The sequence below is a fragment of the Serpula lacrymans genome (genome assembly GCF_000218685.1).
Source record: "Serpula lacrymans var. lacrymans S7.9 unplaced genomic scaffold SERLAscaffold_4, whole genome shotgun sequence".
Taxonomy (NCBI): Eukaryota; Fungi; Basidiomycota; class Agaricomycetes; order Boletales; family Serpulaceae; genus Serpula; species Serpula lacrymans.
In genome coordinates, this window is record NW_006763293.1 from 2082967 (window position 1) to 2507868 (window position 424902).

Sequence of the window (424902 nt, forward strand, 5' to 3'; positions counted from 1 at the left end):
GAGGAGGATGACTGGGAAGTAGAGGAGGGAGAGCCAACCAAGTTAGCAGAGAGGGCACCAGGCCCATTGGGAAGGGCATTGAGGCGCCTGTGCCATGGGGAGAGATGTCTCAGATGGGAATGAGCGGTCGTTGAATGAGCGAAGAGAGAAAGAGAGAGTAGAGCGATGGCAAGGAATGTGTGCAGTGAGTGAGGCATGGCGATGGAAGAAAGAGAAAAAGTTAGAGACCGTTCCTTGTTCTGCTACCCATTCTTAGTCTCATTACGTCAAGATGATTGCGGTCTCAAAATAGATCGTATTCAGGAACAGTAGCTGCGTTCAGAGTGTAAGCGAAGCCAGGGGAAAGTCCTCCAGAGAGGATTTTTAGACTAACGAAGCGAGTCCCCTGGCGTTCGGTAAAGATAACCGAGGAATAACTCGGGGTAGATTTCATCTAGGTTTAGAATTACAAAATGAAAATACATCGAAAATACCACTTCTACCTCGTATATAAGATCAAAACGAGATCTGGGAAATGCTAGTCTACCCCATCATGCCCACAGCTCTCACTCGAAACCGTCCGACTATCCGCCAGCAACGGCGCCAGCAGTTAGATAGGACTGTCAAAAAGGTCCTTCACCAGCTAATCCATCGTCCTCGCACTGTCAGCAATGATGACGACGAGGATGACCCCTCTATCCACTCTTCAGCCTCACCGTCTGATCACAGCATCAGCTCGGCTAGTTCTGACAGCACAGATGACCATATATCAATGTCGGTATCTTCTATATCGAGCCGGATCCCGTCAGAGCTGCGTATTGGACGCGCCAAGATTAGCCATATTAGGCTGGTGATTACTAAATACCGTCACTTATGTCAGCAAATTCAGAAAACACGCGTTTTCACAGTGCACCCGCCTGCACCACGTGAGCCCCAATTTAATTTACTGGCATGGTCCAGAAACCACAATCAGACCCGTTTCCGACATCAATTGAGGGTATATCCCTCCACTTTTGACGCAATACTTGCCCGAGTACGCCACCACCCTATTTACCACAACAATTCAAATAATGAGCAAATTCCGGTTGAGGTCCAATTGGCCATATTCCTTACCCGATTAGGCCATTATGGCAATAGGGCTTCGGTGGCTGACATTGCCGATTGGTCTGGCGTTTCCGTGGGAGGCGTTGAGTTATGCACAAAGCGGTGCATGATCGCGATCATTTCCCTCCATGATGATGTCATCAAGGCACCAACTCCCGCTGAAAAAGAAGCCGCTAAATGTTGGGTCGAGAGACAGGTCTGTCCTGCTTGGCGAAACGGGTATTTGTCCATAGATGGGACAACCTTCAATTTATTTCAAAAACCTAGCCATTATGGAGAGACTTTCTATGATAGGAAGTCTAATTATTCCATTAATGCACAGGTAATTTTATTTGATAGAAACTGTTTTTCATTTTCTAATTTTTATTTGTAATATAGGTTGTGACTCTCCCACATAATCTGAAAATTGTCGATTACTGTGTTGGTCACACAGGTAGTATCCACGATGCTTCAGCATATCTCGACACTGGCCTGAGAACGCAACCAGAATCATTCTTGGGACCTGGGGAGTGGATTTGGGCTGACTCAGCTTATCCACTATCAGCCACATGCGTCCCACCCTTCAAGCAGCCGCCTAATGGGGCTCTGACACGCCGACAGCGGCACTTCAATTATTACCTATCCCGTGTCCGCATTCGGTCTGAGCACGCAATCGGGCTTCTGAAAATTCGCTTCCAGTCACTGAAGGAACTCCGAATTCAAGTCAGCTCAGTTCACCGACTCAGTTACACCAAACTTTGGATTCGGTGTTGCTTCATTCTTCACAATATGATCATAGAAATAGAGGGAAATAAAAGTACGATAGACAGGGACTGGCGGAGAGAACTAAATGATAGCTTAGAAGCGTCAACTGATGGGGACTTGGAAGAATCGGACCAGGAGGACCTTGAAATAGACCTGGCCACAACGGAGAACCTGAGAGACACCCTTTCGGCCGCTCTTTTTGCTAGCCACTTATATAGATAATCAGAGAATGCAGTATAATCATTCATTCATACATTGTAAGCATACATATAACACTATAAACATTGCTAAAACAACATGGACATATCTACACGCAAGCAAAAAGTTATACATCGTTCTCATAAATAGCATCCCCACTGTGATAGTCCCTTTGAAAAATGGATGGGTTTTGGGCCGACGGATGATGATGATGGCTGGATGAGGTGGATGTGTACTGACTAGGCATATCAGCATCATCATAATTCATGTCAGCAGAGGGAGTTAACGTCTGTAAGAGGCTCTGCATATCAGTGAGACCCGAAGGTGATGGCGCAGCCCCAGATGTGTCTGCAATCTGCGAGGGAGCAAACTCAGGGGGAGAGGGAAGATGAACAGAGGATCCTAGCAGGCCACGTAACATGTTAACTTGTTGGTTTCTGCCTTGGTTTCCAAATACGCCCAGGCGTGCCAACAACTCAAATTTCTTCATCTCCATGTTGTTCTTTGCGTCATTCTCCATCCTGTGTGTATTCAGCCTCATCTCCTCCATCTTCAGATCCCGCTCCACCTGCAACCTAGTGATCTCAATCTGTTCTTCTTTCTTTGTTTCGTCTATTTTAGATTGCACTTTGAGACTCTTGTACCGTATGACGTCGCTTCCGTGAACTAGTTTCAGCCGCTTGACCTCCAATGCTGCAGTCTCTTGCTCTTTCGCAGACTGAATGATTGGCTGCATGAAGTCTGCCATCTGATCAGCTTCGGAGGGGCGAGTCTGTGATACATCATCTGCTGGGTTGTTTGGTGCATCATCAACACGCGCCCGTTTCCCTTTGCCTTTTTTGGATGCTCGTGAAGGTGTCTGACTCAGGGAGTCATCTTCACCTCGCGCAGGCGTCTGACTCAAGGAAGCATCTTGAGAGCCCCGGATTGCACTGGCGCTCGCTTGGAGACTTTGCCGACGAATAGCGGTAACAGACCTCGTGCCAGGAAGAGATGTGGCGGATGGCGACGTAAGAACTGAAGTAGTGGATGGCCCCGTCACAAGCGAATGATCAGATTGCGAAGCAATTGTGGCTGGTGTACTTGGGGTTGGTGCAAGAGTGGGAGGCCAATTGAGCGAAGAAACTGAGTGTACAGAAGGAGTCGAGGAGTTAAAACTGTCAAATGATGCACTAGAAAAAGAGGGATGGGCGGGAAAGGGTAGTGGGTTCCTATATACATGGTTCCCGCCAAAAGACTGAGTGCTAACACCAGCATATTGCTGCTGGCCGGTAAACTGCTGCTGCGGCTGACCAACATATTGCTGCTGGCCGTTAAACTGCTGCTGCGGCTGACCAACATATTGCTGCTGGCCGTTAAACTGCTGCTGCGGCTGACCAACATATTGCTGCTGGCCGTTAAACTGCTGCTGCGGCTGACCAACATATTGCTGCTGGCCGTTAAACTGCTGCTGTGGCTGACCAGCATATTGCTGCTGGCCGGTAAACTGCTGCTGCTGTTGACCAGTGTATTGTTGCTGGCCAGCGAACTGCTGCTGAGGGAGGACCGAATATTGTTGCTGCTGACTAGCGAACTGCTGCTGAGGGAGGGCCGAATACTGCTGCTGACTAGCGAACTGCTGCTGAGGGAGGGCCGAATATTGCTGCTGCTGACTAGCGAACTGCTGCTGAGGCGTAGGGTGATGCATGCTGTGTTGTGACGTCTGAACTAAACTACCATCCTCGTATTCCATGAGGCTCCAGTCACCATTGCTCTGGCAGTTGCCGTTGTCCATGGGACCTTGATCAGCCTTTGCACCGAACAGCAGCGACATAGCACTACTTTCGAGATTTTGGCCAGGCAGGGACGACTCGGGTTGTGATGTGTACTTTGGCGATGACTTCCACATTGCATGCAGACGATCCCACCATCTGAACTGCCCACGCACTTTCTCTAAATGTAGAGATTTATATGCTTCCATTCCGAAATCCCAACTGATTCAAAGCTCACCAATAGGGTTGCTAAAACCCGACGAAGCCAACTCTTCAGCAGACAATCCAGCACCTGTACCTGACAATGTGCGCACACACTCCTTATATTTTTTCCCGAGGCTTCAGAAGTATTCATCATGTTAATATCATTATGTCTGTTAAAAATAATATATAAATACGTACTGGTTGAGTCTTGATTGCACTGATTCTCCAAATTGCTTGCGGTGATGGTCAACTGCAATGCGGAGTTCTTCCTTTGAGTCGTTCTTGAAGACATGTCGAGCAATTCTTCTGACAATTGGGACCCTGACGCTCTTGGTGTTCCTCACAACTGGCCGATTTTCTCCCCTAGCTACAGATAAGGAATCAGAAAAAAGCATTTGACGTCGCACAGGATGTTTCTCGAGCCAATCCATTATGCGGTCAGTGCGTTGATTTGACCAAGTAATGCGAGATGGAGCCGGGGGATTGCCTTGGGACGCAAGAGTCTGCACTGATCCTGTCTTGCAACTTGTAAGAGTCTTAGTGATGCTGTGGCCTTCACCAGACAGCTGTTGGCTCTGATTGTCGTTGTCGGAGATGTCATCGACGCTGTGGGATGACATGAGGAACCTCGAGGTTTGAAGGCTGCTAGTGGGTCATCACATGGAGGAGCGTCCCCATCGATGAAGGGATTGAATCGGCACTTCAATATACTAGCTTTCCCAAGAATATCCGCCTCAGCAAATTCAGGTTTGCCACGAATATTTTTTGGGTTTCTATCCACAAAAATACCGTAGGGTTTGAGGTAAGGCCATTCGGGTAGCGATGACGTGCCTGTACAGCAGCTACGCGAAAACAGTCTGTAGCTAAGCGTAGCTACGCGAGGACGCTCTGAACAGAGCTAGTGACTTGTGACGGACGCGACTTTGGCTTGAACCCAAGGGCAGTCGCAAAAGCCCTGCTGTAGAGAGACGGCGAGGATGTGGACAGAGATCTGAGCGAGTGACCCCTCCTCGATCTGGCGTGCCAACTCAACGGCGGTAGTGTTTTGGTAACACCAATGTTCCAGCTTGGTCGTGACCAGCCTCCGACTCTGTCCCTCAGTCAGCAATGTCCCTCTTTCCCACGGTCACTCACCTTGTCGTCAAGGGTGAGCCAGAGTGGGTGGGATGTTGGCCACTGACCACGTGTGTGCGCCCACGTAATACCACCCATTCTGCTCACGTCTGAACACTCTCACCTTTTTGAGTGGAAGAATGAACGTGTCCAGTGTCTTTCCATGCACCTCCACCCTCATCCGTGCATTTTTTCCTCTGAGCCCCAGTCTGCGAGATACAATCCCTCCCGTGACTCAAGCGTAAACACATCGTAGACAAGTGCAACTTCTCCAATCACCCGCACATGCAGACTCTGCTCGTCCGTCAATGACATCTCCTCCACACCCGCCATCTGTGCACTGTCAGTCGACTCGTTCCCAGTATACATAGACCACCATCTCGTTACCGTACCCCAGTTGCATCTGCAGACTCCCCAATGTCATTGCCCCACACACAATCCCCACACTTGCAGGCATACGTGAACAAGACAGTATCCACACCTCTTCCCCCACTGGCATCACCATGTCGATTGACGGCTCTGACCCTGTCTTGCTCTTTACCTCCAGCGATCCCACCGACTGGCTTTGCTTACTGCAACTACTTGCTATCGCCTCTGACCTGGCATGCAAACTAGAGCTCGACACCACACTCCCGTTGTTTGAAAGCACTGCTTTCACATTGTCCATCCGCATCTTGCCCGTACCCCCATTGTCTAGGCTGTGAGACGACACTCCCTCTCCACGTTCCTTCCCACTCCCACTCCCATGTACCAACACACCTCGATGCAGGGGCAAAAACACATCAGGAAGTGAGTGCAGCAACGACAATGCTGACCCTGATACTGATGCTGGGACTGGCATTGCTAGTCACAACACATCAGGGGTGGAGGATGATGGGTGTCGATAAGACTTGCGCTCTTGATGTACAGGCGAAGACATCATGTAGTCAGCCAGCATGGAGTGCTCTCTACTTCTTCCCTTACCATCTCCCTCTCTCCCACTTGAGGTCCAGCTCAACCTCGCATCTACGGTCAGCTTATGTGTCGAGGACGTGGGGTGCTCTCTGTAACAACCAAGAGTTTGTTACTCTGGCGCACAACTCAGACAAGCTATAGAGATAATGATGAGGGAGTGGTTACCCTTTAGGCTTCAATAAGTGAGTTGTGAGGATACAACAGGAGGACTCGCTCAGGAGTCTCCTTGATCTATTGGGGTATATATACTACTACAGGTTTGTTTGTACATATGTACTATACAGTTGATGAAGGCAGTGGCTGATGATGTCAGAGGGTGCAGCCCGTGTGACCAGCTCCACTGCGTGAGAGACTTGTATCACGCTTCAAGCGTGCATCCACCACTCATTCAACTTTGAACTCTTCTTCACCTTCCTGGGTGACTACAACCGGTCCGGGCCAGTCTACGCGCTGTCCCAGCAGCGGCCCTTTATAGGGTTTCACACGGCTAATATTGACCGTGGGTACTACCCTCATTTGTTTTGGGAGTTCCAGCTCCACTGCATTGGGTTTGACTTCCTTAATCCGGTAAGGCCCAATCCACTTTTGGGTCAGTTTTCTAGACTGCTGATCTTTTAACTTTAAGTGGGATGGTATCTAACCAGACCAGGTCGCCGACCTTGTAGTCAGGGGCCTTAGAGCGTCTTCGCTCTGCCCTGTCTTTCATCTGCTCTGCAGTTTTAAATAGCGCCTTGTGCGTTTTGTCCAAGACAGACTTCATGTCTTTGACCATGTTCTCAGCAGCCTTGTTCTTGCTTTTACCAGGTTCTACACCCATTCTGGGGAGGTATGATCTCATCACCTTGAATGGTGCCTTTCCTGTAGCCAACAACTGTTTAATATTATATGAGAACTGGGCTATCTTTAGCCACTTGGCCCAATCCGTCTGTCTATTGTTAATAAATATTCGGAGGTATTGCTTCAATTCTTGATTGAGCCTCTCCATTTGTCCATCAGTCTGCGGATGTAATGTGTTACGCACAAAGTGCTTAACAAAGTCTGAGGGTTCGTCGAGGTTTGTAAAGAGACTTATCCGAAGACAAGTTTGAGAACATAGTTCTGAGTGGAGTTCTTCCAACGAGAGTTGGTCTTCTTCTGAGCAGAAGTCTGATCTTAGGAGTCTAGCTTTGTAAGTGTAAACTGCGTAGAATCGTATTAGAGAATACTACTGCTGTTACATGGTATTTATAATGGAAAGGAATCGGTGATAGGAGTTAGGTCCTATCTAGGGCAGGTCTGTCCGTTGAGGAAGGACTAAGTACTATAATAGGTACTGTGAATGCGAGAGGAACAGAAGTATACATGAAGGAAATGAGTCATCGGTCTGATGGTATAACCGATGAGTAAAAAGAAATGAGTAGTCCTTAAATGTCCAATAGAGATCGTAACATTACCCCCTTACTCGCTTCGAGTTTCACCAAAATTCGGTACCTTCGCCATCCATATTGTAACTGTCATCGTAGCTAACGTCTCCATGTAATCCTTCCATCAGAATCCTATCCTCGTCTTCCCTGCGGATGGGACACCAATTGAAACTATGTCCCGGTGCGCGACAGTCACAGTCAGGGCAATAGTAGGCTTCGCAATAGTATGTGCGATGATCGCTCCAACCGCAGTTTTGGCAGTATGGAGCGTTGTTACGAACACCTTCATGGTATCTTTGTCGGGTGTTGGATGAGGTGTTGGATTGGGGAGTGGTTGGATCGTTATCTCCCAGGTCATACGTTCCTGCGTACAACTGATTGATCATGGCTGTGTCGTCATCTACGTTGATTGGGTTGGAGGGAGAGCCAGTCTCAGGCCTGTGCATTGCGCCAGGCGGACTGTCTTTCTGTCCCTTCGACATATGAGGCTGCCGTTTTGATGGAGTTCTGGCGGCGGGGATCTGGAGTATCACCTCTTGCCGGCCGCGTCGGGCTCCTCGTCAGTTCGTCAGGCGACGGGTTTGGGCGTTTGGCACTGGTCGAGGTGGAGATGATGGGGGAGACGGTGGTTTTGGGTTTGACCCAATGGAACGGGGACTGGAGTGGCTCGACTCTTGTGAGATCGGGCTGGTTGGGGCGGTGGGAATATATTCTTCCTCCGACGGGATGGGCGTAGGTCGATGGGTGATGATGTGGTAAGTGCGCTCTGGGGTAACACTGGTCTGGTCTGGGTGCGACAGGGACCGGAGGGACAAACCGGGTGGAGGAGTACTCGTACAACCGTCTCGCTCTATCTGCGTGCGAGCTTTGTTTAGCAATGTCCTCCTGCCTGATTCCAAATATTCCTTTGCCGAGTCCATCTGCCCATTCGAGGAGCTCATCCTCAAGCGTCGTTCCAAAGATTCCAAAACTAACTTTTCCATCCGGAGTGCCCGACAGATACTCAAGTCCTGACTGTTGAGCCACAAATGCTCGCTTTCCAACAAATGTATTGAGTCTATGGCTTTTAGGAGTTCATCAGCTATAAGGTCTATGGCAAGGAAGGTATGCATGGAAGAAAGAGCGTGATACGCATGGGGGCAGCGTTTTTTGGTCTCATAAAAGAGATAGGTATAGGCGTCTTTTGATGACATTAATTCTATGGCGTCAGTGACGTCGGCTTGGTTGTGTCATTGCCCACGGGCAAAAGACACTCGTTCGTCGGCTAGCAAGTTGGCGTCGCCGGGTATCGAGTAGGTGGTGATAGGGAAGCCAGTGGAGTTAGAAGTAGACATGTTTTTGTGTTGAGAGACAGAGGATTGTTGGTAGTAGGGTGATTGTCTCTTCAACGCAGCTTGTGGTCCTTCTTATAGGCTTCCAGTATCTCTGCAGCATTGGTTAAATGTTCTTCCGGTTCCCATGAGTTTTTGGAATGAGGGTAATGGCACCATTTAATCAGGTAGCGGCACCCGCGTTTCCAGGGTTTGTGTCTAAGAATACTTTCTACTTCGTATTCCTCTTCTTCGTTGACCAGGTCAGGTGGTGGTCGGATAAAGTTTGGGCCGTGAGTGTTGGTTTCCGTATACGGCGTGAGAAGGGATGCATGGAAAACATTGTGTATCCTCCAATGGGGAGGCAGGGATAGTCGGTAGTTCACCGGGGAAATCTTTTCTTGGATGTGGAAAGGTCCAATGCGTTTCATGTTGAACTTCTTGTATTTGGTAGCTTTTTCTCGCATTGGTGTTCTCTAACCACACCTTTTGTCCTTCGGAGAATCGCGTGAACTTTCCGTTGTTTTGTTTCATCATCTTGCTTCTCGCGAGTTCGTGTGCTTTTAGGGTGTTTTCCCTTGCCCTAAGCAGTTCGGATAATCGTTTTTCCACTGATGGAATATCGTGGATCTGTGTTTAGTCGGGATTCCTCGGGGTTCATATCCCATGAGGAGGTAGAATGGTGATTGGTTGTTTGTGGAGTGTGGTCTTTGGTTGTGACAGAATTTGGCGGTTGTAAGGTATTTTGCCCAGCTGTGTGGTTGGTTCTGGCAAAATGTGCGGAGGTAGATCTCCAGTTCTTGATTGGATCATTCTGTTTGTCCATCCATCTGGGGATGATATGCAGAGGAGAGTGCGGTTTCAATGTTCAGGAGTTTGTGGAGTTCTTTGGATACTTCCGAGGCGAACTGTGGTCCCCTGTCGGATATGAGTTTATCGTGCAATCCGAATCGTTTGAAGATGGAATCGTGAAAGATTCGTGTGGTTTCGAGTGCGTCGATGGTTTTATGACAAGGTGAGAGGATTACCCCCTTACTAAGTCCTTGGTCTACCATGACCATTATACTGTCGTATCCTGAAGATTCTGGTAAATCAGTTATGAAGTCTACAGATAGGTACTTCATTGGTTCTGTGGTTTTTGGGGTCTGGTTTGGGATTAATGGTACGGTGGTGGGATGCGTGTTTACTTTCACTTGTTGACAAGTTGCGCATCCTTTCACGTATTCTTCCACTTGTTTCATCATTCCTGGCCACCAATAGGCCTTTTTGATCAACTGGTAGGTTTTGAGCCTACCTGGGTGTCCTGCAGACAGGGAATCATGGTGATCTTTGATGATCGTTTTTTGTTCTTCTACTTCGTCAATCAGTAATTTATTTTGATAAAAGAACTGTCCTTCTTCTTTTCTCCAATCATCTTTCTTTGTTCTTCCTGGATAATTATCGTTTGTGAGCATGGCTTGTTCGACTGTGTTTTTAATCGTTTGTGTGTGATACAGGAACACTGAGGCGGGTATCATTGGTGTGTCATCGTTGTCTCCTTCTGTTTCGACGTATAAATCAGGTCTTCTTGAGAGTGCGTCGGGTACCACCATGTGGGTTCCTGGTACGTGCTCCAAGGTGTAATTGTATTGTGACAGTTCCAGCTGCCATCTTCTTTGTCGCGGTGTGAGTTTCCTGGCTTCTTGCCAGTACGTCAGGTTCTTGTGATCTGTCAGGATTTGGATCGTGTGGGGGCTTCCCAAAAGTAGGTGTTTCCATTCTTTTAAAGCTCTCATTACCGCTAATAACTCTTTGTCGTAGATCTGGTAGTTCTTTTCAGCGGGGGATAGAGTTTTGGAGAAAAATGCACATGGGTGCCATTGTCCTTGGTCATCGGGTTGCATTAATACAGCTCCTGTGGCGTGTTTGCTGGCGTCTGCAGCAATCTTTGACGGTTTTGAGGAGTCGGGACTTTGTGTTACGGGGGATTCAAGGAATTTTTGTTTCATCAATTTGAAAGTGTCGTCTTCAGTTTGGGTCCAGTTCCACTTCCTATCCTTTTCTAGTAAGGCATTCAAGGGTCTGGCAAGGTCAGAGTAATGACCGATAAACTTCCTGTAGAAGTTTCTGTAACCTAAGAACTTCCTTACGCCTTTGGTGTCTTTCGGGATTGGCCAATCGCGGATCCCAGCGAGTTTGGCTGGATCCATCGATACCTGATTGTGGGAAACAATCATTCCTAAGTATTCAATGGTTTCCGCTTTGAAGGTGCATTTTTCTAGTTTTAGGAATAGGTCGTTATCGCGTAGTCTTTGTAGAACCTGTTTCGTTCGGATTCGGAGTCTTTCGATGTTCGTGTCAAAGATGAGAATGTCATCCATGTATATGATCATCCAACCTTCATCAATGTAGTCTTTGAATTTGTCGTTCATCAGCCTTTGGAATGTTGCCGGTGAATTGCACATGCCGAAGAACATGACCGTTGGTTCGAACACTCCCTTGCTGGTTTTAAACACAGCTTTCCATTCGTCTCCTTCTTTTATCCTTACGTTGTTGTATCCCCAACGTAGATCTAGTTTCGTAAAGATGGTGGCTCCTTTCAATTTTTCGATGAGGTCGGGTATCAGGGGTAGTGGATAGGGGTCTTTCACGGTATATGCGTTCAGTTTTCTGTAATCTTGGCACGGTCAGAGTGATCCATCCTTCTTGCCGATGAAGAAGAAAGGGGACACCTGTGGCGACTTGCTCGGCCTGATGTATCCCTTTCTGTAGTTTTCCGTTAAGAACTCCATTAATGCTTCGTCTTCCTTTGGTGCCAATGGGTATAACTTGCAATCTGTTGGTACGAATTCTGGTTTCATGTTGATTGCATGATCATATTCCTGTCGCTTGGGGCGTCTTTCCGACTTCTTTTTGTCAAAGACGTCCAAATACCCTTTATATTCATTCGGGAGGTTATGCTCCTTCTTTTCTCCGTGTATTTGCGCGTGTTCCATTGCCGAGTTGATCTTCAATTGAATCATGGTTCGAGGATAGGGTGTTTGGTCGGATATGTATCTATGAATGGTTTCATACACGTCTTCGTTTACTGCGGTTGTCCTAATTTTTGTTTCCGTGGTTGTTTGGTTCATCCTGATGGAGTGTTTGTCCGAGTTTGGTAATTCCTTGTCTTTCCAGTTAATGACGGGATTGACTTTTCATAACCAGGGAAATCCCAGTAATACGTCTTCTCTGTCTAGTCCGGTCAATAGGAACTTTGTGAACCTGTTTTGTCCTCCTGCATCTATCCTCTGATAGGTGCAATGCGTAATTTTTCCGTTTTTGTTCGTGGTTCCGTCAACATTTTTACATGTTATAGGAGTTGGGAGTTTTTGGAGGGGGAGTCGGTGTCTGATGGCAAATTTGGTGTCCATGAAGTCATCTGTAGCTCCTGAATCTATCAGGGCTTTGGTTCCGATGGTTTTCTGTTTCAACGAGCAATCGATTCGTAAAGAGTTGGCATTGATTGTTGCTATTGTTACAGTTGCCATTTTTGACGGTACTAACATCGGGGTAGTCCGTCGTTTTAAAAACCCTTGTCTTCCAATTCTTTCATCGCCTCTGTTCTTTGATCTTCTCCTAACTCCCTCCACATCCTCATGATGTTTTGGACCCTGTCTTCTTCTACCACTGTTTTGGTGTCATCTTCCGTTTCGGTTTGACGTACCTTTCTTTCAGGAGTTTTTCCTTTGTACCTACAATTCCTTCCTATGTGTCCTTTCTCGTTACATATGAAGCATCTTCCCTCTTTCCTCCTTGATTCTTCTTCGTCTTTGGTTAACCTTCTGGTGCTAGTGGATAGTCCATTTTTGCGGTTTCTGTCATTCTGTCTTTCTTTATTTCTGGCGCCCCACGCTCCTTCTGAGATAGCGTTGGCACTGATCCAGTTAGCGTCTAGGTTTGCCACTGTGCTCATCCAGTCTTCGATGGTGAGTAGTTCCTTTCCGGTGAGTGCCCCGCGAAGGAGGGGTGGCCGGATAGCCTTTTGATAAACCATGATCATGGCTTCATTGTTGATGCCGCTTTTCCCAGCATCTAGCATGAACCTTGAGTTAAACGCTACTGCATTTTCTCCTTGTTCCATCTTCATTTTCATCAAGGCGGCTGAGGCCGTTCCTTTGACGTTTGCCGTTCTGAAACTGGCTGTGAAGGTTTTCATGAAGTCTGCCCATGTGGGGTAGGCATTCTTCTCTTTGTATTCGGTCATCTTGGCTTCACTCCATGAGGTGGTGTTGCCGTCCTTCATGTAGCTGAGGGCCACATACACCTTTTTCTTGTCGGAGTTGTAGATGGTGTTGTTGATATCAAAGTGTAGATTGGTGGACGATATCCACCTTTGGGCTTTATCTGGGGTTCCATTGAAGTCATCGATTTTCCTGATCATCGTGGGTTTGGGGGCTGCAGTGTTAGACATGGTGTGTGGTGGTGGGATGTGGGATGGAGCAGGTGCGGCGGGGAGTATCTGTAGAGTGGGAGGTGGTATCGGGTCGCCGCCTGCTGCAAACTCTTCAAACTCTTCAAAGTTGTTCTCGTCGTAGAGGTTTTCTATGGTTACTGGGGGATCGTGTTGGGTTGTGGGCAGTAGCTGTGGGTGGCTTCCTGCGTAGTACTGTAGCCAACGTGTTCTGGCTTCGTAGAAAGCGTCTGCTTGTTCTCTGGTGTGGAGTCGGGTTACGTCTGGTTGGGGAAAGGGAGGTGGTGCTGCTATCCTTTCTTGTTGGGATGACATTGGTGGGGTTGCTGTTTGTGGGTTGTCTGAGCTTTCTCTTGCTCTCTGGGATCTGGTTGTTGGTTGTTGCGACGTCTTGTCGACTTTTCTTCCCAAACCTAAATAGGTGGGACTTCTGGTTAGAATATGATTCTTTTGTTACGCACGAAGTGCTTAACAAAGTCTGAGGGTTCGTCGAGGTTTTATAAAGAGACTTATCCGAAGACAAGTTCGAGAATGTAGTTTTGAGTGGAGGTCTTCCAACGAGAGTTGGTCTTCTTCTGAGTAGAAGTCTGATCTTAGGAGTCTAGCTTTGTAAGCATAAACTGTGTAGAATTGTATTGGAGTATACTACTGCTGTTACATGATATTTATAATAGAAAGGAATCGGTGATAGGAGTTAGGTCCTATCTAGGGCAGGTCTGTCCGTTGAGGACTAAGTACTATAATAGGTACTGCGAATGCGAGAGGAACGGAAGTATACGTGAAGGAAATGAGTCATCGGTCCGATGGTATAACTGATGAGTAAAAAGAAATGAGTAGTCCTTAAATGTCCAATAGAGATCGTAACAATTGGGTTTGACTTCCTTAATCTGGTAAGGCCCAATCCACTTTTCGGTCAGTTTTCTAGACTGCTGATCTTTTAACTTTCAGTGCTCGGTATCTAACCAGACCAGGTCGCCGACCTTGTAGTCAGGGGCCTTAGAGCGTCTTCGCTCTGCCCTGTCTTTCATCTGCTCTGCAGTTTCAAATAGCGCCTTGCGTGTTTTGTCCAAGACAGACTTCATGTCTTTGACCATGTTCTCAGCAGCCTTGTTCTTGCTTTTACCAGGTTCTACACCCATTCTGGGGAGGTATGATCTAGTCACCTCAAATGGTGCCTTTTCTGTAGCCAACGACTGTTTAATATTATATGAGAACTGGGCTATCTTTAGCCACTTGGCCCAATCCGTCTGTCTATCGTTAATAAATATTCGGAGGTATTGCTTCAATTCTTGATTGAGCCTCTCCATTTGTCCATCAGTCTGCGGATGTAATGTGTTACGCACAAAGTGCTTAACAAAGTCTGAGGGTTCGCCGAGGTTTGTAAAGAGACTTATCCAAAGACAAGTTTGAGAACATAGTTCTGAGTGGAGTTCTTCCAACGAGAGTTGGTCTTCTTCTGAGCAGAAGTCTGATCTTAGGAGTCTAGCTTTGTAAGTGTAAACTATTAAGAACAAAGCTTGAAGGAAGTGTCTAGCCACTTGCTGAGAGCAATCAGGGACTGGAACTAGAGTCCAATGTGAGTAACTTTATTATTAGAGAGTATGACAGGTATACAGTACCTAGAGTCCAATGTGAGTAACTAGAGAATAGGAAGCATTGGACTCTGCAATACTGTCCGAAGTTTTGTAAACAAAGGTAAACAAAGCAGCCACAAAGGCGAAATAATAGAGAACACAATCAATAGTGAATGATAGAAGAATAGATAGAGAAAGTAATGAAAATATATGGGTAGCACAAAGGTGCAGAATCACCAAAACTAACACTCCCCCCTGATGCTGCACCTCCCAAGCATCAGCTCCCCCCTGATCTAATAAGTCCCATCATCTTCCTGAACACTTCCACTTTAGGCTTGGCAAGAGCCTTGGTCAACAAGTCTGCAGGCATTTCAGCAGTGGGAACAAAGGTAGGAGCAATCTGCCCAGAGTCAACAACATCTCTCAACCAATGTCATCGCAGATCAAGGTGTTTCATCCGACCATGGTGCTCAGGGTTCTTGGATACAGAGATGGCAGATTGGTTGTCAATATGAAGGGTGGAAGGAGAGGTGATAGGATAGCCCATTTCCTTCAACAAATTTCGCATCCAGCAAATCTCTTTTCCAGCCTCAACAGCAGCAATGTATTCTGCTTCAGTGGTGGACAGAGCAACAATGTTCTGAAGCTTGGAGCTCCAGGAGATAGCACCAGATCCCATCTTGACAATATAGGCACCAGTAGAACGACCAGAGTCCTTGTCACCACCATGATCAGCATCAGAGAAAGTGGTGAAGAGTTCAGTGGAATTGGGATCAGGACCAAGGACAAGGGAATGATCAAGGGTGCCTTGCAAGTAGCGGAACAAGTGCTTGACAGCGCTCCAGTGAGTAAGACCAGGATTAGAGTTATATCTGGCAAGGACTCCAACAGTGTAGGCAATGTCAGGACGAGTGGTAGTGGCCAGATACATCAGAGCACCAACAGCAGCAAGGTAGGGAATGTCCTTCATCAAAGCAGCATCACTGGATGTTTTGGGAGACATGTCCTTGGTGAGGCGCAAACCAGGATCCATGGGAGTGGACACAGGCTTGCAGTCCTTCATGCCAAAGTGCTCCAGAATGTCCAGAGTGTACTGATGTTGGGAGAGGGAGATGGTGCAATTACTTAGGTCTCTAGTGATGGAAATGCCAAGTAGGTAAGAAGTAGGGCCAAGATCACGAAGCTTAAAGTGCAGGGAGAGGTCCTTGACAGCTTGGTCAAGTGCAGAAGTAGAAGTGGATGCCAGTGTCATGTCATCAACAAAGACGGGCAGGATAATGCGCACATCAGCTCTGTTAAAGACATAGATGGCAGAGTCTGAATAAGTACGCTTAAATCCGAGTTTTTCAAGCACAGCGTGCATCTTCTGGTTCCACATTCTGCCTCCCTGCTTTGTCCCATAGATGGCCTTGTCCAACTGGCAAACAAGATTGCGAGGACCCTGATGGAATCCCTCTGGCTGATGCATGTAGACCTTGACATCCATGACTCCATTCAGGAATGCATGGGAAATGTCAATGGAGCAAAAATGGAGGTTGTGGATGGCTGCAATGGCAAGGACAACTCTGATGGATGATATGCGGACAGTAGGTGCAAATATTTCGAGGAAATCAAAGCCAGGGCGCTGGTTATAACCTTTGGCCACATATCTGGCCTTGTAGCGCTCAACAGTGCCATCTGAGTTGCGCTTGATCTTGAAGACCCACTTGCCACCAATAGCCTTGACTCCAGGAGGTAGTTCCACTAGTGACCAAGTACCATTGCGCTCATGAGCTTGAAGCTCTTCCATGGCTGCCTCTCTCCATTTATCTGCATCAGGACGCTTCATTGCATCTGCAAACGACCTAGGCTCAGCAGAGTCTCCAAAGTGTGCTACTTCATCATCAACTGCCTCAGAATCACTGTCATCACTCTCAATGGCAGGAGTAGGTTGTCTGTGTTGAAGCCACCATGGTTCAGGTGGTCTCCTAGCCCTTACAGGGCGTCTCAGTGCAATAGGCAAGTCAGGAGAAGGTGAGCGATGAGGAGGGTGATTTGGAAGCTCAGGAGGTTGATTCACAGGTGGTTTTGCATCAAGGTCCAAATGAGGCCCATTGTCAGGCAATGGCTGAGGCTGCTGAAGTGCAGCTGGTGGGCCCATATCTCCCCCTGGACCTGGTGCAGGGACATCCTCAATCAGGCCCAATGGCATGGATAGCGAAGGTGGAGTGGGAGGTGGAGGTGGGACATTGTCAGAAGACCTCTTCAAGCCAGGGAAGTAGCGCTCATCAAAATCAGCTCTCTCAGAGATAACAGTGCGCTTGGTGGTAGGATTGTAGAATTTCCATCCCTTGTACCCCTCAAGGTAACCAATGAACACGCATTTCTCCATATGAGAGCCAAAGACGCCTCTTTTGTCCTTTTGCACATGCACATAGGCAGTGCAGCCCCAAACGCGAAGGTGAGACATGTCAGGCTTGTGTCCATACCACAACTCAAATGGAGTGGCATGGGCCACTGCATCAGTGGGACACCTGTTCCAGACATGCACCAAAGCGGACAGACATTCACCCCAGAAGCTGTTAGGCAATGCAGACTCTGATAACATGGCAGTGATACGCTCAGTCAGAAGTCTGTTTGCTCGCTCTGCCACACCATTCTGCTGAGGACAATTCCTGGTGGTATGCTGTCTGACAATCCCATGGTCATCTGTGAATTGCTCAAATTCCTTGGACATGTACTCTCCCCCTTTGTTATCGTGCAGAGCCTTGATTTTACGCTCCAATTGAGTCTCAGCATAAGCCTTGAATCTCTTGAAAGCATCAAAGACATCTGACTTGGCCTTAAGAGGCACAACAACACGGAATCGACTGTGATCGTCAATGAAGGTGACCCAGTAGCGATAACCAGAGAATGTGGGGGAAGAGACTTGGTGTACATCAGAATGGATGAGGTCCAAAGGATGAGCAGAGTGAGTATCAGATGAGGGGAATGGATTGGCATGCATCTTGCCAGACAAGCATGGTTCACAGACAGGATCAGGAGCAGCCTTGGATTCCAGTGTAAGCCCAGTGACCAGATCTCTCTGTATCAGTCTCTTGACATCAGCATGATGGTGGTGAGCCAATCTGCGATGCCAGAGCATCAAATCAAGTGGTATAGTTGCAGTAAAATGTCCCAATTCAACACAAGCAGCAGTAGATCCATCAAGGAATGCTGCATTGTTGTTATTGATAGTTGCAGTGAACAAGAGAGTGTTGTCACGCATAAAGGACATGGAATGAGACGAAATAGTGACATTGAAACCACTTTGACGAGTTAAATACAAGACTGAGAGGAGATTATTTCGAAGATCTGGTACATGGAGCACTCTAGAGAATTCCACAGCCCTAGCCACTTTGCCATTCATCACAGGATTAAACACCACAGTACCAACACCAGCTGAATAGACAACAGTGTGATCAGCCAGCTTGATTAGCACACGATATGGGGTATAGTGGTGCATCCAATGACGATGAGGTGTCATATGAGAAGTGGCGCCTGTGTCTGCATTCCAATCAATGTCAGCATCAAGTTGGAGAGGGCAATGAGGATCAGAGGGATGAATGGAACGAAGACTTGCATTCCCAGCTGATTCAGTGACCACAGTAGATGAATTGGCATTGTTGGGCGAAGATTTGGGCTGCTGAGAGGTATTCTGAGAGTTGCTGGAGCCTGCCTGAGCCTTATTGCCACGCTTGTAGCGATTCTTAGCACCCTCCACTGCCTGTTGGCGACTAGCAATGTATCTGTGGCATTTGTCTTGGGTATGACCAAGTAAACCACAGAAATCACACTGAACGCGAGTAGAGGTGGTGGATTGGTTGCAATGATGGCAGTTAGGATGGGTGCAGGTGCTATTGGCAGTGGTAGATGAAGAATGCAAGGCAGAATCGACTTCAGCACGACGACGGCGATTGACCTCTTCAGCAAGGAAAGCATCCCTGAGCTGGGTCTTGTCCAAGGTGCCCAGAAGTAGTAGAGATGAAGTGAAGTGGGCATATTGATCAGGAAGCGCCCTAATCATGGCCATGCATGTCAATTCATCGTCCAATTCAGACAATGAGAAGCCAGTAGGACGAAGATTTTGAATCTGATGCATGCCTTCGTCAATTCTGGTCATGAGAGACTGCAGGGACTCGTCCTCCTTCTTTCTGATAGAGAAGAAGTCATCATAGGCATTAAATCTCGTCCCAGGCTTCTTAGAGACGTGCACAATTGCCAGTTTCTCCCAGATCTTGACAGGATCATCAATGATGCCATCAAGATGGATGCGCTGCTCTTTGGTGACATTGAGATATAATGCACCAGCAGCCTTTTCAGCTCTCAACTCCCATTTCTCTATTGCTTCAGCGTCAGTCCCAGGACACTTTTCAGCGCCAGAGACGAGCCTCCACAGTCCCTTGGTCATCAACCAAGCTTGCATTTCACCACTCCACTGGGGGTAGTTAGTGCCAGACAAGGGATGGAACTTGGGATCAGAGTCAGACATGATGGGTGTTGTATAAGACAATAGAGCAATGATAAATGATGTAGGAGACGGCTATAGGCAATGGAATAGTGGCAAAGACAATGGGCAACAGTAGGAGGCGAGCAGATAAGATGGTGAGGCGGTAGAGAGAGGATATGGAGAGGGTCAGAAAGCGCAAGGATAGGTCCAAATAGGGTCCAAAAAGCGTCCAAAAGCGATCCAGGAGGGTGCTAAGGCTTCCTAGTGCTGCTACAGGGTTACGCCTGTGTTCCCCTTTCAATTCCACACTGATATTAACAGAGAAATCGCCTCGAGACAGTGTTGGTTAATAGGGCTTGTATATGAGTCAACAAAGTGACTTAAGCTCCCCAAACACCGCAGACTGAGAGAGGCTCTAGGCAACAGCAAACTGAGGCAATGCAGGCGAGCTTCACAGTCTATAGGCTTGTTCTATCTGATAATGGACAGAGTAGAGAAGATTGGAGCTTTATGCACACACCAGATATGCCAAAAAGCGAAAAATAGGGCAAAAAGTCGAAATTGATGCAGAGACAGATAAGATGGATGGATTGCCACCAAATCAGAGGTATAGGGAACATTTTTATAGAGTAATAGATGGCCCAAATATCACAAGAAGTGAAGCACAGGATGTGGAGATATGCAATAGGGGTTTAATAGGGGTGAAAGTGCCAAAAATGTGAACTTCACAGAGGATGATGGAGTGGATGGATTGCCCCCAAATTGAGGGTGTAAAGTGCAATAGTATAGGGTAGTAGATGGCTCAAATAGGGCCAAGATCCGAGCACAGGATGTGGAGATATGGAATAGGGGGCCAAAAGGTGGTCAAATGATGATGAAGGCTCACAGAAAGATCCAGCTCAAATCCAACCGCTCTGACAGGTCTCCTAGGGTTATTTAGGCCGTAGAAGACGATGGTAGAAGTTACAGGACGATCAGATAAGGATTGGGCGAGATATGGTGCAGATAAGACCAAAAAAGCGTCCGAAATGGGGGTAACTTGCAACAAGGAGTTGTTGTTGGAGATCAAGATGAGACCAGAGTAATCTGAGGTGATGGATGAGATAATAAGAGTCCCAGAAGACGATGGTTATGGTGGATAAGCAGTAGGACACTTGGATGGTGAGATATGAGGTCAGGAAGATGGCTAGAGCACAGGGCTCATAACCTATTAAGAACAAAGCTTGAAGGAAGTGTCTAGCCACTTGCTGAGAGCAATCAGGGACTAAAACTAGAGTCCAATGTGAGTAACTATATTATTAGAGAGTATGACAGGTATACAGTACCTAGAGTCCAATGTGAGTAACTAGAGAATAGGAAGCATTGGACTCTGCAGTACTGTCCGAAGTTTTGTAAACAAAGGTAAACAAAGCAGCCACAAAGGCGAAATAATAGAGAACACAATCAATAGTGAATGATAGAAGAATAGATAGAGAAAGGAATGAAAATATATAGGTAGCACAAAGGTGCAGAATCACCAAAACCAACATAAACTGCGTAGAATCGTATTAGAGAATACTACTGCTGTTACATGGTATTTATAATGGAAAGGAATTGGTGATAGGAGTTAGGTCCGTCCGTTGAGGACTAAGTACTATAATAGGTACTGCAAATGCGAGAGGAACGGAAGTGTACGTGAAGGAAATGAGTCATTGGTCCGATGGTCACTTCAGTCACCCCCAAAACATAAGCATTTAGCTTCAACTATCTGTGTAAATGTATAAAGCTAAGAGCTTGTTTTTCCTGGTATCATCCCAAGTGCTCCAGCAAGGATGGGATCATCCCAGAAGTGGGATAATACCACCCTTCTGGGATTTTCCCATGGTATCAGACCATTTGTTATGGTGGGATAATCCCATTAGATGGGATAATCCCAGACATTTGCCACATGTCACATGGTGTCAGGGGGGCTTTACTGCAAAAATAGTTCCTGCATAAATGTAGCCAACATCAATACATTATCAATAGTACTAATAGCCATGAAGCAGAATACAATACTACCTGCTTTCATCATTTATAACATATATACAAATTTCAAATGGTGTTTACTCTCAATTGAACCTTAATTTGTCCAGCTTCTAGTGTAATATCATATACTATAGATTGATGGAGGAGACTTTGACCAAAGGTTAGTGTAACTAATTGTGACATATAACCATTTACAAATTAACCTGATTTAATTCAGTTGATTAGGAGATAATTCAACCATATCTCTTTTCCTTAACTGACTATATAACTTTGTCATTCCTACTTATCATATAATTTACTGCATATCACAAAGTAGATTTATCTACCCTGGATTTCTATCAATGTTACTTAAAATGGCTTATAGTCAAAGGAATACAAGATGTTTGACAATACCAAGCATATACATCTGCAGGATTACAATACCTCTCATTCAGGCTCATCCAACTTTAAATAATGTAACACTCTTGCAACCAGGCAAAGATATGTCACAAATCCATTTAATGTGCTGATCCAAAAGATATGATATTTTTTTGAATTGTGCAGCTTTATCCAAGTGCCTGAACTGAAAAATGCACAAAGATACCAGTCCGAGTAAGTACTATATATTCATTATCCTTCCCTCTGCTGCATCATTGTCAAAGGCAGAACATGTCTTGCATGAGACAAATTGCTGGCTCTTTGTGGCAGCCCAGCATCCACAAGCCAACACCCATTTTATCCACTATATGTCCCCACGCATACAATTGATTATAAATTTTTGTGAAAACAAAAATGGCTGAAAGGTGTGCTCTGCATGCTTATGCAATTTCATGTGACTTGGGATGAACCTACGTGAGGGCTACTCTGAATCACTGTCCCAGTTCAACCTTAGGTTCATCCAGGTCCTACCATAACATAATAGTTGGTTTACAAACAAAATACTGCAACATGTAAAAAATGGAAACTGCTGGAAAAGGACAATAATATTTTAAGCTGCTGGGAACTTACCTATGATTATATGTTACAGAATAACCTTAGTGCATTTCAGGAGTATTTTCCCCTGTCATGCTGAGTCACCAGCAGCCTAAGCATGCTATTCGATAATTCTGTTCCTGTTGTGGGATCTCCCTGTCCTATTCTGACTCAGGGTGATCTTGTCCCCTGCTTGGATTTGTCTGTGATGTAGTGAGATGATCCTATGTAATTTGGAGATTTTTCTAGATCAGATTGAACTGGAATGATCCCATCTCTTTCCAAGACTTTCCTTGGCTGGTTTGGGATGATGCTTTACCCTTCAGGCATTGGTCCATATCAAATTGTGATGATCCCATCCCATTTGGTATTTGTCCACATTTAACTGGGATCATCCCCTTTTTTGCTGGGATTTTCCCAGATTGGTTTGAGATGACCCTATCCCCCCTTGGTATTTGTCCATGTTGAACTGAGATTTTCCCAGATTGATTTGGGATCATCCCATCCTCTTTTGGTATTTGTCCATGTTGAGCTGGGATCATCCCATCTCTGGCTGGGATTTTCCCAGAGTAGATTGGGATCATCCCATCCTCTTTTGGTATCTGTCCATGTTGAGCTGGGATTGTCCCATCTCATTTGGTATTTGTCCATGTTTAACTGGGATCATCCTATCTCTTGTTGGGATTTTCCCAGATTGGTTTGGGATCATCCCATCCTCTTTTGGTATTAGTCCATGTTGAGCTGGGATCATCCCATCTTATTTAGTATTTGTCCATGCTTAACTGGGATCATCCCATCCTTTGGTGGGATTTTCCCAGATTGGTTTGGGATCATCCCGTCCTCTTTTGGTATTTGTCCATGTTGAGCTGGGATCATCCCAGCCAGAGTGGATTGGGATCATCCCATCCTCTTTGGTATTTGTCCATGTTAAGCTGGGATCATCCCATCCTATTTTGGTATTTGTCCATGTTCAACTGGTATCATCCCATCCTCTTTGGTATTTGTCCATGTTAAGCTGGGATTTTCCCAGATTCAATTGGGATCATCTCATCCTATTTTGGTATTTGTCCATGTTAAACTGGTATCATCCCATCTCTTGCTGGGATTTTCCCAGATTCAATTGGGATCATCCCATCCTATTTTGGTATTTGTCCATGTTCAACTGGGATCATCCCATCTCTTACTGGGATTTTCCCAGATTCAATTGGGATCATCCCATCCTCTTTTGGTATTTGTCCATGTTAAACTGGTATCATCCCATCTCTTGCTGGGATTTTCCCAGATTCAATTGGGATCATCCCATCCTATTTTGGTATTTGTCCATGTTCAACTGGGATCATCCCATCTCTTACTGGGATTTTCCCAGATTCAATTGGGATCATCCCATCCTCTTTTGGTATTTGTCCATGTTAAACTGGTATCATCCCATCTCTTGCTGGGATTTTCCCAGATTCAATTGGGATCATCCCATCCTCTTTTGGTATTTGTCCATGTTAAACTGGTATCATCCCATCTCTTGCTGGGATTTTCCCAGATTCAATTGGGATCATCCCATCCTCTTTTGGTATTTGTCCATGCTTAACTGGGATCATCCCATCTCTTGCTGGGATTTTCCCATATTGGTTTGGGATCATCCCATCTCATTTGGTATTTGACCATGCTTAACTGGGATTTTCCCAGATTGGTTTGGGATCATCCCAGATTGGCTTGGGATTATCCCATCCTCTTGTGGTATTTGTCCACATTGAGCTGGGATCATCCCATCCCTTTATGGTATTTGTCCATATTGAACTGGGATGATCCCACCCCCTTCTGGTATTTGTCCATGTGAGAAGTGGGTAACCCCATGTTACGTGGGGACATGTACAGATTTAACTGGGATGATCACACCCTATTTCAGGGATTTGTCCAGATCAGTGTGGGATGATCCTCAGTAAAAAAAATCAAAAGTTGGGCAATGTCAATGGTCAGAATCAGTTTTGAAGGAAATTACCTAAGTTCTACATATTGCCATAAAAATGATAATCCAAAAAGAGTGGTGTGAGACAGCATCACTATCATATGAGAGACAGAGAATGTTGGCAGAAACCTTACTTGGCATGAAAAAATATTTTCCGGATTCATTTCAATTTCTCAAGAATCTAAAAAAAGAATACCTTTACAGCACTCAGATTCTTTGTGGACTTAGATACTGTACTATACACAGTCAGCATATAGGCACCAGTCACCCCTTAGACCTTCAGCTGGTAGCTCCCAGAAATGGCACAACTCAAGGTATTAAATACCTAAGCAGTGCCTAATTAATCCTCACACTCAAGTCATCTAGTGTAGGAGTATCAAAATGGAGATCTTGTGTATTATACTGTACATAGCAAGCATCCCCCTCTCCCCATAGACCTTCAGCCAGCAGCCCCCAGGAACCACTCTCAGAGAATGTACAATATAAGGTATCAAATACCTTGGTAGTGCCACAAAAGTGGTAAATTCATGTTTTTGCAAGAACATGACTTTATGTTTCTTTTTACTATGTTTTACTTTCTACAAGGTCAGGATTTTCCTCACAGAATATGCCAGATCTAGTGTAAATCTAATATTCGATGTCCTTCTGCAGATTACTTTGTTGTCACAGCATTTATGTTGTGTTTCCTAGTTTTTACTTCAGTTAAGGGTATAATAAACCTTGCAAAAAAGCAGAACTCACATATCACATCTATCAGCAAGGACAACAGCATCTTTCTAGTGTATGGTTCCTGCAATTGATTATATCTAGAAATTGATAATGTTCCACATTTAAAAAAAAGGGAATGCTTCTCCCCAAATTTGCAGTAAGCTACAATGAGGAACTTGTAACTCATATATTTCAAAATAGTCTTGATTATATTGGGCTAAAGTACCATTATTCAGGTGGAAAAGACTGGAAATATCTTCACTAGTTGGCCCAGCATTCTCACATGTTAGTATTAGCACCAATCCCCCTGATACCATGTGACATGTGACAGGTTATTGGGATTATCCCATCTGAGGGATAATCCCACTATGGTACATGGTCTGATACCATGGGAAAATCCCAGAAGGGTGGTATTATTCCGCTTCTGGAATGATCCCATCCTTGCTGGAGCACTTGGGATGATACCAGGAAAAACAAGCTCTTAGCTTTATACATTTACACAGATAGTTGAAGCTAAATGCTTATGTTTTGGGGGTGACTGAAGTGCCGATGGTATAACCGATGAGTAAAGAGAAATGAGTAGTCCTTAAATGTCCAATAGAGATTGTAACGGAATGCCATTGATAATTTAGGTTTGATGCCCAGCATCCGGCATAGTTCTTTCGTAAATTTGCTAGCAAATTGTGGTCCCCTATCGGAGATAACCGTTTCCGGCAATCCATGGATAGACCATACAAAATCTTTAAATAAATCTGCTGTACCAGCGGCAGTAATGGTTTTATTGGTGGGAATAAACACCACTTCTTTGGAGAAGCGATCTACTACCACCATTACTGAATTATACCCGTTTGACTCAGATAGATCTGTCGTGAAGTCAACCGATATATCCTGCCAGGGACCAGCTGGTATCGGATTTGGCATAAGCTTACCGGCCGGCAGTTGATGAGAATTCTTTGCCATGGCACATCTCAGACAGGATTTTATGTATTCTTGTACGTCTTTGACTATGCTAGGCCACATGTAGTTTTTGGAGATCAACTCCATTGTTTGCCACCCAGGGTGCCCAGCCACTGGAGTGTTGTGATGTCTATCTATTGCCTTGATCCTTGCGGACTCAGGCACATAGATTTTGTCTTTAAAATGGAAGAGCCCGTCTTCCCATAAGTAGTTTTCATTGCCGTCAAGGTGCGCCTTCTCTTCTGAGGAGATGTCTTTTTTGAAGACTTCCAGAAGATCAGAATCCTGCCCGATTTTAACATTGGCAACCCTTGATTGGTCTATCAGGGTGACACCTTTGTTGTCATCTTCTATGCCGTTGGCATGATCCTCTCTTTTGGACAAAGCATCCGCTTTCCCCATAGAAGTTCCAGGCTTATAAATCAATTTATAATTAAACCTAGACAAGTATAGCACGTAGCGAGCCTGTTTTTGGTTCAAGTCTTGGGCCGTCATAAAATACTCCAGATTCTTATGATCGGTCCAAATTTCAAATTGGTGCCTAGCACCTTCTAAATAGTGCCGCAAGTGCTCTAAAGCTTGAATGATGGCCAGGATCTCTTTATCATAGATCTGATAGTTGCGCTCTGTAGGCGACAAACTATGCAATAAATAGGCACAAGGCCTCCAAAGATTGTCAGGGCATTTAATTGATAAAACAGCCCCAGTAGCAAAATCAGAAGAGTCGGTTTCTAGCCGAAACTCATTGTCTAATTCTGGAAATGCTAGTATGGGTGCTGTTGTAAATGCTCATTTAAGCTTATCAAAAGCTTCCTGTTCAGCGCCCCAATGCCAAACAATATCCTTTTTAGTGAGATTGTTCAACGGTCTCGTTATCTTCGCAAATTTTTCAACAAATCTTTGGTAGAAATTGCCTAAGCCAAGGAAGGACCTAACTCCTTTGACGCGAGTAGGTTCAGGCCAATCCAATATAGCTTGAACTTTTTCAGGGTCCATCCTGATTCTGTTCTGGCCAATTATCATACCGAGGAAGTCTACTTCCTTTACTTTAAAATTACATTTTTCGGGTTTGGCGAATAGGTCCCATTCCTGTAAGCGTCGAAGGACTTCTTGCACGATCCTGTCATGCTCAGCCTCATTGTCCGACTTCGTGAATATTAATAAATTGTCAATGTAAATGATGACACAGTCTTCCATATCCGCAAAGTGTGAGGCAACGATAAACTATAACAAAAACGAAACCTGTCTCCTTCTGCACTTGCAGGGAGTAAGAGGTTCAATGAGCTTGAGGTCGACAGACGCTAGTAAATATAGCGAGTAGAGGACTTTGAGAGGTAAGCTTCAAAGGTTCTTGTTGAGGAGTAAAGCGGGTAAATTCAGTAATATAAAACTAAGGAGCCATACATGAATAGGTAAGGCTTTATATAGTGAACTGTTCGTTCCTCAGACCGAAAGGAGAATATACGAAAAGTGGTCTGAGGAATCCATCGACCAATAAGAAAAAGGGAGAGTAACTATCGTACGACTTTTAACTTGATTAATCAGCAGGTGAGAGATTTGTACTAATAATAGAGGATTGTCACGCGTGTTCAGGAACCGTATCCTCATAATGAGGTACAATCCTGAATAAGGCGTTATTAGTATAACCAGGCTTTACTGGGGCTTGGAGCTGGTTGGCGAGATGCCTACTACCAGTCCCTACCCAGTGTGCTGGCTGGCTGGGAGCGATACCCAGTCTCTGATCTGTGATATAAAATGGTAGCGATGGTTAAGAAAGCCTGTGAGGGCTATGAGAAGTAAAACTGCAAAGGATACCTCTAGCCCTAGAGCCAGAGGTGTAACGGGTAAAGCGTTCAAGAACCAAGACATAGGGAAGATAAGAAAATAATGAAATGGTCCTTACACAAAGATCTCATTCATCATGACTGATATAAGTTTGAGATGGACTATAGAAACTTATATCAGTCATCTATTGATCTGGTGTAAGCTCATCTGCAGTCAGTCACTGAAGCATATTCAAGTATTGCTTCACCCTTCTATCAATTCTATCGATCATCAGTGTATCATAGTTTGTCCCTTATCAAGTGTAGGACATTATTATCTTTATCCTATTAGTCTCTCAACAAGTAAGGACTATCATTGACACACCTAGTGTTGGCTATATCTTGAAGCTAGTCACATAACACTTCAAACTCACACATACCCTCACACTTCTATTCACATACTACCACTTGTCCTTTATATCACCAAGGACACATTTACTATTGTCATGTTAGTCTTCCAGAGCACGAGGACTATTGACAGACTTACAACAAAAACAAACTAACACACAATCCTCCCAGATTCCACGGAACTTGTTTATGGGCTTTGCCTTTTAGAACAGTGGGTGCTCTGGTTGTTCATGGGGTGGTATGTATAAGGATCCTTCAAAGTAAAACCCAGAAATGTATGGGTGTGGGTTTTGAGGAGGAGGGATAGTTGGAATGTAGAAGATAGGGGCTTTGTGGCGAGTATAGACAAGCACTACCTTGCTAATCGTAGCACAAGGTAGGTTTGAGAATGACAAAGTGACGGGGTGACAAAGTTCCCAGTGATAGCAGGCTCCTGACGCACAGACTGTAGTGCTCAGAAGGACTTTAATCAAAAGGGATGACAATTACTTTCAAAAAGTGACGAGTGACAATGACAGCAGTTAACAGTGGTAGCAGTGGGAAGTGTTGTGACCACACTGGATCACAAGTAGCAGAGTAGTGAACTTGAGATTTAGAGAAGAAGTCTGGATTCGAGTTCTTGTTCTGTTTTTTTTACAAGGTAAAATACAGGGGTTTATATAGTAAAAGAAAGGGAGGCTATGCACAGTATAGCTGTGCAAAAAGAATGAGAAAGAACATGAAGGAAGGAATGTATGCTGACAAATCCTGCATAGGTAGTACAGGATAAGATTGTCAAAATAAGAAAAAGAAAGAGATAGAACAATGAATGCTGTGTAAGTAATGTTATAGGTTTGTACAGCCATAAAGTAAAGTCCAATAGCAGTAAGAGAGTAAGAAAATCATGATGTCATGGGAAGATGCAGTAAAAAAGGGCAAAGCAAAAAAAATATATCAGTATCAACACAGTTCCTTTATTGTCAGTCAGGCATTCTAAAAAAATATGTGTCCATAAAAATGATTCAAAAATCAAAAATAATTGCACTGTAAATGAATGCTCTGCTGAAAAAAAGAAACTGGAGCCACCGGTCCACCACCTAGTCCAATTCCAACAGTTCCATGGCCTTACCAATGGACTGGTTGTACTGGACCACCTGGTCAAATGAGGGAGGGAGGGGAGTAGTTCCAATTTGGAACAAGTGAGTCCCAGGCAGCGTGTGGTAGCTGTAGCTGTAGCGAAGACGATGTACAAAAGATAAGTGTACCCAAGTGAATGGGATGGCAATGTACATGGGCGACGCAAGGGGATGAACCTTCTCCAGCTCAAAAACTACCCACCCATGCTCCAACCAGGTGAGATGAGCGACCAATGTTTTGATGGTATATGATGGAAGATCAACGTCATGAAGATGGACCTTTTGCCCAATTTGGACCGGCTGCCAGGGCTTTGCTGATATCAGCAGCGGCACATGGTGGTCGACGGATAGGCAACGGAAATGGATAGAAAGTGGTGACATCAGATATGGTGGGGGAGCAAAGAAGATGAGGAGGAGGAGGGTGGAGGTGACAAGGAGGTGAACCAAAATAGGGATCCAGAAGTGACCATTGGGTGAGAATAAAAAAGAGAGTAAGGGTCCCATGGTGGAACTGAGTAAAGAAAAAAAGGTAAGGGAGGGCCCAAATGGAAAAGCAAAGGTGAACGCGACTGGATTGCCTAATAGAGGTGGTGCTGATCAGCCACAAGTTCAAAAAAGGCAATATTAATTACTATTCCACGTGGCACTGTGCCTGTGTGGCGCAAAGGCAAGTCTTTTTGAATATTTGCTTCATTCTTGACACCTGTCCATGCTACCAATCAACTTTGGTGCATGACACCGTAATCTATAACGAAGGGGACAGTGGTCCCAAATGCCGTGTGCAAGCCACATTGTGTTGGTTATTTCGCTTAGTTTTGCTCACATGGTTTTTGTGGCAACACAGAGCAGCAGTACAGTAGTAGTGAACGCAGTGAAAATTGTATCCACACTGAAGAATTCTCACGCTTATAAGAACAGACAGCACAAGTTCACTGACTTTTGACTCGATAAAATTTGATCACTAAACTGTATTATCATTATTTAAAAGATAATGTAGAGCAGCGGAATGCTTTTGATACCATCATGCAGTCAATTCATCATAATTGGGGAACAACTTGCTTTATTCACAGTGCTGGAGGTACCGGTAGGGGAAAAACATATCTCTGTAATACAATTACTCCTGTTGTTTGAGCAATGGATAATTATAATGTTGCTCTATGTGTAGCATCCTCTGGGATTGCAACCCTGCTCTTGGAGGGTGACCGCACAGCTCATTTGTGCCTTGGAATCCCTATTCCTGTGAATGAAGCATCCACATGGATTCCAAAAAACTCTGACCTCCATAAGGTATTGAGACATACCAGAGTTATTGTCTGGGATGAAGCATTGATGCAACACCATCATGGAATTGAAGCATTAGATTGTACATTGCGGGACATTTTGGATAATCAGCTTCCATTTGGAGGCATTACAATGGTCTTTGGAGGGGACTTCTGCCAAACAACACCTGTTGTTCCAAGAGGGTCAAGGTAACATATTATTTCTGCCTCTTCTAGAAGGTCACAACTGTGGACAAATACAAATACCCATGTTTGCTATTTCACACAGAATATATGCCTGGATAGGACTCCAAAAAGCGAAGCCTTTGCTAGCTGGCTCCTGGATGTTGGTGGTGGTTGTGGAATTGCAGGAGATGGAACTATCAAGCTTCCAGCCAACATGCTTATAACAGAAAACACCATAGACTCATTAGTTGACACTACCTATCCTAGAATTGCAAATGGAGACCAAGATGACCATTATTTCCTCCACTGCACCATCCTCTCCACAAAAAATAATGCTGTTAGCGACCTTAATTCAGCAATCCTCACAAAATTCCCTGAAAAGGAGTTAGTAGCTCTGTCAATTGATAAAGTAGTTGGAGAGGGGCATAAACATTATCCTATGGAATTCTTGAACTCCTTGCAAGTCTGGCCTTCCTGAAGCGCACCTTAAACTTAAAGCTGGATATCTGCTTATGCTCCTCCGCAATATTGATCCCTTAAATGGACTCTGTAATGGAACACACATGATTTTGATAGAGATAAAGAGAAGAGTATTGAAATGCCATGTCTTGGGAGGAAAACATGCAGAAAAGATAGCTTTTATTCCACACCTCACATTGGAACCTTCATCAGAAGAATTGCCCATCACATTGTCAATTCCCTGTCCATGTTGCCTTTGCCATGACCATCAACCAGTCTCAAGGTCAATCAGTGACACAGGTTGGGCTGGATTTATGTGTTCCAGTATTTTCACATGGGCAACTTTACATTGCATTGCCTTGCTGCACTTCAGGAGAGAGAATAAAAGTGCTATTTCCACATGGTTCAAATGACAGATGTATGGTCAATGTGGTATATCCCAAAATTCTGACTGGCTTTATCCATGACTGGCAAGTAGATTTTTCTGCAATTCTCACCCTTTTTACTAAAATGTTTTGATATCAGACCATATTATCATCCTTTACCATTTCTGGAGTCTTTTTTTAAATTTCTCAACAATTTATCAATGTAATACCACAGACTTTTTATGTTACAATATATGTTGATGTTTGTAAAGATTCAATGAATCATCTGCTTGAATTCAGTATACTGTGCACAAGTCTAAGGCAGGCTTATAAGGACATTCAATGACAGAACAGCAAGTCAAACATGCATCATAGGATTCAAAGACTTAACATACATTACAGACAGCATAAGTTCACTGACTTAACAATTTGATCAGACAGTATTATTATTATTATTTATCATATAGCAAAAACATTGCACCAGGGGCAGAGCCACCTCATACCATGTGTCGGCTGCCCCGAATTTGAGAAATGTGGTGCTATTGCCTGAAATATGATACGTACTTGTACCACCGGTGTAGCTAGATTAAGAAATTAATCACTAATAATTCTTGTTAATGCCAGCCAGCTTGATGCACTTACACTCACAGGAGATCCTATCAGGATTGCCCAGTCTCACTGTTACGATAACACAATTTTCGGACCTTTCCTTTAATTTTCATTCTCCGCTTTAACCTTTTACTATAGTTCACACTCCGTGCCATACAGCACTTTCCTTTTTCGTTCTAACTCCACCTTCTCACGCAGCGCTGCCTTTATTCTTCTTTTAGACTCAATCTCTCTCACGCAGTGGAGCTGGTCACATGGGCTGCGCCCTCTGACATCATCAGCCACTGCCTTTATCAACTGTACAGTACATAGGTACAAACACTCTGTATTAGTATAAATACCCCAATAGATCAAGGAGACTCCTCAGCGAGTCCTCCTGTTGTTAACCAACAAACTCTCTGCAGCTTAAGGGGTAACCACTCCCTCATCACTACCTTTATAGTGTGTTCTTGTGTGCGCCAGAGTAACTAACTCTTGGTTGTTACACTCACTGCGTCACAGTTTCCAAGCGGCATCTTAGGCAAAGGCGGATACGCTTGAATAGTTTGCGGAGGCATGATGATATGCAAACAAAACATTGAGTGTAGTTGCACCTTGCACTTGTACCACACTCGGATATGCGTGAATGACAGATTGCTACAACCAGTAGGCCCAGAATATCTGTGGAAACCTGATAAGCCTCATGCATAATCGGCTATAGCCCCTGGTAAGTCTTCCAAGGCAAAGAGTTCCGCTGCTCTCTAGATCAAAATAAACCTCATATCTGGGTATTTTGTGAGGTGGAACACTGTCTTGGCATCAGTAGACTGAATTCCTTTCAGAAAGTGGTTGCGGATGGGTCGGATGCTGAAGATGTGTTTTTCTTCAGGTAAAGCACGGGATAACCAGCTTGACTCGGGGGTCAACTTCAGCTAAGACAGAGCTTTCTTCGGAAACAAGATAATTTATGAGGGAGATATTTTGGTGTCAGAGGATTGTGTATAAGTGAAACATTTGCGCTTTTTCTAAGCGGTCGAGGATGCGAACACATTGTATCTCGAAAAATAGGCGGCCGTTGATACCACTAAACGGATGTTTACAATGTGTGATTAAAAGATGTTCGGTGACATCAGCTGTAAACTGGATGACAGCCCCCATATTCCGAATTGCTCGAGCAAAATGCTGCAAAATGCTGCAATAGCTCCAGTTTAGGGATATTAAAATGCTCAATGGTTGTAGAGGCACCTTGATGAACTTCAGCATCCAGGATCGCTTGTTTGTTCTCGTGGAATTCAGACAAGGAAGCCACCATAGCCTTCACAGATGACAGAGTATGCATAGGGGATTGAGCTTGATAGATGAAGTCGACAAGAGCATGTATAGCTCGCAAGAAAGAAGGGGTAACTGTGCCTGCTGATGTTGCAATGATCGTCCTCTGTATTTCACAATGTTTGCGTCCTGTCATTTGTTTGACATGCAAGATACCGTTCCCAAAATGCCTGAAACCCACTCTTGCATGCAGGCTTCTGTAACGTGCGTTAAGCTCATCTCTTCCAACAGCTTCTTTACACCACAGCAAGACATGATCAAAAAAGAACTTATGTCATGTATGTAGAATTTCAGGAACAAGAAATTTACTCGGGTCTGCAAGAGGCCAACTGCGCCAAAATGGATGATGAACATTGCTGAGACCTTTAGACTTTGCTTCTGGTACAAAGTTAGCAAAGTCCCACATATTGCATTGGATACTGTTGATAGCTAACAGTGTATTGATGCCTAACCGTGGTTGATGTGGTTGATTATCGCCGAATTTGCTCAAGCGAGCATGTGAGACTGGTGAGAGATTCTTTGTCGTGCATACTATCATTTGCTGCTTTGGTAAATCAGCAACCCAAGCAACGAGAGGTGTATATGCTCGACGGGCTACACCATTCGGATCAGCCATCCACAGGCCTGTGCTAGTCACGGCCTTCAGATTTTTTGTAACAATGTCCATACATGAATGCCAGACGCAATCTGACAGAATGGATTGATATTCGGTATGGCAGTCCAGGAATGTTGGAACTGGTAGGAAAGCTGTGCACAGCAAGAGTGTGATGTAGCTTTCATACGCATGTCAGAAAATATGTTGGCGAGAGTTAAGAAGGTAGGGTGCATGTCTATGCCACCTGTTCCCCGAGTGACTGTTGTCTTGTCCGAAGCACCAATAACCCCTACAAGTGTAGAACCGGTAGGAAGCTGGTCCTAAAATATTTATCAGGTTGAGAAATTGTGGTGAAGTAGGATTCACATGCCTGTAAAGCCCATGCATAGTCACCTGTCATCCACTTGCTATACTCTCATTCACCCTTGCTATTCCATACTCGTTTTGGGTCCATCATCATGTGTTTAGCGAAGACAGGGTTTCCAAAAAGCAACTTCACAACTTCCAAACCATCCCTATACAGTAAAATCATGGGTTTTTCCGTTTGATAATTTCCCACCTTTATTTCTTCCATTTTCCATACAGGCCCACTTGGAAGTACCCAAAAAAGAAGTTAGGCGATATGCAGAACTGAAACTCAACTTTGACGGATCTTTAGTCTAGTAAAGTGTCAGCATTTGATAAATCCTAGCTAGTGAAGACTTACTCAAGCAAGTTTCAAGAACTTATCAATCTGCAATTGATTGAGCAATTCTATCAGGAATTTTGCCAGCTCCCATTCGTTCCGTGAGGCAAAGGGCCAAAATATGTTGTGAATGTGTTTGTGTGCATATTGATCAGCATTCATCTCTTCTAAAACATTCGGTAGTCGGCCGTAGTCATATGCTGAGTGAGGGTGATAAGAGATTGTGGTTCCCGATGGGTGGATGCCTTGATTCTCCCAGTGAGGCAGATTAGTAGGTAAGTTGCCAAGATCATTCCACTGGTGAGATCATTCACTATTTGCAGTAGAAAAGGGTACTGGAACGCAGGAGAGAAAAGGGTCATTGAGGTGAGTGATAACTTCTTGCCAATCTTTGAACTGCGCAGAGCACCCCTCAGTAGGACAATTGAGCCATCATGGATAGGTTGTTCCATGTCTGCGATACACCTGGTAAGTCTACTACTGCATCATCATCTCCTCCTGCTATCATGTCTTCTGGTGAGAGTGTCCTGCTCACTGATCTTCCAGACCTATCTCCCAACAGTTCTCCCGGTAATTCTGACACCGAAAACAAAAATGATGTCCCCCCTACCTCTGACTCTGAGATGCCTTGTGACAACAGAGCTGGTATTTCACAGGGGGAAAAATCCAATTTCATAGGTGCCCAGCCCTATATCATACATAAGGACAAAGGTCCTGTCCTACGCTCGCCCCGCTCGTTGAAAAAAGACACTACATACACTCCTTATTCTCGCACTTGGAAGACTTATAATGGACCAATTCGAAAGAAATTACCCTCTCCTATCACAAAGATTGCTACAAAGATCAAACCTATAGGGTCTTCTGTACCAAAACACTTCTCCCAACATGCGGTAAGGATTCACAGACTCTCAGCTAGCAATAATTTATTAATGACCTCTGACATGTTTAGGTAGAAGAACTTACGAAGAGCTTGTCTTTCATGCTCCCTGATAAGGATGACCTTACTCCCGACAATGTTCAGAAGGCCTTTGAAATTCAGACAGCCAAGAGAGAGAAATTACGGTGCAAAGTCCAGTTCAGTGCTTGGAATATCAAGCTCTCGTCAGGAATGATGGGCCTCCATCAAAATATATTAAACGCCAGCCACACAAACCTCATAAAAGTTGATAAGGAGGTTTTAGTGCCCAAAGGTTTTATGGATGAGAATGGCATGAGCTATGCAGATCCAGATGACGACCCTCATGCAGGCATTAGTCCTGGATCCCTTTATGGTGACAATGGGTGGAGCTCTGATGGCATTCCAGACAATTATAACTCTGATACCATTCCATCCAACGAGTATAATTCGGAGTATGAAGATGAGAAGAATGCTATGGTCAGTCCTTGTCCTCAGATTCTCGTACTCATTGTTACGATAACACAATTTCCGGACATCTCCTTTCCTTTTTATTCTCCGCTTTAACTTTATACTTTAAGTGCCACGCGGCATTTCCCTTTCTCGCGCCGCGTTGCCTTCCTTTTACTTTTAGACTTAACTCTCTCACGCAGTGGAGCTGGCCATACGGGCTAGACCCTATGACATCATCAGCCACTGCCTTCATCAACTGTATAGTACATATGTACAAACAAACCTGTAGTAGTATATATACCCCAATAGATCCAGGAGACTCCTCAGCGAGTCCTCCTGTTGTATACCAACAAACTCTCTGCAGCTTAAGGGGTAACCACTCCCTCAACATCTTCCTTATAGTGTGTTCTTGTGTGCGCCAGAGTAACTAACTCTTGGTTGTTACATTAGGACTCGCTCTTTCTACTCTCTCACACGTTTGTGCAAAAAAGTCCCACTGGGCACCCGGACTCCAGGGTGAAGGAGATTGGTTAGCGGTTAGGAATATCCCACATAGCAGATAGGTGCGCTCCTAGCGACGGCCTTGTAGTGCTTCGGGAGAAGAACGCAAACCTTCGATACGCGGCCCCCAGCGTTAAGGGGAGTACCTTAGCTCAGCAGTCGGTGTGGAACCACTGTTGATTAGATTTAGAATACAAACTTTCACTTTCGAATACCTCTGACCAGGCCGGGCACTTGCCTCCGCCAGTCTGGAGAAGGGTTGACAGCTTAACAAGTGGACCACCCCCTGACAACCGTTCGGACCAGGGTTTATTACGTTTACATTTTATATACATTTTCAAATACTATAGTGTGGGTAGTCGGAGATTGAGATCCGATACTCAGCTGGGAAGAGGTTGATCCGCAGATAGCAAGCGGGGACCCCCAGTTACCTATTTTTACGTTACCCAAAGAGAACAAGTCGACATGTCGTCGCAACCCCAAGATATGAATGCGCTACTGCACGCAATGCGTGTGCAGATAGCTGAATTAACCTCGCAGCTCGCCGAGATACAGGCCAACCCCCCTGTAGCAACCCCCTCGGTAGAGAAAAAGTTTAATAAGAAAGTCGAAGTCGTCGCTGACCCTGGCGCCTTCGAAGGAGACAGAGCGCGATTTGCCGAATGGTGGATCAAGCTCCAGATTTGGGTCAAGGCGAACTGGGACGCTTTCGCCGACGATTTTGAGGTAGCCACTGCGGTGCTATCTCGCCTAAAAGGACCTGTGGCGGGTCGATACGCCCAAGTAAGACTCCAGGAATGCTACACCGCGGGTGTGTGGCCCACCTGGGACGATCTCAAAACAGAGATCGAAAAATATTTCAAACCGCAAGCTGAGCGTGACTGGGCGCGTCAGCAAATCCGTTCCTTCAAACAAGGAAACATGAGGACGGATGATTTCGTAACCCGGTTCCTGGCCCTCTCAATCCAAGGGGGTCTTGGCAATGAACACGCAGTGGAACTGCTAGAACGCAATGTGAACCCTCGCATTGCAGAACAGATCTATCTGCAGGATACACGAAGTGACAACTTGGCCCTGGCGGCTGAGGAAGTACGACGAGTCGGTAGAGCCATAGAGCTCTACACCATGCACCAAGGTGTGAGGCAACGATAAACTATAACAAAAACTAAACCTATCTCCTTCTGCACTTGCAGGGAGTAAGGGTCCAATGAGCTTTGAGGTCGACAGACGCTAGAAATATAGCGAGTAGAGGACTTTGAGAGGTAAGCTTCAAAGGTTCTTGTTGAGGAGTAAAGCGGGTAAATTCAGTAATAGAAAGCTAAGGAGCTATACATGAATAGGTACGTCTTTATATAGGGAACTGTCCGTTCCTCAGACCGAAAGGAGAATATACGAAAAGTGGTCTGAGGAATTAATCTACCAATAAGAAAAAGGGAGAGTAACTATTGTACGACTTCTGGCTTGATTAATCAGCAGGTGAGAGACTTGTACTAATAATAGAAGATTGTCACGCGTGGTCAGGAACCGTATCCTCATGATGAGGTACGATTCTAGATAAGGCGTTATTAGTATTACCAGGCTTTACTGGGGCTTGGAGCTGGTTGGCGAGATGCCTACTACCAGTCCCTACCCAGTGTGCTGGCTGGCTGGGAGCGATGCCCAGTCTCTGATCTGTGATATAAAATGGTAACGATGGTTAAGAAAGCCTGTGAGGGCTATGAGAAGTAGAACGGCAAACGATACCTCTAGCCCTAGAGCCAGAGGCGTAATGGGAAAAGCGTTCGAGAACCAAGACATAGTGAAGATAAGGAAATAATAAAATGGTCCTTACATTACCCCCCCCTTTTATATTCTTGTCCCAAGAATCTTAGCGCCGCAGTCCGTGAAGCGGTTTGTGATCCAGTCGAAGAGGCGGGGTTTTTCGGTTGTAGTAGTGAAATTTTCGTAAGGACGAAATCGTAAAGCGGCGGAGGCGATGACACGTGGGGCGGCGGGTTGTTTGCGGTGGAAGGTGGCAATAAGCGAGGGGGAATTTTTTAAATGGTGGTCGGGTTCCCACGTCCTCTCTGTGATCGGGTATCCCTTCCAATGGACGAAGTAATCGAGCTTAGCCCCTTTGAGTTTAGTGGGCCGAGAAGCAATGATTTCTTCGGCTTCGTATTCGACTGCGCCATCAACTTGGATCGGCGGAGGTTTCGAGGTACGAGGTTGATTAGGGAACTCCGGCGTGTGATACGGTGATAAGAGGATTTCGTTGAATACGGGATGGATCGCCTTCCAGGATCTAGGGACATCAAGGAGATAAGCGGATGGGCCGACTTTTGCCTTTACCGTAAACGGGCCAAATCGTTTGTCATCTAACTTCTTCATCGGTCGATCGGTGGAGATATGAGTTCCCTCTAACCACACCTTATCTCCTTTGTGATATTCTCGTGCTTCCGTGCGTTTCCGGTCATAGTACTTTTTGAGGTTTTGATTCGCGAGTAATAATGATTGTCGAGTTTGTTCGTGTAGTTTTGTCATAGAGGTTGCGAAATCTTCGGCAGCTTGCGAGCACCCTGAAGGCTTCTGACCGGTTCCTTTACGAGGGTGAGAACCATAATTTACAAAGAAGGGGGTCTGATTGGTTGCGGAGTGAAGATGATTGTTGTATGTGAACTCGGCAATGGCTAGCCAATCAGCCCAGTCGTCTTGTCGGTGATTAATGAACGTGCGTAGGTAATGTTCCAGGTCTTGATTGATTCATTCGGACTGCCCGTCAGTTTGGGGACGGTAACCTATTGACAGACCGGGTTCAATCCCAAGGGTTTGATAGAAGTCCTTGGTGAAGTTCGACATGAATTGAGGTCCTCTATCCGATATAATCTTTTCCGGGATGCCGTGTAGTCGTATAACCGAATCTCGTAGTTGTTTGGCGTAGCCTAACGAATCAAGAGTAACGTGCGTTGGTACGAAGTGAGCCATTTTCGAGAATCTGTCAACAAAAACCTGGATAGCATCGTATCCGTTTGACTCTGGTAATGCTCCGATGAGATCCGTTGTGATTATCTGCCAAGGACGATCAGGGATCGGATTTGGATGGAGGGGAGCATGCGGTTTTTGACGATGCGACTTTGTTCTCTGACATATCTCGCATCCTGCGACATATTTCCTGATATCTCTCCTGAGGCTAGGCCACCAGAATGATCGGTTTACTCCTTCGTGCGTCTTCTTTCTCCTGGGTGTCCACTGAGGCTGGTGTCATGTTCTTCTTCGATAATACGTGCCCTCAACTTTGGATCTTGGGGTACGTAGATTTTGTTTTTGAAGGACCCTAACGTCAACTCGTCTTCTTTCTCATTTCCTATCCAGACGATTCCGTCTCGTTTCTTCCAAACCTTTGGATCTTCTTTCAACTTCCTTACTATGTAATCGTCTAGTTTGTGCTGCGAAGCTAGCAGCTCGTCCAGGTAGTGTTCTTCTAACACGTCCTCCATAGTATAAATGTTTGCTTCCGCGAGCTGAGGTAGAAGGACCTGTCCTTCGTTGTCTCTCTCGCCTCTCGGATGGTCTACTCTTCGGCTAAGTAGGTCCGCTTTCGTGTTCACCGAGCCTTTCACATGCTCTAGCTTGAAATCGTATCTCGCTAGTGTGTCCATCCACCTAGCTTGTCGTCTGTTTACCTTCTGGGGGTCTCGGAAGTAGGTGAGGTTTTGATGGTCGGTGAATATGGTGAACTGGTGTTTAGCTCCCATGAGGAGGTGTCGCCATTCTTCTAACGCATGCATTACCGCTAGCATCTCTTTATCCCAGATAGCGTAATTTCTCTCTGCAGGGTTCATCGATTTTGACAGGAATGCGACCGGTCTCCATTTCCCTTCTTGCTGCTGGGATAACACTGCTCCCGTGGCGTAGTTGGAGGCATCACATTCAACTTTGAATGGATCCTCGTCGTTAGGGATTGCGAGTGTGGGCGAAGTGGTGATTGTCTTTTTGAGAACGTCGAACGCTCGTTGTTGGTCTTCAGCCCACTCCCAGTCTACCTTTCCGGTGAGAATCGTCAGCGGTTTGGCAATCTTTCCGTAGTCTCTGATGAATCGTCTGTAAAAGTTTGAAAACCCTAGGAATGACTGTAACTCCTTCTTTGTTCGTGGTATCGGCCATTCTGCAACTGCCTGTACTTTTAGCGGGTCCATACGAATCGTATCATGGGAGATGATCATTCCCAGATATTCGACTTCTTTCTTTTCAAACTCACATTTCTCTGGTTTGAGATATAATTGATTGTCTGCGAGTATCTGAAGAACTTTGGATACGATCTTCCTGTGTTCTTCTAACGAGTCGGTGAATATCATGATGTCGTCGAGGTATACAATAACTGATCCTTCGTTGATTAGGTCTCGGAGAAGTCGGTCCATCATTGTCTGAAAGGTGGCTGGGGAGTTCGTGAGTCCGAAGAACATAACCAGAGGTTCGAACAGTCCTCTGTTAGTTCTGAAGGCGGCCTTGTGCTCATCTCCTTCTTTGATTCAAACATTATTATATCCCCAACGGACATCCAGCTTGGTGAAGAATCTCGCTCCTTTGAGTCGGTTTATCAATTCTGAAATGAGGGGTAACGTATATCGGTTTTTGATCGTGAGGGCGTTGAGTTTCCGATAGTCTTGTACCGGTCTGAGAGATCCGTCTTTTTTCTTGATAAAGAAGAACGGGGATGCGTAAGGGGATTTCGATACTCTGATCCTCCCTGTCTCCAGGTTCTCTTTCAAGAATTCGTCAAGATGAATTTGTTCGTCTCGGTTAAGTGGATACGTTTTACAGTCTAGACCTTTGGCTTCTGGTAGGAGTTCAATTGCGTGGTCCCAGACTCGTTGTGGGGGTAGTTTATCAAATGACGCTTTTGTGAATACTGGCTCAAAATGATGATAAAACGGGGGAACGACGTCTCTGAACGTGAGTGTTGACTTTGCTCGTTCTGATTCTTCCGCAATCTGTTGGCTTTTGGTCTGAGATACGTTGCTTTCGACGGAAATTTTGTCAATCCTGCTCTGTAAGTCTACAGCGATGACTCTATCTCCGTCTTCAGGGTGATACTCCGTATCATCAGAAGGGTACGTGATAGTGTTTGTTTGCCAGTTGATGTCGGGATTCGTGCGTCGTAGCCAGTCGTGTCCTAATAAAATTCTGGCCTCTCTTTGTCCAGTGACCAGGAAGTCCATTAATTCCGTGCGACCTGCCACAGTTAGGCGAAGTGTCACATATTCCGTTAAAGGTCCAGTGCGATTCTTGGTTCCATCGGCGTTTGAGACAATAACACGAGTTGGCAGTGGTTTTGTGGAAATGTTGTGTTGCCGAACAAAGGCTTCGTCAATGATAGAATCTGTGCATCCTGAATCTATCAAAACTGGTATGACATGCGTCTGGTGATCGTCGATAGTGGATAATTGACATTGTAGCGAGAGTTTGCGTTGATGAGATGGGGGGAGGGATGAGAAATCTTTGATCACATTCAACTGCTCTACGATATACTCTTCATCGTGTTGCTTGAGTAAATTGATTGTATCCGTCGTGATGTGTGGGTAACACTGGGGTGAGGCCCAGTTCCGAACCAATGCTTTGGCTCTTTCTTCTTTCTGGTCTTTAATTCGTCGAGCCAACCATTCCGCTGAATGTGGCTTAGCGTATTTCTCGGCACGTGGGTTTTGGGAAACATGTTTCGATTTATCAGTTACAAATACATTTTCCGAACCGTGCTTACTGGTCAGAGAGTCCGTGCTTACTCCTGACCTTCGAGAAAATCCTTCGTCTTTGTCTCCTCCTGGGTTGTGGTTGCTTCTCTAGCTGCAACTTTCTTCAGAGGGCAGTTCCTTGCGATATGACCCGGCTGGCCACATCCGTAACATAATCTGAACCGACTCTGTCGGTCCGTATCCATGGGTACACCTTGTCCGGGGAACACACCTCTCTGAGGTTGATCCTCGAACCTTCTTGCATACTGATTCGTCTGGGGTCTCGCCATCTGCTGTGGCTGCGGCTGTTGCACATGCTGGTGCGTATACGTCTGTTGTCTGTTGATAGGTCGCGACGGCTGCGTGACTTCTCTCTTCCGTCTTTCGTCTAACTGAAACTCTTCTCTTTATGCCTCCCATGCGTAGGCTTGCGTTTTCCACTCAGCAAATGTTTTTGGTAGGTCTCTCTGGATGATGACGAAATCACAGATTCGAGAGTGAAGATTCTTTTTGAGAATTCGATTGATCACGTCGAAGTGAGTGGTAGCGTCATATCCGGCCTTGTCCATGAGCATTGTGAAATGGCTAAAGAATTCGTCGCAATGCTTATTCTCCTGCTTGTATGTCTCAATCTCGTTTACCGCCTGCGATCTTTCGTTTGGATTCCCGAATACTTGGGCTAGATCGGTTAGGACGGTCGAGAGAGTCGGCCATACGGGGGTAGTTGCGTCGAGAGCTTTGGTAAGCACGTTCTCTTTCCAAGCTTTTACTGTCGACGTTCCTTGGTCGCTGATTTTGGACAGGAGGTAGATGAGCTTCGTCTTCTCGTCTGGAAAGTAGGATGCGTAGGCGGTTAAGTACAACTGTAGTGCTTGGCGCCATGCTATGAATCGTTCCTTCTCTCCTTTGAATTCGAAGGGTTCTGCTGCGAGTGTTACTTTGCCGTGTAACTGCGTGGGGTTAGACATGGATGAGGGTTTTGGAGGAATTGGAGGTGGAGGTGGGCGTGTAGGTGGTAGCGGTAGGGTTTGTCTGGGTGGAGTCTCTGGTTCTATGGACGGTCTTGGGTTTCGATATTCGGAAAACACTTTGAAGGATTGAAGCGAGGTTTATTTAGTTTGAATCGTAATCAAACTCGTCACTCCAATCGTTAGAAGTAAATCCAAAAATATTCTCTTCTTCTTCCAAATCTCTTTCTACCTGTGAGCTAGTGGTAGAATTACTGTCCAAGTTCGAGGTTGCTTCGTCTGGTGAGGGGGTTCTTTCAATAAGAACGTTTCCTCGGATCAATGATGAGACGGGAGGGATATAAGAGAAATTTCCGTTGGTCAGATGGTACCCTGGTTTGTACTGCGAGTAGACTCTGTTGTTATCTCGAATAAGTACCCCCCAGAACTCGGTGTTGATCTCGGTAACGATGAATCGATCTGTGGGGTGGCGGATGACTAAATCAAAAACTTCTTTCCCGTAGTTTTGGTATTCTCTGAACAATCGACAGATGTTCCTGATCTGTCTTTGTTCTCTTTCCCAATTCCTTCCTTCGAGGATCTCGTGTCCAATTTTAAACACTAGTTTGCGAAATTGCGATATGCAGGCTACTATCCTTCGTATGGCGTCGCGGCAGAAAGGGGTGACCACTAATACGTGGACTCCTGTTTTAAGATAATCTCGTTGGTTGAAGGCGTCGTTCTGTTCGGGAGTGAGGGGGACGTCGAAGAAGAATGGTATTTCCCGATAGAACTTGATGAGATCGGTTTCGTAAATTCCAATTCTTGTAAAAAGAAGTTCAAGAGGGGTAGGATTAAATGACGCTGTAACGTATACGTCAATTTTGGATGGTTCGAGGTAGGGCGTAAGGAATTCTAGGTAGGGTGCGGAGTAGGGTCGTCGGTGGATGATGATTCCACAGGGAAGTAGGTAGTGGATCTCTCTCCCGTCTTGTTCTGGTGAGAACGCAAGTTGGGGAGTTTCAACGTAGTTTGGAAGGTGATAGATGCGTGGAGAGATTCCGTCGGATAGTATAAGAAGAGCTGTCTTATGTTCTGCCGCTCGTCGTCTGAGGGCCCGTCTTTCTTCACTGTCGTTCCGACGAGGGGGTTCTAGAATTCTCTGTTCGTAGACTTCGATTGATAGGTGCTCTAGGTGTATCGAATTGAACCTGAACAATTCTCTGGATGCTTGATCGGATTCCCAAAAGCAGGTTTGAGCAGCTGCTGATGCGTACTCGAGTAAGCGCGACGTATTGACGGAGTTGGGAGATTTCGAATGCTAAATCGTCGACGGCTAGAACTAGTCCTTCTAGTTCAGAGATGGGGGAAGAGGCGGCTGATGAGTCTTCGTAATACTCAGTTTCTGTGTTGCTGTGGGCAGGCTGGGGGTGCGTGGCAGCGTTGACAGGTACTGCAACGTGGAGGTCTCGGTTGTTGAGGGCGCGATGGAATTCCTCGAGTGAACGTCGTTCTTCGTCCGTTACTAGGCTCTCTCTGATGTTCGACAGTTTGACAATTGTAGAAGTGATCAAAGACGACAGCTAGGGTGAGGACTTGAGCTAGAACAAGTAAGAGTATTACTTCGAGGTGGGTAGGAATGTTGGAGAGAACAACTAGCTAGCTTAGCTAGAAGGCAAGTGGTTGTTTTGGATGGGGAGGAGGACGGTGAATGACAACACGTCCGAGGGATGAAGGAAAAGGTGGGTTAGGGCTATAATGGGTTCAAGCGAGATGGTACGCTGTGAACGGATTGTAGAGTGAGCTTTCTATTTTGTGAGGCAACGATAAACTATAACAAAAACTAAACCTATCTCCTTCTGCACTTGCAGGGAGTAAGGGTCCAATGAGCTTTGAGGTCGACAGACGCTAGAAATATAGCGAGTAGAGGACTTTGAGAGGTAAGCTTCAAAGGTTCTTGTTGAGGAGTAAAGCGGGTAAATTCAGTAATAGAAAGCTAAGGAGCTATACATGAATAGGTACGTCTTTATATAGGGAACTGTCCGTTCCTCAGACCGAAAGGAGAATATACGAAAAGTGGTCTGAGGAATTAATCTACCAATAAGAAAAAGGGAGAGTAACTATTGTACGACTTCTGGCTTGATTAATCAGCAGGTGAGAGACTTGTACTAATAATAGAAGATTGTCACGCGTGGTCAGGAACCGTATCCTCATGATGAGGTACGATTCTAGATAAGGCGTTATTAGTATTACCAGGCTTTACTGGGGCTTGGAGCTGGTTGGCGAGATGCCTACTACCAGTCCCTACCCAGTGTGCTGGCTGGCTGGGAGCGATGCCCAGTCTCTGATCTGTGATATAAAATGGTAACGATGGTTAAGAAAGCCTGTGAGGGCTATGAGAAGTAGAACGGCAAACGATACCTCTAGCCCTAGAGCCAGAGGCGTAATGGGAAAAGCGTTCGAGAACCAAGACATAGTGAAGATAAGGAAATAATAAAATGGTCCTTACACAAGGTGGCGGGTCCACCAAACAAAACAACATACCCCAGAGGCGCCCTGGGTCATCAAACCAACATCATAATCACTCTCACGGGTTCAAGCCGTTCAAGCTGCAGCCAGGACAGGGTGCTCCTATGGATATCGGCGCGGTCCAAGGCGGACAAATGCGCAGATTCAAGGGCAACTGTTACAACTGCGGCCAAGAGGGACACATGTCCCGAGACTGTAGAAACGGGGCGCAGGCTGCCCAACAAAAAAATAATCAAGGGCGCCAGGCGCGCCAACTAGAAATCGAAAAGCTGGACGATCGGCTCAACTCTTTGGCCGGTCGTTCTTACGACGAAATCCGGGCCTTCTTCTATGACCAACAGGTCAACGAAATGAAGGCTCAGGGAAAAGAATTCGGGGCTTAGGTCACTTGGGTACCTTAGCTCCTGGTAAAAATGAAGTAAACCACAACAAAGTGGCCCCTGCTCCGGGGTGTTGCACGAACAATAACGGAATGACGGGGATGGCTCCCCAATTTGTAAATAAGTTTTTAAATTTGTTATCAGAAGTATGTACTTGTATGAAGAAATGTAACTGTAATATTTATGATACTACCGCTGCACCAGTGTCTCCCTTGGAGCGTGGCCCCGGCGAGACAAACACTAGGGTGCTTGATTCTGGTAAAACAAAAATAGAAAAACATGTGTCATTCAAAATTTCTTCTTCTTCTTCTTCTTCTTCTTCTTCTTCGGAGCCACCCTTTCCCGAAATCCCAAGGCGTGTGTTGATGCGCACGTATTTATTCCAAAAAGAGATCCGTTTAGACGTTGGCGTGGAAAACCTTGCCAGGGGCAAAGTACACTCAACGAGCGCACTGCTTGATTCAGGCGCTAACGGGATCTTCATAGATCAGGTCTGGGCAGAGCAAATTGGACTCCCCCTTGTAAAATTAGAAATGTCTATTCCCGTCTATAACGTTGACGGTACGCTTAACGCAGGTGGCTGTATTACACACAAATGTTCTTTTGTGGTCGAATACCAAGGACACAGAGAACGAGTCACTGCCGAGGCTACCCAACTAGGGAAGATTAATTTAATCTTAGGCTGGACCTGGCTATTTAAACACAATCCTGAGATCAACTGGCAGACAGGGGTTGTCACATTGTCACGTTGTCCCCAGGAATGTGTAAACTTGGGTAAACCAAATCATGTCCGTCACAATGAGCGTCTCGAAAAGTTAAACGCTAGTCACGTTTACGAGCTCAGATCTTTAGAAAAGATCGACGATGATGATGATGAGGTAAAACCTGAGGAAGAGATTAAGAGGCTGGTACCTCCCGAGTACCACGACTTCTGGAAAGTCTTTTCGAAACACAAATCAGAGCGCTTCCCAGAGGCTAAGCCTTGGGACCATGTTATAGATTTGAAAGACACCTTCAAACCAAGGAAGGGACACATGATACCGCTCTCTGCTCCAGAAAGAGACGAGGTATCTAGTTTCATAGACGAACAACTTAGGAAGGGTTACATCAGACCTTCTAAAAGTCCTATGACGTCCCCGGTGTTCTTCATTCCTAAAAAGGATGGTAAAAAGTGAATGATTATGGACTATCGTTATGTGAATGAGCACACGGTTAAAAATGCGTATCCGCTGCCTTTGATTAGTCAGCAAAGAGGAAGATGCTTGGAAGGCCGCATTCACGTGCCACCGAGGATCTTTCGAACCCCTTGTTATGTTCTTTGGGTTGACCAATTCACCGGCGACCTTCCAGAGCATGATGAACGAGATCTTTGCGGATATGGAAAATTGTGTCGTCATTTACATTGACGATTTATTAATATTTACAAAGTCGGACGATGAGGCTGAGCATGACAGGATCGTGCAAGAAGTCCTTCGACGCTTACAGGATTTACAAAGTCGGACGATGAGGCTGAGCATGACAGGATCGTGCAAGAAGTCCTTCGACGCTTACAGGAACGGGACCTATGGAATCAGGATGAACCCTGAGAAAGTTCAAGCTATTTTGGAATGGCCAGAACCTACTCGCGTCAAAGGAGTTAGGGCTTTCCTAGGCTTAGGTAATTTCTACCGAAGGTTTATTGAAAACTTTGCAAAAATCACGAGACCGTTGAACGATCTCACCAAAAAGGACCTTGTTTGGCAGTGGGGCGCCAAAGAACAGGAAGCTTTTGATAAGCTTAAACAGGCATTTACAACAGCGCCCATATTGGCATTCCCTGAATTAGACAAAGAGTTCCGACTAGAAACCGACTCTTCTGACTTCGCCACTGGGGCTGTTCTATCAATCAAAAGCCCTGATGATCTTTGGAGGCCTTGTGCCTATTTATCACATAGTTTGTCGCCTACAGAGCGCAACTATCAAATATACGACAAAGAGATGCTGGCCATCATTAGAGCTTTAGAGCACTGGCGGCACTACTTAGAAGGTGCTAGGCACCAATTCGAAATTTGGACCGATCATAAGAACCTAGAGTACTTCATGACGGCCCGAGACCTGAACCGGAGACAAGCCCGCTACGCGGTGTACTTGTCAAGGTTCAATTATAAATTAATTCATAAGCCAGGAAGCTCAATGGGGAAAGCGGATGCTTTATCTAGAAGAGAGGATCATGCCAACGGCATTGAAGATGACAACAAAGGTGTCACCCTGATAGATCAATCAAGGGTTGCCAATGTTAGAATCAGGCAAGATTCCGCTCTCCTGGAAGTCTTTAGGAAAGACATCTCCCCAGAGGAAAAGGCGCGCCTTGACGGCAATGAAAACTATTCATGGAAAGACGGGCTCTTTCATTTCAAAAACAAAATCTATGTGCCTGAGTCCGCAAGGATCAAGGCAATAGATAGACATCATGACACTCCAGTGGCTGGGCACCCTGGATGGCAACGAACAATGGAGTTGATCTCCAGATACTACATGTGGCCGGGCATGGTCAAAGACATACAGGAATACGTAAAATCCTGTCTGAGATGCGCCATGGCCAAGAATTCCCATCAACCGCCGGCGGGTAAACTCATGCCGAACCCGATACCAGCTGGCCCCTGGCAGGATATATCGGTGGACTTCACGACGGATCTGCCCGAGTCAAACGGGTACGATTCAGTAATGGTGGTAGTAGACCGCTTCTCCAAAGAAGTGGTATTCATACCCACCAATAAAACCATCACCGCCGCCGGTACGGCAGACCTATTTAAGGATTTCGTATGGTCAATCCATGGGTTACCAGAAACGGTAATCTCCGATAGAGGACCGCAATTCGCTAGCGAATTTACGAAAGAATTATGCCGGATGCTGGGCATCAAACCTAAATTATCCACGGCGTTCCATCCGCAAACCGATGGACAAACGGAGAGACTCAACCAGGAGTTGAAACAGTATCTCCGGATATTTATTAACGACAGACAGACAGATTGGGCCAAGTGGCTAAAGATAGCCCAGTTCTCTTATAATATTAAACAGTCGTCGGCTACAGGAAAGGCACCATTCGAGGTTACTAGATCGTACCTCCCCAGAATGGGTGTAGAACCTGGCAAAAGCAAAAACGAGGCTGCTGGGAACATGGCAAAAGACATGAAGTCTGTCTTGGACGAAACGCGCAAAGCGCTATTTAAAACTGCGGAGCAGATGAAAGACAGGGCAGAGCGTAGACGCTCTAAGGCCCCTGATTACAAGGTCGGCGACCTGGTCTGGTTAGACACCGACCACTTGAAATTAAAAGACCGGCAGTCTAGAAAACTGACCGAAAAGTGGATTGGCCCTTACCGGATTAAGGAAGTCAAACCTAATGCGGTGGAGCTGGAACTCCCAAAACGAATGAGGGTGGTACCCACGGTTAACATTAGCCGTGTAAAACCCTACAAAAGACCGCTGCCGGGACAGCGCGTAGACCGGCCCGGTCCGGTAGTAGTCACCCAGGAAGGTGAAGAAGAGTTCGAAGTCGAACGAGTGGTAGATGCACGCTTGAAGCGTGGAAAATTAGAGTTCCTGGTCCTATGGAAGGGCTATGGAGACGAGGACAGAACGTGGGAACCAGAATCCCATCTGGAAAACTCCCGCGACGCTGTTCGCGAATTTTATTCTAGGAATCCCTCAGCTCCCAGGAAGCTTAGAGGCATGGATTCAAACCTTTTTAATTCCCTCTTTCAACCTATGCCCGAAAATTTTACCACTACCTCCGGAATTTGGTCTCGCCTGGAAGTCGAGCCTTAGAAGGGGGGTAGTGTTACGATAACACAATTTCCGGACATCTCCTTTCCTTTTTATTCTCCGCTTTAACTTTATACTTTAAGTGCCACGCGGCATTTCCCTTTCTCGCGCCGCGTTGCCTTCCTTTTACTTTTAGACTTAACTCTCTCACGCAGTGGAGCTGGCCATACGGGCTAGACCCTATGACATCATCAGCCACTGCCTTCATCAACTGTATAGTACATATGTACAAACAAACCTGTAGTAGTATATATACCCCAATAGATCCAGGAGACTCCTCAGCGAGTCCTCCTGTTGTATACCAACAAACTCTCTGCAGCTTAAGGGGTAACCACTCCCTCAACATCTTCCTTATAGTGTGTTCTTGTGTGCGCCAGAGTAACTAACTCTTGGTTGTTACACTCATATTGATCTAGTAATCTACCCATATATTTTCATTCCTTTCTCTATCTATTCTTCTATCATTCACTATTGATTGTGTTCTCTATTATTTCGCCTTTGTGGCTGCTTTGTTTACCTTTGTTTACAAAACTTCGGACAGTACTGCAGAGTCCAATGCTTCCTATTCTCTAGTTACTCACATTGGACTCTAGGTACTGTATACCTGTCATACTCTCTAATAATATAGTTACTCACATTGGACTCTAGTTTTAGTCCCTGATTGCTCTCAGCAAGTGGCTAGACACTTCCTTCAAGCTTTGTTCTTAATACTCACAGCATTCATTGTTCTATCCCTTTCTTTTCCTTTTTTGACAATCTTATCCTGTACTACCTACGCAGGATTTGTCAGCGTACATTCCTTCCTTCATGTTCTTTCTCATTCTTTTTGCACAGCTATACTGTGCATAGCCTACTTTTCTTTCACTATATAAACCCCTGTATTTTACCTTGTAAAAAAAAAAAAAAAACAAGAAATCCAATCCAGACTTCTTCTCTAAATCTGAAGTTCACTACTCAGCTACTTGTGATCCAGTGTGGTCACAACACTTCCCACTTCTACCACTGTTAACTGCTGTCATTGTCACTTGTCACTTTTTGAAAGTGATTGTCATCCCCTTCGATTAGAGTCCTTCTGAGCGCTACAGTTTGTGCGTCAGGAGCCTGCTATCACTGGGAACCTAGTCACCTCGTCATCCTCGTCGTTCTCAAACCTACCTTGTGCTACAATTAGCAAGGTAGTGCTCATCTATACTCGTCACTAAGCCCCTATCTTCTATAAATTCAACTATCCCTCCTCCTCAAAACCCACACTCATAACCCAGACACTCATGCACCTCTGGGTTTTACTTTGAAGGATCTTTATACGTACCACCCCACGAACAACCAGACCACTCCACTGTTCTAGGAGGCAAAGCCCATAAACAATTTCCGTGGAATCTGGGAGGATTATGTGTTAGTTTGTTTTTGTGTGTGGTTTTCTAACAGCAGTTCTCATCATCAACACCGATCAAGCATCCAGAGAATTGTTCAGGTTCAATTTGATACACCTAGAGCACCTACCCATCAAAGTCTACAAACAGAGAATTCTAGAACCCCCTCATCGGAACGACAGTGAAGAAAGACGAGCCCTCAGATGACGGGCGGCGGCAGAACATAAAACAGCTCTCCTAGTACTATCAGACGGAATCTCCCCACGCATCTATCACCTCCAAAACTACGTTGAAACTCCCCAACTCGCGTTCTCACCAGAACAGGATGGGAGAGAGATCCATTACCTACTTCTGTGGAATCATCATCCACCGACAACCCTACTCCGCACTATATCTAGAATTCCTTACGCCCTATCTTGAATCATCTAGAATTGACATATACGTCACAGCATCATTCAATCCTACCCCTCTCAAAATTCTTTTCACTAGAATTGGAATTTATGAAACCGATCTCATCAAGTTCTATCGGGAAATACCATTTTTCTTTAACCTTCCTCTCACTCCCGAACAGAGCGACACCTTTAGCCCAAGAGACTATCTTAAAACAGGAGTCCACGTATTAGTTGTCACCCCTTTCTGCTGCGACGCAATACAAAGGATAGTAGCCTGCATCTCGCAATTTCGCAGACTAGTGTTGAAGATCGGACACGAGATCCTTGAAGGAAGAGATTGGGAACGAGAACAAAGACAGATTAAATGTCTGCCAATTGTTCAGAGAATACCAAAACTACGCAAAAGAAGTCTTTGACTTAGTCATCCGCCACCCCACAGATTGTTTCATTGTTACCGAAATCAACACCGAGTTCTGGGGAGTACTTATTTGAGATAATAACAGAGTCTACTCGCAGTACAGACCAGGGTATCATCTGACTAGAGGAAATTTCTCTTATATCCCTCCTGTCTCATCGTTGATCCAAGGAAACATTTTTATTGAAAGAACCCCCTCACCAGACAAAGCAACCTCGAACTTGGACAGTAATTCTACCACTAGCTCACAGGTAGAAAGAGATTTGGAAGAAGAAGAGAATATTTTTGGGTTTACTTCTAACGATTGGAGTGACGAGTTTGATTACGATTTGAATTAAATAAACCTTGTTTCTATCTTCAAAAGTGTTTTCCAAATACCAAAACCCAAAGCCGTCCATAGAACCGGAAACTCCGCCCAGACAAACCCTACCTCTACCACCTACATGCCCACCTCCACCTCCGATTCCTCCAAAACCCTCATCCATGTCTAATCCCACGCAGTTACACGGCAAAGTAACTCTCGCAGCAGAACCCTTTGAATTCAAAGGAGAAAAGGAATGATTCATAGCATGGCGCCAAGCACTACAGTTGTACTTAACCGCCTACGCATCCTACTTTCCAGACGAGAAGACGAAGCTCATCAACCTCCTGTCCAAAATCAACGACCAAGGAACGTCGACAATAAAAACTTGGAAAGAGAACGTTCTTACCAAAGCTCTTGACGCAACTACCCCCGTATGGCCAACTCTCTCGACCGTCCTAACTGATCTAGCCCAAGTATTTGGGAATCCAAATGAAAGATCACAAGCGGTAAACAAGATCGAAATATACAAACAGGAGAATAAGCATTGCGACGAATTCTTTAGCCACTTCACGATGCTCATGGACAAGGCTGGATATGACGCTACCACTCACTTTGACGTAATCAACCGCATTTTCAAAAAGAATCTTCACTCTCAAATTTGCAATTCCGTCATCATCCAGAAAGACCTACCAAAGACATTTGCCAAATGGAAGACGCAAGCCTACGCATGGGAGGCAAGGAGAGAAGAGTTCCAATTAGACGAAAGACGAAAAAGAGAAGTCACGCAGCCGTTGCAACCCATCTACAGACAACAGACGTATACGCACCAGCATGTGCAACAGCCGCAGCCACAGCAGATGGTAAAACCCCAGACGAATCAGTATGCAAGAAGGTTTGAGGATCAACCTCAGCGAGGTGTATTCCCCGGACAAGGTGTACCTATGGATACAGACCGACAAAGTTGTTTCAGATTATGCTACGGATGTGGCCAGCCGGGCCATATTGCAAGGAACTGCCCTCTGAAGAAAGTTGCAGCTAGAGAAGCAACCACAACCCAGGAGGAGACAAAGACGAAGGATTTTCTCGAAGGTCAGGAGTAAGCACGGACTCTCTGACCAGTAAGCACGGTTCGGAAAATGTATTTGTAACTGATAAATCGAAACATGTTTCCCAAAACCTACGTGCCAAGAAATACGCTAAGCCACACTCAGCAGAATGGTTGGCTCGACAAATTAAAGACCAGAAAGAAGAAAGAGCCAAAGCATTGGTTCGGAACTGGGCCTCACCCCAGTGTTACCCACATATCATGACGGATACAATCAATTTGCTCAAGCAGCACGATGAAGATTACATCGTAGAGCAGTTGAATGTGATCAAAGATTTCTCATCCCTTCCCCCGTCTCACCAACGCAAACTCTCGCTACAATGCCAATTATCCACAATTGACGATCACCAAACGCATGTTATACCAGTTCTGATATATTCGGGATGCACAGACTCCATCATTGATGAAGCCTTTGTTCGGCAACACAACATTTCCACGAGGCCACTTCCAACTTGTGTTATCGTTTCAAATGCAGATGGAACCAAAAATCGCACTGGACCTCTGACAGAATATGTGACACTTCGCCTAACTGTGGCGGGTCGTACGGAATTAATGGATTTCCTGGTTACTGGACAGAGAGAGACCAGAATTTTATTAGGACACGACTGGCTACAACGCACAAATCCCGACATCAACTGGCAAACAAACACTATCACGTACCCTTCTGATGATACGGAGTATCACCCTGAAGACGGAGATAGAGTCATCGCTGTAGACTTACAGAGCAGGATTGACAAAATTTCTGTTGAAAGCAACATATCTCAGACCAAAAGCCAGCAGATTGCAGAAGAATCAGAACGAGCAAAGTCAACACTCACGTTCAGAGACGTTGTTCCCCCATCTTATCATCGTTTTGAGCCAGTATTCACGAAAGTGTCATTTGATAAACTACCCCCACGACGAGTCTGGGACCACGCAATTGAACTTCTGCCAGAAGCCAAAGGTCTAGACTGTAAAACATATCCACTTAACCGCAATGAACAGATCCATCTTGACGAGTTCTTAAAAGAAAACCTGGAGACAGGGAGGATTAGAGTGTCAAAATCCCCTTATGCATCCCCGTTCTTCTTTATCAAGAAAAAGGATGGATCTCTCAGACCAGTACAAGACTACCGGAAACTCAATGCCCTTACGATCAAAAACTGATATACATTACCCCTCATTTCAGAATTGATAAACCGGCTCAAAGGTGCTAGATTCTTCACCAAGCTGGATGTCCGTTGGGGATATAATAATGTTTGAATCAAAGAAGGAGATGAGCACAAAGCCGCCTTCAGAACTAATAGAGGATTGTTCGAACCTCTAGTTATGTTCTTCGGACTTACGAACTCCCCAGCCACCGTTCAAACAATGATGGATCAACTTCTCCGAGACCTGATCAACGAAGGATCTGTCATCGTATACCTGGACGATATTATGATATTCACTGATTTGCTAGAAGAACATAGGAAGATTGTATCCAAAGTTCTTCAGATACTTGCAGACAATCAGCTATATCTCAAACCAGAGAAATGCGAGTTTGAGAAGAAAGAGGTCGAATATCTGGGAATGATCATCTCTCATGATACAATTTGCATGGACCCGTTAAAGGTACAAGCAGTCGCAGAATGGCCGATACCACGCACAAAGAAGGAGTTACAGTCGTTCCTAGGATTTTCAAACTTTTCCAGACGATTTATCAGAGACTATGGAAAAATTGCAAAACCACTAACAATTCTCACCGGTAAAGTAGATTGGGAGTGGGCCGAGGACCAACAACAAGCATTCAATGTTCTCAAAAGAACAATCACCACCTCGCCTACGCTCACAATCTCTAATGATGAAGATCCATTCAAGGTTGAGTGCGACGCCTCCAATTACGCCACAGGAGCGGTATTATCCCAGCAGCAAGAAGGAAAATGGAGACCGGTCGCATTCCTATCAAAGTCAATGAACCCTGCAGAAAGAAATTATGCTATCTGGGATAAAGAGATGCTAGCGGTAATGCATGCGTTAGAAGAATGGCGACATCTCCTTATGGGAGCTAAACACCAGTTCACCATCTTCACTGACCATCAGAACCTCACCTACTTCCGAGACCCCCAGAAGGTAAACAGACGACAGGCTAGGTGGATGGACACGCTAGCCAGATACAATTTCAAATTAGAGCATGTAAAAGGCTCAGCAAACACAAAGGCGGACCTACTTAGTCAAAGAGTAGACCATCCGAGAGGCGAGAGAGACAATGAAGGACAGGTCCTTCTACCTCAACTCGCGGAAGCAAACATTCATACTATGGAAGATGCGTTAGAAGAACACTACCTGGACGAGCTGCTAGCTTCGCAGCACAAACTAGATGATTACGTTATAAAGAAGTTGAAAGACGATCCAGAGATTTGGAAGAAACGAGACGGAATCATCTGGATAGGAAACGAGAAAGAGGATGAATTGACATCAGGGTCATTCAAAAACAACATCTATGTACCCAAAGACCCAAAGTTAAGGGCACATATTATCGAAGAAAAACATGACACCAGCCTCAGTGGACATCCAGGCGAAAGAAAGACGTACGAAGGAGTAAACCGATCCTTCTGGTGGCCTAGCCTCAGGAGGGATATCAGGAAATATGTTGCAGAATGTGAGATATGTCAGAGAACAAAGTCGCATCGCCAAAAACTGCATGCTCCCCTCCATCCCAACCCAATCCCTGATCGCCCTTGGCAGATAATCACGACGGATCTTATTGGAGCACTGCCAGAGTCGAACAGATACGACGCAATCCAAGTTTTTGTTGACAGATTCTCTAAAATGGCTCACTTTGTACCAACACACGTCACTCTTGATTTGTTAGGCTACGCCAAACAACTGCGAGATTCAGTCATACGGCTACACGGTATTTCGGAAAAAATCATATCGGACAGAGGACCTCAGTTCATGTCAAACTTCACCAAGGATTTCTATCAAACCCTTGGGATTGAACCCGGTCTATCAACAGGTTACCACCCCCAAACTGATGGGCAATCTGAACGAATCAATCAAGATCTGGAACACTACCTGCGCACGTTCATCAATCACCGACAAGACAACTGGGCTGATTGGCTAGCCATTGCCGAATTTACATACAACAATCACCTTCACTCCACAACCAATCAGACCCCCTTCTTCGTAAATTATGGTTCTCACCCTCACAAAGGGACCGGTCAGAAGCCTTCCGGACGCTCGCAAGCTGCCAAAGAGTTCGCAACTTCTATGACAAAACTACATGAGCAGATTCGGCAATCACTGCTGCTCGCTAATCAAAATCTTAAGAAGTATTACGACCGAAAACGCACGGAAGCACAAGAGTATCAAAAGGGAGATAAGGTGTGGTTAGAAAGTACGCATATCTCCACCGATCGGCCAATGAAGAAACTAGATGACAAGTGATTCAGCCCGTTCACGGTGAAAGCAAAAATTGGCCCATCAGCCTATCTCCTTGATGTCCCTAGATCATGGAAGGCGATCCATCCCGTGTTCAACAAAATACTATTGTCACCGTATCACGCGCCGGAATTTCCCAATCAACCTTGTACCTCGAAACCTCCGCCGATTCAAGTAGATAGCGCTGTCGAATGCGAAGCCGAAGAAATCATCGCTTCGCGACCTACTAAACTAAAAGGGGTCAAGCTTGACTACTTCGTCCATTGGAAAGGATATCCGATCACGGAAAGGACATGGGAACCTGATCATCACCTAAGGAATTCTCCCTCGCTCATCTCCACCTTTCATCGCAAACACCCTGCTGCCCCACGTGTAATCGCTGCTGCCGCTTTACAATTCCGCCCTTACAAAAATTTCACCACTACTACCGAAAAACCCCGCCTCTTCGACTGGATCACAAACCGCTTCACGGACTGCAGCGTTAAGATTCTTGGGACAAGAATATAAAAGGGGGGGGTAATGTAAGGACCATTTTATTATTTTCTTATCTTCTCTATGTCTTGGTTCTCGAACGCTTTTCCTATTACACCTCTGGCTCTAGGGCTAGAGGTATCATTTGCCATATTACTTCTCATAGCCCTCACAGGCTTTCTTAACCACTGTTACCACTTTATATCACAGATCAGAGACTGGGTATCACTCCCAGCCAGCCAGCACAATGGGTAGGGACTGGTAGTAGGCATCTCGCCAACCAGCTCCAAGCCCCATTAAGGCCTGGATATACTAATAAACACTTTGATCAGGATCGGTTCCTGAACACGTGTAACAAACATCTATTATTAGTACAAATCTCTCACCCGCTGATTAATCAAGCTAAAGTTGTACAATAGTTGTTCTCTTTTTCTTATTGGACGATTTATTCCTCAGACCACTTTTTGTTTATTCTCCTTTCGGTCTGAGGGACGAACAGTTCACTATATAAAGCCTTACCTATTCATGTATCGTTCCTTAGTTTTCTATTACTGAATTTACCCGCTTTACTCCTCAACCGAAACCCTTGAGCTTACATCCCAAGTCCTCTACTCGCTATGTTTACTAGCGTCTGTTGACCTCAAGCTCATCAAACCTCTTACTCCCTGCAAGTGCAGAAGGAGACAGGTTTCCTTTTTGTTATAGTTTATTGTTGCCTCACAGCTTTATCCTCCACGGAGTCAGAGTACATTGGATTGAGCAATGCTGGACAACACCTTGCATGGCTTCGGACATTTTTTGAAGAAATTGGACATGCTCAAAATGGACCTACAACATTGCACTGTGACAATCAAGCAGCTATCATTCTTACACGAGATCCACAGTTCCGTGCTTGCACAAAACACATTCAACGGAAATATCATTTTATCCGAGATGACTTAGTATCAAAGGGAGAGGCAGTAATCAGATACGTTCCTACAGGAGATATGGTTGCAGACATTCTCACTAAACCCCTCACTCATGAAAAACACTGGAAATTCTCTAAAGCTATGGGACTACGGTTGCACTCGAGTGGGAGTGACAAAACCGGATAAACCCGGTCTCTGCCGAAGCAGCCATTGTTCTCCATGGAGCATAGCCACCACTCCATGGAGTAACCATTGTACTCCTAGGAGTCATTATACTGTAGCGAGTAGCACCTCTGACTATAAGTAGTAGGGGGTTTAGTATAGGAATACCTCAGTTGTTTCTATAGCCTCTCGGGCAGCGGCTGAGGTATGTTACATTACATTTATTAGAGATCACCTTAAACTAACATCTATAGAGTTTGACTTAGAATTATTAGGACACTGTCCCAGTGTACAGCTATGGCCTTGATGTTCAAGTTGACCATCTCAGCCGCCTGTTCTGTTTGGTAAGCCCGATTATTTGTCGTGGTTAAGCTACTCACCTGAGTATTTCCCAAGGCAATGAGAGGGGTTACAATTAGTATAACTGGTGTTGTTGGTAAGTCCTCAACTCCATGTACTGGATTTGTGATTAATTCTTGAATTAACAGTAGCAGGCCATAGAAGACAGCCGTTTTGCCACCTCCTGTCGGGACGACCAGGAGCTGGGACACACTTGCTAGTGAGTGTATCCAGCTCTCAACCTGGTATTCTCGGGGCCCTGTTGACCAATGCTGGAGATTAGGATGGCCTTCAATAATCCCTGGGACAAGAGCTCGTCGTTCTTGTGAAAGCCATTGGTTTTGTTCAGGTCGTATAGCTGCTATGCCAGCATTACAATACATGTATCAATGTATCACGAGTATAGATTTTTTCGTCTGATTTCACTAAGTCCTTGCTCTATCTACGCAATGCCAAATAGGCCGTTATAAGCCGATGTGTGCCGTGCGGTTTTCTCTCTACTTGAAACCACCGAACGGGGGCACCCACCAAATCAGCGTTATATTGGACTAGACTAGCCACCTCGTACCATGTGTCGGCTGCCCCGAATTTGAGAAACGTGGTGATTGGGAATAGGCGTATGAGCCTGAGATGGAACCGACGATAGGGACTTCGTCCCCCACCCTGAGGAACGTCGAGGAACTGACACGTTCCGCGTTCGGGGGTCGCGTGTACTTATTAATATCATGCATGTTTCTCCTCCAGTTTGGCAGTTCGCAAAAAGTCTGAGCGCTAGACCGAGATAGGGTCATTCCTTTCCCACATCTCCTCATCTCATCGATACCTAAATATACAGCTCCAGAGAGCACCCCATGTCCGCCTCCCATCGATTGGCGGCAACGCGTCCACTCCGGATCGCCATGCACGCCCGACACGCACACGCCAACATCAACGTCGTCCACGCCTCCTCGGATGCAAACCCAGCGACAACGACGAAAAGCCCCCTCGTCGACGTCCACACCCACGTCTACCTCCCCCGCTACGCCGCAGAACTCCGCGCCCGAACCACCGCGCCGCGCATCCTCCCGCTCGTCAGTGCGAGTGGCGAGAGCGAGGAGAGGTTGTTGATCCTGGAGGGGGAGCCGAGTGAGGGGAGGCCTGTGGGCAAGCAGGTATGTCCCTCCCGCCCATCAACTTGAATGGCACCCCACGTTAATCGACTACTTTACTCTTCTTATTTTCCCTTTTTTTCGTGGTATCCACGAATCATTAATCATGGATGAATTGATAGTACTGGGATAGAGAGGAGAAGGTGCGGTTTATGGACAGGCATGGGATTGACATCTCTTTCGTCAGGTCAGTGCACTGGGTAGCATCATACGCGAAGCTTTTTTTTGACGCTGTTTTTTTCACTGCGCTTTTCTGCAACGACTTGAAACTGGTTTTTGACCGTGACGACTGACGCTTGCTTGGGTTTAACAGCTCTGCCAACCCATGGCTCGATTTCCTCCCCGCCTCCCGCGCCAGTACCCTCGCGAAAGAGCTCAACGAAGACCTCGAAGACTACTGCGCCTCCTCCCCCTCCCTCTCCCTCTCCATGTCCGTCTCCCCACCCTCCGCCTCGCCTCCACCCCCCCAACCCGTCGAAGCCCAACCGTCCCTCAAACGTCTCTACGGCTTCGGCCTCCTCCCCCTCGTCCCCTCCATCTCCCCCTCCTCCCTCCTCTCCGCCATCTCCCAACTCACCCTCCCCTCCCCCCAACATCCGCGGCGTCATCATGGGCACGCGAGGGCGTCGGGCCGCGGGGCTGGACGACGCCGCGCTCGAGCCCCGTCTGGGGACGCCCCTCGCGGCGCGCCAACCTCGTCGTCTTCTTGCACCCCCCACTACGGGCGTCGACGCAAAAGGGCGTTCGGGGGAGAGGGATAACGGGGCACCGTGTTGCCGCTCGCGCTGGGGTTTCCGTTTGAAACGACGATCGTGAGTGTCCCTCGTCTTCTCCTTCACCACGCCCCTCGGCCCTCGACCCTCGACCGTTTTTTTTGAACACTGACTACTATGTTTTTTGTTTTTTGTTTTTCGACTGACTGACTGACTGACACCGTCATTTCTTCCTCTCTCTCTCGCGCGCGATTCGGTTGTAGGCCATCACGCGCCTCATCCTCGCAGGCACCCTCGACCGCCACCCCTCCCTCCGCATCCTCCTCGCCCACTCCGGCGGCGCCCTCCCCCAGCTGTCCTCCCGCCTAGCCTCCTGCATCGACCACGACCCCATCGTCGCATCGCGGCTTCAACACGACGCGCGACACTACCTCGGAAGGCTCTACTACGACGCGGTGGCGTACGGGCCTGAGGAGCTGCGGTTCGTGGGGGACGTCGTCGCGCGTGCTCCTGCGTATCGTCGGGGTGCAAGGACGGGGGAAAGTGAGGATGGGAGCGACGGGGACGAGGGGAGTGTTGGTGGTACCGGGAGTGGGAGGCTGTTGTTCGGCACTGATCACCCGTTCTTCCCCCCGCTGAATAGGACTGATCAGTGGAAGAGTGTGGTGGACAATCTGGATGCTATCGACCAGGTGAGCGGATGGGAGGATGGCGAGAAGGAGGCTGTGAGGGGGCAGAACGCGCTGAGGCTCTTTGGGTTGGTCTGATTTGCACACGCGAGAGTAGTACAACACATCTTTTTTCCGTTTTATATTTCAACATGTCAATAAAGATACAGAATATATAACTCGCGTCGCGACGACTTTGAAAAAAGGAGAAAGGAAAGAAAGGAAAGCAAGAAGCTATTTGGGCATCTGGATCTTGAGACTAAAGTCGATGTGCTGCACAGACTGGTGTACGGCGCTCGTACTCAGGATATCGATCTCTGCAAACAAACGGGCAACGAGGGGGGCAACCTCCTTCAGCGCTGCATCCGACGAATAAGGAGGGGAAAAGGACTCACCACGGATAGCTCTCGACTGCAGATTCGCCTCCGTGATATTCCCACTCGTCTCAAACGCAAACTTTCGCCGTCCGGCCCACTTGTCCTTCAGCCTCCGCGCGACGCCGACAAGCTGCTCCCCTTCGATGTTGTCGAGCATGATGATATCGGCACCGGCGTCGATCGCCTCGTCGGCCTCGCTCTCGGAGCCCACTTCGACGTCGAGAAGGAGGGTGAACCCGCCGACGGCGCGCGCTTGTTGGATGGCGGCTGTGATAGAACCTGTCCGGAAATGAATAATGGGAATTGGGAGTAAGGACGAAATGGCTTGGGTTAGTGGGGGGCGATGAGCGGGAGGAGGGGCGAGGGACGGTACCTGAAGACCAGATGTGGTTATCCTTGAGCATGATCATGCTCGACAAGTCGTGTCGGTGGGGATCGATACCGCCGACTATCATCCCATATTTCTCAACCAGTCTGAACCCTATCGATGGGATTGCGTCGCAAGCAAAAGCAGAAAGGCAGAAGTAAAAAAGGTATTTGTGAGCCAACATACAAATGCCAAAAGTGAGAAAGAAAGTGAAACACATACCCGGCGTCGTCTTCCTCGTTCCCGCAATAACACCCTCATACCCATACCCCCTCGCGAGATCTTTGATCCTCTTCGACCTACCCCATCATAAAATTCGAAACATGAGAGTAAGACAAAAAACGATTCAAACCCGTCACTAGCACACGAAACACACGCACTTTGTTGCGATCCCACTGCATCGCGCTAGCGTGTTCAGCGCTACTCTCTCGCCCAGCAGTAGGTGTCGCGCCTTTCCCCTGACGGTAGCAACGTGTTTGATCGGCTCAAACGTCTCTCCTTCCTCCATATGCCATTCGACCCTACAACGGACAGATCAGCTCTTCACTCTCACTCTTAGGTGACGATAATGCAATAAACTCGAAAACAAGTCAAAAGGAAAGGAAAGGAAAAGGAAGGGAAAAGGAAGAGCACGCACTCGCAGCCCACCTGCGCAAATATCTCAGCGAAGAACGGACGTCCAGCGAGCACAGCCGTCTGTTTTCCCTTGCCGAAGAGGAACGCCTCGCGGTGCGCCTCGCCCACGACGTACCCCCCGTAGTCAAACGAGGGCGTGTCCTCGGCGAGCCATGTTGCGATCTGGGATTTCCAGCTTGGGGGTAATAGGTGCTCGTAGGAGTGGGTGGGAGACATGGGGTCGATGTGGATGGGAGAGGAATTCGGAGCTGAGATGATGATTCAGAGCTTTTCAGGCTGTTATCTGGGTAATCAGTCCGAGTCATGTGCACGAATTTGGATTGACTGAAAGCATAATAAGGACTAAGCATAATATGTTGGTGAGATCCATCCATCCAGCTGCAGAAGACGTTCTCATTCTAGTACATGTTCAAGTTGATTGTGTACGTACATAACATGGAAATTTAGTGATCGATTACCCACTCGCGAAGTTCGGCAATACCGTCCACTTTGCTGTTAAAATGATGTCGAATTGTCGACTTGTAACTCGTGTATCTTTCACACATTTCAGCAATCTCAGAAAACACGATTAAATTGACGCATGGAAATGCAAGTAGGTATCTAGGGATCTACAGTGTAAAGTGCAAATGTCGAACTAGAGAGGCGAATTACCAAAATTAACCTCAAAGAGTGTCAATATGAAGGGAGCCGAATAGAACCATAAAAATGAGATGAAAGCCAAGGATCCTCCATCACGAACGTCCGTAATCGTCACGCGAATGTCCGTTCATATTTTTCAAACAACAAGGGCGGTCAGCAAGGCAACAGATGCCAAGAACCCAGCCTGCATGTTCATATTCTGGGCTGCACCGTTGGTACCTGTGGGTTTGGTACTGGTGTCCGAGGAAGTGGTGGTGCCAGCAGAGTTGGAGGAAGTCGGAGTGATGACTGGGTAAGTCACGGTGTTGCTAATGATGCGAGTGAGAATAGAATGACAAGAAGGTTGTGATTAGACTCACGTCGATGATTGCGAAGAGCTGGACGAGGTAGTGGAACCACTTGAAGAAGAGGCCGCAGTGATGCTGAACTGGTTGGATTGTGCTAGGAGGCTGTCAAGATGCTCGCTGTCGGTAGCGAGGTTGACCTGGAAGCCATCTCCAGTAGGCCACCCGCCGCTTGGTGGGTTACAAACAATGCGACCAAGGGTACCATCGACAAGAGCATCGAGGATTTGGTCGTTGAGAGGCATAACAGCGCGGTTCTACACGTGAATGTCAGCACACAGCCCAGGCCAACAATAGAATAGAAGTACTTGGTTAGTTAAGACGACCGTAAAGTTTGCTGGGTCTGTGTCGACACGCTGCCAGACCAAATAGTTTTGTGCACCCACAGTCCATCCCTGTGAGCTACTCGGAGAGCTGACGGAGTAAGCAGAGGCAAAGGCAACGAAAGAGAGAAACAACGCGGTGAACGTGCGCATGATGGACTATAACTCGACGACGTTGTGGTTGAAGACGAAGGACAGAGGAGTAAAACAAAACTGAAAAGCTGACTTTTAAACCTTTTTATATGAAGGGGTGTTGAAGAAGCACGACGGGCATTTTGAGCAAGAAACCAGACTAATTGGCGTCCGAAGACACGAGGCGAAGTAGCTTCCGTCGATTTCCCACGCGCTACCCCTCGCCGCCTTCAACCCGGCCAAGTCCAGACACCTTTGACGCCCGGTGGCTCTTATCTGCACGTCTCTGGCTAAGTTATCTTGCAAGCTTCATCCTAATTTTGCTGTCAGAAGTCATCCTCATGTCCTTGAGAGTTCGTCCGGACCTATTTGAGAGACGGAGCCGTCCATGGCAAATAGGCATGGTCTTTAATAGATGGCTCGTTGTCCCCATAAGTATATCCCTTCTTGATGTTCAGTAGTTTCAACACCGAGCATCAGCCTCATCTTGATCATCGGACGTTCCTGAAACACGTCGACCACCGTATTTCCAATAGTTGGATTAGACCTCCTCATTGCGAGCTGCGCGGAAAGCATCGCCATAAGACTCGATCTGTTGCATTGCAAGGTGTATTCTCTCCGCCGAAGCGCTGCAAGGGAACCTTGAACAATCGACGTTATAGACACTGAGCAGCATAGCTCAAAGGCGTTACCATCAGACTTGCAGCCCAGGCACCAAGTCGATCTCTAAACGTCTTGGATTATGGCATTTCACTTACATTATTTACATTTCTGATATGACATGTCGATACTCCGGATTGCTGTAAGAAATGACAGGCTGCAAGTAAACTGATACAGCAAATAAGCTAGACACTTGCCAACATAGCTTCTGCGTCCACCCAAAGATCCTTCTGCCCCCAGATTTCAATTACAGCGGTGAGAATCATCCAGCATGATGAAGCGCTCATCAATTGTTGGCCGGACTGTGGACTGACATCTGTATCTCCTGTACTTCCTGTACATCTCACCCCTAACGCCTTGTCATTTTGCATAGATTCCTTTAGCAGTCCTAGACAGGCACGTGCGAGGTTTCGTAAGAGACTCATATCATCGGCAGATATGTGCTCTTCTATTTTGGATAATAAAGCAAACATCCAGCTTGCATGGCTTTCGGTCACCGCCAATGAAGGGGAATTAGGTTGGCTCAAATGTACGTTTATCCAATGCGTAAAGTACATCAGAAGATGAAGAGACGTTCGCTGCAGACAAAGTGTTATAAGATGTTGCGTGCAGACACACGATGCGCTTACGTGGTCTATTCTCCGTAGCATAGTTGGGGTTGGTTCGCGGGGAGCGAGCCTCGGAGGTACGTCATGCTGCGAAATGGTTTGGGAAGGGGCCTCAACCCGATCGGAGACAGCTTCTTTCTGCTCTGTGGCCATATCGGGTCCTGGAGTACTTGAAGGCGCCGGCAGCGAATCGACGACATCATCTGCAGCAATTAATTCAACCTCCCCGTCCTCGTTAATCGCCCACGTTTCGTGAGGGGATATGCGGTCTTCCGTATCCTCAAGTTCTTCTTCGGAATCTGACTCAGCAAAAGCACGCATCTTGGTAGTCCCGCGCTTCTTCGGGGCGGTTCGTTTGGGTAACTTGGGAGGATCCCAGTCTGATTCGGGTTTCCCTGCCAGGAATGCCCACCACAAGTCCCTGGCTTTTTTGTCAGGCATGATTTTAGTTTTTGGGTTGACATGTTGCACGTGGATTGTGGGTTGGTTTACATTCTTCAGCACAAAATTAGAATATAATGTAGCAAATATGTTTGAGATCACGACACACTTTCTGAAAGTTTTTGAACCGACGTAAGAACACCTGCCGCCATTGATTTGATGGTAATGCATCTGCTGTTGTAGACGTCGGTGGATGAGAGCCAGGGTCCGACTGCGGTGCAACCTCAGGAGGCTCAGGAAACTCATATGGATTGACTACCCTTGTTACGTGTGGAAGTTGACGGGCATCACGCCTGGGGCATAGAGAAGGTATCAGTGAACAAAGAAAGGTATAGACGGGGAGCGAATCGCACCGAACGGTGAATAGGTATTCTAGCCCATCCATCGGTTCCTTGTCAAAGCTGTCTGGAAGTCTGGCGACCGGTAATATCTGCTTTCCAAAAGACGGTTCATCCTCGTCAGAATAGTCCATTTCTTTCCAGTTTCGTTTGCGGCCATTCATGTTGAAGGAAGACAATGCCCTTGCTGAATCTACAGTGTCGTCAACGGTCGTCTGGACAAAGGTACCCGGCGGAGGTTTCCCAATGCCCGTGGGAACTAAATACTATATCTGCATCGCAAGCCATACAGCAATTTTTTGCTCAGGGGGTCCCAGCGTAACTACCTCCTGCCAGACTCAGATTGGTAGCAAATGGCCAGCTCGCAAGACCCATAGCTGATCTTCTATTTATTTTCTTCTCATTGCATTGCACCATGCCAGCACAATCTATGGATGGCGTCCCAGAAGACGACATCGACCTCGACACCTTACAAGCCAAGATCGATTTATCCATGTCGCTCACACATGACCTGGTCACTTCTTGGATGACGCCTGCAGATAGAGCTAAATTACAATTCAGCTCCTCTGATACACAAAAACTAATGGAGGAACAAATGCGTAGACCGCCAAGGTATGTCGTATCATCCAAGTCTTTCAATAATATCTAATGAATAGCTCTCGTCCCCGCAGACTTGGGGTCGGCGCACCTATACCTGAATCGAGCAACTCCCTGCGTGAAACTTCCCGTTTAAAATATCAGCTTCAGGGTAAAGGGAAGAAACGCGAAAGGGAGGAAGATGGACGTACCACGAGCGCACGAGGCCAATCTGATGACGAGGAGGAGAGCAAGGTGGGCGTGATACGGAAAAAAACAAAAGTAGATCCTTTTGCTGTAGGTGCAGGAAAGAAGAAGAAGAAGAAAAGTCAAGACCAGTCTGTGAATGGGATGTCGATCCAGCATAGTCTTCGATCACTTCCAGCTGCCTCCAAGACGAAAGTCGATGCGGCAAGTGAGCAAATACACAGCATACCCTCTGAATCGTCTACCGTTCCAGGCGAACACACAACGCCACATACAAAGAAGAAGAAGACAGTAAAAAATGAGATGTCCCTGGATCAAGTGGACTCAGAACTCAAAATGCAAGCGTCACCTCCTCCCCATACACCCCATGCCTTATCCACACCTCATATATCTCGTCAAACCTTGGGCACTCAGTTGCATACTCTGACTCCTACGGAGATTAAACTACCTTCATCACCGATGTCGTCGCACAAGAGTTTCGGAAAGCATAGTGCTAATGGTGCTGCAGGTATGAGCAATTGACGCTTGTTGTGAATGATCACTACAAATTTCCTGAACAGCTACTTCGTCACAAGCAAACTCGAGATTTTCTGCAACAGATGATGCCTCGTCCTCCACGTTGTCTCGACCCTCTCAATCTCCGTCACTCAACCAGTCATCACCTTCAGTTCCGCTTCCCCCGCATCCTCGTGGCTCCCTTCCAGATCAGCAAGATTCGATGACCGGCGATAACCCGTCATCAAAATCGAAAAAGAAACGCAAACGACGCAAGAAGAAGAAAATGCAACGAGATGGTCAGGCTCGTAATGATTAGTATTATAGCAGGTAAGTACAGTTTTTTCAAACTTCTGTCACTCCTAATCGTCTGTACCCCTTTGCTCTATAGTCTCTTGTTGATCTGTGAGCAATCTACTTCGGGACTCGGGTATCTATCGTCCGCCACATAACTTAAACCTCGTTCGTGCACGTTCATACTTGCTCTATGTTTATGGAACATTCCTTCAATGAATTACTCTTGCCGATACCCGATTGATTACCTTCCGCTTCTGCGACCAAACGACGCTGGTTTATTTGAGTACTTCCCTATCACTTTCTTTATTAGGACCAACAAGTATAGCAGTCAATGAAGCCATTCGCTTCCGAACTTCCAGTCTGTCCATTATAGCTGGCTGGCTGGCTTGGGTCATCCGGCTACAAGTACAAACGAGATATATCTACAGTCCGTCTAGTACGTTATACAGTCCTCCGATAAGTTAGAAAGTCCCTCTAAACAATAAAGTTATGAATGAAATAGGATGGAGATATGACGTCTGTCCGCGTTGTGCGGAATGACTCCCTCACTTCTTCGGTTTCCTCACTGCATCCCTTCTAGAGTTGTATGAGGGCTTCCTTGAACTTTGGACACTTGGCCGTCTGCTACCGGTAGCGGGCCTCTTCTCACTCTCCCTCCTAGTTGCAACCGGCATCTTCGTCACCGTTGCTACTCGTCTGGCACTTCCGGTCTTCATAGAAGACTGATGTGAGCCCCGAGGGTGGGCAGCTGGTCGACGTGGACGCTTCTTCTCACTACGCGAGAACAGTGAGAAAATGCCCAAGTTACTCGAACCCTTGTCAATGCTCCGATGACCCTTAGACGCTTTGCGAGCAGCTCGCCGTTGTCGCTTCCAATCTCGCACCATCTGAGCTTCACGCATTTCTCGTATGCCTTCCCGGCGAAGGCGCTCGTTCCCTGAGAACGTGGCGCGCCATTTCACGATCCAGCCATGAACAGTTGACGCCTTTGGTCTACTTCGTTTTCTCCCATCTGAGTGATATTGCTTTCCGCCGGAGATAAGTTCGCTATGGATGATTCAAAGCCGGAAGATTAACCACTTACGGACGATTTCCACTCGATTTCCAGCATTGTGCCAACGCAAAGGCTAGTTAGATAGATTTCGGAAGAGAAGAGGAAGACAAGATATTACTTCACACAGGAGACGAACCGTGACATTATTATTCTGCTTTCACAGCTTACGTACCAAACATGCATTATCCACCAGTATTGGTGTGCCGAAGTTTGCCGGTCATCCGGACAATTGGATTGGGACAAGCGCACACGACTTTTGCGGTAACTGGGCCTCCTCCTCTTTGTATCCTCGTTGAAGACGTGCGTACGACGCAGATGGCTGTTCAAGTTGCTGGCATACGTGCACCCCACTTTTGGATCTCCACCGACAGACTGTCCTTTTGACAGATAGCTGTACAATATACGCACCCAGATCGCATGCAGATAAGTCGGCACAGTTCGTACTGGACACGCTATCGGCGTGTACCTGCTCGCACGTACGTTACTGAAGCTGCGGTGGCTGAGATCATGTTGGAAAAAGGCGCATCGTCACTCGTTCGCCAGCCACAGGCGCTATCAGCATACTGGGCTATTCGACGGGAAGATGTCAACATTTCTGAAGCGCTGAAAGTTGGCGGCAATGATCATATATTGGATAATCGGAGTGGCCGAGAGAGAAGGGCGTCATTGTAGAGCTTCGATGTTCCGTCAGTGTCGAACGTACTGCTGTTGACCGCGAATGTTGTCACATCGGTGGATTAGATTGTAAGTACTGGATTGGGGTCTGCTATGTTTCCGAAAGGGAAGCGCTAGGGAGGGTACGAGAGTTGGAGAGCGGGAATTATGTTTTCCGAGGTCTTCGCCGAAAACATAGGTGCAAAACAGAGCAATGTGTTGCGAAATACGCAAAGAAGTCGGTAACTCAACGGTACGGTTACCTTGGTTGCCGAGGGAGAAATCTGGGTTCATTGAGTGGACGACCATATTTAGCTTAAGCTTCGACAACGTTTTGGAGGAGTGCTACTATGACTTTGATATGAGCACAGGATCAGGTGGGGAAGGCACTCCGAATAACATGTACGTCAAGATCGCATGGTTGGGATAGGCTTCCAGTAATGAACTGAGGTTTTAGAGTAGGTGCCAAGCGACGAGTGTGGCTGTAAGCTCTAAAGCGGCTGACCTTCCTAATATGGACGTAGCCGCGGTGCACTGCTTTGAAGTCTTTCTTTCCAGCGGACAATTTGGGCTGTGAGCCTACCATTCTTACACACCGCCATCCATAACTCATTTCTTCGCAAGCACTCCTGCTATCCATGGCACATACGGCTACTACTGAAACCGACCGCCTTCGGAGGTCGTCAGTGTCCGCGAGACTACTACAAAACCAACCGTCAAGTCTGGACAATGACCAAGGCATTCTCGCAAGGGATTCCAAGCAATTCAGCCAAATATAATGGGCTGGAAGAACGTCAACACAATTATCGAAGGCAAGCTGTACCTTGGAAAGTATGTGTCATCATTTCTATATCATGCCGTACCCTTTCTAATTTCACCTTCTCCTCCCCTACCACCAAAGTATCCAGGCAGCTCGGTCGTCCCGCTCACTAAGCGAGCGTAAGATTTCCCATATTATATCAGTATGCAGCGATCAGATACCCGCGGAGGATCCCGCTTCGGGCTTCACGCACTTGCGTATAAACGTTGAAGACGTCGATCACGCCGATCTTCTCATAGAACTCCCAAGGGCTTGTCGTTTTATTGACAAAGCCATTCATAATGGCGGGACAGTCCTCGTACATTGTGTACAAGGTCTCTCCCGCAGTGCCGCTGTCGTAGCTGCTTATCGTGAGCTTCCTGAATCCTTTTTCCTGTTTCTCGCTCACAATATTTCCCGCTCAGTGATGTGTACACGGCGCATTCGATCAACTCAGGCGCTGGACATCATCAGACAAGGTACAGTATACTTGGTCTCACTTTTAGTATAATGCTCACTTTTGGCTTTTATTCAGCACGCGAGCAGATTTGGCTGAACCCAGGCTTCCAAGAGCAATTAGTACTCTTTGAAGTCTGTCAATATGCACCGAGTCCGTCCTGCGGCGTATACACTAACTGGAGGCAGCAAATTCAAAGGCGCCTGCAACCACATTAATGACATCTCATTTGTCGAGGGGAATGCTAAAGAGTTGGGCGGACAGGATTCGTGCAAGAAAAGTAGGCACTCAATAGGGTGCCAAGCCGTTAATATCCTGCTAGTGACATGACTCTAAACATCCTACTAGTAATCCTAGTCTTGTAGAACTCAGTGTATTTTTTCTTTGTTTTGAAATAGTTATGCTTTCTTTTTGCTTTCTTCACTCTACATTTTGAAGACTTTCATGTAGTCTACCATATGTCATTAATTTCTTTCTTCATCCCAACCGTTCATTGCGACCTTGATATCCCTTTAATCCACAATTAGAATAGGTATCAATGTTAGATTCTCGAATGACGTCGTATAGTGGGATCACTACTCCCGTTTTATGATCGACATAACCTGTCCAACCAGCTAACCTCCGTTGGCCAAGGTCTGATCATGATCAAGGGCTGTGGCCTCTCGATCTCTGTTTTTGAATCTGAGTTTTATCTAGCTTTCTTATGCAGATTAACAAGAGATCGTAGGACACCTGTGCCTATGGAGTTTTAGTTCAGATCGAAGGCGGTTCACTACTACAGCTCAAACTTGTGGCTGTGCACACTGTAACGGCTGTCCAACATGCTGCGAAATTTACAGGCTTGCACAGTTATAGTAACTTGGCTTACTTTCCAGTATTGTACTATCAACTTCGCGGAGCTCAAGTTATCAAAGATGGACATAGAAATTCGAAGCTTCGTTCTCACTTAGCTGGAAGATATCGTAAACGAAGCTCGTACGCTTAAATTTGAGATCTATCTTGTATTATCGTCCACACATGGCTTCTAGTACAGGTATGGTCAATTGGGACAGCTTTCGCGTAGGATGCATGATTTATGGATATGTAATTGTATGTTGCAAGGAGGCATCAATGTGGGGGAAATGATCGATTGAACATGCAAATTGTGTGAAACTGCGAGCGAAAGGCCACGATGAAGTGGTTAGCTAAGCGCGGTTCTGTTAGAGGCAGACGTACACTCACTTCAATACATATCAAGCATAGTTCGTGGTGAAAGCAGTTAAAAACTGCTTTCACCACGGACATATACAATCAAAGTGGGGGACCCACGCTATCTGGGGAATAAAATAAGTGTTCTTCGATTACTTGGCGGAAAAGATAAGCGGTAGCGATCCTGTTTGGTGCATGCTACAATCGAGAGCTGGGTTGCTCTAGGGACGATCTAAACACAATGTCTGATTATGCCAGTGATCTTCAGCACGTTGGCTGCGCTGTTCAGGTGCCGCCGGTAAGAAAGGTCGCATGCGAAAGCAAAGGTGATGCTCGGATAAGTGTGTGTTGGATGGACCACAAAACCAGATCCATGGTCCCAACTTTCCCAAATCATAAATGTCTAGAAGTTTTATCCGTGTAATAGTAGGTCTTCAGGAGATGGCAAGAGAGTCGCCATTGCTGGCTTTGGGGGGAGGCATGCCGTTGTTCCGTATCCGAATGAGCCCGACAAGACCAAGCTCGTGGCGTGGCACCTTCCTTACTGGCCATGCAATCCGTGAATGAGAGGCGTTGTATGTCCTCGTAAAATTGCAGCCTCCACGTATTCGAATGGTAGGGGGTACGTGTCAGAGTGGGTCATAATGCAGATAATACAGTATGAGCGCCAGTGAAAGAGGTCACGCTACGAAGATGATTAGCGCCACCGGCGAGCGGAGTCCGAAACGACCTTTCCTCACGATACTTGCAACCCAGACTCGTCTTCACCAGCCTTCACCTCGATTTCTACGAACCTTTCCTTTACGTTCCTCACCCCCGTCTATTATTCGCAATGGGTCTCTCAGTCTCTCGCCTCCTATCTGGCCTTTTTGGCAAGAAGGAAATGCGTACGTGTTTCAAATCGATTGGCTCTACTCAGCAATCAGTTCTGCCCACTGACGTTGCGACTTTATTCAGGTATTCTGATGGTATAATCTTTTGTTTAGAGCCATATCATTTTCATAGTCTGATTGCTGTATAGGTTGGTCTTGATGCCGCTGGTAAAACTACCATTCTTTACAAATTGAAACTGGGCGAGATTGTCACCACAATCCCAACAATCGGTAGGTTTTTTTCAGCCACCGAGGCTATGCAATCTTGTACTCATGACTTTCAGGGTTCAACGTCGAGACTGTGGAATACAAAAACATTTCGTTCACGGTATGGGATGTTGGAGGACAGGACAAGATCCGTCCTCTCTGGAGGCATTGTACGTCTTAGCAACCGCCACCAGTGTCCTTGTCGTCACTCAGTAACTCTATGCAGACTTCCAAAATACCCAGGGTATCATTTTCGTTGTTGACTCTAACGATCGGGAACGTGTTTCGGAGGCTCGCGAGGAACTCCAACGAATGTTAAACGAAGACGAACTGCGCGATGCTCTCCTTCTTGTCTTCGCCAACAAGCAAGATCTCCCCAATGCCATGAACGCTGCTGAAATAACCGACAAGCTTGGTCTACACGGCCTCAGACAGAGAACCTGGTACATTCAGGTTTGTGCCTTTTGTTGCCTGCAGTACGTATCCACAGATTGAGCTCATTCTTAACAGGCTGCCTGTGCCACGTCTGGGGATGGTCTTTATGAGGGTCTCGAGTGGTTGGCGACGAACATCAAGCGTCGGGGATAGTGGTCCACTGTTTTTACGTCTTCCGGGTCTTGTGTTAGCCTTACCGCACTCTACGATCCTATGTGATGTCAAAAACCTATACAGCTTATTACTGAATCCTCGCTCGTCTTGTTCTCATCATTATCCACTCTATTTCCTTTTATTGATTCCACTGGCTTCCCGTTCGTTATACAAGGATTTCACCTCGTTTCCGACATTTCCATTTTGTGTATAAATTTGACCTTAGAGGTTTATAAAACTCCTGGAAAATCCAGGGCGAACAGGAGCGTTTGCGAGCGACATAAATTAAGAAATGAGAACAACATGGGCAATACTAATAGCTAGCGATTTTCTCCGGGGAACAGTCTACCCACTGCATCTGCCTGTTTCCTGCGTTTTTCTCCTTTATCTCGAGATGCATTATCTCTACAGGAAGCACCGTACTTCGAAAGCTTCTCAAGTAACACCTGTAGCCGTTTAGGCTTCACAGTGCTGTATGACGCTTGGCGGATTTGGGGGACCAAGTAATCTTGGACTTTATCATTCAGTACGATGGCAGTCATCTGCGATTGATACGTGAAACCAAGAATTATAAATGATACTGAGTAAACTCACGGTACGAAGCTCGCTAAACACTATGATGAGATGCGGCCTTTTGATGCGCTTGAATTCTCCATCGAGAAAGTCAACATCGACCAGGATGTTAGAAATTGCATTCTCATTGATGGCCGGTATATGTTTCCCCGTCAAAAAATCCTTTAAAATTACAAACGGAGATCATCAGAAGGTTTGTTGGTGACTTTCATAAGAGAGACAGAACACACCATGAGACACTCAGCAATGTATGCTACAGCTCCTTTATAAGCCTCATCCTTATACGTCTCTTCGATTACTAGCGAGTCCACCACAGTGGTGAGCCAGTGAACTAGCTCAAACAAATACATGCTCGGATTATCTTCGCGAGTGTGTGGCGTCCAGTCATACTCAGACAATTCAAAAAAGTCGTCAAGCTTAGACGTAATAAGGCCAGTAATGCGTTGCAGGGCACGAGATAATGTAGCAGAGAAGGAAGCAGAAGAAGTTAGACGAATCGTACCACCCCGTTGAGTCGAACTATATCCAATTTGTTACGTGGTCAACAAGTGACAGCAAGCAAAGTGCCACATGAATCTTACCGTAGATTGGTAAGCGACCGTTCAAGTTCTGAACATGCTACTTGAAAGTGTTCCAGATTAGTGACGATCTGGGCGATCTGGGAAAGTGTTGATGTGCCAGCGAGGCGTTTTCCTACGCTTTCGCTAACGTGATCAGAAAGGAGCTGATCCAGTGACTGCGAGTAGTGGTCAGTTCTGTGAGAACAGTGGAGGGAGCCCACTCACCTTGCTCAACAGCTCATCAATATTTGCGTGATGTTGTGAGACGCCCTCCACAAATTGATAAAATTTCTGAACAAAAGTGCGTATCTGCAGCACAAATTAAGACCAAACAACAACTGCGCTGATGAAGGCGACATGGCGTACATCTTGACAACATAAATAAAAACTTTGGGACCACGGTAAGTTCATAGGAAGGGCACCCCTGGAGATGATAATTTAGTGGGTCCAGTCATAGATATATATGGCGACACGAATACAACGTACTTGGCAAGTTCCTCTTGCTCTATTGGGCTGAGCCACACCATTCCGAGCACGTTATCCCGGTCGGTGGGTTTCGCAACGTACATAGCCTGATGGTCATCTTGCAGCACAATCTGTAAGTGAGAAAGCAGTCAGCTGAAGCTCCAGAGACCTGGCCCAATGATCACATACCGTGTCAAAGCGATGACTGAATTGCTTCTCCAGTAATGCCGCATATTTCTCAAAGAGGACGAGTATGAAGGACTGTAGTGAGTGCGTAGAGTACGTAAAGGACTAATACTTGGACGTTAGTAGGGAAGGCGCATTGATTACAGTATTTGCGTTACCTCAAGAGTCATGATAAACCCGATGAGACACTCTTTTATCTTGAGGAATGCATCGGGATCGGTCTCAGCCTTTACCGAGTCCTCTATAGCAGATGAAAATCGTGTGACAAGAGCTTCCCATAGCTCCTCGACATCACGTTCAGAGCGGAAGTTTCCCGTCGTGCTTAGAACGTGATTCTCGATGATGAAAAAGCCACAAATCTCTTGTGTTAGAGAGATCAGAGATGATAGTGGAAGAGGCGTTGGAAGAATGAGGTCGGATTGGGCCTACTCAAACGGATCGATTACAAGCAATACATGCATAACAAAAAGACGGACCTTACGATCAGCTTGATAGGATTGCCGTAATTCGTCGAGAGAGTCGAGAGAAGTATATATATGTATGCATTGGTGTAACGGTGTGAAATCTACTTTTAATTTCTCGTTGTCGAGCACATTGTCTGCAGATCTTCATTTGTGACTTATTTAATGAGCAATTCGGAAAAAACACTCACTGTCTGTTCTTTCATGGGTTACCATCTCTACGGCACTGCCAACTCGGCTTAATCTCAACATTGGATCTTTGTCTCGGCGAGCTCTCCATCGACGCGTTCGTGATTCCATGGACTCGAGGGCGAACTTGCCAACCTGGCCGCTGACATTCCTTATCTCCAGTAACCATTGTTTCATAGAGGCTGTTACTGCACTCTGTATCTGGTTTCGCAGGGACGGCAATGATGAGAGAATATGCTGATAGAACGGTGTTTGGGATAAAGACGTCGATGGCATACGTTGAATATCCTCTAATGACTGAGAAGTTATCATCGTACCTTGTACGTCAAAATAAGCATGAATGTGCAGTACATACCCTGAGTGCACTCCAATATTTCCCCTCCTTTACCATTTCCCCGACACGATTTACAACGTCAAGAACCCGCAAGCAAGCCTGCATGGTGTCAATTGCTTCATCTAAACTGGAAGCCGTCTTTTTGGACTGCAAAAGCGCCCTCTTCTTCTCCACAAGCCCTCTCCCAACCTGTGACACGCTGGCATCCAAATTTGTAATCTTCTCCCGCAGGTTTGTCGTATATGACTTCACGGTGAACAGGGTCGAAACTGAAGATATAAACTCCTGATAATTGTCGGCACAGATGCTTTCAATTTCACTGTCTTTTGATTCGATTAACCCTTGCAGGTTACGAAGATACATTTCTTGCTGTCTGCCGGCATGTATCTGTTTGATTATTGGACCAAGCTGTTCGAGGTTCTCAGATGACGAAGATGGGTCGAGGAGGTGGATCTGCTGGAGCTGTTGATCAATGCTCTCTTGTGTAAACTGAGTTCGACGTCGAGGCGGCATGATTGATGAATGATGATGACTAGGTCTAAGACTATTTGAGTCTTGCTATGACACCGAGACTGCGATGCACCGCTGCTTACCGAAGCGTTTGTTTGGCAACAGCCTTGGATCCAAACATAGGAACGCTTTCCCGTTCGGGAAAATATCGGTTTATCATCCTTGTGCTTCAACGAACGTGAACGATGTCCGGCCCGATGCCTTTTATCGAGCCATCTTTCCCTTAACAGCTGAAAGGGTCAGGGTACTTTCGGTTTGTACTCCCACCTTGTAGCGCATCTTTCAACGTAGTGGCCGAGGGAAAAGATGCCCACCACAATTCTCACCGTTGATGCTATGTATGCGGGTCAATTCACTGAATCTATCAGACTTTACACTAATGTTGGACTCGTATAGATTATTCGACATGGATGGGACACTAGTCGACTCAACTGCAGGTGTCGTCGGAGCATGGGAGACTTTTGCGGAGTCGTACCCTGGCCTAGACATCCATGCAATCCTCAGCAGTCAGTACTCACACATTATTTTACTTTGATAACACTTTCAAACGCGCTACCTCCTCAGCTTCGCATGGTGTTAGAACCGTCGAAAATCTGAAGAAACACTGTGGAATTCAAGATGACGCAGAACTTGAAGTCAGCACCGCCGAATAATGAAATCTTCATGATTATAATAGCCAAATACCTTATAGAAAGAAGCTATGCGATTTGAACAGGCTATCATCGACTCCTCTACAAAAAATGGACGCAAAGGAATTACCCTACTCTCTGGCGTACGCCCCATCATGGACGAAGTATGTGTTTAACGGATCCAACAGTTCCACCAACCTACTCTGACGTGCTTCTCCAAGTTGCTTCCGGGGAAAAACTACCCTAAGCCCTGTTGGGCTATATGTACCTCCGCCACGCGAAACTATGCATCTTCAGCCTTAAGAGTAGCGGGCATAGCGATTCCAGACGTCTTTGTCGTTGCTGAAGACGTTAAACAGGGAAAACCAAAGTACGAGGCCTTATAGTAAACGAATGACATCTTCTGGTTGCTTACTACTACATTACCGTAGACCTGATCCTTATCTACTAGGGGCACAGAAATGTGGCGTCGATCCTGAAAAATGTAGCTGCCTATCATCTTCTCTCTAAACCAATGGTTGATCAACAATGACCTCCGTATTCAGGTCTAGTAATCGAAGATGCTCCTGCTGGTGTCCGCAGTGGCCAAGCTGCAGGGTGTAAGACCTTGGGTCTTATCACCACGCATACTAAAGCCCAGATGGAAGGTTGCAATCCCGACTTTCTGGTCAACAATCTGTCAAGGTGGGGGACAACTAAGCCTACTTTACTTGCCATATGCTCATATATATGATAGTGTGTCAATGAAGATGACAACCAATGGGATCGAGGTGACGATCAACATAGATTAGATCAATTCCGATCAGCAATAGAGGGATCTCAACTATCATTCTTAAACACAATTGACGCACAGAAGAACCAATACCTGATTCGATAGAAGATGTAGAAGTCATAGTCGATAATAATAAATCGATGCAATCATTTCTTTGCGATTTTTTCCATTACACAGGCAAACCATGAAATGTACTTTTCCTCATAACAATATCGACCCATGATATGGACAATATTCGGAAACATATTACCATACTAGAAGAAGTGTTATGTTAGGTCTTTTCTTGTAAAGAAATAAGCAAACACAAGCAAAACCTGAGTATGTATGCGGAAATATCAATACCACAAGCGAAAGCAGCAATGCGATAGATAACGGAAACAAACGAACTCGAAACAAATTGAACAGGTCACCAGAATTATTATACCATCATCATCAAGAGAGAATCGCCGTGTCTAATACTCGCCCTCCTCTTCAGCATCTGCAGAGTCAGTACCAACTTCTTCATAATCTTTTTCCAGTGCTGCCAAGTCTTCACGGGCTTCGGAAAACTCGCCTTCCTCCATACCTTCACCTACATACCAGTGAACGAATGCGCGCTTGGAGTACATCAGATCAAACTTGTAGTCTGCACAAGTAGTGTGAGCAATCAAAATAATATTCACAAATTGCGGCTTTGGTCTCACCAAGACGACCCCAGGCGGCAGAAATGGCAGTGGTGCTGCAAATGTGCGGTCAACATAGTGTAGACGATATGAAACCCAATTACACTCACTTCGAAAGCATACAAAGGCTGCGACTAGCTTTAGCGAGGTCTCCACCTGGTACATGCACAGGGGGTTCATTGCATATACCCAGCTAAGCACGCCAATCAACGAAGGCTATACGAACAATACCACATAGAACGCACCTTGAAACCAGTCGGGCACCAGTCAACAAATTGGATGGTCCTCTTGGTCTTGATACTTGCAACTGCAGCTTGCACAACCTTAGGAACGACATCACCGCGGTACAACAAGCAACACGCCACTGAAAATAAATTAGAATAATGCAAGAAAGTTGAGCCAAAATCTCGTACTGTATTTGCCCTCCTTGGGATCACATTTTACCTGAACAGTGGTGTTAAAAATCTGCCACACATTAAAAAGTTATCATTTTACCATCTGGTTACCGTGCTCGAAGCAAGAGAAAGTCATCTCAGCAACGGAGTTTTGTTCATGAGTAGCCTTGTCAGCAGACAGTAAGGGTGCATAAGTAGCCAAAGGGAAATGAATGCGAGGGAAACTGGGAGAAATATCAATACATGGACAACAAGTTCACATTAAAGTCAGACTTACGGAACCAGGTTGGTCTGAAATTCGTTAAGATCGACGTTAAGAGAACCATCGAAGCGCAGGGATGCGGTGACCGATGAAACCACCTGTGCAATCAAGCGGTTCAGGTTGGTGAAGCTGGGCTGAGAAACTCCAAGGTTTTTCTTGCAAATGTCGTATATAGCCTCGTTGTCAACCTGAAACGATTGCTGCGTTAGAGTTCCATCTCGAAGGTTTTAATGCAACCAACTTACCATGAATGAACAATCAGAGTGCTCCAGAGTCGTGTGCGTAGTAAGGACAGAGTTGTAGGGTTCCACAACTGAACTAGACATCTGAGGAGCGGGGTACACGCAAAACTCCAGTTTCGACTTCTTGCCATAATCTGTCGACAGGCGCTCCAAAAGAAGAGCACCGAAGCCAGAGCCAGTACCTCCACCGAAGGAGTGGAACACGAAAAATCCTTGTAGACCAGAGCAATTGTCCGCAAGGCGGCGGAGCTTATCCATCACGGGATCAATGAGCTCCTTGCCCACAGTGTAGTGTCCACGAGCATCTTTGCGAAGATATCCCAAAAGATAAGCAATCAAGATCGAACATTGTTTGTGTTTTTTTACGACTTACAGTTGTTTGCCGCGTCCTCCTTCCCTGTTATCATGGTCTCAGGGTGAAAAAGAGACCTATAGGGACCCGTCTTTACTTCGTCAATCGCACCAGGTTCAAGGTCGATGTAAAGTGAACGAGGGACGTGTTTTCCTGCACCAGTCTCAGAAAAGAACGTCGAGAAGCCTTGATCTGTGTTTGAGCCATCCATGACACGACCATCAGGCTAGGCAAAAAGTTTTAACATGCATAGTAGTCGATTAAAGGAGAACACTTACGCTCAAGCCATGTTCCAAAGTGTACAGCTCCCCTGCCAACCACCATCAGTACAATGTTTGCCACCAAGTAACATAACGCTGCAGGGACAACTTACAGCAGGCGTTGCCAATTTGTACACCTGCCTGGCCAACATGGAGAGAGATAACTTCACGCATCTTGTCGTTGTTGATGAATGGTGGATGTGTCGTGGGCGGGTGGTGGAACGGAGGAAAAGGTCACCCAAGAAATGTTCGAAGGGCAAGGGGAGTCAACAAAAAATGTCGCTGCAACGAAATGCCCTTTTAGGCAACAGCCAGAACCGCTCAATGACACCCATAATATGTTTTGCATAAATTCGATTTCCAGAAATCCGGCATTCAGACATTTGTTGGTACGCATACAGACTAACTTATCAATGTATATCAACCATTGACAAGATTCATCGTGCACGCCAGTCATGATTTTTTGTCTGTCCGATATATCATTTGCACTAATTAGAGACAGCAAGGCACAACTTCAAGTACGTGCCCTCAACTAGCTTCATAATCGTTACTAAAATCACACAACCTGCACTACAAGGAGTCGTAATATTTTGTTTCCGTAGGTAAAAAAAAAGATAGAAATGCACGAGGTAAAGACAAATGGATATCAATGGCGGTATACGTAAAAATTCATGACAAAGACAATAGTAAAGAGAATTATAAGCGGACTACGACCTAGCGGGAAAAAAAGAAGCGAAGAAGAAAGCATCTAGTACTCTCCGGCCTCCTCGACGTCAGCCGAATCGATGCCAACCTCCTCGTAATCCTTTTCTAAAGCGGCAAGGTCCTCCCGAGCCTCAGAGAACTCGCCTTCTTCCATACCCTCACCCACATACCAGTGAACGAAGGCACGTTTCGAGTACAAAAGGTCGAATTTATGGTCAAGACGACTCCATGCAGTAGAAATAGCAGTCGTGTTCGACAACATGCACATGCTACGCGAGACTTTGGCGAGATCACCTCCAGGAACATACGCTGGGGGCTCATTGCAAATACCAAGCTTGAAACCGGTGGGACACCAGTCAACAAATTGAATCGTCCGCTTCGTCTTGATGATGCTGACAGCAGCATTGACGTCTTTGGGAACGACGTCACCACGGTACAACAGAGCACATGCCACTAATACATATGTTAGTGTGTGCATTAACATTACAACTACGGCACTCACTGTATTTGCCTTCGCGAGGGTCACACTTGACCATCTGGTTACCGGTCTCGAAGCAAGAGAATGTCATATCCGCTACAGAGTTCTGCTCATGGTGAGCTTTTTCTGCAGAAATAATAGGAGCAAAAGTGGCCAAAGGGAAGTGGATTCGAGGGAAGCTGAGCTAGCTGTTAGCGTAACACACAACTTGAAGTGCGACACTACTTACGGAACCAAGTTTGTTTGGAATTCGTTCAAGTCCACGTTCAAAGACCCATCGAAGCGAAGAGAAGCAGTGATAGATGAAACAACCTGAGCAATCAATCGGTTTAAGTTGGTGAAGCTAGGCGAAGAGATGTTGAGATTCTTCTTGCAAATGTCGTAAATAGCCTCGTTATCAACCTAGCCAATGAGGCGAATTAGACTCGCCGATAGAAGGAAGATATAGTTACAGTACCATGAATGAACAATCCGAGTGCTCAGAGTCGTATGTGTCGTCAGCACCGAGTTATAGGGCTCAACAACAGAGTTGGCCATTGTAGGTGCAGGGTATACACTAAATTCTAACTTGGATTTCTTCCCATAGTCAGTGGAAAGACGCTCAAGGATAAGAGCACCGAAACCAGAACCAGTTCCACCACCAAATGAATGGAAGATAAAGAATCCCTGGAGACCCGCGCAGTTATCGGCCAAACGGCGAACCTTGTCCATTACAACGTCAATCTGCTCCTTTCCGATGGTGTAGTGACCACGTGCGTCTAGGGTACATTGATGAAAACGAGCAAGATAGAAACCAAGGATGCGATTACATACAGTTACTAGCAGCATCTTCCTTGCCCGTGACCAGGGTCTCTGGGTGGAACAAACTCCGGTATGTTCCAGTCCTGACCTCGTCGATCACATTCGGCTCCAAATCAATGTAGAGCGAACGCGGCACGTGTTTACCAGACGACGTCTCCGAGAAGAAAGTGCTGAAGCCATCATCGTTGGCTGAGGGCGAACCTTCAACAAGACGGCCATCGGGCTTTATATTATCGATTAACATCGAATGTGGAATAAAAGAGGAAAAATGGTAATTACACTGAGACCGTGCTCGACGGTGTACAGTTCCCCTAGAAGAATCAAGTGATTATCAGCATCGTGCCACTCATGAGTCATCGATTACAGCTAAAGGAAGGCGAGTGGACGCGTCTTCAAAATATGTTTGCCAGATCCAAATCCACTACTCGATTTGATGCAAATTCATTATACTTACAACAGGCGTTACCAATCTGGACACCAGCTTGGCCAACGTGCACGGAGATGACTTCACGCATTTTTTCGAAAGATGGAGCTGGATTGTGAAGATAGTTTATAAGTATTGTGCCATCGACACGGAACGACGCGTAGAAAAGTACTTACAGGAGTGGACGAAAGTCGAGGATGGGGTGATTGCTCAAAGAAAGGGCCAAGGGTTAAAAGAGCGACAAGCACATGTCGCTTACTTAATATACATTCCCACGCCTCAATTGTATTGGCCCCAGCGATTCCTCTGATTGGTCCGTGCCACCAGGTGCTAACACGAAGTCTGCATGGTGAATGAATATTGTACTTATACGGCTATGCTACACATGTACATCGTTCAGCGTCCTATCCGAATTAAAAACAAGGCTATATGATGTAACATAACGAATGCAATGCGCCAGTGGGACGCTAATAGTTCATGATTTCACGTCACGGTCAATCAGACGACGTTACCCCAATTTTATTCCCAGCCCCAGCCACCAGGCTGCCAGCAGCGCGTACGCCATTACCCGCCTTCATCGAGCTCTTGCGCATGAAGTAACTAAAATACGTAATCAAGTACTGACCATGTCATCGCCTCATTTTGCTCACGTACCTTACAAGCGACTCCCATACTCTCAGTCCATGGATGTGCATGACACTAGTGCGAACCTGCTGTTCAGAGACAGACTGGTCCGGTGGCCTGTATGGATCATCGTTGGGGTCAAACGCTGCCCTGATAGCATCTGATGTCTTCATCTTTGGCACTGTTTTATGTGTGGCGGGAGCAGTGTGGTAGATACTCTTCTTAATGAGTGCAAGTGCTTCAGGCTAAGCGATGTTGTGATTAAACATTAGATAACGAAGCCAGCAAGGGTGACGTACAGTATCGAGCCTTGCAGCTATAGCAGACGGTGGCGGCCTCTCATCTGCGAGGTCCAAGGGTCCCCATCTTCTATCTTCCTGGATCTTCCCGTGGGTTGTGCGCGAGGAAGAACCTGTCGCAGAAGAACTCACTCTTTCCGTCTTTGGACGGGTGGGTGAGCTACCAGTGCGACCTTCCCCTTCAAGTATTAACCCCTGCTCTCTTGCGTGGCTGATCATCAACAGTGCCTTTGCCGTATATTCGAGACGTTTCTTTATAACTTTCTCTGCAGTCTTTCTATAACGCTTGTCCCATTCCTCCTGACCTTGCAGCCACTTGAACAGCGGATCTTCTTTTATGATGCCAACCTCAGCAGGTTTCAATGCTAGCGCTGGTATTTGGTCCTTTGGCTCCATAGCTCGAACGTGCCCCCGGATATCGACACGCTCACGAATCATGAGAACATTTGGAATATCATGCTGTACACGACAAATTGTGAGACACACAGGATAATGAAGTAATTGGCAACAACACCTCTTGGTCACGAACGACCCGTACTGAAGGCATATCTCCGTGGGCCAAACATGGGACCTGCTCTGCCTTGTGATTTTGTATTTGCTTCTCAAGCTCGTCTTCGTTCTCTTTATATAGCTGCACGTCAGTCTTCTCCTTCTGCGATGGCGAGCTCTTTGACGTGGTGTGATGCAGCGGTACTGATTTGTCAACTACCTTTTCTTTATGTTTATGTTTAGGTTGATGCGATGTTTTGTTCTGTTTGTCAGAATGACTATCAGAGGAAATGTGTGAAGCTGGACGATGAAGCTCCGGGAAAGGGTTCTGAGCGAGATGCTCATCAGAATTTTGTGTGACGTGCTTTACAAATTCAGCAATAGATCGATAAGCATATTTCGCCTGCAGAACCTATTGTAAATGGCAGATAAGACACCAAGCATATAGTGCTTACACTATGGGTGAAAATGAAGACAGTCAAGACATGACACATCCCTACAGCACGTTAGTGAGTGGAGACATCACTACTGATAGCAGCAGTTCATTACTTGCCATCAAAGACCTGAAGGTGCACTTTCGTGGGTTTCGTGAACTTTTTAGCATTCTCCTTCTGTCTCCAGCCATCCCTTAATATACCCTCGCGAACAGGATATTCATCTGGGTGAGCAGCGCGATGTGCGAGATATATAATCTCATCACGCAAAACTTCGCCGTCTCCTGTGATAATATACAGAGGGCAGAGGTTACCCAAGGAGCCCTGAAGGATCGGCGAGACGAGTGGATGAGAAAGCTGCCTGCCATAAATGTTTCAACATATATGATAAAAACCATCAGACTCTGAGCTCACTCGGTAGTCGCATATTGCTGGATTTGGGAGCGCAGTTCCAATGGAACACTGTGCGGATCCTTCATGAGTACTTTTGGCGGCTTGGGCTGCCAAAAGTCGATGTCATCAGGGTCTGGTAGACTAGGTCTCGAGTCAGGTCCACGGCCGTCAATGAGACCCTCGCCATGAGGGAGAGAACTTTCTACTTTATAAGTACCGCGTTTATCTGTGTTGGCGCTTGCTCCATCGACCCCACCCATATTGTTTTCCATGTCATCCTTTCCGTGTTCAAAAGACATCATCGTGTCCTGAGGTTGCGGACTCTTCTCCTTTCCTACATCCTTCGGTACCTTTGTGTGACCTTGGGATCGCTTCATCATCTTCTTGACACGCCCCTGCTCTGGCCACATGGTATCAGCATGGCCAGGTTTCGGTGGAGGGTTGCTTTGAGCCTTCGTCACGCGCCCTCCATCTTTAATAACATCGACAGGCCAAAGAACCGAGGGTTTGCTGAGAAAACCATGCGGTGGAATGATATCCTATCGTTATTTTTTTTACCAACATTAATCAACACCTTTTGAGTTTGGAAATTGGTGAAAGCTGGCGGAAAATAAAACTCACAGTTTCGGTGTTCTTCATGATACTCGGAAAACTGTGTGTCAGATCTACCCATGGACTGATGAGAACTGCACCAGCAGGCAATGGCATACCCACGTCGCGTAAGATCGTAAGGACTGTCAGAGCAAGACCACCACCAGCTGAGTCACCTGCAAAGACGATCTTTGAGGCTGGGACTGCTTGGTGTACAGCATTAGGCGGGGGATCAATGAGATAAAGGTCTGAGAATGATTTATTGTTATAGATGACAAGAAGGATGATACTCAAGGAACACCCTTACATGCTGCCAAAACATCTTGCAGGGGGCAAGGCCAAGGGTATTGCGGAGCTTTGCTAGCAAAATATGGTTCAACGATTCGTCAATGTTCTATCATCAAAACACATACCGATAATTGACAGCAAATGCACGTCCCTTAGCTTTGCGGGCTAATTTGAAAAGAATATCATGACCTGAACGGAAGCCAGAGAATGTAACACACCATAACGAAGAATCTGATAGCGATGAGTATCTGCAGGGGGAAAAAGTAAATTCAGATAGCGTTGATACAGATAGTTATTCAAGTTACTTATTGAGCCCCAGAAATACCCTCCTGTGTAGTCAAAGTGAAGATATATTAAAGCAGAGTAACCATTAGGAACGTACCTCCGTGAACGTAAAGCTAAACACATCATCATATATGAGGATTTATTATCATCTCGGAAAACAATTCTTACCATAACTGTTTCTAGTTGTTCCATTCTCTTTATCTCCTTTTGCGAATCTGTTAGCTTCTGTGTACTGTTGATATTGAATTTCTCGTCGCTCAGCTGTCCCTTCTCTGCTATCCATTCGCCGTCGATGCCATCTAATCCACGTACTTGCCACCATTTTTCACCTCCAACAATGAGCTTGAGATCCTCAGGACCAAACCAATCGATGAGGATATCGGCAGCACGATTACAGGAGTAGAATGGTATACGGACAGGACAGACAGCGGCCCATGGCGAGGCAGGCACATGAGTGTTGGTACTAGGATGCATAAACACAAAACAATCTAGGACGGGAACAAGAAGTGACTTACAAAGCTTGAAGAGATTCTACTGTATTCTTTGTCCCCATAAGAATGAATGCTTTCACTATATTGAACGCTCTTGCGCGTTGTGAACGAATTGAATAGCATGGGATTGAAAATGTACATACTCGTCGAAGAATATGTCATCCCTGGCCTCATCTTCTTTGACATGCTCTCTCAACTTCTTGCCCTTTCGTTTTGAATGAGTGTAGAACGTCTTCACGACGACTACCGCACATTGAGTCAGCAAAACGGGTCCGACATAGATATTTCTACGAGTCTCTTACCTGGAGTGATGTTGGCAGCAGCTGAAAATGTGGAGACAGGCATTACGGTTGCTGCAAACCTGAAAGAAGACGAAAGAACAGTGGGTGGAGCGCAGTAGCGTTTAGGGGATGGAGACCAGCAGAACGCTTCGGACTGGAACAAGTCACAATAAGTATTTGCAAATAAGCACGATGCTGGTTTGTATTTGCATTCTCACCGATCCAATGTACATGACGTCACAGTTATTTAAGGAAGACGATCCATGAATGCAGTATTGGTTTCTGCCTCACTCCAAGCCGTATACATTCTGCAGACGACATCAAAAGTAGCCCCGTCCTATGCCTTGCGGCTAACTTGATCACGATCCAGAAAAAGTTCATAGTGCAGTGGGAGGGCTGAAGCATCCCAGGACAGTAAGTTACATGTGGTCGTCCTGCATGAACGTATTTGCATCATTTGATGCGATGTACAAATAGCTATGATGCCGGAAAGACTGGATAGTATCACATGGATCGCAGTACCACATGCTGTCGATTTTAACGTACACGTACTACATCATGATGTACAGTCGCCGCGGCGGTGAGCCCCGATTATTTGGCAAGAGCCTTTGAAACAAACAAACACTGTGGCTGAAGCTCTCACTGGCACCGGCATTATGAGTCTACCTCCGACTAACAGGCAAATTTGAAAATCCTTCAATTTTTGTTGAGCAAAGATGATAACCTTCACACCGCTTTCTGGCGCTGCACGCTCGTCACGGACAGTTCCACTCGCATATCTCCTACAAGTCGACGACGTCCGTATTCTTCTCGACTGTGGGTCTCCGGATTGGAGTCCAGAACCATCCTCCTCTGCAGTGAAATCAGAGGACTTACGACAGCACTCATATCACTGGGAGGAATACTGCCAAGCCTTACGAGAGTACGCTCATACAGTTCTTACGCTGAATATTGTATCCTAATACATTACTGCAAGGTGCTCGCCTACAGTTGATCTTGTACTCCTCTCTCATGGAGACCTCGCACATACCGGGCTTTATGCATATGCTTACTCTCGCTGGGGCCTGAAAGCACCTGCGTATAGCACCCTTCCTGTACAAGCCACGGGACGTATTGCGACCAATGAGGATGTAGAGGGAATCAGGGAAGAGCAGGATGTGGATACAGATAGTGAAAACCAACATCATAACAGTGCCTTGGAAGGAACAGAAAGCGGGTCTCAAAAATCACCTGAGTCACAGCCCAAAAAAACAAGTGGCAAATACATCGCAACTGTGCTTGAAGTTCACGATGCGTATGATGCTATGAACACTCTGAGATATTCCCAACCTACTCATCTGCAAGGTACGTGTTACTGTGCACTTTACTAAAGCGAATCTGAACTATCCAACATTGCAGGAAAATGCCAGGGTATAACAATTACTCCTTACAATGCCGGGCACTCCCTTGGTGGAACTATATGGAAAATACGTTCCCCATCTGCCGGAACAATACTTTACGCTGTTGACATAAATCACATGCGTGAACGTCACCTTGACGGCACAGTTCTCGTTCGACCAGCTTCTGGTGGTATTGTCGAGGCTCTTGCCCGACCTGATCTTCTTATTACGGATGCTGAACGGGCAAATGTGACAACGAGCAGAAGGAAAGATCGAGATGCTGCACTGATCGGTAAGTACGCCCTTGTACGTCAGTGGTTAATGGCTTATGTGTTTCACCTGCAACTCTACTCAGACACAATAAGTGCCACCCTTTCATCACGTTCATCCCTCCTCCTCCCTTGCGACTCTAGCACACGTGTACTCGAACTCCTTGTTCTCCTTGACCAACACTGGAAGTTCGCCGATTTCCGTTACCCAATCTGCCTGCTTTCTCGCAATGGCCGTGAGATGCTTACTTTTGTACGCAGTATGATGGAGTGGCTTGGTGGTACAGTAAGCAAAGAAGATGTCGGTGTTGACGGGAGTGGGAAGTCAGGTGGTAATAAGAGGAGAAGAGATGATGAAGGAGAAGATGAAGCTCTAGGTGCATTTGCACTGCGATTCAAGTAAGCAACAGATCTCAGTCTGGAGGAAAGGGCTAATATTTGTTCCGCTCTCAGGCATCTAGAGTTCTTCCCAAACCCACAGGCTCTCTTACAGACTTATTCTTCTAAAGACCCTAAGCTTATTTTAGCTGTGCCTGCCTCACTCTCGCATGGTCCTTCCCGACTACTTTTCTCAGATTTTGCTGTAGTTCCGGACAATGTGGTCCTTCTGACAAGTCGAGGAGAAGAAGGCACTCTTGGGCGAATATTATTTGACAAGTGGAATGATTCTCAAAGGGCAGACGACAAGTGGGACAAGGGGAAAATTGGTAGCAACATTATGATGGATGGTACTATGAAACTAAAGGTAATTCGCTTGACCTCGCCAGCTGCCTTTTTATGAAGGCCCATCGATCTTACAGATAAACTCCAAAATTCCCTTACAAGGGGCTGAACTCGAAGAATACCTTGCAAAAGAGCGTGTGGCCAAGGAGAAAGAGGCTGTTCAACAAGCTGCTCTCGCTCGCAATCAACTGATGCTTGAAGCGGACGAAGACGAGAGTGACGACGAGGACTCTGAATCAGACATCGAAGAAGAAGACGAGGTTGATCGAACTCTTGAGAATGATGCAATGGATACGGGAGAACAAATATCCAGTCCAGCAATAAGCGCTCGGCGTCGACGAAAAGCAGACAGGGGAGAAGATGGCACAGACTGGGGCTTGGACGTGGATGAGGGGCTGACTAAGCAATTATTGTCATTCGATATCTATATCAAGGGGAATGTCTCCAAATCGACATCATTCTTCAAGACTGTAGGTGGCCAACCTCAGCGGTTTCGTATGTTCCCTTACGTCGAGAAGAAACGAAGGGTGGACGAATATGGTGAGACGATTGATGTTGGAATGTGGCTTCGGAAGGGTAAAGTACTCGAAGAGGATGCTGAGAGCGACGAATTGAAGGAAGCTAAAAGAAAACAAGCAGAGGAAGAAGCTAAGGTCAGTCGACTATTATACTTGAGGACCTTCTTATTGAACCGAATGTGTAGAAGATAGTGCGCGAACCTCCTTCAAAGTTTGTCACTTCCGATGTAGAAATACAACTGGCATGCCGCCTGCTATTTGTTGATATGGAAGGACTGAATGACGGACGTGCAGTTAAGACCATAGTTCCGCAAGTGAATCCACGCAAAATGGTGAGCACTTTGCCGCAGGAAACACTGCCTCTCATTGAGGACATTTTCCTAGATCATTGTACACGCTCCAGATAGTGCGACCAGCGCCCTCATCGACAGTTGCGCCAACATCCGCGCCATGACAAAAGATATATATGCTCCCTCGACAGGTGAGACCATTCGGCTTGGCCAACAAACGAACACCTTTTCCATATTGCTCAGTGATGAGCTGCTCAATACGCTCAAAATGTCAAGGGTGAGTAACGCGCAGGGTTTAGGTGTCTGTTGCCCTGGAGCTTACATCCTTTCTAGTTCGAAGACAATGAAGTGGGCTATGTGACTGGGCGCGTGGCCAGCCACGTCAGCTCTACTATCCCCGTGCTTGAGCCTGCGATATCTTCCGCCCTTCCTTCAGACTCTTCGGACAGGAAACTGTTCCTAAGAGGACGCCAATTAGGTTCTCGGCCAACACAGACCCTCCCACATTCAACTATGATCGGGGAACTAAAGCTTACTGCACTTAAAACTCGCTTAGCCTCTGTCGGCATTCAAGCAGAGTTGATCGGAGAAGGTGTGCTTATCTGTGGTGCAGGTGCGAAACGTAATCAGCCCTCTGACACTCTGGAGGAGACTGTATCTGTCCGAAAAACAGCCAGGGGACGAGTTGAATTGGAGGGTAACGTTTCTGATGTGTACTACACTGTCAGGAAGGAGATCTATAGTTTACACGCTTTGGTAGCTGCATGATATCATACCTCGTTGTCTCAAATACAAATTTCTTCTAAAATTATATGTAAAGTAATTGAAAAGCCTGTGCATTCTTCACCCCGCCTCTGGCCATCTAAGACTTCCCTGAATCTTCTTTTAAGCTAACCACGCGGTTTAATACAAGAAAATCACCCTCTTGTCCATGGGTGTTGTTGGTATCCAGAGCCGCTGCTTTCGTGTCCTTATCCAATGCGAAATATGCAACTCGCAGGCCCTGGAAGTTCACGCACTCCTTCCCAGCAAGCTGCCCGTTTGGAGTGTACGATTTACTCTTCACGTCTCCTGAAACATGCTCCGCCTGTGCCTTGCTTTCAGCGCGAGCATTTTCCAGTAAACGCTTCGCCAGAGGCCAGAAGCCTACTTCCACCATGGCACCCTTGATGACTTCCAAGCTATCTGGATTTATATCAGCTTTGAAGTCAGGAATTGCTGCAAGAGGATTGTCGCTCTTGAACAATGGATAGAATATACGAGTTTCATCGATCCGCACAGGGCTTCCTGAAGCTTTATGCTCTGCAACCCATTGGATAAAAGCCTTTGGTTTCTTCGCAGAGCCCGAATCTTCAAGTCGGCAGATAAGCTCGATGACATCTCCAGATGTCGGATCTGTTTTGTACGAGGTACATGTGATAGGATGTGGTGCCTGGAACAACCCTACTGTTTTTCCGGGTGCAAGCCTGAAATAGTCCTTGGAGTCTTCTAACCTGAAATCATCTGCATCGATATAAATTGTGCGCGTGAAAGGAATGGTGGAAGTCCCAAGTTCTGGGACCTTGGGATGAAGCGGTTTCTCCACCATGAGAACATAATCTTCTGGAAGATTTTCGATTGTAACTTTCAGTGGTAGCAATACCATGAGTAGGCGTGGAGCAGTTCCTTCAAGGTATTGCCTGACAGTCTGCTCAAATCGTGCAACTTGGATATTAGATGCCGCTGTGGAGACACCGAGAGTTGATACGAAGGACTTGATAGCACCTGGGGGGATCCCACGTCTTCGAAGAGCAATTAATGTATAAAGTCGTGGATCGTCCCAACCGTTGACATAGTTCTCGTTCACGAGTGTAAGAATTTTTCGTTTCGACATAACGGTACCTTGCACATTAAGTCGGCCATATTCAGACTGTCTGGGTTTGTAAACTTCAAGCGCATCACATAGCCATTCATAAGATTGACGCGAGGCGATAAACTCCACTGTGCAAAGGGAATGCCTAAGACATCACGAGAGGATTTGAATCGGTCAGTGCATTGAGCGCCAGACATGAAGTTACTCACGAAATGTTCTCAAAGCTATCAACCAAACAATGAGTGAAGTCATATGTAGGATAAATCTTCCACTTGTCACCAGTCCGATGATGAGTGGCATCCAATACTCGGTAGGCAGTCAAATCCCACATCTGAGGATTACCATCTGTTAAGTCCTGCTTCATCCTCAAATTGGCCTCTTTAGGTCGATAATGACCGTTCTTCATCTTTTCAAATTCTATTAGCGACTCCTCCACTGGTCGTGCGCGATGGGCGCAAGCTTTGGGCGCTGACACTTTTTCGCCCCTGTTTGCTTTGATTTCTTCCTCTGAGACCAGGTATTATATTCAGTATTCAGCCTAATCCTAAAATCGCCACACTTACGAGAACAATGGCACACATAAGCTTTATCTCGTTTAATAAGCTCCACCGCTAGATCATATAGTTGATCGAAATAGTCGCTGGAGTATGTGATTTTCCACGGTTCGTATCCCAACCAACGAACGGTTTCGAGAATACTCTCGAAATATCGTGCCTCCTCCTTCTCAGGGTTCGTATCATCATAGCGCAAGTAGCACTTTCCTCCATGATGCGCCGCATAACCGAAATTGACAAAAATGGCTTTTGAGTGTCCAATATGTAAGAAGCCATTAGGTTCTGGTGGAAAGCGGGTGAAGACGAGACCGTTTGTTGATGCAAGATGCTGTTCGCGAAGATGTGGGTGTATCTGGGTGTTCTCGCCTGGTTTATGCAGAGCACCCAGAAAACCTTCTTCGAAGACAGACTTCCTAGTGTTGGTGCTAGTGCTTGCCAGTGATGCTGTCTCCGTGGCTGCCGCCTTTGGTTTTGCAGAACCCTCCTTTTTCGGCTCCTACAACAAATACTGCCGTCAGTAAGTGGACCCGTTGATTTAACCGCGTCGACTCGCTTGGATAATGCGCAGATGCTGAAAAGGGAGAAAAACTAACCTTCCCTTTCGGCTTTCCAACTTCTCTTGTGCCGAACTTTTCAGTGAAAGCCTTCTCAACAGCATTTTTCATCTCGAGTGGGTTAGCCCATCGTAGCTCAGGCGTGGCCTTCAACCCACTTATAGTGGGGCCTAGGTTAGCCCACCCAGCTACTGTGCTATCTTCGATGTAACGTATTGCAGAGCTTAGAAGTTCTTCTGCGGTAATGGTAAACCCTATGGCCACAGTCGTATTAGAAGAATCGGATGAGATATGATATCGATGCAACTGACCGACACCACAGTATTTGTTGAATTCATTGTCATCGATGGGACCTGGATTCGATTCGAGATATTTCGTGGCAGCTACAGGATAAGACAAACAGCATCGATCAGTACACTTGTAGCAAGCACTAAACTGCACAGGCATAGTAAAGACTATCCGAATAATCAAACTTACCAGTAACTTGATCGACAGATTTGAGCTTCCCCTCTAGAATCGCTTTCACTACATAATCGCGTTCAGATTCACCCATGCCCTCTACCTTGATGAGCTGTCCCGCCAGAGCAGCAAATAACACGGCTTGCTTTTCATCGAGACCAACATCAGCGAGCCCATGAGTCACGATAACATCGCGAAGTACACCCGCACTCTTGGGGTTTTTTGATGCCTCTGCTGCTTTCGATTGCGTCAAACCGATTGACTTGAACAGAGGAATCAATGAGTCCACGGATGCGTCTGATGTCGGTGCCATGCTCAGGCTCGATTGTACGTCAGAATCAATAACGAGGCGTGCAAAGAAGACGGAAGCAAGTTATCAGAAATATCAAGAACTTTTCCTTGATGGCCAAATACTTATGGTGATGTTCTGGGGAAAAGCTGAAAGTGCATTATTATCTATGCGACCAAACGAGTCACATCGATACAATCTGTACACCAGGTGCCAAACATCACCACACAACATACCCCTGTCCTTTAAAAAAAGGTAAGAAGGATTATCAAGAAGATTCACAGAATATATGAATTCAATGCACTATAACGTCTCCGATATCTCCAACAAGCTGCCGTGAAGGGCGACCGTCCTTTTTAATCCCAACGATTTTGATCTCCATTTTCCGCGTACGGATATCATCTAATGCGTTGTCTATGCTGCCGTCTAGAAATGCGAGCGAAAGCTTTGAAATAATGTCCATAACAATATGTGCTTTCTTCTTTATTGTGAGCGGAAGTAGTGGGAAATCAGAAAATGAAATGTGTTTCGAACGAACTAGGCATATATTGATACGAATGAGTACATTAATAACAGCATGGAGTAAAATAACAATACCGATAGTTAACAACCTCCGTCCTGCGGGTTCCCATACTCCAACGACGCCAACAAGCCTTTCGAAGTGGTCTTTCCAGAGCGTAAATCCTTCGGAATTTATCACCAGTAAACGAGGCAACGGCCGATCCCTCGGACTTGGCACAGGCGAAGGGCCGGGAGAACAAATGGGCTCAATCCAAGGGTCAAGTATGAGAGCTTTGTTGACTGGAATTGGTGTAGACTCAGATGAAGGGGGATCTGTCGATAGAATAGAGAACTGATTCATGCGTTATTGGTGCCTTTCGAGAGAATTCAAAAGCTCAACCCACAACGGTCGCTCCTCCAAATGAGTGCCCTGCTAAAGCTATATTATCATCGCACTGAATTGGCACAACGTCATCCTTCTGCGTCCAGCTGTCCCAATCTATTTTGCTAGCATCAGTCAACTGAAGCCCATTACCTGGTCCTTCATATCCATATTTTACAAGCTTGCTAAAAGCTGCATATGCAAGGTATATCTCGTGTTGTCGAAATGTAAGCTGATCACCTCGGAAGGATAGCATTGTGCGTTCTTCATCTTTAGTATCAGGACTCCATCTGATAGTTTCCATCAGATTTAATCGCAACGTATGAAGAGTCATACATCTCTACTCACATAATGTCGGACTCTTTAATATACAGCTTCGCGGGAGACCTTGAAGGAACACAAACATGCCCAGACCCATCCCTGTGCTCCATGGCAAGAACCACTCGGCCTGAAGAAGCCAGCCGCATACACAGCTGACTGGTTATCCGTCAATAACCCGAATACTCAAGAAACAGATATTGTCGATACCTATATGTAGTCCGGCTACCGCCTAGACCATGAGAGAAAATAACCAGAGGCCACGAATTCTGGTTTGGTTTAGGCGGTTCTGCGTCTTCAGAAACTAGTACAGGGCTTAGTAGAGGTGCATTCTCATGTACTGGAACCTGCATAAATTGAACCGAAATGAAAAGACTATGGATTCCATAAGCCAAATACTGACTCTTAAGAACGACCCATACAGATACACGAGAGGCCTGACTATCCAGGTGGATATACCTATTATAACGAATGGAATTCGGATAAACTACACATGGAGATAACATATCCCTACCTGCAAAATGAGCATAACCTCTAAGTGACTCTCTAATTGGTCTGCCAGATAAAATGGACTAAGCGCTTGCATGTCAGAAGTTGAACTGTACACACCTTATTAACCAATCCAGACCTCTCGTTCTCTTAATATTTCGAACTTGGGCAGGATAATAAGCCGTAAATGCGATCTCCTCCACGACGAGCGCTGATTTCAGGTCTCCGTTTTGCCCACCCGCGCGGATTTTCGATGTACCAACAGTGATTGGCGAGGGAACCGCAAGCTGAAATGTTGTCGCACCAACAGGATAGCGACCTTTGATACTGGGAAAGTACAACATGGATTCCTGGCCGTACACGGCTCACGATCCAACGAGGTCACTGGCAATGATGGACTCGGACATGATCGCAACAGGAAAAGTATCCGAGTCCGGCATCCAATGTCAACCGGGTTGCCGAATAGTGAGCTGAGACTCGCGGAGTTCAAAGTTGGCTGAAAACTTCAAGTTTTCAAGGTCTGTATGATGTTCATAAATCTTCCCAGTGATCTGACATCATTGCCCTCAGTTTTCATATTTTCTTTGGCATCATGGCTGTGGCATCCTTTGAATGTATTGATGGACTCGTATTATCTATGAGCAAACTTGGACCATCAAGTGTAGCAATCTTCATGAGGGCTCCTTCTTGCCCCAAATAGCCCTTCACCAGGTCACATCCACGGAAGCGCAAAAGCCCGTCAAAAAAAGCAAATGAATCGCATCGATAGATGCCTCGCAGCTTGACATCAATGTCCCTCACGCAAGAGAAGCCAAAGCCGTAGATGTTGCACCAGAGCAAGAGACAATTGAGACGCAGGCGCCCTGTTCATGGCAACGGTACAAAGGTGACCCAGTATCGTAGTTTTCATACATGATAAAGTTATTTATGCTGCCAGTGATCATTCTTCATGCACGTCAGTGTACGGACGGATAAGACAGTCATTAGGCCTGACAGCCAACGAAAAAATCGTTCTATAGTTCTGTATTGAACAATAGTAATAGTCGAGCACATTAAATGGCTGACTTATCTTTATTATCACTGCCAATACCCATTTGCATAATGTTACCTTGATCGCTACCACTCTACCTGTATGATATTGTAGACGTTTTCAGTATTTTGGGCTTGCTGATCCACCATTTTATCTTATCTTACGGCGCCTAATAAACGACTTAAACGAGACGGTGCCTTCCGCAGTGTGTTTTTGGTCCTGCTCCACAATCGTCATGACATGTCCACTGCATGAGATGCTAGTATTATTACCCCACCAACTAAAAACTTGAAGCTCCCCACCGTGGACCCCGACGGCCAGCGGCAACTGGTAAAGCCCAGAACAGGCGTGGTTTACATGCAAAAATGTAAAATTTACCCCATGCGTCTCCTGTGGAGCCTTGCAACTGGCTTCTAGCTTCAGTTGCGGAAATACGCTGACGGTCAGTGTTTACTGCAACAACCAACCACCATTTCCCTCAACACGAAGTTATTGTACAGAAATGCCTTCCGTTAGGGTCAGCAAATCTGCTTATTCGACTATTTCTGGCGTCGAGCAGTGCTCTACAGAACCACCGACACCTTCCCGCCGTCTTGCCAATGTCTTTTCTGAGACTTCAGATTTCTCTTCGGTTCATGCCCCAATGCAAAAAGCCGGTACCTTTGGTCCTGCAGGGCCATACCAATCGCGACCTCGAACCCGTCGGCCAACTACCACAGGAGTCTCCTTTACATTTTCTCGTCGTCCGCCCCTCCAAAGGTCCTCGAGCCAATCGGGTAGTAGAGTGGCTGACCATGTCATGAGTAAGTCACGCACACGGGCTTTAATATCTCGGGGCAGCTTTTATACTCCTGGTTCTCCTGGACCGACGAGACGTTCAATCTCCCCAATCACCATACAGGGTTCTCAGCTTGATATTCAAACCTATCCGACGTCTGGTGACAGAGAACCAGGCGTAGTTGATAGTGCATTGAGTTTGCGCTCTTCGGACATAGACGAGGGTGAAGACGAGCACCATCACGATGATATAGTAGAACACTTGGATGTCATAGGTAGGCCCTCATACCCGAAGTGAACTCAAAATGTTAAGCAATATTGTTGTAGACCCAGAAATTGCGACGGTGTCGAATTTGATCAATGCAGCAAATGCAATTCTAGTGTGAGCTTTCCTGATGAACTCGCTCGTCGAAAAAGGCGTAACTCGTATAATTATCGCAGTCCACCTTCAGAGTTCTACTCTCGAAAACCAGTCATAGTGCTATCGTCACCAGACCATCGTCGGAAAACCACAGATACAGAAAAAGGGAAAGGAAAGGAAAGCGTGACGGATTTTGACGACCCCTTGGATCGTCATGTAGAAGATCTCCTAACTAGAAGAGCGAAATTTCGTCGGATCATGAGAGGTGTTTGGTCATTCCTTAAAACTCGTGAGTCGCAACAACTACTGATTGATCAAATCCCCTGAAATATCTTGAATGTCCTTGTTTCAGCCATTGGGGTAAGTACGCGATATATATACTTTCATCACGCTTTCCTTGACTCGCGTATGATCTAAATCAGATTTTAGTAGGCATATACGGGTTTTTAGTTGGTAAGTGCAAGGCATTCACATATTAAATAAAGCTGACATAAAATAAAGTTTTTTGGGGTGCTGGCCTGGTTGTCCTTCTAGCGAAATGGATCAACCTTCATAATGACAACACTCAAGGATTTTGGATTGAAGTGGCATCTCAGATTATAGACGGTGGGATTTCTCTCAGGCTGATGAATTTTCTCTGATGTCCAGGTCGTCAGGACTATTCTCGGTCACTGGAATTGGTCTCATCCCGTTTCGTGTGCTGGATACATATAGTAAGTCACGTCCAAAACATGTTTTCAAAGATATGATCCTGATAAGGTGGCTATAGGGGTCTACAAAATTTGGAATTACAAGCGAAAGACGAGGATTCTACGGGAAAAAGCAGGCCTACCACAGTTATATGATCCTGATGACCTTCCGGACCCCATCTATGACCCAAATTATGTTCATGTCCTCACTGAGAAGCAACAACAAGATCTGCACTATCGTGCGTGCATATCTCTCATGTGCCAGTTTACTAATGCATAACCTAAATGTCACCTTCTAGAGCAAGAAAGGTTTCGAGAAAGCCAAACCTGGTACCGTCCTCATGGTACAGAAACTCATAGGGTAAGATTTATTTATACCAGAATTCTGGTTAAATGATATATATCTTCTGCAGGCATTCCCAATCAAGTATGCCATATCATATACCTCCGCGCCCTTTCTATTACTTAATTGCTTTTAGCACTGCACTTCTGATCTGTTTGTTTATTGATGGTAACTCCATTTTTCAGGTATATATCTCACTATTACCAGCAGACCTATTTTAATTGTCTTACAGATCATATTATGCGGCACGATGTGGGGTATGAATCGGTAAGTAATGAAGGATGCGGCTTGCACGACATTTGCTTACGCCCTTAATTTTTAATATTCCGCAGTTTTCAGCGCCCCGCTTGGAGCACTGGAATTTTAATTCCTGCATCCTTTCTGTGTGGTATAGTTTCGGCTATCTACATATGGAAAGGAGGCCAGCGGACGAAGCGGACGGAAGAAGTTGAGCAAACGCTACGCGAGGTGCTTGCTATGGAGGGGTTGGGCACGCCCGCTTTACTAGAGTCCAATCAAGCCTCGGGCACACTTCCAGGATCCACAATTGTCACTCAAAGAAATGCCAATGATGAGTCGGTACACGAGGGAAGGAAAAGGGCTGAAGGAAACATCACTATAGACGAACAAATGAACATCCCAACTATACCAGAGGCTTCAGAATTGTGACCGTCTTACTTACTCTTCACTGAATGAACAGTTCAATAAGGACCATGTACATGATTGTCCGGGTATTCATTGATTTAATATCGTACTCAAACACTTACATTTCGAGCTGGATGCTACCTACGCTTAACAATACATGCATCTTATCATTTAAAATCAAACAGTATTTATGCAGAAAACAATTGATGCTTATTACGATATCATTATGGATTGTTGAAATCCTAATACTACTGACTACGAACACGCAAAGCTCCTGCCTTCATTCAAGGCACTCGGCGGGCCCACAAAGCAGCATCTAACAGTGCCCTACAAGATGATCCAGCATCGACATGCTGGTCGTCATTTTATTGCCACACAACTACCCAAGGTCAAGTGCAAGGCGCTTCCTCGAAGAACCCTGATAAATTAACCACTTCGCGGGCGCTGTTGAAGCGCAAAGTACGATAGAATTAAGCGTTCTGACGAGCCCAGCGAGCAGCGGCAACCAAGTTGGCCAGCGAAGCTTCAGTCTCCTTCCAGCCACGGGTCTTGAGACCACAGTCCTAAATTTTGAAGAGATGTTAGTGCATGCTCATGAACACAATCCAAAACAATCACGCACAGGGTTGATGAAAACCAAGTGGTCAGGGATGATAGCAAGGGTAGCCTTGAGACGGTCCTTGATCTCAGCCTCACTTGGAACACGAGGAGAGTGGATGTCGTAGACACCAGGACCAATCTGGTTGGAGTAACCGTACTGTTTGAAGGTGTGCAACAACTTCATATCACTCTTGGAGAACTCGATGGAAATCACATCAGCGTCAAGGCGCTGGATGGAAGGGAAGATATCGTCAAAGTCAGAGTAACAGAAGTGTGAGTGCGTCTGGGTAGCATCGGTGACACCCGCAGTGGAAAGCTTGAAGGTGTCGACTGCCCACTCGAGATATTCGTCCCAGTCAGATCGGCGGAGAGGAAGCTGTAGCAAATATTCAATTACTGTCATAAAGTAGACAATGGGAGTTACTCACACCCTCGCGAATAGCAGGCTCGTCGACCTGGATGGCACTGATGCCAGCCTTCTCGAGATCGATCACCTCGTCACGAAGAGCCAAAGCCAACTGCTGGGATTGTAATTTACGGGTGACATCATCACGAGGGAAGGACCAGTTCAAGATGGTGACAGGACCGGAAAGCATTCCCTTCATAGGCTTCTTGGTGACACTCTGCGCATAGCTACTCCATTTTACGGTCATAGGACCGGGACGACTGACATCGGAAACAATAATGGGAGGACGAACGTAACTGGAACAAGAATTAGTATGATTTATCTCGTCTGTATCAAGAAACCTACCGAGAACCGTAGCTCTGGACCCAAGCGTTTTGAGTGAAGACAAAGCCGTTCAACTGCTCACCGAAGTATTGAACCATGTCGTTTCGCTCGGGCTCACCGTGGACAAGAAGGTCGAGACCAACTTTCTCCTGGAAACGGACAACAGTCTCGATCTCCTTCTTGATGAACTCGTCGTACTCAGCAACGGTAATTTCACCCTTTCCAAGTTTAGCACGAGCAGTACGGATCTCCTTTGTTTGCTGTCGTGCCCTATCAGCATGCTGCAACAGATATATAGAATATGACATACTGGGAAAGAGCCAATGGTAGTGGTGGGGAACTTGGGCAAGTCCAAGTGCTTGGCCTGTACTTCCTTACGAACAGCGAAAGGGCTCTTGCGGTTCAACATTTCGGGGGTGATAGAGGCAACCCGCTTGCGAACGGCATCATCGGAAGTAGCCTCAAATTCGCGACGTTTCCCGATGGAGACTTTGTTGGCCTCGAGCGCAGCGGCGATCGCCGAGTCTTGGGATCCCGACAAAACAGCTGCAATAGTGGCAACCTCTCCCGCCTTCTCGAGGGCGAAAGAGAACCAGTCCCTCTGCTGTTCGGTAAGCTTCTTTTCAGATGCCAGTGTGACCGGAGTGTGCAATAGTGATGACGAAGTCGCAATGATTACACGATCTTGACCAAGAGCATCAATGGCCTTCTGGCCAAACTTGATAGATGCAGCAAAGTCGTTCTTCCAGATGTTACGACCAGACACAACACCCAACGAAAGCACAATATTGGTGGGCTTGATAGCAGCGACCACCTCATCGAGCTGACCCGGAGCACGGACCAAGTCGATATGCAAGCCAGCGATAGGTAGCTTAGCAACGAAGTTGATGTTCGAGTCGAGACGTGCGAAGTAAGTGGTCAGCACGAGCTTGGGAGCGACAGGGGCGAGTTCCGCATAAGCGATGGCAAACTGCTTGTCAAAGGAAGCAGCTTTGTCGAGAACGAGAATTGGCTCTTCAATTTGCACAGATTCAACACCAGCCGACTTGAGGTCGGTCAAAAGCTGTTTGTAGACGGGCAAGAGCTTAGACAACAAAGAGATAGGCTCAAAGTCATCCTTTGCCTCCTTGGCAGCCTTGCCGAGAACGAGGTAAGAAACGGGGCCGAGAACAACGGGACGAGTGACAATGCCGTGAGCCTTGGCCTCGTTGTACTCCTCGAGAGCCTTGTTAAAGTTAAGCTTGAACTGAGTCTCTTCCGAAAGCTCAGGAACGACAAAGTGATAGTTAGAGTCGAACCTGTGTGTCAAAAAGATGATCAGAAACATATACAAATAAAGCAGATAAGATCACGCCATATAGCCTATTTGTCCACAGCGCTATATTCGTTTGAAATTGGTACTGACCATTTCTTCATTTCACACGCAGGGACGTCGACACCATCAGCTTGACGACCACGGCCCATTGCGAAATAAACGTCGAGGTCAGACAAACCCAATCCAACGTAGCGTTTGGGGATCACGTTGAACGAGGCAGAGTGATCGAGAACATGATCGTACAGGGAGAATTCACCACTGATAATAATCAATTGCTACACCAGCTGATAAGGATTGATCATACCTGGAAACCAAGTCAACGCCTTTCGCTTTTACAGAAGTCCAGCTAGTCTTCTTGACTTCTGCAGCGGCCTTGGTAAGCTCTTCGGCCGAAAGCTTACCAGCCCAGTAGGCCTCGACGGCCTTTTTGACCTCACGGTTAGCACCTTGTATATAGTGTTAGAAGGATAGATCTCGCTTTGAGAATGTAATCTTTCATACCGATACGAGGGAAACCAAGAACGCTGGAGAGGACCATTCTGAGATAGATTGATATGGTTTGAGAGAAAGAGAGGAGCTGAGGCTGAATATTTAGTTTGCGTGATTTTGAGATAAAAGGTAGACCTGCCCTGAGTCAACGTGTGTACTATCGATCTCCTATTATCTAAGAGAATCGGAATATTCCAATCGCTTCGCTCTATGTTCGCTTCCCACCTTCATGGGATCCAGGCGAGGCTCTTTCACATCGACGCACAATAAATGCCAAAATCTTAACAGAATATCAGATGTGAACACACGCAATGATGAATTCAAGTGCTCTAACTCACACGAGAGTCGGTAAGATAATAAATGAAAATCATAATTTTATTTGATTGCTAACAGATAGACTGCACAGCAGATGCCAAAATCTTAGCAGAATATCAGATGTGCACACACGCGATGATAAAATCAAATGTTCTAACTCACACGACAGTCGTTAACATAATAAATGAAAATCGTATTTTTATTTGAAATAATTCCTACATATCTACGCATTTTATCGATACATATTGTTTTTCCGCTCTATGGGTATAAGGAAAAAATGTTGCCAGCAACACCCGTTTACACAAGATTAAGCCTCTGCACTGCGCTGGCAAGAAAGCTAGGTAACCCCATAGGCTCTTTGGAGTAGGCCGGCATTTCGACCGCAAATATGGAATCGTCCAAACTCTCTCCCTCGGGTAGATCAGGAACTGAGTTGACTGGATCGATAGGATATGTTTCTGGAGTGATGGGACCTTCGCTCTCACCGCCTGAACTCGTCTCGCCGGTGCCGGAATCGGACCCGATTATGAAGTTCTCGATGCGATGTGACCGAACAACAACACGCGCTATATCGCGGCTGCTGCATCGAGAGAATGTAGCGATGGTGACAGGAGTAGGAGCCATGTTGTCCGAAGGGCTCTCGTATGGATAATGTCTATCCGATGAAGACGAAGAGGAATATCCACTGTCGTATTCCGCGTTTAGCGTATCGTCTGTGGCAACCCTGTGTACAACGAGTTTGGTGACAGGGATGCGAGTGGCGTATGAGACCTCTGCAGTTTTAACGTTGTCCGAAGCTTCTTCTAGCTCGCATTCGTCCATGAAAAATGTGTCCAACTCCAAAATTCTTTGTCTCAATTCCGGCAGAGAGATGCGGGAGAGAGGGTTCAACGTGAAGATACGTTTCAAAATCTCGTTGGCTCCCTTGGAAATTGGTAGCATCTCGCGAAGGAAATCGGGATTGTGGAGATAAGATGAAAAGCAATCATCCACTGTGGTGGCTAGTTTCCAGGGGTTACGACCAGATATCATGTTGGTCAATATGACACCCAATGACCAAATATCACTATGGGATGCAGAATATGTGGGGTAGTCAAATTGTTGACCGATGCACTCTGAAATAATCATCAGTTTGACGTTGACATAAACATTGAGTTTTGGTTACTGACCTGGGCTCATGTAAAACGAGCTACCACACCCAAAGTCCTTGCAGACTCGTCTTCTTGTAGCCAGACCAAAGTCTGCCAACAATATGCCAGATCCATCCTTCAAACATAAAATGTTTTCAGGTTTGAGATCACGATGGAAAACACCCATCTGATGGCACGCATATACACCATCTAGCAACTCAACAAATGCCTTCTTAACCAAGGCATTGTTCCGGTAATATGCACGATGCACTGTGATGGCGTTGAACAAATCACCGCCCATACACAATTCCAACACGAAATAAAGATATAGCTCTTCTTCGACTACTTCGTGAAGCGTGAGGACATGGGGCAAACCCGAGACCATTTTGTGGATGGCAATTTCTCGGGCCTGATAGGCGACCTGCTCAGGAGTGAGATCCTCCTTCGACAAGCACTTGATGGCATAAAATGAGGGATCGTTGGGATCAGAATTGACATCGAGGGCACGATACACACTTCCGTAGGCACCAGTGCCTAACTCCTCGATGAGTTGGTAACGACCGTTCGCGATAGTCTGGCCGGAGAAGTCGGGAAGATTGGAGCTCATGACGACCATAGTTAAAGGATGAATAAGTTTGTGATGGTTGGTATATTGTAAGATTGGATGAGGAGGGTGAGGAAAGTGGAGGAGTTATCAAATTTGGTGAAGCGGATGTATCGCAGGTAGAGGTGTGATAAGTTGATAAACCTGTATCAACTGTGAAGGTATGGATAGAAGATTGGATGATGAATATTTCGCCAAAGTGCTCACCTTATATACCGCCATCGCTGCCCCCTCAGTGCCCCCTCAGTGTCAGAAGTGATCGTGAAAGGGGTAAGTCAATCTTGTTCACTCTATTGAACCAAGGGGTTATCCGCTCTATTTGCTCGTGCTTGGCTAGATCTCGGAGCGGTGCTTCAATAATATTAATATATTTCTTCTAGTTTGTCTCGGGACATCCCCCTTTACTTCCCGAGACATTAACAAAAGGGGCTATTTCCACGGCTTTACACGGCATACTTCCCACATTCCTCGGAATGTCCCTAAAATGTTATTCAATTAAGTGACAATATCATATTTTTAACACTACCTTTAGTCACAGTAACATTTTTCCTCAAATCAGATCATGACCATATACGTTGGCAGGTCAAATTCAGTCCCATTCTTTGCTACTGGATAACTCAGGATGTTTACTCTCAGATCGCAGACAGGCCTTCGTGATCCCCGCACAGATACCGTAAACGAGCCCCATGATTGGCTCAATATTATTCACGGTCCCCCGCACACACCAATTCTAGCCTTGACCTGAGCATATGAGCAAGGCATTAGGAAAGCGGTCCGCAAATATTCCGGACCGTATTTCCTCTTCAAAGGTTCTAACGGTATAACATGAGAATCTGTCTGTGAAGTTTTCTCAACTTCATCCCCACATTCTCCATCGTTCAGAATGTCCGATAATCCGTCTTTCGTGTTACTCGGTATCGATAACGTGACCTTTGAGCAGAGACCAATCGTCGAACGTATGTGTTAAATCTTTTGGCCCATTTGATCACTCTTCACCTCTGATACTTCGCCTTGCTCTCAGCGGCTGCAGACGAGGTCCTCGTGCAGGTAAAGAAGACTGGTGAGCAGGAAATTCCCGTGAATATAGGGACAAAGCTACTGATTGAAAACACTTGCCATCAGGAATCTGCGGATCGGATGTAAGTCTTTTCTGACTTATCTATAATTCTGTTCCAACAGTCTCGCCTCGGTTTCTAGGTCCATTTTTATGTCCACGGCCGTATTGGAGATTTCATCGTTGAGAAACCCATGGTGGGTGAATTCTCAGCTTTCCTATATCATGTCTTATTTCCGGAGCAGGTCCTAGGCCATGAGTCTGCAGGTGTCATCGCAAAAGGTATTAAATGACTATCAACTGCATGCTATCTCGCCTTTTCTAATGTATCGCAAATTTTCAGTTGGGTCCGGCGTTACAACACTCAAAGTGGGCGACCGGGTAGCCATAGAGCCAGGTGCTACTTGTCGCAAGTGCGAATACTGTAAGACTGCTCGCTACCAAGTGAGTAGCCCAGAAATTGTAATGCTCCCTATGAACTCAGTGTATATTTTTATTAGCTTTGTCCAGATGTCGTTTTTGCCGCCACTCCGCCAAACGATGGCACTCTTGGTCGCTATTATCGTGTTCCTGCTGATCTAGCTTATCCGTTACCTGACCACCTTAGTCTTGAAGATGGAGCTATGGTGGGCTGTTCTAAATTATGAACCGACTGGAAACGTGCATGTTGATTCTGATGTATACAGATGGAGCCCCTGTCCGTGGGAATCCATGCAGTTGCTAAGCTAGGCGAATTCCAAGCAAATCAATCCATTGCAGTTTTTGGATGCGGACCCGTTGGTATTCTGTGCATGGCTGTTGCTAAAGCTCTCGGTGCCTCCCGCATAATCGCCGTTGATATTGCGCCGTCTCGTCTCGAGTTTGCGAAGTCGTATGCGGCGACCGACGTGTTCGTGCCCCCTGCTCCAGAAAAGGATGAATCTCGCGTAGCTTTCTCGAAGAGGTCGGCGGCAGCGATGCAGAAGGCACTTGGCATTGCAGACAGAGGTCCTCAAGCAATTGATCTTGTCATTGATGCCAGCGGTGCCGAGGTGTCTATCCAAACGGGAATTCGCATCGCAAAGACGGGGGGTGCCTTTGTTCAGGTAGGCCGCGATGTATTGCCATACATGACCTCCGTTACTCAGTGTAGATTGTTGCAGGTTGGGATGGGGAGCCCTGATGTCACAATTGACATGAGTGTCTTGATCACAAAAGAACTGAAGATGAGGGGTTCATTCAGATACGGGGTACGTGCGTTAAATCGTGGTATAGATCATATACTTATTTGAAAAATATAGCCTGGTGACTATAAGCTGGCCATTGCTCTCGTGGCGCAGGGAAAGATTGACCTCAAACCTCTTGTGACTCATCGGTACATTCCATTCTGACGATTAATCACAAATGTCTTAATGATACACTGTAGCTTCCCATTCGAAAGTGCTCTCCAGGCATTCAAGACGACTCGTCAAGGAAAGAGTGACGATGGTAAAGGTGTCATCAAAGCCATCATATCCGGCCCCGATGTTCCCCTCGACTCGGCGTGAAACAACGATTGAGCTATGCAAAAGAAGTAAATTATGGGGTAGTATGTATGACTACTGTCGTAACTATTAAGTTGATAGCAGCTATTGTATTCGCGAACATCCATCTGTCAAATATAGCGATTCTCATTTCTGACATAACCAACCCGCGGCTAAGTATATAGTACATTTCTTTTGCGTGTCACGTGAACGACACCACGATCTCTAATAAAGTTGGCGCACGAGTGTAACTTCTGCTCTCCAATTTCGAACTGGACGTGAATGGGGTGCCGAAGCCTGTACTCCATCGAGTCTTAATAGTGATTTACTATCAAGTTTCAACGATCTACTGTATTTCCTCAAACCAAAAGAGAAGGAAGATCGTGGTAGTCACACACGCGAGCGTACTCGAAGGTGATTATTTGAGGTACAGTACTAGTATCCATTCAAGCCGTTATTAGCTTGACATATCAGAAGCCCTTTCCCCATATCCATTGATTTGACAAGGACATGTCGTTTCGCTCACGCAATTCATATTATTTGCGCATCTCCGCGAGCACCGTTTTGCCAGTGTATGTGAGTATACTCGTCACTTTTCATAATACAAAAGATGTTCACTCAATGCTCCCTTGAAGTTGTATCTCGATGATCGGCATATCCAGTGGATGTCGGACATGGTTCTACAGCATGTGCTAGAAGACCTTCGACCCCTGTCAGCTTATTTCTCTCCCTGTTCAAAAGAATTACACTCTGATCTTCATTCACACAGCGTCCTCCCAAAGCTACAGGCAGAGCAAGAGGTACTATTCGGTTCTGGGTCATCAGCTAACCATAAGAAGGGCACTGTGGACGTTCATCGAGGAGGTAAGCCACCAGAGAGAAAGTTGCTCTATAAGGATATGCTGATGAAACGAGCTTCCGCTTTTCATAGAGTCCTATCAGTTTGCGTATTTCTTTCGCAAGACGGAGCCTCATTCTGTGGTCATTAAGGTTATACATCAAACTGTTTCCATAGGCGATAAAACTCATTGTCATCCAGACTCGGACGTTTGTAGCCGCTCCTGTATCTTCAGTTCAGCAACATATACCGCCACAAGCGCCCCTTCCAAAAAGCCGATCTGGGAAAAGAAAAGGTAGTACCAAAGAAAATGGTACGGGAAGTTCAAATAATGGGCGCAAGAAGCGGAAAACCAAAGGCAAGAGCAGAGCGCGAAGTGAAGAGGAGGAAGAGGCATTGAATATGTCGGATATGCATAGTGACGATGAAGTATCGCACTTTACTTCCGCCCCTCGACGCTCTCAGAGAGCAAGGAAAGTAGTAGCCGGTAGATATCAGGAAGACGACGAGGATCAGGAAATACAATCTATCAACGTACCAGATTCAGGGGAAGAAGATATTGATATGGAACCACCGATGGGAGATGTTCCACTAGGGAAACATCCAGACACGTGCCTCGACGGAAATTTGCTCGCTATGGAGGAGGTCGATTCTGCCAGAGCAACAGTCAAACAAGAGGATAGAGATATTCCTCTGGCAAATCCATCAACTGAAGATCAGTTTCCTACTTCTGATGATGTGGAGATAGTCGGACAAACTGAGCTCCCTGCACCCGAGATTGAGCTCGAAGTAGAGGAGGAAGAAAAAAAACCGAAACCTCTGTTACGGCTCAAGTATCAGGGTTTTAACATTCTGGGACACTGCCTCTGCATTGTCGTGGAGCCTTGGCCCGCTATTCGCTCAGCTACCCGTGCACCATCTATTGCCCCGCTGAGCTTGGGAGCTACTGCATTAAGAGGGCCAAGTATAGCACCACCAGATTTTGTACCGTCGCGCCAGGGTGGAGCCTTACAGAGGGAGCGGACACCACTATTTCTTCCCGATCTTGACGATAGAGACAGAAGTGCAACTCCTGCCCCATTGAGCTTGTGGCAAGAAAAAGTCCGTCCACCGGTCCCACTTTTTAACGAATCGGCTCCTGGCGACAGCGATGATGATGGGTATAGTAGCGACGGACTGATGAACTTCAGTCAAATGCTCAATGCCACTGGAGATTCACACGCCGCTGCAGCGGATGAGGAAGAGGATATGGATGGTGCAATATTATTCGGAGATGCGGACGAGTTCCGAGAATTTTCGTAGATAGTTATATTATATGACGATACATAACAGTGAATTCTGCTTTAGCCATGATTACCGATATCTATGCACGACCGATCTCCCGTAAAATTTCCACCTTTCGAGGCTCGGAGACCTCACGGAACCCAGCATTTTCCATCTCGAAAAGACCGTGACCGCCAGATAAAGCACGTAGCCGGGTAGAATAATCTAGCATTCTGCTCAAAGGCGCAATGGCGTGAACGGTGCGTTTGAGTCTTGGTGTGGAGGTGGAAGAGTTTACTGATGCAGACGATGCAGACGAAGGGGAAAGCTCGCGAGGTGGAACGTATACTCCATCTATTGAGTATGGGAAACTATCTTCGTCTATCGCGGTAATTGCATCAGACGCAAGATCAAGCACTTCGCCGCCATTTTCAGTGAGGTCTTTGACGACTTTTCCCAAGCTGTCCTCGTTAATTGATATCTTGAGCTTTATGTATGGCTCCATAATTCCCCCCATCCCGGCTTCTCGTATTCGCTTCTGTAGGATGGACGAGCTTGCCCCAGCGAGGATAGATGGAGATATCTCTTGCGGATACTTGAAACCTGTAACTTTGATTTTGATATGTGATAATGCTAACGATGTATGGGGGGAATTGGAGAGCATGCTTGCGATTCCACGGGAAATATTGGTCAGCGGGTCAAGCTGATCGGGAGACGCTTCAGGAGACGTCAAAGGTTTACCACTGGGACCCAATACTAAGTTGTCGTCCCAGGTTGGATCCCCCTGTTCGGTTTCTTCGAGGGGTGTTATCGACATCCATATGGAAATGGTGATAGGTTTATTCGCAATCTCCGTAGTCCATTGGTGGTCACCTGAAGAAGCTCCTGGTCCAAGTCCCTCACGATAACTCACACGACGAGAACCAAATTCGAAATGGACGTTCCACTCATCCCTTAACCTGCCTTCCACGATTTCTAGATGAAGGGCACCGAGACCATGTACGAGAATCTGGCCTTCCTGAGCGTCCACTCGAACGGATGGATCGGTCCGGGCCAGGCTCTGCAATGCATCCTGTACTGGCTCAAGATCCGAATGGGACCTTGGAATAATTGAAGCAGACATGACAGCGGGAGGGGGCACAATGGTGCGAAGAGAGGATGGCGCTGTGGATGACACAGGTCCACGACCAGCGACCAAGGTGTCACCTGTACGAGTGTACTTTAAACCGAGGAGAACTCCTACAGATCCAAAAGGGAGGGACTCGACCTCCTCGGCTTCTGACGCATACAAGAGAAGTAGCTTTGAAACCTTTTCTTTCTGACCACTGGAGGTGTTGAGGAGAGAACTCTGACGCTTGAGTGTTCCTAAGAACTCCATGAAGTTAAGCTAGCGCACGAAAGCAGATTCACTGACCTGAATATACGCGAACAAAGGTCATCCAGCCTCGCCGTTTGTCCCAGCTAACCTTCCATGCCAATAATCTCACAGGGCTGTTGGCAGACTCTCCTTCCAGTTGCACATCCAGCGGACTGGGAAGAAGTTCGCCAACGTAGTTCATAACTAGTTCTGTCCCAATATTTTTCATGGCTGAACCACAAAGCACAGGTAAAATGTCATTCCGTAAGGTAGCGTTACGCAGATGAGGCATGATTTTGGAAGGCTCGATGCCTAAATACGATGAAGGACCTGATGGAAGAGTCAACAAAAACTCCATAAATTCTTCAGAAAACATGGCGAGATTTTCTAAAAGAGCTACGCGGGCAGGGACCAAATGAGGGACAACAGGATGATTACTGTGCAAAATCTCCATGGATGTGAGACCCTCGGCAGTTCGTGGAAGTGGATGTTGAGAAGAGACACCATTACTATCCCATTTCCAAACGACCCAGTTGACGAGGTCTACCAATCCCTGAATTCCAGGCTCGGCTCGAGTATAATCTTGAGGATTAAAGGATGCAATCGGCAGCGTCAGGACCATTGGGTTCGAGTGCAGCCTATGTGACAGAAGAGATAGCAATGAGGATTTGAAGGAAGCACCAGGCCGGTCGAGCTTGTTGAGGAACATTAATCGCGTTGAAACATTATATCTGACGAAGAAATATCAGCTGCTCAGAATGATCTCCTTCATTCATTCTCACCTCTGCAAATAGCTCACCTATCCAGTTGCCTCCAAACACCCTTCGTCTGGGACTCAACCCCTTCTACCGAGTCTATGAGGACTACAGCGCCGTCTACAACACGACTTGCACTTTCAACTTCCATCCCAAAATCGGCATGTCCAGGAGTATCAATCATGTTGAAGGTCCAGTTTTTCCATTTCACTGGAATACTCGCAGACTGGATGGTTATCCCTCTTTCACGCTCGGCTGGTAAGAAGTCTGTTGTGGTACTTCCGGTATCAACTGAGCCAGGTGAAGTGAGGTAAGAAGATTTGTGCAGTATTGACTCTGTCAGTGTAGTTTTTCCAGAGTCTATGCGACTTTCGTTGAGGATAAGAAAGAAACGAGCGAACAACTAGGGTAACAGACCGATATGGGCAACCAGTGCCATATTCCTGAATTTTGTCGCGTCATCTGAGCTACTGGTTGCAAAAGAACGGTGGTTTCGCCGTGGCCGGAGTGTTCTCGAAAGATTAGGTTTTATGATTTCCTTGAGGCTACGGAGCATGGCCTGCAAGGAAAGAAAAAGAAATGTCTGAGGTGTATACCAGTCCCGACACCGAACGCCATCTGGATCTAACAGAGACAAACATACCTTCAACGCTATACTCGTTTCATAGCCCAAATGGACAACAAGAAATACACTTATTCCTTTTATTTATGCACCTGTCCCAGCTGCAAATCACATATATTTCCTGCTTACTCATAACATGTCTACGAATCCACAGAACGGCTTCGATGAACGATTGCGACAACGTTCAGGAATCACGAGAAATCCATTAGAAACAATACCCGTTCATCAGGAACCTCATGGAAATATTCCCAACACACCGTTGGCAGCGTCGACGATATCGTATTTACTGGGCTGCTTGTTCTCTCTCGGTCTAGTGACCTTTCTCGCGGGCGGATTTCCTGCACATTGGTGGGCTACCTATCGACTCGGTTTCTTTGTCGCTGCGTGGTCCTTGTTTCACTGGGGTGAGTTTGCGGTGACCGCTGGTTGGAACATGGAGAAGTGTAGCGTTGACTGTGCGTATGACTGCTCTTCTACAAAACCTGCTACCAACCTTCCCTGAATCCATAGCTTTTCTTTTGGATAACGGTGCAATGTACCATGTTGCGAATGGTACTGCGGCTTTGGAATATCTTATCGTACTCTATTGGAAGCCTTCTTTGAAAGCCTTCCCTTACGTGTCCGCTATCGGTACGAACTTCATCACTAACCTTGTTAATTCTCATCGAATTCTTGTATCAGGCGTAGCCATGGTTTTAATTGGACAAGCGCTGCGGTCAGTGGCTATGATCCATGCATCCACTAATTTTTCACATTCCGTTGCCTTTCGGAAACGTGAATCTCATGAGCTTGTGTCTGACGGCGTATATGCGTAGGTTTACTGTCCTAGGATGTTGTACGTATATTAACGCTTAACGTATAGATGGTTTCGCCATCCATCCTATGCAGGATTCTTCTATTGGGCACTGGGCACCCAACTTGTGCTTCAGAATCCCGTAAGCTTTGTCGGATTCACGCTCGTACTCTGGAAATTTTTCTATTACAGAACAAGAGGTGCCGTTCTTCTTATCACATGCTTTACAAATCTGACCTGTCATCGCTGATCCAGCTGAAGAGAAAGCTCTGGTGAAGTTCTTCGGAGATGAATACGAGAAATATAAGCGAAGGGTACCTACAAGAATACCTTTCATTCCATGATTATTTAAAATATCAAGTGTTGCTTATGAGCCTATCCTCCAAGTGCTTCGTTTTCGTCTCATAGAAATTGAAATGTGCATGTCATGCGTAAGCATAGAGTACAATGAGGCCAACACATATGCGACATGGAGGTTTTATAATGACAACTCCAACCCCTAGCAAGGAACAACACCACCGCTTATTCCTGCGTAATCGTTGCCCGGTCAGAGACGTAGATACCATCCAAGAATTTACGAATATCCTTGTTCCGTACGCGGCAAACACCTTGAATCGAAGCGGCTAGAGCAGGATTATTAACAATAAATCAACAGACAGCTTTGTATAGGTACCTGATTGTGAGACATTTTCCACGTCATTGCCCTCAAGAATCAACTCGTCTTTTTGGGCTTTCGACTCTGAAACAGTTACGCCATCCAACATCTTGACATTTCGCACAGTCTACGAGAGACTTGTTAGCAAACAAACACATCCGATATCATAAATCACACCTTCTCCCCCAAGAAGTTCCGGATTTCTACCGCCTGTCCTTGTTCTTGAATGATGCAGTTGATGGGAAAATGGGCGTAGACGGCACGCATTTTGTATAGGAAGCCCTGAATGAATACAATAGTTAAAGTAACATATCGCCATAGTTCACCAAATTTGACAGACCTTCGTGACACCAATGACCATATTGTTGATCAAACTTCTGATCGTCCGTAGACAGGCAACGTGCTTCCTTCCACCTTGCCAGACAGCCAGAGTGACTTTGTTGCTTTTCGGGCTCTTCACGACTTGGATATCCATGTCAACATGACGGACATTTTTCGTGAGTGTACCCCGGGAACCCGTCACTTTGATGATACGGGACTTAATTTCGATGGTGACACCTTCGGGGATATCGAGTTCTTCGGTCTTGAGGACGTCCCGCATCTATAGAGTGAAGAAACATAAGAATCTGAAATTGCTTCATCTAGGTTACATAGTTTCGATCCATCGCATCCTGTTTCTCCAAGTTGGCAGAAATTTCACCAAAATGGCTATAACACCCCCAAGCAACCAAGGAACATGATAACGGGGTATCGAGACGGATACTCACCTTGGAATATGTGAATTTTCTTGAGGCTGACCGGCTGGCGACTTCACTGCTAGCGGTGGTGGCACACGAATTGGGTTTACTAAGCGGAGTCTGAATGCCACCCGGCAAACTAATGTCAGCCGTCTTGCGGAGTCGATTCCTCCTACATCACAACCACCACCATCGTTTGCATTGGGCACCCGTATTCACCTCGTTATCCGTGGGCAGCTGAGTGAGACAGTTTAAAAAAATAGCATCTTGCAAGCACTTTGTCTCGTCTTTTCTCAGTTTATCAAAGTATCCGGTATCCTCGCAATCTTCTCCCCGAACTCTCGGTGAGAGCGCTACGACACTTGTTGATTTTTTCAAACTCTTCCTGCTGGTTAAGTTTGAGGCATCATGTCTCTGTATTCTCAGAACCACGCATATGGTCAGGTCGCATATCCTGCTCTAGGATATCCCCAACCTGGTTTATCAGCTTACCCGTACCAACAACCGCCCGCACCAGCACCGCCTGCGCCTGTATATTATGTGGATCCCAATTCTTTCCGTCGTGATTATACTGCACGTTTGGCGGAACTTACAATTAATTCCAGGCCGATTATTCAAAACCTATCAATGGTTGCTCAAGAATATTCAAGATGGGCCGAAGTTGTTGCACAATGTTTAGAGAATCATATACGTAGGGTGAGTCTTCATAAGAATCCGGATCTTGTCGCTTTACCCTTCAGTAGTGAGAGTTGCAAATGGGGCAGTTTCTGATACCGTGGACTTTGGCTGCTTGTTGTTCGGATATCATGTAACATAGTCTTTAGTGCATTACATTGAGCAAAGACATCCTCGCAAGGCCCTGTTGGGCTTCCGCAGTAGAGCGGAGAGGAGACGATGCACCTCTGAGAAATTTTCTGGTGCAATTGTTTTGTGTCCCTATTTTCTCCGTCACTTTGTTTTGTTTTCTCTGAATTGCTGACTCATCATTGCCATTTCTGGTTGTCTCTGCTCTATTAGGTTCCGCCTTGGATGAAACTTCCAGCGTTTTATTTGTTAGACGCGATTTCGAAAAACGTCTATGAACCATATGGGCGGCATTTTGCTGCATATGTCATTCCATTGTTTTTGGAGTCTTATGAACAGGTTGATCAGAATACTCGCAGCAAGATGGAAGAGATGCTCCTCACGTGGCGCACTGGCGCTCCAAATGGTAAAGAATTATTCGGCTTCGTTCCTCAGCTTGCTCTCGAAAGAGGTGTCTGGGGCGAGTCAAGTGCGACAGATGTGCGTGTGCCGTCAACCTTTGATGATGGGTTAGCTAATTGTCTGTTGATGTTGTACCACCATCAGTCATCAAGTAGTACTTTGAGCGGCTCAGGTCAGATTTCGAAAGCTCAAGTACTTAGCGAGTTAGAATATACCCTTGGCCAGAAAGAGCGAGCCCTCCATTCAAATCCGTACGATACAGCAGCAGCGAAGCATGTGGATGTACTACTGCAGGTTCGTATTTAGTTTTTCATCATTTCGTAGAGCTTGCTGATACTAATTCTAGCTAAGAAAGCTTGTCGAAGCTGGCGTATCACAAAAGGAATTACGCCAAATACTCGGTCAATTAAGAGCTATGGGCCGAACTTCTGGTCCTCCGTCCCAACCTCCATCAACCGTTGCACCATATCCCTCTTCGTCATATACACAGTCCTACCCAGTCCCAGTGTCTCAACCTTCTTATTCACATAGCATGCAACCTAGCTTTTCTCCGTCTGCTCCGTCTGCATACTCCTATAACTCGCAGAATCAACCAAAGATAGAACAAACCACCCTTTCTTCTCTTCTGCAACCTCCAGAGGCACCTTCATCGTCATCGAATAACATAACCGGTGTACCTCCCACCAATATAGCAAATTTGTTTAGCGCCTTGTTGAAAGCAGGTGTCGTATCCGCTTCCGGCACCCCCACTGGCGCGGGTGCCACTGCGAAGCCTGAAGGCAGTTCTGTTGCGCCGATGGATATGGGGCGTGAAGCATCGAGGGAATATCGCAAGTCTATTCTTAAACATTCGATAAAACTTACCACATCGGACATAACTAAGTAAGCATATGATTTCGTCGTTGTGATGTTCTCTCACTAACTCTTTTCATAGGATGCGCAGTCCAATAGTACACTTCCTATTTGATCGTCTGCCTGTGCAGTGTAAGCAATGTGGTATCCGTTATGCGGATAATGCTACGGGCAGAAAAGATATGGAAGATCATTTGGATATGCATTTCAGACAAAACCGTAAGGCTAATCAGAATATCGGACGTGGTCATAGCAGGAGTTGGTTTGTTGGGATTGAGGTACGTGATGCTCCTCTATTTTCATTTCACACTTTGCTCATATTTCTCACACAGGACTGGATACATGATACATCTATCGACATGAAAGGAAAAGGTCGTGCTGATGGATCACGACCACTAAATGTCAAGGCTGCAGCTGCTGCAGAGGCAGCGAAACGAGAAGCTGAATTGCGAGAGCAGTTTGTAGTCGTGCCTCCGGGCGATGAAGCAAAGTCTATATCGTGCCCGATATGTAAGGAAACCCTTAAGTCGGAATTCCTCGAGGATGACGAAGACTGGGTGTGGAAGAACGCTGTTAAGAAGGATGATAGGGTTCGTTTTTTCATAAATTGACAATTCGTCTATCAAGTTACTTACTGACGTATTTCCACGCTAGATCTTTCACGCGACTTGTCACGCTGAGGCGTCGACGTCCGTGCACAGCTTGGCTGCGCGGCTGCGGAACGAAGTGGCAGGGCGAAGCCGATCTGGAACGCCGGAAGGCCCGTCGCTGCGCTTGACTCCCCCAAAGGGCGTATCTACGCTGCGCATATCACACTCACCTTCGCCTGATTCAAAGCTTGCTGGAACGAAACGTAAGGCTGTCAATGATGATCCTAATTCGGATGCATCTTTGCAATATGAACATGATGCAACACCGCCCATGAAGAGATTGGCGCTTTCGGTATTATCATGATTGATGAAAGATACTGACTTTGGGCTACCGCCTTTTTTTCTTCTTTCTTTTATTATTATTTCGCATTATCACTTATCTTTATCATGGTCATCATCATTTGTATACTCTGCAGGCATATTTACAAGAAAATTATTGGATAGATGTTATTAGCTGAACGTATACTTGCATTATATGAATAGGAGTGCTGTTTGACTTGAATGCTTGTTGTGGTTATCTAAGTGGGAATCTTGTCAGTGTTTGGTAGCTTGCCTTCAGGCAGAAATCCTTGCAAGGGTTGCGAACCTTGCGGTTGGTGTCTTTGATGAGCTCATCCGTCCTTGTCTGAATATATATCATCTGAACCTCAAGCTAAGCTGAACCACTACGCATATTTGTTTTCTTCTAAGCAGGCGACATTGATGTATGGCTGAGTGCCGTCAGCGTGAAACACTCGAGCACAAATACTTTACTGGATACATCTAGAATCTAAATCATAACTGCCATCATGATGAGCACCAGTACGTCTTCATATCAAACAGCACTGAAAATCGCTAACGTCCGAACCTCTCCATTTCGATCTACAGCACTGACAGCTACGATACCCAACGCATATTTGAATGCTACTTTAAGACGCATCGATGAGATTGCAAACGATGATGTCGAGATGCAGGTATGAGCTATCATACAGCATTTGGCATCTGTCTAACAGCCCGCGTTGTTCCTCGTGGACGACAACTTGAATTTGCGACAGAGCCCGCTATCAGAGGAACAGGTTGTCGTCGTGCTGGATACGAATATCCTTCTCGAGTTCCTGGAAGTGATCCAGCGGTTCGTTGCCGAAAGCGAAGAGATGGGTCTGCCTGTGCTGGTGCTTATTCCAGGTGCAGTGATCTACGAGCTGGATGGGTGAGTGCCGTGATCCAATGTCATCATCATCTTTATTTTTACGTACTTGCATGTCATGATTGAAACGGAAATGCTAAAATGCGACTTTCGAAAGGCAAAAGAATCGCGATGGGCTCGCATGGTTTGCGCGTCGTGCGTCAACGTGGTTGCTTAAAAAAGTGAAGGAGCGAAAGTCTGTGAAAGGACAGGCTATAGATGAGACGTGTAAAGCATCTGGAAATTGGAAGACACGCGAGTCGGGCGAGGTATGTATAAATTGCAAGCAAGATTACAAGTACATGTGCTGTATGCTAACAGGATGGACTGGACAGCTTTTTGGTACGGAGCGTACAAATGATAGTCTGATACTCGACTGTTGTATGTATTTCCATCGAGCACGCCCACGTCGCACGTTTCTGTGTAGCAAGGACAAGATATTGTGTGTAGAGGCCGAGAGTGTTGGTGAGAGGAGAGACATGCCAGGTTTTCACGATGTTGACCACCAGTCTAGGCATCCCGTCGATCTACCCCGGTCGTGAGACATTCAGCAGCCGAGACCTGGGATTGGCAATCTTCGGCCAAGGAACACCCCTAACGAGGTTTAGCGGGTACTTGCCCAGCTATCGCGATTCATCGAGTCGAGTTGTACCGGAAGCGGTGCAAGATGCGGCTGATGACGATGATGGGATGGATATAGACGAGGAGGGGTGGTCAGCATCTACTGCGCTGCAGCCAAGCCATGCGCTGGACCTGCTGCACCTGCAGGTGATTGAGCACTTTACGCGGCTGCTGCTGGAGTTGGTGGTGCGGGTGGGAGGACAGGAGGTGGAGTGGTTTGGTGACGACATGTCGGCGGTTTCGCGATACGCTCCCCGATACGCACGGCGACGCTATGTGAGCTGGGAGGCGGCGGACTGCGTGGAGTATCTGGAGTCGAAGAAGAGGGTGGGGCAGACGAGTCCGCGGGTGGAGGTGTTTCTGACGCGGCCATACGCAGGGGCAGGGGCACGGCGGGGACAGGACTGGTCGAAGCGGGACTGGTCGGTGGCGATGGGAGGACTGCGGGTGGTGGGTGGGCAGTGGGAGGACGGGAGCATGAGGGAGTCGGTAGAGAGCGTGGAGTACCATATGAGCCGAGTGTTTAGTATGCCTATGCGACCTACGGGGATATAGTGAGCAGTGTGGCTGAAAAGAGCCATCATGGGATGATCGCCCAAAAAGGAAGGGAATTGATATTCAGCGGGTAGTTTCAGTTTTTAGTGGTCGTCGCTCATTTTCACACTCGTCGCTCGTTTGCATTTCTCATTCCACTTTCATGGCTCGTCGACGGACTCTTTACTTTTCTCTTGCTGCCCTTGGTCTCGTACTTCTTGGCACCGTCGTCGTTCTTTCCTCCGTCTCCTACTATCTCGCCATTGCCTCTGCTGCGTATCTCACAGAACTCGAAGTCCCCGTTCTCGACAACTCCACCCGCTGGGACTCCTCCCAACACGGAAAAGTAGAGCGCATTCCCCGTATCATCCACCAGACATGGAAGTCTCAGACACTCCCGCCCCGCTGGAAGGGCATCTCCCAGGGCTGTCGTGACATGATGCCTGACTAGTACGTCCTCTTATCCCCATCATCGCCAGGCACATTACTTATCGCATTCCACTCACAGTGAATACATGCTATGGACAGACGCAAGTTCTCGTGAATTCATCGCCCAGTTCTATCCCTGGTTTCTCGACACCTTTGACGACTATACCTTCACCATACAGCGTGCCGACGCCATTCGCTACTTCGTGCTCCATCACTATGGGGGTATTTATTTAGACCTCGATGTTGGCTGTCTGCGTCCTCTTGACCCGTTGTTGATATACCCCGTCATCTTGCCACGAACCGTGCCCGTCGGTGTCTCCAACGACCTCATGTTCGCTGAGAAAGGCCACCCCTTCCTCGCCCAGACCATCCACAACCTCGTCACCTTTGACCATTCATGGATTCTCAATTATCCAACCGTCATGTTCTCCACAGGCCCCATGTTCCTCTCCGCCCAGTACGCCCTCTGGACTTCTTCCCACCCTGCCATGCCAGAGTATCCTGGAGGTGATGTCCGCATTCTTCCCAAGTCACTCTATGGAAAGAACGCCAAAATGGATGAGGTTCCTCATTCATTCTTCTCCCATTATTATGGAAGTAGTTGGCATGCAGACGATGCTGCGTTCATAGGCTTTTTGGGTCAGTGGGGCACGGGCCTCATGTGGATAGGCTTGGTCGTTCTTATCGTAGGTGTGTACCGTCTGGCTCTGCCAAACAGACAGCGGAAATACAGTCTCAGGAGAATGGGAGGTTACGACGTTCTCCTTCCCCGATGGTCTCAGCGAAACGGACGTTGGCAAATTGATCTTCGTTGGTCATCATTACCTGCATCTGAATCTTCCACTCAGCCACCGTCACCTACCATCTCTGCTCCTCAATCTCCTCTTGAAGAGCAAATGGGACTACTCCCTCTTCCTTTCGATGTTCGCCCAGGATCTCCCGCCCCGTCCGACGTTTCTTCTTCTATGGATGTTTTCCCCAGCGGTAGCAGCTATTACTACAGAGGTGGTTCTTCTCTCATTGATGCCGTGAAACGCGCTGCCTGTCGCGCTACAGCACTCTTAGTGCCTACGCGAGAGCCAGTTGCGATATCACGGGTTCCCACGAGGAGTCGACGGCGCTCGCGCGGCGTCATGTTCTTCCTCCCTGCCATCTTCACTCAAGCTCAAGCTGGCGGCATGGAGCTTTCCCAATCACAGAGAAGCCCGCCACCACAGGCAGGGCGATTCCTCCCTCCATCGTCTCAGCTGCCACCTGAAAAACAGAGATACGCTCCAGATCTTGAGCGGGCTGGTCTATTCGCAGGTGACTCGCGCCGCCAAGGTCAAGCACAAAACAATTCGCCCTTACGTTGTCCTACTGAGAATCGTTCTTCCTTTACTGCCTCATCAAGTACACTTATTGACCTTGATGATGATCTTGATTCCAGATATTCGTAATATTTAGACCTTGCCGGGTCGCTTGTTACTACACACACCTATACTACTCTAGTAAAGTGAACGCTATTGAGACCAAACATGGGACGCGTTAGATATACCTATTCATTATTTCGACGATTCACTCTCTTACATACTTTGGAAAGGACAGTATATTCTTATCATATTCTTTCCATCATTTTTACAGCATTGCCGCAACTACATCTTCGCAAGTATACATATTCACTTGTTTACGCGGCAATATCGTTTTTGCACAGCCGAAGGCTATACTTAGCACTAGTGCTCCAGTGGAATACTAATATAAATATAACAAGGGTGCGAACATATCTGGACTTCTTAACAAATATCTACTTCTGATCAGAAAAGCTCGTCTCTACGGTCTGCGGTGGATACAGTCGGAGAAGAAAGTTTGGCGAATGTTATGAATGTCAAGATGAGCCAGGCACGATTGATCCCATGGTGGTCGACAGCGCAAACATAGCGAGAGCGCTCACTGCATAGGTCGCAGACGGGCCGAAAGTCCAGTACGAGGCACAAGCTGCAAACCAGTGACCGTTGTCAGAACATCCGTTGATACAAAGCCACAGCATATTCTGGAAAACCTTACCAAGTAAAGGTCCAAGGGCACGGCCCAGTTGTCCTGAAGACCTGAATCGGCCCAACGCTTTACCTTTGACGAGCTGCGGATGTTCGGCGACGGGTTTACCCGTGTCTTTGTCGATGCCCTCGTCACACTGTAAAGAGGCGTAGGATGTAAGCGAGTTTACGACCGTGGCGGAAGTGAAGGCCATGCAGATTGCCGCTCCTTGAAGAAGCCGTGTGGCAATCGTGGGTCGCGTTTCTACAAAGAGAGGGAGGATGGCGAGAAGGACTAAGCCTACGGCACAACTAGATACTCCGCGTCTGGCCATAACTCCTTCTCCCACTTTAGCAGTAGCACGGCGAACATACCCGCCTTGAAGAAGTGCACTAATAATGCCGATGGATCCAATAAGGGCGCCATTCTGTCTGTTATTCCAATCAAAAACTATATAATAGTCAATGGGAGCATCATAAGCCAAGAGAAACCCAAGACGTACGGTCGAAAGTCAAGAAGGTCAGTGTGAATTCCACCCCGGAGAATAAGCCCAAGAATAGGAAGTGGAGCCTTCGTAAAGTTTTCAGCAGACTTATCCGTGTTTGAACGCTTGCCCGATGATGAGATGTTTTATTAGATTTGCTATCTTCAGCTGAGTCGTCATACTCGCTTAGAGGCTTTTTAGATCTGGTCTCTGGAAGTGCCACCGCTAAGAATATCGTTTCGGCCACGAGGAGGACGAGTGTTATAATGGCAGGTACCGCATATACATTCAGCTCGTGACCCCACGTGTTTACACTCGGAGGAACGGGCTGAGATGCGAAATATGCTCCAATGGGAGGGCCAATGCAGAAGCATATAGCGAATGCGATGCCTACATGTGCCAAAGCCTTGGAGCGATTAGCTGGAGTGGTAATGTCGGAGAGAATGGCACTGGAAAATCCGTATTAAATTTGAGAAGCTATGAGAAATTTGCGGGTCACTGACATGGCTAATTGAACATTGCCTTCGCTTAACCCTCCGATGACGCGGGAGAGCATGTAGGAAGCAAATGATGTGGATTGAACCCATCTGCAATGCGAAAACGACGGGTTAGATTTTGGGCAGCCTATGAAGCACCCAGTTTACTCACACTACGGCGGATAGTATATTTCCTATCATAGTTATAAGAAGGATGCGTTTGCGCCCATACTTATCAGATAAAGACCCAATGTATGGCGATACTATAAACTGAAGAGTCCTGTGAATGAATCGTAACGAGTGAGGTCACATGGAATGCCAAAGCTGTAAATGAACGTACGAGAACACGGAACCCAACAGTCCGCCTGTTCCGTCAAGTCAGTTTACAAGCTGCCACATGGTCAACACTGAGAACTCACCGAGGAGCACGATGTCCCATCTCTGAGAGTTTTGAGCCGGCTTATAGAGCGTTTCCCGGATAGCAGATACAGAACTTAGAGTTTTTGACAGGAACCCATTTGGGTCAGAGGCCTCTCTCTGGTGGAGACTGTCGCATCATCTCTCATAAAAGAGGTGTCATATTTACTCACCACGGTGTACCATTCAATTATTCGAGGGAAGAGAGGTAAAGGTATGGTAAATGCTTTAATTCTTGTAAGTCACGTACAGCTTTACATTTTGGGCAACTTGAACATACCAAATAAATCAAGGATGAGGGAGAAAAATACGATTCTTTCGACCTTTCCCATTTTGTAATAAGGCGGTAAATGAGTGGGATGAATGGGATGTCTGCTGTCCTATGCTCTTTGAAGATGGGGTCGGTGATGATGGACTGGTGATGGTTTCAGTCAACGAGGGTTCATGTAGATATTTAATAAAGTCTGAAAGGGTCGACGTGTACAGTAGAATGTGGATATTGCAAGCCGGCTGCAAGGTGGACGAATAAAAGTGCAGTACGCCTATTTCTGAATCATCGGACTCGGAGATCGGCTCATTATCGGTTAGTCATCCACTCCAGCGGAACCAGATCTCACCCTACCGGCGGCCAAACCACATTCATAACACCACACATAATCACCTTACGGTAGATCATTCAGCTTTGTCGTGAAACATGGTTTCAATAGTATCGTGACAAACGATATACATTTATAACCACAATATCGTATTTGTGTCAGAGCTATCACCTTTATGAAACCCCCTCAGCCTCAACTTCAGTGTCTGCAGTCCCACGAAATTTCTGATCTTCAGAAGCCTGTGTGAGGCCGGTTTGGAAGTGTGAACTAGTTTCTGTCTTGGTCACTTCGCGAAGTGCCATCGTGGCATATGCGGCGGTCTCTAGAGTAAGGTTAATTTGTAGGGCCATAAATTTGCCATCCTCCACCACCACAGGTGGGTCGAACCCAAGGAGCTTGTCTTCGTCAGCCTGAGCAAGAGCAACGTCTGGATCCGTATATCTTAATACAGACCACGAGACGTCTTTGGGTAGTAAAAGGATTTTGCGGTAGGAGCCACCAAGGATGTATTCTCTATCATGTGGACTTTCGTTATATCTTTGAGAATGTAGTATAAGACGTCATTGACTTACTTTTGTTTGCGGACATAATTATCAGGGTCCAGTCCATCCCTCCGCAGGAATTCCCGATATTGCTCCCCTAGTTCACCGCCTGGATAAGCTACATCCTTGCCAGGTAATGGCATGATGACATCGAAGATCGAGTATTGGTCGGCGTCTTCCTCTGTCAATGTTTTCACTCGTGGGGCTACCCATGGTTTTTTGCGCGACCGCGTCACAGTGTTCTCTGAATGAAAGTGGTGAATCAGAGCGAAACACAGCAAAACCTGGCAGAGACATACCTGCCTCTTCGAGTGGTTTCTCGTCCGTGCCTGGCTCTCCATCAGGGCCATCAACGTCCATGTCTCCACCATCACCAACCTTGCTATTAGTGTCCTTCTCAAAAACCAAGTCTCCGGGTACTGGCTTATCCGAACCATGCCTGCGAATACGCTCCGAGACAATGGCATTCCAAACATAAGATTGATACGCATGGATGTACATCAGACGCAAGTTGCGTGGAATCTGCATAGCGTAGAACACATCAATCAACTTAGCAATATTGACAAGGCAGATGATCAAATGGAAAGCTCACCGTTGAAAGGGCCCCCATGGCGTTCCTCGTTTCACCTTTTTGCTTTTGGTAGCTTTCGAGTATGCACCTCTCCGCCACGACACGCCTTGGCATCAGGTCAAGGGCACGTTCTAAATCCCCGTCGATGAGCCATGCCTCTCGAGCGGCAACAACGTCAGGGTGCTCTCCAGGTCTCTTCTGAAGGATGAGCGCTACAGCTTTGTGCCAGTCTGATTTAAGGAAAGCTAGCCCGATGGAATGGGTTGGAACTGCTGCTGTTCCAAAGCGCTGCATACCTTTGAAGAATGGCATCATAAGACATTACAACATTGTGAATGTTTATTTACCGTAATAGTTGATGAAGCCCTTATACTTCATGATGCTTAGAGACCGGTCCAACGTCTCTACAGAATCTACTTGCACATTCCTGTATTGGCATAAGACTCAGTACTTCTCGAGTGACAATTATGGAAATACACACCGTAAGGTTATCAAGAAAGCGTTTCCTTTAAGCATGCCCAGATCCAAGCTTGCTTTACGATAATTTAAATCGGCGATCCTCACACCTCGTTCACCACGTTGAGTGAGGATATCTTGCATAGACTTGCGGCCGCCTAGGCCATTGGCGGCCTTCCATACATCTTCAACGGTCTTATTGCCACGTCGCAAGGACACTCGTTGAACGGTGACACCTCGTTTGTCCTTTGTACCGGCCACGGCAAGATCTTTGAGGTTGACACGGAGCGTCCGAGAAAGATGCGCTAGGGCATCTTGAGTGTCGCGGTTCGTCTTTTGAAGAGTGAAGTGAATGTAGGGTGGGTATGTGCCTCGGGGAACGCGCTCCCCTCGTCCTCCTGTGATATAAATAATCCTTCAGACATTGTTTGCATGTTTTACAGGCATTGTGAACCAACCGCGGCCACCTCCTCGACCACCTCCGCGCTTTGACCACTTGATAACTATACGAGAACCATCATCACTCGCAGGGCTAGTTGTATCCGTCTCGCTTTCTAGCTTTCCACCGAACAGGTCACGTACAACTTTGTGCAAGGCAGTTCGAGTTTCTTTCGATGCTATCGGCTATATTGATAAACGAAACGACGCGATTTAGCACAAGAAAATGGTTGAAATAGAGAACAACTGACATTGGAGAGAACCTTCCTGAAGTCTTCTCGATCGCCACCGGCTCGACCGCCACGGCCACCTTTTCCTCCTCTTCCTCCTCTTCCGCCTCGCCCCCCTCCTCGCCCTCTCCCTCTCGGCTCTGGCTCCGTTTCTTGCTTCTCAATGCTATCGCTAATCTGTGTTTCAGGAACAGGTGCATTGTCATCTTCTGTAGGTTTCGTTCGTTTGCTCTCCCATCCGTTATCACTGGTCCTTGGAGGTTCTGGACCCTCCAAATACATCTGCTTGAGCTGAATGATAGCATCTTCAGACATATATGGCGCAAGTAAACCACCATGACGTTCTCCCCAGCTCTGTTCTTCGCCAACATCATGGTCCTCCACTTTGGCCTTGCCTTTCTCTCCTGTAGTATCCATAAGTGCATCACTCTCTTTGTTGACCTGACCTGGTTCATCAGATTTCGACGCTTCCACCCCTTCCACTGTGATCTGCTCTTCATCCTTCGTACTTCCTGTCCCCGCAGCTTCTTGCACTGCTGGCTCGTTCTTTTTCTGAGACGATTCTGCCATCTCGAGGGACTTGATGTGCACGACTTTATAATCTAGGTCCACTTCATAAACCAAGAAATCCGTAAACCTGAAATAAAAAACAAAATCTAATCAACATTGAATAAGCACACAGTATCGAATGTATTACTGACCTCTGCTTGATGATACCGTTAATCGGTGGGACATCTCGTCCTACGTACTCGGAGATGCCTACATCCGTTTCCATCACTTGACGTAGATATCCGTCTGAAGAGATTGGTGGAGTGGGGATACCCAATAGGGCATGACTGGGAGGCAATACGCTCCCAACCTCTGAGCTCGTTGACGGTTCCAATGGGTTTGAGTCGCCTTCGCCGTCGCGTTTGGCATCGCTGAGCTGCTCTTCATTTATTTCACCAGCGCCATCCTTGGCAACAACGTCGTTTACCTTTGTGCGTTTTGCAGGACGGTCGAGTTCGCCATCTGACTCCCGTTCCCGTTCCCGAGTGGTGGCAGACGACATACAGTAAATTTTAGCTAAAGAGCTGAGACTGAAAAGCATAGATAAGATAAAACTATAATCTTTTATCACGATTGCGATATCTCTTTGCGCATAATCTTATCCGCTCTTTTTTTCTTCTTGCATTTCTTTTCTTTTCTTTGTCATTATGTCCTCTCCTCATTTGCAGACTTACGAACAAAGAGCCAAGAAGCATGGAAATCCCGCTGCTAGGAAATTACTCGAGACGATGGAGAGAAAAAAGACAAATCTCTCGGTCAGCGTCGATGTAACGAAGAAAAAGGACTTCCTCGCAATCATTGATGTCGTTGGGCCATTCGTTTGTCTCATAAAGGCAACCAGTCCTTTTTCCGTGCTTTAACTGTCATGCTCATGGTCGTCAACATCAAGACCCATATTGATATCATTGAAGATTTCGATCAAACAGTCATCGAGCATCTACAGGAGCTCAGCGTAAAGCATGACTTTTTGATCTTTGAAGATCGAAAATTTGCTGATATCGGTATGCTTATATCCCATCCCATTTCATTATCTTCATGCGCTGGCCACCATTCGTAGGAAACACCGTTGCATTGCAATACTCCAGCGGAGTGTACAAGATTTCCAGCTGGGCTCACCTTACAAATGCCCATGCAGTTCCTGGCCCGTCGATCATAACTGGCCTATCGTCTATTGGCTTGCCTCTCGGGAGAGGGCTCATCCTCTTATCTGAGATGAGCTCCAAGGGTGCTCTCACTACAGGGTCCTATACCGAGGATGCAGTGCGTATGGCTCGATCACGCCGTGACTTCGTCGTAGGCTTCATTGCCCAGAAGCGTATGGACGGGATCGGTGCAATCGAAGCAGACGATGTCACCGAGGAAGACTTCCTTGTGCTCGCTCCTGGTGTCGGACTTGACTCTAAAGGCGATGCCATGGGCCAGCAGTATCGAACACCGAGGGAGGTTGTCCTGGAGTCAGGTTGCGATGTGATCATCGTCGGAAGGGGTATTTATGGCAAAAGCGACCAGTTGGATGTCGAAAATGTGCGCAAGCAAGCAGAGAGATACCGGCAGGAGGGATGGTCAGCGTACTTAGAGCGAGTATCATTGAGCCCATAACCATGTAGCAATATGATTTCCACCGTTGGGTGTCGCATTTCTCATCGTGGCAGTAATTGAAGCCCGTGCCAAGGCGAGATCCTTGGCTGCTCTACGAAGAGTATCATAGATTCAAATCTGTAATCAGGTACGTTTTTCAGTACCTGCATGATAAATATCCAAAAACACATGTATAGGCTTTTACATCGTTGAGAAATAAAACATACAGTAAAATTCTCTAGCGCTACATCGCCATATCCCTTACTTATTCGATACACATTATGGGTGCGGCTCTTAGCCGCCTCCACTACCATCAAGGCCTTGTTCAAGGCGTATGCGCTCTTCTTCTTTGGCTTCCTTCTCTTCTGCCTCAACCACTTCAACATCCAAAGGGAATGTTAAGATAGCCGCGATGCCAGTCAATTGATTCAGCTCTATGTCCAGGCAAAATAAGAAACATACAACTATATAGATGAAAGGGCTTACGCTGGCCAGATTCATGCATGCTGGAAAATATCACTACCTCTGCACCTTTCTGTTGGACACCCTCCACAAGCTGCACGTATTTCTTCCTCAGCTTTGGATCGCTCGCGCTGAATGATTTTTTAAGAATCCATGTCATTAAATGGACAATATGGTGAGTAAGCTTACCGGAATAGCTCATCGGAAATCAACAAAGTCCCCACAGCACCACGATCTGCAGCCAATGAAACATGGTCTGGGCCATACCATGCTCGCATCTCATCTACTCCAAGCATCCTAAAGAATCTAAGATAATCGAATTATAAAAGATGGCCCAAAATAATCAGGGGTCAATTACTTACTTGTCAAGAACAATACCCTCTCGTGCAAATTTAGTTTCTTTCAGTTGTGCGACAATCTGCACAAAGCTTGTTCATACCAAACCCCTTACGATGCTCAACAGGTAGAAAACACGTACCTCGGGGCTTTTCAAGACCTCCACCAAACTATGGACATGTGCACTGCTCACGTGGACCTTGACGGCCTTTTCACGCAGTGACTTCGCCAATGACTTATCCCCTCTCCGACTGGCTTCACCTACTATCCAATCATATACTCCGTCTCTTGTCCATCCAGGGCTGGCAAGAACAATGGCACGCAAACCAGGGGTTGCGTATGGTATATGTCTTGTGAATGCATCGTATAGTGCTGCATAGAATTTGACCATCGCCTTCTCATGTTGTGCAGTACCAGGTGCAGAAGCCTTTCGCGGTATAGGAACAGATAAACGATGTGTGACAAGCGTCAGATGCTGCGAGAGCAAACAGAATGCGGCGGTGCCCTCTCCAATGACCACGGCGCCGACTTCTGCGCCGCGTCCGGGGATGCAGGATTCTTGTACACGAGAAAGCGCAATACTATCCCATCCCTCTGTTTTCTCGATACGAACGTCTCTATTTGATTCTATGTCAAGGGTGTGGAATGCACCAAGTTTCACGTGTTGATTTTCAGATGTAACACGTCCTGATATGTGTAGGGAAGCCGTGGTTGGGGAAGCAGAGGAGTTGGAAGATGAGGTTGCATTAGCTGCAGATTGATCTGGAGTTGAGGGAGGTGCTCCAGAGGAGGAAAAGTCGACACGGGAGACTTGTAGAGTAAGATTCAGCCTGACTCGATGTGATTCCGTAGATCCAGTTGCTGAAACGTTCTGTACACGGCTGAGAAAAGGTGAAAAGGTGAGAGATAATCCATATGCGATCCCAGTAAATATTCACCGGATTGCAGGAGCACGAACAAGGTCATCTTGTTGTATGAGGTTGTAGAGGTGCCACATATCTTCATCGTCTTCAGGTCGAAGCGTAACGTGACCCTGTAATCCTCTTCAGCAAAAAGCTGATAGATTATGAGCAATAAAACATACAGTTCCGTACTTGTCAACATACTTGTTCACAAGCTTCATCGTTGCCTAATAATACAGAGAATCTGGCGTTTTTACTTTCTGGTAGGGGTTCAAGCTGGGTGGAGCCGAAAACATACCGATAAGGTAATCAAAGATCTGAAGATCTATAGCCGCGGCACCTTGCTCTGCCAAAATCTGCTCGAGGTCCAAACGTGCTCCCCTTGCAAGGTGCGTCCATCATGCCTATCTTTGACGATGAAAGGCATGTTCATTTGTTCGCTATATTAACCAACGAAACTGAGGCATAGATCCCCAAAGTTTACCTCCAAAAGTAGCATCTCTTGCTGCACGCCTGGTCGAGCCTAACAACGATCCGAAGAAGTTCGAGGACGAGGAAGATGATGATGCTATCTTCGCAGAACTGGAGGCTGAAATAGAAAATGATGATAGTGCAACACTGAGAGAGCAGGGACTTGATCGACTGAAGCAAGAGTGAGTGCTACAGCATTGATTCAACAGTCTTATAACGAGACTACATCAGGATGGCGAAAGTGAAAGAAATGCAGGATAATGCACATGGGAGATATATGGAGATCACTAATGAAAAGGAGGTCGTCCGGATAAGTGCGTAAGTTAAAGTTGGTTGATCCAAGTCACGACCATTCAAAAATGATGATTCTCATCCCACAAAGGAACGAGCCACGCTGTATAGTTCACTTTTACCACACCAATTTCCGCAGATGTGAAATTATGGACAAACATCTTGCTGTGGGTTGCAGTCCTCGTGCGTTTTATATATGGAAATATTCAGTTAAATTCTCGCAGAAACTTGCGCCGAAATACTTCTCCACACGTTTCATACGGGTCTTCGTAGAAAACATACCGTGGCTAGTTGAGAAACTTGTCATCAAAGTTTTACCTTGTGTTGTTTGCTTTGTCGATGGCGTGTCAAAAGATCGGTGAGTGGTCGCACACATATTCATATTTCCGTGTACCACGAGCACGAGGTCGGGGGATGTATGCTCTGCCTTATATGCGCCTATTTGCTGTTCACTCATCTTTTCCACCTGCATAGTTTGATTGGCTTCGAAGAACTAGGGAACAATGATGCTTTTGACACTGCTGTTCTCGAGCTAAGATTGACTCAATCTGGTGAGCTTCGCAACACGTACCGATATTTTCATGACCAATCCCGTTGTAGGCGTAATACAGAAGGGAGGCAATAAATTTGGGCCAGTGACTTATAACATATCTTCATCTTCATCGTTATCCATGCCCAGGCGAACTTTACGTGGCAGTGGTGCGCAGGACGACGAAGAATTTGATTTGGATGATTGAGCTTACAATTTTCATCATGGAAAGGCTTTTCAATTGTTGCGGTATCTTCCTTGGTCAGTGTTATTTCATGTAGTATACGGAGGACTCATGGTAATTTGCACGAATGTTCTCGCGAGCTGAAAGTAGTAAGGCCCCTATCACGTACAACGCTTCGATACGCTGATCTTCAGCAGAATGAGATACACTAGGTAACTCTTCTCCAGGATCTGTGAATGACCCTTCAACAGGTCGATACATCCAGTTGCAAACCGAAACTCCTATAGCGTGATACTCTCTCCAACCTACAGTGCTTGCTTACTCCTGACCCGGGGTCTTATATCTTCTCAATGCACGCTCCCTAACTTCTTGATGCTGAACGATGGGCCTAGGGTATCCTAGCTTGTCGGCTATCTTTACTGGAGGGTTGTGCACTTCTGCTCATGGTGTCAGTCTTATTCATATTTGAGAGTTCAATTGCTTACCAGGCCCTCGTAGATTCTTCAGCTCTTCCACGAAATGTCTTATGTAGTCCCCAGTAGGGTCTGCCTTGACACTCTGTGAGTAAGGATTGAACAGGCGAAAATACGGTGCTGGGTCTACGCCTGTGGAGGCACTCCACTGCCATCCACCATTGTTAGACGCGAGGTCCCCATCAATAAGCTGTTCCATGAAGTACTGGGCAACAAACTTTTTGTCAAGATTGACAAATGATACAGTGTGCAAAGAGCTTACCCGTTCACCTAAGCGCCAGTCAAGCATGAGGTCTTTGGAAAGGAACATCGCAACTATCATACGCATGCGATTGTGCATCCAACCTAAATCTCGTGATAGTGAGCATGGTGTATTCCAGGACATAAAAAAATTCCTAACCCATTGTATTCACTTGCCTCATAGCTGCATCGACAATAGGGATACCAGTCTTTCCCTGTTTCCAGGCGTTTAGGTGTTCCTCATTCACCTCCCACTTGACGTCTGCCATCTTCTCTTGGAACGGACGCCCCATCGATACGCGTGGATACGACGCAAGAACATTGTTGTAAAAGTCCCGCCAAGCTGTGGACGAGTCTCATCAGGGTTCTTTCCAAAGCATGGCCAATATTGTTCGATGCACTCACCGATCTCTTGCACCCATTTCCCCACTCCAGTAGTTCTTCCTGCTTCAACTTTTGTGATGTCTAGCAAGACCATGGAAGCCCTAACGCACTCTCTCGCAGAAATGACTCCTGCTGAAAGGTAGGGACTGATCCTGGAGGTTGTATCGCGATCTGCCCTGTCGCGCACATCTTTGTACGCGATGACTCGGCTCCGTTTCTCTGAAACCTCCGCTTCAGATGCTAAAGGATCTGCCGCACCAATCTGGCTGACACGAGATTTGGTATGGAGAAACCGAGAGAGAACCTACTCAAATGAGATATGACGTACTTCTGAGCATATTTAAGATGTAAAGAAGATAGGTAGGATACCTCTTTTGCAGCGTCAGCTCCAGCTGGCCATACTTTCTGCATTGTCTCTTTGTCTATGTCCTCAAGTTTGAATCCATCCACAAAGTCGGGCACAGCGATTTCAAAAAGTGGACCAAAAATTGGATGCTGGCGAACGATGATAGAATTGCGTTGAGGTATGGGAGATGAATCAAGGTAAGTAGATATATTGCTATTCAAAGTCGCGATCCAATTGCGCTGATATGGCGAATAGACCTATGGTATTAACGTAGCGTCAGCACGTTCACTTTACTAGTAAGATTTGATGTTTACTGTATATGCTTTGCCATTCTTGGTCTCTAAAACTCCAGGCTCTATGATACACTTGTCGTGGACAAAATTTGGTCTGATCTTGTATTCTTTTGCAAGCTGGCATATCCTGATGTCACGACGAAGTTCATCAAGTTCGTACTCAATGTTTGCGAAAAGTTGAGTGGTTTGAAGTGACTGCAGAATAGAAAGAACTCGCTCAGGAAGGGTACGCCTTGTGGTATGCATTATTGTATAAAGTGGTATGTCGAGTAGGGTTAGAGAGGACTATATCCGTGTAAGTGGGAACGTAAGTTTCAATGAGGACTTTACTTACTTTGATAATACGAAGATTTCGAAGGGTAAAATCGATCCTACGTTTACTACGATCATGCGCCACGTAATCCTGAGGGCTAAGTACAAATAAGACGATGAGAGGAACACTATCTGAAACTGCTCGAGCTGATGCTTGCGCAAGAGCTCTGTTGTCAATTACTGGATACAGTAGTCTCAGTATCGCACTTTCACGTATGCCATAAAGAATAGGGATACGTACTTCTAAGGTCATTCATTCTCATCCAGTAAACAATGCAATTTCCCTTTGGTGGGTCCTCGATAGCATCTTTATTCGCCCTCAAGAGTCTTGGGAGAGGCGGGTCGGCCTGAACAGCATTGGCATCTCCAATAGAGGCGACTTTCTTAGGTATGAAAGCGTAATTTGTTCTGCTTTTCTTGGCGATTACTATAGGACTCGAACTGCGGGCTCTCTTAGACATGGTGGTAAAGGAAAGAAACATGCAAGATTCTACAGAATGTCGTTACAGTACATCGGGTTTTAAATAATTGTTCCAAAATTCGTAGCATTCGGTTTCGATCGAGGAGTTTCGATCGAAACCAGATGACGTCACCTCATAATGACCCGTTTTTATCTCAAAGGGCCAACTGTGAAATCGCCCAGTTAGAATCAGGACGAGTCAAGCAGAAGAAAAACTTACCAAAGCTAGATGACCGCCAACGACAGGGCGATTCTGGAAACCACCACTGATATCTCCAGAGACACTGTCGTACCAGTCGCTCAAGGGAACACTGTTCTCGCCGTTACCAATGTACTTGACGACAGATGAGATGAACGTGTCCCGCATGGTATCATCAGTCACGATAGCGGCAGTCCACGACTGCCAATCACTCTTCGTGTAAGTGTGTCGGGTGTCTAATGGCACACCGTATGTGTCTACGTTGATTTTAGCCAAGTTATCCTTGAATCAAAAGGCCAATTTACTCACTGGTAACGGTCTTGTACCATGCAGTCTCTGTATATCACGGGTCAGGGAGAGAGAGATGGTTAAGATAACATTTATCTTACGCATGTCATAAACCGACTGAGGGAAAACATTGGTTCCCAATAACTTGTCTGCGTACAAGTTGTATGAGAGACCCCAGCTAGAATCGTCGCCATACGACAAAGTCAAATGTGATCCATCACTGGCCGTAGCGAAAGTTTGCCACTGAGTCACATAACTGGCTGCAATAGACTAAAAGGAGTATCAAGTTAGGTCACACTGGACATTGCGACCTAGATGGACGTACACTGTAGTTGGATTCTTTCTGAGTGTCTCCGAGCATGCCAGCAATGACGGACATTGCTTTGATACCGACAATACCCTTGATAGCAAGGTTAGTCTGATTGGCAAGCGAGCCAGCAAAGTCATCCGTGCTGATCTGATTCGCGGGGATAAGTGCTTCAGCAATGAGATATTGAGTCCATTGGTCGAGGAGACTAGACTGTGAAAAGCAATTCATCTAAGAACTCGGCCCAAAGAAAATATGAATTTGAGCTAACGTAGGTAGTGATGAGCGAGGTATCGTTGGACTTCTGAGTATAGCTCAAGGCCATGATAAGCATGTTGCCGCTCTCTGTGGATAGATTAGCAACTATCAAAACCTTAAACCGATGGACAAACCTTCAAGAGGCATAGTCTCATCCTTTCCGTCATTGTGACCGAGGGCCTGGGGGTAGGCGGATCCTAACGATGATGCGTCAGAAACGTTAGTTAGCTGATAAAACTGTGCTCACCAAGGTCATGGCAGGCCCATTTGTTAGGGTATTGTCCGGTTGCCTGGTACTCGAAAAGGCCGAGTATGAGATACTTGCCCAGAGCTGGGTTGGTGTATAATAAGATGGGCCAAGCAGGGAAGATAACGTCGACGGTGTTGACGTTCTGTTAAGAGTTAGCAGAGTGACTATGCAAAAATTCATATAAGTAGCTCACTCCATCGCTAGATATTTCTGTAATCGTGTTTTAGATTTATTGGAGAAGGAATAAAGCAAGGTCTGACCTTTGAGGAACATCAAGACGTCAGCAGTGTTCCAGGAGCCGTCGCTGTTCTTGGATATAGTGATCTCGGTTGCGCCAAATGCTTGCCTGACAGACATTGCAACCAGGCCAGCATAATCAGTTGAGATAGCAGATGCATCACTCTGGAGCTGAGAGTCGAAGGCTTGAGCTCTTCCCAAAGCAGCAGTGTAGTCCGAATGGAAGAATGCGATCTATAAAGTTACTTGTCAGCATACAGAACTTATGAGTAAAGGTAAGAAAACGCACTGCATCGGCGACACTGGCGTAATTACTCCAGAAGTAGAGACTCCTGGCTTGAAGCTGGTTGTTCGCGATAATATATTCAACAGCAGGGTCCCTGGCTTGACCAACGGAGAAGACTACGGGGGTACTTGCGGTAGTTCCGACAGTTCCCAGATCGTGAGCGAAGGCAAATACAGGCCAGTCGTCGTTGATGGCGCGGAAATTTGTGTCGAGAGTGTTGGCAAGCACGCCGTTATTGATAAATTGCGCACGAACAACGGCATCTTGACCAGTTTGGTAGGTCGCCGAAGCAGTCTACAAAAAGAGGTGATTAGTCACGTGAGTGTAAACGTGACAAGAATAGTTTACATTATCCGTGGAGTAGTAGACAGAACCCTCTGTGTATGACGACGATTAACCTAAAAGGGAATATCAGAAGGTATCTGGACTCACGTTGAATACGGTCCGAGACTTCGGTATAGAGTTGTTGATTCTCAAGTTGGACTTGGTGGGTGAGAACATTGCCAGTAGTTGTGCTAGTCCAGTTGACGGTAAGGGTGTCGTCACTCGCGACCCATTCGGCGCTGATATCTGTGTAAACGCTCACGGTGTGAGAGTTACCATCATTCGAAACGGCCGATAGTGTCAGGTAGGAGAAAGGAGTCGATTGTTTTACGAGATCAGTTGGCTATAATTACCGCAGATGAGATCACTACTGAAGGATACTATGAGAATGCAAACTCACCTCAACAGGGCTGAAGAAGTTGGCCGTCAAATCAATTGGGCCCGCAGTCATAACAAATGTACTTTGAGTGGACGTGATCTGTAAGGCAAAGTTAAGTCCTTACGATATCACGAACGTAGATTGGCTCTACTAACGTCAAGGCTCTTCTGTGTGGCCGCCGTAGCGCCAGCCACTATTGGCAAGCCAAGGAAATTGTAGGTTGTGCCATCAATGCGGACATATCCGGCCCATCCAACGTTCTGTAACAATCACCCCTGAATCAGTAAAGCTGTCGCTATGATTGACGGATTTACACACGGTACCAGTCCAGAATGTCGGCCAAGCTGCGTTCAGGGCGGTCCCCGCACCCTGAGGAAGCCAAGCAGACACATAAGGTGAACGGACAGCAAGGGGAACGGAAGCAGGGTTAAATGGGGTAGCTGTCCATGAGACAGCTTGTACGCCAGTAGAAATCGAGAGCGCCAGTGAGGCAAAAGAAAACAGATTGAGTAAACCCATGGTGCGTTTTTGGAGAGAAAGAGACGCTGAAATATTGGTGCTTTATACCCTCGAGATGCACAGATCACGTCAAGATATGACATAATAAGAACAATACCTGTGGGGGGAAGTTGCACATTCTCTTGAGGACGTTGTATCACACTGCATGTATGATTCTGAGCATGCGGGTACCGCCAACGTGACAAGCACATGTCCCAGGCGTAGCCGCATCTAAATTCCCTCGAATTAACGGCTGGTGTCTCGGGAGGCCTACCAACTCGTGACTCCAGAGGAATGATTTTAAATCCACAAGGCTCGGTTCAGGCCAAGAACCTGCTGTGAAGTGCGGTACGAAGGAATGATTACGAGATCGGTTGTGGTCATCGTACGCCCATCTAGTGAACTGGCATGGTATGCTGAAGGCCTAAACCCGTGATGATGACATATTAGTATCGTGGCTGATCTGTCGAACGCTATATTTGGGCGTAGGGAATGTCCTAAAACACGCACATATTGCTCAGCTCCAGGCGATTCATGACCATAATTGCACAGATTACTGCCAGACATGACAATGATGCTAGATTCTTTCGAGAAATTCCAGATGGCTAAATGACGCAACGTGTCGGTCCGGAGGGCAGCTGACCTCCGAGGGAGGTCACACCGTTTTGCGTCTGTCACCGACAAACCAATAGGGGCCAAGCTTGTCAAAAATAGCACGGTGAAAAAATCATATGCAAGGTAGAGCACAGGCTCAACATAGAAAGGACGATTATGGTTGTGTGCAGTCGCGTGTACGTTACCCATAATTGTGGGAACGTGTACCCAGACGTACTGCCAACGGTACCTTGAAGTCAATATGGGATCAAAAAGTGATAGGACCTGGAAAAGAAGGATTATCCATCGCTGGCACAAGATATGCATACGAAACTGAGGTCACTTACTAGCACGGGAACAGACACTCGAGGCTCTGCTGTCCGGAGGCCGACAAGCACAAAATGTTAGCAGAACACAAGGCAGCTCACGTGAACGCATGACGTGATATTGATCACTATTTGCTCTCAAAGCTTTTGCCAAACAATAAACAATAGCATCAATGCCGTGCGCTGCCGCGGCATATCGCAATCGCAAAGTCGTCGAGATACTCCAAAGTGCTGTATTCGTTAGCATACTGGTCTATCTGGCTAATTTAAGGATAATTTCAGTACGACAGTGTGGGCTAGTTAGCGGGATATGAGGGTGAGCGTCGCACTAACACTAACACGACCAAGCTAAATTCGGACCTTAGCGCCAGATACAGTTCATACTCGACATCCGGTAGATCGATGTCTGATAACGATAACGCTGGGGATAAAGTCAGGCGTCGATCAGCTGACACAGGCCCATACTTGACTGAGTGGCCCATGACTGACTTACCCCATGTTAGTCTCGATCAAAAAGCGGCTACGTACTACATGGCCCTCCCGTCTGATGCGAAGCTTGACTTCTTTTTTTTTATCGCTATATCGTTCAATATAATACAATATTATTCAGCTTGAAGATTATCTTGATCACTTCCAAGAACCATATTGGTCAAATTTGCGATGGGCGCATAGCCTAAAGCTCATGATTGTAGCGGGGAATTATCCCCGCATATACGAACGTCGGGTCTTGGGCAGACCATATCAAGCCGATCAGGTACAGCTTGGGGTATGTGGCCCCGCCGGTAGCGGGGTACGCGTCCCTTAGCATGATGCCATACTGTTCCCCCACCGCTTGTCTAAGTAATTCACAACCTGCAGAATAACAATCAATGACTTGATGCACTCAACTAGTCACTGGCCTACGCACTTTTTGCCCTCTCTCATCGCTATTTATCGCTACTTTTCTACCCCTTCTGACACGCCTGAGAAGTCCTATTGAATGACCGAGTACCCAAAGCACCACGATAATAATGACACGACAGTATTGAGAAACAGGGATCCAGAATACCAGATCCATTCCAGGAACTACCAACGTGGGTCCATGCAAAGAATGCACTAGGTACGCGAAAGTGTCTGCGAGGGCAGCGGAAGACTCTTGGCTCCCCACCAGAACGCCTTGATCGATACTTCGGGCATAAAAAATGCCACAAGGCTTGAAAGGACTATGCTGATGGTTGTAAGGGGCGTCGACGTCGTGGATGGGAATATTAGACGCAATCTGTCGCTGCTCGCACTCTATCAGCACAAAACGTTTAATCAGCAGTGACAGGCACAACCTCGGAGGGAAGGCATGAATTACCGTGTGTAGTTGTCGGAGAAATTCTGGTCGTGCCTTTGGAGAGTGCTGTGATTCGTAGGAGCCCGAGCGCCCGTGTGAATGTGCGAAAACTCGAGTTGTCTACCCCAGTTGTGGCCGATTGCGTCAACTCGAATGTGGGTTGTCCTTTGGGTAGACTAAAGGCAAAACAAGTAAGCTTAAATATTCCATGTTGCAGTTACAGCACATAACTTTCTGAAAACGCCACCTCTAGCGTGAATACACCAGGACAGGAAAACGTTATTATTTTACTGGCAAGCCTGCATGATGATAACTGAAGTCAACATAATTGTCACTCTGCGGCTGGTAGTTCGTTGTGCATGAAAACTACTTGCCACGAAAAGTACACAGAGTAAGTGACCCTGTGTTCTGCGCTACTTATACTTGTTTTTTTTTTGAACCCGGTTTGGCCATGTCGTCTCGTAAATATATTTCCGTATTGCAAATTTCCCCCATAGTTAACGGCCGTGGATCCTTAATATTGATGCAGGTACAACTGCAGGGTGACCACTATGCATACGGATTTGGACGAAATAAAAATACGCAGCCTGGGGCCTGGAACTGCTGTAAACCAGGTGACAGCAACCACCCTTCGATGCGCTGCCTGGTGACGATGTGTGTTGACAATCAGAAATCAGCATGAAACGACGAGGCAACCCCGTTTCGAACTTTGTTTTCTTTGCTTCAGTTGGTGGAAGTCTTCCCGCACGCGGAGAAAGCAAGCAGATACGATTCCGTCGCCATGTCCACATTGCGATGGATGGATGAACGGCACAAAAGGTTCGTATCCGAGCCACAAAAAAAAGCCGAAGTGCTCAATGAACTGAGCTCTGAGCTAATCTCGATTCCAGATTTATACTATAGACAGATGACCAGTCTCGGTATACTGTGTTCGTTGTGGATCGGAGTTCCTCGAAGCCTCGGTCTGCTGGGCCGACCATGGTCCCAACGATGACGTGCAAGCTTGACTTCCCGTCCTAAAATGCTATATATTTTCATGGCCTTCAGTTCCGAGTCAGGTGAGCAATTTTCGGGTCATGAGGAATAATAAACTAACTATTAGCCTCCGGAGGTTAGATTACCCAGTGAAGCTAGTCCGCAAGTGCCTTCGAGGCCCACAAATAGCATATTAATTTCCAAGCATACGAGCGATATCTCCTGAACATTACCTCCCAAGATCGATCAGGTACAAGACGCGAAGTCGCACAGAAAGGATGATTTGAATGGCTATATGCGCTGCCTTGGAAAATACGGCGCCAGCACCACCAGTCACGAGTCACTTGCTGCCCGGCACGTCGACGATGAGTATATTGCTGCCTCGCTTTTGCCTCCTGGTTGGTGAGGCTGGGATTATGAGCCATCCCTGTACCGGATCTTGAAATTATCGATGTTCGGCGAGCGGCCGGTCGAGGATTGCAGGCCATTTTCGAACCACGAACTCGTACCGCCTTGCATTGTAAAACTGCGCTTGGATAGCATAATTAGTTTGTGCTGATATCTACGTGAGTTTGTCTTGTATGATAGTGGCCGCTTTCTGTAACGAGCCTCGTTTCGAGCCATGCTGTACAAGAGCGATAGTCGGAACTCGCTGGACTTCTGAAGCAAACCAAAAATCTGTAAGTGCCCTATACAAATACGCATGTCCCTTTGCTTCACGACCTGGTTGTCACTGCCGTGATTTTTTTCACATCAGAGGTCATCTTCGCGGAACATTGTTCTTCCACCGTCCTTCCAAATTTTTTTTTGCATTCGCAGACGGCATAGTCACCCGTACTACCGTCCAGAACCAGTGACTGTTCCATCTGTGAGTGCATTCTCTGCGAGAAATTCAAGCAGAAGAATTACGAGTTACTTGGGTAGGGATCAAGGTGAGATGAGTAACAAGAAGCGCCGGCTGCGTGTCTCGTACTAGAACCAATGCTACATCAGAAATTATAGAAGAAATATTACTGCACCCTTCTTACCGTAGAAAAAAGTAACACATTATGCACATCTAAAATTCACGAGCCTCCTAGAGGATACGAGAAACACAAGGAAACAGGGAAAAGGGTGGCAGACACGCAGCAGACGCCACCCGCTGTTACGGCATGTGATCTCGACTCCGCGTCGAAGAGGCGCACGATGGGTCTTGCGCGCTGACACCCACCAACGGTACCCTAACAGACCGTCCGCTGGTGGATTCCTCCCTCCCAACGCCCTCGCAGCCATGAGCCTGCCATCATCAAGAGAAATTGAGCTCGAAACATTTGTGAGACAACGAGACGCGCAGGTCGCTGAACTCACGGTAAGGGCTTTTTGCTTGGTTTTAGTGTCGATTTGTCGTGCATCATGGGGCTAATGGCGCTTTGGTACGGTAAGGACGAGGTAGCACGTCTACGTCGGTATTTGTCTGTTCAACCTGATCCGCCAACAGCGAACCCAGTCACGCTCCCGCCTGCCCTGGTATCTGTCTTACTACCGCACATCAACAGGGCCGCTTCTAGCAGTGGGAATGCACCGTCGAGTTCGGGTACGGTGAACACGGCGCTTACACAGCGAGTACGTCTTCTTCAGGAAGAGAACGATGAGCTTTACGAGCTTCTAAAACACGGAGAGACGGGTAAGCTGAAGGAGGAAGTTCGTGGTCTTCGGCGGGTAGTCGATAGGCTTGAAGGAGCTTTGCGAGGTATGTCATTCAGGGCACGCTATCGTTTTCCGTTTTTCCATTTGACGCATTCCAAATAACTCAGAATCGCATCAAGTCATCGTTTCGCTTTCGTACGTCACCTGTGCAACCCGAAGTGTAACACATATCTAACAACTTATCTATAGCTCTGAGCTAGATAAATCCTATGAAAGCTTCCAAACCTCAATTCGCCAGAACAATGCCAATATATCTAATTCCTATGCCCCAGCCTCTCGTAAATCATACCAAGGATCAACACGTGCACCGTCAATAGGCAATGGTGCACAGAGGCTACCTCCCACAGGACCCAGAGCACACAAGAAGCCACGACTATCAGAGCCTCAAATCTCGCCTGCACGTTCCAACGTGTCGCTCCCCACATCGAAACCTCACGTCCCACACTCGTCACGACAAAGCGTCTCGAGAGAGCCTGAACGTTCTCGCTCTCCACGAGTAATGTCTTCAGAAGGACGTGCAAAATCCAGCCACAATGTAAAGATGGAGATCGATGAAGATGCGCGTACGAGGCCACGTTCTCCTGTCGATAGGGAGCGTGAGCGTGAGCGCGAACGTGATAAAGACCACGCAAGGGAGCGCGATAGAGAACGAGACAGAGACAGAGACAGAGATCGCGATCGCTTTTCACGACGTAACGCAGGTGGCGGAGGTGGTCGCAGAGGACGAGGCTTCAATGGTCATTCATATGGGAACGGTGATCGGACGTTAGCGGAGAGAATGGGACTTTGAGTATTGAAGTTATCTGTGATCATTACATGTGGTTTTCAACAAAAAGACAAAATTTCCAGGTTATTTTTAATGTACCCGGTACGGTTATTCGTTGAACTTTGTCCCAATTGTATCGCTAGCTAACTGTTTGTGTCTCTGTTTCTGTGCCACCACAGCTTGTATTCTTACGTCTATGATCGTTGTCGTATTGCTATGAACCCAATCCGTATTCATAATTATTGTGTATCTCCAAGTCTGCACTGTGCTTGTCACGTATCAGGTTGATGTTTTTACCGCTGTAGCTCTAGGTATGGCTATTCATCATTCACGAACTTTGACGGCTTCCGCATGTAATAGATGAACATTATTCGGCATCCAAGAGATCATCGATCAGTACTGCAACATTAATTCCGGCTGGCAGCGCGCACAGCAGCACGGCCGTCCCCTCGTTCACACTTACCAACTTATTCGGGACATGTCAAAAAACCCTCATTTCGCTCTTTTACTTTTTCACCGGTCAGTCACGATCAATTGGGGCGCGACGGCGATTACAAAACAACTTGATACAGTATGTGACAATGTCCGCATTGGCTGCCTTTATGCTGCATGCTGCACTCAGTACGAACAAGTACTAGTGTCCAACGGAACCCGCCACAGACGCGAGTCTCACTTATTTGGCATAATTCCGCACACGCCTTATCAGCCAGCGCGCTAGAGGTTGCGTGATTACTCGTATACTCATATGACCTTCAAGTTGCTCTATCGTATGGCGAAGGACTAAGGAGCTATCGCTAGCACGACATACGAGGCTCTGCACGTCCGCCAGTGCCGGTCCAACCTAGCCAAAAGTAGATGAAACGGCTCACTGTACTAAGAATTGTTGACAAACAATAACTCAGTTCCTGCTCAGATCATACTATGATGTTTTCGTTCAAAGATGTCTAACGCTACGTGTAGCAGTGACGATCATATGATCCACCGTTCTTACAGCTTGAACAGGCTCGTGATGGAATGTGATTGCTGCTATTGACAGAACTTTGAGCTTCTCGTCGCCTGCATGAGGGCTTCTTCGCCGGGTACTTCTAGGAACTTCTTCCAACGCGTTTCATGCCTCGAAAAGTTTAAAATGCAGATTTACCCGACGCGTTTCTACGTTTGGCTTTGCAATTGCTACTTGTACCTACTGAGTACAAATGGGGCTGAAAGAGGACGAAGATGACTACTAGGTGATGAGCAACAATGCTGTAAGTAAGCTAGTGAAAGGTGATTAGAGGGAAGGAAGATGGGTAAAGTAAACATGTCTGGTAGAACGTTCGGGCATGTGAATGCGAGTGATATGATTATACATGCGTATATTTTAACACAGCGAAAGAAAGCCGAACGACAATGAATATGAAAGTGAATGGGCCGAGGAATCGGGCGAAGCGAAGAGGCATGACAGAAAGTCATAAATAAAGTGTTTGTCGTTGGGAAAGTCCGGTAAGAAGGATTATGTGCAGAATACAGTAATGGCACAAAAGAATCGACGATTCGACCGCAGTAGGTCGCAACTTGAAAAACCCCGATGCCGCCTATGTCTGAACGCATATGTCGTAAGGAGTGATTACTGCTGTCCGCACAGCCAGGGCGCTCGCTCGCCAAACAGCGTCACCAGCGCAACAACGTCCACAATCATACTTGACAGCTCTTTTGGGGCGAGTTATGGATGGTAAAGAATTGCATACAAGTCATAGCACCGCCATCACGGGGAGATGACACACATCGCTTCCTAGACATAGGCGAGTGAACGTCGGCTGAGCGGTTGATGTAGAGCTCGAGGATGCTCGAGTTTGTGGAACGCTTTGGCTGAGGATGGAGGACTGGTTTCTTATAATTCTCTGCAGAGCTGAGAACGAAGGACGGAATAGGGGGAACAGGAGGAGGGGGTGATGCGATTGCGGGGCTAGGAGGAGGGGAGCGGTACGGGGAGTTTGTACCGTTCCGTTTCACGATGTGTACGGAGCGCGCTGGTGGGGGTAGGGAAAATGAGGAAGTGGATGCAGTCCTTCTCGCAGTCCGTGTCTTGCGCGCGCCAAACTCATCGTCCTCGTCGAACGGACTCGTCCTTGCTCTGCCGTGAAGACTGTCGTGTGAGCGAGAATAGTTAAGGGTCTTCTTCAGGAGCGGTGAGCCAATGAGGCTGGGAGGGATTGGTGGGGAATGCTGAGCGGGGACAATGAGACGGGAGCGTGACTGTTTGGGGGTGAAGGGAGGTGGCGATGGCAGGGGGGTTGGAGTGAGCTTTGGGGACGGCATTGGGGGAGGAGGGGAGTGAGGACGAGCAAAGGACATGAGAAGTTATGGAGGAGGGGGAAAGTAAAATGCATTGTTGGAGTCAAGGGGGGATGATTTATAGGTGTAAAATGACACACGAGGGGCCGAGGGATGCGGGTGAAGGATTTGACAAGCTAAAGGACACCGGTTGCATGTTCGTTATTGTTCCTAAATGGGTGAAAATAAGTCAAAGTTACATTAAACGCGTTATGCAACATTTAGCGTTTGCGGTTGCCTTATATGGTCTCTTCTGCCCGATGGCTATGTGGCGGTGCCACTGACTGGTACACCGGGCATTGCCTCTCTTCTCTGAGCGCGTTCAGCCTGTCTCGTGCGCTTCACCCAGCGTCAGTCAGCCCACCAGTTGCCATCCTACAGTCCACCCATATCAGTAGGGGGCCGACATACGATATTTAAATATTTTTTCTCGCTGGGGACATGAGGCGTGACATATTCGGGATGAAACAAAACAGACTCGGAGATATACGTGTGCCCATAAGTAACATATCACACTGCCATGCGCAGATAATCCATCCCTTAACTCTCGAGACCCGAGCAGCAGTATGCTGGTTTCAAGTCACCGCCCCCTTCCCATCGCTGGTCGATATCTAACCCTTTTTTTCTCTGCTCGCCGTTTTGAGATACATTAACATCCAATTCATCGACCTATTGTACTCTGCTTTTGGCTCGTGCATCACTGATGGATCCTCACCTATACACCTGTCAATTCAGCCTTCTCATTGACGCTGATGATCGAGAACATCTTTTTTCGCTGTCCTCATATGCTCCTGCACGGCCAGCAACCAATGGATCCACCATGTCATATACCAGTATTCATCCACTCGAACGGTCATGATAGATATAGATGCATTGCGCTCCTTCTATTCCCTTATCCACCTTCAAGAAGCTTCAATTCCGACTCGGTGTCTCACGGAACATGCATCAAACTGGAGGACGTACGTCCCAGCATTCGTAAAAGAACTCGAAGCTTGCTCTCAATTCGTTACACATACCCCCAATATCTGCCTCAAGTAACCGTAAAAGGCTTGTGGACGTTGCTTTGCGCCTTGATGCTCGTACCTTTCACGCAACTTTTGACGTATATCCTTCATAAATCACCCAGTTCCGGATATACGATCAGCGCATGGCCAGTCACCATCTGTCCCAGTTCCATCACCTCTGTCCACACTAGCCCACTTTTGCTTCGAGTGGTCTGTAGCCTTATCTTCCGGTCCCCACCTCGAACCGCAGGTTCTTCAAGTCCTGGCCACACTTGGAATTTCGAGCTCTTCTCTTCGTGGGGCGCTCAACGGAATTGTGTAATGCCAGCGTCTTTTCATCATTTGTAACCTCTTCGTTTATAGTCTCCGCGAGCTAGGTCATTTTTTGTTTAGATCCCACAGACGTCAGCTCATCGACTGCGAAAACGTTACTACAGCACCCACATACACTACTACTCATTCTCTCCACATGCTCCTTTGAAATGGCGACGATCCATATTTTTCTCTCCAGCCCTAGATCAGCATGTCACATCCCTTTACTGTCTGTGGTCTCCGTGTGCTATACCCAAACTGCTGTGGACGTCTAGTGGTCTGACTTGACATTGACAGCGTATGTCAGCCTCCTAGCTCCATTTTGGCGATATCAGTTTGAAACTAGCCCTCCTGTCCTTATCTTCTCCATTTCTGCAATGGCTTACTCAATTCTTTCTTCTGGCGGCTGGCACTTGCAATTTAGTCACTCATACCCTGGTGGTTGTCATATTTTTTTTTTGGTATCGCATTCCCTCCTTTACTCTTCATTCGCATCATCCTGTGTGAACTTGGCATCATGTTGGGCTCTTCTTTTGTCTTACTGGCACTCCTTCCGGTCTTTACCCTTTCCGCTCCTTCGCACCAAGTTCACTCTCCTTTCAAATCCCAGCTCCGTCATGGCCATCAACATGGTCATTACCCTAGGACGTCAATATCCAATGTGGCTTTACGATCTCCTCACGATACTACTATCAACACTGGTGACCCTTCTGATCTGTCTCATCCATCCACGCCTGGGAATATATCCAATCTTGCATCGCGCGAAAGTCTGTCCCAACGTGACCTAGTTGACACCCTCATACCACCTTCTACTAGCACCACGCCATCATTATCAAATCCTGCTGCAGGAACTGCTATCAAACTGCCACTTGTTATGACCTATTATCCCGATTGGGCGAGCGACGTGATGTCTCCCGAACAGGTCGATTACTCCAAATTCGACGTCGTCGATTTTGCTTTTGCTTTGCCTAATGCCAACTATGGGCTCGACTGGGACACCACCGGCGCTCCGGGTTTACTTGCAAGAGTAGTCAAGGCTGCACATGCTGCAGGCAAGAAGGCGAAACTCAGTATAGGCGGATGGACAGGAAGCGGGCTAGTCTTTGACGCGTCATATACTTCTTCAGAATGACTGATACACGTTACGCAGACACTTCTCTACAGCCGTCTCGACTGCAGCAAACAGACAGATATTCGTCAACAACATTCTCCAAACTTACAAGCAATATGACCTCGACGGCATCGACATCGATTGGGAATATCCCGGCCAACAAGGCGAAGGTTCCAATGCAGTAAGTCCCGCGGACAGTCAAGACATGCTTCAATTCTTGCAGTTGCTTCGGCAGGCCCTACCTCCATTGGCCCTCATCACAGCTGCAGTTCAAACTGAGGTTTTGGCGGGCCCTGATGGCAAGCCCCTGACCAACGTATCCGACTTTGCCAAAGTGTTGAACTGGGTACTTATAATGAATTACGATACTTATGAAAGTAAGACCATGTTCATCGTTATCTATGGTGTCGTCGAATAACACGCTACCAATTGCGTTAGCTGCTTCACCCCCTGGTCCAAACGCGCCTCTGTACGACAGCTGCAAAAGCTCGAGGCAACCAAAGGCAAATGCTGTGGCCGCTTACAATGCTTGGACGAATGCTGGGTTTCCCGCCGACCAACTGGTCCTTGGTCTCCCCTCTTATGGATACGTGATCTCGTCTTCTGCCACAGCGCTTCGCGAACGATCAGAATCTCAGCCCGTACGCTCTCTCCACCAACTTTCTCGCCGTTTTGCGGCTACGCCTGCAGATGACAGTGGCCAGATCCAGTTCCGCAGCCTCGTTTCTGAGAACATCCTCACACGAAACGCAGATGGCTCTTTCGCGGTGAACCCCAGTAGTGGCTTCACCCGCCAATGGGACGCTTGTTCCGCGACACCTTTCCTCACTTCTGCTTCAGCAGCCCAGACTATCCCTTACGACGATCCCCAGTCGTTGGCGATCAAAGCAAAGTGGGTGAAGGACATGGGGATGGGCGGAGTCAACCTGTTTGATGTGCATGGCGATACGTCCCAGTGGGATTTGGTAAATACCGTGAGGACGGCTATGGGCGTGGTGTGATTTGATAACAGGTTGGGTTGGGTTGGGTTTATCATGATGCACAGCTCGTGCTCTTGTCGATGGGCGTCGTTTGGATGTTTTTGAATCATGAATAGCTATTTGCTTCCCATACGGGTTCCCTTGTATTGCTCCTGCCGTTTGGGCGCGTGGGTAGGATAACATGTTGTTATACACCAAGTTGGAGATCACACCGCAATGCAATCTGTTTCCTCTACCAAGCGAAACCTGAGAATGATATGACGGCACTTTGTAACTTGCCGGCTTAGCATGGCTCTCTCGGCTATGCCTCGATCGAGATCCCTCCACCCTCTCTTCACTTGCGACTCGGACAAACTGGGACTCGGTTGCGAGCAGGATTTGGTATTATCGATTGGTCACATTTTTACGAAAAACCTCTGGAGATCAGGCGCTCATCGAACGAAAACAGATAGCGAAAAAAAACGCATAAAATTTTTGTAATACGCAGGCGCCAGTCCTCGTACCATCCTGACTAAGTAATAAAAGTAACGTAGTACTCCTTCTATGAAAGCAAGAAACTTTCCAGTCCTTCTATACTTCTTTCCCATCCCTTTCACGGACCCCCCCTTGACAAAACGGTGTTGGGTTGGCGCTCAATCCAGTGCGTTGGATTTATGGCTGGATGAAACTAAAGCGTTTGGCAGCGGCAGGGTGTACTAGGCCCTTTTGGCGACGTGCCCAGGGTTTGAGGTAATGGCGCAAAGGCCGCAGTCGGGGAAGTGGTATGTGTACGTTCCGACTGGCTCGAGTAGCGATGCAAGAGCAGGGTAGAGGTGATGCTGACTCAAGAGTTGAGTGATAGATAGGGTGTATGGTTTGAGCTGCCGATGATATAATATCCCATCATCCTAGCTCCCTTATGCTTCGCCTCTATAGTTATCCCCCAGAATGCAGCATGATTGGTAACGAAAGAGCCTGTAAGGCATCTTTCTGCGTCTGCTTAACCCCTCTAAGCTCCCAAAAATTTCTTCAAGCCCGACTTGAGTGAGCCAGAGGCACGAGTGCGCTTTTTCTGGGCATTGCCAGTGCGACCGTTAGTAGAACCGAGGACTTGACGAAGGTCCTCGTACATGATATGCTGCTCACGGGGTGACTGCCCGAAGAGTGCGAATGCGTTGGGTGAAGCTGGGGAGGTGGGGAAGAGGGTGAAGGTGGTGTCGATGGTGGTGAAAGACATTGCTAGTGGTTTGTGTGAGGTGAAGGGTAGTAGCGTTGAGAGTGCAAGTGATGAGATGAGATAGTAGTTCTCGAAGTGTGCAAGGCTTGATAGGGCTGCTGTTGGTGATGGACTTCATGTCGAAATTCGCGTTGCTTAAGTACTACGCCAGCAGGCAGGTTGGTGACAGGACGACAACCCAATCGAGGAAAACGAGGCAAGTGCTATCCACTCAAAATACCCTTATTTAGTAGGTATTGTCGTGAACACCTACCGGGACCCACAAGAACCTGCACAAATCGGCGTCGTCGTGGGCTGTCGCCTGGTTACCAAGCGAGAGCCATGGAAACATACCATAACAGGTAATTTTGGAGTAACGCAATCTGGTTCTCGAGGCCCTCAAGCGGGCGTTGTTTGGCGAACAATGAGAGTAATGAGAGGCCCGATATGGACACCAACAACATTTGGCAAGGGCTTGCGAAACTAACAAATGCAAATATGAGCTGTGGCTGGCTCTTTTTTCGCGGTTTTGTTTGGTGAGCTTTGGTATTCACTTGTGAATCAAACAAGTACAAATCTTAGCTCGTATAAATTTTCTTCACGCGCTGTAGGCAGACACATACGCGTCTCTCTACTTCATGCAGGATTGCTCGGAAAACTACCTCGATGGTCGAGTTATGGTGAGTTTTTGGGTTTTACTTTATCAATCTTTCTTTGGTGCGGTGGTGATGACTTGATTTATTCACACTGTATGAGCACTTGTGTTTCAACACTTGTGCGGAGAGTTCTTTCTACAACGGTAGCTGAGCCGTACCTTTTCCGTGTCTATTCAACTCGTTTCTCAAAACTTAGCTGACATGACCGCAATTGCCAGGTTTTTGTATTTTCTACGGGTTGTGATGGGATCCTTAGCTTGTACTGCATTTATGTCTTTTGTACAGCCTTTAAAATTATATTTCAGTTATGCATCAATGTCCCTTGTTTATTGAGATCCAATCGGTGATATGGCAGATGTAAGATATGAAGATGTGCAATGCTATGTGTTTTAGGAAGATTATGCATTCTCGCCGTCAAAAGCATCATGAGGTACTTGACCTTGCGTTTGTGTAAGGGCCCCACTGTAAATATATAGATAGGGTCCTGTTTTGACAGGTGGTGGTGTAGACTGATACCCGACCAATAGTTGACAGCGCGGGCACGAAAACCTGTACTGTCGCTCGTGTCCTCCTTTTCTGAAATGCTCGAGCTGTCATGCAAAATGGCTAGATCAAAGGTGTGAGCGGCAGCGTACCTTTCCAAGAGCACAGGATCAATGGGATTGGCATTCAATTTAAAAACTATCGCTTTGCCGGCGTCACTATCCTGAGACCGTATGATGATTGCTCCATCTGTCTTGCGCCTAGGAAGGGTTGCAAGACTCTTATCTATGACCAGCTATGGGGGCAAAGCCAGAATTAGAACGGTGTTTCTCGACTGCGGGCCAAAAAGTCGTACGATGAACTCTCCGCAGAGACAATCTGAGGGAATGTGAGGGAAAGACCCGGATAAAGCGAATAGTGGAAGATTATAGACTCACAGTAGACTTTGAGGGCAGCAGCGGAGGATTCGGTTGGCTGGGCTACGACACAGCAAAAATATTGTGATTGGGGATGTCAGGTATTAACGAAGTCGGCGGGAAATCAAAGCCGACAACTCACCGTCAGTGGATGAGGAGACCGCTGAACGTGAAACGACCTTTGGCATAGTGATACAATGTTACAAATGGGATATCTTGATGGTGAAATGCGACCCTTGAGAAAGAAAGCCCCTTTGTGAAACACCGGAAACGATTAAAGCAAGCTGAGAATGCTTACTATAGAATTGCCGCACTTGGGAGTTGTAAATGAAAAGTGAATGAGGGCTGCGATTGGCTGAGAGAATACAATCTCCACCACGTGATTGATTTACCCAGTAATTGTTCTCCTGGTGACCTGCTCAACTACTTTAAATACTTGTCCTCCGCGCTATCCCGGTTCTTCCTTTCATTTGGCCTCGTCATCTTTTTCTATGGCAGAAAAAGATGCTACCGCAAGACTGCGAAGAGCAGTTAAAGGTATGGCTTTCTGGCTGTTCTTCAAGTGTGGCCTCACGTTCTTTATGCAGAAAACAACCTCTTTCTCGTGAAGAGGCTGATTCAAAGAACTGACATGCGGAACCCCGACCCTGCTCCAAGACGGTTTACTTCACTAGCTTGGGCGGCTGTACTAGGTCATGAAGAGACATTCGAGTTTCTCTTAACTGCCGGACATGATGACGAGGAGCTTAGTCGGGTACTTGCCTCCATCTGATGCTCAAGTTTCGAGACAACACGCGCTCTAATTCGCTTTTTCCTTAGGACTCTGACAATAATACCATTCTCATGCTCTTGTCCGACTTCAAACCACCTCCTCACAACCCTTACGCTCCTGGACCATCCGAGGCAGACCTGATGAGTGCAGCACTACGAATGGCTAGGCTCTATTACGACCGTTACACATGGATACTCGATTGGTCGAATGTACACGGGAAAACCGCTTTACACATGGCGGCATTGAAGGGCAACGAGGAGCTCGTTCGCGTATGTCATACTTCTAGGCCTGTCTCGAGTCTTGGCTTATTTTATCCTTGCTTCTTTAGATGCTGTGTGACTTGGGCGCCGACTATGATTTGTCTGATAATAAGGGAAACACACCACTACATTAGTAAGTATCTTAAAGTCATGTGCGGACAGTATTACCAACTGATGGATGGGCAGTGCGAGCTCGTGGGGACACATACCAGTAGGTATACTGCCAGACTGTCTAGACGTCACTCATTATGGCATGGTATAGGTGGTGCAACTCTTAATAGAAAGGGGCTGCCAATTTTCTGCACGAAACAACGAGGGTTTTACTGCATCCGATTATGCATATTCGTAAGTGAAAACATTCTTCAGATTGCCCTTCCATAGCTCATAGCGGCCGCACTCAAGGATGAGTACGAAGGACACATTGCAAGACAGTGCACGGTCGCAATTCGAGAATAATAAGAAGAGTCGTCGATTAGTATTTGCTCAGGCCGCAGCAAGAGGAAATGAATGGGGAAAGGCATCCTCGATGGATGTGCCACCCCCTTTAGTCCTGAAAGCACGCGACATGGGACGAAGTGCAGTCCGGGTGCGGAGTGGCTCAGGGGGTAGTAGAACTACTGCCACGTCGGATAGTGGGGACATGGACAGTGTGGGTTTAGGTCCCGGGCAAGCGACTAGTTCGTCATTATCGGCGTCGTCATCGACTTCACAGGCACGACCTACCCCTTCCAACTCTTACAGTCATCCCCAACCTTCCGGAAGATCTGATAATATTTCATCGGCAAGTAGTACAGGTACATTTTCCGTACCTTCACCCGGGCCATCACAAACAACGCCCGCTAGTGCTGTCACGCCAGGGGCAGGCTTGTCTTCACTATCGCCTATCGTTAACCGGATGCGCGAGCGAGATGCTGATGCTATGGAGAAATATATGAGACGGAATCGGAGTGGAAGCGCGGGAACATCATCGACGGATAACAAGTCGCAGAATGGTTTGAACTTTGCATCTGCAGGTCCATCAGCAAACGGGGATGACATCACTGCCTTGACGTCAATCGCAATAACGGGATCGACAACTCCTCGCCGGCGTCTGCGGCCTTCATTCTCTGCAGCTCAGTTAAGAAGCACCCCTCCTCCAGCCATAGTCACAGCAGATTCACTCCATCCGGAGGCATTACGGAATCGCTCTGGCACCAATCCTACAACCGCTCGTCCTATCCAACCCTCACTCTCACCTACACCCATTGTCAGCCGAACCTCCTCGTTTGACTCGCCTCGATACGGGGAAAGACTTATTGAGGAGCCAGAAAACTTTACAGGCCCTCCGAGCCGATATGCTCAGTTTCCAGAGCCACCTGTTAAACCGGGAAACTCTGTCAGCACTGCTACGACGTCGATAGGTCGTCGATTACCCTTCAATATTCTCTCGAAGCCCGCGCCTAATACAGATCCTCCACCTGGAAGTCATAGACGAGGCTCATCTGCAACGTCAATACGATAAGTACTGCATCAGGAAATTGGTGAAAATCTGATCTATGATTGTAAGCCATTATAAGAATTGTAATTAACACAAGAACTACAATAGTTTTGGTCCCGTTTACAAGAGCTTGTATGTCTGGTTAGCTCTAATACAAACGGCACAATATATATATGGCTGATATACATTGTGAAGTCGGCCTCCTCAATAAGATCAATAATATATCCAAGACCTTATATGTCTGTTTAGTATTGTTACCTTCGATCAGATTTATAGAATTATAGCGTAGACTCTATCACGGCAAGATATACAATCAATGTCAGTGCTGATATGACTGGTTACACCTGGTAGCTCGTGACCGAGAGAACTTGAATACAAGTGTATGTAGGCTGCAGTGACTGCACTCAGAGTTGCCAAAACTGACTAGGTAGTGGCCCGGGTACTTACTCACACAGGCTGGCCTTTGTTTGGAAGGACTTAGGGCTGTTTTAATTATTGATAACTAGGTCATCACAACAGGTAGTTGACAAAACCGGATAAACCCGGTCTCTGCCAAAGCAGCCATTGTTCTCCATGGAGCATAGCCACCACTCCATGGAGTCACCATTGTTCTCCTAGGAGCACAATTGTACTCCTAGGAGTCATTATACTGTAGCGAGTAGCACCTCCGACTATAAGTAGTAGGGGGTTTAGTATAGGAATACCTCAGTCGTTTCTATAGCCTCTCGGGCAGCGGCTGAGGTATGTTACATTACATTTGTTAGAGATCACCTTAAACTAACATCTATTGTAGTTTCACTTAGGTAAATTATATAGTCGTTTCTATAGCCTCTCGGGCAGCGGCTGAGTTTCACTTAGTTTTATTAGACTTCACTCAAATGGTATTTTCATTCTAGAATGCATTTTCGGCTGTGCTTACACCCCTTGGAGTCAACATTTACTCTCTTTTTGTCGTTGATATTCTGCATGAAGTCGAACTGGGTGTCTGGAAAGCAATATTCATTCATCTCGTTCGCATTTTGGAGTCACATGGTGAAGGATCGGTTCATGAACTGGATCAAAGGCATGCCAGTTATTCTATTTGACTTTTCAGAAGCTAATGTGCTGGTATATATAATGCTAGGTACCGAAACATACCACCATTCGGACAAGACACAATCCGAAGGTTCTCAACAAACAAACTCGTCCAAAATGAAGAAGATGGCAGCCAATGATTATGAAGACCTCTTACGGGTATAGACATTTGTACTTTCTCTTTTCAAAGCATTACTTATGGCGCTCCAGTGTGCTATACCAGCTTTTGAGGGCCTCCTACCTGAGCCGCATAATAAAAACATACTCAACCTGCTATTTATTATGGCACAGTGGCATGGCCTTGCGAAGCTGCAAATGCACAGCGATGAAACTTTGGAATTCCTTGATCAAGCTACAACATTGCTCGGACACCAACTTTGCAAATTTCAGCAGGAAACATGTCCCGCTTTCAACACCAAGGAGCTTCAACGTGAAATTGATGACCAAAACCGACGCCAGGCCAAGCAGCAATCAAGTAGTAGTAATGCACGTGCACCACTGTCAAATAACAACGCTCAACAACCAAAAGCATTGAATCTCAACACATACAAAGTTCATGCCCTTGGTGACTATGCTGCCACCATTAGAAGACTAGGCACGGCAGATTCATATTCCACACAAATTGTGAGTCAAATGTTTCCTATTATAATACTGCAAATACTGCAAGTTCACAAATATTGGGTAGGGTGAACTTGAACACCGCACACCAAAAGCACCTTATTCCTGTACAAGCAAAAAGGTGTTTATTGTGAGGCAACGATAAACTATAACAAAAACTAAACCTGTCTCCTTCTGCACTTGCAGGGAGTAAGGGTTCAATGAGCTTGAGGTCGACAGACGCTAGTAAATATAGCGAGTAGAGGACTTTGAGAGGTAAGCTTCAAAGGTTCTTGTTGAGGAGTAAAGCGGGTAAATTCAGTAATAGAAAACTAAGGAGCCATACATGAATAGGTACGGCTTTATATAGGGAACTGTTCGTTCCTCAGACCGAAAGGAGAATATACAAAAGTGGTCTGAGGAATTAATCAACCAGTAAGAAAAAGGGAGAGTAACTATCGTACAACTTCTGACTTGATTAATCAGCAGGTGAGAGATTTGTACTAATAATAGAGGGTTGTCACGCGTGGTCAGGAACCGTATCCTCATGATGAGGTACGATCCTAGATAAGGCGTTATTAGTATTACCAGGCTTTACTAGGGCTTGGAGCTGGTTGGCGAGATGCCTACTACCAGTCCCTACCCAGTGTGCTGGCTGGCTGGGAGCGATACCCAGTCTCTGATCTGTGATATAAAATGGTAACGATGGTTAAGAAAGCCTGTGAGGGCTATGAGAAGTAGAACAGCAAACGATACCTCTAGCCCTAGAGCCAGAGGCGTAATAGGAAAAGCGTTCGAGAACCAAGACATAACGAAGATAGGAAAATAATGAAATGGTCCTTACATTTATCAAGCAAATTACAAAGATTGAACGATGTCAGGCTCGGCTCCAAAAAATCCATCTTAAATTGCTGAGTAGACAGCATCTAGATGAGAACATCCCCGCTTCACCTGAAACCCATCACCATATCGGAAAGGCACAGAACCATTCTATTGACATCCAGGGATTCTTACAGAAACGAATAGGCAACCCCGCTATCAAGGTAAATACATATATTATGTCTATATCTACCACATGTGACACCAATGTGCAGGAGTTTTTGACTAAACTCCGAGCGCACCTTCTTCCACGACTGAAGGTAGCTCTCCTCACAGACCAAAACAAGCCTGCCGCTACAAGCAGTGAAACGGGCACTTTTGCGGGAGATAACACATTAGATGGAAGCTACATCATTTTCCATAATAATTGTATCTACCACCACAACATCATCCGCCTCAACTATACAACCTATGACATTCGACGGGCGCAGGACGTAGTGAACATAAACACATCACACAACAGTATTATGATGCTCTCTGACCAAACTATAGAATCTGGCCATCTATTCTTATATGCAAGGGTCCTAGGAATATACCATGCAAATGTTATTTATGCTGGACCTGGAAGTTACGACTACCAAGCTCACTGCATGGAGTTTCTCTGGGTTAGATGGTATGAGCCTCTCAGAGACAGTGACTGCAATACTGGCTGGCATCGTCATCAGCTTGATCCATTTCAGTTCCTGCCCACTGACCACCAAGATGCATTTGGCTTTGTAGATCCAGCTGATATACTTTGTAGCTGTCATGTTATCCCCCGATTTTCAGAAGGGCCTTTGCATCCACATAGGATTGGTACATCACTCTCTGCGAAAGACTTGGCAGACTGGAAGACATACTATGTGAATAGGTGAGCAACATTTTTTGATTCACTATGCAAGGCTAAACATCTAACAATAATAATCTACAGGTTTGTTGACCGTGACATCATGATGCGCTATTATTATGGCTATGCTCCTGGCCACTTGTACGCTAAACACTCACGAGGAAATACTGAGCCGCCCTGTGGAATACCAGATGAAATCGCCGCAGCAACAGTCACAGATCCTGCAGATGAAGTTTCCAATCATGCACCTGAAGCCCCGGGTTTGCTTGGTTCGGATGCAGAAAACCATGAATATGAGGGCCGAGCCTCATCAGTGAGTGAAGATTCTCAATCAACCTCCTCCGACTTGCCTTCAGAAGAGGGAGATCAAGATGATGGATTGCAGGTCTACGGCCTCAATGATGAGAGTGACGGGAATTTTGATTAGGAAATAATGTTGACTTACGAGTTTTTTATGCTATGACATCTTTGTCTGTTAAATTGCAAGTATCTGCCGGTGGGATCAATGCACACATATATCACACCGATAATCACAGAGGCAGACTAGCAAACTGGTTGTATATTAGAAGGCTAGATAAGCTCGCATGGTAATTATACTATTTTATCCGACTACCCAACAGTGCCAGTAGTGTATACAAGCTGATACAACTACATCAATCTGACTCCCATATTATAATCATAGATATGACCTGACAGTCGGATGCAAGACTTGGGACGGATTATAAACTCCGCCTGGTAATATCAGCACCTCACCATTTTCCTGATGTGTGAAGTACGAGTAATTGTGATTGATACGACCAAGTAGTGTTGTTGTACAACGAACGTTGACCATCTTGTACTACCCATGTTTGTATATAACCCTGCTCTGTTGTTTGCTACGCTATCAACTATCCTGACTTTTGTCTTGACTGTGTGGGTGAGGTGATCGGCGTTGAATGTTGAGTCATCCCGCGTGCGGTGATCAGGGCGGAGGATGCCGAGTTTCGCTATTCGGATTCTGTATTCAGCTTCGAACTACATAAGGCTGCTTGCCCTCCTGTACTTGGTTGATAGACGACCACGCCGTTCAAACCTGTAATCTTGTCTCCCGTTTACTATGACATTTCCTGTAAATACAGATGCAGACCCTGACCCGACAACCCAGATGACATGGCCTTCCACAAGACATAGGCAACGTACGGGCTCTGGACAACCTCAAGGCCTACATGACAGTACTTTGGACGATGTCGATGCAGATCAGCACTCTCAGGATACAGTCTATGTTTCGAAGCAGGCTCAGTCGAGCACAGAGCTAGGGAAGACACGGCTTACCACTTGGAACCTTATCACGCTGAGTATATCAATGGCGGGAGCTCAGGTTGCGTGGACCGTAGAATTGGGGTATAGTCTTAAACTTGATCGTCAATATAGTGCTTACTCATTTTCAAAGATACGGAACTCCCTTCTTGCTTTCTCTCGGTATATCAGAACAGCTAACAAGTCTTGTGTGGTTGGCTGGCCCGTTGAGTGGGCTCATTGCTCAGCCTCTAATAGGTACGTCGCAGATAGTGGCAACATGACAAACACCATGCATATGCACATTCCCAAGGTGCTATCTCTGATTCTTCGACCTCCAAATATCGGCGGAGGTATTGGGTTATACTGTCTACTATTGTCTTAGGCGTCTCGACATTAGGGCTGGCATACTGTCAAAGTATTGCCGCTTTTTTCGTGGATCTATTTGCTGTAGGAGCGGGTGACTGGGACCCTCAAAGGGCAAAGCAGGTAACTCGTGCATCCGCCCTAGTGGCACTTCCATTCACCTTGTACTAGGCAGCAAACACAGCCATTGGCTTGGCTATTTTCTTCTTCTATTTGCTAGACTTTGCTCTCAACGCATTGCAAGCTTCTCTCCGCAACCTTCTGCTTGATATTACCCCTCCCGACCAGCTCAATGCTGGTAATGCATGGCATGGAAGAATGGCCCATGCTGGAAACATAATTGGCTATGGTTTTGGTGTGTATGGGAGTTCGCACTTCGTGGCGTACGTTAACAGGTTTGTCAAACTTAAGGATATCTTCCTCTGGCACAGCTACCCCTGCTTCGCTTGTTGGGTGGTGATCAATTTCGGAAATTCTGTGTGGTGACCATGATTGTTCTGACCGTCACCGTATGGATAACATGCTTCTGTCATGAGGAGAAAGAGTCTCGGGATCTTAAAAAAGGGAGGTGAGTAATGTCTGCCATCTTGTTTTCCAAAGAGGCGTCGATCTAAGTCCAAATAGCCAAAGCAAACTGTACGACGTCCTCCAAAACATATACAATGCTGTGGTCAAGCTTCCCAAACCTATCCGTCGTGTATGTTTTGTACAGGTCTTCGCTTTCATGGGATGGTATGTACACTACGATTATCATGGACATGCATGCTCACTGCGTTGTAGGTTTCCCTTCCTTTTTTACGCGCAAGTTTATCCACTCGTATTTTATCTTGTATAATTCACCTTTATATCTAGGACAACATACATAGGTCAAATAATGGCATACCAAAATGGAGTAGAACCTGATAAGGATGTCGCGACCAGACGAGGCGAATTTGCACTGTTGTTATACAGTTTAGGTGGATCAGATGCATTTTTTTTTAAAAAATTCACCCACATTCTGATTTTTTTTCTTTCTAGTTGCTGTCGCTGCCGGAACACTACTACCACACCTAGCTCGTCGTGATCGCCGATTACTACCCCGGGAAGGTGATAACGAAGAAGAGGATTTCACCCGACTTAGAGCCCATATACGCCACTGGCAAGAAGAGGCAACACGACATGGCAAAACCTTCAGGCTGCCTAGGTCGCCTATTTTTTTGCGTGACATATGGACTGGTGCCTTGATCCTATTCACTGTTATCACATTTTCTACTTTCTTCATCAGCACTGTCCCTCAGGTGCGAATGTTTGATCAACTCGCCTCGAAAAGGACTGACATATGTATTTTAGGCCACCGCCGCAATAAGTCTCATCGGTATCTGCTGGGCTGTAGCTTGCTGGGTACCCTTCGCGATTATTATGGAGGTAAGTGTTTCTTGCGGCGATGTCTGCTCTCATTGTAACAACTTTCGCCTAGTTTTTGAAAGAACTAGACAGTACACCTCCTGATGAAATTACTTCTCCTAATTCTCAAGTTCGGGCGATCTCTACATCAGCTCCTTCTGTTTCTGAGACTGACCCTTTGATTCAACGCTCCGTTGATGGGTATGATAGTCAAAACACCGAAGCGGAAGTCGAGTCCACCCCCACAGCTGGAGGCACTATACTAGGTATTCATAATTTGGCCATAGTGATGCCGCAGTTCGTTGTGAGTGCTATCAATCAGAGGGTTGATTTTTTTTTCATGATCATCACAGGTGGCCGTGGTATCCAGCGTAATTTTCCGTATCGTTGATGAGTCTAGTCAAGATCCCACCAATCACGACACGTACCTCGGCAGAAATGGCGTAGCGTGGGTTCTTCGATTTGGTGGCTTCTGTACGCTGGTAAGACTATTTTCCCTATTGTCCTGGTATGGGTTTATTGAAGCTATAGATTAGATTGGTGCATTGATTTCTCGTATGGTACCACTGACGAGAACGGAGAAAGGAATGAGAAGACAGCTTGTCATACTGAAAGAATTAAAAGCAGAGTCTGCCCCATAATAATCTTCACGGTTATTCGTGTGTCATCATATGGAATCACTTGGATGGACTGGAAGCTTTTGTAACACACTTTTCTATTCTTTATGGGGCCAGTATATCGTTGTCCAGTTCTTATAGTCTTCCCTCTAGTTCTAATCATGGAAAATACATAGTGCATAATCCCAATTGTTCGTGTCTTGGCTGCATATCAGTCGGCACGGTATAGGACTGATAGGCGGTACGACATCTGAACCAAAGATATTCTGGACCATCGATAACCCTGTGAACGTATCAGAATTTGCATTCTGTAAAACGTCATCAGACGTACATGAATTGCCACCTGAGGAGCTATAGAATAATCGAATCGATAACGTGCGTGACCACAAATGACCGAGAGAAGGAATCATCTTGAGCTGCGATGACATCGAAGTATGGTCACCTATAATGATACATCAGACCACAGTGACTCAAATATCCTGTGGCATTTACCCTTTACGAAAATAATACCGCATGATCCTCCTGATTTTGTGTTCTCGAAACGTGAGACCTCCCAGTGAATCATATTTTCTTGATCATGCATGTCACCTATATCAAATCAGATTCAGATTGGTGCATCAATGTCAGAGGATGGGTCTCGAACCTGATTCTACAAGAGGGGTCTGTGCTTCCATTGTCTGCTCGCCGTCTTCATCCTCTACTAGACAGCGACCACTGTGTAGTAAATCTTGCTTTTCTACTAATGCACCCTTGGGTAACGATTTCACTACTAAGAATAGTGCAGGCACACGACAGTGCTGTGAATTCCTTGAGTTCCTTCCACTATCCCTGCAGACTAGAGAAAAAATGACACCGAACCTTGTAATAAGTTTTGTAGGCTCGCTTTACAAGCTCAACGTCGTTCGAATTGGCCAACCAGAATAAAGCAGCTTGAGTAGATCCGTCCCATCCACCAGTTGTAGCTTTGAAAGCAGTTGCCACACGTTCGGCATGTTGAAAACATAGTGCAATTTCGAGATCTATCGTAGGAGGGGATGGTAGAGCGAGGCTGCTTGGTATAAGCCCGATCTGCCCGGATATAAATATACGCTCATTGGCCTACACAGTGGAATTGATAAGAGAAGTACAGTGTGATGTTAGCATTTGAACATACCATTATAGCTTGTGAGTAGGGTCCAATATTAGCAGGTGCCCAGTAGCTCATGCTTTGTACATGTAAAGCTTGACGGTCGGATGGCACGCGTTCTGCATATGCTAAACAATCGAGTTTGACACGGAGTGGAGCTGGGAGATCTACAGCAACACACGCGCGGGACGGTGGACTGCTTCCAAAGAACTTGGCATATACAACATTCACGCGAGGGAATAAATCCATAGACGACAGAAATATGTTGATATTGGCACTATGAGAAAGAGTAAGGGAGTGAGCTGCTAAGCAGTCTTTGAAGGGTACACTGTTAGTGAATCATAACTTGAATACGCGATAATGGCTTTACCTTGCAACTGATGAAAGCATTCCGAAACTTCATCTTCAATAGATAATTCACCCATTATATCTATGAGTTTCCTATGCACATTGGTCACCGCGACCCATGATCCCAGTGATCTGCTTTCTGCACCAGAAGAGTAGGAAGGCAAAGGGAAATCGTTCAATCCATCCATAGTATGTGTACTGTTAGCTTGGGATGTGCGATTAGGGACGCTAATGACCTCGAATTTGTGGGTCAACAGAGAAGGCACTTGAAGGTCGAATGATATATTCTCCTCCTTTCTTTCCAAAGTAGTACCTTTGATACGGAGAAATGCTACTGTGGCAAAACCACTATCAGAATGGGTGACGGTTTCTGTTTCAGTTCTGGAAAGCATAGTATTGAATAAATAAAACCAAACGGACAACTATCCACTCACAACACAATACGATGTTTGAAAAGGGGACAGTCAAGAGTCAGGGTCTCATATTCCCCCCCTTCCCCACATATATGAGAACCATATAATGTATTCTATCATTATTTTGGATAAAAAAATAAATTCGGTCAGGGTATGTAGACATACCAATTTCACTAATGTTGGCTGCATTTCTGCAAGAGTTTTTCCCAGGTGCATCGGGGTAAGTCCTATACCTGCAACCTTGATGAGGATGGCCTCCATTCCCGCTTCGATCATCTCAGTGAGGAGTTCTGCTTGGTCTCTTTGCCAAAGATAACACAGTGGAGTTAACGAGAGGCGACGACATCTGTTCCAGACATCTCTAAGTAAGCCCAAGCAGAAATGTGGAAGCACTTACACATGTTCTACTCTGACCCGTTGGTAATTTGAAAGAATTGCGCCAACAGAAACACCTAGTACATCCGGATGATGCGACTACCCCCCAGATATTTAAAAACGAGTTAGAATATAATTGACTAAAACATACACATACTTTGACATCAGAGAGCAAATTATACAGATCTTCGGTTTCATCTCCTTCTATGCCTCCCCCATCCTTAGCACTACGCCCTCCATATTCTGATCCTTGCTCAATGGCAGCTCCAGTGATAATTTTCCTATAGAGTGGTACTTCAAGGGCTCGTGCGACAAACTCGATGGCATCCTGTCCCACAGTTTGGTACAAGTATGAATCTATTTCTTCTATTCGATAGGTAGCATTCAAGCAGTGTCCCAAAACTAATGACTGCTGCCGGACCTTTTCCTGTTTCCGGTGACAAAGATGCTGCAGCTACAAGTTCGTGTCCATTCTTGTGACAATGCAAAAGATTATAGCAGCTATCCTTTCCACCGCTGAGCAAGGCAACGTACTTCATGAGTGAAGAAATTAAGCAAGGGGTCCCATAATAGACCCCGAAATGATCTAATCTGAATTGCATATCCGTACATAGTGTGCCTGGGGTCCCTTTGACTCGACCGCTTTGGCAAAAGTCAGCGATTACACTCAGCCTTCAAGTTTTCAGTACTGCTCCCTTCACGATGCCCACCGTTCCAGTGGATAAAGAGGATCTCTTCCAAAGACTCGGGCATAGATACAGTAAGATCTTGGTGCTTTAGTAGACATGGATCTGATATTTATCTCGGTTAATCAGCATCGGAGGAATTTGACAAGCTTTGCTTTGACTATGGCTTAGAATTAGACGAGGATGTACGTATTTTTTCGCGAGCTCATGTCCAGAATTACTGTATTAACCTTTCCAAAGACAACGGAGGAAGTAGAAGAAGCGATCAAGAAAGGCCTCCCTGCAGAACGACCGGTACGAGGGCGTTACACACAGACAAACCCACAGCTAATGTTTTGGTGATCTAGCAACTCAAAATCGAGATACCAGCGAATAGGTACGCACACCATGAAGACAGTCAATATTTCTGCTTACTCGTTACTATCTCAGATATGATCTGCTGTGTATCGAAGGCATTTCGCGTGCACTACGAGTATTCCTGGGAAAAGCTGAAGCTCCTAGCTATAAGCTAGTATACCCTCCTGGCGGGGAGAAAGATTTACTTACAGTAACAGTTCACCCAGAGGTACGTGCTTCACTCGCTCCAGCAGCTTTCTATGTAATAAACTCGAGCCCAAAGACCCAACAAGTCCGACCATTCTTCGCCTGCGCGATACTCCGCAATGTGCATTTCACACCTCTATCGTATGCTTCCTTCATAGATCTTCAAGACAAGCTACATCAAAACATCGCCCGGCGCCGTCAATTTGTTGCGATCGGTACTCACGATTTGGATACGTTGACCCCACCTTTCAGATACGAGGCTAGAGATCCCAAAAAAATCAAGTTTGTAGCACTCAACAAGGCGGAGTCACACACGGCAGAGGAGCTGATGACGATATACGAGGTTTGTAATATTGACGTGGATATGATCGTTTCGTTATCACCAACTGATTATTCTACTGGTAGTCTGACAAACACTTGTCGAGATATCTTCACATCATCCGGGATTCGCCAGTATACCCTATCATATATGACTCTGAGGACCATGTATTGTCAATGCCTCCGATCATCAATTCGGAGCACAGCAAAATCACTTTGAACACGAAGAACGTTTTCATTGATTGTACTGCAACTGACCAGACCAAACTTGATATTGTCGTCAACATGGTTGCAACTATGTTCTCCGAATACTGCCAAAATCCTTATACGTAAGTAGGTCATGCTGGATATCCCACCTGCCGCATTGCTAATGCGTGACGCCGCAGTATTGAGCCCTGCAAAATCATCTTCCCTGATAAGTCTATACGCATCTCCCCGGATATCTCAACACATCGCTTCACTGCTCACGCTTCATATATCAATTCGTGCACAGGGCTATCCCTCTCTAGGCCTGCTGTCAGCGATCTCCTTCGGCGCATGTCTCTACACATCTCGCCTTCTCCACCCGATACGGTGGATGAGATTCTAGTAGATATACCGCCCACGCGGCCAGATATCTTACACGAGTGTGATATTATGGAGGATGCTGCGATCGCTTATGGATTCAATAACCTTCCGCACACCTTCCCTGCTACAAGCACGGTGGCTCAGCCCCTGGAGATCAGCCGACTAAGCGATGTTATTCGTATCGAGTGGGCATTGGCAGGATGGGTAGAAGCCTTACCGCTAATCCTCGTATGTCCCCCGATTTCAACCTAACGTAGCTTTGACCCACTGAATGCGTGATAGTGCTCCCACGAAGAAAATTTTGCCTTCCTTAACCGTCCTGACCCAGGGACGCTAGCCGTCAAAATTGGAAACCCCAAGACGCTCGAGTTCCAAGTAGTCCGCACATCTTTGCTGCCTGGCCTGCTCAAAACCATCCGCGAGAATCGCTCGCATGCTCTCCCTATCAAGCTCTTCGAAACATCCGACGTGGTATTCAAGGACCCCTCAACCGAGCGTCAAGCACGGAATGAACGACATGCAGCAGGAGTGTGGTGCAACAAGACAGCTGGCTTTGAAGTCGTGCATGGATTGCTTGATCGCGCCATGAAGATGCTGGAGGTTCCACGCATTGCAAGCGGTGACGCAAAGGCAGGAACCGGGTACTATATCAAGGAGGGTAATGGTATGTCTGTGGTCATCATTTTGGCGCATGACTTGTTCATTGTATTTGACTAACATGATTCTCCTATCGCAGATCCCGCTTACTTCCCTGGACGCGCGGCCACCATCTTTTACCGTCAGCCCCAGCCCAAGTCACGCCCCAGTTCGGCCCTGAAGTCTCTCGAGGAGGATTTGAAAGGCTTAACACACAGCATCGAATCTGCTTTACACATCAACAGCCCATCCCGAGACCTGGAGATCGGCACATTGGGCGTTCTCCATCCAAGCGTGCTCGAGAAATTCGAGATCACATACCCTTGCTCAGCGCTCGAGTTTAATCTCGAGCCTTTCACGAAGTAGAGAAAGATGCAAGGGATGCAAATTGAGAAGAAAATTGGAAGGAGACGACTAGGGAGTCATATTTAGGAAAGCAGAAGTAATTAAACTGTATCAGATATAAGATGTGTTAGTATCTGTACTTGCGCGCGCTCAGGAGTCTTGGGTTTGTCGTGGTGTTTGTAGGATTGGATTCGTGAAGTACGTAGACTTGGTATTGCTCGGGTTGATTGAAGGAAACAAACAAGATGGGCCATGATTCAGACATGGTGTTACACAATTATACTGCTAGCCAAATATCAACGTTGGGCGTTAGATCAAAACAGTAGGCTACCGTAAAGAAACCCATCCGAAGTGTTCATCAGGTGGTTAGTATACAATCTGACTTATCGTTAGGACCATCAAACTCGAAGCAATGTATTGTTGTGGGTGCTTCGAAAGGTAAATCAGCATCGGGAGCGCCTATGTCTGCTTTGGCAATGTACGATGCCGGCAATATCTATCTAGGACATTCAGATAACATAAAAGAACTCCTTATACGTGTTACTCTCCATCGTGACCAACGAGCTCGCAGAATTGTGCAACGGCGACAAATAGGTTTGATTTCATTAATACAAGGAATAATCGTTATTTAAACAAAAAAAGAAAATACTCAGCATTTTTCAGATGCAAATGACGAAGATAATAAATGACCAGGTGCAAAAAAAAAACGCCGTAAATATATAAATCACAGTAAGGGACAAGCACTATCCTCGACCACGACACTAAATTAATCCAGCTGCCCTAAGATCGTTCTGCAAACGTCTCTCAGACTCAAGAGCAAGTATTAACCTCCTCGTACGCTCTGGATCTGCATGCATTTCCTCTGGGGTAATAGTCAACATGGGACGCATCTCGTCTGCTTCGCCATCCGATTCGTCGTCTTCATCGGCCCTCTGCGGATTCGAATGAGCAGACGGGGGAGCAGAAGGAGGCGCGTCAGCAGTGGTATTACGGCCGGACCGACGTCGTGATAGCAGACTGATTCCAAACGCATTTTCGAACGAGGAAAGAGCACCTCTCCGCTCGCTACCCTCGCTCGACGGTGGCGAAGGGGCAGAGCTTGAAAGAATGCTTCTCTCCCATCTCTTCACCCTCCAATAGCCCAACGCAGATGTGAGCAGAACGAACCACCCGACCGTCATTAGGAAGAAAGCGAGCCATTCGGTGGTAGCGTCGGATACCATCGCATTGGCGTCCATCTGAACACCGCCTGCGGAAGTAGAATTCAAGTAATTTGCGTAGTACTCGTCTGCTTCGGCTTTTGACGAAAAAGTGGGTGCTGCCGTAGTAGCAGAAGTCCAACGCCAGGGGTCATTTGTACCTTGACCATTGGCAACAACACCATCAGCCATGATCATATTGCTATCGTCCAAGCGTGCACGCAAGCCAAAGCCATACTGGATGAGTGTGACTCCAAGGCCAGCACGACTGCCGAAACGAGCGGCATGGGTAGTGTGCAGAAGATAGGTGAGCAAGAAACCGATGAACTGGAAGGAAACGGAGATGAGAGCGTTCCAGAGGAAGGAGAAAAGAGAGCCAGTAGGGAGCGAGTCGACGACGACGTCGCCAGGTGTTGAAGGAGAGAAGGGAGCGAGAACCGTTGTCTCCCAATAAGGTGGAACTGCATCTGCCTGAGCAGAGGCATAAGAGGGAGGTGCCTCTGACTGAGTCTCCTCTGGGACAAGATAACGTTCGTCACCTGAAATTTTGGAGGTGAGCATAGGAGAATGAAGAACAAAAGGGGCTACGACATGATAGCAGAGCAGAAAAGAAAGACTGACCATCCTGTATTACTACACCCGTAGAAGGCTTGGCAGTAACATTTGCAAAGACACCGTCGTTGTTCGTCCCACCGCCTACGAGGCCAGTGAGAGGTCGGTGAGGGACGAAACCCCAGCGCTGGACATAGTGACTTGGAAGGACGGATGCGGCCGTGCGCGAAAACCAGCTGCGGGATGACTGGGGAGGCTGTGGGGCGTTGTCGACGGTGAATACGGGGATGACGCCGTTTGAGTTTCCGTGGTTATTGGGGAGGGCGACGGCAGAGGGTGCCGGGGGAGAGCCGGGGGGTGGATAATCGTAGTCCACGTTCTCGAAGTCGTACGCACCAGGGACCCGGGCTGGCCGGGATGAGGACGGCGACGGCGAGGATGTGTAGAGGGGATGTGACTCGGGCGAATGCGGGAGAGCGCTGCTGGTCTCTCTCCCTCTCTCCTCCTCCTCCTCCTCCTCCTCCTCGTCAGACTCGTCAAAGGCAGCCTCTAGCTCGGTGTTCTCCGGGTCTGTGCGTGGGTTGGGCAGTGGAGCATAGCGGTTAGACATGAATGAACGTAGCAGCCAACGCCTCGCTGGTGGGCGTAGAGATTGAACAGAGACTGGCAAAGGGAAGGTGGGAGTATCAGAGGAACACTGGTGCAGACAAAAGGGATGAATCAGTGGTCGTATCAGCAGATGGAGAAGCGAAGCGGACAGCCACATGTTTGCTTGGCCTTGTTGTGCCGTTGCCGCCAAGTTTCATAACACCTGCCATATTCAGACCATCTCCTCTTCTTGTTGCTCCCAGATTCACAGGCATGTAAGTAAATACTACCACTCACTCATTTTTATCGTCCTTCTCCATCAAAACGTCTTCGTCCTGCGTACATACACACCTCGCAATCAGGGGGCCAACCTCGGACTACACCATTCGCTTGTTGGTAGCTGTAGGTCCCCCTCCTTGCCACCCTCGATCCCAGCCTGGGAGCTTGCCGATACCTTCTTCAATTTGCCGTGGTTTATTCTCAGTATCCGAGGAGAAAGTACAAAGAATGTCAGCTAATCACATCTCTGTTCTGATTATGGTTACTGAATGTTCGCTGCATTGCGCTGCGTTAAGAACAGGATGTGCAGCATGGCACTGCATCAACCGATATAGATCCAACGGATCGTGGTACTTCCAATAGCCTGTCCAGCTTGACCTCCCTGTATCAACGATACCTATATTACAGCTATCTGCGCATAGCAAATACGCATTGAACCTGTCGTGTTTCCTACAATGGCACAGCTTTTGCCGTTTTCTATATCCCGTCCACGAAATATAAAGATCCTCCTTACCAGAAAGGCTACGATATATCTTACTGTCCACCGCTTCCTTCCAAAAAAGGCGTTACTCCACCTTCTGTAGGGAGCCTCTTCGATGTAATGCTGCTCACAATCTGACTCTCAGACAAACTGCTATTGGTCAAAAGAATAGCTCGAGATTAGTACAAGTAGTACGTCGTAAACGCTCTTGCTATCGCACTGATCTATAGATATCGAGGCTGCAGTCATTCAACGGCACATTTTCGCAAGAATACACGCATCTGTGCACTCATTTCAAATCGTACAGCGCAGTTTAAGATACAACACAATTCACGATACAACCAACCAGGCTCGCTCATACAACTGAAGGTACAACTACTACATATGGGCAGCTGCTACCACGTTCCACATTTCGTCACCTTTACTTCTTGGACTTTCCAGTGAATTTCCCGGTTGCGCCACTAGCAGCATTGGTAGCGGCAGTGGTAGCTGCATTAACATTATTGGCAGCAGCAGCCTGTGCGCGAGCCGGGAAGCTGTTTTTCCCAGTAGGCTGGTTTGCTTTGGCCTTGGCCAATACATTAGCAAAGATGCGCCAAGCTATACAATGAAAGCTGTGATGCTCACATTGGCTGATTGGATTCTAGCCGCATCAGAGGGGGTCATTGGCTTCCCTGGGGTAGGCATATTCGAATTGCTGCAAGGTCAACACAGTTTGATCAGTAGGTATTGGCTGAGACGTTCACCATCCACTCATCCATCCAGTCGAACTGCTACTCACCAAGAGTGTTAAAAGGGGTGATGATGAGAGTTGACTTGATCGCGATTATGCTAGATGATCTCTCGACACAGTGGCCCTTATACCCTGGAATCAAAGTTTGAATCGCTCTTTGAAAGCACGCGAACTTTCAGGTTATCTACTTTCAGTGGTTTCATCAGAATCAGCACCGACGAAAGAGGAACCAACAGATACCCCGTACGGTCAAGATAGCCATCGATTCGAGTTCTGATAAGTGGAGTCCAACGCATGCCAACGAATCGAATGAAGCCCTCGCCGACTTCTATCACCATGAAATCGGTTTTCCCGCTATCCCAGCTTGGAAATACGAGTTCACTCCTCGCCTCGCCGCAGCCATCCGCCCCTCCTGGAGCTTCCTTCCCGTGACCGATATGGAGCAACATGTGGTCCAGGTCATCAACACCGTGACCACGAAGGATGGAGGGTTGCTAATCTGGATTTGCTTCGTAGAGAGGAAACAGGCGGAGATGGTGGCTTGCATTGGTATTACTAGGAGTGGATATCACGCGGGAAGTAACACCAGATATAGCACGAGCACGAGCACGTTGAGTTCATGATGTCTGATTCGCTATGTCTATGTATAAAGCAGTAAAAATCAGCCATTCGTGAGTTCTCGGGAGCAGGGGACTGACTAGATCGCTTGATTGGACTGGGTTGATGAAGGGGCATGACCGTGAATCACGAGGAACGTTTATCGACATCATTACAGGACTCACAGATCAGGTCGTCAGAACTATGTCATGATCACACTCAATTCAATCATCGTAAGAATTTTGTAGATTTAATATTGGCAAGATGAAGGTCGGCGGGAGGTGTGATTAGTCTACCTTGAGCCCAGTCACCGACATAGACATGACCGCAGCTTGGCCGCCGTGGCTCGTGGTGGACCGACGATCACATGCAGGAGCGGTATCCGTTGTCGTCGTTCTCGATTATATATATGTGCAATGTTGCTTGTATTGAGCAAATAATATCGACTATTGGTCGGTCAAGTTCAGGTCGGAGTTGGGGCGGAGCGGCATTGGGAGCGACATGTCAGCGACTGTCTGCCGCATTTCCGGTCTCTTTCTTAGACCCCGCGCAAGAGCGTTGTGGAGCGCTCGTAGCGAGTGTAACTAGGTTACCCTGAAACTTGTTTAAAAAAACATAAGACAACAAACTCATCTTTCTCACCACTCATCAACAACATCCGCCTCCTAACTTGCTCTAGACCTCTGCACCGAAAAAAATCAAAAATCAAAAAAAATCTAGCACGTTCGACGTCCAGGCCCTGCCATGTCTCCCCTTTAACCTAAGCTCTTTTGCGCACTCCACGGCCTGCAGGGTTGGGCGATCATATTATTGCCAACTCTTATTGTACTAGTGCGAATTCAATGCCTCGCACAAAGGAGAAAGAACTGCGGCATGCTCTTGCGGTGATGCTTTCCACGGCCGACCTACCAGCAGCCGGCGAAATACGCTCATAGACCGCAGTACCTTCGATTCTTTCAAGATTTTCTTTTAACTTATGGGCGGGGACTGTGTGGTATCAGCTTCTATTCTGGCCAATATCGCCTTTTCGGGGTGCAACTTTTGTTTGATGCAGGTATGTTATCACGCTGCTTGTTGCTTTCTAACGCGGTATGGACAAGCTTGTGTTTTTTTGATTTTGGCTCGGGAGTAACATTATATCCGACCTCGAAGCATCTTCTTACACAGATAACGATCGTGATATGACTGTATTCTTTCATATGATATCATACCTTCGTCCTCGATGATCAGAGCCTGTTGACCCTGCTCGAAGAATAATATCTTAGGAGTTGCAAAAGGTGCGTGTGAGATTGAGGCTGTCACTCCCAGGGAAGCATTGATCTCGAGGCCTCGCTGAGCATAAACTCTGGTCATCCAAGTTCTCATACCTCCTTTTCTTCACGTTTTCAGCCAGATTACATCCTCCACATTCCCACCATGCCGCCGCATCAGCTACAAGGGTTCTATTCAAAAGGCCTGGATCCCAGTTGATGTGGTCGTAAACGAGTCGTGGCTTGTGACCGGTTCCTCTGTAGGTTTTAATCGGTGAGGATGTCTGCTCCGCGGGTATAATGGCCCAGATTTTTACAACGTCACGCCCAGGCGTCATTAATGAGAACCAGACTGCAGCGGCACTGTAGCGGGAAGTTATAAGCCCTTGGGGGGTTGGCGTTACGTGTTGGGTTAGATGGATTGCCAGTTTCGAATTCTGCTAGTTGTACTCGATCGTGTTGTCGTTGGACGAGTCATCTTGTGCTGAGAGGATGCGGGGATGGCGACAGGTGTCTAGTCGCGTATCGATCGAGTTCGCGGGGATGACAGACTACCCGAAGAATATTCTCAGCGAGCCATTGATATTGCTAAGATGGCAATCTTTTATTGGACACTGGCAGTGTCATGCGACCTATCTCCACGATGTCTGTGGGAGATATCGTTATCAAGAGCGTCTTTTTTGTGAGTTTTGTGACGGAGATCATTGTGCGAGCACTGGTATTATGGGATGATGTAGCAAAGGAGAAGCCGTGCATATGATTGGGGTAACGAGGAGGATAGATGGAGTCTTGTTTGCGATGAGGGAGAGTGGAGATATGTGCCTTGATCAACACTGCAGAGCCGAGGGTGGCGATTGGCTGGGGAAGGGTTACGTCAGTAGCATGAACATACTTACCTAAATAGGCAACGTCTGGACCGGCCAATAGGAGGTCTCGAGCGTCGACGCTTTTTGCTGGCATCGGAATCGACTGGTTTTAGACCCACCAACCGAAAGAGCGCGGTCGGTCGAGACTTTGTCCATTAGCGCGGCTTATATATCTTTCCGCAATGCTGCCCTTTCCCCAGCCGTCACTCTCCACCCATCATGAGTCTCACCGCAGCTGCCCACTATCCCCTCTCCCATCCCCACCACCACCAACACCACCACTTCCCACCACAGAACATCTCGGGAGCCGCACTACCAACACCCCCCTCCTCGCCCTACGCACCCTACCACGTCGAGTCCACGATCAGTCTCCTCGAGTCACTCACCGCATTTTATCACGAAGAGCGCATGTGGGTCTATCGCACTCGCGCGTCATTGGAGCTCATGGTCCAAGGCAAATCGTTCATACCTGACCTCGGTACCTCCGACGATATCGTCGCCTCCTCTTCCACGGATCCAACCATCTCTGCCTCCCCTTCGAGTTCATCCAGCACAGGACCTATATCAGAATCGTTGTCATCAACCACGACCACGATCGCAGCAGACGAGGATGACACTCACCACATGGATATGGGCGTCAAACAGGAGCCTCATAGTCCGTCCATGAACTCGCCCGGTCAGTCCAAGTGGATGCAGCGTAAAAAGAGCTACCGGCTCAAGCTCGAAGGGCTCTCCTTCACGCGTGTCGTGGGGGGAAGAGTGAGCAAGGATAGAGCCAATGGCTCGATGGTGCAGCGCAAGCAGCAGCGTGATTCAGGTGTGCAGATTCTGGAGCTCTTTGAAAAAATGATGCAGGCGAGGATGGAGAGCTGCGAAAGGGTAACAAAAATGGTTAGAAATGCCAATGCATGTGGGATGTCGGGAACGGCGAACGTTAACATCATGGGTTCAGGGAGAGTCAACGTCCGAGTGATGTGAGTTGCCGTTGTCTTTTGCAGTAAACTTGTATCCGTCGTTATTATTTTCCAGTAGATGCATACGAATAATGTAGCAACTTGTAGTTTTAGTATTTAAGCATTATTTTATCCTGTAAATCAGTACACATGGGCATTGACGTCAACAATGATATTCATTTTTTGCTCAACAACTTGAAGAAGCAGTTTCACGTGACAGCCTCGTGGAACATGCAAACGACGCTGAGTACAGACTGTACCAACATGGTTTCTGGCCTTCATCCCTTGCGTTACCTGCATATATGCAACAGGCACTTGAAGCACATGTGCTGCGCCCGTTCACATCGGGATTGATGAAACATGTCAACTTGGACACCACAAGGTGTCAAGTATGCCGCCCAAACGAATGTCATATTCTCCCATTACAACCAAAAATATATTGAGCACGGCTGCAAAGCCAGCTACGTCCTATATTGTGTGCCCAAGGTCAGGAAGCAGATTATCAATCCGTCTTTGCTCCACCTCCACCACCCTTTTGAGGCTCTTCTTGTGGCCCTGACATCACTAGAGACAAATTAAGTACTTGGCAGTGCTGCAAAGACGGCGCAAGGCTTACAGATTGCACCGAGGAGAATGACGACGTATATCCAGTATTTTTGGATAAAGCTCTTTTCTGCAATGGGCTGTACGGGCTCGCCTTGGGGAGTGAGGGGTGGAGGAGTCCGGAGTTCAGGCCTAACCTTGTGCGTTAGCTAGCGTGCCTTTGAATGGTTTCGAGATGGAACGTACAGTGGAGGCAATCTCGCTGGGCGAAGGATAACCTGGGTATCTTTGAGCGTAGGGTAGATAGGCGTACTATCATTACTCTTAGACTGGGGGCACGCGCCATCGTGTGGGACAGGCGAGACGAAATAGTCGAGCGTGAACGGCTTTCCTGAGGCGGAGAAGTGTAGGACTAGAGTATCAGACGTACTCTCTGGGAGAAGGCACTGCAAAAAGGGGACATAAAAGAGTTAGATTATCACATATGCAGACAACACACACGCTGCTACGCATAGATGGAGGGGACACTTTACCGTTTTTACAATGGACACTGCCCACTGGCTCTCATCCTCATCCCCTGGGTGCTCCAGGGCGATCTGGTACATTGCACCTTCTAGATTGGGCGGTATATCCTCTGAGAAACTGGCTAGGTCATCTTGTATAGACTCTGATGGTACGAGGGATATAGATGATGGTACGCTTCCAGCGCGCGTGTTGCTAGAGTCAGGGAGGACGATGGTCCCGCGTTCGACAAAGGGAACTACTGGAAGGTTGGGATGGGCGACTCGATGGTGAATCCGGACGACGTTGGGAGATTCCGCCTCGGTGGCGAGAGTGGCGGTGACCCAGAGGAATGCAGGGAGGAAGCTCGTGAGAGCGAGTTTCATGGTGGTTTTTTTGGTCGGTGGAGCAACGCAATCTAGCTAGATTTGAGAAGGTCAGGGAAAAGACATGGAAATGACTGAGCAAATACCGCAATTGTTGTACCGTTATTTCCTGCAATTCAAAGGTGCATGTAAAGTCGTAAAGATGCAAGCCAAGGCCGGTAACTGGAAGCTCAAGTCGGCACCTGAGCGGTGTGCGCCACGTGTTCGACCTTCCGATTCCCGAGTCGCGCCCTTGCGAGGTTCAACAAGTTGCAAACAAGCAACAGTCATTCCTCATAGTTCTTCTCCTCAGGAAGTTGACGTTTTCCTTCATAGGATACCGATTATCGGTACTTCTGCATGCACTTTATCTACTTTTTTAAGTACTTTTTCTTGTTAATGGGATACAGAATACAGGAGCCACGGTCACGGTCGCACATGCGACTTGGTTTTTCCAACTGGGGCTTACTGACTTAACTTTATTGCAGGGTGAACGGTAGCTGAATGGACCCGTTCTTTCTTATTCGGAACAGCAATGCTCCATAGCGTGTCTAGCCTCGTGGAAACATTGGCACAGCATGATTTTCATTTGGCAAATCATCGCATAGACTGGTCACAGAAACCAGGGATAGAATGATAATAGGACGATTAGAAGATGGAGTTCATCAGGGCGCTAACCATAAATGGCAGGACTCCACTTATGTTGTTCTTCCCATCCTTCATTATATGTTATAAGCTGAATGCGCCGTCATATGACCTGTCAAAAACCCTGGCCGGAAGACGCATCGCACATCTCTACGACCCGTCTGCAGCAACCTTGGCGCCTGGAATATCTTGAAAACTAGTCTCCTTTTGCTTGCATCCATGCACTCCACCAGGCACCAGTGCACCAATCAACTTTGAGAGAATGCATATTCCCTGTCAACCGATAAATACTCAACGCCGCTTTTTACGGTAGCTGGAATTCCTTCTCATTTTTGCATTACGGCCGTTCAGTCGCGAACTCAATCATATAAACATTCCATGTCATCATGCTTCTAGTGCGTACCCATTCTCACCGGTACCTTTGTCTCCTATAGTAAATCGTATCATTGTCATTATGATCTCGTCAATGACAAGTGGCGTGAAGCCCCAGGTAGGGTACATAATCACTAAGAAGTTGGATACTTGCTAATAACCCATCCCACAGTATGAGGTCTTTCTTTGCGTTGTTGGCTATCGTTTCCTTTGCTGTCCAGGTTTATGCTCAAGTGGGCGCTCGAGCCTGCAACTGCCCAGCTACGCGAGTCCTGAGCGGGGGCAGGACTATTTATCGTGTGTTGCCTTCCATTGAATTCACTCGTAGTCGTCAATGTTAATCCATGTTTCTACTATGTAGCTACAGCGTTTCCTTCGGCCAGTGTTAATCTAGCAATGGGTATGGGCATTGCTGCAAACCCAACTCCGACTGCGACTAAGTAACTGTGTTATCACTTATAAGCCATTGTGAGGCTGAGAGATTTTCAGCGGGGTTATATATCCCCATAGGTTCAGTAACAATGAAAGGATCACTTTTCACAATTGTCCTGCTGCTCAAACTCTTGTTGAATACCCTCTGCGGCTCCCTACCGAGGTAGGTGCAGCTCGCCACCGCGTCGTGTACGATTACAACAAACCACATCAATTTTGTGGTACGTGCTGTCCATAACCACTAGAAGCTACTTATCCTGATCCTACTTTTTCTTTGCATTAGGGTGTATGACGCACGACGGTGCTATTGGCAATCAATTCGTTGCTTGTAACTGGCAGCATTGGCTATCGGATCCATTAGTAGAGCAAGACGGACTTATCGCGCACCCTCCACAGATTTCTGAAATGGATTTTGTCCACGATGCAAATGAGTGAAAGGTACGCATTGATCGATAACTTCTAGGGCCTGCACATTCTGAGGTGGAAAATGTCGTGACAGCCCACTATCGAATGTACATAACGAAAACGAATCATCACACCTACTTCTGGTTGTATCCACTATATATGTACTCGATATCTCAATTTCAGCTTAAGATCGAATATAGCCAGGTCAAAGTGGGGGGAAGTGATCTCGTAGTAGCATGAATTATGCTATAGTATTACTGTTCGTTACCGGGTTTGGCGTTGCGACTGGTACGTCCTGTGAAAAGTCTGCACTCATCATGTATAGTATTGCTGGGAGGTCATTCGTGTGGCTGTGTCATCTAGGAACTAGATGCATGTGATCACGTTAATGAGACCTCCTACGTCCCCATCTATAGTATATCGGTATTCGTTTCTTGGTCTTAACGTCGCAAAAAGCTCGTAAGAAGGCTTAACTAAAGTAAAATATTGAGCTGACAAGCAAACTAGCCTCGATGACCATCTCCATCCGCCCAGCGACATCCAGCGACGCCCCCGCGCTCTCTCACATCTGCCTTGTCACGGGAAATGCTGGCACGACTGCAGAGCACCTTCATAATCTCCCAGAAATGCTAGGACTTGTATATGCAGTGCCATATGTGAATGCAGCCAGTACTTGGGGATTTGTTCTCGTTGATCAAGATGACGAAGGAGAGAAAGTGGTTGGATACACTCTAGGTGCTATAGACACTCGCGCTTTCGAGAAATCGGAAGAGGAAATGTGGTGGCCAGCCTTGCGTGCTGAGTACTCGCCGTATCTCCCACCCGACTCTGGAGAGCCGTCGACGGATTCAGCTCACCCCACGCCCACTGAAGCAGATATGCGCATCATCCGACACTTCCTTTCGCCCCCAGCTGCCCCAGCCGCCTGCGTTTCTTATTCTACCGCCCATTTACATATCGACATCCTCCCAGCGTATCAACGTCGCGGGCTTGGAAGGCAGCTTATCGACCGTGCAATACAGCATATGCGTAACGCTGGTTTGCATGCCGTATGGCTTGGTATGGATACAAAGAATGTGCAAGCGAGAATTTTCTATGAACGTTTGGGATTTTCGAATATTGAGGGTGCACCGGAAGGTGTGGTTGGTTTGCGATTTGTAGATTGGAAGGGTTAGGTGGAGGTTTCAGCCAAATCGAGTATAATAGGGAGCGTGCTAGTCTTTTCTGTATCGAACTAGCACTACAAGGTATGTCGTAGCAAGTTGTTTGATCTTTCACGGTCTAATGTCCTATTCCTTAGCTGGAACTTTTGTTATATATTTACGGTCGATTCTTCCTCAACCCTCGGACATCCCTGCATGGTGTTGTGGAACATTCTTTAACTGCTTGTTTGGTCGTGGATTTATAAATACATATCGTTCAGAGGAAGCAATTCAAGGACGAATGTATACCATTTCGCTTACGCTCGCAGTCTGTCCAGTAATCCAGCGGTGAACTAAATTGATGGGCCGTGGAGTTGTTCTGGTGATCGAAAGGTTTTCTCTCGCACCCTTTCACTTCTAATATCTCAAGGCATGAAGTCTGGATTGAAATGTATCACTCGACTTACGAATCCAGATTGGGTCAGTCATGGTTGCATTTGAATTCAAACTGATATCCACTTGGTCAATACTACACTTCACTTGCGTGAGTCTCAGATTAGGGATTCAAACAGCCCTCTGCACACATTGAATTATAACGGGAGGTTTCCGGTGATAACTATCAGCGGGTGAGTGTAGCAATGTATCCTAAATATTTATTTATTGACTGATATATAAAACGGACGAATCTGCTTTTAGTACCACCACAACTTCGTGCGCTGAGCGACCCGACAACTTTTCAAAAGCAGGACTTTCAAGCTTGACTCGCTTTTGTTCACTGCGATGTCTTCCAACCCACCAATTCGACTCTCACAGATACCCCAGGTGCTCATCCATGTCCAGTATCAACTCAGTGCACCCCTTCACATCCTCCGGTCATTGGCAGTCAAGGTTACATTTTGATGACCAAGACTCTCCTTACATCTACGCATACTGGGACGGACATTCTATGCCTGAATCTTCTATTCCTGCGTGTAAGGACTATTTATCTTTTCTTATATTTCCTTCCATATCTTGGCTTTCAGACACTTTCCCTGTTACACCTTTAGCTCTAGGGCTAGAGGTATCCATTGCCATCTTGCTTCTCATAGCCTTAACAGGCTTTCTTAACCATCATTACCACTTCATATCGCAGATCAGAGACTGGGTAGCACTCCCAGCCAGCCAGCACAATGGGTAAGCATTGGCAGTAGAGATCTCGCCAACCAGCTCCATGCCACATCAGTGCCTGGATATATTAACACTTCAGTCAGGATTGTACCTCATCATGAGGATACGGTTCCTGAACATGCATAACAATACCTATTATTAGTATATCTTCCTACCTGCTGATTAATTCTTGAAGTTGTATGATAGTTCTTCTTTTTCTTATTGGTTGATTTACTCCTCAGACCACTTTTCTATTGTTCCTCTTTTGGTCTGAGAGATAGACAGTTAGCTATAAAAACTCTACATACTCATGTATAGTTCGCTTTCTATTACTGTTGCGATACACAATTTTTGGACCTTTAAACTTTCATTCTCCTATCTAACTTTCTTCTATAATTTTCACACACGGTGCCAGGTGGCACTTTCCTTTTGTTCAAACTCTACCTTCTGACGCTGCACTGCCTTCCTTTTATTTTTAGATACAAGTATCTCACACTTTCATGCACCAAAGTTGATTGGTAGCATGGACAGGTGTCAAGAATGAAGCGAATATTCAAAAAGACTCGCCTTTGCGCCACACAGGCACAGTGCCACATGGAATAGTAATTAATATTGCCTTTTTTGAACTTGTGGCTGATCAGCACCACCTCTATTAGGCAATCCAGTCGCGTTCACCTTTGCTTTTCCATTCGGTACTTTCCGCATTTTGGTATTTTGGCAAATTTTTACGTCGCCACTGGCTACACATTGCGCCCTCGCTTTCATCGCCCTCCCTTACCTTTTTTTTCTTTACTCAGTCCCACCATGGGACCCTTACTCTCTTTTTTATTCTCACCCAACGGTTACTTCTGGATCCCTATTCTGGTTCACCTCCTTGACATCTCCAGCCTCCTCCTCCTCATCTTCTTTGCTCCCCCACTATTTCTGATGTCACCACTTTCTATCCATTTCCGTTGCCAATTTGTCAACCACCACGTGCCACTGCTGATATCAGCAAAGCCCCGGCGGCTGGTACAAATTGGGCAAAAGGTCCATCTTCATGACGTCAATCTTCCATCATATACCATCAAAACATCGGTCGCTTGTCTCGCCTGGTTGGAGCGTGGGTGGGTAGTTTTTGAGCTGGAGAAGGTTCATCCCCTTGCGTCGCCCATGTACATCGCTGTCTCATTCACTTGGGTACACTTATCTTTTATACATTGTCTTTGCTACAGCTACACCTACCACACGCTGCCTGGGACTCACTTGTTCCAAATTGGAACTACTCCCCTCCCTCTGTCACGATCCTCTCCTCCTACACCTAATATTTCACCCTTCATATCCAACTCTGACGTAGAAACACTCATTTCTCCTTATCTTATCACGTAGCCTCTTTATCCTATCTTCTTATCTCATCATGTGACCCTAAGTCACATGATCACTTACAAATCATCTTACCAAGCTAAACACGATACATCCTCATGTCTATCAGTCAGCGCCTCATGGCTGACATGAGTTCTTACATATATAAGTAGACACTCAACGATGTACATACCTTAGCTTTTGATTTCGTCTTTATACACCTGTTCAACTACTTGCTAGAGATTGACGTTGAGTTGCCTGGTTTCTTCCAGTAGTGCAACTCAGTCGTTATATAATCAAAAGCTAGTAAAGAGCACCTAGTTGATGACAGAAACAAAGGCTATCCTAATCATCATCCTAACCCCCGTCATTATCATCCTATTCTTCGTTCTACTCAAACTATACATTTGCCTCACCACACCCCTCTCTCAAATCACATCCCCTATCACTCGCCCATCCACTATAATCACCTTCATCCAATCATCACCATCTAACTCATCTTTCGAAACTATCCCTCTATCTCCCATCATCCGCCCCCACAATCCCGTACTTAGAGAACTTAGTGACGTGGAGTCGCTAAGGTTCTATTAGCTACAAAAACTTCTTTATACTTCTTACCGGGCCGGGCACTTGCCTCCGCCAGTAGGAAGAGGGCTGACAGCGGTTAACGCGGGCCATCATCGAGACAACCGTTCGGACCTCGATTACGATACTATTAGAACACTGGTACTATAAATAGATAGTTTACGTACACGCTTAGTGGGGACAGAAGAGGAACCCATAAGCAGAAGGAAAGACAGAGAAAGGGATCTTCATTAAAGAAGTGTTGATCCAGATTTGTCATCTGGGGAACCTTTTTTGAATGCCCTTTGCACCACTATATTCCTACCAGATCCCGATTCTACCCTTTCCCGGGCCAATCATAAAACAAGAACGAATCACTCCAACCCTATCATTCCTATCACCATCCCCCACATCATCCCTGAATGTCTTACGACACATATCGAGAGAACCCAGACATGGCCGAGAGCACCGACATGTCAGATTTGCGGGACGCATTACCGCATATTCAGCCGCACGCACCATCGCCGGCAACCAACCAGCAGCAAATGCAGAACCTGCAGAACATCATCCTAGCGGCGGTCAACAACGCGATCGCAGACAACAACGAATTATGGGAAGAGAGATTCTCATCGAAAGACGAAGAAGTAAGAGACTTGCGCAGAAGGCTCGCAGAGAGCGAAAGGAGGCAGCCTTCAGGAATGGGCCTGCCACGTGCACAAGAAGCAGAATTTAGGAAAACGGCATTAGCAAAGCCGGAACCTTATGACGGAGACAAGAAGAAGTTTCGAAGCTTCTCGGAGTCATTAGAACTCCATTTTAATGCAAACTCCGCATACTTCTCCCGAGAAAGGAACCGGATAAGCTTCACCTTATCCTATATGAGTATAGGGGCAGCAGCGGCCCTGAGAACAGAGTGGGTAGAAAGGAGGAAGATCGCAGAGGAAAGGTCAGATGCAGGGGAAATCACCCTCTTAGAGAGCTGGGCTCACTTTGAAAGGACCCTCAAAGACCATTTCGCTGACACACACGAGGAAGAAAGAGCGAGATATGAAATCATATACAGAGTGGAAGACAAGGATCGTCACAAACGACCAATTGTGGCGAGACCAAGTAGAGAATGAGCGGATGTTGAAAGGATCAACCAACGGCAGCTCCGGTACAGGGAACCGGGGACCCAATGGAAGATACCAAGAGAAGGGTGCTTCGGAGAGGAAGACCGAGACGGTGGAAGCGAAGAAAGACGGCACGGGTACATTATATACCGGGGCCGGAAAAGAGATGGAAGTAGACAAGCAGAAGTTCCGAACTGAAGGACGCTGCTTCAAGTGCGGAGAAAAGGGCCATAGAGCCAGAGACCATCTGAACGGACAAACACCACAAAAACCAAAATTCGATCTCCGAGCAATGTTAGAAGCAATGCCGGAAGAAGAACGAGCTAACTTGCTCCAGGGTTTTTAAGAAGGCCAGCTGCGACTCCTCGTCAGACTGTGCCAAAGAACTTTGTAAATAGATATGCTTTCCTACCTGTTGAAAATCTTGATGCCACATGTACCAGTAACGATGAAAATGATATTGCTTTATTTAAAGATGCACAAGATTTGAAACGAAAGGAACAATCTATGAAAGAGGAGAACCTGAAAGGGAAACGGGTTGAAAAGATTCCCAAACAGGATGCGGCGCACTCGAAAGAGAAAAGCGCAGCACAAGATGCGGCGCACTCGAAAGAGAAAAGCGCAGCACAAGATGCGGCGCACTCGAAAGAGAAAAGCGCAGCACAGGATGCGGCGCACGAGGTACCTAAAGGGGAAAGGGCCACGAAAAGCGCAGCAACTACGAAGGAGACAACTGAAACACAGAATGTTACGACTCAATTGGGTAGCGTAACCGAAACTGATGCTTCGACCAGCTCCAAAGAGGTCAGGAACACCTCTAATAAAAACCTAGATAAAAAGAATCAAAAAACACCATGGACAGCTGCCTGGATAGCGGAAAGACTATGAGACCAAAAGGAAGAAAGATCTATTGGTATTCTCAGTAGTTGGACCCACAGAAAAAGAGGATTGGAAGTCAATGCAGACTTGATAAAAGAACTGAATGCTTTACCAATTCACGAAACGGTATTAGCACTGGAAGAACTGAAGAAGCCTAAGCAATTCATTAGAGGCACTCAGGGAAACCAGATGAACATCACCTGCAGACTGACAAACCTTGCATCCCATCAATCAACGACGATTGAGGCATTATTAGACAGTGGCTGTACCGGAAGTTGCATAGATAACAAATTTGTTGAAGAACAGGGATATGAAAGGCATAGAATCCCTAGACCAATTCCAGTATACAATGCTGACGGCACTCTAAACCGAGACGGCAGTATTAAAGAATTCGTAGAGATATTAGTGGAGATCAACGACCACGCCGAAAGACTCCAGCTAGCCGTTACCAATCTTGGAACTGGCAGGATGTTCCTAGGCCATGAATGGTTAAAGAAACACAATCCCACGATAGACTGGAACATGTCAAAATTAGACTTCAATAGATGTCCATCAGACTGCAACATGATGGTAAGATTCTTTGATCCCGAAGAAGATCTAGAAACGTATTGCCCTGAGGTCAATCTTGAAGAGGGGGATAGAATTATCCAATTCAATTTCTTAAATGTTGAAGACACATCCATTCCTGACGTCATGCACCACATCCGCGCTCACGGCACGACTGCACAACAGCTTGCCGAAGCAGCAGGAAAAGACCAGAAAACAGGTGGATTCGAAGGCATTGTACCAAAATACCTTCATGAATTCAAAGATGTCTTTGACAAAAAAGAATTTGACACCCTCCCTGAGAGAAGACAATGGGACCATGCAATCGAACTAATACCAGGCGATCACACGATAGACTGTAAGGTTTATCCATTAGCACTAGGAGAACAAGAACAGTTAGATGCATTCCTAAAAGAGAACTTAGACTCAGGACGCATCAGACCTAGTAAATCTCCGATTGCTTCACCATTCTTCTTCATCAAAAAGAAAGACAGCAAACTCCGACCTGTACAAGATTACCGAAAATTAAATGAAATCACCATCAAAAACCGATATCCATTACCTTTGATTAATGAACTTGTAGACAAGCTCAGAGGCGCCAAGTATTTCACAAAACTTGACATAAGATGGGGATATAATAACATTCGGATCAAGGAAGGAGATGAACACAAGGCTGCATTTAGAACCAATCGCGGCTTGTTCGAACCGTTAGTAATGTTCTTTGGATTAACAAATTCACCAGCTACATTCCAAACTATGATGAATTCTATATTCAAAGACCTAATTGATGAAGGAAAAGTAGTGATCTATTTGGACGATATTATGATCTTCACAAAGACGATAGAGGAACACCGAGCAATGACGCGACGTGTACTTCAGATCTTACGAAAACACCATCTATACCTAAAACCGGAAAAATGCGATTTCGAAGAAACAGAAACAGAATATCTGGGATTAATCATCTCGGAAAACGAAATCCGCATGGACCCGATTAAGGTGAAGGGAATCCTAGACTGGCCAGAATGCAAAACAAAGAAACATGTGCAAGCCTTTTTAGGATTTGTTAACTTCTATAGAAGGTTTATCGAAGGATTCGGATCAATAGCGAAACCGCTTACTAAACTGACCGGTAAAGAAGAGTTTATATGGGGAAAAGAACAAAAAGAAGCCTTCGAAGAGATAAAAAGAAGGATAAGCACGACCCCCGTATTAGCACTCCCGACCAATGACGGTCAATACCGAGTAGAAGCGGATAGTAGCGACTATGCTCTAGGAGCAGTACTCTCTCAAGAACAGAATGAAGTCTGGAAACCAATAGCTTATTTATCTAAATCTCTCAATCCAACTGAAAGAAACTACGAGATATATGATAAAGAACTATTGGCCATTATGACGGCGTTAGAGGAATGGCGCCATTACCTAATGGACGTCGCGAAAGAGTTCGAGATCTGGACTGATCATCAGAACCTAACATATTTTAAACAACCTCAGAAGCTCAATAGATGACAAGCAAGATGGGTTAGCGAACTGGCCAATTATCATTTCACATTACATCATAAGCCAGGCGCTACTCACATCAAAGCCGATCTACTATCCAGATGATCAGATCACGACGAGGGAAAGAATGATAACGAAAATGTTACTTTATTGAAACCAGAACTATTCTCCATTAATATGACTCTATCACACGAAAAAAGGCAACAGATAGCAATTGACGATGCCAAAAATATAGAGATCACAAGATGGATTCATAAAAGGATGAAGAACGTTGACGAACTCGTTCAAAAGGTTAAGGACAAAATAGACAACCGCCAAGACGGCTGGTGGACCGATGAAGGACTCATCTACTTCAAAGGTCGCATGTATGTCCCAAAAGACCGAAAACTCAGAGAAGCGATCATAAGAGACAATCACGATTCCCCGATAGCTGGCCACCCAGGCCAGTATAAAACAAAGGAATTGATTACCCGATGGTACTGGTGGCCATATATGGACAAAGACGTCCAAGAATACGTAACCGGATGCGAAACCTGTCAAAGAACAAAAACAGATCATCAAAAAAAGGCCGCACCGTTACATCCGAATGAGATTCCAAGCCGCCCCTGGCAAATCATATCAACGGATCTCATAGGACCATTACCAGAATCAAAGGGTTACAACACTATCATGGTAGTTGTTGATCGCTTTTCAAAAATGATCAGGATTATGCCAACACATGCTGAGCTAAACTCAGAAGGAGTAGCGAGACTATTCAGAGACAATATATTTAAACTTCATGGATTACCCGATAAAATCATCTCAGATCGAGGAGTCCAATTTGTCTCTAATTTTATGAAGGATCTCTACACAATGCTAGGTATAAAGGGAAACCCATCAACTGCTTATCACCCACAAACCGATGGTCAAACAGAGAGGATTAATCAAGAGATAGAACAATATCTCCGAATCTTTGTTAACCATAAACAAGACGATTGGGCAGATTGGTTACCATTAGCAGAATTCTCCTATAACAATAAAGAACATTCAGCTACCGGCTTCAGTCCTTTTTATTTAAACAATGGGCAACACCCAAAAATAGTAGAAGGAATTAGGAAAGGAGTAAAGAGTGAGAGTGCGGAAGAGTTTGTAGAAAGAATGAAAGAAACGAGGGAAGAAGCAGAAAAATCTCTGGCAAAGGCAGCCGAGATTATGAAGAGATCATATGACAAAACAAAAAAGGAAAGTCTTGAATATGAACCAGGAGACAAGGTTTATGTAGAAGCCGAACACATCACAACTGATCGACCATCAAAGAAACTGGATGATAAACGACACGGACCATTTGTAGTCGAAAAGAAAACCGGACCGGCCGCTTACAAATTAAAACTACCCGGAAAATGGAAAAACGTATATCCAGTATTCAACGAAAAAATCCTCCACCCCTATAAAGAACCAACCTTTCCTGGTCAAAGAAAACCAAAACCTCCACCCCCCGCTGAAGTTGACGGACAAAGAGAATACGAAGTAGAACAAATACTTGACTCACGATTGAAACGTGGCAAGTTAGAATATCTGGTACATTGGAAAGGATATGGAAAGGAAGAACGAACATGGGAACCTGAGCGAAATGTCAAAAATTCGCCAGAACTAGTCAAAGACTTCCATGATCACTTCCCATCCGCTCCACGCCGAATCAATTTCTTACTTCATTATCAACCGTTCGAAAACCTCACAGAATTTTCCCATAAACATAGGATATTTAACTGGGAAAATGGCAAACTCGAACCAACCTTTCGGGACGAAAGTCCTAAAGGGGGGGTAATGTCACGATCCTCTCCTCCTACACCTAATATTTCACCCTTCATATCCAACTCTGACGTAGAAACACTCATTTCTCCTTATCTTATCACGTAGCCTCTTTATCCTATCTTCTTATCTCATCATGTGACCCTAAGTCACATGATCACTTACAAATCATCTTACCAAGCTAAACACGATACATCCTCATGTCTATCAGTCAGCGCCTCATGGCTGACATGAGTTCTTACATATATAAGTAGACACTCAACGATGTACATACCTTAGCTTTTGATTTCGTCTTTATACACCTGTTCAACTACTTGCTAGAGATTGACGTTGAGTTGCCTGGTTTCTTCCAGTAGTGCAACTCAGTCGTTATACCCTCCCTCGTTGAACCACGTGGTCCAGTACAACCAGTCCATTGGTAAGGCCATGGAACTGTCGGATTTGGACTAGGTGGTGGACCGGTGGCTCCAGTTCCTTTTTCTTCAGCAGAACATTCATTTACAGTGCGATTATTTTTGATTTTTGAATCATTTTTATGGACACATATTTTTTTAGAATGCCTGACTGACAATAAAGGAACTGTGTTGATACTGATATTTTTTTTGCTTTGCCCTTTTTTACTGCATCTTCCCATGACATCATGATTTTCTTGCTCTCTTTCTGCTATTGGACTTTACTTTATGGCTGTACAAACCTGTGACATTACTCACAGCATTCATTGTTCTATCTCTTTTTTTCCCCTTATTTTGATGATCTTATCCTGTACTGTTACGAACTGTACTTAACCATAGACTTTATTTCTCTTCACAAGTAGCTACATTCCGCTACCTACATATACCTTCCCACACACATTGCCTATTTCGGTATCACCCGTCCTCGTTTGTTCAACACAAACACCTACCCTAAAGTAGTCACTATATATACAGACCTGTATCATAGTTACTATCTCCAATATGATTGTACGCTTCAACAGTGTAACTTGGTATTCATCAGTTGAAACCCTCATCATCAGAATACGTCTCAAACTCATCTACGACAGGCTTATCAGAAACCATTTATACATCAGAAACCCAGTGTTACCAGGCTTGCACATTCCAAGTGTAAAAAAACAATTGTATTCCATCCACATCCCACGCTTTACAGCGAAGGGATGAAAAAGACAACAAAATATTGCAAGGAAGAAGACCCACCACCAGGGCACAAACCAAAGCAGGACCAACACAGACAGCAACACCACCGACGTCATCCTGACAAGAAAGGATAGCAGCACCACCTCCCTTTCCCCAACCAGATGTAACCCGACTCCACACCAGAGAACAAGCAGATGTTTTCTATGAAGCCAGAACATGTTGGTTACAGTACTACGCAGAAAGCCACCCACAGCTACTGCCCACCACACAACACAATCCCCCAGTAACCGTAGAAAACCTCTACAACGAAAACGACTTTAAAGAGTTTGCAGCAAGCGGCGACCCAATACCACCGCCTACACCACAGATCCTTCCCACTGCACCCAATCCACCCCCACTCCCGCCTACACACACCATGTCTAACACTACGGCATCCAAACCCACTAAATTCGGACAAATAGACGAATTTAATGGAATGCCCAACCAAGCAAATGGATGGATGTTATCAGCTAAAGCATATTTTGACGTAAACAACGCCATCTATGACTCAGACAAAAAGAAGGTCTTTGAAGCACTTTCCCACATGGAAGAAGGAGCAGCCCTGGCATGGAAAGAAACCAAATCAACGGAATATACAGGATCGGGCAGATACCCAAAATGGGCAGACTTCGAAACAGACTTTAATGGAACATTCATTACCGCGGATGTAAAAGGGGCGGCCAGTGCGGCCCTCATGACGATGAAAATGGAAACAGGAGAAACGGCGGTAAAGTTCAACTCCCGTTTCATGGTAGACGCAGGAAAGAGCGGCTTAAACGATGAAGGACTAATTATGGTGTACAAAAGCTCCATACACCCATACCTTCTTTGAAATGTACTCAACTCCTCTACACAACCCAAAAATATCGCAGGATGGATGAGCACAGTTGCTGGTCTAGACGCCAACTGGACAAACTCAAACAACATCAGCGAAGGAAAATGGGGGAAGAAAGGAGAAAGAAGAAAGAGGAGAAAGGGGGAAGAAGCCAATCATCCTTGGCAAAATGTTTAACCAAAGACGAAGAAGACTCGCTCAAAAAGGAAGGGTGATGTTTTATATGCAAAGAACAGAGACACATCTCATGGTTCTGTCCGGAGAAGAAGAAAGGAAAACAACCAGATCGCAGGATCCAAATGGCAGAAGTTGAAAAAGATGGAGCCAAAATGGTAGTGGAAGACAGTAAAGGAATTTCTCACATCCTCAAAATGTGGAGAGAACTTGATGAAGCAGATCAAGCCAGCACCATTGACGAATTGGAAAAGGAGGGTTTTTGAAAGGACAACCCATACCAATGTTGGTACCATCCAAAATAGCCATTGTGACAATAGCCACCATCAATTCAAACTCATTACAAATTGATACCACGTTACGACAAAAAACCATTGGAACAAAAGCATTAATAGACTCAGGAGCAACAGACGACTTCATGGACGCGGAATTTGCAATCAAACATCGCCTACCACTCAACAAGCTAGAAACACCCATCACATGCAAAAACGTAGATGGAACCATCAGCAATGGAGGAAAAATCACCCATTACACATATCAACGAATCGAAGCAGGAGGAAGGAATGCCATATGCAAATTCCTCATCACCGGATTAGGAGGAGAAGACATTCTCCTAGGGTGCCCGTGGCTTCACAAGGTTAACCCCACAATAGACTGGACGTCAAAAAGTGTGGATACCCAACACGCCATCCGCACCATCCAATCACACTCTGACCGATCCATGATTTGCACCATCACAATCAATCAACCAGAACTATTAATCAACTACGTACACGAAACACGGATCTTTGTGAAAACCAACACTGCAATGGAATTAGCTATCCAGAACAACGTTGGGAAAAAGATAACGGAATTACCCGAAACATACAAAGAATTTGCACGGGTCTTTAGCAAAAAGGCTTTGGAAAGATTACCCAAGAGAAGGATCTACGATCACGCCATAAACCTAAAACCGGAGTTTAAACTGAAGGATTGTAAAATCTACCCGTTATCACCAAAAGCAAACACCGCACTCGAAGAGTTCCTTGACAACAACCTTCGGAAAGGATATATCAGACCAAGCAAATCTCCAATGGCGTCCCCCTTCTTTTACATAGACAAAAAGGACGGATCTCTGCAACCATGCCAAGACTACCGACAACTTAACAAACAAACAATCCGGGATCCCTACCCACTACCCATGATCCCCGACCCCATAGACCGACTCCGTGGAACATCCCACTTCACAAAATTAGATCTACGTTGGGGGTATAACAACGTCAGGATAAAAGAAGGAGATGAATGGAAGGCGGCATTCAAAACCCGAAAAGGACTCTTCGAACCCACAGTAATGTTCTTCGGCATGTGCAACTCCCCGGCCACTTTCCAACGCATGATGAATGACCTCTTTGCAGACATGATAGACGAAGGATGGCTTATCATATACATGGACAATATGCTCATATTTAGCAAAGAACCAGAAGAACACTGCCTACGGACAAAAAGAGTATTGCAATGCCTGAGTGAAAACAACCTATACCTGAAACTAGAAAAATGCACGTTTAATGTAGCCGAAATTGAATATCTCGGCATGATCGTCCGTCACAACCAGGTGCAAATGGACCCAGTAAAGCTAGCTGGAATCCAAAATTGGCCTACACTGACCAACATCCACGAAGTGCGAAAGTTTCTCGGATTTGGCAACTTCTACCGCAAATTCATTGGCCACTACTCAGAACTCACTAGACCACTCAATGCTTTACTGGAAAAAGGAAAAACTTGGAACTGGACAAAATCTGAAGAAGACACATTTGCGCTGCTGAAATACCGCTTTAGCAGATCACCGGTCACTCAGATACCCGATCCGAACAAACCATCCCAAATTGTGGCAGACACATCTAAACACGCAACTGTGGCGGTATTAAACCAGCCAGATGACAATGGAGTATGGCATCCATGTGCCTTCTTCTCCAAAATGTTGTCCCCAGCCAAAAAGAACTACCAAATATACAATAAGGAACTGCTTGCTGTCATCAGAGGATTAGAAGAATGGAAACATTATATCCTAGGCAGTGCCCACATAACGGAGATACTAACCGACCACAAAAATCTCACCTACTGGCAAGAAGCCAGAAAATTGACATCACAACAAAGACGCTGGCAACTTCTACTCTCACAGTACAATTATACCCTGAAACACATACCAGGAACACAAATGACAATCCCGGACAATCTATCCAGAAGACCGGACCTGTACACAGAAGAAGGAGAACAAGACACACCACTACTCCCAAAAACCATCTTCGCCGCAGTAGTAACCACAGATCCATTTTTCACCAACATACAAAACAGTTTACGCGAAGGGAACAAATTACCGATGCACTCGGATCCCAAAGATTGGACCATCAAAAAAAAAGATGACGATGTGTTCTACAAAAACCGCCGTTATATTCCCATCGGAACCAAGAGAAGAGCATGTATTCAACAACAGCACGATTCGGTAACAGCCGGACATCCTGGACAACTGAAGACAACCCAATTAGTAACCAGATATTACTACTGGCCAGGTATGACACAAATGATCAAAAACTACGTCACAGGATGTGCCACATGCCAACAAAGCAAGGCGATTACCAATCCAATCAAAATACCCATCCAACCGATTTTGGGCCCAAAAACGACCGAACCATTCAAAAACCTTTGCGTTGATTTCATCACAGATCTGCCAGAAAGCAACGGATATGACAGCCTCATGGTCATGGTGGACCACGGCCTTACAAAGGGGGTAATACTATCACCATGCAGGAAAACTATTGACGCATTAGGAACGGCTAAACTATTTCACCAACACGTGTTCAAAAGATTTGGACTACACGACAAACTCATATCCGATAGAGGACCACAGTTCGCTGCAGAAGTTACCAAGGAACTAGCCAGATTACTCAAGACCGGAGTTAATCTATCGATGGCATACCACCCCCAATCCGATGGAGAAACAAAAGGGTAAACCAAGAGATAGAAACATATTTACGGATCTTCTGCAACAATTTACCACACTCCTGGACAGAATATCTCACAATGGCAGAATTCTGCCACAATCATAGACCACATTCGGCACGGAACAAATCCCCATTTTACCTCATGATGGGATACCATCCTAGGGATCTCCCCTCAACACCAATAACAACCAACATACCGGCCGTAAGCAAAAGACTATCTAGTTTACTAGAAGCAAGAACTATAGCCTTGCAAGCTCACGAACTAGCAAGAGCACGTATGCAAAAATACTCACAACACCCGTTACCCACGTTTACAAATGGACAAAAGGTTTGGCCAGAAGCAACTAACCTAAAGAAGAAAGGAACACCCTACAGAAAGTTCAATTGGAAGCAAGAAGGACCCTTTATCATCCTTGACAAAATATCACTGGTTAAGTACGGACTAAAACTCCCAGACGCATGGAAAATCCATCCCGTATTCCACGCTGCCCTTCTAACCCCGTACAAACAAACCAAAGCCCACGGAGAAAACTATATCAGACCACCAGCGGAGATAATCAATGACCAAGAAGAATACAAAGTAGAAGCAATTCTACGTAACAAAAAGAACCGAAGAGGATACCTATATTTAGTCAAATGGAAGGACTACCCATCGGCCAAAAACTCATGGGAAGAAGAAGCAAATCTATGGAATGCTTCCGGAATCCTGAACGGATATAAAAGAAGACACAAACTGTGAAACAAGTCAACAGGATTCCCTCTCACAATCACCTTCCAAAAACACTATGTCTCAGACCACACCCATTGACCAATAAACCCACTCTCCCCGTTTTCCCCCATACCTCGCCGAACCCCAAGTACTCACCGAAGCACAATGGGCACACCGCCTAGCCCTCACTCGTGAACAAACCAACATCGTCGACGCCACCAAACTGATGTCAGATAGGCGCGCATACTTCTACCTTTTTCACCAGTCTAACATTATATGCCCTACCGCCACATACCCACTGGACACGTTTCATCGTTGGCAAAACTCACTCCTTCTTGCTGATGAACTACTCGCAGTCACCGTCTCACTGGGTTTGTTGGTAGACGAGCTTACATGGGACAACAATTCCGTATTGAGTACTGGAGCGACTTTGCTCATGGAACACTTGCAGATAGAATCCCTAGAATGATGCTTAAGGAAGAATTGCGAGAATGGAGAGAAAGAAGCGGTCGAAGCATTCCTACGCCTAGGTGGCCAAACCATATGCACCAACGTGAAGAACCTTCTTGCTCAACGAGGGTACCTCACCTCCCCTCCCCCAGATTTGCTGAGCCTTCCCACAACGACGGGGCATCCTTTTCCAGGTCGTCACCCCCCAACCTCACCGCAGTCGCCTCAACTAGCATATCACCCATCTCCGCCAGATCTTGTTCTACCCGTGCCCGCTCCATCATCCCCAACTTGTTCCTTCACAACCGACTCAATAGTCCCCGAAGCCAACGCAGTAGAAGAATCGCAAGTCATATCAATTCCTACACGTCCAACAACACCCCTCTTCCAACTCCCTCCACCTCGTTGCAGTCGCCGATTACACAGGCAGCGCCCAGAGCGGGTACTCCTTATCCCTTTGGGGTGCACACCTGCTCACACGAATCGCTCTCAGGAGTCGAAAAAGAGGTCGACACCCATGTCGAGCAACGAGTCGCCTCAGGTTGGAAGGCCATCAAGGAACAATGAGGGAGCCACCTCAGCTTCTCCGCGTTGTCGATGATGAGAACTGCTGTTAGAAAACCACACACAAAAACAAACTAACACACAATCCTCCTAGATTCCACGGAACTTGTTTATGGGCTTTGCCTCCTAGAACAGTGGAGTGGTCTGGTTGTTCGTGGGGTGGTACGTATAAAAATCCTTCAAAGTAAAACCCAGAGGTGTATGAGTGTGGGTTTTGAGGAGGAGGGATAGTTGAATTTATAGAAGATAGGGGCTTAGTGACGAGTATAGATGAGCACTACCTTGCTAATGGTAGCACAAGGTAGGTTTGAGAACGACGAGGATGACAAGGTGACAAGTTTCCCAGTGATAGTAGGCTCCTGAAGCACAAACTGTAGTGCTCAGAAGGACTCTAATCAAAAGGGATGACAGTGACTTTCAAAAATGACGAGTGACAATGACAGCAGATAGCAGTGGTAGCAGTGGGAAGTATTGTGACCACACTGGATCACAAGTAGCAGAGTAGTGAACTTGAGATTTAGAGAAGAAGTCTGGATTGGAGTTCTTGTTTTTTTTACAAGGTAGAATACAGGGGTTTATATAGTAAAATAAAAGTAGGCTATGCACAGTATAGCTGTGCAAAAAGAATGAGAAAGAACATGAAGGAAGGAATGTACACTGACAAATCCTGCATAGGTAGTACAGGATAAGATTGTCAAAAAAGGAAAAAAAAGGGATAGAACAATGAATGCTGTGAGTAATGTCACAGGTTTGTACAGCCATAAAGTAAAGTCCAATAGCAGAAAGAGAGCAAGAAAATCATGATGTCATGGGAAGATGCAGTAAAAAAGGGCAAAGCAAAAAAAATATCAGTATCAACACAGTTCCTTTATTGTCAGTCAGGCATTCTAAAAAAATATGTGTCCATAAGAATGATTCAAAAATCAAAAATAATCGCACTGTAAATGAATGTTCTGCTGAAGAAAAAGGAACTGGAGCCACCGGTCCACCACCTAGTCCAAATCCGATGGTTCCATGGCCTTACCAATGGACTGGTTGTGTTGGACCACCTGATCAAACGAGGGAGGGAGAGGAGTAGTTCCAATTTGGAACAAGTGAGTCCCAGGCAGCGTGTGGTAGGTGTAGCTGTAGCAAAGACGATGGACAAAAGATAAGTGTACCCAAGTGAATGGGACAGCAATGAACATGGGCGACGCAAGGGGATGAACCTTCTCCAGCTCAAAAACTACCCACCCACCCTCCAACCAGGCAAGACGAGCGACCAATGTTTTGATAGTATATGATGGTAGATCGACGTCATAAAGATGGACCTGTTGCCCTATTTGAACCGGCCGCCGGGGCTTTGCTGATATCAGCAGTGGTACGTGGTAGTCAACGGATTGGCGACGGAAGCGGATAGGAAGTGGTGATATCAGAAATGGTGGGGGTGCAAATAAGATGAGGAGGAGGAGGGTGGAGGTGACGAAAAAGTGGATTAGAATGGGGATCCAGAAACGACCGTCAGGTGAGAATAAAAAAGAGAGTAAGGGTCCCATGGTGGGACTGAGTAAAGAAAAAAAAGGTAGGGGAGGGCGACGAAAGTGAGGGCGCAATGTGTAGCCAGTGGCGACGTAAAAATTTGCCGAAATGCCGAAATGCGGAAAGTACCGGATGGAAAAGCAAAGGTGAGCGTGACTGGATTGCCTAATAGAGGTGATGCTGATCAGCCACAAGTTCAAAAAAGGCAATATTAATTACTATTCCACGTGGCACTGTGCCTGTGTGGCGCAAAGGCGAGTCTTTTTGAATATTCGCTTCATTATTGACACCTGTTCATGCTACCAATCAACTTTGGTGCATAACAGCGGGTGGCTGCATCACGCACAAATGTTCTTTTGTTATCGAGTACCAAGGACACAGGGAACAAGTCACTGCTGAAGCTACCCAACTAGGGAAGATTAACTTAATCTTGGGCTGGACCTGGCTATTCAAACACAATCCTGAGATTGACTGGCAGACAGGGGTTGTCACATTGTCACATTGCCCTCAGGAGTGTGTGAACTTGGGTAAACCAAATCACGTCCGTCACAATGAGCATCTTGAAAAGATAAACGCTGGTCACGTTTATGAGCTCAGATCTCTAGAAAAGATTGACAATGACGATGACGAGGTAAAACCCGAGGAAGATATTAAGAGGCTGGTACCTCCCGAGTACCATGACTTCTGGAAAGTCTTTTCAAAACATAAATCAGAGCGCTTCCCAGAGGCTAAGCCTTGGGACCATGCTATAGATTTGAAGGACACCTTCAAACTGAGAAAAGGACACATGATACCACTCTCTGCTCCAGAAAGAGATGAGGTGTCAAGTTTCATAGATGAACAGCTTAGGAAGGCAGACCTTTCAAAAGCCCTATGACGTCCCCGGTGTTCTTCATTCCTAAAAAGGATGGTAAGAAGCGTATGATTATGGACTATCGTTACGTGAATGAGCACACGGTTAAAAATGCTTATCCGCTGCCTTTGATTAGCCAGTTAGTAGACAAGTTGGCTGGTGCCAAAATCTTGGCAAAGATGGATCTCAGATGGGGGTACAATAATGTACGCATCAAAGAAGAAGATGCTTGGAAGGCAGCGTTCACATGCCACCGAGGATCCTTCGAACCCCTCGTCATGTTCTTTGGGTTGACCAATTCACCGGCGACCTTCCAGAGCATGATAAACAAGATCTTTGCGGATATGGAAAACTGTGTCATCATTTACATTGATGATTTGTTAATATTTATGAAGTTGGACGATGAGGCTGAGCATGACAGGATCATGCAAGAAGTTCTTCAACGCTTACAGGAACGGGACCTATTTGTCAAACCCGAGAAATGTCATTTTAAAGTGAAGGACGTAGACTTCCTTGGTATGATGATAATTGGCCAGAACGGAATCAGGATGGACCCTGAGAAAGTTCAAGCTATATTGGACTGGCCCAAACCTACTCGCGTTAAAGGAGTTAGGGCCTTCCTTGGCTTAGGCAATTTCTACCAAAGATTTGTCGAAAACTTCGCAAAGATAACGGGACCGTTGAACGATCTCACTAAAAAGGATATTGTTTGGCATTGGGGCGCCAAAGAACAGGAAGCTTTTGATAAGCTTAAGCAGGCGTTTACAACAGCGCCCATATTAGCATTTCCAGAATTAGACAAAGAGTTCTGGCTAGAAACCAACTCTTCTGATTTTGCTACTGGGGCTGTTTTATCAATTAAATGCCCTGACAATCTTTGGAGGCCTTGTGCCTATTTATCGCATAGTTTGTCGCCTACAGTGCGCAACTATCAAATTTACGATAAAGAGATGCTGGCCATTATTAGAGCTTTAGAGCACTGGCGGCATTACTTAGAAGGTGCTAGGCACCAATTCGAAATTTGGACTGATCATAAGAATCTGGAGTATTTTATGACAGCCCGAGACTTGAACCGGAGACAGGCCCGCTACGCGGTATACTTGTCTAGGTTCAATTATAAATTAATTCATAAGCCTGGAAGTTCTATGGGGAAAGCAGACACTTTGTCCAGAAGAGAGGATCATGCCCACGGCATAGAAAATGACAACAAAGGTGTCACCCTGATAGACTAATCAAGGGTTGCCAATGTTAGAATCGGGCAGGATTCCGATCTTCTGGAAGTCTTCAAGAAAGACATCTCCTCAGAAGAGAAAGCGCGCCTTGACGGCAATGATAACTATTCATGGAAAGATGGGCTCTTCCATTTTAAAAATAAAATCTATGTGCCTGAGTCCGCAAGGATCAAGGCAATAGACAGACATCACGACACTCCAGTGGCTGGGCACCCTGGGTGGCAACAAACAATGGAGTTGATCTCCAGAAACTACATGTGGCCTGGCATGGTCAAAGACGTACAAGAATACGTAAAATCCTGTCTGAGATGTGCCATGGCTAAGAACTCTCATCAACCGCTGGCCAGTAAACTTATGCCAAATTTGATACCAGCTGGTCCCTGGCAGGATATATTGGTCGACTTCACGACGGATCTACCCGAATCAAATGGGTATGATTCAGTAATGGTGGTGGTAGATTGCTTCTCCAAAGAAGTGGTGTTTATCCCCACCAACATAACTATTACCGCCGCAGGTACAGCAGACTTATTCTTATTTCAAGATTTTGTATGGTCTATCCATGGATTACCGGAAACCGTTATCTCCAATAGGGGACCACAATTTGCTAGCAAATTTACGAAAGAATTATGCCAGATGCTGGGCATCAAACATAAATTATCAACGGTGTTCCATCTGCGGACTGATAGACAAACGGAGAGAATCAACCAGGAGTTGAAACAGTATCTCTGAATATTTATTAATGACAGACAGACAGATTGGGCCAAGTGGCTAAAGATAGCCCAATTCTCATATAACATCAAGCAGTTGTCGGCTACAGGAAAGGCACCATTTGAGGTGACGAGATTGTACCTTCCCAGAATGGGTGTAGATCCTGGAAAAAGCAAGAACAAGGCTGCAGGAAACATGGCAAAAGACATGAAGTCTGTCTTAGAAGAAACACACAAGGCGCTATTTAGAACTGCAGAGCAAATGAAAGACAGGGCAGAGTGTAGACACTCTAAGGCCCCTGACTACAAGGTCGGCGACCTGGTCTGGTTAGATACCGACCACTCAAAATTAAAAGATCGGCAGTCTAGAAAACTGACCAAAAAGTGGATTGGTCCTTACCGGATTGAGGAAGTCAAACCTAATGTGGTGGAGCTGGAACTCCCAAAACAAATGAAGGTAGTACCCACGGTCAATATTAGCCGTGTGAAACCTTACAAAGGGCCGCTACCGGGACAGCGCGTAGACCAGCCCGGTCCAGTTGTAGTCACCCAGGAAGGTGAAGAAGAGTTTGAAGTCGAACGGGTGATGGACGCACGCTTGAAGCGTGGAAAACTAGAATTCCTAGTCCTATGGAAGGGCTATGGAGACAAGGACAGAACATGGGAACCAGAAGCCCATCTGGACAATTCCCGCAACACTGTTTGCGGATTATATTCTAAAAACCCCTCAGCTCCTAGGAAGCTTAGAGGCATGGACTCAAAACTTTTTAATTCTCTTTTTCAACCTATGCCCGAAAATTTAACTACCACCTCCGGTATTTGCTCTCGCCTGGAAGTCGAGCCTTAGAGGGGGGGTAGTGTTACGATAACGCAATTTTCGGATCCTTCCCTTTAATTTTCATTCTCCTCTTCAACTTTCTTTTATAGTTTTCACACACTGTGCCATGCAGCACTTTCCCTTTTGTTCAAACTCCTCTTTCTTGTGCCGCGCTGCCTTCCTTCTTATTTTTAGCTACAAGTATCTCACGCAGTGGAACTGGTCACACGGGCTGTGCCCATGACATCATCAGCCACTGCCTTCATCAACTGTATAGTACATATGTACAAACAAACCTGTAGTAGTATATAAACCCCAATAGATCAAGGAGACTCCTCAGTGAGTCCTCCTGTTGTATACTAACAAACTCTCTGCAGCTTAAGGGGTAACCACTCCCTTGTCACTACCTTTATAGTGTGTTCCTGTGTGCACCAGAGTAACTAACTCTTGGTTGTTACATATATCAACATTTTTCATTAACAAGGTATTGTGGAATTTGAACACACCATTTGCCAAAGTGTTGCTGATGTGGATATGATTATAACTCCGCCGAATTGTGCCGAGTGTGCCGCCGTGCCCCCCAACTGCAATTATCAATGTTGGGCAACCCTTGAGCGCTTGAGCTCGCTGTTCGCGTTGATCGCATCCCTTGTGGATTCACGTTGAACAGGGGGACAAATACTCCACATGATGACGCCTCTTTCCTGTCGCCGTCATCACAGACTTCTGCCTTAAGAGAGCTGGCTCTCCTGCTTCAACAACCACCAAGATCCAACCCACCATGACTTCTCACCACGGTGACAACTACATGCCCTCTGAATTCAAAAACACACCTCCAGACCTCCTAGAGGAATACACCAGGACTCTTCCACCTGGCTCTGTTGACTGTTGTGGGTGAGCGAAGAATGCGGCTGCCACACGACTTGCCATTCGGCATGGTGGCTACTGCCGAGGGATATGGTACTAGGTGGGGCTTGATTCTGAACTCTACACTTTCGATATATATCTCAGCAAATATACTCTATTTTACAGATGTAGCTAATATAAGTCGATCCCCACAGTGTGTGGCTGAATGTAAGTACTGTGTTATGTAAGCATCTGCTTCCCACTATCCTGCGAAATTTAACTAAAAAACAACATCTGTTACAATCAATCTATAGAAGATAATCTCACAGGCGCTCCTAGATTATCTACGAACAATCATCTACAACAGATAATGATCCAGCGCCTACAAAAATCCGTATATGGATGGTTAAAATTGATCGACCAATGAGAGAGCATTCCGGGAAGATGGAGTTCATCAGAGCGCTAACCGTAAATGGCAGGACTCCACCTATGTTGTTCTTCCCATCCTTCATTACATGTTATAAGCTGAATGCACACCATCATATTACCTGTCAAAAAACCTGGCCGGAAGACGCATCGCACATCCCTATGACCCGTTCGCAAGAGCCTTGGCTCCTGGAATATTTTGAAAACTAGTCTCCTTTTGCTTGCATCCATGCCTTATTACTACCTTTACTCCACACCAGGCACCAGCGCATCAATCAACTCCAAGACGATGCATAACCCCTGTCAACCGATAAATATTTAACGCCGCTTTTCACGGTAGTTGGAATTCCTCCTCATTTTTGCATTACGTTTGGCCGTTCAGTCGCAAACTCAATCATATAAACTTTCCATGTCATCATGTCAATGCTTCTAGTGCGTACCCATTCTCACCGGTACTTTTGTTTCCTATAGTAGATCATATCATTGTGCCATTATGATCTCGTCAATGACAAGTGGCGTGAAGCCCCAGGTAGGGTACATAATCACTAAGAAGTTGGATACTTGCTAATAACCCATCCCACAGTATGAGGTCTTTCTTTGCGTTGTTGGCTATCGTTTCCTTTGCTGTCCAGGTTTATGCTCAAGTGGGCGCTCGAGCGTGCACTTGCCCATCTGCGCCAGTCCTGAGCGGGGGCAAGGTAGTTCAACGTGTGTTATTGTTCATCGGATTCACTCCTAGCCGTCAATGTTAATCCATGTTTCTACTATGTAGCTACAGCGTTTCCTTCAGCCAGTGTTAACCTAGCAATGGGTATGGGCATTGCTGCAAACCCAACGCCGACTGCGACTAGGTAACTATGTCGTCACTTATCAGCCATTGTGATACTGAGAGACTTTCAGCGGGGTTATATATCCCCATAGGTTCAGTAACAATGAAAGGATCACTTTTCACAATTGTCCTGCTGCTCAAACTCTTGTTGAATACCCTCTGCGGCTCCCTACCGAGGTAGGTGCAGCTCGCCACCGCGTCGTGTACGATTACAACAAACCACATCAATTTTGTGGTACGTGCTGTCCATAACCACTAGAAGCTACTTATCCTGATCCTACTTTTTCTTTGCATTAGGGTGTATGACGCACGACGGTGCTATTGGCAATCAATTCGTTGCTTGTAACTGGCAGCATTGGCTATCGGATCCATTAGTAGAGCAAGACGGACTTATCGCGCACCCTCCACAGATTTCTGAAATGGATATTATCCACGATGCAAATGAGTGAAAGGTAAGCATTAATCGATAACTTCTAGGGCCTGCACATTCTGAGGTGGAAAATGTCGTGACAGCCCAATATCAAATGTACATAACGAAAACGAATCATCACACCTACTTCTGGTTGTATCCACTATATATGTACTCGATATCTCAATTTCAGCTTAAGATCGAATATAGCCAGGTCAAAGTGGGGGGAAGTGATCTCGTAGTAGCATGAATTATGCTATAGTATTACTGTTCGTTACCGGGTTTGGCGTTGCGACTGGTACGTCCTGTGAAAAGTCTGCACTCATCATGTATAGTATTGCTGGGAGGTCATTCGTGTGGCTGTGTCATCTAGGAACTAGATGCATGTGATCACGTTAATGAGACCTCCTACGTCCCCATCTATAGTATATCGGTATTCGTTTCTTGGTCTTAACGTCGCAAAAAGCTCGTAAGAAGGCTTAACTAAAGTAAAATATTGAGCTGACAAGCAAACTAGCCTCGATGACCATCTCCATCCGCCCAGCGACATCCAGCGACGCCCCCGCGCTCTCTCACATCTGCCTTGTCACGGGAAATGCTGGCACGACTGCAGAGCACCTTCATAATCTCCCAGAAATGCTAGGACTTGTATATGCAGTGCCATATGTGAATGCAGCCAGTACTTGGGGATTTGTTCTCGTTGATCAAGATGACGAAGGAGAGAAAGTGGTTGGATACACTCTAGGTGCTATAGACACTCGCGCTTTCGAGAAATCGGAAGAGGAAATGTGGTGGCCAGCCTTGCGTGCTGAGTACTCGCCGTATCTCCCACCCGACTCTGGAGAGCCGTCGACGGATTCAGCTCACCCCACGCCCACTGAAGCAGATATGCGCATCATCCGACACTTCCTTTCGCCCCCAGCTGCCCCAGCCGCCTGCGTTTCTTATTCTACCGCCCATTTACATATCGACATCCTCCCAGCGTATCAACGTCGCGGGCTTGGAAGGCAGCTTATCGACCGTGCAATACAGCATATGCGTAACGCTGGTTTGCATGCCGTATGGCTTGGTATGGATACAAAGAATGTGCAAGCGAGAATTTTCTATGAACGTTTGGGATTTTCGAATATTGAGGATGCACCGGAAGGTGTGGTTGGTTTGCGATTTGTAGATTGGAAGGGTTAGGTGGAGGTTTCAACCAAACCAAGTATAACAGGGGGTGTACCAGTCTTTTTTGTATCGAGCCAACACTACAAGGTATGTCGTAGAAATTTGTTTAATCTTTCACGGTCTAATACCCATCCTTAGCTGGAACTTTTGTTATATATTTTCGGTCGATTCTCCTCCACCCCTCGGACATCCCTGCATGGTGCTGTGGAACATTCTTTAACTGCTTGTTTAGTCGTGGATTTATAAATACATATCGTTCAGAGGAAGCAATTCAAGAACGAATGTATACGATTTCGCTTACGCTTGCAGTCTGTCCAGTAATCCAGCGGTGAACTAAATTGATGGGCCGTGGAGTTGTTCTGGTGATCGAAAGGTTTTCTCTCGCGCCCTTTCACTTCTAATATCTCAAGGCATGAAGTCTGGATTGAAATGTATCACTCGACTTACGAATCCAGATTGGGTCAGTCATGGTTGCATTTGAATTCAAACTGATATCCACTTGGTCAATACTACACTTCACTTGCGTGAGTCTCACATTAGGGATTCAAACAGCCCTCTGCACACATTGAATTATAACGAAAAGTTTCCGGTGATAACTAGCAGCGGGTGAGTGTAGCAATCTATCCTGAATATTTATTTATTGACTGATATATAAAACATCCTCAGTAACCAGACGAGTCTGCTTCTAGTAACCACCACAACTTCGTGCGCTGAGCGACCCGACAACTTTCCGAAAGCAGGACTTTCAAGCTTGACTCGCTTTTGTTCACTGCGATGTCTTCCAACCCACCCATTCGACTCTCACAGATACCCCAGCCCCAACGAACGCCTCTCCCCAGGCGCTCGTCCATGTCCAGTATCAACTCAGTGCACCCCTTCACATCCTCCGGCCGTCGGCAGTCAAGAGTACGTTTCGACGATCGAGACTCTCCTTACATCTACGCGTACCGGGACGGACCTTCTATGCCCGAATCTTCTATTCCTGCGCCTCCTACACAACCCAGCGGTTCTCCTTCACCTCAGTGGAACATACCCGTTTATGACGATAGGCAGGCTGGCGATGGAATCAACGATGGTCCATCGAATCAGTACGACCCTGTCGCTCCTCATGATACTCGTCGAGGATCAGACGACAGTCAGACCACCCTGAATAATGAAGAAGCGGGGGAAACTGATCCGTACAAGAAATATTCACTCTCGTCATACCAGCATCCCTATGATATTCCTGCACCACCTGCAGCATACGGAGGCTCTCCAGCACAGCCATACTCATCTGAAGAGCAGCCGCCTCATCCTCGGCGGTCTTCTTTGCGCCGGTCTGTAAGCTTTGCAGATAGCATGCAAACGTTCAACGACCCTGAAGCGCAAGCGGGAATGCAGAAAGATAAGGGTGATGGCGAGGATCAAGTTGAGAATAGCGAAGGTGTTGGAGCTGGTGATAACCAGGACAGAGACAAGGACATGGACAGGGACGGCCGGCGTCGTGGCGTGCTCTCCAACTTGATCGAACTTTATGGTCTCAACCAATCTGATGACGAGCCTCGATCACGTCGCGGGTCATACATCGAGGATGGCATGAGTCGCACCAATTCAGAGCGCTCCACAGGGCATGGTTTCACAAGTGGGATTCGCTTGAGGCGTAACAACTCCAACTTTTCGAACGATGAGGAGATTATAGATGCTGATGATCCAAGAATCACTGGTATCACGAAGGATTGTTTGGATGACTACGACGATGAAAGACACAACGTTCTAAGGCAAATGGATTACCGCCAGAGAAGGAAGGAAAGACAGAAGACTAGAATTGAGTTCAATGTTACATGTAAGCCCATCAATAAGCCCATCAATATTTCTTCGTATTCTGGTTCTCATGTTTTCTCTGCAGCGATCATAAATCGACACCACTTTTTATTGAAACTCGCCCGTGCACTCATGACATTCGGTGCACCTTCCCATCGTATTGAATCTCAACTCGTCGCCGCAGCCCGCATCCTTGAAGTTGATGCCGAATTCATTCACTTGCCAAGTGTTATTATCTGTTCGTTCGGTGATTCAGATACCATGACATCAGAAACACATTTCATCAAGTGTAGCGGACGCCTAGCACTCGGAAGTCTACACAAGGTCCACCTTATCTACCGTGCTGTCGTACACGACGAGATCAGTGCCAAAAAAGCAACTCAGAAGTTAGAGGAACTACTAACTGCCGCACCGCTTTACGGTCTCTGGTTTCGTTGTATATTGGCCTTCCTCCTGTCGGTACTCATCTGTCCACTGTCTTTTGGTGGCTCTTTTCTCGACATGTGGATTGCTGGCGTCGGTGCATTTCTTTTGAGTTTCTTACAGCTCACGCTGGCCGCAAAAAGTGCCATGTATGCCAATGTTTTTGAGTATGTGTGCAGCTCTCCTTCTAATATGCTATAGCGCTGATTGGATTACAGAATTACAACTGCTATTTTGATGTCTTTCACTGCTCGAGGACTGAGTAGTATTAGGAGTGAAATCTTCTGCTATACTGCTATTTCTTCTTCTGGCATCATAGGAATTCTTCCCGGATATCTGATCTGTAACTTTATTCTTGCTTTTCCATTTTCTGGGTGCTAACTATTACCTTTTCTTATAGTGAGTAGCTCTCTTGAGCTCGCGTCCAAAAATATTGTGTGTGGGAGCGTGAAGATGGTTTATGCCTTAATTTACACCCTCTTTTTGGTAAGCACCTTTCTACAAAATTCGACACATGGTTCTGATGATCATTCAGGGGTTTGGTCTCCAAATTGGCTCTGACTTGTACCTGCTCTTTGACCCTGGTGCACGGCACAGCCTGCAGACATTGTCTGGAGCCATGTCTACGTCAATCACGCTTATGGGAACATTTACGACGGACAATGCCACCGTATTCAATGCCACAGCGCCTCTCATTGAAGGTACATTCACCTTCACGAACGCTACCAACGTCATAGAGAAAGATATCATCAATGGATGTTACCGCCCTTCTTCTTTCCCATGGTACATTCAACCATTCCCTCTCTGGACTCAATTCGTCATTGTTCCAATTTTCTCCCTCCTTTCCTCGCTCGCTAATCTGCAGCCCTGGAAGAGCAAGCAGCTACCTGTCATGATTGTGATTTCTTGCGCGTCATATGCCTCGAATAGTATAGCCAATCACTACATATTCAACCGTTCTGATATCGTTTCCGCCATCGGAGCATTCACAGTCGGGCTCCTCGGAAACATCTACTCACGCAAGATGGGCGGTACAGCTTTTACATCCATGGTTACTGGTGTACTGTTCTTGGTGCCTGTAAGTTACGTGCCTGTCGTCAGCCTAGAAAGAGTGCTGAATGTCTTTTTACAGTCTGGTCTCTCACAAGCGGGAGGTATCACTGCAAATGATGGCAATGGGGTTGACATAGGTGGCGCCATGATTGCTGTGACTATTGGTATTACGGTCGGACTGTTCATGAGCCAAGCGCTCGTATACATGTTTGGATCGCGGAAGAATGCTGCTGTTTTCTCTTTCTGATTCTGTGTCACCATGGGCAGATATTCCTCTGGACAAAGACACAAGTATATTAAATATACCACGGACCTAGTGATAAATATTTATAGAAGCTTACCGTTAGATCAAAGTACTGTATATCTTGAACTCCAACAAAAACACTACATACATACCACAATAAAAAGCAATTCAAAATGATACACCCCGATCGAACATATACTTGACTTCAAACTTCTGTCTCATACACCTATGATAAACGATACAAGACTATCACTACAAGATCCCTCCTAAAGTCTAGTTTGCTACACAATTTATTTGTTTAGAACCTGACAGCAGGGGAGCTCTCAACATTCTCGATCGATGTCTTGTGCCCGACAAGCGTTCGGATATTATTAATACCATAACTTGACATAGAGGTGAGTGAACTGTCATCAGTGAAACACAGTAAATAACACACCGAATCATGGTTGGCCTTTCTAAACTAACTCCCCACCCGAGTACTCGTACATCCTTTGGCAAACCCATCGGTTCCAACATTTCAGGACGGAACATACCACTGTTGCCTATTTCAACCCACTTGTTCAGGTAGGGATGGAAAGCAAAGATTTCCAAGGATGGCTTTTATGTTCGATGTAAGTTCCTGAGATAGCCCACTATATAGAAAGAAGGCCATACCTCTGTGTAGGGGTTGAACGCAGGTTTGAACCTTAGATTTTCAATTCCCATTTTCTTGAAGAAGACTCTCATGAACCCTAACAACAAGCAAGATCATTTTCAGTACATATGCTTGAAGTAACACGAAACGCACCTATCAGATCTGCTAGTGTAAGGTTCCGGTCGGCAACGACTCCCTCCACCTGATGGAATTCAGCCAAATGCGTTGCATCCATCGTTTCGTTTCTGAACACCCGATCGATACTGAACATTTTGGCCGGACGGAATCCGTCGTCCGTCGCAGCCAGTGACCCACCAGTTGTAGAATCAAGAGCTTCATCGTCTACCTTCTTGCCTCTGCATTTTCCTGCTAGTTTGTAAAGCACCGCAGCAGAGGAGGCCGTAGTGTGCGTACGCAAAAGAAGTTTTCGAGATTCTTCGTGTGACCAAGGAGCTCGGTATCCTAATGAACCATACCCCCCGTTCTGGTGGACCTCTGAAACTCGTTTGTAATAGTCTGATGGGGGTTCGAGGGACGTAGATGGATCTATTAAACATCAATGTTAATTACGTAGAAAATGCTTGATCTATTAACGTGCTGTACCTGATAAGTAAAAGGTGTCCTGCAAGTCTCTTGCAGGATGTTGTTGTGGTACGAATAATGCATCAAAACACCAGAAACCGGACTCAACAAAAGCGCTCGTCGGCATCTCTTCGAACCTAAATTACGGTCAATACAGAAAGTACTCTGTAGGCGTTGCCGAACTTACCCCATCTCCAAGAAGATATTTCGAATCTCCTCTCTAACTTTGAGGAGTGGGTGGAGTGCACCTCCATTAGTGGGTATACCCTCTGCTTCGAAGTTGTATTTTTTGAAAGTCGATGTCTTCCACGCTCCCCTTGAATCAAATAAAGCAAAATCAGGTTTATAAGAAACCCTCACAAGGAGACACGTACGAAGTCAACATATCTACTGTTAGATCGGTCTCAGGCTTTGCCGTCGACGTGCTGAAATTTGCACCCTTGCGCACCGAGAACCATTGACCCTTCCTGAGCGATCGAAATCAGATAGGAACAGATAGACATCGAATTATCTATTACCGTTGGACGATAAGTTTTCTTTTTCGTAATTCAGCAAGGACCTTTTCGCCACTTTGGAGAGTCCCAGTAGAATCCACCTCACGCAGGTCTAGCTGTGTCGTATCTGTAATGGTTAGAGCCTACCAGGAGGAGTTCAGCCATATATGAGGTGAAATAATCAAAGTAAATGTACCGATTTCACAAGTCCACTCCCTTCCTTTGCAATCCATCCGCTCTTAAAAGCACGACCCTGCCCCACCTTGGCTGTCTCGTCTCCAACCCTAGACTTGAGCTCGAGAGGAGTAACCGGGGTACCTTCTCCTTTGACAGGAAGTGCAGCCCACACCCTAGCTTCGTGAGACCCCTCGAGGACTAGTTGTGCACCTTCTGGAGTAAGAACATGGGAGAGTGTTTCGTGGGTATCATACGTGATCATCTAGAAATCGATATACATAGTTAGAATCAGCACATAACTTCGAGTTTTAAAGGCATACTTCACGACTGAAAAGTGAGTTTAACGCTCCAAGAATGGCGATTTGAGCATCCTGACTTGCTGCAGGGTCTGACTGTCCAGGGATGACAAGTGTTCGTGTGTCCTTTATCGTGGATGAGGACTCCAAGGTGTCCAATATGAGTTGCTGCAAAGTCTCCGCCATCGCTGTGGTGATGGTTGATGAAGGAAAGCGGATTTACAAGCGATGTTCGTTCCGTGTTACAATCTGCTAGAATCGAGTCAAAGCAAAAAGTCGATCGTAGATAAATGTTATCCAGTCACGTGGTTTATACAGTATTCTTCAATCACCACCACCATGTCCGCCAGCAATGGGGCAACAAGCGTCTGGCAGCAGGCTTGGGACACCGCACAACCGAAACTTGCATCTATACGAGAGTCATTGAGTTCCAGTACATCGCCAGACCCACGTATCATTCGAGTTGGTCAGCTTGATGCCGAACTTCTTGACCAAGAGCTCGTCCATTTGCTCCAGGAGCCATTGAGCAAAGCACTAGTTCTCGTCAACGTATGTGCCTTAACTACACGGAGGTTTAACATCTGATTGTCGATTTAGGCTACTCTTAAAGCTCGATTTGAACCAGAACTGAGTCTCCTGATCCAATTGACTCTGTACAAGCTTTCGATATGGAGCACTGGTGCAAGCTATGGTGCCAAGCTCCAGGGTCTCAAGTATATTGCACCTAGTTCCTCAAATACATCTTGTGAGTGTTAAAATAATATATTCTCGTCACCTGCATAGTGAGAGCAAATTGCAAAACTTGCAGCCCAAAAACTCCCTCGTCGGTTACTTCTCATACATGGCACGCTGACCATCATCATTCCTTATCTCCACAATCGCTTACGAGCTCATGCGCTCTCACACGCTTGGCCTGATACTCCCTCGTCCGATAGGAGGCGAAAAGCTTGGAATTTTTTGACTCGTCTTGAATCAACTCACGCGTTGTGCGCCCTAGCAAGCTTTGTCGCGTTTTTATGGGATGGACGGTAAGGTTTTAGTGTATATGACCATCAATATGGTCTCTAACCACGTTTGGGACAGTTATCGCACAATAGCAGATAGAATATTGCGTTTGGCGCTTGTTCCCAGTCGCAATCTGGTGAAGCGCGAGGTTAGCTATGAGTTTATGAACCGCCAGATGGTTTGGCACGCCTTTACCGTAAGCTTCTAATTACACTCCACCCACCTGCCCCGTTCTGATGCATCATACTCAGGAATTCCTTCTCTTTCTTCTGCCTCTTGTTAGCGCACGGTCCTTACAGCGTCGCCTTTCCCGCCTTTCATCTAAATTGGCTTTATCGAGATTCCTTCCCTCCTTCTCTCCCACAAGCCTCGCCAGAGAGAAACCGCAGAAACGCGGTAAATACTGGACACTCTCCAATGACCAATGTGCAATATGCGCAGAGAATGCCTCGTTCAATCTGAATTTGTCGGATTCTGCCAATGCCCTCACGTCCCTCACCACGGCATCTCCATTCTCTAATACTAGCGATTCATCTTCAACATCACAGGCAGCTGCTGAAGACGAGGTGCCGCCGTACCCAATATATACGCCATACATCACGTCTTGTGGACACATATACTGCTACCACTGTATCGCCGAACGGATGATACGTACAGCAGATGAAGGTTTAGATGATTTAGGATGGGAGTGCTTGCGATGTGCAGAGAACGTACGAGGTGCCGACCGATGGGAGGCTGAGGTATCGATATCTTCGAGAGATTCTGGTTCGGAGGGGAGTGACGATGACTATGAATTTAGCAGCGAGCTGGGATCCACAGATATTTCAGGAAGCATGGGTAGTTACAGTGGATCATTCTCAGAGTGATAAATTACGCTGTGATGAGAGCACCATGCATCATGTGTTGGGAGATCACATGAGGTATTGAAGCCACGCCTTGTCCGATTTTGTAGGTATTCCTGATCAACAGTTACACCTTACTCAGGTTTACCATCATCCAATAAAGCATCCTATACAAACTGAAATTCTGCTATGGATACAATTCGCTGTATGGAATACACGAAGCTGCCGAAATTGCACCACAACTATCTACAGTGGGGTTGGGCTGAACCTGTCAGCTTTGAACATGTCCACAATATTTCTTGTGCTCGTCAACTTGATGACCGCGTAATCGGCTTCTCGCTGTCTTTTACCAGCACTGATACTGTCTGTTATCCACTCTGGCCTAACAACGCGTACAGATTTTCTGGACTTGGTATTTAGAAGCTTGTGTGTCTTGGATCCACTTAGTTGTTGAGAAGTGATTATATGTGTCGCGCCAGTTGGTGTGTTTCTTTAAAGGTGGTAAGAAACCAGACGGCTGACGCACAAAAAATGAAGAACAAACAGCGCAATGCCTCCAGCGAGGGAAATCACACGCTTCAGCTCTATGTCGGTGGTATCTTGCAGGAAGCCGTCGATATACACGCGCACATCACACAAAACTTGATTGTCTGCCTTGAGAGATTTTTGCTCCGCTAGTTTCTTGGTGCGATATTCAAAGTACTCTTGGCGATGACTACTTCGCATTTCAGAGCGCTGGTGACCGGTGGCAGCAGATACAACGTGATCTAGCGTGTGTATTCCCTTGCTATTAACACTACGCAAATTGAGGAAAAAGAAAATATACCTGAACGCTCGTATATATCGGAGTTCGTTATTGGATTGGATTCGTCGGGGAGGGTCTTCAAAAGCTGCTTTGTGATTGCAGATGAAGAAGGCTTGTTACCATCTTTAATAAGAGGCGCGAGTATTCTAGATTGGATGCAATCCGTTTCAGTGGCATGGGGACATTATGATGGGGATAATAAAACCTTTCGACAGCATCCTTATTCTTTGAATTTTCTGAGGTGATTTTCCCAGATGACTTGAACTTATAGGGGCTGTACTTGTTCTTAGCCTTGTTATTGTCTTTGTTGATGTTGGTTGCACGTCCGATGGAGGACGGTTTTGTGATTGTCACCCACTTATCCATGTTAGAGTATCGAGTGAAACATTTATTGATGAGGTTTGAACCAGAGGAGTGATTTACGTTATCACGCGTCGAATATGTATCACGTGCCTGCTATCGGGACAAGACTAATTTTGCAGTTGACGAGTCAATTTCTGTTCTGGATTAGCTTGCTTTTTACCCATGACTGCCTTTTCAGCCTGTTTCTTGGATTGCTGATGCGCATCGCCTTCTCGTTACCTTTTCGTTTCCGATCTTTATCTGTAAATAATCACCGTTTCTCTTTCACCTCCAGAAAAATGTCCACGCGGTCCTATAAGGACGCCATAGAACACCTAAACACCCTTCAATCCAATGCCGCCACCCTTGAAGCCGTTAGAGCTGCTGGAGCACGTCTAAATCCGAATGCCATACCAGAAACGATAGAATATCTGGGGAGAATTGGATATACCGTATGTCATTCTCATCTGTCCGTTCACGATTCTCAACCCCACAAAATAGACTCAAGGCTTGAACAGGCTTAATGTCATTCATATAACGGGAACAAAGGGGAAAGGATCAACTAGTGCTTTTACAGACTCTATCTTGCGACATGCCAAACCAGATTGGAATGTAGGTATGTAGATGTCCTAGAAAGAATACAGAACACAGAACACCACACCTACGGAAATTTTCAGGGCTCTACAGCTCCCCACATCTGGTGGCAGTTCGTGAGCGTATTCGCATCAATGGAAAACCAATATCAGAGGAAGTTTTTGCCAAGTTTTTCTTTGAAGTGTGGGACAGATTAAAGGCAAACGATGTGGTCTGTTCTCTTTCGTCACATCTCCAAAGCTTGTTTCAAACGCCAATCTCAGAGAGAGGACCCTGCTACACCACCTATGCCCAACTATTTCCGCTATCTTACTCTCTTAGCATATCATGCGTTCTTGACGTTAAAGGTAAGTATACTCTTTATCACGCACTGTTTCTTGTTGACGATCCACAGGTTGACGCTACAATATTAGAAGTTGGCATTGGAGGTGCCTCTGACAGCACGAATATAGTACCAAAACCTATTGTTGCCGGAGTGACCGCCTTAGGATTAGATCACACGTCTGTCCTCGGAAAGACAATATCAGAGATTGCCTGGCAGAAGGGCGGCATATATAAGGCGAGTGGAAAAATCTTGTATGTTGCACATCATACTGATTATGCTTGCAGGAAGGGGTGCCTGCTTTGACAGTAAATCAGCCCGAGGAGGGGATGAAGGTGTTGCAAGCTCGAGCGGAAGAGCTCAAAGTGGGTGTCCTAAGCACCTAGCTCCATCAGTGATACCTTTACTAATGTTAGCTATACAGGCCTCCGAGTTCACTATAGTACCATTTATTCCCGGACTTTCCTCCATCAAATTGGGCACGTTCCCTTGTTTATTCGTTTCTCTGATATTACTAATATATAGTCGCCTTCATGGGATACAGGTTTGGCAGGTGAACACCAGGTGCAAAACGCTGCACTTGCTGTCTCTATGGCGCGCATATTCCTAAGTTCGCGGGGCGCCTTACCGTCCTACGCAGAAACAGACAATAAACTCCCCAAGGAGTTTATTCCAGGTCTCGAGAACACCAAATGGCCTGGTCGCTGTCAGACAGTTCCCGACCCCCAATATTCAAACACTACATGGTTCCTTGATGGAGCACATACCGTCGAGAGTCTCGATTGTTGTGTGCAGTGGTTCATAAGTCCTGGTGTTGGAATCGCACCGGTACCCAACCCCTCAGATATGTGTGTTACCTTTTGTGTCCATATGATTCATGTAGTGACTATGCCTTGGCGAACAGAAGTCGCCCACCGCGGGTCTTGATCTTCAATTGTACAAACGGAAGATCAGGCACATCATTCCTGGGTTCTATAATCACGAAGGCGAGAGCGCAGCTCCAGCTACATGGTGTTAAAGAAACTACCGAAGAGTTGTTCGACCATGTCATCTTCTGCAGTAACGTCACGTACGCGGATGGTGGGTTCAAAGGTGGTACGTCAAAATTCATCAGTCAGTGATGCGAATCCTGTACACTAAGAATATATATCGTTAGATTTGACCTCCCTTGCAATGCCCACTTCCGAATTGGTCCATCTCAAAACCCAGCACGAACTTGCAGACGCATGGACTGCTCTCGTCCCATCATTCCCTACAGATGCCATCCACGTCCTACCATCCATTGAACATGCCGTCAACAAAGTGCGAACCATTGCCTCACCACCTACGGGCGAACGTGAGGTCAATGTCCTTGTCACTGGTAGTCTACATCTTGTCGGTGGCATCATTGAAGTAGCTGGTTTATCTGCAGTCGCTCTCTAGAACTCCATTGCGTTAATGACTTGAATCCATATTAGAGTTGCTGAAGAGGTTAGATGTTGGATATATATTCCATATGTATATTTGTATTTATACATGCCGCCTTCAACAGGTGTTAGATCAGTACACACAATTTGTGACCAGGAGGTTGTCGTCTGAGAGGTCACACCCAGATATCTCTAGTGAGACCGGGACCCGCTTGTGGGAGGATTGGGCATCAAGACTGGTTGTACAGGCTTGGTATACCTAACATCAAGTTCTTCGAGTATTGTTTTCAGGTTTCGCATAAAAGCGTTCCTTCGAGCCCAGCGGCCACCCCAGTCTTGCCAGTTAGGACGATCTGTACAGTCCATGTCAGAGAGATGGTGTTAAACAAACTAGTGTGACGCTGTACGAACGTTCCACGGAGATAGTGAGATGAATCGCATTTTGATATTCCATCTTGTCGATGGATACACCACAGCCGGACCATTCACGGCTGTTCTGTGCGATATACGCCTGAATACGTTGTTTGAGTTGTTCAACAATCTCAAGAGAGGTATTATAGGAAATCATCAAGGTAGTACTTTCCCACCTTTGAACCTTGTTAGTGGATAATCACCAAAGATTAGTGGAAAATACGCACATCGAGTTACTTCGTCGAAGATTGTGGACAAGCTTTGTGCTAGCAAGTATGGCATTTGGTGCAATAATTTCTTGACCATCTGTTCGTCGGAATGTAGTGGAAAATAGTCCAAATTCGCGCACATACAACGCCTATAAAGGGTTCAGGAATCACTATCCAATAGCTGATGAAAATCCTAATTTAGATACCTGGTCATCAATCATGACTAGATCACCAACGTCAAACACATGAGTGGAGAATATGAAGATAAGCTAGGCATTGTGTACACGCAAGGATGATCAGTGCTGCGTTAAGGGACGAGCAGCGATTTATACATACCGATTCAAATAGAGTCTGCGCAGAGTGACCAAAAATGAACGAAAATCCCAGGATGATTGTCGCAAGTGGAACAAGAGATGCCAAGGTATTACTTTTGTTGAAGATCAGCAGACAAGCGAAGAGGATACCTAACAAAGCAATAGCAATAAGAACCGCATCAAGCTTTGCCACTACTGAGTCTACGTCCTGAAAGCAAGCTATTAGTATCATAACCGCAAGGCATACTTCGCCCAGAATGACTGACTTTGAGGCTAGTAACCAAAGCCTTGCGCTCACGATAAATCCTTTGAACTGATTCTCTCATCTCTCTTTTACTGATATCACCGTTTGCATCTTGGTCAAAGATTGCGAATGCGGCATGCTGAGTTGCTACAAGATTTAGATAAAAGTTTGGTCTTGAGTTTCAAAACACGCACAGCTTCTGCGGTTGTTCGGAAATAGGGATAAAAATCTGCTCCATCCCAATAAACGATTGTTCTTAATTAACTAAGGTATACAACATACCTTCTACAACGAGGTGCGATCTTGGCGGATCAACGTCGCTAAGGACGCTAAATAACTTCATAGCCAGCCTCCTGGCGGAATGTAAACCACCAAGATCTCCATCTCGATGGAACCTGGAGTTCTTCAAAGCGACCTGGCCGATAGCACCACCTAATTGATCGACAATGATTGATGCCATGACCTTGCGCCTCCTACGTTTCCTCTCCGCATGACCAGCGCGAATACTCTTCAAACGTCCAAGCACAGGAATTGTAGAAGTTGTGGGAGCTTCAGATTTTTCTATCAGGGGTGAGCCTCCAGCGCTGCTCTGGCCATCTTGCCCTTCATCGTGATGGGATCGTCGACGTTGCACTCCATGAAGGTCAAGAGAAGTTCCAAAAGAACTGAGGGCACTTTTGTGACCTTTCTTAGCGTAAGAACCTTTTTTTGCGGGCGTTGGCTGAGCATTTGAAAGACGGTCCAAGGTTTTCAATCCCAGGCGGTTCTCAGCCAAGCGGTCTGCCAATGCTTTCTGATGGAAGCTGATGGCGACGAAATGTAGGAACAGCTTTTCTGCGAGAAGTATTATACCTGCTGTAAAAAGAGCCTACAAGTGCGGTTGCAGTAACTCCATGGTAGGTTGGATAATACGACAGTACCTGCATAACACGATTGATGATAACCCAATATGAACCTGGGGGTTTGTAAAATGCTCTTATAGCGGACAGCGCTATCCAAGCCCAAGATATATCCAGTGCAAGTTTGACCCATCCAGAGACTGCGAGTGCGAGCTACACAGTAGGGGGGGAGGGGGGAAGTAAGTAAGAGTAAAAGATTCGTATGCAATGATTATAAATATATACCTCGATCTGCGTCTTTAAACTTTCTACTTGTGCGCCGTATAGAACAAGGAGGGATATCGCTAGACGGGGGATGGCGTCGACGACGAGGTATGTAGCACAACCGGCTGCCCATGTAATCGACAACCAGAGGGACCATGCGTGAACCTGGGGGCGAACGGAACTTTCGTCTTTATACTTCAATTCGACGACCAAGAGAGGAGAAATGAGGATGCCTGCACCCAATACTCCCACCAGTAGCGTCCGGACAGGTCTGGCCAGTTTCATGAAGGCAAGCCAGAGGGCTCTGCCTCTTCTGGCTTTCGGACTGGCTTGATTGCCATTCCCTGTCAATTCATCGTCTTCATCCCAGTTAAATTCATCTGACGAGTTGGTTCCTGTCGTATCTGAATCGTTGTCATGTGCGTTGTTTTCGCTAGTGGGTTCCGAAATATAATTTTTGAGCTCCTGCTCAGAATGAGGGCTTGAAGTATGGTCAGAGTCTTTCGAGCGACGCAGCGGCGTGACTTCGTCCCCCAGATGCGAGGGTTGCTCTGACATGGCGAGAGTAACGATAACCGGCCTCTCGAACGTGCCAGTGTACACTTATCTGCAGGCTCCAAAGAGTGTTACGTAACTCGAAGAATGAAAACGTTACAAAAAAGGAGCACTGTCAATCCAAGTGGAGTCGTGAAGTCTTGATTTACTTATGTTCCCATCTTGCAAGCCTATCTAGAGGATAATATATAACAAGTACGATGGAAGTACGATACGAAAAACCGAGTCCAATTCACAAACAAAATTTTTGGTGAACTCGTCGTGTGATCTAGTGACATAATGTACAACAAGCATTCTTTCTTACGAGTGCAGCAATGTAATATACAGATATCTCTCAGGCCGGTGTGCATAATTTGTATTTATCCGTGTGCCGTTGCGGACGCATTCGTGCCATAATGATAGTAGCTGTGGTGGGTCCTATTGCATTCTTGTCAGTGGGTGAGACGATGGAAAGGTTTCTAAGGTGCATACCACGGGAAATAATTATAATGCTACAAAATATGATCATGCAGTCATGCAGTCGTATCCATAAACAGTGAGGTTTAATAACTTAGAAGCCGTAGCTATCACTAGCGAGAGGGGGGAAAATTCAAAGCGATCAACTGCAAAATGAATTTCAGCTGGAGAAATATGAGGGCGAGGCTCAGCCTTGAAGTGTCTGCTTGTGTCCGAGAGCGCTTTCCGCGAAAATTTGCGTAGAGTGTATGCTAGCCAGAGGATGTGGAACTTTGGAAACGAGTTTACTCTGTCCAAATACTTGTGTGGTGTTGGGTTCTGCATCAAAGGGCTCTGCTTGTCTGTTCCCCAGAACAGCACGCGCTCTGGCAAGTATATCACCCCGGGTCTCCGGAAGCGTTTTCACAGTCTCCAGCACAGTCGGACGTCTACCTTTCTTAGAAGATACACCGTTTACCAATTTTTCCAGATAGGTCGTGGTAGTATCGTCCTGTTCCGAGGCCTTGGCTTTCCCCTTTTTTGAGATATCATCGTCTGAAGCAGCATCAACCTCCTTCTGAATCAAAGCTCGAACTGTGGTGTCTGAAAGAGCGTTCTTTTTCGTACATGATTGCATATGCGCCATTTTTTGATTTGCACTTTTCCTAGTAGTCCAACGAGCGTCACAGCTGATGCATTTCTTGAGTCTACCAATTTCAGCGTTGGAGAAATTCTCTGCGAAGTGAAGGCTCATGGATTGGGATTTCTTCGCTTTAGGCAATGGAGCCAAGCCAACAGTTACCAATGAACCAGGGTGCGAGTGTCCTGTCCTGGGAAAAGAGCCAGAGCGAATGGAGGATTGGGACACCTTGAAAGCAAAACGATTGAGCTTTAAACGGTTGCTACCTCCTTCATCTTCTGAGTCGTCAGAAGCCGCTAAGAATTCGATAGGGGGGGGAGTAGGAAACGAACGCCTGATTGGTTTTTGAAACGGAAGAGCAGCACTTTCGGACTGGAATGGCCCTAAATTAGCTGGGGGCTTTTCTACACAGTCGGTTCCATCTGACAGAAGTTGCGATTGAGAGGTCAGTTAATGCTCAACTAGCAAATGCACATCGATGCCTACCAGCATGATCGACCAGCATGATAGCGTCAACAGTAGACTGCACACTCTCAGCGTTCATGTCCATAACACAAGGACAAGACATTTCCACCTCAGCAGGGGCCATAATGTCTACATGGTTGTCATAAGCGAACGCACAGGGGCTATAAGCAAGTTTAAAAGTCGTACCCGTGATCCTCGCGGCTGCATGCTGATTTTGACCGATCTGTTCCTGATATTCAAGCTGTACAGTAATTGGTTCCTTGCTTTTGTTCTCAAAGGTGGCAACCATTGCCTCTGAAGACATACATTTTCTCCTTTTCCGCTCTCTTTTCTCTCGCTGTCTTTGCTCTTCTCTCTCCGGTTCGGAATCTTCCACCACATCCTCGTCCTCTTTTGCTCTGCGACGCCGTTCAGTCTTCATCATTACTTATAGCTGTGTGTAAACATTTATCTCGTGTGAGCGACAGCTTGAAAGACTAAAAGGACTACAAAGAAAACAAAGATGACCGCAACTTGAACGCGTTATTTGTTCTTGTTACACCCTAATTATTTCAGTCCTTTGCCTCGCGGCGCGTAGTATAAGTAGGTTACTACCGTAAACCCTTGCTTTACTATCGATCTCTTCACCCTTGACACAATGCAAAGAACGGACATGGAAACTGAAGGCGTTTCAAAAGAAGAGCTTTATGATGTTATATCTGGAGCCTCTTCGCAAAATCCAGCCCAAGTCCAAGCTTCCAGCAAACGTTTAAAGGAACTTCTAGACCGATTTGGTACTTATGATTTGCTGCATGAAATAGCTGCTGAAAAGTCCGTGCCATTGCATGTGCGTCAACAAAGCATAATACAGTTTAAGAACGCTGCTCTGGACCACTGGAGGTCAAGAAAGTGCGTGCTTTTCGCCTCGCGTTCCCTGCTTTGTTCTGACAATCGAACAGACTTTTGTCAGAGGAACATCGCATTCGAATCCGTGTTCGTTGCTTTACTTTCTTGGATGAACCAGATGACACGGTATGTCATGAGATTATGGATGCATGATTTGCTCATTTCCTTTGGTGGCCTGGAACTAGATTGCAGAATGTAACGAAGTTATCGTATCGGGGATCGCACGAAAGGACTTCCCAAAGAGTTGGTCAGTGTTTAATGGGGCAAAGGTCTTTGCACGTGTATCACTCAAACACAATCGCAGGAGTTCTCTACTAACAGATATCATGCAAATTGTCAATACTAACCTCCAATTACGCTATGCGACAACTAACGTCGAACCTCTGCCAACGCTCGTGTTACGGAGGTGTTTCCAGCTCTTGAACACGTTGATCAAGGGGTTGTGGAACGCAAGACTACTGCAAGGGGTCCAGGTTATGGGCAATGTAAGATTACATTTGTCTCGGTCCTTACACCACGTACTCATTTATAATATGATATAGCTTGTTAACTATCTCCATGGCATCCTTTACGAATACTACAGTAAAATATCCTCGACATTTTCCTCTTTAACCCCCTCTGCTCTCGACGAGCAACGTACTGTCGATGATCTTATCCTAGGTCATCTAGTCTATAAGTGCCTCTTCCGCATGGCGACTTGGATTTGGCACCGAAATGACATGCCTGGAAAAAACGAGTTTTTATCTCTGCAACCATGGGTATATCTTTAGACTTGTTTGACATTTATGTTGCTCATGAACTTATCAATGTTAGTTCCTCCAAATGTTTCAAGGCTCTGTCATGCAATTACAGGCACTTACGGAACTACGCATCAATCTTCTTATGACAATCCGTTCCTCATCTACTTCACCAGGGCCTACTGCATCCAAAGCTATCGATCAGTTGACTCGACACGTGCGTGTTTTTGGCAAGTTCTTTCGAAGGCTGCAACAGCTTGTCACACCCAAGTTCGTTGAGCTCCCGATGTGCGATGATTTGGTCTTGTATTATTGGAGTAAGGTGGTTCAGGCCACGGATGCTCCTTCGGAGTTTATCGAAGGTGAATATCACTACGTGGGATACGTTTAAAGTCCAACTAATGGATCATTCAACAGACTCGAACAATGCTATCTTCCCCCTGCGCTTCCTGGTTCAAGCAATGGTCCTTTTCAAAGAAAATCTGGCACAATGGACACCTCAACGAAAGAAGAAGACTACGAACGAGAACAGTGAAGCTCTAAAAATACCTAAGATCTTTCGTAGTGCTGACGACGTGTCATAGCACTCTCTCAGCAATTTGTAGAAGATGCTGTCCGATTACTCGTGTCCCGTTTCATTCCTCTCAAACCTTCAGATCTGGAGGGATGGATGGCTGATCCTGAAGAGTGGGTCAACATAGAAGATAAAGAGAACGAGCAATGGGAGTTTGAGTTACGTGTACGTAATGGTCTCATCTATCTAACGTCTTATTTGTCTAATAAAGGAATTTCGCTCTCGGTAGCCTTGTGGGGAACGTGTTCTCATGACTCTATGTTCTCAATATAAGGACTATGTCATCCCACTACTTCAGACCACTTTTTCACAAACTATATGTTAGTATTTATCATTCATAATAGTGGACTCTATTGAAAACCCCTATCTAGCACAACCAGCCGTCGATTTACCGAGTGTTATACAGAAGGAAGCCCTCTACTGTGCTATCGGCCGTTGTGCTCCTCATCTACAAGAAGTCATTCCATTCCAACAGTGGCTGCAGCAAAATCTTATTACAGAGGCTCGGGAAACAAACTCTAAGTACGTAGTTTAATAAATTTGGTGTTGTCTATCTTTTTTCAAGTTGTCGCTAGTTTTCCTATCGTAAAGCGTCGCATAGCATGGCTTATTGGAAAATGGATCGGCGACATGTGTTCTCCTGCCAATGATCCCAATATCTGGGAAGTCCTGGTCCACCTTCTTCGTGATCGCGGTCCTGGGTCAGATGCTGTAGTAAGGCTCACTGCTGCAGGCGCATTGCGCGAATGTGTAGACGTTCGTAATTATGATTACCTTCTTACGAGCATGACTAATCATGATCTTTGTTATGTAGACTATTAGCTTTGACATCGACGTGTTTGCGCCCTTCTTGCCCGCGGCGGTAACCGAACTCGTTCAAATAATCGGTGAAGCAGATACACTAGAAAGTAAACGACGTATCGTGAGAAGTCTCAATGCGATAATTGAACGTGCAGGTATCAGAGTAAGCCTTCTTAAGTCCTATTTCATGGTTCACCCTAGAATTTACAACCGTAGATCATACCTCTTTCACAAATGATAGCGCAGTCAATACCACCACTTTGTGAGTTCACCCCTTTGATTTGCTAAATCTGATCTTACGGTCAAACAAGGGACTTCCTTTGAAACCGACTGGCTATTTAAGGCATCTTTGCTAGATACGGTCACAAAACTCATTGAGGTATGCGATACTTAGTATCTGTAGGCATCTTCCTCACCATAAGGTAGTCTACCAGGGAACAGTCTGGATCACTGAGCCCACTATTTGTCCCGTTGATTCGAGAAGGTCTTTCCCCTGGTGTGAGCATTGGTTTTGTCCCATGACCTCATCTCAGGCTTGTTGATCTCTTTTGATAAGTCTGTGGTTCACATTGACGAAGATACTCTCATCCTGTGGGAGACTGCGCTCAGGAATGCTACAACGATTCACAATTCGAATGGTCAACCTGCTCTTATCGACCTGTTCCCTTTGGCCACGTCATTGCTTGCCGAGAATCTTGACTTGCTGGGTAGAATCATATGGATAGTTGAATCATACCTCTTCCTAGACGCAACGTTCATCCTGCAGGTATGGCCGAATTCGAGGGTTGGTGCTTCACGACTAACCGTAGTACAGAACTCCCCGCTCGATCTGTTTAATGCATACGTCAGCGCTCTCACTGGGAAAGCAATCTCGACAAATCTCAAAGAAATATATGCGTCTCTTAACTTTCTTATGCAACTTGCCCCGCCATCTCTCTGGGGAGCTCCCATGCATGTTTCGGGACTCTTTGCCCAAGTGCTAGTTACTATCAACGACCCTGAAGTAAGATTCATACCTTCAGTGTATCGTTTGGAGCTGATATATGTTCCGAAAAGTCGAACACCGCGATCAGGACAGAGTGCATACATCTAATCGCACGCATTGCATTAACCGATCGCCAGATTTTCCTTCAGCTTGCATCCGCGGCAGCCGAATCTCAAAAAACTACGGCCTCCAAAGTTTATGAGGGGATCCTAGATGAGTGGTGGGCTCGGGTAGATAACATAAGTCACGTTGGAGCACACTGATCTAACCTCTCATTGACACAGTTCGACAATATGTCTGAGCCAAGGTTCCGGAAGCTAACTACACTGGGTATTTCATCCTTTGTATCTACCGGTTGCCCTGAGGCCCTTGCTCGCTTGCCTACTGAAATCTTCAACATCTTTCTTGACGTCTTTGGCGAAATGAAAGAGACTCTAATGTTCGCTCAAGAACGTGGTAGTAGGTTGGTGATGATCTAAACTTGTCTTAATGAATATGGTAGCTCACGAGCCTATCCCCCGTCTCGACCATAATAGCCCCATGAGTTCGCCTCTGAGTCTGCATTGGGATCAGGACGAAGTGCCCGCCTCTTACTGGCACGGGTCAGAAGGAACGCCGGAGTTCGAACGTCGAAAACTGGTATGTAGTTGTGCTTCATATGCTGCTTCGCCTTAGTAATGACATATTCATAGCTCCATGACAATGATCCAGTTCGAACAGTCCAGCTTACCTCATTTGTTTCCGCTCGTTTGCAAGAGGCAGAAGTTGCATGTGGGGGCTCCCATGTGTTCAAGAGCCAATATCTCGACAAAGCGGATCCCTTGGTGCTAGAGCAGATCCAGGAAGAGCTCGCAGCATGACGGGGTATAATATCACAAATCATCGACGTATGACTGTTCTGGTTCAAGGAATCGAGGAACCCTTTCTATATAATATGATTTTTACTTTACATCCACATTGAATTTAATGTCGAAATGTCGAATGTCGCTGCTTTTCTTTACACACCGCAATGCTCTGCTAAATTGTTTTCGTCTTTGTGATAGGGACATGATAGGGTACAAACTTGTGACAAATAAAAAATCAAGCAATGATTTACAAAAATATATCGATCAAGGTTGCGATGAACGTCGGAGGGTAACCGCTATGGTTTGGCGCCTTTCCATGGACGTTGGGATACGTATGGGCACCGTGGATCGAGTGCTACCGGCTTGACTCGATCTGCTCTCGAGGCTGGGGATGTTGCTGAATTCTCTTGCCATTGTAGTCTCGTCGGACGATTGAGAATGGAGCTTACGATGGCAAGTACACCCAGGTAGACATAATTGAGGCGATGATTCAGCATCAGCACTTGCTTCAGGCCCTAGAATACGCTGAGCCATGAAAGGGAAGGCATGGGCCATTATAACAGGAAAGGGAAATGGCGAGGGGCTAGAGTCTATGTCACGGGACCAAATATTGTGATCGTACAACAACTGAGTGATTAAAGCCAAGACGACGAGAGTAGTTGCATATACAACGACTAGTATAGCTGCAGTCAAGTGGAACCAGAAAGAAATAGCGACATACCAAGAGCAAAGTGAGCCCAAACAAAGCATTCGAGGAACAGGTATTCAAGATGTACCGTAGTGGGTATCGCACCTTCGAAGTCCATAGAGAACAGTCCAAGGACTGTAGAAGAGATGTCATGTGTCAGAGGACTAAAACAAGGGCTGGTTCCTTACGGATCTCAAATGGGAGAAGACCGAATACCCAGGTAACTTCTACGGCCACGATTTGTGGGCTGAATAATGCCTTGCGCAATATGCTTCAAATCAGTGGATCAAATAAAGTATTTGGACGGACTTGAGCTACACGTACGTCCATAGGGCACCGATGAAGGCAACGCCCGGTATACCTACCAGAACACCTAGGACACTGGCTTCATATATATGAAGCGTATACAGGTGAAGAGATAGCCCAATGCATATTAAGGAGATGATAGCGACCAGTGCTTAATGAAGAAACGAGATTAAAGGATTCAAACACACGATGGGGAAGTGTGACATACCCATCCACAGTTTGCGTATTATCCTGAAGCTGATCGACATAGAGCAACAAGCAGAACACGAATGCGCACACGATAAGATGAATCGCAGCTATAGATCTGTACCAATGTCCAATATGTCAATGGGGGCGGCTGACTGTTCGAAAGTGAACTGGAATTCGAATGGAACGAGGTACCATCCTGATGTCTTGATAAGGACGACCAAAAGCAAACTATTGACAGCACTTTCAAGATTCTTCTAGGTCTTACAGATGGGTTTTTATGTGAGCGAAATTTCCATCTGTAAGACCACTTAGAATTGAGTAGCGTTTACACGTCAAAAGTCACTCGAAAGTGTATCAAGCTATAATCGCGCGAGAACGAGTTACCGAATCCAGGTCAGCAAGCAGATCTTAGGGAAGGTCGCCTCAGCCACCCTCGCGTCACTGCAAGTCTGTTAGCAGTTCACTCAAGTTCACTGGTAATTACATACGTTCTTTGTCTCGCTTCAGATACCATACACCGTTATCATTCCGTTGAGAAATTTGCATATGTCGCAAGTTCGCGTTCGAGCAAAGGAATATGTGGAACTTCACGACCAAGTACAAGTAAGTGCCCACCATGTCCCTCTATAGTTTGCGAGGTGTTTATGCTCCGCAGACTAGCGTTAGCCTGCTAGATTCTTTAGAAACGTTCCTTTCAACATTTCAGAAGGATTTGTCGTCAGTCTCGGGTCAAATTTCCGAACTCCAGGACAGAAGTAAGGATATTGAAAATAGACTAAAGAGTCGAAGGGTAAGTCATATACGCACTAGGTTCCGTCCTCCACTGAACTGCATCATTTATGTCCACAGAGGATTGAGAAACCTTTGTCCAACCTTCTCTCAGACATGACCATCCCTCCATCCCTGGCGACTTTAATACTAGACACTGACGTCGGCGAACCTTGGATACCAGCCATTGACGACTTTGAAAGACGGTTAGACGCTCTGAAGGCTCGTTCTCGTGTTAAGGCTGCTAGAGACCTCGCAGAAGTTGCCGAGGGTTTACGCATAGTGGTATCATTCAAATTCTATTGATTCAAATTTTACAAGCTGACGCGATTTACAAGGCAGCAACTAAACTGCGTAGTTTTTTCTTGGCACTACTGCAACCAGTCCGCACCAATATGTCGGCGAATATGCAAGTCATCCAAACATCGATATTCTTGAAGTACAGACCTTTATTCGCCTTTCTACAACGTCAAGCAGTCAGTGTAGCCCAGGAAGTACAAAGGGCCTACATAGGTGCATCACGCACATACTATGAAACGGGATTTCGTCGGTACATCCGTAGTCTCGGATGGATAAAAGTTGGTCTACATCACTTCAATACACTCAAGATTCTTCTCAATCCTCCTATCAGGCCAGGACCCCAGAGAGGCTTGAGACCATAGTCGTAGGGGCTGGTGAGAAGCAAGACTCCCCGTTGGATGCAGAACGCCTTGGGTATGCAAAGATAGACGGACCTAGCGTTATCCTTGCCTACATGGCCGACGATAAGGCTCACGTGAGTACACTACACTAACCCTGTTTCAAATTCATTGAGTCTAGAATACAGAAAGAACCAATCGAGGCCGTATTCAGGTCACTCTTTCTAGTCTTGATGGATAATGCCACCGCTGAGTATTCTTTCATCAAAACATTCTTCCCTTCGGAGCCTCTTTCGTCATTACCTACAAAGGAAACAAACAGCGCCTTGTTTTCTCCTGCTGCGCTCTTATCCCCTGATCAGGTTGGGTTTGATGACCAGAAATTTGTTGTGGGGTCTGAACTAGGTTCACAAAGAATCACTGGTGAGAATACTCCTGGTCCTAATAGCAGGAGTACATTGCGTCCAAATGCAACGGCAAAGGTGGAACGTGCAGCCTTCGATGCAATATGGAAGCAGATCTTGGACCCAGTCATGACATATTGTCAGGTATGTCCTCTGATCACGTCTCGACAGTACCAGTTCACCACTGAGATAACCGTCAAGGCTTTCATATCTTCGATTCTAGAACCCATCCCACCTACCACTCCTCTACTCACAATGATTCGTCTCACGGAAACGGTCGTCGCGGAGGTACAGAGGCGCGACTGTCCACCATTAGAGACGTTTCTATTTACCCTGCGTTTGCAAATGTGGCCTGTATTTCAAAAGGCCATGTCTGAACATATCGAATCAGTGAAGAAGTTGGCTGACGGATCAACCGGCAGCTACTTCAGTAGAGCTGTTTCAACAACTGATGCTTCCGTTTCGAGTGTAGGGGTCCTGTTCTTTGGTTCTGGTGTCCGATTCTGACGTTTGTTCCTAGATATGTAACAGATATATTACCATGTTCAATTCGTTCGTGATATTGACGGAACAGGATGAAGAGACCATGATCTTCGCCAAGTAAGTAACTTGTTTTACCCAGGTGACAAGTGTACTAACTTTCACAGTCTGTTACGATTTCGAACAGAGTTGACAAAATTGATCATTCATCACACTGACGCAATTGCTGATTCGATTGCAAAGGCGACCAAACAATCAACGATATACGAAGGTCTATTGCAGGGTTTAAGTGTGAGGCTGTCAAGTGATTCCTATTTCTTCCATCTGCTGACCTTTTGGTTCCAGAAAGGAACACATCTTAGCACCCACCCCAAGTCACAAAAAGAGATAGCTTATTGGGCAGAAAAGGAGGAAGAAGCGAGACGAAGGATCATATCTGTTAGTGAAAGCAAAAGGTCCGGAAGGAAGTGAGTGACTATGAGTCCAAAATTGCAAAATCCAGTTAGAATCTACATGTGATGATGATAGACGATAAATATTATGTCGGCAATAAAATAGTACGAAGAAAAGTGGGAATGACTGGACAATCATCTTAGGTATGATAAGGTGGAAGGGGCGACCTCGGAGATGTCCTGAATAGAAAAGTATCTCGTAAGTTGATGGTCTCAGGTTATATGCGCTTCAAGTCCTTACCGTTGATCGGAACGATATGGAGGGAAAGACGCTTTGAGAAGGGAAGCCCCATTCTGCTTTCCTATACCTAGCTTATTCAAGACATCTCGGACATCGCCTGCACCCGCGGTGACGGCCCGTCGCTTGCCTCTCGACTTAGATCGAGTCAAAGCTAGCCTGTTCGCACCCAGGTCAAATGAGGTATGATCGAGAGTCGAAACCGAAGGTGGCCTGACAAGGGCTGGATTGGAAGCATTGCCGCGCCCCTCGAGAGCCTCCCTCAGGTCCGTAACACCTACACCGCGAACGGAACGCGTAAGGCTTTGAAGAGAGAGATTATCAATGGCCATGAAAGCAGGCGAAATCCTCAGCAGAGGCGAAATCCCTTCTCCCAAGTGAGCGCGGTTGTTAGTTTGTGGTTCGACAGCTAATGTGTTTCACAAGTCAAAACGAGCAGAGCTGAAGGAAACAACATGAAACATACAATCCTTGAGAGCGGACTCCGCGGACCACTTGGCTGAAAATCGGCGAAGAAGGCCCTGTCGGTCAAGTCCAGTGGCCTCCTGAGTTGCACGTGCAGACACGATCAAAGAAAGGGCTTCCTCAGCATCTACACCTTGCCACGACGTTGTGACTATTGTGTCTGGCTCCACAGGTGGGAATGGAACTTGTTCTCGTAGTGAAAGAATATCAGCCTCAACATGAGTACGAGACGGCAGCATTGAGGGTTCCGGCATGCACGACAATGCCTATATAAAATCGAAATCATGTTTAAAAGCTAAATCGTGGGTAAGGAAATACCTTCTCAGCCAAATCCACCAGTTCTTTGCAATCCCACACCTGGCCTATCGCTAGCCAAACTCGTGTCAACAGCTCTCTGATGACCTTTGAACGCTGTACACTTCCTGCATCTGCACCGTCCTGTATCTGGGTTGCTCCATGCAATGCAAGCACCATAGGGAGACCAGTCAAAAGCCCACGAATTGGTGTTTGGTTTTGCACTACAGTCATCACGTGGAGGATAAGTGCATAATCTGAAAGCGATGCACAGGTAGATGAAGATATTATGCTGGGGGTGCTTTCTAGCAACCGCTGAGTGGTCGATGCTTTTCGAGATCTCGCCGTGGTCGCTGTAGACCGTCGTTCAGATACCTGTGAAGTTGGTGGAGAGCCACGGCTGTCAGAACCATTTAATTGCAAGCCGGAACCAGTGTCGGGAGTAGTGGGGAGAATATTGATAACAGGCCCATCTCCTGAAGCAGAACACACTGGGGACGGTGATGGACTGACAACGAGCTCCAGAGAAGACGCAGTAGCGAGCGTATACAGGTAGGCATGAACAGCACGTAACGACCTAGTAGTGGAGTCACCGAAGAGCAGCATATTAATGCTACTGGCCTGGTGACCGTGGCTGCCTTCTGTCAAACGTTGAATGGCAGTGTTTTCACCACGTTTTGGGACTTCATTGCTCAAATAAGAGATGAATGCGTTGGCATAGTCGTTCCGCACAGCGTAATCTCGGTCGCAAAAGAGGCTCAGAGTATCGTGCCATAATTCTGGGGAGATTCTAGTCCTGTTAGAGATTCTTGTATGTGGATCTTGAGATGGTACGCCAACAGTTTTCCTTGGAAGATCCGATCCATCCTGGGCGCAGCTCTGTTCCTTTTCGTCGCTGCGTTCCACATGCTCGTGGTTGTCAGCGGCCTGCATTAGGCCTAATAAACCTGCCAGTAAACACCTTATTGCCTGACCACGGCTTTTATCATTGCGACTCCTATCTCGACCTGACAGACCCTGTGTTTCTATTGCAACAATTTTGCCAATTAGGTCGCCTGCTAGGTCTTGGATTTGGTCAGAGTAATAAACGTGAGTTCCTAATGATGCGATGCACTCTATCAAAGCAGGTAGTAAAGCATCCTCGGGGTCAACACCGACGCGACGAGAGACCAGCGTGGTGAGGTTTGAGACAATGTCGGATGTAGATAGATTTACGAGGGGCACTGGAGATGTAAACACAGTCGTCACCATTGCCGCCAAAGTGCTTTGTTGCGGTGTTGAGACGGGCAGGTCCTGTGTGGAAAGTAGACGTTCGACAAGCTGCGATGGCACAGCATAGCGATACTGATATTGCGTCCATTCACAAGTTTTCTGGGCAAACCAGCGGCATTGTTCTAGACGCTCCCAACCTTTTAGTGCATCCAGACTTTCAAATGCTGCAAGCATTATATGACTAATTTGACCACCATTGGAATGTTGCAAGAGGTGCGAAAATGCTCGAAGGCATGACTCTAGCACATCACCGGAAGAAGGGCCACTTTCTCCGTCAACATGTAGATGTATAGATGCTGCACGTCTCTCTAGAGGAGGACGTGTTCGAAATTCGGCCAAGTAAGGCGATGACGGATTCTCTTTTATGACTTTTGCTCTATGAATGCGTCAGAACAACGTACTGAAGCGAAAGAGTCTGATTTTACCTGTCGTCAAGAGTGGACAAGTCGGCGTTGAGTAAATGAAACAATAGGGGGTGAATGATCGAGGTCACTTGTGGCTTGAATTGACTGGACGAGCTATACAGTGCTTCTGAGTTTACTGCACCGGTAAGAGCAGTTAGTCCAACCATACGAGTACTGGTGAGAAGTGACAAAGTCAGCCTGTGTCTGAATCAAAGTGGTATTGCTTCTTACCGGTTTGTTAGCTCATGATCAACTGACTTTATCTCTATTATGCTTTGAGAGGAAAATTTGCGGAGGATAGATATATAATTCTCTGTTAACGTTGCGTCTGAGCCAATCACGTGGCCGTCCGTGTAAGTGCACCAAGCAGTAAACTAGGCAAGGCAAGACGTCGATACTATATCACAAAACACTGTACAGCTATAAGAGAAGACACGCACCACACTGGCAGCTCTAGCACAAACCTCCAAGTCCGAAGAGAGTGCATCAACTGTTATCCTGATACACGCGACGATAGAGGGAGAGAGGAGGGAAATGTCGCGGCGACATTCTGTGGTCAGCGCTCGTATGATAGAAAGCGTGATAAGAAGAAGTCTTTGGAAGAGATATGATGTCAAAAGGTACTCTGGATTCAAAGTAAGCACAATAGACGCACGCTCTGACACGAACATTCCCTGACTGCGCTTTAGTACACTCAGTTCTAACGCGCTTTTCGAGCTCGCTGCCAAGTTTATTTATTTTTCCGGGGCGGTTTGCAGCATAATAGGTAAGTCTAGAAACCTCCTGTGCATTTGGGCGATACTCTGGGCCAGCAGTCAACAGAGAAGAAGAGGGAGGATAACATGCAGCAATTAAGTGCACGTGATTGGGTGTAAAGAGATGCATGGTGGGTGTGTTGGGGAAAAGAGAAAGAAATAGATGAAGGATTGGATGGTAAGACTAGAAATGAGCAGGAGAGTGTGAGTACCAGCTGAAGATACCGCAGGTTATTTCGATACTGGGCACATTTTCTTTGGTGCGGTATACGTATATAGAGGAACAGGTTGGGCCTGTGGCTGAGCCGCGCTGTGTCGTCGTGGGAAGTTTCTCCTATCCCAGTGCAAGCCATCATGATCGTACTCGCAAGTCCAAGCCATAACAGTCACCATGTGGTAAGCTCAACGCGATGAAGATATAAAATAAATCACATATAGATAATCAATTATGGCGTATTTAGCGGTAAGAATACAGATTGAAGCCAACAACATCGGTTTAGTCTTTCATGACAGAGAAGACATAAGTCGACTCCCAGACATAGTCACGTCCAGGTCCATAAATCTGGTTAGCATCATACTCCGGGTTGTTGATCGCGTCGATGTATGACTCTTGTTCGATCACAACGCATGAGTGATCCTGATAGTACGAAGATGGTCCACCCTGATCTTGCTTTCTTGGGATGGGTAGACTAGCATTGTAGATTCCATTGCAAGCGTAGAGCTAGTATCGTCGTTAGTCCTTTTTGAACATACATAATATCGAAGCTAGTTCCTTACTTGGAGAGCAGGCTGGTTTGTCCATGCATCAAATCTATCAGAAGTACGGTTTCAGCTGATTAATATAACCCACGACTGATTTGTACGTCTTCTTACCTGATTCCAGAGTTCACGCTCCACAAGGAGAAATCTGGCGCACTTGTATTCTTGTTATCATAGATGAAACAATTGTCAAATCCGGCGCAACCTGCCAGGACAATCATATGTTAGGCTATATCTCATAAACCCCTTCCAATAACCACCTACCAGTTCCACAGAATTCATAAGGCGCCGTAGCATTGATGCTGTCACCAATTGACTTTGGCGTGTTAAAATCGGCCGGCGTCCCCGTAATATTGACATAAGAGCCGTTAGGAATGAGTAAACCATTTGTTGCTATGATCTGCGAAGAAGGGATATGGGCGTAATGACCAGTCAAGTCTTGCGTTTCATTATAAGCCTCCAAGTTCCAGTATTGGTGACAACTGAGCATGATGGGCGTCTCTGCATCAGCGACGGAGTGCATCTTAATATTCCAGGCACCGCCATTCATCAAGGTATACGTGACCTGTATATCCCCCTATGAGTACAGAACGTGATAAAATACCTCAATCCAATACCATTGTGTGAACAGTACCCGGGAAGCCTTGGAAGCCATCAGGATCCAGAAGTGAGAATGTCACGGTGTGTTTCGTCTGCTCGACGACAGTCCAGTTGCGGCGATCATAGCCAATCAATCCCCCGTGAAGAGTATCAGTACCTTCGAAGGAAAATCAAGGAACGAAAAGGAGAAAAATTGGAGGGTGGCCTTACCATTATTCTCATTCTCAGGTACATGAAACTTGTTGGGGCCAGATGCGTCTTTGGAGATTGGGATGGTGAAAGTACCATTCCTGATTCGATTGGCATATCTAACACAAGTTCAGCATCCGCTTTGTCATCGCATTAACATTTCCAATTACCTTCCTACAACAGGGCCAAAGTACGGATGTCCAAGGGCGTCAGTCGCGTAGTCCGTCTGTCCCGAAATCAAAATGAACAACCCATGTTTCGCATGTTACAGAAAACCCACATGATTATCGAATCCAAGGATGATGTCTCGGAATTGACCATACTAATTTGATTTCAATGCCGGTGTTGACTCTGTCGATGAAACTCACATACCTTGTCCTTGACCCAGAAATTGGTGGTAGTTGCACCTCGGGCCATGAAGTGTGCCTTGAATGAACCATCTGGAGCCTCGAGCTCGATGTGTTTCAGAGGCTAAACAAGGGTTGTGATTAGGTATTCGGAAGGCACAGTTACTAGAGGTACATACATCTTCTGTCCAAGGCGACGCCGGGGAACAGCTCACTACGCTCAAGACTGAGGCAGTTAGGAGTGTAGGGAGCCAAAATTTGACCATCATGATGCCGCCGTCAGATGAACAATGATTCCCTATCGACAAAAGAAGAGTCCAAAAAATAGTCAATATTCCTCTAGCCTAAATACGATCCACTCGGAACCCTGGACATCAAAACGCATAAAACAGCATGATGCTATCACTGGGCACAGTGACCACACCGCGGTCAGCTGACGGTATGTCGGTGACAGCATTATACATTCGAAGGGTGATTCATAAATCCGACACAGAATAATAATGCTGCAGCCAATATCACTCAGGCCCAATTCAGCAATTCAGTAATGGTGTGGTGTCAGGCGGACATAATACATGTCAAGTGGCATATTCTGCGACCGGATCTGGTGGGGCAATGGGCCCGGTATTGATGTCATCTGCGAATGGGGAAAGTCAGCCCGTTTACAAAGAGAATTTCTACCTTTCCAGAATGATAGCAAAGAATTGTAGGTGAAACTTTACCTGGGAATCTATTGCTGAGATATCATCAAACCGCCTTGGCTTGGACTATCACCCCATCTTTGGTGCTCTCTGACTTCAGATAAAGAATGTCAAGTTATAGGACGCGCATTAGCCAAGCTCTTACAGACACCGATTTAACTACACATTGAGGTCCACGATCAGAAGATGAAGATGCAGGACGTTGCCAAGAGTCATCGTGATCAAGTAATCAAATTTCACCAAGATCGGTACTATTTATTTCGGTGCCATTTCACGTTTAGCGCCCACCATGTGATATGAGCCTATGGACTTACCAGTGATTCGTAAGGGGTCATTGCCCAAGTCGACGAAGACTCATCAGGATTCACCAATTGAACTAATGGGCTTTGATAAATTTAAAGGAAAAATATGCTATGATATGGGTGCTAGAGCATTATGCAAAGAAGAGCTACTAAGGGTCGTAGGTGTGCTGGTAGTAATTTCAGAATGAAGGTTATACAGTTGGGCCGAGTCCTGCATTCCGCTCGCATGTCCCATGTGGTTCTGAATCTCGTCCTCGCTCTCGTCTCCAAGCGCCCGGAACTGATTCCAGTCGAACCCAGGGGGATCTATTACAGCGTCCCTCAGAAGGTCCAAGACGTCGCATTGTGATATCCGCATCTGATTCATCCATCTTCTACTAATCATCCAATTCGCGACACCTTTTGGAGGAAGGAGGAAACCGTCCTTCATTGGACCTGCGCAACGTTCTTTCCTTCCAGTACCACGTTTGGGTTTTAGGGTCTTATCAAAGGTCTCCTCTTCATCAAGCATGTCGAAGAATCGCTGTAGGCGGGTGCTCCGCCACGGAAACCCACGGACACGCAAAAATATGGAGCGGTTTCCCAGAGCGTCTTCTTCAGCCTCTGATTCTTCAGAAGACATGCATTCGACTTGAAAAGCTCCGTCGAATGTTATATGTTCGAACGCCTCTAGTCTGTTTCGCGCTTCTGATCGATTGGTCAGTTTCTATATAGACTGCGTTCAGAACAAGACTTTGACAGTACATGATAAGAATATCATACGCACGCCCTTTTTTCTGCTTAGCCTTCTAGCTTTCATTGACTTCGCATCTTCTCGTTGTCTTTGAATTTGAGCAATGGAAGCGTCCCTTTGAGCCTTGAACTTCTGCCTAAGGGTTACGAATGCTTGGTCGAATACAGAGTCTAGTGATTTCTTGTTGAATTCTTTGTCCGGTACGTGCTTATATAACGTGCGATTGATTTTGAGGTCTTTCAGGACACGTGCCTTCATGCGCCCGTTATGGACTGATTGCTTTGGCGTTTTGTCCCAGACAAAGCGAACGGGATCGTTAGAGCCAAGTGAGGTACCTTCAGGATGGCTGTCTGGTAGTTCTTTGTCCGATTCGACCTGCATAACACGCAAAATGTGATTGCGCATAGCATGCTGTAGATTAAACTTTTAATAGCTGTCCTGTGTAGTGAAGTATGGCTCAACTTATTCACCTGAATTGTTAGACATCGCGTATCGTGGTGACTTCTACGCTTTAATGGGCGTACAGGGGGTGTACCAGAGCTAGAGTCACTGCTCTCTTCCTCGTCACTCGCGGGAGTTTGTCTCTTCCTGGCGCTTGACGCACCACCTTGGCGCGATGAGGAAGGATCGACACTTATGAACCTCGCTGGAGGTGAGAATGACGGCGACAGAGCATGGAGCTCCATAGCATTAGCCTCTGACACATTGTCATCTGGATGAACACTTTGAAATCGGCTGGTCGACGGCTGTGCTGACGAGACACTGGCTAAATGCGCCTGGAAGCTCGAGTTCGTCACAGAGACTGGGGTAGGACGGGGTGATGTGCTTGGCGTGGGTTGCTGCTCTACTGTTGGAGGTGAAAAACTGGATTGTGATACAGCTGCCGAGTTGCTAGGAGTTGTGAATGATGATGTTGGGCCATGAGTGCCTATGACGGACTTCAGTGAGGCGATCTCTTGGCGCATTTCAAGCATTCGACGCTCCATTTCTGCCTGCTTCAGCGCATACTTTGCTTCCTGCTCTTGTTCCCAAGCAACTCTACGCTTGCGCTCTATCTCCTGAGCTTCCTTGGTGCTCGTTAAAAGTCGAAGGAGTTCCTGTACAGCGTGGACACCCCCCGAATTAACATTTCGAGAGCGTGCAACGGTATTGCTTCATAGTTTTCTGTAAATATCCAAGATAACTTTCGGATAAGAAGCCTAAACAAACTTACTGAGGAGATGATGGAGGGGCAGCAGCCTGTGGCGGAGGCTCTGAAATCGCAAGTTCTAACTCACTCCTATGGGGAACATATTGCTGTGGTCTTTGTATGACAGGTTGGAGGCTATCTGAGTACAGCGGGGAGGCGTTGGAGGGTCGTGACCGTGTTTGTACGACGTGTGGGTTGAGTGCATCCGAAAGCTCACTGGTTGGCATCGCGGACCATAGGGAATGGTCCCGATTGGGAAGATGACTCCATTAAACTGGTATTTGTATCTGTATTTTCTGAAAGCTGCTGAACAACAATAGCAAATATCACGCGCAAGACCGTGAACGCGTCAGCGATATACGTACCACAGTTCTCTGCAAAATACTGCTACTAGGATTACAATATGGATCAAGATTATTCTCAAATGATTAGCCAGGCGCAACAGCGCCAAGGACCGCGAGGTCGAGGTGATGGGAGCGTACCTGACAAGTAACTCTTACTGTTGTTACCTTGTCTGCATATGCTCATTTGGCTCTCGCAGTGGAGAGGTTATACACATATCTTCATTAGCTCTTCTTAAAGTGAGTTATCATGCTCTCTACATATAGGTATGCTCAATATTCCCATAAGATGCTTAAACATGGTCGAGCGGGTGTCCCGATGGAGGTTATGGGTCTTATGCTTGGGGAATTCATAGACGAATACACCGTACAAGTTATCGATGTCTTCGCCATGCCGCAATCTGGGACGACTGTAACCGTCGAATCTGTGGATCACGTATTCCAAACCAAGATGGTGGACATGTTGAAGCAAACAGGACGGTAAGGATCATAGCATTTCCTTCTATATGTTTAGGGCTTAATGAAAGTCTCTGGGAATGACAGTCCTGAGATGGTAGTGGGGTGGTATCATTCACATCCAGGTTTTGGCTGCTGGCTGTCCAGTGTGGATATAAATACACAACAAGTATACATCAGCCCTTTCTTCCGTGAGGACGTCACCTGATCTTTTTTTTAAAATCTCCTTAGTCTTTCGAGTCTCTACAATCCCGCTCTGTCGCCGTGGTCATTGACCCCATTCAGTCTGTGAAAGGAAAGGTTGTAATTGACGCTTTCCGCTTGATCGATCAGCAGACAGTCATCATCGGTAGGGAGCCACGGCAGACGACATCGAACATCGGACACATTAACAAGCCGTCGATCCAAGCCCTCATTCACGGTTTGAACAGACACTATTACTCGATTGCAGTGAACTACCGCAAGACAGAACTTGAGCAATCAATGTTGATGAACTTGCACAAGAGGAACTGGACAGAGGGCTTGAAACTGCGGGACTTCAATGTCCATAAGGAGAGCAACGAGAAGGCTATCAAGGTCCGTGGACTTCTTTTCATCTTTATAGCGTTTTCCACTCATGTGCTGACCCTGACACACTTACCCCTACTAGTCGATGCTCACATTGTCTGAATCTTATAATAAATCTGTCCAAGAAGAGTCCACATTGACAGCCCAGCAGTTGAAAACACGCCATGTGGGCAAGCAAGACCCAAAGCGACACTTGGAGGAAGCGGTTGAGAAAGCCATGGGTGATCAAGTCATTCAGAATTTGGGTACCATGCTCCTTGCTGAACTATAAAGTTTGGTCCTGTCCTTTTACTGTAACTAGATAATCTGCATTTCCTTTCTGTCTTTGTGTACCTGTGCAAAGGATAGTGGGAATCTGCGTTCATAAACAGACGATGGGCGTCGGATACTCGGCTTAGTGAGCAGATGATATGGGGTTCAAGGTCTTCTGTTCATAAATTCTCGACTGAATGAGGAGTCGTGTGATTGATAGCATTATTATTGACCGGAATTGTTACAGTAACAGTATGTCATCTTTCAGGGTGCCGTCCTCTTCCAGATGAGAAAACATCTTCGTCCGCTGGGTTTTCAATTTGTGCAAAGTGGCGAGGACCCTTGCCACCTCGTCGCAAATGAACGGAAGAGATCCTTAACCTCAGAAAGCGAAGTGGGAAGCTATAGTCAAATGACTTTGGGCGTAACCTCAGTGGTCCTCAGCCCCAAAATTTGATTACCATTGGCGAAATTTCGCGCGAACAATCGACGAAGTATCCAAACTACTCCACTCAGGGTGATGGCAGCAAAAAAATATATGTAAAATACTCCAACTTCTAGAGCGTGAAAAGAAATTATCATCACCGTTGCCAGTGTCCTGTTCTTGCTCTACTTAGCCAGGGGATGACTCCCATCATTTTTGCCCTGCGGATCGCTTTGCCTAACCTCCGTTGAGTCTTCGTCGTTAGTCCTGTCTGCGTGCGGGGCCGTATCTTGCCCATTTCTGTTACAAATGCAGAGAGGAGAGCAGCATTTTGGCTTTCATGAAGTGGGTCGATACCCAGCTGATAGAAGACGTCTTGACGGCGAGCTTCACGACGTCCTGGGCCCACAAGAGCAGGTTTAGGTCTCATGGGAGTTTTCTTGTAACGATGGTCACGGGTGAAATAATGTGGTCGGGTAAACTTGATGGGTAGAGTTGAGCTGCGTTGCATAGAGAAGTAGATCTACACAACGTACCATCCCAGCGGTGAATTTCTTTCGCTCGCCCTGCTGTTTCCATAAGTGATCCAAGTTTGCGGCTGCCGCTACACGACGACTTTAGCAATGGTCAACAACATGAAAGCCTGTAGGACTGACATCGCTCAAGCTCAGTTTTCTTCGCGGCTTCGTCCAGAATGTCGTTCAACGTCTTCGCGTCCGACTTAGGTGGGGCATTAGACACGAATCTCGCTGATACGGGTACAGATGGTTTTGTGCGAATGGGACGGCATGCGAAAGAGCGTAAGGCTGAGAACATGTCCTACGATATAGGATCCGGTAGCGCTGGTGGCGGTTGTTTGGGTCAGAGTGCAGTTGGTAAATTCCTGTTTCTTGTGTACTGTGCTTACAGTGGTACAAATGGATAACCAACTTCGTTTTTTGCTACCAAGTCAATTCCCGTCGAGCCGCACTGTCTGCTCTGATGCGCTGCCTAGATCGTGTAAGGAATAGCTCTGTTGTTGGAAGATTTGAAAGCACGCTCTACTAGGCAGATCAAAGCAAGGAGAAGATTTGCCTCGTGTTCTGAACTTTCCCAGCGGAGATTCCCCGAGCGCAGATTGTATCCGCCACAACATGACCCCGGTCACTGCAGACGATATCTGCTAGGTTACCCATCGCAGGCCTTTACGCTATCGAAAAGCAGAAAACGTCAGCCAAGTTCCGTCCACAGGATGATGGTATACAGGTACACAGGAGCTGACGAAATGCCTCTGTATGAGTAATATTTGATGGCGGAGGCGTTGTGAGAGCGGCACCCAAAAGGCTGCCCTGGCTATATATGTGATTACGCAATATTGAATATTAAATAATATTTGGGTCTAGAGTATCGGGTTTATCGACTTTTTGTGGCCATTTCCCTGTGGTCGCCTCTGCCTGGTCCCATAACCAGCGTTGCCTTTCACTTCCATCACCACGTCCTCCTGGTTCTTCACAAATCCCTCATGTTCCCTTGACCCATTCTTCTCTTTTCTTATCACGTATTCGTCTATTTTATTCCCAGAGTGTGGTCCTTGAATCGTCTCTCCTAGTCCTATCTTTCTACTATCGCTATTCTGCATCCCCAGACCCCTCCGTTTCCCCCTCTCGACACCAACATGGCTGATTCCCCTCATATCCTCCGTCGACAGGCCCCAAACCCTCTCGTCTTCGCTACAGAGACTGTATTACCTCTCGTCTCCCAGACATCAAACAGCGGCTCCCAGAGCAACTATGGTTCGGGTTCAAACACCGTCTCTATGCCTTTCGTCAGGCGACATGTCACTCGTCGTCTCAAGACAGCAAAGGCAGACTGCGACAAGGAACTGCGAAGGGTCATCAACAATATCACCACATTTTTTGAGGAGCGTCTGAGAGAGAACGACCACGAACGGGAATTCGAACGCGAATATCGCGAGCGGGAAAGGGAGTCAGATCGTGATTCTCAGTACGGCGATGCCGAGCCTTTGCGAGAGGCTTTCATCTTTCAACCTCCAGATGTTAGACCTATATCTCAGGCCGATGAGTATTCTGACAGTGGCTACGAGGCAGAGCCAGAGGGCCGTCATAGTCGACAACGTGCGTTTCCACTGCAAGACCCTTCAAAATCTCCTCCTCTGACACATCGGGCCTCTTCCCCTGGCCTTCTTACAGCGTCCAATTCATCATCTTTTAGCCCATCTCTACGTCGACAGAATACTCTTCCATGGGAGAAGCCCCTACACGCCAACACTGCTTCCGGCGGTAGTGCTGTACCCAGCCCAGTCATATCAACAGCAACCTTATCCGATTCAACTAGTCCACGCAGGCAGTCCGGTGCTATCGCTCCCACGGCATGGCCAAGTCAGAGTCTATCTTCCCGCAGACTGTCCCGTACAATTCACATCCCTACGCGCCCTATGCGTTCAGGGCAAAGTTCTCGTTCCACGTCTCGCTCTCGATCCCCACTTCCGCCTGCAACCACCCACAGTAGCTTCTCTGACGCTGCTCCCCCTGTCCAAGCAGCAAATCGCCGTTCCTCCCGTATCCTCGTTGATGATCCTATCGATCCCATCATGACCACCCTCTACGAACTTATTGGCGTTGCGACAGACGTTGCTGAGATGTCCACCGCTCAGCTCACTGCTCAACCTAAAATTTGTGAGTCGCTCGTCCAGCGAGTCCAAGGTATCGGTAAAGCATGGGATGATCATCCTGACTGGCACGGTCGTAATTGGTACGTGCAGGTTCTTCTTGCAGTTGCAAGTTTGAGTCGTGTCGTTGAGTGGTGGGAGGCGGAGAAGCAGTTCTGGAACTTCGATGATAACGACGACGAGCTGGATGAGCCGCTTATGTTTGTCATGAAACCTGCAGATGAGTCGGGACCTGCTCCCACTCCGACTGCTCGACATCGATACGACGAAAATGCTCTCCGTATGACTACAGATGATGAGAACAGGCTACGCTTGATGAGACCTACCAGCCAAGGCAGACGTTCCAGGGATGAAGCTATGAAAGATCTGACTACGTCCACTTCACCCGAGCCACACTCAAGGGCAGCACATAAGATCATTGAACACAATGAATCTGCTCGCGTTCTGGCTACCGAGAGACTCCGATTGCAAGCCGAGACTGCACAGAATCAGAACATCGTGATGGAGCTGAGCTTGGACGGGGATCACTTCATTTGGATCAATTACGCATGGCGGGTTGTGGTTGGGTAAGTCAATGCTGTGCGTATTATATATGCGTAAGTCTGACGGTAGTATTTCATTCACCAGGTCGGAACCTGCAGAATTAGCTGGAACACGGATCTCACATCTTCTCTCAGCTTCGGATTGGGCTGTCTTTAGGGAAGCAACACAACGCTTGCAGCGGGATGACTCACACACGGTTGAAGTTCGCTTCAAATTGCAAATAGAACCTGACGGTGACCGGGATGTCTCGACAGCAGGCGTCCTCTATCAGCAGATGGAAGGTAAAGGTATGCTCATGGTTGACCGGGAGGACGGTCAGGCATCTCATACTATGTGGGTTGTTAAGCCTATCGCTCCTCCACGGTACGAGTATCCTTCCCCTTCGATTATACTTGAGCCAGGCGATATCGGAGATGAACCTGCTGTTGAGGAGGTGGTCACAAAGCCTCTTGCCGAACGCGCCATCACTGAGCCTACTACACCCTTCCCATTCAGTCAGCCCATCTGCACAGACCTCATTCTTTGCCGAATCTGCGAATGCCAGATCCCCCAGTGGTACTTTGAGAAACACAGCGAAACATGTGCGGAGGTGCATCGTCTGGAGGCTGAAATCGCAGAGTGTAACGAGTCTATTGGCGAGTTGAGAAACACTATTCGCGATTTGTCTGTTGCTGTTGAGCAAGCTACTCCTGCGATCGTTCCTGAATATCGTGGCATGCCTATTTTCACACCGTCTACCTCCCCGGGGATGTCAAGCCCATTACAACTTTTCAGGAGCAACAAGATGCAGCGGATGGGTGTAAAGAAGATGCAACGTCGGCTATTAGAGCAGCTCGAAGACGTACTACAAGTGGCCTCGGAGGTTTCAATGCCCTCGTTGAAAGAGGAGGAAGCAAAGGAGCCTATCGAACGACAGCGACTTCTGTCACCCAGCTCTGAGAGCAAGGTTTCACGGATACGTACCTGGTGCAAGCCTACTATTGAAGATCCTGCACTATCTCAGCTCGCGGAGGACGCTGAACGTGTGATGAGGCAGAAGATAGACAATGTAGTACGAATGCAGAACACCATTCGGTATTCGGAGAAGATCTGGCACGAATGGCAGGAGAAGGTAGAACAGGCCTTGGCGAACCTTGAAGACGAGGATGATAGCGATGAAAGTGACAGCGATGTTGGCGAGGAAATCGGAAATCAAATGTTAGGAGCCACGGATAAATACGATAGAGGAAAAGAAGATCAACTGCTCAGGGTCTCCGAGGCTGATGAATCTTCGAGTGCAGAGATGTTATCATCGGAGCCGACCCCCATGGCTTCTTCTTCTCCAGTCCCATGTTCCTCGTCGAATGATAGTCGTTTAGCAGCACCAATGTCCGTGCCAGCTTTTATCCCTCCTGCGTCCTGGCAATTAGTCAACAAGATGCCTACACGATCCTCCACTCCATCCTCAGTTTCTTCCCCTCTTGCTCTAGCTGCTCCTATCATGGCTTCCCCTTCACCAGATGAGCAACCCCCCCATATGGATCTTGACGCACCTCCTACCACGATTAAGACACGACGATCTGCTGGTAACCTGCTCGAGCCGAAATTTCTTGTCACTCCGCCTATGTCTCCTATGATTTCCCCTCGAGATGCTCCAACTACACGGCGAGGGCATCGGCGACATTCTACCGCTAATCCGATTCTCAGCCCTTGCAATACAAACCTACCCAACTCAGCAAATTCGAGTGCCCCACTATCTCCCCGGTTGCCTTCCGCTGCACCGTTATCAAGGTCGACACCCACGTCGATCAAAGACTTTGACATTATCAAGCCGATCAGCAAAGGTGCATTTGGCTCTGTGTTCCTTGCGAAGAAGAAAGTTACTGGCGACTACTATGCGATCAAGGTTTTGAAAAAGGCCGACATGATAGCGAAGAATCAGATCACCAATGTCAAAGCCGAACGCATGATTCTCATGAAACAGGCTGAATCGCCGTTTGTTGCGAAGCTCTACTTCACTTTTCAAAGCAAGGAGAATTTATACTTGGTTATGGAGTACCTTAATGGTGGTGACTGTGCTGCGCTCATAAAGACACTGGGCTCTTTACCCGAGGAATGGACGAAAAATTACATTGCTGAAGTAGTGCTCGGTCTCGAGTATCTACATCAACGTGGTGTTGTTCACCGGTATGTCGTTTACTGATTCCAGATTGATTTTCACTCACGTTTTGTCTATACAGTGACCTCAAACCTGATAACTTGCTTATTGATCAGCATGGTCACCTCAAGCTCACCGATTTCGGTTTGAGCAGGATCGGTCTTCTTGGTCGTCAAACTCGCGAGGGTCAAATGGGTCTACGACCGCGGACGAGATATGATTCCCGTTCACGGCCACCATCCATCGACTCAGCGTACCTCTCTTCTCCGCTGCTCTCAGCGGAGATACTAGGTGGGGCTTCGTATTTTAATCAGCGAACGCATTCGGTGCCTCGTGTAGGGACGTCGCCTTATCAACTTCTCACAGATGATGTTGGGGAGTCCAGTGGCTCGGAGTCGCTGTCCAACTTCCTCCCTCGGCGCAACACCAAGACGGGCGATAGCCCTCTGCCATCTTTTGCGACGGAGTTAACCACGGACTTGCGGTCTCACTCGGGTGGTGGCACTCCTCCTGGCGAGCAGAAGTTCGTTGGGACACCGGATTATCTTGCGCCGGAAACTATTCTGGGTCTTCGTGGAGATGATGCATCTGTAGACTGGGTCGGTTGAATGTTTTTCTTGTTCATTTGTCATGAAGTGCTAACGTTTACGATATAGTGGGCGCTGGGGGTCATAACTTACGAGTTCCTTTATGGCATTCCTCCATTTCACGCCGAGACCCCGGAGAAAGTGTTCGAAAATATCCTCTCTGGGCAGATTGAGTGGCACGAAGACTGGGTCGAATTCTCTGACGAAGCGCGCGATTTCATGCAGAGATTGATGACCATCGACGTAGGCACTCGTCTGGGAGCCAACGGGGCTGAGGAGGTTAGAGCTCATCCGTTCTTCGAGGGTATAGAGTGGGACAAGGTCACCACTACCGAGGCCGCATTTATTCCTCAAGTCACCGATCCCGAGTCGACTGACTACTTCGATCCTCGTGGAGCCATACCACAGCTATTCCATGACGATGATCAACTTGCGCTTTCCAGCCAGTCGGCCACGGACAGCCCCAACTTGACTGCTTTGCCATCCGCCCACCCCATTCCTGTTGCGAACAACCGTGATGCCGCCTCATCGCCTGCAGGCGATGATTTCGGCTCCTTCAGCTTTAAGAATTTACCCATTCTCAAGCAAGCCAATGACGATGTAATCCGTAAATTGAAAACGGACCAGCTTGTGCCCATGACTCACACTTTGTCGGACCCGACAAATATGCATTCACGGAAGCGAAGTGTTTCTCAGAGAATCAAGAAACCCCCCAGCGTCGTGACTACTTCATTGGATCAGAAGACAATGTCCACCAATCCTCCTTCTCCAGCCACTTCCACATCTTCTCTGGCGTCGTCTCCTTCTCGAGCCAGCCTTCCACCTTCTACTCCAGGTAGTACGGCCAGCCATGCTCGTAAACCTTCCGAGTTTGGTGCAGTTGAGCGGTTCAAGCTCAATCATTTAGATAACGGCGAACGTAGGAATTCTATGCCTAGTCGCCTACGGACAGCTTCAGTATCTAGTGCCGGAGATGGTTCTAGCTCTGAAAACTGGCCTCCATCTGCAAGTCAAGGCTCCGGCCAGTATGAAGTTACACCGCCTTCATCAGTCCATTCCATTGATCTGCGGAAGGGACCGGACCCTAGTGATCGTGCCGTTACATGCCTGCTCGCAGAAGATAACCCCATCACAGCGAAGATATTGGAGACTTTGTTGATTCGCCTTGGATGCCGCTGTGTTGTAGTCGCAGACGGGTCGGAGGCTATCAGTGTGGCTATGGGAGATATCAGTGAGTAGCTCTTTGAAAACAGTTCTCTGAATAATCACTGATAGTCTCATAGAATTTGATTGTATCCTGATGGACTTGCACATGCCAGTCTGTGAGTTATTTTCGTCATATTACTTGCTTCTTGTAGCTGATCTGGTCTGTACTACTAGTGGATGGTGAAAGCGCTGCTCGGTATATTAAGAGCACCAATAGTAAGAATACGAATTCGCCTATTATCGCCGTGAGCGCCTACAGTGGCGTGGATGCCAACGATCTCAGTAACATATTTGCCGCTTCCCTCACCAAACCTCTTCAGCGTGCAGATTTGTTGGCTGTGATGCGGAAGCTAGGATTCAAGACGTCTACTGTGCGAGGTGTTTCTCTTGCGGCCAAAATTACTTCTGCTCGTGCCTCGTGATCCAAAATCTTTTCGTTCATTGTGTCGTGTTTTAGTTGTCTGCTCTCGTTTCGTTATCATTTTTTCTTTCTTTGTGTTTGCAATGATCCACTATGCCCTCCATCGCCACTTCTCCTTACTTTCACCATATAGTTCAACACAAACATCCCCCATCAGCATAGTACGAGTTTCCAGCATCTATTCTTGTTTCGCATTGTACGCTAGACCTAAGTACTGTGCTATAACAGTTAGCACGAGCCTCGGCTTGTATATCATGCATGACAATGATCTATGATCTATCGTGGACAGAGGTGCTGGAAAAGCAGATGATCCAGGCCCCAAATGTAAGGTTTGATATGGTGGAGCGCCCAAGTGACAAAGCTGCTGACGGTTACTCTTGAGTGTTGATGGCGGGTTGCTGGTGGTGTTTTCCTGGGCGGTCCTCAGAGTTCGGCTACTTGATGTCTATTTGTCCGTTCACTATGGTGCCAAACGTGTTGCTGATGATAATAATCGAGGATGTACTATGTCTGTGCTAGGACATATATGGGATATTACGATCGATTGTAAGACTCTGGGCACATTCAGCCAGGAATACTTGATACTTGTGACGACAAAGAGCGCTTAGTTAACGTCAGGCCGGAGTATAGGGACGCCCGTCGATGACACGAAAGTGACCCTTGGTAGTCCCTTAGCACGACTCTTCCGCGTTTTCTCTCACAGCTGCGTTCTACAAAACCACGTCCTCCCACAGACTCTGAAAGCTGCATTACCAGCCAAATACGCCCAAGTGTGCTCGAAATACAACCCACGAAGCTCGAGGACCGATCACACCTATATACAGAACAACTGCCAGTGGCCTTTTGCATTTCTATTTTCCTATACACTTTGTTTTTCTAATATCACAGCCATAGCACATAATGCACTCGTATAATCACTCAGGTTCGTTGATCCCATTAACTCGGTTGTCCTCTCTGTTGCTATCTGATTTTTGGTTACACACAGCACACTGGACGCCTCAAACCAACAGGGCACAGAATCAGGAACAGAGACATCCCACATCCTCTATATATCGCCACACTACAGTTCAAGGCCCACCATACTCATCAATGCATGCTTCTGCTTCTCCTGCCGCCCATCCAAGCGCCCTTCATTCTGTTCCCGCCGTCCTCACCCCAGGACGGTATCGAAATCGTAGTCTCGATACTGGATCTGCGTTGCTCTTGCACTCATCGACTCCCTCCTATAATCTGACATCTACTCTGGTTCCTTCCCCTGCCCGCACCTCGTTCTATGGCGATTATTTTTATACGCAACAGTATCCGACTACCCCCCCTCCCCCATTACCAGTCAAGCCTAGGTCTCTCGCTCCCCCAGCACCACCTATTCCGCCAAAACCCCCGATCGCGCCAGCGCTTCCCCCCAAGATTCCATTGTACCCGCAGTCTATACCGGGTCCCGTTGCGGGACCCTCCAGTCGAGCAACGCAGAGTCCTTCTCCCCCGGTCGATGAAGGAGACATCGCGTTGGCCATGGCAGTGTCTGCCTCAGAGGCCCGAAGGCGTGAGGAGCTCATGATTGCTCAGGAGGAGGAAGAGCTGGCAAAGGCTTTAGAGGAATCTCGATTGTACACTTCTACGTATTCACATCGTTCTTCTTCCCCGAGGAGCAATGATGGTTCTCCCTCGCAATCACGCAGATCATCGGGACCATCACATGCACAGCGTCTGAGCCCGGTCGTCACCCCTCCACATCCTCCAGAAGGCGAAAGCTGGCTACATCTCGTGACACCAACAGGTTCCATAAACTTTGAAGATGAACAAGCTGCTACTGACGAACCTTCATCACAAGAGGGACCGTCTCGTTCTGACGGAGCCTCTCCTACCCCTGCGCAAGATCGCAGCGACACCCCAACACCAAATCTTCCTTTATACAATGAAGTGGTATCCAAGGTACTTAGCAACAGTAGACCTTCTACACTAGCTGGGAGATCTTCAGCGTCGATGACCGCCTCTCTCGAGTCCTCGCGGTCAAGCGAGTCTTCACGCCCACCTCTCCGGACTATGGCATCGTACAGCTCGTTTAGACCACGCATTCCTACACCGGAACCACCTGTCGTCCTACCACGCCCGCATTCATCTGCTACCGTGACCTCTGATGGTACTTCATCAGCTCGATCGAGCTTCGCTGAGTCATCTAGCAGATCACCTCAAAATACACCAGCGCTTCCTCCGACTTCAGCTAACAGCGCCGTTTCCTTGGACCCGCTCGATGAGGATGCCGAGGAGGATTACTTTACTAGTAATGCTCGCCCTACTCCCAGCCTCTCTGCTAATCATTACGTGGAACCAGACCTGTTACTGGGAATTTGTACGTTTTGCTTCCAGCTATTGTTTATCAAATGCAGTAACTCACTTGGTCACATTGACAGCCTTGGCATTTACGCCTCCTGCCATCTCCACCGTCTTAACACAGATGTCAGGGTCCATGCCCAACCTTATCACCCTTCCATATGGCAAATACCCAGCCCTACACTTGCAGGCACCAAGCTGGCGGCAGATGTTGAAATTGATGGCGAGGTTGAGTGGGACGAGGATTGAGCCAACGTTGGAGGCGATCACTGTGGCAAAGCACGAGCTTAAGCTACGGATAGTCGTCCAGTTCGTAAAGGTGATATCCAAGTCTATCTCCTTACGAGCGCTCATCTGACAAGTCTAACGAAACAAGGTTCACCACTCTTCGTCGGACTGGCGAACGGTTCTTTACCTAACGACCGATTATCCGTGCCCTCCAAATACCAACAATGCACACAAATATACGAACGGTGATGTCAGCGTATTGCCATATTCTTATACGCTATCGTCACTGCCCACGCTCCTACGTGATGGTGCTGAATCCCCCATGGCAAAATACTATGTTATTCCATCAACGAACTCCACGCCATATCCAACACTACCAATTAACTTTCCCAACTTGGCTATGTATCTACAGTCTGCTGTGCAGGATTCACGAAAGGCAGCGAACGACAGCTCGAGTGGATTGCGTAAACTCGCAAATTACATTGACACATGCTATCCGAATGATTCTGAGCCTGTCAATAGTCTTGATGATAAGGAGGTTACGCGGAGGGGAGTGGGCGGGATGTTCAAGAGAGTCATTCAAGTTGGTAGGAATAAGCCAGTGAAAGGGAGAGGGAACGAAGAAATATATGAACTCGTCACACCGTTCGTACCAGACGAGTGGGGCTAATGAATTTTAAGATGCGTAACGCTGCTTTCAGAAACTGGGCTCTGCTGGACTCGCTACTGCGTTGTGATCACTCGCCACCTCAATAGGTGCTTTACTTTCGATAGAATTGGCGGCTTGTCTCGAGCTCGGATGATTACTCTCATTTATCTACTAGTAATTACGCCAATTATATACAATGCAATGCCATATTTCTCTATCATAGTACAATTCCACTCTTCAGTATACATTATTATATTCTCTAGTCTGTTGATTCAAAATAAATGTTTTCATGGTGTTGTCCCTATCTGGCTTATTAGGAGTCCGAGTCCGAGTATTAGAATCCGGACCATCGTTCTTCTTCGACCCATTGTACTGCAACAACCTACACACACATTATCTGTACCAGCCACCTTTCCAAGCCACCACCAATATTTCTAGCTTGACGCTATCATGGCAGCCAGTGTTTCCAACTCAAACTCAAAGGACTCAATTCCCTCTAGCATGTCCACCGGTTCAATGCAAGCCTCAACGACACAGCAACCCATAACGCCCTCACTATCCATCGAAGAAGAAGGCATGTTAGTTCTCTCGTTGACCCCAAGGAACTTGCAGTTCGGAATGGTGTTTTTCGAGAAAAGAAAATAACTCGCGTCTCCCTTTTTTCCTCTTTTCTAGATGCCATTATCCATTCTCGAATAACGAACGATGAGCGACCGCTTCGTCGCGTCGTCAAGAAATTTCACAACTATACGGCGGTCGCACATGCACCTATCATACCTACGAATGCGAGTCCGAGTGGCACTACGGAGGACGCTCGAGAGGCTTTTCTAGTCGAATTGGCATCGTTCCAGTTGTCGTTGAAAAAGAGCATGATGGTGTGCGAGGCTGAGGCGCGCCAGGTGGAGGAGTATCAGAGAGAAAGACAGAGGATAGGTCAGTTATATGCCTTTCTTACATGCTTCTACGCGCATATAATGATACACACTGTTTGCAGAGGACGAACACGGGTCACTACGCGGCCAGATAGAACAACTGAAAACCTCTTTAGAGCATGCACATATGGAACGCCGGCGGAAGATGGAATACGACCTGATTGCAGAGAAGATCAACACACTGCCAAGCAGAGAGGAGCTAGAGCAGTATGTGATGTCTCATGGGACTACGAAGCTATGCTTATACTGAAAACGAATCAATCATAGGTCTATACAAGCTTTGGAGAACGACATGGCAGCTATTCGCACAGAACATGAGACCCAGGATCGTACCATTCGGGGTCAAAAAGTAGCACTAGATGGCATTGTCCTGGATCTGGGTTCGTTGCGCTTAATGGGGAAGGATAAAGAGGCTGCAGCCTCTCGACTGGCATCACCAGCTGCTACTCCCGCCCCAGAGAACACCGATATGGATGATACTGAATCAGGCGTGCAAGGAAGCTTAGGGAACGAACTCGAGAGTGGCAATGACGGTGGAGAAGTAGGCGAGGTAGACGAAAAGGAAGACGGGGAGGATAAAGACTCTGTTGACGTTCCCCTGTCTGCTGTATTAAACGCAAAGGCAATGTTTGGGCGGTCACACAGTTCATCCACTACATCGGACTCACAACGTCGGCTTCGGTCATCCGCAGGTCAAAATAGAAAAGACGATGAAGACGATATCGAAATGGGGGAGGTAGCAGAAGATCACAAATCCGGTAAAGGGAAAAAGAAATTCAGAGAAGAACTGGAGGAGGGTGAAGCAAGCGATTCTAGTAGTGCATTATCCGATCCTCCAGAGGACTAGATGCTACTTGCGATATTTAAAAATGTGTTTTTGCAGTTCTAGCTGTTATGTATTATTAGGGGATACATCGGGAACAGATTCAACATCAAAGCTCATAAAATCACGAGCACACACGATTTCTCCTTGATATTCTTTCCCAGCTAGTCCCGCGATGGCTGTCATAATGGTCTTTGCCTCTGCATTAACGTCGTCGTTTCCCGCATACCTTGAAGAAAAATGATTGAGCACCAATTTTTTGGCTCCTATGCGTGCAGCAAATGCTCCAGCCTTCTGTGGTGTCGAATGGCCCCTGGATTTCGCTCGCGCTTCGACTATCTCAAAGGTATCTTCTGCCTTAGTGTTGACATCAAGCTCAGGTAAATGAGAATTTGTTGCCTCATGCACCAACAGGTCTGGCCTGTACGCCAAGCCTGCGATGGGCGATGGATCATAAGTGTCGCCTAAGATGACAAGCTTTCGGCCAGGTTTGCGAGGTGGGCCTCGAAGGACCGTGCCATCAGCAAGCTCCACGCTTTCTCCCTGCTGCAAACGACTCATTACCGACATGGGCGTCTTCGTTCGTTTGATTGCAGGGATGTACTTCTTGGGATCCATTTTTCCAGGGACAGGGGATTCAGTAACGACGTAGCCAACACAAGGTACAGAGTGCAAGATAGGAGCTGCAGAGACTGAAACGGCATCATCCTCGTATACGCTCGGCCATACGCCATCACTTTGTGAGATATTGCGGCCATGAGGAGATTCTGAGGCATGTAGGGGTAGTGAAGTGAAATCTCCGTCAGGGGGATCAGAAGGGAAACGCAACTCGTGGACTACATATGGAGATCCAAGCAAGGTGTGACTGTACGTGAGTCCGTTACGAACATAGGCACGAGTTCCCAAAGGGCCATAAATTTCGAAAGGCTGTAGATGATATGATGGCTAGAGTTGAACGTTGAAATGGGAGGTGGTTACTACTGTAGACTCACATTGCTAAAATCGGAGAGTTGTGCTCTGGGATCATCTACACCTTCTGCTACACCACCTGCACCGTTGAGACGGCTTGCCAGTAGAGGTAGAAGGCCAAAGATATGGTCACCTTCACACTGACAACGTTAGACGTGATGCGATGTGAAAGAAACTATGTCTATAAACTTACCATGTGTATGAGTGATAAAGATCTTTTCGATTTTCCCCATCCTCACTGTGCTCTTCTGTATCTGATGTTGAGTTGCTTCGCCGCAATCAAATAACCAGACATCGCCGCCTAATCGTAGCGCCAGAGACGAATGGTTTCGCGTTGATGACGGCTGGGCAGAGGCAGTACCAAGGAACGTGATGTTCAGGGAAGAAAAAACTCGACGACCTGCGGACATAAAAAGTAGTGATGGAAAACAACTGAGATATACTGTCAGTCATAAGTACTGAAATATTCCAAAAAAAGACATGTCCGCGAGAAACTGGGCAGGAAAATAAATCGAAGGCTTGAAAGCCAAAAAGATGTCCCTGGCAGGAATTGAACCTGCGGCGCCACGGTCCTGTGATTTCCACAACGTGGCGATTTAACCACTAATCGACAGGGACTTGTTGAAAGGATACAGAATCATGTCCTTATATACCGTACATTCAATCACCATACTGATACTGAGGTGCCCTCAAGCTTACGGCACTCAGATAAATGAAACTAGTATAACAAAACTATATGGAGCCCTGGTTTTTTAAATACGAATGTTTGTGCGATAACTTTCCGCCATTCAACTGAGTTATCGCATTTGTTTTGACAAACGCACTTCAAGTCGACTACGAGCCCCCTTGCACACATTATACAAACACTGCAGGCCGATTTCGATTACTCCTATCACCTGGACCTATTTGGACCCATTACCACCATCCTAATCCGAATTTTTGTAATAGTTTCAATGGTCTCCACGCGTTCAGCTGGGAAAATTTCATACAAACGCAAAAGAGTGGACGATGGTTCCAGCAGTGAAGTGGACTCGGTAAATGGGGAACCACAAAACTCGGACTCGGAGGATGAAACGAGTCAAACGGATTTACAGGTGAAGTTGAATTCTACCATAGCCAGCTAAACTATAAAACTCACACTCGGTTATCACCTTTTGGGGTGTTAGGGCCACCTGTCCGCAGTGCAGACCTGTGTAACGCAGCTTGTGACCCAAGTAAAATCTCTTCAGGAGCGGAACAGGAAACTTAAAGGTGATTTAGAACGACTACATCACAGAGAAGAGTCCATTCAATCAAAACAGGGTAAGAGAGGTGGCAAGAGCAACACTGATTTGAAGAACCAGGTGGATAGCTTGCGAGTTATTATACAGGGTCTGAAGAGGGTTCGCTGTTTTTCATTTAGTGCTCACTTAGAAATGCAAATCCCTATCTTATCTTATCAGGACCGAGATAGAAACCGACGAAAAATACGAAGGGTAACTGGAATTCACGATCATCACAGTCCCTACGACTGAACACTGTCACCAGTTACAACAGAAAGAAGTCAAAAAGGAGGCAAATGAACTGACAGGCGGTGAGATGGCGGATAGCGACGATGACGTAGTTTATCAGATGAGGAAGGTAAGTGGCTTTCATGAAATTCAAGATACCCTTGTGTTCTTATGTGTTTAGCTGTCGCGACGTTTTCAAGATTTGATGTTGGCAGCAGTTCTGGAAGAACATGAAGAGTGTCGCATCTGCCTCGAAGAGATGAAGCTCGAAAAATGTTCAAGGTGATAAAAGCCAGCGGCTTTCACGTGTGTTCCCAGCTAATCAATGCTATCCTTAAGTCTCCCATGCCAACACCTCATCTGCAACGATTGTTTACCTAGTTTGATGAAGGTTTCTGCATCTGATCGTGATGCCGAAGATGTTCAATGTCCGATTTGTCGAGCGCGATGGCCGACTGTGAACTGGTCCATCTCACCCCGAACGATCGATGGGATGAGTTATTAGACGTGGCTAAAAGAGCGGGTGAACTAGACCATCTCGGTGGGGTGTCTTCAAGTGAAGAAGAGAACGAAGAAGACTTTGTAGATGATCACAGGTAAGGACGGCTTAAAACCAACTTACTACTTGCTCAACACCAGATATAAGCTCGACATCCTCAGGCCCCACGAATGAACCAGTAGAAGAAATTCAAAGCCTTGTTTCTGACGATATACCACTTGGGACACCTCCAGCAGAGACTTCGACAGCAGCAGCCACCCCTTATCGCACTGCTTCGTCGCCACAGAAGAAAGAACGCTTACTCCGATTAGCAGAAGAGCGTGCTCGAAAGCAACGTAGTTTTTGAAGCAATTCCAGCGACTGCAGAATATCTTTGAAATGTTTTTTTCATAGATGCCAGTATGGTGGATGATGGATCATATGCAATATACGAGAACAAGATATATGCTACAGAGATAACAACAAGATCGGCAAGCAAATCAACCCCAGATGATTATGGGATAAGACCGTGAGCCTTTAGCAAAGCTCCCCATCTGTGAGGGAAAAGGATCAGGGAAGCTGTACGTGTACCAATAGCGGTGGTATTACTTACTCTTCTTTTTCTGATTCGATCTCGGCCAAGCGTCGTTTAAGTTGTCTAAATAGCAACTGTAAACATCATCAACAAAGCCATACTAGAGGAAGACTTACGAATTTTCTCTACTAAGAGCATTTCTTGTCTCCTTCGTCTGTCGTAAATCTGTGGTCATGTTTGTCCATGCCTCATCTTCAGGAAGATTGACATCATTGTACATGGCATCCAATTCTTCGTTGAAAGCCTAATTGGGTGTTCAACTGGACGATATTAATGTCAAATATTGTTCGATATACCTCGTACATAATCTCCTTTTCTGCAGTAGCATCCGCAAGGAGACTCTTTACCAATTCACACTGACGTTTGGTGTTCAAAAGTTCTACCCTCGTCTTGTCCAGGTCGGAGATTCTCTGAGTTTCTTCAGCACATATTTCTGTATTTTCGAAATATATTCCTACGTACCTCTTTGAAGTCTGTTACTAGCTGCAAAAGATCATTGTGGAGTGACTCGTTATTTTGTACGGCACGGGCCAGACTCTTGTCTGCATCGGATGCTGATTCATTGACGTATGCAAAGTTGTCTCCAAACGAAGGATCTGGGGTGCGTGGCATTATACTATCTTGAACGATACTACGTGGACGACTTCGAGGGGTGCCCTCTGGCTGTCTCTTTCCAATCAATTGCCGCATCTCTTCCATACGCTGTTGAGCTTCCTTGGTCTTTCTAGGGTATAAGCATATCTGTATTCAGTCCCATAAAAATGGGGCCTCACCATTGGCACATTATTTCGTCCAGGAGTGCGCACTATACCCTTTTCAGGTGAAGGAGATCTCCAATACTCGGCACTGCCACCAGATTGACTACTCGACCTTAATTCATCCAGCTCCAGCTTAATGCGTTTCACAGCACGATGTGATGAGTCAACCTATACAAACATTAAGTAAAATTTTCTTGAGGCCGAAACGATAGTTATCTTACGTCCTCCTTTGTCACCTGGAAAAGTTGCAGTACTTGATCGGCGTGTTCGCTAGTCACGGGATGAATGTTGTTAGAACCACTAGCTACTCGAGACGTCCGGAATTGAGGCGAAATGCGCCGTGGTGACACAACCCTTGCAGTTGCCTTGGATAGCGGTGACGTTCTCATGTATGCTTTCCGTGTGGGAGTGAATGAAGGATGTGCGGAACGAGTGGATGTTTTCTTCTTTATAGACAATGGCTCTACGCTATTTGGCAGTGTGGATACGGCATTCGCTGCGGGTGTACTCCCTATATCCGTGTTGTTCACAGACAAAAATGGCTGACGTTTGCTGCGAGGAAGAGGAGACGGCGTATCTCCAGTGATACCAGGTAATCCTAACGCACTTTCTAAGGCCAGGTCGACGTCCATGGAAGGTAAGTCTTTCGCATCAGACGACATCACTGGGCTTTTAGGTGGTAAAGGAGATGGGCTCCGAGGACCGAAACGACGGTTGTCAGAGGAAAGCTGTGAATCGGAGCGAGATGGTTGAATGTAATCCATGCCTCTTGTTGGTGTAACTGAATCTGGTCGAGGTGTAGTGGAACGCTGACTCATCGTTTCCCTAGTATAAGAGGCCCGCGAGGCCGGCCGTAATACCTGAGCCTGAGGCGGCCCCTCTGAAAAACTAGCTGAATTACATCGGGAAGAGCAATATAACGGTCGACAGTACCTTCATATATGGTCTCCTCGACCGGTTGTTCGAGAGACATAGGGACTAAATCTTTTCCATGTTGATTTTGACTATTTTTCCTAGCCAATTCAAGGCGCATAGACAGATCTCGGTCGGATGGATCCAAGTGTTCATTCTTTTGCAGCATAGAGTTATTCTCTTCCGTATTATTATATAGCGTAGTTCTTTCTCGTGACGGGGAACGAGAGGAAGGATTCGACTCGTGACCAGAGGAACGTCGTTCTGGATCACTTGATGGAGACCTACCTCTCTTTACAAGTTTCCGCCGTGTGGAAGAGCGGCTACCTACGTACGATTCATCATCCATAGATAGCATAGAAGTGGCTGCAGTGGCCGTGCTATTAGAACGATGGGAGAATTTCGCCAGACTGCCATCCGCGGTCGTCGTAGTTTGTGTGTACGTCGAAGATCTACTGGTAGTGGATTTCGTCCGCCGGTGGTGATTGACTGATCCTCCGAAGAAGTCACCCTTAGACGATCCCGGGATTGCATTGAATAGATTGCGAGAAAGAGCGTCCAGGCTAAAAATATGGGCCCTAGATCTCGTACTTGCCGTGGGTGTCGATGGACGAGAGTCGTTTCCGGTTCGAAATTTGAATAAGCCGAATTGATGGACTACATGAAACAACGACGTCAGGAACAAGCTGGAAGCAACGTTTGAACGAGATACTAACTTGTCTGTATGATGCGCCCCGGCACTCGCGCAGTCTGGACAATATCTTCCTCTGGTTCGTCGTTGGGATAACCGGACGTCACCGTGTAGCGGGATATTTCTCCAGCCATCGGCTGAACACGAATTACAACGAAGGGCGGTCCGTTCATCCCAAATGGCATGGGATCTGCAGTACCTTGTGGATCGATATGTACTACAATCTTTGTCTGCGTCGTGGAATGAGTACCTTTATAAAAATAGAGGAATGCACTTTTCAATGCCAACCTTCTTGGTTTCTTGGAGAAAAGCTGTCCGTTGGTATACATTGAAGTAAGTACGCGCATACGTAGTCCTCCCGCCTCGCGATTCTACTTCTCTATCGTCGGCGCATAACACGACAGATTGTCCTGTTTTAGTCCTGTACTTTGCTTGAGCAATCCATAAATTCTCCAGAAAACGGGATTTTTCTGTAGTTGTTCTAGTGGGGTCCATGTTAACGGGTGACGGAGGGAATACTACAGACAGAGCTCGGAAGGAACGAGCAGACCAGCGGTCACTCTGATCTTGTGGTGGATTCTCCAAATATATATGAAAATCTTCCATATTGGATTAGCCGCGTTGCCATTATAAAGATACGAAGCATACCTGAGTCTCCGACATCAGCAACTACAATTTCTGAGAGGTCGACTACTCCTTTACAACTCATTCCGCTTTTCTTCTTACCGAGGGGTAACCCGCCCGCTTTAGTCAACTTATCAAGTTCATCCAGTCCAGCCAACGCTCTGCCACTTTTCTCACCACCTCCAGGGCGCTTGACAATCATTAACTTGTCGTCAAATAAGAACAATGTGCAGTGCAATGAACTAAGCGAAGAGCTAGACGCAGATACAGAGGGACCCGGTGTGTCCACGAATACGTCTTCGGCATCGATACAATCAATGAATCGACGGGAATTCGATACCAAGGCGGGGGGAAAGCCTTCGACGGTTGCACTGAGGCAATACATGATTGCTGCTCGCTTGGTCTGTTCGTCTGTCTCGGCAAGAGCGATCACACTAGCAATTTCTTCCGCCTCAGTAAGCTTTGCGCGTTGAGGGTCTTCTGGCGCCATGTGTTTGATCATCATGCGGAAAAGAAGCGTATATCGTGGTATGCGTTGAACGGGATCCATCAATAGCTCGCGCAACCCAACACGGTTCCTAGTATCCGCTGTGGAGTATTTAATTCGCTGTGTAGTGCGTAGATAGTGCCTGAGTCACAGTGAGACTACGGATAGATACCTAAGGACTTACATCGATAAAGGCTGCGAATCCAGATGACTTCTTCATCACTTCTCGTTCAAATATAGACTGAGCCTCTTCTCGTTTAATGTAGTACTGCTTGTAGTGCTCGAATCCGCGTAGATCCTTGAAATGTCGAAGAGCTACGTCTCCCACACCGCCTACGGTCTTGGCTCCATTAGGCGCGAGCATCTTTTCTAGATCAGTCAAGAAAGTTTCGTTTACTGGAAGGAGATTGTCAATATTTCCGAATAGTGTCTTCGCTTCATAAGGTGGTAAAATGGCAGTGCTTTTGCTCCGTGAAAACGATCGAAGAGGATCTGCGTATTCGCTCTTGAGAATTCGAAGACGCCTGACATACGATCTTTCCGTGCTAACGAGTTCATTGATAACATCGGCCAGTGCTGATGTGTTGGTCATAGCGCGTTTACGTTGATGGACCCCATCCTGCACAAATAAAGATATCAGCCAAGGCCCAGATATTTCCAGTTACTACCCATGACCACACGCTGTCTTTGGTAGTCTGCTAAGCAAGTCGACAACTACACTTAGTGTTTGATAGAGTGCAGTAGCCACAGGGACTGGAAGGATAATTCGGTATCATTTGCACTGGGAGGACATATCCTTCAATGCCACATTCGCGACGTACAAGAAAGCGTGTGTAAACCACTCAGCATAGCAGAAAAACCAGACTCACAGGGTTAGAAAAGTCAGAGAAGGAAGCGTCAGATGCTGACGGTAAAATATCGTTATCATTCGGAGAACCCAGCGGATCACCCAAAGATAACACCAGTTCCTGGATGTCTGTGCCGCACACCCGTAAAGTTGTTTGTTTCGAGGGTAATTTCTGGAGAATACGTACCTTCGGGCAGTCTCCTACCATTTTCACATCCTTCCACAACAACCCCACAGAAAAAAACGCGTTTTGTGACAACCGTAGCAGAAGATATCTTTCGAGGAGTGTTGTCATCGCCACTGGAGAGAGGGATCACTTTACGAGGAGAAGTGCTAAGAGCCATAATGGAGCATGAAGACCAATGTAATTGTGAAAACCCGCCAAAGAATCCTAGAAAGAAAGAAAAAGGTTGAAGTCGTAAAGGAACTTGAATGGATTCAATGTAGGTTAGTTGGGCGCTTACTTCAGGTCAAAGGCCGAAAATCAACAATCGGTCACCACAACGCGAAGCCACGTGACTGAGTTCACCGACTCACGGGACGGCAGTTCGAGTCCCACGCGTAGCAACCTTAGTAAAATCCAAGTACCGTATTTTGGTAAAATTCTATGTCATACTCTGTAAACTCCAGATTCTTCATTATGATACATGTACTGTATGTTATATGTGTTACTCATGAATACAATGTAATCGTGACTGGGCTGAAGAAGTATACCAGTGAAACATGTAAAGTGAAAAGAACCGGTCCTAAAGATGTGTGGATGAGAAGAAAATGATAGTACATGATGATATTAGTCTTGTGCGATTCGTGAAAATTGGTAACGGCCTATGATCCTGAGGTTTGCAATATTTTACTATTCGACAACGGACTGAAACGATGTAAAATAGATAGATTCCGACGAAGTTTCCGTGGCGTGGCTTCATGCGTTATCGAAGGAATAACATTCGCCGTCACGCGATGAGTATTAAGAGGAGAATGAGGAGAAAACAGTGACTTTTTTCGAACAGGGACTGGAGAGTCTCGTGGTGAAAGATACACGTCTGATGCAGACATACTGTTCGAATGAGTTACATCATACTGCCTGGGATCCGTTTGCCGAAAGTGACCTTCAGGTGGAAGCATTGGATGTACTTGGATACCGTTGAATGACTTCGAAGTTCTAGTAGGCGAATCCTCCGCAGGAGCATCAGGAGCACTTCGCACCCGCCGACGCAATGATCCTTTTGACCACCATTTTAGTAAAATTGGAGTCAACGATCCACTACCGCGTCGTTCATAGTCAGCTTCGGAAGATGGCCGTGACAATGAAAGCGCTGGTGAAGATGAGCGCGATTGAAAAAGACCCCGTACATTCTCCACCATGGATCGACTCCGCTTGGGTATGAATTCATCTTCGCGAACCACGAGAAAATCCGGCTTGATGCTAGCGTCGTTAAGGACGGTAGGGGGTGCAGAAAGCGGCGCAGAAACGATTGGCGGGCTTTCGACATTAGGTCCCAGAGCAGATCCGGAGAGAGACGAACACTGCGAGATGGGAGTGGGCGATTCTGATAAAATATCCCCAATCTCTTCACCTTCAGAAGACAGGTTCCTCGACACTGCGACGATTTTCAATTTTTTGGGCTGCCTACGCTTGCTCAAAGATTTGGACGATGAAGAATTTTGAACACCGACGTGAGGCTCCGAATCGGTTAGCACTCCATACCCGTCTACAAAGCTTTTCCTTCTTGGTACAAGAACGCTTTCTCGTTTTGTCAACCTGTTCTTCGCAGCAACGCTCATAGCACCAGCCATTCCCAAACCAGAATTGGACCTTGAGAAGGAACGAGAGATTTTTTGGGCCTGGAATAACTCCTCTTCATGAGAGTGAGCGTAAAAGCGCGCGGAAAGACAGTTTTGTGAGAAAACATCCAGTAGTCCTCTATCAACTTGTTCACGAGCTGGTGCCGTAGACCGAACAAGATGGACTACGTCTGATTCGGACAGAGGAGAAAAGTACCCCTTCACAGACGCAGTAGAAGAGCGACGGCTCGGCATGACAGTGGTGGGAGGTGGTAAGCTTTCTGGTCTCTTCGGCTGATTGTTATCCGCACGAACAGCCGGCGGAGGAGCTTTGTCGTCTAGAATGAGACTATCGATGTCAATGTCTAGTTCAGGGATCGATTGTATAGTAGGGAGGGCATTAATGATCTCGAAGGGGGCATCTTCTAACATTGAGGCAACGAAATCGCATTTGCCGTCTGCTTGCAGGCTAGACACAGGTTCATCTGTCCATGACCTAGGCATAGATAGAGCATGATGAATAGCAGCCATCCAAATTTCTTTTTCCCGACGACAAGATGCTGCCAGCTCTAACAAGTGACCTTTAGACGATAGACGAAACCAATTTGGTAGTAAATCTGAAGTAGAATCGTATGAGGTTTTGCAAGATACTGATCGTCAAAACAGACCTTGATCCTTCTCAACATCCACAAGGTCGAAACCAGCCAACGAAAACCAGTGCTTTGGTTCATAAAGTCTACCCTTAGTAACCTTAACAAGGATAAGATATCCACCAGGATATAGGAATGAGCCAAGGTATTTTGCTTTGACTGTTCCATTACTGCCTGAATTCTGTGAGTGATAATGGATGACGTCAAGCGACCCAGCCAAACGGCAGGGACCTAGTGAAGATAAGAAAGCCTGCGTCAGCTGAGCACTAGGGCGGGTATAGGATGTCGTAGACTGAGATAAGAATTGGGAGATACGAGTGACAATAAGTGACGACTTGACAGCGAGATCCTGGCAACGTCGTGCTTCATCTACTGAGCTTGCAACAAGACGCATAGCTTGCAAAGCGGCTTGGACACTTAATTCAACCGTCGAGTCGGAGGGCGTAGCATTGGCGACAGGTTCGGAGCCTTGAGCCTGAGAGCCACCCTTTTCTCCAGTTTTATTGTTTGTCTGCAGTGAGTCTAGTAAAAGGGGGTACTTGCAGATCCTCTGTACAGGTTTGATAAGGTAGTCCATAAAGGCAAGCCGAGTACCCTTGTCGCGTTGGTTACTCTCATGGTGTCCAGTTTCGGATGCACTTGGAGCTGGGGCTTTGAGATTGTAGTTTGATTTGGCCTGCTGTAATACCTGAGGACGCGTAGGTATCTCCAGAGATGAGAGTGAATGTCGTCTCATTTTTTGGGTTGCCGTACTAGATATACTACTTTTTCCATGACCTTCATGCCGTCCCTTTGCTACAACTTCAGCATGGGCTTGATCTGACGCATGTAGACGAAGGCTAGTGGCCATGGTTGCACACCGTTGCTCGAAAAAATCCCACTCGGAGGGATGTTCCTGTTGAACTTTACGAAACAGATCGAAGACTTCTGGGTGGCCAGAACAAAAAGACTGGTACAAATTGAACTGAGATGCCTGTATCTCGAATGTCAGGTGGTTCTACGTAAGGTATAGATGGAACGGACCTGCGCGGCAAATTGTTTACAAATTGCTTCGATCGCAGCATTGAGGTTCCGGAAAGAGGGAATGTCGAGGTCTGCTTGTTGACCGCTTGCCTCACTTGAACTTTGATATGCATCATAGGTCGTGGAAAATCCAAGAGGGGCGACAGTGGCCTGTAACTCGCGAACGAACTTTTCGTGAAAATTCAGGAGATCTTCAGCGTTGCGCGTTACCAGATCCAAATCACGGCTGGAAAACAGATACCGGGAAGCGTTCTTATCTTTCTCCCTCGCCAAAAAGGAAGCGCCTGGCGGCGTTACTTGGCCCCCGGAAGGACCAGAAGAAACGGACTGGTTAAGCTCAGCTACGTGAGAGGAAGAATTTGCCCGAGGACTGGGATTAAGAGCCGTCATCGCAAAAGAAGACGACGGAGAACGAGAGAAGTGAGATAGCGTCAGGTTGGACGACGTGCTGAAGTGGGATGGGGATGTAATCGGTCGATTAGTCAAAACGGGGAGCAGTCGAAGGTAAACCTAAGTGACCAAAAAAATAATAAAGGGACAGAAACATTTTGAGATAAATACCAAATGTTGCGTGAATCTATGATCAAACAGTACTGACCGTGACCAAAATCCTTAAGTCTATCAGATAACCCGTTTCGGTAGTGAGCAGCTCCATCAATGCGTGATATTTTCGAGCGAAATCCTTCTTTCCGATAATGCTCTGTTGTCCTACTGAAGAAATACTAGTCGTGGCTGATAACGACCGTGGAGACTTCAAATCAGGTTCTTCTAAACCCACTGCATTACTGATAAGTTTGCTCTCGACTGTATGACTATCATCTTCCTTATCTGAATTTCCGTCGTCGGGTATTTGAAAAAGAGGTTTGGGGCGTGAAGGCTGAGAAGAGAGACGACCCTTTTCGCGTCCTTGCAAGAAGTGCTCGGCCTGGTTCTCGGTCACGATTGCCCGGAGTGGACTTCCGTTATTTTTCGAGCCCTTCCGAACATGGTAAGCACGAGGACTTTTGGATATAGACGGTGGCGGCGGCGGAGGCGTTGGAGGGAGAGGCTTGGACAACGACATAGGCGGGAGGGAGGCCCGACGTTTTGCTTTCTCGCCATTGCATAACGGGTCATGCCAGCACGATGCGGGTGACGAGATTGAAGGGGTCAATGATGAAGACGGCCGATTCGAAATGGAGCTGGAAGTTCTATGTACAAACTTTGGAGGAGGCGTGGGAGGCGTGGAGGTCCATGTAGGCGTCAGGATCGACGTAGGAGACCTCACGGAGCCTCCTTGACTCAGATAATCCACCTCACTTTTACTCTTCGAGCTTTGGTGGTCTTGTTCCTCCTCCGTATCTGAATTGAGACAGAAAGTGTTTGGAGATATACTAGTAGCAGGCGTGGAAATTGGTGAAGCGATGATAGGTGTGAGAGGGGCAAACACGCGAGCTGACAATGACGACCTGTGACTGGTACGCCCTAAAGCATGTGCCGAGGGTACTTGAATTAGAGGATCTGCATACTCAGGATTCGGCTTATAGGACCGGCGTTCGCGGAGAGACCTTCGTAACGACGGGGAAAGTTGACCGTTGCTTGCGGGGGCCGTCTGCACAAATGAGGGAGGATGGACTGAGGACGAACAACCATCCATCGGTGGGGGGTAAACAGACTGCATATAACGATGGGAGATCAGACGATTTCTGTGAAAGATGGAGGTTTATTAAAGCAGCAACGAACCTTGGAGTTGTGGTATGCGAGTTAGCAATATACAAATGCAGCAAACCACGAATCTGTTGTGCTCACTGGCACTCCACCTCACCAGGGAAGAGAAAAGACAAAGGGAAATAAGAAAAGAGGGTGCGGGTATGACCTAAACTTTGGTCCTAAACGTCCGTGACCACTAAGGCAGCGTGTGTATGACCAGATGTAACTCAGGATGAGAACAACGAACCGACGGTACGTCCTCGCACCCGCTCGCTATGAAACGTTGCTTTATTCGCTATCGTCGATGGCAGCGAGCAAGGGGATTGTATCAGCGAAAGGTAACGATCCTACAAGAGCATACGAACGAGACGGAGTGGGAGTAAAAATAACCTCCAGAGTGGGTTTAATATTTAGGAGGAGGCAATTTGTAGATAAAATGAAATATAAACTATAAATGTAAATAACTGCGTGCACCAAACTGGGTGGAAATCGTCAGAGATTCGTCACAAAAACTGTTCCGAGATCTGGCGGAGATCAAAATAATTAACGCGTTTTGTGCCACAGACGCGTCTGGGGAAGCACGTGCGTTGTTTTTCAGTAGGATTTCAGGCACAAGTGTCAGTATTAATATCTGCACACCTCCTGGACATGCCAAACATATTTTAACTTGCCGCCAGACTCGTGGCAAGTTCAGCATATGCTGGCACTGTATACATTAGACCGTGAGGTTCATATGAACAGTTGATCCAGACTCATCGCAAAAATCTTACTACTGTTCGGCTTTGAGCCAACGTGGACTTTTTCGCTAGAACCTATGCCTTTTTTGTCCGACATCGCGGCCGAGCAGATTTTTTTACCCTAGGCTCAGCTTAGGCTCAATGCGTAAAAGGTAGCAGTAAGCACGCAATTATCCTAATCGCGTGTCCACCCACTCTTTGAATTTCTGATAATCAACTGATAACGGCTTTGAAGTTTCAAGCACCTTCACATGTACACAGTTGCATGCGAATGCGCCATGATCTGAGTAACCAGACCCCCCAGTATGCATGAGTATCTACTCACGGCAGTGTTCGACTCCCCACGTTGGTGGGATTTGTTACTGATTTCTTCGTAGCTGCCCGGGCCATTACTCGAATAATAGAAAGGTGTGCCATCATGGTTTTCGCCCTTCTGTTTCATATTGGAAGCGCATTGGCCGCAATCACGCGAGCCAAAGATAGAATATCTCAAACTCGAGGAAACCTTCCTACAATCACCGTGGGGTGCCGTCGGTAGGACCGCCATGGACTGCCATGTAAAGCTATTTCTTCCCTTATCTTCTTCACCACTTTAGGAACCCGCGACGTTACTGATTTGTGGAAATGATGCATCATTACAAGCATCATTCAGGTTTAAACAAGTACAGTATTATGATGGAGCCGTCAAGTTGTCAGAAAGGACAGCGTGGAACCTCGAATATTCAATAATTGTACAAAATACTCTAACGATGAATGATGATCACATTAGTTGGGTTGGTGTCGGGATACAGAGTGTTACACTCACATAAGTCAACAGTGATACCCAGACGAAGAACCTAACAATCTGCAGCAGAACTACATACTTGACCGCGCCGAATATCGTCCATTACGTTAGTATAGGTCAAGCTTGTCGTCGGATCGGGGAACGAAGGGTATATTCTGGACTTCTGCCTCCCGGCGACGCTGGTCCTCTTTGTCCAAGAACCTGCGTAGGGCTTTGACATTCTCCCCGCTGAACACCCGAAAAACAGCTTGCTGATCCGCGTCGAGAGTCTTCCGATGAACAGTTGCGTCAGATGCTATCAGCATTTACGAAAACAGACTCACCCTGGGTGGAGTATCGGAGAACCTGCTGACGCCTTTCCTTCTGAAGGATGGCACACCGGTTGCAGTCAGATGTTGGAGGTTTTGCAAATTGCGCATCAGACGATGAGCCGAATCCAGCGAAATGCGATCGCAGTACGAAAGATGCAATCGCTCCAAGTTCGGGGTGTGTTCGGCGAGAAAGTAGACGGCATTGTCAGTAAGTTTGTGAACGCGAACAAGACTGAGGCGCTGAATATTTGGTAGAGTACCCAACTCAAATACCGACATGTCTGTTAAGTGACGGCAAACTGCGCAGGTGTTAGCTTGGAAGAGGAAACGCCTGTCCAGAAACATACATGCTAGATCGATAGATCTGAGTTTGAGGCAAGCTCGTGCTAGTTTTACGATAGCAGTATCCGTGACATGTTGAGCATGCGCAAGGACAAGGATGTCCAGGTGTTTACCGAGTTTGCATATGCTTTCCACTGCTCTATCCGTTAGCTTCGAGCACCCGGACAGCACTAGTGTTTGAATTTTTGGGGCATGCAACACGATTCCTTCGATCGCCTCGTCCGTGATTTTTGTGCAATATCCAAGGTCCAACACTCGCAAATTTTCTGCCGTGTGTCGTAGGAAAAGGGGAGGAAGGGCATCAAGCCAGGTCACTGGTCTGTGCGGTAGGGGTTTCCCATCCGGTGCTGCCTCCCCCCAAGCGGACGAACATGGGAAAGCCTTGTCCGTCAACAGCGAGCAGCGGCTTAGACGCAGTACCCGGAGCTTCCTTGAATACGACCAGATATCGCGCACAGCTATAGCGGTCAGCAGGGGCAGATCGCATAGCTCTAGCTCCACAAGCTTGGAGCACGATTTCGCTATGGCTGATATGGAAGGATCGGTAAGGCCTCCGACGGCATTCAGCTGTACCCACTGAAGAGGAGGGGATTTAGCCATGAGCTCCAACACTCCTACATCGGTTACAAACTTGCAACCGGATAAATTGATGCCCTGAAGATTTGACGCATCAGAGGCAAGTTTGACGACAGTCCTGTCTGTGATATCTGGAACTCCAGACAAGACCACAGACTCTAGATAAGGGCATAGCGGGAGAACCTTTGCAAGACGGTCGTCTGTCACGTACGGGCTACGCCTCTGTAGAACCAAGTGTCGCACTCTGCGGCACTCTCCATCGTCTGCTGGAAGACGGTCAATAATTCTACTCAGATCCTCGTGAAGTTCAACCATTGAAGGTATGGGGTAGCGAATAACCTTGATATGCGGTAATGGATATGAATGATTCAATGGCCTGTATCGCGAAATGCTTGGGAAGGGTAGCGCCTGTAAAGCTATACAATGTATCCAAGAAAAGCCATTTTGGTAAGAGTGAGACAACGGCGATGGAATCAAACCTGGCCGGCGAAACACCAAGCGCCTTGCAGGTTTTCCCAGCGACAAGTCTGATGGTGATACTCGGCTATTACGGCAACATTATAAACCCAGCGCTGCCGTTTGCCTTGCAATCGCACTGTCGACGAAACCATGTCAATGACCAGGACGTCGACAAGCTCAAGTTCGTCTACAGTGACGCCTACAGCTAAAGCTCAGAACTTCAATCCACCACCACTTCAGCCGCCCCCAGCTAATCCATCGAGCCGTATCCCAGTCACGCCTGCCGTCTTGCGTTCTATATTCGCATCCTCGCGCACTCCTCATGAAGAAAGGTCTATTTCTCGTATTGCATTCTTCAGGTAAAGAGAAAACAGCACTATATACGGCTATCTCTAATAAAATTTCCTTTAGATTCGCTGGTTTCCTGTTTAGTTGCGTCTTCATAAGCTTCGCTGCCGCCCGAGGAAGAGGGATCAAAAGTGGTGCGGCGTTGTTAGGCGTAGTATAGCAGTCCTATTCTTCTGATCATAGGCGATTCAGAGGTAAGGATATCAAATATATAATCCGTACATGTGCTACAAAATATCCACCATTCCTCTCTGGGAAGATATCACAGCAGCTACTTTACTCGACATATCAAACACACTTCCTCCATCATACGCGACTAAATCCAAATCTACATCTTCTACACCTAGCATTCTGTCCAGATTAGTTGTCACTAAGGCGTACGCTTGACGTTGGTCGATTTTCCCATGAGACTCGAGCGATGCCTGCAAAGTAGAAGACAGACGGTATATCGAATACAAGATGAAACTATAAGGTGATGAAACTCACCCATGCCATATCAAACCTAGCATTCCGCGCAGCCCACGCTTCAGGAACACCTAATGCCACTAGGACACCATTCCGAATCAGAGTGACAGCTTGTGTATCATTGGAGAGTGGAGGACCAGGTAATCTAGCAAGTCGGAATCTCAGTCCCTTTATCAATTATTAATGAGTAGTATTTCCCTTACATCCTACGTTGATCCCATTCCCCTGGGTATGGTCTTGCAGGATTGATGATTACGCCTACATCAGCTTCACCTAAAGATAAGATGTCGTCAAGATAATATTCAAACACTAGACAACAAATCTCACCGATTTCTTCCGCAAGAATATGTGCTTCGGAGGCCCCAGCGAAGATTAGCCTGTTTTGAGGTGTAAGCTCTAGGCAACCAAAAAGAAAAAGGCTGTCGCAAAGTAAGCTACCTTAGTGCGGAGCCATGGGCCCGTTGAACTTCTTTCTTTAGCAGTAACAAGGATGCCATGATATCTGCACTATGAACCTCAATGACAAGGGGTATGGTGCCCTGGAATTTGAATAACTGAGAGATATTTTTCGCTGCACCCGCCGGATGGATTTACCTGAGAAGCTTTCTTAAACCACTGTCCAGTCAGGGTTTCTTGGGAGCCGGGATCAAGAAGCAGTCGGCGCAGGATTGCAATTTGTTCACTGATACTGATGATCTTCTTTCCAGACTTCGAAGCTAAAGGATGGGGTCTGCCAATGGACACATGAAGTGCGGCCACTTCTTGGATCAAGGCTCCTTTATCCAATATATGTCGAGAACCAGTCCGGAAAGTTGTAGAGAGCCCTGAAAAGCTAGGTGAAGCACCATCGAAAAGTGTTCTCTTGAATAAAGAAGATGTAGCAGAAGTCACGCCTGCACGATAGGCCGTCCTGCATTTTAGCTTTTATAAGATGAAGAAAAGGGGATATATCAGTGCATAAACATACAGTGCATTCCGGGTGCTGAATTGAAGTGCGTCCACTGCACGTACGAGACCACCTGCGTCACCTAGTATGCTGGGTACATCCGCAAGGAAAGAATCATGTAATGGCCCATTGCCTGTCGATGGCTCCCCAGCTATTTCTTCTAATCCCAGAGGTGATCCATAGGACATTAAACCAGGTGAGATAGTTCCATTATGCAAGTCAATAAACTCGATCGATGTCTCGAGCTCGGCTACCACTGATTCACATGTGGATGTGATACCTGCGCATACAATGTGACCATCTTTAATGGCTACGATCGTCTGTCCCTTTTGCTGATCGTCCGACAGGTTGATCTCTTCTATACCACGTTCGCCTTTGATCCACAGCTCCTTGACATTCACAAAGACCACTTGTTTGCGCTGACTTATCGGCTCCAACGGTGGAAGGCCATCCCAGTGAACAGCTTTCTGGCGTTCTTCGTCCCAAACGGGGACCTGAGGCAAATTCAGCCATGTCTGGCCTTCCTTGCACTTTCCAATGTCAACTAGCCCTGCGTTTTCGCCTGCTTTAGATGGAATGGGGATTTGAGCAATGCCGTCAATCCAAATCCCAACAGAGGTAGCGCCGAGATGTAATGGGTGGGAATCCCAAAGCACGATATCTGCGTCGGCGCCCTGCCTGATAAAACCAATGCGATGATCAAGACCAGCGATAGTTGCCGGCACAGAGGTCACAGAAGCAAGTGCGAGGTTATATGGTAAACCAAAGTAATGGGCTTGCTGTGCCTCATAAAGAAGGTAGCGAGAGTTAAGTACGGGATGATCAGACTGGAAATGAATCCCATCAGAAACTTAGTCATTTGATATGTAAACAATCAAACCTTCATCACCACTGGGATGTTGTTATCGGCGAGGACGCGCGCAGCATATTCGGATCCTCTGTACGACTCGCGTTTATACCTAAGTTGATGTTCATGCTGAGACCGTCAATGAAAAGAGTTAGGGTTTACCTATGATTGGTAGCAAATATTGCAGCAGCTGGAGTTCCTCCCCACCTATAATTTGAAATATAACATGTCTTCACACAGGAGTATTAAAGTATACACACGTTCTTTTCAATACATCAGGAACTAGCCAGGCTTCAGAGGCATGATGGAACGATGCAATAGGGAAGTGAAATTCATTCGTTAGCTATAGTAATATCATTATCAGGAAACGAGACCTTGCGCGAAAAGGAGCAAAGTTGAGCGCACCCGAACAATATTATCAAGATCTACCGCTTCATAGCAGTGATTTGAAATCTGGGGTAATTTAATTGGCACAGTTTAAGACATCGAGGCAAAAAATGGCCAAACCTTGACGCGTCCTCGCAGGACGTCAACGAGCATCTCCCACTGCAGACTCTCAGGGAAGTCTTCGCGGGAGTTCCATGTTCCTGCTTCCACATCCTCACAGTATTTATCCTGCGCAGCCTTGATCTTACGCGCTTCCTCGTAGGCAGCTCTGAAGGACCAAACAGCATCCATGCGCGTTCCATGGCGAATTAGGTTTTCACCACAAGCCTGCCTTCAAACAACTTATGAGCAAGTGTTCCAGTATAATGAAGGATACGCGTACTTCATATGACGCCAACGAGGCGTTAAATTTGGGCCGTTATCTGTTCCGTTGAGAGTATGCGGTGGTTCTAAGATCATGGATGATGGAGACCTCTCAGGGGTCTTTCTAAGCTTCATCATGAATGCTTGCCCGCCTACATATATCATTAATGTTAGTATTGAACTATGCACTGTAAGCGAAGCACGTACCGATTGCATTACTACTCCCAGGTAAGACTTGGGCCGTAGTGATACCACCAGCCATAGCTAGACGAATTGATTCATCATGCGTATTGAAACCATCGATACTCCTTAACCACGGCAAAATAGGGCCTTTTGGTGAATTCACATCGATGACACCTGCATATATGCGTCAGTAGTACACAGTCTCCATCAGCTAGAAGTGCTTACCTGCTAGAAGAGGTGCGCTCAACATTCCAACATGAGAATGAAGGTCGACTACAGTCGCAGCCCCTACTGGTCAGGTTGATATCATGAAACAAGGTCAGCTCACTCACCCAAACCCGGTGTAACCCATGCACCCTGGGCATCGACGATGGTAAGGTTAGTCGTGGTGGAGAGTAAATCTTCAGGGACATATCCAACTGCTTTAATTATTCCATTGTCCAGTAACAAATCGCCGAACAAGATTTCCGTTCCATTATGTTCTCCAGTCCAAATCCTCGCGTTCGTGATCAGCGTTGAAGGTGTTCCAAAGTCATATCTGTCCGATACCGCCCTGTGCTGAAAACCTTCAGGAGGCCCTGGACGTACTTTCAAGGCTGCACATTTCCTCAGTATCTGTTGTGCATTGATAGGTACATGTTGAATCCGCGCTTGAAAATTACTGGTTTCGAAATGAAGGCCCGTCGTGAAGAGAGCTGAGACAACAAACAAAGACAAAAATGCAATAATCCTGCCAGTGCTAAGGCTTTTGCAGTGCCCTGTACCAGAGTCCAGTAGAGCAATCCGCTTATCCATGAAGACCTTTTGATAACCAGAATTCACATAGTCAACGTACAGTCGCACTGATATTGCCAACCTGAGCGTGTACGTCAGGGCTGTGTGAATATGCTTCTCAGAGTCTAAGCGCTAAGACATCATGTTGCGTATGCATCCACTTAGACGTCAATTACGAATGGTAGCAGCAAGAGTCTATATGTATTGCATCCAGGGCTACATAGCAGTCCTCAGTGAGGATCTCCTGGTATATGATGAGAACCAGATCCATCTTGACCAGGTGAAAATGCCTGCTGTTCATGCGTCGCTTCAGGTCTAGCACTTGGGCCTGCTTCACCTGGTTCGGGGTACCCGGCGACGTCAGAATCTATGCTGCCACTGGCTTCTGGATCATGCACATTAGCTGCGCTAGTAACTTTTCGTTTGCGAGTAGAGGAAGGAGCTGGTAATTGAGCTTTTTTAACCCTTAGGATATCCATAATCTCTGCATGCGAGTGTGAAGTTTTGCAAAATAGGAGAGACATCGCAACGCACCTTGATGCGTCATGTCCTCGAAACCTTTGATACTTCGCTTCATGGTTAACCACCGCCGCTGCAATGAATGTGCACTCCAGAGGTTCCAATCCGTATCAGGTAGTGTCTTCCAGTCGATTTCAGTGTCATCTCGGACGTTCAGCGAATCAACTCTGGTGACAGAAGCTGGTATTAGAGTTTGACAAATTGCAGGGACAACGAGAGACTAACTTATGCACTAATATGAAGGCATCTTGTGGGCTCCATCGCGGTTTCTGCCCCTCATTTTTCACTGTTTTGCTAAGGGAGTCGGTCCTACAGTCGGACGCTTCAGCGTTCGCAGAGTAGGCGCAGAAGAAGAAAAAGTACCATTTTATGCGGCACTGCTGTCTGCCTCTTGTGTTCAACATTCTCTCGCTTACTTTGCCCCAAAATACATCATTGTCTATATCTTTGCCTTGTTGTATTGTCATCTCGCTGACAATCCTTGTAAGCTCTTCCTCCTCCTCCTTCGTCCACGCACCCGTTACACGTACGTCCCGGTTTGCAATGTGATTCCGATACCGATCACGACAGTCAGACGACATTCGCCCAACACGTTCACTAACCCTTTCCCATTGTTGACCGATGTCGGCGACAGCTCTAGTTAATTGAATTACAAGTTGTTCAAGAGGTAATGGCTACGCATACATACTGTTTCAATAGGGCATCCTCAGTAGGCATCCATTTTCCCTGCTGCTTCATGGGGTGGAACAACCTGCGAACGTGATGATACACAGCTATGATTGGACGTTGAGGAACAGCAGCGGCTAGTCACAATGGCGATCATTACCATTCACCATTCAAAAGTGACGCATGACACGAAGACCTACTAATTTCAGACCAAAATGCATTATCTTTTCCCTTTTCGTTTTTCTGGAAGATGATTTCGCCAACCTGTTCGTGGGTTAGATTCTTCTCCTATATTTATTCGATATTGTCATGCAGTTCAAAGACAAGGAAAATGAAAGACTTACAATGCGAAAGTTTTCAATGGCTGTCTTTAACTGTTGGTCCTCAATGGCGGAAAATTTTCCTTTCTTATAAATAAGGCCTGCAGCACGTTGTAAATATCATTGAAGGGTCCAAAATTTTAGCCATACCTTCCGTCTTAACCAACTCAGCTAATTTACTTGCATTCATCCACTTATTTGCTAATAAATGAGCATGGTCTGGATTCATATGCTGCTCGGGCCCAGGGAGACTCATGTCCAACACCCGATTGTGAGACGGTTTGGATGGCTTCGGAAGAGCACTCAAAATTGCACCTGATGGTGCAGGGATTTGTCCGAGTGACGATTGTGATGGGACAGGACCTACATCCTGACCGACAAGGGGAGCCATAAATCCAGGACCGGGATTTGGTCCTGGTGGTAAGTTTGCAGCAGCGGCAGCTTCACTCAATGTTCTGAGAACATTGGCTAATTTGGATACATCGAGATCTTGTAAAGCGCGCAGGATTTCATCATTGGAACCGAACTGCAGATCTGGTAGTAAGGGAATACCCATTGGCAGCGGAAATAGTGGAGGAGGTTGCTGAGGGTGACCGTATTGGGGTACATGATCATAACTATACTGCATGGAAGGGTAGGGAACATACGGAGCTTGGTGCATATCAGGCATCAAGTGATGCTCCTGATACTGGGCATGGGTCACATCTAGGTGGGGGTGGGGGACTGAAGTGGCAGAGGCAGCTGCAACGACTGCAGAAAGAAATGCAGCTGATGACGCCTGGTGGTTGTCAGATGCTGACAGGGAGTGCTGTAAATCCAAGACATGTGGAACAAGCTCCTCAGGTTGCGATTGAAATTCTACAAGTCCAATGTCAGCTTGCGAAGCTGACTGCTTTCCGTTGTCTTTTATCTGAACAGGGTTCTTCCTCAGCCCACCAGACTCCTCCGGAGATAATAGGACTGGATCCACGACTGGATGACCGTTGTCAGACAAGGTCCCACTTGTTCCTCCAAGCGCTTTTGCTCCGGTATCGTGTTTCCTCTTCTTTTTCTTCTTCTCTGTATTGGCCTTGTCTGTGTCTACAACGTTTTCATCCATGTCATCTCGAGCACGCTTTTTAGCTGTAGAAGACTCCTTTCTCTGAGATTGGGTATAAGCATTGTTTGCCTCACCGACGGCATACTGTAGAGCCCGTTGGATGTCAGAAGAGAGACTAGTCTGGATTTGAGTGGCCATTGCGATATTTAGGGTGGGTCGACGAGATGAGTGAGGGCAAGCTCAAGAAGGACAGAACTTTCAGCGCCGGACATCGGCCGGACATGGAGCATATATTCACCACCTTTGCCGGAGAGCTGCCTTTTATAGATACTGCCCCGTTTCTAATCCGAATCCTCGTTAAACCACCGGTCCTCTATATCTCTTTCATCCTCTTCGTCGTACTGTTCATTCCAGTCCACGCTGTCGTAGTCGATGCCCTGTCAAAGCTTTTTAGTCTTTTTCAACTGGAACACAATTCATGCAGGCAACCCACTTCCAAAAGACCATATATGAATCTTTCTCTTATTAGTCGTTCAAACGACGCCTTGGCCTCTTCTGCTGATTCTTCTTCTTGACCAGTCGTCGCGCTGTTATCCTCTTCGTCGCTTTCGCTCTCGTCCTCTTCCGGCACAAAGTCGTCACCAGCATTATTGATATTCTCTCTTCTTAATACTCTCACTCTCTCAGCCTCCCGCTCCTCTTCATAGTCGCCTAACAACGTGCCCAATTTACCCACATGCTGCTTTGAACCCTTTAGGAAATCTTTCTGTGCCCACTCCCTCTCTGCTTTAGCTTCCTCCTGTCCTCGCCGCTCTCTTCCCTGCCACAGCAATGGCCATGTGCTTTTTGCGGCCACGAAACTCAGTTCTCTTGGGTTTAATGTAGTAAACTTCAGTCTCCGATTGCGTATCGCTGGAATAACGGTACGTTGCTGTGGTGTCGTTTTGAGTGAGAAGAGAACAGCCAAATTAGGAGGAAGTTGATGAATGTGCTCTTTCAAGAAGCTGATAGGGTCTGAACTTGGTAGAGGTGTAGAGTTTTGCGAGATGCCCATGTAATTCAATAGAGCAATATCATCGAAGTTATCCTGCATCTTGGGTGCGCTGTATAGGAGTCAATTGTCGCTTTCACTTCAGTTGGGTCTCTTCCTATGGGTGCCGTTTAGCCGTTTATTAATTACCTGATTTGGATGTGACAGCCTTAGAATTCAATAAGCGCAAACATAACCTCATTCGGTTAAACCGCAAAAGTTCCTTGGCCCACGCTTTGTTGCAACCTATTGAACCGTCCTCAGCATCACTGTAGCTATTGGCTTTTTATTATTATTATCAGAGTTGTGCTTCCTACCAATTACTTCTTCACGCGTCGCGCTCTTTGCCCTCTGCGAGACTACTGATACGATTAATCTGTGATTCTCTTGAATAATAGAGATCATGCCCGCATTCCAAGCACCACCTACCGGAATGCCATCGAGAGGCTCAGCCTCACACTCCTGCTACTGGGATTGGTGCAGACTCACTTTCCCTAGCAGCGGTCAACTCACGCATCACGTCATTCATGACCATGTCCGGAAGGCGAAGCCCATGAAAAAGCGCGATATTATATGGATGAAGAAGACAGACAAGAGCCTCAGTGGAAGCTTAGACACAACACGTAGCGTTGTTCCCCGCAGGCCTACAAATGCACAAATTGGAGGTACGAGGTGACTGATGTATCTCTAGTTCCTCAAATGACGTGATTCGGCATTGACAGAGCTTAACTCGACATCGTTGCGACCTCACAGCGACCAAAGTCATTCTACAAGTCTCCCATACCCATCGTCTTCTCACCCTCACAACACTGGTCCCCCATCACCACCTACTACTCATAATTCCTCCTCTCCCCCACTGATGAATCATCCCTCCTCTCCACCTTCGTTAAATGCACACGCTCTTACTTCTAAACGCCCTGCATCTGTATCCGCGTCTACTCCAGGCCACGCATCATTTGCACAACTATCGTCTCCAATAGGCACCCCAGCTATCCCATCCCTCCCGCAGTCACCAGCTTTGGACTTCCTTGTAGGGCGCGCTATCGAGCAAAGCCGTGTGCCTCAAGTGGGCCTGAGTGAGAAGCTTCGTTCGCAAAAACTTATCGACTCCAGCAATAGCCTTGCAGGACCGAGTCTCTTGCGGCCAGGCTCCTCTCGGAGTCCGCATACACCCCTATCTCGCTCGTCTACATCATCTCAGGATGTTGTAGAACGCCAGCTCACACAGGATTCGGACATGGAGGTTGACAGAGCTGAGATTATGAAGGAGGTGGATACTGCAGACACCTCAGGCCCTCGTCCTAGTTCATCTGGTATTGATGCTCAAGAGGATTCAGAAATGGACGGCTCAGACCTGGAATGGCCAGGTCGTGAAGACGAAGGTTCGATATCGAAACCACAGCCATTGGCATCGTCCCAGGGAATCTATGGAACTCCTATACCCTCTCATAACCAGTCACCCCCAATTTATCCCTCTTCCGGCGGCGCGATACACGCAGTATCAGACACCGGCTCTTGTTCACCTCCTTCCATTGACTTTCGATCTCGTTTTTTGCTCTTAAATTCAAGTGATAAAGGATCCGCGTTTCGTTCTGGTGCACTGAAAATAACTCCAAATGACTCATCCACCCACGTAATGCAGCCTACTGCAGAGAACAAGACATCTATGTCACATGCGAACACCACCTCTGAGGAGAACCACTTAGCAAAGCACTCTCATGTATCGTCATATCCCCCTGAATGCTCAGAAGATGTTTCCTCTTATCCTATGGTGCTCCTTACACAGGCGCCTTATCAGAGCCAGAGTCAGAGCCAGTGATGTATGGTGTTCTCCTCACACCGAGTCACGTATGTTAATGGATAACCCTTTTAGCACCACCGTATTTGCAGAATTGTAGCCCTATGTGTATTGTAATTGTAACTTTGGCAATGCATCCTATGAATTTCTATGATTCTATTGTAAGACCATCTGGTGACCCTACTCTGTGTACCAGTAGCCTTGGAAACTAACAAGAACAAACAGCCATCAAGCATCGTGGCTGCAGTATATGTATCTATCTACCACTGACACTTGTATTTATTGCTCAAGGTCTATTATCTGAAATGCCGAGCGGTTCTCATGGTGAAGAAGAGCAGAAACAGCTCGTAGTAGCTAAAACGCTTCCTCTAGACCTTATACTTGTCATATTCATTCACGGGTGAGTATATGCTCATCACAAGTCTCAGGCTCTTTCATGACAATAACTCAACCATTGCTTGAAGATTCAAAGGAACGGATACCACGTTTGGTGATTTTCCTTCCAGGCTGGAACATGTTTTGACAGAGACGGTTGACCACGTACGCGTGGAGTGTATTCCGTTTCCTGCATACGAAGTATGTTGATTGCCCTACTCAACAAATGTCGATCTCATCAGTTTTATCAGACAAAAGGAGAACTGGTGCGTAGCACATTCTTATACAAGTAACAGTTACTGAACGAGAATGACACAAGACTGAAGCCGTCGAGCGCTTCGCAGATTGGCTGACAACCCTGACTGTCCAGAAGGAAGTGGAAAATGGTACAGGCGGAGGAGCAGGAAAAGCAAAAATAATACTGTGTGGACACAGGTGACCATGGAATCATGTGATAACTGACTGGTATTCCATTGATATTGACAATACCTGTACAGCATGGGTGGGTTGCTTGCGGCAGACGCGCTCCTGGAGTTCGTCAATTCTCGACCAGATAAACAAGCCCCGCTTTGGCCGAAGATAATTGCCTGTATAGCATTTGACACACCTGTACGGACGTCGTTTCTTGTCGAATTTGACTGTATCTGATTGGACGTAGTATCTGGGATTGCATCCTTTCGTGTTCAAGAACAGCGCTACGAAAGCTGTCGAATACGCTAGCAGTGCACGGACAGTTGCTTCAGATATATTTTCACTCTTTGGAAAGAAGAGTACCACACCAGTTGCTCCTCAAAAGCTTCCTGCCGCAAGTATCACATCTTCGTCGATGGGTACCAGCAGTGAGGCTGGTTGGATGAAATGGGCGCCGGCAGCATACGCTGTTGGCGGGGCTTTGATTGCTGGTGCAGCGGCTGGTACAGCTTATTATAGGCGCGATGATCTTGGCTCTGGTTATACCTGGGCCACAGATCATATGAAGTACGTGAAAAATCTGTGGGATGAAAAAACATTGCAGAAGCGCCTAGATTGTCTGGTCGAGGCTGAACAGAATTTCGGAGTGCTATTCAGAAAGTGCGTAGTGATATGGACCTTTTTTTCAAGCTAACATACCATTTACAAATAATATTACCAGTTTCTATACGTTAATCCCTCCCTCGTTTCCTTCTTATACGCCTGCTCGCACATTTGTCGTCCTGCCACAACAATCCTCTCCCTCTACCTCGTATTTCCTACCGGCGAAGAATTCTATCGCGTCTGATGAAGTCCAAGCTCATACTGGTATGTTCGATGCAAAATCTAACGACGGGTATTACGCGTTAGGTTTGGAGACGGCAAAGATTATACGAGAGGCTGTGATGATATCAAGAGGTATCGTAGAAGATGACAGCACACAGGCTGCACAAGATTCCGTTGCCGCAGAGGCAATGGAGCAAACACGCCAGCCTGGAGATGTGAATGTAGGCATCGAGACAGCTGAGCCCAGCGAAGGCTCGTAAAACACAGTTCTCAATTACTGAATTTGCTGGTGTGTATTTATTGCGAATGTAATGATGTACTAGTACAATATGCTGTATTACTTCAGCGATAGCTGCATAGCATATGCATCCTCACCATCGGCGTCTTTCAATGACTGTAAGTTTCAACAGAGATGGTCATGTGGAGACTGTAGACGCACAATATTTTTTCTCTATGTCTTTAACTGTGAAGCCGAGGGTATCGCGGTATAGGCCTAGTGCTGCGCGGTTCGACTTTCGTACATGTAGAGAGACGTACGAGGCACGGTAAATTGTTGCCATAGCTTCCTCTGTCTGAAGAGTTAGAGGCATTTCCCAACAAAATTTCTGATACGTACGAGATTGTACCATCAATTTCTTGGCCAGTCCTAGTCGACGATAAGACCTCAACACTGATATTGACGTGACATGACCATGGATTTCATCCTCGGAACCAGGCTCTTCCTCCCTACAAACCCCAAATGTCACAAAGCTTAAATGGAGACTTTCATCTGAACACACGCACATTTTTGCCAAGATATACCCTACAATCCGACCTTCATGATCTTCGGCCACATACGAGAGTGAAGGCCACGTTAGTGCGTGGTAGAGGTCTACCATGAAAACCGTCAGCATATTAGTGTGCTCAAAAGTTCTAAAGTGCTTCATATGACGCACAGTATTTCATGGTATAGTTTTCAGGGAGATTCTGCAAGTTACATGCTTGCATGCCCATGAGATCGTTCACCTAGTGCAAGAAAGTTGAGTATGGGAACAGACAATTGATAGTCTTTGCATTACTCTTGCAGGGCGGATATTCATAATTGCTGTTTGAGCCTAGTATGAAAGATGCCAAACTGAGGTGCGCCCGTCACGGTTGTGTTGAACGACAGCCACTGCAACCGTATACTTGTGGCTGTGTCCGAGTCTGGGAAATATGTAGATCTGCATAATGTTGTAGCAATCCCTGTGTATTTATCTTAAATTTTTAAAGGCCCAGATGACAGCGAATAAAGTACCACTAGTAAAAACACAACATTTTGCTTGACAGGGGAAAAAATACAAACAGTAATAATAAGGCGACAGGCGACAGGAGAGAGTATTACAGACAAAAGCTTCGAAAATAACATCCGATCGTGCGGTGTACAATCTCATAGTAAGAATGGGCACGCCGACTCCAAAGAACCTTCCCTGTGACAGTGATACATAATCTTTGTCGAGTCTGTTTCCATGAACATAACATATGCGTAATCTCTATCGTGGTTGGTTATCGTTCCCAGATCCATTGCTCCAGCCATTGCTCGGGTTCACCTCATATACGTGAGTGTTGGAAGCAGATGCACGACCAAACAAGAATGATGTTGCGTAGTGCTCTGCAGCATTGAATGTGTTTCGCAGACTCCTCTTCACGCTCCTCCCTCTACCATCTCCTTCACGGCTCTCAGTAGGTTGAGGGCCTAGAGCAGATTGAACAGATTCATGCAATTCTCTCGTAATGGGTGAAGTTGATGTGGGCGAAGTGCCCTCGTGTTGCATATGTGGCCAAGAGACATTTTCGTTCGAAGGTACAGATACGCGATAAGGCGCAGCTGAAGACTCGGCCATTGAGCGTCCGCGATCAACATTATGCAAGTCTGGAGGACCATCAGCGGAATGCGAATGCATCACCTGAGTGATACCCGGCGGAGACGGCCCAGTTGGGGCATCATAGCCCGTAGATGCGCTGAAGCTATGTCTTGCGAAGCTTTGAGGTAACATAGCTAGATGTCCGTGTGAAGACATACTCCCGGCCCCACGTCCGTGACCAATTTCAGCGTATATATAATCTGGGGTCAAAGCGCCGTTGCTCCTTGAGGAAGTAGCAACTTCATTGTATGTGCGAAAGAATCCTGCACCATTAGATTGGTTGGTACCCGTACTGCGATTAGATGCTACATCACTTGGTGTAGGAGATGTAGAAGTTTCTACCACTGGCTGGTGTCCAAAACTTCGTACTCTGCGCTGGTTGCCATTAGAAGGGCCAGCCGCAGCTGACGGATCCATGCGGATGACATTAGGATGAGGCGGTGTGAAAATTGGAGCTGCAGGGATGACGGCCAGTGCAGGATTAGGTCGTACAGTTTGATCACGCTGAATGGCGAGTTCTGGATGTTGGGAGAAATGCGTGATAACTGGTTCGGAACGATCATTTCGTGCCGCAGAGTGTGCACCACTCTGATATACAACAGACCTACTTCCCCGCGCAACGTCTTCATCATCACCTTCATTTCCTGTCTCTAACTCAGTATCGGCAATACCTTCGCTAGGGTACTGCTCGACGTCGTCATCATACTCCGTGTCTTCATCGTCTGCATTCATGTCCTCTGTAATTGTATTGAAAAGTTCTGTGAGATATGCTCTCAGTCTTGCAACGCCACTACCCGAATATACACAGAACGCAGCACGTTGGCTCATATTGAACTCCTGTGATATCTCCTGATTAGCATACACCCTCAAAACAACTTCAGAAACGTACTTGAGGTGGCTGACGACAGAATTGTTGTAACTCGGTTTTACGGAAAGACGGTATCCCAGTGAGACTGAGATGAGTTAACTTGTGAAGCTTTTGTAGCAGAAAGTGGATGGCCATGACAGAGATCTGGTCACAATATGACAAGTGAATACGTTCAAGAGTACCATGTCGGTCAGCCAGTGCATAGATCGCTTCATCGGTCAGATTATTAACCCTAACAAGACCAATACGGCGTAGTTTGGGCAAACTGGAAAGCTCGAATACAGACATGTCTGTTAAAAGAACGCAATCTGTGTGAAAATAAATGTTCAGCGAGAAACAAACCAATCCATTGTGTAGCAAAGACGCACTTGCAAAATCGACGTAACGCAAACGTGTACAGCATCGAGCAAGGGTCTTGATAGAACGGTCGGTGATGTTGATGGCATGACCGAGATGTAGATAATGAAGATGCTTCCCCAGTAAGCAGATGTTCTCGACAGTTCTGTCGCTTAGCTGACCACATTTTGACAAGACCAGGTTTCGGATCTTCGGTGCATGGGATATAATACCTTCAATAGCATCGTCCGTAAGAAGAGAACATGCCGTAAGGTCCAGCATACGTAGGTGATCTAGAGATCGGTTCAAAACGAGGGGTGGCAACTCCTCGGAGTATCGCGTCATAGAAGGTGGAAACGAATTTATACGGGGAGCATTGGATGCTTCAGATTTCAGAGGAGCGGGGAAGGCAGCATCAGTCAACTCCACACATTGCGACAAGCGCATTTCACGCATGTGTGTGGAATGTATCCACAAATCACGAACAGATGCATCTGTTATCAGTTTGCAGTTGTTGAGATCGATCTCAAGCAACAGTGGGCAAGACTTGGCCAGCTCAGAGACCGGTTCGTCCGTGACGCCCTCAACGCCACTGAGTTTGACACGCCTAAGAAGAGGGCAATTTGCTGCCAGTGCAAAGACACCCACGTTCGTCACTTTCCTGCAACCACTGAGGTTGATGCCTTGCAAACGCTTGGCAGCGGACGCAAGACCGACAATGACTTTATCTGAGGCCTCGGAGACACCCGTGAGATCGATGGCGACCAGGTTGGGGAGGCAGGGGAGGACGCGGGCCAGAGCATCATCTGATATCGAACCGCAGTTCACAAGCGTCAAACGTTCCAGTCTGTCGCACTGTGCAAGACGAGAAAATAGGGCGTCGGTAAGGTCCGCGCCTAGGAAAAGGAAGTTGAGACGGCGGATGAAGTGCGCATATGTGAAGGTCTGATCGCCACGACTGAGTACACGCATCATCTTGACGAGAGTAGACAGCCTGGTGAAGCTAGGTCTATGCCACAGCAACTCAACAGAGCACTCGCACCAGGAGCGAGAAACGAGGAGAGCGTGATAGAGATCTCGGGGTGAATGCAGATGCTTTAGGATATGTATGAGGATTTCTGGGGGTAAATGGGACATCGGTGAATGCAGCGTGCTCCTGCCATTTGGAAGATTGCGGAGACGAGATGTCCACTGGGCAGGTGAAACAACGACAACATCAGAACCTGGAAAAAAGGTTGACTTGTTGACGTCGTCGTCTTCGTTGTCTGATATAGAGGTCGTGGACGGTGCTGGCGAGGGATTGCGGTAGACCATCGTTGGCGACGACGAGAAACGCGACGAGCAGGATGGTGCCGGAAGCGAGCAGGCCTATGATGATTGTCGAATGTAAAGGACCTGGTCTGGGGACAAGGCTTGTTGTCCTTTCTCAGTCGCTTGTCGGATATCGCATGGCTGGACCCGTGGGAACAGATCACCCAAATCATTGGTTTTCAGCGGCGATAGCCAACGCTTATTTAGCCACTGCGATGGATACTGTGTCCTCGTTCCTGCATGCCCGCATAACGGGAGCACACTGTATTTTTTTTCAGATCTCTTGTTCATGATACCCTCCAAAGTAGCCAATAAGCACGATAGTTGTCTCCCACTACCACCACTACCTCGCCCAACTCCAATTTCCCATATCACACGACCTATATCAAAGTCCAATGCAAATGCCACTCGTTTATCTCCTCACGATACGAATATGACATGTCCAAACGGTACTCCCCATGTATCACTTTACCAATATGCCATGTCTACCACCGATTTACCACCTCCAGGACCTTCTCATTACGCTGCCCGCAGAGCGCTATGGTTAACCCCATCTGCAGTCCCACGGCCAACACCCCTTTCAGCGTCTCGTAAGAAACTCGAACAGCTGCTGAGCCGTCCTGGTGCAGTGAGCAGTGAAGAGATATGGGAAGAGGGTTTAGAAAAAGTCTGGAAAGGACTTGTTGCTGGTGGACGTTTGAAACGAAGGCTACCCATGACTCTCGTGGTTCGTCCTCTTATCTATCGCCAATTCACAGTTGAAAGGTTGATCTGGTGTCTTTTCTAGATCAAAATTATTCATGCTGGGTGGCTCAGGGATCCTGATACATGGCCTGCAGGTGCAGTGGTGCCAGATTCAGACGATGATATACCGGGAGACGCACTTCCACCTGCTATCTGCTCCAACGGTATGCCAGGCTTGCTGGACTTCAAGTCTTCTATCACCGGCATACCGTTTACAGCAGCGCACTTTGGGAATGATGGTGTCAATTTGACATCAAAGTATCCTTCAGGATTGGTGATTGCAGACTAAGCAAAGACCAAAAAGATGAGAGTCACCTTTGGACGATGATGTTTCAATGAAGTTAATTATTGATATGGCCTGTACCAATACTCCACATTTTTTCTGGCCCGTAATGTAATCTGTAAGCCTGGTGCCACGAATTTAAGTCCGATTTCAACGAACCACTTGAGTGTACCTCGCCCCGGACCATCGAAACACAACTGCAATCCCAAGAGTTTCAATATGTGATAGGCTGAGCTGTCTGCCATAAAATATATATTGGCAATGTGGATCAGTGCACATGGCATCAATCTGCTCGCTGCCCAAGCCTTGCTGCTCTACCATCCTACTCATGTGCGCGACGGTGGGGAAACCTGTACCAAGAATTCAAAATAAGCAAACATGTAAACAGAATCACTTACCAGAATCACTCCGTCGCCTCTGACAAACAACATTTCCATTTTTCGCTTCGCCATCTAATACAATATAAGTGACACTTTCCAGTCAAACATGATACACTTACTTTGACAGCCCTGCGCTCTTCGAGAGGAGCATCCACGTCAACGATCATTATTGTCTCTTCAACATCGCTCAAAATCAGATTCATATGCCCATCATAAGCCTGCAAGTGTTGTGCACCTATGTCAGGTTCAAGCGGTCAATAATGTCGTGAAAAGAGACTTTACATGGAGAATCCCCGTTACCTCACGGTCGCCCCTTAGTTTTACATAGACACGTTCGCTCAGCGACAGACGGATTAAATCAAAGGGCTCTTGGATGCCAGTAGATGAGGGATCCATTGCAGTCTCAAGCAATGTGTTTAGGGTTAGGGGTTAGTTTACCTTCGATGAAATTCCAAGCTCCGCCACCAGCGTCTTTGGACATCGACCACCAACCCAAGCTGACTTCATGCCTGTGCGTACGACACTTGCACTACATGGTGCTAATGACTGACAAAATATATAGAAACATTATTGTGACTATTGTGATGTATTTCTAACTCACGACTCTGCCTCAGGTATGTTGGTCTTGTTCTGTGCAAGATTCACGGGTTTTGATCCATGCAAATAGTGCGCAAGGCCCATAACAGTGGTCGTAATCACCTCTCGAACGTTCGGGATTATTATGCTTGTGAGTATTGCAATGTCTGACCATATCGCATTATCCCTTACATAGAGATATTTAGCGCTGGGTCACGACAAGGCTCAAAACATCATCGACCAAATCACTGCAGCGTATGAAACGAGTGGTGGTCCACCTCCAGGTGGTTTCGGGTTCGGTCCTCAGCACTTGACTGGTCCTGCTCCTCAATTCGGTGGACCACCCATGGGCTTCGGAGGACCACCACCAGGTTTTGGAGGACGTGAGTTTGAATTCGACGTTCGTTCTTAGACACACTGACTAACTCTATGCAGCCAGACCTCCTTTCCCTCCCGGTCCCTTCCCTCCACCTGGTATGATGGGACCCCCTGGTGGTGCTCCTCCTTTCCCTCCCAATGGAATGCCCCCACCGGGCATGGGGCCTCCCGGCGGCTTCCCTGGTGGTAAGTCTTCGCCTTGTCTAAGTGTGACATAAGGCTCATGAATGAAAAGGTGCACCACCTTTCCCTCCCAATGGCGGCCCTCCCGGTGGTCTACCGGGCGGTCCACCGTTCCCTCCAGGTGGTAACTTTGCTCCTCCAGTTGGTCCAGGAGGTTCTCCGCCTGGTGGCGACATCAACGCAGGTCCGGGCGGCATGCATCCCGATAGAATGAGGATGATGGGCAGGTAAACTCTCTGAACCTGAATGTTGAACGGTGATGGCCTAGATTCTCTCCTTCTCTACCAAAAATATTTGAGGCCGACAGGGTGTGGTATATATGATTCAGGTAAATTATTAATAATCAAATTTTTCTCACACGAGTCAGTTTGAGTCGATCCTCGTGTTCATATATAAACGGTACGAACCCTGACAGTCTTCGTCTTCGATGTATTATGCCTCCAGGCAGGAAATCCGAGTCATTGTTAAAATTCGCAAACCAAAGAAGGCGTTCACTGGAGTCATGTTCACTTTATTGTTGTCCAAAACCAGCGGTGCAATGTGTTCAGTTACGTTTTGACTTTGACCTCTCCGCTATATAAGTTGAGCATGCGGGGACAGGTTAGACAAGATTGGTGCTGAGATTCGTTCACCAATGGACGCTATGAAATCAGCTGGATTATGCAGTGGCCATACCTCTTCGTCCGCTGATTACGATGAGGTGATATCTGATACTATTTCTGACGCTTCGCGAGCAGTGAACCAAGGCCAAGATACGACGGGTTTCAAGATTTCACGCAAGGTAAGGTCTACTATCGAATTCATGTTTCCTCGCGCTTATAACATTCTGATTGTATCGCTTCATAGGAAGTTGTACTTGCCAGACCTATTTCGACATCACGATCTGCTATAGATATAAATAATGCTGTTAAGCGTGCTCACCATAAGCTTCCGTGCATTGGCTATTGTCCGACAAAGACTCGCGAAGAAAAGATGATGGTTTCAATAACTTACGGGTTGAGGGTTAATTGTAACAAAGAAGATACGGTTGTAGACGATGTCATTATGAAGGTATGTTATGCCAATTAACATGGTCCATTGCCTTGTTGCGTGCTAATTACGCTTGTAGAAGTTGAATATCCTGAAAGAGATCTGTAGTCAGCACGCACGCGTCTTTTCCTCTGGACACCTGAACTGTTCCTTCAAACTAGCTGTTACTTGCCCTGGTTGCGAATATGAAGGCGTTGTAAACACAGGTGACCAGGACAGTACGTTTAGCGTGCCCCTCCAAGGGCTGCTACAAAGGTGGTATGAATCTGCCTCCGTCTCTGCTTACAGAGATGTCCGAGATCAGGAGATTAAGTTTGACCCCGAAGTTCGCGAAGCTCGTGAAATATCGGCGACCCAGTTCTCCCTCGAGCCAAAGTTGCTGCAGTTGATTGAAAGCTGCTGGAAGGAAAGCTTCGCAGCTGATTACCCAGTGTGCGCCAAACCCTACAAAATACACGTTTACGGTCCCGGCGGTCACTTCAAGATGCATCGGGATACGCCACAGAATGAGTTGCTTGGTACATTTCTGCTTGGCCTTGGCGATACAACTGGTGGCCACCACCTGAGGGTTGTTGACAAGGACTTGAACGCTACCCTGGGTAGTTGGTGTGCGTTCTACCCTGATGTACCGCACTCGGTCACTACAATCGAGTGTGGTTACTTCGCTATACTTGCGTTGAAGATTTTTCGCACAGGGAACCCGGATGTGTCGGAGCCAAAGACGCAGCCCGAGGTTTTTACCACTGTTCATGATATCACGACCGGGATGAAGGTTCCTTTTGGGATACTGCTAGAAAGGAAGTATTGCCTGGGCACGACCGAGCTTGGTGGGATGGACGCCTTGGTCCTCGCGTGCGCTCGGGCTCAACCCAATGTCAGAGTGTACCTTCTACCAGTCGTTGTGCGATATTGCGCCAAATGGAGCATTCGCACTGCTCAAGAACCATTCGAGAATGAATTCGACGCGCGAGTCTATCCCTTTACGGAAGCCGACATCGACTTTGCACTTGGGAGAACACAGGTGATCGGTCGCAGTTGGCTGAAAGGTGCGAGGGAAGTGCCATTTTACAGCGCCGACTTCGATAGCTCTGTAGTCAAATGGAGCCAGGAGTGTCGTGAGATGGATAAACACTATGGAAAAAAGGGGGAGGCATGGAGGGAAGACAGCGTTTATTTTTCTTATGCAATGTTGGTTCTTCATTGCTGATCATGATAAAGATAATGGATTACAGACCTCTAAATGTTACATACTTAGTTGTATCACGTCCAATACAGGTGGATTGTTATGTGCATAGTACTACATAGAAAATTGTACTGATATTCGCGGCGATCGGAAGTAGTTGGCCTGACGGAACTCGGACGGCATCCGGGACATAATCGGAAGGGCGTCGGAGGTCACACGGGCGTCACGCACGTTTGTGACTTTATTTGGGTCGAGTCTGGTCAGGAAGTCAATTGGAATTCGGCTCCTATTCAGACCTTGACGATCACGAGCATTTGCTCACTGACTTCCTCTCTCCAAAGGCCTTCAGAAAAAAGAGCATTTATCATATCAGCCCGCTCTTTTTTCCCCATCATGTCCACGCAACCTCTCTTGCAACGCACAGCGTCGAAGCGCATTGCTCTGCCCGTCAGAGTAGAACCCAAGGTTTCTTTTGCTAACGAGCGGACATTTTTGTCATGGCTGCACTTCACCGTCGTTCTCGGAGGACTGGCTGTGGGGTTGTTAAACTTTGGAGATAGGGTATGGAACCTTTTTCGTGTCTCTTTGTTTTCTATTCATGTCTGTGGGCAGGTGGGAAAAATTAGTGCTGCTATGTTTTCTCTTGTTGGTGAGTGATCTGCCGTCCGTGGCAGTCGCAGATCGTTGATACGGGAACTAATTCTAGCCATGGCCGTTATGCTATATGCCCTGTACACATATCACTGGCGCGCGGCGTCAATTCGCAGAGGCGGAAGAGGACCTTACGATGATCGTGTTGGACCCGTAAGTAAACATCTTGTCGGTTGGTTAGCAACGAGTGCGGTCGTTGATATTTATTTTTGGCACAGACTCTTCTCTGTACTGCACTACTCAGTAAGTTCACACATAATTGGACCGTTATCATTATCTGATTCGTCGTGATGATAGTCGCTATAATCGTCAACTTCGTGTTGAGATTCACAGAGTCTTAGAGATTGGACATGTTTCATGCTTGGAATCTAACAACCTATCTTTCTGGAACCATCTACAGCACAACTCTATGTCGACGCTCATGGATGTTACTCATCTGCTTTCAAATGTATTATGGCCCGTTATAATGACTCTGCGAAACACTAATGCCAGAATACGATTTCGTGCTTTCGATATATGCATCATGATCTCATTTTCCAGGTAATTTATATTGCTACAAAGGAAATTAGAAATACAGGATTCAAATACGTTTCTGTCGCTTCGGTCCTGCTCTCGCGGAAACAGAGCCAGAGGTATCGATAGAGGATATTGACACTGAACGGCGAGACTGAGGCACATTTGGTTTAAGAAACTCGATATAGAAATAAGTGCACGAACAACTTACCTGTTTCCTCCCTCTTCCGCTTTTGGTGCTGACCACACTCTGAGCTCGCCCATCTTCTCCCTCAGCGTCGCCACCTTCAGTTTCCCCTTCAGCGTCCATTGGTGTTCCTACACCGGTATCCGCTCCCTCGCTTGCCCTGCTTCCCAGCCGTACCTTCAGGACTCTGATATCCTGCTCCGTTTTATCCACAACTTTCTTGGTGTCGATGAGCGCACTGGCAGCTTCGATGAGCGACTCCAGCTGTGCACAGTTGTCGCGTGTGGGCATGACAAGACGTGTATGCGTTATGGAAAGCTCGGTAAGCAGCTGCGCAACTTTTGGAGCAATTGCAGCTTTAGGCGCAGGTAGTTTGAAAGAGCGGAGGTGGACGGGGGTGTGAGCAGCCTTAGTAGCTGGTGTGGTGGCTGGCGGTGGGTCGGTACGAACAATGCAATGGTGTGCATCTGAAAAATTGTCTTAGAGGGTAGAAAAACCAATTCAATACAAGACGTACCCTGTGCCGCCGATTTGACAGACTGCGCTCTTTTGGGTACAGGTGGTCCAAGCGATATGATATTTGAAGGCGTCGTTGGCGTCTCGAGGTCTGCAGCTGCACCCTTCTTTTTCTTCTTGACCTCCAGTGTCAAGCTTGCAGGTCCATCTTCATCCGGTATGACATCTGGCAGCCCAGAGTCTATACCCGCCAAAGTGCGCAAAAGCTCCTCTCTTTCTTTCTTAAACCGGCGCTCACTTTGCTCCAAGCGCTTGAGTTCGATGAATAGAGCTTCTTCTTCGGCGATTTCGTCCTGAGTACGATTCTCGAGACTTGCGACATATTTTTTGCGGGTAGTTTCTCGATCTAGTTCTCGAATATGGTAGTTGTGTATGATATTAAACAATAGATTTCACCTTTATCGAATTGAAAGCTTGAGATTAGCTGGATTTTACTGGTTTCATCGCCTGCCCATGGTCTGTTCCTGATTAGCTTTCGACAGACACTATAATATCGATCTTTCAAGTCCTAAAGCATGGTAAGGGCTATATAGTGCTGCATAAGGAGGGATACATACTTCCATGGAGCGCGGCGTCCCGTCTGGATACTCGTACCGGTCATAGATGATATACCATCGCATATCGTAGTCCCGAACCAGTTCGAATAGATAATCAGTCTCTTCTTTTGTCCATTCCTTGTCTTTAAGTCGTGGAGAGAATTTGTGAGTGCACCATAAATGACATGCTAACGCCTCCATACCGTCTAGAAAGCGGGTGTATTCGTCTTGAGAATAAGTATATATCGTTGATTTTACGTTGTACTTTTCGAAAGGATATTCTGGGACAGATTCAGTGAAGTTACTGAAGCAAAGGGGATAGTGACTTACCGGCTGAAGGGTCAGTTGTAGCCTTTACCCAATGACCGAGTTGCAACGAATCGCTCCGAGCACCATTTTTGAATGATCGCCATTCCCTATGAAAGTGATATCAAGATGCACGCTTAACCGAGGACGAATGACCACTTACCACTTTACTTTTCCTCCACCGCCAAGATTCGGCTTTTGTTTCAGCCGTGGTTTCGCGAGCTGAGCAGCAAGGGATGGTGCAGATGGGCCGATGAGAGCATAGAGTTCCCTGGATATTCCCTCAGGTTTCTTGTTCGTCGAGTTTGATTTGCGAGGTTGGGGCTGAGAGGGGCCAGCGGCCGAGTTTGTTGGGAGAGATAGGGCGCTACGAATGTCCGCTGCTGTCGCTGCCATTTGATGGACCTGTGCTCAGACAAGTTCTGTTGTAAAGTGCTCTTTCTTAGAATGATGTTCAATGGCAGTTATATGTTTCGTCGACTGCAGATGGTAGTAAAGCAAAAGTGAAAGAAACGGGCTTGAGGGATCGCAGTGAGAAGGGACAGCGTCTGCGTGACTTTCCAAATAAGGCAAGCAGGGATAGCAGTTCCTAATTAGGGCGTCTACCTTGGAGCGCCTATCGCAATTGTACCGTGACTGTCGCACTCTCGGCGGCCATAAGTATATCAAAGCACTGCGGTCCAGCATACAACCTTCATTTCTTTCTTCTCACACGACCGCAATACCTGCTCAACACCACAACCATGCCTCCTGTTATTCCTGAAGATGACACCAATTTCGTCAACGTATGGTTCGGGGACCAGCCAGAAGCACCTGCAGAAGCACGAAAGGAACAGAAGGGTTTCTATGACGAATGGGTTGACCAAGGTATGCGACTGATCTTACGGGTGGCTCTCTGCTAATTCCCATTTATCTTTTATTCATGCAGCCTCAGCTAAACACAGCACCCCTGAGCTCTTTGGGTCAGTGTTCATTCTCAAAGTCGTACTTTGTGTGGCTTCCTCATGCCATTCTGTTTTAGCGCCCATGCACTTCGTAAACTTTACCCCAAGCACTCGTTGGTCATGTCTGAAGACTACAGACTGTCCCTTCTCGATTTCCCAGCTGCTCAAATACAAGCACTTCCTACGCCTGAATCTATCACGAATGTAATCTTCATGCCTCTTGCCCGTCGCCTGGGAGACATCAAGGGCGTACTCTCTCAATCCGTGGTGTTCGGTGCATTTGATTTGACTTGGAAGGTATTTGATATTCTCACTATTATCTCGTATTTCTGATACTAACCGCTTATCAGGACTACAAATTCGTCGTTTACATCGTTAGGGTACGTTCGTGAGCCGACTATATACGTAGGCTTGGAAATGCTAATAACTCATTTAGTTCGCCATTGGCATGTCTGTCAGGACTCAACACTTTGTGCTTCATGATGGTCCAAAAGGGCCTGCGGAAGAATTGTTACTTCAGGCTGGACTGTGGCAAAATCAGCTGCATAATGAAGTCTGGGTTTTCAACCAAGGATTTTGGTCCAAAAACAGTAGTTTATGGTCCGAGGTCCAGAAGTCAAGCTGGGACGATGTTGTTCTCAAAGAGGAGTTCAAAAAGGCTCTACAGAAGGATATCTACAGCTTCTTTGAAGCCGAAGAGATTTATAAGGAACTTTCGATCCCATGGAAGGTGAATTCCCCTTTTAATAGCCTTGATGATATAGCTTATACATTCAATAGCGTGGCTTGATTATGTACGGTCCTCCGGGGAACGGCAAGACTATCAGTATCAAAGCTATCATCAAAACGTGTGCAGAGCGAGGCCTCACTCCTCTCTACGTCAAATCGTTCCAAAGCAAGTCGTTTACTTTGCCCTTAGATAAATGTAACTTATACCCAAACAGGTTATAAAGGCGAAGAAGGTGCCATGCAAGACGTTTTTGAGAAGGCTCGCCAGACGGCACCCTGTGTACTAATTTTAGAAGACCTTGACAGTCTCATCAATGATCGTAACCGCTCCTTCTTCCTTAATCAGATTGATGGACTCGAGGGCAATGATGGTCTGCTTGTCATTGGATCTACTAATCACTTCGACCGACTCGATCCTGCGCTTTCCACGAGGCCGAGCAGGTTTGACCGCAAGTAGTCAGTTTAGATATTCTTTATCCCACTGGTAGTTTGGACTTGACTGGTTTTTCGTTCACAGTTTATTCGACGACCCTGATCTCGAAGAGCGTGTCCTTTACGCCAAATTTTGGCAAAACAAACTCAAAGCCAACAAGAGGGTATCGTTCCCAGATACCCTTGTAGAGGAAGCAGCCGCATCCACCGATCAGTTCAGTTATGCGTATCTCAAAGAAGCTTTGTAAGTTTTCATTATTTCTAGCTCAACGTGCACAACGTCTGATGCACCCTATCTTTCAAAGCGTTGCCACTCTCGTTCTTCTCACCAGCGACAATGACGAGAAACCCGACTTCGCCTCTCTGCTCCTGCAACAGATTGCTTCCCTGCGCAAGGAACTGAAGAAGAAGCCGTCCAGCGCCCGTGCCCGTGCCCTTCCCAGTATTTCATCTGGCACTGACCGGAAGCTTGACACTCCAATTCATTGGCAAGACTGGAAAAACTTTAACCAACAGCTTAGTGTTATAAACACAGAAGATCAGACCATGAGGTCGAGGTTGGATAAACAAGCGGAGGACATCAGGAGAATGAGGAGAAACATGGCGACAGCGGGTGCATATTCTGCTACGGCCTCTATGGCTTCTACGGCCTCTACAGCTTCTGCTCTACCCCTACCCCTACCTCTCCCTCAGCCCCCTCACGTTCTCCAGAAACGGGTGTCTCGCGATAGTACTTTGCCGCGCGAGGACACCCTTTCAGAATTCCTGCAGAAGGCTAAGGAACGTGCAAGTGCAGTTCGAGCTCCTGAGATCATCTCCGCCTCCACCTCTACCACTCTCCCTGTACCTCCCCCTAGATCCAGCATCAAGGCAAGAGTTGTCGACATGCAGGATCGTGAACCTTCTACGATGCCTGGATCCCTGCCAGATATTCCCAGCAACAGCAGCAACAGCAGCAGCATTGGAAAGCAATGGTTTGCTCCATCACCCACAGCTGATAGCAAGACTTTCCTATTCTGATCGCCCGTGTACGGGTGGCAGCAGATGGATCGAAAGCCTTTGGGAGCAATGCTCCAAGGCGTGTAAGAATTACGCGGATATTAGGATGTCACGATGTTTTCCATGTTTGCAGCCAGTCTGCATGTAAGAATTATTAACTGTACCACAAGAGAATGTAAACAACTACAGTACGGTGCAAATAACGATGTTCAAATTGGCTCTGGAACAGCCGCTGAAAATGTGTTTTGAAAGGCTTTTCAAGTACTTTTCATATGTTTTCCCAATGTTTTCCTTAAAAAACCCACACACAGGGCTTTGTACCCAGTGGGCACATATCGAACTAAGAAGTATTTACATATACTTCTAACTATGACTACAAGTGAAACAAAGTCGTCTTGATGATCATGAGGGGGCGTAAGTTAAAACAAAATTTGTGAAAGAAAAACATCGTTGGTGTGATAGAATACCCAGTGACCGGAGAAAGACAGGCACATATATGTCCAAAAGAAAGACACGAGAAGCGATTAAATATGACACCTGGCACAAATTGCAGCGACAACAAGTCGATTATAAATGGAGCACAAGAAATAGCGAAGGAATCTGGGTAAGATGAAGGAAATGTGGTAACATAAATACCAGCTCCATGGGAGGGTAGATGTCCTGGCAGCGAAATCTAGAAAATCGCACCCACTATGATGACAAGATACTGGGCCACTTGATCTTGAGCCCTTCCAGCCACCGCATGTATAGAAGTTCGGCAATAGGCGATTTACGCATGGGCAAGTTTGTCTCCTCAGTCTTGTTAGAATGCCCAGAAGCCGATGCACTCGAGTCGAGCGGAAGACCTGAAATCTCCTCCTGAACCTCCGTGACAATCAGTCCCTTTGCTGTCATCTCACTCTTGCGTATGACGCGCTTATGAGGGAACAATCCGCGTGACGTATTAACATGCTGACGAACGGCGGCATTTCTGTAAGAGTAATGAGTTTTTAGCGTATGGTGGAGAAGTAAGCAGAGGACTTACTCGTTGATACCTGACAATATATCTAGTATCACATTATACGTCAACGTTGGATTGGCTTCTTTCAGGTCAATAAAGCCACGCGTAAGCATGCTCAGTGACTCTATTTCTCTGGCGTCCATATCATCCCGTATAGCCTGTTCATAGTCAGGAACGGCACACATATCCTTACAATAGAGAAACTCACATTGTGTAAAATCGGAAGGACAACGTCATCGACGATGGACCTCCCCGCTCTTTCCGACTCACTTGTTCTTGACTTGCGAGATCCCTTGTCTTTCGACGGCGAACTGGGCAACGATGAGTTGCTCTCTCTACTTCGAGCACTCCCCACATAGTCAGCAGATAACCTGAGTGATCCAACGGTATCAACCTTCTTTACAGGGCGGATTGTATCCACCCCCGTCCCGAGATCCGCCTCGCGCATGATTGTCCCGGTGCCACTTAGATTGTGTCTGGCGGCGTACGAAGAGCGTCTCGTCGACCGCACAGACCCAGTGTAGGCAGGCGGTGCGCCTAGAGGTATCCCATCTTCGGCACGATCGTCCTCCGCCTCATGTTCTGAGGATCCCTCTGGCGAGTGGCGAGCTTCTGCCAATAACGTGGGTATATCCTGCTCCTCAGCGACCGGTAAAGGTGATTTTATAATCATCGTGGAGTGCGCTGCTTGCAAATTCATCCCTATCCCGGCTGGACCAGGGAGGGGATCACTCCCGGCTACAGCAACGCCAGTATCAATAGACCCCTCTTCATCTGCGTATAACGAAGGTGCGTCATCCATATATTCTTCATCGTCCATCTCTGGCATGAGGTCTCTGGCCACACTGCGGAACGTGCCCATCACTGACGACGTTTTTATCGTGTCGAAATTCCAGTCACTCCTTATCGTCCCATTATTCTCCCACATCACACTATTCCTCACCGTTTGTTGATACATTTGTTGTCCCTTTTGTGGTGAACGTGTACAGTGATCTTGATAACGCTCAATGAGCTCAGTAAGATACGGCGTTTTCTTTGCGGATTTGATAAACTTGTGCTGCAAAAGCTCCTTGGCCGTAGGACGCTGAAATTGATAAACGATCAAAAATATACATCAGAGCATCATACATATCTTCACTCACAGCATCGGGATCCTTAGTAAGACACAGCGAAACAAATTCTTTGAATGCTGGAGAGAACGCGCCTTCCAAAACCGGTGGCTTTGCCTTTGGTATCAAAAACAGCACTCGCATAGGATGATATTCGGCTAACGGTGGCTCTCCATTAGCCATTTCAATCGCAGTGATACCCAAACTCCACATATCGGCTTTCGCATCGTACCCCGCCTGACGAATAACTTCAGGGGCCATCCAAAAAGGGGTACCAACGAATGTATGCCTCAGTGTACTTGTTAGTTGGGCCGCTACACCGAAATCCGCTAGCTTCACTTTTCCGTTTGCAGAAAGAAGAACATTGGCAGCTTTGATATCACGGTGGATGGTGCCTTCAGTATGTAAGTAGTCGAGACCCAGGAGAAGTTCGCGACAAATAACAGCGATGTGTGCCTCTGAAAACACTCCAGGTTTCAGGAGGTCAAGGCATGAACCTCCTGCGAGGTACTCCATAATAATCCATAGCTTGTATGCGACGACGAATGAGCCGTAGTACCGGGTGACGTATTCGGAATCGCATTGAGCAAGGCTAGCTATTTCTTGCTGGATTTCGGAGATATCGTCATCAGAATCTTCCAAATCTGAGACAATTGGAAGGCAATGAGCCACCGACACTAATATCCACCGACCTCCGAAAACTCATGGTTACTCACCGATTTGTTTGATAGCAACGATCTGCTTTGTCTCATTGTGCATAGCCTTGTAGACTACACCGAAACTGCCTGTACCCAGTTTCTCCAACAATGTGTACTGGCTTGCAGGATTATTGCTGGGAACTGGGTAAGGCTCTCTAGGGCGAGGGGCTCGAGGCGATGCGGGGGGTGAACGTGATGTAATCGGCTGAGAATCATGGTCAGTACTAGTAACACTTTGTTTCCTGAGACGAGAGCCAGGACGGGAGCTGGGAGACATGGCGGTCTAAACCAACTAAGCAGACGAAGGCAACCAACACGAGACTATGGAGTTGTGTGACCTCAGCTACTGCCGAAAGTGCTTCTTCAACCACACGTGTTCGGCGATTGCAGAGACACTTGGAAGGCAAATAGGCCATTGCTCCCGTTTGCTCATAACTTTGCAAAAGATAGATAAGAAGATGCACGGAAATTGGACTAACCATGATAATTCGTAAAGAAGTGATGTCGTAAGCGCACTGATTTGATCTCTACCTGGCACCGTCACAGTAGTACTGATTGCTAGACCAATATTGGATCTTATGATTCGATAAATGTGATGAACGTGGTATTCCTGGCAGCCAAACAGGCAATGAGCGCTTCAGTATCTATTCACAGCGTCGTGAGACATAATAAATGCAAGAATCCTCACCACCGTGGATTTCCAACGTTTTCCCCGGAAATGTTCCACACGTCGAACGCGAGACCTGGCAAACGACAAAAAATACGAGAAAAAGCTGGAAGGAAGGCGAAGAGAGTAAATAATGGAAAGCCCTCTAAATTCCCTCCAGCGTTTAGAGCAAGCCAGGCTCGAAAGCGTATGACGCTGTTCGGAGTGCGACCGCATGGTCTCAGTTGTCCATGTGCCGGTGGCTCACATCAGAAATTTGCCACAACTCGTTAGGGAACGGATGCAACAGCTGACGGCTATAGCGGTAATGCGTTACAGTATTATGGAGCTTAGATCAGGCCAGGCCGAGACCACCAGTATTGATGACCAGCGAATGGAAACCGGGGATAGTAAAGGCATAAACTTGCATGTCAGGTTGATCAAGGCGTATGGGCATACAAAATATGAGTGTAACAAAAAAAGAAAATCTCGAGCATAATAATCCCTCTCGTCCCTGGTCAACACCGACACTAGCGACCTCATGCCTTCACAGCGTATTTTCGGATGGGGAAGTGGATATCCTTCTTGCGCTGTTTGAGAGTCTTCAGCGATGCTTCGCGCTGTAAAATAGACCCATCAGTGAGACCTATGCAACATCAACTACGTGCTTGAATGCGCCACCTTTGTCAACTGCCGTCTGATAGCCCGAGTCTTCTTCGGCCGGAGATCAAGAGGCAAGTGCTTCTTGCCCTTGTAGAACTCTCGCAGATTTTGGCGAGCTTTTTGGTTCATAACGGTCATAACCCGTGCGATTGATTTACGGACAACATTGCTACGCGAATGTTAGGAAACTGAATTGCCTGTATTGGGAATTTAGAAACATACATCTTGGTGAGCTTCGAGGCAGATCCACCAGCAATCTTTTGTACCCGCAGAGTCAAAAGTTCGTGCTTCAAATCAACGAGTTGCTTGGACAAGTCATTTTTCGACCTGATAATCACATTATCAACACCTGCTCAGCTGGGAATCTAATCATGAAACGTACTTGGATTGGAGCTCGTAGGCCTTGACTTTTCCGGGCATTTTGACTGTGTGTCTATTGATTCACAAAACTATCAGTTTCATTGCGACATGAAAGCCAGAAAGACGCGGAAAAAGGGGGTACAAATGGTTTCCAAGACGGATTCCATCGTTTACATAGAATCAAAATAATCGAGCAGCAAAATATTCACCTTGAGGGGCGTGTCGTACGGATTCTTCGCGGTCACTGCCAGTATCCTCTAGCTTACGCAATACGGTACTATGTAGTTTATGAGCCACAGTTCTCACGCTTCACCATCACCAATTTCTTATCTTATCTTATCGTATCATCGCCCGGATTGCGACCACATATACACCGTATCTTACATCCTTTATTATATAACGATACAAGTCAAGTATTTCTTCCAATAAGGTCTCTAAACTTTACAAGAGTACCTCCAAAGATGTCTAGCGAACTGTAAAGAAATGTTCCAATTCATTGATCTACATCAAGCAGCGAGTGAAAAAGAACATACCTTCCGTACGTCAAGTCTACACGCCCGACAGAAAGCTTTTCGACGAGGTCCAAGTCAGAGATATCTTGGAACAATAATATAAGCTACTAATTCAGGCTGTGATATCAATACATCGTGTTACCTTTGGCGCCGCCAGCATATGTCGTCGGTATGTTCACCCATTCTCCTAGCTCTGCCCAAAATTGAGCGAGCTAAACATAGCAAGCATAGCAGACGCTTACTCCGAACAAGATCCTCATCAATCCCTTGACATAGACCTTCCACGTCAGCTGCATGAACTAGAAATTCACTGTCATAATTACGTCGTAAGAATGACCTTGTAAGCATCAGTCAAGATGTCGGGCTCACCTGCAGTATGCAGATAACAGATCTAGAGATTCTAAGAACAGAAATAAATACGCAATCAACTCCTCGTGAGTTACACGCGAATCAACTATTCAGAACCTTTGCACACTTCCATATCCGTGATGTCTTGCCATTTATTCATAGCTACCAACCATTTATCACCCTTGCGACGACAACTAAAAACAGTCAATATACCCTCCTTAATCTCTCGAATATAAAACACCGACCTTATATCCACAACGAGTCTGTCCTTTCCAATCGCAGAGCACAACATTTGCAGACGTTCGAGAGAAAATTTCGCTCCCGGAAAGAGATACGAAGTGACTATGACCTACAAGTTGAATGACTTAACAAAGTGCTTCAGCAATCAGAGAAAATCAATACCTTACTAGCCCCCGCATCTAACCATTCTTGAGCATTTTGATCGTTTATTCCGCCACCTATCTGAAGGCCTCCTGTACGCAGCTTAGTATGAACATAACATGGGACACTCCCACCGGTGTACCGACCTGGCCAAGCTGCTAGTGCCTCCTTCGCAGCTGCATCGTTCCTCGGTCCCAGCTTGATGACATGTCCACCTTTGAGATCATGTTCCTTGTACAATCGCGCAAAATCCCCTGGCGATTGGCTAGCACAAACCTCAGGTCACATCTATCGGTCATCCATAGGACGTCTACTCACCTGGCGACAAAGTTGACTTTGAGATTGCTTGGGTCACTATCCGACAGAGTTCCTCCAACGATCTGTTTCACTTGTCCATCATGCAGATCAATGCACGGGCGGAAGACACTGCGAGGAGCAGACATTTTCGGCGGAAGCCGCAAGACCAGAAAAAGGAGATCTCAAGCGCATCCAGATCTGTGCATACTTATTAACTTGTTCAGATTGGCGTGATTTCATGAGGAATTGCAAAGCTACCCGAATATGTATTGTAATAGTTACACATGAAAGATCCCTGGATGTAAGATGACCATAACTCAGATATAAGACTACTCCTTAATACTCCAGTGAATTCTCGATGATACGCGTCAAATGCTCTCGCCCGTCTTCGCCCACGACGTTACCAATGTTGGGCGCAAGATCGAGCACGCGCCGCTGGGGTATCGTACCCTCAACAAGCATCGACACATCGTTGCTGGTGTATCCCACAGCTTTGAGCCCACGAGGGACACCAAGGCCATCGAGGAAACGTGCGATTGATTCATAGAGATGTGCACCAATCTCCGAATCTGGAATGCTCGTTATAGATGGATCTGTGACGGTCGTTGAGTTGAATATTGCCAGAGCTTCTCGGTGGCGGTCAGGAGAGGACGGGGCGGTGAACTGGAATACTGCGGGGCCAGTCAGAGCGACACTAGTTGAGAAGAAGAGGATAGTCAGTATCGGTGGGACTGTTTGTTGTGGCTGTTCTCACCTAACACCATGAGGAATGATAGGCGCGTCAATCATGTATCCAGGATGTCTGTACTTTGGACCCTTCTTGTTCAAACCAGATATCTATACACAAGTCATTCAGTCGTGAAGTTAACTGGGCCTAGGATTAAATCGACTTACTGGGTAACTCATACCATGACACAAATGCACACCGGCATTACCGAAACCGATGCCGGCGAAGGAAGCAGCCAACCTGTTTGAATGTTATCAGGACCGAGCCCCTTTCGATGACAAAAGGCTACGTACAGCATTTGACTTCTGGCTTCGTGATCATCGCTGTTCTTCGCAATTCGAGGAAGGTACTTCACGGTGGTGCGAAGTGCCCACGTAGAGAAGATGTCTGCAACAGGATTGCTGCCTTGATACGCAGGTCGTAGAATGGGATTCGCGGGGCGTGGTGTACGTTCGAGGTATCTGACGAATAGCGATTCATTAAACAAGGAACACGCAAAGGCGGAACTGATCAACTCACGGAATTGCTGTGTAACTTTCCATGCTATGGAAAAGTACATCCAAACCAGCACTGATATGAACAGCTGTAGGGCAGCTCTCTGTATTCTGGACATCAACAACACCTAAGACTGGTTTCAACGCTCGATTAGCGATGCCAGTTTTAAAGGAACGTGAGGTTATGTCCAAAATGGCGGCTCCGGTTGTTTCAGAACCTGTACCAGCCGTAGTTGGAACTAGGAAATCATGGAGGTCAGTGTATGATTTCGACCACAATAGTGATGCATACCTGCGATAAGTGGTCTGAGAGTCTGGGAAATAGGTAGACCCTTTCCAACAGGTGCATTCACGAAGTCCATAAGGTCCGCGTCCTTGTATACGGTAAACCTGATAAAGTAGTTCAAAATTACAGTACATGACGATCAACGGGTCAGGGGACGTACAGATTAGCTGCCTTTGCAGTGTCAATGACACTTCCACCTCCGACACTAGATGCAGAGGATTAACATTAACACGTGCTATAACTGAAGAGCAAGAACATACGCCAAGAAATGACTGAAATCATGCTGTCTTGCCCATGCAATTGCATTCCTCCAACTGTCTTCAGTTGGCTCGGCAACCACTTGATCATATACTTCGAAGGGAAGGTCTTCTTGTGACTGTAAAGACTCTAGGGCCTTTGACAGCATATTTAAGTCCTCTCTCCGTTGAACGGATGTTGAATTGTGATCTCACGGTTTTCATTGGCTTCAATTTGGCCACGATAGGGTCTGTGAAGACTCCGACCTAGAAGGATGTGGTGAGAGCAGATAATACGATGTACGAATGACTATCTCACCTTTCGAGCTTTCATATTCTTAAGGTCCATACCAACTTCTCTGGTAACACCATCTCCAAATCTCAGATTGGATGCTGCAACCTATTATGACGGCAGAGAACTCTCAGCTCAGCTACGTGATACCAATAGGGTCTAGTATGTGTGTTTACCTCGAAGGCATATTCTTTCTCCACCAAGTCCACGGGAGTTGCAAATCTTCTGAGTTGATTTACTGCACCATGGGTATGAGCATGAGCATGAGCAGCAGATCTGCAGCCGTGACATGGACAGGCAGAATGCTGGGAAGCATTCATGAGACGAAGAATGGTGCTACGGGCAGCAGGAGGAGCCATGTTGCGGTGGTCGACGAGGTCGTTAGTGGGAAAGAAGAGGAAAGAGCAAGTTCGGGTTGTACTTTTAAGGAGCGGACCATAGACGTAACGGGCATAAAGTGCGGGGAAAACGTGATCGACACGTGAGGGAAGAATATTACAGTAGCCATTCCGGTACGTGACAGCGTAATATTAATGCGGTTTTGCACAATAGCTCCTTGTGTATGTATAGACACTAATGCTGGAGGCTGTAATTTCAGGATTATCAGGATCATAAGGCGTGTCAGTGCCAGTGATAAATGATAAATGAGGTTGGAGTCCACTGCTTGGCACCTTGCTGCGCATGTAATATAATATTACTCGTAAATGAAGTTCACACGTTCGAAAAATACCCATCATACGAAGGACGACCAGCCAGCACCAAGGCCTGCTGCTCAGCGCCGACCTATACCTTGCCGGCCTTATCACTCTTTCTTTCTTTCCTTCCACACACAAGTCACTCCTTTTAGTATCCACTGCACGGCATTTTATTGTTTCACCTGCCGTCTTTGTACTATGAAACTTCACCCTTTCGAACTAGTGCTGTCTTTGCTGATCAGCACCGTCGCTTCAAATGCTCTTAAATTTCCCGTTCAGCAAGCCAAGCGCTCATCTTTGCAACGAAGAAGTGGGAGCGCACCAGTCTCTCGACCTGCCACTCTCGCAGCTGCGTCGTCAAGCACAAACTCTACTCTTTCTTTAAGGTCAGTGCTTATCTCTTCCCGTCGAACGTCGTTTACCATTCTCTGGCAGTGATGTCCATGACTTGATTTACATCGCAAACGTGAGTATCCTGCCATCTTCGAAGGCTGGGAAAAGTACTAATCAACCATTACTTAGGTTACTCTTGGGGGCATTGGTGAGTTCCCAGGCATTCGAGGTCGTCATTGCAGGACAGCGACCAACATTTTCTTTTTAGCTTACCCCGTTCAACTTGATACCGGCTCGTCCGACCTGTGGATCCAAGGTCCATCCACGCCTCTACCCAACGCCAATGATACCGTTCGTATTTTTCTACCACTTCATCTGCTCCTGTTCATTAAGATTCCAACAGTCACAAACATATAATGTAACTGTGTGTATACTTTCCTTACGCTAAGGTCTTGTCATTTGGCTCAATGTTTTCCCGAAAAGTACGGAATAGGTTGGGCATACGGCAACGTTGCTTATGCCCCAGTCGAGTTTGCAGGGTAAAGTCCTGTTGTCGACTTTTCATGACTAACTCTAACGCTTGAGAGCAGGATATCTGTCCCAAATCAAGCATTTCTTGATGTCTCATCAGCTCAAAATCCTGCTCTCTCTTATAATGCAGTCGGTATTCTTGGCCTGGGTTTCGATTCTCTCTCAACTGTAGACGCACTTGTCAACTCCACGGGTGCATCAACAGGCAGAAGCTTGCTCCACAATCTCTTCCAGGACAACCCACAAGAGCCCAATTATATCGCGTTTTCACTTCAAAGTTCAGTTGATTCTGCAGATAATATTCCTGGCGTATTCTCAATCGGTGAAAAACCTTCGCATCTTACACTAGATACATTGCTCATTTTGGATTATAGGCGAGACTGAAGCACAGTACGCCAACGTCACCAGTGCCAACAAGTTATCAACTTGGCCTGTCACTTCACCGTCACGTTGGAATGTTCTGTTGGATTCTTTCATCGTCGGAACACAGACATACTCGGTCTCAACAGGCGTGAAGGGCGCTCCTTCTAATCAAGCCGTCGTCCTGTTGGATAGTGGCACATCTTACACGTGCGTTGTTCATACATCAAACTAAAACATACCGAGTTATCTGATAATCTGATAATCTAAAGTTACGCTCCCACTGAAGTGTGTCAAGCAATCTACGGAAATATTTCCGGGGCGCAGTATAATTCTGGTCTAGGCCAGTGGGTCGTCCCTTGTGACGCTGAAATTGACATGGCACTCCAATTTAAGTGAGTGCATATGTCACACTAGCGCCTTAACCTTACTCACATATCAACAAACCATGATAGCAACCAAATCTACCCTATCCATCCCCTCGACGTCTCTCCCGCCAGTCTCTCTGATCCTTCGACTTGTGTGGGCTCTTTTGTCCCTCAGAGCGTTTCAGTCGGTGCTGGTCAATTGTACGTTCCTCTGTTGTATATAAGCCCCTCACCCGTTGATTGCGTATTCTAGCGATTGGCTCCTTGGTGACAACTTCCTCCGCTCAGTTTATGCCTTGTACGACTTTGGCGACTTCGATTCTTCAGGTCAAACGGGCAACCCTTACGTCCAGATGCTATCACTCGTCGACCCTGATCAGGCGTCTGTCGAATTTCACGCTGCTCGCGGAGGCACACCCAACACCAACATCACTTACAACGCATCGGACTCTGGCAGTTCCTCAAGTTCTACATCCGTGAGCATGTCAGATGTTGCGGATACGGTCGACAAATTATCAAAGTACCTCCCCGCCATGCTGGGTGTAATGGCTCTCAACGCTCTTGTACTTATTGTGCTGGCTATCCTTGGAATGGTCCTCCTGTGCAGGAGACGAGGGAAGACTAGCAGAGCGAGAAAGCAGCCCGGAAGGTTGAGCCCTATGCCAATGAATCCCACGAACAGGTTTTCAGACGCACCCCAAGAGCCTTCGCATACGTACCAACCGGTCTCGATGGCACTTACGGAGGACACGCTTTTCGTTCCACCTTCACCTGCTTTCAAAGGTGACAATTTGAGACCCAGATCTGTTGCGTAATGCGGAAAATGGTAAATTTCCTACTGTACTCATCTCATTGATCCCATTTGCTTCATGTATATGCTGTGGGGCCTTTGGCGCAGCATTGGACATTCGGACTCGAGTTTAGTAGTAATATTCGTAACACTTTGTGGCATGCATTGCACATCGTCGAGTTACTTTCCTTCCTCTGTATATAACATACTTTCCAGCTGGCAGGACTACATTTGTCTTGTCGTGCAATATACCTCTCATTAGCGCCCCTCAAGTGCGCGCCATGGAATGTTGCATCATTTGCGAGCCTTGCTATTTCTAGACGCCATCTCGAAGGCAATAAAGTTATCAGTAGCGGCTACTGCCCGATCACTCCCCAAAATCTGCCCTTCTTGTTCAGGTATTGGACTGCTCTTAGCCGCTCGTGCAACTTCTCGTGCTTGGCTCCTCCATGATATCCAGCGCTGAAGCTGTGAATCTTCCTCGTCTCCGGACTTTTGAAGATGATTGAGAATATCCAATAGAGCTACCGCGAACTTTGACTTGTAGTACGGCGCTTTCCCCACGACGAGGAGCTCGGTTACACCCACATACTCCACTAACCACAATGCCTGTCGCATATTCCCGTAATCGTTCGTGGAGAGGGCAGTACGAAGGAGGTAGGACATGGTCTGAACATCCGCATACATGCTGCGACTGCTAGACCTTTCTTGAACCTTGGGAGCCTCTCTTCCACCGCTCACCTGGAATTCCTCAGACATGATGCCAGTCATGAGTTCCAAAGTTCGCAATGCGGCGGCCCAGTCCCCGCTACGCCAACACGTCATCATCGCGATATGGTAGGCGAATGGAGAAGGCCTGAGTTTGGGTAGATCGTATATAGCCTGGTTTTCTAGTGCCCACTCGAGAGCTTCCAGAACCTGACTTGACTCGTTGAGAGAACCCAGGGACGCAAGCCCTGCATACGATTTAAGCATCCACAGAATATGTGTGCTGTCCACCAGTTCTCGTGTATACGATTTCTCCATCGGGTTCTTGGCGATGACTTGCTTCACGAAATGGATGCATAATCTATGTTTCTGCATGGCATTGCAAATCTGGAGAGCAGCGTCTAGCGTGTAATTGGTGAGGTGCTTGGAGAAACCCTGAGGAGCGGATTCTCCGGGTTTGGTCAACCCTAGGTGGTCGCGGATGATTTCTAATGCAAAGCTCTGATCATTCGGACGTCCTCGCGCTAAAGCTTTGAGCGCAGAGCCGATGAGGAATGGATCGAGCTCAAATTTTGGATTTTTCTGCATGACTTTCTCCATCTGCATCCAAACGTGTTTAGCGTCTGACGCAGCGCGGTTATGAACCGAGATTTCCTCGTCTGCTTTGTCGCGTACTTGCCGCTCGAGGATTGACTGGAACATGGTAGTGAAAACGTATTTGTTGGGAGTGAGAGGTCCCTCTTGATCCATTGCGAAGTACACGTCGAATATCTTCTGATAATCTCCGGCCAGACCCAGGACTTTCATGTAAAGCGTGATGGGGGTTGTGTTCAGCTCTCTCATATTATCTGGTTCATGGAATTTAACAGCTTCTAGATGTTTGAGAAAGTTCTCGTAGAGAGTGTGGGCGTGAGTGAGTTGCTTGGGATGGGCAGACCAGTTAGTGATTCGCGAAAGACCCATGAAAAGAGTTGTGTAAGTTGCGGTGGTTGGACTGAAGCCTCGACGCTTCATCTACAGTCATATTCCACATGAGCGTGATACGAAAAGACTGACGGGTGAGAAACCTTACATCTATGTACAACTCGTACGCGAGCTGATGTCGCTGGGCCTGCACGCATTCCGACATCAACGTATTCCAGACGGGAACATTCTGTGCGTCCAGGGGCACATTCTTCAGCCGTGTAACGGCCCCCTTAAAGTCACCTTCAGCACAAAGATCCTTTAGTTGGAGTGCCAGCTTGTAAGGTGTCAAGAGCCTTTTCTTGCGCTGCTCTTCATCTTTGGCAGTGCCATAAGCCTTTTTCGACTTTGAGGACGTGGTCCATGGTTTACGAGACGTGTCTTCTCCTGGGTGTGGATTCCGTCTGGGCGAGGATGAACGACTGTCGGGTTGACGGCGGATCTTTGGGGGTATAGAATATGTGTTGTTAGAAGTGTCGGTACTTATGCAGCGATGCAAGATTTGTGAGCGCAGACAGGGTGGGTTCAGATGTTTGAAGCAGTATTGGGCATCATCCACAATGCTTTTCCCTGCAATACGAAGCATAAAAGAAAGAAAGGAAAAAACACAAATTGACGAACGCTGCAGAGAAATGCACCTTTGGAACCAGCCACGTTCCGAAAAGTGATATGACTGGAACTGACTAAGCAATGCGTTTACCGAGATTCTTGCCTCAGTTTCCCCATTCCGCAGAGGTCTCGACTGCAGAAATCAAGAAACACGCTCCCGCGTTTGCTTGCAGCCAGCAGCCAGGCTGATTGTGTCAATCAAAGCCGTGATGCGATTCGAGCATGCTTTCGTCGTGCTCCCATATGTCAATGATCCCGTGGTATTATAACCTTGGCGGTCAATGGGATGAGGTTGTTCTCGGATCACTGATCCCCCCTTGAGCATGTGTCTTGCAGACCATGCATAGTACCGCATGCCACGTCGTCTCTCGCCAAAGGTGGTTCCCAAAACACGGATAAAATCACGTTCCTTATGAATGCTGAATACAATCACTATCGTAGGCGCCGTTGTCCCCAAGTTGCGCCCAGTCATGCTCAAGATCGAAGGTCTCATCTTCCTCCTCTCTCTCGTGGTGTCTGTACTATCTATACCCGTTTGGGAGAACATAAACAATCGAGAATCTCTGGGATCGCTTGTATCCGGTACGAGCTATCTCGAGGCTATGGGCTCCGTTCGCAGAACCCAACAGACACATAAACCGAATTATCTGTCAATCGATGCTCCCAAAGGTGAGTGATATCAGCGTTCGCTAGTGTTTTCCACCAGGGCTTTTCCCAACGAAACTTGGATCAGGATCAACTGGCCATGCGATAATCAAGCAAGATCCAATGCCACCACTATTCTTTATCAACCACCATCAACTTTGGCAGTATCAAAACGAGAGCTACATATTCCCAGTCAACGTCATTAACTCGACACTCACAGCAGACGCTCCCTTGCAACTCAGTGTTGGCAAGAAACGCGAAGGATTAGCTGGTGGATTATGGAGGTGGAGAGGGACTATGCTGTATTACGATCAAGGCGACAAAAGTAACAAAGGGGCATACTTGTCTTGTCTTGACAAGTCAGGTGCCCGCGGTGTTTTCATGTTTTTGGACAGGTAATTTTTTCCGTGGATGGATGGTCATTGTTGGCTGATATTCCTTTTTTTCAGTTCTCCAACTCCTCGAGGGTGCGAGACAATCACGATTCACAGTTTTGTTCGCAAGGGTAACGGGCGTTGAAGAATTCAATTGTAACAATATCTAATCACTCAATGTATTGTATGGAAGAAGGAAAAGTTTTGTGTGATTGCTTAGCCTATGTATCTATTGTTACATCATCTTTTATGAAGTCTCAAGTCGACACGCCTCGCAGTGAGAGCGAATACGAAGACACCTAGGAAAGCGGTAGCTACTGCCAAGGGCTTCTTCAAATGAGCGGAGAGGGGTACTTTGTACGCGACCTGCATTCCGCTGCTTCAGTAATGCTAGTTGACACCAATGACGAGTTAACTCACGTAGATAATCCCATTATGTTTGTCCGTGAGGTCTTTATACTCTAATGAAACGGCAGGCCTGCCAGTGGTGTCGAGATATGTGATATGCGTCGAAATGCTACTAGAAAGTGCAGGGAAGGGAGAGATAAATTCAATGTCGCTGAACAAAATATTAGTCCTGTTATAGATGCCTTGAAGGAAATAATCCTTACGTAGCAGCCTCTGGTAGAACGATCTTGACTTCTGCCTCGGTGACTACTGTCCCCGGAATAACGGTCATAACGGGAACTCCAACAATGTACTTCTCGTTCGCTGCATCCCAGCCCACCGAGTCTTCCAAAGGAGCATCCCATCCGAGCGTGTAAGTATAATTCCAGCCACCCATAATAGGGTATCGCGGTCGCATTTCAAGGACACTGAACTGGTTACCCCTAGCATTTTTTCCAACAGAAGGTGCTGTCCGCAAGTGGGAGGTGGACACATTTCCGATGATGTCATAGAAATAGGTGTTGCGAATTCCAGCAGGAAGGTACAAGGTCAAACTCGCTAGGATGTGAGGACCAAGCGTGCGGTAGAAGTTTTGACTCTGGTGCTCCAGCCTTGAGAAATGGCCTTTCAAGCTGAGTAACGAGAATGGAATAAGTAAGCGATCGACGAAGACTATATCATAGCTTACGTTGGACCTGCATTGTAAAGGTGAATTTTGTCCTCGATGTTGAGGTTTGATCCCCAGTGACTAATCTCAGCGGAACGTTGAAGTTTCTTGATCTCCAGGACAGGATAGTCGAAATTGTAGTGAACGACGACAACCTGCTGGTGTTCTCCAATGAACTCGGCGTTGGATGATGAGGGTATGTTGTGGAACGGTCCGTAGGTGATCGTGGTTCCTGATTTTGTCACTGGACTTTCCAAAGTGAATTGGTCCACGTTCTCGGGGGTGGTGTACGACAAGACGGTGGGAGAAGATGGCCTGCAAAGGGCGCATAAGAACATATGATATAACAAAACGAGTTTTCATAAAACATACTTGATTTTTGTCCGTTGCACTGCCGTGTGGTAAGGGCTAACAATGAACAAGTCGCTCTCATACTTTAGGCTTTGGGGGTCCTTTTGAGCAGCACTCTGCGGCCACGGATATGTTGCATGAGTCTGGACTGTGTCGAGCACAAGATTGATGGTCCCATTGACACCAAGTTTCTTTGGGAGAGTGACAGCAAACAAATGAGATTTGCTGTATAATATAAATGTGAATGAGTGCCAGAAGCACGCTACTGCGACGTCCCAACACACCTATCCTCGTCCTGAGCGAGTTCTTCCATTCGGAGTGCGCCCTGTTGTCCCTTTACTTTCGCCTCGATCCAGCTCGTTTTGTGTCTCTCATTCTCATCAAGAGCAATGTGATAAACCGTTTGGCCAGGCTCGAGTGCTTTCACAGCATAAGTTGTTGTGACGTGTACGAGCGAACCTCCGAGGTCAACAGTGCGCACAATGGCGGTATTTTCAAAAGACGAATCTGCTAAAGAAAACGAAGGGGCAGACAAGGCTGCAAGGAGGAAGGAGAGAATGTGCCAGCGTTGTAACATGGTGGTTGTGCTGGACTGCTACAAGCTAAGATTCAGGCGACGTGTTATTTGCCACTGCGCGCATACACAAGCGTTATTTATAGCACATGCTCTGCAAAGCTTGAAACATATGCTCAAAAAGCTTGTAATTCCAAGAGACAACATTATATGCTAGCACAGAAAATATAATCTATAGTCTACCATTGCCAAGATGCACTGGGGTTCCGCAGAGGAACATCTTCCCTCACTAAACCAGCTGAAACAATCTTTTTCAATCGTCTCTCCCGCTCGGCTTTCTTCTTCTCCTCGAACGTTTTGCCTTCCTTCAAAACAACATTTATCCGTGAATCAGGATGCACTCTGATACCGTATTTCGCTCGTCCCTTCGGCTCAAACCGTTTTAGGCTTTTAGGTCCCTTCGAGACCCATGCTTCAGCTGCAAAGAGAAACCACGAAGAAAAAATATTAACACCGCTTCCTCATCAGAGAACAGAATAGAAACTCGTGCGCTCGTACACACGAAATAACAGTGCAGAGAATAAAAACATACGACATACCTACGATAAGCTTAGAGGATTCCAAGTTCTTGTAGCGTATCGCATGGTCCTTGGCGGTAGCCAACATACTCTTTATGCGATCACTTGCTCGTTTTTCACTGAACTGCATTTGCATGATAGCATGATCTATAGGCATCCCAGAAATCTGTCGACCAAGCTTGTTAAGTTTTCTATGCGAAATCTTGAAGTTCGCCGTAGAGTATTTATGCTAAGTTGAAATATTGAGAATCGTCACAAGCACATATCACTTTATAGCTAAACGCACCTCAGTATGCTTCTTGGGTTGGGGTGCAACAATTCCTCCCTTAATGACAGTGCGGGCTTCCTGACGTTTCTTCTCTTGAGTTGCTGCAACTTCAAACACACTTTGCTGGCCTTCTTTGGCGCGCTCTTTCTGGGATTGCAGGGTTTCCTGCTTTACTGGTTGCCTATACGTCGGTTGAAATTTTTCTTGAATCCATTGCAGAGGATTAAAGAAGTTCGACGCGCTGTGACACGTCCACTTAGTATGAAATGTGGTGAGTTAAAATAGTGTACATACCTTCGACGACACTCCCATTGTATGCGAGACGACGACGCAGATTGATTTTGCTGAATGCAATGTCTTACATGACTCGCTGCATTTAGAACACATCAGCGATGGAACCGTGAAGACTTGTGTTCTGCTTACCGGTTCGGAGACCTCTTCCCAGCGACATTCTGGTAAGAGAAATGACCGTTGAAGCGGAGTCTCAAAGCTACACCTGTAAGGAAGAGTGACCACGACACTCGCTACCAACATTATTGCGCAGAGGCAACTGCACTTTCTCGTGCAGTCATGCTCACACTTGGAACTATTCTATATGTTTCGCTTCTCCTCATAAATGCCATGGCCGTGCTCAGCGAGGACCGGTTTCTCGCACGAAGTTAGTCGCGTTTGACCTTCTTACACTTTTCTATACTGATTTTTTGTAGTTGGCTGGTCTAACGCTCAGCCTCAAAATACAAATGCTAGCTTTCAACAGGGTTACGATCAACCGGGTTTTGGTTACGCTCAACAGGACGTAGGAGTCAAAGTCAGACTAATAAATCTCATTAGCGCAGTGCGGACGTTGATGCGCAGTAAGTCTCTCTCAATCTTTATGGAACAAATGCTTACGACTATATGTACATTAGTACCACTGATAGGTCTGAATCTAGTAATTATCGTATATGAATTAATCCTCGGTGGTTAATTCATCGTTGTCGAGCACGCTATTCATCAATACATATACTCCTCCTGCATAAATCATCCTCTCCTATGAAGTTTCGTCATATCAGAATCCTTCTTTTGGGGCTTCAGTCATCGCTATTGAGTCTCTCGTATTCTTCGTTAATTTGGCGAATAAAGTCAGTTGGAGCATGTCCTCCCTAGAACGCAACAGTTACACAAGACTCTTTTTAAGATTTTTAAACATCATGCTTAGCGTACCTCGCATTCGTACCAAGTTCCGTCACGGATGCAAACCTTTTCGTTGTTGATCATAATTGTGCAGCTTTTGCTGCATATAGTAAACTTTATATAAGCACAATTCATACGAGATGATGCAAATGACGCACGTTATTCCCATGCTAATGGTGTTCTGAACACTTTCCTGTAGAAGCCGTACCCCTTCCTCCCCCTGCCCGTCTTCGCCCGCACACTGGCCTGCTGGACCGTTTTCCCACTCAATACCGGCGGCTTTGGCACAGCTCAACGCAGTTTCAGGTGTTCCAATCTTCTCTCTGCCTTGGAAGTTCTGGCACTGTAGGAAGTCCCACCAACCAGAAGTAGATGAGTATTTGGCAGCACAGAGTTCTTGGACATTGCCTGCGCATTCCTCTGTGCCATGCATGCAAGTAACGCCATATACTGGCTCAGAAGTGTTGGGTCTGTCGATTTGAATTGAGGTCTTGTACAAGAGTGTGGCTAGTAAGGAGTGCTCACTTGGCAATGAATGTCAAAGATATGTCGACTTTGCTTCCAACCCTTTGCAATACACGGTTGAACACAGACTCGCATAACATTGCATCTGGGCAACGAGACATGACACCCAGCACAACGGGTACTTTAACATCGTCCAGTTGGTTCAGTTGACCATGCACGCTATCCTGCAAAACCAGAGGGGGCGAGAGAGCCCAAGCTGCTGTGAATAGGCCTAATAGCACCTGCAGGGACGAGAACATGTTGGTGGATGATAAGACGCAAAATGCCCCCGTCCAGCGAACTTATTACTGCAATTGTCAAGACGCACGGTTGAGACCATTGGTTACGTCAATATTACGTAATCAGACTGAGCTGACATTACAACAACTGGCTTTTGCGCTAAGCAGGGAGACTAGTCATATTTCTCTATAGACACAGAAAGACAAGCGACCGGATGAAATATCGTACAATTGCAGGCCTGTAAATATACTTAATTGATATGAAGATAAAAATGCATCGATAGCGTCAGGAGTTAAAATTCGCGTGATTGGGCTGCATTCCACCACTTTCTCGCATCAGCATCTGATAGAGGTGGCGTGAAATATCGACACCGCGACTTAAAGGCTGATGTGACGGGTTGGAGTAATTAATAAACCCACGTTGACAATAAAGGAGAACACCACCCACCATCGAGTGATCGTTGTCGTACAATCTTCTCAACCGTCAATTCATTATGAACTTGGTTTCGCTTCATCAAGTACATGAGATGCAGGTGATTGTGACAAGAATGATGGACATACCTTGACTTGGTCGGCAAACAAAGCTGCTTGTATTTTGCGCTGAGCTCGTGGGTCCTCTTTTAGGTCGTTAACAGCACCACGTTTTTCCTGCATTGATCGGTCAACGACGCCATCACAGTATTCTATAATTTCTGTCCGTCTCTTCCAGTTCTCTAAAAAATGATGTAGCTCGTCATGAAGACAGGAAAGGAGATGACAAAACATACCAACTAGCTCCTTCCACAGGTACGCACATGCCTGATCTTGAATATTTCCCTTACCAGCAGTACCTTCTCGATCCCTATCACGGAACTGAGCGTTTGAGCGATTCAACCGCATGTTGATGGTATCGTCAAGTCTGCGGTACTCTTTCAGCAGATCTATGAGGGCGAAACAGCCATTAAAATGGAGACCGCATTAGAAAAGCCAGCTCCGCCGATACCCACCTTTGAACAGACTTAAGTTATGGCATGTTGACTGTGATACATGAACGAGTTGCGATGTCAGTGAGGGTGCTTGCACTGCTAGACTGCCCAATGGTGGTGGTGGTTTGGGTGCCATCGGGAACATGCCGAAAGGGTGCAACTGCGCCATCCTATTGGCCGGTTGATCGCCCGAGCCTCCGTAATGCCCGTCACTCAACGCATCCTAAAAAGGAAGTTGCGGTGGTTTGAGGAACTTATCAGATTTTGGCAAGTGTAGCGGACTTGTTAAGCGCTCTAGCGTTCGGAACACCTTCGATCCAGCCATGCCCTATAATTGTTTGCATTTATCGCTACCAATAGCGAAGGCGCTCTGAAGGCGCTGTATACCGCTAATAGTCCAGCTGTACTAACACAACTTCTATGAGGGTCCAGGCTGTTCAGGGCTTTTACACCTCGGCCACATCCATCTGAGATGCAGTCTCAACCAGGCTTCAACTTGCAGCTTCATCATGATCCACCGTTTGCGGACTCTCTCGCCCGTCTTACCCAGATTTTACTTCAATTGTTAGCTCCATGATTCCTTGCTCTATTTTAGTCTGTTACAGTCTCAAATCACCTTTCTATAGCCCAATGACGCGGCTGAGTGAACTCTAGCGATGGGGTTACTTGGTGGCTCAACACGACATTCTACTGATGCCGCTCTGTCCCGAGATGAAGGCCCAAATATAACTTACCCCCACGATAAGCATGGCATCATTTACCTGGATGCCCATGCATCAGAGTCCAGCTCAAGCTTTCAAGTGTGTCCCAAACTTTAATTGTTCTCAAAGCGCTTGCAGGGTACCACAACCCTCTTATGGCGTGTCAAACTTGCATTTTCGCAGCATGGTCATCAATATCATCAATCCGTGTAACAATAGCTTGCTCACCATGAATGCATGATGTTCCTGGGCGCTGCGAAACAGCCAGTCTCTTGCTATAATAATAATGTGGAGGCTGGGTCTGAGCACAAGTATGTTGGAAAATCCATTTCGAGAAAAATGTTAGATACAGTTGATCAAAATTTACAGATACGGTCTCCTGGTAACAAACCGAATACAATACAACTATTATCGAAACATATCCATAGTTCCATATAACCAAGAAAAATAGGTGAAGGCAGGCATAACAGCGTCCATAATAATAAAAATGAAGTCAATATCGTAGTCCAGCTACTCATCCTCTGATATGGTCATCAAGTCTTAGAACTACCTTCGAGATCCCATGGCCGCACAGATTCAAAATCAGAAGGATCCTCGGGCTGCTGTCCAACTTTATGTTTCCGCTTTGATTGCCGTGGGACATAGCCATGTTCCTCGACCATGTGTCTGTGCCTCCTGGCAGGATCTTTGAAAGACATACCGCACCCGTACCGGCATTCATGTGGAGTTGACCCGGTACTGATAACGAGCGTCAGTAGAAGCCTCATCACAGCGTGAATCTACGTACTGTCCATGCATGTGCGTGTCTAACGATGTTTTCTGTGGGAAACCTTTTGCACAGACGCTGCAAACATACGGTCTGGTATTTCGCGTCATTAGTCACGAACACGGGGCGATGATGTCAAGTACTCACTTGTATTTTAGATGTGTTGTCTCGACGTGTCGTTTCACGAGTTGCTTTTTGGACGTGTAGTTGCAGGTGACTGGTCGACCCGAGTCTGTTACGACCCATGTACATAACCATTTTCTGCCTGAGCCGTTGAACGACAAAGTCTGGTGAGCATATTGCTCCCATTCTCCCCCACCTTCACTTTTTGGGGACGTCCTCCTAGTCGTAGGGGGAACGGCTGAACTCTCACTCGTTGTGTCTGATGGTGGGCTACTATCGTTTAACTCCTCGTGGCTATGCCAGTCGCTGCGGGGAGAACTGTTGATGCGTTTGTTAGGTGGCGGGTCATCATGGCGCGAGTTAGACTGCGCGGCAGGCCCGCCGGGTCCGTATCTGGACGATTGAAGGTATGATGGTGATTGCGAGTCACCGCGTGATATTTGAATACGACTTGATTGACCATAGAAAACGATCAGCACAACGATTAGTGCGAAAGGGTCTAATAGCGTACTTGAGAGGTTCAATGATTCTATTCAGTGTAGACGCTGGGGGATTTCTATATCGAAAATATACATTATTGTAAAGTGAGCTTTTTGGCTGGTTGAAAGTGACGTACTCTAGGTCAGGCGATGGACTCCTTTTCTGTGGTATAGAGGCAGGTAAATGGTGATCATGGCGAGAAAGCGCTCTTGGACTGATAAAATTGACTAAGTTCGAACTTTGCACAGAGCGGGGAACTGGACTTACGGTGTCCTCGGGGGCACCGGTTCTCGCGGAGGAGTAGACGCCGTTGAACTCGGGTTGGGGGATTCTTTGTTATAGTTGACGTAAATCAATGGACGGTGGCTCATTTGGGAAGCAGCTTGAAAACTCGGCCACATGTATGTTGCTGTGGGAGAGTTGAATACTGACAAAGAGGGGGGGTAAGATGAACCAGGTCGGTGATTGTCACCGTGGCGTAGTGGCTCATTGTGGTTAGGTTGTGGGGAGTGAATTCTGGCGGATGGGATCAGTAAGTACATGATTACATACGCAAGTATAAAACCATCTCGATTACCTATCATGGGGGATAGTTCTAGCGTTGGATGGATCTCCCGGCTTCCACGATTTAGGGAGGGTGGAAGCGCCACCTTGTGTGGAGGCGCACATTTCAGAAGGTAAATACAACGAGGCATCTTTGTTTCGTCTAGTAGAATGCACGTCTCGATTACAGGAGAACGTCAAGAATAAACGTGGCGTTTACCTGGAAGATTTAAGGGTGCGCTCCAGTACCTCTGCTCTTGCCTTTGCTTGGGCAGGACTATCGCCAGGGGCTAACGCCCTGCTACGGTCACGATAATCCCAATCCCCGCTAGCCGTACACTGATAGGACCTATGACGTCCTTGCATCTCTGGTTCGTCTTCTGGATGGTCTGACACCCTGGAGAAATGAAAAGAAGTGGCGTCAGTGGCGAGCTTGCTAACAGTAGATCAGATATTATAATGAGGGGACGCATCGAGTGATCACGATAGCGATCGCTACTTGCAGAAAGCAGCTATCGAGGCGGGCACTCTAGCCAATGAGGTAGAAACACAAAAGCCCATCGGCCTCAGGGGTGATTCTTGAAGGAGCGAGATACTTGCCACAAGTGTTTCTTCCTTTTATCAAAGTTCTGTTCTTCGGTTCCGTCTGGTAGTGGTGGCGAGGTTGTGACTGATGGCATAGAGGTATGAGGGGATATGGAATGGGGCATAAAAGTTTCTCTAATAGTACGGGGTTTACTTTCGAAAGGTAGGGGTTTAAAAGCAGAATGAGAAGCTATCCGGAGGAAGTCAGAGATGTGAGGCAACTACGCGATCAACAGCTATATCCAGTTTTTCCCAGTATTGACATGGCATCTTGCCGGAGATCTAGAAGTCTTCTTCTGTCCTGTACGTTTGAACTGAACCCCGACGTTTTGCTGAAGAGACAACAGAGACATAGCCCTTTACCAAAAAGATGCACGAGTCCATTATGTGGGAAATTAGGCTGAGGGGGGCCGGGATACAGCGCACGCCGCCGCCAAACGTATCAAACAGATCCAATGTGGGTCCAAAGGCATATCGATCAAACGGCAACCGAAAGCTCTTACGTACCACTCGTCCGTCTGCACAAAACAGGTAGAGAAGAGGGGATGCCTGATCCTTGAAGCAAGGATCTCATTTGCGTACTTCGAACTTTGTAGTGTGGACGAGAACATCATGACCTCGGTGAATCTCGGTTTAATCACGTGTCGGTAAAGACAATTTCCAAAAATCCGAGCTGTTTAGCGGAATATTAATTAAGGAAACCTCATTATCTTGCGGTACGAGACTAGGGTGATTAAAACGACCAACGATTCATCGATGCACTTCAAGGTGTAGGTACGAACGGGTACACTGGTAGTACAAAAATAAATTAATACGACATCAGGCCTGACGGAACACCGCATTTGAAATAATTAGCTGTGTCTTAGTGGCTGAGGCAACGACCACGACTTACCATAAATAATACAATGGCAAAAACGACCGCTCAAGCTCTCCATAAAGGCCTCCGCGCCATCACAGATTCATAGAATACAGGGGCGAATCGTCGGATGCGGTGGACCCACCTTCACCCGACAGACCGATTTTCGAGGTTACAATATCCGCCTTGCCATGAAATCTCAGTAAGCCTATTACTTCTGCCGCGGGATGTGTTTTTGGCATCAAACTCTTCGAAGGCTGTCGCAAGGGTTTCATGGGCCTCATAGCACGCTTGCCCAGACTGCCGTCAGTGGCAACAGTGCTTATCACTCCTCCTTGATCTTCGATCCTCATCTCAACGTCCGAATCCTCATCTGATATAGTACCCTTTTCAGTTTCTCGATCAAAGTCAGAGCGCCTCCGTTTGCTAGGTGATGGCATGGGGGAATAACCACCACGTGGAGCGGAGGAGAATACATCTCGAATAGCATCGTTCGCGGGAAGGGGCGATACGACTGATGTGAGACGAGCAGGTTTCTCTGGAGACGAATAAGGGGTGGTAGGAGGAGCAGATGGAGTTTCGTTGCGATAGCCCTCCAGAACGTCTGCAAGTCGCGTCCGCAGGCGTGTCAAACGCGTTCTACACCCACAAAATAACCGAACTAAAGTAACTCACTCTTTCTGGCGCGTAAAGCCGCGTTGCGGATGCTTGCAGTCAGATCAGCAGGTAAACTATAGCATTATGTTTAACCAAGTCTTCCCACTTTCATTTGCTCAGGATACTCACTCATCAGATCTCTGTACCTCCGAGGAGAGCATAGACACGTGCGCATGCTCTGTTAATGTACGTTTCGCGGGAGACGACAACATGATTTGGTCGCGGAGGAAAGACGAAGGCGACCATCTAACGCGTGCGCTAACGAGAATGATTTACGGATAGCACGTGACTAGTGCCCAATCACGCATCAGACATATATCCAACATTATCCTCCTTGTTCTTTTCGCGGTTGCGACAACTGTTCACAGCATTCAGCTCAAGTTTATGATGCCCGGTGTGCATACTTCCAAGCACTCTGTGAAGAATAAACATGCTAGAAAGCTTGAAAATGGTACGCTTTGTACAGCCTGGTAGGCTATTAAAACAGTGCGTTTTGATACCATCACTAGGACATAAACGTTAACAAATGTATGCATTTATATTCAATATACGACAGCGACGGTCGTCATATCGAATTTGGCTAGGAGCTTACACCAAGCGATGAGCTCCATAACAAAAAATTCTTACAGAGAGCAAATGCACGCACCGGTGAATAATTGAATGACCGGATATACAGCTTGTTCAAGAAAACGGGAAATTGAAAGCACCGTATAAGAAAGCAATAACTAGATAGAGTGTCTCAAGTTTATCTCGTGGAGAGAACCATCAAATTTTGGAAAATGCAGAGGGGCCACATGTTTAATTGGTGCATTGCAGGCAACTGGGTCATGACGTGAAGGGTCGATCAATACAACCCGTCTCTGACGGCTGTAGCTCGCTCGACAAAAGACAAATAAGTGAATTACGTTACGAAGCGACTATGCCGCGGCGGTCGACCAGGTAGCACCCTGCATCGGGCGCCGTGAGGGACAATAATAATCGCTCCCATCGTGATGTTCAAGTTCAGATAAACAGCGCCCATATTGTAGCGAAGCTCGAGATCTGCGAGGCGGGGAAATCCCAAACGTTACCAAATGAAAAGGTACGAAACTCAAAATGGAACTCACGCGATTGCAGTGGACTGAAACCGTGTCCTTGACAGGGACGACTGAAGATATTGACGAAAGGTAATTCAGTGGCATGCCGTGACATCAATGACTACGTGATAGCGCAGCACTGCTAGATGCGGAGAAGAAGTCGTGAACCGCCGGCCTGATTGTTAGGCACGTTTTTGTGACGATATTCCGGGGTAAGGCCTAAGGAACAGAACAGAACCTGTCAAGATAGGCCAAGAGATATCCTACAGGCTTCATAACGCATTGGTTGAATAATGCATTGGATGCACACTGCGGTGAGGTCGGGAATGGGGTGGATGATGGTGCGCTCGTAAGAGATGAATGGAGATGACGGCGTCGATGATTATACAAAGATCATTGATGTCGGATGCCTACCTAACTAACACAGGACGGAGAGGTTATCTCAATGACATTGCATTTCGCACGGATGCTAGGAAGGGATCGGCAACTGCCACTCGCAGCACTGCGCAGATAGAGAAATGTTTATATTATAAGAACTGCGGCTGGGTGGGCTGGGAGAGAGAAGGACGGCAGTGGTGCAAATATAGAAGCTGAGGATAAGAATGGGTGCATGGAGAGACGTCAAGTCGCACGAAGGATTCGGTGCTGAGTCAGAGGTGGATGGAACAAAGTGCTGAATGAAACGTGGATTAGCAAATGATTAAAGATAAGGAAGTGGGTGCAGGTGTATTAGCGAGCAAGACGTGAGTGGTAGTCATAGAGTGGGTTGTACTTACGAGCTTACGCAGCAGTGGGGGAGGGTGGATGCGGTGGGAGAACACGGGGACCGAACGCCCAGAACAGGGATGATGGACATGCGCGGCACGAGGACGAGGACGTTAAAATAGTCGAGTGGCAGACACGGTCGGCGATACGGCAGAGCACGTGACGAGGTGGCGGGCGAGGAGTGTGGGTGTGTGACACGGGTGCGGACACGGCCAGCCAACGCCTTTCCACACAGTGTCTCTCGTTCACTGCAACGTCCAGCGTTCGCACACGCAGCTCATCGCGAGCGCCAGCTGGCGACATACGCCCCCCCACTCCATACCCCGCCTTTCCCCTTTCTCTTTCTCTTTCCTACACGATGCCCAGCAGCTTTTCCCATTTCCCTATATGCGCTTTTCTCTTCTTAAAATGTCTTCTTTCCTCCGCTGCTGCTCAGCAAATCTCAACAAATACCCCAGTCCCTCCACTCCAGTGGCTCAACATCACCACCCTCCTCAGCGGTCCTTCAGCCCCACCCCTCAAAGACGCATCAATAGGCTACGATGATACAACTCGCTCCGTAATCATATTCGGTGGCCAATCTTCCAGCGGTATCCCAACTTCTCAAACCTTCCTGTACGTAACTTTTCACGCCCATGTCCCTTCTCCTTCTTTGATTTATCATCAATCGTGTTCAATCTAGTCTAAACCTCGAAACTATGCTGTGGTCAACCCCTACTCCACAGGCAGATCTTCCACAGAACGAACCTCCTGCCAGATACATGGCCATCAGCGGCGAGGATTTCTCTTCAAGCTAGTACGCATATATCCATATATATCATATCATATCCTGTATGCTCACCTTCTCTCCAGTCGCCAAGGTCATTTGGTCATAGGTGGCCAGGGCGCTAATTCGGAAGCTCTGGATGATGCTTGGGTCAGTCACGTATTTTATCAGCTCGCATGTATCCGAAAACTAATCATCGTGTAGGAATTTGATTTTATCAATCAATTTTGGTCGCAGGTTAGCATCTCGCCAGGAGGTAGTCCTCCTCCTCGATGGGGCGCTTCCGGTGGTCGGGACATTCGATCACAATTTAATGCCGCTTCGACGAATAACACTTTTTATATGGCGGGAGGCACTGATGGTACCAACATGTACAATCTTTCCGACGTTTGGGAATTTCAGATAACTGGGACGCTATCGTCAAATTTGGCAAACGATCTTTATGGAAGCTGGACAAGCCAAACAGTCGGCAATGCACCAGGAAAGGTGGATCAGGCGGCAACCGTAGTATATACTTCTGTCGTCTCCGTAGGAGGTTGTGATACTCCTAATGACTCCAACGAATCATGCGCAGAACCAGATTCTTATGTCGTTGACCCGGGCGATAATTCTGAGATTTCGCCACCTGCATGTCCGGCTCCTCGTTTTGGCGGGACAGTAGTGCCAAATCTCAGCACCTTTTCAGGGAATTATCCGACGCAAGTTTTCCTCTTTCTTGGCACTTTCAATTCTACATATTGGAACGACCAGGGAGGTTCACAAAAGGGCGAAGTAGACGTCCTAGATATTCAAACTGGCGCCTGGAGCCGAATTCTACCCGCTGGGGACCCGGGAACAATAGGTGTCCCTGCATACCCATCACCGCGAGAGGGCGCTGCTGCTATATCGTACACTCAAGCTTTGGTTGGTACATCACGGGGTTTTGCATCCGATACACTCGTATTCGGTGGACGAGATGAATCTGGAAATTATCTCAATGAAGTCTGGATACTTAGGGCCTACAATGGCTCCATCACTCAGACAAATGGATCATGGGGCGCTCCAGATGGTCAACTTCAAACAGGTGTGAACGCCGATGGTGCAGGCGTCACTAATCAATACATGACACAGTGTGCTGTACAACTTTTGCAACCCACCACATCGGGCTCAGGTACCCCAGGTCCCACTTCTACCACCTCTCCAGGTTCACAGTCTTTTCAGGCCTATGACGTTTCCTTCGCCCACAAACTCCTTGCTCCCCTTTCTATTGCCCTTCTCCTCCCAGCTGTTTTGCTTTTTCGGATGGCCCTGCCCTCGGCTCAAGTTAATCGCCCTGCGGATCGTAATATCGCGTTGTTTTATCTTTCCGCGGTCATAGCGGTCATGGCTTACGGAACAGGCTTGGGCGGTTTGATATCGTCCTTTACTTCTCTTTCAACTTCTACGACTCTGTCGAAACGCGCAACTTCAGGGGTCGTATTGCGCACTGGACATGGCGATGCTGGTCTTGCACTCGTCATCACGCTCTACGCAATAGTACCATTTATATATGTTCTCTCTATGTTCTGCTGTTCTACACGAGGCAAAAACCATGTGCCAGAAAATTCCGAATGCACAACTTATCGTGCTAATTCGACCGATACGGCTGAAAAATTGGCAGCTTTTAGTACGACTCAGTCTCTTTATCCACCAGCTTCGCCTTCATCGCCACGAGCCCGACTGCATTCTTGGGGTGGTTCGAGTCTTTTATGGCCTGGCCGGCGTAGTCGTGAAGGAAGAGTATCTACCGACAGCGAATCTGTCAGCTCTGCTGGGCCCCAGCGAGCATTTGAAGTTGTCAACCGACCAGCACGTACTCGTCGTGCTAGTACAAATGGTCTCTCAAATACGGACGCGTATCAACGAGTTCCTGTTGCTCCCAGGAGTTTAGGGGATGTCGATTGGATGGACCGGCGTCGCAGTCTGAACGCAGTAGTAAGTTTTGATATCCTAATATTAAATACAGTATTTGACGCTCATTACTCTATCTTTTCTCTTACTCGTAGAATGAGCTTGATTTTGCTGCTAATCAAGCGCAGAGAACCCATGGAGGAGCTTCTACTCCTGTTGCCACTGACATGTTGAGCACTCGCGCTCTTATGCCCACGCCAACTTTTATTGCTCCAAGATATGAAATGCCCTCGACATTTGACCTATGTCTGCGCATACTATTCCACGCCCTCATGCTGGCATTATGCATATTATCGCTCATAGCCCTGTGGTACCGCGCACCGAAAGCTCTTTTTGCTGTGTTCCTTATCTGGACACTGCTGTTTTACTGCATATTATTTGCACTCGCATGGCATGGCCGGCCAAGAAAATCTGCTCTTACGTCAATTATTGCTCGGCTTCGCGCTGAGCCACCCCAGCCCACAGCCTCGCCAGGAACACCTACCTCCCGTCCCCTATCGATGACCGGTACCGACCAGTATCCTTTCCCTACTGAGAACCGAGGTCCCTATCTTCACCAACCTCCCTACCGCCAAGCCGGGCACGATGACCTATCTACATCCCAAGGAGGGCCTCGCAGTGTGGAAACTGATGACGATGATGACGATGAAGATGAGGATACGAGGCAGCGAAGGATTGAAGAGGAGATGGGCAGGCGAGAAGTTTCTATCGTCACAGTACCAAAGCGCAGGTTGTGGATTACCAACCCATCATGATCGTCGTCTTTTGTGTTGTGCTCGTCTGTTTGTTATCCGCACAGTCATCCTGTACTCGTTTACCTTTTCCCTACCATATTTTTCACTCTCTTTAATTTTGATAACAGCATCCACGGATTCATTCTGCAATTTTTCACGGTATTTTTTTCGAGTAGATCTATCTGGACATTTCATCTCGATTGTACCGATGTATTTCTGTATGCAAAGGACATTAAAAGGAATGACTATTGTTAAGACCAGTGTCCAGGAGTGTCCGACTAGAAGGATATTCCACAAGAAATGTATAAAAAGATCTAATACCCAATTTAACCTGTTTCTGTTCCCTCCACCGCAACATCACGCCGCCATCGGTCTACAAGACCGAACTTCGCGTTCTCAGGGGGTGGTGAAGGCATTGGAGCAGGTGGTGCCATCATCATGGGGGGAGGTGCCATGGGTGGTGCGAAGAATCCAGAGCCCATCATAGCCGGATTACCGAAAAACATGCTGTTTGTGAATTGAGCTTGTAACATCATTTGTTGTTGCTGGGCTTGAGCTAGCATCTGATACTGAGTCCGTCGTTGGTGTTCGGGGTGGAAGGCCAGAGGTTTGTCGTCGTCATCGTCACCAGCAAGAGGAAGCGACGTCTGCGACTCGAATGGTACCCGAGATGCACGTAGGCCGAGAGGTTTGTCATCTTCGTCCTCGGCATCGAAGTTGATGTTCAGTTTCGCTTTGCTGAGGACCATCGAGAGTGGCTTATCTTCGTCTTCATCATCCGAAGGTTGTCTGTGGAGAGGAAGCATCGTAGCTCTCTTAGCTACCCGCTCCACTGCTGCGGCCAAAGGAAGATCTTCTTCGCTATCTTCGTCATTATTGTGAGAGCCTACTCCGGCCATGGGGGCTTGGGAGTTTGGGAATCTAAGCCCTACTCCCGGTGTGCGACGGGGTTTATTATCGTCCTCGTCCGAAGACTCAGCTACCCAACGATCGGCAGCGGTCTCAGAACGGCTGCGGCCACCCGTATTTCGACCAGCTTCAGCGGCATCACTGACATCGCTCTCGCTCTCGTCGTCGTCGTAATCACCGACAGGGAGTGGTGCTCTCCTCAAAACGGGTTTCTGTATAGCGGGCAAGGTGGGAGGATCAGCGCTAACTCTTGCTTCCACCGTGTCAGGTTCGGCTTCTTGCTCAGGCTCGGGACTCGGTTCGGGCTCTGGTGCCTTCTTTTTACCCTTGGATTTCCCTTTGCGTTTTTTGCTTTTTTCAGCCTCTTCATACTCCCGTTTGCGTCGAGCTTCCTCATCAAGTTTCTCTTGTTTCTCGATCTCTCGAAGTCTGACCATCTCTTGCTCCCATACTGTGTCAACTCCGAATACGGAACGACTCTTTGACATTTTTGGATCTCCTGGCATGCCTAATAACGTGGTAGGTCTCCCTTCCTTGTCATTGAACTCAAGAAGGGGCTTAGCGTTAGCAGAATTACGCCTTGCTAAGTTTGCTTCCAGATTCGTTGAGACTGGCCTCTGAAGTGAGGCTGGGTCAATTAAAGTGCTTGAGCGCCGAATTTGTCCCCGAGCCATCATAGATGGCCTATCATCGCCAGTAAAAACACTGAAAAAAATGGGTTTTATTTTAATCATTAGCTCTCATAATATAAATGTACTTACCGTTGCTTCTGTCTCATGTTCGCCTTGCGTGCTTCAAGGTTATCGATTAAGCTCCTTCCGTACAATTTACCCGCAGGGCGCGCTAACAATTCTGCCTCTGTAGGAGGGGGTGCTGGTGGTAGTAGCATAGATGCAGGAGCAAGTGATTCTGCCTTCTCTATAACAATCGGGGGAGGCTCGAAAAACTGAGCTTGTTCGCCTTCTTCTGTAGCGCGAGGAAGAGCATTGTCGATGTCAGTGTATGCGATATCCCTCTGACCACCGACGACAAGAGTATTTCTGAATGCCAACTGAGATAAAGAAAGACTGGAACGGGGGTTGGGCGTGAAAGAATTTGAAGCGATAGGAGCGGAAGGCGGCTCATATGCCGATAGCGTCATTGAAGCACGGCGCATAGTGCGAGCCCCAGGAGGCATTGGCCGTCCCTCGGATGACACGAGGAATCCCTCTCTCGTCTGAGGAGATGGGGGCTTAGGTGCTGCCACGCTTACAGCTTGCAATGGACTAGGCATGACGAGGACTTTGGGCCTTAAGAGTTCCAATGTAGAATAGGGACGATCCCGACCTCCCTGTTGCCTGAAAGATTCTTCCCCATCATAATCATTTTCAAGCATCATTCGGGTACCCATGGATGCAATAGACATGGTACGACCGCGAGCTTTGGGGTCGAAACGGGAAGAACGAGATGGAGATGGCGGCCTTACAGCAAAAGCGTTTTCTTCAGCAAGCATATTCTTGGATGCCATAGTGCCCATTGTGGCGTTGGACATGGTGCGACCACGGGCTTTGGGATCAAATCGAGACGCACGATCCGGAGATGGAGGTCTGACAGCGAATGGATTAGACTCCTCTTCATTATCGGTATTGTTGAGTAGAGCCTTTGAACCAAAGCTAGCGTCTGAATAGTTACGAGAACGGCCATTGTTCAGATCTAGACGAGAGGAGCGTGAGGAAGGTCTTAGGGCGTCTTCAGGCGCTGGAGAAGCCGAGCGAACAGAACCCGTTGGGAAAGGTACGGAATGGAGAGGAGGTGTCACGGCGAGAGTTTCAATGAGCATATGCGTTGAAGCGCGACGACGTTGAAGTGGTGGCTGCGGTGGTTGTATCTCTGCTAGATCAAGTGCAGATCCCAAAGAGCGTCGATGCATTTCAGAGCCTGGTTGCGCTTCTAAGAATGCACCTCCCACTCCAAAGTCGCTAAGAGCACCCATACTCGGGGATCGAGCTGTTCGTCCCCTGAATCCCTCACCTTGAACGCTCCGTGGAGGTTGGACAACCGCAACAGGATGGGGGTTAGGAAGTATCTCAGATTGTGCTTTTGCCTTGCCTTTGCCCTTGCCCTTCTCCTTTGGTAGGAAGGCATCAAGCCCCCATGAAGTCAGGTCAACATCTAGCCGCTCCTCCTCCTCTTCTTCTTCATCTGTCTCGCCAAATGGATTACGCAGAGCATCGATAGAACCCCTTGATTTCCTTGGACCCAGGACTGACTCTCTACCACCAAGGCTTCCCGATTCACTCGGAACAGAAACGCCTAAATAATCGGTGCTCCGGCGAGGAATGTCTGCAGAGTGAACATCATTGTTGCGGCGTAAATGAGCAAAGATTGCACTTTCGTGGGCCGAACGGTTGGGTGCATTGGGGTTTGTAGAGTCATTATCGTATTCTGTACAGCGGGAAGTCAGTGTGCCATCCGCCTTGGAGTGAAACTACCTCATGCCTACCGAGTAGGGCTGCTGCTAGCTGAAGCCGAGAGAAGGGCGCAGCCATTTGGAGTATTAATCAGAGTGAATATCGACAATGAACAAAGGATTGTCTTAATGTTGTAGGAGAGAATGGCAACAGGAATGATGTGGGTGGTGTAGGGCTGGTATAAGTCTGAGAAATGGCAGTACTTGGCCCATCACATGAAGGCAGCTATTGGCCGCCCACTTTATACCACGCCACGTGGAAGACCTAATAATTATGTGTCTCAACCTTGGCAGTTGCAAGTCTTGCTGTAAGTCACCCAAAAGCTCAGTGAATGTCATCTTTACATTTTATTTTATCTCCAAGTACAATCCCTTAGACTGTCTCAAGAAACCCCAGTTTCACAGAAAAGATACATGATAATAGACTATCCAGACATCCAGCAGCCTTATAGTTCATCATGCACAACATTATCCTCGTCATCAATCTCTTCGATACTGATAGAAATCTTGTCTTTCAGATCGTCTGGGATCTCGACGTAAGGCTTCCCATCGTCTTGTGAGCTGGCTGGGTCAACTGGAAGTTTTGGGTCAACTGGAGGCGCTGGCTTCACGGTGCTATCCGTGGGAGCTGTTTCCGAGACACCAAGGGACCGCCTCAGAACTCGGTCAATGTGATTTAAGAAGCTACAACAGCTTCTTCAGCACACAATTACTTGTTCAAAGGTAAATTTGGCTTACCTGTTTGAGTTGGGCACTTCGAAACCAGAACGTACAAGAGCACCATCTATAAGGATGGAAGCCACTTCCTTCAGCTCAAGTTCCGCCTCTGTGTCTTCTTCTGAATAGACATGTTGGACGCGACGAAGTAGCCCTTCGATCAACGGTGAACGTGGGTTGATCTCCAAAACCTTTTGCTTCTTAGCAAACTCGTGCATGAAGCCCTTATCACGTTTGCCGCTCGTTGCACCTAAGCTCGAGTAAGAATTGCATCAATACATTTAGAGCAAGACTTACTCATCAGTTTCTGGAAGTTGGCGGTATATCCGAAAGTATCTGCGACCACTGCGCACGGGCTAGTCACAAGTCTGTTTGAAATGACGACTAGTAGAAGACTCAGTTCAATATCTGAAAGCCGTCAGTTTATCTGCATACCATCTCTGACAACACCCAATGCCTCGGCCTTGAGCCATTCAAGAAGAGGGGTGAATTTTTCTTTCAACAACTCCTGTTCCTCTTTTTCTGCCTTTGGGTCAAGGTCTATGACACCATGCGATTAAAACCTAGAGACTGCAGTACATCGCGCAAAGTGCATACCTTCGTCTCCAAATTCCATTCCTGCCTTGGCGACATCTTGGAAAACGATACCTCTATTTTCGAGAGACAATTAGCACCAATATGAGAAAGTGAATGTGCAATTACTTACTTCCACTTGTTAAGGTTCTGAATGAGAATTTCGTCAAGAGGTTCATTGAGTAGGAGGACTTCATATCCACGGGCATCCAATTTCTCGACGAATACACTTTGAGCGAGCTCTTCAACAGCTTTCCCCATATCAGCGAGATAGAAAATCTATACGAAGTTCAGAAGAAAAGGCCAAAGGTGGAAAATAATCTCATACCTGTTTCTGTCCCTGCTTTTTGTTCTCCAGATACTAAGGGTAATGATACTAGTTTAGTTAATAGTACCTGCAACAACGAGGTATACATACATCATCAAGCGACGTGTTGTTCCTCTGGTTCGTACTGTACCGGGCCAATGCTGTTAACTTTTGACGGTTCTTGGTATCCTCTGCAGCTCCGAGCTTGAAGACAGTGCCATAAACATTCTGAACTTCAGCAAACTTCTCTGGTTCTTCCTCTGAGATGCGTGCAAAGAGCTGAATGAGACGTCGTAGGATGACTTGCTTAATTTGTTTGAGGAATGCAGTAGATTGAAGGGTCTCACGCGAGACATTTAGAGGTAAGTCATCCGCTAGATTTGTTATACTCAGGGATAGCACAGAAATCATATGCCGATAAAACACGAACCGTCGACAATGACCCGGACCCAGCTAGCCCACTTGGGAAGACCGTCTTCACCAAGATCAGAAGTGATGAAAACATGCTTCACCAAAAGTCTGAAGTCCTTCGATACCTGGTCAATAGGTTGCTGCCAGTATGCATCCTCTCTGGAAAATTAATCATGGTAAGATTTGTCAAATTTGTACTTTTTTAAAAATACACTCACAGTCTCGACGGAACGTAAATAATGGCGCGGAAAGATACACCAGATTCAGAGTCTCCAGAAAAGTGATGCCATGCCAAAGGCTTTTGGAAGTCTTTGAAGGTGGCTTGATAAAGCAACTCGTACTCTTCGTCCGTGATAGTCTTGGCATCTCTATTATCCTTGTTAGATTTCAAACCTTGCAGGATTTACATGTGATCGCACCTCATCCAAAGAGGAGGCTGAGAGTTGAGATGCTCCCATTTCTGAACAGTGACCGTTTTCATCTTCGGGGTAGAAGGCTCTTCATCTTTAGGGTCTACTTTCTCTTCTTCTACAAGAGCTTCGTCGTCGTCCAAGTCTGCGTCAGCCTCAGTGGATGGCTCCTCCACCTCACTCAGCAACTCTTCGCTGTCATCTGGAACCTCTTCGTCCTGTTCAGTCCAAATATAGATCGGGAATGCAGACGAGAACGATGAGTGTGTGTTGCTAAAGCCAAATCAGCACATTCTCTGAATTCGTGGGGCGAAACTAAATTCTTACACCAAATTAATAAGGGTACTGGTCTGCAAATAATCCAAAGCATCGTTTTTCAAAATCAGGGTTATCTCCGTTCCATGATCGAGGGTATTTCCACGAGGGTCTGGGTAAATTTCGAACGAACCTTCATCAGCTGATGAGCTGAATACATGCTGGACCGGGGAAGGGTTCTGAGCGGATTTGGGTGGAATGGACGACACGAGTACTTGGTCGGCGACGAGGAAACTAATTGCGGTTAATACATAACAGCTTCGCAAGATTATAGCCACAGTCGTCATACCTGCTATAAAAACCAAGACCAAATGCACCGATCAAGTTACCGTTGTTCGCGCCAGTATCTTGGCCTTCTGCTCGTGCGAGGAAATCAGACGTTCCCGACTTAGCCAAAGTTCCCTGTTAACGGTATGCACGTTAGAGCTGGTTCAAGACACATTTAAAAGGCGTTACAAGATTCGTAGTCAGCTCCTCAGGGCTCATACCAATACCCGTATCTATCAACGATGAGTTTACTGTTAGAGGTCAAAGATGCAAACGACTTACCAGTGATAACAATTCGACCTCCACCTTCTTCCTCCTTCAAAGCCTTGATTGTGATGTTGAGTGGAGCAGAACCGTCCCACATGTTCTTATCCGTCAAAGCTGTAAGTCGAAGTTTCTCCAAAGCATCGTTGGCATTGGAAATTAACTCGCGAAGGAAGACGTCCCTGTAGTAGAATGAGATAATCAGAGTATATTAACAGAGTGGTATGGTAATTACCGGTGGGAGTATAAGCTGCAAGTGAAAGGTTACGTCAAAGTTGTTAACTCCAGGTTCAGCAAGAAACCAACCTGTTGACAACAATATTGCGCAGTCTTGCAACATCGCTCTACAGAGTGTCACACTAGTTATTGATTGAAAAGCTCGCAAGTGACGATCCTACTCACCTGGTAGTCATGTTTTAGTTTCGGTATATCTGTAGCGGACTCTTGCGCAAGGGTATATGAAGAGAGCAGAGAGACTGTTAACACGAGCGAGCGAAGCAGACGCATTGCTGAACCGTCAAGGCGAGCACAACCAAAGGTTTTCCGGTGGCGAAGTCTACGCAGGTATTAAAGCTTGAGTGAGCGCTTGAGATTGCGTGGTTGTAACCCAAGCGCCTTTTATTTGGGTCCAGATACACTGACGTGTCACTGTCAGTAAACTCACAAGTTTCGCGATCAGTCCTGTCTCGTGACTGACTTTGTATCACGTGTTCGCTGCAAAACGCGTGCAACACAACACTGGGCCGCAATCAATTGACGTGACTGACGTTTATTAAAGCACTGACATGAGAGACATGGCTACTACGACACTTAAACCAGCCGGGAAGAATAGCATCAGAAAAAAAATAGTAACATTCTTCGAAGTACGTATTAAGAGAAATGCCCAATAAAACTACCTTCACACTATTGCTCCCTAACGTGAACAGATAGCTTGGGGGCCGATAATCCTGACAGGTAATTCTGAACAATAATTAGTACTGTCAAGATACGGTTCTATAGATATCATCCTTACCCTTAACCACCGTTCTCTTTGTTCAGGAACGTGTTGGAACATGATATAACGTTTATCGTTCTGAAAACATAATTCATCAGACTACTGGACGTGTTAAATCAAAATGTGCGCACCTTCAATACTTTTTCCATATCTGTTATATCCACGTTCTTTGCTAGAACCTTCATGTCGACCTTACCACCGAAGGCCTCGCCCTCGTCTTCGCCTATTTCGTCGGCTTTCACACCTCCATCTGCACCTTCGCCTCCGATTTTGCCTAGTCTACCCCAGAACTCTACGAATGAGTTTTCATTAAGCATTTCACCGAACGCCTTTCGCGCTTCAGTAGTTCTCTCGCGTTGCCACTTCTCGTATTCATCTTCAAGGTGATCAGTGTTGAGACCAAGTTTAGTAACTGGTTGTGAACTTAGAAAAGACTGAAGCGGAAGATCTGAGAAAGGGGTAGCGAGAGTGGGCGAATGAGCTTCAAATAGGGTGTGCAAGCCGCTTAGGTGCTTCGTATGAAGTTGTTTCATATGGGATTGGAACAGGTGAATTTGTTGATTGATCGGGAGTGGTGAATTCGTGAAGCGAGGATCGGTCTTTAATTGAGGAAGTATAGAGTCCCAGGTGACCTGTTGAATTGAACTACGTCAGATTTGGGTCGTGTATAAATTATAGCCGTACCTGTGGATCGCGGACCGCATCCGTCAGTAACGTTCTAAGAAATGCAACATTGTGATGAGCGCCGGTGACCACGTCTTTAAAGTTGAGATGAAGATAAATGCGGCGCACCTGAATTCCCGTTCACCCTCTTCTTTGTTCAAGCCCATTTTTGATCGTCCTATATCAGCTTCCAGACGACCTAAATGAGCTTTCACCTTTCCTTCACGTTCTTTCACAGCTCTTTCCCTTCTCTCTTTACGTTTTTGTTCCATGTCCACTTCGCTGGAAGGATCATCAGGCTGCGAGTCTTGTCGATTATTTTCATCTTCTTTGCCTTTGGGTGATGAGGGGTGTTGCGCCTTGACGAATGTATTAAATAGCTCTTCACGAAGAGAAGACGATCCGACAGCATCATAACGAGAATCACCAGAGATCTTCCGCTTTATCTGCAGAAAAATACTGACATTAGCTAAGGTCCTAGGCAGCTCTAAAAGTCTCACATCTTTCCAGGCTGAATCATGTTTTACATCACCACTTTCCTTCAAGAGAATGAAGAAATCTGCTTCAGCTTTCTGAGCGGCCGCCCGCTTTTCTAACATGAAAGGTGAGCGTCTGGTGATAGGCCGAGAACCAGATAGAAGACTGACTCTCTCCTAGCTCTTTCAGATACTCTTTGAAGCGCTTTTCTCTCTCGCGATCATCTCTTCCCCAGCCCCAAAATCGTCTCTCTTTCTTCCATGTTCTCCGGAAATCAGACCAGGACGTCCTGGTACTTTTCACCTCCTCACTAAGCAAACGGTTATATTCCTCCTTTGGATTTGCTGCCTCCTTTTCTTTTTGGACGCCCTGCTGGCGTTTTTCGCGGATCCGCTCTCTGCAATATTCGTCGAACGCGTCACGACGCGCTGAGACTGAAGGGAGAAGGACGTAACGGGGATCTGATATGAAGAGTGGTAGAGAAGTATCCCAGGGGTGTAGAGGATTCACATCTTTCTCTCTCAAAAGTGTCTGGTGGAAAGGAACGGATCGATATATTAGTTCGAAATGTCAAGTAACAAAGGTAATCACTTACTTTGAATAACGCTTTCCCTTCGTCAAGAGAAAGGTCCACACGTTGGGGCATGTTCAACTGTAGTTTCTTGGCTTCTGCTAACTCTTTCTCTTTTGCAGCTCGAGCCTCCTCCTCTTGTTTCTTTTTCGCTTCTTCAGCTTCTGCTGCTAGCTGAGCAGCCGCCTCGCGCTGCCATTCCTCTTCGTCACTCCCATCGTCGTCCTCGTCGTCATCGCCTTCAGACCCTTCGTCCCCTTCCTCAGGTTCATCCTCTACCCTTGCTTTCTTAGTTATCACCACCTCTTCCAACGGAGAAATCTCATCAGCCTTCCGCTTAACCACGTCTTGTACTTCTGACTTGATACGCTGGATCTCGTGCTCTTCCATCTGTTTCAACTTTTCTGTCTCCTCGTTTCCTTCTTGTGCCTGCCTGCGCTCCATTTCCATCTGCTCATCTCGTTCAAGCAGCTCTACAGCTTCCTTGATCTCCTCTGGCACTATCCATACACTCTCTTTTTTCGCTTTATGCGTGTAGAATATATTTCCTTCAGTCGTCTCGACGCGCAGCCATTCTGTACCGGGAATGGGAGTTTTGACAAGAGGCTTCTCTTTCTTTTTTGGCGGTGCGGGGGCAGCTTGAGGAACGGCGTAGCTTAAGAATGGACGAGTGTAGGTAGACTCTTTTGTGTGTGAATTGTAGTAGTAGGGTTGTCCCGCCGGGCCTATCAGAAAATATCCATAACACGCCCGAAATCTGAGACGACTTGAGTTGCTTACCGAGATGCTCAGACCAACCAGGAGGAAGAGGAGGAACGCCAAAACCCATCGTTGACATCTTTGGCTAGTGCAGTGATGATATGGTGGAAAAACTAAACACACTTGTAGGGACACTGAGTACTAGTAGCAGTTAAGCTGTATAGAACGTAGTATGTAATCTTAAGCAAGTGCTACTTCAAGTTCGCTATTTGCCACGTTCTCACACCAGTCACTCCTTCAGGCTTACCTCGATTGTACAAAAGCAACCGTGACTCGGACTGCACCCTTGACTGCATGAAATGAAATGAACCTTTCTATTCTCCTCATCGAGCAATTTGCATAATCCAGGACCTGGCCAACAAAGAAAAATATACTACATTGAGTTCAGGACACCCATCGGTCCAAGCTCGAGGCAGATCCGGCGATGAGAATACCTTGCCGGTGAGCATCTTCACTCCAGCTCTTACTTATTTATGGCTTGCTAAAAGGTTTTACCCAGCAAAGCAATGTCACGGGTTGCTTTGTTTTGATGAGATCTTATAAACCGTGAGCCCGTCGACTTCACTTTCTGCAGCGAGGCACGTAGCAAAGTACGAATGAAGCACCGATGTCGTGATGGGCCAGTACGAATCCAGTGATACCGGTACGAATAAAGTACGGGAGTCCGTCCAATGACCGCAGCCAACCCATATCCAGTATGACCGCCGTCAGTCCGGTACATAAAATGAACAGATGACCTACATGCTTTGAGCACCCGAGGCCTTTTTCTACTCTTCGAGGTCTGAGTTTGTGTCTTCGATTTCACCATGGCGTCCTCCCAACAAAAATATCCTGAAGAGCTTCAGTCCTCCGAAGAATTGCAGTTACAGCGATCACTTCAAGCAGAGGAACACAAGAAATTGCGCCGTAAAGTATTATGGAAGCTGGATGTACACATCTTACCACCACTGGCTCTGGCATGTTCGCTCTACAAGTCAATCGATCATTAAAATTCACCTTTCATTTAGCTATGGCTCGCAAATTTTATTGACAGAACCAACGTTGGAAACGCCAGGTGCGGGTTGCTTTGAAACCGTTCGAAATAGATGTTATAATATAGCTTAGGATTGCCGGCCTTGAAACCGATACTCACTTGGTTGGAAATCAATTCAACATCGCATTAGCAGGTAAGACTCCAATTCTTGCAAACTGGTTGCCAAATCATATGACCGTTACCGTCTCCTAGTTTTCTATGCAACGTAAGCGTGATCTTTCGTATGCATATATGTCATGACCTCACATAATTAAGATATATTATCGTCGAGATGCGTGAGTACTCTCATCTTTGGAGAGTCCACGCCCACTAATGTTTCTTTAGCCTCTAATTGGGTCCTCAAGAAATTGAAAGCCAATCGGTGGCTTCCATTTATAGTTCTCTGCTGGGGTGCAGTTACTACCCTAAGTGGCCTCATTCACAATTTCGCAGGATTGGTCGCCATTCGCGTCTGTCTTGGGTTTTGCGAAGGAGGGCTCCTCAGTGGAATAGTAAGTCGTGCAAGCAAGAGTCGCCTATATTTGTGATTTATCTGGACTCAGGTTCTGTATTTGAGTACCATATATAAGCCTCATGAATTGCAGCTCAGGTAAATTCTTTGATTTGGTGGTAGAAATCTCCCGCCTAATGCTTGGTCTGAAACTATCAAGAATCGGCATATTCTATGCGTCAGGTATGTTTCATGCTCAACCATCGTTCCATATGCATACCGATAATGTTTCAAAGCCTCGCTCTCAGGAGCTTTCGGAGGTCAGTGCCATCATCTACGGCTCTGTGTTTAAGTCGATACAAGTCTGCGCAGGCCTTCTTGCTACGGCTATCCTAAAAATGGACGGCATTGGTGGTTTGGCAGGATGGCGATGGATCTTCATTCTCGAAGGAATCGCCACATGCCTACTCAGTATCATGTCAACTTTTGTGTTACCAGCAGATCTCTCTACAGCTTATTTTTTGACAGAGGAAGAAAGAGAATATGCAGGTATCTACTTCGTCTTGACATCTGTGTTGCTAAAATGAAACTAAATTCTGCCTAATTCTGTGTGCTCAGTGCAGCGGTTTCATGATTCACAGGTATTGACCTCTGCGGTACCTGCTCCGAATGCTATGTCTGGGGGAACGGATATGTTTGCCAAGTCAGATATCGATCAACTACACCAACAATCGAATACGCTAGGCTCACCACAAGCTGAAGAGGAGTTCGAATGGAGAGAAGTTGTTCGAGGTAAAATGTCTAAGTCAATGTATTATTTTATATATTAACATGCAGATTCGAGGTATAACTGATCCTCAGTGTTGGTTGACCGGTGTCGCATATGGTTGTATCCTTGTGAGCCTGTACTCTTTCTCGTTGTTCCTGTTAGTGACCGTCAACCTACTGTATGATTCATCGTGGCTTATCTTTGGAACAGTCCTACTATTGTTGCAGGGTTAGGCTATGCGGGCGAGACAGCCCAATTACGCACGGGTTCATATCTACACCCTACACGAGGATATTTATGCTGAAATATTTTCTCTAGTACCTCCATATGTTCCTGCCGTCATCCTCGTAGGTAGGACGCTGCAATGGTCACAATACTTTAGTAGATTTCATCTAACTCTTTTCTAGTCGTGGTCTCCTTCCTCAGTGACCGTTTCAAGTGGAGAGGGCCATTTATCTTGATTTTCTTGCCTATAGCTATCGCTGGTTAGTCGAGTTTGCTATAGTTGATCTCGGACGGAAGCGTTGACACTTATCAGGATATGTGCTGGCTATTGTTGCTGAGACTAACCAGAACCGATATGTAGCCGTTTTTCTGATGGCCATAGGAGTGTGCGTATAAGTTGTAATCTTGTTATTTGCTGATATATATCCTGTTTCGCTGCACAGTTATCCTTCTGTCCCAGCAGTACTGACTATCCTGCCAAACAACAACAGTGGTCACTATAAGAGGGCTACCACTACAGCATTGCAACTCGCTATTGCTAATACAGGGTGTGTCGCAAACAAATGACATCTATGTGGGAAGGACTCATCTGGCTCACTAGAGGGTTTGTGGCCACGTTTGCGTATACCGCTGGTGAGTCTAAATTTTGATCATCATCTCAGTAGCACAGGGCACTCATGAGTCACTATCACAAAGATCAAGCGCCAAGGTATATCCGTGGTCATAGTATAGTTCTTGGGTTTCTTTGTGCTGGATGGGTGCTTATTGCCCTGAACATGTGAGTATGACAGTTGGAGTCTCATCTTTTTATCGATATTCACCAAACCTTTACGAAGGTTTTACTGTTTATGGGAGAACAACGCTCGTAGGTCAGGTCGTCGTCAAGAAAATATTTCTCGCTATGAAGAGTTGTGGAAAACAGGAAAAACAAGAGCGCCTATAGGGGACAGACACCCTGATTTCCTTTTCACCATATGAGCTTGAAGCTCGGGAACATTATGTACTGTATGGTATTGTGTAAGCTAGATTCTTTGCTTTGAATACATGAATAGCAGATATATATGTCATATATGTTTGCATGTACGACTACTCGAATACCGTTTACGGTCGGAAGGTTGAGAAAAACGATACAAATGCCGAATTACGGCTACAAAAATGCATACAGACCGAAAGAGCACGATGACTGGGGAAAAAAGTCCAGTTACTTGTGGAAGGCGCTGGAGAGAACGAAAATCAAACGTAGAACCTGTTTCGGCGGGACATAATTTCAGTAAGATAGCACAAAATAGCTAACTAAGAACACTCACTTCTTATTGATCTGATATAACAATAGACTGAGATTGACTTTCACCATGCCGTTGAACAGGGACAGTGAAGCTTGGTTTTCGAACTGGGATTGCAAAAGGTCTTCCATTCGGAGGTCCGCGGACGCAATACGATTCGTAAGCCCTAGTGAACTATTGAATAATTCGATGGTGAAGATACCAGCCTTGTTAGAGGATATGATAAGGTCAATCTTATCGAATTGTCGAGGAGAATATTGATCAATGGAAAGTAGGATGCCTTTCTCGTATAGTTCCTTTGCGCTGTATTTGAAGGACCCGAACTGTGGGCTTTTCCCAGATTTCTGAAGATCACGAAGATGGAAATACTGCTTAGTAAACGGAAGAACAAAGCGTTTCTTCCTGAATATACAAGTCGATCAGACATCGACACATTTATTCAATGTTTTGGACACGCACCCTTTCCCGCGCTGCATTGTCGCCATAGCCGCCTCAACATAGTCGTGATAACTATCGATCTGTTCTTGGAAGTTTTTCTTCCGTTCACTGAGATGCTTCATTGCTTCCATCATGCTATCCATCTCCTGCTGACGTTGCAGGCGTTTGCGATGCTTGCTGCGGACGTCACTGGCAATAGCATTGAGTATACCTTGGAAACCATCGTTCCGAGTAATCTTCCCTTGCTTTTCTAATTCCAGTAGGAAAAAGATAGCATGCGCTTTCACCTCCTTGAATGAGAGCCTAATACACTATGTGAGCAGGACTTTTACAAATCATTTCATCGGTAACCCACGAGCGTATATCCTCAAGTCTGTAAGCTGAATCGCCTCCAGCGGTGGAGGGCATGCGCCTGGGCATCGGCTCACTCTCCATCTCTTCCACGATATTCTCCCAACGGGCTTCATCATCATCCGTAACAGGACGCATCAAGGAGTCAACAAGATCTTGTGCAGGTTGAACTCGAAGGATAGCCAAGACCCCACGCTTGCCCTGCACCCACAGAGCCTTTTCATCTGCGTGAGGATCTACAGAAAATATGAGGCCAAGCGTAAATAGAAGAAGAGGGGTTACCCACCTCGTACGTGCGCAAATCTATTAGTCAGCTCAAGAGTCACAGCTCTGTCTCTTGCATCTTTGAGCTCGTCGTTATCGAGGTTCGGGACGCCATCCAGCTCGTGAAGAATTACCCGCAGCGTGTCCTCGCGAGAGCTTGCCTGTACCGAAAGGTTGAGAAAATAGAATAGCCTAACTACGAAAAAAGACAAACCAAGTCCTCCTGATATCGAGAAAGAATAGCATGCATAGAGTAGACCTCATTAGGAGAGATATAGATCGGCTTGGGCTGGACTGTTGCATCAAGGAATTCATGAGCGTGATAGTAGCTCTCAGCGTCGGGCACATCAGCAACTGAAAATGAGTTAATAAATAATCGCAATAAATAAAAAGAGGTAGTCACCTTGAAGCATCCAGGCCGTCATCTGCTTGACAGATTTACGAATGTAGTCGTTGATAGGGACATAGCTTGGGTGATCGTCCCCAAACTCGTGACCTGTGGTGATTTGGGCCAACACCTTAGATATTTGAGCCAGATTTTTGCGAGAAGCTACATCAACCGTGGTGGGTACTATTTCGAATGTTTCTGGTGTGCTGTATCAGATTGTCATTAGTCCCTAGACAGACGTTGACTTATTCAGTTTTACGTACATGATGGCAGGGTTGAGATAGCGGTAGTATACCAATCTCGCAATGCAAGTAGCATAAGCCTCTTCGGGTGCATCAGGAAACTTTTCCTATAATATAACACATGGGCACTTGCGTTGATATAAGGGGCTGTTAACTCACTCGTAAGGAAAGCAGAGTCTCTCTTGCCATAAATCGCATGCCATATGGCATCCTCTTCGTCGATTGTAGGATAGATGTCACGAAGGCCTCGGTCCACCATTGAAGCTTCTGAAGGTCTGTTGACAGAGGTAAAGACAATGTATTCGATAAAGGGAAGTAAGAACGCACGGCGTATGTATTCGGCTCTGGTGTCGGGTTCGTTCAAAGCCTCATAGAAGGGAACATCTTTTACTTTGGCAGTGGCAATACCTGATCGCATCTCCTCGACGTCTATTCTGGCACGGTGGATCTTGATTGTTTTCGATGAGTTGTGAATACTAAATGTCTAAGGTTCGTACGTACAATAGAAGGATCGGCTTCCAGATCAAGGTCAACAGCTTCAGTCAATTCACGGATAATAGACTGAAGTGTTTCTCGAACATAGGCAACTTGTTTGGGACGGACATAATGAACTGCTAGGTTCACGTAGGTTGGATGACCGCGGACTACTTCTTCGATAGATGACGCGCTAAAGATCTCTTCGTGGATAGATAACTGTGTAGTACAATAAGTGACGAGAAAGAGGAAACACGAGTCAACGAGCTTACTTGGAAGAGCTTTAGGAAAAGATAGTCCTCTCGGCGATCCTGGCCATAGCCGAATAAGGTCAAGACAACACGCTCACTCAGCCGTCTGTTCTTCTCGGAAGTGTCCTCCTTCGACATCCGAGTAAAAAGGCGACTTAAGTACTCCCCTCGTGTCTGCAACAGGTAGAAGAGCTGCTGGTACAGTTCCAGCTTACGTTTGGCTGCGTGATCAAGGGTGTTTGGGCCAGCGAATGGGTCACCATGAGCAGCCAGGATAGATGCTCGTGTTGCATGTGCAGCTGCACTGTCCGCGCCATATCTGCGCCTGGCCTTGATGAGTTCCTCGAAACTCTTCACGTTTTGGACGACCAGTGCGATCTTAACGTCCAGATCGCTAACATCGTTTTCCAAGGCTTGATTCTCTCTAATGTTCTCCACAACTTTTTTCCGGAGCCTCTCCACTTTGATTTCTTCCCGGAAATCAGTCTCAGAATCATCTAAGAGATGCACAAAATTCTTGATGGTACCAACAGTAACATTCGTCCCTAATGTTAGCTGCCTATACTGCTCGCGAGTCTCCTTAGCGCGGAAGAGGGACTGAATTTTGACGACTTTGTGAAGATTATCTCGGTAGTACTTCATCTTAGCACGGAAACTCCTCCTCTGTAGTACTCCTCGCAACAAGGCTTGTAGCATGGTAGCAACAGGCTGACTATTCCACAAATGGTCTCTCCATGCAAAATATTCTGTGCGAACAAGATATCCACGAGCTTGTGCTTGTAGACCTAAAACATCGGGCTCGACGAACTCTAAGCGCTTATGTTGTTCACGATGGCGATTGCGAGTCACCGCCGCACGGGCCAATGCTTGGAATCCACCCACAGCAGCAACGACTTTCACTTCGGACAGTTTCTTGTTAACATTTCTGTGCTGTTGTCGCGCCAGACTAGCTCGGGCCCTAGCTTGAAGCCCAACAAGCATGGGTGTCGCTTTGCGAAGTCCACGAATGAGTGAGAGTAAACGCTTCCTTGCAAGATATGTGCGAACAGCAGCTTGCATACGTATTACGATGTATGACACATCCTCCAGCTTGGCGAACTGGGTACGCATACGTCTGCGCATGAGTACTCCTCGACAATGAGCCTGTAAGCCCGAAATTGAAGGTACAGATCGTTGAAGAAGACCTGACTGCTTAGCAAGTGCGGCTCTTTTCAAATATCCTCGAGCAGACGCCTGCAAAGCCACGACAGAGAAAACAATTTCAGGCTTGGCAAACGTTTTCGCAACCTGCTGGTGGGTTTTCCTAGAAATTCGTGCTCGGGCTAACGATTGAAGCTTGACGACCGATACACTACTGCTCCTCATGGCAGCTTTCAATTGTGCATACCGCCGACGTAATAGAAGGCCACGAATCTGAGCTTGAACCTTTACCACGTACTTTCCAGATGCTTTAACCCTTCGAACGTATGAAAGCCACTGCCTTTGTGCAATAGCGGCCCTAGAAGCAGCCTGTAGAGCAATGACCCAGGGTTTTAAATCGCTCTTTTCTTGACGCTGTTGGTTAATCTTTCTCCGTGCTAGCACCCCTCTGCAATGTGTTTGAATCTTTGGAACGTAGCGTTCGGCTAGGCGTATCCTGACACGCTGCGTAGCTTGAGCCTTTCGTACTAAGAAACCACGTGCAAAACATTGAACTGCAAGTATAGAGGCTTCATTCTCCAATAACAAACGATCACGGCCTATTTGTCGCGTTATATTGATGCTTAAGTTTAGTGCAAAAAATACTTACGATCTTCTTCAGTTTCAACTTCAACTTCTGGTTCTTCGTTAATTTCACGGGCAAGTTCCCTGCCAACATTGCCAAAATTCGGCATTGCGACTCCAGCATCGTTCAGTCCTTTCTGAGTCTTTTGAAGCTGGTCGTCTGAGAACTGGAGACGCCCCAATAGATTGCCAATGCGTTCAGCTAGACCACGCCTAGCAAGAAGATGACTAGATGATAACGAATAAGCAAACTGCACAAAGTGTTTGAGGAGTATAGTGTACCTCAAAGCATGTATACAATATATAGCCTTCGGTAAATTTTTCTTTTCATATAAATCGGTTAACTCGAAGATGAAACACTGAAAAGTTCCTTCATCAGCAAACCACAGTACTCAGCCGTTATGCCGCATACCTCTGGGAGCCCAACCCCTCTCACAAAGTTGAAAAAATAGTTGATGTTATCTGAATGACGAAAATCCAGCTTGGGAGCCTGTAGAGATGATAAGTACTACATAGATTCAATGGTAGAATTATAAGCATACGTCATAGATTCGTTTCACTACTCGTTCACCCTGAAAAGCTCGCACTAACTTTGCAAGCACAACCCCGTTCCTCAGCCCTTCTTCCATCTCTACAACTCCAAAACCAAGCTCTTCACCAAGACAGCCTTCGATCCATTGTTGAGCCTCGCCAACATGACAAAGGTATTCATAAGCTTGTAGCAGATGTCGTTGCGTATCAGCCCACAGGCCTCTTGTTAATCGAGCAGAGGGCAAAGGCGAAGTGGGTGTGCTAGGCGCCTTATTGCGCGATAGTCGTAAACGGCCAGGTACTCCAGTCACATCGTCTGCATTTGTTACACCAGGAACAATAAGTTCTTGTGCTGCTACGGGAGGCAATTCAGGCTCTTCTACAATTCGGCTCCTCCTATGCAATGGCTCTGGAGGTTGGAGTTTATCGTCCACTTGGGTATCTCCATTCCAATCATCGTCAGCATCGCCACTAGCTATGCGGGGAAGGTGTCGGCCTAATTTACGGCCAGCAATTTGGCCGTACGTAGATGACTTCTTGTTAGACATGTAGGAGCTTCGGTAGGGAGCCGGCGACATCACAGATGATGCGGGGGATGGGGATGCAGGGGAATAAGGGCGGCTGCTAGGAGGTCTTTCTGGAGACCTCGAGGTATCTTTTGAAAGGTCCACATCAGACGCTGACCGCGGATTTATTCTTCCTCGAGTGGACGAGACAGGAAATTCGCCACCGTAGACAGAAATTGGCCGCCTACGAGATGGAACAGCAGCTGAATTCGATGTAAATGGCGATCGAGATTGATTGACTGAGTCAGTGGATGCTGCAGAAGAAGACTCGGGTGCTTTGGGCGGTCCAGTCCATCCAGAATAATTTGAAGCTACATTATCGATGGTATTAGATCGCCGAGTACGAAGAGATGGAGACGTCTGGGCTGAATTTGTAGAAGCAGCAGACACAGTATATCCGCTAAGTTCCTTTACAGCTGATATCGAAGATGACTGTAAAGGAGTTGATGAAGGAAGACGTATACGGTGGGGAGTAGGGGTTGCAAAAGATAATGAAGTGGGAGAGTCCGGATTCTCCACGGAGATTCCTGTGGTATTTGGGGACAATGGTGTTGCGACGATATGGGTAGGGAGTGTATGACGTTTCAGATAAGTAGGAGTTCTATGGGGACTTGAGTCATCCGAACGAGAAGAAAGAGAAGAGAGCGATACATGGTCTGAAAGTGTCGATGTAGAAGTGATCTGTGGAGACAGTACAGAGGCTGCAGACGAAGTTGAGTCCCTTCTTGACCTGTAATCCTTCAAGGGGCTGGGAGTCGTACGTCCGTCCAATACTGTTTCTGCCTTCGCACGTTCCTCCCATTTTCCACGGACAGCATCTAAACTGCTTCCTACCCGATGTGACGGTGCCCATCGCCTTGCAGCCACGGGAGTGGCAGGTGTAGGACTTAGATTCGGGTTACTTGACAAGGACGAATTGCGAGAAAGAGTAGCCCCCCCTCCCCGAGAAGAAGTGCGCTCAAGCAGGCGTGTTTGATATGCAAAAGGACTCGCTGAATCTCTTGATTTGGTAGATCCGCTCGAAGCGAGAGATGATATTGAGTTTGAGCGATCCATGCGTATCTAAGGTCGTAAAAGTCGTGAATAACAGGTTCTTGGGGGATATATGCGACAAAACGTCGCAAGGTTGACGGAAGCAAACCAATGTCTCAGAAAGACCGAACCGTGCAGAAGTGAGAATGTTTCACGGACGTTGCGATCAACTGAAAGGTAAATGGATGTTAGTGCTGGTGCCCTAGTACAGCCCCAGTATGGAACCGTGCAACCGACGGAGGTGATGTAAGCGATCGTTTATGGGGCTATCACGTGGTCTTGTATTCTGTCGCGGTTACCGCTCTGGCACTTTCAAACGCTCTTTTCCAGCCCGTGTTTTACAACTGGAAATGTCGGATATCTCGCAGTCATTGGAGCTACTTGTAGCGTCTCTGGTACCCCAAGCAAGGAATAAAGATGCTTTGATGAAAGAACTATTATCGCACTGTCAAGAAATCCTCAGCAGGTGAAGATTGAATCATCAGTTGCGGACGCGACTTGTACACAAACGCGTCTGCATCCTTTAGCTCCAGCATCCTTCTTTCTAATCTCCTTTGGAAGTCATATAGGTCAAAATCATGATACAGATCTCGGTCACATAGCTGGTTTAGTCAAGCGGCACCGTGAGTTTATCTCTGGCTCTTGCCACAAGTCTCAATGAGCCCTCGATTTTAGTTCTTCAATCATCTGCATCGAATAGCTCTTCGCTAAGATTCACAAATCTACTCTCTAGGCTCCTTGATCAGGTTTGTCTGCTAGCCTTCTGGCTTCAACCTTGTCATAATAACCTCTTATTCAGCCCTTGTTATCGCGAAAATATGAATCAATACTATTTCTTCACTCTGTGGCATCCACATCACGTAGGAATAATCCCATCGCCACATTTTTGCCTTCTGTAGCCCCGCCACCTCCTAAAATTCCATCGACAGTCACAAGTCCCGTAGATTCATCCTTGGCCTCTCGAGCTCCCAAAGGAAAATCAAAAGCAGCACTATTGAGAGAATATCGCGCTGGTCTAGGTGACATATAACACGGACATTTGGCTGACAGTTTTCGCTCACGGTTTAAGTAGGTCAATCCCAGCTTCCAGAACAACTCTTGCTCCGCGACACTCTGTATCTACTGCAAGGAATCTCAGGCAAGTATGTACGACTGTCATTGTCTGATCAAGATCAACAGAGTAGACTCATTTTCGTCGACGATTCAGTGAGTAACATCGATACCCGGCATCCTTTCTATTCTTTAAAGATACAGCTCGTTTAGACATACCTTGTCCCGGCCCCACTGAGGACTCTTGTACATCGACTTTCTGAAGTGGGCCACTTATATTCCCGCGTAGAGGCTTTTGTAAAGGACCGTGAGGGAACAGCTGGTGTTGGAATGATTGAACAAAGCCTCTGTCACCACCTTCAAGCTCAACTCACAGAGTATTACAGACTCATTGCAGTGCTCGAGTCCCAGACGTCAATGTCACCTAGCGCAGACCTTGACAGTAAGAACATCGAATGCAATGTCAGAGAGGAAACAGGATTGACTCTGAAGCGTCTGGATGTATGGATAACCGAATGGAGGCTTAGGATGCGTATGATGAGCGTTTGCGTTGAGGGTGCTCGAGGTAAAATTTATTCATTCCAAGTCAAGGACAATCTGAACTTTGTGTAGACGCGCACGGAGGAGCCTTAGTCAACTTGATACATAGTTATACTGATAATGGTGATCCATTCGTCCGTCAATTTACTGACCAACTTCTTGAAGAAGTACGTATAAACTAGGCTTCTGACAGGGATTATCTAGCTGATTTGCCCTCACGTACCTAGGTGTCCAAACCATTTTTCTCTACTCTCCACAAATGGTTATTTTCAGGAGAGCTTTACGACCCCTACAATGAATTCTTCGTATCCGTAAACCCAGGACTTGCCCACATGCAATACCTACATCCGTCATCTTTAACCGGAGGTATCGCACAATTGTCATCGGATGGTGGTTTTGCAGGATTAGGGGGCGACAGCGAGGATATGTCGTCTGAACGTGAAAGCGGTTTAAGACTATGGGAAGCAAAGTATCAGTTCCAAAAAGACATGCTCCCTATGTTCGTTGGAGAAGCATTCGGGAAAAAGGTCAGCAGATTAAAGAAAACATGATTTAGGAATTGATTAACGCGGCCCTTAGATTTTTTCAACAGGAAAGAGTTTAAACTTTATACGGTACAGCTGCCACGATAGTGACTGGGTTGCCACACGAGAAAAGATGGGTAACACGGGAGGAAGTGAGCAATCACCATCGCATACCACTTAGATGCGCTCGTTTACCTGACACTTCTCAAGCTCTTAAATATAGCGACATCGCTGGATTGGAACGATCTATCGACTCCGCCTATCTCACTGCAAGTCAGCGATTATTTGAAGTGTTCATTGAAAAGTTCAAACTTCTTGATCATCTACAAGCGTTGAAACATTACTTGATGCTTGGATACGGAGACTTTGCTGATCAACTAATGGAGACACTTGGGTGCGGTACTTCTTCATCGTCCACGATATACTTCTGCTCACACTGCTCTCAGGCCAAGTTTGATTAAACCAGCTCACACACTATATCGTCACAATCTCACCGCCACGCTCGAGACTGCTATCCGCTCTTCAAATGCACAAAATGACCCACCAGATGTGCTCCGCCGCCTGGATGCACGCATGCTCGAGTACTCCCATGGAGAAGTTGGGTGGGATGTGTTTACTCTTGAATACAAAGTCGATGCGCCTATCGACACAGTGCTCGATCCAGATTCAATGCTGAAGTACCAGAAATTATTCAGCCATCTATGGAAGATGAAACGAATCGAAGGTGCATTAAGCCAGGGCTGGATGAGGATAGCTGGGGGATCTAGGACATTCTTGCGACTTCCGGGTAAGTTTCACGCCTCACATTTCCATTTCTGCTGCACATTAATTCTCTGCTTTCGAACAGATTTCGAATATGACTGGCACCAAATTCGCCTCGTAATGGCCGAGATGATACATTTCATCCGCCAGATGCAGGCATATTGCCATCTTGAAGTAATAGAGTGTTCATGGACAAATTTGGCAGATTTTTTGAACAAGCGGGAGGGTGACTTAGATGCGTTGATTGATGCACATCGTTCTTACTTAGATAGAATGGTTAAGAAGGTGCTTCTGCTAAGTCATAAAAGTGGCCGGGAGGTATGAACAACATATGATGTTACTTTATCCATACTCACCTCAAACCTTAGGAGAGCCTGTTGAGTCAAGTTCGCGAACTTTTTTCCACTATCCTTCAATTCCGAGAAACGACAGTATGTTTCTATTCGCCTTGTGCAATTATTTCGCTAACTCCATGGTAGGATAACTTTTATAACTACTGTCTATCGGAATCGGCTCGTAGGGACCAGTACAAAGATGCGGCAAGGGTAAGGACTTAAAAAGAAAAAACTCTTCAATACATCTAATGAAGTGGCAATGTCTAGGGCGTACACACCGGAATGCAGCAAGGTGCTCAGGATCAGGAATTGCGAGATGCGCTACCTACGATACGGAAGCTTATCAGAGACTATAGTGCCACATTTTCCGAGCGTGCACAGGGTATTGTCCATTCACTGCAAGGCCATCCAGACCTTGATTGTCGCTTCTTGGGCATCAGGTTGTCTTTCTCGGACTTCTATAGGTCTAAAAAGGACCATCAGCTCTTACAGCAACGTTCCTCATGATATCGTCGTTATCAAGTTTTCTTTCCCGAGTCAAAATTCTTATCTGATAGTTTAGTCCATGTCTCAGCTTTATAATTGGGAATTCGAAATTGATTCATTGGTCTATAGCCTCATTGATAATTCGTGTAATCTCGTTCCTTAAATGTAGATGTATGTATGGATATATGAAGTGCACCGTTAATGGTTCCATGGTTACCTATCGTGTCTCTATGATGTCGTTCGTTATAATACCGGTCGTACACAGCGTTGGTTACATTGCTCTAAGCCGTCTTCGGTTCTTTGTACAGTTTAAGGAGGAGGGAGCTGCAAACTACGGATACAGACCTGAGAAAAGAGGTCAGTACTGAGAATGTACAGCAATAAAAGGAAGCTTACGATAAAGCCATCGCTAACGAGGCCCACACAGGGTCTAGCCGAGCATGTCCAGCAGGGTAGATGACGCCAGCAGCGACAGGCAATGCAATGAGATTATAAACAAGTGCCCATAACTAGATGCATAAGTTATATTTTTTCATGCGCTTCCGTTGAAAGACAAACTTACGAAATTAAGTTTGACACGGTTGAACACTTTTCGTGAGAGGTCGCTCAGCGTAAGTAGACTTTGAAGGTCTGATGAAACCAAGATGAAGGAAGCACTCGAGAGAGCAACATCGCCTAGTAAACGTAAACATTAGATCAAAGTGCATGGTGAAAGTCAAAGTAATTTATACTTACTTCCTGAGCCGATGGCAATACCAACATCACTGGCGGCTAAAGCCTACACAATTCTACTTGAGTCATATGCCCGTGAGCAAAATGAGAATAGAAACTCACTGGTGCATCATTTATGCCATCGCCTACCATTGCTACCACACAACGATCGTTCAACCTTCGCTTGAGATTGGTGGTGAAGAAAGTTTGCCATCTTGGCAAAGTTCTCTTCGTCCCATTTTGCTGTAAATGTCGAATGCCTTCTGCCTACAGAACAGTTAGAATGATGAATCGACTGTTATTCACTATGAAATACCTTCTCATGTGGGAGAACGCCAGCAATAACATTCGTAGCTGGGATACCGACAGTCTGCGCAACAGCTTTGGCTGTGACCTCGTTGTCCCCTGAGATCATCCAAGTGCCTATGCCTTGATCCTGCAGGCATCGTACGATTGCTTTCGCCTCTGGTCTGAGTGGGTCGGACACCGAAAAGATGGCAGCGACGCGGAAATGACTCTCCTCTTCACTTCGCTCCTTGATGGCGAGTAAGATAACACTCTTCGCCTCCGTCTTCCAAACTTCTAGCTTCTGGGAGATGAAGTCATTAATCATGACATCGTGTTCATACATCCAAGCTTCGTTGCCAATTATGGCCGAGCATTCGAGCCCATCGAAGTCGGCACTCAGACCCCTTCCTGGCACTTCTTCGAATGCAGATCCAGAGATAGACGAAGCTCCTTCAGCTCCGCAATAGTGTCTGACGGCTGTTCCTAGTGGGTGAGATGAAGCAGACTCTAGTTCAGATGCTATACCGAGAACAGTGCCTCGGTTCCATCGAGAACTCCCATCGGAGCCTTGGAAGACGACTTCACAATCTGCAACACGAGGCTCTCCTCCTTCCGTAAGCGTTCCTGTTTTGTCGAATACGACTATGTCGAGCTGCGCCATTTCTTGGAATGCCTCTCCTCCTCCACGTGCGAGGATACCATACTTGGCTGCTAAGCCAGAGCCGACCAGTAGTGCAGTGGGAGCTGCAAGACCGATTCCACACGGACAGGCGACAACGAAGACTGCTATAGCGAACTCGAAGGACCAAACAGCTATAAAGAACACAAAAGGGGTCAATTCCTCATTCGGTCTTAAAGCTATATTAACAACTTACTCCAGCCACCAACAGCAATGTTGAGGTAATCGCTAGGAAGGGCCCCGCTGAGACCCAAGGAGAGCCAGATTACCCAAGTAATGACGGCAAGTAATGTCACCGCCGGTACGAAGAAACCCGTGATGATATCGGCAATTCGCTCAATGGGAGCACGTCGCGTCTGTCCTTCGCGAACAACTTTTACGATATGATCAAGCCTAGTTAAGGGGCATTAACGATGAAGTCAGGACTATCGATGGGGAATCTTACATTGTGATACCACCAATAGTATCGATCTTAACGTCAACAACAGTCGACTTGTTAACGGTACCCAAAAATACCCTATCACCTGTTTTCTTCTTCACTAGTCGCGATTCTCCAGTCAGGGAACTTTCGTCAAAAGCTCCGTCAGAGCTCGAGACGATGATCCCATCCGCTGGCGGTGTTGCCCCATGTAGCACACGGACGACATCACCCACTTCCAGAAAATCAACGTTGACCTTCGAAGCGACGAAACCTGGCTGCGTCGATAAGACACCACCATCAGAAGTAGGATCCCCCTTTTCTAAATCTGCTGAGTCAGTTTCGCCTTTAGATGATGGGGTAGGAGGAGAAATGAGATCCGAGGAGGTTTTCGGGGCGATGAGAAGCGCTTCTGTAGGACGAAGGGATCCCAAGGCAGTAATCGCGTCTGCTGTTCGAGCTTTACTATATGCCTCCAGGAAACGACCTGTACCATGCGTCAGACTTACACTGGATCAAGCAGTCCCGCACAGCTACTCACCAGCTAACAAAAACATAGTCAAAAATACCACAGAATCAAAGTAGGTGGTAGTTTGCCCAACCCCATTAGGTGACGGATGTTGAGATGCGGAAAGGGCTAACAGTGCGATGGATGAAAAATATGCCACAGAGACACCAGTAGACACCTAGACAGAATATGAATGGTTGATGAATGCCAGCGTAAATGAAACTTACCAAAAGGTTCATGCTACCAAAGCGAGTAAAGCGCTTTATAATAGGTGTCGTGCTCCCCTTTCTCCAAAGTGCTTTTATTTCCCTGATGCTTCTCCTATGGAACAATCCTGCACTGTAGAACATAACCGGTGTAGCCAGGAAGAACATAGCCCATTGCAGCCTTGAAGCATTTCCATTCCACATAGGTTCCAGGAGGTAGCGTTTAGAACTGTTACTGCTCTTGATAAGGCTCATGTATACCACGCCAATTATGAACGTTGGAATGGCAGTTATGACAGCAAAAACGAGGCGTTGCAGCAAAGCGTTCTGCTCGCGAACTTGCATCGTTCGTGTGCGCTGCTCGAGAGAGGGGGGGCGGTAAACAGAAATCTTGAAATAGGTAGGTTCGACCGAGGTTATGGCGGACACGATATTACGTATTGTAAACGACGGAAGCGACGGCTTGTAGGAAAGCTCGAGGATGGGGTCATTATAATCCGTAAGAGATTTGATGAATGTTATCTCTGGGCTAAGCTTCTCGAGAGAGCTCATGATCTTTCCCGGACAATGCCTACAAGGTGGTCAATCATGATAGTTTAAGAGCGATAGTGCGACTTACTGGCAAAACATTCCATCTACGCGCAGAGATATGGTGCGTGATCCATCTGTGACTTCATCTTCATTATCTGCATGCGAAACAGGTTCTACCTTGATTACTTCTCCCTCAAAACCACAGTCGTCTATTGTTTCAGTCACGAGGTTAATGGTTTCCTTGCAGTCCACGACAACGCTGGCGGAATTTCCCAGAAGATTTACCGTGACTTCAGATACGCCGGATAATTGTGAGACCATCTCCGTAATTGTGCCAGAACAAGAAGAACAAGTCATGCCCCCAACGGAAAGAGTGACACGGTAAGGACCATAATCAGGACTTTTATTGGACGGCGATGTAGATGGGATCGGTGGAGATGGCAGAGAATCGGAAGATTGCTTCTCTGCGCTGATATAAAATACATCTCGGTCTTGCGGCGGATGAATAGTATCATCAGAGTGCAGGCCGGCATTGTGCCGCTCGGGAATGAGAGCAACGTTGTCGGCAGAGGCGATATCCATTTCCCGACACGCAGAACACTGCTGTATGTGCTTCTTCCGCTTTCCGGAAAGGAGTGAGCTGACACCAGATATCTTCCTTCCACGTAAGGGCCCTTCAGGTTGTGGAGTGGGCACTGACACATCGAAACCTGCTTCTTCGAGCGTCGTTTGCATTGCATCGTAAGTCAGCTCTGGAGAGTGATGGACTGTCACAGATTGAGATACGATGGAAACGGTTACTGAGAACGGAGGTGGAGACGATGATGCCAAAGCATCTTCGATTGTATGGACACAACTGAAAGAAAGGGGATAATGTAAGCGAATATATATAAGGGCGTTATCGACGAACGACTTGCCTACTGCAATGCAGATTGGTGATGAGGATGGTTGATACCATCTGCGATCTGTTGACGTGTAAAGCCATGGTGCCAACAGACGTTACCTGGTAAAATTTACAGGGTTCAGGTTGAGTAAAATTTAAGTTGAGGCTGCGGGGGCAGAGGGTGGGGTGAAACGGGGGGATTTAAGTAAGTGAAGTTGGGAGTTGCGAGAAAGGATGGTGCAATATATACTGTTGATCCCGAAATAAAATAACTCATGGTCATTATCCGCATCTTGCGTCAACCGTCATCCAAAAAATGCCTCACCACAGCCACTGAGCAGCACAATTGCCTCGCCATAGCCGATGACCAATCAGTTACCAATATTCCGAATATGTAATGCTCGGTGCATATACTCGGCAAGACAGGAGAGCCGCTGACTGGGGATTGCCTTATCGGGCAGCGTGCCATATCAGATCCTGCACGCTGGCTCCGTCGTGTCCTGCTTTTTTGTGCTGGTCTGCGATTCAGCAAGCTTGCTTCCACTCCATCTCTTGTCTTTTCTACCACTTTCTCGTCTTGTCTGGTGCACATATCTCCGCCAAGCAAAAGAAAAAAAATTCATGGCACCCTGGGATAGACAATCGCGAATTTCGGCCTTCTTTAACTCCCCAGAACGGGCATCTCCTCGTTCTAGTTCCATTCTCACAAGGTCCTCTTCCCGCTCTTCTATTGGCTCAGACCAAACTGCAGCACATGAAAATAACAAACCGCCTGTTATCCTCGGCATTTGTGCCATGGATGTCAAGGCAAGATCCAAGGCAATGAGGGAAATACTCACTCGCCTAGTTGAAAGAGCCCGAGGAGCAATCGAAGTGAAAGTTTTCGGAGACAAGGTTATCTTGGACGAAGGTATGCAAATCGCTACTCTTCTTGTGTGAACCCTTTACGACGTGCGATACCACGTATCAGATGTCGAAAATTGGCCTCGATGCGACGTCCTCATATCGTTCTTCTCCACTGATTTCCCTCTAGACAAAGCTATATCTTATGTCAAGCTACGCAGTCCCTTTTGTATTAATGATCTGCCTCCACAAGCTCTCCTCTGGGATCGTCGTCTCGTCGGTGCCCTTCTAGATCACCTTCAAGTACCTACACCGAAGCGGTTAGAGGTCTCTCGAGATGGTGGTCCAAAAGTCGACGAAGACCTCAGGATTTCCATGAAAAATAAACTCGGTGTCGACCTTGGAGGCTTCCAGGTCACTCCTGAGGTATCTATTCGCGAAGATGGAGATGCCATCATCATAGATGGTCAAGTACTAGAAAAGCCTTTCGTGGAAAAACCTGTTAGTGGCGAGGATCACAACGTGTACATATATTTCCGAGGTGGAGGCGGCCGCCGCTTGTTTAGAAAAGTATGTATTACATTGGTCGTTAACCGCATATTACTTATCATTCACAGGTAGGAAACAAGTCAAGTGATCTCGATGCGAATTTACACCATCCTAGGACCGATGGCTCTTACATCTATGAAGAATTTATAGACGTTGATAACTCGGAAGATATCAAAGTTTACACGGTTGGTAAGGAGTATTTCCATGCAGAAACACGAAAGTCCCCTGTTGTCGATGGGGTCGTGAGACGAAATACAGAAGGCAAAGAGATCCGGTGTGTTGGCATCTATCTCGCTCTTTATTTGTTCTCACCCCATCTTTCACACAGTTTTATCACTCATCTCAGCGAACAGGAAAAGTCCTGGGCTGCCAAGATATGTCAAGGATTTGGACAAAATGTATGCGGCTTTGATATGCTAAGATGTAACAACGGAGAAAGAAGTCAGATCATTGACGTGAATGGGTGGAGCTTTGTCAAAGGCAACGAGTCATACTATGGTAATTATCAACTCTTCAGCGCGCTGAAATCAGTGTTTCCGTAGCCCTTTCGTGTTAACGTGTTTAATCATATAGATCGAGCTGCCGAAATCCTTGCCTCTCTTTGTGTCCGCGTATCTTCCTCTCCGGACAGACCGCTTCCAGCGGCCGACCTCACCTCCCAAGAATCCTCCACCTGGCTACTCAAAGCCAATGTAACTGTATTCAGGCACGCTGATCGCACCCCAAAGCAAAAACTGAAATTCAGTTTCCCCATCGGAGAAGTCTGGACTCGCCCTTTCGTCAAATTACTTAACGGCGAAAAGGAGGAGATTATCCTAAGAGAGCAAACGCAACTGAAATTAGTTGCTTTGGCTGTGGGGGAGGCAAAGTCTCTCGGAGCGAACGGAGAGGACCTTGCCAAATTGACGCAGCTTAACACCGCATTGTCCAGTAAGATCGATTTGCCCGGAACTAAAGCACAGTTGAAGCCCGTATATTCAAAACGACATGCCGGACAAGTAAGAAGGTTGACAAAACTAACATTGGTCTTCAAATGGGGCGGGGAAGTAAGTGAACATTTGAAAATTATGATTCGAGGTCCCTGATGTATTATACACAGTTTACTCATTCAGCTAGATATCAATCACGAGATTTGGGAGAGAATATGAAGAAAGATCTGTCAATCATGAGTAATACATCTTTCAATACACATCGCCGCGGTGCACTCATAAACCATCTTTCGTGCAGATAAGGAAGCACTGCAAAATGTTAAAGTCAGTAGATATTTCCTCTTCTGAAATCTAGATCTGATAATCGTTGTACCGATAGATATACACATCTTCTGAACGGCGTGTTATCGCATCAGCAGAGATATTTGCTGCTGCACTTTTAGAACCTCAACATCCGTCTTACTCGGCCCCTTCATCCACGCCTAGCTCTCGTACTTCCCGCTCTTCTAGTGATGGCCTCTCCATCAATGGCGGTGCTCTCCCTAAGAATGGACAACAAACTCTACCTCTGGCTCTTATTATTCGGAAAGACCTTCTGGACGATTCTAATGCTGCCAAAGATCTCATGGACGATGTGAAAAAAAGGCTCAAGATATTGCTGAGGCCTGGAGAGCCCGAGAAGAGGCCGGAATTGACCTGGCCCAAAAGCATGAAAAAGGAGCCTGTTGAGGTGGTCAAGGTCTGCGCTTTGTTTTTTCGATAATTATCATCTTTACCGTTTATCCGCTTCACAGGAAGTGATAGAGCTCCTGAGCTCTTTTAGAGCTATCATGAAGCGAAATTTTGAGACTATGGACGTTGATAAGATACAGGAACGATGGTATGCATATAAATAAAATTCAAATTACAGATTACATGACTAAAGTGGTTTAGGTGCTGCGGTGATGAGCCTTGGCTGTTCCGGGAACGATGGGAGAAGTTATTTGAAGACTTCTGTGATGTTGAACAAAAGAAATTCGATCCTTCTCGTGTAAGTAACGTCCCAGTGATGCAGTGCAACGTATCAATATCATTACACAGGTATCAGAGCTCTACGACACCATCAAATACTGCGCATTACATCATCGCACCTTTCTGTTTTCTATTTTCGATGAGAATATAGGCATGGGAAAAGATCATCGAGGTCAGGATCGGAAGTTGCATGAACTCTATGGGCGAGCAAAGGCACTGTTCGACCTAGTTGCACCTCAAGAGTATGGGATTGAGCCAGATGAGAAGTAAGTTCTATTGTAGCTTCATCTACTAACATGTGTTCAACATATGGTGCGAACAGAGAGGAAATTGGTGTTCTCACATCCTTGCCTCTTCTGCGGAAGGTTGTGGAAGACTTGGAGGCTGCTCGGAACAACGGCGGCAGTTCTTTGACGCTCTATTTCACCAAAGAAAGTCATATACACACCTTGATGAATCTTGTACTACACTCTGGTCTACCCATTGCCAACCGACGAATACCGGAGCTTGACTACTGTGTATGTAATATCACACCGTCCTTTGACGTACTTTTCGCTAACACCCTTGTAATCGATTCAGTCCCACATAACGTAAATTCACCGCACTTTCGAGGAGTTCATAATACTGATACCCTATATGTGCAGCTTTGAACTATATGAGCGCAATTTCGGTCGCGGGAAGTCCGATAAAGAATACTCCATCAGACTTTCATTGAGTGAAGGCGCACACTCTTCTAATGTGCTTGATTCAACCCTGGATGCACGGCACTCCTTGAATGTGCAACCACGAAGGTGACTAATTTCAAACATTTGTTTTCTGCAGGATATTTACGGGTATATCGTGTGTACAGAAAACTCACACAACACTTACCTTATATTCTTGTAATTGAAAAGCTTTCAAAACATTTTGGTAGAATGACCGAGGTATGTGGTCATTCAGCACTCTTCAATGGTATGAATCATGTCTAACTCGTTGCTTTTTTGGAATCCAGGATGAAGACACTGGCACAGATACCCCTTTCGAGACAATCCAACCTCTTCACCCGCTCCGCGTACCAGTCAGAATCAACAATGACAGTAGTAGTGACGACCCCGGACAAGACGCCAGTTAGAATACATACAAATACGGAGCCGGATCGCTAACTTTTCGATGGAGATGTTTTGGTTTATCTTGGGACTTCAGATAGATTACACTACTATGTATCGTATTCAACTTTGAGGATGAATGCTGTTTCCACATTGTTCATTCTGTCTCAGTATTCCATTCACTAATTCCTAGTTTGGTTCGTAAAGCATTTAGCTGATCAGGTTTCGTCTCGCTAAAACGTAGCGAGTCCTTGTTTTTGACTGTGTCGAAAAGCGTGGAGGCAGATCGAGAGAGCTCAGATGATTGGTTCGCCAAGGCTGCGAAAGAAGATGTCGTATCATGGTACCTAGTATGAGCCGTGCAAACAATCAAGATATGCACAGTAACAGTGAATAGGGGACGTCTTACAATCTGAGGATGTTCATCAGTAAACACGCGCTTTGAAATTGGGGCTAACTCACTTGAAAGCTTCCTTGTTGAGGCAATCGACTTCTCTTATCTCGTCAAGGGCGTGCTTCTTGAAAGCAGCCTTTACCCAGTGAAGTACATCAAAGACGTGATGCTCCTTTGGTCTATGGTAAGGTAATCATGAGCCAACTGAAGCTTGCTTAATGCTCGACGATGTCTGACCTCCAGGGACGAAATCGAGGAGCCAAGTTAAAGAGGCGAGTTTGGGGTGAAATAAGAGGGTGAAAGATATCAGTGAGAAAGCGTACAGTCGGCGGACGTTCTGGATAGTCGCTTGGGAAAACCAGTTCAAACTTCAGCACAGAGTCGGCATAGTATCCTGGTTAACTCGTCATGAGCACGTTGACACCTTATCCCGAGTTAAATGCCACCTCACCTTGATGGACGAAAAAGACAGCGCTCCAAGAAAGGACGTTTTCAGCTGAGGGAATGACATACATCCCCAGAGGACAATGGCCACTGTGTCGCAAGGAAGCATATTCGAGTGATACAGCAGTTCGAGTGACTGGATTGACAGGGACTTCAGCAGCAGGGTTTATTGTTTTTGGGCGAGCTTTAGCTTTTGACGGTGGTCCTAAATCCATTGTAGGTGACGCGACAAGCCCACTAAACATCTTAGCGATTGATGTTTCTGATATGACAGTTGTCTGCAGACCTGAGAATCTATACTGCAGCCGAGGCGATGAACTTGGATCTCTACTGTAATAACCGTTTACAGAGCTACTCCGCAGCCTGGAGTTGCTCCAGCTTAAAGTTGGTCCATGTGTGTGGCGGGCTGCCTAACGGAAATTTCCTGCTTTCGGCGCTACGCATAGGTCTGGGAGAATACGACAAGCAACCTGAGTGACTGTTTCACCCAAGTTGTCCTTTTACCACCATGAGCGACACGGAAATAAAGGTGGCCAGCTTGAATTGTTGGTATGTCTGTTACTATTACTGCGGATGTCGTTAAAATCCTAACCACACGGATGCACTAGGGGGCTCAAATACGTTTCCAAGGATCGTCACGAACGCATTGCCGCCATAGCGAGTGTACTGGCGAAATCGGATTACAACGTAGTAGCCCTTCAAGAAATCTGGGTCGAGGCAGACTACGAGCACGTCCGACAAAGCGTTTCGAGTCGATTGCCACATGCGAAACTTTTCCATAGGTATGTTGTCAACTACACCATCCCTTGTCCATAATCACGATATATTATGTAGCGGGGCACTTGGGGCAGGACTTGCTATCTTTACCTCATGGCCCATCATAGCCACCAGTATTAACCCTTACTCCCTCAACGGTGAACCCACCGATGCACTCGGCGGGGATTGGTTTGTGGGTAAAGCCGCTGGTAGCGTTACAATATCACACCCAGTTCTAGGTCAGGTGCAAATATTCAATACACATGTGAGTTGGCATGGTATCTTCCATCTTTCACACCCTCAATAATCTTAGCTTTATGCCAGAGGAGGTGAGGATGGACCCGAGTACAATAGAACGCACAGACTAGTAAATGCATGGGAATTTGCTAAACTAACCAGGCAAGCGGCAGAGCTCGGACGATATGTTATTGCGGTAAGCTAAGCCGGATATTCATTCATTCTGAGACTAACCTATAAACAGGCTGGGGATTTCAATAGCATCCCAACAAGTGTTCCCATGACTGTAATTCGTGATTACACTGGTCTCCAAGATGCTTGGGCCACTACGCACCCTGATATCCTACCACCCACTCGTCACATTACTCCTCTCGAAGGCGTCGAATACTACGGGGTTACAGCTGATTCACCTCTTAACTCATACCGCGACAACAAACTGTCTTCCAATCGTCTAGTACGTCAATACCAAGGGAAACGTCTGGATTATATCCTTTTCCGACATCCCGTTCATAAATCGGCCCGTATACCTCAGTTAACGTGTAGAGACACCAAAGTTGTCTTCTCTGACTTTATCCCTGGAAACACTCATTCCTTCTCCGACCATTTTGGCGTTGAAGCTATCTTAGACATTCATACCCTCGCTGGAAACGATGAAAACACCGCCCCAGATGTCGCTAAATACCCTGCAGAGGATATAACAGCTCCCTCCGAACTCACATTAGCTACTATTGATACTATGCTCTCAGCTCTGGCAACCAGTTACCGTCTATCACGCTATCGCTCTCACAAAGAACTTAGGATATTCGCATTGTGTATCTTGCTACTTTTCGCCCTGATCACCGGATCTGCATGGATCCCCGTTCCATGGGCCAATCCCATCTTCGTATTTTTCACCATTTTCATTGCCTGGTTGGCAACCACAATGCTCTACGAGGGATTTCTTTACGGGAACTGGGAACTCAAGGCTCTGCTCAATGTCATGGAAGAATTGGATTTATACAGAAGGAATATAAAGGTCCACGCAGACCTTCCGTTGGGAACTCAGTAAATAGTATATACTGGTTTGTATATTATTTGATCATGTATGAAAATGATATCCAAGTCTGCATCCTCTGGGGGCGCATGGACCGTTGGAAAACACCGTTAGATAAAGCGCAACAATCATCAAATGACCAATGGGTCCGCAGAAATTGTCGTAGACAATTGTGATTTTCATACCCGGATCCTACGGGTCCATGAACAACACGACGAGTCTACATAAATATAGGTAGAATGCATTGTTTTACAACATCTGAGACTGAGATCGTGAAATACCACAACCTGGTCAAATAAGCACCCAAGGGCTATCTATTATAGCCACCTCTATAGCGAGGACCCTGCTCCTGTTTGGGGTATTTTCTGTCTCGCACTCGTCTATCCTGCTCCCGATCACGATAGCTCCGGCTGGATCCATTGTCTTGGTCCCGAGAATGTTTGGCGGCGCCCCGTATGTGTATTGTATCAGGATTGGGATCGCGATATTCGTTTGACTTACGCCGCTGGCCCTTGCGACTGCTATTATCGGTCACTCCAAGGCGAGCCAATAAGCTCGGTGGTTTTTCGTTTCGGTCAGGAGGTGCCGGCATGAACTGGCGTCCGACGTCTTTCATCGAAGTACTGAACTTCAACCCGCCACTGCGAGGAGGAGGCTGCTCAACCGGCTTCCCGCGACCCCTCCCCATTCTGGATTTCCCAAACCAGTCATCTGGGTCTTCTTCGTCCTGTTCTCTGTACCTTTTTTCCAACCTCGCTCTGTCCTTCTTCTTTCCTTCTCTGCCTACATTGAGTGGGGCATCGATGCCCCAGTCTTCGTTCAAGGGAGGCTTGTCTGCCTCGGATTGTAATTCCCGAGGCCCGCGGTGGGTACGTATCGGTTCCGCAGCTGGGTCAAAAAATGGCCCAGAGGTCGTGTTGTGAAGACTAAAGGCTGAGGATTCGACGGGTATATCGTAGATGTGGGGAACCTCATCACAATCCTGCCAATGCGTGTGTTAGGCAATATCGCAAAGGCTTGAACCACATACTTACATCACCCAGATGACCGCAATTTCCACAATTATAACACCATTCATCCGTGGCGATGTAACCCTCGCCTCCTTGGCCCAGAGCGAATCCTCGCTTTTCTGCCCGGGACTGGATAATGAGCAGTCTCTCATCATCACTAACATAGTGGTATATGCGCCATAGTGTAGGGCATTCCTGTACAGTTCCGTGATATCTGTGAGTAACGAATGGAAGGGGCCACTGTAACTCGTACATTTGTTTTGTGATTTGTTGATCCACACCTGTCACAGTCATCGTGTTTATCGGTGGCTGCAGCTGCAGAATATCGGTTTGGACAGGTCTAGCATATGATGTTGTTACCAGTGAGAAATACGTAAAATACAGCCAGGTTAGCACACACCCTATTTATGTGTCCCTTCATGCCGCATGTGAAGCAAGTTTTGCTAATAGGACAACTACGCGTAGAGTGTTCATCGCGAGCGCCACATGTCAGGCACTTTGAACACGGTATGAGTACAGGGTCTATCAGGCGTTCGAAAACAACAGAAAAAATGACTGACAATCATGACAGGGCACTCGAAAGCTTTATGGTCGCCTTCCGCTCCACAATTTTTACAGACAATTCTTGCAGGTTTCTTCTGTTTTGACTCCTCAGGTTCCTCCTCAAAGTAACGCACCAGTCCGGCAGCCTTAGTCCGGGATCAGATTGTGAAGTCGACAGAGAGCTTAATTAGACACACTTTGCGATCGTCATAGTCTAGATATTCAATGTAATCTTCGTCATCTGAATCTGGAGTTGTGGGAGGGAGAATTTTGACGGGCAGAGCGCCATTTTCATCGGTTCCAAATACAGAGACATGCGGGGGTAACAGCAGCTTTTCCGCATCTGCGTCATCTTGACCACTGTTCATAGCAACGTCTGGTGTATCATGTTGGTTGCCTGCTGGTGCGTTGGACAGAGAGACGGGCGTGGGTTCGATGTCAATAAAGCAAAAGTCAGAATCAACCAAGTCGCCAGAGTGACGCCGGGCCCGGGGTTCTACGCCATTACTGCGACTTGGGGAAGCAGACCGGCGGCGGGAGGAAGGTTTGGATCGTGAATCACGAGTACTTTTAACACTCAAGGCTGGTGATTGATTTCTGGATGTTCGAGCTGAAACGTCCTCAGTTGACCCCTTGTCTCTGTGCTTCCTTCGCTGTCTCTTCTTTCGTTTTGTTGCTTGGTTGACAGCTGATGAAGTATCCTCGCCACCTGAGATGATGATAATTGGCTCTGGTGGTGGGGGAGAAGACCTGGTGAGGTCGATGATTTCGCTGGAAGATGCCATCGAAAACTTGAACTAAACAACGCTAGTGCTACTCCTTCGCGAGAAAACAGGTTCAGCCACAAAGCAATATTGAGCGCTTATTCGAATTCTAAGCCACCCATTTGGACGCTCGAATTGTTAATTCTGAAAATCATACTAGGCGCATTGCTATCAAGCGGGAAAATATTTTTGAAACACTGGTGATCACGATGACAAGGCTACAGAGTTGTTGAAACAGTAGAAAATGCGGTTGAATGCGAGAGAACAAATGAGAGCAGAGATACAGAGTGGTTGAAACAAGGAAATAATATGCGGTTGAATGCACGCTATCAATAATAAAAGAAGATCAGCTTATGGATTATAATCGTATCTGGTTGTTGGGAGGAGGGTCAGCAATCTATCTAAAAAATATCAGGCAAACAAATATGCGCACTTCTTGTAGAAGGTTTCCGAATCGGATGGTACGGTCTAAAAGCAAATTTAATAGACGGTTTCATGTATGACGGAGAAAACGAACCTGGTTCCTCCTTGCTCCTCTGGTCTTGCGACCTTGAGCCTCCAAGGCACGGCGATGTTCTCTATCTTCAGTGAGCCATTGCAATGCAACATGATAAAGAGAGAGCGGGTTGGATGGATCGTTGAGTCGGAGAGAGGATAGTGGAGTGGCTTCTGTGACAAAAGAACCGCCTCGCATGTGGGCAACGTGAGTTGGGAAAGAGTTTATGCCGTCAAAGATATGAGTTGCATCTTTGGAGCATGCGGTGTGAGATTAAGAAAGGCAAGCGGAAATGGATGGTATAGTCACATAAGATTGTCGCCCCACGAGTCTCACTGTCATGTTGAAGGAACTTCAATAAGTCATCTCGGACTAGTACGTCTAAATCTACGGTGACCTATCGACATATTAATGAGAGAAGATAAGAGAATAGTTTGTGAAGATTACCTCGTCTAATAAAAGCACGTCCCAGGGCGCCATGAGACCCATGCAAAGCTGTACTCGCCGCCTTTCACCGTCGGAAATGGCATGCATATGCCAATCCAAGTCGACGTCTAGAATATCAAGGAGATGGTCTCTACGCTCTTTATGTCTATAACCCCCGACGGAATCTAGAAAATAAGAAACTACGATATCGCTTCTAACTACGGGATTCATGGCCCTGGCGGACATGAATAGGTTAAGATTAAGGACAAACAGGAGTATGCCACGCATACCATTCTGTGCCCAGAAAGGTGACGCCTTCGGGAGAATCTCTGAAGACATCTCTGCCCTTGATTCGGATATCGGCAGCATTGACGAGACGTTTGCCTGCCAAGATCTGGAGGAGCGTAGATTTGCCCGCTGTGGTGAGAAGGGGTCAAAGTTAAAGCTATGTATATATTGAAATTGGGTGGACTGGCCTGGGCCGATTACACACCTCCATTTGCGCCTACTAGAATTGTGCGCGAGCCAGGGGGGAGATGAAGAGAGATGTTGGATAGGGCAGGAGGTGCATCTGGGTCTGAGCGATGGCGGTATGTAAGGTCAGAGACTGCGATGGTGTGCATGGGTGAATGAGAGGGCGAGAGAGATAAGAAGGCGCAGTGATATTTAATTTTAATAGATCCCAGCTGATGAGCCGGAGTGGTCCATGTGAGCCGCCCAAGCGCCTTTGATACTACACTCGTGCCTTGACCCAACCGTGGGAACACTCCCTCATCACCTGTTTCATATCGTCCCCTTCAAATCTTTCCAACCCCACCGTTCTCCTCGCCGTCGCCGTCCTCCTCCTCCTCCACGCGTCCTGTCTCCAGCGCGTCTTTCTATCTTGCTTTCCACACTCACATTCATTTGATTTCTCTGTTTTCTTTTCTCGTCTATGCATCTGGACCTCGTCTCTAGACAGTCCTCTGGTTGCCTTCCCTGTAACGATCCCCCCCCTGGTTGCAATTGTGCTGCAAACGAAAACTGCGTTCAGACCGCCAGGCAAGTCCCTTCTCCACATCCTCAACCATACTTCTTTAATACTCCATACAGGTCTTGTAACGCCTGTCCAACCACTCAATGCGTCCCTATAGCAGACTCCTCAACTGGGGGCCCATCGTCCGGTGTTAGCACAGGTGCTCTCGTAGGTGCTGTCATCGCTGCCTTGGTCGTCGTCGGTGGTGCCATCGCTATTTATATTTGGTATCGTCGTCGCTCTCGCGCCCGCAAAGCCGCTGCCGCTGCACGGGAGGCCGAACTCACTGCCCCAGCATCAGCGGAAGCAGTTCTCAACAGACCTGATCCTACCGAAAAACCTTCTCGTCCACCTACAGAGCTCAGCACAGTTAGGGTCTACTCCCCTTCCTCGAACTCCGTCATCGACCTCGATCCAGAGTCTCGCGGTCCTTCCGCTTCAGGAACGGCTCCTTTGGATTCTGCTGCTCGTCAAAGCCAATGCAATCCATTCGGTGACGACCAGTCAATCCAAACCACGTCGACTGGCACACAGAGCACCAACGTCATTCCCATCGCCTTCGTACCTCCCGGGTCCGTTGCTTCGCGCTCTCCCAGCGCTGGATCAGTACCTTCTCAACCAGGACCAGTGCGTCCAAATCGTGCTCCTGACTTGACCCTCAATTATGATCAGGTCAACGTGTCCGCTGATTCTATGAGAAGAAACTCTCCATCATACCCCCGCTCTACCATCTCAGGCATCTCAGGCGTTTCGTCAAGGAATTCTTACATGTCCGGTGCAAGCTACTCTAGCGATTTCTTGAACGAAGCACCCATGATTGTCACTCAGAACCAGGGTGCAGTCAGGCAGGTACTTGGTGTAGTCAAGGCAGAAATGATCCATACCTCTGGTTCCTCTTCGGGTTCAAGCCCGTCCAGTCCCATGTCGATGGATAGCCTTAAACCCCCCTCTGTAGCCTCCCGCCCATCCATTCGCTCTCCATTGGCGGCAACGTCCTTTGGTCCTGCTGATGTAGTAAACGAAACAGAGGAGGAGCATATGCATTCAGTAGACGGTGACCCCTTTTCTGATGATCAATCCTCAAGAGACATCAGGAGACTCTCGCCATCACCTTCTGCAGCGACTTTCGGTAATAGAGATTCAGACTGGATTGCTGAAGGCCCAGCTCGCCCATGGGCCAATAAGGACGATTCAAGCCGCCCTTCGAGCATTAGTACTCAAGCAGGATCTATTGTAGATATCGGGAGCGCTACGCGTGTCAATGTAGGCCTTCTCAGCAGCCAGTCTTCACAGAAATCGCCTTACAGGACCACCATGGGGAGATTGGTATCTCCAACGAGCACCCTTGAACCTCAGACTCTAGAGGAACAACAACAGCGCGCTTTAGCTCACGCTCAAGCCCAGGCACGCGCGCAGAGCTTCAGCAAAGCCAATAAGAGAATATCGGGCTCTTCTGCCATTTCTGCTGCGTCGACGCATGCTGATTCTATACTTGAATCATTCCCTTTCGTTCCTCCGTCGCCAATTTCTTCTAGACCTATTCGTTCTCCGCCTCGCTCCCCGCTGCACCAGCAGTTCTCAAATGTCCCATCCTCCTCGAAGGAAACTACCGAAACCACTTCGGAGCCTCCGAAATCACCCATTGCCCCTGCCGCTGCCATTCCTCGCCCTCCTCCTCCGCCTTCTCCTTTAGACCCTCCTAATCGCCGTGTGCTTGGTCTTTCCACTGTATCTCAGTCATCCACTGCCTCATCAGGACTGGGTTCTTTCCCTTTCCAGATTGATTCAGGTAACACCGAGGGTAGCAGTAGCGCACCGCCATCTGCATTCCCGCCATCTACTTACCAAGGGCGTCAGCGAGCGAGTTTGGACACTCTTGCACTGATGAGTGACCTGTCGACTTATCCTCTTGGCTTCGATCGGGACATGACAGATAGCTTCACGGAATTCGCCAAGAGCTCAGCTTATGTTTCTCCAAGTGACCGACCTCTTTGAACGACTGTTTCTATTGCGCTATACAGCCCTCTTGTTCAGCTGGTCTGAGGGTGGGATGTTTGTACCAAGAGAGTAAGATATTGTATTTCGGAAGCCAACTTTCTTGCGTCATCTATATACCGTTTGCCGGAACAGTTCTCCATTACAAGTTCGTTTCCTTATATTTTTTTTTGCCTCCTTATTCTTTAAAAGGTCCCCCGAAACTCGTGTTCCGTTTCACTAGTATGCACACCGCACCGCACCAGTACTGTTATACTATTTTCTTATCTTGTTCTTTTTCTTACTTTTGGGGTAGGAGGCGTTCTTCGTGTTATTACTGATAATTTATTTGTTTTTTCGAGCCATTGCTCGGGTCATTCTATATCACAGCCTTCTTGACTTGGATACACGATCATCATGAACTTTGAATTTGAGTTGACTATGACCAGAAGTATAGTAACTACCGTGACGCGTGATCCGTGACGGTTATACCCAAATTTGTGTTACTTAGCATCTGCGTGCTCTATATGGGACCTGTTCTTCTACACTGGCACATGCATGCAACTCATTTATAGTAGACTTTCGATTCCTTCAAATCTAAATACCAAAACACCTCCCATCGAAACACCATGGAGAGAGAAATTGAACAATTAGTGGAGATGGTAAGGCTGTCACGGTTTGGTCAGAGTCACTCGATGCGATGATTATCCTCGATAATAGGGTGCTACGGTGCCACAAGCAAGGGCAGCCTTGAGGCGTTACAAAGATGTCATGCGGGCTGCAGAACACATCTTTGAAGGCCAGTTTGATGATGTGACAGACGACGTTGAGGATGGTCGAATGGAGTCTGCGCAGTCCGCCGAACCACCCACCACCGCCCCTCGCCTCGTTGTGAGCAGCATGTTTCATGTATCTTTTGTCGCCCACGTAACCCATCGCTCATTGAGTACAGACACCCGAAGAAGATGATGTCTCGATGGAAGATCACGAAGATGATGATGGTGTGTTCTATATTGAGAATACGCAGACGTTTTGTCGACCTGTCTTTCTTTCTCGTCAGTCGATGATTATGTGGACTACGATTCCGACTACGAGGGAAAGTCTCGTCCTGCAGTCGAGGTGGACCCTTACTCCGGTGAGAGACTTGACGTCCTTTGTTCGACTTTGTGAATGACAGTATACAGGCATATTTTTTTCAAAGGATCGTCGAGAAGAAGTCATAGAAGTGGAAGAAGAGCCTGAGACGACATTTTTACCTGAGGTAACTGAGCAAGTCAAGCTCATGACTCAAGGCCAGTGGATGAAAGGCTGCCCCGAGGGTGGTGAACAAAGTTTCTTGTTCAGCCTTTATTCCCAGCTCAGTGATGGCGTATGTTGCTGTACACAGCAATGTGGGTACACGATCAAGCGAAAGAAAGGCGATTTTTTCGCCCTCTTCGTGAGTCGAATTTGTTCTTGTCAAATTCACTAACAGGTTGATGACAGCCGCCAGTCGGACTTTCCTACGTATATAGGACAGTTACGCAGTACTGTCAGACGGACTTGTCCTACATGTCAAACTGTGTTTTGTTATGCATGCGGCGAATCTGTCGATTCGGATAAAAACCAACGCCAATCTGTCACCTCTGACGACGACGGTTTATTCCACTGTTCCAATCTTCAAGGTGTCATATTAGGCGTTGGGTTACTCATGCTCGAAACCATGTTTGCCGAGCAAAGACAGGAAGCGTCGGCAGAGCAGGACCAAGGAGCATTGAAATCGAGGACGAACAAGCGACGAAGGGTAGATTCTCATTCGGCGACCCCCAGTGGCGATGACGATGACGACGACGAGCCATACTTCCTTGCTACTCCTCATGGCAAAAAGCCGAAAGGTGGTACTGGATATGCTGGAGACCAAAGAGAAGATGTGAGTGTTGTCTACTTAAACATACCTCGCGATGCTATTCGGCTCGTGTGTGTGGCAGGTTTCCGGCCAACTTGAAGCGCTGGCACTTCAACGTACCAAAGACGAGAAGATAGGCGTGCTTCTTTCTGAAATTCGGGTGTATCTTCCATCGTTGCGTAGACCAGGAGGGGCGCGTACGAGTGACTACATGGTCCATCCCACTGCTTTGGCACATCTGCGAAGGCGATTCAATTGCCTTTGCACATCTCTCCTGAGGAATGATTCTCTCTCAGATATGTCAGATCGATCTGTACTCTATTTTGAGTTGTTTGAATGGTTGGAAGTGAGTCCCTGCCAATGTCTGTTTTTATGATCTTCACTGAGCCTACTCTTCAAGACGATATCTAATCATGAAGCCTTGGCGAGTATGATGGCTATGCCGATCATGGTGGCTTCGTCCGTGAAGTCTATCACCGCCAAGAAGACGGAGAAAGGACGGTCTCCTGTGCGTGAACGTACTATTGTCTATGAGGGGAGTTCCGGTCCTCGGGAATTACTCGAAGCTATTGTTATACAAGCTCAGGCGGCAATCAAGGGACTGGAAGGAGCGAAACCTAACGAGCCAACTGCTCACGAGATGACGGAGGAGGAGAAACGAATGACCAGTGATATGAAGGGCAAGACAAAGGAATCGACGCCTATCATGTCCGAAGAGAATCAAAAGCTGCTCACATTCTGTCATCGAATCCTTGCAACTGCCTTGGCCATTGATCGCTCCTTGCGCGAAACTAAAGGAGATGCGTTTGTTGATCGCCTGCATACTTCTTTGCCGAAGATTGTACATTCGTCGATTCTCGACGATGTATTTGTTGATGTGAACGACACGGAGGAATTCGTCAAGGCTACCTATGTCAATTGGGCTACCAAAGTTAGATTCGAGTACTGCGATCTTACGGTCCCAAAACAAGATGTCAACAACAACAACGATGAAAAGCATGATGACGTTCCACATTACAAATTCTACTACAACAACGAAGCACGTATGTTGGCAAGTTCTGACATCCCTAAGCGTTCATTGGCGATTGCAAAAGAGGTATGTTGGTTGTCCTCCAAGCTCTAATTTCTATTCATGTCATTATCTCACAGCTTGCTGTCCTGACAACTAACCTTCCTGTTGCTTGGGATTCTTCTATATTCTTAAGAGTGGATGAGACACGTGTAGACGTTATCAAAGCCCTGATAACTGGACCAGAAGGGACTCCGTGAGTAACACAGTCAGTTGATTCTGAATGATGGTATTCTTACTTTTGGCTAGCTATTATAATGGCTGGTAAGCTTCCCTCGTTTTAGCAGTAGTTGATAGTAGTGAGAAGACTTTTACAGTTATCTGTTTGACATCTTCCTCGGACCGAATTACAACCAATCACCACCCAATGTAAAGTATATGACTGTAAGTCTAATATATTTCTCGCTACTTATGTTATTGACGTGTGGATATCTAGACAAATGGTGGGAAGTTCCGTTTCAATCCCAACCTCTACGCAGTCTGTGTTATATCATATTCTGACTTTCTACTGTTTGCTAACAAATTGGTGTGTAGGATGGTAAGGTTTGTCTCTCGCTTCTTGGAACATGGACGGGCCCTGGTTGGATATCTGGAAAATCGACTTTGCTGCAAGTAAGTTGACTTCTTCGATGAGACGATTAACAAATTGACAATTATATGTAACAGGTACTCATTTCGATCCAGTCAATGATATTATGCGAGGAGCCATACCTGAATGAGCCTGGATGGGCCATGAATGGAGGCTCACCCCAATCTCTAGCATGTGAGATCCGATATTTACGAGTCCTGCTTTGCGGAGCTAACGTCAAATAGATTCTGCGAATGTGCGGCGCATGGTTGTGAGGACTGCGGTGAGAACGATAATATGTTTTTCACAGTATTATTAATGCAATTATCATAGATGCTTGGGAACCTCAAGAATCCTCCAGAGCCTTTTGGGGATGTTATCCGCACACATTTCAGATTGAAAGCTCGATCGATAATCACTCAACTAGACGACTGGCTATCTCGAGATGATGGTAGAGGTACGGTCAATGATGGCGCATATAATGCGAAAGCCGAAGCAGGGACCAGTACGAATGGATTCAAGAAGGACGTAGAGGAGCTTCAACTACTGTTGAATCAAATTCAAGAAAACAAGTCAAATGGCGAGAAATCCTGAAACCGCAGCAACCGTGTGCCATCCAACTGTGGACATAAAGCGGGGCCAGTGATGTCGACTTTTCTTCCTTCATGTTGTCGGCTAGCCCATGTATCAAAGCATGCCAGCCTAAATATTTCAGAGCTGGGCAATCGTGATCTGTATATCCTGTAGATACTGCCTCCAGACCTCTGCGCATAGTAGCAGCTGACGGTCGATATTGTACTATAACTTACTGTCTGTTACTGTACTGGGTTCGCAAATGAATAAATTAAGTACCACCAATTGAATGTTTTGCGTGAGAGTCATGTGATTTTCCCTACATTCAATTTCTTCAAGGCTTCCATAGTCGGAATGTGCGGTACCCGGCATTACATCCTCGCAGAAACTTGAAAATCACATTTTCACGATAAAGTTCTGACCAGCCATACCTTCAAACCCCATCACCATATTATTGCTATCATGCCTAGTGATTCTACAATTCATGCATTGGCCGGTGCGACAGGAGGAATCGTGGCCATGTCGGCTACATAGTAAGTAGCTCCTGTTTCTAACGTGGTATCGCTTTGAGCTCACATATATTTCTGTCGACCAGTCCTTTGATAGTCTTATCTACGCGGGCTGCAGTAGAGACCAAAAATGAGTCGAAGGTGCGCCATACTTTACTCCCGTTTTCTGGTGTTATAACCGTGTTGATATTCCGTCCCCTCCAGCCTGTCTACCAGGCCGTCCTTGATATCATCAAAAGAGAAGGCGTTTTAGGCCTTTATAGTGGCCTCAATTCTAGCCTGTTGGGTATAGCAGTCACGAATGGGTGAGCATCCTCGTTCGAAAACTCAGTCCGCGCTCCCGACAAGACGAATGATGGATAGCGTGTATTACTACTTTTACGAGCGGTCGAGAGGAGCCATTCTCAATTCAAGGGCGGGGAGTAAAGCGTTAAGCACCATCGAGTCGATAATAGCTGGACTGATAGCTGGTATGTTTTCCCGGTCGAGGTTAATCGGCTCAGCATCCTGATTTGCTTGCAGGTTCTGCTACAACAATCATCAGCAATCCTATATGGGTTGTTCAAACCTCTCAAGCTGTTCACACCGTTGAGTACCCATCTTCGGATCCCTCTCAGGCAAAAACCGTGGTGAAGAAGCTTGGCTTTGTGGAAACCATCCGAAACATTCTCGCAAAAGATGGTGTAGGCGCATTTTGGCGCGGCATAGGTCCTGCTTTGGTCTTGGTCATAAATCCAGTGTTGCAATACACTATTTTCGAACAGCTTAAGAATATGCTCATCCGGACAAGAACGGAGAAAATGCGAGCAGCCGGTCTTGTTGCTGCCGTCGCAGTTCTATCGGACTGGGATTTCTTCTTTTTGGGTGCACTATCTAAGCTGGGTAAGCATATGCTGTTGAGAAGATATCCTGTCTGCTTACTGAAGCATTTGTACAGTCGCCACATCTATAACCTATCCTTACATGTGAGTCGAATTTTTCTGAAAGCAGTTCACTTCCATATGTGACCTTTTGTCGTTTTCAGCGTTGTAAAGAGTAGGCTCCAGGCAGGACATGCTCACGCTCTTCAGTATAAGTCCTCTTTGGATGGGCTTCTGACAATTTTAAGGGACGAGGGTATACAAGGGCTGTACAAGGGCATTGGCAGTAAGGTCACTCAGAGTGTCCTCACGGCAGCTATTTTGTTCGCGGGACAGAGAAGAATCTATGAGCTCATAAAGAAGGTATGTGCCTCAGGCATTGGTGTCGGGGGTATTACGAGAGTCTAACCCTGGCAGTAGGCACTTGCCCCGGTTGTTCAAACATAATGTTTGGTTTTGATCAAGCAGCATGGTGTGTTAGCCCTGTCTGCTTTCCTCTTTTCAAGTCAAATTGTGGACCTCGGTCTGGGCGTAAGGGTTTATGGATCCCGTTTGCGTGGGTCTATGGATCAAGGGCTTATGTCTTAGGCCACCTACGTAAATTTGTTTGCCTACTATACACAGTTTTATGATTATTCAGACTTAGACCTCGTATACGCGTACCTTTCACCACTGGCAAGTGATTTGATGTAACCCCTAATTCGAAGTCACACCGAAGCGTTACACCCGCGTGACCTGGTGAACGCGTATCCGATTTGTTCTTCAACTTGTAATGCCACCTCCGCTTCGATTGAATGCTGTAGCATTCATTTCTCCACAGAACCACCCGATTCTCATACGAACATTTCACAAAGGAGATGAGCTCAAATATCATTACATTGCACACACAAGTCTGGATGTATTTGAAGAACGCAGTCAGCATCTTTGATATTGGGTGTTTTTATCGACGAGCTCTGAATATGCCTGCTCCTCAGTAAATGCAGACGCCAAAGCCACGGAATGCTACTTGGGTCTACTATATGCAATGGATGATGTTGCAGTGTACGGGTACATGACGCCATTGAAAGTGAAAATCGTTATCGCTCTGGCTCTGACGGATTCAGTAGTGAGGGATGCAGAAGTCATCATGGTACGTGGAGTTATTTTCCCAGCTCTAATGATTGAGCTTGACTTTCGAAACCAGATTTTCAAAGCGCTACATATGGCCTTTTATCGCGCTGTTTCGAACCCGTTTCTGAAGCTAGGTTCATCGGTTGAGCCTTCTGGAGAGCAATACCCTTTCCTTCAGATTAGTGGGGGAAAATGGAAAAACTTTCGACAGCGCGTAGACGAAATAAGTAGGGCTACGGGAAATGTTCCTATACCAAACAGCTGAACTTGAAGTCATGTTCGTGCGAGTAATGCGCATTGTGTGGATACGAGGTTCCGCAGTTCATCGCGGATTGCAGGTTTCGGCCAACGTCACAATCCGCGGTCTAACTGCCTTTGTTTAAAGGCTTGTGTCTTTCGAACCAACAAGAATTTGACCTTTCAATTGACTCAGATGTCCCTAGATTACCACATTTGAGACAGATACGGGGTGAACATATTTTACCATGCAATTCGTTGCTCTCGAATATACATATGATATAATCAATATAGATACCCAGGAAAACTTTGTTTTTGTGATAAGAAACCTTGATCATGTCTTTCACTCGTCTTCATGCTGATATTAATTATCTGGAGAACTGGGGTAAGATATAATATAGGGACCACTGATGCTATAACCCCATCAAAGCTCGGTTCAACTGGTCAAGCTCTTCATTGGCTTCTCGTGCCATTACTCTCGCCATCCCATCCTGGTCTGCCGAAGCAACATAACTAAGTGTTATCTTTGCTCTCTTCATGAAGGCCCCGGAGATCGATCCTTCATGGAAGTCAGAATCATAGACGTGCTCTGTAGTCGAACGAATGAGAAGAGAAAGGAAATGCAGCGCAGCACGTCGAAGCGACGGATATTTAGTGTAAGTGGATGTAGGATTCGAGTCGATGGTTTGTTCACTTTCATCACTAGTACTTGGAGTTTGATGAGTAGAGGGCATTTCTACTTGCAGGAGATCCACCATGGCATCAGCAAGGTCATCCACATAGCTTGAGAGAGCAATAGAGTTTGTCTTGATACATTCTGTGAGAAGGGATATCGCGGAGGTGCGCAAAACTGTAGGGGCGTAAGATGATCGAAAAAGCTGGAAAAGTGGAGGCACAATTATGTCCACTTCATTCGAAATATCAAAAGTCAGTTTTGAACAGAAATGAAGATGTAATAAATATCCTTGCCATATATTCCCAAGGCCTCCCCACATCTTCTAATGACCTGGCCCAGTGCCTCTCCAACTCGAGACCTTGTATCCACATCCTGTGGGGTTAACGTGCTGCCTGATATACCATCCAACTTTTGGGCATAGGTTCCAACAAGACTCCTAAGTACATCTTTGCCGAAAAAATCAACCATCGCAGACAAGCCTTGAACAGCGTTCAAGAAAATGTACGAGTCCTCATCTTGCACGGATTGCATGAATATCGACAAAATGGCAGGTGCCAGTGCCCGATCTATCGTTTGGCTGTCTGATGAAGGTGAGCGTGACGACACTAACTGTCTCAGGAGCAGGAGTCCATGCGCTCGAACAGGCAGAATGGGATCTTGAAGGAGTTTCAAGGATTTTTGGTAGATTTCTTGCGGGTCATCTTCTTCGACTGTTCTTTGAGATGAGGGCCATACAGTGGAGGTAGAAGCCAACCGAGCGGTCATGACCATCCTCGCTTCCCTCGTTAGTCGTATTATTGTCTGTGAGCTCTGGTGCGCTAAAGGTTCCAATAATACAAAGATGTCATTTAGCACAGGAGCACTACGCGCAGAAAGAGTCTGGTTCGCTTTGTGAATTGGAAATAGTCAATGGAATATTCTAGAATTGTTAATGATGACTTACCTTCAAGTGTGGCCAGAAGAAGATTCACCGCTGTTTCAATCATTTCATAGTCCAGCCCTCCATGCTCTGGTGTCTCGTCGTCGCTGTCGCTATCCTGAAGAGAGTCGTCATCTTCTTCGGGGACGATCCTCAAATCTTTCAAACTTAAGCCATGCATTGACCCCTGGGGTTCACGAGACTGCCCTTCAGGCTGACCAACATCTGAGGGTTCTAGGGCATGCTTCACAAATAGCAGAATATGCTCTGGTTTACTAAGGATGTTTGACGAAGCATTTCCAGCTAATTGTGATTGCATTTGAATAATGAGCTGTAGATAAAGCATCACCCTTGACATCACCCTCAGCAAAAACAGTCCCGTAAAAACAAGACAACAAAGATTCGTACCGTAATGGGTCGATATTTTTGATGCCCTTGGTTTTTTGATAGACTTCCAGTAATTCGACAAAGAGTTCAGAGGTGATGTCAGGTCGATCTAGTGACTTGAAATATTGCACAAGATGGGTTGGATTAGGATAGAGATCAAATAAATCCATATCAATCTCCTCGGTCTCCTCTTGGCGACGAAGATCTTCTGGAGTCAGGAGCGACAGTTTTTCAGGGCGATCTGACCTATAAGGTCTCACAGTTTAATAAATTACGGTAGGATTGGGAGCCCGAAAGGTACTTGCCAGTCTACTCTCTTAACCTCTCCTGTGACGTCCACTTGCCAGCCTATCCGATCTCCTCGCAGAATGTTATTCATTATATCGAGGCCCTCCTTTCGATCAATGACTCTTCCCCATGTTGTGAGGAGACCTTTGATGGACTCCTTTAATACAGGGTCTGACAATTTTGTTTGATCCAAGTGATAGAGAAGGGAATATAAGGTCGGTATGACAGGGGAGAGCACATTAGATATAAAGGTGGGAGAAGGATCTGTATTGAGCAGGAGCAAGAGCAACGTAGATATCGCCATCCCAGGGGTAGAAGACACCTCTGAGAAGGACGTATGAGCATCAGGCGATGGAGGTATCCTTTTGGCAATGATATCAGGGATGTCACTCGTCAAGTAAACAAGGGGGTCGTGTAAGATAGGGAGCGCGATGGAAGACGCGAATATTTGATGGGGAAACGGAAACTCGGTATCCGAAGCCAACATACGAGAGATCGTAAGGCAAGCTGCACGCCTATACGTTGGCGGCGAGTCATTCGAAACAAGAGCAACAATCCGAGGTAAGATGATATTGAAGTATTCCTGCGCACTAAATTGATGAAACGGGACCTACTGATACGAAATGAACAACGACAAACCTCTGGTTTCATTCCCGCAGGGACGGCAGTTAATACTCGAGTGACATGATCAAATTTCTCCAATGGCGCATCCTCAGCGCCTTCCTGCTCTCCAAAAACAGCAGCACAAAGACCACGCACACCTTGAGGACGAAGGAGTTGTCTGCTCAGAAGGGAAGAGCAGGCTTTGCGGATATGCGGAATGGGAGACGGACTACTTGACAAAATAGCACCCAAGGCAGTGATAGTTTGCGAAGGAGGCAGACTTAAGATAAAAATGCTCTTGCATTAACTATTTCTGATTACATATGTAGTCGATGACAGACGTACATTCCTAGAAAACGAGATACTAAAGGTCGTAGATCGTGCAAAGTAAGCATTGCATCGGAGGCCAAAGACCTGGGAAGCCATCCAAGAGCAATACATGGTTTAAGCAAATGGGCCGTATGTCGAACTAGCAGAGTGCTAGTGATTAATGTCTGCGGCATGGACCCTTGCAGCCCTCCAGGAAATAACAGACCCATCAAACGTGAGGTCATGAATGATAATTGTTTGTAAACATCGGGAGTATTGGTAAGGTCGATAATTTTTGGAGTAGCACGGGATGGAGGTTTAGTTGACCAGGATGCTGCCAGCTCGATAAGGAGAGGGTCGATGCCCCACCTGAATATCATGGACAAGAGAGTACGCAAATGCGCCAGATCACGGGTTCCGATAGCTGGTGCATCACCTGGAGACGTATGTGGTTCTTTATCCACAGAACGTGCTTCATCATCGGTTGGTTCGTCGACTTGTAGGATCTGCTGTACACGTTCCACTACATCAAGAGCCCCTTGAGCAGTCTCGAGCTGGACTTTCTCTATCGTTTCTGACTTGAATTCTGTAGTGCGATCGTGCTGGCCAAGAATAGTGTAATGCCTAGAAAGTCTTGCCAACAAAACGGTTTTCAGCTCTGACCCGGGATTGGGAGGGTTGGTGTCTAAAAGAGAAGAGCCAGCGCTGAGGACGTCTACAAGTTCTGACCCCAAAGACATTGCGAAAGACAATCTATACGACGACGCCGTCTGCGATGGCGGTGAGGCTGTTTTCTTCTAGTTCGATGATGTATTCGGTCCCGGTAGTGTAACAAGCAATGAGTCTTGAGTCAAGAGCAACTTGAAACGGGACCGCGCCACAGTTGGGCACATGCCTGGATCGGCATAAAACGATAAAGCCCAAAATTTCTCAGTCGTCTGTCTGCACATCACCCCATCGCTCTGATTGTCCAGATCAGCAAAAAGCAGTATTCAGAAATGAGCAGACTAAATGCTGGCGCTTTTGAGTTCGTGCCAGGACGAACTCTCCGTGCACCACAGCCTAGTGCACCCCAGCCTTCGCTGGCACCTGTCGAACGTCCCCTGCAAACAGAAGCACCAGCTCCTCCTCCAACAATCTCTTTGAATATCGGTGGTGCTAAACCTCCCCCTGCACCAGCACCAGCACCAGCAGCCGTACACCATCCAGTCACACCCGCTAGCACTGGTACATCTACCCCAGCATCAGCCGTCCATAAACGCGCAGATACCACTCATGCTACGCCATCAGTTGCTTCATCTCATGCCAACTCCCCCGCTCCCTCAACGCACGACAAAAAGGTGTTCACAATGGACAAGGCAAAGACAGATACGCTGGCCATCGCAAGAGAAGTACAAGCCGTTGCTGATCGAGAAGTACTTAAGGATCTTTATGGTGACGGTAGGACCATTCCTCATTCAGTGTAGTACCGATCCTGCAGTTCTGAGGTCTTTTTCTTTCGTGAAGTAAAGGAACACTTGAACATCGTCTTTATCGGACATGTAGATGCTGGCAAAAGTACGCTGGGCGGAAATCTGCTCTATATCACCGGTTCAGTCGACAAACGGACCATGGAAAAATACGAGCGTGAAGCCAAAGAAGCCGGGAGAGAGAGTTGGTACCTCAGCTGGGCCCTAGATTCCACTCCTCAGGAGCGTAGTAAAGGAAAAACAGTCGAAGTCGGTCGTGCCTACTTTGAAACAGACATGCGCCGATACACTATCTTGGATGCTCCAGGCCATAAAACATATGTGCCTTCTATGATATCTGGTGCCGCTCAAGCAGATGTCGCAATACTTGTGATTTCTGCCCGCAAGGGTGAATTCGAGACGGGCTTCGAGAAGGGTGGTCAGACACGAGAGCATATCATGTTGGTGAAGACAGCCGGCGTGTCTAAAGTAATCGTCGTTATCAACAAAATGGACGAGCCCACCGTGAAATGGGAACAGTCGCGATACAACGAAATTAAAGATAAATTGACGCCATTCATCAAGGCAGCCGGTTTCAATCCCAAAACCGACGTTACTTTCATACCTGTCTCTGCATATACCGGCATGAACTTGAAGGACCGTGTTTCCAAGTCTGATTGTTCCTGGTGGGAGTAAGTGAACACTGCATTGACTTCACCGTTCTGTTTATTGACTGCCATTTCAGCGGCCCATCTTTCCTTGAACATATGGATCACATGCCTATGGTTGACAGAAAAATTAACTCGCCATTGATGATGCCCATATCTGAAAAATATAAAGATATGGGTGCGATCGTGGTCGGGAAAATTGAGTCTGGCCATATGCGCAAGGGAGACAACCTGATTCTTATGCCGAACAGGGTTTTCGTTGAAGTTGCCGCCATCTACAATGAGCTAGAGGATGAAATCTCCAAAGCACTTTGTGGAGACAATGTGCGCGTACGTTTGCGTGGTGTTGAAGATGAGGATATCACTCCTGGATTCGTGCTCACAAGCCCCAAAACTCCTGTACACTCTGTGCGCCAATTCGAAGCACAACTAGCTATTCTAGAGCATAAGAGCATTATATGTGCGGGTTACTCAGCGGTAATGCACATCCATACTTTGTCAGAGGAGGTTACACTACCTGTGCGTAATAATCTTTTTTGATAATTTCCTCTGAAATTCTCACTTGACATTTGATTTCAGGCTTTGTTGCATTACTTTGACAAAACGACAGGTCGCAAATCAAAAAAACCACCTCAATTTGCCAAGAGGGGTAAGTTAGATATCAACCGAAGTATTGTGCTTAAGGTGACATCTTCCATCCTCCTCAGGTCAGAAGATCGTGGCGCTCGTTGAGACCACTGCGCCTATTTGTATCGAGCGTTTCGTAGACTATCCACAGCTAGGCCGTTTCACCCTCAGAGATGAAGGTCCGTATCTAATATACACTACATAATACATACAATTGACGCCATGAACGTTTTCAGGGAGAACGGTGGCCATTGGAAAGGTGAGCACAAGGAACGGGTCACTATACATCACATCAACTAAAATTGTCTTTCCGCTCAGGTTACAAAACTGATTGATAGCCGGATCGACGAAGTAGCTGAAGGCGTATCGAGCGTCTCTTTATCCAACGCGTAATGGTGATCAGACTGCATCTTGCATTGCCGTTTAGCTTAGAACTCCTGATGGCTTCTGATCACATGTTGGTACGATACCACGAATTGGCAATTATTGTACGTCCCTAGCGCCACCTCTAGATATAGTCAAACCATCTGTATGTTGTAGAGTGTTTTAGTGCTTCCAGTAGTGTAAGAGATTGTTGTACGAGCAGTAGGAAAGACGAATTGAAGTTTGTAGCATTGCAGCGACTGCGGATGAGTTTAGACGCGACGCCTATGAATGGGCGGTGCCGGTTGCGCCCTTTGCTGGAAAGTCTGAGCGCTGAGCCTCATCCCTGTACTCTCTTGCGTTTACATTTCACTTCAAACAGGACCAGACAATACCGACGATTCAGCATATTACAGGTTTCGATACTACCTGCTGGACTGCATAGTAAAGGTACTAGAGCATCCGTGGGTCTGAAACAGGACCAAACAGGCAATACTGCCATACCATAGCCACACTTCCGAGTCTCAACACCTCCGCCAGCAACACGGGAAATATTCATTGTCTTAGCTTCGAGTTGGTACGACATGGCTGCAGAATCTGAAGAATACCTGGCTGTCCTCAGGGCTTCATATGACTACGAACCTCAGTCAGAAGATGAAATAGCAATCAAAGAGAACCAGATGCTCTTTCTCCTGGAGAGAACAGATGACGAGTTGAGTGCATCAATCAGTTCTATTGTGGTTCCACTTTCTGAATAGAACGTCTCTAGTTGGTGGAAAGTCAAGGTCAGAGGTGAAACGCAGGACGAAGAAAGCCCTTCTGGGCTTGTGCCTGCCGCCTATGTCGAACAGGTCGGTGTTATTTCCCATCATTCGCAAGTCCCAGCACCATAATCTAACTACCTCATTCATCCATATTCAGGCAGAACACACGTCGATGGTCAAAGCTCTATACGATTATGAGGCATCCGCTCCAGGCGAGCTTTCTGTCAAAGAAGATGAAGTATTGCTGGTCTTCGACAAGGAAGATGACTGGATCTTGGTCCAGAGCGAGAAAGAAGGTGGAAAAGCCGGGTTTGTTCCCGGAAACTACGTCGATGAGGTATGTCGTTGAGTTGATTTTCCATATTGCCCCTTGTTCACACCTCGTGCGTTCAGATAACCGACGAGCAGTCTAAACCATCTGTACCTCATATCATAATTCCACCATCGGTGAGCACCCAGTATATACGTAAATGTATGCTATCTCATCTGTACGTTCCTAGCCTCCCCCTCCTGCACGCCCAGTGAGCATGTACATGGATCCGGCAGTGCTCGTGGCTGCAGCTCCCACCAAAGCTCAGGCTGACGACATCAAGACATGGTCAGTGTCAGAGGTCAACGAGAAGGGTAAGAAGAAGAAAGGTACCCTTGGTGTTGGCAATGGTGCTGTGTTCTTTGCAAGTGAATCCGACAAGGTGAGATCGCACATTCTTCTTGATTGTTATAATAGCCGACATTAGCAACAGACGCCAGTCCAAAAGTGGCAAACCGTTCACATTGAGAACATCAGCGTCGAAAAGTCGAAACATGTTCACATTGAGGTCGGAGGACCTACTCCCATCAAATTGCACTTCAACGTGGGTTCCAAAGATACCGCAGATGCTGTCGTTTCCAAGCTTGAATCGTCCAAAGCCTCTTCCACCGTACCTAGGTCTTCTTTGGAAGCTAACAGCGCCCTAAGCAATGGCACGAGGTCTCCTCCGGCTCGTACTCCTAGTCCAAACAAGAAGAACGGTGTGCGATTCGCGGAGGAGTCGCCTGCTATCATACCTCCTAGAGAGCCTGACGAAGATGAAGATGAAGAAGGGGCGGAGGCCGATGTTCCCACTGTCTACAATGGTGCGGACGAAGAAGCCTCGGATACTGACGGAGAAGCTGCTATAGCTTTATATGATTTCGAGGGGACGGGATCCGATGAACTGTCGGTACAGGAAGGCGAACACCTCCATGTCCTTGAGAAGGGCGGTGATGAATGGTGGAAGTGCAGGAATACCCATGGTGAAGAAGGCGTTGTACCAGCCTCTTATCTCGAGGTCAGTTTTAACTATGTTTTTTTTTTTTTTTTGTTTCGTGAGAAGTCTTTCATACTTCACACAGAGCACTTCATCTGCACAAACGTCTGAACCGGTGGACGACGGAGCAGCTATCCGTGAGCGCGAGGCACGTTTGGAGGAGGAGCGTGCAGCAAAACAGCGCGCGGATGAAGAACGTGAACGTGAGCGCAAGAAACAGGAACAAGAGCGGCGTGCTAAGGCTGCTGCTGCTGCTGCCGAGGTCGAAAGGAAACGACGTGAGAAGGCACGTGCGGCAGCAGAGGCGGAAGCGGAAGAGCTGGAAAAACAACGCCAAGAAGAGGCAAAGCGCGTCAAAGCCCAGAAAGAAAGGGAACACAGCCAGTCACCGTCAGTATTTGTATCCACTCCCCATTATTGCACATTATTGACACTCACAATCACACAGTCGACCTCAATCATCTCAATCACAACGTAAGGCCTCGAAGACTAGCGGCGAATCATCGTCTGGAGGAGGTCGTAGTTCCAGCGATAGACGTAAGTTTGTTTTACTGGAATGACTTTTTCAGGTCTGAGCCGATAATATACAGGTGGCCCTCCCCCTGAATCAACGCGGATATGGCACGACAGGAGCGGGGAGTTCCGTGTTGAAGCTGCGTTCCTTGGCTTTTCCAATGGTAAACTCAGGCTCCACAAAGCCAACGGCGTTGTCATCGAGGTCCCGTCAGAGAAAATGTCGCTCGAGGACATGCGTTATGTTGAGAAGTTGTCAAGCAAGAAAAATTCTTCCTCTTCATCTCGGAGATCTCCCCAAGATGATGATGATGATGATCAACCGCTAGCCTTGAAGAAAAAGCAGTCAGAGGCTACCAAGCGGGCCACTATGCAACAACCTGTCAAGAAAGGTCCACAGGTCGACTGGTTCGAATTCTTTCTTTCGGCTGGCTGTGATGTTGATGATTGTACCCGCTATGCTTCTTCGTTCGAGAGAGATAAGATCGACGAAGCTATCTTGCCAGACATCACGGAATCAACCATGCGCTCATTGGGTTTGCGGGAAGGTGACATCATTCGTGTCAACAAGGTCATCCAACAGAAGTATGCGAAGCCGAAGGCTGCGAATGGTCAATTACTTCGAGATGAAGAGCTTGCCAAGCAACTACAAGAGGAGGAGAATACAGCGCGAAAACCACCAACGAATTTGTTTACTAGTCCTGACGGTGTCTTGAAAAACAACACCCAACGTCGGGGTAGGCCACAGCCTAGCAAAAGTCTCCCTCCTGCTACCGTCGATTTGAATGCTATCACTACAGCATCGGGACAAATACAACGCACCTCATCTCCTCTTGTCGCCAGCCCTGTTGGAATCCCGTCTTCTCCTGCATTGGTACAGCCGCCTCAAAGGTCTAGTTCGGCAGTCCCAGCGGCAGGCGGGTTTGATGATGATGCTTGGACTAATAGACCGGGTTCAAAGCCGCCTGCAGCTGCCCCTACTCCTACCCCAGCTGCTGCACCACCCAGGGCACCGTCAGCGCCTCCTGCGCCTCAGCCTACACCTCCTGTACAAGCACCTCAACAATCATCGGGAGGTGGCAGTGGTCTTGCAAAGACAGACGCTGAACTTTTCGATCAGCTCGCTCGTTTAAGCCAGCTGAGGAGTAACCAGTCCGTCCCCGCAGGACCCGCATCCACCCCACCAGGCTCTCGCCCTTCTCCTGCCATTTCCTCTCCTCCGCCTGCCGGATTTAATTCTGGCCTTGGTATGGGGTCGTCTCCTGCACCTATGGGCCAACATTTGCAAAGCCAACAAACCGGAATGTTCCTCCCCCAGCAACAAAACGGTCCTCGCGGTCCATTTGCTCCTGTCCCTGCTAATCAGAGTTTACTGCAACCTTTGATTCCCACCACAACAGGCTTCAATAGTTTTGTTCCTACTCGTATATCTAACACTTCTTCTCCTTTCCAGGCCCAGGCCCAGCCACAGCTTCCTTTCCTTCAGTCCCAGCCGACGGGCTTCCCCCCTTCTTCTCAACCACTCCTTTCACAACCCACCGGATTCCCCACTTCTGGATTCCAGTCTTCCAGCCCGATGCTACCGCAGCCCACAGGTATTCCAACTGGAAATTTCGGGAATTTTTCATCTGCACCCTCTTTCCAACCTGTTTCAACCAGTAAGTTTATTCATACATCATACACTTCAGAATAATATCAAATTCCTATTTAGATCCCACTGGTTTCAATCCATCGTTTTCTCAGCCACCGCCTGTCCCTCCCTTGCCATACTCACAATCTAACAATACACACAACAACATATCTCCAGCAAATGTCTTCGCTCAAATGAAGTCGGGCACTTTTGCTAGTGGAAATGATAATACAGGGCCTGTACCATCAGGTGAGTATCTCATTTTTTGCGTTATTCACACTACTTATAATGCCTTGGAAGATAAATATGATGCTTTGCGCGCTAATCGTGAGTATAGAAATCATGTATTTAGTATGTGAATATGCTAACATTTGTGTAGAACTCGCACCTCAGCCTACAGGGTTCATGCCACAAACTACTGGATGGGGCTATCAGGGGAATAATGGCTATCAGAATGGATATACTGGATATTAGCACCTATCAATCACATCATCATTGTTGCTTCCTCAGATCTTATTATGACCGTTTTATCTTGATTGAATCGCACAAAGCAAATGGAATATACAATTAGTTGCAAGTGGTTGAATAAATGACGGAACAGAGAGGTAATAATGATTATCGTGGAGCTTCTACTATACCCTGAGAGTATCCGACCCGTTCGAAATACATCTTCAGGCCCAACCTAATCTCTGGGGCGATATCGCGGGCTAAGAGTCCTGTCGTTAAAGGGAATATCGCAGGTAAATATCTTACGAACTGAAAGAAAATGAAGTTTAGCAGGATTCTCCTCAGATAGCATCGACACATACTGCTTTGTTGTCAAATCGACAAAAGCCCTCTAATATTTCCGCTACAACAGGCGTCCAAGCTGTTATATTTTTTGCCTGTGTATCTGAACGTAATTTTGTGTAGTCTTGTAACACGCTCAGTCCGAGACTGCATTTAACTCGGTCAGTCAATTTCTGCTGATAGGAAAATATACATACGGAAGGAGCCGTTCTGCGATTTGCGGTCTTGCCGCTTGATGTTCTGGGCGTTCGTCGAAATACATCCGAAGTAAAACATGCACCAAAGTTGCTGCACTACTTGATTCCTGCTTGAGAAGGTTGGGTAAATGTTTCATAAAGCCTGTATAATTAATTAAGTAAATGATGCCTGGTCATTACAAGCCATTCCAAATGAGCAGTGAGAGACGACTTGCCAACTTTCCACAACCCTGTGCGGAGTTCCTTGTCGTCATTGAACATCCTTGCGAATTGATAACTGTGATCAAGAACGCCCATCAATCGCAGTAATTGTTCCGGTGGTATATTGTTGTATACAGCGTCATTGCGAAGTAAGTCGTTGGTTGTCTCGATCAATAGCAATTGAAGAACACATTTAACGATAATTTGTTTGAAAATGCGACGACGGTCGTTGAGAGAAGGTTTGACTTCAACCACAGGGCGCTCATTCGTGGGCGAAAGAGGAGCGGGTAATATAGCTTGACCATTTGATTCTGCAGGTTGTCAAGTTTAGTATATGTACTGTGCTCCTATAGCTTTTGCTCACCGACTGTATCTGGTAGGTCTGGATTGCTACCATCAAGTTCCACTCGTAAGTTGTCGTCAAACAACTGATGCGGTGTCGTCGTCCTAAATAGCCTCACGAAGGTAGTTGCAACGCGCTCCCATCTAGAAGGGTTTAACTTTGTCACATTATTCTCCAGGAACTGCTGCAAGCATGAAGTGCCGATTCGTGCCAGTGTGTCATTTTCTGCAAAAGATAGCTAATCAGAGAAATAGAAAACAAGCTTAATAATGATCGTATACCTTGGCAAATACAGACACACAATAAATCCAAAAGGCCATCAAGAAAGCGCTCGAGTATATCAAAGTAGAAGGTATATAGATCGATGAGGTCACGCAATGCTTGGATCATCGTCGTAGAAAGCCATACACTCATGTCTTCTTGAGTGCTAAACCGAGATACATCTTGACTTGACTTCAGGACAGCGAAAATTGGGAAAAGTAGCTCTTGGCACACAGTGTCCCAGAACTCAACAGGATAAGTTGAGCCATATGTCTTGAGAGTAGTGAATAATGAGTCCAAGGCCCTGGAATTATCGTTACGACGAAAGTAATATGTAGGTGACCTGGACTCACAAGCGCCGAACCTCCAGGTCCTCACCATTCATAATGATATCGTAGAATCCAAACAGTACAGGAAACCAGAAACGAATCATGGTATCATCGGTGGGTGCTTGCCCATCAGGATTGAAGGAACATTCGGGGCTCTTGAGCATCACAGGAATAACACCACGCAACATCGCAATAGCAAGCAAGCTGATCTTCTGATACTTGCTCACTTTGCAGAAGTCTGTAATACAGACGGTTAAGTCGGCGAATGCACCGTGTCGGACGATAGCTGCGAAGTGATCCTCGTTTAGTCTAGTGACAATTTCGAAAGCAGAGCTTGCGATCCGTTCTAGAGGTCTAAATGAGATTGACACCTGGCAGGTGACACCAAGACGCACCGGTGAGAACTCTTGAGGCAGCAGAAAATACTCCAAACATGGTTCGCCAACCCGATCGCATGTTCTGGACGCGGGCTTGTACCATCTGTTGAAGACACTGCAAGACCTATAGCAGGGTTATGCATCCGTAATTGAAAGAATGGGATAGTTGCTTACCATATCTCGAATATCTGGATTGGCGTTATGTGTCATAGTGTATTCGAAAGGCTTCAAAAAATCTTTCTGGAACTTGAAATGGGGTAGCTCCTCTTTTTCCAAGAAGCGAGTGGATAGTTGGCGAAGCGAATCTAGCGCGAAAAAGCCGACATGAGGATTATTGTGGCAGCAAACCTGTAAATACGTTAGTATTGACAGTCGAGTGAGAAATATCAATATCAAACATACTTGATTAAAATGCTCTCCGAGAATATCCCATAAATTTGACCACTCCAATCGAATACGATTCATATTGTAATAGGAAATTTCGACAAGTTTCTGAAGGCTGAATAGGCGTGGGTGTTGAGAGAGACCTGAAGACTGTATCTCCTCCCATGAAACATCGCATAGTGCTTGGACAAAATCAACGATAGCAGTCTGAAAAATAAACGTAAGCCATGATCGCACAAATGGATGAAGAGGAGTACTCCAGATAAGTAATGGCTGAGGGAAAAAACCATATCTGCTGCTACTGTGATATGAGTTGAACGACTTTCGTTCGCTAATTCCTCTGCAGGGAGTTTACGCGATCGTCTGCCCAAAATTTAGGTACTGGGCACAGTAGAAGAACAAAGCAAACGCACCCTTTCTTCCCAGACTCTGGTACATCCACACCACTACTGATGAGTTGCATGTGCTCCAACTGACTGACGCACGTCAAAACCTCCCTCCATGACCCTTTCAAGCTATTTCCTTCGGTGACAGCAACATCCAACAGGGTTTTGATGGCCTCCATATTCTTTGCCTTCATTTCTCCTAAGTTATTCAGGAAGGTAAATTTCCCTAGTGTCGTCACAAACGCGTTACGCTGCAACTCAAGGTTAAAAAAGCAGACGATGTGAATTGCATTCTTGAATCCATCCAGGCACAATTCAACGATTTCTAAATCATCAGTATTCTGTAATGGTCCAGATAAACCGGCCAAAAATGGGATCCATGCAACTTCAAACATCGGTCGGCCATGGACGAAATGCGACGCGCTGAAAAATTGATCGCCTGTCCTTGATCCCTTTCTCTGGGAGCGCATTAACGTTTTGAATAAGGCCTTGGATATGGAGCGATTAGAAGAGCGTAATTTATAACAGACCATGATATTTACCTCAGTCTTGTTCGCCATACCATTTGATTGCAGCATATATGCTTCCTTTTGAAGATCTCTGCCAACGTTTGCCAAGGCATTAGCAAATCCAGGTCCAGGAGTTGGAATAATCGGAGCCGATTCTATCTCATCTTTCATCCGAATTTCATTTTTGACAATATCATCATAAATAGTGGACAAGAATTCTTCAGGAAGACTTGCGCCGTCATTAATCCCACGATTGTTCTTGTAAAAGTCACTTTTGGTCATGCGATTCTTGACCTGCGGACTATGGGCATCCGTGTTCAACAATATCGTCGAATAAGCCAGAACATAAGCCGTGTCTAGAGCGCATGTTAATTCGTAGTATATTGAATGACAAAACTACAGACCTGCATTTGCGAATGGTGTTTGCGCATTACCCGCAATGTATCGTTCCGCAAATTTGAGCATGAATCGATCGATTTTTTGTGCCTCTCCTGGAAGACGAAATGCTTGCAAAAAAATTCGAAGAGCATCGATAAATGGAAGATTCCTGAAATCGAGAAGGTCGACAAAGGCATGCATGGTAGCGATGTTCTCTTCCTCGCTGATCGAGACACCAAACCATTGTTTGTAAGTAGAAGATTATAAATGTGATATATAATACTCACCCTTCACCCAGGTATTCACCGATCATTGCTTTCGCAAGGCCATCCGTTGTAAGAAGAAATTGTGCAACATCTCGCGGAGCCCTGCTCGGGATGAATCCAGTTTCTATGAGAAATTGTACACCCTTAAAACCAAAGTCATATTCCACGTCAAGCAAATAACAATTGGTGCACGAACGCGTTTCGGCTTGAAATTGAACTTTTTAATGCCCTCTAATAGCGTTGTCTTTTTTTGCTTGGCACTTTCAAATTTAGTGGGGTCGTCCACCACATCAGGTGTCTGCTGCCTAAGGGCCTCAAAGCTGCCGGCAGAAACGGAGAGGCCTTCGACAGAAGGATCAGGAGTTACGGTCTCTTGTCTCGTTTCTTCACCTATCTGACTGCGAGTAGTCGGATCTGCACTAGATTCACCTGGCGTCCTTCCAGCAGCAGTTCCCCACGAAACGAGCGACCTCAATACTGCCACCATGCACTCGAGACCTTGCCTTCGGAGCTGAGCTTCAGAAAGACCCATCATGGACGTATCCATCGAGCCTGAAACACTTAAGGAGGTACTGTTGAGGGATGGTGGTACAGTTGAGTTATGACTCTTGCTATGAGGTTGTAGCGACGGACTAGCAGGATCATTTGCCTTTTGTGGTGTAGAACTGGAAGGTGATGTGCAAATTTTGGAGATGATATTCATGAGGCTATAGGAAGGATAAATGATTAGGTTCGAATGCATACCACAAGTATGTTCTTACTGTTCATATATATTATCCACAGCTTCACTGTCACAATCATAGTTGAGATATATCTCAACCAGTGCTTGCGGGTCCTGACAGAGTCTGGAAAGCATCCCCAGGATCACAGCCTTCTGTTTCAAAGTTGAGGTTTTCATCTCCAATATAGGAATGAATATCTCATGTAAAAGTACTTCTATTTCTTTCTATGTGAAAACATTAATGCAGGGAGCAACTGGGCGTTACGATAATGCACTAACCTTGAGTTTCGTCCGCATTCCAGACAGAACTCGCCAGAATATCTCCACGCTCACTTCAAACACTTGGGGAACGGGGCTAACAGCATTGCGACTTAAACTCAAGCAGAGATATTGATTTATCGCCTGGATGAACATAGTGTCGTCGTTTGAAGAACTTGAGTAGATTATAGCAGATGGATCGTTGAAAAGGGGCATATGCGAGTTTAAGACAGTAAGAACCAAATGCAGAGAGAGTAGCTTAGAACGCATAGCATGGGATTTTATGTCGCGTTCACTGAATGTAAAGATAAAAATGTGATTTTCAGATTGATCCATCTACACTCACCTTTCCGAATTTAAAGGCTTCATAGTCAGCTTGCACAAGGCGCGGAACACCAAGAACGCATCTTTGACGAACAAGTCCTGGGTGGTTAGCTCTCTGTAATCTTGGATATTCTCTCTTTCGAGGGGATCTTGGCCATTTACAGGAGCATCTCTATAGAACAATATAAATAACTTGAATTAGGCTGATCCAGCAGACTACTCACGAGGTTGGTATCGATGAAGGCTCTGAGATTGGGGGTGTGAGCGGGGTGTTGTCTTTGGAGGCATTATCCATATGGTACGAATCAGATGCAGGCGACGAATAGCCTCGAGGTTCCTCCAGCCCAGATGCTTTACGATTGGGAGCTGCTGATATCACACCTGCCGGAGCTCCATGAAGCGTGTCTAAGGATGGTCGCGGCGTCGAAGAAGGTAATGTCGTCGGCTGAGAAGTAACCAGGGTCTCAGAGCTTAATGATGATTTGAGAGTAGAAGCCTCGTCGGTATCATTGCTCCTTTGATCGACCTTACACCGCGAAAAGACATGGTGTACCATTTGCGTCAATCCACCTTGAGCCACCATTTGGTTGACAGGATCTGTGCTCAACAAGAAAACATTATAAACTGTTCGTACCGCTTTCAAAAGAGAGGAATGATGGACAAAAATGGTGGGCGATAGCACTAAGGATAGAAGCGCCTTGACCACTTGCAGGGATACCGTTTCAGGTGTGTTTTCGCTATGACATGCCGTTATAGTGTGTACTACGAGATCAACGAGAGACGGTTGAGGGATACTGGTGTGGGAACCTGATATAGAGCGACGACCATGAGGACCTGGAGAGGGAGGCGGGGAAGGCAATATTTGCGCGGATGAAGGCTCAGCAAAGAAAGAATAGGAAATAAGTTTTGATATGCAGTCCAGACTGGCGATCATCAGCTTCTCGTTGCGTGTCTCGCAAGCCAGACGCAAAGGCTCAAATATTTCACGTGGTCTGTCTCCACCTTCGCCTGCACGTACCATCTCCAAAGCCTTCTGCGCACTCTCCCGCAGTGGGCCGGAACGCTTTGCATCCTTAGATGAAAGGATAGTTTCCAACGCGGAAGATATGAGTACAACTGACACGGTGCGACCTTTGGACATAGTGAGCGAACGTCGGTGTGAAGTTGCAGAAGTAGGGGTGGTGGTACTAGAAGGGGTGGGAGGCATTTTCTCGTGCACGCCATTTGGATCAATTGAACGACGTGCGGTGGCAGGAGGGATATTTCCAAGCATTTTCTCTGCGGGCGGGGAGCTCTTTGCAGGAGGCGTAGGAGGAGCTGTGATCTCCGTGTCCTCGTCGTCTGGCGTTTCGGCATTTATGACGGGACGAGCTGTGTTCTGGAGTTCATCACCTAGCACGTCACTTTGCCCGCCAGATTCATTCTCTAGTCGCTCTTCCACAACGTGTGATATATCTTTCCCATTGGCATTGTCTATCCGTGTATTTTCCGGTGGTGAATATACCTGTTCAGCGTGCATGTCACCATTGCTGGGGTCGTCAACGACATTGTGTTCCTCTGTGTGATTATTGCTGGGCTCCGTGGTGGTGACTATGGGAGACGGTGAAGTAGGTGGACGTTCTGCATCAGCAGTAGCCTGCATGTCGAGCGACGCGGGTCACGTCTGGGAATATATCGTGCTACGAGGATAAAAGGCTTCGTCACGGTTGCTCTCGTCGGACAACTCAACCCTGCAAAGTTCACTGCGGACACTGGTCCGGACTTTGCCGTCTATTATTTTTGCTCAGCGCCGGTTAGATACGGCCTCTCTTGACACATTCAGCTTTATCGATATCGCAGCAATGACCATGGTACCCAGTTCCAACCATGTCCCTATGGGCGCATCAGCTGCTGTTCTACAGCCTTCTGATCCCATCCCTGAAACTGCCGTTTCTGTTCAAGGACCAAATTTCGAGCAAAATCTGTCATTACAAGATTTCCTCAAGTCTTATGAGCGGATTGGATTTCAAGCAAACAGCCTTGGAAAGGCTATAGATATCGTCAATCGTATGGTAAGTCTAATATATGCTTCTTCCATCTACGGGGTCTCAGCCTGGCTACAGCGAAAATGGCGCTTATCTGACGAGCCTCTGGCCGAAGATGAATCTGAAGATTACACCGCCCCGGAAGTCAGAGCTTCGACACGGTGCAATATATTTCTTGGTTACACCTCAAACCTCATATCATCCGGACTTCGCGAAATAATCCTTTACCTCGTCAAGCATAAACATGTCGCGGCGATTGTTACAACTGCTGGTGGTATCGAGGAGGATTTCATTAAATGTCTAGGCAAGACTTATCTAGCCGACTTCAACATGGATGGCGCAGACCTTCGGAAAAGGGGAATGAACCGTATAGGGAATCTTATCGTGCCCAACGATAACTATTGCAAGTTTGAAGATTGGCTCACCCCGATTCTCGACTCTATGCTGTTGGAGCAGCAAACTAGCGGACAAGTCTGGACCCCTAGTTCCTTCATACGACGGCTGGGAAAAGAAATTAACAACGAAGAATCAGTGTATTATTGGGCTTATAAAGTGAATTCAAGGAGTTTTTTTTTCAATGTCGGGATTGGCTGCATGCACTCAGGACTGAGACATATTCACGCAGAACGACACTCCCGTCTTTTGCCCTGCCCTAACTGATGGGTCCTTGGGAGACATGATTTATTTCCACTCTTTCCGCACTCCCGGGTTGGTCGTCGACATCGTGGGCGACATACGTGCCTTAAATGAAATGTCAAGAAAATCGCGGAAAGCAGGCATGATCATCCTTGGCGGGGGTGTATGTAAGCACCAAATAGCTAACGCCATGCTAATTGTAATGTCTCATTGTCTTCTTATCTTCTCAAATTTAACAGTTTTGTATTTTACAGCGTAATGGCGCCGACTATTCGGTTTTCATAGTACGTCACGATTCTTTGATTTTGGTGCTAACTTAACAGTGTTTGTAGAATACAGGTCAAGAGTTCGATGGTTCGGACTCTGGAGCTCGCCCTGACGAAGCTGTTTCTTGGGGGAAAATTCGTGCTGGCGCAGAATCTGTGAAGGTACGCTCAATATTCAAATCGATCAATATCGACCAAATATTTACTGCTGCTATAGGTTTTCGCTGATGCTACATTAGTATTCCCCATGTTGGTTGCTGCGACATTTGCACAAGAGTCATCAGGCCAATAAGCATATGAAAGTGAAGTATAAGTGGCAAAGTTGCGCTGAAAGCCTCAGAGCCATAGGTTCGTGGCACCTTTCCAGTGAGTTAATGACACGGGGTCTCGCTAACTTTTAACCTTTTTTAGTTGACACCGGACGACTCGCGAGAAGAAAAAACCAATATAATTAAAAGCCTGATTTACAAACAACTGAAGAAGATAAAGTCATTCGCCAATATGTGCCCCAATAAAATTACAAGGGTCATGATCTCATCGATCGTCCAGCTCTATGTTGAGTATATTTAGTCAGCCAAATATACGGCGAGGGTAGAAAAAAAGACGTCACCTTTTTGCATCTCCCCTGACCATATAATCAAATCATCTCGAAGGAGTTGGAGGATCATCATAGAATCTCGCATGACCTGACCTGATGATGACTCGTCCAGGCAAGAAACGGCCTCGTCAAACGCATGTTTCCCAAGATGGCATGCTCTCTCGGGACTTTTCAAGACGTCGTGATAATATACAGCAAAGTTCAGTGCCAAACCAAGTCTCGTAGGATGCATAGGGTCCAGCGTGGCTAAGGCATGCTTGTAGGAGAATTTGTAGGCTGATAGCGAGAGTTCGGCAAAGTGGCTTCTATCATGCTGTTGAGCGAATTCCGCCAAGTAGCGGTAATAATCGCCTTTCCTGCAATATCAAAGCAGTGAGTGTCCATTTACGGACAGGGATACGTGAGGCTCACATCTTGTAATAGAACACCTTTTCTTCGCCTTGTTTGGCACTCGGTAGCAGACGCTCATCCAGTAATTTCACAATGTCCTTGCAAGTATCAGCTAACTCTTGTTCGATGCGACTCCGTTGCCGCCGAATCAAAGAGACTTGGCGAATTGAAGCTCGCGATGATTCCATTTTCTCTAAAGTATCCACAATTCTCCAGCTGCTGCGGAGCGTATTTGTGATGTTCTTGTATGCGACGGAGAGCAAGTTGCGTTCCTCGATGTTCAATGCGCCATATGTGTACGTCAGGCCCTTGATTTGACCCACCAGGTCTGTCGGGGCAAGCAAGATAGTATGACATAGTAGTGCGAAAGACATGACCTAACTCGACCTTCATAGCGCTCAGCTTCCTCGGCGACCTTGGCCAGGAGCAAATACTCAGCCCTTGACGGAATTTTGACCTGGCATACTATAACGATCAGACACATTGTCCTAGAGCAGCTTTCATGCTTACAGGCGACATTGTAGTGTTAGTCAATCAACAAGAGAAGAGAGTGACCGGCTGTGTAACGCTCATAGTCTGCAGTCTTTTCAACAGTCTGAATGGGGTTTTGGGCAACGATGCAAGGAACTTGAACTGGAATTTCCGCAGTGAAGACACTTCAAAATTAGCGGGTTATCTCACTCTAGCCAAATGTAGTGATTTTAGTTGTGCACATGCCACCTTTCGCGAGATGAACGGTCAACACGGGGACTGGGCGTGGGGTGCAAAGCGCAAATCGGAGTGATTTTGCCTCGAGGATACATAGGGTAGAGGGTCATTCCAGAAACCTCGTGCTAATGCTGCAACCAACTCATTATAGAAAGGCCTCAAGGACATTACTTTAAAGGAAATTCCTATCTGTGACCAGAAATTAACGGAGTAGCGGCATTTTGATATAATAGTAAGCGCGAACGATCCCTTTGTGCTCTGTAAGTATACGCCGCAAGACAAACATTGGCTGTGTAAGATAACGTTTAAAGCAATCATTAATATTCCAGATTTGAAACGGGCTTCAAGTAAATGACTCACATCGTAGCCGCTAAACTGGAAGTAGCTCTTTAGGACTTCCCCGCTCTGACGAAGTTGGGGTGTCTTTCACCTCGGGCCCCCCTAACGCAGGAGAAGGCTTCGAAATAGGTGCCACAACGGGCTCTATCCAGAACACCGGATAACGACGTTGGATATTATTAACGAGCAGAGCTACGGCTAATGCGAGAGCCGATGAGAGTAACACGACGGGAAGGTAGTACCAGCCCAACTCGAGAGTTTCCTGATTGACAGCGGCCAATAGAGCCGTAGCTCCTGCAGGAGGATGTACCGTGGAGGTCATCTGCATAGCTACAGTGGCAGTAGCACAGGACAAAGAACCAGCAAGCCATTGAAGCTGTTGGTAACGCGCTTCTGTGGGAAGAAGACGGAATAGTTTTGTGATGCAAACACCGACGAGCGCTCCGATGAAATGACCTCCAACAAGTGCTCTGGGCTGTGCCAGCGGTGCTTCGATTACACCGTAGATCAAAACAGCAGAGGCCCCCTGCAATATGACATTGTAAGTAAGTATATCATCGATTAAAAGTCTGGAGCTACTACTCACATAACTCGCCACGATTGACGGCACACCCCTTTCTAAGAAGTAATTGGCATTGCTGAACACGGCTTGTATGACTGAAATGCCGCAGAATGCGCCTATGAGTGTCCACATCCATACAATATATTTCGAGTGTACAGGAGGCGGTGAAGATCGATAGCCAAGCCAGCGACTCGCCCAAGAAGGCCATCGGGCAAGCCTATGATGGTGGGCGTGTGGTGGGGTCGACATGATGATTTCTTTTGGTACTGGTGGTCAGAATCGTTTAGAGGGGGGAGAGATCCTGGCTGGACAAGGAGACACATGCCTGATTTTATTTGAAGTGGCGGATAATATTGGACTGATCCTGCTACTAGACTCGGAATGATGGGATAAAAGCCATAGTGCATTCGGCGACACGCGGGGTGTGTGAGTCAAGAAATTGGTCTGGTGTGACCTTGTTCGCTAACTTTTTTCATGCCCGACGTCGCTCTGGCTGTTCAAGGCATGCTTCAGTGACTTCAAGCTAAACGCTTGCTAAGAACATGCTCGGGCTTACACATCGGGTAGTAACGGATGACTCGGGCTCGGCGACCCCCAAATTCGGCTATTTGTCAATTATAAACAGAAGCCCGGAGGGCAAGTTCGGAACTGTAATGGAGGATTTCGACACTTGTGGAATAGTTTAGGATCCGGCATCTCAAGCCATTACTGCAGCCAAGACTACATACTGTAACATCTGTCCAGGAACCCCAAGCTCGTCCCAAAAACTCGGAATAAATATATGATTTACCTCAGACAATCCATCTCACTGCACAATACATGTATTCTGACTATCCCCCTAGCCTCTCAAGCCTTCGCAAAAAATTCCCTGATCACCCGACCAAATATGGTGACCGCTTTCTTGAGGTCAGCAAACTGGAACGGGCGTCAAGACAGCCAGAGACGGGAGGCACCGGGACTACTTACCTCAGAATTACTGAAGCTAATGCGGAAGTGTCCGACTTCATTCTCCTCCATCACGGAGGTGCTAAAGGCATCGGGTGCAAACATCCAGCCAGGTCCAAAGAGTACACCAGCCTCGGCAACCTGAGTCCACAACTTCATTTCCAGTGTTTCCCCGTCCTCCTGTGCAAATGATGGATGGTTCTCCAAATGGAGTTTCATCTATAGAAAATGAGACGAGCACAAAATGATGCAGTAAACATGCGCACCCAGACAAACATTCCAGCAGTCGGTGGGATGAAGCTGAACATCGTATCCCTTTCCACAGCATACTTCTCTTGCATGAGCTGCTTCTTATTCTTAGCCGACGCTCGATACACGTTACATCCTCGCCATACCCCTGAGGTACCAACACCTTTCTGCAGAAGGAATTCTTCTGCGAGACAGTCTATGAAAAAATTCCGCCTGATCTCATATTCAGCACCTAGGCCTACATTCAGGGGTAAACAGTGTTACAAAAGCTAGTACAGACGTTATATTGCACATACCTCGCAACCACCGAATATAGCCTTCATATTTCCAGTGTAAAAGCGCCCTTGTGATAAGAGACTTTATCCAAGTTAGCCATAACAATTCCGTAAACTGGTTGATTTGATTCACCTGCCCAAACCCACACGGAGCCTGAGTGGAAGTTTCACCCTGTCTCTCTAATCTTTCTGCGAAGAGAGGGTTGCAAGTAAACCAACCCAGACGACTTCCAGGAGCAATTGTCTAGAAAATATATATTTTAAATATTTTATATGCAATTTCTTGCACCATATATTCAGCAGCGAACCTTGGAGAATGTGTCGAGACGTATAACTCGGCCTTCATAATCATATCTGAGCCACATTGAGATTAGAACTTGGCACCAAGGCTACAAAAGAATCTACATGCCGCAGGAAGCTAGGCTCTAGACTTGCGATATATTCTTGCACCTCATCTTTCTGTGTCGATGTAGAAGCAATTGCCGACATTGACCGTTCCCCCTTTGGCACAAACAACCCCATTTGGAGGAAGTAATATGGGTCATCCTCCGCGATTATGATGTCTACAACTGGTGAGCGCAAGGATATCAAATCAATCAGTAAGAATATCCTCACCGTACTTGACACAAATCTCGTAAATTTCCTTCTTGCGCGCCACTCCCATAGTCTACTTTCATTTAAATGATAATCATGCTTAAGAAGTGTAATGAACTCACAGTGCCCTTGGGGTTCTGACCAACGGGAACTATATACATGACATGAGGTCTGTAAAGCGATCAATACGCATTTGAACCAGTGATGACCTGATAGGAGAACTACCTCTTCATGTGACGAGCTTCCTCGTCCCACTCGGACAATAACGTATTCAAACTATCAGCCCTCATACCCTGACTGTCCATCGCAATAGGAACGGGATTGATACCGTAAGGAGCCATGGCTGACATGGCAGATGGGTAAGTCCATTCCTCTGTAAGAACCCCTTCACCAGGATTGCATAATGTTGCTACAATCCGGTTCCATCTGTGACACATGTCAAATAATCACACTGCTTCGATAACGGAGAGATGGGGCCTTACCCATCTGTGTTCCCAGTGTGAATTAACACTGAAAAGTCATCGTATGCTGGTTGATATACTTGTGTCACAAAGTTCTTTATGAATTCTTGAAGTGGTGTCTGTGCAACTGCTGCACCGTACTGGAGAGCAGCCGCTAGGTTGATATCACCCGGATTGGTCGGATATTTGGGGATAGTAACAGTAGTTGTCTTCTCTTTAGTGGACGGACCTGAGCCAAATAGCTTCCAAAACCATGAGAAGGTAGAGGACTGTTCATCCGGAACAACCGCAAAAGACTCGGTGACTAAAACATCTGCTGATATGCTTGAGAATGGGAAGTAAGCAGGACTGGGTAAACCTATATAAGAAGGACTGGAGGATTAAATTGCATACATATTATCTGATTGGATTCACTCACCGCCAGCGAGGCTAAGCATGCCGGGCTTAACAAAGTACTTCTGCAGCCCCTTGAGAGGGGAGGTCTTTCTCGCTCTGGATACAACAGATAGGTGGTGAGAGAGGTCTACGGCTTTCGATTCCTTTTCCAGATCCATCGTAGAACAGAGCAATTATGCGTGGAAGGGCTCCGGGGAGAGTTTAGATAGACTTGACGTGGGGTGCGAGGTGTATCTGGCCAACAAAATATACAATCAGAGGTGGTCTGGATACCTATAAGATAACGATTCAGTGGACATGCATTGTCATGATTAGTAAACAGCTCGCGGGTAATTACGATCATGATAAGTATGTCAGCGCAAAGTGCCTGAAATAAAATCCGGCTTACTTATGCCTATATGCCCAGGAGTCGGAGTAGTTCCCAGGGTGCATAATATCGGTGTACATTGATTGGTGTACATTGACATACATTGACATGTGGTCATGATACACGAGGAGGGTCGCACACGAGGAATAACTTGGGATAAACGTCAAAGGAAAGATAAGGACCTTCGGCTCGTCAATGAGTAGAGCGCAAGGCTTTTCCCGGACCTAGAACTGCTATAGCATTCAGCGCACGACGAATAAGATACATTGTCAGACGAGACTGACCCGTGTCCACGACCACGACAACTCCATCGTGCAAACCAAGCGATAGCAGCACCAGTATATACATACAATGATCACCGAATGGAACGGCGAGGTTGGTCACGGTAGACGTTTGAGTTCTCAGAGCTGACTTGAACAACAGTTTGCGCGTGTTCCTCCGTCGAACATGATGTTGTCAGACCAGCTTGCAGTGTATATATGCGGGGATATAGGGAGGAGCTCCTCTTTATCCCCCAATCCGAAGCACCATCATGGCACCATGTTACGCAACTCAGGCGCACGATTATAGTTATGTTTACTAGCGCCCAGTCCAGATATGTACTAGCATTTTTGTAAACTGAATTCATAAGATTGACTTAAGCTTAAAAAATGGCTAATCTAGCGAAATGATCAGCTTGCTCGTAAAACAGTTCAAGTATAGGAAGTCTCACTTATAAACATATCTATAGCTGGAGAATACTTGGTACATATAACTTGAAGGGAGTCAAAAGCATAGTTATCTGACAGGTGCGGAGATCAATTTGAAGCTGACTTCGTGCAACTACATACTAGGAAGCCTTAACATGAACATGATAGCATAGCCAATTGCAGAAGTCAACTAATAAATATGCCTGGAAACCAGCTCGCGCACAAACACTGTGATGCACCATGATCGTCCAGCAGGAGCACGTGGAAGGCCGCTTGGGGTAAAGCCCAAGAGTACTGCAAGCGATGCAGCAAGCAACAAGCCTCTCCTACCACACGTTGAGCCGTGCTTAGCTCGCTCGTTACAACGCTTGTTGCAAGGATGGAGAACGGCGTCCAGAAAAGGGTTTATGTCCTGTGAAATATAGAAGGGAATGAGTTGGGTCAGAGAAATACGCCCGACTAAAATCCTTGCCTAAGAGGACGTCGCTCGTCATCCTAACAAGAAGCGCGATGGATGCCAGCGCGCGAAGGTCGGCTATCCGCTGGGAGGTTGGGCTAAGAAAATTCGAATCAGAGAAGCAAAAAAGCGTACGGCATAAAAATCACCTTAATGAATGTGAGCGAGTGGGTGGGAACTATGGGTCCCAGAGAAAGACATGTTTTTGTTCATGTTCTTTTTATATGAAGTATCTCCATGTAGTGGGTCGGGGCCCCATTTCATACCTGATCAAGCAAAGTACAAGGATGAACCGCGTTACCATCGATAAGATTGCCTGAAAGATCCGAAGAACAAGCCTAGTGGGCGCCGGATCAGGAACAATGGATAACTCGAGGTGATCTCTCGACGCTGGGTGATCAGAGCTTCAACTTCCTGAATCCAAAATTTTCATCCCGGTCCTTTGCAGGACACGAGGAAAACAGAGCTGGAAGCACAAGCATTGAGTGTAATAGCCAGGAGCTGTAGCCTGCCAGTGTTGGTGGTCATTTTCAGATTCCAGCGCCACAGTGTAGCGTATCCGCTTCAGGGCAGGTGGCGTAATAACAAACCAAAATTGATGTAGCTCCATCATCAGTCCGTCGTATCACTCATCGTCAACCCTCATCCTCACTTTCAGGGAGGTGGAAGAGCAGTTTAGTGGTTAGCTGGAAGAGGGAAGAAGCGAGGTAACCTATGCTCGCTGTGTATGGGATCTTTTCTTCCTAACTGATCTTAATGAGATCGCAGCACAGAAGTAAGATTTTGCTCAAATGGCATTTCAGTTTTCCAGGAAAGGTTGCTTCAAGTGCGGAAATTGTGTGTGCCCTATATCATTATTACTACCCTATTCTTCCACTCACCCCCACCCAGTGGGTCATATAGCCGAGAACTGTTCCTCCGAGCAGCGCCTTTGCTATAATTGTCGCCAGCCAGGTCATGAATCATCTGCCTGCCCATCCCCTCGTACTGTTTCCGCGAAACAGTGCTACTCTTGCGGTGGTATCGGACATATTCAGGCAGATTGTCCTAACTTAAGATTACAAAGTGGTAATCAGAAATGCTACGTGTGTCATTTTTTCATCCCCACCTCTGATGATTTCGAATAACGCGCTTCTTGCCATCAGAACTGTGGTCGGTTTGGCCACATTGCGCGAGCTTGCCCTAGTGGAGCTGCCGGAGTCACAGGGCCAGGGTTTGCTTCGCGTGCTCCGCCTCCAGGACGTGCTTTGAATACCTCTACCCTACCACCCGTCAAGTGTTATCGCTGCGGCGGCCCTAATCATATGGCGAGGTAATATTGTTGGCCTCCTCCAGCAAACACGTCATTGATATCCCCATCAGAGATTGTCTTGCCGCACCAGGTGCAACTATCAATGAGGGTATTCCGACTGGTCCAGCCGCTGGCGCCTTAAATAAAACCAGAACCTGTTATAAATGCCAACAGGAAGGGCACGTGAGTGCAGACGTCGTCCTAATATTTTTTGTCTCGGCTGATCCGCCCATTATCAGATTGCCAGAGACTGTCCTGAAATTGCAGAATTTGCAGCGTTGTAAATTCTTCTCCCCGCTTAAAGTGGGCTGTTCGAGTGAGAAAAGAATCTGCAAGACGAAAGAGAACTGCTTCTATTGTTATGGATTGCTCGTAAATGTAATGGCATATGATTTGATCCCCGTATCGCCTCTCGGCTAGACATCAACCACCTTGATTTCTGTCCAGATAAGATATATGGATTTATAGTTGCCCTTGAACTCGCTCTGTGTGCATCGAGTAGTTCTACAGAACTAGTCAGCATAATCCCGCGCAGACTAAACAGTATTTTGAGGTATGTCTGGCTGTCATCGCCGCTCTGCGTCTTCCTAACTCGGTAAAATAGTAGACGTGATATACCTTGTAAGGCTCGTCTTCGACCTACCGCCGGTTCTTCCGCAACTTCGAGACTCGTTGACAGCTCGTGGTATGGATATAAGGGTTTGGTTAAGCACCCCGGATGCTGCGATCAATGATAAGATCACAACTCGTGGGTCCTGCTAGGTCCTGCTACACTTACGACGCTGAATCCCGGGATAACGCTTATCTTGAATTGGATGCTCTCGACATTATGGGTTACCCCGATCACTTAGCAACGTTTACAATATTGTGAAGTTCATCTCATTCGCGCCCCGGGTTCACTCATATCGTGTTCTTACGCTCGGTGGGATATGGATGTCTAGACCATGATACGCAGTGGAGTGGGGCCTCTGTGATTCAGGTGGACTCGTTACCTTCTTGATTTCATTGTTAGACGAGCCGAGCGTAAGAACCTTACACATACACTTCAACTTTAATGGCTCATTCGATTTCCGTCAACTTCTGATAGATGTGCCCCCCATAGCCATCTTGAAATTTGTATTTAAAACAACATCCTTATAGTAATAAGGGTTAACAAACCTCTCTGTCTATATAATAACTTGGCGGGACCCCATCATGATTTGGATGATTGAAAACCTGAAAACGGGTTAACATTGTCACGTGCAGTCACGGTGTTGCTTTTAGACGATTATTACTTAATGGTAGTGGTTTTGCGTGTTATGCCTCGAGTCCTGCCTCCAAATGTCCGTTCAATAGGTTCAACCTATTCCAGAAGACTCTTCTTTACGATTCCGAATTTCTCATCTTTGTCACCGTTTCCTGATTCCAATGGGTCAAATGATACTCAGACTTACCATGAACAGAAGCTTTTCCCGTACGTCACAGTCCATGACTCTTTCATATCGTTTTTCATAGTAATTCACAACACCGACTGGTTTGCTCCCTCCAAAACAGATTTCGACGCAGACAATTATATGATATCGTAGCGGACGTTCAGTCGTATCATCGCTTTGTGCCATACTGCACGAGCTCAAGAATATTGGAACGGCGTGTAGCAAAAAGCCCTGTGATCGAAATGGACGCAGAACTGACTGTCGGGTTCCTGGCCTTCAAGGAAAGTTATATCAGTAAAGTGACATGCAAACCGTATGAGTCGGTGGAGGTGTGTTCATTTACTAATGATTTATCAATGTATGAGTAACGAACCAGAAATTACTACTAGGCTGTGGCTTCTTCGTCCACGCCCCTGTTCAAGACGCTCACGACAACATGGCGTTTTCACTCGGCGTCATCAACCTCCGAGGGTTTCCGAAAAGACCCACAAATTACGAGCTCGGCAGGCAAGCCACGAAGCACGAGTACGGCTCTCGATGACTCGGAGCCGACGCTGGTCACCCTCGATCTTGCGTTTGCATTCTCAAACCCATTACACGCTGCCGTCTCTACTACGTTCTTTGGGCAAGTCTCGAAACTGATGGTAAAGGCATTCGAAGATCGTTGTATTGCAGTATATGGGCCCCGAAGTTAATAGAATTGCTAATTACAAGTTTCCTCTGATCCTCCGCCTCCACTGGGGTTCATTTCAGATTGTCTCCTATCCAGCTATGGTAACATGTGCCCTATTACACATAGCACGGCGGAGGCATGGTAAGTGTGTCTTGTGGACGCCATGATGATGTTCATTCCGAAAGGCAATTATCTCCGTTTTTTGTCCAAGATCTCAAATGGTCCTAACAGTTTTTAGTTCCGGACCTGCGTAGATTATAATTGCACACACTTCAGCCAGTGTATCACTTGAATTTGAACGCCTTGATGGGTTAGCATCAACGCCAGAATCAGATTGTGATACTGCTGGTAGTTGGTTTATTTTTTGGTTGCCAGTGGGACATCCATTGGGGTATTTGTGTAAGAATGATAGCCTCTAGAGCTATTTATCCGAGCAACTGCAACAGACATGCTTTGTCAGAACTTACTTTGCAAATCGCTCGTTGATTATTTCACGTGCCATTCGAATCTCTCAGTTTCTCCCCTTACCGCCATTTCCAGGACGACCTTTCTCAGATAGGGCCTCTAGATTATGAGACATTCCAAACATCATCTGAAGGCTCGCCTCAGCCTTGATGCCTTTCTGTTAGAGACTGTCAGAGATGACCTCAGAGTCTCGGTAGTAGCAGATGGGAACTGCACCGGCATACTTCACGATGGGAAGTGTTGATAAGACTTGTCTCCAACACGTATTCGCCTAATCTCCTTTCCCAAAGCAAGATTGTCAACTCGCTAATTCGTCGAAGTTTAATTCAAGGGTGAAGAATTAATTCAATGAGCGTACTACTGCGGAAGTTTGTAACAAGTCTGCGTTAACTCACGACGGCCACCAGTCTCCGCTGGCTTGACAACTAGTCACGGTATAGCACAACCCACTCTACTCCACTCAGTTAACTGTTGGTTGGTACTATCATTGACATGGAAATATGTTATGCCCCACCTCAGCGTATAAGAGATGGGCGTTACATATACCTATTAAGTTATCACTAGTGTTGATCAAGAGACCAAAAAATGAGCGCTTATACTACCTGGCACTGCTTCTGTGGAGTTACAGAACACGAGGCGACTCCGCACAGCGGGCACAAGGTGTTGCCGTTGCGCTCGATAAGACTCGAAAGACTCACGTCTGTCGTACATCATCCAAGTTGTTTAGGATCCAATCAATATCTGAAGCATATTAGCTATGTACTTATTAGCCGTGCCAAAACGTTCGTTGATTTGTCACCGAGCGCATTCTTGAAAACCTAGACTGAAGATGCACGCAGGGAATAGCACTGGCTTTTCGACATATACCCCAAAGCTTTTCTCCGGCGCCGCTTCTCTTTCACCGTTTTTTTTTTGATTGATCGTTGTAAAGTCCAAAAAGAACAGGGCAAAAGGGTGGAGGCCAGACTGCGCAGGCCTAGGTTATATTTGGGTGTGATCACAGTTGTCCGACCTATGGATTCTTATTTGGGCATAGCCAGAACGGCCGTGACCCCGAAACCAACCTTGCGGCTTCCTAATCCCGACCGCTGGAAGAAAAGACACAAAATCTTTGATCCCAATCACTCTTTGACCATTACGAATTAGCTGGGAAAAAAAGGATAGATAGATGAAATGAATGATTGCTATAACTGACGCGATTTGGCCAATCTTTGTATGACACTATTACATAGAAGAATGGGCGGTACGACAATGTCGTGATCCCGTGGTGGCTGGGGGACCGGCTAGGCGGTGTATAACATCGCCCTGTTTCCAAATTGCTTGTACAAAACCGTGGTTGCCTTGAGGCGTTGACTTTTCTCAACCGCCTTTTCAACTTTTCCAGCCTTCGCCCACCCACCACCTCCAACAGTCGGGGCTTATTTTTCTTACTGGACTCTCTGCCTTTGTCCTTCATCAGAATTAGGCAGCATGTCTGATAATCGTCCTCCTTTGCCTTCAGCTTCTTTGCACGATGAACCATATAGCGATCCTTTCGCAGACAGACCTCGCCAGACTCATTTCCAGGAGCCGGCTCGTCCGTATGAAAGTGCTGTGTCCTTGAATCAACCTTTTGAGAGCACTGCTACTTTACCTCGCGAATTCGGCGGTAACTACGCAGACGATGACTATGCAGAGAAAATTCCTTTGACGGGTGGTGATGGTTACAATGGCGCCTATTATCCTCCTGGGTACGTTCCGTATTTCGTCTTTGGTATTGGTAGCATATATGCGCGTTGTTCTTCTACTATTTGCCACGTCTTTGGCCTTGAACTGAGTCCACTCTCCACAGGCCTATTGATCCCACTGCATATGGTGACCCTTACTCCCGTCCATTGTCGTCTATGTCGTCCTCCACAAATGGCGTGGAGACTGCATGGAGACGTCGCCAAACTATCAAGCGCGGTGTAACTCGCAAAGTCAAGTTGACAAAGGGAAATTTCATCACGGAGTACCCCGTCCCTACCCCAGTGCAGAGCGCAATTGAGGCTAAATATGCTGCCACGAACACCACTGAATTCTCGTGAGCAGTCTTTCTTCTACCCCATTGGTTGTACTGACTAATCGCAAAATTTCTTCTTCCTTTTGTTCTACAGGCATATGCGGTACAGTGCTGCAACTTGTGATCCAGATGAGTTCACAGAGGCAAACGGGTGGTCCTTGCGCACGAAGATGTACAATCGTCAGACCGAGATTCTTATCGCGGTCACGTCATACAACGAAGACAAGACCCTTTACGCCCGCACACTTCACGGTGTCATGTTGAATATCCGTGATATTTGCAAGACTAAACAATCAAAGTACTGGAAGAGAACTGCTGAAGAAGGCAATCCTGGGTGGCAGAGAATCACAGTTGCCTTGATTGTCGATGGTCTGGAGCCTATGGACAAGAGTGTCCTAGATATTCTAGCCACTGTTGGTGTTTATCAGGATGGTGTTATGAAAAAGCAAGTCGATGGAAAAGATACAGTGGCCCACATATTCGAGGTAAGCTTTATTATCATATCTCGCAAGTCCTTGTACTTATCTCCGCTGATGTATTTTCATTTTTATTTAGTACACTACACAATTGTCTGTTGATGCCACACCTCAGCTGGTCCTTCCTCACGAGAATGATCCCAACAATTTGGTCCCAGTTCAAATTATCTTTGTCCTTAAAGCCAAGAATCAAAAGAAGATTAACTCTCATCGTTGGCTCTTTAATGCTATCGGAAAAATACTAAAGGTATGGTAGATTCGCTATCGTGACGATTCATTACTAATATTCACTTTGTAGCCGGAAATCTGTGTCCTCCTTGATGCTGGTACGAAACCTGGGCACAAATCTATTTACTACCTTTGGGAAGCTTTCTACAACGATGCACACCTTGGAGGGTGCTGTGGTGAAATTCATGCTATGATTGAGGGCGGTAGGAAACTTCTTAACCCTCTTGTTGCCGCTCAGAACTTCGAGTACAAAATGTCAAATATTCTCGGTAAGCACAATATGCTAGAGAGAGTTTTGCATTAGCTCAATTTCAATCATAGACAAACCTTTGGAAAGTAGTTTCGGCTATGTGTCTGTTTTACCTGGTGCTTTCTCCGCCTACCGGTATCGTGCTATCCTTGGGGTACCCTTAGAGCAGTATTTCCACGGTGATCACTCTCTAGCAGACCGTTTAGGTCCAAAGGGTATCTATGGAATGAATATCTTCACAAAGAACATGTTCTTAGCTGAGGATCGTATCTTGTGTTTCGAGCTTGTTGCCAAAGCTGGTGACCGGTGGACTTTGACCTATGTCAAGCCTTCCAAGGCCGAGACCGATGTACCAGAAAATGCAACAGAGCTAATTGGTCAACGTCGCCGTTGGCTTAACGGTTCATTTGCTGCGTCGGTCGTGAGTAACTATTCTTTCTTATATCGAACTTTGCTTATTGTGGATGATGAAGTATGCCATCGTTAACTTCTTCAAGCTCTATCGTTCTGGTCATGGAATTATCCGCATGTTCTTTTTCCACATTCAAGCCCTCGTAAGTCGATGTTTGTCTGCCCTAAATTCACTTGCTTATTGTGGAACATATTTATAGTATAACGTCTTTTCATTGGCGTTTTCGTGGTTTTCGATCGCCAATATTTGGTTGACGTTCAGTATTATCATTGATCTGCTTCCATCGCAAAACATGATTATTTTTGGGACTGCGGATGTCGTCAGTATTGATTACTTTTTCTTCCCCATAAAATTGTACTAATCTGCCATGATTACCAGACTCATTGGGTTAACCTGGCTTTCAAATGGATTTATCTGGCTTTCTTAGCGCTTCAGGTCAAAGGATATTCAATGCTTCGTCTATTGTGAAATCTGACAACCTTATTTTAGTTCGTTTTAGCCTTGGGAAACAGACCGAAAGGTGAACGGATGGCCTACACCATAACACTCTGGTGAGTCGCTTTCGATCTACATAAACTTCACACTCACCATCTTCCTTCGAAGGGTCTATGCCTTCTTCGCAGTCTATCTTCTCGTTTGTTCCTTCTGGTTGACTGGAAAGGCTTTTAGTGTAAGCTCTAGCTTTTATGTCGTCGTGTTGCTCAGTGACTCACCTGTAACACAAGAATATTCCCAACGAGCTCAAGAACAAGACCACTATTCAAGTGATTGAGACTTTCTTCACGCCTCCAGTGGGTGCTCTTATTGCAGCCATGGTATCTACGTTTGGTATGTATCTTTGTTCCTATTTCTGTATGTATGAGTCTCACCGTCTGTTTCAGGTATCTACCTCTTTGCGTCTTTCCTTTATGTAAGTCGATGATATCAATAGCGACTGATCATTCGCTGACCAAGGTCTGATATTAGCGCGACCCTTGGCACATGTTTTCTAGTTTCTTCCAGTACCTTTGCCTTGCGCCGAGCTTTACAAATGTGTTGAACGTTTACGCCTTCTGTAATTTGCATGATGTAGGTGACACAACATTTTTTGTGTGTTAGTGTCTTGACGCATTATGTATAGGTATCATGGGGTACCAAAGGTAGCGACAAGGCTGAAGCCCTACCATCTGTCTCGTCTAAGAAGGCGAAAGATGCTGAGGCGCCAGTTGTCGAGGATACTGCTCGTAGCCAGGAAGATGTAGATTCCGCTTTCAAAGAGACCGTTACGCGTGCAGTGACCAAGATCGACGTGAAGGAAGTTATCGAAAAGCCTACAATGGATGATCAGAACAAAACTTTCCGTACTCGTCTTGTGGCCTTATGGATGATCACGAATGCTGGGTTGGCTGTTGCAATAGAGAACATCAATGGTCTTACGAATGTTGATGAAGCACAATTGGACGCGAATGAGTTGCGTACGAAACAAAACACGTATTTCGCCGTCATCCTCTACTCGACTTTCTTCCTTTCCGCAGTGCGGTTTATTGGAGTGAGTGGCATTCATATACTTGTTCCCAAGGTCAACGTTGACATCACCATTTTGTACAGTGTTTGTTCTATTGGTTCAAGCGCAATTTGTTCAGATGTTGCCGAAGGAATTAAAGAGTTGTTGCATACAGATTTTCATTTCTCCATATGGACTGTTCACTGAAATTTCCATCTACTTTCTTTTATATCTGTTGCATTCTGAAGTTCACGGGACATTACATGAGTGTTGTTTCTACGCTACCTCATCATGACACTCCATTCCTTATACCTAGTGGTCCATCTGTCCCCTGCGCCCAGGCCGACGTAGATAGGTGAGGCGCATGCAGCCTCGGGCAATTTGCGGGTAGTGGTAATTAATTAGATTTGGATAATAAGCCATTTGTCGATTGGACAATTGCAATGCTAATCATAGCTACAGCTGTGAACATGCAGTATAATAAATATATCAGCTAGGTTATTCTCGGTGCTAGTGCTTCACGAGTACATCCCAGCAAATTCATGAGCATCATCATTATGAGAATCATCTCTGCTACTCTGATTGGTAGAATTATCGGTACGGCCGTCGAGCCTAGATAAGTGCCTCGCGTATTGACGGAAAGGTTCCAAATCATTGTTAAGGATGAGGCCGTCAAGGCCTCCAAATATATTAGGAGCCTGAGGGGTAGTCGTATCACGTTCATCATTATTAGGGTCAGTCGGGATGAAAGGCCGACGACATGTTGGACAGGAATCGTGCTTGTAGTACATCAGAACGGGTGACTCAGACTTGTACAACAATATGACGAAGTACTTACTGCATCGTTGATCCACTTCAATATGCTATTGTAACGACAGTCAGAGGGTACACCATTGACAAAGCATGGAATTCGACACTCAACTCTCTACGACAAAATATATGTCCACAGCTCTCACTCAACTTTGTTACGCCAAGCAGTTCGGGAGGGTGTGCTGGAGAGTCCATGGCAAGTGCCATCTCTTCCTCGGCGATTATCGCGAGAAAAGGGTTGAAACATATTGGGCAGAGAGACTCTAAAGTAGGTTCGTGAGGATAATAACAAGATTGATGTCAAAGATGACATGATTCGGAAGCTGACCTTGGTGACCGGCCTTCAGGAGATCCTCCTCAGTGAGTTGGGGTAGGCCTTTGATCAAGTCTGCAGTCTGTCTGAGCTGATGTTAATGCTATTGGGAGTGGGTAATGCCACTATACACGAATAGACCACATACTGTTGCGTTCTTCGACTCGCAGAGGACAGAGCCGCGAGATGAGGAATGATTTCATTCATATCCTCTAGGTTGAAGTGCATGTGCATATCAGACATCTTATAGCTCTTCACTGAAACGAAATAGGGTGTCCTGCAGTTGGTCAAATCGAGTGTCTGATGGTATAGACCGAGGAGGTTCAAGCTATTATTCAGGACTCCGAGATCAGGACAGCGACGCGTAACACAAAAGTAGTGCATTTAGCAAGCGTGGGAAAAATAACCTTCACAGTGAGATAAAAAGTTGAGTATAGAGACAGCGAGTGTTAACGAAACAACCGATAGACAAGATAAGAAGACAGATCACTGGTATCATGATAATCATTACAAAGACAGAGTAGCAGAGGGGATCCAGCCCAGGAGGACAAACAGGGAAACAGCGTATCAAAAAGGGTTGTCGTCCTCGTTCATCTTGTGATCCATGTCTTGGTGCTCCTTAACAGGTTCCGATTCTGATGACAGCGATTCACTATCACTAACGTCTTCACGCTCTTCAGACGACGTGGATTCTTTTGTGATAGGGAACAATGCCCCGGTAAGTTTAGCACCTCTGAATTCAAGGACCTTCAGCAATATAGATGCAGTTGCATTTGACCGCGACACTCACTTTGTGAAGCGTTTCTGCTTAGCCGCATTAAGCTTCTGGGTGACTGGAGTCATCAGTTTATCTGTAGGCGATATATATGTAGGGTTTCTTGGGTGAAGAGCCATCAGCCTTGATAAATTCGTGGTTATGACGTTACTTACTTGCTCTTCGCCAGCTTTTTAGCTAGTAAAGCTTTGACTCCCATTCCTGGGACTTGGTTGGCAACGCCATTTGTTGCGTTGCCAAGCGGTGCTTGTGGGACGACGACGTGTGCAGCCTGCGACGGGTTGTGCAGAGGCTGGATGGGTGCAGATACAGGAGAGTCATTGGGTGTGGTGACTGCAGACATGACGAATGTGATACAGATATACAAGCAAGGATGGTGGATGAGTTATTTCCTTTGAAAAAATACACAAGCTGGTCCAAAGCAAGTCGCAAAAGTTCCACAAGGTTACACAAACCAAAACTCTTTATAGTCGCGTTCAAAAATCAACCTCACGTGAAATCAGCACGTGACAACGCACGTGCTCGGAGAGTGCGTTCGAGTCCCAACCAGGTCCTTTTTCTGCAATTTCCTTGGTCTGAGAAACCTGAAACAAAGTTCGGTGAAAAGAGTCAGGCTGTGCCGCCGAAACCTCGAGGCCCATGAAATGCTGCGTGTCTTCATACGGCCATCGATACACCGTGTCTACATTGTTTGCTGTATATATCCAGTACAAGCACCCGACACCCTCCGATGAATGAAAAGGCTCCTCAGGACGGGTGCAAAACCCAAAGCTGGACGCTCAAATAATACACGATTTGATGATTTGAAATGGCGTTCTAGGTGAGCACTTGGCAGTTGATTTTCTGCGCACATGGAAGAGAGCTTGAAACTGATACGACTGATAGACTTTATAAGTCTATTCGCAGGTTGAAACATTGTCATGATGCGCCTGGTCCGTGTCAGATACCGAGAATGCACTTTTTTTCATAGACACTCAGACGATCTCAGCTACAGATTGCCACTATGCTTGCCTCCTAGGCTACCAACACCAACTGATACGCCTGCCCCGCAATCGTGCTGGTCAGGTACCCGCACAGACGAGTTTGAATGCCGGGCGCTACTCCAAACGGCAAACGTAGTGGAATTGCTTACGATAACCGTGGCTGTCCGTGGTCCACCCTCACGAGCTTTAGGTTTGGACGTGTCAAATGCATTGATCAAGCTGAATGGGAGATAAGGAATCCGCCCGCGTCTAACTGCATGGGGTATGTTTCTCAGCTCGAGCGTAACGGATGCCCTTATACGGTTCTGCGAACGCCATGTTCTATTTTCGCAAGTGTCAAATCGGGCGAGGCTTGGAAGCAGCACATGGCGTCATACATATCGATTTCCAGGTCCATTATCATTCCGCTGCGTCTGTTAGGCTGGCTATGCTTTAAGTTCCAGAGTCTCCGCTTTGCTGGAAAAGCTTCGCCGAATTCATAATGCACATAGTTCGCAGTTCCCTTTGGAAGCATCTTCTGCCGATGTAGTCGTGCTGATATTCTAGAGACAAGGTCATTCCTACACTTGGACTGTTACCCTCGACCTGTCATTCGTTTCGCCACTGAACTTAACCTTGCAATGAAGCCCACCGTTTACCAAAGCCTATGCTGTTGGAAGAGATAACAATGTTAGCCTGACGAGATAAATTCAACAGTTGACACACCATTGATTTCCAGTTTCCTTTAAGAGATCTGTGTTTATGTTCACACCCAAATGTGATGGTGGGTGGGTATGATGGAGGATAATATTCTAGCCACCTGTTGTAGCGATGGTCGACACGGGCTGAAACATATCATGGTTTGGCAATGGCCTGAGAAGAAAGAGAGGATTTGCCAGCTGGAAGGCACTGGCCGGGCTGTATTCGCTTGGAAGAACACATGCTTTCTAGGATATCCGAGGGGCGCTTTGTCACGGAAGAGGGTGGGAGAGAGGAATGGCAGATTTACCAAATGTTTTCCCAAGTTCCGGAGGCTGTTGATATCATTACTCCATTCCGAAAAGGTGGGTGAAGAAACGAAGGCTCGGACCGTCCAGACCATCGTCACAAGACCAGGACAACCTTATGCGGGGTTTCAGCTGAGCAGATGTGACGGCGTAGAGACGTAGGAGAAGCGAGTGCTATTACTCTCGTTGATGGGCGACGGTCTCGACATTCTTTGTTGTTCCTGGTGTTATAGCATGTAATTACTATAAATTTTGTGATGGACTGGCTTGCGGTCCGTGTGCATACGCGCCAATCGTGGCACTGAGACCCCAGCCCATCCTGCATCCCTTTCCTTTGCCTTCGTATTTATATACTCTTGTCCATTTACTCCGGACTGCTCTCGCATCCAGCTTTTCCTCCATTCCTCACTTTTGTTTGCCCTCCATTTCGTATATATATCCTCGTTGGCAACGGAAAAACGGCTCGGCCAAAAAAGCTGCATCAGCCGGTGGGGTCTTTCCGTTTCATCCAGCCACATCCTTTCCTGCCAGCTCCCCGTCTAGCTTTTCTCTTTCTCTCCTCACCTCTCTTTCTGTATCCAATCCTGTACCAACATGACTGGTGATATCCTCAAGAAGAGAAAAATCGCAGTCCTTGGCTCTCGTTCCGTCGGTGAGCTTCCTCCGTTGTTCGACGTCATACCACCAGAACACCAATACCCGTCCAGGAAAGTCCTCGCTCGTAATACAGTACATCGAGAACCATTTCGTTGAGGCTTATTATCCCACCATCGAAAGCACTTTCAACAAGAGTGTCAGCTACAAAGGCGTAGAATACGACTGTGACATCATTGACACCGCCGGTCAGGTCAGCTTTTACTATCACCCGCCTCCTTTTTTCCTTACTGATATCTTCTGCGCTCCAGGATGAATACTCTATACTAAACTCCAAGCACGCAATCGGAATACACGGCTACGTCCTCGTATACTCCGTCAGCTCAAGAAACTCGTTCGACATGATTCAGATTGTGTACGACAAAATCGTCGACTTTTGTGGCATAAATGACATCCCCTGTGTCATTGTTGGTGCTAAATCCGATCTTCAGACGAGGTAAGCTTATTTTCTTTTCATCTCCCGCCTTTGTGGCGTCGAGTGCACCGTCGTCAACCATGTTCGTTCTTGCCTCACAGCCCCACTATCAGACAGATAGCTTCAGCCGAGGGCGAGCAGCTTGCGAAGCAGAACAAAGCGGCTTGGGTGGAAACGAGTGCGAAAAACAATGTCAACGTCGGTACGTGTCCAGCCGTTTGTAACCATTTACTTTATTCTGATTATTGCGCAGGCAAAGTCTTTGAGCTGTGCCTTGCTGAAATAGAGAAACGTTCGTCTTCAACCAGGACGGATCCACCAGAAACTAGCAAGTGTACCATCATGTGAGACCTCAGGAAAGCCTGTCTGTCATCGCCACGTCCCAGCAACCGTTTTAACTGCAATGTCTGCACAACGTGTGGGCTCATCCCATTAACGTTTTCTGCATCGCTATCAACTTGCCTCCTACGTATACGATTATTTACCGTTTCCTTATTTTCCTTATTTCGCTTGCTCCCTAGGAGTGCCTTTTCTTATTTTGGCGATTTTTATCCGATAACTGATCGGACTAGACTGTCTCCCTTCCGCTACAGTATCTTGTCGTGCATTCCTGCTCCTGTACAGTTTGTAATTTTAATGTGTCCCCTGTGGGATGCTTGCCCCCTTCATATTCCTAGTCATTATAAATAGCGTACTCTATTCCCCGGTGGCTAATACTCTCAATTCTTTTTCATTGGTTCAGGACGTGCATAGTACCAGTAATGCAATGAAGAGAATAAAGGACACTCGTATTACACGTTCGAATCACTTCTACAATCATTTTCGTACATTCGATTCACCCTACCGCCGACTTTGCTTCCATCTTACTTCACGCCGAGCCATCGCCTAGGAACCGAACCTTCACTTCCCTTCCTTTTAGTCCAATGGCTTTTACGACCTGGGGGTCACCTGGTACAAGATCGATGGCTTGGTCGCTCCATTTGACGTCTTCCCCATCAACATCCATGATGATTCCTTTGATGGGCTTCTGCGTAGACAGTTGGACGGATTCTCCATCGCTGCTAACTGAGATCTTCAAGCCCAGTTCTTTCACGGTGGGGAACGTAATAAACTTGAAAGGCTCCGGCCTGTGGAAAGAATTAACAAAGAGAGCCAGCATGTAGAACAAGTGTGGCAGCTACTCACCAATTCGAGTATCTACCAAGCACAGTGCCATCTGCGTCCAACAGACGCGCAGAAACAATAATAACACCAGGTACTTCGCTTTGTTTCGTCCTGACAGGCTGGCCGGGGAGATTATCACTAAACAGCTCTGTGCTGGCGTTCGGCCCAAGTTTCACGGCCTTCGACCACTTGTCTGTCCACGACGAATGTAAGTCAAATGAAGTCACTTCAAGTGTAGCCGATTTCTCAGACAGGCTGTTGTTTGTGCCCCATATTTCCAGGATGGTCTCAATCTTGAAATCAGCGGCAGAAAATTCGTTCGCGAAAGTCTTCTTCTCTTTACGTGTCATGCCAACTGTGTACGGTCGTAATTCACGCGCAATAGTGAAATAGCCCGGCTTGGGCCGGAGGAAGTAGTCGACGATGGCCCAAGATGTTGTCGGCCAACAGTCGTTGATCTGGACTCAAAATCAGGATCGATTACAAGCGGAAACCCTGAAAAACTGACCTGCCAAACGAGAGCACCCGCAGTATGCTCCCTGCCTCTCCCACGCCAGTTACGCCTCCAAAGACGGTAAGCAGACGCCAAAGTTTCCGCTTGCATGATCTGCGTGTAGTACACGTAACTGAATGATCTTTAAGCATATGCTAACCACCATCCAAAATCTTACTGCGCACCTGTCCATGTCGAACGCATGTTTGAAATTTTCGACCAAGTAAAGCTATTTCGGTGAGAATCATGAGAATCGTGCAAGATTATAGCACCGTGTTTATCCGTACCTCTAACCGGCGCTCGAAACCGTCAGCTTTGTTGTGGTTGTTGTTCACTCTAAACGAGGGACATCAGCTCATTACAAACAAGCGTGCTGGATGAACAAACCGTGATTGCGGGTATCGCTCCAACTTGTCGCCAGCTAACCAGTAGTCCACAGTTCGGATGTTCGGATATCCCTCCCTGAAACCGGTCAATTACCAAGATATAAATAGTACCCCGCGAACTTACATGCCGAATTCAGAAACAAAACGACCAGCAAGGATATCCCAGTTGTGCCAAGGCTCTTGTGAGCCATGCCAAACGTTCCCTATATATCAGTGGTCTGTGAGTTCGTGCCTGATGTCAGACTATGGTATCTGCTTACACTGATGCAAGTCACCAAGAGTCTTGTCCGTAGTAACAACACCCGGTGCACTATAGGGGGAGCTACGATGGTAGAATATGTCGCAGAATTTGTTTACGATGGAAGGTAGGGTACGTTCGTATATGTAGCGCGCAGGGAACTCAGTTTTGCGGAAATCTGACGTCTCATCAGAGTAGTCCACAATCTTGATGGACTCCGCAAGCTGGTAATCTTCGTTGTTTCCGGCTGAGCGGGGCATTATTAATATATGCTAGTTCGATCTACCGACAAACACTCACCAAAGATGACGACCGAAGGATGATGACGGAGTCGCTTAACATTCTGTTCAGCTTCTACCTCAACCAGCTTGAGGAAAGAGTCATATGCAGGATACTTGAAAGGCCTTCAGTAAGGACGCAAAGGAGATATTCTCGAAGTAGTCTCACCTGCCCACAGCCAAACATGAAGTCCTGCCAGACGAGAACTATTGGAGGGTTGAAATTAACGGAGCAGCATTTGGCCCGATGACTTTAAAACTTACTGCCCAGTTCTAATAATTTTTTTCAGTGAAATGGTCATACAGAGAAGTGGAAAACAAATACCATCACAAGTATCATAGAATGCATCAGCCTCGTATATCCCTCCTCCCCAAACACGAACCATGTTCTGGTTTCCGTCCACAAGCAACTGCAACCAGGCTCTGTACCTATCCGCAGTTAGGCTATTTTGATGAAGCAAAGCACCGTCAATATCAGCATCGAATACAAAAATAGCGACTGACGTTGTTAAAAACGAATCAGCCGGAATCCAATTCGAGCCTACAGGATTAAGATCAGCTATTTCGGGCGCATATATACGACGACAGGCTTACCACCACAGAAAACACGGATGTTGTTAACCTCGAACAGGAACGTCAGGCCTGGCTGATCAACGAGGGGCTCTTGAACAACGCGAACACGCCTGAAAGATACTCTTTCTATTTTAGTATCCAAAACATTCCCTTGCTATGGAAGGGAAGTATTAGCATCAAGATTCTTGAAGACATCATGGAATATATGCTACCTTATCTTTGACTTGAACCTCCACGGTATACAATGGTTGTTTACCATATCCTACTGGATACCATAGGTCTAGAACACCAGGAGAGAAGAAAAATTCCGTCCTGGCGCTACCAGAGTCAGTCTTGAGGTCGGATTCGCTGACGATAGTTGCGCCTTGAGAGTTCTTCAACACAACCGAAGCAGAACCCGCAGTCTTCTCCGAGAGTGAAAGGTCTACGGAGAGACTGACATCGAGAGACTCGGAGACTTTGCTCCTGACATCGACATCGGTGAGGTGGGTATTATAGGTATGTAGCTTGACAGGCTTCCATGGTCCAATAGTCATAAGAACGGGGCCTAAATGGACAATTAGATAAAGATATCCAATAATACGAGGGAGAACTAACCCCAATCCCATCCGTAGCTATTTTTTAAAAATACTAAGTAAGCATAAGACGAGCGCAGATAACTAAACCACGCACTTGTACTGGGCCTTGCGTACATGGAGACGACTGGAATCGCCATTCCAGAGATGCAACTTCCCGTTCTGCTTTTCCAGTTCTCGCCCCTAGATGTTTCGTTTGTGCCATCATCGACCTAAAGTGAGATTGCTGAACTCACCTTAAGAAAAGCACTTGAAAAGGATATCAACAGCTCGTTTGAGCCGGCTTGAAGATATTGTTTTACAGGTGCTCTGTAAGACACAAACTGATTCTCCGTTCTGTTCTCATCGAATAATGGTCAAGAATGGTCTTATAGGTTTGGCAAATAGAAAGACAGACTGGAGAATTTTGTGGCCATTCTAGAAGTAAAAACATATCATTATAGCCCAAAAAGATTGATGTATCATATGTACTTACCAGTTGTACAGTCGCAAATGTGTCTAAACCGTCAAAAACAAGATCGGCGTTGGAAGTTGCGAGCTCTGCTCCTGAGGCGACGAAGGTATTTTTGAATGCCCAATCGCCCTCACCAACCCCTAGTTCACATACAGGTCTCATCAGATACTTCCTTAGCGGTATATGCGATAACACCTACATTGCACTTCCCACTCGTTCAAACCGAGGAACTAGACATGCCTCAGCTTGAAAAAACCTAGTATGTAGACTCCTCCACTTACCGGGTCAGGAATCTTCTTCAATTTGAGAAGCTCCACATGCACAGTGGTCGGAAACTGCGAAACAGATAGCCATTCATCCTTCTTGGTGCCTTTTCCTCCTCCAACTTGGGTGAAAGTCCAATTTTGTGTCAAGGGTCTGATAACGCTCATGGTGGTGGGGAGATTTGTTCAGGAACGGGGCGGTTTGCCTGTTAAATGTTATATACCCATTGAAAGTCACCTGTACCATCGTTCCTCACGAGATATAGTCCGGAGTAGATCTTATCACCGACATTTCTCCGTCAAAACACTGCATACAAAGCCATTGGGAAATAGAACTTTCTCTGCGCGAGCTTCGCAAGTCACGAAAAGCAGTCGATGCCGTTACGTTTATGAGTATTTATACGTAGAAAGCCTGAGTGTAATTCACCCCAAGACTGTAGATCACCTGGGGAGATTCTCATGTGGAGAAATGGTATCAACGGATATTTACTTATCCTCTGGGTTATTCGAGCGATCTGACCTTGTTTACAAAACATCCATTAGGTCTATATATGTGAAGCTGTGACTCACAGTTTGACTAGCAGTTTAAAGTAAGTATCTGAAACCTTTGGGCTGCCCTGATGCATCCTCCTCTTCCTCCGCTTTTCTATTTAGTTGTTCCAGATGTCGTTTCAAAGCCAAAGACATGATTATACACAGGCCGTTCCCAACTATGCAGATGGCACACGAATACCTGTACGAAGGACCCCACCATATCGGCCAGACATATCTGTGTGCACATATGTCATTTGTGTTCGAAAATGGATGTAAAAGAAAAGGTGCCAGACTCACGATCCTGCAACATTTCCTAGAGAAGACACGGCGTTTATGAAAGCAAGCGACACCGCACGTTTCGAAGACGGGCTGTGAATCGTATTACTGACCCATGCAAAAAACACGATGAAGCCAGTATACGACTGAGCCATTAGAAACCTGGGTATTCATTTTGTCGGGATGAGATCAAAGAAAACCATAGATGAGAATAATAAAACGTGCACACTTACAAAGAAATATAACGAGCGACTATATTCATAGTAGACATGGCGATCAGGAAACCGAGGATGCCAAGGAGCAAGGAAAGCGTAATATACATGAAACGCTTCCCAGATGCATCGGAATGCCTACGAGTATGAAGATAAATAAGTACTTGTGCTGAGAAAAATATGTCTTATAGAATACCTGGATATTACGAATGCCTCGAATGTAGCAAACAACCACGGTGGGGCACACAACAGCAGAGTGACCGTTGGACTAAATCCCAATGTTGCACTCAAAGTTGGAAAAAATGCGTTGAAGGATAAGGACACAACCATGCTAGTCAGCGCTATGGCCATCCACCAAACTTTCCAATCGGTGAGAGCTAGTATTATGGGGTTTTCCCGAGATTTATCCAATGCAATCACTGACTCTATGGTAGTGCCAGCATCTTCCTCCATCCTCTGTTTTGCGAGTGCATGTTCGGCAGGGGTGAGCCAGCTATGAGACATCGAAGGGAAATCAGGCAAAATGAAGATGGCACATATCGCGACGAAGACAGTAAGAGAGCCTTCGATGTAGAAAAGCCATCTAGGAAAATTTAGCAACGATACAGTATTTAAACTGAAGCCAAGTACCTCCAAGCTGCACGGCCAAGACGCCCATCCATACCATCAAGAATAGCAGAAGCCAGTAATGACCCAAACGCGTTACTTAGAAGAATACCACAGGATAGATATGCCATTCTCTGACCAAGCTCTCTTCGTTTATACCTGGAAAAACAGTCATTCTTGGAGTGCCAAAGCTTGATTAGAATTGACAAACCACTTGGACAAGAGAAACAACGCCCCAGGGAAAAAAGCAGCCTCAACAAATCCGAGGAAGAAACGGGTTAGCAAAGCACCAGTAAAACTTCAAGATGACTGTCACCACACGAACATTACATTAAAGGAGGAACTTACTCTGTCGTAAATCCTATTTTCCATTTCAGATTAGAAAATAGATGTGACATACAAAAAACTAACCTGTCATTATCGATATAAACCCCCATACAACCATGCAAGCTGGTAAATAGATTGATGGCTTCCCAATATAATCTAATAGCATATTGCTAATTTGGCTCTTAATAGAAATAATTACAGATGAAGTGAATATACTTACGATGGAACTTGCATGATGATGTAGCCCACATATAGAATGCTCAAAATGGTGTTGAATTCCTGCCCTTTCAAACCAAGGTCTTCCTCAAAGCCACGTAACCTAGCAGCACTGCGAGTTGTTCGGCTCTTGTTAGGAAAAAGATCAAGCGTGAATTAGGTTGATTGTAGTCACGCTGCATTATTACGGTCAATCTTCAGCAAGGGAAACAACAATGCCAGTGAGCCGATTTCCGGAGACCAGGAAATGCAAGTGCCCACGTACATAGTTCAATATATAAATAAGTATCAGGATAGACATTCGAGCGTCTAGCTTGCGAAGGAGAGTCCGTTCGATGACGTCTCTCTCCTCGTATGTTCTTGGAGCACTTTGGGCACCGCCATTATCCCCTTCTTGCACAGATGAAGCCTCAGGTTCCTCTCCTTTACGACAAAGGCATCAAATTAGAACGTCGTAAATAAATTCAGAGTACGACTCACGTAGAACGGTATAAGGAATGCCGCTAAATCTCCTGTCCTGTGAGTATGCCATGTGCTTTGCTTGGTGTTTTTCGGCTGTGCGACTTTCTTCGCTTAGATATCACAATATACAGAGTCAGACTTGCTCGTATGTAACGAGCCTGGTGAGCTGGCCGGTGAAGAACGGAATGGGACTCCAACTTGAAGTTGGCAACAAACCAGTCTTCGCCAAATAGGGCAGCATCCCTGTGTGAATGGGTTTACGGCCTCGCGGGCCGGTCCATTACCGAGTTCATTATCTCTCGAGTCAGTGGTTAGCAACAAAGCTCTGTAACTTATCTGAACAACACCAGGCCGTGCAGCAGTGATTGCAGTAATATAGTTCTACCCTTAGCTTTATCTGAATAGAAACATGGCAGCTACCGGCCTCCTACTCCTGCCCACCACCCCGCCATCTTATCACAGGATCGTCTCACCCACACTCACCATCCCCACCGACCCCCAGCTTCCCATCCCAGTCGGACTCCTCGCCTGCCAGCGTAAGCACCTCCCTTCCCCCGCCTCTCATCCCCCTACTTTGCTCATCACCCCGTCTAGGCGACCCATACCTCCGCGAGCTCGAGACTACCATCATAAACTGCACGATCTCCAAATCAGCACCCCCACCGCCAAATGCGAAGAAGAGCAAGAAGTGCACAAGCTGCGCCTGTTGAGCAGATGCTGGAAGTCATCTTGCATGATACAGTGATATTCCCAGAGGGAGGAGGACAACCGTCAGACATCGGGATCATCACCACCGCAGAGGGGAAGACGTGGGACATCACTCAGGTGAAGAGACACGGCGGGCATGCCGTACACTACATTCGTGTCCAGAATTCTGATTCGGACGCGCAATACTTTTCTCAAGGAGCCAAAGTGACAGTCGCCCTTGGAAATGATGGTGTGAACCGCAGATACGACCATGTAAGGATTCAGAACGTCTCACTCACCCTCTTCCGTGGGTTCTGACGTTTTGCTGTGAAGATGTCAATGCACACCTCCCAGCATCTTCTTTCCGCAATCCTCGAAACACGACTTAATCTCCCTACCCTGTCCTGGTCTCTCACCACATACCCCGCACCATGCTATGTCGAATTGCCGCGCAGCATGTCGATAGAAGAGATAACAGCCATACAAGATGAGGCCAACCGACTTGTCTTCGAGGGCAGGAAGGTCCATGTCGAGGTAGAAGAACTGAACAGAGAGCAAGAATCTGACGTACCCAAACATGAAAGCGGGCGTGCAGTCGGTAAAACCCTACCCGCAGACTACACAGGAGGTGTCAAGCGAGTAGTTGTCATCGACGGTGTTGACCGTAACCCGTAAGTATCCAACTCATATATACGGTGCATTATTGGATAAACTTTCCGCATAGCTGCTGTGGGACGCACCTCCCGTCGCTGCATAACTTGCAGCTCTTCCTCATACCTCAGACAGAAGCCCTCTCACGCTCTTCTACTACATCTGCGAGGCTCTACTTCTTATCCGGGCCACGGCTCATCGCCCACTTGACATCTTCGCACTCATTACTCGCCAATACTGCAGCCATACTCAGCTGCGGAGCTCCCCTAGTCCCCGACCGTGTTGGCCAAGTCGTCGACGAGCGTAAAAAGGCTGAGAAAAGAGTCGAAGACCTAGAGCTCGAGCTCGCCAAGTCCGTCGCTGAAGACATTCTCACAGAAGCTTGTGATCAATCAGAAGAGCGCTTATTCGTGAAGCATCTACACAGAACAGACGATGCGGCGAACGCACTGGGCTTCCTGTCCTCCGTGTCCTTCTCGTTTTCCAACACCGTGACAGAAAAGCTTCCTTACCTGTTAGTCATGACATCGTCACCCTCTTCTCAAACGACATCAAGCACGAGCGTGGTACTTGTTTCTGGATCAGATGAGCAAAAGGTAAAGACCGCCGGTGAACGGTTAAAGACCGAAATAGGGGTCAAAGGTGGGGGAAGGGGCCCAAGATGGAGCGGAAAGTTTATTGGCGTGTGGAAGGAAGGACGAGAAGACGCAGCAATTGAGGATATTCTCAGGGCTCTCGTCAATGAATAGACATTCGATGTTTACTATAAAAACAGAATATAGAAATCGCTAAATTGTTACAAACCAATGGGCGGTAAAAAAAATAAAATAAAAAAAAAGGTAAAGAAGCCAACAGAAAAAAGGGCCATTCAAACAAGTTCCTACTTGGGATCCTGTGTGGATTCTTCAATTAATGTAGTGTCAGCCTCTTCGTTGACTGGCTCGACATCCGCGTCATATATCGGAGCTGGATAACCACCGACAAAACGTGAGTTCATCAGCTGACGCACGTAAAAATAAATTGAGAGAAAAACAAGGGGACACCACGCACCAAACTCTTCGCCAGCATCGAACCCTATTTCAGATGAGGCCTCCATGTCCCCCCACTGTGAATGGTCATCCATATCCTCCGGACCGTCGTCCCACATACTATCCATATCTATCTCCATCTCCACTTCGAATTCGTCATTGAACCCATCCGTATCCAAGAATTCATCCTCCTCCTCCTCATCTTCTTCATCTGGCATATAGTCCCCATCAGAAGACTCCCCATCGGAGTCTACGGGTATTTGCACGTCAAGAAACGAATGTCGGCAGGTCGGACAGCTGCCATGCTATAATCATCCAATAGAAAGCAAAAAAAGAAATAGGGGGAGGAATCCCAACTATCATCAGGCGCCACTTGCATATTTTTATAACAGAAAGGACCACTCACAAAACTTCTAATCCATTCAGCCAAACTGTTGGAAAAAGCCAAAAGAAGATAACCGTCATCAGATCAAGCAATAGCCATGAAGCCACGGGAAAAGAAACCCAAGTGAAAAGAAAGTAAAGCTCACTCGTTTCGACAAAACATGTGCCCGCAGCTCGTCAACCTAGTAATTCCCTTCTCCTCGGCTTCATCTCCGGCCCCTTCCAATTCCTGTTCCTCCGACAATATCTTCGCAAATGAGAGGAGACAGATAGGGCACGACTCGTCCTGGGGTATATCCTCCGCGCTCACTTGTGGGAGGTCCGCAACTGCCAACTGAATACGCTGGCACAGGGCGACACGCGGGTCTAGCGAGGACTCGACGTTATATGCCATACCATTAAAAGCGGGATGTTTTTTAAACAATATATAATAAAAGAGTCGTTATGTTGTCGCAAAATAAAGAAAATAAAGGAGCTTGCTAGCTGTGTTGTCGCAAGCCGCCGTTTCGCGATCCCGTCGTGGTCGCTGATAAACAAGCCGTAAAGCGTAATTCCCAAAAACGCGTCAATCGCGCGCGTCGCACGTGACTGGATTGCCAAAGATATTCTCACGGTGCTTATTATATTCACCCAACTCTTTAGGTTCCGCTAGTTCCGCCACTGCGGAATTGTCGGTGCGGGCGACCATTTCATTTCTTTGCCCTTGTGACTTCTCAGGTGGACATCCGCTTCCAAAACATGTCCAGCGGATAAAATACTATCATGCCTGCAAGTTCTTATCAAGGTCATCCATCCTGGCGTGAGGCGGCTTCTTTTTTCCAGGTTGTCCTCCAACTATTCAGTGTAACTGATGCCATCCAACACATTCCATCCCCCCTCAATGCAAGTCGCAGAGAAAGGCTTGGAGGAGAGCAAGGAAAATGCCACCGTCCAAGGGCCCGACCCCGACTCTGAATTTGGCGGTTATGAAGCGCGGAAGAAACTCGAGAAGAAGTTGTTGTGGAAGCTCGATACCAGAATGTCGATCTTGGTGGTGATCTATATCCTGAACTACGTGAGTGAGCGTCCTTTTCGTGTTGGTTCTTGAGATATTTGAGAAGCCTTTTGGATCGATTTTGTTTTCCTTTTTTAATTTTGATCATTTTGTGGAATGTTGGGTACTGAATGTACGCGCAGATCGATCGTAATAATGCGGGGTACGTTCCTCAAGGTCGTTTGCATCAACGTGTTATAAAAGATTACTGCATACAGTGCAGCACGATTACGAGGTCTTCAGACAGATCTTCATCTCCAAGGTCAAGAGTTCGCAACCTTGCTCTCCATCCTCTACGTTGGGTACATCATCATGCAAATACCTTCGTAAGCATCTCGTTTGCCCAGACTTGCTGATTAGTCGGGAAACTAAAAATAACCGTAGTAACATGTTCCTCAATTACATCGGAAAGCCATCGCTGCACTTGCCTATCTGTATGATCATATGGGGAGTCATATCCTGCCTTACTGGTATTACTACCAAGTGCGTCATTTCCTTTGCTTTTCTCGGCAGACATTGTTCATATGTAACGTGTACCAGCTTCGTAGGCGCTCTTCTCACCCGATTTTTCCTCGGCTTCGTCGAGGCAGCCTTCTTTCCGGGCTCTCTCTTCCTCATCTCAAAATGGTCAGCTGTTCATATCTCAAACTTTCATCCGCAAGCTCACACTTGTGCTGATGACACAGGTATAAGCGCGACGAAATCGGCCTGCGTACTGCCATCCTCTATTGCGGTAACATTATCAGCAACGCCTTTGGTTCCCTTATCGCGTCTGGCATTCTCGGCGGCATGAACGGAGTTCTGGGTCACCAAGCGTGGAGGTGTGTCTTGGTTACGTTATGCAGCTCCCTTTCAATTTCGCTATTTTAATAACGTTCTGACCCACCTTATTCAACCCAGATGGCTTTTCTATATCGAGGGCAGCCTCACAGTATTTGTCGCTATATGCGCAATCTTTATCCTGCCCGACTTTCCCACCACCACGCGGTGGCTCACTGACGAAGAACGACGGCTCGCGATGCTGCGTATGAAGGAGGACGCCGCGGGAATGGGGGATCAAGATGAGACGGAACAAGGGGGACAAGTATCTGGGTTGTATCTCGCTCTGACCGACTGGAAAGTGTGGTGGTTCTCGTTCGCGATGTTGGCACAAGTGATCGCGCTGTCGTTCAATGCATATTTCCCAACTTTGAGCGCTACGTTGGGATACAACCCGACAGTGACGCTCCTGCTTTGTGCGCCACCATTTGTGTTTACGGCATTGTTTGCGTTTTATCTGTCTAGGTAAGTGATCTGGTAAACCGATTATTGTCGAACTTGAGATGCAAGAAAGGAGCAGCTGATGTGTATTTAATTTTACATTGTAGACGGAGCGATAAAGCGGGCGAGCGATTTTACCATATGATCGGGTCGTATATCACTGGTATCATCGGATTCGTGATCGCGATCAGCACGATGAACACAGCTGCGCGATATGTGTCCTTGTGAGTCGCGTGCTTTGGTAGAGATCGTGTGCGCTGATGTTGAATGGATGAGCAGATTCTTGATGGCGCAGTCATACGCAGGATTTGTGGTGATGTATGCGTGGATGAGCAACTCATTCCCCAGACCGCCTTCGAAGCGTGCGGTGTCGCTGGCGTTGATCAATGCGTTCTCGCAGCTGGGAAATGTTGCAGGATCGTAAGTGTGGCGAGACTGTACGACGAGTACAATATTGACAGGGGCTGGTGCAGGTACATATGGCCGTCGAACTGGGGACCGACGTACCGATACTCGTATGGGATATGTATTGCGACGAGCGGAACTGCGGTTGTGATGAGTTGGGTGTTCAGACAGCACTTGGCGTATCTGAACCGGAAGGCGGAGGAAGAGGAGGAGGAGAAGGGGATGGAGAAAGGATACCGATACCTGCTGTGAGGAAGATATTGTGTGATTGTAGTATAGTGAAGATGATTGGAAATGCAGCGATGAGATACGAAGAAGTGTAGCGTTTGAGACTCGTGATGGAATCTGTCGGGTAAGAACAAAGGGAAGAAGATAGTGAGTAATGGATTAGGGCAAGGAGAGAGACAGGTGATGATGGAGTAGAGCGGTAGTAGAGAGCGAGAACGTGTGCACTGCAGACACACGTGTTGAGTGACTGGATTCGGTCACGCGGAGCGAGCAGGCGAGTTGAGTACAAGTGTGACTGGTACTACACCGACGTGCACTTGACCCCCGCATGAATTCCCTCAGTTATCTTTCCCGTCAGCTCGACGTCTACGCAAATCCACGCACTCCCCCATCCACTCCCACAACTGACTCTCCCCGCACAAATGCTCCCCCAAAGCCATCCTCCTCCTGGTCCTCCTCCATCCTCTTCTCCCCACCCGCCTCCACCTTCGTATCTCCTAAACTCTCCTCCCAGCCATCCGCAGACTCACCTGTTCACTCCAAGTACAGACTCAGAATCCGTCCCCTCCTCCGCCGTCTCTTTTTCGTCCGCGTGTTCGTCCTCCTCTGGAACTCTCTCTGTGCTACCTGGGCCTCCTTACCAGTCGCCATCTCTCTCAGAGACTCTCCTCTCCCATCTACCCCAGATCGTCCTCACTCCAACGATATCGCCCAAATAAAACAGGAACCACCGCCAGACTCGCCTCTTCTCCCTTATCCACCACCAATCCTTCCTCCTCCATCTTCAACTCCACTCTCCATCATACATCGCATCAACCACTCGCATTCATTCCACCCTCCCCCACTCTCTTCCCACCAATCCTCTCTCCAGTCTTCGACGCTCCTAGACTCTGCTTCTAGATCCTCCACTCCCGTCCTCACCACACACAGAACTCCCTTCCACGCTCCAAAGACCCTCGTCCTCGATCTCGATGAAACCCTCATCCACTCCACCTCAAAACCCATCCTTTCCTACGCCTCTGGTGGTTCAGGCCTCCTCAGCTTTACCAGCTTCGGCTCCCGAAACAAGGGCACCACCGTCCAAGTCTTCCTCGGAGGCCGCAGCACTCTCTACCACGTCTACAAACGACCATTCGTCGATTACTTTCTTAGAAAGGTGAGCATCACTCTCTCCATCTTCCTCGTCGCGTCGGGGTGAATTGTCATCGTCGTCGTCACCGTCCTCTCTTTAATCTCATCTACAGGTCTCGGCGTGGTATACCCTTGTTATATTCACAGCTTCCATGCAGGAGTATGCTGATCCTGTCATCGACTGGCTAGATGCCGGCCGTGGCATCCTTGCACGCCGTTTTTTTCGCGAGGTTAGTCTCACCTTTCACTCGTCTCCCTACCTTTCCTTACATCTCCCAGTCATGCACGCTTCTTCCAAACGGATCTTATACCAAAGATCTCTCCATAGTCGAGCAAGATCTCTCTCGTGTCTGCCTAGTCGACAACTCACCCATATGTTATCGCATCAACGAAGGTTGGTCTGCACTTTCCTTACTCACTCTGCTACAACACGACTTTGCATCACGTTCTTGATTGATTTCATGAACGCTCAAACTGATTATCTTTTTCATCCAAATTTATGATACCACGCAGATAATGGCATTCCAATAGAAGGATGGACACACGACCCATCGGACGAGGCGCTACTGGACCTGCTCCCCATCCTCGACTCGTTGCGCTTCACAAACGACGTCCGACGAGTCCTCGGCATACGCGGATTTTTATAGGGGGGAACTAATTTTTGGGATGGGGAGGGTGTTACCATGGGTGTACATATATATTCAGGAAAAAAACTCTCTAAATCAGTTTTTGGGTAGCGCATAAATTCGTAATTGCATTTTTTGTCAAATCGTATCATCCGCCCTTTTTTTTTTGTTCTTTGTTGACATGACCGCAATTGGTTTTGGGAGCTGTGACGATTTTGAGTCTTCGAACCTCGATAAGTTGTTAGTTTTTTCTGTTAGTATTTTTTCACTCAGTTCTTTTGTCGCTGCACTAGGCAAATCTGCAACATTCATTTTTTAAAGTCATTTTGACATCTAAATTAATTAACACAACTTAATCTCTGAAAAAACTTTAAAAACTACAAAAAAAACCAACAGAGTAAAGAACAGGCTCCTCCACAGCCACTGTTTCGAGAGAGGAGGATGAGTGTTACACCACGGGCATGAAAGGGTTCCAGCCTAGCCGGGAGAGGTATGATTCGGACGCGAACAGCATAATTTCTTGCACCTCTGGAATACTTCAAAGATTATAAATATATGGACTATGAGAACCGCTCATGCCTATTTGTTTCGGCCCTATGACGATCATCTGCTACATCTCAGCCCTTTCCTTCGCTGACATTGGATTCGATCCCTGCTGACGCTCGCAGTATACTCGGTGCGCCCGGA

General features: G+C 46.7%; 146 protein-coding genes across 146 annotated transcripts; 70 read left to right on the top strand and 76 right to left on the bottom strand.

Annotated features, from left to right (window-relative positions):
• Positions 1–480: 480 nt before the first annotated feature.
• Positions 481–1867, top strand: SERLADRAFT_414047 (uncharacterized protein; the record flags this gene model as incomplete). The annotated part of the gene is made up of 5 exons (XM_007315805.1): positions 481–854; positions 888–905; positions 1101–1279; positions 1462–1785; positions 1862–1867. The coding sequence occupies 5 exons, from the start codon at positions 515–517 to the stop codon at positions 1865–1867; spliced, it is 867 nt and encodes a 288-aa protein (XP_007315867.1).
• Positions 1868–5596: 3729 nt separating this feature from the next.
• Positions 5597–5980, top strand: SERLADRAFT_435533 (uncharacterized protein; the record flags this gene model as incomplete). Its single annotated transcript, XM_007315806.1, has 2 exons — positions 5597–5793; positions 5863–5980. 2 exons carry the CDS (start codon positions 5597–5599, stop codon positions 5978–5980), a joined length of 315 nt encoding a protein of 104 aa, XP_007315868.1.
• A 1690-nt stretch (positions 5981–7670) lies between these two features.
• Positions 7671–8083, bottom strand: SERLADRAFT_383304 (uncharacterized protein; the record flags this gene model as incomplete). The annotated part of the gene is made up of 1 exon (XM_007315807.1): positions 7671–8083. A coding segment is annotated over one exon (197 nt), but the record flags the coding sequence as incomplete, so codon positions are not given.
• A 129-nt stretch (positions 8084–8212) lies between these two features.
• SERLADRAFT_383306 (uncharacterized protein) lies at positions 8213–8464 on the top strand (the record flags this gene model as incomplete). Its single annotated transcript, XM_007315808.1, has 1 exon — positions 8213–8464. A coding segment is annotated over one exon (252 nt), but the record flags the coding sequence as incomplete, so codon positions are not given.
• A 3840-nt stretch (positions 8465–12304) lies between these two features.
• SERLADRAFT_435538 (uncharacterized protein) lies at positions 12305–13507 on the bottom strand (the record flags this gene model as incomplete). Its single annotated transcript, XM_007315809.1, has 1 exon — positions 12305–13507. One exon carries the CDS (start codon positions 13505–13507, stop codon positions 12305–12307), a length of 1203 nt encoding a protein of 400 aa, XP_007315871.1.
• Positions 13508–18024: 4517 nt separating this feature from the next.
• Positions 18025–18474, bottom strand: SERLADRAFT_383308 (uncharacterized protein; the record flags this gene model as incomplete). The annotated part of the gene is made up of 2 exons (XM_007315810.1): positions 18025–18291; positions 18368–18474. A coding segment is annotated over one exon (185 nt), but the record flags the coding sequence as incomplete, so codon positions are not given.
• A 297-nt stretch (positions 18475–18771) lies between these two features.
• SERLADRAFT_383310 (uncharacterized protein) lies at positions 18772–19222 on the bottom strand (the record flags this gene model as incomplete). Its single annotated transcript, XM_007315811.1, has 1 exon — positions 18772–19222. A coding segment is annotated over one exon (198 nt), but the record flags the coding sequence as incomplete, so codon positions are not given.
• An 8940-nt stretch (positions 19223–28162) lies between these two features.
• SERLADRAFT_383311 (uncharacterized protein) lies at positions 28163–28606 on the bottom strand (the record flags this gene model as incomplete). The annotated part of the gene is given in 2 exon segments (XM_007315812.1): positions 28163–28223; positions 28238–28606. A coding segment is annotated over 1 exon segment (153 nt), but the record flags the coding sequence as incomplete, so codon positions are not given.
• A 6469-nt stretch (positions 28607–35075) lies between these two features.
• SERLADRAFT_435542 (uncharacterized protein) lies at positions 35076–36031 on the top strand (the record flags this gene model as incomplete). The annotated part of the gene is made up of 2 exons (XM_007315813.1): positions 35076–35459; positions 35519–36031. 2 exons carry the CDS (start codon positions 35076–35078, stop codon positions 36029–36031), a joined length of 897 nt encoding a protein of 298 aa, XP_007315875.1.
• Positions 36032–36883: 852 nt separating this feature from the next.
• Positions 36884–37570, top strand: SERLADRAFT_435543 (uncharacterized protein; the record flags this gene model as incomplete). Its single annotated transcript, XM_007315814.1, has 1 exon — positions 36884–37570. The coding sequence occupies one exon, from the start codon at positions 36884–36886 to the stop codon at positions 37568–37570; it is 687 nt and encodes a 228-aa protein (XP_007315876.1).
• Positions 37571–42128: 4558 nt separating this feature from the next.
• On the bottom strand, positions 42129–42766 carry SERLADRAFT_383315 (uncharacterized protein; the record flags this gene model as incomplete). The annotated part of the gene is made up of 1 exon (XM_007315815.1): positions 42129–42766. One exon carries the CDS (start codon positions 42414–42416, stop codon positions 42174–42176), a length of 243 nt encoding a protein of 80 aa, XP_007315877.1.
• Positions 42767–58560: 15794 nt separating this feature from the next.
• Positions 58561–59010, bottom strand: SERLADRAFT_383316 (uncharacterized protein; the record flags this gene model as incomplete). The annotated part of the gene is made up of 1 exon (XM_007315816.1): positions 58561–59010. A coding segment is annotated over one exon (450 nt), but the record flags the coding sequence as incomplete, so codon positions are not given.
• Positions 59011–60972: 1962 nt separating this feature from the next.
• On the bottom strand, positions 60973–62776 carry SERLADRAFT_360372 (uncharacterized protein; the record flags this gene model as incomplete). Its single annotated transcript, XM_007315817.1, has 6 exons — positions 60973–61497; positions 61576–61836; positions 61931–62038; positions 62147–62223; positions 62305–62445; positions 62562–62776. The coding sequence occupies 6 exons, from the start codon at positions 62774–62776 to the stop codon at positions 61415–61417; spliced, it is 885 nt and encodes a 294-aa protein (XP_007315879.1).
• Positions 62777–63110: 334 nt separating this feature from the next.
• SERLADRAFT_461837 (uncharacterized protein) lies at positions 63111–66220 on the bottom strand (the record flags this gene model as incomplete). The annotated part of the gene is made up of 5 exons (XM_007315818.1): positions 63111–63507; positions 63559–63800; positions 63852–65236; positions 65288–65761; positions 65817–66220. The coding sequence occupies 3 exons, from the start codon at positions 66207–66209 to the stop codon at positions 64844–64846; spliced, it is 1260 nt and encodes a 419-aa protein (XP_007315880.1).
• Positions 66221–66460: 240 nt separating this feature from the next.
• Positions 66461–67642, top strand: SERLADRAFT_435556 (uncharacterized protein; the record flags this gene model as incomplete). The annotated part of the gene is made up of 3 exons (XM_007315819.1): positions 66461–66657; positions 66717–67336; positions 67389–67642. The coding sequence occupies 3 exons, from the start codon at positions 66461–66463 to the stop codon at positions 67640–67642; spliced, it is 1071 nt and encodes a 356-aa protein (XP_007315881.1).
• A 297-nt stretch (positions 67643–67939) lies between these two features.
• SERLADRAFT_461844 (uncharacterized protein) lies at positions 67940–68833 on the bottom strand (the record flags this gene model as incomplete). The annotated part of the gene is made up of 2 exons (XM_007315820.1): positions 67940–68645; positions 68705–68833. 2 exons carry the CDS (start codon positions 68729–68731, stop codon positions 68166–68168), a joined length of 507 nt encoding a protein of 168 aa, XP_007315882.1.
• Positions 68834–68985: 152 nt separating this feature from the next.
• Positions 68986–69400, top strand: SERLADRAFT_383335 (uncharacterized protein; the record flags this gene model as incomplete). The annotated part of the gene is made up of 1 exon (XM_007315821.1): positions 68986–69400. The coding sequence occupies one exon, from the start codon at positions 69092–69094 to the stop codon at positions 69344–69346; it is 255 nt and encodes an 84-aa protein (XP_007315883.1).
• Positions 69401–69946: 546 nt separating this feature from the next.
• SERLADRAFT_461849 (uncharacterized protein) lies at positions 69947–71139 on the top strand (the record flags this gene model as incomplete). The annotated part of the gene is made up of 4 exons (XM_007315822.1): positions 69947–70159; positions 70230–70498; positions 70553–70606; positions 70663–71139. 4 exons carry the CDS (start codon positions 70107–70109, stop codon positions 70800–70802), a joined length of 516 nt encoding a protein of 171 aa, XP_007315884.1.
• Positions 71140–71555: 416 nt separating this feature from the next.
• Positions 71556–72441, bottom strand: SERLADRAFT_461853 (uncharacterized protein; the record flags this gene model as incomplete). Its single annotated transcript, XM_007315823.1, has 2 exons — positions 71556–71736; positions 71806–72441. One exon carries the CDS (start codon positions 72167–72169, stop codon positions 72005–72007), a length of 165 nt encoding a protein of 54 aa, XP_007315885.1.
• A 734-nt stretch (positions 72442–73175) lies between these two features.
• On the bottom strand, positions 73176–76746 carry SERLADRAFT_461856 (uncharacterized protein; the record flags this gene model as incomplete). The annotated part of the gene is made up of 13 exons (XM_007315824.1): positions 73176–73305; positions 73364–73981; positions 74034–74174; positions 74243–74531; positions 74594–74748; positions 74798–74881; positions 74939–74996; positions 75059–75168; positions 75227–75328; positions 75382–75648; positions 75700–75821; positions 75876–76170; positions 76229–76746. The coding sequence occupies 12 exons, from the start codon at positions 76718–76720 to the stop codon at positions 73760–73762; spliced, it is 2337 nt and encodes a 778-aa protein (XP_007315886.1).
• Positions 76747–76881: 135 nt separating this feature from the next.
• On the top strand, positions 76882–78249 carry SERLADRAFT_447013 (uncharacterized protein; the record flags this gene model as incomplete). Its single annotated transcript, XM_007315825.1, has 8 exons — positions 76882–77055; positions 77114–77223; positions 77282–77352; positions 77409–77510; positions 77568–77716; positions 77778–77830; positions 77892–78030; positions 78083–78249. 8 exons carry the CDS (start codon positions 77024–77026, stop codon positions 78135–78137), a joined length of 711 nt encoding a protein of 236 aa, XP_007315887.1.
• A 3-nt stretch (positions 78250–78252) lies between these two features.
• SERLADRAFT_461863 (uncharacterized protein) lies at positions 78253–80549 on the bottom strand (the record flags this gene model as incomplete). Its single annotated transcript, XM_007315826.1, has 11 exons — positions 78253–78743; positions 78802–78836; positions 78891–78973; positions 79026–79144; positions 79194–79224; positions 79276–79399; positions 79453–79625; positions 79683–79984; positions 80053–80257; positions 80310–80341; positions 80405–80549. The coding sequence occupies 11 exons, from the start codon at positions 80463–80465 to the stop codon at positions 78571–78573; spliced, it is 1338 nt and encodes a 445-aa protein (XP_007315888.1).
• A 201-nt stretch (positions 80550–80750) lies between these two features.
• On the bottom strand, positions 80751–82911 carry SERLADRAFT_461866 (uncharacterized protein; the record flags this gene model as incomplete). The annotated part of the gene is made up of 9 exons (XM_007315827.1): positions 80751–81449; positions 81499–81653; positions 81704–81876; positions 81932–81952; positions 81979–82232; positions 82288–82498; positions 82555–82586; positions 82730–82807; positions 82876–82911. The coding sequence occupies 8 exons, from the start codon at positions 82788–82790 to the stop codon at positions 81040–81042; spliced, it is 1317 nt and encodes a 438-aa protein (XP_007315889.1).
• A 282-nt stretch (positions 82912–83193) lies between these two features.
• On the bottom strand, positions 83194–86938 carry SERLADRAFT_435565 (uncharacterized protein; the record flags this gene model as incomplete). Its single annotated transcript, XM_007315828.1, has 15 exons — positions 83194–83299; positions 83354–83568; positions 83623–84081; positions 84137–84523; positions 84675–84906; positions 84960–85477; positions 85560–85777; positions 85837–85889; positions 85943–85982; positions 86036–86146; positions 86200–86215; positions 86271–86565; positions 86618–86686; positions 86737–86836; positions 86896–86938. The coding sequence occupies 15 exons, from the start codon at positions 86936–86938 to the stop codon at positions 83194–83196; spliced, it is 2862 nt and encodes a 953-aa protein (XP_007315890.1).
• A 580-nt stretch (positions 86939–87518) lies between these two features.
• SERLADRAFT_447017 (uncharacterized protein) lies at positions 87519–91065 on the top strand (the record flags this gene model as incomplete). Its single annotated transcript, XM_007315829.1, has 10 exons — positions 87519–87796; positions 87851–88218; positions 88273–88545; positions 88609–88921; positions 88976–89267; positions 89323–89898; positions 89949–90095; positions 90148–90330; positions 90387–91012; positions 91033–91065. 9 exons carry the CDS (start codon positions 87591–87593, stop codon positions 90819–90821), a joined length of 2793 nt encoding a protein of 930 aa, XP_007315891.1.
• SERLADRAFT_414058 (uncharacterized protein) lies at positions 90916–94004 on the bottom strand (the record flags this gene model as incomplete). The annotated part of the gene is made up of 9 exons (XM_007315830.1): positions 90916–90943; positions 91073–92050; positions 92115–92412; positions 92469–92955; positions 93053–93267; positions 93325–93396; positions 93491–93792; positions 93866–93899; positions 93998–94004. 7 exons carry the CDS (start codon positions 93783–93785, stop codon positions 90916–90918), a joined length of 2373 nt encoding a protein of 790 aa, XP_007315892.1.
• Positions 94005–94056: 52 nt separating this feature from the next.
• SERLADRAFT_447019 (uncharacterized protein) lies at positions 94057–95864 on the bottom strand (the record flags this gene model as incomplete). The annotated part of the gene is made up of 8 exons (XM_007315831.1): positions 94057–94298; positions 94359–94614; positions 94667–94934; positions 94993–95121; positions 95173–95309; positions 95366–95421; positions 95477–95517; positions 95572–95864. The coding sequence occupies 8 exons, from the start codon at positions 95793–95795 to the stop codon at positions 94057–94059; spliced, it is 1353 nt and encodes a 450-aa protein (XP_007315893.1).
• A 1216-nt stretch (positions 95865–97080) lies between these two features.
• On the top strand, positions 97081–99491 carry SERLADRAFT_414059 (uncharacterized protein; the record flags this gene model as incomplete). The annotated part of the gene is made up of 14 exons (XM_007315832.1): positions 97081–97257; positions 97383–97533; positions 97586–97640; positions 97700–97908; positions 97972–97979; positions 98042–98072; positions 98121–98225; positions 98276–98332; positions 98389–98547; positions 98608–98669; positions 98722–98735; positions 98788–98836; positions 98884–98918; positions 98984–99491. The coding sequence occupies 14 exons, from the start codon at positions 97081–97083 to the stop codon at positions 99318–99320; spliced, it is 1449 nt and encodes a 482-aa protein (XP_007315894.1).
• SERLADRAFT_447021 (uncharacterized protein) lies at positions 99443–102479 on the bottom strand (the record flags this gene model as incomplete). The annotated part of the gene is made up of 8 exons (XM_007315833.1): positions 99443–99859; positions 99919–100272; positions 100325–100598; positions 100648–100886; positions 100937–101924; positions 102032–102199; positions 102246–102387; positions 102443–102479. The coding sequence occupies 8 exons, from the start codon at positions 102477–102479 to the stop codon at positions 99767–99769; spliced, it is 2295 nt and encodes a 764-aa protein (XP_007315895.1).
• A 447-nt stretch (positions 102480–102926) lies between these two features.
• Positions 102927–104779, bottom strand: SERLADRAFT_461883 (serine/threonine protein kinase, negative regulator of sexual conjugation and meiosis; the record flags this gene model as incomplete). Its single annotated transcript, XM_007315834.1, has 3 exons — positions 102927–103860; positions 103915–104632; positions 104687–104779. 2 exons carry the CDS (start codon positions 104489–104491, stop codon positions 103043–103045), a joined length of 1395 nt encoding a protein of 464 aa, XP_007315896.1.
• A 558-nt stretch (positions 104780–105337) lies between these two features.
• On the top strand, positions 105338–107194 carry SERLADRAFT_461886 (uncharacterized protein; the record flags this gene model as incomplete). The annotated part of the gene is made up of 11 exons (XM_007315835.1): positions 105338–105435; positions 105501–105539; positions 105602–105618; positions 105677–105730; positions 105779–105815; positions 105877–105977; positions 106034–106159; positions 106220–106618; positions 106676–106762; positions 106814–106887; positions 106939–107194. The coding sequence occupies 11 exons, from the start codon at positions 105363–105365 to the stop codon at positions 107057–107059; spliced, it is 1128 nt and encodes a 375-aa protein (XP_007315897.1).
• Positions 107195–107545: 351 nt separating this feature from the next.
• Positions 107546–109200, top strand: SERLADRAFT_414063 (uncharacterized protein; the record flags this gene model as incomplete). Its single annotated transcript, XM_007315836.1, has 5 exons — positions 107546–107611; positions 107671–107747; positions 107805–107899; positions 107967–108025; positions 108051–109200. 5 exons carry the CDS (start codon positions 107546–107548, stop codon positions 109173–109175), a joined length of 1422 nt encoding a protein of 473 aa, XP_007315898.1.
• SERLADRAFT_447025 (uncharacterized protein) lies at positions 109167–111833 on the bottom strand (the record flags this gene model as incomplete). The annotated part of the gene is made up of 4 exons (XM_007315837.1): positions 109167–110501; positions 110551–111224; positions 111293–111608; positions 111666–111833. The coding sequence occupies 4 exons, from the start codon at positions 111802–111804 to the stop codon at positions 109237–109239; spliced, it is 2394 nt and encodes a 797-aa protein (XP_007315899.1).
• Positions 111834–111920: 87 nt separating this feature from the next.
• Positions 111921–113098, top strand: SERLADRAFT_414065 (uncharacterized protein; the record flags this gene model as incomplete). Its single annotated transcript, XM_007315838.1, has 4 exons — positions 111921–112325; positions 112381–112681; positions 112733–112863; positions 112919–113098. 4 exons carry the CDS (start codon positions 112007–112009, stop codon positions 113005–113007), a joined length of 840 nt encoding a protein of 279 aa, XP_007315900.1.
• On the bottom strand, positions 113050–114148 carry SERLADRAFT_383387 (uncharacterized protein; the record flags this gene model as incomplete). Its single annotated transcript, XM_007315839.1, has 5 exons — positions 113050–113286; positions 113337–113445; positions 113496–113600; positions 113659–113919; positions 114086–114148. 4 exons carry the CDS (start codon positions 113917–113919, stop codon positions 113186–113188), a joined length of 576 nt encoding a protein of 191 aa, XP_007315901.1.
• Positions 114149–114231: 83 nt separating this feature from the next.
• Positions 114232–117265, top strand: SERLADRAFT_447029 (uncharacterized protein; the record flags this gene model as incomplete). The annotated part of the gene is made up of 7 exons (XM_007315840.1): positions 114232–114751; positions 115073–115339; positions 115406–115555; positions 115608–116143; positions 116196–116391; positions 116446–116703; positions 116768–117265. The coding sequence occupies 7 exons, from the start codon at positions 114464–114466 to the stop codon at positions 117065–117067; spliced, it is 1995 nt and encodes a 664-aa protein (XP_007315902.1).
• Positions 117266–117551: 286 nt separating this feature from the next.
• SERLADRAFT_435577 (uncharacterized protein) lies at positions 117552–119104 on the top strand (the record flags this gene model as incomplete). The annotated part of the gene is made up of 6 exons (XM_007315841.1): positions 117552–117564; positions 117631–117716; positions 117756–117952; positions 118047–118197; positions 118264–118393; positions 118443–119104. 6 exons carry the CDS (start codon positions 117552–117554, stop codon positions 119102–119104), a joined length of 1239 nt encoding a protein of 412 aa, XP_007315903.1.
• Positions 119105–119726: 622 nt separating this feature from the next.
• Positions 119727–123400, bottom strand: SERLADRAFT_461908 (uncharacterized protein; the record flags this gene model as incomplete). The annotated part of the gene is made up of 9 exons (XM_007315842.1): positions 119727–121486; positions 121556–121975; positions 122028–122458; positions 122513–122596; positions 122658–122765; positions 122826–122850; positions 122905–123022; positions 123076–123128; positions 123183–123400. 9 exons carry the CDS (start codon positions 123232–123234, stop codon positions 121377–121379), a joined length of 1401 nt encoding a protein of 466 aa, XP_007315904.1.
• Positions 123401–123583: 183 nt separating this feature from the next.
• SERLADRAFT_354961 (uncharacterized protein) lies at positions 123584–126522 on the bottom strand (the record flags this gene model as incomplete). Its single annotated transcript, XM_007315843.1, has 11 exons — positions 123584–124011; positions 124071–124284; positions 124340–124562; positions 124633–124907; positions 124959–125038; positions 125093–125214; positions 125251–125462; positions 125535–125684; positions 125984–126079; positions 126164–126372; positions 126437–126522. The coding sequence occupies 11 exons, from the start codon at positions 126508–126510 to the stop codon at positions 123672–123674; spliced, it is 1995 nt and encodes a 664-aa protein (XP_007315905.1).
• Positions 126523–126855: 333 nt separating this feature from the next.
• Positions 126856–127983, top strand: SERLADRAFT_461916 (uncharacterized protein; the record flags this gene model as incomplete). Its single annotated transcript, XM_007315844.1, has 3 exons — positions 126856–127117; positions 127174–127285; positions 127342–127983. The coding sequence occupies 3 exons, from the start codon at positions 126932–126934 to the stop codon at positions 127881–127883; spliced, it is 840 nt and encodes a 279-aa protein (XP_007315906.1).
• Positions 127984–128022: 39 nt separating this feature from the next.
• Positions 128023–129808, bottom strand: SERLADRAFT_447035 (uncharacterized protein; the record flags this gene model as incomplete). Its single annotated transcript, XM_007315845.1, has 7 exons — positions 128023–128296; positions 128349–128455; positions 128514–128630; positions 128687–128742; positions 128803–129541; positions 129599–129693; positions 129745–129808. The coding sequence occupies 7 exons, from the start codon at positions 129781–129783 to the stop codon at positions 128157–128159; spliced, it is 1293 nt and encodes a 430-aa protein (XP_007315907.1).
• Positions 129809–129962: 154 nt separating this feature from the next.
• On the top strand, positions 129963–131061 carry SERLADRAFT_435583 (uncharacterized protein; the record flags this gene model as incomplete). Its single annotated transcript, XM_007315846.1, has 7 exons — positions 129963–129997; positions 130042–130215; positions 130265–130351; positions 130416–130491; positions 130549–130682; positions 130799–130875; positions 130925–131061. The coding sequence occupies 7 exons, from the start codon at positions 129963–129965 to the stop codon at positions 131059–131061; spliced, it is 720 nt and encodes a 239-aa protein (XP_007315908.1).
• Positions 131062–131093: 32 nt separating this feature from the next.
• SERLADRAFT_354967 (uncharacterized protein) lies at positions 131094–133598 on the bottom strand (the record flags this gene model as incomplete). Its single annotated transcript, XM_007315847.1, has 9 exons — positions 131094–131474; positions 131523–131715; positions 131773–131855; positions 131911–132093; positions 132156–132438; positions 132504–132737; positions 132795–133058; positions 133108–133265; positions 133327–133598. The coding sequence occupies 9 exons, from the start codon at positions 133565–133567 to the stop codon at positions 131356–131358; spliced, it is 1758 nt and encodes a 585-aa protein (XP_007315909.1).
• On the bottom strand, positions 133553–136592 carry SERLADRAFT_360396 (uncharacterized protein; the record flags this gene model as incomplete). The annotated part of the gene is made up of 16 exons (XM_007315848.1): positions 133553–133712; positions 133766–134001; positions 134054–134080; positions 134134–134302; positions 134358–134552; positions 134611–134684; positions 134732–134794; positions 134845–134989; positions 135041–135057; positions 135108–135318; positions 135374–135664; positions 135719–135747; positions 135803–136037; positions 136095–136172; positions 136229–136333; positions 136392–136592. The coding sequence occupies 16 exons, from the start codon at positions 136590–136592 to the stop codon at positions 133701–133703; spliced, it is 2088 nt and encodes a 695-aa protein (XP_007315910.1).
• A 1116-nt stretch (positions 136593–137708) lies between these two features.
• SERLADRAFT_461926 (uncharacterized protein) lies at positions 137709–139640 on the bottom strand (the record flags this gene model as incomplete). Its single annotated transcript, XM_007315849.1, has 6 exons — positions 137709–137910; positions 137985–138343; positions 138399–138755; positions 138808–138985; positions 139040–139108; positions 139184–139640. One exon carries the CDS (start codon positions 139598–139600, stop codon positions 139307–139309), a length of 294 nt encoding a protein of 97 aa, XP_007315911.1.
• Positions 139641–140978: 1338 nt separating this feature from the next.
• On the top strand, positions 140979–142583 carry SERLADRAFT_461929 (uncharacterized protein; the record flags this gene model as incomplete). The annotated part of the gene is made up of 5 exons (XM_007315850.1): positions 140979–141132; positions 141207–141513; positions 141578–141605; positions 141660–142338; positions 142416–142583. The coding sequence occupies 4 exons, from the start codon at positions 141055–141057 to the stop codon at positions 142258–142260; spliced, it is 1014 nt and encodes a 337-aa protein (XP_007315912.1).
• Positions 142584–143910: 1327 nt separating this feature from the next.
• On the bottom strand, positions 143911–144570 carry SERLADRAFT_435588 (uncharacterized protein; the record flags this gene model as incomplete). The annotated part of the gene is made up of 1 exon (XM_007315851.1): positions 143911–144570. One exon carries the CDS (start codon positions 144568–144570, stop codon positions 143911–143913), a length of 660 nt encoding a protein of 219 aa, XP_007315913.1.
• A 2188-nt stretch (positions 144571–146758) lies between these two features.
• On the top strand, positions 146759–148188 carry SERLADRAFT_461931 (glycoside hydrolase family 18 protein; the record flags this gene model as incomplete). Its single annotated transcript, XM_007315852.1, has 3 exons — positions 146759–146960; positions 147016–147353; positions 147415–148188. The coding sequence occupies 3 exons, from the start codon at positions 146773–146775 to the stop codon at positions 147975–147977; spliced, it is 1089 nt and encodes a 362-aa protein (XP_007315914.1).
• Positions 148189–150110: 1922 nt separating this feature from the next.
• SERLADRAFT_414074 (uncharacterized protein) lies at positions 150111–151046 on the bottom strand (the record flags this gene model as incomplete). The annotated part of the gene is made up of 6 exons (XM_007315853.1): positions 150111–150383; positions 150443–150585; positions 150646–150668; positions 150728–150769; positions 150849–150941; positions 151005–151046. The coding sequence occupies 5 exons, from the start codon at positions 150892–150894 to the stop codon at positions 150206–150208; spliced, it is 432 nt and encodes a 143-aa protein (XP_007315915.1).
• A 3190-nt stretch (positions 151047–154236) lies between these two features.
• On the top strand, positions 154237–157178 carry SERLADRAFT_461938 (uncharacterized protein; the record flags this gene model as incomplete). Its single annotated transcript, XM_007315854.1, has 7 exons — positions 154237–154278; positions 154339–154446; positions 154498–154913; positions 154975–155032; positions 155733–155929; positions 155981–156615; positions 156676–157178. The coding sequence occupies 7 exons, from the start codon at positions 154245–154247 to the stop codon at positions 157016–157018; spliced, it is 1791 nt and encodes a 596-aa protein (XP_007315916.1).
• Positions 157179–157643: 465 nt separating this feature from the next.
• SERLADRAFT_447045 (uncharacterized protein) lies at positions 157644–161183 on the top strand (the record flags this gene model as incomplete). The annotated part of the gene is made up of 17 exons (XM_007315855.1): positions 157644–157971; positions 158021–158124; positions 158180–158355; positions 158404–158587; positions 158644–158800; positions 158857–158964; positions 159013–159033; positions 159085–159188; positions 159250–159509; positions 159562–159636; positions 159689–159919; positions 159969–160097; positions 160152–160515; positions 160564–160674; positions 160725–160820; positions 160876–161029; positions 161091–161183. The coding sequence occupies 13 exons, from the start codon at positions 157688–157690 to the stop codon at positions 160254–160256; spliced, it is 1938 nt and encodes a 645-aa protein (XP_007315917.1).
• A 434-nt stretch (positions 161184–161617) lies between these two features.
• SERLADRAFT_360402 (uncharacterized protein) lies at positions 161618–163033 on the bottom strand (the record flags this gene model as incomplete). Its single annotated transcript, XM_007315856.1, has 7 exons — positions 161618–161672; positions 161729–162087; positions 162141–162232; positions 162285–162465; positions 162517–162593; positions 162652–162860; positions 162916–163033. Coding segments are annotated over 7 exons (1089 nt in total), but the record flags the coding sequence as incomplete, so codon positions are not given.
• Positions 163034–163196: 163 nt separating this feature from the next.
• On the top strand, positions 163197–165987 carry SERLADRAFT_360403 (uncharacterized protein; the record flags this gene model as incomplete). The annotated part of the gene is made up of 10 exons (XM_007315857.1): positions 163197–163254; positions 163310–163365; positions 163421–163474; positions 163528–163556; positions 163610–163745; positions 163800–164066; positions 164129–164370; positions 164428–164836; positions 164891–165272; positions 165345–165987. The coding sequence occupies 10 exons, from the start codon at positions 163197–163199 to the stop codon at positions 165608–165610; spliced, it is 1899 nt and encodes a 632-aa protein (XP_007315919.1).
• A 363-nt stretch (positions 165988–166350) lies between these two features.
• Positions 166351–167950, bottom strand: SERLADRAFT_435596 (uncharacterized protein; the record flags this gene model as incomplete). The annotated part of the gene is made up of 2 exons (XM_007315858.1): positions 166351–167327; positions 167410–167950. The coding sequence occupies 2 exons, from the start codon at positions 167948–167950 to the stop codon at positions 166351–166353; spliced, it is 1518 nt and encodes a 505-aa protein (XP_007315920.1).
• Positions 167951–168183: 233 nt separating this feature from the next.
• SERLADRAFT_383439 (uncharacterized protein) lies at positions 168184–168658 on the bottom strand (the record flags this gene model as incomplete). Its single annotated transcript, XM_007315859.1, has 2 exons — positions 168184–168437; positions 168504–168658. 2 exons carry the CDS (start codon positions 168518–168520, stop codon positions 168287–168289), a joined length of 168 nt encoding a protein of 55 aa, XP_007315921.1.
• A 2464-nt stretch (positions 168659–171122) lies between these two features.
• On the bottom strand, positions 171123–171643 carry SERLADRAFT_461951 (uncharacterized protein; the record flags this gene model as incomplete). Its single annotated transcript, XM_007315860.1, has 1 exon — positions 171123–171643. One exon carries the CDS (start codon positions 171604–171606, stop codon positions 171280–171282), a length of 327 nt encoding a protein of 108 aa, XP_007315922.1.
• Positions 171644–172338: 695 nt separating this feature from the next.
• On the top strand, positions 172339–173278 carry SERLADRAFT_461954 (uncharacterized protein; the record flags this gene model as incomplete). The annotated part of the gene is made up of 1 exon (XM_007315861.1): positions 172339–173278. One exon carries the CDS (start codon positions 172354–172356, stop codon positions 173110–173112), a length of 759 nt encoding a protein of 252 aa, XP_007315923.1.
• SERLADRAFT_461957 (uncharacterized protein) lies at positions 173276–174674 on the bottom strand (the record flags this gene model as incomplete). Its single annotated transcript, XM_007315862.1, has 5 exons — positions 173276–173651; positions 173704–173822; positions 173877–174076; positions 174164–174553; positions 174604–174674. The coding sequence occupies 4 exons, from the start codon at positions 174515–174517 to the stop codon at positions 173590–173592; spliced, it is 735 nt and encodes a 244-aa protein (XP_007315924.1).
• A 921-nt stretch (positions 174675–175595) lies between these two features.
• SERLADRAFT_383448 (uncharacterized protein) lies at positions 175596–175810 on the top strand (the record flags this gene model as incomplete). The annotated part of the gene is made up of 2 exons (XM_007315863.1): positions 175596–175631; positions 175686–175810. Coding segments are annotated over 2 exons (161 nt in total), but the record flags the coding sequence as incomplete, so codon positions are not given.
• A 105-nt stretch (positions 175811–175915) lies between these two features.
• Positions 175916–176380, top strand: SERLADRAFT_367389 (uncharacterized protein; the record flags this gene model as incomplete). The annotated part of the gene is made up of 3 exons (XM_007315864.1): positions 175916–175953; positions 176003–176166; positions 176229–176380. The coding sequence occupies 3 exons, from the start codon at positions 175916–175918 to the stop codon at positions 176378–176380; spliced, it is 354 nt and encodes a 117-aa protein (XP_007315926.1).
• Positions 176381–176752: 372 nt separating this feature from the next.
• Positions 176753–177839, top strand: SERLADRAFT_360405 (uncharacterized protein; the record flags this gene model as incomplete). Its single annotated transcript, XM_007315865.1, has 3 exons — positions 176753–176809; positions 176858–177597; positions 177651–177839. One exon carries the CDS (start codon positions 176863–176865, stop codon positions 177523–177525), a length of 663 nt encoding a protein of 220 aa, XP_007315927.1.
• Positions 177840–187698: 9859 nt separating this feature from the next.
• Positions 187699–188366, top strand: SERLADRAFT_435605 (uncharacterized protein; the record flags this gene model as incomplete). The annotated part of the gene is made up of 2 exons (XM_007315866.1): positions 187699–187723; positions 187780–188366. The coding sequence occupies 2 exons, from the start codon at positions 187699–187701 to the stop codon at positions 188364–188366; spliced, it is 612 nt and encodes a 203-aa protein (XP_007315928.1).
• A 460-nt stretch (positions 188367–188826) lies between these two features.
• On the top strand, positions 188827–189174 carry SERLADRAFT_347048 (uncharacterized protein; the record flags this gene model as incomplete). Its single annotated transcript, XM_007315867.1, has 1 exon — positions 188827–189174. A coding segment is annotated over one exon (348 nt), but the record flags the coding sequence as incomplete, so codon positions are not given.
• An 11276-nt stretch (positions 189175–200450) lies between these two features.
• Positions 200451–200921, top strand: SERLADRAFT_435608 (uncharacterized protein; the record flags this gene model as incomplete). Its single annotated transcript, XM_007315868.1, has 3 exons — positions 200451–200494; positions 200544–200707; positions 200770–200921. 3 exons carry the CDS (start codon positions 200451–200453, stop codon positions 200919–200921), a joined length of 360 nt encoding a protein of 119 aa, XP_007315930.1.
• A 372-nt stretch (positions 200922–201293) lies between these two features.
• Positions 201294–202378, top strand: SERLADRAFT_360406 (uncharacterized protein; the record flags this gene model as incomplete). The annotated part of the gene is made up of 3 exons (XM_007315869.1): positions 201294–201350; positions 201399–202138; positions 202190–202378. One exon carries the CDS (start codon positions 201404–201406, stop codon positions 202064–202066), a length of 663 nt encoding a protein of 220 aa, XP_007315931.1.
• Positions 202379–203983: 1605 nt separating this feature from the next.
• Positions 203984–205733, top strand: SERLADRAFT_360407 (uncharacterized protein; the record flags this gene model as incomplete). The annotated part of the gene is made up of 6 exons (XM_007315870.1): positions 203984–204441; positions 204493–204617; positions 204675–204760; positions 204810–204858; positions 205018–205352; positions 205407–205733. 6 exons carry the CDS (start codon positions 203984–203986, stop codon positions 205572–205574), a joined length of 1221 nt encoding a protein of 406 aa, XP_007315932.1.
• Positions 205734–205753: 20 nt separating this feature from the next.
• On the bottom strand, positions 205754–208036 carry SERLADRAFT_461966 (uncharacterized protein; the record flags this gene model as incomplete). Its single annotated transcript, XM_007315871.1, has 10 exons — positions 205754–205954; positions 206008–206168; positions 206226–206302; positions 206359–206751; positions 206809–206924; positions 206975–207103; positions 207162–207254; positions 207306–207424; positions 207478–207720; positions 207779–208036. 10 exons carry the CDS (start codon positions 207938–207940, stop codon positions 205870–205872), a joined length of 1578 nt encoding a protein of 525 aa, XP_007315933.1.
• A 35-nt stretch (positions 208037–208071) lies between these two features.
• Positions 208072–210160, top strand: SERLADRAFT_461968 (uncharacterized protein; the record flags this gene model as incomplete). Its single annotated transcript, XM_007315872.1, has 6 exons — positions 208072–208303; positions 208352–208499; positions 208563–208782; positions 208838–208955; positions 209011–209707; positions 209765–210160. The coding sequence occupies 5 exons, from the start codon at positions 208094–208096 to the stop codon at positions 209623–209625; spliced, it is 1311 nt and encodes a 436-aa protein (XP_007315934.1).
• SERLADRAFT_338535 (uncharacterized protein) lies at positions 210154–210551 on the bottom strand (the record flags this gene model as incomplete). Its single annotated transcript, XM_007315873.1, has 2 exons — positions 210154–210368; positions 210428–210551. Coding segments are annotated over 2 exons (339 nt in total), but the record flags the coding sequence as incomplete, so codon positions are not given.
• Positions 210552–210910: 359 nt separating this feature from the next.
• On the top strand, positions 210911–213773 carry SERLADRAFT_461973 (uncharacterized protein; the record flags this gene model as incomplete). Its single annotated transcript, XM_007315874.1, has 12 exons — positions 210911–211200; positions 211250–211364; positions 211426–211553; positions 211606–211689; positions 211737–211901; positions 211952–212029; positions 212089–212143; positions 212209–212512; positions 212569–212759; positions 212821–213423; positions 213482–213657; positions 213709–213773. 10 exons carry the CDS (start codon positions 210967–210969, stop codon positions 213084–213086), a joined length of 1620 nt encoding a protein of 539 aa, XP_007315936.1.
• A 42-nt stretch (positions 213774–213815) lies between these two features.
• On the top strand, positions 213816–214463 carry SERLADRAFT_383465 (uncharacterized protein; the record flags this gene model as incomplete). Its single annotated transcript, XM_007315875.1, has 5 exons — positions 213816–213839; positions 213897–213959; positions 214027–214212; positions 214271–214387; positions 214443–214463. The coding sequence occupies 2 exons, from the start codon at positions 214061–214063 to the stop codon at positions 214305–214307; spliced, it is 189 nt and encodes a 62-aa protein (XP_007315937.1).
• Positions 214464–214878: 415 nt separating this feature from the next.
• Positions 214879–215950, bottom strand: SERLADRAFT_461975 (uncharacterized protein; the record flags this gene model as incomplete). Its single annotated transcript, XM_007315876.1, has 2 exons — positions 214879–215300; positions 215373–215950. 2 exons carry the CDS (start codon positions 215907–215909, stop codon positions 215016–215018), a joined length of 822 nt encoding a protein of 273 aa, XP_007315938.1.
• A 599-nt stretch (positions 215951–216549) lies between these two features.
• SERLADRAFT_406798 (uncharacterized protein) lies at positions 216550–217827 on the bottom strand (the record flags this gene model as incomplete). Its single annotated transcript, XM_007315877.1, has 4 exons — positions 216550–217403; positions 217468–217575; positions 217603–217687; positions 217753–217827. 4 exons carry the CDS (start codon positions 217825–217827, stop codon positions 216550–216552), a joined length of 1122 nt encoding a protein of 373 aa, XP_007315939.1.
• A 256-nt stretch (positions 217828–218083) lies between these two features.
• On the top strand, positions 218084–222313 carry SERLADRAFT_414092 (uncharacterized protein; the record flags this gene model as incomplete). The annotated part of the gene is made up of 23 exons (XM_007315878.1): positions 218084–218272; positions 218297–218334; positions 218385–218457; positions 218517–218578; positions 218636–218816; positions 218874–219089; positions 219145–219285; positions 219325–219430; positions 219486–219599; positions 219653–219807; positions 219872–219962; positions 220014–220164; positions 220218–220356; positions 220457–220606; positions 220660–220705; positions 220755–220822; positions 220870–220941; positions 221000–221209; positions 221258–221446; positions 221500–221658; positions 221713–221891; positions 221965–222067; positions 222121–222313. 23 exons carry the CDS (start codon positions 218084–218086, stop codon positions 222286–222288), a joined length of 3000 nt encoding a protein of 999 aa, XP_007315940.1.
• A 153-nt stretch (positions 222314–222466) lies between these two features.
• Positions 222467–222879, bottom strand: SERLADRAFT_461980 (uncharacterized protein; the record flags this gene model as incomplete). The annotated part of the gene is made up of 1 exon (XM_007315879.1): positions 222467–222879. The coding sequence occupies one exon, from the start codon at positions 222826–222828 to the stop codon at positions 222538–222540; it is 291 nt and encodes a 96-aa protein (XP_007315941.1).
• Positions 222880–223896: 1017 nt separating this feature from the next.
• Positions 223897–224999, top strand: SERLADRAFT_383475 (uncharacterized protein; the record flags this gene model as incomplete). The annotated part of the gene is made up of 5 exons (XM_007315880.1): positions 223897–224059; positions 224112–224246; positions 224306–224509; positions 224563–224802; positions 224856–224999. Coding segments are annotated over 5 exons (733 nt in total), but the record flags the coding sequence as incomplete, so codon positions are not given.
• Positions 225000–225961: 962 nt separating this feature from the next.
• Positions 225962–229756, bottom strand: SERLADRAFT_354988 (uncharacterized protein; the record flags this gene model as incomplete). The annotated part of the gene is made up of 8 exons (XM_007315881.1): positions 225962–226378; positions 226440–226845; positions 226903–227167; positions 227220–228843; positions 228893–229045; positions 229103–229245; positions 229312–229465; positions 229527–229756. The coding sequence occupies 8 exons, from the start codon at positions 229754–229756 to the stop codon at positions 226339–226341; spliced, it is 3015 nt and encodes a 1004-aa protein (XP_007315943.1).
• Positions 229757–230027: 271 nt separating this feature from the next.
• SERLADRAFT_461988 (uncharacterized protein) lies at positions 230028–231840 on the bottom strand (the record flags this gene model as incomplete). Its single annotated transcript, XM_007315882.1, has 10 exons — positions 230028–230347; positions 230404–230437; positions 230500–230590; positions 230650–230950; positions 231003–231142; positions 231196–231293; positions 231345–231400; positions 231455–231496; positions 231547–231645; positions 231701–231840. 10 exons carry the CDS (start codon positions 231788–231790, stop codon positions 230123–230125), a joined length of 1176 nt encoding a protein of 391 aa, XP_007315944.1.
• Positions 231841–232596: 756 nt separating this feature from the next.
• Positions 232597–234681, bottom strand: SERLADRAFT_461993 (uncharacterized protein; the record flags this gene model as incomplete). The annotated part of the gene is made up of 4 exons (XM_007315883.1): positions 232597–233227; positions 233288–233665; positions 233725–234406; positions 234468–234681. 4 exons carry the CDS (start codon positions 234668–234670, stop codon positions 232631–232633), a joined length of 1860 nt encoding a protein of 619 aa, XP_007315945.1.
• Positions 234682–234789: 108 nt separating this feature from the next.
• SERLADRAFT_461994 (uncharacterized protein) lies at positions 234790–236174 on the top strand (the record flags this gene model as incomplete). The annotated part of the gene is made up of 6 exons (XM_007315884.1): positions 234790–234932; positions 234985–235024; positions 235074–235264; positions 235328–235409; positions 235472–235816; positions 235890–236174. The coding sequence occupies 6 exons, from the start codon at positions 234847–234849 to the stop codon at positions 236076–236078; spliced, it is 933 nt and encodes a 310-aa protein (XP_007315946.1).
• A 298-nt stretch (positions 236175–236472) lies between these two features.
• SERLADRAFT_383498 (uncharacterized protein) lies at positions 236473–236960 on the bottom strand (the record flags this gene model as incomplete). Its single annotated transcript, XM_007315885.1, has 1 exon — positions 236473–236960. One exon carries the CDS (start codon positions 236911–236913, stop codon positions 236641–236643), a length of 273 nt encoding a protein of 90 aa, XP_007315947.1.
• A 1177-nt stretch (positions 236961–238137) lies between these two features.
• On the top strand, positions 238138–244046 carry RIM15 (RIM15, signal transduction response regulator; the record flags this gene model as incomplete). Its single annotated transcript, XM_007315886.1, has 7 exons — positions 238138–238597; positions 238673–239717; positions 239779–241860; positions 241914–242430; positions 242488–243649; positions 243702–243740; positions 243799–244046. The coding sequence occupies 7 exons, from the start codon at positions 238138–238140 to the stop codon at positions 244044–244046; spliced, it is 5553 nt and encodes a 1850-aa protein (XP_007315948.1).
• Positions 244047–245507: 1461 nt separating this feature from the next.
• SERLADRAFT_383505 (uncharacterized protein) lies at positions 245508–245880 on the top strand (the record flags this gene model as incomplete). Its single annotated transcript, XM_007315887.1, has 1 exon — positions 245508–245880. A coding segment is annotated over one exon (274 nt), but the record flags the coding sequence as incomplete, so codon positions are not given.
• Positions 245881–245904: 24 nt separating this feature from the next.
• On the top strand, positions 245905–247562 carry SERLADRAFT_383507 (uncharacterized protein; the record flags this gene model as incomplete). The annotated part of the gene is made up of 3 exons (XM_007315888.1): positions 245905–246395; positions 246457–246695; positions 246753–247562. The coding sequence occupies 3 exons, from the start codon at positions 246029–246031 to the stop codon at positions 247272–247274; spliced, it is 1128 nt and encodes a 375-aa protein (XP_007315950.1).
• Positions 247563–247703: 141 nt separating this feature from the next.
• SERLADRAFT_406806 (uncharacterized protein) lies at positions 247704–249032 on the top strand (the record flags this gene model as incomplete). Its single annotated transcript, XM_007315889.1, has 4 exons — positions 247704–247764; positions 247929–248186; positions 248248–248392; positions 248453–249032. 4 exons carry the CDS (start codon positions 247704–247706, stop codon positions 249030–249032), a joined length of 1044 nt encoding a protein of 347 aa, XP_007315951.1.
• On the bottom strand, positions 248712–250457 carry SERLADRAFT_360421 (uncharacterized protein; the record flags this gene model as incomplete). Its single annotated transcript, XM_007315890.1, has 3 exons — positions 248712–249935; positions 250001–250110; positions 250171–250457. 3 exons carry the CDS (start codon positions 250385–250387, stop codon positions 249078–249080), a joined length of 1185 nt encoding a protein of 394 aa, XP_007315952.1.
• A 473-nt stretch (positions 250458–250930) lies between these two features.
• Positions 250931–252140, top strand: SERLADRAFT_406808 (uncharacterized protein; the record flags this gene model as incomplete). Its single annotated transcript, XM_007315891.1, has 6 exons — positions 250931–251071; positions 251144–251359; positions 251505–251597; positions 251649–251749; positions 251887–252063; positions 252107–252140. 6 exons carry the CDS (start codon positions 250931–250933, stop codon positions 252138–252140), a joined length of 762 nt encoding a protein of 253 aa, XP_007315953.1.
• Positions 252141–257684: 5544 nt separating this feature from the next.
• On the bottom strand, positions 257685–261950 carry SERLADRAFT_435630 (uncharacterized protein; the record flags this gene model as incomplete). Its single annotated transcript, XM_007315892.1, has 4 exons — positions 257685–259258; positions 259310–260264; positions 260315–260824; positions 260913–261950. The coding sequence occupies 4 exons, from the start codon at positions 261948–261950 to the stop codon at positions 257685–257687; spliced, it is 4077 nt and encodes a 1358-aa protein (XP_007315954.1).
• A 1202-nt stretch (positions 261951–263152) lies between these two features.
• Positions 263153–265162, bottom strand: SERLADRAFT_447081 (uncharacterized protein; the record flags this gene model as incomplete). Its single annotated transcript, XM_007315893.1, has 4 exons — positions 263153–263483; positions 263546–263793; positions 263848–264134; positions 264183–265162. The coding sequence occupies 3 exons, from the start codon at positions 265066–265068 to the stop codon at positions 263632–263634; spliced, it is 1335 nt and encodes a 444-aa protein (XP_007315955.1).
• A 455-nt stretch (positions 265163–265617) lies between these two features.
• Positions 265618–269546, bottom strand: SERLADRAFT_360423 (uncharacterized protein; the record flags this gene model as incomplete). Its single annotated transcript, XM_007315894.1, has 16 exons — positions 265618–265982; positions 266047–266170; positions 266229–266298; positions 266353–266402; positions 266464–266564; positions 266620–266935; positions 266993–267798; positions 267852–267930; positions 267981–268025; positions 268079–268161; positions 268230–268271; positions 268326–268536; positions 268588–268720; positions 268776–268925; positions 268977–269024; positions 269084–269546. The coding sequence occupies 16 exons, from the start codon at positions 269544–269546 to the stop codon at positions 265788–265790; spliced, it is 2916 nt and encodes a 971-aa protein (XP_007315956.1).
• Positions 269547–269705: 159 nt separating this feature from the next.
• On the bottom strand, positions 269706–271218 carry SERLADRAFT_462034 (uncharacterized protein; the record flags this gene model as incomplete). Its single annotated transcript, XM_007315895.1, has 8 exons — positions 269706–270009; positions 270060–270211; positions 270270–270353; positions 270408–270680; positions 270733–270817; positions 270871–270998; positions 271055–271131; positions 271181–271218. The coding sequence occupies 6 exons, from the start codon at positions 270878–270880 to the stop codon at positions 269756–269758; spliced, it is 858 nt and encodes a 285-aa protein (XP_007315957.1).
• Positions 271219–272301: 1083 nt separating this feature from the next.
• On the bottom strand, positions 272302–273202 carry SERLADRAFT_414104 (uncharacterized protein; the record flags this gene model as incomplete). The annotated part of the gene is made up of 2 exons (XM_007315896.1): positions 272302–272506; positions 272563–273202. The coding sequence occupies 2 exons, from the start codon at positions 273160–273162 to the stop codon at positions 272411–272413; spliced, it is 696 nt and encodes a 231-aa protein (XP_007315958.1).
• Positions 273203–273502: 300 nt separating this feature from the next.
• Positions 273503–274918, top strand: SERLADRAFT_435634 (uncharacterized protein; the record flags this gene model as incomplete). The annotated part of the gene is made up of 2 exons (XM_007315897.1): positions 273503–273764; positions 273822–274918. The coding sequence occupies 2 exons, from the start codon at positions 273503–273505 to the stop codon at positions 274916–274918; spliced, it is 1359 nt and encodes a 452-aa protein (XP_007315959.1).
• Positions 274919–275140: 222 nt separating this feature from the next.
• Positions 275141–276956, top strand: SERLADRAFT_462042 (uncharacterized protein; the record flags this gene model as incomplete). The annotated part of the gene is made up of 7 exons (XM_007315898.1): positions 275141–275297; positions 275362–275473; positions 275524–275538; positions 275592–275707; positions 275770–275881; positions 275931–276343; positions 276405–276956. The coding sequence occupies 7 exons, from the start codon at positions 275203–275205 to the stop codon at positions 276766–276768; spliced, it is 1227 nt and encodes a 408-aa protein (XP_007315960.1).
• Positions 276957–277723: 767 nt separating this feature from the next.
• Positions 277724–280732, bottom strand: SERLADRAFT_360426 (uncharacterized protein; the record flags this gene model as incomplete). The annotated part of the gene is made up of 3 exons (XM_007315899.1): positions 277724–279228; positions 279281–279567; positions 279628–280732. 3 exons carry the CDS (start codon positions 280730–280732, stop codon positions 278020–278022), a joined length of 2601 nt encoding a protein of 866 aa, XP_007315961.1.
• A 1055-nt stretch (positions 280733–281787) lies between these two features.
• Positions 281788–282718, bottom strand: SERLADRAFT_383548 (uncharacterized protein; the record flags this gene model as incomplete). Its single annotated transcript, XM_007315900.1, is given in 7 exon segments — positions 281788–281824; positions 281838–281875; positions 281966–282032; positions 282093–282283; positions 282332–282385; positions 282433–282531; positions 282596–282718. 4 exon segments carry the CDS (start codon positions 282707–282709, stop codon positions 282260–282262), a joined length of 291 nt encoding a protein of 96 aa, XP_007315962.1.
• Positions 282719–284084: 1366 nt separating this feature from the next.
• On the top strand, positions 284085–285686 carry SERLADRAFT_435641 (uncharacterized protein; the record flags this gene model as incomplete). Its single annotated transcript, XM_007315901.1, has 3 exons — positions 284085–284231; positions 284297–284500; positions 284559–285686. The coding sequence occupies 3 exons, from the start codon at positions 284085–284087 to the stop codon at positions 285684–285686; spliced, it is 1479 nt and encodes a 492-aa protein (XP_007315963.1).
• A 250-nt stretch (positions 285687–285936) lies between these two features.
• Positions 285937–286860, top strand: SERLADRAFT_462056 (uncharacterized protein; the record flags this gene model as incomplete). Its single annotated transcript, XM_007315902.1, has 5 exons — positions 285937–286223; positions 286275–286311; positions 286369–286466; positions 286532–286556; positions 286611–286860. The coding sequence occupies 5 exons, from the start codon at positions 286056–286058 to the stop codon at positions 286652–286654; spliced, it is 372 nt and encodes a 123-aa protein (XP_007315964.1).
• SERLADRAFT_447095 (uncharacterized protein) lies at positions 286825–288885 on the bottom strand (the record flags this gene model as incomplete). Its single annotated transcript, XM_007315903.1, has 8 exons — positions 286825–286980; positions 287038–287480; positions 287531–287875; positions 287926–288037; positions 288087–288208; positions 288269–288346; positions 288396–288481; positions 288535–288885. The coding sequence occupies 8 exons, from the start codon at positions 288765–288767 to the stop codon at positions 286894–286896; spliced, it is 1506 nt and encodes a 501-aa protein (XP_007315965.1).
• A 550-nt stretch (positions 288886–289435) lies between these two features.
• Positions 289436–290724, top strand: SERLADRAFT_346820 (uncharacterized protein; the record flags this gene model as incomplete). Its single annotated transcript, XM_007315904.1, is given in 5 exon segments — positions 289436–289638; positions 289775–290045; positions 290096–290240; positions 290260–290500; positions 290562–290724. The coding sequence occupies 5 exon segments, from the start codon at positions 289436–289438 to the stop codon at positions 290722–290724; spliced, it is 1023 nt and encodes a 340-aa protein (XP_007315966.1).
• Positions 290725–291038: 314 nt separating this feature from the next.
• Positions 291039–291433, top strand: SERLADRAFT_383561 (uncharacterized protein; the record flags this gene model as incomplete). The annotated part of the gene is made up of 1 exon (XM_007315905.1): positions 291039–291433. A coding segment is annotated over one exon (257 nt), but the record flags the coding sequence as incomplete, so codon positions are not given.
• A 323-nt stretch (positions 291434–291756) lies between these two features.
• SERLADRAFT_447097 (uncharacterized protein) lies at positions 291757–294559 on the bottom strand (the record flags this gene model as incomplete). Its single annotated transcript, XM_007315906.1, has 6 exons — positions 291757–292445; positions 292500–292633; positions 292684–293559; positions 293618–294228; positions 294301–294487; positions 294515–294559. The coding sequence occupies 6 exons, from the start codon at positions 294557–294559 to the stop codon at positions 292166–292168; spliced, it is 2133 nt and encodes a 710-aa protein (XP_007315968.1).
• Positions 294560–294910: 351 nt separating this feature from the next.
• On the top strand, positions 294911–295282 carry SERLADRAFT_435646 (uncharacterized protein; the record flags this gene model as incomplete). The annotated part of the gene is made up of 2 exons (XM_007315907.1): positions 294911–295153; positions 295223–295282. 2 exons carry the CDS (start codon positions 294911–294913, stop codon positions 295280–295282), a joined length of 303 nt encoding a protein of 100 aa, XP_007315969.1.
• Positions 295283–295331: 49 nt separating this feature from the next.
• SERLADRAFT_462071 (uncharacterized protein) lies at positions 295332–296200 on the bottom strand (the record flags this gene model as incomplete). Its single annotated transcript, XM_007315908.1, has 5 exons — positions 295332–295548; positions 295610–295760; positions 295814–295918; positions 295974–296024; positions 296161–296200. The coding sequence occupies 4 exons, from the start codon at positions 296009–296011 to the stop codon at positions 295468–295470; spliced, it is 375 nt and encodes a 124-aa protein (XP_007315970.1).
• An 80-nt stretch (positions 296201–296280) lies between these two features.
• On the bottom strand, positions 296281–297635 carry SERLADRAFT_447099 (uncharacterized protein; the record flags this gene model as incomplete). The annotated part of the gene is made up of 9 exons (XM_007315909.1): positions 296281–296424; positions 296485–296548; positions 296606–296656; positions 296706–296773; positions 296833–296863; positions 296929–297005; positions 297057–297160; positions 297214–297457; positions 297511–297635. The coding sequence occupies 9 exons, from the start codon at positions 297633–297635 to the stop codon at positions 296361–296363; spliced, it is 828 nt and encodes a 275-aa protein (XP_007315971.1).
• A 57-nt stretch (positions 297636–297692) lies between these two features.
• On the bottom strand, positions 297693–299883 carry SERLADRAFT_462073 (uncharacterized protein; the record flags this gene model as incomplete). The annotated part of the gene is made up of 11 exons (XM_007315910.1): positions 297693–298183; positions 298244–298326; positions 298384–298456; positions 298510–298677; positions 298736–298949; positions 299003–299100; positions 299157–299201; positions 299257–299390; positions 299449–299499; positions 299552–299632; positions 299701–299883. The coding sequence occupies 11 exons, from the start codon at positions 299881–299883 to the stop codon at positions 297826–297828; spliced, it is 1488 nt and encodes a 495-aa protein (XP_007315972.1).
• Positions 299884–300259: 376 nt separating this feature from the next.
• Positions 300260–302888, top strand: SERLADRAFT_462076 (uncharacterized protein; the record flags this gene model as incomplete). Its single annotated transcript, XM_007315911.1, has 11 exons — positions 300260–300605; positions 300655–300685; positions 300742–300760; positions 300821–300903; positions 300956–300976; positions 301036–301091; positions 301143–301405; positions 301458–301653; positions 301716–301838; positions 301899–302012; positions 302065–302888. The coding sequence occupies 11 exons, from the start codon at positions 300418–300420 to the stop codon at positions 302624–302626; spliced, it is 1656 nt and encodes a 551-aa protein (XP_007315973.1).
• Positions 302889–303736: 848 nt separating this feature from the next.
• Positions 303737–304635, bottom strand: SERLADRAFT_462077 (uncharacterized protein; the record flags this gene model as incomplete). Its single annotated transcript, XM_007315912.1, has 2 exons — positions 303737–304323; positions 304382–304635. Coding segments are annotated over 2 exons (642 nt in total), but the record flags the coding sequence as incomplete, so codon positions are not given.
• A 716-nt stretch (positions 304636–305351) lies between these two features.
• On the top strand, positions 305352–306045 carry SERLADRAFT_435651 (uncharacterized protein; the record flags this gene model as incomplete). The annotated part of the gene is made up of 3 exons (XM_007315913.1): positions 305352–305550; positions 305615–305921; positions 305976–306045. The coding sequence occupies 3 exons, from the start codon at positions 305352–305354 to the stop codon at positions 306043–306045; spliced, it is 576 nt and encodes a 191-aa protein (XP_007315975.1).
• Positions 306046–306082: 37 nt separating this feature from the next.
• Positions 306083–307923, bottom strand: SERLADRAFT_462080 (uncharacterized protein; the record flags this gene model as incomplete). The annotated part of the gene is made up of 6 exons (XM_007315914.1): positions 306083–306266; positions 306321–306459; positions 306512–306919; positions 306976–307269; positions 307327–307530; positions 307590–307923. 6 exons carry the CDS (start codon positions 307880–307882, stop codon positions 306141–306143), a joined length of 1464 nt encoding a protein of 487 aa, XP_007315976.1.
• A 62-nt stretch (positions 307924–307985) lies between these two features.
• Positions 307986–309143, bottom strand: SERLADRAFT_462082 (uncharacterized protein; the record flags this gene model as incomplete). Its single annotated transcript, XM_007315915.1, has 5 exons — positions 307986–308297; positions 308419–308626; positions 308684–308906; positions 308960–309035; positions 309089–309143. The coding sequence occupies 5 exons, from the start codon at positions 309114–309116 to the stop codon at positions 308059–308061; spliced, it is 774 nt and encodes a 257-aa protein (XP_007315977.1).
• Positions 309144–309522: 379 nt separating this feature from the next.
• On the bottom strand, positions 309523–310654 carry SERLADRAFT_462086 (uncharacterized protein; the record flags this gene model as incomplete). The annotated part of the gene is made up of 4 exons (XM_007315916.1): positions 309523–309807; positions 309869–309938; positions 309997–310308; positions 310364–310654. The coding sequence occupies 4 exons, from the start codon at positions 310600–310602 to the stop codon at positions 309736–309738; spliced, it is 693 nt and encodes a 230-aa protein (XP_007315978.1).
• An 86-nt stretch (positions 310655–310740) lies between these two features.
• Positions 310741–311715, bottom strand: SERLADRAFT_383585 (uncharacterized protein; the record flags this gene model as incomplete). Its single annotated transcript, XM_007315917.1, has 5 exons — positions 310741–310966; positions 311030–311090; positions 311143–311294; positions 311349–311501; positions 311568–311715. The coding sequence occupies 5 exons, from the start codon at positions 311680–311682 to the stop codon at positions 310875–310877; spliced, it is 573 nt and encodes a 190-aa protein (XP_007315979.1).
• An 846-nt stretch (positions 311716–312561) lies between these two features.
• Positions 312562–314890, bottom strand: SERLADRAFT_462093 (uncharacterized protein; the record flags this gene model as incomplete). The annotated part of the gene is made up of 8 exons (XM_007315918.1): positions 312562–312985; positions 313035–313106; positions 313161–313586; positions 313648–313830; positions 313884–314132; positions 314194–314322; positions 314380–314556; positions 314760–314890. The coding sequence occupies 8 exons, from the start codon at positions 314867–314869 to the stop codon at positions 312781–312783; spliced, it is 1551 nt and encodes a 516-aa protein (XP_007315980.1).
• A 583-nt stretch (positions 314891–315473) lies between these two features.
• On the bottom strand, positions 315474–316285 carry SERLADRAFT_447110 (uncharacterized protein; the record flags this gene model as incomplete). Its single annotated transcript, XM_007315919.1, has 2 exons — positions 315474–315569; positions 315637–316285. One exon carries the CDS (start codon positions 316038–316040, stop codon positions 315696–315698), a length of 345 nt encoding a protein of 114 aa, XP_007315981.1.
• Positions 316286–317069: 784 nt separating this feature from the next.
• SERLADRAFT_383593 (uncharacterized protein) lies at positions 317070–317993 on the top strand (the record flags this gene model as incomplete). The annotated part of the gene is made up of 2 exons (XM_007315920.1): positions 317070–317298; positions 317364–317993. The coding sequence occupies one exon, from the start codon at positions 317733–317735 to the stop codon at positions 317925–317927; it is 195 nt and encodes a 64-aa protein (XP_007315982.1).
• A 1163-nt stretch (positions 317994–319156) lies between these two features.
• Positions 319157–319635, top strand: SERLADRAFT_462097 (uncharacterized protein; the record flags this gene model as incomplete). The annotated part of the gene is made up of 1 exon (XM_007315921.1): positions 319157–319635. A coding segment is annotated over one exon (429 nt), but the record flags the coding sequence as incomplete, so codon positions are not given.
• A 1372-nt stretch (positions 319636–321007) lies between these two features.
• SERLADRAFT_462103 (uncharacterized protein) lies at positions 321008–324301 on the bottom strand (the record flags this gene model as incomplete). Its single annotated transcript, XM_007315922.1, has 2 exons — positions 321008–323141; positions 323198–324301. 2 exons carry the CDS (start codon positions 324253–324255, stop codon positions 321854–321856), a joined length of 2346 nt encoding a protein of 781 aa, XP_007315984.1.
• A 7659-nt stretch (positions 324302–331960) lies between these two features.
• SERLADRAFT_355015 (uncharacterized protein) lies at positions 331961–334002 on the top strand (the record flags this gene model as incomplete). The annotated part of the gene is made up of 11 exons (XM_007315923.1): positions 331961–332054; positions 332113–332569; positions 332621–332667; positions 332718–332779; positions 332944–333137; positions 333189–333235; positions 333297–333319; positions 333373–333396; positions 333449–333625; positions 333695–333868; positions 333921–334002. Coding segments are annotated over 10 exons (978 nt in total), but the record flags the coding sequence as incomplete, so codon positions are not given.
• A 1026-nt stretch (positions 334003–335028) lies between these two features.
• On the bottom strand, positions 335029–341678 carry SERLADRAFT_491555 (ras GTPase-activating protein; the record flags this gene model as incomplete). The annotated part of the gene is made up of 16 exons (XM_007316168.1): positions 335029–335316; positions 335378–335755; positions 335813–336094; positions 336147–336378; positions 336429–336567; positions 336621–336760; positions 336810–337000; positions 337058–337143; positions 337196–337311; positions 337364–337484; positions 337538–337729; positions 337783–339500; positions 339551–339753; positions 339808–339884; positions 339938–340015; positions 340068–341678. 16 exons carry the CDS (start codon positions 341676–341678, stop codon positions 335304–335306), a joined length of 5577 nt encoding a protein of 1858 aa, XP_007316230.1.
• A 326-nt stretch (positions 341679–342004) lies between these two features.
• SERLADRAFT_367457 (gamma-tubulin complex, component 3) lies at positions 342005–345372 on the top strand (the record flags this gene model as incomplete). Its single annotated transcript, XM_007315924.1, has 15 exons — positions 342005–342116; positions 342224–342277; positions 342330–342400; positions 342454–342673; positions 342727–342860; positions 342918–343269; positions 343317–343411; positions 343472–343771; positions 343824–343920; positions 343979–344162; positions 344215–344555; positions 344616–344848; positions 344899–344961; positions 345010–345075; positions 345133–345372. The coding sequence occupies 15 exons, from the start codon at positions 342005–342007 to the stop codon at positions 345370–345372; spliced, it is 2562 nt and encodes an 853-aa protein (XP_007315986.1).
• Positions 345373–345632: 260 nt separating this feature from the next.
• On the bottom strand, positions 345633–349049 carry SERLADRAFT_367458 (uncharacterized protein; the record flags this gene model as incomplete). Its single annotated transcript, XM_007315925.1, has 11 exons — positions 345633–345696; positions 345748–345860; positions 345914–346026; positions 346087–346129; positions 346186–346329; positions 346379–347163; positions 347226–347422; positions 347475–347934; positions 347989–348133; positions 348183–348732; positions 348781–349049. 11 exons carry the CDS (start codon positions 349047–349049, stop codon positions 345633–345635), a joined length of 2883 nt encoding a protein of 960 aa, XP_007315987.1.
• Positions 349050–350370: 1321 nt separating this feature from the next.
• SERLADRAFT_447120 (uncharacterized protein) lies at positions 350371–355242 on the top strand (the record flags this gene model as incomplete). The annotated part of the gene is made up of 18 exons (XM_007315926.1): positions 350371–350485; positions 350546–350988; positions 351036–351241; positions 351296–351465; positions 351541–352013; positions 352067–352136; positions 352195–352220; positions 352276–352635; positions 352691–352776; positions 352830–352926; positions 352977–353173; positions 353230–353442; positions 353552–353698; positions 353758–353830; positions 353899–354342; positions 354455–354565; positions 354624–354780; positions 354838–355242. 15 exons carry the CDS (start codon positions 350371–350373, stop codon positions 354016–354018), a joined length of 2796 nt encoding a protein of 931 aa, XP_007315988.1.
• On the top strand, positions 355206–356936 carry SERLADRAFT_355021 (uncharacterized protein; the record flags this gene model as incomplete). Its single annotated transcript, XM_007315927.1, has 5 exons — positions 355206–355379; positions 355439–355612; positions 355665–355851; positions 355900–356019; positions 356068–356936. The coding sequence occupies 5 exons, from the start codon at positions 355339–355341 to the stop codon at positions 356869–356871; spliced, it is 1326 nt and encodes a 441-aa protein (XP_007315989.1).
• A 212-nt stretch (positions 356937–357148) lies between these two features.
• SERLADRAFT_462124 (uncharacterized protein) lies at positions 357149–358591 on the bottom strand (the record flags this gene model as incomplete). The annotated part of the gene is made up of 5 exons (XM_007315928.1): positions 357149–357838; positions 357891–358061; positions 358120–358206; positions 358267–358362; positions 358427–358591. 5 exons carry the CDS (start codon positions 358430–358432, stop codon positions 357167–357169), a joined length of 1032 nt encoding a protein of 343 aa, XP_007315990.1.
• A 933-nt stretch (positions 358592–359524) lies between these two features.
• SERLADRAFT_435668 (uncharacterized protein) lies at positions 359525–360718 on the bottom strand (the record flags this gene model as incomplete). The annotated part of the gene is made up of 7 exons (XM_007315929.1): positions 359525–359543; positions 359607–359641; positions 359691–359920; positions 359979–360066; positions 360117–360330; positions 360386–360512; positions 360589–360718. 7 exons carry the CDS (start codon positions 360716–360718, stop codon positions 359525–359527), a joined length of 843 nt encoding a protein of 280 aa, XP_007315991.1.
• A 192-nt stretch (positions 360719–360910) lies between these two features.
• On the top strand, positions 360911–363528 carry SERLADRAFT_462125 (uncharacterized protein; the record flags this gene model as incomplete). The annotated part of the gene is made up of 2 exons (XM_007315930.1): positions 360911–361136; positions 361188–363528. 2 exons carry the CDS (start codon positions 361030–361032, stop codon positions 363103–363105), a joined length of 2025 nt encoding a protein of 674 aa, XP_007315992.1.
• Positions 363529–363713: 185 nt separating this feature from the next.
• Positions 363714–367469, top strand: SERLADRAFT_447124 (uncharacterized protein; the record flags this gene model as incomplete). The annotated part of the gene is made up of 15 exons (XM_007315931.1): positions 363714–363746; positions 363805–363919; positions 364145–364219; positions 364269–364522; positions 364577–364993; positions 365052–365315; positions 365370–366065; positions 366119–366234; positions 366288–366302; positions 366356–366422; positions 366475–366516; positions 366573–366650; positions 366705–366801; positions 366852–366889; positions 366940–367469. 15 exons carry the CDS (start codon positions 363714–363716, stop codon positions 367198–367200), a joined length of 2568 nt encoding a protein of 855 aa, XP_007315993.1.
• Positions 367470–367530: 61 nt separating this feature from the next.
• On the top strand, positions 367531–370767 carry SERLADRAFT_462133 (uncharacterized protein; the record flags this gene model as incomplete). Its single annotated transcript, XM_007315932.1, has 11 exons — positions 367531–367712; positions 367775–367829; positions 367893–367993; positions 368052–368158; positions 368211–368570; positions 368626–368653; positions 368713–368911; positions 368969–369462; positions 369523–369677; positions 369732–370043; positions 370102–370767. 8 exons carry the CDS (start codon positions 367642–367644, stop codon positions 368993–368995), a joined length of 948 nt encoding a protein of 315 aa, XP_007315994.1.
• A 3195-nt stretch (positions 370768–373962) lies between these two features.
• On the top strand, positions 373963–376437 carry SERLADRAFT_447127 (uncharacterized protein; the record flags this gene model as incomplete). The annotated part of the gene is made up of 8 exons (XM_007315933.1): positions 373963–374318; positions 374418–374517; positions 374584–375217; positions 375271–375712; positions 375773–375842; positions 375901–375999; positions 376057–376079; positions 376139–376437. The coding sequence occupies 8 exons, from the start codon at positions 374076–374078 to the stop codon at positions 376211–376213; spliced, it is 1686 nt and encodes a 561-aa protein (XP_007315995.1).
• Positions 376438–380816: 4379 nt separating this feature from the next.
• Positions 380817–387309, bottom strand: SERLADRAFT_447130 (uncharacterized protein; the record flags this gene model as incomplete). Its single annotated transcript, XM_007315934.1, has 20 exons — positions 380817–381135; positions 381189–381315; positions 381366–381507; positions 381581–381877; positions 381931–382134; positions 382191–382474; positions 382524–382845; positions 382895–383000; positions 383051–383224; positions 383279–383467; positions 383518–383623; positions 383674–384134; positions 384189–384511; positions 384560–384756; positions 384821–384942; positions 384996–385506; positions 385561–385745; positions 385800–386073; positions 386125–386224; positions 386484–387309. The coding sequence occupies 20 exons, from the start codon at positions 387307–387309 to the stop codon at positions 380995–380997; spliced, it is 5091 nt and encodes a 1696-aa protein (XP_007315996.1).
• Positions 387310–387943: 634 nt separating this feature from the next.
• SERLADRAFT_367471 (uncharacterized protein) lies at positions 387944–389320 on the top strand (the record flags this gene model as incomplete). The annotated part of the gene is made up of 6 exons (XM_007315935.1): positions 387944–388153; positions 388205–388678; positions 388752–388961; positions 389017–389046; positions 389095–389190; positions 389246–389320. The coding sequence occupies 6 exons, from the start codon at positions 387944–387946 to the stop codon at positions 389318–389320; spliced, it is 1095 nt and encodes a 364-aa protein (XP_007315997.1).
• A 242-nt stretch (positions 389321–389562) lies between these two features.
• Positions 389563–390535, bottom strand: SERLADRAFT_435677 (uncharacterized protein; the record flags this gene model as incomplete). The annotated part of the gene is made up of 5 exons (XM_007315936.1): positions 389563–389579; positions 389639–389982; positions 390038–390344; positions 390404–390473; positions 390527–390535. The coding sequence occupies 5 exons, from the start codon at positions 390533–390535 to the stop codon at positions 389563–389565; spliced, it is 747 nt and encodes a 248-aa protein (XP_007315998.1).
• A 126-nt stretch (positions 390536–390661) lies between these two features.
• On the bottom strand, positions 390662–392160 carry SERLADRAFT_383653 (uncharacterized protein; the record flags this gene model as incomplete). The annotated part of the gene is made up of 4 exons (XM_007315937.1): positions 390662–391013; positions 391085–391589; positions 391650–391891; positions 391951–392160. 2 exons carry the CDS (start codon positions 391872–391874, stop codon positions 391095–391097), a joined length of 720 nt encoding a protein of 239 aa, XP_007315999.1.
• Positions 392161–392303: 143 nt separating this feature from the next.
• On the bottom strand, positions 392304–395361 carry SERLADRAFT_414134 (uncharacterized protein; the record flags this gene model as incomplete). The annotated part of the gene is made up of 12 exons (XM_007315938.1): positions 392304–392540; positions 392592–392789; positions 392837–393057; positions 393116–393338; positions 393403–393483; positions 393545–393663; positions 393710–393761; positions 393811–393859; positions 393914–394114; positions 394171–394507; positions 394568–395142; positions 395197–395361. 11 exons carry the CDS (start codon positions 394701–394703, stop codon positions 392472–392474), a joined length of 1686 nt encoding a protein of 561 aa, XP_007316000.1.
• A 330-nt stretch (positions 395362–395691) lies between these two features.
• Positions 395692–396173, top strand: SERLADRAFT_383663 (uncharacterized protein; the record flags this gene model as incomplete). The annotated part of the gene is made up of 1 exon (XM_007315939.1): positions 395692–396173. One exon carries the CDS (start codon positions 395835–395837, stop codon positions 396024–396026), a length of 192 nt encoding a protein of 63 aa, XP_007316001.1.
• A 2467-nt stretch (positions 396174–398640) lies between these two features.
• SERLADRAFT_447137 (uncharacterized protein) lies at positions 398641–399489 on the top strand (the record flags this gene model as incomplete). The annotated part of the gene is made up of 3 exons (XM_007315940.1): positions 398641–398802; positions 398883–399090; positions 399151–399489. 3 exons carry the CDS (start codon positions 398648–398650, stop codon positions 399454–399456), a joined length of 669 nt encoding a protein of 222 aa, XP_007316002.1.
• Positions 399490–401369: 1880 nt separating this feature from the next.
• On the top strand, positions 401370–406257 carry SERLADRAFT_360459 (glycosyltransferase family 2 protein; the record flags this gene model as incomplete). Its single annotated transcript, XM_007315941.1, has 18 exons — positions 401370–401629; positions 401731–401961; positions 402035–402425; positions 402496–402663; positions 402715–402913; positions 402966–403315; positions 403368–403448; positions 403506–403625; positions 403685–403741; positions 403796–403857; positions 403910–403976; positions 404032–404134; positions 404188–404216; positions 404273–404374; positions 404427–404834; positions 404894–405568; positions 405628–405652; positions 405712–406257. 16 exons carry the CDS (start codon positions 401370–401372, stop codon positions 404945–404947), a joined length of 2682 nt encoding a protein of 893 aa, XP_007316003.1.
• A 222-nt stretch (positions 406258–406479) lies between these two features.
• Positions 406480–407030, bottom strand: SERLADRAFT_435684 (uncharacterized protein; the record flags this gene model as incomplete). Its single annotated transcript, XM_007315942.1, has 3 exons — positions 406480–406645; positions 406703–406789; positions 406843–407030. The coding sequence occupies 3 exons, from the start codon at positions 407028–407030 to the stop codon at positions 406480–406482; spliced, it is 441 nt and encodes a 146-aa protein (XP_007316004.1).
• A 1036-nt stretch (positions 407031–408066) lies between these two features.
• Positions 408067–408621, top strand: SERLADRAFT_383678 (uncharacterized protein; the record flags this gene model as incomplete). The annotated part of the gene is made up of 2 exons (XM_007315943.1): positions 408067–408319; positions 408376–408621. A coding segment is annotated over one exon (175 nt), but the record flags the coding sequence as incomplete, so codon positions are not given.
• Positions 408622–409848: 1227 nt separating this feature from the next.
• On the bottom strand, positions 409849–414317 carry SERLADRAFT_360463 (glycoside hydrolase family 2 protein; the record flags this gene model as incomplete). Its single annotated transcript, XM_007315944.1, has 23 exons — positions 409849–409929; positions 409981–410407; positions 410443–410852; positions 410911–411347; positions 411398–411515; positions 411568–411611; positions 411670–411718; positions 411770–411844; positions 411893–411971; positions 412029–412253; positions 412307–412400; positions 412454–412491; positions 412604–412728; positions 412789–412825; positions 412879–413011; positions 413070–413404; positions 413455–413471; positions 413530–413615; positions 413669–413768; positions 413830–413849; positions 413908–414026; positions 414086–414116; positions 414168–414317. 21 exons carry the CDS (start codon positions 414315–414317, stop codon positions 410594–410596), a joined length of 2571 nt encoding a protein of 856 aa, XP_007316006.1.
• Positions 414318–414734: 417 nt separating this feature from the next.
• On the bottom strand, positions 414735–416672 carry SERLADRAFT_347403 (uncharacterized protein; the record flags this gene model as incomplete). Its single annotated transcript, XM_007315945.1, has 10 exons — positions 414735–414918; positions 414981–415121; positions 415193–415309; positions 415368–415754; positions 415802–415936; positions 415989–416075; positions 416185–416274; positions 416325–416432; positions 416496–416515; positions 416586–416672. Coding segments are annotated over 10 exons (1356 nt in total), but the record flags the coding sequence as incomplete, so codon positions are not given.
• Positions 416673–417191: 519 nt separating this feature from the next.
• Positions 417192–418869, top strand: SERLADRAFT_435689 (uncharacterized protein; the record flags this gene model as incomplete). Its single annotated transcript, XM_007315946.1, has 4 exons — positions 417192–417470; positions 417539–417742; positions 417803–418140; positions 418194–418869. 4 exons carry the CDS (start codon positions 417192–417194, stop codon positions 418867–418869), a joined length of 1497 nt encoding a protein of 498 aa, XP_007316008.1.
• SERLADRAFT_414141 (uncharacterized protein) lies at positions 418865–419926 on the bottom strand (the record flags this gene model as incomplete). The annotated part of the gene is made up of 4 exons (XM_007315947.1): positions 418865–419086; positions 419171–419453; positions 419555–419579; positions 419679–419926. The coding sequence occupies 4 exons, from the start codon at positions 419924–419926 to the stop codon at positions 419001–419003; spliced, it is 642 nt and encodes a 213-aa protein (XP_007316009.1).
• A 284-nt stretch (positions 419927–420210) lies between these two features.
• Positions 420211–422659, top strand: SERLADRAFT_447148 (uncharacterized protein; the record flags this gene model as incomplete). Its single annotated transcript, XM_007315948.1, has 10 exons — positions 420211–420586; positions 420709–420728; positions 420784–420891; positions 420950–421048; positions 421106–421192; positions 421252–421386; positions 421466–421849; positions 421933–422049; positions 422105–422245; positions 422299–422659. 10 exons carry the CDS (start codon positions 420383–420385, stop codon positions 422480–422482), a joined length of 1479 nt encoding a protein of 492 aa, XP_007316010.1.
• Positions 422660–422740: 81 nt separating this feature from the next.
• SERLADRAFT_462187 (uncharacterized protein) lies at positions 422741–424437 on the top strand (the record flags this gene model as incomplete). The annotated part of the gene is made up of 4 exons (XM_007315949.1): positions 422741–423614; positions 423703–423819; positions 423869–423983; positions 424103–424437. The coding sequence occupies 4 exons, from the start codon at positions 422787–422789 to the stop codon at positions 424234–424236; spliced, it is 1194 nt and encodes a 397-aa protein (XP_007316011.1).
• Between the last annotated feature and the right edge of the window lie 465 nt (positions 424438–424902).